Raw genomic sequence first — 576,716 nt, 5'->3', positions numbered from 1 at the left:
TCGGTAAAAATTACACCTTACTTTTATTCTGTAGGTCCATATGATTAAAATGATACCCTACTTATACAGGTTTGAATTTGTCGCACTTCTGGAAAAAATCATAACTTCATGCAGAAAAATTTATACGTTTAAAATTGTCATCTTCTGACCCCTATAACTTTTTTATTTTTCCGTGTATGGGGTGGTATGAGGGCTCATTTTTTGCGCCGTGATCTGAAGTTTTTAACGGTATCATTTTTGCATTGATAGGACTTATTGATCGCTTTTTATTCATTTTTTCATGATATAGAAAGTGACCAAAAATGCACTATTTTGGACTTTGGAATTTTTTTGCGCGCACGCCATTGACCGTGCGGTTTAATTAACGATATATTTTTATAATTCGGACATTTCCGCACGCGGCGATACCATTTATATTTATTTTTATTTTTATTTACACTGTGTTTTTTCTTTTATGGGAAAAGGGGGGTGATTCAAACTTTTAATAGGGAAGGGGTTAAATGATGTTTATTCACTTTTTTTTTGCACTTTTTTTTTGCAGTGTTATAGGTCCCATAGGGACCTATAACACTGCACACACTGATCTTTATCATTGATCACTGGTTTCTCATAAGAAACCAGTGATCGATGATTCTGCCGCATGACTGCTCATGCCTGGATCTCAGGCACTGAGCAGTCATTCGGCGATCGGACAGCGAGGAGGCAGGTAGGGGCCCTCCCGCTGTCCTGTCAGCTGTTCGGGATGCCGCGATTTCACCGCGGCTATCCCGAACAGCCCACTGAGTTAGCCGGCATGGTTTCGGTTTCACTTTAGACGCGGCGTTCAACTTTGAACGCCGCGTCTAAAGGGTTAATAGCGCGCGGCACAGCGATCAATGCCGCGCGCTATTAGCCACGGGTCCCGGCCGTTGTTAGAGGCCGGGCCCGAACCGCTATGACGCGGGGCCACGCCGTGGCCCCGCGTTATAGATCGGGAGTGGACACATGACGTTCCAGTACGTCATGTGTCCTTAAGGGGTTAAACCAGCACTGAGCTCTGTCTTTGGAATTTATACACAAGAATATGTATGCAATTTCTTTTTAGTGCTAAGATTTCCCTACAGGTAAAATTCAGCAAGCACTAAAAATCTCTAAATATGTCCTGACGCTGCCACCAGTTGTCATGATCACACCCTATCGGTCCAGCCAGGACATTAGAGAGAGTGTGATGGTGCAAGGGTTAAAGCCGCCAGACCTCTGGGTATCCACTACTAGTCCCAGCAAGTCACCAAATTAACCCTTAGATAAACGTGTTTCACCCGAGCTGCCTTCAGAAAGGTGAGCTCATATATTTAGAGATCAAAGACCAGAGCTGATTAATTAAACATTTCATCTGATAAAAGGTATCACAGTGCCGACTATATAAAAATACAGAAACAAATGACATACAGATACAAAAATATATAAAAGAGTTTAGCAAGTTCAGAAAGCAAAAATGAAGTTCTTACAGCGTAATATGATAGCAGTCCATGAGAGTGGGTCTCCAGCTGTTCTTAGGATGGTCTTGTCAGCTTGGGACACAGATCTTAACGACCAACTTTGAGTCTAGCATTGTTTAAATATCATATCTGCTTGTTCTTTGGAGGGAAGCTCCACTCCCCCCTCCCCTCTGATCCCACCAAGGGGCATCTGTTATCTCCCATCTTGCCGCTTCAAAGAAACTCCTGACTTCAAACAAACAACCAGCCAGGCCCCCTAATAAACTGCATTACACAAACAGGGACACACCGTCTGAATGACCCCTCACCCATGTCCTGGATAATACAGTACACACAGATGCAATTATAATACACATATATGATTTAATACTCAGGCCTGGGCCTGACAACTACATATACACCTACCCCTACACAGTCCCCTCGCCCCTCCCCAATAAAAATGAAAAACATCAGGTACGGGACTGTTTCCAAAATGGAGCCTCCAGCTGTTGCAAAACAACAACTCCCAGTATTGCGGGACAGCCATTGACTGTCAAGGCATGCTGGGAGTTTTGCAACAGCTGGAGACACCCTGTTTGGGAAATACTGCTGTAGAATACCGCTATTTCCACCACTATGCAAATCCCTAATTTAGGCCTCAAATACGCATGGCACTCTCTCACTTCAGAGCCCTGTCGTATTTCAAGGCAACCGTTTGGGGCTACATATGGGGTATTTCCGCACTCGGGAGAAATTGCCTAACAATTTTTGTGGGTCTTTTCTCCTTTTACCCCTTGTAAAAATGTAAAAACTGGGTCTACAGGAAAATGTTGGTGTAAAAAATAGAGATTTTGAATTTTCTCCTTCACTTTGCTGCTATTCCTGTGAAACACCTTAAGAGTTAACAAACATTCTAAATGTCATTTTGAATACTTTGGGGGTGCAGTTTTTATAATGGGGTCATTTATGGGGTATTTCTAATATGAAGACCCCTCAAATCCACTTCAAAACTGAACTGTTCTCTGAAAAATTCAGATTTTGAAAATTTTGTGAAAAATTGGAAAATTGCTGTTGAACTTTGAAGCCCTCTGATGTCTTCCAAAAGTAAAAACATGTCAATTTTATGATGCAAATATAAAGTAGACATATTGTATATGTGAATCACTATATAATTTATTTGGTATGTCTATTTTCCTTACAAGCAGAGAGCTTCAAAGTTAGAAAAATGCTAAATTTTCAAATTTTTCATAAAATTTAGCAATTTTTTCACAAAGAAAGGATGCAAGTAGAGATGAGCGAACTTACAGTAAATTCGATTCGTCACGAACTTCTCGGCTCGGCAGTTGATGACTTATCCTGCGTAAATTAGTTCAGCCTTCAGGTGCTCGGGTGGGCTGGAAAAGGTGGATACATTCCTAGGAAAGAGTCTCCTAGGACTGTATCCACCTTTTCCAGCCCACCGGAGCACCTGAAAGCTGAACTAATTTATGCAGGAAAAGTCATCAAGTGCCGAGCCGAGAAGTTCGTGACGAATCGAATTTACTGTAAGTTCGCTCATCTCTAGATGCAAGTATCGATGGAAATTAACCACTATGATAAAGTAAAATATGTCACGAAAAAACAATCTCGGAATCAAATTCATAAGTATAAGCATTTCAGAGTTATTAATGCTTAAAGTGACAGTGGTCAGATGTGCAAAAATGCTCTGGTCCTTAAGGCCAAAATGACCTCGGTCCTTAAGGGGTTAAGGACCACAGGTTTTTTTCATTTTTGAAAACATTTTTACATTTTTTTCCTCCTCACATTCTAAGAATCATAACATTTGAAATTTGTCACCTACAGACGCATATATGAGCTTATTTTTTGTGCCTCCAATTTTACTTCACATCAATAATTTCTCCCCAAAATCTACAGCGAAACCAGAAAAAAAATATTTGTGGCGCTAAATTGAAAAAAATAAATAAATACATTTTGGGGGCTTCCAATTATATGCAGAGCCCTTTGGTAAGAATGACACCTTATCTCTATTTTGTAGGTCCATATGATTAAAAAGGTACCCAACTTATATGGGTTTGATTTCGTTTTACTTCTTTTAACTACTTAATGATGCAGGATGTATATTTTTGTCCTGTGTTAGCTCCTGCGATATAACGTGGGGTCATACGGTGACCCCATGTCATATCGGGTCGGTCCCGGCGGCTATCAACGGCTGGGACCCGTTGCTAATAACGGACATCACCTATCGCATTGATGCCCGGTATTAACCCTTCAGACACGGCCAGGGCCGGACTGGTAATCGGGCACACCGTGCATTTTTCCGGTGGGCCGGGCCGTCCAGTGGGCCGTCTGCCTCGACGCACTGTTCAAAAACCTTTTTTTCTCTAATTTTGCGGCTCCAGCTGCTCTTACCCCTCCTCCTGCTGCAGCAGATTTGCTGGAAGCAAACGTGCGCCGCGTAGGCACGATGTCTGCTTGCTCCTGCTTGCTCCTGGCGCCCAGGAGGAGGTGGAGGCCGTCAAGCAGATGGGAGTCGGCACTCCTTATCTGCCTCTGACCCCGACATCTGCGGCAACATATTCCTGATGGTGGTGGCGTAGAGGAGGCCCCTGCAGCGGGGGGGGCTCCCTCTATGTAGGGGCCCCCAGCAGTGCCCCCCCTCGGAACTAAAACGCATAAAATGCCGGAACCCCCGCCCCAGGCACCTCCCACACCCCCGGGCTACGCTGCTGCTTTGGTCTACCCAAAGCACTAGAGCTTCCGTCCGGCGTAGCGCTGCCTCTGGATCCCCGGGACCTGATCACTCTGAACTCACGGCGTATGCAGGTGAGGAGGCCGAGGACTGGGGGGGGAGGAGGTTATGTATCATGTGTATGTATGATTTTTGCATGTATGTGTTATGTGAGGTGTGTTTATGATGTGTGTATGATTTATGTGTGAGTATATGTATTATGTGTGTATGTATTATTGTGTTTGTGTATGTATGATGTGTGTACAGTGTGTGAGTATGTAATGTATGATGTGTGTACAGTGTGTGAGTATGTATGGAATGTATGATGTGTATGTAATGTATGATGTGTGTACAGTGTGTGAGTATGTATGTAATGTATGATGTGTATGTAATGTATGATGTGGGGGCAGCGGGTGGTGTATGTATGATGTGTGTGTATATGTATGATGTGAGTAAGATGTGTGCGTATGTACGATGTGTTTATGTATGAAATGTATGAATATGCATGATGTGTGTATGTATGATGTGCATGTATGTATGATGTGTGGAAGCTAGACAGATGTATGTATGTGTTATGTATGTATGTATTTATTTATGTACGATGTGTGTATGTATTTTACGCATTTTACATGCGGAAATTCAGCACAATTAACACCATTTGAACATGACCTCAGGGTTCTGCAGTGGACAGAGAGCTCTGGAGGAGGTGAACGGAGAAAGGCAGAGGCAGTGGCGTTGCTAGGGTTGGTGTCACCCGTTGCGGTAGAAAATGGTGTCACCCACATACCTACCCCCTCCCCCCAGTAAGTTTTTAGCCCGTTGTGACATACACCACTGTTGTAGCGCATTGTGAGAAATTCCAGTATAATAATCAGATATACCAGTTGCCACAGAATGGGAAAGTGTTAAAGAAATTTTCACCATTTAAATATACAGCTCCCAGAATTACTTAAAGTTGTGCTCCACTGGAAAACATTTACTTTTATATCAACTGGTGCCAGAAAGTTAAACAGATTTTTAATTTACTTCTATTTAAAATCTTAATACTTACAGTACTTATAAGCTGGTGTATGCTCCACAGGAAGTTGTGTAGTTCTTTCCAGTCTGACCACAGTGCTATTTGCTGACACCTCTGTCCATGTCAGGAACTGTCCAGAGCAGGACAGGTTTGCTATGGGGATTTGCTCCTACTATGGACAGTTCCTGACATGGACAGAGGTGTCAGCACAGAGCACTGTGGTCAGACAGAAAAGAAATTTAAAAAGAAAATAACTTCCTATGAATCGCTTATACAGCAGCTAATAAGTACTGGAAGGATTAAGATTTTTAAATAGAGGTAATTTACAAATCTGTTTAACAGTAGAGTACCCCTTTGAGCAGTGGTGAGGTTATGCTGGGAGTTGTAGTTTCACTGACCTAACTGTAGAACTGACAAGTGACTACAGCTCTGATAGGACATAGAGAGGAGAATGTACAATGATATCAGTGACTACAGGTGACGTCTTCTCTATAGTCTTTCCTTATCTAATTCAGATGGTACATACCGCCAGGAATTGTTTCAGCTAAAACTTCTCTCTGCAGAATGTGACGCCCAGACGTCTTCTCACTATGTCAGCGCATTCTCATCCTCTATATGAAAAAAATTATTGTTATAAACCTGCCAGACACTGCATCCTCTAAATATAATACTACTATACACTATACTCTTTGATTATAAACCTTCCATACACCATACCCACTGAATATAATACTACCACACACTGTACATTCTGAATATAATACCAACACATACTGTACACTCTGAATATAAATCTGCCACATACTGTACCCCTGAATATAATACTGCCACACACTGTACCCACTGAATATAATATTACCACATACTGTACCCTCTGAATATAATACTACCACCCACTGCGCCCTCTGAATATAATACTACCACAAACTGCGCCCTCTGAATATAATACTACCACCCACTGCGCCCTCTGAATATAATACTGCCACAAACTGAGCCCTCTAAATATAACATTTCCATACAGTGCACCCTCTGAATATAATACCACAACTGCAGTAACACCCCTCAACATCTGTTAGCTGATTCTATTACCACAGGAGGGGGGTATTGGTGGTGTTGCTAGTGGATGATGGGGGTGCTACTACTGGGGGGGTGTTGCTGGAGGATGATGAGGGTGCTACTGGCCATCCCCCCTGGCAGTATCACCCCCATCATCCATCGGCAGGATCATCCTCCTGGCAGGAGCACAACCATTATCCACCATCAGGATCTGCTGATGGAGTTGCTGCTGCTGGGGGGTGGGTGGGGTGTTGCTGGTGGATGATGAGGGTGCTACTGCCAGGGGGGGAACATTAGGTAGGCAGCAGTTCCCCCACATTAGGTGGGCAGCAGTTCCCCCACATTAGGTAGGTAGCAGTTTCCCCACATTAGGTAGCATCTTTTCCCCACATTAGGCAGCATAGATTCCCCACATTTGGTAACAGTTCCCCCACATTAGGTAGGTACCAGTTACCCCACAATAGGTAGCAATTTCCCCATATTAGGTAGCACAGATTCCCCACATTAGGTAGCAGTTTCCCCACATTAGGTAGCATAGACTCCGCACATTTGGTAGTAGTTTCCCCACATTAGGCCGGAGTTTCCCCACAATGGGTCAAAGTCTCCCCACATTTGATCGCTGGTTCAACCACCCCCCCCCCCCCCCCACACACAAACACACAAAAAAAAAAAACATACAACACAGAGAGAAACACACACAAACACACACAGTCAGATAGACACACACTCACAGACAGACACACACACAGTCACACAGTCACACACACGCACAGAGTCACACAAACACACACACAGAGTCACACAGTCACACACAGAGTGACACACACACAGAGTCACATACACACACACAGAGTCACACACACAAACATAGATAGAGACAGACAGACAGAGAGACAGACACACACACTCACCCATCCAGCGCAGCGCTCCTTCTCACCGGGCGCCCTGCGAGTGACGTAACTGATGTCCTACTGCGCGGCCATGCAGTGTGAGGTCAGGCCGGTGCATTGCCGTAGAATGAGATTTGCCATAGAATGAGATTGTCCGCCTCCATCACATCCTATTGGCTCACTCTTGTCACGTGACATATTTAAACGTCATGCATCAATGCGCACAGCAGTGTCAGCTTGGCTATCACAGGGAGAGGATCTCCTCTCCCTGTGATAGCTGAAGCTGCATGGAGCTCTCATGGCCTCTGTGGCCCGACAGAAGCTCACACATTTACGCAGCTCATATACATTTACTCTATTATTACATGTACTGTTGATCCACAGCGCTATCGATCCCGATGGCGCTGTCATCAGTGTGCGTCACCGCGAGCGCCCCATGCCCGCAGCTCTACTCCCCGTCCCCCGCAGCTCTACTCCCCGTCCCGTTAACGCTCAGGGAGCGGGGAACAGAAAGTAGAGCATCGGGCACAGATTAAGTTATTCGCGTAGTGCTGCGCATGCGCAGTACTACTTTACCTGCGCCCGATGCTCTACTTTCTGTTCCCCGCTCCCTGAGCATTAACAGGACGGGGAGTAGAGCTGCGGGCGTGGGGCGCTCGGGGGGACGCACACTGATGACAGCGCCATCGGGCATTGGGATCCCGATAGTGCTGTGGATCGCTCCCTGAGCGTTAACGGGAGACGGGGAGTAGAGCTACGGGGGACGCAGAGTAGAGCTGCGGCCGTGGGGCGCTTGCGGGGACGCACACTGATGACAGCACCATCGGGCATCGGGATCCCGATAGCGCTGTGGATCAACAGTACATGTAATGATAGAGTAAATGTATATGAGCCAGCCGTATGAGCTGCGTAAATGTGTGAGCTTCTGTCGGGCCACAGAGGCCATGAGAGCTCCGTGCAGCTTCAGCTATCACAGGGAGAGGAGATCCTCTCCCTGTGATAGCCAAGCTGACACTGCTGTGCGCATCGATGCGTGACGTTTAAATATGTCACATGACAAGAGTGAGCCAATAGGATGTGATGGAGGCGGACCATCTCATTCTATGGAAAATCCGGTGCAGACGTGGGAGCGGAGGCCGGGCACAGTGCTGGTGAAGGCGAGGGGGGTGTGATGACGGAAGGGCTCACAGTGCAGGTGAAAGAGGGGGGGTTGCTGAGGGATGGGCGCACCGCACACACAGCGCAGGTGAAGGGGGGGTGCTGACGGATGGGAGGCCGGTCGGGCACAGATGGGGGGTGTCTGTGTAGCTGGGGAGGGGTGGGTGGGTGCTGCGAAGCATCTTGGTGTCACCCCATTAGGTTGGTGTCACCCGGTGCGGGCCGCACCCCCCGCACCCGGGTCGCAACGCCACTGGGCAGAGGAGTCTGGAGTAGTAAGGAAAAGGGGGTCTATAGGAGGAGGACAAAGGGGTCAGGAGGAGGACAGAGGGGTCTGGAGGAGAAGGACAGAGGAGTCTGGGGGAGGAGGACAGGGGGGTCTGGAGGAGGAGGACAGAGGGGTCTGGAGGAGGAGGACAGAGGGGTCTGGAGGAGGAGGACAGAGGAGTCTGGAGGTGGAGGACAGAGGGGTCTGGAGGAGGAGGAGGAAAGAGGGGTCTGAAGGAGGAGGACAGAGGGGTCTGAAGGAGGAGGACAGAGGGGTCTGAAGGAGGAGGACAGAGGGGTCTGAAGGAGGAGGACAGAGGGGTCTGGAGGAGGAGGACAGAGGGGTCTGGAGGAGGAGGACAGAGGGGTCTAGAGGAGGAGGACATAGTGGTCTGGAGGAGGAGGACATAGTGGTCTGGAGGAGGAGGACAGAGGGGTCTGGAGGAGGAGGACAGAGGAGTCTGGAGGAGGAGGAGGACAGAGGGGTCGGAAGGAGGAGGACAGAGGGGTCTGGAGGAGGACAGAGGGGTCTGGAGGAGGAGGGTAGAGGGGTCTGAAGGAGGAGGACAGAGGGGTCTGGAGGAGGAGGATAGAGGAGTCTGGAGGAGGAGGATAGAGGGGTCTGGCAGAGGAGGACAGAGGGGTCTGGAGGAGGAGGACAGAGGGGTCAGGGGGAGGACAGAGGGTCTGGAGAAGTCGGGAAAAGGGAGTCTGGAGGAGGAGGACAGAGGGGTCTGGAGGAGGAGGTCAGAGGGGTCAGGAGGAGGACAGAGAAGCCTGGAGGACAAAGGAGGGTGGAGGAGTAAAGTGGGGTCTGGTGGAGAAGGATGGAGGAGAACAGAGGGGCCCGCAAAAGGGGATTGAGAAGAAGAGGAAACAGAGGTATTGAGGAGGATGCAGGAGGAAAGATAGGTCAGGAGAAGGATGGAGTACAGAGACATCAGGAGGAGTAAAGAGGGGTCTTGAGAAGGAGAATAAAGATGGACAGAGGGGTCTGGAGGAGGAGGAAAATGAGTCTCGAGGAGGAGGGTTGAGAAGGAAAGAGGAGTCTGGAGGAAGAGGACAGAGGGGTCTGGAGGAGTGTGGAGGAGGAAAGAAGAGGATGGAGGAGGAGGATAGAGGGGTCTGGAGGAGGAGGAAAGAAGAGGATGGAGGAGGAGGATAGAGGAGTCTGGAGCAGGAGGATGGAGAAGGATAGAGGAGGACAGAGGGGTCTGGAGCAGGAGGATGGAGAAGGATAGAGGAGGACAGAGGGGTCTGGAGCAGGAGGGTGGAGGAGGATGAAGGAGGATGACAGAGGGGTCTGGAGCAGGAGGGTGGAGAAGGATAGAGGAGGACAGAGGGGTCTGGAGCAGGAGGATGGAGAAGGATAGAGGAGGACAGAGGGGTCTGGAGCAGGAGGATGGAGAAGGATAGAGTAGGACAGAGGGGTCTGGAGCAGGAGGGTGGAGGAGGATGAAGGAGGATGACAGAGGGGTCTGGAGCAGGAGGGTGGAGAAGGATAGAGGAGGACAGAGGAGTCTGGAGGAGGAGGATAGAGGAGTCTGGAGGAGGAGGATAGAGGGGTCTGGAGGAGGTGGATGTAGGAGGACAGATTAGACTAAAGGAGGGGAGTGGAGGAGGACAAAGGGGTCTGGAGGAGAAGAGAAAAGAGAGGCCTGGAGGATGGAGGAGGACAGAGGGGTGTAGAGGAGAACAGAGGGCTCTGAAGAAGGAGGATGGAGGAGGAAAGAGGGGTCTGCGGGAGAAGGACGGAGGAGGACACAGGGGCCTGGAGGAAGAGACAGGGGTCAGGAGGAGGACGATGGAGAAGTAAAGAGGGGTCTGAAGGAGGATGGAGGAGGACAGAGGGGTCTGGAGGAGGAGGACAGAGGGGTCTGAAGGAGTGGGAAAGAGGGGTCTGGAGGAGGAGGACAGAGTAGTCTGGAGGAGGAGGATAGAGGGGTCTGGAGGAGGAGGATAGAGGGGTCTGGAGGAGGAGGATAGAGGAGTCTGGAGGAGGAGGATAGAGGGGTCTGGAGTAGGAGGATAAAGGGGTCTGAAGGAGGAGGACAGAGGGGTCTGAAGGAGGGGGATAGAGGGGTCTGGAGGAGGAGGATAGAGGGGTCTGGAGGAGGAGGATAGAGGGGTCTGGAGGAGGAGGATAGAGGGGTCTGGAGGAGGAGGACAGAGGAGTCTGGAGGAGGAGGACAGAGGGGTCTGAAGGAGGAGGATAGAGGGGTCTGGAGGAGGAGGACAGAGGGGTCTGAAGGAGGGGGATAAAGGGGTCTGGAGGAGGAGGATAGAGGAGTCCGGAGGAGGACAGAGGGGTCTGAAGGAGGAGGACAGAGGGGTCTGAAGGAGGGGGATAGAGGAAGACAGTGCAGGGGTGGGATTAAGCTGATCTGAGTAGAAACAGTGTGTGGCAGTATTATTATAATGGGTACAATGTGTGTCAGGGTTCTTTTCAGGGGGCACAGTGTTTGGCAGTGTTATATAATTATTTTTTTCATGTAGAGGATAAGGATCTGCTGGCAAAGTGAGGAGCCAACGATGTCCTGACGTCATACTCTGCAGAGAAGATGGAGCTGGATGAAGTCCTGGCGTCTGGACCAACAGAGAAGATGTCACTCAGGTCACTGATATCATATTCTATTCTCCTGACTGTACCATCAGATGTAGTGACTGATTTTGTGTATTCTCCTGATTGTCCCATCAGATGTAGTGACTGATATTTTTAAGTTCTGCAGGGATGATGGATTAAACTGTTCCCCAATCTGTGGCTCTCCAGTTGTAGCAAAACTACAACTCCCATAATTTTTATTATACAAAAAGAACCAAAAAGAGCATTGCTACTGTATAAAATATAAACTTTATTAAATTAAATAACCAAAGAGACATACAATAAAGAAAATTATAATTGACTATATGAGACCAATGACTGTTGGTGAAGAATCCTATAACAAGGTGCAGGCAGTAGTAAAAATAATGTATCTATATAGCCTCACTACAGAAGTAGAAACAGACACTAGAACCAATACTCTATATGCTGTATAATAATGCATGGGGATCCCCCTCTTACGCACTCACCGCAATCACATATTGACAGACTGCATGATTCTAGATCTGTAAAGGTAACTTACCCATGTGGGAAGACTGCCTGTACCGCCCCAACGCACGTTTCGTCTTTCTTGACTGAGGTTCTCCAGACATGAAGGGAGTGCAAGCTTTACAACAGCTGGAAAGCAACCTAAACGGAGGTGATTAGTCGGGGGTCTCAGTAGTCGGAACGCCACCCAAAAAATGGGCTTCTTATTCTAAAATGCCCGGGCCTATTTTTGGTCCTAGTCCGGCCCTGGACGCGGCGATCAAAGTTGATTGCCGCATCTGAAGTGAAAGTGAAAGCTTCCCGGGCAGGGGAGTGGTGCTGGTTGGGACTGCCGCGGTGAAATCGCGGCATCCCAACCAGCTTGCAGGATGCGAGGAGGATCCCTACCTGCCTCCTGCGTGTCCAATCGCTGAATGACTGCTCCGTGCCTGAGATCCAGACAGGAGCAGTATAGCGGCGATAACACTGATCATTGCCATCCTATTGCATGACAGTGGTCAGTGTAGGAAATCAGTGTGTGCAGTGTTATAGTAAAGTGTTACTAAATGTGATTTAACCCCTTCCCTAATAAAAATCTGAATCACCCCCCTTTTCCCATTAAAAATAAAAAACTATGTAAATAAAAATAAATATAAACATATGTGGTATCGCTGCATGCATAAATGATCGAACTATAAAAATATATCATTAAATAAACCATACGGTCAATGGCGTACACATAAAAAAATTCCAAAGTCTAAAAAAGCATATTGAATGGTCACTTTTTATACCATAAAAATGAATAAAGTTATGATTTTTTCCAGTAGTAATACAAAATCAAAACTATATAAGTAGGGTATCATTTTAATCGTATGGACCTACAGAATAAAGATACCTTGTAATTTTTACTGAACAATGCACTGCGTAGAAACGGAAGCTCCCAAAATTACCAAATGGAGTTTTTTTATTTTTTATTTTGTCGCACAATGATTTATTTATTTATTTCACCGTATATTATTGGGTAAAATTACTCATTACAAAGTAGAATTGGTGGCGTAAAAAACAAAAATGCAAAAACTGAAAAACGCTGAGTCCTTAAGGGGTTAAACAATGATAACTATATGCAAGAAAATTTGTAGGTTTAAAAATGTCCTCTTCTGACCCCTATAACTTTTAAAATTTTTCTATATACAGCGATTTGTGAGGGCTAACTTTTTGCGCTATGATCAGTAATTTGTATTGTTTTCATGGGACTTTTTGATCGGTTTTTATACATTTTTTAAGGGTATACAAAGTGACCAAAAATATGCAATTTTAAACTTTGGTATTTATTTTTACATAAACACCATTGACCATGCGGTTTATTTAACATTATATTTTTTCAGTTCGGACATTTGCGCATGTGCCGATATCACATATGTTTATTTTTATTGTTTATATAAGCCCTCCGGCTACCTCAGAAGTGGACCATCCAACACCAGCCCCCCCCCCCCCCCCCCCGCCCCCCGCAGTCGCTCAGCTTTGACAGCGGCAATCTAAAGGGTTCATTGCCGCCAACGGTGATTGCCGCATGCCCTGTCTCCCAGCTAGAGGAATCAGCTGAGGGCCGGCCATGATGGAGCGAGAATGAGTCGGTAGCCCGCGCCATACGTAGTTAACATCACAATGACGTGTATACACGTCGTTTGTCGTCAACAGGTTAATTCACACCTGGTAAAGTTGTTAGTGGTGGTGCAGGTTCTACCATCTTGTAGACTCCACAGCCTTTAGGCAATTAAGGGGGTGTGCCCAGCCCATTAGTTGAGCCACTTCTTGTAGTTGATGGTGTTCATAACTAAGCTTTTGTGGCCCTTTTGTGGCCCCCTTGCTCAACGTCTTACAGAACAAGGGCCGTCGCATTGAGGTCAGAAAATAGTGACACCTCCACTGTTGTGTCGTTCCAGTTTAACTTCTGACACCTGCTACCTATCCTACTCTTCATCCAGGTCGTCCACCATGGATATTTGCAGTCCTCTACAGGGCAGAGCATAGCTTACCCTCCTCCTCCTCTTTATTTTCAGCGATGCAAAGTCAAGAGCTGCCATGCTGTAATATACCTGCTAAGCCTGGGCAAGAAAAGCCACACAGCAGAGAAGCTACTGCCCTGTCTGAGGCAGGAATTTCTGGCTCTGTACTAGTAATCTGATATTATAAAACGTGGTCCTTGATAACGGCACAAACACTGTGGCTGCGCTGTGTCTAGGTGGCATGACACACACTCTCTGTATGGCACATACTACACCTTGTACTATATCTTGTCATCAAACATTTCTTGAGAAATTGTTGGGTTTGTGTTAGTGATGGCTATGTGCAGGAAAGTTTGCGTGCGGATTAGCCATCCTTTTAAAGGGTTTTTAAACATGCCCGCCTTGACCTAAAGCACCAAAATTGTCTTCGTCAACACTGCCTTATTTGCAATGTTCCAACATGGTAGGATTTAACATTTAACATATTGGACCACTTGTACAGTGGAGTTATTGATGTTATACTGCTGATATGCCATCTGGAGCAAACAATACAGTGATGATTGAGCAAGGTGGGTTGGATGAAGGTTCACATCTGGCTGGGAGCAGTATGGATGTTCTTCTTCAGAAGGAGTTGGATGAGGAAGTGGGACCTGAGAAGTGGGACCTGATTTCTAACGGAATAGGGAATGAGGAAGCTACACAAGGTAAATGCTGAACGATGAGGTTAATTCATAACTAAGCTGTGCCCTTTCTCTGACAGACACCATGGGTTAGATTTATCAATACTTGTGTAGATTTCTTCTTTCATGTTTCAGAGGCCTTTCTAAAAATGAAAGAAGGAATCTGCACTATTATACATGCAGCTTTTGATAATCTCCCCCGCCCATGAGCCCAGACCCCATGGATTTCTGGAACTTGTCCTAGTGCCATGGGTGTTCTGTCTTTTCCACCACTGCCTGCTGTCCATCTACCAACAGATCACCACCCTTGCTACTGCTGCTACTACCACATAGGCCTACACATACACAACCCATTATCCCTTAAAAAATGGAAAATTCTTTTGGCAAAAGCTAATTCTTGTTCACTATTTTGGGACACCAATCTTGTTCCAGGGAAGAATTACATTTTTTTTTTTGAATGCTTAGAAAAAGCCATTGCATCTTCACTGGTCAAATTTAAAACTTGTTGGTACTCCCAAAAAGGGAGAATTTTGTGTGTGTTTTAACCCCAGGAGGAATCTGCTTACACAAAGGGATACATATTTATTTTAAAGGGGTATTCCAGGAAAAAAACTTTTTTCTTATATATCAACTGGCTCCAGAAAGTTAAACAGATTTGTAAAAAAAAAAATCTTAATCCTTATAGTACTTATGAGCTTCTGAAGTTACGGTTGTTCTTTTCTGTCTAAGTGTTCTCTGATGACACGTGTCTCGGGAAACGCCCAGTTTAGAAGAGGTTTGCTATGGGGGTTTGCTTCTAAACTGGGCGTTTCCCGAGACATGTGTCACCAGAGAGCACTTAGACAGAAAAGAACAACCTTAGCTTCAGAAGCTCTTAAGTACTGAAAGGATTAAGATTTTTTAATAGAAGTAATTTACAAATCTGTTTAACTTTCTGGAGCCAGTTGATATATTAAAAAAACTTTTTTCCTGGATAACCCCTTTAATGCTAAAAAACATACAAAATCCGCTAGTGAAGTGTTTTATTTTTTTTAAACTAGCTGTTAGTTACAATCGGTTACTGTGTGTTGTCGTAACTTGACATTAACCTAGACTTTAAAACTATTTGAATTCATCCTAAGTTGACCCTAGTAATTTTATACAGGGTTTGTAGCTCTTAGGCAGTGTTATACACATGTTTTGAGGGTTATTACATTGCCGGTTTATATAGAACTTGTTTGCCACGATTCTTTTGCAAAATGTTCTGTTCGCTCAACTCTAGTAAATGGTGTGACTTTTTACTGTGTATGCAGTCAGCACCCTATATTGTCCTGAATATTGGATAGGTTTACATTATTATTATAATTTATTATGAATATATTAGTTATTATTATAATCTTTCTATAGCACTTCTTCATGATACTGAGGCACTTTATTGGAAGGTGTATTGATTGTATTATAAATTACAATTTTTGTTATTAGGAGATGCATGCATTCTTTTATATGTGATTGTTACTTTGTTCTGTCGGGGGTGGTGTTGAGGTCTCAGTACCTCCACATAGCTCAATACCACCTCCTTAACACTTGGCTGGAAAATAAAAAGGCAAATTTATAAAATACAGTTTCCTTATACACTCTAACAACTATTCAACAATGTCTGCAAATACAGCTCACAGGTTGCCTTTAAGTGGCTGACCTATCATAAGCCCTGCTGGCAGCTGTGAAAGGGTAACTATCACTTTAAAAAAATCTGTGACATGAAATAGTTACGTCATAAGCTTTTATTGGCAGAAATTAAATATAGCTCTGCGGAAGTCCACATTTCTCTTTTAACCAGGCCAGCGTGTTCCTCATCTACTGCACTTTGTACATTATTAATCTCATCCTAGTTGAAAGTCTTGTTTATAGAATTTATTAAAGCAAACATCCCATTGTTAAAGGGGTACTCCACTGGAAAACTATTTTTTTCTAAACCAGCTGGTACCGAAAAGTTAAACTGATTTGTTCATTAACTCTCTTTAAAAATCTTAATCCTCCAGTACTTATCAACTGCTGTATGCTGCACAGGAAGTTCTTTTCTTTTTAATTTCTTTTCTGTCTGACCACATTGCTCTCAGCTGACACCTCTGTCCATGTCAGGAACTGTCCAGAGAAGAAGAGGTTTTCTATGGGGATTTGCTTCTACTCTGGACAGTTCCTGACACAGACAGAGGTGTCAGCAGAGAGCACTGTGGTCAGACAGAAAAGAAATCCAAAAAGAAAAGAACTTCCTGTGGAGCATACAACAGCTGATAAGTACTGGAAAAGGTTAAAATGTTAAAATAAAAGTAATTTACAAAACTGTTTAACTTTCTGACACCAGTTGATTTAAAGAAAAATTGCTTTCCCCTGGAGTACCCCTTTAAGGGCAAAAAATGGTGATTGGCCTAACATGAGCCCTGCTGGAAGCTGTAAAAGGGTAACTATCACCTTAAAAAATGTCTGACTTGCCAGGGATCATGATGACAGGCATCCGACTTCACTGATCAATAGAAAAGACTCCAGAACAAACAGGCTGCAGCACACTGCCTGGCTTGCCCCCTTAGAATACATAAAAGTAGGTATACTCTGACTAATAACATTATTTTCATAACATCACTAAAACAAATAGAATGGCATACTGTTACGCCGAGCGCTCCGGGTCCCCGCTCCTCCCCGGAGCGCTCGCTACACTCTCGCTCCCGCAGCGCCCCGGTCAGATCCACTGACCGGGTGCGCTGCGATACCGCCTCCAGCCGGGATGCGATTCGCGATGCGGGTGGCGCCCGCTCGCGATGCGCACCCCGGCTCCCGTACCTGACTCGCTCTCCGTCGGTCCTGTCCCGGCGCGCGCGGCCCCGCTCCCTAGGGCGCGCGCGCGCCGGGTCTCTGCGATTTAAAGGGCCACTGCGCCGCTGATTGGCGCAGTGGTTCTAATCAGTGTGTTCACCTGTGCACTCCCTATGTATACCTCACTTCCCCTGCACTCCCTCGCCGGATCTTGTTGCCATTGTGCCAGTGAAAGCGTTCCCTTGTGTGTTCCTAGCCTGTGTTCCAGACCTCCTGCCGTTGCCCCTGACTACGATCCTTGCTGCCTGCCCCGACCTTCTGCTACGTCCGACCTTGCTTCTGTCTACTCCCTTGTACCGCGCCTATCTTCAGCAGTCAGAGAGGTTGAGCCGTTGCTAGTGGATACGACCTGGTCACTACCGCCGCAGCAAGTCCATCCCGCTTTGCGGCGGGCTCTGGTGAACACCAGTAGTGACTTAGAACCGGTCCACTAGCACGGTCCACGCCAATCCCTCTCTGGCACAGAGGATCCACCTCCTGCCAGCCGGCATCGTGACAGTAGATCCGGCCATGGATCCCGCTGAAGTTCCTCTGCCAGTTGTCGCCGACCTCACTACGGTGGTCGCCCAGCAGTCACAACAGATAGCGCAACAAGGCCACCAGCTGTCTCAACTGACCGTGATGCTACAGCAGCTACTACCTCAGCTTCAGCAATCATCTCCTCCGCCAGCTCCTGCACCTCCTCCGCAGCGAGTGGCCGCCTCAGGCCTACGACTATCCTTGCCGGATAAATTTGATGGGGACTCTAAGTTTTGCCGTGGCTTTCTTTCACAATGTTCCCTGCACTTGGAGATGATGTCGGACCAGTTTCCTACTGAAAGGTCTAAGGTGGCTTTCGTAGTCAGCCTTCTGTCTGGAAAAGCTCTGTCATGGGCCACACCGCTCTGGGACCGCAATGACCCCGTCACTGCCTCTGTACACTCCTTCTTCTCGGAAATTCGAAGTGTCTTTGAGGAACCTGCCCGAGCCTCTTCTGCTGAGACTGCCCTGCTGAACCTGGTCCAGGGTAATTCTTCCGTTGGCGAGTACGCCGTGCAATTCCGTACTCTTGCTTCAGAACTTTCCTGGAATAATGAGGCCCTCTGCGCGACCTTTAAAAAAGGCCTATCCAGCAACATTAAAGATGTTCTGGCCGCATGAGAAATTCCTGCTAACCTACATGAACTCATTCATCTAGCCACTTGCATTGACATGCGTTTTTCCGAAAGGCGTCAGGAGCTCCGCCAGGATATGGACTTTGTTCGCACGAGGCGTTTTTTCTCCCCGGCTCCTCTCTCCTCTGGTCCTCTGCAATCCGTTCCTGTGCCTCCCGCCGTGGAGGCTATGCAAGTTGACCGGTCTCGCCTGACACCTCAAGAGAGGACACGACGCCGCATGGAGAATCTCTGCCTGTACTGTGCCGGTACCGAACACTTCCTGAAGGATTGTCCTATCCGTCCTCCCCGCCTGGAAAGACGTACGCTGACTCCGCACAAAGGTGAAACAGTCCTTGATGTCAACTCTGCTTCTCCACGTCTTACTGTGCCTGTGCGGATATCTGCCTCTACCTTCTCCTTCTCCACTAAGGCCTTCTTGGATTCCGGATCTGCAGGAAACTTTATTTTGGCCTCTCTCATCAACAGGTTCAACATCCCAGTGACCAGTCTCGCCAGACCTCTTTACATCAATTGCGTTAACAATGAAAGATTGGACTGTGCCGTGCGTTACCGCACGGAACCCCTCCTAATGTGCATCGGACCTCATCACGAAAGAATTGAGTTTTTGGTCCACTCCAATTGCACTTCCGAAATTCTCCTTGGACTACCCTGGCTTCAACACCATTCCCCAACCCTGGATTGGTCCACAGGGGAGATCAAGAGTTGGGGTACCTCTTGTTTCAAGGACTGCCTTAAACCGGTTACCAGTACTCCCTGCCGTGATCCTGTGGTTCCCCCTGTAACCGGTCTCCCTAAGGCCTATATGGACTTTGCTGATGTGTTTTGCAAAAAACAAGCTGAGACTCTTCCTCCTCACAGGCCTTATGACTGTCCTATTGACCTCCTCCCGGGCACTACTCCACCCCGGGGCAGAATTTATCCTCTGTCCGCCCCAGAGACTCTTGCTATGTCTGAGTACATCCAGGAAAATTTAAAAAAGGGCTTTATCCGCAAATCCTCCTCTCCTGCCGGAGCCGGATTTTTCTTTGTGTCCAAAAAAGATGGCTCCCTACGCCCTTGCATTGACTACCGCGGTCTTAACAAAATCACGGTAAAGAACCGCTACCCTCTACCTCTTATCTCTGAACTCTTTGATCGCCTCCAAGGTGCCCACATCTTTACCAAACTGGACTTAAGAGGTGCTTATAATCTCATCTGCATCAGAGAGGGGGATGAATGGAAAACGGCATTTAACACTAGAGATGGACACTTTGAGTATCTGGTCATGCCCTTTGGCCTGTGCAACGCCCCTGCCGTCTTCCAAGACTTTGTTAATGAAATTTTTCGTGATCTCTTATATTCCTGTGTTGTTGTGTATCTGGACGATATCCTGATTTTTTCTGCCAACCTAGAAGAACACCGCCAGCATGTCCGCATGGTTCTTCAGAGACTTCGTGACAATCAACTTTATGCCAAGATGGAGAAATGTCTGTTTGAATGTCAATCTCTTCCTTTCCTAGGATACTTGGTCTCTGGCCAGGGACTACAAATGGATCCAGACAAACTCTCTGCCGTCTTAGATTGGCCACGCCCCTCCGGACTCCGTGCTATCCAACGTTTTTTGGGGTTCGCCAATTATTACAGACAATTTATTCCACATTTTTCCACCATTGTGGCTCCTATCGTGGCTTTAACCAAAAAGAATGCCAATCCTAAGTCATGGCCTCCTCAAGCGGAAGACGCCTTTAAACAGCTCAAGTCTGCCTTTTCTTCTGCTCCCGTGCTCTCCAGACCTGACCCATCTAAACCCTTACTATTGGAGGTAGATGCCTCCTCAGTAGGAGCGGGAGCGGTCCTTCTACAAAAAAATTCTTCCGGGCATGCTGTTACTTGTGGTTTTTTTTCTAGGACCTTCTCTCCGGCGGAGAGGAACTACTCCATCGGGGATCGAGAGCTACTAGCCATTAAATTAGCACTTGAGGAATGGAGGCATCTGCTGGAGGGATCAAGATTTCCAGTTATTATTTACACCGATCACAAAAATCTCTCCTATCTCCAGTCTGCCCAACGGCTGAATCCTCGCCAGGCCAGGTGGTCTCTGTTCTTTGCCCGATTTAATTTTGAAATTCACTTTCGGCCTGCCGATAAGAACATCAGGGCCGATGCTCTCTCTCGTTCCTCGGATGCCTCGGAAGTAGAGCTCTCTCCGCAACACATCATTCCTCCTGACTGCCTGATCTCCACTTCTCCAGCCTCCATCAGGCAAACTCCTCCAGGGAAGACCTTCGTCACTCCACGCCAACGCCTCGGAATCCTCAAATGGGGTCACTCCTCCCATCTCGCAGGCCATGCGGGCATCAAGAAATCCGTGCAACTCATCTCTCGTTTCTATTGGTGGCCGACTCTGGAGACGGATGTTGTTGATTTTGTGCGGGCCTGCACTGTCTGTGCCCGGGATAAGACTCCTCGCCAGAAGCCCGCTGGTCTTCTTCATCCTCTGCCTGTTCCCGAACAACCTTGGTCTCTGATTGGTATGGACTTTATTACAGACTTACCCTCATCCCGTGGCAACACTGTTGTTTGGGTGGTCGTTGATCGATTCTCCAAGATGGCACATTTCATCCCTCTTCCTGGTCTTCCTTCTGCGCCTCAGTTGGCAAAACAATTTTTTGTACACATTTTTCGTCTTCACGGGTTGCCCACGCAGATCGTCTCGGATAGAGGCGTCCAATTCGTGTCAAAATTCTGGAGGGCTCTCTGTAAACAACTCAAGATTAAATTAAACTTTTCTTCTGCTTATCATCCTCAATCCAATGGGCAAGTAGAAAGAATTAACCAGGTCCTGGGTGATTATTTACGCCATTTTGTTTCCTCTCGCCAGGATGACTGGGCAGATCTTCTACCATGGGCCGAATTCTCGTATAACTTCAGAGTTTCTAAATCTTCTTCCAAATCCCCATTTTTCGTGGTGTACGGCCATCACCCTCTTCCCCCCCCCCCCTCCCTACTCCCTTGCCCTCTGGTTTGCCCGCTGTGGATGAAATAACTCGTGATCTTTCCACCATATGGAAAGAGACCCAAAATTCTCTCTTACAGGCTTCATCACGCATGAAAAAGTTTGCTGATAAGAAAAGAAGAGCTCCCCCCATTTTTTTCTCCCGGAGACAAGGTATGGCTCTCCGCTAAATATGTCCGCTTCCGTGTTCCCAGCTACAAATTGGGACCACGCTATCTTGGTCCTTTCAAAATTTTGTGCCAGATTAATCCTGTCTCTTATAAACTTCTTCTCCCTCCTTCTCTTCGTATTCCTAATGCCTTTCACGTTTCTCTTCTTAAACCACTCATCATCAACCGTTTCTCTCCTAAACTTATCTCTCCCACTCCTGTCTCCGGTTCTTCAGACATCTTTCCTGTAAAGGAGATACTGGCCTCCAAAAAGGTCAGAGGAAAAACCTTCTTTTTGGTTGACTGGGAGGGCTGTGGTCCTGAAGAGAGATCCTGGGAACCTGAGGACAATATCCTAGATAAAAGTCTGGTCCTCAGGTTCTCAGGCTCCAAGAAGAGGGGGAGACCCAAGGGGGGGGTACTGTTACACCGAGCGCTCCGGGTCCCCGCTCCTCCCCGGAGCGCTCGCTACACTCTCGCTCCCGCAGCGCCCCGGTCAGATCCACTGACCGGGTGCGCTGCGATACCGCCTCCAGCCGGGATGCGATTCGCGATGCGGGTGGCGCCCGCTCGCGATGCGCACCCCGGCTCCCGTACCTGACTCGCTCTCCGTCGGTCCTGTCCCGGCGCGCGCGGCCCCGCTCCCTAGGGCGCGCGCACGCCGGGTCTCTGCGATTTAAAGGGCCACTGCGCCGCTGATTGGCGCAGTGGTTCTAATCAGTGTGTTCACCTGTGCACTCCCTATGTATACCTCACTTCCCCTGCACTCCCTCGCCGGATCTTGTTGCCATTGTGCCAGTGAAAGCGTTCCCTTGTGTGTTCCTAGCCTGTGTTCCAGACCTCCTGCCGTTGCCCCTGACTACGATCCTTGCTGCCTGCCCCGACCTTCTGCTACGTCCGACCTTGCTTCTGTCTACTCCCTTGTACCGCGCCTATCTTCAGCAGTCAGAGAGGTTGAGCCGTTGCTAGTGGATACGACCTGGTCACTACCGCCGCAGCAAGTCCATCCCGCTTTGCGGCGGGCTCTGGTGAACACCAGTAGTGACTTAGAACCGGTCCACTAGCACGGTCCACGCCAATCCCTCTCTGGCACAGAGGATCCACCTCCTGCCAGCCAGCATCGTGACACATACAGTAGTTGGACAAGAAGTGCTACTAGTTACACAGAAATTAAATATTTCTTGTGACCATGCCAGTGTGTTCATCATCTACTGCACTTTGTACGTTACTAATCTCCACCTAGTTGAAAGTCTTTTTAATAGAATTTATTAGAACATACATCTGATTGTTAACCCCTTAAGTACCCGGGGTTTTTCCCGTTTTTTCATTTTCGTTTTTTCCTCCTTACCTTTAAAAAATCATAATTCTTTCAATTTTGCACCTAAAAATCCATATGATAGCTGTCACGATTCGGCTTCCAGGTAGTGGATCCTCTGTGTCAGCGAGGGATTGGCGTGGACCGTGCTAGTGGACCGGTTCTAAGAGGCTACTGGTATTCACCAGAGCCCGCCGCAAAGCGGGATGGTCTTGCTGCGGCAGTAGCAACCAGGTCGTATTCACTAGCAACGGCTCTACCTCGCTGACTGCTGAGAAGGCGTGGGACAGAAGGACTAGACAGAGGCAAGGTCAGACGTAGCAGAAGGTCGGGGGCAGGCGGCAAGGTTCGTAGTCAGGATGGGTAGCAGAAGTTCAGGTACACAGGCTTTGGACACACTAAACGCTTTCACTGGCACAAGGCAACAAGATCCGGCAAGGGAGTGCATGGGAGGAGGTCAGATAAAGGCAGGGAGCAGGTGGAAGCCAATTAAGCTAATTGGGCCAGGCACCAATCATTGGTGCACTGGCCCTTTAAGTCTCAGAGAGCTGGCGCGCGCGCGCCCTAGAGAGCGGAGCCGCGTGCGCCAGCACATGACAGCAGGGGACCGGGACGGGTAAGTGACCTGGGGTGCGATTCGCGAGCGGGCGCGTCCCGCTGTGCGAATCGCATCCCCAACGGCCAAGACAGTGCAGCGCTCCCGGTCAGCGGGACTGACCGGGGCGCTGCAGAGAGAAAGACGCCGTGAGCGCTCCGGGGAGGAGCGGGGACCCGGAGCGCTAGGCGTAACAGTACCCCCCCCCTTAGGTCTCCCCTTCTCTTTGTCCGGTAACTGCCTCCCCTGGGATGAGGACACCGGGAAAGAATGGAGGGTTTCCTCAACGGCAGGCAGTACAGCAGGAGTGGGAATGGGGAGGGAGGGCAGAGGGCGAGGCCTGGCACGGGGCAGTGTGACACCAGGACGGGGGCCATGGGGAGGCACAGAGGCTTGCCTGACGGGACTGGGAGGGGGGGAGAGGCACTTCCTGTGGCAGGCAGAGTCCCAGTTCCTGATCTCCCCGGTGGTCCAATCAATGGTGGGGGAATGAAGCCGGAGCCAAGGCAGACCGAGGAGGACCTCAGAGGTACAGTTGGGGAGAATGAAGAACTCAATCCTCTCAAGGTGGGGTCCAATAGACATGAGGAGGGGCTCTGTGCGGTAACGCACGGTGCAGTCCAATCTGGCTCCGTTGACCGCGGAAATGTAGAGCGGCTTGACGAGACGGGTCACCGGGATGCTGAATTTATTAACAAACGACTCCAAAATAAAATTTCCAGAGGCACCGGAGTCCAAGCAGGCCACGGCTGAGAGGGAGGAGTTGGCTGAAGAAGAAATCCGCACGGGTACCGTGAGACGTGGAGGAGCAGACTTGGAACCAAGAGACGCCACACCCACGTGAGCTGGGTGCGTGCGTGCGTTTCCCAGGCGTGGAGGACGGATAGGGCAATCCACCAAGAAATGCTCGGTACTGGCACAGTAAAGACAGAGATTTTCTTCCCTACGGCGATTCCTCTCTTCCTGGGTCAGGCGAGACTTATCCACTTGCATGGCCTCCTCGGCGGGAGGCCCAGGCGTAGATTGCAACGGATACTGTGGGAGAGGTGCCCAGAGATCTAAGTCTTTTTCCTGGCGGAGCTTTTGGTGTCGCTCAGAAAAACGCATGTCAATGCGGGTAGCTAGATGGATGAGTTCTTGCAGATTGGCAGGAATCTCTTGTGCGGCCAGCACATCCTTGATGCGACTGGATAGGCCTTTTTTAAAGGTCGCGCAGAGAGCCTCGTTATTCCATGATAACTCGGAGGCAAGAGTACGAAATTGGATGGCGTACTCGCCCACTGAAGAATTACCCTGGACCAGGTTCAACAGGGCAGTCTCGGCAGAAGAAGCTCGGGCTGGCTCCTCGAAGACACTCCGGAGTTCAGCGAAGAAGGCCTGGACTGTGGCTGTGGCAGGATCATTGCGGTCCCAGAGCGGTGTGGCCCAAGACAAGGCCTTTCCTGAAAGAAGGCTTACTACGAACGCCACCTTAGACCGTTCTGAAGGAAACAAGTCCGACAACATCTCCATATGCAGGGAACACTGAGACAAAAATCCACGGCAGAGTTTAGAGTCCCCATCAAATTTGTCCGGCAGGGACAAGCGGAGGTTAGGAGCGGCCACTCGCTGCGGAGGAGGTGCAGGAGCTGGCGGAGGAGATGGTTGCTGCTGTAGCAGAGGCAGAAGTTGCTGTAACATGGCGGTCAACTGCGACAGCTGCTGTCCTTGTTGGGCAATCTGCTGCGATTGCTGAGCGACCACCGTGGGAAGATCAGCGAGACTTGGCAGCGGCACCTCAGCGGGATCCATGGCCGGATCTACTGTCACGATTCGGCTTCCAGGTAGTGGATCCTCTGTGTCAGCGAGGGATTGGCGTGGACCGTGCTAGTGGACCGGTTCTAAGAGGCTACTGGTATTCACCAGAGCCCGCCCCAAAGCGGGATGGTCTTGCTGCGGCAGTAGCAACCAGGTCGTATCCACTAGCAACGGCTCTACCTCGCTGACTGCTGAGAAGGCGTGGGACAGAAGGACTAGGCAGAGGCAAGGTCAGACGTAGCAGAAGGTCGGGGGCAGGCGGCAAGGTTCGTAGTCAGGATGGGTAGCAGAAGTTCAGGTACACAGGCTTTGGACACACTAAACGCTTTCACTGGCACAAGGCAACAAGATCCGGCAAGGGAGTGCATGGGAGGAGGTCAGATAAAGGCAGGGAGCAGGTGGAAGCCAATTAAGCTAATTGGGCCAGGCACCAATCATTGGTGCACTGGCCCTTTAAGTCTCAGAGAGCTGGCGCGCGCGCGCCCTAGAGAGCGGAGCCGCGCGCGCCAGCACATGACAGCAGGGGACCGGGACGGGTAAGTGACCTGGGGTGCGATTCGCGAGCGGGCGCGTCCCGCTGTGCGAATCGCATCCCCAACGGCCAAGACAGTGCAGCGCTCCCGGTCAGCGGGACTGACCGGGGCGCTGCAGGGAGAAAGACGCCGTGAGCGCTCCGGGGAGGAGCGGGGACCCGGAGCGCTAGGCGTAACAATAGCTTATTTTTTGTGCCACCAATTCTACTTTGTAATGACATCAGTCATTTTGCCGAAAAATCTACAGTGAAACGTAAAAAAAAATCATTGTGAGACAAAAAAAAAAAAAAAAAAAAAAACATTTTGTAACTTTTGGGGGCTTCCGTTTCTACACAGTACATTTTTTGGTAAAAATGACACCTTCTCTTTATTCTGTAGGTCAATACGATTAAAATGATACCCTACTTATATAGGTTTGATTTTGTCGTACTTCTGTAAAAAATCATAACTACATGCAGGAAAATTTATACGTTTAAAATTCTCATCTTCTGACCCCTATAACTTTTTTATTTTTCCGCGTATGAGGGCTCATTTTTGCGCTGTGATCTGAAGTTTCTAGCGGTACCATTTTTGCATTGATAGGACTTATTGATCGCTTTTTATTCATTTATTCATTATCAAAAATGCACTATTTCGGACTCTAGAATTTTTTTTGCGTGTACCAACCGCCATTGACCGTGCGGTTTAGTTAACAATACATTTTTATAATTCGGACATTTCTGCACGCGTCGATACCACATATGTTTATTTTTATTTTCACTGTTTTTTTATGGGAAAAGGGGGTGATTCAAACTTTTATTAGGGAAGGGGTTAAATGATCTTTAGTCACTTTATTTTTCACTTTTTTTTTTGCAATGTTATAGCTCCCATAGGGACCTATGACACTGCACACAATGATCTTTTACATTGATCAGTGGTTCCTCATAAGAAACCACTGATCGATGATTCTGCCGCTTGACTGCTCATGCCTGGATCTCAGGTACTGAGCAGTCATTCGGTGATCGGATAGCATGGAGGCAGGTAGGGATCCTCCGGCTGTCATGTAAGCTGTTCGGGATGCCGCGATTTCGCCGCGGCAATCTTGAACAGCTCCCTGAGCTAACCAGCATGGTTTTACTTTCACTTTAGCCGCGGCGTTCAAGGGTTGATAGCGCGCGGCACCGCGATCAGTGCTGCGCACTATTAGCCACGGGTCCGACCCGCTATGATGCGTTATAGATCGGGAGCGGACTCATGACATACCGATACGTCATGGGTCCTTAAGAGATTAAAGGGGTACTCCCGTGGAATTTTTATTTATTTTTTTAAATCAACTGATGCCTGAAAGTTAAACAGATTTGTAAATCACTTCTATTAAAAAATCTTAATCCTTCCAGTACTTTTTAGGGGCTGTATACTAAAGAGAAATACAAAAAAGAAATGCATTTTCTGTGATGTCCTGACCACAGTGCTCTCTGCTGACCTCTGCTGTCCATTTTAGGAACTGTCCAGAGCAGCATATGTTTGCTATGGGGATTTTCTCCTGTTCTTGACAGTTCCTAAAATGGACAGCAGAGGTCAGCAGAGAGCACTGGGGTCAAGACATCACAGGAAATGCATTTATTTTTTGGATTTCTCTTTAGAATGCAGTCCCTAAAAAGAACTGGAAGGATTAAGATTTTTTAATAGAAGTGATTTACAAATCTGTTTAACTTTCTAGCACCAGTTGATAAAAAAAAAAAAAAAAAAAAAAAGGTTTCCACGGGAGTACCCCTTTAACCCCTTAAGGACGGCGGGCGTATGCATACGCCCGTTTTAAAGTCCTTAAGGGCATATGGATACGCCCGTGGGAATTTCGGTCCCCGCCGCGCGCCGGGCGGGGACCGGGGTGACTGCTGATATCTATCAGCAGTCACCCCGTGCAAACCCCTGAGGGGGTCCCGAGACCCCCCCATGTCGGCGATTCAGCCCAACGATTTCCGGCTTTTCCGGGTCAATTGTGTCTCTGGTGACCCGGTGACCCGGAAAAAAAGGATTAATGGGGCTGTCCAAGAAAGCCCCATTCACCCTTAACAAGCAGGTGAGGTGGCATGGGTGCCGCCTCACGATCACGTGATTGATCGGTCGGAATGACGATCAATCACGACCCTGCTGGGCGGCGATCGGGATGGCGAAGATGGCGTCGAGATCGGCATCGGGGGGGTCTCCCACCGTGCCCTGGTCCGGCGGGTGTCCCCTCGGGATCGGTGGTGGCGACAGGAGCAGCAGGATCGGCGGCAGTCCCGGCGGAAAGATACAGCAGGAGGTGAGGCCTGTTCACTTCCTGCTGTTGCTTAGGAACAAATTGCAGCATGCACAGCCAAAGGGCATGCTGGGAGTGGTAGTTTTGCAACAGCTGGAGTTCCATATACAACTCCCAGCATGCCCTTTGGTAGTCTGTGCATGCTGGGGGTTGTAGTTTTGAAACAGCTGGAGGCACTTTTTTCTATGAAAAAGTGTGCAGCCAGCTGTTGCAAAACTACAACTCCCAGCATGCAGAGACTACCAAAGGGCATGCTGGGAGTTGTAGCAGTGTGCCTCCAGCTGTTGCAAAACTACAACTCCCAGCATGCCCTTCGACTGTCAATACATGCTGATTGTTGCAGTTTTGCAACAGCTGGAGACACATTGGTTGGGAAACTGAGTTTGTTACCTAACTCAGTTTTTTGCAACCAGTGTGCCTCCAGCTGTTGCAAAAATACAACTCCCAGCATGCACTGAGAGACTGTACATGCTGGGAGTTCTAGTTTTGCAACAGCTGGAGGCACACTGGTTGCGAAACACTGAGTTAAGTAACAAACTCTGTGTTTTGCAACCAATGTGCCTCCAGCTGTTGCCTAACTACAACTCCCAGCATGTATGGTCTGTCAGTGCATGCTGGGAGTTGTAGTTTTGCAACAGCTGGAGGTCCCCCCCTCCCCCATGTGAATGTACAGGGTACATTTACACGGGCGGGTTTACAGCGAGTTCCGCTGCAAGTTTGAAATGCGGCAAATTTTCCGCCGCAGCTCAAACTCCCAGCGAGAATCTCATTGTAAACCACACCGCCCGTGTGAATGTATCCTAAAAACACTACACTAACACATAATAAAGGGTAAAACACTGCATATACACATACCCCTACACAGTCCCCACTCCAATAAAAAAAAAAAACTTATTGTACGGCAGTGTTTCCAAAACGGAGCCTCCAGCTGTTGAAAAACAACAACTCCCAGTATTGCCGGACAGCCACTGACTGTCAAGGCTGGGAGTTTTGCAACAGATGGAGACACCCTGTTTGGGAAACACTGTTGTAGGGTATTTTTGCGGCGGATTCAAATCCCCAATCTAGTCCTCAAATGCGCATGGCGCTCTCCCACTTCGGAGCCCTGTTGAATTTCAAGGAAACAGTTTAGGGCCGCATATGGGGTATCTCCGTACTCTGGAGAGATTGCGTTCTAAATTTATAAATTTGCGTTACACACTAACATGCTGGTGTTGCCCCATACTTTTAATTTTCACAAGCGGTAAAAGGAAAGAGACAGAACTACCCCACATGTGGGCATTAAGTGCTCTGCGAGCGCACAGCATGGCTCAGAACTGAGAGCGTGCCATGTACATTTGAGGTCTAAATTCGTGATTTGCACAGGGGTGGCTGATTTTACAGCGGTTCTGACATGAACGCAAAACAATAAATACCCCAACAAATTACCCCATTTTGGAAACTACACCCCTCACGGAATGTAACAAGGGGTATAGTGAGCCCTAACACCCCACAGGTGTTTGACAAATTTCCGTTAAAGTTGGATGTGAAAATGGAAAAAAAAAATTTTTGTTCCCTAAAATGCTGGTGTTACCCTACATTTTTCATTTTCACAGGGGAGAATAGGAAAAAAAGTACTCAAAATTTGTAACCCCATTTCTTCAGAGTAAGAACATACCCCATATGTGGATGTAAAGTGCTCAGCGGGCGAACTACAATGCTCAGAAGAGGAGCGCCATTGGGCTTCTGGAGAGAGAATGTGTCCGAAATTGAAGGCCATGTGTGTTTACAAAGCCCCCATAGTGCCAGAACAGTGAACCCCCCCCCCACATGTGACCCCATTTTGGAAACTACACCCCTCACGTATTGTAATAAGGGGTACAGTGAGCAGTTACACCCCACAGGTGTCTGACAGATTTTTGGAACAGTGGTCTGTGAAAATGAAAAATTTTATTTTTCATTTGCACAGCCCACTGTTCCAAAGATCTGTCAAATGCCAGTGGGGTGTAAATGTTCACTGCACCCCTTATTAAATTCTGTGAGGGGTGTAGTTTCAAAAATAGGGTCACATGTGGGGGGTCCACTGTTCTGGCACCACGGGGGGCTTTGTAAACGCACATGGCCCCTGACTTCCATTCCATTACAAATTCTCTCGCCATAAGCTCAATGGCGCTCCTTCTCTTCTGAGCATTGTAGTTCGCCCGCAGAACACTTTACATCCATATATGGGGTATTTCCATACTCAGAAGAAATGGGGTTACACATTTTGTGAGGCTTTTTCTCCAATTACCCCTTGTGAAAATGAAAAATTTGGGGTAAAACCAGCATTTTAGTGAAAAAAATCTAATTTTTCATTTTCACGTCCAACTTTAGCGGAAATTTGTCAAACACCTGTGGGGTGTTAAGGCTCACTGTACCCCTTGTTACGTTCCTTGAGGGGTGTAGTTTCCAAAATAGTATGCCATGTGTTTTATTTTTGCTGTTCTGGCACCATAGGGGCTTCCTAAATGTGACATGCCCCCCAAAAACCATTTCAGCAAAATTTGCTTTCCAAAAGCCAAATGTGACTTCTTCTCTTCTGAGCATTGTAGTGCACCTGCAGTGCACTTTACGTCCACACATGGGGTATTTCAATACTCAGAAGAGATGGGGTTGCAAATTTTGGGGGGCATTTTCTCCTATAACCCCTTGTAAAAATGTTAAAGTTGGGGGGAAAACTAGCATTTTTGTGAAAAAAAAATTTAAATTCATTTACACATTCAACTTTAAGAAAAAGTCGTCAAACACCTGTGGGGTGTTAAGGCTCACTGGACCCCTTGTTACATGCCTTGAGGGGTGTAGTTTCCAAAATGGTATGCCATGTGGGGTTTTATGCTGTTCTGGCACCATAGGGGCTTGCTAAATGTGACATGCCCACCAAAAACCATTTCAGCAAAATTCACTCTCCAAAATCCCATTGTTGCTCCTTCCCTTCTGAGCCCTCTACTGCACCCGCCGAACACTTGACATACACATATGAGGTATTTCCCTAATCGAGAGAAATTGGGGTACAAATTTTGGGGGGCTTTTTCTCCTTTTACCCCTTGTAAAATTTCAAAAACTGGGTCTACAAGAACATGTGAGTGTAAAAAATGAAGATTTTGAATTTTCTCCTTTACCTTGCTGCTATTCCTGTGAAACACCTAAAGGGTTAACACACTTTCTGAATGTCATTTTGAATACTTGGAGGGGTGCAGTTTTTATAATGGGGTAATTTATGGGGTATTTCTAATATGAAGACCCCTCAAATCCACTTCGAAACTGAACTGGTCCCTGAAAAATTCCAATTTAGAAAATGTTGTGAAAAATTGGAAAATTGCTGCTGAACTTTGAAGCCCTCTGATGTCTTCCAAAAGTAAAAACATGTCAATTTTATGATGCCAACATAAAGTAGACATATTGTATATGTGAATCAATATATAATTTATTTGGAATATCCATTTTCCTTACAAGCAGGGAGCTTCAAAGTTAGAAAAATGCTAAATTTTCTAAATTTTCAAGAAATTTGGGGATTTTTCACCAAGAAGGGATGCAAGTAACGACGAAAATTTTCCACTGTGTTAAAGTAGAATATGTAACGAAAAAACCCTCTCGGAAACAAAACAATCGGTAAAAGCATCCCAGAGTTATTAATGCTTAAAGTGACAGTGGTCAGAATGGCAAAAAAGGGCTCAATCCTTAAGGTGAAAAAGAGCTCAGTCCTTAAGGGGTTAAGGACAAGAAGTGATATACCCTTTAAAAGCATATATCCAAGGGACTGACTTTTTCCCTGTCATCACATTTCGATTTATATCGGACTTTATTAGATGTCAACAAATGTATACGGAATGTGACAGTTAAAAGACATTTCTCCAATATTACAAATGCATCAGCAGATGGGGACATATGTTTTAATAATATGTTGGATACTCATTTATGCAATTTGTCTACTATGAATACCTTAAATATAAATAATATGCATAGTAATGAACGGAGTGATATCTTTTTGGGTACACAGCTATTATACAGTCTGCCTGAACCTAGCCCAGGAGAAGGCTCAGTGAGAGAAATAACTTTCAAAGACTGGGTTGTAGTATCAGAACTCCAGGAATTACAGTACCACCAATATGATGTGGGTACTCCTGCTTTTCCGACCCCAACCCTGACTTTTATCCAGTGAGCTCCCGCACCCCGTCACTGGATTATTTCCAGGATGCAGTGGAGCGCGAGCTCACTGTTTTGGCTAGACAGCCATCTGACATGAGACAGAATTTAACTATACGTGAAAGAACAGCATTAAATCCCCTTACACCCTTCCCTTCAATTCTCTGGTTGGACTTGATGGACGTATGTCTTTTTTCAACCATACTAACTATGTAACTAACTATGTAACTATGCAAATGAGCTATCTAAGATGGAGGATGTCATAGTTCGCCAGGCGGATAAGGGAGGGGCTGTTGTTATCCTTGACAAGGGTCTGTACGCTAAATTTAATTTACTTATGTTACAAGATCCACAAACATACAGACCCTTGCCAGGGGATCCAACGGTCCCCTTCAGGAGGGAACTTAGTGCTCTTGTGGATCAGGGAGTCCGGCTTGGCATTTTATCTGTTAAACAGGTTGAGTATATGAAGATCGAGAACCCCATAATACCTATATTTCATTCCTTGCCAAAAGTCCATAAGGATGTGTTTCCTCTACCTTTTAGACCCATCGTTGCAGGGATTTCCTCACTTAATGAACGCTTATGTTCCGGGGTGGATGCTTCTTTACAGCCTTTAATTATACAGATTACGGGGTACATTAAGGACACCGGACACGTATTGCATATGATGAATAATGTTAAATGGGACAGTAACTGCACGTGGATTTCTGCAGATGTAGTATCCTTGTACTCTGTTATTCCCCATTCTTTGGCTGTACAGGCACTCACCTGGTTCTTGGGCACATATTCTAATTATACTTTGATTTTGCAAGAATATTTGGTTCAGGTTGTGGACTTCCTATCACACCATAATTTTTTTTATGTTTAATTAACAATTTTATGTTCACATTACTGCTGCTTCGATGGGGGCAAAGTTCTCCCCCTCTCTCGCCAACATATAAATGTGTTGGTGGGAGAGAGGGACAATCTTCTCCCCATTGAATCCTTATTTACCATCTATCATCTGGTATGGTCGCTACATAGATGACCTCCTGATTGTTTGGGGGTGGGATGTGGCACCATACCGGATTTTAACAGTTATCTAAATGAGAATGTTCACAACCTGAAATTTACTGTGTCCCATCATGAAAAAAGCGTTAACTTCCTGGATCTATGTTTGATTGGCGACGAGGGGAATCACTGCGTGCCTACAATTACCTATAGAAAAAGCACTGCTGTTAACTCTATCCTGCACGCAGCCTCTTGCCACCCGCCTCACGTGATCAGGAACTTACCAGTGGGTGAGATGATCCAGGCCCGCAGAAATTGAGCAAGAAGCTTCTGCCATTGAATCACGGCTCCCATCTCGTGGTTATTCCAAAAGTGACATCAAACAGGGCAGAACTATTGCTTCTAACAAAATAAGAGACAATCTTATCTCACCCAAGAGTCCATCATTAGTCAAACAGAAGTCCTCCAAAAGTGATCAACCTATAGTCTTCTCCACCAGATATAGTCACGAATATAAACAGATATGTGACATAATACACAAATACATGCCCATTATTACTGGTTATCCTGCATTCAAGGATGTATTTGCAGGAGGCTATAGATGCCTCTCTAAATGAGCTCTAACCATAGGCCAACTCATTTCTCCCAGTCTCTTTACTGAATCTAATATTAAATCCAAACCTACCTGGCTCTGTCATTTTGGAACTTTCAAGTGCAGACACAAAAAATGCAGCTATATGTCCAATTCTCCACTGGTGAATTATTTAAAATAAGACAATTTATCACTTGAAATACCACTATGGTTATATACGCAGTCACATGCAGGGATTGCAAATTACAATATGTTGGCTGTGCAACTACTCCTTTAAAAGTTCGTATTCGCAAGCATATATCAGATGTTTTACACTTTAATTCCAGGCATGAGTCTATGGTATCTAAGCATTGTGTGGAGGTCCACTCGGGTAGCACCACGTCACTGATGTTACAGGGTCTGGAACGTGTTATACCCCCTATTAGATGTGGAAACACCAGACTTAAACTATTAGACCGTGAGGTCTTCTGGATTCTCAAGCTGGATAGTCGTGTCCCCAATGGACTTAATAAGAAGATGGACACAATTCTACATTATTAATAGAAGAAAATATCCTTGTTTTCCTCCTCATAGCATTGTACACACAGTTATAACCATCAGGAACATTAGACAGTTTTGCACATAGATTATTCCTTCTTGTTGTAAAAATAGTGCTGTTTTTCTCCTCACTGTATATGTTTTTTCTTTTTGTACTAGCCTAAATTGGAGTGTGTGACTAGTAATGATGTATAGTACATATATGTGCATGTATTATGTATACATGCGCATATACACATACATTAAATATGAAAAAATAATAATATATTTTTTTATGTGTCCTCTCTGTACTTTCCTGACTCACCTCCAATTTTTGCATGTGTATATAGATTTCTCCCTCCCCTCTTACATGTTTTTCATAATTTTTTATATTTTATATTATGATAAATAAAGAGTATTGGCAGAAATTCGTTTTCTGTACATATATAGTATTTTATTTGCACATAATAATATTTTATGTATTTTTTCATGTCTATTTGTCATCTCAACTTGCACGGACTGGTATGCACCTGTTCAAGTGGGGAGGAGGATGTGTCCCGTGACCAAACCCCTTTGATTGTGTGCTGGAGGGATACATCCCCTATTTAAGGCTTGTACATGCTTTTGTTAAGTGTATGACTAAGGCCCGACGCCAGGGCCGAAATGCGTCACCATTGTCCATGTTTTCCATGTACTGAAGTTTTTATTGCAATAAAGAGCAACGTTCTGCATCTACCTGCGCTGGAGATCCACTTGTCTTTCAGTCTATATACTCAGGCGCTGCCCACGCCAGTCCAAGCGCTGCAGGCTTGGGAAGTGATCTGGATACCACTCCATGTTATTCATCTTTTAAAAGCATACCCTTTTATTTCCCTTGTGAAGGCAAATCCAACAAGCCCTTATTCATTTCCTGCATTATGTATTTCTGGAGATATTCTCTTTTTTCCTCCATATTATTTCATACATCTCTCTCTTAGTTCCCATGTGAGCATTAATCTTTTGTTTTTTTAGGTGGGCTGAGAGTTATGTTTCACCCACAGATCTTTATTGATTCTGTTTTAAGTGTTCACATGAACGTGCTCTTTTGAGGATGCAGAGCTGGATCAGCTTGTATAGCCTTTCAGTAGAGGATAAGCATCTTTTCCTCTGATGAATGAGCATAATGGTGTGTCCTTGGCCCTATGTAAGGATGTTTGTCTACACAGGTGAAAGTGCAATTTGGTGCCCCCCCCTCCCCCAATGATGAGATGTCGCAGCTTAGCGTGGGTTGGAAGGACCCAGGAAAGACAGAATATTTAGCATCTCCCTAGCCTATAAATGTAAGAGAATGGCAGTGTATACAGTATATGCATCTCAGCTAACCAGGGGCGCGTGCAGCATTTTCTCACAGGTTGGGGTTTGGAAACATAATATAATATCTCCACACCAGGAAGGCATATTACTACTGCAGTGACTAATACCATCACACTGTAACTTCACACTGTAAAACCACAATGCAGAGACCAATATCACCACTATATAAGGGACAAATAATTGCCCTATAACATGAACACTACTATTACCACTGTATAGTGACTGGATAATACCACTATACTGATGCTGAATAAAACAACTACAATCATGGCCGTAAATGTTGGCACCCCTGAAATTTTTCTAGAAAATTAAGTATTTCTCACAGAAAAGGAATTCAGTGACACATGTTTTGCTATTCACATGTTTATTCCCTTTGTGTGTATTGGAACTAAACCAAAAAAGGGTGGAAAAAAGCAAATTGGACATAATGTCACACCAAACTCCAAAAATGGGCTGGACAAAATTATTGGCACACTTTCAAAAATAAGATTGTTTCAAGCATGTGATGCTCCTTTAAACTCACCTGGGGCAAGTAACAGGTGTGGGCAATATAAAAAAAATCACACCTGAAAGCAAGTAAAAAGGAGAGAAGTTCACTTAATCTTTGCATTGTGCCTGTGTGTGCCACACTAAGCATGGACAATAGAAAGAGAAGAAGAGAACTGTCTGAGGACTTGAGAATCAAATCTTTGGAAAAATATTAACAATCTCAAGGTTACAAGTCCATCTCCAGAGATCTAGATTTGCCTTTGTCCACAGTGCACAACATTATCAAGATGTTTGCAACCCATGGCACTGTAGCTAATCTCCCTGGGCGTGGATGGAAGAGTAAAATTTATGAAAGGCTCAGGAAGCATCAGTGTCAGCCCGAACTATCCGTCAACATTTAAATGAAATGAAACGCTATGGCAGGAGACCCAGGAGGACCCCACTGCTGACACAGAGACATAAAAAAGCAAGACTACATTTTGCCAAAATGAACTGGAGTAAGCCAAAATCCTTCAGGGAAAACGTCTTGTGGACAGATGAGACCAAGATAGAGCTTTTTGGTAAAGCACATCATTCAACTGTTTACCGAAAACAGAATGAGGCCTACAAAGAAAAGAACACAGTACTTACAGTGAAATATGGTGAAGGTTCAATGATGTTTTGGGGTTGTTTTGCTGACTCTGGCACTGGGTGCCTTGAATGTGTGCAAGGTATCATGAAATCTGAGGATTACCAACGGATTTTGGGTCGCACTGTACAGCCCAGTGTCAGAAAGCTGGGTTTGCATCCGAGATCTTGGGTCTTCCAGTAGGACATTGACCCCAAACATACATCAAAAAGCACCCAGAAATGGATGGCAACAAAGTGCTGGAGAGTTCTGAAGTGGGCAGCAATGAGTCCAGATCTAAATCCCATTGAACACCTGTGGAGAGATCTTAAAATTGCTGTTGGGAAAAGGCGCCCTTCCAACAAGAGAGACCTGGAGCAGTTTGCAAAGGAAAAGTGGTCTAACATTCCGGCTGAAAGATGTAAGAAGCTTATTGATGGTTATAGGAAGAGACTGATTTCAGTCATTTTTTCCAAAGGGTGTGCAACCAAATTCCAACATGTCCAATTTGCCTTTTTTTCTCCCTTTTTTGGTTTAGTTCCAATACACACAAAGGGAATAAACATGTGTATAGCAAAACATGTGTTACTGCAATCCTTTTCTGTGAGAAATACTTAATTTTCTAGAAAAATTTCCGGGGTGCCAACATTTACGGCCACGACTGTATATGTTCTACTCATGCTGCTGCCAACTCCAGGCTGTGCCATTCAGCCACTATATGTTCTACTCATGCTGCCGCCAACTCCACCCTGTGCCTTTCAGCCACTATATGGTCCCTCATCTGTCGCCAACTCCAGGCTGTGCCATTCAGCCACTATATGGTCTCCTCATGCTTCAGCCAACTCCAGGCTGTGCCATTCAGCCACTATATGGTTTACTGATGCTGCCAGGCCTGGGACATTACCTACAAATTTTCATGGTAGGACTAGCTACCATAAATCTACAATTTAAATTTAAAAATTCATCTTTAAATCTTAGGGATTGTGAGGCCCTATGGTCAATGAACCACAACTGATTAAATGAAACATTCGCACTTTCACAGTCAGGGGGGCGCTGAGAGGCAGAGGTGGTATCTGGAACAGGTGGTATCTTGCCTGGCGGAGGACCACCAGCTCGATTTTAAAATATAATTTTTTTTGGAAAATTCTGCGATTCGTCCGAATTGAATTTTTCAAAAGTTTGCTCATCTCTAGTAATTTTTACCAAAAAGTGCACTGCGTAGAAACGGAAGCCTGTAAAATTTACAAATTTTTTTTACATTTTTTGTGACGCAAAAAATCAACCCCTTATATAGGTCTGTAAGTTCAAAATTTAAAGGGTTATGATTTTTAGAATGGGAGGAGGAAAAATCTAAAGTGCAAAAACAAAAATTGGCCTTGTCCTTAAGGTCAAAATGGGCTTGGACCTTAAGGTGTTGAACCCTCCAAAAGTTGCAAAATTATGGTTTTCTTTTCAATTTCGCCTCAAAATAATACTTTTGTTTTGTTTTGCCATACATTTTAGGGTGAAAAAAGGTAGAAAAAAAGTCCACATGGATCTCTGGATGAAAAATAAAAGAGTTATGGTTCTTAGAAGGCATGAAAGTAAAAATGTACTTGGAAAAATTAAAATGGCTGTGTCCTTAAGGCCAAAATGGGCTGTGTCTGTAAGGGGTTTAATCATTTTAACTTCCATTTCTAGGATCTAAATTTTAGGGTCTTTTCTAAGCTGACAAAAGCATTTTGGACTCCCTGTTGTCAGGGCTGTAGTTACCATCAGGCACCTGTGCCTTGGGCTGCAGCATTGAGCAGAGCAGCACTTCAGTCATTAAAAAATACTTTAGCCACTGCTGCCGCCATACTGTGGCCTGGAGAGAAAAATCAATGGATTTTCCCCTTTGGATGAATCCTTAAAAGTGAGAACTGATATGAATTCCATAATAATGCAACAAATCTACTAGGCCATGCCCTTTCCAAATGCCAAAATACTAAAATGGCAAAGCAAACACAAACTACTAAAAAAAAAAAAACACAAAAAAAACACAAAAAAACCTCTAGATAACATACATGGGCTTCATTAAAGGGGTATTCAAGCAAAAACATTTTATCCCCTATCCAAAGGATAGGGGATAAGATGTCTGATCGCTGCTGCTGAGACCCCCCGCGATCTCCCTGCAGCACCCGCATTCTATGCGGGTGCCGAATCTTCGGTTTCGGAAACCTCCGGGACTGGGAATGTGACATCACGCCACGCCCCCTCCATTCATGGTTTCCGAAACTAGAGACACAGTCCCTGCATAGAATGCAGGTGCTGCAGGGAGATCGCGGGGGGTCTCAGTAGCGATCAGACATCTTATCCCCTATCCGTGGGATAGGGGATAAAATGTTTTTGCCCGGAATACCCCTTTAATTCCTAAACAGAAAGACAAGGGGAGATTCAATAATTCCTGATAACAACATAAGGATGGACTGCTTCCAAAGTATCCCAAGATATCTACTATCTGCGAACAAGGAAAAAGTCCCCATTACTCATTAACTAATACCAACAGGGTGAGGTTGTGTACACAAGTTGCTTCCCTTCAGAGAAGTACTATAGTTAAGTGGGATGGAAGAGTTGTCCATAGAGCAATAAAGTGTTTGTAATGCTGCAATAGGACCACTAGATGTTGCTAGTGTGTGTTAAGATGAAAGCCTGAGGATGAATGTATTGTAACTAAGGAGCCAAATGGTGTAAAATGAATCATCAGCATATCATATACAGTCATGGCCGTAAATGTTGGTACCTCTGAAATTTTTCAAGAAAAGGAAGTATTTCTCCCAGAAAAGGATTGCAGTAACACATGTTTTGCTATACACATGTTTATTCCCTTTGTGTGTATTGGAATTAAACCAAAAAAGGGATGAAGAAAAGCAAATTGGACATAATGTGACACCAATCTCCAAAAATGGTCTGGACAAAATTATTGGCACCCTTTCAAAATTGTAGATAGATAAGATTGTTTCAAGCAAGTGATGCTCCCTTAAACTTACCTGGGGCAAGTAACAGTTGTCTGCAATATAAAAATCATACCTGAAAGTAGATAAAAAGGAGAGAAGTTCACTTAGTCTTTACATTGTGTGTCTGTGTGTGCCACAATAAGCATGGACAACAGAAAGAGGAGAAGAGAACTGCCTGAGGACTTGAGAATCAAAATAGTGGAAAAAAAAGGTTACAAGTCCATCTCCAGAGAGCTAGATTTGCCTTTGTCAATAGTGCGCAACATTATCAAGAAGTTTGCAACCCATGGCACTGTAGCTAATCTCTCTGGATGTGGACGGAAGAGAAAAATTGATGAAAGGTGTCAACGCAGGATAGTTCGGATGGTAGATAAGCAGTCCCCAACAAGTTCCAAAGATATTCAATCTGTCCTGCAGGCTCAGGGAGCATCAGTGTCAGTGCGAACTATCCGTCGACATTTAAATGAAATGAAACGCTATGGCAGGAGACCCAGGAGGACCGCACTGCTGAGACAGACATAAAAAAGCAAAACTACATTGATGGGAAAACTTCTTGTGGACAGATGAGACCAAGATAGAGCTTTTTGGTAAAGGACATCATGCTACTGTTTACCGAAAAGGGAATGAGGCCTACAAAGAAAAGAACACAGTACCTACAGTGAAATATGGTGGAGGTTCAATGATGTTTTGGGGTTGTTTTGCTGCCTCTGGCCCTGGGTGCCTTGAATGTGTGCAAGGCATCATGAAATCTGAGGATTACCAACGGACTTTGGGTCACACGGTACAACCCAGTGTCAGAAAGCTGGGCTTGCGTCCCAGATCTTGGGTCTTCCAGCAGGACAATGACCCCAAACATACGTGGGCAGCAATGAGTCCAAATCTAAATCCCATTGAATACCTGTGGAGAGATCTTAAAATTGCTTAAAAGTGGAGAGATCTTCCAATAAGAGAGACCTGGAGCAGTTTGCAAAGGAAGAGTGGTCCAACATTCCGGCTGAGAGGTGTAGAAGCTTATAGATGGTTATAGGAAGCAACTGATTTCAGTTATTTTTTCCCAAAGGGTGTACAACCAAATATTACAGTAAGTTAAGGGTGCCAATAATTTTGTCCAGCCCATTTTTGGAGTTTGATGTGACATTATGCTTTTTTTCCTCCTTTTTTTGGTTTAGTTCCAATACACACAAAGGGAATAAACATGTTTATAGCAAAACATGTGTTAGGCTAAGTTTCCACTTGTTTTTTTTTTTCTGGCAATTTTTGGAAAACTGCCACTGCAGTTTTTGGAAAACTGCCACTGCAGTTTTTGCGCCAAAGTCAGAACTGGATCCATAAGGGAGGAAAAGTGTAAGTGCTTCCTTTATATTTCCAATTCCTTATGGATCCAATTCTGGCTTTGGCCCAAAAACTGCAGTGGCAGTTTTCCAAAAACTGCCAGAAAAAAAAAACAAGTGGAAACTTAGTCTTACTGCAATCCTTCTCTGTGAGAAAAACTTCATTTTCTTGAAATACACTGCTCAAAAAAATGAAGGGAACACTAACATAACACAGCCTAGATCTGAATGAATGAACTAATCGTATGAAATACTTTCATCTTTACATAGTTGAATGTGTTGACAACACAAAGACACAAAAATGATCAATGGAAATCAAATTTATCGACTCATGGAGGTCTGGATAGGGAGTCACACTCAAAATCTAAGGGGAAAACCACACTACAGGTTGATCCAACTTTGATGTAATGTCCGTAAAAAAAGTCCACGTGCCCCTATGACCGCCCTACAATGCCTGAGCATGCTCCTGATGAGGTGGTGGATGGTCTCCTGAGGGATGTCCTCCCACACCTGGACTAAAGCATCCCCCAACTCCTGGACAGTCAACCGCACCAGCATATGGTCTCACAAGGGGTCTGAGGATCTCATCTTGGTACCTAATGGCAGTCAGGCTACCTCTGGCAAGCACATGGAAGGCTATGCGGTCCCCAAAGAAATGCCACCCCACACCATTACTGACCCACCGCCAAACCGGTCATGCTGGAGGATGTTACAGGCAGCAGAATGTTCTCCATGGCATCTTCAGACTCTGTCACGTCTGTCACATGTGCTCAGTGTGAACCTGCTTTCATCTGTGAAGAGCAGAGGACTCCAGTGGTGAATTTGCCAATCTTGGTGTTCTCTGGCAAATGGCAAACATCCTGCATGGTGTTGGGCTGGAAGCATAACCCCCACCTGTGGACGTTGGGCCCTCATACCACCCTCATGGAGTCTGTTTCTGACCGTTGAGTGGACACATGCACATTTGTGGCCTGCTGGAGGTCAATTTGCAGGGCTCTGGCAGTGCTCCTCCTTGCACAAAGGCGGAGGTAGCAGTCCTGCTGATGGGTTGTTGCCCTCTTACTGCCTCCTCCACGTCTCCTGATATACTGGCCTGTCTCCTGGTAGCACCTTCATGCTCTGGACACTACACTGACAGACACAGCAAACCTTCTTGCCACAGCTCTCATTGATGTGCCATCCTGGATGACCTGCACTACCTGAGCCACTTGTGTGGGTTGTAGACTCCGTCTCATGCTACCACTAGAGTGAAAGCACCGCCAGCATTCAAAAATGACCAAAACATCAGCCAGGAAGCATAGGAGCTGAGAAATGGTCTGTGGTCACCACCTGCAGAACCACTCCTTTATTGGGGGTGTGTTGCTCATTGCCTATAATTTCCACCTGTTGTCTGTTCCATTTGCACAACAGTATGTAAAATTGATTGTCAATCAGTGTTGCTTCCTGAGTGGACAGTGTGATTTCACATAAGTGTGATTGACTTGGAGTTACATTGTGTATTTTAAGTGTTACCTTTATTTTTTTTGAGCAGTGTATTTGAGGGGTGCCAACATTTACGGCCATGGCTGTATATGTCAGATGATGGCCAGGTTGTAGAGATGAAACCTAAAAAGGTAAGTGTATCATAAGTTACCAAGGATTATGATTCTCTTAACCCCTTAAGGACCAAGGACGTACCGGTACGTCCTTGGTCCTGCTCTTCTGATATAACGCGGGGTTACACAGTAACCCCGCGTCATATCATGGCGGGCCCGGCGTCATAGTGAAGCCGGGACCCGCCTCTAATAGCGCGCAGCGCCGATCGTGGCGCCGCGCGCTATTAACCCTTTAGCCGCGCGCTCAAAGCTGAGCCGCGCGGCTAAAAGTGAAAGTGAAAGTTCCCGGCTAGCTCAGTCGGGCTGTTCGGGATAGCCGCGGCTAATCGCGGCATCCCGAACAGCTGACAGGACAGCGGGAGGGCCCCTTCCTGCCTCCTCGCTGTCCGATCGCCGAATGACTGCTCAGTGCCTGAGATCCAGGCATGAGCAGTCATCCGGCAGAATCGTTGATCACTGGTTTCTTATGAGAAACCAGTGATCAACATAGAAGATCAGTGTGTGCAGTGTTATAGGTCCCTATGGGACCTATAACACTGCAAAAAAAAAGTGAAAAAAAAAAGTGAATAAAGATCATTTAACTCCTCCCCTATTAAAAGTTTGAATCACCCCCCTTTTCCAATAAAAAAAAAAAACACAGTGTAAATAAAAATAAAAATAAACATATGTGGTATCACCGCGTGCGGAAATGTCCGAACTATAAAAATATATCGTTAATTAAACCGCTCGGTCAATGGCGTGCGCGCAAAAAAATTCCAAAGTCAAAAATAGTGCATTTTTGGTCACTTTTTATATCATTTAAAAATGAATAAAAAGTGATCAATAAGTCCTATCAATGCAAAAATGGTACCGTTAAAAACTTCAGATCACGGCGCAAAAAATGAGCGCTCATACCGCCCCATACACGGAAAAATAAAAAAGTTATAGGGGTCAGAAGATGACAATTTTAAACGTATTAATTTTCCTGCATGTAGTTATGATTTTTTCCAGAAGTCCGACAAAATCAAACCTATATAAGTAGGGTATCATTTTAATCGTATGGACCTACAGAATACATATCAGGTGTAATTTTTACCGAAAAATGTACTACGTAGAAACGGAAGTCCCCAAAAGTTACAAAACAGCGTTTTTTTTTTCAATTTTGTTGCACAATGATTTTTTTTCCCGCTTCACCATAGATTTTTGGGCAAAATGACTGACGTCATTACAAAGTAGAATTGGTGGCGCAAAAAATAAGCCATCATATGGATTTTTAGGTGTAAATTTGAAAGAGTTATGATTTTTTAAAGGCAAGGAGCAAAAAACGAAAATGCAAAAACGGAAAAACCTCCGGTCCTTAAGGGGTTAAAGGGGTACTTTGATGGAAAACAATTTCTTTCTAAATCTTCTGGGGCCAGAAAGTTAAACCGATTAGTAAACTCCTTCTATTTAACCCCTTGGGGATGGAGCCCATTTTGACCCTAAAGACAGGAGCATTTTTTGCACATCTGACCACTGTCACTTTATGCGTTAATAACTCTGAGATGCTTTTACTTATAAATTTGATACCTTAATTTTTTTTCTTGACATATTCTACTTTATGTTAATGGTAAATTTTTGTCAATATTTGCTACATTTCTTTGTGAAAAATGCAAAAATGTCTCGAAAAATGTGAAAATGTTGCATTTTTCTAACTTTGAAACTCTCTGCTTGTAAGGAAAATGGACATTCCAACTAAATTATATATTGATTCACATATACAATATGTCTACTTTATGTTGGCATCATAAAGTTTACGTTTATATTTTTTGAAGACATCAGAGGGCTTCAAAGTTCAGCAGCAATTTTCCAATTTTTCACAAACATTTCAAAATCAGAATTTTTCAGGGACCAGTTCAGTTTTGAAGGGAATTTGAGGGTCTTCATGTTATAAATCCCCTTCAATGGACCCCATTATGAAATCTGCACCCCTAAAAGTATACAAAATGACATTCAGGAAGTTTGTTAACCCTTTAGGTGTTTCACAGGAATAGCAGTAAAGTGAGGGAGAAAATTCAAAATCAATTTTTTACACTAACATGTTATTGCAGCCCCATTTGATTCATTTTTACCAGGGGTAAAAGGTGAAAAAGCCCCCCAAAATGTATAATTCAATTTCTCTTGAGTAAGAAAACACCTCATATATGGATGGTGAATGCTCTGCAAGCACACTACAGGGCTCATAAGGGAGCGGCAATGGGATTTTGGAGAGTGAATTTTGCAGTTATGGTTTTTGGGGGGCATGTCGCATTTAGGAGTGGATGTAAAGAGCTCTGTGGGCGAACTACAATGCTCAGAAGAGAAGGAGCACCATTGAGCTTTTGGAGAGAGAATTTGGTTGGAATGGAAGTTGGGGGCCATGTGCGTTTACAAAGCCCCCATGGTGCCAGAACAGTGGACCCCCCACACATGTGATCCCATTTCGGAAACTACACCCCTCACTGAATGTAATAAGGGGGATAGTGAGTATTTACACCCCACTGGCTTTTGACAGACAGTGGAACAGTGGGCTGTGCAAATGAAACATTAAATTTTTCATTTTTACGGACCATTGTTAACAAAAATCTATTAGACACCTATGGGGTGTAAATGCTCACTGCAACCCTTATTACATTCCATGAGGGGTGTAGTTTCCGAAATAGGGTCACATGTGGGTGGGTCCACTGTTCTGACAGCATAGGGGCTTTGTAAATGCATTTGGCCTTCAATTCCAGCCAAATTTTCTCTACAAGAAACAAATGTTGCTCCTGCTCCTTCTCCTCTGAGCATTGTAGTGCACCAGCAGAGCTCTTTATATCCACATATGGGGTATTTCCTTACTCATAAGAAATGGTGTTACTAATTTTGGGGGGCTTTTTCATCTATTACCCCTTGTGAAAATGAAAAATTTGGGGTAACCAGCATTTCAGTGACAAAAATAAAATGTTTCCTTTTCATGTCCAACTTGAACGAAAATTCGGCCTGTGGGGTGTTAAGGCTCACTATACCCCTTGTTACATTCCGTGAGGGGTGTAGTTTCCAAAATGGGGTCACATGTGGGTTTTTCATTTTTCCGTTCATGTCAGAACCGCTGTGCCAATCACCAATTTAGGCCTCAAATGTACATGGTGTGCTCTCACTCCTGCAGAGCATTTTATGTCCACATATGGGGTATTTCCCTATACAGGCGAAACTGCATTAAAATTTTGGGGGTTTTTTTCTCCTTTTACCTCTTGTGAAATTGAAAAGTATAGGGCAAGATCAGCCTGTTCCTGTAAAAAAAAAAAAAAAAAAAAATTTTTTTACACTAACATGCTGGTGTAGCCCCTAACTTTTCCTTTTCATAAGGGGTAAAAGTAGAAAAAGCCCCCCAAAATTTGTAATGCAATTTTTCCCGAGTACGGAAGTACCCCATACGTGACCCTAAACTGTTGCCTTGAAATACTACAGGGCTCTGGTGTGAAAGAGCGCCATGCGTATTTGAGGCCTAAATTAGGGATTTGCATAGGGGCGGACCCGGATGCTAGAATTAGACTTGCCTCCTCCACCAAAAATATCCTACGGCAGTGTTTCCCAAACAGGGTGCCTACAGCTGTTGCAAAACTCCAAAGATGCCAGGACAGTCAATGGGTGTCCAGCAATGCTGGGAGTTGTTTTGCAACAGCTGGAGTCTCCATTTAGGAAACAGTGCTGTTACAAGACGTTATTTATTGGGGGGTATTTATTGGGGGTTCACAGCGAACAAATTTCCCGCTGGGACTTGAGCTGCGGCGGAAAATTTGACGCAGCTCAAACTTGCATTAGGAAACCCACTGTAAACCTGCCCATGTGAATGTACTCTGTACATTCACATGGGATGGGAAGGATGCCTCCAGCTGTTGCAAAACTACAACTCCCAGACAGACCGTGCATGCTGGGAGTTGTAGTTTTGCCACAGCTGTAGGCACACTAGTGAGGAAACACCGAGTTAGGTAACAGACTAACAGTGTTTCCCAACCCGTGTGTCTCCAGCTGTAGCAAAATTACAACTCCCAGCATGCACTGTCAGTCAGTGCATGCTGGGAGTTGTAGTTTTGCAACAGCTGGAGGCACACGGGTAGGGAAACATTGAGTTAGGAAACAGACTCTAGCTCAGTGTTTCCCAACCAGTGTGCCTACAGCTGTTGCAAAACTACAACTCACATCATGCACTGACAGCCGAAAGGCATGCTGGGAGTTGTAGTTATGCAACAACTGGAGAACAACAGTTTGGAGACCCCTGTGTAGTGGTCTCCAAACTGTGGCCCTCCAGATGTTGCAAAACTACAACTTTAAGCATGCCCAGACTGTCCAGGAATGCTGGGAGTTGTAGTTTGGCAACATCTGAAGGGACATATGTTGCAAAACTACACCGCCCAGCATCCCTGACTGTCTGGGCATGCTGGGAATTGTAGTTTTGCAACATCTGGAGGGCTAGAGTTTGGAGACCACAGTATAGTGGTCTCCAAACTGTGCCCCTTCAGATGTTGAAAAACTACAACTCCCAGCATGCCCAGACTGTCCAGGCATGCTGGGAGTTGTAGTTCTGCAACATCTGAGGGGCCAGATGTCACAGAACTACAACTCCCAGCATGTCTGGACTGTCTGGGTATGCTGAGAGTTGTAGTTTTGCAACTGGAGGACCACAGTTTAGAGACTACTACACAGTGGTCTTCAAACTGTGGCCCTCCAGATGTTTCAAAACTACAACTCCCAGCATGCCCAGACAGCCTTTGGCTGTCTGGGCATGCTGGGAGTTGTAGTTTTGCAACTTTGAGAAAGCAGTAGTGAAGATCTCTTACCATAGATCTTCACTGCAACCTCCTCCGACATCTGTGCCGCCTGCTGTCTATGCCGCCATCCGCCATTCATCCATGCTGCCCAGCAATCGTATTGTTTTTCCCTTGTTCCACTTCTTCTCCCCGCTCTGTCCGGACTTCGATCGCCCCCCCCCCCTGCCCCCAACTGCCATTCATCGGGCAGTCCTGACCGACCAATGGCAGGGGATAGGAGGAGGTGGCACCCCTGCCACCTCAATCCTATTCTTCAGAGTGATCGGGGCTCTGACAGCTCCAATCATGCTTATTTTCTGGGCGATTGGGTCACCAGAGACCCGATCTGCCCGGAAAAAAGGGATTCGCCGGTCAGAATTGACCGGCCAATCACGGTGATCGCTGACAATGGGGGGGGGGGGGGGTCTCAGGACCCCCCTGGGCAATGTCACGGGATACCTGCTGAATGATTTCAGCAGGCATCCCATTCCGATCACCGCCCGTCTTTAAGTACAAGGACGCCCTCCGTCCTCAACAGGTTAAAAAATCTTAACCCTTCCAGTACTTATCAGCTGCTGTATGCTCAAGAGGAAGTTCTTTTTTTTATTGAATCTCTTTTCTGTCTGACCACAGTGCTCTCTGCTGACACCTCTGTCCGTTTCAGGAACTGTCCAAGGCAAAAGCAAATCCTAATAGATAACCTATACTGCTCTGGACAGTTCCCAAAATAAACCTCTAATACAGGAGGCGTGCCAGCCGCAGCATGACACCACGTGCCAACACGCCCCCTCAATTTATCTCTATGAGAGAGGCTGAGATGCAGCATTCATGATTCCCCGCCACTCCCATAGAGCTGTATGGAGGGGGCGCAGAACCGCGGTAATGCTGGGTTCCCATGTCAAGTGCTCTGTGGGTGCACAAGAGAGCTCAGAAGGGAAGGAGCGACAATAGGATTTTGGAGAGTGAGTTTTTCTGAAATGGTTTTTGGTGGGCATTTCACATTTAGGAAGCCACTATGGTGCCAGAACAGCAAAAAAGAAAAAACACCTCAAGGAATGTAACAAGGGGTCCAGTGAGCCTTAACACCCCACAGGTTTTTGATGACTTTTCGTTAAAGTTGGATGTGTAAATGAATTAGCATTTTTTTTTCACTAAAATGCAGTTTTTTTCACGAAATGTTAAATTTTTACAAGGGGTAATAGGAGAAAATGCCCCCCAAAATTTGTAACCCCATCTCTTCTGAATATGGAAATACCCCATGTGTGGATGTCAAGTGTACTGCGGGCTCACTACAATGCTCAGAAGAGAAGTAGTCACATTTGGCTTTTGGAAAGCAAATTTAGCTAAAGTGGTTTGGGGGGGGGGGGCATGTTGCATTTAGGAAGCACCTATGGTGCCAGCAAAAAAAAAACACATGGCATACTATTTTGGAAACTACACCCCTCAAGGAATGTAACAAGGGGTACATTGAGCCTTAACACCCCACAGGTGTTTGACGACTTTTCGTTAAATTCGTATGTGTAAATGGGAAAAAAAATTTCACTAAATGCGTTTTTTTCCCAATATTTTACATTTTTACAAGGGGTAATAGGAGAAAATGCTCCCAAAAATTTGTAACCCCATTTCTTCTGAGTATGGAAATACCCCATGTATTGACATCAGGTGCTCTGCTGGCGCACTACAATGCTCAGAAGAGAAGGAGCGCTATTGAACTATTGGAGAGAGAATTTGGTTGGAATAGAAGTCGGGGGCCTTGTGCATTTACAAAGCCCCCCATGGGGTGTAAATGTTCACTGTACCCCTTATTACATTACGTGAGGGGTGTAGTTTTCAAAATGGGGTCACATGTGGGGGTGTCCATTGTTCTAGGACTATGGGGGCTTTGTAAACACACGTGGCCTTCAACTCCGGACAAATTTTCTCTTCAAAAGCCCAATGGCGCTCCTTCTCTTCTGAGCATTGTAGTTCGCCCACAGAGCACTTTACATCCCCATATGGGGTATGTTCTTACTCGGAAGAAATGGGGTTACAAATTTTGGGAGGCTTTTTTCCTATTTTCCCTTGTGAAAATGAAAAATTTAGGGTAACACCAGCATTTTTGTAAAAAATTTTTTTTTCATTTTCCCATCCAACTTCAACGAAAATTTGTCAAACACCTGTGGGGTCTTAAGGCTTACTATACCCCTTGTTATGTTCTGTGAGGGGTGTAGTTTCCAAAATGGGGTCACATGTGGGTATTTTTTTTGCGTTTATGTCAGAACCGCTGTAAAATCAGCCACCCCTGTTCAAATCACTAATTTAGGCCTCCAATGTAAATAGTGCACTCTCACTCCTTAGCCTTGTTGTGCGTCCGCAGAGCATTTTACGCCCACATATGGGGTATTTACGAACTCAGAAGAAATTGTGTTACAAATTTTGGGGGTGTTTTTTCCCTTTTACCTCTTGTGAAAATAAAAAGTATTGGGCAACACCAGCATGTTAGTGTCATTTTTTTTTTTTTTATTACACTAACAGGCTGGTGTAGCCCCCAACTTTTCCTTTTCATAAGGGGTAAAAGGAGAAAAAGCCCCCAAAATTTGTAACGCAATTTCTACAGAGTACGGAAATACCCCATATGTGGCCCTAAACTGTTCCTTGAAATATGACAGGGCTCCTAACTGAGAGAGCACCAATGCGTCTTTGAGGACTAAATTAGGGATTGCATAGGGGTGGACATAGGGGTAGTCTACACCAGTGATTCCCAAACAGGCTGCCTCCAGCTGTTGCTAAACTCCCAGCATGCCTGGACAGTCAGTGGCTGTCCTGAAATGCTGGGAGTTGTTGTTTTGCAACAGCTGGAGGCTCCATTTTGGAAACACTGCCGTACGATACATTTTCATTTTTATTGGGGGGGGAGGGGGACAGTGTTAGGGGGTGTATATGTAGTGTTTTACCCTTTATTTTGTGTTAGTGTAGTGTAATGTTTTAAGGGTACATTCGCACTGGCAAGGGTGTACAGTGAGTTTCCTGCTAGGAGTTTGCGCCGCCGCAGAAAATTTGCCGTAGCTCAAACTTGAAGCAGGAAACTCATTGTAAACCTGCCCATGTGAATGTTCCCTTTACATTCACATGCGGGGGGGCGGGACAAACCTCCAGTTAGGTTGTGCTATCTAACCAGTGCCTCCAACTTTTGCAAAACAACAACTCCCAGTATGTACTGATTGCCGAAGGGCAAGCTGGGAGATGTAGTTATACAATAGCTGGAGGTACACAACTACAACTCCCAGCATGGTGAGCCATTTGCTGTTCGTGAATGCTGGGAGTTGTAGTTTTGCAAGATTTAGAGGACTACGGTTTAGAAACCACTGCACAGTGATCTCCAAACTTTGGCCCTCCAGATGTTGCAAAACTACAAATCCCAGCATGCCCAGGCAGCAAACTGCTGTGTGGGCATGCTGGGAGTTGTAGTTTTGCAAGATCTAGAGGGCCACAGTTTAGAGACCACTGCACAGTGATCTCCAAACTGTACCCCTCTAAATCTTGCAAAACTACAAATCCCAACATGCCCAGGCAGCAAACTGCTGTCTGGGCATGATGGGAGTTGTAGTTTTGCAACATCTGGAGGGCTACAGTTTAGAGACCACTGTATAGTGGTCTCCAAACTGTAGCCCTCCAGATGTTGCTAGGCAACTACTCACCGGCTTCCGTAGTCTGTACCAGGGAGCCACACCAGGAAGCCGCACGTCATCGCCACCGATCGCAGGTAAGGGACCTCCTCTGCCGCCGTCGGTCACGCGACAGTTCCCCATTCTGCCCGGATTACCGTTAGTGGGCAGGTACCGGGGAACCGAACTTTAACCCCTCTGCCCCCGATCTGCTATTGGTCGGTCGCTTATGACCGAGAAATAGCAGGGATAGGAGGGGTGGCACTCCTTATTTTCCGGGTCACCGGAGACCCGTATGACCCGGAATCACCGACAATCCGGCGATTCCGGCATGGGGGGAATGATTTCAGCAGGTATTCCGGTCCGGTCCCATTCAGGAGGTGTCACTCGGGCTAGTGACTTGAGCCTTCACCATACGAGTGCTCCCCCCCCCCAGAGGATTTCAATGGCTGGGGGCCGCAGTGATGATTCCACAGCTAGCTATTAATATAAAGGGACTTTTAAATAAGCGATGGTAGTGTGGATACCACCCACCTAACCACGCAGTGCGATCGCCAGGGAAGATCGGGGTGGTGATCCACTGTTCAGACAGCTGGAGTGGTTTCCATGGCTTTACAATTGATAAAGCCTGTCTGTATCAGAATTGATAAGAGATCTGGAATAACTTTTTCTTCAAAAAGGACTGTGTAAAATGCAGACCTAAGTTTGGAAAATAAAGAAGTCAATTATTTCCTAATCTGTTTAGTGTTTCCTAATAAATACTGACTGTACATACCTACATTCTTTCAAAATCATTTTTTAAATATACACTGTTTAAACTGAGATAACTCTAGCTACTTTTTGTGTTTGTGTGCATTTTGATTGTCTCCCTATCATGTGATTACAAAATTTGGGAATCAAGAAGAAGCCCCAGTTGTAGTCAGTAATGGCAGCTAAATTATACATTTTCTTGATGATTTTCCAGATACATATTTAAGAAGGTAATAAATTGATGTTCAATTCGCTCAATAGACAGATTAACATATGAGGGGATTACCTTTGTGCCCATCATTGTCCAAACTTCTAATAGTAGATGGTATTATTATATTTGAATACCCAATACTATTACATAGCATGAGGCAGTTCAGCAAAAAGGGATCTTTTTGATTATCAAGGATCTCTGTCATTCTCCAGATGTGTTTTTTACAATGAATGTGTGATGATGGAGTAAAGCGCGTTTACATCTATGGTAAGGCACAGTAATTAGGGTATGAGGGTTTGGATGAGATCATTATGAACCTTCAAGAAACTGGAAAGTGTTTGCCTATACTCCTGTTGGAGAAGGTCAAGATATTCAGAGACATTGTTTGTTAAATGGGCACTGTCATTAAAACTAATTTTTGCTATTTCATTCCTTATCGTAAATAAAAAATCTTTCTAATGTACTTTGTTTAAAAAAATGAAGTTTTCTATGTTTTATTTGTGTTTTTAGAAAAGCTGCCACTAGGTGTCTCCCTACTTGTCCAGGGCACATTTACCCCTATCTCTTGCACAGACTTTGGACTCCTGCTGGCCTGGCAGAAGTCCAAAATCAGGGAATGCAATCTGGAGTGCGTGTGTGAGGGGTGTGTGTGCAGCCTTAGCAAATCATAGCTCATCTCACACTAAACTGCTCTGGGCTGTGTGTAGCAGAGTGAGGGAGGAAGTTCTCCCCTGTATGGCTTCAGATGATATCACGCCTGCTGGGGAATGCCCCTTCCCAGTCTGTGAATCTGACTGAGCAGAAAATACAGAACAATTTCAAGGTAGAAAACTAAAAAATAATAAAAATAAAGGCATCGGGTGGTTAATCATCTGGGGGCAGTGAACTGGGAGGTTTATAAAATCAGATCATGAGAGGTACTCTTTAACTATCCAATACCTGAAATGATTGGATTTACCTGGATAATCGTATTTATCTTCATGTAATTTGTCTCAATGGTAATAATAAGGCCGTTTTAGATTAGAAATGTACAGGAATCGCCTCTCCTTCTTACTGATAATGGTGTGGTGGACCACCGGTGTATGGCGGGACCACGGGTGTAGCGGTGTAGGTGGTGGGATCAGATGGTATTAACCCCTGGGGCAAGATGTTAGTAACCCCTAGTGTTCGTGACGCCAGCGTGATTTTTGGTACTGGAACCACACGAAGGGTATCTCTGCTATTCCAATGGCTAGTTAAGTAAAGGAGAGTCCACAACCAGCTATGGTTTAACAGAGGCTTTACTGAGTTTATATAGATGGTATTATCATCACAGCTAGGCCAGATTTCCAGAGAGGTGGCCAGGAACTCAGAAGACTTTGCAGCTTGCCGGAACCAATTATACTTGTAATAGACTTGAGACAATTATCTTGAGGCTTGACTATATGCAAGACTTGACTACTTGTACTGACAGCAGACATAGACTTTTGACTTACTGGAGTGATTGTAGCTGTGTGGCCTTTCAGATGCTGATCACTAGCACTGAGACATCTATACTGGCTGGTTCTCAGTAAAGGAAGAGAGTGAATTGTAATGGCCGCCCCTTTATATAGTGGGGGCTGGACTAAGGCCCATTGGTCAAGCTGCAGGTCATAGGTTAAAGGGGTTATCCAGGAAAAACTTTTTTTTATATATCAACTGGCTCCAGAAAGTTAAACAGATTTGTAAATTACTTCTATTAAAAAATCTTAATCCTTTCAGTACTTATGAGCTTCTAAAGTTAAGGTTGTTCTTTTCTGTCTAAGTCCTCTCTGATGACACCTGTCTCGGGAAACACCCAGTTTAGAAGCAAATCCCCATAGCAAACCTCTTCTAAACTGGGCATTTCCCGGGACAGGTGTCATCAGAGATCACTTAGACAGAAAAGAACAACCTTAACTTCAGAAGCTCATAAGTATCGAAAGGATTAAGATTTTTTAATAGAAGTAATTTACTAATCTGTTTAACTTTCTGGAGCCAGTTGATATATATAAAACAGTTTTTTCCTGGAATACCCCTTTAAGCTTGTGCTCTCTGGGAGAACATGTGACAACAAATCATGTGACTGCATAACATAACAAGGACAGACTTACAGGTCCTCGAGACAACCTCTCAGAGGTCCTCTGCTCTATCTGTATATTAGGATCCTGTCTATACATTAAAGTAGTATACACAACATTCTGGAAACAACAGGGGGAGACCCTGCAGGGGAGCCCCAGGTCACTCAGGGTCTCAACTTGACAGGGCCTAAGGGTAGTACAGGACCATGTCCTGCACTGGGATATCACAATGTTATCTTACAAAATTGTATTAAATGGGTTGTCCCACTTTTACAAATAATCCTCCATCCTCTGGAAAGGGGATAACTATCTGATGGCAGGGGTCTGACTACTACGATCTCAGGATGTGGAGCCGAGTGGTGGACATGCATGTGTGTGGCCACTCCATTCATACTCTATGGAGGCTACCAGAGTATCGAATATGGCTATCTCTGCGGCTTCCACAGAGATTCAATGGAGTGGCAACATACACTACTCCTGTCTCATGGAAGACTCAACTCCCTGTTCTAGAGATCATAAGGGGTCCCAGCAGTCAGACCCCATGATCAGATAATTATCCCCTATCTCAATTCGGGTTGCTATGTAACAATGTTCTGTTATTTAACCTGATGTAAAAGTTGCCCTAAATAAAGTAGAGATCTACTTTAACTGCTACCTTGGGGTAATCCATGACAGCCAGCACCTACATATCCATTGCTTTTCTGACAAACTAGTAACATTTTTCCTATCTTTTTAAGACATGGTCTTGGAATTCCTCAATGACATTTAATATTCTTATAATTTTATAAATCATCTAAGATCTAATTAATAATGTATTCTGAACTGTGTCTTTAAAGCAAGAGACTTTCAAATTGTTCTTGTGCCAAATAAATTAATGTTTAGTAATGCCATCTAAATATAATCCAAGAGCAAGTCATGTCTAATGTCGATTCTTCACTTACCCTTATGTGTTAGAGACCTTTCCAAGTAATAAGCACAGTATAAGATACATACAGTGGGGTAAAAAAGTATTTAGTCAGCCCCCAATTGTGCAAGTTATCCCACTTAAAAAGATGAGAGGCCTGTAATTTTCATCATAGGTATACCTGAACTATGAGAGACATAATGAGAAAAAAAAAATCCATAAGTTAATTTCAATACTGTGTTATATACCCTTTGTTGGCAATGACAGAGGTCAAACGTTTTCTGTAAGTCTTCACAAGGTTTTCACACACTGTTGCTGGTATTTTGGCCCATTCCTCCATGCAGATCTCCTCTAGAGCATTGATGTTTTGGGGCTGTTGCTGGGCAACACAGACTTTCAACTCCCTCCAAAGGTTTTCTATGGGATTGAGATCTGAAGACTGGCTAGGCCACTCCAGGACCTTGAAATGCTTCTTATGAAGCCACTCCTTTGTTGCCCAGGCAGTGTGTTTGGGATTATTGTCATGCTGAAAGACCCGGCCACATTTCATATTCAATGCCCTTGCTGATTGAAGGAGGTTTTCACTCAAAATCTCACAATACATGGCCCCATTCATTCTTTCCTTTACACCGATCAGTCGTCCTGGTCCCTTAGCAGAAAAACAGCCCCAAAGCATGATGTTTCCACCCCATGATTCACAGTAGGTATGGTGTTCTTTGGCTGCAACCCAGCATTCTTTCTCCTCCAAACATGAAAAGTTGAGTTTTTACCAAAAAGTTCTACTTTGGTTTCATCTGTCCATATGACATTCTCCCAATCCTCTTCTGGATCATCCAAATGCTCTCTAGCAAACTTCCGATGGGGCCGGACATGTACTGGCTTAAGCAGGGGGACACGTCTGGCACTGCATGATTTGAGTCTGATGGTAGCCCTTGTTACTTTGGTCCCAGCTCTCTGCAGGTCATTCACTAGGTCCCCCCATGTGGTTCTGGGATTTTTGCTCACCGTTCTTGTGATCATTTTGACACCACGGGGTGAAGTCTTGCGTGGAGCCCCAAGCCACAAGCTGCTTGCCTATTGCAGATTCAGTTTTCCTAGCCTGGTGCAGGTCTACAAATTTGTTTCTGGTGTCCTTCGACAGCTCTTTGGTCTTGGCGATAGTGGAGTTTGGAGTGTGACTGTTTGAGGTTGTGGACTGGTGTCTTTTATACTGATAACAAGTTCAAACAGGTGCCATTAATACAGGTAATGAGTGGAGGACAGAGGAGACTCTTAAAGAAGAAGTTACAGGTCTGTGAGAGCCAGAAATCTTGCTTGTTTGTAGGTGACCAAATAGTTATTTTCCACCATAATTTGCAAATAAATTCTTTAAATATCAGCCAATGTGATTTTATGGATTTTTTTTCTCTTTCTGTCTCTCATAGTTGAGGTATACCTATGATGAAAATTACAGGCCTCTCTCATCATTTTAAAGGGTACCTCTCATCAAAAAAACTTTTGATATATTACAGATTAATGTATGCAGAATAACTTTACAATTGCATGTTATTAAATTTTCCACTTTGAAGAAATGACCACTAGGGGTCTCCCTACCAGTCCTGGCAGCAAGCATTTCAGACTCATGCTGGAGTCCTAAACACTACGAGCTGCCAGTCTGCTTTGTTTACAAAGGAGAACACTCAGAGCTGCCAGCCTGCTTTGTTCACAGCCTGTTTGGCTGTGAACAAAGCAGGCTGGCAGCTCTGAGTGTTTAGGACTCCAGCATGAGTCAGAAATGCTTGCTGACAGGACTGATCAGGAAAAATACAATAGAAAGAAGCATATTTTTCATTAACATGCTATTGGAAAGTTATTCACCATTCATTAATCTAAAATATATCGAAAGTTTTTTTGATGAGAGGTACCCTTTAAGTGGTAGAACTTGCACAATTGGTGGCTGACTAAATACTTTTTTGCCCCACTGTAGTTCAGGCAAAAGATGACAATTGTCTTGTGGCACAACCTGACCTAAGGGATAAAGACACTTTAGAAAAAAAACTGTTCTTCTATTTTGTGGTTTAGGACACTAGCCCTTAAGGGATGCCACTGTGGCCAGTGATTGGATGCGCAGGCAGGTTCTACTCTGATGAATTGTCTCAGGAAAAGCTACAAGTAGGGATCACCGTAGACTGAGTGTTTGCACACTGGGAAATGAGGTGGACAAGGGTGGATAGGTTTTGTTTATTTTTTATAATAAGCTGCCCCCAGTAATATATAAAAAAAAAATGTATTGCTAAATACCCTTTTAGGTCATTTATATTTCCTAGTCTCTGATTATATATTAAGTGTAATGGTGAATGTGTCACAAGTTTTTTTCATAAATGAAATGTTACCTTTGCCATCCAATAACCATGCAATGGCATTATACACAGATTGTATATGTTTCAAACCACAGTCATAGTATAGCATTGAAATGTTGTGAAAAAATAGATATGGCTTGAGACAGATAAAATCCAGAACTGATGCCTTATATCATGGTTTTAGCATTAGTTTATTAACTAGGAGTATATTGCTTGGTTATAAAACTCATAACCTATTTTTCTAATTGTATTCACTTGCACTATGTAATGGGCAATGAGTATGGACCCGCTGTGCCACCCAACTGTTTGGCTTAGGGCAGCGAGAGCAAACCTAAGGCACATGTTCCTGAGGTGGCACCCAGGCACCTTTTGCTGGCACGTGAGCCATAGGCTAGCCAGCTGGCCAGCGATTACTACATCATATGCTAGCCGACCGGCTGTTATGCAGCTCTGCACAGCCCAAACTCCACGCAGAAAAACTTAAACTCCAGAGCCTGAAAGTGCCAGCTGGGTGAGGAGGTGTGTTAAATTCTGGAGGGAGGGAATGTCACTGTGGCAGCATCACGTAAGTGGCCCTACGACTCAGGCTGGGTTCACATATGTCAGGAGTCCAGCTCAGCCTAAACTCACCACAAGTTGATGCCACAACTGATGCAAAAAAGTGCATCAGATGGAATCATCTGTTTAGGATCGAGCGTTAATTTTTATGCATGCTAGACAGGGGAAAGCAGCATTCTCCTGTCCGGGGCCCATGCAGTTTGTTCCACCATCCGGTGGTTTATTCCACCATCCGGCGTCCAACTTGAGACGCCAGATGAATGTAAAATATTCCATTCAAATGAATGTTTTTCTCCACTGCCGGACGCTAGACAAATGTGAGGGGGTACAGAATATCAATGGGGGAACATTTTAGCAGGGAGGGGACATAGGGGATGGGGGAGACATGCTGAGCAATGGGGGAACCAGTGTGGATTGGGGGACAGGCTGAGGAGGGGGGACATGGCTGATCTTTCAGCTTCTGGGAAAGATGAGTGACAACCAACCACAATGACAAGAAATTTGTCACAGTAAAACAATAGCACTCAGAGCATCTTAAAAGGGTTTTTAAGACTGCAGCAACCAGAAGCCTAAACTGGGGTTGGGGTCAGTGGGTTGGGGTCAGGGTCAGTTCACATTATGTGCAGTATTGATGCATTTTTTTATTCAATGTGCATTTTTTTAGAGAAATATTGCCACGAGAAAAAAGTGATTTGACCTATAATAACTACTGAGGTTTTTTTTTAATGAAGATCTGATGCCTTTAGGCTTTGTTTTCATGTTAGGTTTTCACCACATTTTCGTAGCTTTTTTACATCCTTTTTGGCCTTGTTTTGCTGCAATTTTTCATAAATGTAAAAAGTATCCATTTGTATTGCAATTTGTGCAATTGCAGTAAAGTGTGAACCCATTCAATTTTGTAGTGTCATGCAATATTGATTGGTTCTGCCTCTTTTCCCCTCATCCTTTGGTCCCTTCCTTTTTGTGGCTCTGCCCTGGCCCTTTGACATTAAAGAGGCACTGTCATTGTTAAAAACTTTTCATATATTGCAGGACTCATTATAATATGACATTTCACAATATACACCTGTTAAATTTTTTTTACATTTTTACCTGAAATTCAAGCTCAAAATAGCCACCACTAGGGGTCGCCTGTCTTTTAGCCAGACAGACTAGTCTAGATTTTACAGCATACTGGATACCGGCCGTAAAGCATACCAGTATCCAGTATAGGATATTTCTATTGTGTATGCAAAACTACAGATAAGGGATGTGTGGACATGCTGGGAGCTGTAGATTTAAAACAGCTGGAGGCAACACTGCTTTAACACAGTTATTTACAAACACTGCAGCTTCAGTTGTTACTAAACTACAACTTCCAGCATGTTGAAATAGTCAAAGCTTTCTCAGACTCCTGAATGACAGAGAAGTTGATCAGACATTCAGGAGTTTGTGAAAGATGAATGACACACATAGTGACAGCTATGTTGATTAGCATCCAGCTTTACTAGGAGAAGATAAAACAGAACATGTATTCATAAAAATGCTGTACTTTTATCTAAAAAAATCCTTGCACTAATTTTATAAAGATCTATTCTTATATTTATACATTTTATCCTTTTATGAGTTCACCATAATGTCTTCTGATTACAGCAGGCAAGCTCCAAGTATCTTCCTCTGACACATGACACAGCATAAAATCAGAGAGGAAAGGGTTACAGAGTAGAGAGTACTGATTGGCTGACTGCACAGGCTTGCTCCTGTGAGGGAGACAGACTGACACGCCCCCTCCAGCCTGCACAATGAAAAAGTAACTCACCAGCAGATAAATGGTTATATCTCTGGATATATAGGTCCGAGACACATAAAAAGTATATGCACATGATCAGGAATGGGTCCTGAGTAACATATCACTTTTTTTCTTTTTTTTGCACTATGACAGGTACGCTTTAATAATTTGGTTTTGGGTACTTGGGCTCAAAAAGGTGAGCCATGACTGCTCAAGGGCATTGTCTGTTTTTTTCTTTTTGTTTGTTTTTTTGGGAGCATAACTATGTTCTTAATCTTTTCCAAATAAAGCTGGATTGTTTATATATCAATTCATGGATATCTAGTGCTGGAACCACATTTCTCCATTCAGTCTAGTATAATCAGGGAGAGGTAGATGGTTCATCGCTGGCAGCTCAAGGTTATGGTCCACAAGTTATAGAAGTATTTGACAGAGATATAGTCCAGTATGCAAGCAGGGATCAAACACAGAAAATCAAATACTAGCAAAACACCTTTAGAGAAACTTTTGTTCAGGCAAAGGAGGAGCTAGTGTAGCTGCCTTAAAGGGGGTATCAGGAATATAAAAACAGAGCAATTTTTTTTGTTTTTTTGTTTTTGTTTACAGAAACAGCACCACACCTGTTCTCATGCTGTGTGGGGTATTACAACTTGGCTCCATTCACTTCTATGAAACTGAGCTGAAATGCTACAAACAACCTGAGGGCAGGTACTGGGCTTTTTAAGAAATCAGCATTGGTTTTCTAATCCTGGATAATCCCTTCAAATAGACGGTGACTAGCAAAGATAGATTGGGGGCTTTTTTTTTTTTTGTCTGCACTGACCCTTTAAGGAACAGGAATGGAGACATGTGCACCCTATAGGCAGAGCAATGAGCAACAGAGACAGGAGCAGATGCACATCGGTAGAGAAGAGCATGGACCAGGCACCATGGATTAAAGGTAATCCAGTAACCCAATAGTTTGCAAGATAACAGAAATTTTAAAATCTGTCCCATTGCTTTATAATTCCGTCTTAACCCCTTAACGACCACGGACATAAATGTACGTTCTGGTGTGGTGGTACTTTGCACACCAGGACGTACATTTCCGTCCTATACATGACCACGAGCATCGGAGCGATGCTCAGGTCATGTGCGGCAGATCAATACAGATCATGGCATCTGCGGCAATGCGTCTACAGTTTCGGCTGATCTGATCTCCCACGGCATGGCCGCAGGGATCAGACCAGCTACCATGGCAGACGGAGGTCCCCTCACCTGCCTCCGACACCTTCCCGGCATCTTCTGCACAGATCTGCCTTCCAGCAGACCAGAGCAAAAGGTCGCCGATAATACTGATCAGTTCTATGCCCTATGCATAGCACTGAACAGTATTAGCAATCAAGTGATTGCTATAAATAGTCCCCTATGTGGACATAAAAAGTGTAAAAAAAAAGTAAATAAAAATTGAAAAATCCCCTCTTCCATTACAAATGTAAATTGTCCCTTTTTCCCATTTTACCCTAAAAAAGTGTAAAAAATAAATAAAAATAATTAATAAACAAATTTGGTATTGCATGCATAAATGTCCGAACTATTAAAATATAACGTTAATGATCCCATATGGTTAACGGCGTGAACGTTAAAAAAAAATTAAAAAAAAGGGCCAAAATTCCATTTTTTTGTCACATTTTATTCCCAAAAAATGTAGAAAAAAATTATTAAAAGTTTTAAATACACAAATGTGGTATCAATAAAAAGTACAGATCATGGCACAAAAAATAGCCCTCATATCATGCTAAGATAGAAAGTTGAAAGAGTTTTTGGTCATTAAAATAGAGGGATTTTAAATGTATTGATTGGGTTACAAAGTTTGCGATTTTTGTAAAGCGGCTCAATATTAGAAAAGTATGTAATTATGGGTATTATTTTAATGGTATTGACCCGCAAAATAAAGAAAACATGTCATTTTTACCATAAATTGTACGGCGTGAAAATGAAATCTTCCAAAATTTACAAAATTGGGATTTTCTTTTCAATTTCCCCACACAAATAGTATTTTTGGTTGCGCCATACATTTTATGGTAAAATAGTGATTTCATTACAAAGGACAACTGGTCTCGTCTCTGGATGAAAATATAAAAGAGTTACGATTTTTAGAAGGCGAGGAGGAAAAAACAAAAATGCTAAACTAAAATATGCCTGGTCCTTAAAGAGGCACTGTCATTGTTAAAAACTTTTCATATATTGCAGGACTCATTATAATATGACATTTCACAATATACACCTGTTAAAAATAAATAAAATTTTCACCTGAAGTTCAAGCTCAAAATAGCCGCCACTAGGGGTCGCCTGTCTTTTAGCCAGACAGACTAGTCTAGATTTTACAGCATACTGGATACTGGCCGTAAAGCATACCGTTATCCAGTATAGGAGACTTCTATTGTGTATGCAAAACTACAGATAAGGGATGTGTGGACATGCTGGGAGCTGTAGTTTTAAAACAGCTGGAGGCAACACTGCTCTAACACAGTTATTTACAAACATTGCAGCTTTAGTTGTTACTAAACTACAACTCCCAGCATGTGGAAATAGTCAAAGCTTTCTCAGACTCCTGAATGACAAAGAAGTTGATCAGACAGTCTGTGAAAGATGAATGATACACATAGTGCATCCAGCTTTACTAGGAGAAGATAAAACAGATAGGACATGTATTCATAAAAATGCTGTACTTTTATCTAAAAAATCCTTGCACTAAAGATCTATTCTTATATTTATACATTTTATCCTGTGATGAATTCACCATAATGTCTTATGATTACTTCAGGCAAGCTCCAAGTATCTTCCTGACATGACACAGCATAAAAATAATAACATAGCACTCCACTTTGCGGTGAAAATAGTAGTAAATTTTATTCTTGCAATCCAAAAATATATGTGACGTTTCGGTCAAACATGACCTTCCTCAGACCAATTTGCTGCGGAGGAGAGGTGGAGTTAAGGAGAAGACGATATCCTGTGACCGTGTGGCAGGTAAGTAGAAATGGCGACAGAAGTCGCATGTTGATCCACATGCGACTTCTGTCGCCATTTCTACTTACCTGCCACACGGTCACAGGATACTGTCTTCTCCTTAACTCCACCTCTCCTCCGCAGCAAATTGGTCTGAGGAAGGTCATGTTTGACCGAAACGTCACATATATTTTTGGATTGCAAGAATAAAATTTACTACTATATTCACCGCAAAGTGGAGTGCTATGTTATTATTTCTTTGAATCTACACGGGTTGGGACCCTAACAGTGCACCCATGCTTAGACAGAGAGTGCCGTATCTTCTATCAACATATATGACACAGCATAAAACCAGAGAGGAAAGGGTTACAGAGTAGAGAGTACTGATTGGCTGACTGCACAGGCTTGCTCCTGTGAGGGAGACAGACTGACACGCCCCCTCCAGCCTGCACAATGAAAAAGTAACTCACCAGCAGATAAATGGTTATATCTCTGGATATATAGGTCCGAGACACATAAAAATTATATGCACATGATCAGGATTGGGTCCTGAGTAACATATCACTTTTTTTCTTTTTTTGCACTATGACAGGTACGCTTTAAGGTCAAAATAGGCTTGGTCCTTAAGGGGTTAAATTGTTTCACACATTTATTAAAGTCTACCTATGTTGAAAAAAAAAATGTTGATATATCGTAGTGACATGTAAAAGGTTTTGATTGATGGGAAAGGGCAGTGTTTGTTTCCCTTTTTTCTGCCAATCCTAAAGCCAAGCGAGTGGTGTACACTATGACATGTCAAACGATTATTTTTTTAACTTTAAGTTCATCTTCAAGACAAAATGAAAGAATCATGCCTAAAAGACTTTGTTATAAATTTCAAAAATGTGTATACAACTGTATCACAAAATCACAGATGAACATGACCCTTACAGACAAATAATTAGAAATAATGTGGATAGTGGTTATTGATTATTCCATAATATTCAATAACCACTATCCACGTTATTTCTTGCAACCTTTATTATAATTTTATTTTATGCAATTTTTATATTATATTTTTTATATTTCTATTGGCTTACTTGGGAATATATATGTATACACGGTATCTAATAATATTGTAAGAACTTTGACAAAGCACTCCCGCAGGGCCCTGTGGTAAGTGCATGAAAATACCTATCTTATTTAATTTTATAAACATTTCATAATGAAGAATTACTGTTTAATATACAACTATACTCTTTTCCTTTTCTCTGAGACAACAAACATCCGTCCAATACTATTTTATATAGGAGTGTGCTGAGGACTGAAACCCTGTCCCTTCTAAAACATTTTTGTTACATCTATTCTCTGTGGGTGAGAATATTCAGTTAACCTCGCACGCCCGACACTGTGAGCTGCACATAGTACGTAGTAACAGTCTTTACAGAGGACCAGACTTTAGGCTCCTCACAGGTTTGGTTGGGACTTTATAGGAAATAGGCTTGAATTAATTACTTTACACTGCTCCGCTGGATTTAGGGGAATTGTTTAGGTCCAGCAGTCACATAGGATTAGGATTGAGTTAGATTGAACTCAAGGTTTTGTATTCGGCTGAAGTTAGCAGGCTTCAGGCCTAGATTTGTCTTGAAGGTATTCACAGAGCTTCTCTCTCTATGCTAGTCCAGAACCCAAGAGAGCGAGGATTGGATAACAGTGCCCTTATATCTAAAGGGGCAGGCTTCAAGCTTATTGGTCCCCCAGACCTGTCAGTCCTAATACATTGTGGTACAACACGTGATATGAGCACCGGACCTGAAAGGTCCTTAACCTTAGCAGAAGAATACAGTGATCCCTCAACTTACAATGGCCTCAACATACAATAGTAACCATTGTAACTTGAAACAAGACTCAACATACAATGTACAAACAGTCCAGACCTGTGAAACTTGTCAATGGCCGGAAGAACTGACCAATCAGAATGGGCATTCAATGGTAAAACATCTGTATTACTGAAGGGTATGTACTGACTGATGTCTGGTAGCGCCCCCTACAGTACAGAGAGATATTACATGTTTTTTACACTTTACCTGTACCAAGGTTACCTGCACCTTTGGACACCAGGTGAGGGCGACTCTATGTTACTTTTTTAGGACATTGCATGTACTGTACAGGACCCAGAAGAAGCTCCTGTCCTCTACATAGACCAGTGCTTTCCAAGCAGGGTGCGCCCAGCTGTTGCAAAACTACAACTCCCAGCATGCCCGGACAGCCTTTGGCTGCTTGGAAAACGCTGACATAGACAGCAGATCTTTCTTACTTTTATATGTAAGGATTTGCTTTATCTATATTAGTTATCTACTTATTTTTCTTTAATTCTTACTTTTTCCTATTTTTGGATGATATGTTGGGGCTTTAGAACCAATTACCAGGTTTCCATAAAGTTATGGTCTCAACATACAATGGTTTCAACATACAATAGTTGTCCCAGAACCAATTAATATTGTAACTAGAGGGACCACTGTATAATTATCAGTCATGTCACCTAAGGTCCTGGAAGCAATATTTACACTATACATTATTTATAATATACACATAAATTTAAAGAAAGAAGAGGCGGCTAGGGGTTATCCCACTAAGAGCATCCTATCAGTATGGAGGAACTCTGACTTTGGGGACTTATAACACAAGGTCTTTGAAATAGAAGTCCAGTGCAGATTCTTGTGCAAATAAAAGCTAAATCTTTATTCCACCACGACAGAACAGGATTAGTGACGTGTTTCAGACGGTCTTGCCAGCCTTAAGGCACCTCTTATGAAATGTAAAACAAGGTGAAGTCTACTAGGCATGTTTCTTACTTTTTAAATTTAAAGGGGTTTTCTAATGGTGAAACCTGTTTGTAATTGCCTATTAAATGAATATATATAGTGACCCCCCGACCTACAATGGCCCCTGCATACGATCATTTCAGCATACGATGGCCTCTCAGAGGCCATCGCATGTTGAAGGCAGCATCAACACATGATGCTTTTTTATGTAGGGGCCATCGCATAAACGGCTATCCGGCAGTGCAGGTTGCTTCAGCTGCCACCGTATAGCCGTTTACGTGTGGTCCGCTGATGATCACTTACCTGTCCGTGGGGCTCCGGCGCATCCTCTTCGGGATCCCCTGCATCGTCGGCACTCTCCATCGTCATCATCACGTTGCTGCACACGCTGTCCCGTCATCCAATAGGAGCGGCATGCGTAGCGACCTGATGGCGGCGACAGAGAGCGAGGATGCCGGGGAAGCAGAGGCCTTGCCGGAGCGGCGGTGGATACCCCGGGGACGTGGCGACAGCGATGGAAGGCGACATCCAGGGCAGTGGTGACGAGCGGTGACGGTCCGGAGCGGTGGGGACACGTGAGTATAACTTCCAATACCAGTGGTCTTCAACCTGCAGACCTCCAGTTGATGCAGAACTACAACTCCCAGCATGCCCGGACAGCCAATGGCTGTCCGGGCATGCTGGGTGTTGTAGTTTTGCAACATCTGGAGGTTCGCAGGTTGTAGACCACTGTCCTATACTTTACATTGCACGGATCCCTCAACATATGATGGTTTCAACAAACGATGGTCCATTTGGAATGGATTACCATTGTATGTTGAGGGACCACTGTATATATATATTTTACTGTTCTGTTGTGTTTTGTGATTCCCTTTTGCTTTTAGACCAAGCAGTCTGCTCTGTTGTTTCCATTGCTCCTGTTCTTGTCTAGTGTACATCCTGTAACAAACTTCCTGTTCCTGTTGTACACTCTAGCTAAGATTTAAGCCAGCTCTATCTCCCTCCCTCAACACCTTCTTGACTATAACCCCACCACTACACCCACATGAGCATTCCACAAAGGGAGGGCGATACAGTTGGCTGATTTCTCAGCTAGAGTGAACAGCAGGAACAGGAAGTCTTTACAGGATGTACACCAAATAGGGGAACAATGGAGAGAACAGAGCAGACAGTTTGCATCAAAGCCATAAGAAAAACAAAGACCACAGAAAGGTTGTAAAATAACTTTATTTACCTACCTGTGTTCATTTTTTAGACAGTTCAAAATATGTTTAATTTACCCTTTAATCTTCTATTTACACATGCTGACTATCACTCAGTTGGAGTTTTGTGGTGCCCACCCTATCATCGGCAATGTTTATGTGAAGAGATTTTTGGTAAACAATGGCCATGAGTTACTCTCATACCAATCGTATGATGGTGCCTAAAAAAATTTACATCTAGTATCTTTTTGCCAGCCCCTTTTGTGGACCCTAATGGGTGACTGAGGACAAGACTTGAGGACAAGGTTTTCTGATCTCATTGCTGCACAAGGGACATTCAGTAGGATGTAAAGTTATTTCTGAACTGTTTCCAAAGCTATTTAAAGACTTGGTTGAGTGCCTGACTTGCCAAAGTGTTGTGCAGCTGTGATACACTATGTGCTGTCTCTTGCCATTTTTACAAAGCCAACACAAATGTTTGAGGATACACTTTTACTGTACCTGTTCTTAGATGCCTATTCTATAGCAGACAGACAATAGTATCATGTATTTCGTTTCTTGCACTGTAAGGGTACAGTATGACTATTTTGTTTTCCAAGTTTTTGCAAAAATTTTTTTGAGAAACAGTTCAAGTTGTTATAGAGTTTTTAGTATAGATAAGTATGAACCAGAAGGGTTAACCATCCCTGAGTTTTTGTCTTGCCTGGTTGCTTGGCTATGCCTTAGCCACTCTGGCTGTGGTAGCAATCAGGCTGAGTCATCTGTGAGCTGATTATTTAGTCCAGCTCATTCCTTTCCTGGTTGCCAGTGAAAGAGCTTGTCTTGGAGTAACCAGCATTGTTTATCTTGTATTATTGTTATTGATCTTGGCTAGACTTTCTTACCTCTCTTCTTTATTTGCGTATTGGAACTTCGTATATTTCTAGTTGCTGACCCGGCCTGTCTGACCTCGCTTTTCTGTGTGTGTGTTTAGTTTGATTTCTGTTAGTTTTGTGTGCCTCCAGCTGTTTTCCCTACATCTACATTATGTATTTTATTTTTGACTTTTTACTGTCCCTGCACCTATCATAGGAAGGGACCATCTTCGTGGTTGTGGACAAGATACATTTCAAGGAAACTTTCAAGGAAATTGCAATGAAAGGCATATAAACCCTTCATACTTTTTAACATAAAATGTTAATATTACTGTATCACATATAAATGTTCATCCTGCTTTACAAAATTTCTAAATTACCATGTTTGTACAGAATAACCAGTGTCTAAAAAACTTCAGATTCCTTCCCAAAGAGTACCAAAGTATAAAGGGTGGTCTGCATTTATTATTGGCAAAGGAGGAGCTCAGACTCCAGAAAGTGCATGGCTTCACCTCCAGACTCAGCTCTAATTCTTACAGACCTCAATTACTTTGCCTTTATTGGTCATAATAAAAAAAATCTTAAACAAATTCTTTAACATAAATACTTGATTTAAACAACAGGTCATTTTTCTCTGATGACAAATCCATTTAAAGTGCCTTAAACGTTGGTCCATATATAATTTGTTAATAGCTCAAATGGGTCAACAAATGATCACATTTTTCTTTAACAGTTCATCTTGAGTTTTCTGAAAATCTCAGCTCCTATGTCTGGCTGTTCTCATATGATTGCAGCTTGGCATCTAACACCATTGAATCAGCCAAATGGCCATGCAGCTGAATGCTAGACTTCTATGTTCATCAATCACAAGTTTTCAGAATTTAGGGCTTCTTTCCTGCATCCATAAAGACAAGTTTTCAACAAGGTTTTTTTCCTCATTGGTCTCAACTGGCATGCTGACTAAATAGTTATTAAAATGAATGTGAAACCTTGTTCACCGGCACTAAATAAACACTAAAAAAAAGCATAACTCACCCAGATCTGTGGTCCGGTTCTAAAGATCCAGGCTGTATACAGGCACTATTGCTAACCTCCCCCCAGAGCAATAGAGGCTGGAGCTGGTATAAAGAACTTCCCATCCCCTTTACTCCTATATGCCTGCTCACCTAGCGTTCACATGAACAAAGGGTATATGATTATTTATTAGGTGGGCAGGCATAGTAGAGCAGAGTGGATAGAGACAACGAAGCTCTGTATACTGGCTTCTGCTTCTTTTGTGCAGGGGGGATTAGCAATGGTGCCTGTACAAAGCCTGGATCTCCAGAACCGGACCAACGATATGGGAGAGTTATACCTCTTTTTTAATTGGGTCACCTTCACTATAACCCTGTTTATTGGATTTAGTGCCGGGGAACAAGGTGTCAGTTGTCATTTATTCTCAAAAGAACTGATAAATCTACTCACTGAGGGATCTAGTTACAGCTGCTCATAGAAGTCTATGGAGAAAGCAGAACCAGAAAGAGGTAGATGGGAGTGGCTAGAGAGTGAAAAAGACAGACAGAGGCAAACTTGCATGTTTTATTTCTGGTTTTATTGCTCAGTACCGCCCTATAATGCCCTCCTAGCAGCTGGCTCATGGGCAATTTAGATATGAAAAGCAGAAATCTTGTGAAAATTTCCATATCCATAAATATTGCCAGAAACAATACTACTACTCACGTAAAAACAAATGACAGGTTATCCTGAAACATTACCTGGAACAGATAAGCTTTAAGGCAGCTGGTACGCTACATTGCATTGTATGACCTTGATATTGAATCATTAAAAAGGGGTACTCCAGTAGGAAACAAATCAACTGGTGCCAGAAAATTAAACAGATTTGTAAATTACTTCTATTTAAAAATCTTAATTCTTCCAGTAATTTTCAGCTGCTTTATATTACAGAGGAAGTTGTAGTTCTTTCTGGAATTTCTTTTCTGTCTGACCACAGTGCTCTCTGCTGAAATATCTGTCCATGTCAGGAACTGTCTAGAGTACAAGCAAATCCCCATAGCAAACCTCTCCTGCTCCGGACAGTTCCTGATACGAACAGAGGTGTCAGCAGAGTACTGCGGTCAGACAGAAAAGAGATTCAAAAGGATTAAGATTTTTTAACTGGAACTAATTTACACATCTGTTTGTGGCACCAGTTGATTTGAAAAAAAAAAAAAACACGTTTTCCACTGGAGTACCCCTTTAATTTAGGCAAGCATCTGAAGGAAATCCTCACCTGGCTCCTCTACAACCAAAAGATTCATGGGATCCCAGCACTCCAATTATCAGTTCAAAATATAAAAACTTGCAAGCTTTATTAATCAATTTAAAAAAAATTATCAGAGAGTGTAAAAATACATGAAAAGTTGAAAACAGCAGAAACAGACATGTTTTGGGAGGACCCTGCATCAAGGCATCACATTTGAGCAGACTCTGTAGAATGGTCACCATAGACTTTATTTTGAAGCTAAGGCAATGCAGCATGTACTAAGGAGGCTATTGAGAGAATTTTAACTGCAATACTTGCAGCCTTATGGTACAGCAACAGTTGTGAAATAAATGCTCCTCCTTACACCACCATCTCTATATCAAGTTAGCTTAATTCATTATAGCTACATATGTAATAGATCTAATCATCCATCTAATAACACTTAGACTGCTTTAAAAAAAAAAAAAGGCCACAAACATTTAACCCCTTAAAGGGTAGCTCCCACCATCATGATGTTTTTTTCTGTCCCTGCCTATTGCACTTCTATCCCTAACACCCTCCCTGCCTTTATTATTTTTTTTTTACTATTTTAAAAATGGCATTTAGTCTGCCTGGTAGTGTGCTCACTACCAGGCAGACTTCCCCAGCAAGCACCACGTCACTGATGCCTGCTGGGGCTGGCACTTCCGCCCTTAGTTCTCCTAACAGGGTGCCTCCAGCTGTTTCACCACTACAACTCCCAGCATGCCCTGATATCTATTGGCTGTTACGGCATGCTGGGAGTTGTAGTGGTAAAACAACTGGAGGCACACCGGACAGGAGTTTCATGGGGGAAGGAGTGAGCCAGGAGCCGATGCGGGAGGGAAGGGTGCGGGGGAGACTCTTCCTGCCGCTCGGTAAGTAAACCCAAACAACCCCCCCACCGTACCTTGCAGCAGTGCCCCCCATCTCCCCCCCGTACCTTGCAGCAGCGCCCCCATCCCCCCGCACCTTGCAGCAGCGCCCCCCATCCCCCCCGCACCTTGCAGCAGCGCCCCCCATCCCCCCGCACCTTGCAGCAGCTCCCCCCATCCCCCCCGTACCTTGGAGCAGCACTCCCCGCACCTTGCTGGAGCAGCCAACCCCCCGCGCCGCCCACACCTTGCAGCAGGGCCCTCGGCGAGTACGGGAAGCCGATGCGCAGCCCTGGCTGTTACTGCGCCTGCGCAAAATTTCGACTGATGCCCTGCCGGAATCAGTCGGAATTTTGCAGTGACGTCACTCCGCACTGCATTCGGCCACTAGGAGGGCGCCCCCTAGTGGCCGAATTTCAAATTGCTTTTAAAATGTTTTAAAAGCATTATTTTTTATAAAAATATATTAGAGATATGTTGTAGTACTTAAGTACTAGAACATATCAAAAATTATTTTTCATGACAGTGCCCATTTAAGGACTTTCATTTTTTCCTTCTCACCTTCTAAAAATCATAACGCTTCCAATTTTCAACCTACAGACCCGTATGAGGTCTTGTTTTATGCACTACCAATTTTACTTTGTAATGACATCAGTCATTTCACAACAAAATCTACGCCAAACCCCCCCAAAAAAAATATTTGTGGAAAAAAAAAATGGCATTTAATAATTTTTGGTGGCTTCTGTTTCTACAAAGTGCACTTTCAGAAAAAATGACACCTTATCTTTATTCTTTTGGTCTATACGATTAAAATGATACCTAACTTATATGGGTTAGATTTTGTTTTACTTTTATAATAAAATCTATAACTTTTTGCATGAAAATTTGTACATTTAAAATTGTCCTTTTCTGACCCCTATAATTTTTTTTTTTTACACAGTGATCTGCAGTTTTTATTGGTACCATTTTTGTTTTGATGGGACTTTTTGATCGCTTTTCATACATTTTTTTTAGGGTATACAAAGTGACCAAAAATATGCAGTTATGGACTTGGTATTTTTTTTACGTATACGCCATTGACCGTGCCCTTAATTTTGTTTACACATTTTTTTTATTACATGCAATCTTTGGATTGCATACACTCTTCAATGCTATGCCATATCATTGATCAGTGTTATCAGTGCTCGATTGCTCCAGCTCCTGACTGGAGAATCTGAGCACTGATCAGATGGCAAGGAGGCAGATAAGGGCCCTCTTGCCGTTCCTCTCAGCTGATCAGTCCGCAGTGGTCTTGATCAGCTCTGCTGAGCTGCCAGGACAGTTTTTTATTTTATTTTAGATGCCGTGATCAACTTTGATTGAGGCATCTAAGGGGTTAATGCCAAATATCACCGCGATTGGTGATGTACGACATTAGTCACGGGTCCCGGCATTTGATAGTCACCGGGACCACCCCTTATTAAAAGTTGTAACTCAAGATGCATATAAAAAGAACATTATTCAAAACTATTTTTTTAGGGTGCATTTAAATCCTGTTTCTACTCTTCGCCAGCAAGACCTGGTGGGAGAATTTCAAAATCAGAATGGAATGGACTAAGAATCATGGTCTGTTGCTTCTTTTAGTCTGGTTCAAAAAAATGTATATTTTTCTCTGGAATCTCAAGATCAGTAACTGTTTAAGAAATGAGTGTTTATTCTTCTAGGACATGGTGCAGAGGTTGGGAACTTTAGATTGTACAAGAGCAAAGAGATTTATCAAAGAGAGCATCTCAATTATAAATTCTATTTATTCTATTTTCTAAAAATAAATAAGGGAATTTTAAATTCATACACAGAGTTCAATCAGCTCACCCTACATGTGCCCAGCTGCAGCACAGACCGGGGTAAACACCACATGGAAGATACAGCGTTTGGTCGGAATATCCAACCTTAGTAAGACCAAATCGCATCACCTGCATCTTCACGTTCTATATACGTCTGATTGACTCAAATAAAAAGAAGCTTTTAATCTAAGGAACTGCACCGGACATTTTCCTCTGTTTTCTATATTTTTTATTCATAGTTGCATAGAATTACACACTATGTAAAACACACCACAGAATATGCCATAATGTAAACAGGTGCAGTTCCATGAGAAACTTGCCTCCTAAGTGAATGGAGTCATATGACCTCTTTTTGCTATTTCTATGCAGTCACTGTCCCCAAAGACTTCAATGTAGGGGACCAATCCCAAAAGACAAGATTTCATTGTAACCAATCAGCTTTAATATATTCTGTGTTATACTGGCCCTTTAATTTACCCCCCCCCCTTCTTTTAATAGACTTCACACACGAGGATGACTCGGAGAAGAGTGTTTCTATTTTATTTGAGGTTGAATGGTCTTCCATTTTAATACATTAAGAAAATATGTGCTTCCATATATCATGTATACAAACTGGCATCCCAGCCGAGCGATACACTAATCTAGGCAGCAACATAAGGAGAGTAAAACTATTTCCCCCCCTACATACACATGATGGGGAATGTAACCCTCACTAATGAACAACACAAGGTCTTAAAAACAAAAGGGCCAGATAATGATTTATTAAATCGGTCACAGTTTTTACCACAACACAAAAATAAAAACCTCTGCATAAATATGTGACAACCTATATTCTTGGCATATCATTATATCTATTATTATTATTTCCTGTTGCTTTTATAGTGCCAACATATTGCACAGACCTGTACAAAGACTGTCGCAAATTACATCATATGTCAATAGGATTTCTACCACAGGTTTATGTAATAATGATCACATTTGGTGAAAGTCTCATAGGAGCTTCCTGTGGCTGGTAACATTGAAAATCTTTGTCCAGATAATAACACGAAACACGTAGGCCCCTCTGATATCTGAGAGGCAAGTGTCAGTGAGGATATTTCAGCAAGGCCCAACAGCCTGTCTCTTGGAATTCCAGATAGCAGTTCCCTGAAACATGAGATCAGTTACCAAATATAGTTGACTAGAGAAAGAATGACATGGTCCTGTGGGAACAGATGCAAGGTTCAGGCAACATTCACCTCATGAGTGCTGTGGGGACAAAGCAATACTTAATGTATAGCAGTACCCTTGTTTCCCTAAATTAAGCTTATCTAGAGACCTCGTCCAGGATCTTACGGTAAGTGTTACCCTTTATATCCAGCTAGTATAAATTATTATTCAGGAACTTTACTGCAAGTAAACATGGAATATGTTAATAATATTATGCGACATACTATAATAGCATTACCGGTGTAGACTTGACAAGAGCATTTCCTTCTTTCGACATGTGTTCATAGAATCATATTCATGACTATTATTTTTTAAGGTTTTAGTTGACTTTTCTACTTTGTTATTATTCACGAAAATGACTGCAAGATAACATGTATTATTCTGAAAATATCATGTAACTTTCTGTGATAATATTACTGATATAGACTTGAGAATAACATCTGATTTCATCCTTCCAGATGTTTTACTGCAATGATGTTTTTTAAGGATTGACTTCACTTCACTTTTTTAACTTAACTTTTAAAAACTATTAGTTAAGAAAATAACTCCACGGCAACATGTATTATATTGAAAATACCATGTGACATGCTACTGGCATAGACTTGATCATGTATTGCTGCAATTTTTTATAGGATTCACATGAACTGTTTAATTTACCAATGTATTGTAGTTTAAATGGAATATACATCTAGTGTGCAATCCCTGCTAGCTGTGATACTATCGTGAAATATACAAGCAATGGAGCAACTTTATGGTGAGCTGTATATACCGTATTGTTTCATGACTGACGTTGATAACAACATGCTAAGTGGTAGCTTCTTCATGCTATATTTTTATTATTGTAATTCATCATTTCCTGATCATTCAGTTATTAAGTTCACTATGTACTCTGACACCAGTGTTGTTTTTTTTGTTGTTGTCTTTGTTTACGCTAGAATCATTCTTCAGGATGGCAAACAGGGTCTTGGATCCCGCTCTGCCAGTTATGATAACAGATGGTTATCCTAATGAGCCAAAAAAAGAACATTTGTCTGAAAGCATGTCTGAAGCATCTTCCCATGACTCTTTCTATGACTCTTTATCCAACTTGCATGGAGAAACCATTGATGGAACCTTCCCAGAACTCTCTGCCTTCCTAAGTCAAGAGGAAATGAACAAGAGCCTTGACATTGCACGAGAGGCCTTCTCAAGCCCTCACACAGTGGATCCAGCCCAAAGACATGTATTGTCTCCTAACACTAAGCAACCTGATAGGTCATTTAAAGAATTAAAATTAAGCAATTCTTCATCAGAGAACATCAGAAGAAGGGACAATGGACTTAATAAATCAGGAAGAGCCAGCAAACCAGAGCCCTCAAATGTTCGTGGAATGATATCACCATTTCTAACCACTAGTCCAAGTATAATTCGAGCCTTGCAAGCCCAAAAATCCTCAAAGCACCATGGCAAAGGCGGCTATAGCACACTCCCGATTCCAAAGGCAAGAACAAAAACATTTAACAAGGATGTTAATCCTCAAAGTGACATGTGTCAAAAAGCTGCTAATTTTATTGAAGAACTCTCTGCAATATTTAGAGAGACAAATAAAGCAAGAGACAGACGACCAAATGGAGATTCTTCTTCCCCAGATAGTGGCTACCTCTCTCCGAAAAAGGATAACACAATTACCAGCCCCATTAGCCCCATGAGCCCAACGAGCCCCACAACCAATGAAAGTGAAACAGAAAAACAAGAAGAAAAATCAACCAATGTGACTACTGCACAATATACTGAGGATAAAACCGAGAAAGTAGAGTATGAAGACAAGCAGCCAAAAGAAGAGAGCAGACATGGCCAGGCTACTAAATCTTATACTCCTCCTTCAGCAGCACGATTTGTCCAGAAACTTAAAAGCCTTGAAGTAGCTGAGGGGAGTAGAGTCAGGCTAGAATGCAGAGTGATAGGAAACCCTAGCCCGAATGTCAGGTAAGTCACCTATTGTATATGTTTCTTGTATGAGTATTATTCAACCTCAAAGACAGGACAAGACTGTAAAGGTGCATTCACAATGCATTTATAATGTTCATTTGGCATATATGCTGTGAAAGCTTCCAGCATATATGTCAAACATATCCATAGGACCACTAAACAAGGGCCACATATTTTCCAAAGTATTTGTGGACACAATTATTTAAGATCAGGCTTGTCTAGATTTAAAAATACATTATTTATATGTTATTATATTCTTGTTTGCCACATTACTGTTTTCCATGTTATAGTATTGTGAAAAATATTGTCATGACTATCTGTCTGACCTAAATATAAGGGCATCCTGACAGTTGTTTCATGCTGATACAGATTAAACAGATGCATTAAAAGGGGTAAGCCAATCAAAACCTTTTAACCTTTAGCCCTGGTTTTCAAATAAAATAGAAAAAAAAAAGCTTGTATGTGCAATACTTACTCCCCGCTGGGCTACAGTATTAGGGGACCCTGTCCATGGCTGTTGTTAAATTGCTTCTCCTAGCATCTGCAGCTGACGTAACACACAGTGCCGCTCAGCCAATCACTGATTGCGGCAGAACACCGCTGCGGTCAATGATTGGCTGAGCGGCACAGTGTGCTTCATCAGCTGCAGACACCTGTACAGCTACAAGAAGCCAAGTGTCAGCCGACAAATAGGGGGCCACCTGACACCGGAGTCATGTGGGGAGCAAAAAATGTACATATGAGCTTTTATTTTATTTTATTTGCAAGCCTGGGCACACTTGATAACCTCTTAAATACAACAAGCTATGAATTTCTCTGAAACACTACAGCATTTTAGAGAAATCATGGGTTTAAATGTTGCCAGGATATGGGGTATCTAGTCATCAGGGTGGCCCCAAGCAGCTTCATCCCATACATAGGGAGAGATCTGTCATTCAAGGATGGCAGGGTGGGAAGCAGCTGCCAGGGACCCCACCAATGCTTATTTATCCTGTTCCTGGTGGCTTTTAAATCTATGACTTCTCTGAGACACCAGAGCATTATGAAAGGAAATCATAGTTTGTTGCATTAATGCACTCTGTTCATGCTGCACTTGGTTCAGGCAGCATGAAACAGATGTCAGGTTCCCTTTAAATTATGCTTTCCATAGGCAGCATATTGCACCCATCTTTAACTGTCTGTACTAAGGACATAACATTTCATCCCCAGTGATTTACTTGACATAATTTAGATCACTGTAGAATACTGTGATTAGGAAACGTGGGATTTAGAAGTACCAAGGTAGATCCAGGTGTTACATACATACTACAGATGTCAAAACATGGGTGCAATATATAGTCTTTGGAAGTCCTACTGCAATGCTGTATTTCTGCAGTTCTAATTGAATTTGCATAATTAAATAATAAAAAACTAAGTTTTTAACAGTGCTTTCCAGGGCAGTGTTGTAAATCAAGTCCCAGTTTCTAGGAATTGGGAATCTCAGTTATCATTAGCTAAGATGACTTTAATATGCAAGTAAGCGAATCCGAAAATGCACCTGTTGTGGATTAGACAATAATAGATAGGATAGGGTAACTCTATAAAGTGGAAATCAAATACAGTCATAAAGACTGACAGTGACACAGTTATATTATGTACTATGATCCTAACATGCTATAGACATGATGGCTTCCTTATTCACTCAGGAAAGTATTTATCAAAGGATTTATCTGGTTTTTATTTCACGTAACTTTGGCTCAATACTTTGGCGCCGTGTCTTTTTGCGCCAAAGTTTGGCGCATCTTCTCCTCTGTCATTTTTACAACTTTCTCAAAATGACACGGTTCTGTGTGTGATTTTAACTTTAGTCAGTAATTCATCATTTGCGCCAATCGATCTTTGGTGCAATTTTGGTGCAAATCCCGTTTTTTTGGCGCAAATCCCCACCAAGAAATTTTGCACATGGAAAACACACTTAGCAATGTCAGAAAATGTAAAGGCGTCAAAATACATTAAAAAAAATGTTTTTGTGAAAGCAGCGACGCCTCCGGGGCTGCTCAATACTATCCGGCGACATTGTTGTCTCTGAGGAACCTTCACCCTCCGTTGAGCCAGCATTGGACGTGGCCACACAGGTTCAGGAAAGGTAAGCACTAAAGCAGTGGTCTCCAACCTGCGGACCTCCAGATGTTGCAAAACAACAACTCCCAGCATGCCCGGAATTGTAGTTTTGCAACATCTGGAGGTCCGCAGGTTGAAGACCACTGCACTAAAGTAACAAAAACAAAAAAAAACTACTCAAGTTGAAAATAAAATCCATTTCACATGGTGGCTATAAACCCCACAAAAGAAAATAACTCATGTCGCTTGCTGATATACTGCAGGAGGGACTCCGAAATGGCTGCTCTACAGGGTAAAATACGCGTCCTCTGTGGGGGTAAGTTCTGTGTAAAAGGCGCTGTGAACAGCTGATTTCAACATTTGAGCCAAAATTACTAACAACTTGCACCAAATGATAAATTTGGTGCATGTCCACGAAAACCAAAGTGAAAAAAAAAAGGATAAAAAGAAGCTGTCAACAGGCAAAATTGATAAATACCCCCCTCAGTCTATACAGCTAACACTAAAACACTATAAAGAAATGTATTTATCCACCTTTAGGATCCATTGTTGGTTTTGGCCAGAAGCCAAATCCCTTAATATAGGATGGCAGAGTTACTTTGGGTTTGTATTACACACTCAGTGTCCTCTGTTTGGCACCATATTATTCCCTACAAGCAATGTTTCCTTGACATGGGGAGGGGAATTTAACTTTGTTGTGCATCCCACATACAAGAATATGTATACATTGTCCAAGACGCGGAGAATGAAGGCAATGATACCAGTGAAAGGTCTGACCTTGGCTTATACTAAGGCAAACTTTAAATGGGCACTGTCACCAACTTTATTTTTTGATATGTTGTAGTACTTATGTACTACAACATATCTCTAATATACTTTTATTTTTATTTTTTCATTAAAAAAGGTTTAATTTACATTTAAAAATAGGCTACTGAAAAAGGACTGATTTTGGAGTGGCAATCAGTCCTTTTTCAGTTAGGCTGCACTCGCTCCCTGCCTGTCAATCAGACAGGCGGGAGCGAGGGCATTGGCTCCCCGGCCACTGGCTGGGAGGCCACTCCTCCCGCACATCGCCACCTCGTTGCCGCCGCTGTCCCTGCGCGCCCGCTGTCGGACTCTGCAGTAACTGCAAGTGTAATGAGGGAACGGGGTATGCGGGGCGGAGGGGGGGAGGGGGGAACGGGCTAGTGCATTAGCGGGGGGGGGTGAGGGGAAACGGGCTAGCAAAAAAAAAAATAGGATGGTGGGAGCTACCCTTTAACAGTAATGTTTGGGGAGATGCATATTTCTCATCTATATTAGCTCATATTCTAGGTTAGATAGAAAAATGATACTTTGTAATCTAATACTAAGTTATGGAAGTAACAAGAAATATGATGGAGACTTAAATGGGTTGTCTGGGCAGCATGTGTTTCTTTGTTCTTTTTTCCTTGAGCACATAAAATCCATGCGGCCTGGATATCCCCCTTTGATGGTTCATTGTTATATGACTTAATTACCTAAATACATTATGACGATTTTTTTTTACCAAAACAATCATTTGGTGGATGAAATGTACCAAAGCAATGGTTGGCATCATCTGAAAAGAACTGCAAAATCAAATCTTTTTTTCAGAAAATATGTTCCTTGCCTGGTGCGATTGATCATGTATGGTCAACTGTAATGGCTTATATGGACTAAAATATGTGTGACTGTGCCTGCAAAACATCAGATGGGGTTCAGGGGTTGTTTAAGCATAATCCTACTTCAATATAGTGTGTATGGTAACCCCTAAGCTTCAAACTTTTAACAATGTAGGGGATGTCGATCTGGTGATAGTGTGGTTTTCTTATAAGGCTTATGGGACTGTTTGATAAAAGTGTCAGCTAGGAAGAAAATGGAGAGATCATTTAAATACAATGAGGTTTGAAGAAAGGGCTTTTTAAAGTAAAGCTTGTCATACATAATAATTGAAGATCAATCAGTCTTGTTGAGATCATTTAAATGGGTTATCCAGAAATTGAAATTTCTTTCAAAACACGATCCCCGTCTGTCTACAGGTTGGGTGTGCTTCTGCAGCTCAGTTCCATTTAAATGAATGGAGCCAAGATGTAATACCTCACACAACCTGGGGACAGACGTAGAGCTGTTTTTGAAAGAAATTACCTCTGTTTTTCTATTCCTGGAAAACCCCTTTAATGTTTAATGAGGTCTCCTGATTTTCTCTCAACAAGGTAAAGAAGCATCACACATATTGAATCTCAATGGCCCAGATTTATCAAACTGCGTGAGAGAAAAACTGGAGATATTTTCCCACAACAACCAATCACAGCTCAGCTTTCACTTTACCAGAGCTCGTTAGCTGAGCTGTGATTGGTTGTTGTGGGAACATCACTCCACTTTTTCTCTCACACAGTTTGATAAATCTGGGCCAATGTGCCCAATGTTTTTTAATCTCACATGAGAAAAGTCACTATTAGGACTGTCTGACTCATCCCCATTTAAAACATAATTTGGGCTGTTAGATAGAGATAGCTGTCAGCGACCAGCGACCAGCTATGACTTTTAGAGAGGTCTACTGAGAAATTTCAATTTCTTTATTTGATAAAGCAGGCAAAGTAAGACTTGTATGAATAGAGTAAAAGCATGTGTTCTGATAAGATAGGAAAATCTACCAGGTAGACTAGAAAGAGGAACTTCAAATTTTCTTTGACCAGACTTGACCAAAGACATTGGAGGTATAATCAAATCAGTTTACTCCATATTTGTTTACAGAAAGTGGTGCATGTACTTTACACCAGACTTTTATACATTTTGTACCATTAAAAGCAGATTTGCACTATTCTCAACAAACTCATAAAAGTGGCATGGCTTTTATTCTGGTGGAATTTGACCACATTTTTAAACAAGTTGCACATACCGTATATACTCGAGTATAAGCCGAGTTTTTCAGCACGATTTTTCGTGCTGAAAACACCCCCCTCGGCTTATACTCAAGTGAACTCTCCACCCGCAGTGGTCTTCAACCTGCGGACCTCCAGAGGTTTCAAAACTATAACTCCCAGCCATCGGCTGTCCGGGCTTGCTGGGAGTTGTAGTTTCGAAACCTCTGGAGGTCCGCAGGTTGAAGACCACTGCGGCCTTCGACATCATCCAGCCCCATCTCACCCCCTTTAGTTCTGTACAGTACTTGTCTCCGCTCGGCGCTGGTCCGGTGCTGCAGGACTGTCCGGTGGGGAGGTCGTCCAGTGGGATAGTGATTCCAGGCTGCTATTTTCACCGGGGGCGCCTCTGCTCCACGCTTCGGGCCCAGAATAGAGGCGTTGCGTTGACGATGACGCAGAAGGACGTTGGTAATGAACGTACCTCTGCATCGTCATCAAGGCAACGTGACTATTCTGGGGCCGGGCCCGAAGCGCGGAGAAGAGGCCTCCCCAGTGAAGATAGCAGCCCGGAACCACTATCCCACCGGACAGTCCTGCAGCACCGGACCAGCGCCGAGCGGAGGCGAGTACTGTACAGAACTAAAGGGGGTGAGAGGGGGCTGGATGATGTCGAAGGCCGCAGTGGTCTTCAACCTGCGGACCTCCAGAGGTTTCAAAACTACAACTCCCAGCAAGCCCGGACAGCCGATGGCTGCCCGGGCTTGCTGGGAGTTGTAGTTTTGAAACCTCTGGAGGTCCGCAGGTTGAAGACCACTGAGGGCGGATAGTTCACAAGAGGATGATGACAAGGGGATGATGACAAGGGGATGATGAATGGGGGTGGGGATGATGACAAGGGGATGATGAAGGGGGGTGGGGATGATGACAGGGGATGATGACAAGGGGATGATGAAGGGGGGTGTGTGGGATGATGACAAGGGGATGATGACAAGGGGATGATGATGAGGGTCTGGATGATGACAGGGGGGGATGATGTATTTCCCACCCTAGGCTTATACTCGAGTCAATAACTTTTCCTGGGATTTTGGGGTGAAATTAGGGGCCTCGGCTTATATTCGGGTCGGCTTATACTCAAATATATATAGTAATGGTGGCAGAAATGATACCACTATGGAAGTGGTGTAAACAGTTATCCATAATCCACACCATTTCAAAATGTGTACTCAAAAATGCAGGCAAAGCATTTTTTTTACATTAACTATTTCATGTGCATTATTTCAATATATGCTGTATGTGAAATATTGGGTATTGTTCTGGGGCCATGACTTTTGGATACTTGATGGATTCTCACTTTACCTTAAAATAACTCCAACAACAGTAAACACAGACTATGAAAAAAATGCACAGAACACTTTTTGGGTGTCAAAATGGTCACTGCTTTATCAACTTCACAGGACTAAAACAATCACAGAAGTCAGGTGAAGTGCTAGGCGATCGGGATTCACCAGTACTGGAAGATCCCAAGCTGTCTAGTATATAGAAAGCGTCCAGACAGCAATAAAAGGGCAGCACTCACTGGCTTGTCAATCTAGCAGAGCCAGAACAATTTTAGGGCATCAATAACCCTACTGAAGATCCTTAACGGAAATCTGTCATCAGTATCACCTGCACTAACCTGTCATACAGGCTTGTAATGCGTGTGATGCTGATCAAAATGATACTTACGGCTTCCGGAACTGCCATGCCGTACCACCGTTATTGCTCATTTTCAGGGTATGCAAATTAGGTCCTTGGGGCATGGGCGGAGCTTTGACCCGAGCTCCAGGCACTCTGACGTAATCTTCGGGCTCTCCAGGGGCGCTCCACCCTGCTCATCCATATGCATAACCCCCTCCCTGCATGTGTGGCCATGCCAGGGAGGGGGTTATGCGAAGATTACATCAGAGTGCCCTACTGAACTGCCAAACCAATGCTGTGAAAGTTTTAAAAATTATGCCACATGTAACACTTTATGCACAATACTGAATTACATTTTTATTTTTTTTTTCCTTATTTTTGCACACCTAAATATTTGCCATGAATGTATAACTGAAGACTACATATCCAGGCAAAAGCTATGAATGGTGCCTAACAAGGCAAATCCTTGACTCAGAAAGAGTCATCCTCCAGCAATCTGGAAAGGGTAAAACCTCTGTGGAGGAAACCATTAGGGAACCATGACTGAAGAATTTCCCCTCCCGTGAGCTTAGAGGAACAATGTCAACCTGTTACTAAAATTCATAATAAAATTGTACATGGTGCGAGATAAAGTATACAATGGCAATATTAAACAAGTAACAGATACAATAATACAAGCATCATTATACAGGTAATAGTTGTAGAATGTTGATTTAAACAGGCTGGGTGGGAAATGTTCCTCCAGTGTTCTGAGAAAGTGGTAAGACAGGAAGTTACATCTCTTCTCTTCTTATGGAAATTTGTAATATACTAGGCACACACATACTTCTTACTTTTAAAGCAGAGCAATCTTTGCTTAAAGGAAAACTGTCACTAAACTCCCCCGCTCTGTACAGGACTCCATTGCGCGTGTGCCCCTTCCTGTGTACACCCGGAAGCGGCCTCAGCTCTGTGGAGTCTTGTTCAGAGCGGGAGGAGAGGGAGAGGCGGAGGGAGGGCATGAATATTCATAAGCCGGGTGGTGCTGCGGACGCGCGCTGCTGAAGTCACAGTGCCAGATGGAGCATTGTCACCCCGCCCGTGCCAGTTAGAAGATCATTTGCATATAAAGAATAATGAAGATAACGGGCGAACGGTGGGATGGATCAGGCTATGGTAGGCAGAATACTAATCAGCATCCCCCGCACTACCAGGCAGTACCTCTGGTTAGTGCGGGGGGTATTTAGTGACAGTTTTCATTTAAATCTATAAACCTATATGGGCAAGTCGGCTGGGCCTAGAGGTCCCACCTGCCAAAGTCATGTACCCCATTGCTTAGTGGTTCTAAAGAGTAATTACTTAACATTAACATTTTCATTGGACAACCCCTTTAAATCCAGACAGGAATTATCAAGCATTTTATACAGTAGTTTCTATGAGAAACTACATCAGTTGTCAAAAAATTTATAAACAAAATAGATTTCATGTTTCTAAGTGAAGTAAGACTGCCTAACTAGAGCTTGATGCTTTTAAGAAAGGGAAAAAGTTATCAAAAGAATTTTTAGAATCCAAAATAACCCTAACTCCTAAACTACAAAGCATCCTATTCCATTCAAAAATGTACAGGCCAATCTCTGTGCTAAGTGTTAATTTTAAATTATTTACTGTCCTAGCAGAGAGTTAAAGGGATGCTCCACTGCCTCAGCATTTGGAACATTTTATTCCAAATGGTGAATGCCAGTGCCGGGATGTTTTCAATAGGATTCTGCTGTACCATGTACTCGGCAGTATTTCCGTAATATAAATATCTGTCACAAAAACTCTGATTCCAGCCTATTGGGAAACAATTGACATGTCAATTCTTTCTGCGGAATCCACCCGGAAATGCATTGCAGTCTATAAAGAAAATTTTCTGGCGGACATTCCACCATGTGAACATAGCCTAAGTCCTTGAACAACGATGACAATTGCTTCAAACACATTTGTATATTGTTTAGAAGTTCTTAATAATGTTGAACTTCTAACTGGTGAAGTTACAGTCTCAGTTGTCAGAAACTTTGTGAGCAACCACAAAGAAGACAAATAAAAAGAATTACTACAAAAAAACACTTGCAAAATGTTTCCAAAACAAACAAAAAAAATGGTTCCATCTAGTTTTAAGGTGATGGAGGAAAGGTATCAAGGCAGATAGGACAGACACCTAATGGTAGACGACGCCTATAAAATGTGACTCAGTTTAAAGGGGTACTCCGCCCTAAGACATCTTATCCCCTATCCAAGGATAAGATGTCTGATTGTGGGGGTCCCTCTGCTGGGGACCCCTGTGATCTCTCCTGCAGCACCCGGAGTCATCAGCTCTACCGAGCTAAGTTTTCTCTGTGGCTGATGACTCACGATACAGAAGACGGTGGTTCTTGATGTCACGGCCCACCCCCTTAATGCAAGTCTATGGGAGGGGGCATGGCAACCATCACACCCCCTCCCATAGACTTGCATTATGGGGTGGGGTGTGACATCACGAGGGTGCGGGGAGAGATCGTGGGGGTCCCCAGCAGTGGGATCCCGCAATCAGACATCTTATGCCCTATCCTTGGATAGGGGATAAGATGTCTAGGGGCAGAGTACCCCTTTAAGTAAAGATCCAGTTTCACTTGGACATAAAGAAAGCCTTTGATGGCTTTGAATGACCATATCTGTGTGCAGTAATAAAGAGTATATGAATAGCTCTTAAATTAGTATATTAAAGGCTAGACTAAAATTACTTGCAAAAGATTTGGGTACAACAAAAATTTGGAGGCTCACAGGGGGCATGTTCACTGTCCCTATCAGCCCTTGCATTTGCTATGGAATCAACAACAAAAGATTTTAAACATAAGATTATCTTGATTGCAGATGACCTGATACTGACTATTACTTTTACTAAGTCATTTACTATTCTCTCTAACTTTGTAAAAAATAATTCTTGACTTTGGGCCCAGACATTAAGACTATGACTTAGGCTTCACACAGCTGTTGTGCTCTGACCCATTCAGGGTCAATTCAGCTCTCTTCTTGGGCACCGAACAGAACCTAAATGGGTTGGAGCACAACTGACACCTTCTAGTCCAGACAGATCCCAGTGACTTAAAAGGGGTCTGTCGGGTGTCTGGTATTTTAGAGGAGTTGAGGCCGGATATGCAGTGAGTTTCCACTCAATTCCTGTCCTTCAACGGCTGTGTGAACGAGGCCTTAGATTGTGACAAATTAGTGGAAGATAAAGGTTGCAGAGGGTCACGTGCCCATCTAGTCTAGAGAAACCAGTGAGGTAAAAAGTAGCAAAGGATTTTTAAACACTAGTTTCTATACAGTTTGACATTATCCAATCAGTGCTAATACTGTCAAACTTAAAGCTATATATATATATATTTTTTTTTTTGTATGTTAGGCTTATGTTACGCCTAGCGCTCCGGGTCCCCGCTCTTCCCCGGAGCGCTCACGGCGTCTTTCTCCCTGCAGCGCCCCGGTCAGTCCCGCTGACCGGGAGCGCTGCACTGTCATGGCCGTTGGGGATGCGATTCGCACAGCGGGACGCGCCCGCTCGCGAATCGCATCCCAGGTCACTTACCCGTCCCGGTCCCCTGCTGTCATGTGCTGGCGCGCGCGGCTCCGCTCTCTAGGGCGCGCGCGCGCCAGCTCTCTGAGACTTAAAGGGCCAGTGCACCAATGATTGGTGCCTGGCCCAATTAGCCTAATTGGCTTCCACCTGGTCCCTGACTATATTTGACCTCCTCCCATGCACTCCCTTGCCGGATCTTGTTGCCTTGTGCCAGTGAAAGCGTTTAGTGTGTCCAAAGCCTGTGTACCTGAACTTCTGCTACCCATCCTGACTACGAACCTTGCCGCCTGCCCCCGACCTTCTGCTACGTCTGACCTTGCCTCTGCCTAGTCCTTCTGTCCCACGCCTTCTCAGCAGTCAGCGAGGTAGAGCCGTTGCTAGTGGATACGACCTGGTTGCTACTGCCGCAGCAAGACCATCCCGCTTTGCGGCGGGCTCTGGTGAAAACCAGTAGCCTCTTAGAACCGGTCCACTAGCACGGTCCACGCCAATCCCTCGCTGACACAGAGGATCCACTACCTGGAAGCCGAATCGTGACAGTAGATCCGGCCATGGATCCCGCTGAGGTGCCGCTGCCAAGTCTCGCTGATCTTCCCACGGTGGTCGCTCAGCAATCGCAGCAGATTGCCCAACAAGGACAGCAGCTGTCGCAGTTGACCGCCATGTTACAGCAACTTCTGCCTCTGCTACAGCAGCAACCATCTCCTCCGCCAGCTCCTGCACCTCCTCCGCAGCGAGTGGCCGCTCCTAACCTACGCTTGTCCCTGCCGGACAAATTTGATGGGGACTCTAAACTCTGCCGTGGATTTTTGTCTCAGTGTTCCCTGCATATGGAGATGTTGTCGGACTTGTTTCCTACAGAACGGTCTAAGGTGGCGTTCGTAGTAAGCCTTCTTTCAGGAAAGGCCTTGTCTTGGGCCACACCGCTCTGGGACCGCAATGATCCTGCCACAGCCACAGTCCAGTCCTTCTTCGCTGAAGTCCGAAGTGTCTTCGAGGAACCTGCCCGAGCCTCTTCTGCTGAGACTGCCTTGCTGAACCTGGTCCAGGGTAATTCTTCCGTTGGCGAGTACGCCATACAATTCCGTACTCTTGCTTCTGAACTATCCTGGAATAATGAGGCTCTCTGCGCGACCTTTAAAAAAGGCCTATCCAGTCGCATCAAGGATGTGCTGGCCGCACGAGAGATTCCTGCCAACCTCCAAGAACTCATCCATTTGGCTACCCGCATTGACATGCGTTTTTCTGAGCGACACCAAGAGCACCGCCAGGAAAAAGACTTAGATCTCTGGGCACCTCTCCCACAGCATCCTTTGCAGTCTTCGCCTGGGCCTCCCGCCGAGGAGGCCATGCAAGTGGATCGGTCTCGCCTGACCCAGGAAGAGAGGAATCGCCGTAGAGAAGAAAATCTCTGTCTGTACTGTGCCAGTACTGAGCATTTCTTGGTGGATTGCCCTATCCGTCCTCCACGCCTGGGAAACGCACGCACGCACCCAGCTCACGTGGGTGTTGCATCTTTTGGTTCTAAGTCTTCTTCTTCACGTCTCACGGTGCCCGTGCGGATTTCTTCTACAGCCAACTCCTCCCTCTCAGCCGTGGCCTGCTTGGACTCTGGTGCCTCTGGAAATTTTATTTTGGAGTCGTTTGTTAATAAATTCAGCATCCCGGTGACCCGTCTCGTCAAGCCGCTCTACATTTCCGCGGTCAACGGAGCCAGATTGGACTGCACCGTGCGTTACCGCACAGAGCCCCTCCTCATGTCTATTGGACCCCACCTTGAGAGGATTGAGTTCTTCATTCTCCCCAACTGTACCTCTGAGGTCCTCCTCGGTCTGCCTTGGCTCCGGCTTCATTCCCCCACCATTGATTGGACCACCGGGGAGATCAGGAACTGGGACTCTGCCTGCCACAGGAAGTGCCTCTCCCCCCCTCCCAGTCCCGTCAGGCAAGCCTCTGTGCCTCCCCATGGCCCCCGTCCTGGTGTCACACTGCCCCGTGCCAGGCCTCGCCCTCTGCCCTCCCTCCCCATTCCCACTCCTGCTGTACTGCCTGCCGTTGAGGAAACCCTCCATTCTTTCCCTGTGTCCTCATCCCAGGGGAGGCAGTTACCGGACAAAGAGAAGGGGAGACCTAAGGGGGGGGTACTGTTACGCCTAGCGCTCCGGGTCCCCGCTCCTCCCCGGAGCGCTCACGGCGTCTTTCTCCCTGCAGCGCCCCGGTCAGTCCCGCTGACCGGGAGCGCTGCACTGTCATGGCCGTTGGGGATGCGATTCGCACAGCGGGACGCGCCCGCTCGCGAATCGCATCCCAGGTCACTTACCCGTCCCGGTCCCCTGCTGTCATGTGCTGGCGCGCGCGGCTCCGCTCTCTAGGGCGCGCGCGCGCCAGCTCTCTGAGACTTAAAGGGCCAGTGCACCAATGATTGGTGCCTGGCCCAATTAGCCTAATTGGCTTCCACCTGGTCCCTGACTATATTTGACCTCCTCCCATGCACTCCCTTGCCGGATCTTGTTGCCTTGTGCCAGTGAAAGCGTTTAGTGTGTCCAAAGCTTGTGTACCTGAACTTCTGCTACCCATCCTGACTACGAACCTTGCCGCCTGCCCCCGACCTTCTGCTACGTCTGACCTTGCCTCTGCCTAGTCCTTCTGTCCCACGCCTTCTCAGCAGTCAGCGAGGTAGAGCCGTTGCTAGTGGATACGACCTGGTTGCTACTGCCGCAGCAAGACCATCCCGCTTTGCGGCGGGCTCTGGTGAAAACCAGTAGCCTCTTAGAACCGGTCCACTAGCACGGTCCACGCCAATCCCTCGCTGACACAGAGGATCCACTACCTGGAAGCCGAATCGTGACAGCTTAAAATACATATGTAGGGATGACAACTGATTGTTTTGAAGTGGCATAAGGTTCAATATAGAGTTTCACTCACAATAATAATTATTAAAGGGCAAAAATGTAAAAAAATTAGAGAGAGGTGCACACAGTAACCGTGCCTTCTTAGAGGAACCAGTGTTCACAGTTTACTCCTTCCCAAAAAAAAGAATTTATCTCTGTGCACTTTGCTGCCACCTGCTACTTGACTAGATAATGGCTGAAGGCTGCCAAGTTTCACCACTGTGAGCCAAGAATATATGCTGCCTCAAGGTTTATTCACAGAAAGTATGTAAGACAACAGCTGCCACAGAAATATCAAAAAGACCAGCAGGGATATGAATGTACTCATCCATCATAAACTTGAATTATTCATAAATGTAAGTGCAGGTGCCTAACCCCTAATGTTGGTCTCCTACAGTGGTTATAAGCAAGACACTTTTAAAGGGATTGCCTGGGGATATACTTTTTTTTATATATTGCTGGGGTCTTGTAAAAATAAATAAAAGCCATACTTACCTACCATGATTCTCCACAGTTCCTGACTAACATTATCTGGTCCCCTGCTTGTATCCACTAATTCCTGCTTACAAGACAAGTTGTCTCAGTAGAAACTGCTCACTCACTGCTCACTCACTGCCAATGCTGTTGAGACAGTTTCTTTTAGAGGTGAGCAGAGACAAGCAGAGGACCAGATGACTTTAGACTGGAGCCGTAGAGAACTGGGATTGGTAAGTATTAATTTTTTTGTTTTATTTTTGTCAACTACTCCAACCATATATTGTATCAGTCTTCCTTGTTTCACTAAAATAGGTCCCTGGAGGCATAGGTGGGAATTGATTATTGGTTTTACACTTTTTTATTTTATTTTCTTGGTGGTAAAAAATCTGACATTTTTGGGCAATGGTTCAAAAAGTACCACATTTTTGCACAAAGCTTATTTGTGGTTAGCGTTTAGTAGTGGTAAGGGATTAATCAATTGCAACTTTTTATAAATTTTTGCACTCAAATTTTTGCACAACCTCACATCAGCCTGGATCAAACTTAGAAACTCATCTATATTGAAGCTACTTTGCCACTTCTAAAGAACGTGCACTTTGATAAATGTAGGGGAGTACACATGACGTGCACCTAGAAAGAGAGGGCTAAAAAGAACTTCCCACATCCCATCCCATATCCCATAGATGCTCAATAAGATGGAGAAATTGGGAGACCAAGTCAACACTGGAACTCAAACCATTCCTGGACAATTTTTACTGTGTGGTATGGCATATTACCCTCCTGAAAGAGGTCAAATCCATAAAAGAATATCATTGCCATAAAGGGATGTAGTTGGTCTACAACACTGTTTAAGTAGGAGTCGAATAGCATGTACATACAGTATTCAGTCAGCCACCAATTGTGCAAGTTCTCCCACTTAAAAAGATGAGAGGCCGGTTATTTTCATCATAGGTATACCTCAACGATGAGAGACATAATGAGAGAAAAAATCCATAAAATCACATTGTCTGATTTTTAAAGAATTTATTAGCAAATGATGGTGGAAAATAAGTATTTGGTCAATAACAAAAGTTCATCTCAGTACTTTGTTATACACCCTTTGTTGGCAATGACAGAGGTCAAATGTTTTCTGTAAGTCTTCACAAGGTTTTCACACAATGTTGCTGGTATTTTGGCCCATTCCTCCTTGCAGATCTCCTCTAGAGCAGTGAGGTTTTGGGGCTGTCGCTGGGCAACACAGACTTTCAACTCCCTGTCAAAGGTTTTCTATGGGGTTGAGATCTGGAGAGCTGGCTAGGCGACTCCAGGACCTTAAAATGCTTCTTACGAAGCCACTCCTTCATTGCCTGGGCAGTGTGTTTGGGATCATTGTCATGCTGAAAGACCCGGCCACGTTTCATCTTCAATGTCCTTGCTGATGGAAGGAGGTTTTCACTTAAAATCTCACAATACATGGCCCCATTCATTCTTTTGTCCTGGTCTCTTAACAGCCCCAAAGCATGATGTTTCCACCCCCATGCTTCACAATAGGTATGGTGTTCTTTGGATGCATGTCAGCATTCTTTCTCCTTCAAAATTGTCGATTTGAGTTTTTACCAAAAAGTTCTACTTTGGTTTCATCTGACCATATGATACTCTCCCAACACTCTTCTGGGTCATCCAAATGCTCTCTAGCAAACTTCACGCGGGTCCCAACATGTACTGGCTAAAGCAGGGGACACGTCTGGCACTGCATGATTTGAGTCCCTGGCTGCGTAGTGTGTTACTGATGGTAGCCTTTGTTACTTTGGTCCCAGCTCTTTGCAGGTCATTCCCTAGGTCCCCCCGTGTGGTTCTGGGATTTTTGCTCACCGTTCTTGTGATCATTTTGACACCACGGGGTGAGATCTTGCGTGAAGTCCCAGATCGAGGGAGATTATCAGTTGTCTTGTAGGTCTTCCATTTTCTAATTATTGCTACCACGGTTGATTTCTTCACACCAAGCTGCTTGCCTATTGCAGATTCAGTCTTCCCAGCCTGGTGCATGTCTACAATTTTGTTTCTGGTGTCCTTCAACAGCTCTTTGGTCTTGGCCATAGTGGAGTTTGAGGTTGTGGACAGGTGTTTTTTATACTGATAACAAGTTCAAACAGGTGCTATTAATACAGGTAACGAGTGAAGGACAGAGGATACTTAAAGAAGAAGTTACAGGTCTGTGAGAGCCAGAAATCTTGCTTGTTTGTAGGTGACCAAATACTTATTTTCCACCATAATTTGCAAATAAATTCTTTAAAAATCAATGTGATTTTATGGATTTTTTTTTCTCATTATGTCTCTCATAGTTGAGGTATAATCCAACAAAAGGAAAAAAAGGTTCCAGCTCTACCAAAAATTTATAGTCCTAAAAAATTTTACTTTAATTCATATTATCTCTAAAAACTAAAAAGGAAACAAAACCAAAAAAGTGCTTTGGTGAGTTTGTCTTTTCTTCCAACTAATTGAGCATGAATCTTGTTCAGCTGGAAAAAGCCCCACCTGCTGTAGGTGGTGCTATGTCTGTATGAAACTGAGTATCTCAGTGTATATATATTCTTCATAGTGAGCAGACCCTATGCCATGATTAAGAACATAATTGTTTGAAACGCGTCGGTGGATGTGGGTTTTTAACTCACCATAGCAATTTTTTGGTTTTGTTTCTTTTTTGGTTTTTAGAGATGATATGAATTAAAATTACATTTTTTAGGACTATAATTTTTTGGTGGAGCTGGATTCTTTTTTCCTTTTGTTGAATTGCATCAACCAAGGATATGGCTTGGCTACTGTTTCCTGTGCTCCCTGCTAATGGACACCTTCTCCTCGTATATATGGGCATGTGGTGAGCTGAAAGCATTTTTTATGTTTTTCGGTTTCAATAGTTGAGGTATACCTATGATGAAAATTACAGGCCTCTCTCATCTTTTTAAGTGGGAGAACTTGCACAATCGGTGACTGACTAAATACTTTTTTGCCCCACTGTGAATGCCAAGACCTAAGATTTCTAGACTAAGTAATTGCCTCTGCCATTCGTCTTCTACCCACAAAAAAAAAAAAAACTGGTGCTTTTCTTTCCCAGGTAAAGGATGCGCACATTCCAGCTTTCCACATAATGTAAAATGGGATTACCAGTCCAGACCCATATACACCAGAGGGCGTTCTAACCAGTCTACTACTACAGAGCAAGCTATGCTGCATTGTGTATCCTGACACCTTACTATCAGTTGCCAGAATTAACTTTTTAAGCAGTGTGTGATAAAGTAGCTCTTTTGTGGGACTGACTCAGTCAGGTTAGCTTATGTTCCTTACAAGCATCAGTGAGCCATGTCCACATGAGACTATGTTGCCGTTTGACCGGTGGTGTTTTTTTTGGACCACTTTTAGTAGGTACTAACAATGCACACTAGGAACTAGCCCAGTCTCACTGAAAGGTTATAGTAGGACAAGATGCTGAAAAGTCACTGCTATCTATGAAAGAAAGGTGTCAGAACACACAATGTATTGCTGATCAGTATTGCTGATGAGTGTCTATACTGACACCTATGCCTGATGAAGCAGATAATCTGTGAAACGCATTGCATGATAGGTGATTAAAGTTGTTTCTACCCTCCGAGTGTGTCCAGCGCCTCCTGATGTCCGCCACCTCCTTGGAGGCTCCTTGTGTTCTTTGTGCATCTATCTGAAGGTGGACCGGCTGCCGGCATATTTACACACAAGTTTTTTTCCATTGTTACACTTGGCGAGTGTAACAATCTGGGTGAGCATTGTAATTACCTCTGTTCACCCTGGTTTTTAGTGGTAATGCGCTAGGTAGCGCCCTCTCTATTCCTTTGCTATACTGACTCCTGTCCACTACCAATTTCAGACCAAATGAATGCCTTATGGTACCTGATTATCATTTGAGACTAAAATGCCACACCTAATTTAGCCAGCCTTAGGCAAATATAAAATATAAGTACTGGATTAGGCACACACAGTACACAGTCATGCTGTATCAGGATATCCTATGGGGAGAACATACAGTGGTGAACTACATTAGATTTTCCTAAAAGTAGTAAAAAAAAAAGTACCAAAATAATCAAATGGGTCAAAAATATAAGACCTGGTCATTTATTTATTGAGGAAAATGATCCAATATCAGGATATCTGCAAAGCAAATGTATGTGAACCTTTGCTATCAGTATCTGATATGACCGCTTTACGCAGCAATAACTGCATCTAAATGTTCCCAATAATTGTTTATTAACCCTGCACATCACCTTGGAAGTGTTTTAGCACATTCCTCCATACAAAACAGCTTCAACTGTTCGTGTGTTTCCTCTCATGAACTCCTCACTTCAGGTCCCGCCATAGCATTTCTATTGGAGTGGAGCTAAGTTCACAGGTAGTGCCGTTTTGTGGGGGGGGCTGGAGAAGGCGGACCTGTTATGTGGGGGGCTGGAGGGGGGGACCTGTTATGTGACTACAAACAATACCCTGAGATGGGTCAGGGTCAAAATTGTCAACACACCTTTGACCTAAGGGGCAAGCCCTAGGTCACTAATACCCTTATTTATTCCCACCTACGGTGGAAAACTTTTTTTTTTTTTTTTTAATCAGCTGGTGCCAGAAAGTTAAACAGATTTGCAAATTACTTCTATAAAAAATTCTTAATCCTTCCATTACTTATTAGCAACTGTAAACTACAGAGGAAATTATTTTCTTTTGGGATTTCTTTTCTGTCACGACCCCAGTGCTCTCTGCTGACAACTCTGTCCATTTTAGGAACTGTCCAGAGCAGCATATGTTTGCTATGGGGACTTTCTCCTGCTCTGGACAGAGAGCACTGTGGTTGTGAAAGAAAAGAAATCCAAAAAGAAAAGAACTTCCTCTGTAGTATACAGCCGCTAATATGTACTGGAAGGATTAAAAATTTTTTAATAGAAGTCATTTACAAATCTAAGTACGGGTAAGAAGTGAAGAAAAAACGGTGCACAGACCTTTAGTTGCAGATGATCAGGAACTTCTTTATTGAAGACTTGGGGACAACATGTGTTGGGGGAGCAAGACGCCGGACACACTTGGATTACCATTTGACTGCTTCACACGTGTTAGCACGACCGCACATAGTTGTTTGCATGGGGATAGCCCGACTGAAGTTAGCCTGATCTGTTGCCGCAGACCAGTGCATTCCGTCCCATCAGCACAGCCCCGAGGGAGGGTGCCCGGCCACGCGTCTTTTGTGTGAACTAATTTACAAATCTGTTTAACTTTCTGGCATTAGTTGATTTAAAAAAAAAAAAAAAAAAGTTTCCCACCAGAGTACCCCTTTAAGCATGCATAAAATATGTAATAGAAAGTAATTATTAAAACCACAAGTGTGTTAATGATTAGTGTGTTTAGTGGCTTCCTGATAGATTATAGCCTCTCAGATAAGTAACAATGAACAACCAGTGGTCTGCAGCACCACTGATTTGATGAACATTCACTGTGAAGATTGCTGTTAAAACACAGATATGACCCCTCTACATGTTTCGTTGCATCAGCAAGGTCTTCAGGAGGGAAACGGCATCAACCAGTATTGCCAACTCACTCGCTGTTTATGGCCTGTATACGCTCATCAGCGCCACCCCTAATTTTCAGACTGTCCAATCGGTGATCCGATCTCAGACCACTACACCTCACATACCTGAGACACCTGTCATCTCCGTTGTTCTTTTCGTCCATTCATTACGGTCACGCCTCATCAGTAAGCGCCGCATGACGTGCTTGTCTGTACGCTGCCATTGTTCCTCTCTCCCTCACACGCATCACGCCCGGCCGGGCTTCAGTATTCGCGCATGCGCATTTGATCACAGTCGGCACTTTTCTATGTTGTGGACAGCGCATGCGTATCGGGTGTCTCCCATCTTGAGACTCTGAATGACAGACATGGAGTTATTAGTATATATTAGAGTATGTCTATAAGCAGTATAAGGGTGCATGCACACCACGTTTTCACCGTATGGGTGCCGGATCCAGCTGGGGAAGGGGAAAACCGTGCGCTCCCACACCCCAGCTGGACCGACGCCCTAATACATTGACTTTAATGAGCCAACCGGAGTCACCGTTTTACTGTGGTCGGCTCATTTTTGACCCGTATCCGCTTTTCTGACCGGACCACAAAACATAGTATACTATGTTGTGAGGTCCGGTCAGAAAACCGGAAACGGGTCAAAAATGAGCAGACCGGAGTAAAACGGTGACTCCGGTCGGCTCATTAAAGTCAATGGATTAAGGCATCGGTCCGGCTGGGGTACGGGAGCGCACGGTTTTCCCCTCCCCCAGTCGGATCCGGCACCCATAGAGTGAAAACGTGGTGTGCATGCACCCTAACAGATGATATGATATTGTACTGTTCAAATGTATCGATGTATACCACCAGATATACCACCCTCTGCCCATACAAATGATACTATAAATAAATGACTTTATAGATACCCTTTGATGGCATAGAACATCATATTGTATCTATGAATAGGAGGCTTATTTATAGGGGAACTTTTGAATATATCTCCAATTGTCATTATAAGTGGTATAAAATATTTCACTGTCACAGTATATTATTCACGGGGGCAATATAATTACTATCAATATATCTCCAGTTGCCATTATAAGTAGTATTAATAATATTCCACTCTGACAGTATGTTATTCTGGATGGCATTGTAAACACTATTCCCCCGGAATCTATCTATACATAATATTATATGTGATATTACACTTAGCTTCCAAATATTTCACATGAAATGACCCTCGTAATATCCAATAATCTATACCTATGTGGGCTAGCCATAAGACCATATCTCAATACATCAATTATCCCCTTATTCATTATGGGCAGTGTCTCCACTCCCATCAATGTTTAGATGTTTCACTGTATTATCACCTCCATTCTCCAGTGTCATATTATAATAAAATAAAGAAATCCATAGGTTTGGGATTAATATCCCTACTCTTAGGACAGTCAGGAATTATTTACGGCAAAACAGAATTGTATGGCAATCTTCGGGCATAAATCACCTTAAAAGAGTATTTTATATATTACCAATGATACTTATCACAACGCTTATAAGAAGGCTGTAAAAGAAAAGCCATCATTCAAGCCATTGGGTAACAGGCTTTTTAGCCTGTAGATTCACCTAGCTTCCTACCTAAGTAGGATCTTGTCAATATTCCCCTTTCTTGGGCCCAGTTTCAACTGGCACAATCCCCAAAATTTTAGATCCTGCAGTCTTCCTCCGTGTATCGCGTGCATATGTCTTGCCACAGGTGGGCTACCCCCAACCTGATATTACTCAGGTGTTGGCAGATCTGTCTCCTAAATTCCTTTGTGGTTTTACCCACGTAAAGTTTTGGGCACCAGCATACGATATACACAATATTCTTAGATTTACAGTTAATGAACTGTCTGATTTCAAATTCCCGATGGTCGACTGGGTTAACAAATTTCTTCACTTTAGGTAGGTACGGACAAAAACTGCATTGTCCACAACTGAAAGATCCTGTTGTTTTGTTACTTAGCCAACTTGTGAGTTCTCTTCTTTGTGATAGATGGCTCCTCACCAGTAGTTCTTTCAGGTTGGATCCTTGTCGAAAGGTCACACTTGGTTTTCTCCCTACTGCATTTGCTAAATCAGGATCCCCCGATAGAAAATGCCAGAGGTGGTGTAAAATTAGCATAATTGCATCTGTATGGTAATCAAACGTGCCAATGCAATGGATTTTCTGTTGAGAAAATGTACTATTAGATCCTTGTCACCTTTGTTGTTCACCAAGGAGATTTATTCTCTCACTTGCAACTGCTTTATGGCAGGCTGACTTCAGGTGTTTCCTCGGATAGCCTCTTTGTCGGAAACAATTATACAACTATCGACTCTCTTTCTGGAATGATGTTTCTTCCGAGCAGTTGCGCTTGGCCCTCAGATACTGGCCAACTGGTATACTTCTCTTCAAGGATCCCGGGTGCCAGCTTTCCCAGTAAAGAGTCAACTGATGTCGGTTTTCTGTAGATCATAGTTTGTAACTTATGATCCCCATCCACATAAATGTGGAGGTCCAAGAAATTAATAGACCGGCCTCCACTAACGTAAGTGAAAGCCATACTTATCTCATTACAATTCAGTGCAATTAAAAACTCAGAAAATAACTCCCTCTCACCATCCCACAAAATGGGGACGTCATCAATATAACATCCCCAAAATAAAATGTGCTCTGTGTAAAAACTGAGAGTGTCACCAAAAACAATAGTGTCCTCCCACCACCCCAAAAATACATTTGTGTAATTACTGATGAAGTATCGGGAGGACACCGGATGATTGGTTGACAGTAATGAATGGACGACAAGAACAACAGAGATGATAGGTGTCTCAGGTATGTGAGGTGTAGTGGTCTGAGATCGAATCACGGATTGAACAGTCTGCAAATTAGGGGTGGTGCTGATGAGCGCATAAAGGCCATAAATAGTGAGTGAGTTGGCAATACTGATTGATGCCATTTCCCTCCTGAAGGCATTGCTGATGCAACAAAACATGTAGAGGGATCTTATCTGTGTTTTAACAGTGATCTTCCTAGTGTATGTTTATCAAATCAGTGGTGCTGCAGACCACTGCTTGTTCATTGTTACTTACCTGAGAGGCTATAAGCTATCAGGAAGCCACTGAACACACTAATCATTGACACACTAGGAGGTTGTGGTTTTAATAATGACTTTCTATTACATATTTTATGCATGCTTAATAAAAGCTATTATGTATCAGAGGTCTCCAAAGTGTGGATCTCTAGTTGTCACTAAGCTAAAACTCCCAGCAAAACTACAACTCGCAGCATGCTCAGACAGCCATTGGAACAGCTGGCGGGCCACAGTTTGGATACCTAGGCCCTATACACTCCAGCAGTATAAAATGATGGGAAGCACTCTCCATAAATATTATTTTTTTTATTTTTTATTTCAGTGCAGCATAGATACAGAGTATTGTGGAGGACAAGGCTGTGATACAAAACAGATCACAACTTTTGCACTTTAGAAATTTCCCAGCCGGACCCTGCAGCCGTAGTCCCTAAACGTAATAGCATTGTTCAGTGTATGCAATCAAAAGAATCCCCCCCCCCTTTCCCATTTTTAAAATAAAATAATGTAATAAAAAATAAACATAATCATATGTGGTACCGTTGTTAAACTGCCCGGTCGATGATGTACACGTGAAAAAAAAACAAAGTCCAAAACTGTGCATTTTTGATCAATTCATATACCATAAAAAAAACTAATAAAAAGCGATCAAAAAGTCCCATCAAAATAAAACTACAGATCACAGTGTAAAAGAAGAGCCCTCATATAGCCCCATATGTCTGTTGCCACGGGAATGCAAGGAATACCTGATCACTTTGTGACACCAGGGCACCGTTAGCCTATGCACGGTCTGAGGTTGGAGACAGCTTCTCCTGGGCTAGAAACAGGGAGTAAAGAAACACAGCGACGTCGAGTTATGGATAACTGCCTTTAACTGAGCAGGGTGCAGATGATATTACACGCCAACAGTATGGTGCAGAGTGGAGAGGATGCAGTGTAACCTCTTGGGAGCCCAATTGCCTTGCTGGGACTTGTGGTGCTTTTCACCCAATTGATTAATACTGACTTGATATGAGACTGAAGATTTTGTCATTAGGGTTCTGACAAGGGTTCTGACAAGGGTTCTGACATTAGGGTTCTGACAAGGTTCTGTGACTTTCTCCGCCAGGGCTTAAATTTCCTCTGTGGATGGATAAGACTTGAGAAGAGATTTGTTTTGGACTTCCCTCAGAGCTTCTGTACATACAACTGGACAACTCCTCCCCCCACTACTCTATATAGCTCACAATTTAGGGGTTCCCATTGGGCAGGCAGGGTCACAGGGCCTTACACTGCTCCTCTCTCTTAAAGGTACAACACATATAACATATAACACAGTGGATAAAAGAAATATAAAACATTTGATAAAGTGCTTGAACAATTGGAACGCAGCAGTCAGTCACTTAGTGGGCCCAAAACCTGTGCCGCAGGTCTGCCCGAGGAGATCCGCAGCCAACAGGACAGCCTTTGGTGCTGGGATACCACATATGCATAAAAAAGTTATAGGGGTCAGAAGATGACAATTTTATACTAATACGAATACCAATTTTGGTTCATGTAGTTATAATTTAGTAAAGTAGCAAAAAAAATACCTAAAGTGGATATCCTTGTAACCGTATGGACCTACAGAATAAAGATAAGGTGTCATTTTTACCAAAAAGTGCACTGTGTAGAATTGGAATCCCCCAAAAGTTACAAAATGGAGGATTTTTTCAATTTCACCCCACAAATATATATTTTTGTGTGTCGCTGCAGACTTTGTTATGATATAATTGAAGTCATTACAAAGTACAATTGGTGACGCAAAAACAAGCCCTTATAAGGCTCTGTAGGTGGAAAATTGAAAGCGTTAAGATTTTTAGAAGGGGAGGAGGAAAAAACAAACGTGCACAACGCACCATTGTTTATACGTGTTGTTTAATTTGCCCAAGACTTTAGATCACAAAATAGCCTATATTGCTGCACAATGCAATAATCATAGTGTGTATTATTGCCATAAGTATTATTTCCACTGTATTATTATCATGCTTATTGTTTTAGACACTTCCAGCTTCTGCACACAGTACAATATTTCACAGATTTTCTGGCATACGACTCAGATAGTGCCATATTCATGTTACATTTTTTTTTTTTTTAAACCAGTAGTGAATTTACACCTCTCTCAAAAAGTCCATGAAGAGAACCTGTTCAATATATGAAAAAAATCGAATTATAAATTATAATATTTTTTGGTTCCCCTATTGCAAATAAACTGCTGACAATTTCTTCTGCCTCCAGGTGGCGCACTAAGATTATGAATAAGTAGTACTCCCCTGTAATTTTACAATGTGAGCCGTGGTGCATACATTACAGTACAGTACACTGTACTTGTATTCTATCAGCTTGGGATTTTGTTGCATCCTATGTACGTATATTATTATTAGATATGCAGCCTAACATAACAATACTTTGCAAAATAAACACTTAAACATTGTACTATGAGGCACTGGCACCACTAAAAAACAAACAAAAAAATCGTAAAGCGATTTCCTATAATATGACAGTCCTTCGGGATGCTCTGGCCACTAAAACCGAAATGAAAGATATAAATAACAGAATGGCGAGTCACCACAAGACAGACGCTGCAGATGTGACGTGTCTGTCACACATGAGTTAGCCCTCAAGCATATGGTGCCACCACCGAGCACCTGTCTGCCATTATAAAATAGGACAAAACTTTCCTTCTTGCCATTACACAGGGTTGGATTTCAAAGCCTCGTACAAGCCCTCAGCCATTCAGCCCATGTCACATAGCATGTCAGCACACAGCAAACAAGCACAAATGGACCAGGACGTCATGGCCATGCTTTTCCCACAAACCTAAAGTTCTCTTATTATTTTACCTCACAAAACTGTGCACCGTACAAACAAAAATCATGTTGTGACAGATAACATACAAACAAATGAGAAGGGGAGAAAGTTGTTGAAGAAGCTTTTATAGGAAGAAAAATCCCCAAATAACACACCTTATCTATGTGTGGGAGTCTACACACCCTCCAGTCATCAAAACATAACTATTGACCCATCCACAGTACCGCTCACTTGTCATTTGCTAACATTGAAATCCTTTTATTATGAGTCTACCTTTGGCTATATTAAATTATACATTGGCCCTGATTTACTTAGATTGTTGTGTAGTTTTCTTTGTGGGTTCTAATTCTCTACAATTTTTTTCCACGGTATTTACATTTAGCATTTTTCCCTAAATGTAGCTTTTTTATTTTACACATGCTCTGATCTGTCGGGTTTTCCTCAGCTGAAATCCACCACATTGGGGATTATTTACTAACATGATCCCGACTCTTTTTTTGTCGGGTTTTGTGCCCAAATTGTGTCGCATGTCCCTTGCGACATAACTTGCGACCAAAAAAAAAACCCCAAACCCTCCATTTTACTAGAAAAAAACAAAAAGGGGGCGTGGCCACGGGACAAAGCTGGCGTGGTCCCGGCAAAAGGGGCGTGGCCCGACAGTTTTGAAAATCCCAACATATTTACTATGGTTTCCACAGAAAATGTGGTGGATTTGAGCTGAGGAAAACCAGAGAGATCAGAGCATGTGTAAAAAAAAAGCAAAACGTGGGGAAAAGTGCAAAATGTAGGGAAACCTTAGTAAATACCTTGGGAAAATACCAGTCGAAAATCAAAACCCACAAAGAAACCTACACTCCACTCTTAGTAAATAAACCCCATTGTCTGTGGAAACCTTAGTAAAAATGTAGGTTTTTTGTAAAAATGTCAGGGACACGCCCCTTTTCAGCAAAAACGCCCATTTTCCCAGTGACCACGCCCCTTTTTCTCAGTAGAATGGAGAGCTAGTCAGGTTTTTTTTTCAATTCTGGCGCAAGTTCTGACACACATTCTGGTGCAGACAGAATCTCTGGCGCACAACCCGACAAAACATGTCAGGTTTACAATAGTAAATCCGGGCCAATATCTGAATTTCTGCTCATCGAGCATTGCACATGTCTGGGTAAGTATTTTTGTGCATTTTATATTTTTTGAAATATTCTTCAGCCTTTGGGCCCCTGATGCCAAAGTATAATACTGTGTAATATGCTTCAATTACCTCAGTTCACTACTTTGTCCTGTTTTCATGCACGACCCATACCCAGAAGTGTTTCAATGCAAGTGTCTTCATTTTACTATTGTCTCAGACCTTTCCCAGCATTCCATGCAGCAAGAGACAATATGTCACATGGTCTCTAGGGGAGCGTGGCTATGCTGCAGTGGGTGGATGGAGAGCAGGGCGAAAGGGATTTACTGAAGTATTGCTATCCACCCCCTCACTATAGCATAGCCCAGTGTCAGGGTGCCTCCAGCTGTTGCATAACTACAACTCCCAGCATGCCCGGACAGCCAAAGGCTGTCCGGGCATGCTAGGAGTTGTAGTTTTGCAACAGCTGGAAGCACCTGGGTTGGGAAATTCTAGCATAGCCACTCCTTCTGGAGACCATGTGACTTATGACATATTATCTCTGGCCGCATGGAATGCTGAAAAAGGTCATAGACAACAATAAAATAAAAAGATGTGAACTACAGCACTTCTGGGTGTAGGTCCCGCGCATGAAAATGGGTCAAAGCACCACATGGAGGTATTAGAAACATATTACACAATATTACAACTTGGCATCATGGGCTCAAAGGCTTTTAACCCAAGCTCCCCTTCCCCCTGAATTTTAATGTTTTGCTTACATTTCCTTCCACTGTGCCTCCAGCTGTTGCATTACTACAACTCCCAGCATGCCTAGACAGCAAAAGAGACACTGCTAGCAAATAGCAGGTTGCACTCGCCTGGTATGGAGCAGACTGGAGCTCTTGAGCTCACTCCATAATCCCTCAGCTGTAAACTTTACTTTTATCCTCAGTTTCTAAGGAATACTGGAGATGTTTGGATAAAAGGGGACCATTCTTCACGTACGGTAAGATTGTAGAGAACTAAGGCCATTTTGGGACATGGTCTTCTCTACATACACTGACGTCAGTTGTCTGTACCTGACAGTCACACCTTAGTTGGCATTACTGTACTTTCTATTTAACATGAACATTTTGAGTCTAGAAAAAGAATGATTATTTGCGGCATATACTGTATTGTCATTACTAGAATTTGGGAAACCTAGGCACCCACTACAGTTGAATGGGTCCAAGAGTTACATTCTATCATGAGAATAAAGGAACTAGAGGCAGAAGACTCAGAAGACCCCTATGTTCTTTACTGTTCAGCAACCCTGGAATATCTTTAGGAAAACCCTTGAATTTCATCCATTGTTTACATAGAGCCCTATAGAGCGTCATCCCTAGATTCTCCCTCTCTTTCATTGTTGTTGTATCACTGTATGTCTTATCTGATATTAAAGGGGTATTCCAGGAAAAACTTTTTTTTTATATCAACTGACTCCAGAAAGTTAAACAGATTTGTAAATTACTTCTATTAAAAAAAATCTTAAAGGGGTACTCCAGTGCTTAAACATCTTATCCCCTATCCAAAGGATAGCCATCACGCCCCCTCCCGTAGGCTTGCATTGAGGGGCGGAGAGTGACGTCACACGGGGGCGGAGTCATGACGTCACACTCCGCCCGCCCTGCGATCGACCATAATCAGATCCGGAGCGAACACGCTCCGGGCACTGATTACAAACGGGGTGCCGCGTGCATGATCCCGGGGGTCCCCAGCGGCGGGACTCCCACGATTAGGCATCTTATCCCCTATCCTTTGGATAGGGGATAAGATGTTTAAGCACCGGAGAACCCCTTTAATCCTTCCAATAATTATCAGCTGCTGAAGTTGAGTTGTTCTTTTCTGTTTGGCAACAGTACTCTCTGCTGACATCTCTGCTTGTTTCGGAACTGCAAGTAGTAGAAGAGGTTTGCTATGGGGATTTGCTTCTACTCTGGACAGTTTCCAAGACAGGTGTAATCAGAGAGCACTTAGACAGAAAAGAACAACTCAACTTCAGCAGCTTATAAGTACTAAAATGATTAATATTTTTTAAAAGAAGTAATTCACAAATCTGCTTAACTTTCTGGAGCTAATTGATATATATATATATATATATATATATATATATATATGTTTTTTTCCTAGATAACCGCTTTAACTATGCCATCGGCAGGACTTTGTGATGCTGCATGTGCTTCTTGTTGGCTGCTTCTTATCTCTTAGTGGTACTCTAGATGTGTACCTGTATAACACTCATGAGGTTCCTCCTTACCAGACAAAAAACAAAAGGATGGATGTGCTTAACCCCTTAATGACATGTGCCATAAATGTACAGCGCTGCATAGTGTCACTTAGCGCACAGCACCATACAATTACGGCGCGGCTATGACACGAGTGCAGAAGCTACGCTCGCTTCATTCCCGGCAGGTCCCGGCGGCTGTCAGCAGCCGTGGACCCGCCGGGAATAGCGGACATCAGCGATTGCCATTAACCCCTCAGGTGCCGTGATCAATACAGATCACGTCATCTGCAGCAGTGCAGCACTTATAATGATTGATCTGATCTCCCGCGGCACTGCCACTGGGACCAGATCAGCCAAGATGGCGGACGGAGGTCCCCTCACCTGCCTCTATCTGTCTCCCAGGGTCTTCTGCACTGATCTGCCTTCCAGCAGACCAGAGCAGAAGATCGATGATAATACTGATCAGTGCTATGCCCTATGCATAGCACTGATCAGTATTAGCAGTCGAATGATTGCTATAAATGTTCCCCTATGGGGATTAAAAAAGTGTAAAATAAATGTAAAAATGTTTTAAAAAAGTGAATTTTTTTTAAAAGCTCTTCCCCCAATAATGTTTAAAATCACCCCTTTTCCCCATATTAATACAAAAAAGAGTAAAAAAAACGATAAATAATAAACATTTTTGCGAGCATAAATGTCCGAACTATAAAAATATAATGTTAATTATCCCCTACAGCAAACGATGTAAACGTAAAAAAAAAAAAAGAAAAGAAAAGAAAAAATTTTTTGTCACATCAAACTGCACAAAAATTGAATAAAAAGGAATCAAAAACTCACATACACACAAACGTGGTATCAAAACAAACTACAGATCATGGCTCAAAAAATGAGTCCTCACACATCCCTGAATACGGAAAAAGAAAGTTAGAGGTGGTCAAAATAGGGCAGTTTTAAACATTCTGGCTGGCATTTATCATTGTAGGTGTAAGTGAAGCATTTAACATTGTAGGTGTAAGTGAAGCATTTTTCTACACCTTTTTTTGTGTGCTGGTAATGTGTAGGAGCACCACATTTATGAAATGGTCACAGAGCATTTGATAAATGTTGTGCAGGTCACATTTTCTAAAATCTCTCTCTTCACATACACTAAAAAGTTAAGCCAAGTCTGGGCTGGTGTAGTTTTAGAGACTTTTCAGTGGCTTTGCAGCTTTGTAGTGTCTTTTCACAAAAAGGCGCAGTTCATAAAACCCTTCCATATCATGTGTATTGCCAAAATCAGTGGATTGCAACTCAAAATCAGCAGAAATGTGTAAACCAAAAGGCGCAAAAAAGGCGCAAATAAACCCTGCTTGCGCCTTTTTTGCGCCTTTTGTAGGCAAAAAAAATCTAAAGACAATGATAAATGTCGCCCACTGTTTTTCTAACAAAAAAATTGAGATTTTTTAAAAGCAGTACAATAATAGAAATGTATGTAACCATGAGTATAATTTTTATCGTATTGACCCAGAGAATGAAGAAAACATGTAATTTTTACCTTAAAGTGTACAGCGCGAAAACAAAACCCCCCAAATTTGCTAAATTATGATTTTTGTTTAAATTTCCTTACACAAAAAATATTTTGGGTTTACCATACATTTTAGAGTAAAATGAGTGATGTCATTACAAAGTACAACTGGTCACGCAAAAAACATGCCCTCATATGGGTTGGGAATGGAAATATAAAAAAGTTATGAATTTTAGAAGGCAGAAAAAACTAAAACGCAAAAATGAAATTGGCTGAGTCCTTAAGGGGAAAATGGGCTGAGTGATTAAGGGGTTAAATATCCTGTTTTCCAGATGCTGATGACATATTGTATCTAAACAGTTGTAGATATCTTTGTTTTGTTTTAGTGTTCTTTGTTTTCCAAAATCAATTGAAACAGATTAAACACAAATATTTTAATCCCTCCAGTCAAAGCCGAAATAAATTTGTTCCAATCCTGTTCCACTTTGAAAAGTATGTTGTGTACCAGGCCAATTCTGCCATTATTCATTCATTAATATTTCTTGTCCCAGTCATGACAGGTATTTCATGGTACAAACACAGACATAATTGTACATAGGAAATATGTTTTATCAGTTGTCAATAACACTTAGAAAAGTTAACCTGGTACCAGTCCATTTTAGAAACATGAGACTAAACATTGACGAAAACCAGAGCTGCATTGAAACCATGTGTGCTTAGAATATCTCTCAATAACCAATATTGAGAATCATATCATAATTTAATTTTACATCACACAGTAAAATCCAAAGTTTAAGAGCACTGAAGAAAAGCTTGGACCTCTCATAATCTAACCAAGGCATAGGAAAACTTCGGCACTGCAGATGTTTTGGGCTACATCTCCCATGATGCTCTTACAGATAAAGTACTGCAAAAGCATCATGGGAGATGTAGTCCAAAACATCTGCAGTGCCAAAGCTTGCCTATGCCTGATCTAACCTATCTTATGGACATTAAAGGGGTATTCTGGTGAAAAACAAATTTATTTTTTTTTAAATCAACTGGTGCTAGAAAGTTAAACAGATTTGTAAATTACCTGTATTTAAAAATCTTAACCCTTCCAGTACTTATCAGCTGCTGTATGCTCCACAGGAAGTTGTATAGTTCTTTTCTGTCGGACCACAGTGCTCTCTGCTGACACCTCTCTCCATGTCAGGAACTGTGCAGGGCAGGATAGGTGTTATGGTCACAGCAGGTGGTGGATCCTCTAGGCCTGTGTGGATGATGACGTGAGCCATGCCAGGGAGCGGAGTCTGGTTTTCACCAGAGCCCGCTGCAAAGCGGGATGGTCTTGCTGCAGCAGGCAGCACGCAGGTCGCTACCCCTGGCACGACTCGTCCACACAGGTAGCTGGGAGGTGGAGTGGCACAGAAGGAGACTGGCAGGATGTGGCAAGATGGCATTAGGTCAGGGCAGGTAACACAGGTGCAGGTGTAGGATGGTAGCAAGGAACAGGTACAGAGTAAGAGAGATACAAAACTTTCACTATGGCAATAGACAACCAAAGATCTGCCAGGGAACTAAGGGAGGAGCTGATATTTAAGGACCAGGGTGCAGGTGTAGACACTTGACTAAATGAGCACTGGCCCTTTAAGAGTGAGAACTTCGGCGCACGGGCACCCTAGGAGGCGGGGGTACATGCATCAGGGCTGAGAGGACACGGAGGCGAGTGACGGTCTGGGATTTGCATGTGGGCGCGTCCCGCGATGTGAATCCCAGCCCCGCTGGCAGCGGGAACATGACAAGAGAGCGCTCATGGCCAGCGTGTCTGGCCGGAGTGTGGATGTTACAATAGGTTTGCTATGGGGATTTGTTCCTTCTCTGGACAGTTCCTGACATGGACAGAGCTGTCACCAGACAGAAAAGAAATGTAAAAAGAAAAGAATTTCCTGTGTACAGCATCTGATAAGTACTGGAAGGATTAATATTTTTAAATAGAAGTAATTTACAAATCTGTTTAATGTTCTGGCACCAGTTAATTAAAAAAAGAAAAAATTAAAAAAAATTTTTTTACCGGAGTACCCCTTTGAATACTTTGTAGCCAATATATCACACAAGGATTCCGCAGAGCATTTAAAGGGATTGATTATTCCTGGTAAAAAAAATATATATATATATTAAATCCACCCGAATGTTATTTTTCAACATGAAGTCCCTTAGATTCTTGTTACCAGATCACATTCATGGAGTCAGTCTCAGAGCTCAAATAATATCTAAAACTATAGTGCACCAAGTCCATTGACCCAGCTGTTACTACTGTTTATGATGGGAGAATCATTTTGCTGGCACTGTTTGTTAAGGAGCACACTGCTAACATCAATAATGTGGGGAGCGTTGTCTAAAACGGGGGCAATATGATGGCATTATTAATTTTGGAGTATTTTTTATACTGTTTACAGAGGTTAATTTTTGGAAGGAATTACGAGACTGTTGTGGAGGGGGTGTTAATTCAACATTTTGTTTTTGTTATGCCCAATTACATAGAAAATAAAAAGTGTGCTATATCTGTAGCCTCCCTAAAAACAATGCTCCAAAAGTAGATATGTACTTTGGTAGCTTTATTTTTACCTTTATAGGTCATCACTTTGGAATAGTAGACAAGTAATTGATCATCTCATACATCAGCCAAAACTGAAAAATGTCCAAGTAGTGGAAACCTACCTGGTGCAAAACTAGAATCGTCATCAGCACTTTCTTCTAGATATATAACAAAAGCACGTTCTGTCCTGTCAAGTCTGTTTCCAACTGTAACAGAAGAAAACATTAAAAACAATATAAATGTTGTGTCTGGCAGAAGATATATTTTACTTACCGTATATATTGCAGTTCCACCTGGGATAGGCTGGCATAGTTCTAGAAAAAGATGTGACATTTTAATAGTCTGGAAAGTTACCAAACAACTCAGTAAGCAAATTCAATTTGTCAGTAGGGCATTTATATTAGTGCATTAAGAAAATGAAATAATATATTATATAAGAGTGGACTTCTGCTGGTATTAAAAGGAAAGCCATAGAGAGAACGGGTGTACCTGCATTTCTTATTTATTGACTTTCAGCCATTGTTTGAACACAGTGGTAAGGACACTTTTTTGGACACTGTGTTGTTAGTTATTAACTATATTGGAATAGATTGCTTTCAGATGAAAAACTAATTGAAGAGGGGGTTGTTGACCCCCTGTACCTGTAGAACTGGGGTCAAATGACCCTCATCCTTAGGTTGAGGTCAACCGACATTTATGGCATACTATCTACACCTCCAATGTGTGAAGGAAAGCAGGATTCCTCCACATATCTGCTAGTGGCTTCCCATGTCACCAAGATAAATGGTAAGGCCTGCGCAGCTGGCCTGTAATTGTGGGAGGAGCGGGATGACCATAAAACCCACGGCTCTCCCCCCTTCAATGACGCTGTGGGTTCTTCGCTTGAGGGTTTGTCACGTGATGTCGGCAGGAGCTGGAGTCACGTTCCCACCGGTCAGCTGACTGCACGAGTCAGCTGACTGGAAGGTCCCTTCAGCCGGCATGGTGGTGGTAAGTGGCTGTGGCTGACCGGGGGTAATGCTGGCTGTTCCCGGACTCCGGAGGTGAGCCGGAGTTCAGGGAAACCCTTGGTCAGCCCGGCCCCAGGTTATTGTATTACATATCGGCATTCGGCTGTATATGATTACTTACAGCTTGCTGCGCATGTATATGATTACTTTGTTATGCGAACAGCCTCCTGCTCGTGCATATCATTACCGCACTATGTGAACGGCTTGCTGCGCATGTATATCATTACCGCACTATGTGAACGGCTTGCTGCGCATGTATATGATTACTTTATTATGTGAACAGCCTCCTGCACGTGCATATCATTACCGCACTATGTGAACGGCTTGCTGCGCATGTATACGATTACTTTGTTATGTGAACAGCCTCCTGCACGTGCATATCATTACCGCGCCATGTGAACGGCTTGCTGCGCATGTATATGATTACTGGATTGTGTGATCAGTCTCCTGCACATGCATATCATTACCGCACTGTGTGATAGGCTTCTTGCACATGCATATCATTACCGCACTGTGTGAACAGTCTCCTGCACATGCTTATCATTACCGCACTATGTGTTAGGCCTCTTGCACATGTATATGATTGCTACACTGTGTGAACAGTCTCCTGCACATGCATATCATTACCGCACTATGTGATAGGCTTCTTGCACATGCATATCATTACCGCACTATGTGAACAGTCTCCTGCACATGCAGATCATTACCGCACTATGTGAACAGTCTCCTGCACATGTATATCATTACCGCACTATGTGATAGGCTTCTTGCACATGCATATCATTACCGCACTATGTGAACAGTCTCCTGCATATTTTATCATTTCCGCACTATGTAAACAGTCTCCTGCACATGCATATCATTACCGCACTACGTGATAGGCTTCTTGCACATGTATATCATTACCGCACTATGTGAACAGTCTCCTGCATATTTTATCATTTCCGCACTATGTAACAGTCTCCTGCACATGTATATCATTGCCGCTCTATGTGAACAGTCTCCTGCACATGTATAACATTACCGCTCTATGTGAACAGCCTCCTACACATATATATCATTATCATATTTTGTAGTTCTGTGCTGCTGGGAGGATCTATATGTGTCTCCGGTATACTGAGACTCGCACACCTTTACACTCAATCGGACTCACTGCTCCGCCCCACCCTGTGGGCTTATGCTTCACCCCCACAGCTGCCAATCTGGTCAGTCTAAGGCACGCTACACCAACAGCTGCGCTCACTTCCAACCTTTGTCTCTTAAACTAACTTCCTCACAGTTTTCTTTTCATTTATTTTATATTTATACTTCTGTGTTTCCGGGCGGTGTGCCTCCAGCTGTTGTGGAGCTACGATTCTCACTTATAGGAATCATGCCGTAGGGTTCATGCTGTACACATCCTGGTACCCATGCACGTTGGTAGGATTCATGCCGGTAACATTTATACGCCACACACGCTTATAGGGTCCATTCGTTCTCTACGCGCTTGTAGTTTTATACCGTACACATGCTTTTAGGGTCATACAGTACACCCCCTTTGTAAGGTTTATACTGCACACACGCTTGTAAGATTCATACAGTACACACTTGTAGAGTTTATGCCGTTTACTTGCCTACAGGTTTCATACTGTACACTCGCTTGTAGGATTGTATCGTACATTCACCCTTAGGATTCATGCTGTACGCTTGCTTGTAGCATTCATACTGCACTCACGCTTGAGCATATTTGTGGGGTGCATGCTTGTAGCATTTACTCTATACACACGCTTGTACATACTTGTAGCATTATGCTGCGTACACACTTATAAGATTCATGCCGTACACAGTACACACTGGTAGGATATCCTGTACACACGCTTGTTGGATTCTTACTTTACATGCGTTAGGATTATGCAGTACATTCGCCGGTAGCATTTGTACGGTTCACTTGCTCGCATAATTCATAAAGTTCATGCGGTGCATACCAATGTAGCATCCATACTGTACACTTGCTCGTAGGTTTACGTGGTATACACGCTTGTACTCGCTTGCAGGGTTCATACTACACACGCTCTTGTAGGAGTCATGTTGTACACACTCATAGGAATCATACTTTGTACACGCTCATACGAGTCACACTGTACGCACGTTTATAGTATTACATGGCCCACGCTCGTAGGATTACTACTGAATATGCACTCATAAGGATTGTGCTGCACACCCTCTCGCAGGACTTGTATCACGCATGTTTGTAGGGTTATATTACTCGGGTGCACGCGGGAATCAGGCCGCGTGTGCACTCGTGGCATGTGTTCTGTACATGCACTTGCGCTATTTGTGAAGTTCGTACGCCCGCAGTTTTGTGCAGCGCACATCCTCATACAGTACATGGGGTGTGGCCCCGTACGCAGGTATGTGGTCATAATAGTTACTACTTGCCGGCATATTCTCTGCCATCAGGTCGTGGTTAGCTTCAGGCGTTCACTGGTGGTCTATTCGCGTATATATGGTTGGCCCGAGTATAGGTTCATCAAGTTGGTGGTACAGCCATGCATAGCGGTTCACGACAGTTTCACACGTAGTCGTTCTGCACGCACCTTTATATAGGCAGGGTGATACATAGCAGTTGTCGCTGCTGACACATATTCAGAACGACAATTACATGACGCACAGGCGGGGCTTACCCAGTAAACCGTTGCAGACGGGGTATGTTTCATTATCGTTGGTACTGACATGCCTTCTGAACGACACTGACATTACGCATAGGTGGTATTTACCTGTTAAGCCTGTCATGTTACAGAAAGGGTACGTCGCATAATTGCTATGACTGACACGCCTTCAGAACAGCAATAACACCACACATAGGTGATGTATACCCATCATGCCTGCCACGCCTGCAGGGGTACGTTGCACGGTTGTTACTGACACGCCGTCAGAACAGCAATAACGCCACACATAGGTGATAAGATTTGTTTTATTATCCAAGTAATCACCTCATGAACCTGACATGTCTTCAGGTTGTGTTTACTTGTGTTGTCGGTGCACCTCTTTTACGATATAGTCACGTTCTCAAAAAACGGAATTCACGATGTTTTGGGTTGTCATGGTACTCGTATAAACTTTCGCACTTACCACTGGGCACACACTTATCTAGACTCAGTTACGCATACAATTCTCGTCCGACACGTCTTCGGATACTTTCCCTCTCTCCTGGTTTAAAGAGTTATTTATTGTTGTCCAAGTAATCACCTCATGAACCTGACACGCTTTCAGGTTGTGATTGCTTGCGTTGTCGATGCGCTCCTTTCTCTGTGTAGTCATGTCCCAAAAATGTACTCCATGGTGTTCTAGGTTGATATGGTACTCGTATAACGTTTTGCACTTGTCACCGGGCGCATACTCGTCTAGACCCGGTTACGCATACGATTCTCGTCCGAAACGTTTTCGGATACTTTCCCTCTGTTCTGGTTTAAAGTGTCGTACATTGTTCTCCAAGTAATCACCTCATGAACCTGACACGCTTTCAGGTTGTGATTGCTTGCGTTGTCGATGCGCTCCTTTCTCTGTGTAGTTATGTCCCAAAAATGTACTTCATGGTGTTCTAGGTAGATATGGTACTCGTATAACGTTTCGCACTTGTCACCGGGCGCATACTCGTCTAGACCCGGTTACGCATACGATTCTCGTCCGACACGTCTTCGGATACTTTCCCTCTGTTCTGGTTTAAAGTGTCGTACATTGTTCTCCAAGTAATCACCTCATGAACCTGACACGCTTTCAGGTTGTGATTGCTTGCGTTGTCGATGCGCTCCTTTCTCTGTGTAGTTATGTCCCAAAAATGTACTTCATGGTGTTCTAGGTTGATATGATACTCGTATAACGTTTCGCACTTGTCACCGGGCGCATACTCGTCTAGGCCCGGTTACGCATACGATTCTCGTCCGACACGTCTTCGGATACTTTCCCTCTGTCCTGGTTTAAAGAGTTGATTATTGCTGTCCAAGTAATCACCTCACGAACCTGACACGCTTTCAGGTTGTGATTGCTTGCGTTGTCGATGCGCTCCTTTCTCTGTGTAGTCATGTCCAAAAATGTACTTCATGGTGTTCTAGGTTGATATGGTACTCGTATAGCGTTTCGCACTTGTCACCGGGCGCATACTCGTCTTGGCCCGGTTACGCATACGATTCTCGTCCGACACGTCTTCGGATACTTTCCCTCTGTCCTGGTTTAAAGAGTTGTTTATTGTTGTCCAAGTAATCACCTCATGAACCTGACACGTTTTCAGGTTGTGATTGCTTGCGTTGTCGGTGCATTCCTTTCTCTGTGTAGTCTCGTTCCTAAAGATGCTCTTCAGGGTGTTCTAGGTTGTTAAGGTACTTGTATAACGTTTCGCACTTGTCACCGGGCACATACTTGTCTAGGTCCAGTCACGTATACAATTCTCATCCGACACGTCTTCGGATACTCTCTCTCTGTCCTGGTGTTAGACGGTCAGCTATGTTATAGATAAATGAGCTTGGCTAGACGGTTAGTTTGGCTGTCCCTACTACATACATTTACTTTCACATGTGCTCACTTTGAAGGAGTCCAGAATATTGCAGCAGATGCCTTATCTAGGAACAACCTGTCACATTTCTTTCAGGTGATGCCAGAAGCCGAATCCATAGGGGCGCAAGTTCCCCCGTTCCATTCACTAGTCATGAACTGAACCAGCACCTTCGGATAGCCAAACGTTTGGTCAGTGATTCCTTGTCCGCAAATACGCAAAAAATTTATGGTACAGCGTGGAACTCATTTTCCAAATTCAGATCCAAGCACGCCGAGGGCGACAAGATTTCAGTTCCCTTCCTATTAGCATATGTCGGGTTTTGCCATACCACACTGCATTTATCCCACAATACTATTAAGAGTTATCTAGCCGGTATCCAACACCATTTATCCTTGACCAATACCCGTAGTTACTCTATACTCTCTTCTCGCTTGGTGAAGTCCGCTCTGAAGGGCATCCTTGAGAAGGAAGTCCCTCGCAGCCCAGTCAGACAACCAATCACAGGCAACATGTTCAGGCAGTTGTCCGACTTGTTAGACTCCACACCATTGGGTATTCGTGATAGCCTCACATTAAAAGCGGCCATGTACCTTGCCTATTATGGGTTTCTCAGACCGGGTGAGTGTACTGCTCGGACCATTAACGCGCCCTTTCCTAAGGTCAGTCAGCTGTCACATGTCTCTGATCATTTCGAGCTGTCCCTCAGTCAGACCAAGACCTCGTCTCCGGGTCAAACTGTGATTGTCCGGTTTTCCCCACCGTGCACAAATGGTGTCCTGTCACTGTCCTCCGTGAATTGTTGAATGCCTGTGTTAACCTATCAGCTGACGACCCTTTACTCCATTTCAGATCCAACCCGCTAACTACTTCTCAATTCATCAAACATTTACGCATTTCGGTCAGGTCGCTGGGAGGAGTCCCGACTTCATTATCCGGTCACTCCTTCCGTATTGGCGCAGCTACAGCCGCTTCTAAGCACGGGGTCCCGACCCACGTAGTCATGAAATTAGGATGTTGGAAATGCGGATGCTACATGCAGTATATCCCTAACCCTCGCAAAGAAATGGCTAGCGCATTCCAGTCTCTTGTGTTGTAATCTGCAATAAACAAATGTTTGTTTAAATCCGGGTTTTGCCCTCTTTTCCAGGCATATTCTTTACGCCGCAGTTATGGCACACTTCAGACTGCTTAGTTGAGGTTGATAGGTTATTGGTTACAGTTGGTTGTTAGGTTAGTACTAGGGTTGTACGCATATCAGTCAGGTAGCAACGACCACAAATGGTAAGGCCTGCGCAGCTGGCCTGTAATTGTGGGAGGAGCAGGATGACCATAAAACCCACGGCTCTCCCCCCTTCAATGACGCTGTGGGTTCTTCGCTCCCACCCACCCCCCCTTCTTTTCATTTCATCACACTTACCACAGGGTATGCCCTCTTTTCCAGGCATATTCTTTACGCCGCAGTTATGGCACACTTCAGACTGCTTAGTTGAGGTTGATAGGTTATTGGTTACAGTTGGTTGTTAGGTTAGTACTAGGGTTGTACGCATATCAGTCAGGTAGCAACGACCACAAATAGAATGTATACCTACATTAAATATGATATATTATTATTACTTTTTGGTTATTTGTTATACCAAGGTTGCTTATAGGGGAGTTGAGAATCTGGTCAATTGACAAGAAATCTCATATTCCAGGGGTTCCAAAGGCTAAATTAGATTATTTAGAAATTGACTTTGGATAGGAGATAAGATATCTAGGGTCAGAGTACCCCTTTTTTGGGAGTATTTAGATTATTGGTTAATTAGATTAGATGGACACTCCTATTAGCCTTCCCAGTATGTGGTAGCTGTAGGACAAACCATTCAGATGCTCTGCCCATAACTTTTCTCTAATACCACACTTATATAAAAAGCAAATTGCCAAAAAGCTACTTTATATGACAGTATAGAGGCACAGCATGGTAGCATTATTTGGATGCTGAATATTCGTCACCCCTGCCCTACTCTATTGCAACAACATCCTAAAATGGGAAGCAGTATTTCCAAGTTGCAATTTAAATACAAGCAGTAGTAAAGATAACCTATACTATAAAACATAGGTAATCCTATAATCAATGCACAATCACTAATCTTATCGCTAATCCTTTACATTCCCACTATATATCCTATAGTATATAAATTGGCCCACAACTGCGTATGCACTAACAAAGATCAGGATACCCGGGTAGTTGGAGCCAATGAATTACTGTATGATTTCGTTAAGATGGTTCCCGGCAATGAAGTAGTATTTTGGTGTGGTCACGTTGTGCTGACAGTTCAAACAACATGTGAGTGGCACCTTGTTCCTTACCAGTTGTTAGTAATGTCCATACAAAATCTGGGGATAGCAAAATTTGGAGAGCATGACAATGAGGAGTGGTGTAAGCATGCTCTGACCGGGATCATGCAGCATTTCTTCCAACAGTCATATGATGTCACTTCTACAAAGTATTGGTGCCAAGACTTCTGACGCATTTCGAAAACCACTATTTTCTTCCTCAGCGATGAGTTCTGTATTATTTGGATCCAGTAGAAAATTAAGAATATGTACCATTTGCAGTAATGAGAAAACTGTCTATAATTTTGTCTATGTTAGCACAACTTTGCTTAAATCATTCGCTATGACTGTTTACCATTGCTAAATTATTATTCATTTATACTGAGTCTTTGTAAAAGAATATAGTTCATATATGAATAGGTGAATTGTGGTCGACCAAGGAGTTGGGGTCTTATTGTGAGTGCCTTCACTACACCATCTAAAACTATCCTACTGAGTTCCACATACTGTGTACAGTGATCCCCTCGACCTACGATGGCCCCGACATACGATCATTTCAACATGCGATGGCCTCTCAGAGGCCATCGCATGTTGAAGGCAGCATCAACATACGATGCTTTTGTATGTCGGGGCCATCGCATAAACGGCTATCCGGCAGCGCAGACTGCTTCAGCTGCCACCGGATATCCGTTTACGGTGTCCCGTGTGCTCCGCTGACGATCACTTACCTGTCCTCAGGGCTCCGGCGCTTCCTCTTCAGGACCCCCTGCATCTTCGGCGTTCTCCATCGACGTCATCACGTCATCCAATAGGAGCGGCGTGCGTAGCGACGTGATGGCGGCGACGGAGAGTGAGGATGCCGGGGAAGCAGAGGCCTTACCGAAGCATCGGGGACACCTCGGGGACGCTGCGACAGCGATGAACGGCGACATCCCGGGCGGCGGTGACGGTCCGGAGTGGCAGGGACAGGTGAGTACAACTTCCTCTAACAGTGGTCTTTACTTTACATTGCACGGATTCCTCAACATGCGATGGTTTCAACAAACGATGGAACGTATTACCATCGTATGTTGAGGGACCACTGTATTCTGACTATTACTCATATTTTGTTACCAGTATTTCCTAATTGTCCTATAAGGTAGACTAGGTATACGGTCTCCTATCTCTCACCATTCATATAACAGTGTGCACCTCTTGTGGAAGGAGATTGTTGAACAAGAGAAATGTTGTCTCTGCATCATATAATAGATTTATAGCACAACCACAACCAGGATGACAGAAATGGCCTCTGGCACAAATCCCCCTAGTTACTGGGGCATGGACCTAAGTGCCAATAAAAGAGGACACTAGTAATCATAGCATGTTGTCATGACTTTCGGAAAAGATATCTCTCAATTACAATAACAAACTTACGGGAGATTTATTAGAAATCCTTACGAAAGACATATCACCCCACGCATGCTTTCCACTTGAAGCAGTAAAAAAAAGCCTCCAGAAATAGAAAAAGCAATTTCCATTTCCTAACATTTGTTTGCGATTATGCTGATTTAAAATGAAATAAATGTATTATGATGAGTATGTCTTTCATAAACTATCATCGCATTTCAAATGCTTATGGTATGTGGCCAAGGAGTCAAGGGCTGACAAGGTTATTTCGCTGAGATCTTGGTAATGAAATTTGGATTCAATGTAATTACAGATTTTTGTGTTTTACTTTTCTTCATGGGAGCATATCGGTTGCTTGGGACCACGTGTTAACCCCTGTCAGTAAACTAAACAGAAAAATAAGCCTAGAAGTCACATTGAATGTAGTTGCCATTGTGTTTATCGCTATCACTATATTCATCCTATTCCAACCATGGCCTCCAGGCTCCAAAGTGTCTGCGCTCTTGCACACTTCTCCTCCGCATAAGATTATTTATATTTTAATTATGTTCCAACTGTTCTAGAAACATAGCAATAATACAAGTGGGATAATTTCCGAGTCTACATAATGTATGCCTCTTGGAGTCTGCGTGTTTATAAGATGTCAGCCATTATAGAATGTAACTATGCAGCCAATAAAAAAGACATAACTGCACTATAGACTAAATATCTGCTATAATTAGCTACTCCGCAGCTTTCCATATAATGTTCCAAGTATTCATAAAACATTGTCTAACTAAGCACTTACACATTTATGACCTGTCTAGTGCATGTTTGGAAGTTTGGCTAGTGTTGCCAATTCAGAATTAACCCCTTCCAAAATATGCCTTCATTTATTCATAAAGTTTATTGCAAACTAAGAAATACAAGTTGCATTGGGGGGTCTTTATCAAAGGATTTATGTGGTTTTTTTTCACGTAACTTTGGCGCAATACTTTGGCGCAGTGTCTTTTTGCACCAAAGTTTGGCGCATCTTCAAAATCACACGGTCCTGTATGTGATTTTAACCTTAGTCAGTAATTCATCATTTGCACCAATCGATCTTTGGCGCAATTTTGGCGCAAATCCCCGCCAAGAAATTTTGCACATGGAAAACACACTTAGCAATGTCAGAAAATGTTAAGGCGTCAAAATACATTAAAAATGTTTTTTTGTGAAAGCAGCAACGCCTCCAGGGCTGCTCAATACAGTGGTTCCTCAACATACGATGGTAATTCGTTCCAAACAAGCCATCGTTTGTCGAATCCATCGTATGTTGAGGGATGCGTTCAATGTAAAGTATAGGAAGCTGTACTCACCTGTCCCCGCCGCTCCGGACCGCGTCCCGCCGCTCCCGATGGTGTCCCCGGACCTCCGCTGGGCTCTCCTGGTCTTCTCCGGTCCTCTGCTGGGCTCTCCTGGTCTTCTCCGGTCCTCCACTGTCTTCTCCGGTCCTCCGCTGTCTTCCGCAAGGCCTTACTGGGCCTACGTAGCGACGTCATTACGCCGCTGCGTACGCCGTTCCTATTGGATGATGGGATGGCATGCGCAGCAGCGTATTGACGTCACCGGAGAGGGCCGAGAAGACACCGGAGGACCAGCGCTGGACCCGAAGGGCACCCCGGAGCATCGTGGAGGGGTAAGTAATACTCACCGCACCACACTGGGAACATTAAGCTGCTATCCGGCAGCAGCTTAAGCATTTTGCGCTGCCGGATAGCACTTAATGCGATGGCCCCAACATAAAAAAGCATTGTATGTCGATGCTGACATCAACATGCGATGGCCTCTGAGAGACCATCGTATGTCTATTTGATCATATGTCGGGGCCATTGTATGTCGGGGGGTCACTGTACTATCCTGTATATAGTTGTCTCTGAGGGACCTTCACCATCCATTGAGCCAGCATTGGACATGGCCACACAGGTTCAAGAAAGGTAAGAACTAAAGCAGTGGTCTCCAACCTGCGGACCTCCAGATGTTGCAAAACTACAACTCCCAGCATGCCCTGACAGCCAACGGCACTACCCCTGCTAGTCAAGCGCTAGCAGGGGTAGTGGTTGAAAAGACTTCATCTTTATTCCAAATGCAATAAAATCTGAAAACATAACAAATACAAGTGCCAAGTACTTGTATTTGCTATTTTTGCTGATTTTATTGCATTTGGAACAAAAATGAAGTCTTCTTAACCACTACCCCTGCTAGCGCTTGACTATTATCTCAAATTGGATTGACCATCTGCACTGTGGCGTCCCGTGCGCTGGGATTTCTTCTGCAACCTTCGGTGAACTGATTCTGTATATTTGCTGTTACACCGAGCGCTCCGGGTCCCTGCTCCTCCCCGGAGCGCTCGCGGCGTTCTCCTCTCTGCAGCGCCCCGGTCAGACCCACTGACCGGGAGCGCTGCACTGACACTGACGACGGGGATGCGATTCGCATAGTGGGACGCGCCCGCTCGCGAATCGCATCCCAAGCCACTTACCCGTCCCGGTCCCCGGCTGTCACGTTCTGGCACGCGCGGCTGCGCTCTCTAGGGCGCGCGCGCGCCAGCTCTCTAAGATTTAAAAAAAACAGTGCACCAATGATTGGTGCCTGGCCCAATCAGTCTAATTAGCTTCCACCTGCACCCTGTCTATATAACCTCACTTCCCCTTCCCTTCCTTGCCGGATCTTGTTGCCTTGTGACAGAGAAAGCGTTTAGTGTTGTCCAAAGCCTGTGTTCCAGATCTTCTGCTGTTGCCCCTGACTACGACCCTTGCTGCCTGCCCTGACCTTCTGCTACGTCCGACCTTGCTCTTGCCTTGTCCTTTTGTACCGCGCCTGTCTCAGCAGTCAGAGAGGTTGAGCCGTTGCCGGTGGATACGACCTGGTTGCTACCGCCGCTGCAAGACCATCCCGCTTTGCGGCGGGCTCTGGTGAATACCAGTAACAACTTAGAATCGGTCCGCCGGCACGGTCCACACCAATCCCTCTCTGACACAGAGGATCCACCTCCAGCCTGCCGATTCCTAACAGTTGCTATATTATTGTACACAAACAATGGTATAATACACAATATGGATAAATGTTACATTATTGCTAACATATGACAAAGTGACATATTTTATTTTCAAGTCTTCGCCTTGGATTTCCACCTGTCTTCAGCTTTATATGGACGATAGGTATGAACACGTTCACACAAATTTGAGTCTTTAGTGGTTGCCCACATTCTGCACCCCTTTATTTATTGTAAGCTATAAGATCATTTTAATGGCCTGACAGATGTTTGTGATCAGTGGTGGTCTTGGAGCTGAGACCCCTACTGATAAATAAAATAAAGCGGCATAATAACTCCACTGTGCACTGTGCCCATTGTTCCCAAATGACTCTCCTCAAAAAGAAGATGAGATTTCTCTGATCTGTACCACTTACCTTACTCTCTAAGAAAAGCCAAGCAGAAAAAAGGAGCGCAGTGCTGAGCTGAGCACTTCTGCTTCTTTGTTATAGCATTTGGCAGGGGTATTAGCTATTAGACCATCATTGATCAAAATTTCTGGCACATCACTATGACAGATCAGAATTTTGTATAGAAGCAATCTTTCAAGGGAATCTGCCACCAGTATCACCCACACTAACCTACTGGTATAAGCTTGCAGTGCGAGTGACACTGGTAACCGCGGTACTTAGCGCTCCCAGATCCATTCCTCTGATATTCCTCTTTTTCGTAATATGATAATGCAGGAGCTTGGTGCAAAAAAGTTTTCCTCAGAGTACCCCTTTAACCCCTTCCTGACCAAGGACGTATCGGTACGTCTTGGGTCCTTTCTCTTTCCATAACACAGGGGCCACGGCGTGGCCCCGCTTCATAGCGGGTCAAGCCATGCACCTAGCAATGTCCGGGACCTGTGGCTAATACCTCATGGCACTGATGGCGGTGCCGCGTGCTATTAACCCTTTAGATGCTGTGTTCAAAGTTGATCGCTGCATCTAAAGTGAAAGCTAATAAGTGCCAGTTAGCTCAGTGGGCTGTTCGGGACCACCGCGGCAAAATCACGGCATCCTAAACCGCTGGAGGACACGATGAGGTGCTTTACCTTCCTCCTCCATGTCCGATCGCCGAATGACTGCTCCGTGCCTAAGATCCAGGCATGAGCAGTCAAGCGGCAGAAACACTGATCAATGCTATGCTATGGCATAACATTGAACAGTATGAGAGATCAATGTACTGCATGTTATAGTCCCCTATGTGGGCTATAACATTGCAAAAAAAAAGGGGGGGGGAAGTTAATAACGATCATTTAACCCCTTCCCTAATAAAAGTTTGAATCACCCCCATTTTTCCCATAAAAAAAACTGTGTAAATAAAAATAAACATATATGGTATTGCCGCGTGCAAAAATGTCCAATTTATAAAAATATATCCTTAATTAAACCATACGCTCAATGGCTTACGTGCAAAAAAATTCCAAAGTCCGAAATAGCATATTTTTTGTTACTTTTTATATAATGAAAAAATGAATAACAAGCGATCAAAAAGGCCAATCTGTAAAAAAAAAGTTACCACTAAAAACTTCAGATCATGGCGCAAAAACTGAGCCCTCATACCGCCCCGTACATGAAAAAATAAAAAAGTTATAGGGGTCTGAATATGACAATTTTAAACATATAAATTTTCCTGCATGTAGTTATGATTTTTTCCAGTTTTCAATCTTATGGACCTAAAGAATAAAGAAAAGGTGTCATTTTTACGGAAAAATTTACTGCATAGAAACCAAAGCCCCCAAAAGTTACAAAATTGTGTTTTTTCTTCAATTGTGTCACACAATGATTTTTTTTTCCATTTCATCGTAGATTTTTGGGTACAATGACTGATGTCATTACAAGGTAGAATTGGTGGCGCAAAAAATAAGCCATCATATGGATTTTTAGGTTCAAAATTGAAAGAGTTATGATTTTTTAAAGGTAAGGATGAAAAAACGAAAGTGCAAAAACGGAAAAACCCCGGATCATGAAGGGGTTAAGCTTGATGTTTAAACTGATCAAATCATTATAAAGAAATATTGAGAAATTTATAAAGAGCAGACTTTTGGACCCATTTGAACACTGTGTCCATCAAAGAGTGCATTTTTAATGCTGACAGTAGGTGGCTCCTAAAGGGACCCTGTCACACTGGTTTTCGCTTAACAGAAAAAGTATTTGTTTGGCTGAACAACACAATAGGATAACAGTAAGTTGTCTTCACATCCTTGTGAACAATTTTTACTCAGTAAAGAATCCTAATATTTACTGACATAAGTAAATGCCCTTAAAGGGGTACTCCCACCCTAGACATCTTATCGCCTATCCAAAGGATAGGGGATAAGATGTCTGATCGCGGGGGTCCCGCCGCTGGGGACCCCCGCATTATTGCTTGCGGCACCCACCTTTGTTCTCACCGGAACCTCCGGAGGGCCTGAGTCGCGACTCCAGGAATGGAAGTCTGTGACGTCAGGACTCCGCCCCCGTGTGACGTCACGCCCGTCCCCTCAATGCAAGTCTATGGGAGGGGGCGTGATGGCGGTTCCGGTGAGAACACAGGTGGGTGCCGCAAGCAATAATGCAGGGGTCCCCAGCGACGGGACCCCCGCGATCAGACATCTTATCCCCTATCCTTTGGATAGGGGATAAGATGTCTAGGGTGGGAGTACCCCTTTAAAGGTGAGTACAGAGATGGCTTAGTTTTCCCAATGGATATTTTGCAGAAAATCTGTAGCAAAATCTGCATGTAATATCCAGGTGTTATATCCGCAACAACAAATAAACAACATACTAGGCATAATACAAATGGAAAAAATCTGCTGCATGCTGTGCTGTCCTGAAAAGCAATTCACATGTATTTTACCAGAACATCCTTGTAAAAAAAAAAAACATGTTTTATCAAAACGTGCTTATAATATAATCATTTGATAAATAAATAAAAAAAATTCTCTAGAAACATCATGGTTTTTGTAGTTTAGAATTGTGTGAAATGATGATATGCCCTCGTGTTCTGCTTTATCTGAATTATATTGTATGATGGCCTCTACATTCTGTATTTTCTCATTTTCTCCGACTTACTTGTTTAAGCTTTGTATAGACTACCAGCATATCTGAGGAAGGAATCTTTGTCTGGAAAGTTTGAGAATATTATGTTTTTAATATAAATAATACACTTGATCTCATTTCATTAGATGGATGTTAATAGTAAGTGTGCTCTTTTTCATGGGGTTCTGGCTCCAGAAATGCAGCAGTGAATCTTTTGGGCTTTGTTAAAGAACAACATCTGGCACTGACACACAAAACAATCCCATTGCATTCTTGTAATGTTCTGAGCCTTATATACTCAAAACTTCACTTTGTATTAGAGCTGACTTTTTCCGAAATATTCAGGGTCATTGCCAATGAAGTGTTCAATGGTAGTGCTGCCAACTGGTCTTCCAATGTGCCAGTAAACTTTTTCTTTGTAGCACTCTCTCTGCTATGTTCTCAAGTTAGTGTAAGGTATTGTTTTAAAGTTAGAATACAGTCAAAATGATATGTAGTATTTATAAGCTGTCATAAAATGATTGTTCTTTTTGTTACAATTTCTATATAACTATAATCTAGCATTTTAATGTATAACATTTTTTATCTTGTGCTGATCCTGAGTTACAGACTATATCACAGCCCAGAGCTGCCATCTGAATTCTTCTGGTTCCAGAGCATAACTCTTTTGGCTTGATATATACACAGAACTTTTTTTTTTTTCTTAAAGAGTACCTGTCAACAAATAAAACTTTTAACTTAGTGTTCCTTGTGTAATTAGCAATGTAGGGGGGGGGGGGAAGAGACAGGGATGGCGCTATATAGTGCTGATTATCTGAGGATACAGCGGGAGTGGGTGAGAAAGTGGAATATTGCACATCTTTTTAGGTTGCGCTAGATGCAGGTGCAACACTGTGAATTGCATTCAGCAGGTTCTTTTGGGCTGGAACGCCGGGAGCAGCTGGCCGTCGGTCCCGTCGAGGACGGTGGAGATATCAGGAAAACAGATGTGGGAGATGGGAATCCTGGCTGAGGTTCCCTTTTTCTTCCAGCAGGCAAAAGTTATGGCACTTAAAGCGATACACCGGTGGTGGGGTGACACGGGAGTCGGGTGGAGCTTAGTGTAGAACTTTTTATTAATTTCATAAAAAGCAGTCATACATAGGACAACGCGTTTTGGAGGTGCTCCCTCCTTCCTGAGGTCCAAGTTTACCTGAGGAAGGAGGGAGCCCCTCCGAAATGCGTTGTCCTATGTATGACTGCTTTTTAAGAAATTAATAAAAAGTTGTACACTAAGCTCCACCCGACTCCCGTGTCACCCCGCCGCCAGTGTAGCGCTCTAAGTGCCGCAACTTTTGCCTGCTGGAAGAAATAGGGAACCCCAGCCAGGATTCCCATCTCCCACATCTGTATTCTTGTGTAATTAGCAGACACTTTCCCATTCACTTGCTTTTAAAATTATCAACATAAATATGTTTAAAGTTTAATATAAAAGACGGCCACTAGGTAGCTCTGTTCTGTTCCCTGCTGTCAGCTCCCGCTCCCTCACACTGTTTATTTACCTGTTTGCCGGCTCGGCGCGGCTGCGGGGACCAAGTGCTGACATCACATTATCGCGCTGGCACCGGAAGATCCCGTCCCCGCGGCTCGTCGCTCGGCTCGTCTGCAGTGCACACTGAGCTGCCTGTGTGACGCTGCAAGTAAGAAAATTTTCGGCGGGGGAACAAAATCTAAGTGCACATTTTTTTTCTGTTTAAAAGAGTCAACTACATGACACTGGGGTAGGTGGCAATTATGTGGCACAGGAAAGGAGAAATTAATGTGAGCGGCCTATGACAGGGGGCATTATATGTTAAGAGCACTGACCCCTGTCATGTGTCTCTCACATATAATGCCCCCTGTGCTGTGCCCCTCACATATATTGTGCCCCTTACGTATAATGCCCCCCTATGGGGCTGGACTGGGGGCATTATATGTGAGGGGCACAGCACAGAAGGCATTATTTCATATAATGCCCCCTGTGCTGTGCTCCACACATATAATGCCCCCTGTGCTGTGCTCCACACATATAATGTCCCGTGCTTTGCCCCACACATATAATGTCCCGTGCTTTGCCCCACCCATATAATGCCCCCTGTGCTGTGCCCCTCACATATAATGCCACCTGTGCTGTGCCCCACACATATAATGCCCCCTGTGCTGTGCCCCTCACATATAATGCCACCTGTGCTGTGCCCCACACATATAATGCCCCGTGCTTTGCCCCACACATATAATGCCCCCTGTGCTGTGCCCCTCATATATAATGCCACCTGTGCCCCACACATATAATGTTCCGTGCTTTGCCCCACACATATAATGCCCCCTGTGCTGTGCCCCTCACATATAATGTCCCGTGCTTTGCCCCACACATATAATGCCCCCTGTGCTGTGCCCCTCACATATAATTCCACCTGTGCTGTGCCCCACACATATAATGCCCCGTGCTTTGCCCCACACATATAATGCCCCCTGTGCTGTGCCCCTCACATATAATGCCACTTGTGCTGTGCCCATCACATATAATGCCCCCATCATGCACCCCTCATATATAATGCCCCCATCATGCGCCCCTCATATATAATGCCCCCATCATGCGCCCTTCACATATAATGCCCCCGTCATGCACCCCTCACATATAATGCCCCCTGTGCTGTGCCCCTCACAAATAACGCTCCTGTCATGTGCCCCAAACATAAAATGCCCCCTGTGCTGTGCCCCTCACAAATAATGCTCCTGAGGGGACAGGATGGGGGCATTATATGTGAGGGGCACAGCACAGGGGGCATTATATGTGAGGGGCACAGCACAGGGGGCATTATATGTGAGGGGCGCATGATGGGGGCATTATATGTGAAGGGCAAAAAACGGGGTTTATTATATGTGAAGGGCACAGCACGGGGCATTATATGGGAGGGGCGCATGATGGGGGCATTATATGGGAGGGGCCAAAAATGGGGGCATTATCTGTGAAGGGCACAGCACGGGGCATTATATATGAGGGGCACATGATGGGGGCATTATATATGAGGGGCACATGATGGGGGCATTATATATGAGGGGCGCATGATGGGGGCATTATATGTGAGGGGCAAAGAACGGGGGCATTATATGTGAAGGGCACAGCACAGGGGGCAATATATGTTAGGGGCACAGGGCATTATTATGTGGGGGGAACAGGACGGGTCATAATCATTATATGTAGGGGCACACGATGGGGCATTATTACTATATGTGAAGGCACAGAGTGTTTTGTATTTCAGAAGTATAGTGTAGATTATGAGGAATTTCTGGGGTGGTACATTTTTTATGGGCCGCAAAACATTTGGGTATTTTATTCAGAGGGTGCCCTGCACAGCAAGTTATATTCAGAGAATGCAGTGTGTGGTAGTATTAAATTTAGAGAGCACAGTGTGTGGTAGTATTCTATTCAGAGAGTGCAGTGTGTGATAGTATTATATACAGAGGGTACGGTGTGTGGTAGTATTATATTCAGAGAGTGCAGTGTGTGGAAGTATTATATTCAGAGAGTGCAGTGTGTGATAGTATTATATACAGAGGGTACGGTGTGTGGTAGTATTATATTCAGAGAGTGCAGTGTGTGGTAGTATTATATTCAGAGAGTGCAGTGTGTGATAGTATTATATTCAGAGAGTGCAGTGTGTGGTAGTATTATATACAGAGGGTACGGTGTGTGGTAGTATTATATTCAGAGAATGCAGTGTGTGATAGTATTATATACAGAGGGTACGGTGTGTGGTAGTATTATATTCAGAGAGTGCAGTGTGTGGTAGTATTATATACAGAGGGTACAGTGTGGTAGTATTATATTCAGAGAGTGCAGTGTGTGGTAGTATTATATACAGAGGGTACGGTGTGTGGTAGTATTATATTCAGAGAGTGCAGTGTGTGATAGTATTATATTCAGAGAGTGCAGTGTGTGGTAGCAGAGAGCGCAGTGTGTTATAGCATTATATTTAGAGGGCACAGTGTGTGGTAATATTATATTCAGAGGGTATGGTGTGTGGCGGTATTATATTCAGAGGGTACAGTGTGTTGTATATTCAGGAGGTACCGTGTGTCAGAATTATATTCAGAGGGTGTGTGGCGGTATTGTATTAGAACAATACAGTGTTTAGCAGTATTATAATAATTATTGTTTTCATATAGAGGATCAGAATCCGCTGACATAGTGAGGAGCCATTTGGGCGTCAAGTTCTGCAGAGAGAACATTTAGCTGGAACAAGTCCCGGTGGTATGTACCATCTGAATTAAATAAGGAAAGACTATAGAGAAGACGTCACCTGTAGTCACTGATATCATTCTGTATCCTCCTGTGTGTGTCCCATCAGAGCTGGAGTCACTTGTAAGTTCTGCAGTAATAATGGGTGAAACAACAACTCCCAGCATCCCCTTACCACTGCTTTGGTCATACTGGGAGCTGTAGTTTTAAAATGGTAAAAACCTCTTTAGCACTTTCCCATTCTGTGGCAATTGGTATATTTGATTATTATTCTGACATATGAACACGGCCTAAGAGTCTTAAACAAGGTTAGGACTGTATGATACATTTAATAATATTGTAAGTTTCGTGAGCAACATCTTATTTTCTGTCCGCCAACACAAAATACTCTAATAGTGCCCCTCCCGAGACTCCACTCTGGATCCGCCCCTGCCTCCCAGTCTGGCAGGAGTCCAAACTCAGGAAGTGTTTCTCTGCACAGAGCTTGATTGACAGCTGCACAGAAAGTGAAAGCTCCACATAATTTCACAGAAAGCTGCACAGACTGAAAGCTGCAGGAGAGCCTCACTGATAGCAACACAGACTGAAACATGCTCAGAGCCTGAGGTATATTCATCACAGCACTGCAACCATGTGAGGGCGGAAGTGGTCCCCCAGCAGGCTTCAGTGATGTCATGCCTGCTGGGAAACACCCACTTTCTTCTGCTGGGAAATTCAAATTTAAACAGATCAACTTTACCTAACAGTTACTTAACACTTCTTTATATACAATCTTGATGGTTACAATTCCCAAGTAAGGTACAAACATTTTAGAGGTATATGCACACTAGCTAGCACTGTAACTGTGAAATGTAACAATAAATACCCCAAAAAACAAACACCAGTCACCAAATCATGTACAACATATTACAATTCTTTATTGATACAAAAATTTATTAAAACGTAAATATTTTAAAAGGACACAAAAAGGAGATATGGCAATGAGGTTACAAGTACAGAAGATAAGGTGATGGTAACAATACACACACCATGGTAACATACAGGTACACCTATGTACACAGAAATAATGAAGAGTGTTAGGAAAACCACAGCAACAATACTAGAAACAAAAGAATAGTTGGGCAGAAAATGGAACACAGTTGTAAACAGTGACAGAAAGTTACCTAAATACAGAGGCATAAAAGGCATGGAAAACAAAAATACCTGCCATGTGTGCTGTCTGAAACCATACATCTACGTACCCCAGATAACGTAATAATATAATAATTAACAGTATAAAATCTGCCTCAGATTCCTGCTTTCTTCACAAGAGCTTTTTTTTACGGTTGTGTTGCCTTATACATGTCCTCAACATGTCCTTACACTTTTTGCCATCCATCAGCAACTATATGTCCTTCAGTCTCTGCTCTCAAGGCTTGTACCTTTAACATCCCACCTGTAAATAATGGCCCACTGAGACAGGACCCTTAAACTTCAAGCAGAAACTAACTAAAGCCATTCCCTGGTTTGAGCACACCACCACCTTCCTCCCTACAGGTTCCCTATACAAGGTAGACTTTACTCCACAAATGCAGAAGACTTCATTGAGCTAACCACTCCTAGACTGACAGTACACATGGCTTATACCACTTTGGCTCTGCAGAATAACCTATACTTTCCGTAATGACTAGTCCTTTCTATCCCCAAAATAAAGCTGTCACTCTTTTAGCTTACTTTGTACTTTTGTAACACAATTCTAGGCCCAATTTTGCAAAGTAGGCAAAAAGCTTTTGTTTCAGAAACTTGCTCCTTCCTCAGTAGGTGACAGTTATATACCATTCCACGTGGGCTGGCATCATGTCTCCCAGCCTTCAGTCCCCCAGCACTTCAGTGGCTTTCAGCCCATGTGCCAATCCTGCAGAAGGTGAAGCTTGAGTCCAGGTGTATTGGGCTCAGGCCTTTTCTCTTTTTGCCAAAAACACTCTTCCAACTACCATTTTAAAAGGGACCCATAAGTAGTCAGCAGAGGTGTAAATAAGTGCATGGCTAGATAGGGCTAGTTATCAAGATTCTAGGCAGATTTTTTTTTTATCTGGTGCAAAAATATAAGCCTTCTGCTAATATATAAATGAGGCTTAAGGGCCTGGGGACATTCCCCAGCACACAGGTGCCCTGGTTTGCCAGCCCACCTTTAATTCACAACACCCGTGTCTGCTGTCAATCAAAGGTGGGGAATACATATGCAGGTAGGCAGTGGGGCAGTAAATAAGAGGAGATGGGCTAGCTAACCCTGGGCTCTTTCTGTTCTGGGAAATGTGCCCTGGGGGTTTACATATTAACTCATTTACATGTAAAAAAAAAAAAAAAAAAGGCTTATATCTCTGTGCTGCCTTGGTCTCTGAAGATAAAAAAGACATGCCCAGAGTCATGATGACTAGCCCTATCTAGCCAAGGGCCTATTTACATAACAGACTACTACTAAGTCTCCATGTCCTCAGTCTATATTATTCATGTCTATAAAGTATGAGGATCGAGAGACCACGTAGGATGCAGTAAAAGGAAAGTATCATTTTACTTGTATCTGAGATACATTTACATAGTAAAGTTGTTGCCCTTTGTTAAGCTATTATGACTGGTTGTGAGAATATTCTAACCAAAAATACTATACTTAACCACAATTCAAGAAAGCAACTTTAAATATAATCTCACTGGAAAATGGATATTCACTGCTCAAACAAATAAAGGGAACACTAAGATAGCACATCCTAGATCTGAATAAATGAACTAATCGTATGAAATACTTTCGTCTTTACATAGTTAAATGCATTGACAACAAAATCACACAAAGATTATCAATGGAAATCAAATTTATCAACCCATGGAAGTCTGGATATGGAGTCACACTCAAAATCAAAATGGAAAGAGCACACTACAGGCTGATCCAACTTTGATGTAATATCCGTAAAACAAGTCAAAATGAGGCTCAGTAGTGTGTGTGGCCTCCACGTGCCCATACGACATCCCTACGATGCCTGGGCATGCTCCTGATGAGGTGGACCTGGACTTAAGCATCCGCCAACTCCTGGACAGTCTGTGGTGCAACGTGGTGTTGGTGGATGGAGCGAGACATGATGTCCCAGATGTGCTCAATCGGATTAAGGTCTGGGGAACGGGCGGGCCAGTCAATAGCATCAATGCCTTCCTCTTGCAGGAACTGCTGACACACTCCAGCCACATGAGGTCTAGCATTGTCTTGCATTATGAGGAACCCAGGACCAGCATATGGTCTCACAAGGGGTCTGAGGATCTCATCTCGGTACCTAATGGTAGTCAGGCTACTTCTGGGAAGCACATGGAGGGCTGTGCGGCCCCCCAAAAGAAATGCCACCCCACACCATTACTGACCCACCGCCAAACCGTTCATGCTGGAGGATGTTGCACGCAGAAGAAAATTCTCCACGGCGTCTCCAGACTCTGTCATGTCTGTCACATGTGCTCAGTGTGAACCTGCTTTCATCTGTGAATAGCACAGGTCATCAGTGGTGAATTTGCCAATCTTGGTGTTCTCTGGCAAATGCCAAACATCCTGCACGGTGTTCGGCTGTAGGCACAACCCCCACTTGTGGTAGTCGGCCCTCATACCACCCTCATGGAGTCAGTTTGCGACCGTTTGAGTGGAAACGTGCACATTTGTGGCCTGCCTGAGGTCATTTTGCAGGGCTCTGGCAGTGCTCCTCCTGATCCTCCTTGCACAAAGGCGGAGGTAGTGGTCTTGCTGCTGGGTTGTTGCCTTCCTACAGCCTCCTCCACATCTCCTGATATACTGGCCTGTCTCCTGGTAGCGCGTCCATGCTCTGGACTCTACATTGACAGACACAGCAAACCTTCTTACCACAGCTCGCATTGATGTGCCATCCTGGATGAGTTACACTGCCTGAGCCACTTGTGTGGGTTTTAGACTATGTCTCATGCTACCACTAGAGTGAAAGCACTGCCAGCATTCAAAAGTGACCAAAACATCAGCCAGGAAGCATAGGAACTGAGAAGTGTTCGTGGTGACCAGCAGAACCACTCCTTTTTTGGCGGTGTCTTGCTAGTTGCCTATAATTTCCACCTGTTGTCTGTTCCATTTGCACAACAGGATGTGAAATTGATTGTCAATCAGTGTTGCTTCCTGAGTGGACAGTGTGATTTCACAGAAGTGTGATTGACTTGGAGTAAGGGTATGTTCAGATGAGCAGATCCACTGCGTATTTTACTCTGCAGATCTGCCGCTAAAGGACCCCTACATGGTGCCTTTAGATATGCCTGCTCGGAGCGGCAATACGCCGCTACGAACAGACACACTGCTGCGATATGCGAGTTGCCGGGCATGCGCAGTGTACTCGCACACATCTGCTCCCTGAGCTAGGCCGAGAGCAGCTGCGATGTGCGAGTATTCTGCTCATGCACACGGCAACTCACACATCACAGTGTGTCTGCTCGTAGCGGCGGATTGCCGCTCCGAGTAAGCACCTCTAAAGGCAGCATACAGCGGTCCTTCAGCGGCAGATCCACAGCGAAATACGTGCTGGGGATCCGCTTGTGTGAATGTACCCTTACATTGTGTTGTTTAAGTCTTCCCTTTTTTGAGCAGTGTATATCTTTAACCCCTTAAGGACCAAGGACGTACCGGTACGTCCTTGGTCCTGCTCTTCTGATATAACGCGGGGTTACACAGTAACATATCATGGCGGGCCCGGCGTCATAGTGAAGCCGGGACCCGACTCTAATAGCGTGCAGCGCCGATCGCGGCGCCGCGCGCTATTAACCCTTTAGCCACGCGCTCAAAGCTGAGCCGCGCGGCTAAAAGTGAAAGTGAAAGTTCCCGGCTAGCTCAGTCGGGCTGTTCGGGATAGCCGCGGCTAATCGCGGCATCCCGAACAGCTGACAGGACAGCGGGAGGGCCCCTTCCTGCCTCCTCGCTGTCCGATCGCCGAATGACTGCTCAGTGCCTGAGATCCAGGCATGAGCAGTCATCCGGCAGAATCGTTGATCACTGGTTTCTTATGAGAAACCAGTGATCAACATAGAAGATCAGTGTGTGCAGTGTTATAGGTCCCTATGGGACCTATAACACTGCAAAAAAAAAAGTGAAAAAAAAAGTGAATAAAGATCATTTAACTCCTCCCCTATTAAAAGTTTGAATCACCCCCCTTTTCCAATAAAAAAAAAACACAGTGTAAATAAAAATAAAAATAAACATATGTGGTATCACCGCATGCGGAAATTTCCGAATTATAAAAATATATCATTAATTAAACCGCTCGGTCAATGGCGTGCGCGCAAAAAAATTCCAAAGTCCAAAATAGTGCATTTTTGGTCACTTTTTATATCATTTAAAAATGAATAAAAAGTGATCAATAAGTCCTATCAATGCAAAAATGGTACCGTTAAAAACTTCAGATCACGGCGCAAAAAATGAGCACTCATACTGCCCCATACACGGAAAAATAAAAAAGTTATAGGGGTCAGAAGATGACAATTTTAAACGTATTAATTTTCCTGCATGTAGTTATGATTTTTTCCAGAAGTCCGAAAAAATCTAACCTATATAAGTAGGGTATCATTTTAATCGTATGGACCTACAGAATACATATCAGGTGTCATTTTTACCGAAAAATGTACTACGTAGAAACGGAAGCCCCCAAAAGTTACAAAACAGCGTTTTTTTTTTTCAATTTTGTCGCACAATGATTTTTTTTCCTGCTTCACCATAGATTTTTGGGCAAAATGACTGACGTCATTACAAAGTAGAATTGGTGGCGCAAAAAATAAGCCATCATATGGATTTTTAGGTGTAAATTTGAAAGAGTTATGATTTTTTAAAGGCAAGGAGCAAAAAACGAAAATGCAAAAACGGAAAAACCTCCGGTCCTTAAGGGGTTAAACATAGTGGACACATCCTATAGCAACTATGTCTATAGTTACACAAGATATCATTTCAAAGGGCAGACAAAGAATCTATTTATATTTCTTAATGTCAAAAATATATTTTTTTACATTGAGTCCTATTATTATAGTTGCAAACAACTGAATGTCACTTACCTTTAATGCTTGCATGTCAAAAATAGTTGAATGTAAAGCCGGCATTGTTCATCTGATACAATGTAAAACAACACATCTGAGCAAGGCAAAAAAATATGTGGATGACTCATTATGGGGATCTGCTTACAGTTACTTTCAAAATAGTAGGAGCCATGTTTATTTTACTGTGACTTCTAGTTAAGCAACTAATATTTCCCTGACTGGATACTTGTTGTTTGGGATCGCAAAGTAAGCGTGACATCCAAGCACATTTTTTGGCATGTTTATAGACTTAGGTTAATCTTATCCCATTAGAATATTCTTGTGTTCTCTACAATACACTGCACCATTGTTTAGTAGTGTTTGTGCTTTGGTAAGACTTTGTCTGATCTGTTGAGTTCGCACATATGTGTACTTAGACAGATAGCGGATCCCTAGCGGTATCATTACTATAGACATCTTCCAGCCTACAGTCTCTCCAAATTTGTTTCTACTGTGGACAAATCAATGGTATGTTTGCCTAGTCCAAATCCTGACCATGTGGACATACCCATAACTCTACACAAGAGCTTAGTTAGATGTTTGGATGACTGAAGAATAGACAGTTTAGGTCTTTGGTCTCCAAACAGTGGACCTCCAGACGTTGCCATTGGCTGTCTAGGAATACTGGGAGTTGATGTTTTGTTGTAGCTGGAGGTCCACAGTTTAGAGACCACTAAATGCTAATACCATTCTAACACATTAACCACATCATTAACAGTAAAATAGTCCCAACTACTGATTCTTACGTTCTTGGAGATAAGCCGCCAAAGAAGTCTGGCAGTGGCTCCAAATGCATAAACACTAGGCCAAGCGTTCATGTGTGTAGGCATATTGGAATAGATACTGTAGCTCTCAGTTAAGTGGATGTTTGGCTGACAGCTATTGAACGTGTATGACTAACTTTAGACAGTTTGAATGAATGTGGCCCTGTGTTATGGTTTTGCACACAGTATACCTTTAAAGAGAACCTGTTATCAGAGGTGTGGCAATGCATTATGTATGGTAAAATCTTCTCTCTCACCATGCCCATGAGACATTCCTGCTGGCAATGATGGTGAGGATATGCAATTCGATGGTGTCCTCTCTCAGCCCGTGAGTAGTTCACTTGGCGGGAGCCATCCTTTAGCCATTCTAGTCCAGTCTGCCCGGACACGGTTCGCATCATCTCTCTGCTCCGTTTCTTGAAGGTATTAATAAAGGGAACCTGTCATCAGAAAATGTAAAATCTAATTTATATGTTAAACATACTGTTAGAATTTTGTTTCAGTATATCTGAAATGTTGCACTTTTTACCCTGTCCACTAATCCTCATAAATGTCTGAGACTTCTGTTCTGTAGAGATCACTTCTCAGCAGTCACCACATTATCATCACAGGCAGACGTAGGTGTGTAGATATTGTTACAGGCAGGGTGATGGAGGGAACCTCTCACTTTGTCTAAATCCTCAGATGATAGGTAGTTATTGACCAATGCATCTGAGGTGTAAAAATGACTCTATTAAAGCTGTCTCCAATCCCTGTCACATTTGGCACCCACCTGTTGGAATTACCAACTTAAAGGGGTACTCTGATGGAAAAATGTTTTTTAAATCAACTGGTGCAAGAAAGTTAAACAGATTTGTAACTTACTTCTATTTAAAAATCTTAATCCTTTCAGTACATATCAGCTGCTGTATGCTAAACAGGAAGTTGAATTTCTTTCTGGAATTCTTTTCTGTCTGACCACAGGAACTGGAACAGAGTACAAGCAAATCCCCATAGCAAACTTCTGCTGCTCTGGACAGTCCCTGATACAGACAGAGTTGTCAGCAGAGAGCACTGTGGTCAAACTGAAAAGAATTCCAGAGAGAAATACAACTTCCTGTGGAGCATACAGCAGCTGATAAGTACTGGAAGGATAACATTTTTAAATAGAAGCGATTTACAAATCTGTTTAACTTTCTAGCATCAGTTGATTTAAAAATATATATTTTCCACCAGAATACACCTTTAAATATATTGTCCAGGATAACAGAGACCTGGTTTCTTATTTCCGACAATGGTGTCACACCTGTCCACAGATTGTGGGAGCAATTGCAGTACAGCTCATCTAGTCAAATGAAGTTGAGCTGCAAAACCACAAACATCTTATGGACATGAGTAGCACTCTTTCGAGGAGAAGGCAGTCATGTTATTTTTCAATCATGGGTCACCCCTTTATATATCTTGGTGGTGGTAGGAAACCATGGTTGAAGGTACATCACTGTATCCTAATGATTATAAACCATTTAACATAGACAAGCAATGTGTAGTACTGTGTGCATACAGAATAAACCACAGCTGCTATACAATTCAACAACAGTGAACCCTTTAGCCATATAGCTCTTTAAGGGGGTATTATTATCTCATAAAGTTATTCCCTATGCACAGGATAAAAGATACAAGCTGATCAGCAGGGTTCTGACCATTTGAACCCCACAGATCTTAGAACAGGGACAACATTTTCCCAAAATGAATAGTGTGCACAAGGTCCAATATTGCTGAGCACTGATCAGTGCTCAACAGTGTATGACTGCCCCATGGAGAATGAATGGAGTATTAATTCTCTTTGGAGCCACCAAACAGAGCTGTAGGTAGCTCTTTTTTTTTTTTTCTTCCCTATCTGGCACAGGACCTCATGATAATCTGTTCCAGCCAAAACTCTTGGGCAGAACCTGCAACACAAACATATTAGTATTAGGCTCTGCACTTTCCAGCATTATCATCCCCTTTTCCCCACAAATGACTCCTTTCCTCCATCCACACTCACAGGTCCGCAGGCCTGGGAAGGAAAATAAAAATTTTTTAGCACCATATTTCCCACCAGAGTGTCCTGGCATCCTGGTTGGGAATCAATGCCTCAGTGTAATGTGTGCTGGACTCCCTATACAAGCATGTGCAGTGGCCAGAGCCAATGCAGCCCTGGCCACTGCGCCCCCTTGCAACAGCACACCTGAGGAGATCGCCTCACTCGCCTCATGGGAGCTACAGCCCTGCCACCAAACATTGCCGAGCACTGAAGATATCAGAGTTCAGCTTTTAACAATATTAGGGAAAGAAAAGAGTGATGGCTGCACAAACATGATGCATTTCATTCTTTCTGGGAAAATTTTGTCCCAGATCTGAGGGGTACCAGTGGTCGGACCCCCACAATCTGCTTGTTTACCGATTAAGGGATACATTCATGGAAATATCCTTTTAAGCGATTGCCACAAAAAGCCCATGCCACGTTTTAGTTTTTCATTTTTCTTGGTCATAAGCTAAGATAAGGCTGCAGCAGCATCTTTGAAAGCTATATGCCACTGCATGTACCAACTTGTGTACCATTATTCTCAATATAAGGTTACACTGCAGTCAAATGTTGCACTAAACACTGAGAAGGAAGAGTGAGAAAAAAATATATAACACTGGCATGTCTGGGATAAAGAGACTGGATGACTTAGTAATAAAAATATTTAGTAAAGCCGATGCATAAATAAAAGCAAATAGATAATTAAACTATATATTTATATAGTTTTCTTTTTGGTTGTAGAATCAGAGCATTGCTATGTGGGATTCCTTCATACCACTGCAGCTGTCTCTTTTAGAGATTCTTTAAATACTCCATGAGCCCCGTCCTCTCATATGACACGACCATGAAAACTAACACTTTTAAGGGTCCTTAAAGAAGCCATAATATAGATGAATGAAACCAGAGTACCAATGTGTTCCTTTTAAATCCCCTCATTGTTCTTTTTTTTAGCATTCTGGCTTCTTATATCATTAAGCAAAGACCTAAAAGAAGGGTCTAATACAGGCTACAACAGAGAGGTTCTGTGTAATAAGACTTTAGACTGGGCCATTCAGTTTCACTGACTGCTAAGTAGTGGTTGTGTGAAAAGGTAAGTATTCTATTCCATGATGTGTTTGCTCTGAGAGTATCAATTTACTCTTGAGTAGCTTACATTGTTACGGCATAGACTAGGAATAGTTCTAGTTTATCTATATATATATTTTTTTTTAGCTATTTACTAACAGTTGCAACACATTTTATTAGTAAATTGAAAAATATATATATATATATATATATATATATATATATATATATATATAATCCAAATAGAAGCAGCACATCCAGAAATATAAGACAATAGTATTGGGGTGCCCGCATATCCGGAACCTCGGTACTCTGGTTCCACAATCAAGAAAGGCAAATAGATGCAGCACACCATGAACTTGAAATCAAAGTGGCAGGTTTATTCCATGATGTGTAACAGACAACGTTTCACCAGTCTCACACTGGCTTTTTCAAGTGAATACAAGTGATATGTGTTGGGCATTTATAGACCGCCCCATTCAATTAGGTGACATCACAGATACATAATTAGCATATAACAAAAAAGGCAAATTATATACAGTACAGTGCTTCAACTGTATAAGTAATGAATATAACATAGAAGATTCATATTGTGCTGAAAATATGATAGTGTCCATGCTCCAGGTGTCATTAATTACCTATTAGGGCCTTGTCATGATACCTCCCATCCAGGTGTGGTGTGCTAGGCAGCCACCATCTGACAGCATACTTCCGGGTCAGAGGGCAAGTCCATGTATGACGTTACAGCGTGTCCTTAGTAACAAGTAAAGGGCACTGCCCCGCAACTAGCGCATGCTCAGAAGGGAGAATAGAGAATCCACTGGGTGTACAAAGAAATAGCGAACTTTCATGCTCCGAACTTTCAGTGTCCATAGTAACACATAGTGTATATTGAGCAAGGTATTGCACAGATTTAAGTGGTCAGACATTGGCTGTCAAGATTCTGAACAAACGGCATGTTATTCCACTTAGCAAGAATAGATCCGTGCACTGTAATGTAGAAATAGGCTGGTACATCTATGATGGCTTTGCAACTCTGTACAGCTTGCACTCCACCAACCCAAATGAATCATTCAATCTGGGGCAAAGACACAGCCTTCCCATGCATATAGGGTATTTTGGAATGTGCCACAGGGTATGGTCCATGGACATAGACCTATCTGGCACCGTACAGGTAGTCTCTCTAGGCGATTAGTCCAGGGATGCCACTATATGTCCACATTCCCATGACCCATGCAGAAAAGGGGAAGTGTCAAAGATGCACCCACATATATACAAATCATTCATACTGGAGTGTCAAGGTATATAACCCCTATATGGAACTACAATTACCCAAGTGGCGATGAAGAAATGCATGAATGTTGCTATACTGATAAAGGTATACATGGCTGTTTCTGTTTAAGATGAGAGGAAATATAAGGTCCTGATGGGTCTGGCATCATGACTGGTCCCAGGTAGAAAAGTGTTAAAAAATAAATAGAAATTAATAATAGCATCAAGTAAATCATATCACTATTCATCATACATCTAAGTTTCAGCTGGGATATTAGAGGCTACATCAATTAGTACTTCATCATTTTTGGAAGTACAGTAAATTCTATGTTAAACCCGTTTGGTTTCAAACAGTTTAGTTCATATATCCATTTTAGTTCCCTGATTTGTAAAAGAGTCACCCTATCACCACCTATTTTCAGAGGAGGGATGTGATTCACGATCATGCATTTTAGATCAGTATCCACATGCCCGGCTTCCATAAAATGCCTGGAAACTGGCAGGTTACAGCGCTTCTTCTTTATTGAGTATCTGTGCTGATTTAATCTCGTCCTTAAATCATGTTTGGTTTCACCAACATTATATTGCTATATATTGCACTTGCACTTTGTATTTACAGCCAGTATGCAACTCTGCACAAAAACCTGATACTTAGTAGCTGATATCTAATTGAACTTACACTAGCAGTATTCCTCCTTATTTTAATACTGATTTTATTGCATGTCATAATTTGTTATAATAAAGATGAATAGCTCAATTCTTTCATTTGGGTTGCTTCATTGGAATGTGTATAGTCTATTAAATGCATACCCCTAAAGTTCAGTAAATTTAAGAATCAGCTTGCCGAGGCATTCAGATGGACAGCTGTCTTCCCACAAACGTAGAATAGCAAGCTAAAGCGGCAAACACTCACCGACATCATATTTAGTAGAAGCTCTTTAGTAGAAAGTTTGTAATTATACGGCCGACATTAAAGTGGTACTCTGGAATAGAAAAATGTATCCCTTATTCTAAGGATAAGTGATTAGTGTCAGATCGTGTGGGGTCCGACCAGTGGAACCCCCGCTGATCTCCCGTGTGGCACCCGGGTTGTCTGCATGAAAAGAGCTATGTTGATCATCATACAAAGCTGTGGCCAACATGCCCACTACATGGGAAAGCCGGAGATGCAGTGGTCAACACACCCCATTCAGGAGAGCAGGGGCGCTGGGCAGGAGATCTGACACTTTTTACCTATCCTTAGGATAGAGGAAACATTTTTCTATCCCAGAGTATTACTTTAATTGAGTTGATGGATTAGAATAGGGAGGAGGAATTTATTATTAGGGGATGAGATTTGTGCCTCATGATTCCATGTAAAGGCTCCCACCAAAACCTCTTGGAAGCAGAGACAGAAGATACATGAAAGAATCTGAAGTTAATCAGGACTACAGCTCAGCCAGCTCCTGCAATATGTAAACTAAGCATAGCTAGGGCAATGTGTTTTATATTCAGTGCAACTAAATGTTAACAAATGTTGAACAATGTTGGAAAGGTTGAGATGCTGAATGCTGTTTTATAAGAACATCAGAAAATAATTTTTTTTTATCAAAGAGTTTTGTTCTTTAGTGCTCTATCTATACAGCTCAAATGACCTATGAAATGGTACATTTCTCTCAAGCACTTCACATGTATCTTGTACAATATAAAATAATTTATCAATGCTTACTTTATATAATGTAGAGACTCCTTATTTGTGGAAAGGGTGACACTTTGGCAGCGGGTATAACACTAGTGAAGGTCACGGTCTGAACACTAAAAAGTTCCAAACCAGGAATGCATGTAAACGCACAATGGAATGTTGGAAGTCACCAATGAGCAGTCAGAGTCAATTGCCCTGTCTGCTGAGATGTCTCTTATAACTCTGTTTGATGAAAATTTTCTTTTTCCCCATGTAGTCTAAGCCAATAAGCTCGACCTTTTAAAGCTAATGACTTATCATCCCATGTGGGCCAGACATTTTATTAACAGCAAAGCAGTAAAACATTTAAAAAATGGGAAGTGGTGATAAAAAATGGCATAACGATAGTAGTGACCACGACATGAACTTCGACTCTGCTATAGTTTCTATTGACCCTGTGAGGGCTTTTTTCCAATAAATGCTCCACTCTGTCTAGCTACATGATATATAGAAGGACGTGAATGCAGTAGTTTTATTATATGCATTTCAATATTTCTTAAGCAGGCAATACATTTGATGTATTACATATAAACAGTCATGGAGTCCTTTGGTGGTCTTTCCTGTTTTTCCCAAATACATAAAAAGAATGGAATACTTTGATACCTTGCTAGGAGTAATTTCCTTTTATGGAGATAAGTATTGTAGGGAGAAGAGTCTAGCTGTAATTGCTGCCATGAAGGCCATCACTTTATATGTCAACATATTACATAAGTAAAAAGATAGCATACAACGGTACAGCCGCTAGTAATAATGATCATAAACAGTAATGCACATCATTGGCTTTCTGCTCTGGCCTCTCTCTAATTCCTCCTCCATGGCTACAGTTCCTGGTCTCCACATAGGGGGTGCCTGTGCACTATCTGTAATATGAAGGGCCAGTGCAATCGTCTCTAATGTGTCCTTCATTCTTTCCTGGCATTATCGTTTTAAGGCTGCTCTGCCCATTCTCCTTTGTCAAGCAATATTGTGGTTCTGCTACAGCAAAACTGTGTTGTTTGTCATCTGCTATCCTGTATCTGACCTGTGCCTGTTTACCTGACTTTGCTTCTGCCTGACCCTTGTGTACCACACTGACCCTTCTGTACATGACCCGGAATGTAAACACTGAACCTGCATATAACCAACTTCTCAACCTGCTGTTATGAGAACATTTTCAGCTCTGGTTCGTCTACATCTCTACCCCTCCCTGGGCTGAATCTCCTACAGTAGACCAGAACTACCTACTGGATCTGCTTCGGTTACTTTTGTTACTGTTTAACCCTGAACTGCTGCTATTTCAATGAATATACTGGTGCAATAGGCTCACTGCTGGCTGTGTCTCTGGTGTCTGGCCTGCTTGGCCAGCTATTACCTATATGGGACTACTCTTGGGGTAGCAACCTGGTATCCTCTAGCAGCAGAAGTCCAGCTTCTGTAACCTAGAGTGGGATAGAGGGTGAATACCTAGATAATTAAATTAGATTAGCCCAATGGGGAATATACAGGAGGTGCTATTATTACTGGGCTCTGCTTACCCTTTATATGAGATGAAAAGTGAACTGACTAGACAGTCTAAGAGTGCAACAATATGAAACAAGACACAGCGTTCGACATAGCCTGACATTATCATAGGCACATGGACACATCAACAGGTCAGTGGAGACTTGAAACCATCTTCGGTGCTCAGCCTTATAAATAAAATTTCCTCCATGGCATAGAAAGTAAAGGAAAGTAGCAGGCGGCACTCACCAGGTACAATGTATTAAATCAACTTTATTTTATCATAAACTTGGTGCAGTGTGAGGCATAAAATCAGGAGAACAGGAACGCAGGATCCTCCAGTGAGGTCACAGCTGTACATCCGTACTTCATCAGACCATCCCTACATCCGTACTTCATGGTCTGATGAAGTACGGATGTACGATATGGCTGTGACCTCGCAGGGGATCCTGCGTTCCTGTTCTCCTGAATTTATCGGTATTGAAAAGGTGCGTCCGCCCCGGAGAGGGCGGAGAGGGGGAGACTGGAGTTGGGCTGTGTTCAGACGTGAAGCCTTTTGGATTCTTTGTCTTAAAACCCGCTACCCATCTGGTCTCAATTACAGGCAGGATTTATCATACATTTATTGAATATTCATTTTATAACACGTTATACTGAATTCAACATCATACATGTTCTTTCTGTACACTTCTGTGCACACTTATAATACATCACCATTGACAACACAATTCTGTATTTGGTAATATTTTATTTATTACGTATACAAGCATAACTTCATTATTATATGTGTTATACACACATTTATATATGCATTTCCATTCATTGTGTAGGTTAATGCTATTTATTCATTATTTTTCTTGACATTTTTTCACATCTCCCTCCATAGACACACCCATTATAGACGGCCTGCGGAGTGGATGATGTCATGTCCGACATTGGGTATATATAGCTGGTTAATACTGAAACAAGTTGACATGACTAAAACTTATAAATAAGTCCAAACGCGTTGGTACATTTCGTTCGTGTTTTTATCCATTTTCCCTTTTCTGTTTACTGTACTTGGATTTTAATTTAATTTGAAATAAAATTGAATTTTTACTCCAAGTTGGGAACTGGAAGCCAATTTCTCCTGATTTTATGCCTTACACTGCACCATGTTTATCATACAACAAAAAAGATTTGATACATTGTACCTGGTGAGGGCCTCCTGCTACTTTCCTTCCCTTTCTGTGCCCTAAGAGTGCAACTATGTTTTAACAGTAGCTCAGGCTGTTTGAAAATCTGGTACATGTTTGGGCTTTCTAGTCTAGACCATTTTTACTTTTAAGCCAGAAAGATGCTCATTTTTTTATATATATACGCTATGGGAAGCTCTGCTCTGAATTTCCCCTCTAGATAAACTTTAGCTAAAGAACAAGTTGATTTGAGCCTGTCAAGATCCAGCTGCTCTGCCATGCAGAAGAAATACCAAAATCACCAAGAAGAGGCATTGCCATTTAATTTATTATATTCACATTGTATTCAGAAAAAGGGGAGACAGGTACAATAAGTAAACTTTTCTGACTTCTCCAGGTTGTCTGGCTAGCTTTTGCAGCCTGGCAATTGATCTAATTTTGCTTAAGTATAGTAGTATAGGCTTTACATGAGTGTCACACATTTACAATATGCAGGTTTAATGCCAAGGATCATGAGTCATACATAGAACTGGTCATTAACAGGTTAATATTCCACCATTTATTTAATTCCCTTCTATTCTCCTATACTGCTATTCACAAATTAGAATTCTCAATTGCCATACACAGTATTCCTGTGCATAGACAATGGTTACTGTTGGGTACAAGGCAAGGTCCACATACAGTAGTTCCGAAAAGATAAGAAATATGGTTGTTTATAACCCATATCTTAATTTTTGCATTGTAGCAAATACCACCTAACAAACTAATCTATGCTATAGTATGATCCATACAGTTTACTTAAAACACAGCCCAAGTTTCAGCCCTAATGGTTTTACCTCTTCGGTTAAATTTCCCTGTTTATTCCTTCATTGTCTCATTACATAACTGATGTATCGGCTGAGAACTCCCACTGGACAGGTTTATTGATCTTAAAGACCAGCTGATTCGTAAAAGTTGCAAAGAAAAACATGAGGGACGTCTTATCTGATGAATGTAGTCTTGATAAATGCTCTCTGAGGATTTATGTATCATGACCATAAATCCTATTTACATCAACAATGCAATTCATTTCCCTGGTTGACTGCTGTTCACAATAGTCAAGAGCAAGAGTTCTTTAAGTATACTTTAGTAGACAACTGACTTGGATGCAAGACTAAGATTTTTCTTTATATTCTGGAGCTCTCTGGGTGTGCTGTTTCTCATTGTGGAGATCCAACTGGTAGGAAATCTTTAGAGCAATGCTTCTTGAAAAAGTACACAAAGAATTTCTCCTTAAAAAGGTCCAACCCTTTAACAAGCCTTAAAGGGAGTCTACCACCAGTACTGACTATATTAACCAGCTGGTATTGCAGAGTTGGGGAAGTTACAGTATAATGAACACTTCTAGAGATGAGCGAACTTACAGTAAATTCGATTCGTCACAAACTTCTCGGCTCAGCAGTTGATAACTTTTCCTGCATAAATTAGTTCAGCTTTCAGGTGCTCTGGTGGGCTGGAAAAGGTGGATTCAGTCCTAGGAGACTCTTTCCTAGGAATGTATCCACCTTTTCCAGCCCACCAGAGCACCTGAAAGCTGAACTAATTTATGCAGGATAAGTCATCAACTCTTGAGTCGTGACAAATCGAATTTACTGTAAGTTCGCTCATCTCTAAACACTTCCTTTAATATCTTGTTTTGCTGCATCTTTCTCTAGAAAAATGAGTTTAAATGCAAATGATATGTTTGGTGCAATGGACATGTTATCCCTTGGTGCATCACTATGGGCCCCTCCCATCTCATCCAATAGCCATGCCTGACTGGGCCTTCTCTTAGCCATTTACTGCGTAAATGTGAGACTTCATATAGGCCTCTTGTTAAATCACAGCTTAGGACTGGCTTAGTCGCATGGTCAGACGTGGCTATTGGAGGAGAAATGAAGGGTCCATACAGGCATAGCGGTGCACCAAGGGTTAAAATCATGCCCCCAGTGCATATTACATAAAAATTGTTTCCCCAGAGAACTTTGCAGCAGATCATGATATTAAAGGTAGCATTCATTACACAACAACATCTTCTGTTCAGCAATACCAGAAGTTTTTATCTTGTCAAAACTGGTGGTAGACCTTTAACATTGTTTTGAAAGATCATACAAAAATTTACTAAATAGGAAAAATGTGGTAAGAAACTTAAGAGCCATTACTTACTCTATGAATTCCACTGCTCCAATGCGGCAACTACGTTGACACTTATTCCCTTCAATAAGGTTGGAGGCAGTAGTAATGTGGAGCTGCCACTACATAGAGTATGAAGACAACTGCTTTTGGCCCTATTCTCAAGGCTGCACCCCACAGATCAACTATTGAGGATCTATCATGTGGAAAGGCCATCAATAGTATTTATAATCCAAACCACTTTCATGAAGGTGCTGTGCATTTAGAGTTTGTCCCTTTTTCCTTTCTTCTCATCCCTTGAGTGTTTCTAGTTCATATGTTCAAATTAAAATGTAGATATTACATATACAGTAGACTATATTGTAGACACTAGTGGTTATTATATTGTTTTGGAAATGCAGAGGTAGTTGCCCTCAGCCTCGATAAACAAGCAGTCCCAGAGGGTCAATATTCCATAAAATGAGCACCAAGATTACAAATAGTATTTGGTAGTTAAAGGGGTACTCCGGCCCTATGACATCTTATACTTTATCCAATGGATAGGGGATAAGATGTCTGATCGGTGGGGTCCCATCTGTGGGGACCCCCGCAATCTCTCATGCAGCACCCACCTGTCTCAGCTGCACGAAGCGATGATCGCTCCGTGTCTGAAGCATCAAGATCATGGGGCCAGAGTATCGTGACATCACGACTCCACCCCCTCCCATAGACTTGAGGGGGTGATGTGTGACGTCACACGGGGCAGAGTCGTGATCCTTGCTTCATGCAGCTGAGACAGGTGGGTGGTGCATGAGAGATTGCGGGGGTCCCCAAAGGTGGGACCCCCGCAATCAGACATCTTATCCCCTATCCATTGGATAATATATAAGATGTCTTAGGGCTGGAGTACCCCTTTAAACTCAGGCCCTGTTTGAGATTGGGGTTCAATAGTATCAAATTACAGGTCTACCTTAGCTAACAGGGCATAAAGTCGGCTAATTACTTCTCTCTACGAGGGGGTCAGTAGGAAAGGGGACAGCGTCATGTAACAAGGTCTTGCCAAGGTGACAAGCATTACAAAATGGATGTTCAAAATGAAAACACATTGTACCCAAAATAAAAATATAAAGAATGTACAGATCTAAGGGTTAGTTTTGTAAGCCCTTTCATCACTTATTTTCACTGGCATCCATTTGGTATCCTACAGAGGGTTCATGAATATGAAAGTATGTACTGACTGGAATCTTTCTTTAGAATACTGTGAAAAAAAAAATCTATGTAATTGTGTTCCAAGAACATTTCTGAGCTGTTTGCATAATAATTGATGTTTTTTCTATATAAGTGACTGAAATTAGAAACAGCACATTCATACAATAAGAGTATAAGGTTAGATAACATATAGAAAACAGAAAACATAATGGCCAAGATTTATCAAAGTTTGTAGAGCTTATTTTCCCGTATATTTGGCGCAACTTTGGCGGAACTCTGCTTATTTGCGACTTTTTTCTTTTTTTACATCCCACCACTCATCTTGACATCTTGCTCACGTAGATTTTTTTCACTTTTCACTTTCCAGTGCACCCTGATTTATCAACTGCGAATGTCACAGATCTAGAAGCATCTGATTAAAAAGCTCCAGGAATCTACACCAGTTTGAACCTTGCTTATGTTTCTGCTTTTCTGACTACCTGATTAGGAATCACACTTATTTACATCCCCACCTGGTCTCCCACCCGCTTGCACAGCACATCTCCCATCTGTCTACTACCTGTTGCAAGATTACAACTCCCAGAATGTCCTTACAGTGAGGGCATGCTGGGAGTTGTAGTCTTGTAGCAGGTAGCGGGTGGGAGATGTGTGGCATGGGTGGATAGGAGACTAGGGGGGATGTACATCAGTGCCCCCATCATTAAGTTATGGTAGCGGGGAAAGAATTAGATGGAGCCCCGGCGGCTGCAGAGTGATGCCAGCCCGGGCTCCTTTAACATACCTCAGTGCCGCAGAGTTTTTGGAGTGCCTAATGTAATTTCGTGATTATCCGGGACCGAGCAGGCAATCACGGGACCCGGCGGAAACTTGATCTTATAGTAGGGACTAAAATTCCACGGCTCCATTATATCTTAAAAGGAGCCCTTGGTGGCATCACTCTGCAGCCACCCGGGACTCCTGCAGACGGGCTGGGAGATGTGCAGGAGCCATCCAGCACTGCGGTACATGCTGAGGGATAGCAGGGATCGCCATTTTTGATGCTCCGGGCCTGTTGGTATTGGCTCTTTTCAGTACCCCTGGGGCGGTGGGTACTGGGGTAATAATTGGGGGTTAGCGCTAGCTGTTTTTGTGGCAAACACTAAGCCCCGGCTTAGTAATGGTCTCCCTCTACTAGACAGCTTCAACTACTAAGCCTGTAAATAAAATAAAGAACACAACTCGTTTAAAAAAAAATTATAAAAAAAAACACTCCCCCAAAAGCCCTCGTTAACCATTTTATTAACATTAAACAAAAAAAATTGGTCACCGTAGTCCTCCGAATCTAAAGTAATCCACAGGACATGGATCTGAAATGAGAAGTAAAAACATTTTTTGGTTTTTGCTTATGTGTGCTAAAAAAATGGTATTCAAAAGTGATTTATTGTTTTTTCCTTATGTAAGCCAAATTTATCAATCCCCCTGTGATGGTATCATAAATGTGCCATACATAAGCAAAACTAAAGCAAAAAAAAAATGCCTACAGAACTCGCTTACCAAAGCAACGATGATAAATGTCCCCCAGTGTGTTTTAGTTTGACATGAGATTGACCATATGTATATTCTGTATATTGTGCATATCTGACATTATATATACTATACTAAGGAGGGGCCTCCAGTTCATAATGGCCCCATCCCTGAGTAAAGTATTGACCAATACTGAGGGACTGGCACAAATTCCTGTAGACTCCCCAGGGGTCTTCTCTAAACACCCTTAGATGATTATGATTATTATTATTATTATTATTATTATTGTTGTTGTTGTTTATTTGTAAAGCACCATTGGTTCTAGGGTGCTGTACATATGATATGGGTTAATGTTGAGCTAGTTGCTGGCAGCTATTTTGCTTTTGCCGAAATAATGGGTTTCTGCAATGTCTGGCTTAAGGTGTTGCCTTGGCCTTCCTAACCTATTTAAGGATTAATTTACTGGCTTTCAGATGCTGGTTATTTTGTCCTGCTGTCATGGGTTTTCTGTCTTGTCCAGTCTATCTTCATGTGGTCTGCTTTAGTATCTGTATTTGAAAGTGTTTCTCTCATGAATAGCAGCGTTTTTGTGTGGTAGCCAAAGGGGTACTAGGAAATACTTTATCACTTTGTGATACCAGGGCACCGTTAGCATACATTCCAAGGTTGGAGACAGCTTCTCCTGGGCCAGACACGTGGGAGTAAAGGAACAGACCAACTTAAGGTTATGGATAACTGTATTTACTGAGCAGGGTGCAAATGTTGATACACACAAACAGTATGGTGCAGAGTGCAGAGGATGCTGTGTAACCCCTTGGGAGCCCTGTTGCCTTGTTGGGATTTATGGTGCTTTCATCCAATAGATTGATACTGACTTGAGAGAGGATTGAAGATTGATCCAGGTAGCTAGGGTTCTGTCAAATTCTTGTAGCTTCCTCCGCCAGGGCATAAACTTCCACCGTGCGGGTGATCTTTGCAGAATGACTGGATAAGACTTGACATTATAGATTTGTGCTGGGCCTTCCCTTAGAGCTTCTCCACACACCTCACACCTTTGCCACACTGGTGCTCAGGAACAACTGGAGATCAACTGGGGCAACTCCTCCCCCCACTACACTATATGGCCAAGAAGTTAGGGGTTCCCATTGGGCATACAGGGTCACATGGGCTTGCACTACTCCACTCTTAAAGGTATAACACATATTTGAATACACATATTATATAAATAACAGATAACATAACACTTATGAAAATAGATGTAACAGCTGAGCTCCAGCCAGACACGATGGCCGTGAGCACACTGTCATGTCTCTGTTGCCGGTAGGACGCGCCCGCATGCGAATCCCAGCACGTCACTCACCTTCCTCAGCCACTGCCTCACTGTGTCCCTGTCCTCGTAGCTCAAGTGCGCGTGCCTCTGCCTTCTGGGGCGCGTGTGCGCCGGAGCTCTGTTTCTTAAAGGGCCAGTGCCCAATTAATTTAAGAGTTTACACCTGTTCCCTGGTCCATATATTCCTGCTCCTCCCTTGCTTCCCTGCCAGATCTCTGGTTGTTTATGCCATAGTGAAGTCCTATGTCTTGCTAGTGTGTACCTGTTCCCTTTTTCCCTACCTAACCTGTACCTGTGTACCTGCCCCGACATTCTGCCATCTGCTACGTCCTGCCAGTGTCCTTCTGTGCCACGCCACCCCCCCCCCCCCCCCAGCTGCCTGTGTGGACGAGGAGTCGTGCCAGGGGTAGCGACCTGTGTTCCGCCTGCCGCAGCAAGACCATCCCGCTTTGTGGCAGGCTGTGGTGAATACCAGTGGCACCTTAGACTCTGCTCCCTGGCACAGCTCACATCAACATCCACACAGGCCCTGAAGATCCACCACCTGTCGTGTCCCGTTACTGTCCTCCATCTGCCGTGATCATAACAATAGATTACTATTTGATGAAGTGCTTCATCATAAAAACAACATTCAGTCCTTTAGTGGGCCCAACACCTGTACTGCAGGTCTGCCTGAGGAAGACCAAAGCCACAGGGCAGTCTTTGGTGCTGGGATATCACATTTGCGTATTGAGTTTTCTGGTCCAGTTTTTGTCAGCTTGTTTCTCTTAGACAGTGTTGTCCTGTTTACAAGTTGTTTTCCTCTCTCTTCTTGCTGTTTACAATTTATCCGAGCCATCCTGTAAGAATACTTCCACTCAGATCGGCTTCTGTTATCTTATGGTGAGTTTCTATTTTACAGTTGTTTATGATATATGCTTGTATGAATTTCTCTTGAGACTACTGACCGGTTTCCCTATTCTGTCCTACAATAAGTCTTGTCTTAATACTGGGAGCAATTGTTAGGACCCACAAAAGGTGATTGCTAACAATGAAGTATGATTTTGCAGCCTCGGGATCTATGAGCGCCATTACAATCATAATTTTACCTTGGCTTAGTAGAACCAGGAATTGATCCATATTCATAAGTAAATCAGTTTGCTTACCATATGCCAATTGATATAGAATTTTAAGCATTGTATAGCCATACAGACTTGAGTTGTTCTAAAAATTTTGTATGGTGCATAGTTTAAAAATACAATGATTTTTGTTCTTTTAACTGTATTTAATTGTTTCATGTTACAATTTTACACACTAATTTTACACATTAATTTGAATGAATTGCAAAAACTCAAAAACCAGGACTGGAAACCTTTAGAAAGGTTAATGTTTTGCCAAGATATACAACTTCTTAAAAGTTTTTGTATCTGACAGTGCCCATTTAAGGCCAAAATGGGCTAAATCCTTAAATGGTTAAACCAGTTTGAGACATTACTTAGTTTAGTCTTTTTGACCCCCTACAACCCCTATGTAAAATTTCTTGACTTCTGAATTTCAGATTTTTTGACATATTGTTGGAGCTTTTACATTCCAAATAGGTCATGTTATGATATGGTTACAACAGAGACTGATAACTGCAATGTCAACAATAGGTCAGTTGAAGTTTGGAATTGCAATGTCTTTTTATATTAATCACTAGCCAAGCACAACTGTGAAAAAGAATAACGTTTCTAATATACTTCATAAGAAAATGTTATTTCCTTTTTATAATAATCATGGCTTATAAAATCATGGCTTTGTCTTAGCTGAAGCACAGGCATTGACAAAGTCCAGTAAGGGACTCTCCTGTCTGATAGCACTCCTCTGTGCTCTTTCCAGTCTGATAGCACTCCTCTGTGCTCTCCCCTGTATGAAAGTACTCCTCTGTACTCTCTCCTGTCTGATAGTACTCCTCTGTGCTCTCTCCTGTCTAATAGTACTCCTCTGTGCTCTCTCCTGTCTAATAGCACTCCTCTGTGCTCTCTCCTGTCTGATAGGACTCCTCTGTGCTCTCTCCTGTCTGATAGTACTCCTCTGTGCTCTCTCCTGTCCTATCAGATAGCACAGAGGGGTGCTGTCCTACCCTCTCTTACTGGACTTTGTCAATGCCTGTGCTTCAGCTAAGACAAAGCCATGATGTTGTGCATCTTGGCAAAACATGAACATTTCTAATATACTTCATAAGAAAAATGTATTTCCTTTTTATAGAAATCATGGCTTATAAAATCATGGCTTTGCCTAAGCTAAATCATGGCTTTGCCCAAGCTGAAGCATACGCATGGACAAAGTGCAGGGGTGAGGGTGGGCTAGCAATCATCAGTGGTCTCTCCTGTCTAATAAACATTCTTTTTATTTTTTTGTGTACCATTTTTGATAGTATTGTCTTGTTGATATGGAACTTATTATTTATGCTCATGCATTATTATCTTGACATGCTATTTGTTTTATAAGATTTTACCGCACATGTTTGTTATCTCAATTTGAACAGGTAGCACACCATTATGTATTGGTTAATGTGCACCTGTTCAAGTGGGAAGAATCTGTGTTTGGTGCCGGAATTCCTTCTGATTGGGCACCTATAAGACACATCCCCTATATAAGACCTGTACATTAATTTTTTCAGTGTATGACTAAGGCCCGACACCGGGGACGAAACGCATCACCAGTGTCCATGTCTTACATTTATTGAAGTTTTATCGCTATAAAGAGCACCATTCTGCATCTATCTGCGCTGGACATCCTTTTGTAACTGTACTTACATATCCAGGTGCTGCCCACGCCAGTCCAGGCGCTGTGGGCCTGGAAGGGAGTTGGACATCACCTACTTCAGTAAAAAGTTTTTGTATTTGATAGTGCCTTTTTAAGGACCTGGCCAATTTTCGTTTTTACACATTCGTTTTTCTCCTCTTATTCTAAAAATCATAACGCTTTAAATTTTGCACCTACAGACCCATATTTTGCATCACCAATTGTACTTTGTAATGACATCACTTATTTTATAACATCTGCAGCGAAACAGAAGAAAAATATTTGTGGTGTGAAATAAAAAAAAACACCATTTTGTAACTTTTATGAGCTTCTGTTTCTATGCAGTGCAATTTTTGGTAAAATGACACCTTATCTTTATTCTGTAGGTCCATATGATAAATTTTTCTGCATACAGGGCTATATGATGACTCATTTTTTGTGCCTTGGTCTGTAGTTTTTATCAGTGCCTGTTTTGTTTTGATGAGACTTTTTGATAGCTTTTTATTGAATTTTTAATGGTATATGAAGTGACCAAAAATGCACAATTTTGGACTTTGGTATTTTTTTATATGTACACCATCAACCATGCGGTTTAACTAACCTTATATTTTAATAGTTTGGACACTAATGCACGTGGTGATACCACATGTGTTTATTGTCACGATTCGGCTGGCAGGAGGTGGATCCTCTGTGCCAGAGAGGGATTGGCGTGGACCGTGCTGGTGGACCGGTTCTAAGTTGCTGCTGGTATTCACCAGAGCCCGCCGCAAAGCGGGATGGTCTTGCAGCGGCAGTAGCAACCAGGTCGTATCCACCAGCAACAGCTCAACCTCTCTGACTGCTGAAGATAGGCGCGGTACAAGGGAGTAGACAAGAGCAAGGTCGGACGTAGCAGAAGGTCAGGGCAGGCAGCAAGGATCGTAGTCAGGGGCAACGGCAGGAGGTCTGGAACACAGGCTAGGAACACACAAGGGAACGCTTTCACTGGCACAATGGCAACAAGATCCGGCGAGGGAGTGCAGGGGAAGTGAGGTATAAGTAGGGAGTGCACAGGTGAGAATACTGATTAGGCCTGCTGCGCCAATCAGTGGCGCAGCGGCCCTTTAAATGGCAGAGACCCGGCGCGCGCGCGCCCTAAGGAGCGGGGCCGCGCGCGCCGGGACAACACAGACGGGGAACGGGTCAGGTATGGGAGCCGAGATGCGCATCGCGAGCGGGCGCGTCCCGCATCGCGAATCGCATCCCGGCTGGGAGTAATATCGCAGCGCACCCGGTCAGCAGGTCTGACCGGGGCACTGCGAATGAGAGAACGCTGCGAGCGCTCCGGGGAGGAGCGGGGACCCGGAGCGCTCGGCGTAACAGTACCCCCCCCCCCCTTGGGTCTCCCCCTCTTTTTGGAGCCTGAGAACCTGAGGATAAGACTTTTGTCCAGGATGTTGTCCTCAGGTTCCCAGGATCTCTCCTCAGGGCCGCAATTCTCCCAGTCGACCAAGAAGAATCTTTTACCTCTGACCGTCTTGGATGCTAGAATCTCCTTCACAGAAAAAAGACGTCAGAAGATCCGGAAACTGGAGTGGGAGAAACAACTTTGGGAGAGAAGCGGTTAAGGATGAGTGGTTTAAGGAGAGAGACATGGAAGGCATTGGGAATACGGAGAGAAGGAGGAAGAAGGAGTTTGTAAGAGACAGGGTTGATCTGGCACTTGATTTTGAAAGGACCAAGATAGCGTGGTCCCAGTTTATAACTGGGGACACGAAAGCGGACATATTTAGCGGAGAGCCATACCTTGTCTCCGGGAGTTCTTCTTTTTTTATCAGCAAATCTTTTCATCCGGGATGAAGCCTGTAAAAGAGAATTTTGGGTCTCTTTCCATATGGTGGAAAGATCACGAGTCACTTCATCCACAGCGGGCAAACCAGAGGGCAAGGGAGTAGGGAGGGGAGGAAGAGGGTGACGGCCGTACACCACGAAAAATGGGGATTTAGCAGAAGATTCGGAGACTCTGAAGTTGTATGAGAATTCGGCCCATGGTAGAAGATCTGCCCAGTCATCCTGGCGGGAGGAAACAAAATGCCGTAAATAGTCACCCAGGACCTGATTAACTCTTTCTACTTGCCCATTGGATTGGGGATGATAAGAAGAAGAGAAGTTTAATTTGATCTTGAGCTGTTTACAGAGGGCCCTCCAGAATTTAGACACGAATTGGACGCCTCTATCTGAGACGATATGCGTGGGCAAACCGTGAAGGCGAAAAATGTGTACAAAAAATTGCTTTGCCAACTGAGGCGCTGAAGGAAGACCAGGAAGAGGAATAAAATGTGCCATCTTGGAAAATCGATCAACGACCACCCAAACAACTGTGTTGCCACGGGATGAGGGCAAGTCCGTAATAAAGTCCATACCAATCTGTGACCAAGGCTGTTCAGGAACAGGCAGAGGATGAAGGAGACCAGCAGGCTTCTGGCGAGGAGTCTTATCCCGGGCACAGACCGTACAGGCCCGCACGAAATCAATAACATCAGTCTCCAGAGTCGGCCACCAATAAAATCGAGAGATGAGTTGCAAGGATTTTTTGATGCCCACATGGCCTGCGAGGTGGGAGGAGTGTCCCCATTTGAGAATCCCGAGACGCTGGCGTGGAGAAACGAAGGTCTTCCCTGGAGGAGTTTGCCTGATGGAAGCTGGAGAAGTGGAGATCAGACAGTCCGGAGGAATGATGTGTTGCGGAGAGACCTCTACTTCAGAGGCATCAGAAGAACGAGAGAGGGCATCGGCCCTAATGTTCTTGTCAGCAGGGCGAAAATGGATTTCAAAGTTAAAACGGGCAAAGAACAACGACCACCTAGCCTGGCGAGGGTTCAGTCGTTGGGCAGACTGGAGATAGGAGAGATTCTTGTGATCAGTGTATATGATAACTGGAAATTTTGATCCCTCCAGCAGGTGCCTCCATTCCTCAAGCGCCAATTTAATGGCCAGTAGTTCTCGATCCCCGATGGAATAGTTTCTCTCCGCCGGGGAGAAGGTCCTAGAAAAAAACCACAAGTAACAGCATGCCCGGAAGAATTTTTTTGTAGAAGGACAGCTCCAGCTCCCACTGAGGAGGCATCTACCTCCAATAGGAAGGGTTTAGATGGGTCAGGTCTGGAGAGCACGGGAGCGGAAGAAAAGGCAGACTTGAGATGTTTAAATGCGTCTTCCGCTTGGGGGGACCAGGACTTGGGATTGGCATTTTTCTTGGTTAAAGCCACGATAGGAGCCACAATAGTGGAAAAGTGTGGAATAAACTGTCTGTAATAATTGGCGAACCCCAAAAAACGTTGGATAGCACGGAGTCCGGAGGGGCGTGGCCAATCTAAGATGGCAGAGAGTTTATCTGGGTCCATTTGTAGTCCCTGGCCAGAGACCAAGTATCCTAGGAAAGGAAGAGATTGACATTCAAAGAGACATTTCTCCATTTTGGCATAAAGTTGATTGTCACGAAGTCTCTGAAGAACCATGCGGACATGCTGGCGGTGTTCTTCTAAGTTGGCAGAAAAAATCAGACTGTCGTCCAGATAAACCACAACACAGGAATATAGGAGATCACGAAAAATTTCATTAACAAAGTCTTGGAAGATGGCAGGGGCGTTGCATAGGCCAAAGGGCATGACCAGATACTCAAAGTGTCCATCTCTGGTGTTAAATGCGGTCTTCCATTCGTCCCCCTCCCTGATGCGGATGAGATTATAAGCACCTCTTAAGTCCAGTTTGGTAAAGATGTGGGCACCTTGTAAGCGATCAAAGAGTTCCGAGATAAGAGGTAAGGGGTAGCGGTTTTTTACCGTGATTTTATTAAGTCCGCGGTAATCAATACAAGGACGTAGGGAGCCATCTTTTTTGGACACAAAAAAAAATCCAGCTCCGGCAGGAGAGGAGGACTTGCGGATAAACCCCTTTTTTAAATTCTCCTGGATGTACTCCGACATGGCAAGAGTCTCCGGAGCAGACAGAGGATAGATTCTGCCCCGGGGTGGGGTAGTACCCGGGAGGAGGTCAATAGGACAGTCATAAGGCCTGTGAGGAGGCAAAGTCTCAGCTTGCTTTTTGCAAAAAACGTCAGAATAGTCCATATAAGCCTTAGGAAGACCGGATACAGGGGGAACCACAGGGTCACGGCAAGGAGTACTGGGAACCGATTTAAGACAGTCCTTGTGACAAGAAGTACCCCAGTTCTTGATTTCTCCTGTGGACCAATCAAGGGTTGGGGAATGGCGTTGAAGCCACGGTAATCCAAGAAGAATTTCAGAAGTGCAGTTGGAGAGGACCAAAAATTCAATTTTTTCGTGATGAGGTCCAATGCACATTAGGAGAGGTTCCGTGCGGTAACGCACGGTACAGTCCAATCTTTCATTGTTAACAGAATTGATGTAGAGGGGTCTGGCGAGACTGGTCACCGGGATGTTGAACCTGTTGATGAGAGAGGCCAAAATAAAATTTCCTGAAGATCCGGAATCCAAGAAGGCCGTAGCAGAGAACGAGAAGGTAGAGGAAGATATCCGCACAGGCACAGTAAGGAGTGGAGAAGCAGAGTAGACATCAAGAACTGTCTCATCTTTGTGCGGAGTCAGCATACGTCTTTCCAGGCGGGGAGGACGGATAGGACAATCTTTCAAGAAGTGTTCGGTACCGGCACAGTACAGGCATAGGTTCTCCATGCGGCGTCGTGTCCTCTCTTGAGGTGTCAAGCGAGACCGGTCAACTTGCATAGCCTCCACGGCGGGAGGCACAGGAACGGATTGCAGAGGACCAGAGGAGAGAGGAGCTGGGGAGAGAAACCGCCTCGTGCGAACAAAGTCCATATCCTGGCGGAGCTCCTGACGCCTTTCGGAAAAACGCATGTCAATGCGGGTGGCAAGATGAATAAGTTCATGCAGGTTAGCAGGAATTTCTCGTGCGGCCAGCACATCTTTAATGTTGCTGGATAGGCCTTTTTTAAAGGTCGCGCAGAGGGCCTCATTATTTCAGGATAATTCGGAGGCAAGAGTACGGAATTGGATGGCGTACTCGCCAACAGAAGAATTACCCTGGACCAGGTTCAGCAGGGCAGTCTCAGCAGAAGAGGCTCGGGCAGGTTCCTCAAAGACACTTCGGATCTCCATGAAGAAGGAGTGTACAGAGGCAGTGACAGGGTCATTGCGGTCCCAGAGCGGTGTGGCCCATGACAGAGCTTTCCCAGACAGAAGGCTGACTACGAAAGCCACCTTAGATCTTTCAGTTGGAAACTGGTCCGACATCATCTCCAAGTGCAGGGAACATTGCGAAAGAAAGCCACGGCAAAACTTAGAGTCCCCATCAAATTTATCTGGCAAGGATAATCGTAAGCCGGAAGCGGCCACTCGCTGCGGAGGAGGTGCAGGAGCTGGCGGAGGAGATTGTTGCTGGAGCTGTGGTAATAGCTGCTGTAGCATCACGGTCAGTTGAGACAGCTGGTGACCTTGTTGCGCTATCTGTTGCGACTGCTGGGCAACCACCGTGGTGAGGTCGGCGACAACTGGCAGTGGGACTTCAGCGGGATCCATGGCCGGATCTACTGTCACGATTCGGCTGGCAGGAGGTGGATCCTCTGTGCCAGAGAGGGATTGGCGTGGACCGTGCTGGTGGACCGGTTCTAAGTCACTACTGGTATTCACCAGAGCCTGCCGCAAAGCGGGATGGTCTTGCAGCGGCGGTAGCAACCAGGTCGTATCCACCAGCAACGGCTCAACCTCTCTGACTGCTGAAGATAGGCGCGGTACAAGGGAGTAGACAAGAGCAAGGTCGGACGTAGCAGAAGGTCAGGGCAGGCAGCAAGGATCGTAGTCAGGGGCAACGGCAGGAGGTCTGGAACACAGGCTAGGAACACACAAGGGAACGCTTTCACTGGCACAATGGCAACAAGATCCGGCGAGGGAGTGCAGGGGAAGTGAGGTATAAGTAGGGAGTGCACAGGTGAGAATACTGATTAGGCCTGCTGCGCCAATCAGTGGTGCAGCAGCCCTTTAAATGGCAGAGACCCGGCGCGCGCGCGCCCTAAGCAGCGGGGCCGCGCGCGCCGGGACAACACAGACGGGGAACGGGTCAGGTACGGGAGCCGAGATGCGCATCGCGAGCGGGCGCGTCCCGCATCGCGAATCGCATCCCGGCTGGGAGTAATATCGCAGCGCACCCGGTCAGCAGGTCTGACCGGGGCGCTGCGAATGAGAGAACGCTGCGAGCGCTCCGGGGAGGAGCGGGGACCCGGAGCGCTCGGCGTAACATTTATGATTATTTTTTATTACATTATTTTATTTTTAAAAATGGGAAATGGGGGTGATTCAAACATTTATTAGGGGAGGGGAAAAATCACATTTATTAACTGTTGTTTATTTTTTATTTACACTTTTTACCTTTTTTCTAGTCCCCATAGGAGGCTATAACATGCAATCTTTAGATTGCATTCCCTCCCGCCGTCCTCTCAGCTGATTAAGACATCAAGATTTCACAGCATTGGTCCCGATCAGCTCTGCTAACCTGCCGGGATTGTTTTTAACATGTCAAATGTTGCAGTGAACTTTGATTGTGGCATCTAAAGAGCTAATGTCTGGCATGGGCTTGATCAGCGACATTCGGCATTAACCCTGGGTTCTGGCTGATAGCAGTCAGGACCCACCACGTTTGAAGCGTGCTCAGTTCATGAGTGTGTGGCAAACAGCGATAACAGGACCAGGGCGTACCTGGACGCAACTTCCACGATGCAAGGTGTACCCATATGCCTTAGTGGGTAAAAACCTGGCGGCAGGACTTTACAAATCTGAGGGTACAAATAGAGGCAATTATCAGACACTACAATATTGTACACTAGTTATTCAAACAAAAGGAGTAAGGGTCCTGTTTGCAAAGATATTTGCCAAATTTTGAGAAAGGACATCATGGAAATACCTAGCAGCAGAAGAGCACAATTTTTCCCTATGCCCGTTCATTTACATTGGCCTATATTGCTGTGCCTCCTGCCCAGGGCCATAGCCTTTTTTTTTTTTTTTTTGCTATGTGCTTTAGTTATCATATAACATTGCTATTGAACTGAATGCCCTATACACACAAATACTGCTCAAAAAAATAAAGGGAACTAAGATAACATATCCTAGATCTGAATGAATGAACTAATCATAAGAAATACTTTCGTCTTTACATAGCTGAATGTGTTGACAACAAAATCACACAAAAATTATCATTGGAAATCAAATTTTTCAACCCATGGAGGTCTGGATATGGAGTCACACTCAAAATCAAAGGGGAAAACCACACTACAGGCTGATCCAACTTTGATGTAATGTCCGTAAAACAAGTCAAAATGAGGCTCAGTAGTGTGTGGGGCCTCCACGTGCCCGTATGACTTCCCTACAATGCCTGGGCGTGCTCCTGATGAGGTGGCAGATGGTCTCCTGAGGGATGTCCTCCCAGACCTGGACTAAAGCATCCTCCAACTCCTGGACAGTCTGTGGTGCAACGTGGTGGATGGAGCGAGACATGATGTCCCAGATTTGCTCAATCGGATTCAGGTCTGGGGAACGGGTGGGCCAGTCCATAGCATCAATGCCTTCCTCTTGCAGGAACTGCTGACATACTCCAGCCACATGAGGTCTAGCATTGTCTTGCATTAGGTGAAAGAAACCCAGGGTTAACCGCACCAGCATATGGTCTCACAAGGCGTCTGAAGATCTCCTCTCAGTACCTAATGGCAGTCAGGCTACCTCTAGCAAGTACATGGAGGCTGTGCGGCCCCCCAAAGAAATGGAAGCATAGGAACTGAAAAGTGGTCTGTGGTCACCACCTGCAGAACCACTTCTTTATTGGGGGTGTCTTGCTAATTTCCTATAATTCCACCTGTTGTCTGTTCCTTTTGCACAACAGCATTTGAAATTGATTGTCAATCAGTGTTGCTTCCTGAGTGGACAGTGGGATTTCACAGAAGTGTGATTGACTTGGAGTTACATTGTGTTGTTTAAGTGTTCCCTTTATTTTTTTGAGCAGTGTATATTACCAATGACACCACAATATTGGCCCTCATTTACTATTGCAAACCCGACATGTTTTGTTGGGCTGTGCGCCAGATTCTGGCGCATTGCGCCAGAAATTCTGTCTGCGCCAGATTTTGTGCCAGAACTTGTGCCAGAATTGAAAAAACACCGACTAACTCTCCATTTTGTTAAGAAAACCCCAAAAAGGGGCATGGCCGCCAGGAAAAGGTGGCGTGGTCACCGAAAAGGGTTATGTTCCCGGCATTTTCACAAAAACCCAACATATTTACTAAGGTTTGGATTTGAGGAAAACCATTTAAATGGGGAAAACCAGACAGATCAGAGCATGTGTAAAAAAAGCAAAGTGTAGGGAAAGTGGAAAATGTAGGGAAACCTTAGTAAATACCATGGAAAATAAATTGTAGGGAATTAAAACCCACAAAGAAACCTACATTCCACTCTTAGTAAATAACGGCCATTATGCCTCAATAAATTCACCACAGCATGACCCCTATCATTACCACTACACACCATACATACAGCCTCTATAAGAGATCACAGCATAGTTAATCCTGTGACTCAAATGTTACAGGTCTGATCTGAGTTTTTCACTCTTCTTTTTCTTCTTCATTCTGCCTAGATTGCCAGGATGATTTATTCCAGGCATATCTCATCTCTGCAGACAAACATCTTAGACTCTACACTTTTATAGCCCAAAACAGTAATAATTATTGTGGTTTCACAAACAGTGAAGTCAGTTGGTCAAGAATGGTAGGCACTCTCCCCCCATTAGGTAGATAGGACCTGATTCGTCAGAAACTACCCCCCCCCCTCCCCCCCCCCCTCCAGGAGTTACACCACTATCTAAGGCCACTTTCACACACACAGAAGTATTTTGGAAATCAGTATTTTGGCTTATAAATACTGATGCTAGATATCGGCTGAAATACCGCCATGTGAAAGTGGCTTGAAGGGGTTATCCACCATAAGGTGATCTTAGTACTTACCTGCCAGACAGTAATGGGCATGCTTAGGATAGATCTGTGCTTGTCTTAGAGCTTAATGGCTATGTTGTGAGATTACTGCCAGCGTTGGGCAGGGATTGAGTGAAACCCTGAGCTACCCTCTCCATCTATCCCTGCCTACTTGCGTAAGCAGTGGGTCCACCACCACATCTATCCCGCCCTAAGCAGTGGGTCCAAAACCACAGTGTTGGTCCCTTCCTTTATAAGTGATGGCAGTCAATAGTCAAAACAATAAAGTACAAAAAAACTGGGGAAAAAAAGGCCAGGAAACAGCTGGAGGCACACAAACTACCAGAAAATAATCTAAACATGGTCACACAGTAATTCGTAGTCGACAAGCAGAGTCCAAGCCAAGAGGGAACAAAGTACAATAATGGCGTTACAAAAGGAAGTCAAAAAGCAAAGCCAAGAGTCACAGATAACCAGAAGAATATACAGAGAGTTAGAGGTTACTAGGTCAGTTAATGACTGGAGGGAAAAGGCAGGGAATGACTGGAAAAGTCCTCCTTATGTATGCCTGTGGAAATACCAAGAAGACTCCAATTGGCCACAAACAAAACTACACCCAAGCACATAGGCGTAGTCGCAGCAACCAAGGAAAACAAAAATCTCTAGGGCAGATTAACCCTACGTATTCTGACAGTACCCCCCGCTCCCTTTTTAGGAGGGGCCACTGGACCCTTAAATTTGGGTGCGGGTTTGTCCGGATGAGAGGTATGGAATCTTTTAACCAATGTGGGAGCATGAATAGAAGACGCTGGAATCCACAACCTCTCCTTTGGACCATACCCCTTCCAATGAACCAAATATTGAATAGAGTTTTGTACTCTACGACTATCCAATATTTTGGAGACTTCATACTCCAGTTCACCGTAGAGAACAATGAAACACATTATGGATTCTAAAAAAAACTTGGTAATTTCAACTTCAAACAGACTGGATTGATGACTTCCAATATCTCATAAGGCTGAATAAATCATGAAGCCAACTTACCAGATGGAACTTTAAGACGTAAATTCTTTGTGGAAAGCCACACTTTATCACCTAATTTAAATACAGTACCACAAGTGCATCTCTTGTTGGCAAATTTACTTTGTACCTCTTGGGCTTTCCTCAGGTTCTCCTGAACCTGGGCTCAAACTGTGCACAATTTATTCATTGTTGTTTCAACCTCAGGATTATCACAATTAACAACAGTAAATGAAGAGAATCGTGGATGAAACCCATAAACACAGCAGAATGGTGACATGCCTATAGAAGAATTCTCTCGATTGTTCAAGGCAAACTCAGCAAGAGATAAAAAGAAAAAACATTCATCTTGTCTATCTGCTACGTAACATCTAAGGTACTGTTCAACATTCTGATTCATTCTTTCTGTCTGACCATAAGATTGTGGATGAAAAGCAGAAGAAAAGGACAGTTCAACTCCCAATAGTTTGCAGAAAGCTTGCCAAAATTTTGAGACAAATTGTACACCCCGATCAGATACAATATTCTCTGGTACCCCATGGTATCTAAACACAAGTCTTAAAAACAAATTGGCAAGAGTTTTGGTTGAAGGGAGTTGCCTCAAAGGAACCAAATAACACAGTTTACTTAACCTGTCCAGTCTTTGCCTTAGATAGAGGCAGATCAGTCATAAAATCCATAGAAATGTGAGTCCACGATCTCTTGCTTGGGCACAAACGTCACATGCAACAATAAAAGCCTCCACATCCCTATTGAGAGTTGGCCACCAGAATTTCCTCCGAGGCAATTTCTTTGTACCCAGAATTCCCGGATGAACTGCCACCAGGGAACAATGACATTCCTCAATAATACGGAGACAAAACTGACTGGGTACAAAGATTTTGCCACTAGGAGTCTCTGGAGGAACCAAACCTTGATTATTCAAAATCTCAGAAGTTAAATCTGAGGACACTGCTGAAATAACCACACCCTCAGGATAGTCTCAGGATCAGAACGAATAGGCTGTGAAGCATTGAAACTCCGAGAAAAGGCATCAGCCTTGACATTCTTAATACCCAGATGATATGTAATAACAAAATTTAAATGAGTAAAAAACAAGGCCCAACGAGCTTGACGGGGATTGAGACGTTTAGCAGATTCTAGGAAGGTTACATTTTTGTGATCTGTAATAACTGTAGCGCCTGATGTACTGCCCCTTCCAGAAAATGTCTCCATTCCTAAAAAGCCCATTTAATAGCCAAAAATTCCCAATTACCAATATCATAATTTCGTTCTGCTACAGAAAATGTATGAGAAAAAAAAGCACGGATGTAAAAAAAGCAAGGATGTAAATGAGTAAGAGAAGCAGTTCCCTGAGATAATACTGCTCCAGCACACACTTCTGAGGCATCAACCTCTACAATAAAAGGCTTGGTTTGATCTGGTTGGACTAAGATCGGAGCGGAGGTAAAACACCCTTTATATGTTCAAAAGCTGCCACCGCCTCCGTAGTTCAATTGACCAGATCTTCCCCTTTGCGGGTCAAATCAGTTAATGGTTTTGCGATAATAGAAAAGTTTTTAATACACTTTCTGTAATAATCCGCAAAGCCCAAAAACTGCTGTAAAGCTTTTAAGGAAGAAGGTTGTACCTAATCAGAAACAGCCTTAGCCTTATCAAGATCCATTTTGAAATGTCCTGGAGTCAAAATATACCCCCAAAACTGTAGCAATTTGACACCATAAACGCATTTTTCCTGTTTAACAAATAATTTATTTTCATGAAGTACTTGCAGAACGCACATGATTTACATGAGTAAACCAGTCACAAGAGAAAATTAAAATATCGTCAAGAGAAACCACTAGCAATTTTCCCCAAAATTCCCCCAAAATATCATTGACCAGGTTCTGGAAAACAGCTGGTGCATTACTTAGACCAAAGGGCATTACCAAATATTCAAAATGTCCTTCGGGATCGTTAAATGCAGTTTTCCATTCGTCATATAGGAGACCCAAAGAGGAGAAAAGAACATCCACTGAACTTAATTCAGGAGCAGAGGGAGGCAGAGAAAAAAAAACATTCCTGAGGATCCCCCTGATGTAAGGACATAACAATACCCACTCTCTGAACTTCAGTATTGGCTGACTGAGGTCTTAAATGGAAATAAAATTTACAGCTCTCCCTGAACACCACAAACTTCTTTCTATCACCCGAGAAACGGTCAGGAAGGTTTATTTTTGGTTCAACAGAAACAGCTGGCGTGAACGTTAGCTGATTCCTGATCTTGAACCCGTTCATCCAGAGATTGCACAACATGTGTGAGAGCCTGCATTTGCTCCACTAGAGCCGCCATGGTACAGCAAATGCAGGAATAGGGCCTGTGATAATGTCAGTGTTGGGCATGGATTGTGCGCAACCCTGAGCTGCCCACTCCTTCTATCCCTGCCTCCTTGTGTACCCGCCCTAGGCAGCGGGTCCACAACCACGGTGCCGGTCCCTTCCTATATAAGCGATGGCAGTCAATAGTAAAAACAATAAACTACATAAACAGACAAAAGGTTGGGAAACAGCTAGAGGCACACAAACTATCGGGAAATAATCTGAACACACACACACAGTAAATCATAGTTGATGAGACGAGTCCAATCCAAGATGGAACATAGTACAATAACGGAGTTACAAAGTGAAGTCAAAAAGACAAGACAAGAGTCACAGATATTCAGAATATACAAGGCCTTCTTATATATGCCTGTGGAAATGCCAGAAATACTCCAATTGGTCACAAACAAAACCACACCCAAGCACATAGGCGTAGTCCCAGCAACCAAGGAAAACAAAAAACTCTAGGGCAGATTAACCCTACGGGTTCTGACAATTACCATAACGCTGTGGCTATCTTTTTGGGAATTGGCTATTTCCTGTTGGAGTTGCCTCCCTCCATCTAAAAATCTCATAATTCCTTGTGTGTAAGTATGAGGTCATTTTTCACCCTCCCACACATCAGCCACCCCACCCAAATAAAGCACAAATGAGCTCCCATGGTGTGCAGTAAACAACAGACCAGTGTTTTCGAGGGTGCCTCCAGCTGTTGCAAAACTACAATTCCCTGTAGAATGATTCCACCCCCGCCCAGTGGTCGCTCCACCTATTGAAGCAGACAGGGTCCTTGTCATCACCTGACTAGTAATGTAATGTCTTGGGCTGCACTGCAACCTGAGAAAACCTGAGATTACACTAATTTTGTATGCTGTTAAAAATAAACATTGGGGCAAAAATAACAGAAGAATTGCGAGACCACCATCACACACTGGTACAGAGGCTGTATCATGAATTACACTAACTTTACAGCCCCTGTAGCATAGTCATATAAAAAAAATCCTGGAATACCCCTTTAAAAATGAGTTCTTACACAGGGATTTTTTATTTCAATTAAACTGATTTAAAGACGATTTCTACCATCATTATGTGATACCTTTTTCCTTTCTGACTGACTGTGAGAAATTAAGGATTAACAATACAAGCTCTCAAAAACATTGCATAAAGAATTTTATGTACATTATGTTATTAAACTGAATCTAAAAACAAGTATTCACACCAAAGAAATTATAATATTACCTTTCTGAAACCCATGGGTGATACCGGCAATGGAATACATAGTAAAGTACACACAGGATTCCCATAGAGAACTGTAAGGATGGCACTCACCACATGTTCTGTGCAAAACGTTGCTTTTATTCGTGCAGATTTTCAAAGTGCATGGTGCAACGAGATTCGCAGTGGGCGGTGATGCCGGGACCTCTATATTACATATAGAGGCTTATAGAATTGCATAAATAAAGTAAATTAAGCATAAATAATGAAAAGGGGAAATTGGTGTGGAATGAAATTTAGTGAAAATTATATCCCATAGCACTGTTAGTAAGATCTCTGGAGCTGTGTGTGAGGGATACATTCTATGTAGGTCAGTACTACCCGGCTGGTGTTGTACACGTACTGGAGGGCATTGTCCTCCCCTCATAAGTACTGCATACCACATACCTACATCTAAGTGGTGTACTATTTTGTTCCTGTTAAAGTCTCAAGGGCCTAGATACTGTGAAAGGCACGGCAAATGTACTTACCTGCTGGAGTTGTACACAAATACTTTTTTTAATGTACTGTAGCGCATTTTTATCCCCTCATAAGTGCATACCACATACAGTACAGACAAAAAGTTTGGACACAACTTCTCATTCAAAGAGTTTTCTTTATTTTATTTTCATGACTATGAAATAGTGGAGTCACACTGAAGGCATCAAAACAATGCATTAACACATGTGGAATTATAGACATAACAAAAAAGTGTGAAACAACTGAAAATATGTCATATTCTAGGTTCCTCAAAGTAGTAACCTTTTGCTTTGATTACTGCTTTGCACACTCTTGACATTCTCTTGATGAGCTCCAAGAGGTAGTCACCTGAAATGGTCTTCCAACAATCTGGAAGGAGTTCCCAGAGATGCTTAGCACTTGTTGGCCCTTTTGCCTTCATTGGGTTCAGGTCTGGTGACTGTGGAGGCCAGGTCATCTGGCGCAGCACCCCATCACTCTCCTTCTTGGTCAAATAGCCCTTACACAGCCTGGAGGTGTGTTTGGGGTCATTGTCCTGTTGAAAAATAAATGATGGTCCAACTAAATGCAAACCGGATGGAATAGCATGCCTCTGCAAGATGCTGTGGTAGCCATGCTGGTTCAGTATGCCTTCAATTTTGAATAAATCCCCAACAGTGTCACCAGCACAGCACCCCCACACCATCACACCTCCTCCTCCATGCTTCACGGTGGGAACCAGTCATGTAGAGTCTATCCGTTCACCTTTTCTGCGTCGCACAAAGACATGGTGGCTGGAACCAAAGATCTCAAATTTGGACTCATCAGACCAAAGCACAGATTTCCACTGGTCTAATGTCCATTCCTTGTGATCTTTAGCCCAAGTCTCTTCTGCTTGTTGCCTGTCCTTAGCAGTGGTTTCCTAGCAGATATTCTACCATGAAGGCCTGATTCACACAGTCTCCTCTTAACAGTAGTTCTAGAGATGTGTCTGCTGCTAGAACTCTGTGTGACATTGACCTGGTCTCTAATCTGAGCTGCTGTTAACCTGCGATTTCTGAGGCTGGTGACTCGGATGAACTTATCCTCTGCAGCAGAGGATACTCTTGGTCTTCCTTTCCTGGGGTGCTCCGCATGTGAGCCAGTTTCTTTGTAGCTCTTGGTGGTTTTTGTGACTGCCCTTGGGGACACTTTCCACCAAGAATATTACATATTTTCAGTTCTTTCACACTTTTTTGTTATGTCTATAATTCCACATGTGTTAATTCATAGTTTTGATGCCTTCAGTGTGAATATACAATTTTCATAGTCATGAAAATAAAGAAAACTCTTTGAATGAGAAGGTGTGTCCAAACTTTTGGTCTGTACTGCACATACATCTAAGTGGTGTGCTATTTTGTTCCTGTTAAAGTCTCAAGGGCCTAGATACTGTGAAAGGCCACGCAAAAGTACTTACCGGCTGGTGTTGTACACAAATACTTTTTCAGGCGTACTGGATCGCATTGTCCTCCCTCATAAGTACTGCATAACACATATGTACATCTAAGTGGTGTACTATTTTGTTCCTGTTAAAGTTTCAAGGGCCTATATACTGTGAAAGGCCAGGCAAAAGTACATACCTGCTGGTGTTGTAGACAAATACTGTTTTAAGCGTAGTGGAGCGTATTGTACTCCCCTCATATACGCACTAAGTATGTCAGGCAGAAAAGTGCCAGGATATGCACAGAGGAGTGGCAGAGGCCTAAATTCATCAGGCAGAGGTCACAGCAGACTAGGGGTGAGTGGAAGCGGGAGTCACAGCGAGAGGCCTGAGCTCTTGGTATCAGCTAGTGATCGTGTCTCGACCAGCAACCCATCTGCCGTCATCGATTGGTTAGCACGGTCATCCACTTCATCACAAGTGACATCTGACACCCCCAGTCAACAGTCGGTGGGTTCCTCAGACAAAACCCTCAGTTGGCATGGCCCGGGAGCAGTCCCTGTCCTCCCATTGCCTCTGTCCTATGCTGTCACCTACCCCACAGAAGTATCTTATGCTGTGGGTTCAGCTCCACTATTTAGTGGGGACGATCAAGAGGACAGTCAGCAGCTACTGCCCAGCCAAGAAGTGGAGGAGACATCTGCAGCTTCCTCCACTAGGTGGGCAAGTAGTGATGAGAAGAGTGGCATGGGAGGTGGTGTTGCGAGCATTCAGGCTCCTGAAGCAGACTCTGTGGAGGAACCTGAGGAGGACATCAGTGACGTACAGACACAACTCGATGAAGATGAATCCGATCGCACTTGGGAACTGGGTGCAGAAGGGGCTTCATCATCATCAGGAGAAGAGGGTTGCAGGTTGCCGGTGAGGCAGTAACTGAGCCAGCAAGGTGGTAGCATGGTTGGCAGTCAGCATGGTGGCAGAAGTGGGAAGTCTGGAGCCAAACGTGCCTGGGGTAGACCACCTGCTTCGCGGCAGCCTACCTTCCCGGGAGGTAGTGGAACAGGGGTTCCTGGAGTTGGCGGCAGTAGCAGTCAATCAGTGTGGATTGTTGGTGAGAAAATTAGTTACACGGCGGTGTGGCAGTTTTTCATCAAGCATCCGGGGGAGGTTAACATGGCCACATGCAAGATGTGTCGGCAGAAGGTGAAGCGTCCCGATATTGGCACCACGGCCCTATGTCAAGATATGCAGCGTCAACATAAAGCGGCCTGGGAGAACCGTGGCTTCCATGTGGGGGTCAGCCTGCTGCATCACCAAGCGGCATGCCACTCCCTGTTTCAGCCAGCCAAGGCTCCACCACCTCAGCCGAAGGGAGCTGTGTGTCATACCCATCACCTTCTGTCGCTCCAGATGCTCCTGCTCCTCCTACTTCGAGTCAGTCATTTCGCCAGCAATCCATCGGCGAAGCCATGTCCAAGAGACAACAGTATGGGCCCACTCATCAAACGGTGCAGAAGTTGAATGTGCTCCTGTCCAAGTTGCTGGTTCTGCAGTCCCTCCCTTTTCAAGTGGTGGACTCTGCACCTTTCAGAGAACTGATGGCTTGTGCCGAGCCGAGGTGGAGACTCCCAAGCCATAATTTCTTTGCGAAGAAGGCAGTACCAGCCCTGCACAATTTTGTGGAACAGAAGGTGGGCCAGTCCTTGAGCCTGTTGGTGTGTACCAAAATGCATGGCAGCGCCAACGTGTGGAGCTGTAACTACAGTCAGGGACAATACGTGTCCTTTATGGCTCACTGGGTGAATGTGGTTCCCTCACAGCCACAACAGCAACTTGGACAGGTCACGCCACTTCTGCCTCCACGCTCTGAGACCGTTGGTCTTGTGACAGTGTGCAACTGCGCCTCCTCATCCTCCACCGTTTCCTCAGCCTCCACTGCACAGACAAGTCTCAGTGCCCCTCCAGCATACCATGTGTGCAAGGCACGGTGGTGTCACACTGTTCTTCACATGGTTTGCCTTGGCGAACAGAGTCACACAGGGGAGGAACTTCTAAAAGTCATTATTAAAGAAATCAAATCATGGCTTACTCCATGCAAACTGGAAAGGGGAACCATGATGACCGACAATGGGGAGAACATCTTGTCTGTGCTGTGACAAGGAAGCCTGAGCCATGCGCCCTGCATGGCACACGTGTTCAATCTGGTTGTCAAGCGGTTCCTGAAGTGTTCCCCCATCTGCAAATCATCCTAACAATGGGAAGGAAACTTTGCATGCACTTCAGCCACTCGTACACCGCAAAGCACACCTTCCTTGAGCTGCAGCGTCAGAACGGCATCCCCCAACATACTCTGATTTGCAACATTTCCACAAGTTGGAATTACACCCTCCATATATTGGACCGAGACTATACGAAGAGAGAAAAGCCATCACCGATTTCTTGATAATCCAAGCGGATAGGGGGACTTCCCTGTGTAACTTCAATGTCAACCAGTGGCAGCTCATACGTGACACCTTCCATTTGCTCAAGCCCTTTGAGGAAGCCACATTATCGCCAGGATTACGGTATGAATGACGTCATTCCACTGCTTCATCTACTACAACACCTGTTGGAAACGATGGCTGGTCAGGGCACTGGAGACGTGGTGCCTACATCTAATGGCCACATGAGCCCTGTGGGGGCTGAACTGGAGGAGGAGGAGGGGGAGGGGAACAGTGGAGCACAGTTTAGGTTTCGTGAGATGGGCAGTTTTTCTAGTCATCTGACAGAAGAGGAGGAGCAGGAGCAGCTAGAGGAGCTAGAGGGTTATTAGGAAGGCGAGACGAAAGACCCAGGCACACCATGGCAGTGTGCAGTGGAAATGGAGGCAGGGACTCCCTTCGCATCACTTGCACAAATGGCACGATGCATGCTCACTTGCTTGCGTAGTGACAACCAAATTGTCACCATTCGGCAGCGGGATGACTTCTGTCTCTCCACCTTATTGGAACCTCGCTACCAGCACAAAATGGGGGCCTTTTTCACAACCACTGAGAGGAAGGTCAACTGACCTACTACAGAGACATCCTACCTAGTCAATTGGCTGATGCCTATCTGTGCCATCATCCATGCTCTCGCAAGTCTGACTCGGGGGACCCTCTGCGCTAACCTTTCACTGCCATGGCTGCTGGGGATGGGTGGGGTGGTAGGATCAGTACCAGCTCCATCAGCAGCAGCCTGAGACTACAGTCGCTGATGAGTAGTTTCTTCACCCGCATACTGAAGCAACTCATCAGCAGCAGGTAGACCTGGAGCAGTTGATGGTATACCTTGACATGACCATGCCAAGACACCTTGAAGATCCGCTGGACTTCTGGGCAGCCAAACTAGCAGAGGTTGCCCTGGAAAAACTGTCCTGCCTGGCCAGTAGTGTGCCATCAGAGCAGGTGTTTAGTGTGGCAGGGGCCATAGTAACCCCAAGGAGAACTCATCTGTCCACGAAAAATTTTGAGAGACTGACCTTTGTGAAGATGAATCAGGCATGGATCAGCCAGGATTTCCACCCACCAATGCCTGATGCATCAGAGTAGATTGACCATGGTGCCACACCAACACTTCACAAATATGGATAGTGCAAAACTTGTTTAAGGTGCTGCTCCCCAGTTACAGTCCATTCCTCGCCATCAGACCACAATTAAGTCTTGAGGATATGCATTAGCTAAAACTTAACTTTTCTAGGGTTAAATGTATGTGCTCAAATGTTTTTTTTTTAAATCAAACAAAAGGAAAGGTGTGCAAAAAACACCTTGTGCCACCTACACCACCAAGTATTGATGTGATGCAAAGACCTCTAAAAGGTGGAAGGGAACAAGGAATGGTCAATTGTAACCGGTGGGGGTAAAAACGTCCCCAGTAAGGCCCTACTCTTGCATTATTAATTCCTTTCTTGGCAAGTGTTACTCGCCCTTAAAAGGGCGGCCCCACACAGGAAACTCTCCCCATTTCCCCTACAAACTCTGCCATTTCCCAGGGTTTTAAGGTGGAAATAGAGAGTGTTTCCAGTGTGGGGCTGCCCTTTTTAGGGTGAGTAACAGTTGCCAAGAAGTGAATTAATAGGGTTAGAGTAGGGCCTTGCAGGGGAGGTTTTTACCCCCACCGGTTACAATGGTCCGTACATTGCTTCCCTCCACCTTTTAGAGGTCTTTGCATCACATCAGTACTTGGTGGTCTAGGTGGCACATGGTGTTTTTTGCACACCTTTGCTTTTGTTTAATAAAAAAAAACCGTTGGGGTCCATATATTTTATCTTAAGCATATTATTAAAAGCTAAGTTTTACATAATGCATATCCTCAATACTTACTTGGGCACACTAACATGTTTACAAAAGAGACCGTTTGCTTCTGCCAACCTGCCTCAGCTACTATTTCACCCACCTTTGTCACCAGGTAATGGTATTACCACCCACTGCACCACTCTGTTAACAGGTCACTTTCAGGACTCCTGATGCTGCTGTTGCCACCTACAGGCTGTGTCATTCTGCCACCATATGTTCTCTTCATGCTGTCGCCAACTCCAGGCTGTGTCATTAAGCCATTATATGTTCTCCTCATGCTTCCACCACCTCCAAGCTGTGTCATTCAGAGACTATATGTTCTCCTCATGCTGCCGCCAACTCCAGGCTGTGTCATTCAGCCACTATATGCTGCTGCCAATTCCATGCTGTGTCATTCAACCACTGTATGTTCTCTTTATGCTGCTGCCAACTCCAGGCTGTGTCATTCAGGAGCTGCATGGTCTCCTCATGCTGCCGCCACCTCCAGGCTGTGTCATTCAGCCACTATATGCTGCCGCCAACTCCATGCTGTGTCATTCAGCCACTGTATGTTCTCTTTATGCTGCTGCCAACTCCAGGCTGTGTCATTCAGGCACTACATGGTCTCCTCATGCTGCTGCCACCTCCAGGCTGTGTCATTCAGCAACTATATGCTGCCGCCAACTCTATGCTGTGTCATTTAGGCACTATATGGTCTGCTCATGCTTCTGCCACCTCCAGGCTATGTCATTCAGCCACTATATGCTGCCGCCAACTCCCCGCTGTGTCATTCAGGCACTATATGGTCTCCTCATGCTGCCGCCACCTCCATGCTGTGTCATTAGGCCACTATATGGTCTCCTCATGCTGCTGGTACATTACCTAAAAATTTTTTAGATAGCACTAGCTACCAAAAATCTTCAATTAAAATTTGAAAATGTATATTTTAATCTTAGGGATTATGAGGCCCTATGGTCTCATAATGCTGCTGGGACATTACCTAAAAATTTTATGGTAGCACTAGCTAGCAAAAATCTTCAATCAAAATTTGAAATGTATCTTTTAATCTTAGGGATTGTGAGGCCCTAGGGTTTCATCATGCTGCTGGGACATTACCTTAAAATGTTTATGGTAGCACTAGCTACCAAAAATCATCAATTAAAATCTAAAAATGTATCTTTTAATCTTTGGAATTGTGAGGCCCTATGGTCTCCTCATGCTGCTGCCACCTCCAGGCTGTGTAATTGTGCCACCATATGGTCTCCTTATGCTGTTGGCACCTTAGATTAAACTTTAAAAATGTTTATGTATCTAAAATCTTCAATTTAAATTTTACAAAATATCTTTAATCTTTTCTATCGGGGGGGGGGGGGGGGGGGGCGGGGAGCGCTGGGAGGCAGGGGCTGGCTGGAGCATGTGGTATCTCTACTGGTGGAGGACCGCCAGCTCGAAGCTCACGAGAATGGGTATTCAAAAAATATAAATAAATCCAAGTTAAATAAAAATGACATAAAAAATCTCTTCATTCTCTGCGGCAGTGATTCTAATAGCGATACCTTTAATCTGCATGTCATACTGAAAAGCAGTATTATTTTACTAACACAGCACACTCCCTATGTGTGTTAGGACAAGGCAAAGTGTTCTACACCCCTATGGAGGCTATATGGTCTCCTCATGCTTCCACCACCTCCAGGCTGTATCATTCAGCCACAATATGTTCTCCTCAGGCTGTGGCAAACTCCAGGCTGTGTCATTCAGCCACTATATGCTGCCACCAAATCCAAGCTGTGTCATTCAGCCACTATATGGTCTCCTCATGCTGCCGCCAACTCCAAGCTCTGTAATTCAGCTACTATATGTTCTCCTTATGCTTACTGCCGCCACCACCACGCTGTGCCATTCAGCCACTATATGGTCTCCTCAAACTGATTCCACCTCCAGGCTGTCATTGTGCCGCTCTGTGACAGTGATTCTAATAGTGACGCCTCTGATCTGCATGTCATACTGAATAACAGTATTATTTCACTAACATAGCACACACCCCATGCGTGTTACAGCAAGGCAAAGTGTTCTACAACCTTATTGAGGCTCTCTGTAGGCCAGAAATAGCCATTTTAAATAGCGATTCAGAGCGAACCATATTTTTTGGGAAAATTCGGTGAATCAGCCGAATCGAATTTTTCAAAAATTCGTTCATCTCTAGCAATAACAGCAATCAAATATTTCCTATATTCTAGTGTCAATCTTTCAGATATGGCCTTGTAACCATATTACAGCTGCATACAACCTCTTATTTTGAGTATACTCTAAGGTGACATTTTGATTTGGAATATGCAGGCTGCTTGAATAAGGTTTTTGCAGTGCTCAGTTCATATTACCTTTGTAAACTACTGGTTGTTGGCAAAACAAAAAAGGGCTCCAGACATCCAATTCTGGTAATGACTCACCTCAATGATTAATTGCGCTTTTCCCCTCAACTACAGCTTAAGCGTGATTTTGTTAAGCCTAATTGAACTTGTATTAATGGCTCTTGGCAAGTTAAGAAAAGGGACTGAACCATAAAAGGGGCAAAGTTCTTTTGTTATTTGCAAATTTAGAACGTGGCATTTCATACTTAAGCTGCTGATAAGACATGGCTCATTTCAGTGTCTCAAAATCTGTTTGGACAAACTGCCCCCCAAAAATCTAAGATAAAAGCATCTTAGCTATCAGCAGCCAGGATCTCACCAATAATGGTGGATAGAAGTAATCATGCTGATGTTGAAATTATCTTTTGTAATAGATTCATGAATTAGTTTAAAGCATTAGTGATATGTAGTCCATACATGTCGAAAGTTTAGATCGCACTAGGTCTCAGTTCCGAGACCCACTGAGATCAAAGGTTATAAGCTGATGAAATGCTTGGCAGCACTCTTTACTCCGTCCAACTCTTTCACTCTAATGCAGACTAATGCAGTTAAAAAGCCGAATTTTATTGACGGCAGGGGAGTGAAGGCAGCTGGTGCTCACTTCACTGGCTTATAACTCACGATCACAGCAAGTCTCAAGGCTGAGACCCAGTACAATCTAACCCCTTCCTTAATAAAAGTTTGAATCACCCCCTTTTCCCATAAAAAAAACTGTGTAAATAAAAATAAAAATAAACATATCTGGTATTGCAGCGTGCGGAAATGTCTGAACTATAAAAACATATAGTTAATTAAACCACACAGTCAATGGCGTACGCGCAAAAAAATTTCAACGTCCAAAATAGCGTATTTTTGGTCACTTTTTATATCATGAAAAATTTTATAAAAAGCTATCAAAAAGTCCCATCAATACACAAATGGTACTGATACGCAAATAATGAGCCCTCATACCGGCCCATACGCAGAAAAATAAAAGTTATAGGGGTCAGAAGATAAGAATTTTTTACGTATAAATTTTCCTGCATGTAGTTATGATCTTTTTCAGAAGTACGACAAAATCAAACCTAAATTTAGGGTATCATTATGTAGGGTATCATTTTAACCATATGGACCTACAGAATAATGATAAGGTGTCATTTTTAACGAAAAATGCACTGCGTAGAAACGGAAGCCCCCATAAGTTACAAAATTACATTTTTTCTTCAATTTTGTCACACAATTAATCTTTTTTCCGTTTCGCCATGGATTTTTTTGTAAAATGACTAATGTCACTGCAAAGTAGAATTGGTGGCGCAAACAATAAGCAATCATATGGAATTTTATGTGCAAAATTGAAAGCGTTATGATTTTTAGAAGGAAGATGAGGAAAAAATGAAGATGCAAAAATGGAAAAACGCTGAGTCCTTAAGGGGTTAAGTTTTACGATTTTATTAACAAACACCACCCACGGTGGAACAAGACGAACAAGAACAAACATATACAACAGACTCCGTAGGTCTCCAGCACAGTGACAGAAATAAAGAGTATGCATAAAACTGCACCAGTAAAACAGAAGGGCACATCTGAGACTCAACCGGAGGAAGCCCAACACATACAGACACAAGCACACATCCAGCAGAAGCCAGGAGGTCCATACCTTGTTAAATTTATTATGGCACATACGACTCACATATAGAGCCTGGTATGTAGGGTTGCTCGCGAATATTCAAAGTTTTTTTTTTTTTTTTAACCACAGAGCACATTGTAGTGATCTCCTTCGATGGATACATGCAATACTTGTTTCATTAGAGACCCTGAGGGGAGATCCTGATTCCTGAGGTGATTATTTGGTTTATGCGAATATTCGCCATTAGAATATTCGTGAATATTTTCTACGCCCTTCTGATGCCTGTCAGCCAATAAGAGTTCTGCAAACACAGTTGTCAGAGGTTAGCAACCTCCCCAGCAACCAATAGAAAGTTGCCCGCCCGATCGTTCTATAAGATCACTCCCAACATGTTGGACTATATAGTAGTATATAGTTTAGGTCAGTGTTTCTCAACCAAAAGTGCCTCCAGCTGTTGCAAAACTACAACTTCAAGAATGTTGGACTATATAGTAGTATATAGTTTAGGTCAGTGTTTCTCAACCAGAGGTGCCTCCAGCTGTTGCAAAACTACAACTCCCAGCATGCTGGACTATGAAATACTGCAAATTCGAATATGGCATATGCCGCTCATCACTATAAGTAGTATATGTCAGTGTTTCCCAACCAGGGGTGCCTCCAGCTGTTGCAAGACTACAGCCCCCAGTAGGCTGGACTATATAGTAGTGGATAGCTCAGGTCAGTGTTTCAAAACCAGAGTGCCTCCAGCTGTTGCAAAACTACAACTCCCAGCATGTTGGACTACGAAATACCACGAATTTGAATACAGCATATGCCGCTCATCACTATACAGTAGTAAATGTCGGTGTTTCCCAACCAGGGGTGCCTCCAGCTGTTGCAAAACTAAAACTCCCAGCATGTTGGACTATATAGTATATATAGTTCAGGTCAGTATTTCCCAACCAGAGTGCCTCCAGCTGTTGCAAAACTACAACTCCCAGTAGGGTGGACTATATAGTAGTGGATAGCTCAGGTCAGTGTTTCACAACCAGAGTGCCTCCAGCTGTTGCAAAACTGCAACTCCCAGCATGCCCGGACAGCCCTTGGCCAATTTTAATTGAGGGCCATCTGCGCTCACTAATTTATTTACCACCGCTGCGCAGAAGTCCACGACAACGGCGAAACTCACGGAACGCAGTCCTGTGATGTCAGGCATAAATTATTAATTATGCTAAATAGCATGGCTGGTATTTTTTTTTATAAGAAAGGTGGCGACCCTACCTACACACCTGTGTTTCCCAACCAGGGTGCCTCCAGATGTCAAGCTGTCCAGGCATGCTGGGAGTTGTAGTTTTGCAACAGCTGGAGAAACACTGTTTGGGAAACACTGCTATCTGATCTACAGAAGAAATTCTGATAACATCATGACCACAGTGCTCTCTGCTGACATCTCTGTCCATTTTAGCAAATAAATTTTTCGCCCGCATGCAGTTTCCCGACCGGACCTAAAACCGTGTTCAACCCCTGTTTTAGGACCGGTCGGGAAACCGCCAACCAGAGGCTGCATTTCACTCTGGCCGGCTCATTGAAATACATTAAGTACGGTTCCCGCATACGGCTGCGTGCGGTTGCCAGCATGTCCGGACTGTTATTATGTGATATCAGAGAACGTTACAGGAGGAGGTATAAGAGAACTACAACTCTCAGCATGTCCGGACTGTTGTTATGTGATATCAGAGGATGTTACAGGAAAAGGTATAAGAGAACTACAACTCCCAGCATGTCCTGGCTGTTATTATGTGATATCAGAGGACGTTACAGGAGGAGGTATAAGAGAACTACAACTCTCAGCATGTCCGAACTGTTATTATGTGATATCAGAGAACGTTACAGGAGGAGGTATAAGAGAACTACAACTCCCAGCATGTCCTGGCTGTTATTATGTGATATCAGAGGACGTTACAGGAGGAGGTATAAGAGAACTACAACTCCCAGCATGTCCGGACTGTTATTATGTAATATCAGAGAACATTACAGAAGGAGGTATAAGAGAACTACAACTCCCAGCATGTCCAGACTGTTATTATGTGATATCAGAGGATATTACAGGAGGAGGTATAAGAGAACTACAACTCCCAGCATGTCCGCGAGTGGCAATTATTTTAGCGATTATTTTCGCATGGCGAAAATTCACAATGTTAAAAAAACAGCACGAATATAACGAATATGCGAATTTCACGAATATAGGACGAATATTCATCCTCATATTCGTGAAATATCTCGAATTCGAATATGGCATATGCCGCTCATCACTAATAACGGGACATATTTGTTGACCAAAGTAAACAACGAGACAGTGGGGGAGGGGAAGTGTCCTTCCAGGTCGTTACTACCACTTTACGGGCACAGAACAGCAGAAGAGCAATGACGGGACACTCCCACACAGCAGGCAAAAAGGTACCGATTTTGGAAGAACAGCGGAAACACGCATCAGACGGAGAAACACCAATACATTTTAATTTAGCAGGGGTATAATACAATTTCAAAACATATCTAGATTGGATCAGCATATCTCTACTACTGACAACTGTGGAATAATAAGAGCCTTCAACCCCCTTCCACTGACTTTCAGACAAATCCGGGATATCAACCACCCATTTATGAAACACTAGTGAGAAAGGGCTAGGCCCCAGTGTCTGGAGGAGAGCCCAGGAGAAGCTTCACCTCAGAAAACACAGGAATAAACGTCAGGGAGCCAAACTGCGCCTGAACCCATGTCCGAGAAGGATAAGAAAACCTGATCCTCCCAAGCAAGTAGATCACAAATTTGACACCATGAGAACTCCAGAAACTGGCCTCCTGTAACCCCTGTAGGTGAAGTAAATGTACATTCTCCCACAAGGGAGCCCTAGGAGATTCCAAAGGCTGCGGAAATTCCCTCGACACCACGGACCATACTTTAGCTATAGTTTGAAGGGGTATAGGAAAGAAAGAGTGAAAGTGATACCTGTAGAGTGTGTTAGTACGAGCTTCATAGGAACCCATAATTGCTCCAGCCAAGATCAATCCACCACGCTGCATAGACCAGTTGGGAGGCAAGAAAATAGTTATAGACATAGGGGGCAGCTAAGCCGCCATGCCGCTTAGGAGCCTGGAGGAGAGCCCGACCAAGTCTGGAAGGTTTTCCCTGCCAGTAGAAGGACCCCAGAGCACCACATAGTGTACTAAAATATTTCCTAGGGGGGATCATGGGAACTTAGTGGAAAAGATAAGGAAATTTAGGGAGATAAATAATTAAAAAAATATTGATCCTGCCAGCTAAAGAGAGAGGGAGAGAAGACCAGGCAGACAGCCGCTCCACAGTGGAGCGTAAAAGTGGCTCCAAGTTCAGGGAGAGAAAGTCTGTCAGGGACGCAGTCACCTTCATCCCTAAATATCTAAAACGGGAAACCAATTGCACCCCTGCCGGAAGAGAGGAGAGGAACTCCAGACGAAAGTACCAATAGGGAGGACTTAGCCAAGTTGACCCGCAAGCCCGAAATCAAACTAAACCGGTCAAGTAGATTAATAAGAGATAGCAGAGGACTCCCAGCATCCGCTAAATATACCAGAGTGTCATCTGCATAAAGGTAAACCTTCTCTACACTAGACCCCCTGGGAATACCACAGATAGTAGGGTCCCTATGTGTGGCTGCCGCCAATGGCTCCATCGCTAGCACTAAAAGGAAGGGAGATAGCATGCACTCCTGCCTCGTCCCACAACCCAGGAGAAAGGGAACAGAAACATCCAAGTTAGTTCGAATACGGGCCCTAGGACAATGATATAGCAAGTGAATCCAAGCACAGAATCGGGGACCAAACCCAAATGCAACTAGCACCTCCCATAGATAAGGTCACAACACTGAATCAAAGGCTTTGTAAATATCCAGACTAACCACGACACCAGTAGGAAAGCCCTCCCCTTCTGCTGCTATATTCAGTTGCAGACGCTTCACGTTTGCCCAACCCAGTTTTGTCAGGATGAATGATAGCATTAATGACCCCATGTAGGCGAGTAGCCAGAATTCTAGCCAAGATCTTTATATCAACATTCAAAAGGGAAATAGGTCTATAAGAATCAGGCAGCAGCAGATCCTTTCCAGGCTTAGGGAGCACTACAATCAACACCTCCCTCATAGAGACTGGAAGAGCAGCAGCAGCGGCTATCGAGTGAAACAATTTAAGGAATATAGGGGCCAGTCATCCCATAACAATTGCCTATCATCCCATCTAAACTGGGGGTCTTTCCATAAGGAAGATCACGTATGACCTGTTCCACCTCTTCAACTGTAAAGGGGACATCTAACGCATCCGCCTGAGCTTGACTAAGCGTGGGAAGGGGTAAGTCATGTAAAAAGAGCAAAATTTCCCCTTGACAGGGCAGAGAAGGGGCAGCATACAAAGAGGAGTAAAAGTCCCTAAAGACAGAATTAATCAATTGGGGGTCAACCACCACAGCACCATTGCTGCCCTTAATACAAGGGATAGAGGCAGCAAGGCGACTAGCCCTCACTAAATATGCCCACAGTTTACCATTCTTATCTCCGAATTCAAACAAGGCAGCCTCCCTATCTACAAACCGTAACTGTACCCTATCTTTCTGGACAGCCAACAGAGATCTCTGAGCTTTAGCCCATGACCTCTCATTCTCAGGGGATGGGTTCCTAACATACTCTGCCTCCAGAACACTTACCTCCTGCGACAGTCTGCCTTCCATAGCTGACCTAACTTTCCTCTGGCCAACAACATCCACTATAAAGGCACCTCTAACCGTGGCTTTGTATGTATCCCATTGAACTAAGGGGTCAGGATGAGAAGCATTATTCTCCCAATACTCAGCATGGGCAACCCCCAGGGCCTCCATAACCGTCTCAGCCTGCAGTCAGCCAGGGTGCATGCGCCTGATATGGGAAGGGGGACTAGGGCCTAAGTGTAGGATTACCAGTACAGCAGAGTGGTCTGAGATCCTCCTAGTGGTGTAGTAAATATCTCGTACTGCCTGAAGGAGGTCCTCGTATGCCAGAGCAAGATCAATTCTACAGATTGACCTATGGGCCGCAGAATAAAAGGAAAAGAAAGAAGCAGTTGGGTACTTCCACCTCCGGAGGTCGGTCAGGCCTAACACCAAGTGGCAGGTATTAAATGAGGAGGAGCCAGGCTCAGCCGCAGTGGTGCGGTCGAGCATCGGATCAGGAGCCACATTGAAATCACCTATGAAGAGGACAGGATCAGAGAGAAAAGATAACAGTTTTTTTCAGAGACCTGAAAAGGAGGAGGCACATAAACAGAGACAAGAACAAAGGAAAAAGAACCCAGAGAACAATGTAAAATTACAAATCTCACGTGGTCAGAGGCTGCCTGTGAAACCGCTAACGGTAGGGGATTGGTGATTAACACAGAAACACCCCTAGCATAATTGGAGTAGGAGACATGGTAACCCTTTGCTATCCAAGCTGTTTTCAGGGCAAGAACTTTCTGACCCGTGATATGAGTCTCCTGTAGACAAATAATGTGAGGAGACTGGTGTTTCACAAAATCTAAACATGAGGCCCTTTTAAACTTAGAATTAAGCCCCCGAACATTCCAACTAACCACCTTCAGGGTCCCCATCATGAAAGATAACACTGCATATGCACAAGAAAACCCACAGGAGGATTAGGACAGAGGAGGGCAGAGCACCGGGACCACACACACCACATGCAACCAACATAAAGACAAACAGGGCACAGACAGAAAACATATAGACAAAGGCAACAGAGCAGAACCAAAACATTCCCAAATCTAACACTAAACGGGACATAGTAAACATCTAGTCCCTAACACAGTGTAGACCCAGACCTGAAATACAACTGCTATGGGGAGTTAAAAGAACCCCAGGTAAGTCTAAACTACTAGTACAGAAAACTCCCTCCCACCACCCTACCATAAACGTAAGCATCCGGTAAATAATGAAAACTACCCAGAGAGACCCTAGGGAGTCTGGAACCTATGGAGACCCTAAACAAAATCTAGCTCCCTAACCACTATCTAAAGACATTCACGGAGAGCAGTCTTAAGCAAGGGAGTCAAGGACAATTCAATCTGTAGGTCTGACAGGGGGGGCTGCATCCACCCAGTGAAGAGCGTCAGAGAAGTAAAGAACTTAGTAGAGGCCCCATTCACCACTCTCAGGTGAACAGAATACAACATCGAGTAGCAGTAGCCCTTGGCACGCAACTTCACCCGGACCTCCGTAAACTGCACCTGCTGCTTGCGTAGCTCCACAGAGAAGTCAGGATAAAAGGACACTCTGCTTCCATCACAAACGACCTCACCCTTGATCCGCACTGCCCGTAAATAGCATCTCTGTCCCTGAAGTGGAGAAGTTTGGCCATGAAGGGACGTGGAGGGCTACCAGGAGGAGGAAGCCCGCTCTACGGAGAAATAAGGAGATAATATGTCCACAGGAAGAATCTCCTTCAGCCATGTTTCCAGGAACAGCACAGGGTCATTCCCTTCCACCTTCTCAGGGAGGCCCACTAAGCGTATGTTGTTGCGCCTCAGGCGGTTCTCCATGTCATCCATGTGACTCAGAACTCCCGTAACCTGATGCTGCAGGGAATCAACCCCTGTGGCAGAGGGTGTAAACTATCTTCCACCGCAGAGACCCTACACTCCACTTCCTCTGTGCGCTCACATATGCTTTGGGTCTCATGTCGCAAAATAACAAATTCCTGCCACAGTTCATCAACTTTAGTCACCATAGCAGATTGACAGGAGGTAAAGGTAGCCAAGAGCTCCGAGAACCAATGGTCCATAGCTGTAGCGTCATAGACAGGTCTTTCAGGGGACTGTTTCTGCTGGTGAGTAGCAAACAGGGTCTGAGCACCAGCATCTCGAAGAGAAGGGCCACATGAATGGGTGGACCCATCATCAGAGGAGGCTTTCTTATTAGAGGGTGGCTGCAAGGCTTCAGCATATTGTTTGGATTTCTTACTCCTGTGACTACCATTGGGCCACGCATGATTGACAGGGCCACACACTGTGCAGGCAGAAAAACACCAGAAACACAGTCCAATGAGTGCAGGTCACCTTTATAAAGATGTCAGGCCGGAAGCACCACAAGTCCCAGCAGTCCAGGGCCACAAAGAGAGCATTTAGAAAGGCACTAGGTAGATAGATCAGGCCGAAGGGGCACCCCAGTGGCTGAGGCAGTCCACAGAAGGCAGCGGAAGCAACACAAGTCCCAGCAAACCAGGGCCACACAGAGAGCAGGTAGAGAGTCACTAGGTTGATATTTCAGGCAGGAGCTGGCACTCCAGCAGAAGAGGCAGTCCACAGGAGATTGCAGAAGCACCGCAAGTCCCAGCAGGCCATGGCCTCATAGAGAGCAGGTAGAGAGGCTCTAGGTGTATTTGGCCAACAGTAGGGGATCAACAGAGGGCCAGACAGTCCACATAAAGCAGAAAGAGCACCACAAGTTTCAGCAAACCAGGGCCCAGATGTACTCAGCAACAGATAGCAGCCAGAAGCAGAGAAGGGTATCAGGCTCCAGCCCGGTCTCACAGTGTGACGTCAGCAGCTCCACTTTCCCTCCGGCGGGATCTGCTACGGCCACCAGGAAAGAAGGCCCAGCCCACAAAGGCCGAAGATGGCTCCCAGTCTTCAGGATGGCCGAGGGTCCAGGAAGGTACAAGATCCAGGGGAGACCCGTCCCCACAGCTCACCACCTCACCACCCGGCCATAGAGGATCACCCGCTCCAGCCCGCACCAGCTCCGGACCTCCGCCTCACTCCTCCGTCCAGTGCCGCAGGCCACAGTCACCGGAAGCCACCCGCCCCATTTAGAGCCACCCATTTAGAGCCGGATCACCAGCAGCACCCCACTCTCCGGTGAAGGCAAGGAGACCAGCAGTGACAGGGTAAGAATTCAGGGGTACAGTATATAATAGCAGGGCAGCAGGAGTGCGCGTCCGCTCACTACAGCATCCAGGCCACGCCCCCTATATATATATTTTTTTTGTGTAATGAACTTAGAACACTTTTCATCATCTGATATTATCAACATTTCTCACTGAATTTACTTTTCCATATGTAACATATTTTTCTCCTTACGGTGTACAATGTACATTAATGCAGTCTGTCACATGCATGATAAGTGAAGTTCTCAAGATACGATAACTTCTCTTTGAAGCTTTTCTTAAAGCGTCTTGAAATATGCCACAAGTTTTCCTTTTTTCATATTTCTCATGTTTTCAGTGATCAAGAAACCATCTGTGCACCCCAGATATGATCTTTACTTGAACATTTAAAAATGGGAGGAATTCTAGGTTTAACTACCTCTCTTTAGGTTTAACCATCTCTTCTTCGCTATGATCTGACCTGCAGCACACCAACAGCCTCAGAATGAGCTGTAATGACATTTTTATGGCAGCCTATTTCATACCAGCCTGCTGCTTGTATTACTAACAAACAATTAGAACAATAGAACAAAATGACATTTTCTAACCTCCTTTGCGCCAAATCACTTATTGTGTCATTCTTCAAACTGTAGAAAAATAGCTTATGAGATGGTTTAGTATTTATGACTAACATTTTCTGAACCCAAAAAACATTTGGCGTATATACAGTAAAGGTACTTCTATTAGAATCTGGCTGTACAAAAACCAACAGAAGTCATCCATCATTGCAGGATCCCAATTCCTTTGTAGCGGTGCTACATGGTATGAATGTCTTGGTTAAAGGGGTATTCCGGGCAAAAATATTTTATTCCCTATCCAAAGGATAGGGGATAAGATGTCTGATCGCGGGGGGCCTGCTGTCCGGGCTTGCTGGGAGTTGTAGTTTTGAAACCTCCGGAGGTCCGCAGGTTGAAGACCACTGCGGCCTTCGACATCATCCAGCCCCCTCTCACCCCCCTTTAGTTCTGTACAGTACTCACCTCCGCTCGGCGCTGGTCCGGTGCTGCAGGACTGTCCGGAGAGGAGGTGGTCCGGTGGGATAGTGGTTCCGAACTGCTATCTTCACTGGGGGCGCCTCTTCTCCGCGCTGCGGGCCCGGAATAGAGGCGTTGCCTTGACAATGACACAGAAGTACGTTGGCAATGAACGTACCTCTGCGTCGTTGTCAAGGCAACTTGACTATTCTGGGGCCGGGCCCGAAGCGCTTAGAAGAGGCCTCCCCGGTGAAGATAGCAGCCCCAAACCACTATCCCACCGGACCACCTCCTCTCCGGACAGTCCTGCAGCACCGGACCAGCGCCGAGCGGAGGTGAGTACTGTACAGAACTAAATGGGGGTGAGAGGGGGCTGGATGATGTCGAAGGCCGCAGTGGTCTTCAACCTGCGGACCTCCGGAGGTTTCAAAACTACAGCTCCCAGCAAGCCCGGACAGCCGATGGCTGCCCGGGCTTGCTGGGAGTTGTAGTTTTGAAACCTCTGGAGGTCAGCAGGTTGAAGACCACTGCGGGTGGAGAGTTCACTCGAGTATAAGCCTAGGGGGGGGTGTTTTCAGCACGAAAAATCGTGCTGAAAAACTCGGCTTATACTCGAGTATATACGGTATATGATAAAATAATCTTGAAATGCTGCAGTTTTCATTCAGGCAACTAGTGGTTATGATCAGTTGGGACTTTCTGCTGGTAAAGATAACTTTGCAGAAGCCTCCTCCTTATGCTCACATGCAGTATTCCAGTAAAAAGATAAAATGGGTGTAAGCCATTTACAATAAGCTATGGTAAGAGTTCAGCTTCCCTCTCCCTGCAAAATGACCACTCCACAGGTCCCGAAGCATGCCTAGAAACCTTTCCCAGAGAAGTGAATAGGGTCAGCTTCAGTTTAATAGCGCCTAGGTCCATGGCACTTACTGCAAATAATATATTTAAATGCTGTCTAAAGCAGCCCAGACTGCCTAGATTACCAGGGAACTTTACACTAACCCCTTGACTACTCTAAGTGACCAGAGATACAAAATTAACCCACCCGCTGTCCTAGAACACCAGAGATCTTTTCATTAACTTTTTCACCCTACTATTGATTGAACTTCCAGGGACATTGACATTCACCCCTTCACATTTCCATATTGCATACATTTTCTATCTGACAGGTACCATGCACTGCCAATGCCATAGCTTAAATAATTTTAAAAAGACTACTGAGAATGCTTTTGTATTCTTGACGCCAATATCTAGACCTTTGGTTCTCAAATCTCAACATACAGTTTGTGTATCCCAGGGAATGGAATACACTGTGTGTGTCTAGGGGTATTTGTGCTGTGCTTTCATTTGTTGAGTAGGGGGTAATTGGCTTAGTAACTGTAAGAATCACTGATCTATATCATCCAGCAATGTGCACATGGATCTGATGCCAAAGAACTGTTCCTCTTCAAACTAGGAATTTCATATCTTTCCTAAAAAAATATTTGAGTTTGACTAGGATTTATGAGAGGTTTAGGGTCCAGGTTTTAGTCCTGTTTGTATATTGACTTTCTGGCCATGGCACCAATAGAGCTGTCTCTTTTGTGTGGAAAACAACATTTTCTAGGACCTAGGGGATATTACTCCTTGTATATATGACAATAACTTCTTCTCTCTTTTTTTGGCAGCTATGTGCAATTGTTGTCATCACGGATCAAACTGGGCTGTAAAGAATATGTTACTATGTTTTGTGACACTAAACATATGGAAGCAAGGCCATCCATCATCTGAATTCTGACAATCTGTAGTAACACATTTGCAATTACAGTAAAACAACAATCCTATGAGAATCAGATTGTGACTCTCATTCCGATGAATCTTTAGTTACAGTACGTAGTCCAAGAATCATGCAATAGTAATACTTCTATAAAATGTATAAATGTCATGATAATAGATAACATGACTGACTAAATACGGCTCTGGCATTGTCTGATGGTCACTGTGTACAATTTATCGTGGAAAAATAACTTTTGGTCAAAAATATTTGCTTCTGCTAACAATTATAGAAATTATGGTTAGTTCTAAATATGTAGAATTTGATGCTACTCAAAAATAACTTACCAGATGGTATACTACTTATGACCACCATTTACTGAATATTAAAAGTACTAGTTTGGAATATTTACATTAAATGGACTGTACTTCTATTAAAGGTGCACAGCTGATATCTTGTATTTCTAGCCAAGAATTAATTTAAAAATGTTTTCTGACTTTGAAGCTGGTCTAACCGATCTTTGCCCTTGTTGCAGGAAATTACAATATAAAACAGCAGAATAAGAGCCGTCCCAATGGTAACATATGGATCATATCCTGTTACTGCATTCCTGCTGTACCCCATATAGACTTGTGCTTTTTCAATGTAGATTAGGCTTCTACTTACTTAATAGTATGTCCCATAGTGGTCATTGAAAGCATTCTTCTCCTACTCACTAAATCTAATTTTGAGCCTTTAAAGGATGCTCTACCCTAAACCTAATAATACAGTTATTTCTAACTGTAGTGTTTAGCCCAGAGGGAATGCATTATGGGGGACAGAGCCTGCAAGCTGACTTGGCCTTGTAGTATCATAGCTGATCATGGTTCATGATTGAGGGGGTCAGAGGGCTTTAGCAGGTTACATTCTCTGTAGGCTGGTAAAGGAGGGCGCCCAGTAGTGGTGGAGGATGGTGGGGCACATCTTAATATGGGGGGGGACGGACATTTATCATTATTTAGTAAACAAGTTTTTTTGCTTTAGTTTTTCCTTATGTGCTGTATACAACTATTTATCATTCTATCACAGGGGTTGATACATTTGGAGCACATAAGCAAAACACAAAAGTCTCAGTTGAGACTATTGTGAGACTTTTTTACGACTTTTTTAATTTGTTCAAGTACAGGAGTTTTGTACTCCAGGTAAGACCTGGAGTTGACTTACGACTTTTTTAAGGGGTTCGGGACTTTTTTTTGTCATAAATTTGTGACCACTGCAAAATGAAAACTGAAATTTGCTTATGTAAGACTGTTTGCAACTTTTTACTTAGCCACAAAAGTCGCACCAAAGAGTGCTTAGTTACATGTGCAACATTTTGTGCGCACGGGGTAAGCAAAAAAATATATATAAAAAGGCTCTAAATACCTTGATAAATGTCCCCCATGGTGTTTTGTGGGTTCTTAAGTGGGGTTTCCTGACAATAAGGTGCGGAAACATGTAAGAAACACTTGGATAATGTGGATAATTATATAACAAAGCAGTCTGTTTACTGAAGGGTAATTCTCTTGACAGTAAGTACTTTATAGAATACATTCACCACAGCTGGAATAAAGGGGCACCCTTGGGGATGTTCAGATGAGTAGAATAGATGGTCCCTATGTTCTCTACTCTAGCAACTTGCAGTGACTTAAAGATGACCTATCCTAAACTATCTCCCACTACAGTGCCTTGCAAAAGTATTCACCCCCTTGACTTTTTTCGTATTTTGGTGCCCCACAACCTGGAATTAACTTGGAATATTTGAGGATTTTGATCATGAACATACCGACAACTTTTGCTGCTATTATCGTTTTGCCACTTATTTGTATCTTCTTTGCACTATATGGCAGTTTTTCTGTACATATCACAAACTTATACTTATGTTTTCTGCACGTTTTCTAGATCTGAGGAAGGTCACAAGATGACCGAAACATTATCTGTTTAATGGATTGCAAATGAAATTAAATCTATTCTACTTAAGCGAGTGCCAAGTTTTGTTCGGTTGTATTTAGCACCATCCATCTTTCCCTAAACTCTGACCAGTTTCCAAGTCCCGGCTGCTGATGATGTTCTTTGGGTGATGTGATGTGTTGGGTTTGCACCAGACATAGCGTTTTCTTTGATGCCCGAAAAGTTCAATTTTAGTCTCATCAGACCAGAGCACCTTCCTCCATACATTTTGAGACTCTCCCACATGCCTTTTTGCTGAAAGTAATGGCTTTCTTCTGGCCACTTTACCATAAAGGGTTGCCTCAGGGCTCCTGTGCTGCCTCTCTAATTAATTCCCTCCTTAACCGGTCCATGAGTTTTGGTGGGTGGACGTCTCTTGGCAGGTTTGCTGTTGTGCCATGTTCTTTCCATTTGGTTATGCTAGATTTGATGGTGCTCCTGGGGATCATCAAAGATTTGGATACTTTTTTAATAACCTTACCCTGACTTGTACTTCTCAGCAACATTGTCCCTTACATGTTTAGAGAGGGCCTTGGTTTTCATTGCAGTGTTCTGCTACTGATGCCTCTTGCTTAGGTGTTGCAGCCTCTGGGGCCTTTCAAAAAAGGTGTGTATATGTAATGACAGATCATGTGACACTTAGATTGCACACAGGTGGACATCATTTCACTAATTATGTGACTTCTGAAGGTAACTGGTTGCACCAGAGCTTTTTATGGGCTTCCTAACAAAGGGGCTGAATACATACGCACATGCCAATTTTCTGTTTTCTATTTCTAAACAATAGTTTTATTTACATATTTTTCTCGTTTCACTTTGCCAATTTAGACTATTGTGTTCTGATCCAACACATACAATTCAGATTAACAAAACATTGAACTTAAGGTTGTAATGTACCAAAATACGAATAAAGTCAAGGGGGTGAATACTTTTGCAAGGCACTGTATGTACCCTAACTACAGTGCCTCCTGCCAGCAGGAGGATGTGGGCATGCCCCAGCAGGCACAACGTCACAACCCTCACATCTCTGCTGCGCTGAACCCACTCCTCTTCTGTGCAACGCTGTGCTACACTGATATTCGGCTGGCACATGCCGGCTATTCTTCCAAGGGGCAAAGCTTGATGACGCGGCCAGCCAGCCATGTCAGCAGTGTGCTGTGCTGTGGCACAGAGCTTACTACCGCCTGTCTGATTGACAGGCAGGGAGCTGCGCCCTGCTTCTCAGTGTCCCGGCTGCACTGACAGAGTCTGAACTCTATGGGAGACTTGCAGCCGGGACATCTAGGGAGACCCCTAGAGGTAATTTTATAGAAAGCGGAAAAATTGTATAAATAGACATTTTTTCTTTAAAGGAATGCAATATTAAAGTTGTTTATTAGAGGATACTTAACAACATATAGAAAATAATTTGGTGACAGGTACTCTTTAAAGGAAAACTGTCAGCTTTCTTCCCCTGCACTAACCAGCGGTACTGGCTGGTAGTGCGGGGGACGCTGATCAGTTTGATCCTTACCGTGCCTGGATCTGCCGCGCCGTTTGGCCATAATCTTCTATTATCGGTATATTCAAATGAGGTGCTAACTGGAACTCTGACGTCAGTGCCAGGCCGCAGTGCCATCCAGCTCATCAATATTCCTCCCCTCTCTCTTCATTACCAGTGACGGGTAGCACATCGGCACTCCGTGTTGACTGCCTTTGGTGGCCACCGGGGTTGCCCTATAGGACAACAAGAGAGCTGCGGTTCCCGTGACACTCCGGTATTGCCCTGTGCAGAATGTGCTGTGATACACCGGAGCCCACACATACCTTCTTTAAGATGGCGCCATCCTCGTTCCTACCAAGTGTGCGCATGCGCCGCACAAGACGCCTTCGGTCTCCAAGATACAGTGCGTAGGACTTCTCACATGGTGCTTGATTACACACGTCACTTCCGCACGCCGCACGGAGCTCCCTAGCGTGCCGGAAATGCCTCGGTCTCTGCCTCCACGTCACGCTGCCTCGCCGGGTGAGTGATCGCGGCCCCCCACCCACTTATGCATTCAGATTGTAAAGTTTACACTGTATTTCACTGGTACACTATTTATTTTATGTATAACTTGTGCGTCCTATCTATGCACATCCCTTATATATTCACCATGCATCTATATTGTCTCTGATCGTTGTAACTCCAATACCACATGGATTTGTTTACATGTCAATCATGCTTGTGGGGTCTGCCTGACCTATAAGTACCCTCCTCTTCCACCATTTTGTTGCTTGACAAAGGCAACATGAGGCTGCCGAAACGTAGCACACTTTGGAGTACATAAAGACACCACTTTATTTCACCAGCCTGGAGTGCCACTCCTTCTACTTTGCTATACCTTTTGGATCTCTGACCCAGATCAACAACAGTGAGGCACCCGTTCACCCCAATCGCAGGAGTGCTGCTTCTCTCCTCTACTACTTCATTACAGAGTGGGGAGAAGAGGGAGAGGTGGGGGAGGGGAGGAATATTGATGAGCTGGGCAGCGCTGTGGTTCGGCACTGATGTCAGAGTGCCAGTTAACACCTCATTTGAGGCGGATCCGAGCACGGTAAGGATCAAACTGATCAGCGTCCCCCGCACTACCAGCCAGTACTGCTATTTAGTGCGTGGGGAGAAAGCTGACAGTTTTCCTTTTAGCCCACAAATTTCTCTCCTCTGAGGGGTTACTCACTAGTTGGCTACCTGTGGTATACAGTGATATACTGTGGTATATCTGTACTCATGGATTATGAACAGCCATAATGCCCAAAGCGGGATGTTGGTCCTGCTGGATGGTTACTTGGCAGTCACAAATGATACTAAGCCGGCCTGTAGCCTGAATGGATCCTAGAGCAACAATGGAACACTGGTAGACTTTCTTCCCTTTTTTTTTTTACTTACTCCTTATTCCTTCCTCCCTCTGCTTCTCATCTCTCTTTCTACCCCAGAATAGGTAGTGTCCATTGTGATGTATGCTCTTTCACCCACAGTGGGTTGTATGCTTCAGTCACTTCCAAAGATTGGTCACTCCTCTCTCCTCCTCATTCAGGTCCCTAAGGGATATGAAGCTGAGCCAGGAAGGCCCCACCACCTTCCAGAACCTTACCGAACATATATAAATGGGACAGTGTGGGGACCCTCTACTCTCAGGCAACATAACATTCACCAGTAGGCAGCAGCATAACGCAACAGAGTGCATTAACATAGAAAACCTTATAACAGTACATCATACAGTGTGAATAAATGTGGATAAAAGTTGGACTTTCCGGATGGCACCTTCTCGGATAACAAACCAAAAGTTTGGTTCGCAAAAAGCAGGTTCTTAGCGAATCGCAATCAAATCTCAAAACATGTGTATAATACTGCCTAAGAGCTTTAAAGTTCTCTACAACACTGCTAGGGTCACACAAGAATGTATTTACGTAGTTGTAAAACTAAGTTAATGTCAAAGTTATGTTGTAACCCTTGGTAAGTAACAGCTTGTTTAAAAATACACTGCACTAGCGGATTTTATATACTTTTAAACACTAAGATAAAGGTGCATCAAGTAGGCCCCTTCCCACCCTAGGATGTATGCATACGTTCCAGTTGTTAATATGTTAGCGCAACTGGACGTATACATATGTCCTGGAAATATCCTGCTCAGTGCGATGCGCTGCAGGAGATAGCCGGCAGGGCCCAGCTGTCAATCCTAGCCGGGGTCCCGCGGCAGCTGCTGAGACCAGGATCGCGACGGTCTCGGCAGCTTAAACCCCATAGATGCTGCGATTAGTCCTGATCATGGAATCCATGGGGTTGGCAGGGGGAGGGGTCTTTCCCTGTTCACCAACGGCAATCCCACAATGCAATTGTCGTGGGTTGCCATGGCAGCAGAAGGTCAGTTGATGGCCTCCTGTTTGCCTAGTATGGAAGCCTGTGAGGTACAGCCATAGGCTGGATCGCACAGGCTGAATGTCATTGTGATACTGACAGTTATACTGAAAGTCCAAACCAGCTCACCCCGCCTGGACAACCGGAGCACGGATCCAGGTGCTGGGCAACACCGAGAATGTAGAAAAGAAAGAAGAGTTGGATCCAGCTTCAGTAGCAATAAAACCGTCTTTATTCAAAGGACATGCAAGGAACAGCAGAGATTACGCGTTTCAAGCGCCAAGCGCTCTTAGTCATACCGTATGACTAAGAGCGCTTGGCGCTTGAAACGCGTAATCTCTGCTGTTCCTTTCATGTCCTTTGAATAAAGACGGTTTTATTGCTACTGAAGCTGGATCCAACTCTTCTTTCTTTTTGACAGTTATACTGTGTTGTAGTACAGATGTACTGCAGCATAGTTTAACCTGCAAAAAATATTAAAATAAAAGTTTTTTCAATAACTTAATAAAGTGTAAAAAAACTTAATAAATAAATGCCCCTTTCCCAATAAAACCCTGTATAATCCCCCCCCCAAAAAAAAGCGCCTAAACCTATACATACTAGGCATTGCCACGTCCCTAATGACTTGTACAATAAAATGATAATGTTATTTATTCAACACAGTGAATGCTGTAAAAAAATAAAAACACGAAAAATGCAAATTTTGGTCTAAAGCATGGAGTAAAAAAGATCAAAAGGTAGCATGAATTGCAAAAATGGAACCAATAGAAAGTGCAGCTTGTCCCACAAAAAAAATAAGCCCTCACACAATGGGGTTCGACCAAAACTTTAAAAGTTATGGCTATCAGAACATGACAACACAAAAAAGGGAAAAAAAGGATTTTGTTGAGAAAAGGGCAAAAATATGTATAAATTGGGTAGCGCCATGATCGTGCCGACCCACTAAATAAAAAATAACATAATTTTTACCATACAGTGAATGCCATTAACCCCTTAAGGACTCAGGGTTTTTCCGTTTTTGCACTTTGGTTTTTTCCTCCTTACCTTTTAAAAATCATAACCCTTTCAATTTTCCACCTAAAAATCCATATTATGGCTTATTTTTTGCATCGCCAATTCTACTTTGCAAAGACATTAGTCATTTTACCCAAAAATGTACGGCGAAATGGAAAAAAAATCATTGTGCGACAAAATCGAAAAAAAAAAGCCATTTTGTAACTTTTGGGGGCTTCCGTTTCTACGCAGTGCATATTTAGGTTAAAAATACACCTTATCATTATTCTGTAGGTCCATACGGTTAAAATGATACCCTACTTATATAGGTTTGATTTTGTCGCACTTCTGGAAAAAATCATAACTACATGCAGGAAAATTTATACGTTTAAAAATGTCATCTTCTGACCCCTATAACTTTTTTATTTTTCCACGTACAGGGCGGTATGAGGACTAATTTTTTGCGCCGTGATCTGAAGTTTTTATCAGTATGATTTTTGTTTTGATCGGACTTTTTGATCACTTTTTATTAATTTTTTTAATGGTATAAAAAGTGACCAAAATACGCTTTTTTGGACTTTTGAATTTTTTTGCGCTTACGCCATTGACCGTGCGGTTTAATTAATGATATATTTTTATATTTCGGACATTTATGCACGCGGTGATACCACATATGTTTATTTATTTATTTTTTTTACACAGTTTTATTTTTTTTATGGGAAGAGGGGGGTGATTCAAACTTTTATTAGGGAAGGGGTTAAATGACCTTTATTAACACTTTTTTTTTACATTTTTTTTGCAGTGTTATAGGTCCCATAGGGACCTATAACACTGCACACACTCATCTCCTATGCTGATCACTGGCGTGTATTAACACGCCTGTGATCAGCATTATCGGCGCTTGACTGCTCCTGCCTGGATCTCAGGCACGGAGCAGTCATTCGTCGATCGGACACCGAGGAGGCAGGTAAGGGCCCTCCCGGTGTCCGATCAGCTGTTCGGGACGCCGCGATTTCACCGCGGCGGTCCCGAACAGCCCGACTGAGCAGCCGGGTCACTTTCAGTTTCACTTTAGAAGCGGCGGCTAGCCGCGGGTCCCGGCCGTTGATGAGCGCCAGGACCGAAGCGATATGATGCAGGATCGCGGCACGATCACGCTTCATTTTGCGGGAGCCGGCGCAGGACGTAAATATACGTCCTGCGTCGTTAAGGGGTTAACAGACTCAAAGGACAGGGACATAATACTCCCCCTTTATAAAGCATTGGTACGGCCTCACCTGGAATATGCGGAGCTGTAAAGGGTGCAGAGACGTGCAACTAAACTAATATGGGGCATGGAACATTTTAGCTATGAGGAGTGATTAAAGGAGTTACAATTGTTTAGTCTTGAGAAGAGACGTTTAAGGGGGGATATGATAAACGTATATAAGTATATTAATGGCCCATACAAAAAACTAAAAATATGGAGAAAAACTGTTCCAAGTTAACCCCCCCCCCCCCCCCCCCCCCAAGGACGAGGGGGCACTCCCTCCGTCTGGAGAAGAAAAGGTTTAGTCTAAAGGGGTGACACGCCTTCTTTACCATAAGAACTGTGAATTTATGGAACAGTCTACCTCAGGAACTGGTCACAGCAGGAACAATTAATAGCTTTAAAGCAGGGTTAGATACATTCCTGGAACAAAACAACATTAATGCTTATGCAGAATTATAAAACTACATCCCTTCCCCTTATCCCCTTACACCCTTCCCTTCAATTCCCTGGTTGGACTGAATGGACGTATGTCTTTTTTCAACCATACTAACTATGTAATAGTAAAAATAAAAATAAAACACTAGCAATTTTCCAATTTTTTCCAATATTTTTGAGTTGTTCACAAACAATGCGGCATGAATCAACAAAGATTTACCACTAATATAAAGTACAATATGTCATGAAAGAACAATCCCATTATTGCATTGCTAAGTGAAAGCATGTCAAAGTTATTACCACTTAAAGAGACACATGCCAGATTTGAAAAATTGGGCTTGATCATTAAGTTAAAAACAGGTGGCATTCCTAAGGGATTAAATGCACGTGAGGTATCAAAAGATGCAATGGCTTTTTCCAAACGTTCCAAAAATTTAACTTTTTGAAACAGGATTGGTGAAGGTGTCTCAAGATAGTGAAGAACCTGTAGATTTGGGAGTTGCAACATAATTTGTGTCTGTCAAGTAAAGAAGACACATTGGCTTTTTCTAAGCGTCCCAAAAGTTCTCACCTTTGGGAGTTATAACAGGATTGGTGTCCCAAAATGGTGAAGAAGAAATAGGTTTTGTATGAAAAGCCAAAAACAAATTATTCCTTTTATTGGGGTCTAGGGTTGTCCAAAAAGTCTTGCTTTATAGGAGTTGCAACAGGATTGGTGTCCCAAAATGGTAAAGAAGAAATAGCTTTTGTATGAAAAGCCGAAAAAAATCCCTTTTTTTTTTTGGTGTCAGGGGCTTGTAAAAAATGTATGCTTAATGGGAGATGTAACAGGATTTGTCTCCCAAATTTGTGACACAGAAACAGCCTTTATATGAGACGGCAATAAAAATTATCCCTTTTTTTGGATTATGGGTATGTGTACGTGTATGTGTTATGGGTATGTGTATGTGTAGGCCTGGCTGGTAGTAGCAGCAGCAGCAAGGGTGGTGGACTGGTGGTAATTGTAGTAGCCAGCAGAAAGCAGGAATTGGTGGACTAGTGCTGCTAGTAGCCAGCAGACAGCAAATAGTGGTGGACTAGTTTCACTTCTAGCCAGGCCTTGTGATGCTGCTCCATGTGCTTACGTTAAGCCATAATTCCTAAACCTGGACCCTGGCTATACCTTACTTTCTTTTTTCAGAGACAACAATTTGTCTGTTTTTTTTGCATCTGGTAAGACAGAAAATAATTTCCACTTGACAGGATACTGTAAAGACATAAGTATACAACCACCCAACTGTACCCCTCATGGCTTTTTTCCCCTGGATGGCTTTTTTCTCATGCCTGCAAATGCAACAGAGTGAGGAATCCACACCTGGCTCAATCTTATATCATCAGACTCAAGAAGACCTTGAACAAGTCAACTGTCTCACTAGCGTCATACTATCCTCTGAAACCACACAACCCCGTGAAGACAGTGTCATCTTTTGTTTGCTGATGATGCTGCTGCTACTACCACCTTTGCTCCTGCTACCTGTACTGGTTCTAGTACAGCCACAAACAATGAAACAATCTAACTGGCAGATGTTATTGTTATGTTTTGGGGTAATTTGGCAGTCAAATGGTGGAAAATTTGCCAGTCAACTTTCCCTCTCAATGCTTTAAATGCGTTTTTAAGTTAAAGGGGTTCTCCGGTGCTTAGACATCTTATCCCCTATCCAAAGGATAGGGGATAAGATGCCTGATCACGGGAGTCCCGCCGCTGGGGACCCCCGGGATCTTGCACGTGGCACCCCGTTTGTAATCAGTCCCCGGAGCGTGTTCGCTCCGGGTCTGATTACAAACGACCACAAGGCCGGCGGCGTGTGACGTCATGCCGCCGGCGGCGTGTGACATCACGCTCTGCCCCTCAATGCAAGCCTACAGGAGGGGGCGTGATAGCATTGAGGGGCAGAGCGTGACGTCACACGCCGGCGGCGGCCTGACGTCACATGCCGCCGGCCTTGTGGTCGTCCGCAATCAGACCCGGAGCAAACACGCTCGGGGACTGATTACAAACGGGGTGCCGCATGCAAGATCCCGGGGGTCCCCAGCGGCGGGACTCCCGTGATCAGGCATCTTATCCCCTATCCTTTGGATAGGGGATAAGATGCCTAAGCACCGGAGAACCCCATTAAAGACAGGTAGAAACAGTATATTTCTGATTAAACCCGGGAAAAACTGGTAACTTTTAGCCTAAAATGCATATTCTACATTCACTCTTAATGCTTTCAATGCATTTTTACGTTAAACCCAGGTAGAAATGCTATATGTTTGTTTAAACCCAGAAAGTACATGTAACTTAGCCTAAAATGTGTATTCCACGTTCACTATACATTCTCTTAATGCATGTTTATATTGAATATAGAAATGCTATATGTTTGAATTGAAGGAAATCTGTCATCAGAGTCACCTGCACCAACCTTTCAGTACAGACACGTAGTAGTGCAGGTAACACTGATGATAACCATACTTACCTGTCCCCAATACGTGCTCCTATTCTCCCACTATTTTCCTCTGTATATTCAGTTTCGGGGCAGACTTGGAGCATAGCAGAGCTTCCTGAGGTCACCGCTGCTGCTTCTCTGCTGGGTACCACTGCTAGCAAACAGTGGTGAGTTCAGGAAGCTCTGCCCTTGCTCCAAGTCAGCCCCAGAACGGAAGATACTGAGGAAGATAGCAGGAGAACCGGAGCAAAGAGCGGGGACAGGTAAGTATGGTTATCATCAGTGTCCCCTGCACTACCTGTCTGTACTGACAGGTTACAGATGACATATTTCCTTTAACACAGTAAATATAGGCAACTTGGCCTAAAAGGCATATTCCATGTTTATTATAAATGCTATGTTAAACCCTGGAAGAAATAATTTGGCCCTGATTGGAGTGTAGTGGAGTCTAGTTTTCTGTGTGTTTTTTTTTTCTCCCAACAAATATTTTTCCATGGTATTTTGTAATTTTTCCCTATGTTTTGCACTTTTTTTGTACAACTGCTCTGAGCTGTCAAATTTCCCACATTTTATGTGGGAACATTAGTAAGTATATTGAGATTTTTAAAAAATGTCAGGAACACACCCCTTTTGTGACCATGTCCCCTTTTCACAGCAGTCACACCTCTTTTTTTTCGGGGTTTCTGAGTATAATGGAGAGTTGGTTGGGTTGGATTTTTGCACAAAGTGTGCAAGACAATTAGGGAGCAAAACCCCTCAAAAAACTGTCGGGATGACTTTAGTAAATGGCCCCCAATGAATTTAATGAAACCAAGAAAATATGTGTAACTTAAACTTAAATTCATATTCCATGCTACATTTGTTTAGACCAAGAAAATACAAGCAACTTGGACTAGCATGCCTATTCTATGTACTCTATAAACACTTTGAATGCATATTTATGTTAAAATACAGGTGACTGCTTTGCTCATGTTGCTTTGTATTGTAGTGTGAAAGTTTTTATGGGCTCGTTCTGTACTGACACTGCTTGGATCTGTTGTGCACCAACCAGACACAATAATGCAGGAAGGTGACAGTCTGTCCTTGTCTGAGGGCAGCTCACTATTCAATGTTTTGCTTAGCTTGCTTTGTAATGCATGAAGGCTTTCTGGAATCAGTAGTTCTTGAGCCTCTTTAACCCACCCCATGCTGTCTTCTGATTGGCCTTGGAGCTGTATGTCACATAATGCAAACAATGATTGGATAACCTGAAGTCATGTGATCTTACTGCTAGCTGTAAAGTATGCTGGTCTACCCTGATGTCATTTCAGTGTTCCCAGTACTGTGTGTTCCTCCATTCATTCAGGTGCCCAAGCACCATGTGTTGCTCATCCCTCCTACTAATAATAGCTCCGATGAGAGGCTCATGCAAGCCAGGCCTGGAGAAGTTAAAAAAAAAAAAACTGTAAACCGATTTTACCCTAAAGTTCTGAGCGAGTCTGGTTTTGGCAAGCCCAGCTTGCTCATTTCTAATTCTAAAGATCAGTAATCTACTTTGAAAATGTTCTGGTAGGTTCATTTGAAAATTTGGTTGTGAGCCCCAATGGGGATAGATATCAATTTTAACAAGCTCTGTACAGCATTGCAGAATATGTTGGCAGTATATAAATTAAGGAATTCTATTTCAATCTACAGGGTTGGCCATTTATATGAATACACCTTAATAAAATGGGAATGGTTGGTGATATTAACTTTCTGTTTGTGGCACATTAGTATATGTGAGGGGGGAAACTTTTCAAGATGGGTTGTGACCATGGTGGCCATTTTGAAGTCGGCCATTTTGAATCCAACTTTTGTTTTTTCAATAGGAAGAGGTCATCTTACACATCAAACTTATTGGGAATATCACAAGAAAAACAATGATGTGCTTGGTTTTAACGTAACGTTATTCTTTCAAGTTATTTACAAGTTTCTGACCACTTATAAAATGTGTTCAATGTGCTGCCCATTGTGTTGGATTGTCAATGCAGCCCTCTTCTCCCACTCTTCACACACTGATAGCAACACCGCAGGAGAAATGTTAGCACATGCCAGTATCCGTAGTTTCAGGTGCTGCACATCTCGTATCTTCACAGCATAGACAATTGCCTTCAGATGACCCCAAAGATAAAAGTCTAAGGGGGTCAGATCGGGAGACCTTGGGGGCCATTCAACTGGCCCACAATGACCAATCCATTTTCCAGGAAATTGTTCATCTAGGAATGCTCGGACCTGACACCCATAATGTGGTGGTGCACCATCTTGCTGGAAAAACTCAGGGAACGTGCCAGCTTCAGTGCATAAAGAGGGAAACACATCATCATGTAGCAATATTGCATATCCAGTGGCCTTGAGGTTTCCATTGATGAAGAATGGCCCTACTATCTTTGTACCCCATATTCCACACCATACCATCAATTTTTGAGATGTGCAGCACCTGAAACTACAGATACTGGAAGCCTGTGCTAGCATTTCTCCTGCGGTGTTGCTATGAGTGTGTGAAGAGTGGGAGAAGAGGGTTGCATTGACAATCCAACACAATGGGCAGCACATTGAACACATTTTATAAGTGGTCAGAAACTTGTAAATAACTCATGAAAGAATAAAGTTACGTTAAAACCAAGCACACCATTGTTTTTCTTGTGAAATTCCCAATAAGTTCGATGTGTCACATGACCCTCTTCCTATTGAAAAAACAAAAGTTGGATTCAAAATGGCCAACTTCAAAATGGCTGCCATGGTCACCACCCATCTTGAAAAGTTTCCCCCCTCACATATACTAATGTGCCACAAACAGAAAGTTAATATCACTAACCACTCCCATTTTATTAAGGTGTATCCATATAAATGGCCCACCCTGTACAATCATTTATGAAAAAGCTACTTAATTTTAGCTGGCTAGAAAGACCTATTCGTTACAACTAACATCCAAAGCTAAGCCCCCCATAATATAGAGAAATACATCAGCATCATCACACTCAGAATAAGACATGTCACAAAGGCAGCCCATGCAGCTTCTATGGGGCCCTAAAGAAGAAAAGCCCCAACCCTGGTTGGGCCTCATTTTTTCCCCAAATTGGTTGTAAGATCCTAAGCAAAACTTCCCCTCTCCATGTCCACTCTAGCATTAGCTAGCAAAGAAATCCTGGTGTTACTTGACAAGACCATTTATGTGACCACATGGATGGATGTTGAATGCCTATAAAATATTAAAGTTATCAATGTAGAAACTATGAGTGGATGAGCATTCAAGCCTGTCCATGGAGCAGAATGATCCCCTTTACTGTTCGGTCAAGCCTTGGAGTCCTCTGCTGTGCTTCATTGGCCTCGTGGCACCTAGGATGCATTGTCTGCGAGGTGCGGCTCACAGACAACATCTATATGGATTGGCTGCTGCCCTGGACCATTTAGGACCATTAAGATTTATTGGCTTTCTACATATAGGCGTGATGTAAGTTTCAATTGTTTCAAACAATTACACAAATGACTACAGTGAGTGACAATAAGACAATGAGAGCCACATTTAAAACCTGTTCTAAAAATTGCTTTGGGCCTATAGTAAATGCCTCATTTCTCCCTCCTTATAACTACTTAAACTCTGAACATTATACTTTCACTCCCAATCTGACATGTTATACGTGATAATAATCATTGTTCAATTGTGGGAACTTACAGTTTAAGCTAATTGTTAGAAGACTGTCTACATTTATTGTACATGAACAGTTTAACCCCTTCTATGTTTTTTATATCTATATTTCTCTGTAAACTAAGTGGTAGCTTCCTTTTAATGGGATTTTAACCCCTTAAGGACCGGGGTTTTTTCCGTTTTTGCATTTTAGTTTTTTGCTCCTTGCCTTTAAAAAATCATAACTCTTTCAATTTTGCACCTAAAAATCCATATGATGGCTTATTTTTTGCGCCACCAATTCTACTTTGTAATGATATCAGTCATTTTGCCCAAAAATCTACGGTGAAATGGGAAAAAAAATCATTGTGCGCCAAAATTGAAAAAAAACGCTGTTTTGTAACTTTTGGGGGCTTCCGTTTCTACGTAGTACATTTTTCGGTAAAAATGACACCTTATCTTTATTCTGTATGTCCATACGATTAAAATGATACCCTACTTATATAGGTTTGATTTTGTCGGACTTCTGGAAAAAATCATAACTACATGCAGGAAAATTAATACGTTTAAAATTGTCATCTTCTGACCCCTATAACTTTTTTATTTTTCCGTGTATGGGGCGGTATGAGGGCTCATTTTTTGCGCCGTAATCTGAAGTTTTTAACGGTACCATTTTTGCATTGATAGGTCTTATTGATCGCTTTAAATGATATAAAAAGTGACCAAAAATGCACTATTTTGGACTTTGGAATTTATTTGCGCGCACGCCATTGACCGAGCGGTTTAATTAATGATATATTTTTATAATTCGGACATTTCCGCACGCGGTGATACCATATATGTTTATTTTTATTTACACTGTGTTTTTTTTTTATTGGAAAAGGGGGGTGATTCAAACTTTTAATAGGGGAGGAGTTAAATGATCTTTATTCACTTATTTTTTTCACTTTTTTTTTGCAGTGTTATAGGTCCCATAGGACACACTGATCTTCATCATTGATCACTGGTTTCTCATAGGAAACCAGTGATCGACGATTCTGCCGCATGACTGCTCATGCCTGGATCTCAGGCACTGAGCAGTCATTCGGCGATCGGACAGCGAGGAGGCAGGTAGGGGCCCTCCCACTGTCCTGTAAGCTGTTCGGGATACCGCGATTAGCCGCGGCTATCCCGAACAGCCCGATTGAGCTAGCCGGCAACTTTCACTTTCACTTTTAGCTGCGCGGCTCAGCTCTGAGCGCGCGACTAAAGGGTTAATAGCGCGTGGCACCGCGATCGGCGCTGCGCGCTATTAGAGGCGGGTCCCGGCTTCACTATGACGCCGGGCCCGCCGTGATATGACGCGGGGTTACTGTTATATCAGGAGAGCAGGACCAAGGACGTACTGGTAAGTCCTTGGTCCTTAAGGGGTTAAAATTTTTGTAAAACTGCACCACTATCCACCCAAAAAGACAAAAGAAATAAGTAATTAATTAACTATAGTAAGTATAAGTTATGTGTGTATGTACGCGCTCCCTCCCCTACCTTTTCTGACCGTAAGTTCTCAGATGGAGGCGATGATCGGGACCTATTCTCCCTGGACTATGATAAATTGACAGCTGCTGTGGCAAGCAGAATCGCACCGAGTGTTCAGGCTGCTCTCACCGCCACTTTAAAGTCCACATTACAGCAGCTGCAGGCGGACATGCAGAAACAGGGCCAGACGGTGGTAGAACATGGCGTCAGACTCCAGACCCTGGAGGAGGCCTCAGGTGCAGTTAACCCCCGTATGGCGGATCTGAAAGCTAACAACAAGCGTCTCTGGGATAAAGTGGAGGATCTTGAGAACAGATCCCGCAGAAACAATTTGCGGGTCGTTGGGGTCCCTGAATCGATCCCGACACGAGACCTCCACAGGCTGTGCGAACAGATTCTACCTCAACTATTGAGCCTCCGGCACCTCTGCCAGGTCGAACATGCCCATTGCCTAGGTCCGGACCTACGTCCCGCAACCTGGAACACCGTCTGTCCTGATGACCTGCACTACACCGAGGCAAGTTATTGTAAAATACCTAGACTTTACAGATAAAGTTGCTCTACTACGCGAAAAGAGAGATGGCCTTATGTTTTGAAGGAGGACACTTGCTTATTTTTGGGGACTTTTCAGCCGAAGTGTCTGTTTTCCCCGATCTGTACTACCTTACATAGGAAACAGATGAGGCTCCTGAGGCTCCGCTGCTGGCGCCTAGCCCATTGCCTTCTAGGGCCCTGAAGATGCTCTCCAGTAATGCTAACAGGACTTTAGTTCTTCGCAAGACTTTCATGCACAGTTCCATGTTCGGAGGTTTGATAGTTAGGGATACTGTTTACCTGAGAGGGGTGGGGAGGGGGGCAGTATAGCCATCCTTTACTAGCCTGGAGTAGTGATTTCTTGACTAGGGGATGGTGGGGGGGGGGTGGGGCGGAGATAATGTTACCTAAATCTACCAAGGGAATATTACCAAATGCAAAATAATTGTTATTATAATGTGCATTGTTTTCCTCCTATCCTTTTTGTGCTCTTTGGGGATCTTGGTACACTGGTATCTGTTCTTTAATTGCTAGAGATTTCAATGCAGTGATGTGCTCCGATGAAGATCGAAGACGTAACAGATTTTGCTCTACTCTACCTAGAAGGCGTCACCTTTGTCTGGCTCATTGGGCCACGTAGGCCGGTCTGGTGGATTCGTGGAGACTCTTACACCCTGACTCCAGAGAATATTCGCATTATTCCCACTCTCAGGACTCATGGTCCGGGATAGACTACTTCTTTACTTCTCCCCCTTTATCGGGACGTATCTCTCATCACTGCATTGAAGATCTTGTGATATCCGATGATGCCCCTGTAGTCTTACGGCTTACAGACATGGTCTCCAAGGGTCCTGACTATATATGGAGGTTCCCAATGGGGCTGGCTAGAGAAGTTCTGGGATCTACTCCGAAGGTGGTGGATGGAGTATGCCTCTACCAACTATGACCATGTTCAGAACCCCTCTTCATATTGGGAGGCGGCCAAGGCGGTACTTAGGGGAAAAAATAGGGCTTATGTCACTTCTTCCAAACGGAAAATAATGAAATGTTTGTCTGAAAAAGGGGACCAATTGATCAATCTAATCCTTCTAAGACCTCAAGGGCTGGATGGAAACAGGCGAGGAGCAATTATGAGGCCTGTCCGGAGAGGAGGGAGAATTTACATGAATCATATTTTGATGCCTTACTGTTTCGTTATGGTAATAAATCTGGAAAGCTTTTGGCTAGGTTTGCAAAGGGGCCCTTCCCCCCCTATCCATATAGCTATAATGAAAGATATCTCCGGAGTGGGTAATTCTCATCCTCATAAGATTGTTGACATCCTGCGTGACTACTTTTCCTTTCTGTACTCTTCCTCCAACCCTAATGTTCCCTCCTCTATTTATTGGTTGATACCTATTTTATCAGATGTTGACCTTTGTGGCCTTAATGCAGACATTGCAACTGAGGAACTGACCAGGGCTATCAAGAATCTCTCCTCTGGGAAGGCGCCGGGGCCTGACTGATTGACTGACTGATTTTTACAAACTATTACTATCTGACATTGTCCCTACTTTACTGGCATTGTATAATTCCTTTCTCACAGGAGCGTCTATCCCGTCAATGATGAACACAGCTTATATCCATGTTCTCCCTAAACCAGGCAAAGACCATTCTATTCCAGATGGCTTCTGCCCGATCTCGATGATCAATGTTGATCTGAAGCTAATTTCCAAAATCATGGCTGACCGTCTTGCCCGGCTCCTTCCCCGCTTGATATCTCCCGCTCAGGTTGGCTTTGTCAGGGGACGGTCTGCTGTTACTAATGACTGCACTTTCCTTGATGATATTTACATGCACCCTGACCGTCACCCTTCACCCGTACTTTCCATTGATGCTGAAAAAGCATTCAACAGCGTGCGATGGGAGTGGCTCTGGGCTGTCTTATCTAAAATGAGCTTTGTGGTGCTTTTCTATCCTACCTCCGGACTCTTTACTCCAACCCATTAGCTAGAATTTCTCTACCGGGGTTCCTGTCAGCTCCCTTCTCTCCTGAGAGGGGTACCCGACAGGGATGCCCACTGTTCCGCCTCTTGTTTAACCTGGCCATAGAACCCCTGTCTCGTTTTCTTCAATCTAACCTAGCTGTGTCGGGTATAAAGGTGGGTTCCACGGAGATCAAGTCTGTACTGTTTGCAGATGATCTATTACTCTTTTTATCTGATCCCTTGGCCGACCTGGACGGGTTTTTCTTTCTTATTGCAGGATTTTGGCAGGTCGTCTAGTTTTAAAGTTAATGTGTCCAGAAGTACCCTTCTAGACCTCAAATGTGCTTTATGTGTGGGTCTCCTTTCTACTGTAAATGTCCCTGTCTCTGTCTCCTCCACTTCTGTTAATTATCTGGGTATTCTAATTGGTCGTACTCCCTTCTCTCTGTATACTCTAAATTATCCCCCTCTTATAGCTCGGATTCTTGAAGAGCTACGCCGATGGTCATCTTTACCTCTTCCTTTTTTAGTTAGATGTCACTTACTGAAAATGATGAGCTTCTCTAAACTCTTATATCCTATGCAGACTATCCCACTTCTCTTGAAACACCAGGATGTAAACCGTCTTACTACTGCTTTCACTAAATTTATATGGGCCAACAAGCGCCCCAGAATAGTGCTACGCAAATTGATGCTTCCTAGAGACCGAGGTGGCCTTAATTTCCCTGATATCCATCTTTATTATTTGGTGTGCTTACTGAGACACGGAATAGACTGAGTTAAGGAGTCCAGCATGTATTCTAACTATTTGTTGGAAGCAGATGTAGTACGCCCTTGGTCATTGTCGGCTTTATTACACACTAAATACTCAGCTTTACCAAAAGATGTAAAAGGAAGCTTACTTAAGCTCACAGCCTGGTAGGCCTGTAGAGGTGGGCTCAACTTTACCTTCCTTCTTAGTAAGTGGATGCCTCTGTGGTCGCATTTGGGGTTCCCAATGGGCAGACAGAATAGACTGTGTAATGACTGGAGGGCAGCGGGTATCACTTTAGTAAAACACCTGTTCCATCCCACTGAGGGTCATTACTATACGTTACCTGAACTGGAAATTGAATATGGTCTGGGACCACCACTTTCTTCAATACTCTCAGCTAATGTCCTTCCTCCGTCCACATTTACTAACGGTGTCTCAGGCAAATCGTCATGTCTCCTTTGACGATTTTCTAGGTACCGAATCTGCCACTCATTCATTGTCTTACCTTTATTGGAAAGTTAAACGTAGAGCTAGAGCGGCAGTAGAAGCCTCGATGTTTTGCTACTGGGAGAGTAAATTGGGCAAAACTGACCTTCTCAAACCGATCTTGGAAGGCTTGACTAAAGTTTGCAGGGCAGTAGCTAACGAGGTGTGGAGGGAGACCCAATTTAAAAAAAATACACCATGCACTGTTATATGGTCTAGTTTCCTGTCCTAGAGTACAGGAGTTTTGGGTCTCCCTCTTTACCTTTTTGAAAGCTAAACTGAGTGTCTCTCTACTAGTTGATCCATTGTTAATCCTGTTTCACATTCCGGTGACTGGCTTCCCCCTATCTCTCCTACTTCACATCTTCTTACTTGTAGCTAAGGGCTGTCTACTAGCACATTGGTTGGTCTCTGACCTTAAAACTAAAGATGAGGCACTCCAATAGGTGAAGCATTACTTACTTATGGATCAACTGGGATCCTTTTTTTTTTTTTAAATCCTTTATCTCTATATTTCTGTATGATGAGGAAATCAGACTAATCATGACTCTGTTTGTTGACTCTACATGGTACCTTAGGAATAGTATTGCAGGATCCTTGGGAAGACTTTGTATAACTAAACTTATTTACCCCATGAATATCTTTTATCTTGGGTTTTAACCCCTATATGTGGTTGTGAGTAGTGTCAGGCGCGAATATTCGCATTTCAAATTTTCATTGCAATTTCACGAATTCACGAATATTGCGAATATATTCGCTATATATTCGAAATTATGAATATTCACTTTTTTCCGCATATGCGCATATTCGCATATGTGAATATTTGCATATTCGCATATGTCAATATTCGAATATGTGAATATTCGCATATTCCTTCTTTTCACTTGTGGCCCAATTAGAATGATGCAAATACACTTTATTAACAACATCAACAACATCAACATCAACGTTATCAACAACATCCCTAGCAACCAATAGTAAAGTTGCCCACCCCCTCACTGTTTTCTTCCTCGAATATGCGAAAATATGAATACGCTAAATTCACGAATATAGGACGAATATTCATCTATACATTCGCAAAATATCGCGAATTCGAATATGGCCAATGCCGCTCATCACTAGTTGTGAGGTAACAATTCTTTTCAAATTTTTGTCCTATGACGACTATGTGGGGCTGTTTTTGAGACTACTTTTCTCATTATGCTTCGTGATATCACATAGCTGTATTTATGCCTTGTCTCACGTTTACTGTCTGGGGTGATGTCCCCGATGACTATTTTGGGTATATGAAAAAATGTTAATAAAAATGATATTTAAAAAAACAAGGCTACTTTGACTTTGCCGCTGGGCTCCGCCACAAACGGCTGTTAAGGCTCTTCTTTTGCCTTTAATGGCCATTAGTGTGATGGAGCCCAGTGGGAGGCATAAGGGCACAGAGAATCCCATTGACTTGAATGGGATTCTCTGACGTCCGTTATTGCAGCCGCTATTCCGCCAGAAGATAGCAGGGAAAAAAGTTGTTGCAAGCACAAACTTTTCTCCCGCTATCTTCTAACGTCCGTCACACTACCGAGCACTAATGGCAGTGTGAAAGGAGCCTTCGATAGCTGTTTTTTTTTTTTTTTTGCTACTGTTTTTATTCGTGCAAAGTGTATATTATTACTAGTAGGTTATTACTTAAGGTACAATAGACAACCTAGCTACCATATTTGCTCAGGTTCTATGGCAGTTGTCAGAGAAAGCTATGACCACTGCTCCATTCTGACAGGTTTACCTATCTTAAGATGTTAGGGGGTCCTGGAGGTCAGACTGCCCCCCGCCCAATCTGATGAATATTGGATAAGGGATAACTTTTAATGGTAGGGCAACCCCTTTAAGACTTTTGTGTCTTCTGTTCAGAATGTGAAATCTCTATTCTCAAAGAAAATTGTCACTGTGCATAATAAATGGTGGAGAAAATCCATCACACAAAATCTGGTCTGGATAAGGAGGTGGTCTTTTTGAGAACTTTCACTTTATTATATCATGACTGATGAAGAGATCTAAGTTGTCTCGAAAACCTGCTATATAACATATTTTCTTTCAATTTCGGCAGGATTGCTGTTTTGTGTCTCTCACTGAAAGCAATAAAACTTTTTTTCACCTGGCTAATATGGTATCAAACTTTTCCTCTTATTCTGAAAGTAATAAAATATATGTCATTGGATGGACAATCGCAACTCTTCCACTGACCGTTGACAATCGCTTAGTGTGAATGGACACCAATATGAAGTAAACTGTAAACTCCTGAGACTAGTAACGGGAAACCGTCTAGATTAAAAGCAGCCGGCAGGACTTTGAATTTACCTCTCCTGCCTGGCTGTGCATTCCTTGCCCTACTCTGTTGGATCCCATTGAAATCCCCAGACAATGGTAGGTTCACACTGCAGATACAAGGGAGGAGGAACTGAGAGAAGATGTCAGTGAGTGTTATTTTTGGTTGTTAGCATTCCTCCTCAAAATACACACCCTGGTTCCAAAGACACAGAGGAGAAGGACTGCCTGCCTGCCTGCCTCACATGTAGCCAGGAGAGGACTAGCACACGACTTCCTCCTCCTTCCCGGGCAGGAGTCTTTGTTGTGTGGGATCTGGAGGAGTAAGGAGAAGGACTGTGTACATGTGACTGCCTGGAATGTGACTGCTGGGATCTCTACTTCACTCCACACATTGTGAGGCAGCCAGCTCCTCCAGTCTGTGTCTACTGCTCCAGCCCTGGTGAGTGACAGCTTTTCTTTTCTAAGTTTCATACCAAGACTTCTTCTCAGCACATACAGATGTAGCAGAGCTAAATTTGTCATCTGATTCTTTTGTGCATGGTGATAATATTCTGAGATAAGATAACGCAGTAGGTTTACGTGATCTCCTGCGAAAAACCACACATCAAGATATCATGAATGATGAAGTCTACCAAAGGACAACCTCAGCTACCTACTCCATGTGTGCATTGCATAGAACCTTATTACGTACCATGTGAAAGAGGGGAGTGAAGAACTAAATCTCCTCTCTGCATGTGTGCAATGAATGGAACTTAATACACATATGTGTCGTTGTTGTTGTCATCTTCTTGTTATTCCATTCAGTTATTCTCTTGCTGTTTTTCGGTCGATATTAAATAACCACTGAGCGTATGTGAAGTTCTGCGTCTATTTCTGGCTGTAGTTTTGTTTTCTTGGTGGAGGTGACGTTAGTGGTGTCACAGCGACACAGCAGGGGACGTGGCTGTCAATCATTAACACCAGGAGCGTGTGCACTGCCCAGCACTCTCTTAAACTGGTGTTTGGCAGGGGATCAGGGGCTTTAGGTGACAGAAAAGGCAGCTAAAGATGGATATAGATAGGACCTGTAATGACTCTATGGCACCAAAAAGACTAGCAAGTTTAGGATGACAGTCATGTCACTTATTTGGCAGTTTATATGATCAGTTTTGGTCACTTTGATCTGTTCTTAAATAGTGGATCATTATTAAATTGATCATCTCATCATGTATGTCCCATGTAGATTCATTCGAATCATTTTGCAGGTGCTACTCTTCAAGCCGAAATACCCTCTTATTTTCATGATAGATGTAGCTTATAGTGTCTACTTTCTACGACCTCTTACGATATGTCCTAAAAGGCTGTGTAGAGATAAGTAGTCTTCGATCAGGGATGCTTCTCCTTTGGCCCAAGCTGAGCTCCCCTTTCCAGTGAGAAGACATAGACCTGTATTGAAAGTAGTAGATAACCATTTTAGTGTGCACCTCCTACTGCTTTATTCTGAGCATTCACAATGCATATTTTTAAAGGGGTGGAAAACCTTTTTTTTAATCAACTGGTGCCAGAAAGTTAAACAGATATGTAAATGACTTCTATAAAAAAAATCTTTACCCTTCCAGTACTTTTTAGCGGCTGCATGCGACAGAGGAATTTATTTTTTTATTTTTTATAATTTCTTTTTTGTCTTGTCCACAGTTCCTGACACGGACAGGGGTGTCAGCAGAGAGCACTGTGGACAAGACAAAAAATAAATTAAAAAAGAAAAGAATTTCCTCTGTAACATACAGCTGCTAAAAAGTACTGGAAGGGTAAAGATTTTTTAATAGATGCAATTTGCAAATCTGTTGGCACCAGTTGATTTAAATTTTTTTTTACTTTCTGGCACCATTTGATTTAAAAAAAAAAATGTTTTCCACTGGAGTACACCTTTAACATGCAGCACTTTACATCTGCGATGAGCAGGGTTCTTGCGAGAAGAAATATTAAATGGAATTGTCCAAACAGAACAATTTTATTAGACAATTCTGAAGTTTCTAATTGAATTAAATTACAGAATGTCCCACTAGCCAGTGTCTTGACAAAGAAAGAAGAGCACTGAGGTCTGCCAAGATAACAGTGCATATAGCACAGATAGTTGTTCTTGTTCTACACCAGTGGTCTTAAACCTTGGCCCTCCAGATGTTGCAAAACTTCAACTCCCAGCATGCCCGGCTGTCCGGGCATGCTGGGAGTTGAAGTTTTGCAACATCTGGAGGGCCACAGATTGAGACCACTGTTCTACATGAAATAGCATTGTAAGCATGGTTTTTTGAACTTTTTATGTCAGCTTTTTTTCTGTGACAAGATGCAGTGCTCTCCAAACTGGGAACTTCCAGATGTTGCCATGCCATATCTGGCCATGCTGTGTGAGTTGCTGTTTTGCAACAGCTGGAGGTCCACAGTTTGGAGCCCACTGCCATAGAACATTATTATATTCAGTTGTTTTAAAAAAAAATACATGCAGGCTGGAATAAGGGAGCAAAATAAATAAAAGGTTTTAATTAAATAAAAGGTCTTTACAGTGTCTGGCGTCAATGGGGTCAGGTACATTGTTCATGGGATGCCGCAGCCAATCACTGGCCTTAAAGGGGTACTCCGCCCCTAGACATCTTATCCCCTATCCAAAGGATAGGGGATAAGATGTCAGGTCGCCGGGTCCCGATGCTGGGGACCCCCGGGAGCTACCATGCAGTACCCACCTTTAGCGGCTTCCGGAACCGCTGGAGGTCCTCAGGCTGAGTCCATCTCGACCACAAGGACGGAGCATAGTGACGTCATGGCTCCGCCTCAGTGTGACATCACGCTCCGCCCCCTCAATGCAAGTCTATTGGAGGGGCTTGACAGCTGTCACACCCTCTCCCATAGGCTTGCATTGAGGGGGCGGAGTGTTACGTCACACGGGGGCGGAGCCGTGACATCACTATGCTCCATCCCCTTGATCGCCAGTAATCCGACCCGGAGCGAAAACGCTCCGGGGACTGATTCTAATGGGGTGTGGCATGGAAGATCACGGCGGTCCCCAGCAGCAGGACCCCCTATCCTTTGACCATGTCAGCCAGGGGGGCATTGGTGTGGTGTTGGTGCTTGAGCGGCAGAATATTTAAGAGTAGGTAAAGCATTTTTTTCCTTTTGTACCCCTTTTCCTTTTGTACCCCTTTTGGTGCACATGAAAAGTTTCGGTCTTGCGTTTTTGAGTTGCATTTAGGAGTTTTTCGTTTTGGCTTATTATATTTTTCACGTGCAGGTAAGGGTAGAGCATGTTTTTCTAATTGTTTATGGACTAAGATTCTCTTCCCGAATTGCAAAATGCCAAACAAAATGTTTGTTGTAACTGTTGCAAAGTAATACCTTAACATGTGGTCTAATGTTGGTTAAATAAGGATTGTCATCTCATTTCTCCTATATAGTGAGTACAGTGCATATAGTGATGCAAACCCTTATTGGCAGCAGAACGTGGCCTTCAGCCAGTGACATAGCTAACAGTATCAGCTGAGCATTTAGTGAATGCTTACACCTGTCAGGAGAAGTTACAGTACAATCCCTGTCCTGGCCAGAGCACAACAGTCTGCTGCTAAACAGGTGGATATACAACATGTGAATTTACAGGCTGGTCTGGACTGGTTTATTTGGAACAGGGTCGCATCTGTTCCTGGTGTTGTATTTAAAAGGCTGATACACAGTATTTGTCTGTAAGAATAACCAGATTGTACGTCTCATTCACTAAGAACTCTGGAAAGGTTATTGATATTTCATTGTCTATTGCTTTCAAGGTGTTCGGCTAAAGCTGCCTATAACCAGAGCTCAGAGGTGTAGCTTGTAGCTTCTGGGTCCTGATGCAAAATCTGCAACAGGGCCCCATATGCCAATTAAAATACTGGTCTCTTATGGTACAGATGTACTTTGGGGCCCCCTTATGCACCAGGACCTCTATAGCTACGCCCCTGCCAGAGCCATTCTTTACTCAATTAGACCAAGTGACAATTGTAACGTCCCTGATATTAAATTATTTGTATCTGACCAATGGGAATCAATCAGACTCTCAATAAAGGAACCTGTTGGTTTCAATCATATGTGACCAAACTGTAACGTTAGAAGACTGTTATCCATGGATAGTCATAGTGGAAAATATCAATTGCTCATGGTGATGTTTTTTACATTGTATTTATCAGCAATAGTGCTTGGTGCCAGGATCTCCCCCATTGTACCAGATTCATCAACATGACCCAGGCCCTCTAGGTGGGGTAGGTTAAAAAAAAAATAATGCTAGATCAAAACAGATATTTCTTTTCACCACTTTTTCCAAAAAGAAAAGTTGCCAAAAATGTTCATAAATAATAACAAGGTGCAATAATAACAATGCATTAAATTGTCATTGGGGAATAGCCCAAAGCAGCGTGTCATTCTAGCTTACAAAAATACTAAATTGTGGGGAAAAAATACTCAAAAACCATGATCTGACTACAGTATGTGAACTCACATTTCGAACTTCTATTTAATGACAAAGCGTTAAGATTTTTTTTCACACTTACTGTAAGGCTGTGTTCACACTTAGGAATTTTCAGAGTTTTGCTTCGAAATTCAGCTCTGAACTTCCAGTGCAGCAGAGTCCCATTGCTGTGAATGGAATTCCACCACTGAAATCCATCCGCCGAAAGAATGAACTCGATCATTCTTTTAGCAAAATACCACACAGCCATCTAAGGTCGCTGGAAAATTTCCTTCCGGAGATTCCAAAATGTGAACCCAGCCTTAGAGAACATGCAAAAACACAGCATAAGACTGTAGCCAAAATATGCTACATAGCTGTCTAGCCTTCTCTAGCACTGGTCATCCTGGCAAAGCAGTGAGAGACGCATAATGCCAAATTCACACAAACCTAACACATGCTCAATTTCGGATCTGGATTTCAATCGAAGGTCTGAGCCTGGGAGGCCTGGTGAGCCATATTGATAGCTCAGTTCAGGTCATCAAGTAATATACCGGCCTTACTGTAAATGCCTGCCACTAGTTGAGTATCAATTCTTTTGACCAGGACAGCTCCTTGTGTTTTTCATTACATCCTCATTCTTGGTTTTTCTTCATTCACCTCTTAAAGCTTCTTGTATATGAAATGCCTAGAATGATGTGTTTTATGATGGTTATGCAGTAGAATGGCAGAAGATCTACCTTATCCTGTGTGCAGAATCCTGGCTGGTGGAACGCTGCAGTGAACAGCTGACCCTTCCCCCTTTAGTACAGTAAAGAAAACACTTAGCATGTGAACTCCTATTAGAAACCATTACAAAGCATTTTGTGTTGTTAACTAAAATACTTTAAAGATTAACATCCCGGAACTGAGGGAAAGAATAAAATGAAGTGAAGTGACGTGTAGATTACCTCTTATTCCACCAGTTTATTCTGGTCAAAGTTATACCGTACTTTGTTCCTCCTAATTTTAGAGCTTTAATAGCTCGGATCAGGATCCCTACATAGAATAAGAGTACAGCTTCCCCTACTATTCTCATGTGGCAGGCCTGTCAGGTTTCACTGCATATAGATCATGCCAAGTGGCAGCTGCAGCCCCTGCAGATAAAATTATGCCAGACCCCAAAGAAAAAGCTTAAATTGTTTTAGTTTTATTTAAAACGACTTTTGACATGTTGCCCAGACATGTCAATAGTTGAGCTCTCAAGAGTAAGGTTCGCTGAGATCACAAGTTATAGGCCAGTGAAGTGCCCAGCAGAGCATGCATCACTCCCCAGTTGGCATATCTGACCTTTTCACTGCATAGACTTATGTAGAAAAGGTCTGATTTGATTGACAGCCAGAGAATGAGGCATACACTTCTCCCAGTGATCTCAACTTTTAAAATGCCTGAGCAGCATGTCAAAAGTTGTTTTAAATGACAGTAACCTTTAAAGGAAATCTGTCACCAGTGTCCGACAGGTACCAACAGGTAGTGCAGGTGACACTGCTGACAACGGTACTTACATTGTCCCGTTCCGTACAGTCGTTCTTCTGTAATCTTGTCCGTTAGCTTCAGTGACGTCACCGCTGCTGTTCTCTAGCAGCGGGACCCAGAAGAAAACTGCAGCGGTGACGTCACTAAGCTCCATCCATGCTCCAAGCCAGGCCCAGAGATGAAGATACCAGAGAAGATTACCGAAGAATGACTCCACGGACGCGGAGAAGGTAAGTACCGTTGTCACCTGTCTGTACCAACAGGTTAGTGCTGGGGACATTGGGGACAGATTTCCTTTAAGAACACACCAACAATTTTCATTTTTGCATTTTCATTTTTTCCTCCTTTCACCCTTTTAAAGATATAACCCATAAAAAATAAATTTTTACATCTATAGAGCTATAGGAGGCTTATTTCTTGTGTGACCAATTGTACTTTGTAATGACTTACATTTTACCATGAAATGTATGGTGCAACCAAAAAAAAAAATGCTAACTTTTTAGGTAGTTTCGTTTTCAGTGCACTTTATAATTATGCACTTTTAGTGCATAACTGACATGACATCTTTATTCTGAGGGTCAATACGATAAAACATTACCCATATTTACATAGTTTTCCTATTCTTGTACTGCTTTTAAAAAGAGTAAAACAAAATAAAACAAGATACATATGCTTAAAATTGCAATATTCTGACCCCTATATTTGTGTATACGGAGATGTATGAGGGCTAATTTATTTTGCACCGTGATCTGTAGTTTTATTAGTCTCTTATGTTTAGATGGGACTTTCTGATCCCTTTTTAGTCATTATTTACTGATACGTGATATGGCCAAAATTCTGCAATTCTGGTGTTGGATATTTTTTATGCTTAAGGGGGTACTCCAGTGGAATAATTTTTTTTTTTTTATTACTTCCATACAAAGATCTTAATCCTTCCAGTACTTATCAGCTGCTGTATGCTTTAGAGGAAGTTGAGTTGTCCTCTTCTGTCTGGCCACAGTGCTCTCTGCTGACACCTTTTTCCGTGTCAGGAACTGTCACTGAGTAGGAGAAAATCCCCATAGCAAACCTCTCCTGCTCTGGACTGTTCCTGACATGGACAGAGGTGTCAGCAGAGAGCACTGTGGTCAGACAGAAAAGAACAACTCAGCTTCCTCTGTAGTATACAACATCTGATAAGTACTGGAAGGATTATGATTTTTTAATAGAAGTATTTTTCCAATCTATTTAACTTTCTGGCACCAGTTGATTTTAAAAAATTGTTTTCCACCGGAGTACCCCTTTAAGATTGTTCATATCGTTATGATAGAAACTTTTAGATACATAAAGAGGAACTTTTAAATACATAAAGGGAATCGACATGTTAAAGGAGGAGAGTATATTTAAAAGAAGAAAAACTACCACAAGAGGACATAGTTTTACATAAGAGGGGCAAAGGTTTATGCAGTAATATGAGGAGGCATTACATTACTGAGAGAGTAGTGGATGCATGGAATTGCCTTCCTGCAGAAGAAGTAGCTGCAAATACAGTGAAGGAGTGTAAGCATGAATGGAATAGGCATGTGCCTATCCCTTATATAAGATAGGGTCAGTGACTATTGATAGTATTCAGAATATTGAGCCGACTAGATAGGCCAAATGGTTCTTATTTGCCGACACATTCTATGTTTCTGGTTAATGCTATGCAATGGAATAGCACTGATCAGTAATGTCTGCACTCTGCCAGTATAGTCTATCTGAGGCAGACTGTACAAATAGGGCAACAATCAACAGCATGCACACAAGCATACTATATCTTTGTATGAAGCCATAAAATGTTTTAAGTTCTATAGGGCTAAACTGTACCTCTGTAAGTCCCTGAAGGCATGCACCATAGGACAATATAGTATAAAGCAATTATTCTAGGATATAGAATATAAAATACAGTGTTATGTGGAGCACCATATGGTGACACATGTAGTGCCAATGGCCCTCTGTGTGGTATTGCAGCTCAGACCTCTTCATGTATTATGTAAGCAGTCTATTGTTATTGAGGGAGTCTAATACACTGATTAGAGAAGGGAGCGGGGTGTGAATACAAATTTACCAGTTCTAGCACCATTAGTAACACTATGTTTCCATTTAAGTCTCTGTGAATACCCCCTTGCACTTTTATGGTGTATGTATGATGGGTTACATTACTCAGTACAGACAGAACAGAAAGTGGAATAGGAAATTGTTACTATGGTACTGTTGCACTATTTTGTCATTTGGTCTTGGGCTCCATTGGTTATGTTCGTGGTATATGTTGGCAAACCATCAAAAGGACCAACATATACTGTGATGTACCTGCAACACACCCCTTCAGTTTACTAGACCAAATGTAGTGTAAATAGACTGAATGTAGTCACTAGTAGACTACATTCATTCTATGAACAGGTGAACGGCTGCACCACATGTACCATTTAAAAAGTATTCCAACATAGTCCCAAAAATGTATGTGAATGAGGCCTTACTGACCTTGTTAGGGTCGGTTACTTATATTGTTGTTTGTAAAACACTTGTGTTTTATTTGTGATACTTTCTAATTCTGCACAACACTTTATAAAATTCATATGAAGAAAAGTCACACATATTCTGTTTGGAAAATACTTCAATAGGTATATTTATACACATTCTTACCTATGAATGTTCTGTCTTTCGATGGCACAGTTTTGATGGCTTTGACCCAAATTTCTCTGTTTTTTTTTTTTTTTTTGCTCTTTTATAGTCTCCTTTTTAACCTAAGAATTTGTTTTTTTAAACAAATAAACTATGCAATTTTGGACCCCAACTTGTATATTACTTAATGATGATGCATTTTGAACTCTAAAATATATGTATATTCAAATGCTTTTTGTGCTAGTATATAAATAAATGAACCACACAATCGCACATTGCAAAAAGGGATTGTTCAAAAGCTTTGGAGTTATGCAAATATTTACAAACTACTTAAAGAGGTTGTGTCACGAAAACAACCCCTGCCCCTGAACCCCATCTATGAGCCAAAATGAAGAGTGGACATAAGCCATTCCTCCAGCTGCCCATGTGTCCCCTGTGAAAATCAGCTGTTTGCCAGGGTTGCAGACTTTGCCTGCAATAGGAAAGGGGTTGTCTCTGATACTTACCATGTCCTGAGTTTCAGAACTGTAGGATTACTGAAATGTGGGGGGAAAAAAATGACTTGAAATGTTAGTTAACATCAGTCATATTCTCTGAATTTATTAAACTATATATATGACACTTGATATGTGATGACCCTTGGTACCTTCCATAAACACAATAGAAAAGGCTACAGATAAATTAGCATATAGACATGGGCACATCCACTAGCAAAAAATGTTCTCTTTCCTCTTTGGACATTGCCCATAGTCAGAATACAACTGATTTGTTTGAGGTTTTGAAGAATATGAAACTCGAAAATGCAAACTCACAAATACTGTACAAAAGGACTTCTGTAAAAGCAATTGACGCATCCTGCCAGCTGCTTGTGGTATGTGTGTATGTTTTAATAATAATAGGAAAACCTATATGCATCTCAATATGAAATGTGGTTTGTGGTGCCGAGCTTTGATTTATTGAACAGGACTTTGGGATTCCAGGCATGACATTGGTGATTTCATTTTTTTGGAGAGTGAATTTCTGCTTTTGTTGGTGTTGAGATCATGTGTGTGGTCGCTTTTTATAACTTTATTTCCAGCGCTGTCTATGACATAATCCTAACACAGTAGTGCTTCAGTGTGAGAGTCTATTTTAGCACTCCTGTTGGTCGTTCTAGCTCTAATTTCCAAAAATGTTACCATTGCCCGCAGGTCCCTTTTTGTTTTGCTTAGAATGGAGTTGTGTTTATATAGATCCGGCAGGCTCCATTCATGTGCCAGGAAAGATGTTCTTGGGTAGAAATTGACTTAGAAAATAGGTGCTTTCAATAAGACTTTAGTAACATTGGATTTTTGAGAAAACATTTTACTACTTGTTTAGGATATACAGTATAGGGCTATTGACCCTTAATCTGTATATACCAATCATTAGTTAATTGACCCCTCCAGCGCTGAGATATCAGAGTTTAAATAAATATGCAAATTAAACTTTGGAGCCCAATGGTGTTTCCCTGTGGTCTACATGATTTCTACAAGACTGTTTCAGGATCAACCAGTAAATCCTTTAAACTGACTTATATTTGTTGTTTAAAGGGGTACTCCGCCCCTAGACATCTTATCCCCTATCCAAGGATAGGGGATAAGATGTCTGATCGCAGGGGTCCCGTTGCTGGGGACCCCCGCGATCTCTCCTGCAGCCCCCGAGTTATCAGCTCTCCAGAGCTAGGTTTGCTCCGTGGCTGATGATTCAGGATACAGGGACCCTCAGTTCGTGACCTCATGGCTCCACCTCCTCATGATGTCATGACCCGCCCCCTTAATGAAAGTCTATGGGAGGGGGCGTAACTGTTAACATGCCCCCTACCATAGACTAGCATTAAGGGGGTGGGGCATGATTTTATGAGGGGGCGGATCCATGACATCACAAACTGAGGGGGTGGATCCATGACATCACGACCCCTATCACCAACCACGGAGCAAACTTAGCTCCGGAGAGCTGATGACTCGTGGGGCTGCAGGAGAGATTGCGGGGGTCCCCAGCAGCGGGACCCCCGGAATCAGACATATTATCCCCTATCCTAAATCAACTGGTGCCAGAAAGTTAAACAGATTTGTAAATTACTTCCATTTAAAAATCTTAATCCTTCCAGTACTTATCAGCTGTTATATGCTCTACAGGGAGTTCTTTCCTTTTTTAATTTAATTTCTGTCTGACCACAGTGCTCTCTGCTGACACCTCTGTCCATTTTAGGAACTGTCGAGAGTAGAAGCAAATACCTATAGCAAACCTCTCCTGCTCTGAACAGTTCCTGATATGAACAGAGGTGTCAGCAGAGAGCACTGTGGCCAGACAGAAAGGAAATTCAAAAAGAAAAGAACTTTCTGTGGAACATACAACAGCTGATAAGTACGAGAAGGATTAAGATTTTTTTTTTATAGAAGTAATTTACAAATCTGTTTCTGTGACTTAGGCTGGGTTCACATATGTCTGGCATCCGGCATAGGTGAACTCAGCCTAAATCTCAACGCAACTGATGCCACAACTTGTCATCAGTTGTATGGCATGCGGCGTCCATTGTTTCTGGGCAACGGACAGGGGAATGCAGTTCCCGTCCAACCATCCGGCGTCAAAATTGAGACGCTGGATGATTGTGAACTGTCCCATTCAAATGAATGGGATCAGTTCTAGCATCAGTTTCCCTCCGGTGCACGCCGGAGGGAAACTTTGCCGGACGACTGATATATGTGAACCCAGCCTTACTGGTACCAGTTGAATAAAAAAAAAATGTTTTCCAGTGGAGTACTCCTGGGTTGGGTCACATTTAAGGCTGCACTCATAAGAGCGCACTCCATGTAACCCTACACTAAAGGGTTTATCAAGCTTAAATGTACTTTATCTTTTTTAAACTAATGTGCCCAAGCTGTGTCTCAAAATAAATATTGTAAAACGCCACTACTTACCGTCCTCGATCCCCCTGCAGCCTCCAGTATCGGCACCTGGTCTCTGCCAAAGATCCAGAAGCTGTGGTGGGATCGAGGGAGGTAAGTATAGGGTTTTTTATTTTATTTTAAGACACAGCCAGGGCACATCAGTTTAAAATGCTGATAATCCCTTTCATGTTATCATTAATTTCAAGATGTAATGTTGCTTTAGGGTCTAATCACACGTACAGTATTCTGCACAGATTTCAAGCTGTGTTCAGTCATTCAGTTTACATTGAAATCTGCAGCAGAAAATCCCGCGCATCAAATCTGCGTAGAATACTGTACGTGTGAATAGACCATTTCGTTGTAGCTACTGCAATTTGCTGACAGCTTTATGTATAGCCATTCTGTTCTCTAGTTGTTTGTACCAAAAGTTATTGTCAAAACAAAACAAATTGTTAAAAATAATGATATTATGTGACCTATAGCACCACTCAACTAGTTTAACAAATATGATGACAAGTATAACAATATAAGGGGACACAATGTAACAGCACCATGGCCATACATTTCCAGTTCACTCTGATTTTAGAAAATAGTTTTGCTAAAACAGATCATCCTGGTCTTTCTGTAACGTGCCGGCGGCTAGAAACCGATCATTAAAAGTCAGGTCAGGTTCTATGTAAACAGAAAGTTTCAACAGTTTGGAGTGGGAAAGTCCATGGAGAGCAATGTGTGATCATAATTGCAGATAACTGGAGTCAAATAACTCAACAGGCTTGACAATCCAAAAGGGGGTCATTGGCTTTGTCCATTCATGCACTCACCCAGAATGCTTTGTGCCTTGGTCATATGTCATTGTGGCTGCATTACTAAAAGCCTAAGTATTCATTCAAGTAACAAAAAGATAACTTGAACAAAAGGCAATGCTTGATTTCCTAGCGCAAAAGAGTTGTGTCTGATTTATGAAAGCCAATATGGAGTGATCAGGAATGTCCATAAACAAAACAAAATAGTTTATAAGATTAAACAGATTGTAAAAAAAACTTTGGGAAATTAAATATATAACATGGTTGCAAATGTACAATACTGTAGACAAACAAGGAAAATAAGCAAAATCACAGTCATTTTTTGTTGCACAATACAAAGTGTTTGAACCAGTTCCCTTGATATTCTAGAGACCGAAAAATGTATTTAAATGTAAAATATCAACTTAAAAGAGCTTGCCCACGACTAGTTATCCTATATCCTCAGGATGGGGCAGAACTATCTGAGGATAGGGGTTTGACTGCTTAAACTTCCGCAATCTTCAGAATGGGGAACAAAGTCATCCCTGAGAACAGGGAACCCCTATGAGTATTATTTATTAAAAGTGGTACCCCCCTGATAACTTCAATCACCTTTAGTGAATATAGCAGATATGCTGCAGCAGGAACAACTATAAAAAATATTCATAACCTGCTTCTTATCAGCCACTGGAACATTTCTCACATTATGAGAAGTGGGAGAGAGTAGGTGGTCCAGCAATAACAGGACTACGACTCAGGTAAGCTTGACATGCATCACAGTGGAGAGCATAGGTTACCCCAGAGATGACGCTGGCAGCGGTGGTGCATGAATCCAACACAGCATGTATAAAATAGCAATAAAGAAGACAGGATTGCACTCACCATCCAACGGGTCTTTATTCAAAAATGCCAGACATATCACGAGGGTCATTAATATGAGATTGGTAAGGGGTTCACCCATTGACAACACTACCAATTGGCTGACTGAGGTGCTCCAGCAAGTGTCACATACCCTTTATCTCTGAGCAGGCATCGCAGTGGCTGTGCCTGGTATTGCAGCTCAATCACATTCACTTAAATAGACCTGAGCTGCAGAGAGTTGTAGTACCAGACACAGCTGCTGCAAAATGTTGTGCCTGGTGAACAATGAAGCTGATTTAGCACTTGCCACTTCTGTCAGCTGATTGGCAGGGGTGCCTGGTGTCAGACTCCCACTAATCTGATATTGATGGCCTGTTCTTAGTCCGGTAGAGCCACTTTAAGAGGTTAGTTCATTGCATGTTCTTTGGGGTGAGATGAGATGTCACTGTTTGTGAGTTTATGGTTTGTGACATCTATTATGGTAATTATTCTAAATTGTAAATGGCCAGCATACACTTTCAGCCCAAGGTGTGTCAGTGACCTTTTCCACTGACAGCATAGGAAAAAACATAGTTGACTCCATTAAAGTGTATTTTTACTTTTCCTTTCTTCAGGCATCAGTGTCAGAACTTGCCTAAAGGTTACTGATGTTATATGTGGCACATAGGCATGATGGTTGCAGTAGTCTAGATCATGCCAGAATTGGTTTCTTAAACTTTCCAGAATAAAAGTTCAACAGTCCGCAGATCTTAGCCATTCTAACTCTCCCACAGGTCACTGTTGACTTCACAGGAAGGTAAAGCTACTATTGTAACATACCAGGCCACACCACATGCCTCTGGGCAGTCAACCTCACGCTACACAACCTTTTTTTGTCTTGATGTCTCACACAGCCCTACTTGACTCCATCAGTAACCTCCCTCAGGTTTGCATCTAGCACAGCCCAACCTGCTCTTTACTACCCTTCCCCAGCCTTCCCTAAGTCCTCCAAGATGCTCCTTAGCTAGGCTACCCTAGCCCATTACTCTAAGCAATGCTTCCCCTGGTCCTCTTATCATTAGGATGGCAGCTCTTGTTCATGGCTTCCCAAAAAGTAATGTAGATAACCCTCTATACAGTGTTTACATGTCTCCAGCTCACAGCACTCTGGTCTCACAGCCCGCCATTGCTCTTCAAGCAAATAAGCTCACTCTGGCCTCTAGTTCACTGCCATCCCTACAGTAAACAGTCCCCAAGCCTAGAAAATCTAATTTGTCACATGCAGGCCAATTTGAATCCACTCATTTGCACTAGAAAATACTTTTTACAGCTCTTCTCAGTTCCATCTGTCAGTAATGTAGTACAGCGCTCTGGTGTTACAACACACATATCTACATCAGAGGTGTGTTCTCCCCGGGGCCCATTCTGATGCTGGTACCTTCCTATGTTAGCTGCCAGCCAACCAAAAACTGTTAAAGTGGTACTCCGTTGGAAAAAAAATTAATTCAACTGGTGCCAGAAAGTTAAACAGATTTGTAAATTACTTATATTTAAGAATCTTAATCCTACCAGTACTTATCAGCTACTGTATGCTACAGAGGAAGTTCTTTAATTTTTGAATGTCTTTTCTGTCTGACCACAGTGCTCTCTGCTGACACCTCTGTCCATGTCAGGAACTGGCCAGAATAGGAGCAGAACCTATCCTGCTCCAGACAGTTCCTGACATGGACAGAGGCGTCAGCAGAGAGCACTGTGGTAGGACGAAAAAGAAATTCAAAAATAACTTCCTGTGGAGCATACAGCAGCTGATAAGTACTGGAAGGAATAAAAAGAAGTAACTTACAAATCTGTTTAACTTTCTGGCACCAGTTCATTTTAAAAAAATGGTTTTCCACCAGAGTAACCCTTTAAGTACAAAAGTATACTTACCTAAAAGTAGGAATATAAGTAGGTATTACTAAACAGACTGTCTTTGAAAAATTTAAAATCAAAATCTGTTGATCAAAATGCTTTTGGGTCTTCTATGTAATATATAGATTGAAGCTGATCTTTATCTATGTACTAGCTGAGTACCCGGCGCTGCCCGGTTTTCCTACCTAATCCTTGTGGGGAGGAAATAAAGGAGGAAGCTTTAGTCCTCATATCCCTTCCTCATATCCCAACCCTAAATCCCCTCCTCATATCCGACCTCATATCCCGTCCCCCTGTCCCGACCTCATATCCCGTCCTCATTTCCTGTCCTCATATCCCGACCTCATATCCCAATCTCATATCTCGTCCCCATATTCTGACCTCATATCCCGACCTCATATTCCATCCTCATATCCCCATCTTATATCCCGACCTCATATCCCATCCTTATATCCCGTACTCATAGCCCGACCCCATATCCCGTCCTCATATCCGGTCCCCATATCTCGTCCTCATATCTTGACCTCATATCCCGTCCTCATATCCCGTCCTCATATCCCATCGTTATATCCCGTCCTCATATCCCGTCCTCATGTCCCATCCTCATGTCTCGTTCTCATGTCTCATCCTCATATCCCGTCCCCATATCCCGTCCTCATATCCGACCTCATATCCCGTCCCCCTGTCCCGACCTCATATCCCGTCCTCATTTCCCGTCCTCATATCTCGTCCTCATATCTCGACCTCATATCCCGTCCTCATATCCCGTCCTCATATCCCATCGTTATATCCCGTCCTCATATCCCGTCCTCATGTCCCATCCTCATGTCCCATCCTCATGTCTCATCCTCATATCCCGTCTCCATATCCCGTCCTCATATCCGACCTCATATCCCGTCCCCCTGTCCCGACCTCATATCCCGTCCTCATTTCCCGTCCTCATATCCCGACCTCATATCCCAATCTCATATCTCGTCCCCATATTCTGACCTCATATCCCGACCTCATATTCCATCCTCATATCCCCATCTTAAATGCCGACCTCATATCCCATCCTTATATCCCGTCCTCATAGCCCCGACCCCATATCCCGTCCCCATATCCGGTCCCCATATCTCGTCCTCATATCTTGACCTCATATCCCGTCCTCATATCCCGTCCTCATATCCCATCCTTATATCCCATCCTTATATCCCGTCCTTAAATCCCATCCTCATGTCCCGTCCTCATGTCCCATCCTCATGTCTCGTCCTCATATCCTGTCCTCATATCCCGTCCTCATGTCCCGTCCTCATATCCCAACCTCATATGCTGTCCTCATATTCCATCCTTATGTCCCATCCTCATATGATGTCCTCAGGTGGGACTTATTTGTGATGAAGATACTGTAAGCTGAAAATTGAAGGGGACGTGCCTTTGTGGGACTGGGTGTGATTTTCAAGCCAGACCGATGCACAAAAAGGGTAGATAATAAAAGGGGTGGTGCTTAAAATGTGGGCATGTCTTTGTGAGATGGGTTGTGGCTTGCAAGCCAGATTGACACATTCACCAGGAAATGCAGAGCGGAGCTTGTTGAGTAAGGTACTTGAAGTCCCATATACTTGCATGGGACTTGAAACAAAAACCCATCTTTAATATAAGGGTGTAGGTAAGGGTTAATTTAACTATCATATATTTTTATTTGACATATAAGTAATATGTGTACCAGGTATTATTGAAATATCTCCAGCCATATGGAAGTTATGTGGGAACATACATTTCCCAATTATTTGCATGGGACTTTAAACAAAAAACCTGACCCTCATAAATGGGGTTAGTTAATGGTTAAATTAACTATCCTATATTTTAAGTGGACTTAAAAGTAACATGTGACCTGGTATTATTGAAATATCTCCAGCTGTTTGGAAGTTATGCAGTAACATAACTTTCCAATAGACTTGTATGGGTCTTTAATTAAAAACCCCGACCCTGGCAAATGGGGGTCGGTAAGGGTTAAATTACCTTTCCTATGTTTTTTGTTTACATATAAGTAACATGTGTGCCAAGTTTCATGTTAATATCTTTAGCGGTTTGGACGTGATGCTGGAACATACACATTTATTGAGTTTTATATATATATATATATATATATATATATATATATATATATATATATATAGATTGGGGGATTGGTTGGAAATATACAGTATATCACTGCTAAGCTACAGTTTAGTTCATGTTATTGTTAGTGGTGGCACCTTGAGTTATTGAACTCAATGTAGATTCTGAAGAACTGTTAATGAAAAAAAATTGTTTAGGTAGGTTATTGAGTTCAGAGTCCAGTAATCTTGGAAAGAATTAGAATGGATTTGAGAGCAAGCGCTAATGTGCCAAAGATGTGTTCCAATTATTGATGTCCATAGCAACAATTGTATTATTAGTGGTAAGAATTCACTGCTAATTAATTTATTGATTCTATAAGATACTGAGATCTATATAATGTATTGAACGAAAAGAGAATAGCGGAGCACTCACCAGGTCAGTAAATGGCTTCTTTATTGATCATATCGACCAGTCAGGATGCATGCAGGGGAGGATGGAATGGACGCGGGGGTACAAAGAGCGGCGACGGAACGTTTACGCGCCGAAGCGCTTCGTCAGGCCGATGCTTCGGCATCGGCCTGACGAAGCGCTTTGGCGCGTAAACGGTCCGTCGCCGCTCTTTGTACCCCCGCGTCCATTCCATCCTCCCCTGCATGTATCCTGACTGGTTGATATGATCAATAAAGAAGCCATTTACTGACCTGGTGAGTGCTCCGCTATTCTCTTTTCTTTTTATATCATTTGCTGTTGATGCTTGGCATGGTAGCACTGAAGAGGTTGAATTTGCTGGTTTCCAGGGACTGTGTGGATCAGGTGTCCATTAATTTGGGTTCCATGCAAAGTAAGGGAAGTTGCTGAGACTAATCCTCCATGTGTATATAATGGATTGCTTTTGGGGGTAGGTTAGGTTGTGCATTGTTTTGCATTAGGGTCTTTTGTTTTTCGCATGGCACTAAAGCATTCTGTAGATTGTATATGCTAGTTACAACTAACATAACAGACACCATGTTATTAGCTAGGCAATCATTACAGTTTATAGTTGTTGTTATGATACCTTTGGACAGCTTGGAAAGCAGGTGTGTCCAAGTTGGAGCCCTGAGATTGCGGGATCTATGAACATTGTATCTCCTTGATGTAAGAATATGCACAACTTTATTGACATTGATCTGCCAAAGTCATCACTATGTTACTGGTCTGCACTACTGACAGATGCTAAATATTTGGCTCTCATTTTAGCTGCTTTTCATTGTTCAATCCTCTTTATTAGAGATTAGGCAGTTTTGTAGAATTCTTTCAAACAAGAAATAAAATCAGCTTCCACAAAGCCATGAAGTACAAATAGCTTTGCAGAGACCAGTCCTTTAGCGCACTTATGTCTAGGTTTAGGTTTAGTTAATTTAGTTAATAATACAGGTTTAACTATATTTTACTTACTTTACAGCAACACAAATATTATAGGTTTTTGGTTCAGCAATAAAGTATTACACCACAAATTTGCAAAATAGTCCTCCATATGGCAATGGCTACATGGTAACATATGTCACGCAACAGCAAATTGGGTAGCCACAATATTTGTGTGACTTGTCTGTGACTTGCAGCCTTACCAAAAACAAAGTGGCACAATTGTGGATATCCTAACAATAGCTGCAGGGCAACAGCTCTTTAATATGTCACTGCAGGAGATCTGGGTCCTAAGCCTGCAAGTCCGAAGAACCAAAGAACTCAAAGTTACAATAAGGTATGCTCAACAAGAAAAGCGGTTACCCGCATTCACCGCTAGGCTTTAGTGGAAAGACTCGGCTGTGTCGGCTCTCACGGACTTCTCCGGTGGCAGACCCTCTGCAGGGCACTCAGAGGCGACTGCCGGCTGGTTTCGCGCTGATTGCGCTTCTTCTGGACCCGTAGAGCCAACACAGCAGAGTCGTTCAACTGAAGCCTACCGGTGAGTGCGGGTAACCGCTTTTCTTGTTGAGCATACCTGTCTGTGACTTGCTGTTGCATGACCTGCATTGAGGTCAGTCCCAGCAAAGTCGCATGTGTCTAGCGACCTGCAACCAACAATACATGAAACTTGGACTTTGTGCAACTGTTGTGTCACAGTCTTGTTCCCCAAGTTGTAATGCAACCACTTTGACAATAATTGGATGTGATGTCACAATACAACCAAAGTCACAGTGTATATCTAGCCTAAGGGTCCGTTCACACGGGCGGATTACCTGCGGAAAATCTGCTGCAGATTTTGCCACCATTGACTTAAATGGGTCAGTAGAAAATTTGCATTAGAGGCAGATTTTCCTTTGGACCCATTGAAGTCAATGGTACAAAATCCGCTGTGGATTGTCTGCAGCAAATACACTGCAGAAATTCCACAAGTAATCCGCCCGTGTGTACGTACCCTTAGTAGGAATAAAACTTTCTCATATTAGCCAAACTAGATTTTTCAATCTAGTGGAAAGAAAAGTTGTGTTTGTGTTATGTGTGATAGTAGAGGCCATGCCGACTATAGAATATGCAATATACAATGACATATACAATGCTATTATATATACCACACAAATGGCTATATCCGCTGTTATTACCAAAAGGGTGTCTTGTTGGCAAATATTCATTTTCTGCACCAAAAGTGGCAACATTGCCTAAATGTTTTGTGCAAGCCCTGTCTTAGGGCAAAAATGTTGTGCAAATTCCCACTTTACTCTAATTTTTTTTGCGCAAGAACAGAGTTTGCACAAACAAATTGTAACGATTAAGCAACCCCCCCCACCCCCACCCCCCCACCCCCCCCCATAACTTTAGTCTACAGGTCATTTTATAGTGGCATAATAATAAATTATAAATTTCCCGTTAAATGTTTGCCAAAAAAACACACTTTTTTCATTATTGTTCCAACAAATTATAGATAGAAATGATTTCAATCTTTCTGTCACATCTGAAGTGGACATTAATCTCTCCCATTCCTCCTGCTGGGATTTAGCAAGCTGTAATAAAATGACATGTCCGTGAGGAAACCATAAAGTAACACTTTCTGCAGAATGAAGAACCTAGCACTGAGGTGTGGAAACAACACTGACCGTACACATGACCTGTCTCCTACATTTTTAAATAATAATCTATCTGTCCTCCACATCTTTCTTAGTCTCCAGTTTAGCTAGTGAAGGAGCGGAGATTGAAAGTAAAGTTAATAGATGGTGTCGCTAAACATAAATAGAATTATTGGTGAGAAAGGGAAGAAAGTAAAAGGTCTGACATCACGCCCACGCCCCCTCAATACAAGTCTATGGGAGGGGGCGTGATGGCCGTCCATCCCCTCTTATTGACTTGCATTGAGGGGGCGTGACCATGACGTCAAGAGAGGCGTGGCGCAGCGAGAAAACGGCGTTCGGAACATTTACTTCCAAACGCTGGCCAGTGGAGTACCCCTTTAAACACAACTGAGGTTGAGGTTTACATCAGGGTTGTAGCTAAGGAGGATAGCAGTAGCAATGTTATTCAGCCATTATCTATTAGATTAATACCTTACTACCAACTCTTGCCCCACACACACATAGTTTTGAATAGTTAAGGTTAGTTGAAGGTTTCAATTTGTGTACAGTAATTCTGTGTACAGTATAGTATACTGTTTCTGTGTGCATTATAGCTGCAGTATATAGATAGATCATAGCTATAGGAGTTGCCCTGGGTAAAGGAAAAGCTTGCTATAGCTCTGAAATTGGATATTAGTATGGACTTTACCATATTCGTGTAATTATGTTGCTGTTATTTCCCCACTGTTAGATTTAAATAGATATTCCCAGGATAAAGCAGCACTTTATCATTAGTATGTCCAACCTCTTGGACCCCCATGATCAGGAACATGAATGGGATTTGACTGATGCAGTGCTTCCTCCTCTCTTGAGTTTTTCCCTGCACAGTTATCTATTTGCCCAATCAGCTCTGCAAGAAACTGGGCCACAATTCTTTGTACAGCCAGGTAGCTAGGAATGGTGTGCGGGGGAAAACAGTAATGGGAACAAAGTATTAAACCAGCATTGCTGTAATGTCCATTTATTTGTTTTTGTATTTTTCTGTTTAAGTGTGTATTCACACACTAGTTTGTTCAGAGCAGTTTGCTATTCTACCTGGATAGGGAATGGTTAATGCTCTGAACGAATGAAAACTCGGGTGTGTCTATTTTAAGCCAGACTTCTTCTGCATTCAGTGCTGGTTATTCAGTGCAATACTATGATGTCTGTTAGTTTTATGCCACTATGTCTTTTTGTGCAATATTCTGACTATGTCTGCTTGAGCATTTACCTTGTATTTATCTTGTCTTTTTATCTGGGTTTTTAGCCATGGTCATATAACATGCTCCTTGTATTTTAGTCTGCATTACATTAGTCGGTTTTAGGATTATGTTTGTTCATTCTGCTCTGTCTGTGTTCACACTGTGTCTGAGTCTTGCTTGCACCCTGTGCTCTGTATGTTACATTCCTGTTTGGTATTTTGGAGTCAATTCAGACTCATCCGGTTCTAGTCTAGTGTATTATCATGTATTATATTTCCCTTTCCTACTGGGTCAGCATTTTGTCCACACCTTGGAGTGTGTCCACTGGCCAGTAGCCTATTGGCATTATTATTAATGGCTACTCCTTTTGTGGAGTGGGGTGTCCACTTTGTTTGTCCTGTGTCCCAGTGTGAACAGTGTCTTATGTTTCCTTATCGGTTTGCCTGTTTATATTCTGCCCTGTTTTTATTTGTATCCTGTTTGGCATATCTGGTTGTCTAGTAGTTTTCCGTTTCTGGCCTGTGACCGACTATGTATATTATGTGTTTTTAGGCCCCTGCACTTTAGCTCAGGGAGGGACCGGTGCCCAGTTGTCGATCCACCGTTTAGGATGGATGGGCAAGTAGGCAGGGAGAGCCTTTTTAGGGTCAGTTAGGGCTAACTCTCCCTTTCCCCCAGTCGGTCATGACAATTGAATCCTCTTCATTCTCACAATCAGTGGGGTTCCAGAGGTTGGACCGATCAACAATCATAGAGTGATTCCAAATCCTAGTAATGTCCCAGCACTTTATGAGACACCATTAACAATTAGTTACTGGCATGTATGCCTCCTAGAAGGAACTTTCAGGCTATGTTCACACGGCAATGTCGCTGAATGCGGAGCACCATCACTAGAAGCACTTGGGAATGTGTCATCTCATAGATGGAAATGCATTCCGTGCGTTGTCCGCAGAAAATATAGACATGTCTATTCTATCTGTGGACAACGGAATTTGACTTTCCGCGCCAGATGTTCCCAGTGCGGAAATTCTGCTATGTGAACAGCACAGCAGAATCCCATTGAAATCATGTGGAATACCGTGTAAGAAAAACATAGCCTGAGATGTACAAAAGATGCACATATCTTAAACTAGGAGAGTAAGAACTGTACAACTGGAATGGAACATTTATATGTGTATATGTCAATCAGATAGGACTGCCAGGTGGACCACTATGCCCATAAAAAGCCGTGATTTCAATTAAGTTCCTTTAGGTGCTCCACTGGAAAACTTTTTCTTTTAAATCAACTGGTGTCAGAAAGTTAAACAGATTTGTAATTACTTCTATAAAGAAAAAAATCTGAATCCCTTCCAGTACTTATCAGCTGCTGAATGCTACAGAGGAAGTTCTTTTCTTTTTGAATTTCCTTTCTGTCTGGCCACAGTGCTCTCTGCTGACAACTCTGTCCATTTCAGGAACTGTCCAGAGTAACATAGGTTTGCTATGGGGATTTTCTCCTACTCTGGACAGTTCCTAAAATAGACAGAGGTGGCAATAGAGAGTATTGTGGTCAGACAGAAAGGAATTTCAAAAAAGAAAAGAACTTCCTCTGTAGTATACAACAGCTGATAAGTACTGGAAGGGTTTTAAGATATTTAATAGAAGTCATTTACAAATCTGTTTCACTTTCTGACACCAGTTGATTTACAAGAAAATGTTTTTAGTGGAGTACCCCTTTAAGGTGATGGAAGCTCCGCATACATTGACATACCGTATATACTCGAGTATAAGCCGACCCGAGTATAAGCCGAGACCCCTAATTTCACCCAAAATCCCAGGAAAAGTTATTGACTCGAGTATAAGCCTAGGGTGGGAAATACCTCATCCCCCCCTGTCATCATCCAGACCCGTCATTAACATCCTCATCATCATCCCCTTGTCATCATCCCCACACATCCCCCCTATCATCATCCCCTTATCATCCCACCATCCCCCCTTCATCATCCCCTTGTCATCATCCCACACATCCCCCTCATCATCCCCTTATCATCCCGCACATCCCCCCTTCATCATCCCCTTATCACCCACACATCCCCCCTTCATCATCCCTAGTAATCAATCCCACACCCCCCCCCCCTTCATCACTCCCCACCCCCACTTCATCATCCCCACACCCCCCCCCCCTTCATCATCCTCTTCTCATCATTCGCCCTCAGTGGGTCTTCAACCTGCGGACCTCCAGAGGTTTCAAAACTACAACTCCCAGCAAGCCCGGGCAGCCATCGGCTGTTCGGGCTTGCTGGGAGTTGTAGTTTTGAAACCTCCGGAGGTCCGCAGGTTGAAGACCACTGCGGCCTTCGACATCATCCAGCCCCCTCTCACCCCCTTTAGTTCTGTACAGTACTCACCTCCGCTCGGCGCTGGTCCGGTGCTGCAGGACTGTCCGGAGAGGAGGTGGTCCGGTGGATAGTGTTCCGGGCTGCTATCTTCACCGGGGGGCGCCTCTTCTCCGGAAGCGGGATAGAGGCGTTGCCTTGACAATGACGCAGAAGTACGTTGGCAATGAACGCACCTCTGCGTCGTTGTCACGGCAACGTGACTATTCTGAGGCCGGGGCCCGAAGCGCTTAGAAGAGGCGCCCCCGGTGAAGATAGCAGCCCGGAACCACTATGCCACCGGACCACCTCCTCTCCGGACAGCCCTGCAGCACCGGACCAGCGCCGAGAGGAGGTGAGTACTCAGAACTAAAGGGGAGTGAGAGGGGGCTGGATGATGTTGAAGGCCGCAGTGGTCTTCAACCTGCGGACCTCCGGAGGTTTCAAAACTACAACTCCCAGCAAGCCCGGACAGCCGATGGCTGCCCGGGCTTGCTGGGAGTTGTAGTTTTGAAACCTCTGGAGGTCCGCAGGTTGAAGACCACTGCGGGTGGGGGAGTTCACTCGAGTATAAGCCGAGGGGGGTGTTTTCAGCACGAAAAATCGTGCTGAAAAACTCGGCTTATACTCGAGTATATACGGTAAGTATAACTGGATTACTGGAGCAGTTGCAATTGCCTTATCCAGTGGTGGTACCCTGGTTGGCCGAAACGTTGCATGTACTCGGTGCAATAAACTTTTAGCCACTTTGTTCACCATACACCGCTGCAGTTTGCTGTGTTTTTGTTCTGGTTGGAAATTGCCTTATCCGGTGGTGGCACGCTCGTTGGACACTTGCAAACGCACTGGGACCCTTGAGTGCTGACTTACTTTGTTTGGTATATATATATATATATATAGTTTTATATTTATTTATTTATTATTATTTTTTTCACAGATATGCACTATATTCTAATACACCATAAAATGCTATATTGTACAAACAATGTATGGAATGCAGTTGCACCTTCCTTTAACTTTGCTACATTGTTTTAATTAAAACGATGAGAATTGCTGGCCAGTCTTTATCTTCTCATTACATCGCAGTATTCTACGTTCACAGAACTATGTTTCACGGTGGATAGAACAAGCAGAACATGAAAACTAAAGAAACTATGATCCTGATAAGAGGAGAAAAAACCTGGGTGTATCTACAGCCTCCAGAAAAACAGATCTGCGGCCATGAGGTGAACCTGTCTTATCGTGACTCTGTTTAATTGAGCGCGATTAGATCTGTTTCCCACCCTCCATGATAACATGGATAAATGCTAATCCTGACAGTCTGTGCAGCCACTGCCTGGGAAGCCAGGATATACAATTAGAGAGACACTCCCTGATATTATAAGGTTATATTGTCAGACAAAATAGAAGTTTGGCACAGCGTCAAAATCAACAGTACTGAAAAATGTGTTTTCTTAATCTCAGTAAGTCACCGATGACAGCAACATTTCTACAATCTACAGGGGTGAGTGATAACAGCATAATGATTTTAGCTTGATGATTTCTATCTAAAAATGGCCGACTTTTCACCATTCAAAAATAAAATATCTACAGCAGACAATATAAAACAAAAGAGAACCTTTCATATTCAAAATACAGCCCATTCCACACAGGCATCATGTTATAGAGCAGGAGGAGCCGAGCAGATTGATATATCATTTTGAGAGAAAATAAATGAAAAATAAATTGCCATTTATTCATGAAAATTCCTGCTCTTTCTGGTCTAAGTAATCAAGTGGCAGTCCTACCCAGTGATTGACAGCTGTGTATAAGGTGAAAGGTCCCATTAACGTTATATATTACATTTAAAGAGGTATTCACATCTGGAAATGGGGGTTCCCTGCCCCCTTCAGCCTGTTTGCAGCATCCAGGGGTGGTTGAGAAGCTGATACTGATGAGTAGCCCATTTTATGCAATTTAGGTAACACTGCGAGCAATGCTGTTATATAACTCTGGGAGTTATAGAAACAATGTATATCCTGGTGCTATGCTGTTTACAGAGCTCCTATTTAAGTTAAAAGGAGATGCACAAACTGTCTGATTTTGGATTTCCAATCACCTTTAGCAGCCATAATCAGGCTGGAAGGGGCCAGGGAGCCCTCGATCTCAAGATATCAACCCCCACAGACATTCATATTATTGTTTGTTGGGTGCACATCCAGGGCCGGCCTTAGGTGTTCAGGCGCCCTGTGCAAGCTCACATTGTGCCCCCCCCCCCTATTACCCCATAAACATACACAAAGAGGAAAAAAATCTTTGTAACAAATATTTTTTTTTATATTTAATCATTCCTCTGCCCCCTTAATCAGTCCCATGTCCCCCTTAATCAGATGCAATATAGTTCCCCCACGTTAGGTGAAGTATAATTCCCCACATTAGATGCAGTATAGTTCTCCACATTAGGTGCAGTATAGCTCCCCACATTAGGTGCAGTATAGTCCCCCACATTAGGGGCAGTATAGCTCCCCCACATTAGGTGCAGTATAACGTTCCCCCACATTAGGTGCAGTATAGTTCCCATCATTAGGTGCAGTATAGTTCCCCACATTAGGTGCAGCATAGCTCCCCCACATTAGGTTGGCAGTATAGCTCCCCCACATTAGGTGCAGTATAGTTCCCCCACATTAGGTGCAGTATAGTTCCCCACATTAGGTGCAATATAGTTCCCCACATTAGGTGCAGTATAGTTCCCCACATTAGGTGCAGTATAGCTCCCCACATTAGGTGCAGTATAGTTCCCCACATTAGGTGCAGTATAGCTACCCCACATTAGGCGAAGTATAATGTTCCCCCACATTAGGTGCAGTATGTTCCCCCACATTAGGTGCAATATAGTTCTCCACATTAGGTGCAGTATAGTTCCCCATATTAGGTACAGTATAGTTCCCCACATTAGGTGCAGTATAGCTCCCCACATTAGGTGCAGTATAGTTCCCCACATTAGGTGCAGTATAGCTACCCCACATTAGGCGAAGTATAATGTTCCCCCACATTAGGTGCAGTATAGTTCCCCACATTAGGTGCAGTATAGTTCCCCACATTAGGTGCAGTATAGCTACCCACATTAGGTGCAGTATAGCTCCCCCACATTAGGTTGGCAGTATAGTTCCCCACATCAGGTGCAGTATAGCTCCCCACATTAGGTGCAGTATAGCTCCCCACATTAGGTGCAGTATAGTTCTCCACATTAGGTGCAGTATAGTTCCCAACATTAGGTGCAGTATAGCTCCCCACATTAGGTGCAGTATAGCTCCCCCACATTAGGTTGGTAGTATAGCTCCCCACATTAGGTGCAGTATAGCTCCCCACATTAGGTGCAGTATAGCCCCACATTAGGAAGTAGCAGGTTCCCCACATTAGGTGCAGTATAGCTCCCCACATTAGGTGCAGTATAGCCCCAAATTAGGAATAAGCAGTTTCCCCACATTAGGTAGTAGCAGGTTCCCCAAATTCGGCAGCATTGTCGTTCCCCCATCCCCCCGCCACTCCCCCCACCGACTCACACACACACAGGTAACCACACATGCACACACACACACAGACAGACAACCACACATGCGCACACACACACAGAGACAACCACACATGCACACACACAGACACCCACACATACACATAGACAACCTTACCTGACCTGCGCTGCGCTTCTCTTCTCTCTGGCGGCGGGATGACGAGTGACGTCACTGACGTCCTGTGCGGGTCTGCGGAGGTACGTCACATGTGCGACGTCCCTCTTCAGACTCGGGCCGCCAGCCAACCGGAGACGCGGAGGAGGTCGGGGTAAGTGAAGCCTTCCGGTGTAATGAAGAAAACTGTGCCCTGAAGCGGAATGTGACCCTCCGCATAGAGACACAGTTGAGGGAGGGTAGTGGGAATGTAATGAGATTGAGCGGCCTGCAAAGCAGAAAACTGTGTCCCTGTGCAGAGGGTCACATTCTGCTACAGGGCACAGTTTTCTTCATTACACTGGCATTTAGCGCTGCTTGCACGAAGCAGGGCTAAATCCCGGGCATCGGGCTATACAAATTATATATACTTGGTGCGAACTGTGTCGGCCGCCCGGCGCTCCTGTTGCTATGGCGTCCTGTGCGGCCGCACAGCTCGCACACCCCTAAGGCCGGCCCTGTGCACATCTTCCCATGTAAGTAGGGAATGTGCTATCAACCAACAATGTATGTCTACAAAAGGAATTATTTGAATGAACGACCCCCCCTCCTACCACCACCACCACCACAAATTTAAGAACTTGGGTCCCCAACTTTCCCAATGGAATGAAGTGGTTCTGACAACTACATATTGCTGCTCCATTCTTTGTGAGCGCTGCTGGAGGCAGCCTATCACTGTCTATAACAGCTATCTAAAGCAGTCTAACAGATATTGAATAGAGCCACTATGTATACAAATGACCGCCTCTCTATTGTGACAGGAGAGACAGGACTTCTATTCTCGTGCCAAGAGGATAAGTGTTACTTCAGATCATCATCGCATTGTGCCTGGCAGACCTGTTTTTGGCCTATGTAACAGGCTTGGGCAGGTCCATTAAAGGGGTACTCCGGTGGAAAACTTTTTTTTTCTTTTAAATCAACTGGTGCCAGAAAGTTAAACAGATGTGTAAATTACTTCTATTAAAAAATCTTAATCAATCCAGTACTTAATAGCTGCTGAATACTACAAAGGAAATTCTTTTCTTTTTGGAACACAGTGTTCTCTGCTGACATCACAAGCACAGTGCTCTCTGCTGACATCTTTGGCCATTTTAGGAACTATCCAGAGCAGCATATGTTTGCTACGGGGATTTTCTCCTACTCTGGACAGTTCTTAAAATGGACAGAGATGTCAGCAGAGAGCACTGTGCTCGTGATGTCAGCAAAGAGCTCTGTTTTCCATCGGCGCTTTCCTCGTCTGGCACCAGCCTTCCAGCAACCACCGCAACCTTCTATGTTGCCTCCCGCAGTGGAGGCTATGCAGGTGGATCGGTCTCGCCTGACCCCGCAGTAAAGGAATCGCTGATGAACTGAGGAGCTCTGCCTATACTGCGCCAGTGCGGATAACTTCCTAAAAGACTGTCCTCTGTGTCCTCAGCCGGGGAAACGCTCGCACCTAGGGTTTGTAGGAGAGGCCTCCCTAGGTGTGAATTCCTCCTCTCCACACTTAAATTTGAGGGTCCAGCTTCTTCTTCCCTCCAAAGAGATCATCTCCGTTCTGGCCTTCCTGGACTCTGGCTCTGCGGGAAACTGTTACGCCGAGCGCTCCGGGTCCCCGCTCCTCCCCGGAGCGCTCGCGGCATCCTCGCTGCTGCAGCGCCCCGGTCAGATCTACTGACCGGGTGCGCTGCGATACCGCCCCCAGCCGGGATGCGATTCGCGATGCAGGTGGCGCCCGCTCGCGGTGCGCACCCCGGCTCCCGTACCTGACTCGCTCTCCGTCGGTCCTGTCCCGGCGCGCGCGGCCCCGCTCCCTAGGGCGCGCGCGCGCCGGGTCTCTGCGATTTAAAGGGCCACTGCGCCGCTGATTGGCGCAGTGGCTCTAATCAGTGTGTTCACCTGTGCACTCCCTATGTATACCTCACTTCCCCTGCACTTCCTCGCCGGATCTTGTTGCCATCGTGCCAGTGAAAGCGTTCCCTTGTGTGTTCCTAGCCTGTTTCCAGACCTCCTGCCGTTGCCCCTGACTACGATCCTTGCTGCCTGCCCCGACCTTCTGCTACGTCCGACCTTGCTCTTGTCTACTCCCTTGTACCGCGCCTATCTTCAGCAGTCAGAGAGGTTGAGCCGTTGCTAGTGGATACGACCTGGTTGCTACCGCCGCTGCAAGACCATCCCGCTTTGCGGCGGGCTCTGGTGAAAACCAGTAGCAGCTTAGAACCGGTCCACTAGCACGGTCCACGCCAATCCCTCTCTGACACAGAGGATCCACCTCCTGCCAGCCGAACCGTGACAGTAGATCCGGCCATGGATCCCGCTGAAGTTCCACTGCCAGTTGTCGCCGACCTCACCACGGTGGTCGCCCAGCAGTCGCAACAGATAGCGCAACAAGGCCACCAGCTGTCTCAACTGACCGTGATGCTACAGCAGTTACTACCACAGCTTCAGCAATCTTCTCCCCCGCCAGCTCCTGCACCTCCTCCGCAGCGAGTGGCCGCTTCCGGCCTACGACTTTCTTTGCCGGATAAATTTGATGGGGACTCTAAGTTTTGCCGTGGCTTTCTTTCACAATGTTCCCTGCACTTGGAGATGATGTCGGACCAGTTTCCTACTGAAAGGTCTAAGGTGGCTTTCGTAGTCAGCCTTCTGTCTGGGAAGGCTCTGTCATGGGCCACACCGCTCTGGGACCGCAATGACCCCGTCACTGCCTCTGTACACTCCTTCTTCTCGGAAATTCGAAGTGTCTTTGAGGAACCTGCCCGAGCCTCTTCTGCTGAGACTGCCCTGCTGAACCTGGTCCAGGGTAATTCTTCCGTTGGCGAGTACGCCATCCAATTCCGTACTCTTGCTTCCGAATTATCCTGGAATAATGAGGCCCTCTGCGCGACCTTTAAAAAAGGCCTATCCAGTAACATTAAAGATGTTCTGGCCGCACGAGAAATTCCTGCTAACCTACATGAACTCATTCATCTTGCCACTCGCATTGACATGCGTTTTTCCGAAAGGCGTCAGGAGCTCCGCCAGGATATGGACTTTGTTCGCACGAGGCGTTTTTTCTCCCCGGCTCCTCTCTCCTCTGGTCCTCTGCAATCCGTTCCTGTGCCTCCCGCCGTGGAGGCTATGCAAGTTGACCGGTCTCGCTTGACACCTCAAGAGAGGACACGACGCCGCATGGAGAATCTTTGCCTGTACTGTGCCGGTACCGAACACTTCCTGAAGGATTGTCCTATCCGTCCTCCCCGCCTGGAAAGACGTACGCTGACTCCGCACAAAGGTGACACAGTTCTTGATGTCTACTCTGCTTCTCCACGCCTTACTGTGCCTGTGCGGATATCTGCCTCTACCTTCTCCTTCTCTACTAAGGCCTTCTTGGATTCCGGATCTGCAGGAAATTTTATTTTGGCCTCTCTCATGAACAGGTTCAACATCCCAGTGACCAGTCTCGCCAGACCCCTCTACATCAATTGTGTTAACAATGAAAGATTGGACTGTGCCGTGCGTTACCGCACGGAACCCCTCCTAATGTGCATCGGACCTCATCACGAAAGAATTGAGTTTTTGGTCCTCTCCAATTGCACTTCCGAAATTCTCCTTGGACTACCGTGGCTTCAACGCCATTCCCCAACCCTTGATTGGTCCACAGGAGAGATCAAGAGCTGGGGTACTTCTTGTTTCAAGGACTGTCTTAAACCGGTTCCCAGTACTCCCTGCCGTGACCCTGTGGTTCCTCCTGTAACCGATCTCCCTAAGGCTTATATGGACTATGCTGACGTATTTTGCAAAAAGCAAGCTGAGACTTTACCCCCTCACAGGCCTTTTGACTGTCCTATTGACCTCCTCCCGGGCACTACTCCACCCCGGGGCAGAATTTACCCTCTGTCCGCCCCAGAGACTCTTGCTATGTCTGAATACATCCAGGAAAATTTAAAAAAGGGGTTTATCCGCAAATCCTCCTCTCCTGCTGGAGCTGGATTTTTCTTTGTGTCCAAAAAAGATGGCTCCCTACGTCCTTGCATTGATTACCGCGGACTTAATAAAATCACGGTAAAAAACCGCTACCCCCTACCTCTTATCTCTGAACTCTTTGATCGCCTTCAAGGTGCCCACATCTTTACCAAACTGGACTTAAGAGGTGCATATAATCTCATCTGCATCAGGGAGGGGGACGAATGGAAAACTGCATTTAACACCAGAGATGGACACTTTGAGTATCTGGTCATGCCCTTTGGCCTGTGCAACGCCCCTGCCGTCTTCCAAGACTTTGTTAATGAAATTTTTCGTGATCTCTTATATTCCTGTGTTGTTGTGTATCTGGACGATATTCTGATTTTTTCTGCCAACTTAGAAGAACATCGCCAGCATGTCCGCATGGTTCTTCAGAGACTTCGAGACAATCAACTTTATGCCAAAATGGAGAAATGTCTGTTTGAATGTCAATCTCTTCCTTTCCTAGGATACTTGGTCTCTGGCCAGGGACTACAAATGGACCCAGATAAACTCTCTGCCGTCTTAGATTGGCCACGCCCCTCCGGACTCCGTGCTATCCAACGTTTTTTGGGGTTCGCCAATTATTACAGACAATTTATTCCACATTTTTCCACTATTGTGGCTCCTATCGTGGCCTTAACCAAGAAGAATGCCAATCCTAAGTCCTGGTCTCCTCAAGCGGAAGACGCATTTAAACGGCTCAAGTCTGCCTTTTCTTCTGCTCCCGTGCTCTCCAGACCTGACCCATCTAAACCCTTCCTATTGGAGGTTGATGCCTCCTCTGTGGGAGCTGGAGCGGTTCTTCTACAAAAAAATTCTTCCGGGCATGCTGTTACTTGTGGTTTTTTTTCTAGGACCTTCTCTCCGGCGGAGAGGAACTACTCCATCGGGGATCGAGAACTACTGGCCATTAAATTGGCACTTGAGGAATGGAGGCATCTGCTGGAGGGATCAAAATTTCCAGTTATCATTTTCACCGATCACAAGAATCTCTCCTATCTCCAGTCTGCCCAACGGCTGAATCCTCGCCAGGCCAGGTGGTCGTTGTTCTTTGCCCGTTTTAACTTTGAAATTCATTTTCGCCCTGCCGACAAGAACATTAGGGCCGATGCTCTCTCTCGTTCCTCGGATGCCTCGGAGGTAGAGGTCTCTCCGCAACACATCATTCCTCCTGACTGTCTGATCTCCTCTTCTCCAGCCTCCATCAGGCAAACTCCTCCAGGCAAGACCTTTGTTTCTCCACGCCAGCGTCTCGGGATTCTCAAATGGGGTCACTCCTCCCACCTCGCAGGCCATGCGGGCATCAAAAAGTCCTTGCAACTCATCTCTCGTTTTTATTGGTGGCCGACTCTGGAAACAGATGTTGTGGATTTTGTGCGGGCCTGTACTGTCTGTGCCCGGGATAAGACTCCTCGCCAGAAGCCTGCTGGTCTCCTTCACCCTCTGCCTGTCCCCGAACAGCCTTGGTCTCTGATTGGTATGGACTTTATTACAGACCTACCCCCATCCCGTGGCAACACTGTTGTTTGGGTGGTCGTTGATCGATTTTCCAAGATGGCACATTTTATTCCTCTTCCTGGTCTTCCTTCAGCGCCTCAGTTGGCAAAACAATTTTTTGTACACATTTTTCGTCTTCACGGTTTGCCCTCGCAGATTGTCTCAGATAGAGGTGTCCAATTCGTGTCTAAATTCTGGAGGGCTCTCTGTAAACAACTCAAGATTAAATTAAACTTCTCTTCTGCTTATCATCCTCAATCCAATGGGCAAGTAGAAAGAATTAACCAGGTCCTGGGTGACTATTTACGGCATTTTGTTTCCTCCCGCCAGGATGACTGGGCAGATCTTCTACCTTGGGCCGAATTCTCGTACAACTTTAGAGTCTCTGAATCTTCTGCTAAATCCCCATTTTTCGTGGTGTACGGCCGTCACCCTCTTCCCCCCCTCCCTATTCCCTTGTCCTCTGGTTTGCCCGCTGTAGATGAAGTGACTCGTGATCTTTCCACCATATGGAAAGAGACCCAAAATTCTCTTTTACAGGCTTCATCTCGCATGAAAAAGTTTGCCGATAAGAAAAGAAGAGCTCCCCCCATTTTTGCTCCCGGAGACAAGGTATGGCTCTCCGCTAAATATGTCCGCTTTCGTGTCCCCAGTTACAAACTGGGACCACGCTATCTTGGTCCTTTCAAAGTCTTGTGCCAAATTAATCCTGTCTCTTACAAACTTCTTCTTCCTCCTTCTCTTCGTATTCCTAATGCCTTTCATGTCTCTCTTCTTAAACCACTCATCTTCAACCGTTTCTCTCCCAAGCTTGTTTCTCCCACTCCTGTTTCCGGTTCTTCTGACGTCTTCTCAGTGAAGGAGATACTGGCCTCCAAGACGGTCAGAGGAAAAAGGTTCTTTTTGGTTGATTGGGAGGGCTGTGGACCTGAAGAGAGATCCTGGGAACCTGAGGACAACATCCTAGACAAAAGTCTGCTCCTCAGGTTCCCAGGCTCCAAGAAGAGGGGGAGACCCAAGGGGGGGGGGGTACTGTTACGCCGAGCGCTCCGGGTCCCCGCTCCTCCCCGGAGCGCTCGCGGCATCCTCGCTGCTGCAGCGCCCCGGTCAGATCTACTGACCGGGTGCGCTGCGATACCGCCCCCAGCCGGGATGCGATTCGCGATGCGGGTGGCGCCCGCTCGCGGTGCGCACCCCGGCTCCCGTACCTGACTCGCTCTCCGTCGGTCCTGTCCCGGCGCGCGCGGCCCCGCTCCCTAGGGCGCGCGCGCGCCGGGTCTCTGCGATTTAAAGGGCCACTGCGCCGCTGATTGGCGCAGTGGCTCTAATCAGTGTGTTCACCTGTGCACTCCCTATGTATACCTCACTTCCCCTGCACTCCCTCGCCGGATCTTGTTGCCATCGTGCCAGTGAAAGCGTTCCCTTGTGTGTTCCTAGCCTGTTTCCAGACCTCCTGCCGTTGCCCCTGACTACGATCCTTGCTGCCTGCCCCGACCTTCTGCTACGTCCGACCTTGCTCTTGTCTACTCCCTTGTACCGCGCCTATCTTCAGCAGTCAGAGAGGTTGAGCCGTTGCTAGTGGATTCGACCTGGTTGCTACTGCCGCTGCAAGACCATCCCGCTTTGCGGCGGGCTCTGGTGAAAACCAGTAGCAGCTTAGAACCGGTCCACTAGCACGGTCCACGCCAATCCCTCTCTGACACAGAGGATCCACCTCCTGCCAGCCGAATCGTGACAGAAACTTTATTGACGCCTCCTTTGTGCATAAGTATCGTCTGCCTGTGTCCCGCCTTCTGAAACCTCTGTACATCTCTACGGTAAATGGAGAAAGACTGGACTGTACCATGCTATACCGCACAGAACACCTGTCAATGCAGGTCGGAGTCTCTCATAAGGAGAACTTGTCCTTCTACATACTCCCACACTGTACTTCTCTCCTGCTTGGTCTACCTTGGTTACAGCTCCATGCCCCACAGCTGGATTGGAAAATTGAAGAAGTTTTACGCTGGGGTCCACGTTGTAACAGCCATTGTATCCACGTACGTGTTACTAAGCTGAAGCCACCAGTCACCTCTATGGACATAGATGGCACTTGCTGATCCCATTCTCAAATATTTAACGTTAAAGGGCTCTTCTGCTAAAACATTTATATAAATTTTATGACTGACAACAATTCGAGCTTCAACATGTAAACATACCTATAAATCAACTTAATCCCAAACTTAGCTATAAAATGAGCATAGACTAGATAGTGAGAGTGTTGATAGAAAGTAAAACAACATGCAGGCTTTGTCAGCTAAACCCATGCTGTGTCGTACAGTTACAGGGCATTGAATAGAGTTGTTTTGGATGATATAATGTATATTAAGCTACTATTTATGTTATGGAGATTCGTGTTAAGCTCCCAATTAGTTCTTCATTGAGCTCTATGCATTAACTTCACAGTAAACAGGGTCTGAGGAATTCACACATTCTGAATGCAGTATATTAATGATTACTCTGCACCAGAGGCTTTTTTTTTGTACTTTTGCGTATACATGTTCACTATGTAACAATTACTTATATATGGTCCTGAAACACAGATTCTCTTACACTTTAATGGTGTTTATAAAAAAAATCTAAAAGTACAGCACCCAGATTTATGGAAATGTACGGATTTGCCAAATGCCAGGCTGTTTTACTCATTTGTATGCTGTCAGTATAGTGTCTCTTTAGCTTTATATGTAACATTCAAGTACTGTTTGACAGTCTGCTTAGTATGAACGGGCTACTTAGCAACCACACTCTTTTTACTGGCTGGACCTGGCAAAGTATCCTAATCTGTTTCCAGTTACTCAATTCAAGACACCATATGTTCATGTATTAAGACAACAAATGTATCCACTGATGTATCCACTGAAAGGTAATATATATATATATATATATATTGTGATTACTCGGTCTTGCAGACAGGTGCGGTTGCAGTATAGAGGCACAGAAACAGGACTTTTCAAATCAAAGTTCAGTGGTTTATTCACAGTTGGCACACAGCAAGCAGTCTTAAATGCAGAACAAAGGAAAAAGTAACAAAAAGTCCACCTGCATTCCTTAGGTGTTTGTTCACACCTGACACCATGCCATGCGGCATCAAGCAATTCTTTTCCAGGCCTCCAGGCAGTCTGCTGACCAGCTTCCAAACCCTCAGGGAAAAACTCCACACTCCCGATATGAGGATAGGATATGAAGACAGGATATGAAGACAGGATATGAGGTCGGGATATGAGGACTGGATATGTGGTTGGGACATGAGGATGGGATATCAGGATGGGATATGAGATTGGGATAGGAGGTCAGGATATGAGGTTGAGATAAGGGGATGGGATATGGAGATGTGATATGAGGGCGGGATATGAGGTCGGGATATGAGGACAGCATATGAGGACGGGATATGAGGTCAGGATATGAAAAGGGGATATGAGGACGGGATATGAGGTCGGAATAGGAGGTCGTGATATAGGAATGGGATATGGGGTTGGGATATGACAACAATATGTGAGGATGGGATATGAAGTCAAAAGCTTCCTTCTTTGTTGATTTTCCTCCCCAACAAGGATTAGGAACGAAAAACCGGGCAACGCCGCATACTCAGCTAATATATATATATATATATATATATATATATATATATATATATGAAGTATTGCATAGATTAATCATGGTTAAAACATTATTTCACTATATGTTATAAATATACTATGGTCTGTGTATTACCACCTGCCCCCAAAGAGAGATAAAGAGCTTATACGTCATCTCTCCAAGAATAGTCTTGTCCACTCTTTTGAGTTTCAGATTCTTCTGTTGCATAGCTGTTGTATTGAGACATTACCCTATAAGCTGTGTATTTCCCCCTCCCAAAAGAGAAGATGTTATACATATATTGTCTGTCCTTAGATGCTTTGTCTAAACTGCCTACTCTGCTGTATTGTAAATGTAAGCACATCATAACATTGTCCCAAAGTCTCATTGGTTGACATTTTACTGTGGACATAAATAAAATGGCTGGTACAGTTCAGTGCTGGGTAGTGCAGGTACAGTGCTGGCTGGTGCAGTGCTGGTGCTAGGCTGCTACAATGGTGTAGAATTAGGTGTGTGTTGTGTGTCTTTAGATGAAGGGTCTGATGGGGTAAATGGGGTGTACCACGACACCACTGACCACCATTTCCCACTGGATTCCAATAGTGTCATATTGGCCTCCTTTGATGTGGTACCCATCAGGGTTTTCTGTATAGAATAGCACAGAAAGCTGTACCACTCTACAGAGCAGTAAGCAATAAAAAGCATATAACTTGAAGTATGCCTTTCTTTTAACATTGTATTTCTTATTGAGAATAAGCCTATCATATAGGTTAGACAGAAACTGCAAGGCACAATCTGAAATAACCTGAGACATATTTTGTAAGACTCAACTTTAGTGGAGAACCTCCTAGAAGAACATTTTCAAGTATTAACACGCTTGTTGTTACGCCTAGCGCTCCGGGTCCCCGCTCCTCCCCGGAGCGCTCACCGCGTCTCTCTCCCCGCAGCGCCCCGGTCGGTCCCGCTGACCGGGAGCGCTGCACTGTCATGGCCGTCGGGGATGCGATTCGCACAGCGGGACGCGCCCGCTCGCGAATCGCATCCCAGGTCACTTACCCGTCCCGATCCCCTGCTGTCATGTGCTGGCGCGCGCGGCTCCGCTCTCTAGGGCGCGCGCGCGCCAGCTCTCTGAGACTTAAAGGGCCAGTGCACCAATGATTGGTGCCTGGCCCAATTAGCTTAATTGGCTCCCACCTGCTCCCAGACTATATCTGATCACTGCCCCTGCACTCCCCTGCCGGATCTTGTTGCCTTGTGCCAGTGAAAGCGTTTAGTGTGTCCAAAGCCTGTGTTACCTGAACTTCTGCTATCCATCTTGACTACGAACCTTGCCGCCTGCCCCGACCTTCTGCTACGTCTGACCTTGCCTCTGCCTAGTCCTTCTGTCCCACGCCTTCTCAGCAGTCAGCGAGGTTGAGCCGTTGCTAGTGGATACGACCTGGTTGCTACTGCCGCAGCAAGACCATCCCGCTTTGCGGCGGGCTCTGGTGAACACCAGTAGCCTCTTAGAACCGGTCCACTAGCACGGTCCACGCCATTCCCTCGCTGACACAAAGGATCCACTACCTGGAAGCCGAATCGTGACAGTAGATCCGGCCATGGATCCCGCTGAGGTGCCGCTGCCAAGTCTCGCTGACCTTACTACGGTGGTCGCTCAGCAATCGCAGCAAATTGCCCAACAAGGACAGCAGCTGTCGCAGTTGACCACCACGTTACAGCAACTTCTGCCTCTGCTACAGCAGCAACCATCTCCTCCGCCAGCTCCTGCACCTCCTCCGCAGCGAGTGGCCGCTCCTAGCCTCCGCTTGTCCCTACCGGACAAATTTGATGGGGACTCTAAACTCTGCCGTGGATTTTTGTCTCAGTGTTCCCTGCATATGGAGATGTTGTCGGACTTGTTTCCTACAGAACGGTCTAAGGTGGCGTTCGTAGTAAGCCTTCTTTCAGGAAAGGCCTTGTCTTGGGCCACACCGCTCTGGGACCGCAATGATCCTGCCACAGCCACAGTCCAGTCCTTCTTCGCTGAAGTCCGGAGTGTCTTCGAGGAGCCAGCCCGAGCTTCTTCTGCCGAGACTGCCCTGTTGAACCTGGTCCAGGGTAATTCTTCAGTGGGCGAGTACGCCATCCAATTTCGTACTCTTGCTTCCGAGTTATCATGGAATAACGAGGCTCTCTGTGCGACCTTTAAAAAAGGCCTATCCAGTCGCATCAAGGATGTGCTGGCCGCACGAGAGATTCCTGCCAACCTGCAAGAACTCATCCATTTGGCTACCCGCATTGACATGCGTTTTTCTGAGCGACACCAAGAGCACCGCCAGGAAAAAGACTTAGATCTCTGGGCACCTCTCCCACAGTATCCGTTGCAATCTACGCCTGGGCCTCCCGCCGAGGAGGCCATGCAAGTGGATCGGTCTCGCCTGACCCAGGAAGAGAGGAATCGCCGTAGGGAAGAAAATCTCTGTCTGTACTGTGCCAGTACCGAGCATTTCTTGGTGGATTGCCCTATCCGTCCTCCACGTCTGGGAAACGCACGCACGCACCCAGCTCACGTGGGTGTGGCGTCTCTTGGTTCTAAGTCTGCTTCTCCACGTCTCACGGTGCCCGTGCGGATTTCTCCTTCAGCCAACTCCTCCCTCTCAGCCGTGGCCTGCTTGGACTCTGGTGCCTCTGGGAATTTTATTTTGGAGTCGTTTGTGAATAAATTCAGCATCCCGGTGACCCGTCTCGTCAAGCCGCTCTACATTTCCGCGGTCAACGGAGTCAGATTGGATTGCACCGTGCGTTACCGCACTGAACCCCTCCTGATGTCTATTGGACCCCACCACGAAAGGATTGAGTTATTCGTCCTTCCCAACTGTACCTCTGAGGTCCTCCTCGGTCTGCCATGGCTCCGGCTTCATTCTCCCACCCTTGATTGGACCACCGGGGAGATCAAGAACTGGGACTCTGCCTGCCATAGGAAGTGCCTCTCCCCCCCTCCCAGTCCCGTCAGGCAAGCCTCAGTGCCTCCTCATGGCCCCCGTCCTGGTGTCACACTGCCCCGTGCCAGGCTTCGCCCTCTGCCCTCCCTCCCCATTCCCACTCCTGCTGTGCTGCCTGCCGTTGAGGAAACCCTCCATTCTTTCCCGGTGTCCTCATCCCAGGGGAGGCAGTTACCGGACAAAGAAAAGGGGAGACCTAAGGGGGGGGTACTGTTACGCCTAGCGCTCCGGGTCCCCGCTCCTCCCCGGAGCGCTCACGGCGTCTCTCTCCCCGCAGCGCCCCGGTCGGTCCCGCTGACCGGGAGCGCTGCACTGTCATGGCCGTCGGGGATGCGATTCGCACAGCGGGACGCGCCCGCTCGCGAATCGCATCCCAGGTCACTTACCCGTCCCGGTCCCCTGCTGTCATGTGCTGGCGCGCGCGGCTCCGCTCTCTAGGGCGCGCGCGCCAGCTCTCTGAGACTTAAAGGGCCAGTGCACCAATGATTGGTGCCTGGCCCAATTAGCTTAATTGGCTCCCACCTGCTCCCAGACTATATCTGATCACTGCCCCTGCACTCCCCTGCCGGATCTTGTTGCCTTGTGCCAGTGAAAGCGTTTAGTGTGTCCAAAGCCTGTGTTACCTGAACTTCTGCTATCCATCTTGACTACGAACCTTGCCGCCTGCCCCGACCTTCTGCTACGTCTGACCTTGCCTCTGCCTAGTCCTTCTGTCCCACGCCTTCTCAGCAGTCAGCGAGGTTGAGCCGTTGCTAGTGGATACGACCTGGTTGCTACTGCCGCAGCAAGACCATCCCGCTTTGCGGCGGGCTCTGGTGAACACCAGTAGCCTCTTAGAACCGGTCCACTAGCACGGTCCACGCCATTCCCTCGCTGACACAGAGGATCCACTACCTGGAAGCCGAATCGTGACACTTGTGTTGTTGAAGTCTATGAACACTTTGACACTGTTGGTTCTTAAAGGCAAAATGATGGAACTTTCTTAATAGTCTTCATAACTTGTTTTCTACCATTTAGCTGCTACTTAACGATAAGATAAGTCTGTCAGATGGACTTTCTACTCTTTCAGTAACAGCAGACAGTTCCAAACCAGCTAAAAAAGGGTTAGAGAAGGGAGACATCTTGGAGGGCAGCTCTTGCTGGCTGGGGAATGGGAGGAGAACAGATACATTGCAGTATCAAATCATATACTATAGTCTGTGTACAAGTGTAGGGAGAGAATAGAGCTTATACAGAACACTGTAGAGGCTGCAAAAGCAAACTTGTATGTCGTAAGAAGATAAAGTTTTTTGCACCATAATAAGTAATAAGCAAGAATTTAACAATTCTTTTTAGCCATGTTTTTGTTATATCTATGTCTGGGAAAACCTGTATAGCAACCACTTACATATCTCAAAGAGCAGGGCTTTCCAAAGTTTTCATGTTGGTGACACCCTTTTTAGACATACATAGTTTTGTGATGCACTCCTCGCTGTAGCACCAATTGAAGATATCATGTTGTGCGTTGTATCAGGTTTACAAATGTGACTGCTACCCTGTGCAATTTCATGACCCCTTGTGCCCTTCATCATACCCTTTATCATCCCCTGTGCCACTTCATCTCCCCCTTTCATCAACCCATGTGCCATTTAATTTTCCCCCTTCATCACCCCCTGTGCCATTTTATCACCCCCTGTGCCACTTTATCTGCCCTTTTATCACCCCCTGTGCCATTTCATTTCCTCGCTTCTCATCCTCTCAAGGACTTGTATTTTAGGTAGAAATGTGTAATATCCATTGATCTACTCCCCAGTAGACAAATAATACTTAGCTGTAAGAATTCGTATTATTTGCTTGTGCTTTTCGTGTACACAAGCTGCACAATGCACTGTTCCTATATAGTAACTATATAGCTATGTTTGATGGAGTGAGAGTCAGTTGTAATTCAGCATAAATAATGAATCATTCTGGGATTATGTCTATTACAGCTTGTGGAGGACAATCCCATCCCAGTGAATCAGGATTTTAATAAGAGTCTCCTTTGATCTCTTGTGCTTCAAAGACTTGTGAGTGATTGACAACTTCTTATGCAATCTGAGCAGGTCAAACAAAATATAGTCGGGATCTCTTTTATGTTTGGACTATGACTGTGGTTCGCTGAGTATAAAGCTAATAGTTCACCATTGACAACCATGTAGTAATTGAAGAGAAAACAAGAGTGGAAATTACTTCTTAGCACTTACATAGACAAAAGTTGTAATAGCTTAAGAAAGAAAATGATCCTTTAGATCTATATATCCAGAGCTGCATTATCAGTAAACGATAATATTTAACAAATGTATAATATTTCCAATATTTAAAGGGGTACTCCGATCGAAAGAAAATGTTTTCAAATCAAATGGGGGCGGAAAGTTATACAGATGTGTAAATTACTTCTATTTAAAAATCTTAATCCTTCCAGTACTTATCAGCTGCTGTGGTTCTATTCTGTCTGATCACCGTGCTCTCTGCTGACACTTCTGCCTGTGTCAGGAACTGTCCAGAGACCTACAGGATGATATCAACACCTATTACATCACTTCTGCTGCTCACAGACCCCTCCCAGCGTTAGCTATGGGATTTGGAAATACACTCCTCTCCTGTGTTCACACATTGCCTTTCTTGATGCGTTTTCTTCTTTTCCCGAAATTGCAGAAAAAAATATCTTACAATTGTGCAAATCACAGTAAAAAAAATTTTTTTTTTTACCAAGACTTTTGAAAACTACAGCATAAAATGCAGTAAAAACATGAAAATGCTGTATACATTCAACATGTAAATCCAACCTTAAGCATTTAAATCTTCATAAAACATCAAAATTGTAATTATACAGTAGATCAAATCACTTTCCCCTTAAGGCAATATTTCTCTTAAAAGCTTAAATTAAAAAATAAATAAATAAAAGATCGAAACTGCACATGATGTGAATTGGACTCAACCTCCTTAATGCGTTTACCTGGGTGAACCTCAGTACCAGCAGCCTGATTAGATGACTAGGTGCAGTGATCAAATGCCACACCTAATAAATTATGCATATCGGCAGACACTTGAATTTTCTTTATATACTGTACATTGGACAGAATGGAATGTAGTGTGATTTGAACCTAATAGGCACCAGTCTGTAACAACCTCCTTCTATCTTGTTAAAACCAAACTATTAGAGGAAATGGCTACTGCAATAGTCTACCCAGTGGATAGTTAACAAAAATGTATGATGGTTGTATCTTTAAACAAAGAATATAAAGTGATAGTAACATTTTATGTACCGTATTTTTCGCCGTATAAGACGCACTTTTTCTTCCCCTGGGGGGAACTGGGGGGAAAAAGTCGGTGCGTCTTATACGGCGAATATACCCCTATCGCGGCGGTCCCTGCGGCCATCAACGGCCGGGACCCGCGGCTAATACAGGACATCACCAATCGCGGTGATGCCCTGTATTAACCCTTCAGACGCGACGATCAAAGCTGACCGCCGCGTCTGAAGGGAAAGGGACACTAACCCGGCTGTTCAGTTGGGCTGTTCGGGATTTCACCGCAGCGGTCCCAAACAGCCCGACTGAATAGCCGGGTTAGTGCTTACAGGACACTGGGAGGGACCTTACCTGCCTCCTCGGTGTCTTCTCCGTTCAGGGATCCCCTGTATGGCCGGCGCTCTCCTTCCTCGTCATCACGTTGTCGCGTACGTGCATAGGCGTGCGTAATGACGTGATGGCGGCGACGGAGAGTGAGGAGACCCGGCCGGCAGCAGAGACGTTCCAGAGCGACGGGGACACGGCAACAGCGATAGAGCGACATCCAGGGCAGCGGTGACGTGTCCGGAGCGGCGGGGACATGTAAGTATTACCTCCTATGCAGTGGTGTTCAATCTGCGGACCTCCAGATGTTGCAAAACTACAACTCCCAGCATGCCAGGACAGCCAACGGCTGTCCGGGCATGCTGGGAGTTGTAGTTTTGCAACATCTGGAGGTCCGCAGGTTGAAGACCACTATTGGGATCAAAATCTTTATTTTTTTAGATTTTACACCTATAAATTGGGTGCGTCTTATACGCCGGTGCGTCCTATAGGGCGAAAAATACGGTAATTATAATAGTAGTTGGGGATCCAGACATTTTTATTAGTTATACAGACATAATGATGGAGATTTATCAAAACGGGGGAAAAAATGTGGGGTAGTTTCTTTCAAATTAAATTGTAAGAATAATTCTGGCTGGTTGTTTTAGGTAATGCCCCCATTGTTCATTTGCATATATTTTGGATTTCATCCATTGAAAGAAGTAGGTTGCCTCTTCCATCAGTAAATATAAAAAAGATGGCTGCATGTGGCAGGTGCGCTTTAAATAAGAAGAGACACATGCAGGTCAGGTTGCTTCCCTTGCCTCTACAGTGACCAGAAAAGATGTGGGACATACATTCTGGCTTGCAAATGTCTTCCTCCTCTGCACTGTAGGTGTCAAATTGAAGAACTTGTTATCTGATATGTTAGAGGATCATTCCATATGTTCTGTGGATAACTTCCAAGTTATTTTAAAAAGCCATCTTGGTAGACATAAAATCTACCCAGTATAACAAGCAAGCTTAGGCTTGTAAGCTGTCACAAAGAAAATAGTCAGCATAGTATCTTATATAAAATAGAAGGTTCTTTTTATCTGGTGCAGAAATATGAGACAAACATTACATTTGATGAGCTTTGCGGCTCTTCTCATAGTTAACCTCTTTCCCTTTACTTCTAATAAAGGAAAAAGGAGTATTCAGCAGGCCACTACCTGCCTTACACTGGTATGCCAAATTGTAGATCCCATCAGTAGGACAGCGAGCAGTATAAATCCTTCAAGTTCCTTATCAGCTGTCCTATAGAATACTTCTCTACGAGAACCTATTGACCTCTTCTGCCAAACAATTATTAGGGGTGTCCATAGGATGTGGTGAGACACTTAAAAAGGAACTGCTCTCACAGTGTGTCCTATCCATCCATACTAGATAAATGTGTTACTGTCATTTAGAAAAACTTTTGGCATGTCGGTCTTGCAAAAGAACTGCCTTATATACACTGCTCAAAAAAATAAAGGGAACACTTAAAGGGGTTGTGCGCTGCCCCTGACTTTCGGAGCTCCGCTCACAGCGTCCGGAAGTTCATTACTCCGAACGTTGTGTGCGGGCTTCAGTGTTCGCGGCCGCCGGGCGTGACGTCAAGCCCGCCCCCTCAATGAAAGTCTGTGGGAAGGGGGCGCGAACGCTGTCACACCCCCTTCCCATAGACTTTGATAGAGGGGGCAGGCGTGACGTCACGAGGGGGAGGGCGAGACGTCACGAGGGGCCGGGCGTGACGTCACGCCCGGCGGCCGCGAACACGGAAGCCCGCACACAGCGTTCGGAGTAATGAACTTCCGGACGCTGTGAGCGGAGCTCCGAAAGTCAGGACAGCGCACAACCCCTTTAAACAACACAATATAACTCCAAGTCAATCACACTTCTGTGAAATCCCACTGTCCACTCAGGAAGCAACACTGATTGACAATCAATTTCACATGCTGTTGTGCAAATGGAACAAATTATAGGCAATTAGCAAGACACCCCCAATAAAGGAGTGGTTCTGCAGGTGGTGACCACAGACCACTTCTCAGTTCCTATGCTTCCCGGCTTATGTTTTGGTCACTTTTGAATGCAGGCGGTGCTTTCACTCTAGTGGTAGCATGAGACAGAGTCTACAATCCACTCAAGTGGCTCAGGTAGTGCAGCTCATCCAGGATGGCAAATCAATGCGAGCTGTGGCAAGAAGGTATGCAGTGTCTGTCAGCGTAGTGTCCAGAGCATGGAGGCACTCCCAGGAGACAGGCCAGTACATCAGGAGACATGGAGGAGGCCGTAGTAGGGCAACAACCCTGCAGCAGGACCGCTACCTCTGCCTTTGTGCAAGGAGCAGCAGGAGGGGCACTACCAGAGCTCTGCAAAATGACCTCCAGCAGGCCACAAATGTGCATGTGTCCACTCAAACGGTCAGAAACAGACTCCATGAGGATGGTATGAGGGCCCGACGTCCACAGGTGGGGGTTGTGCTTACAGCCCAACACCGTGCAGGACGTTTGGCATTTGCCAGAAAACACCAAGATTGGCAAATTCGCCACTGGCGCCCTGTGCTCTTCACAGATGAAAGCAGGTTCACACTGATCACATGTAACAGACGTGACAGAGTCTGGAGATGCCGTGGAGAATGTTCTGCTGCCTGCAACATCCTCCAGCATGACCAGTTTGGTGTGGGATGGCATTACTTTGGGGGGCCGCACAGCCCTCCATGTGATTGCCAGAGGTAGCCTGACTGCCATTAGGTGAGACCATATGCTGGTGCGGTTTGCCCTGGGTTCCTCCTAATGCAAGACAAGGCTAGACCTCATGTGGCTGGAGTGTGTCAGCAGTTCCTGCAAGAGGAAGGCATTGATGCTATGGACTGGCCCGCCCGTTCCCCAGACCTGAATCTAATTGAGCACATCTGGGACATCATGTCTCACTGCACCACAGACTGTCTAGGAGCATGCCCAGGCTTTGTAGAGAGGTCATACAGGCACGTGGAGGCCACACACACTACTGAGCCTCATTTTGAATTGTTTTACGGACATTACATCAAAGTTGGATCTGCCTGTAGTGTGGTTTTCCACTGTGATTTTGAGTGGGACTCCATATCCAGACCTCCATGGGTTGATAAATTTGATTTCCATTGATAATTTTTTGTGATTTTGTTGTCAGCACATTCAACTATGTAAAGATTAGATTAGTTCATTAATTCAGATCTAGGATGTGTTATCTTAGTGTTCTCTTTATTTTTTTGAGCAGTTAAGTACTATTGAAAATAAACAATGTAGTGTGACCTGAGCCTAACAATCTAATATAGATTATTATATTATTATTATTATTATTATTATATATATATATATATATATATATATATGTAGTGAGTGCTGAGCCAGGGAACTTTACCCAGCTATATCTAGAGATTGGTAAACTTTTGCCATGTCTGCATGATATGTCATTTTTTTTTTCTAAATGACCGTAATGCTTTATATGGGCTGATTTGTATGTGCCCTAGAAGGGAACTCTGAGCTAACAGAGTTGGGGGTTCCTCTGTTCATGATCCTCCAGGATGGAGAATGGTTACAAAGGGCATGTCTTGCTATTTAGGACCTCTTCTTTCCTGTATTACACAATAATTGTGTTGGGCGCGAATATTTGCATTTTTTATTTTTATCGCGAATATCGCAAATTCATGAATATTGCGAATATATATTTGCTTTATATTCAAAATTGAGAATATCCACTTTTTCCGCATATGCGCATATGTGAATATTTGCATATTCCTTCTTTTCACTTGTGGGCCAATTTAAATGATGCAAATACACTTGTTAGAGGTTATCAACAACATCCCTAGCAACCAATAGTAAAGTTTTCTTCCTCGCGAATAATCACATATGTGAACATGTGTGATGTAGCAATACTCAACACTTATTGTCAGGTTTCCCTGCAGTTTACAGCTGATTGTAGGGGTCCCAACAGGGGGTCATTTTGTCATCGTCTTATTGTCAAAAGACCATTATATCAAATAGGGACTGTCCCAAGTCAAAAACTCTTCTTTAGGGTATGTTAACATATGGCAGGTATGCTGCAGATTTTAAACTTCCCCATTGAAGCTGTTTTGGAAAATCTGCAACAAATCTGCAGCAAATGTGCAGCCTATCGGCCATGTGTGAGTACACCCTTAGAGATGTATTAACACATTAATTTTCTACTTAAATGGGTTCCGGGGGGCACATAAAATTAAAAAAAACTGTGCTCAATAGCATCCGTCCCCCTCCCTTAACTAGAAAATGGACAAAAATAGCTTCTTATTCTGGATGTAGTCATACAACAACTGGAAATACTATTCATAGACCAGTGGTTCTAAATGGGTGTGCCATAGCAGTCTAGTGGGGAAGATGGCAATGGGATGTGCTAGGACCCCTGTGGCATATCACCATCACAGGGTTCTTAGCACATTCTAGTTCTGTGGTCTCCAGGGGCAGGGGCTTTCAACCTTTAGTGACTCTGCCTGCAGCCAATAGAGGCCGAGAACATCACTTCTTCAGGGATGCACATGATGACGTTATTGTACTGTAGGTAGAGAAGCGTCCTGTGGCCTCTAGTGGCCGCAGAAATAAGCTGGAGAAGACGACTGTGGAGGAACCGAGGTGAGCATGTTTATATTTTCTCCTTTAGGGGTGATTAAAATTATTCCTACAGAGGGTAAATTAACTACAGGGGGAAGCTATCGACTGGCGGCAAACTAACTACAGGGGGCCCTTATATAAAGAGGGAAAGCTACCTACTGGGGCAAGCTAACTACAGGGGGAAGCTACCTACAGGTGGAAATTTTTCCTCAGGACGGACTATATGCAAAGGGGAAAGCTAACTATTGGGGGCAAGCAAACTTAATGGGGGCCCAATTTTCAAGGGGGGAGCTATTGACAGGGAGCATGCTAACTACAGGTGGCCCTATATGCAGGGAAAATGCTAACTACAGAGGGAAAACTATCTACAAACTATCTACAAAAAAATTCCAGCAAGGTGTGCCCCGCTGGGAAACACTGCCATAGACCATTCACCATGGGGGAGATTTATCAAAACCTGTGCAGAGGAAAACTTGCCCAGTTGCCCATAGCAACCAATCAGATCGCTTCTTTCATTTTTTACAGGCCTTCATAAAAATGAAAGAAGCAAGCTGATTTGTTGCTATGGGCAACTGGGCAAGTTTTCCTCTGCACAGGTTTTGATAAATCTCCCCCCATGTTGTTTAAAGTCATATATTAGATTTAGTTTTATTTCCACAGTTGGTAGATTGGTGCATCATTATAGGGGTATTGTGGAGCAATAATTTTCCAGCAACTGTGGAAATTCAGATAAATCTGACATATGACATTAAACAACATGGTGAAAAGTCTATGGATAGTATTTCTAGTTGGTATATGACTATATCCAGAATAAGCAGCTTATCAAGTTCCAACTTAATAGGTTTTTATGGTACATGTATGTTTCTTGTGTTCAGAACACAGAAGCATACCCAAATGAAGCTTTTCTGTTACACATTAGTTTAGCTGGTCATTGTCCAACTCTATTTTAATGCTCCAGAACGACTCGGAGCATAATCTTAATAGTATGCTATAGTTATCAGTCAGACGCTATAAAATCCATATTTGTATTATCCAGACATATCAGGTTATCCAAAAACACTAAAATATATCTCTGCACACTGTGAGCTTGCCAAGTCTCACCTGGGACACAATGTGAACTTACAGTAGCTGGAAAGAGTGCTTTAAAACAAGCACTGGCTCCACTGTCTATTATTCTTGGTCAGCTCTACAGCCCTGCTGCTAAGTTGGGATCCCTTGGACATTTTGCAGAAGCCCACAACTAGCTCTGCTTTTTCAATTATCCTAAAATAGTTTTCTAATGCAGTTATCGTAGTAGTGGATGAGGAATTACTCTAGTCTCTAGTCACCAAGAGTGTAGCTCAAAATTTCATGTTGGTCACAGCATTTGACCCGTAAAACACTTAGCACCCACTTATTTCGTCTTGTGTGCCCTTTTTTCCTTACCAGCAATACTTATAATGCAAATTTTGGTTTTAGATGAGCTTCCTTTTATAAATTGATGTTAATAGAATAATAGTGCACTAAAATGATATAATGGCACCTGACTACATTCCATCCCTAGTCATGGATAGTGCACATCCAGCCCAAATATGTAACAATGTATCAGTGATAGGATATATTTGCCTCAAACTCTGTTCTGCCTGTGGATGTGAGACTGAGGGGGTAGTGCATCTTCTAGAGGACATGAGGAGACCGCCAAACTGGCAAATGGAGTTTTATAAGCCATGCACTGCACCAGGGGAAAAATAGTATGCAAATTAGCTCTCCTCTAAAATGATATGCTCCTCATCACTATTGGGGGTAGCACTATTTCAAATCAATGTTGGACCCCTAAAGGATTATATACCAAGCCACAATGTTTTTGTTTGTTTTTTTGTTTTTGTTTTTACCCATGGGCATGGCTTATAAAACTCCTGTAATGTCCGTTTATTAGTTTTTTTTGGTATTTTCTGTTTTGGGGCCTGTTCAGACATGCAGTTTATATCTGAATAATTTATGTGTTAACTTCTCTCTCTGTTATTGTGAGAGTTAATGCTTCCAGCCCTTCAGCACTGGGAGTGTATGTAAGGCCTCTTCAGGTGCTGCTTTGGGATGGTAATTTCACCTGTTACTTTGACCATGTTTCTTTATGCACCTTTGTCTGTCTGAGCACATTTCTTGCATTTGACCATGGTTATCTGTCCTGTCTATGCTATTGATATCTGGATTTTAGCCTGCTTTGTTTAGTACCTTGTCAGGTTTTAGTACTCTTGCATTCCACATATTTACTGTTCCTTGTTTAGCCCCGTGTTCAGATTATATTCTGTTCTGCCTGTGTTTTGTGAATCTTAGTTCATGTTCACATTATGCCTTTGTATCAGTTCTGCTTGACCTTGTTGGATCCTTGATCTCCTAGAATAGTATCCTGTTCCAAGCTAATCCGTCTATCTAGGAGTATGTTGGAGTCTCTCCCCGTGTTTCATGTATTTTTATTTATGTTTCCACCTTGGCTGGTATCCGTTCCACACTATGCCGCTAGCTAGGAGTCCATTTGGAGTTATTATTGCTGTCCATTCCTTTCATGGAGTGGGGTGTTTTTGGTCTTGTGAATTGTGCTCTTGTTATCCTGACCTGTTTAGTGTTCTGACATTCAGTTAACCTGTTTCCCTCTGAATCTCCTGGTTTTGTCTGCTGTATATTTATCCTTATTTCTAGTTTTGTTCATATTATCATATCTGCCATTTATCTTGATCCTGGTTCCTGAACTGTATGTTAGTATGCTATATCCTGCCTTGTATTATCTGTTTGTTGCTTCTTGGCATTCCTGTTATGTTTCTAACTTGTTCCCCCACATGTACCGTTCCATTTATTTAGTTTGACTTGACAGCCATTGATTTGACACAGTATAGAGACCATCCTCGTGGTTGTTGATCCATCGTTTAGGGCAATGGGCAATAGGTAGGAATAGCGGTTGTAGGGACAGTTAAGGTGAAACTATCTTCCTTCCCACCCCCTTTCATGACAACTCCATACACCAATTTGGTGGTTTACTCATGAAGACACACTAGACACTCATTCTCACGTGGAAGGCCTCTCACCCACCCAGCCAGCACACTGTTCTGTACTGACCACGGATACCAGTACCATAAATGTCTGAACAGGTGTTGTGCCCTGAGAGCAACAATACTCGGTGAGTGCATTTCTTTATCACTCTGCCTGCTGTTAGGGGCTTCACTAGTGATGTACACTAATTTTTCCCCTTTGTATTAAACATCAGGAGTGGGGTACATCTGTAGAATATGGTATGTCTGGATATTGGCAGAAAAGTTGAGCAAACATATATGACAGGATATACATGGCTGGTACATTCATTTTAATGGACAGAACAAAATCTACAAGTGATTATGTTTAGTGTTTTTTCAAATGTATATTTTTTTGTATGACTCAAAAGCACAGTAGGCCTTTCAGCAGATATCTCAATGTATACTACAGATGTACTCCACTTTTCTCATATGAACATAGCCTAAATACATTAAGAAATAATACTAAAATTACTTGAGTAAATTCAGCAAGTTCATATATTTATGATTATTGGAAGATCACTCTTAGCTGCAGAATAAACTTGAAGGTAGCACAGATTAGTTATAAAGAGTATAGCATTTTACACATGTCTATTCCCATATTATATCGTGTAGTTCACTTTAGAGATGATAAGGATCTGAGGGGATTAATGGATTAAGAAAGATGTTCTTTGTATTGAAACACAAGATGCCTATCTTGTGTAAATCTCATGAAGGTTTCATGTTATCTTCTTCTATTGACCATTGTAATGCAACCTTTCTTTAATGGGATAGTATTAAGGATTTAGTAATGAATCCTGACTGCACCCCACCTTTACATGCAGTTTATAGATTTTGTTTCCTTTTATGCCCTGGGGAGCCATTGAACCGCCCCTGACACCAGTTTTCAGGTTTAGCTATGATCTCTACACTTCTTACACTAACACATAACACAGTTATATTATAGTACCGCCATCATACACGTCATCACAAGTCATCATGTAGCGATAGTAAACAGTGATATTTCTGCACAGACATAATATACATACTGGTGTCATTGGTAATGTCATGAGTAAGAACAGCACAGGAGTAAAAAGACAGGTATATTATAGTACATATGTAAAGAAATCATGGGAAATGTTACTGCACAAAGTGATGTCACAGCATGGGAATAATGTGCACAGTGACATTGCAGAACTAATGGCATCACATTATACCGTGATGTCACAACTAATGACCAGAGTGATGTCTCAGCACATGAATAATAACAAGGCACCACAATAGATGGATGCAATAAGAAGAAATGAAAAGTGATATCTTAATCCAGAGAACGTTTATGCAGTGATCTCACAGTGATACAGTGATAAAGCTAGAGATAATGAATACAGTATTAAAGCATAAGGGAAACATCAGTGGTGTCACAGTACAGAGAATATAGACTGCAATACCCATAGGGCTGCTGGGCTCTTTAATGCCCTAGGGCCCAGGTCTGACTACACCCTCTGCATTCCCTATAGCTATGCCACCTTTTATCTAAAAAAACAATTAATAAAAAAATACTCCTAGTTTTTTTAGGACAACAACACAGTAGTGCCATACAAAGCTTCTTACCTATTATCTCCATGTGCCCCTTTATACAGGTCCATGCACCTACATCTTGACATTGACAGAGATTGACTGGTGACTGGCTTGTCCATTTTCATGTGCATTACCGTAGTTATCAAAGAGGGCTAAACCATGAGCACTTTCTGCCTTTTTGTCTGAAGCCTATTTCCTCACAGACTGGAAGCTTTTTTGAGTAGGGCCCCACTCCTCTTGTTTGAGTTATTATTGTGTAGTTCTGTAACATCAGATTTTTGTCTGTACATGATCCCTCAGAATTGTGAAATGCTACGAAACATGTTGGCGCCACATAAATATTTTTGATGACACTGATTTTTACTATTATTATTATTCTGTGTTTGTCACTGCTAAAAGGTAGCGCTATTAAATTGGTCCCTAACATTCAATTACATATGGTGCCATGGAAGTTGTAGATACCGCGGAGAACTCTACTGACACTATGAAAAGCTTGTGCTCCTATCTGTTCTTGACACATCCTATCAAAAACAAAAAACACGCAATAGGACCATACAGTTTAAAATAGTACCGATAATTTTATTTCATGCATAATTAATACAAAATACTTAAAATTGCAAAAGACAGACAGAATCAGTGTCTATGTATTTTGCAATTTTATGTATTTTGGATTTATAACCTCTTCACTTGGACCTCTTTACTTGGTTTACTCTATATGTATCCCTCTCTGTTTGTGGTGATTATTGAACATTTGTGTCTGTGTTCCCTCTCTGTTCTTGCTCTACCAGTCATTTTGGTCTCACATGTACTGGCACTGGATCTGTTTTTATTGGAGGAGTCCCAAACCAGTGATTGATGAGTGAGAACTATCTATTTGTATTTGTTGTGATCAAAGTTTCTTAGTAGCAAACTCTTCAAAGGAAAACTGCAATGCCCACACCAATGTAAATGGCAATGTAAAAGTAAACAGATAATATATCAATCAATATATTAATTAAACCATATATGCTTTTTGTACTTTGTTGTCATCTAAATGAAGAGCGAAAGCATATTCAGGCTTTTTTTTTGTTTATTGGGCACTGTTATTTAAACTAATTTTTGGTATTGCACTTCTTATAGTAAATAAAAAATCTTTCTGATATATTTTGTTTAAAAAAAAAGTTTTCTATGTTTTATTTGTGCTTAAAAAAGCTGCCACTAGGTGTCTCCCTACTTGCATAGAGCAAATTTCCCACATGTCTTTCACAGACTTTGGACTCCTGCTGGCCTGGCAGAAGTCCAAAATCAGGAAATGCAGTCTGGAGGGCTGAGGGGTGTGTGTGCAGCCTTAGCCAATCATAGCTCATCTCACACTGAACTGCTCTGGGCTGTGTGTAGCAGTGAGGGAGGAAGTTCTCCCCTGTATGGCTTCAGATGATATCATGCCTGCTGGGGAACGCCCCTTCTCAGTCTGTGAATCTGACTGAGCAGAAAATACAGAGCAATATCAAGGTAGAAAACTGACAAATAATAAAAAATAAAGGCAGGAGGTGGTTTATCATGATGGGGGCAGTCAACTGGGAGGATTATAAAATGTTACAAGATCATCACAGGTACTCTTTAAATTGTGTTTTTTATTGCCTGAAATATAAACAGGTTTGCAACAGTGAAACACTTGTTAGAATAACCTGCGTATTTTATAAATCAGGTACCCTTTAAGCATTACTGTCACTGTGGTAATGTTATTTTTGGTTTCCAGCTGATTTCTCCGTGGTGAAATCTCATCACTGTCCATGTAAAAGTCTCTACTTTCTGTACATCCATTAAAAAGTCTCTAAAAAGTCACTATCCACTGAAAAGTCACTAAAAATAAAAGGGATGATCAAAACTCTCTAATCACTAAGCCCCAAAAAACACACAAGCTAATACGATCTACCAGAACGGTAGTGAGCTACCAGTTCAACAGAAACGTCTACAGAAACACCATTTGAAAAGTAGTACAACAATATGATAACTAAAAAAAGATACGTCATGAGCCCGACTGTTGTATCAGCCAAAAGTGAGAATGGTGTTTGGCCGTTCTGCAGACTGTAAAACAACTATCAATCAAGCTTGTGCTATTTATTGTATATACTAGATAGCGTTTATTCGATATCCCTGCTGACTTAAGCCGGTCTAATTATTGTGTCTGTATAGAATTCTAGCTTTTTTGTTAGTAATGTGCCAGTAATGAGAACATTGCTTTGTCATCTTAGTATTTCATCATGACTTACTGGCCCCAGGTTAGAAATCAGGACATTGCTGAGCAATGTCTAGTGTAAGTAGAAACTCAAGTGAGTGATCACTATCTCAGGATCAGACTATGTTTTATGTCCAATAGTTGTATTTTTTGTTGGTAATAAAGTAAAATCACCACCCTTGATCTGAAATTGAATATCGCTTTTTAAATACAAAAGGCATGCTCTGGTTTGTAGATATTGTCTCCTGGATTTGGAGACGAGGCTCAGTGTAGTGTATGTCAAACAAGTAGGAAAGGGAAGGGAGGGTGGCCCAGGAGGCAAGTAATGCTGTAATAGCTGAACTGCTTAAAGGGGAACTCCACTGCTCAGCGTTTGGAACAAACTGTTCCGAATGCTGGAGCCGGCATCGGGAGCTCGTGACGTCATAGCCCCGTCCTCTCATGAAGTCACGCTCCGTCCCCGCAATGCAAGTCTATGGGAGGGGGCGTGACAGCCGACATCGGGAGCTCGTGACGTCATGGCCCTGCCACTCTTGACGTCATACCATGCCCCCTCAATGCAAGTGTATGGGAGGGGGCGTAATGTGACATCAAGAGTGGCGGGGCTATGATGTCACGAGCTCCCGGTGTCGGCTCCAGCATTCGGAACAGTTTGTTCCAAACACAGCAGCGGAGTACCCCTTTAAGCAGTTCAGCTACACCTTCTTGACATGTAAGCCTGAGAAGAAAAGCATCATTTTATAAGTTGTGGCAGACCCATCAACACTAACAAATGTATAGAGCTGTATTTGGGCAGAGATTTGCTGGCTGCTTTGTCAAGCATCTATGATTAGGCTGAGGTTAGTTTACTATATATCCTGTTATAGTGGCAATTTTTTTTTTTGCTGCCATGTCCTGGAAAAACCCTTGACCAGACTCCGTAGAATGCTGGATGCAAAACACTTCTGTTTTAACATATGTATCCTACAAACATTTCGCTGGAGCAAGAAATGCCGGCAACGTTGCAACATGATAATATCGTAATGTCACCTGCATCATTCCCAGGCTTGTAAAGAAAACCAGCATGGTTAGATAAAATAGTAAAAAGATGGAAAAGTGAGGATTATTTACTTAAAAGCATTGAATGGAATGGAGGGAAGCAGTGTTTATTATAATTTAACTCAGGGGCACATTGGGGGAGATTTATCAAAACCTGTGTAGAGGAAGAGTGGTGCAGTTGCCTATAGCAACCAATCAGATGGCTGCTTTCATTTTTCACAGGTCTCTTTAAAAATGAAAGAAGCGATCTGATTGGTTGCCATGGGCAACTGCGCCACTCTTCCTCTGCACAGTTCTTGAGAAATCTCCCCCATTATGTATTATCATAATTCATTTCAGAGGCACAGTGTGTATTAAAAAAAATCATTTCAGGGTCCACTGTGTATTATTATGTACCGTATTTCAGGGGGCACGGTATGTCTTATAATTAATTTTAGGGGGCACAGTGTATTTTAACTAATTTCATGAGGTATAGTGTGTTATATTTAATTTATATTTAATTTTGAGTTCACTGTGTATTGCAATCTATTTCCAGGGGCACAGCTTGTTGCGATTTCTATGTATAGAGGGGCAATTGTTGTTTTCACAAGCACTGTATACGGAAGTATGAGGGACTTATCTCAGTATTCAGGGTAAGGATCAGATTAAAAAATGAGGAGTCAAAGATGTGTAGAGAAGCAGGAGGTAGCTGGAAGATGTCATAGTGCTCTGGACCAGATGGAAGAAATGTATTAATGGGGGAGATTTATCAAAACTTGGCCAGAAAAAAAGTTGCTGAGTTGCCCATAGCAGCCAATCAGATCGCTTCTTTCATTTTCTAGAGGCCTTTTCAAAAATAAAAGAAGCGTTCTGATTGGTTGCTATGGGCAACCCAGCAACTTTTTCTCTGGACAGGTTTTGATAAATCTCCCCCAATAACTCTAGAGAGGACATGACTGAATGTCATTGTGACTGTCTGGTATCAGTACTATGTTGACTTGTACGGTCTGCAGTATTCTAGTTTCTGAAACAACTAACAACATACCCTTAGCGTTGCAATGGTCCTGCTTGGAGTTGTAATTCCACATGACCTAATACTTTTATAGCAGAGGTTTACTAGACAAGCCAAGTGGTACATTTAATAATTACAGTAGAATTAACTTTTGAATTACACTACACCATGGCCATCATTGGAATATTAGCCCTTTTGATTGATGGTAGATCCCAGAGGGATCAGAGATCTGCCAAAAACTGGGAGAAGCATTAAAGGGTTACTCCGCTGCTCAGCGTTAGGAACAAACTGTTCTGAATGCTGGAGCAGGTGCCGGGAGCTTGTGATGTCATAGCCCTGCCCCCTTATGATGTGACGTCCCGCCTCTTCAATGCAAGTCTATGGGAGGGGGCGTGACGGATGTCACGCCCCCTCCCATAGACTTGCGTTGAAGGGGCGGGGCGTCACGAGGGGGCAGGGCTATGACGTCCAGAGCTCCCGGCACCGGCTCCAGCGTTCGGAACAGTTTGTTTCAAATGCTGAGCAGCAGAGTACCTTAAAGGGGTATTCCAGGCAAAACCTTTTTTTATATATATCAACTGGCTCCAGAAAGTTAAACAGATTTGTAAATTACTTCTAATAAAAAATCTTAATCCTTCCAATAGTTATTAGCTTCTGAAGTTTTCTGTCTAACTGCTCAATGATGATGTCACGTCCCGGGAGCTGTGCATGATGGGAGAATATCCCCACAGGACGTGAGTCATCAGAGAGCAGTTAGACAGAAAACAACAACTCAACTTCAGAAGCTAATAACTATTGGAAGGATTAATATTTTTTAATAGAAGTAATTTACAAATCTGTTTACCTTTCCGGAGCCAGGTGATATATAAAAAAACGTTTTGGCCTGGAATACCCCTTTAAGGTCGCTTGTAGTTGGGCTTGAAAAGCGAATCTTCTGCAGTCCGGTTGTGACTGTGCATAGTGTTTACTTACACTCAGGGATTTTTGCATACACTGTAAACAATTGTAATGGAATATTTTGAGGCCATTCATTCCTATACGGGCAACTGAATACTGGGATGCTGCATGTTATTGTATTTTGAGAGCAGTCGTGAAAATTTGGCCTCCAGCCGTTTTATAACTACAGGTCCCAGCATGTGTTTCAGCTTTTGGCCAAGGTTGCCTTTCTTTAAACATAATGTAGAATTTGCGCCCGTGTATCTGGAGTCTAGACATATAAATCGTCCCTGCAGATAGCCTATCCCAGAGCTCGTGAATCTGCCTTTCCTCATTTCGATTTTTGAGCTCATTGTCCTGTCTATAAAGTTTACTTATCACCGACCTGCACAGTATTGTGAGAGCTGATGTCTTGTTCTTCATTCATATACATTATGATCAATCTCTTCAATGACTCATTGCCTATCGGTCATAGACACTTTTATCTGATACTATATGACTCTCCCCACTGTTCGCCCCTACCCATCCTCTCCCCTCCTCCTCCTGGACAGTTTAAATATCTGGGATGTTTGTGTGTCTCCAGGTGGTTCTGTGAAGGAAGAGAGCTGCACAACTCGCCTGACATTATCATCTCCTCTGAGGTGGACGGCTTTCACGTGCTTGTCATTGCTGAAGCCTTTGAGGACGACACAGGACGCTATACTTGTGTGGCATCTAACGCCCTTGGTTCTGACACCTCTTCAGCAGAAGTTTTTGTTGAAGGTAACGTAAGACAATAAAGAAAGACATATGAGATTTTGTAATGTACAAATGCCATTTATCCTTCCATACTGCCAGGGTATACAGATTATAGCCACTCACACTGTAATCCATTTAGGATTTACAGAATTACTCAATTTATATATATATAAATATAAATATATATATATATATATATATATATATATATATATATGTGTGTGTGTAAATTATATAATTCGTGAAATAGTTTATATGGGTGGATATTCATAGTGGAGGTTAAGGGTATGTTCACACTGGGCAGATATATTCACAATCTCGAAATTTGTATAAAATAAAACTGCTCAAAATTAGTCTAGAAATTGACTTACGGTGCAGATTTTAAAGCAGCACATCAATTCATATTGCAGACAGTCTGTTGATTTCCCCCCATTTCCTTTAAGGGGGAGTCAAAATATTGAATAAATCCTCGGCTGTTGTAAATTGTGATGTGAAAATGCACAATCTCAGCAAAATCCGCAACTGAAGTTTTTAAATGAATTGATTCTGTGCAATTGCCTTTTCAAAGTCCACAGAGCATGCTCAGAAATCTTTCCCATTCATGTTAGTTGGACAGCCCCTGTCTGTTGTTGCCTTTGTCCATGGGGCTTACTGCACAGAATGTCGCTAAATGCTGTTAAAAACAGCATAGGCCTGATGGCTGCTTCCATAATAATGAACAAAAACTGAAATATATATATAAATCCAAGGAAGAAGTGGCACTCCAATGTGGCAAAAAAAAATTGTGTTTTTATTCACCCATCCAGTCACAAGGTCTACGTTTCGGTCTACACAATGAGACCTTTCTCAAACCCTTGAGAAAGGTCTCATGGTGTAGACCAAAACGTAGCACTTGTGACTGGATGGGTGAATAAAAACACAATTTTTTTGCCACATTGGAGTGCCGCTTCTTCCTTGGATTTGCATTACCATGGGACATTGAGTCTTGTCTCCAGTAGCAGAGCACCCGCTTGGGCCTAGAGTCCTTACACAGTGCCGGTTCCTTTCCATATATGGTGTGTGTATATAAATATATATATATATATATATATATATATATATATATATATAAATGTGGATTAGAAAATGGAAGTCAATAAGCAAATTTGGAAAAAAGAACATGTTTCAGTATCCAGCTCTAATCTGGAAACTAAAAATCTAGGCAATATATTTCCTTCAAATTTGTTTTTTATTAATTTCTAATCCGTTTTTGATCTGTTATTACTTCTAAGCATGCTCAGAAGAGGAGTGAGCAACAAATAAAGGATACAAGTGGATTAAAGGGGTACTCCGGTGGAAAAGTTTTTTTTGTTTTTTTTAATGAACTGATGCCAGAAAGTAAAACAGATTTGTAAATTACTTCTATTAAAAATGTTTAATCCTTCTAGTACTTATTAGCTGTTGAATACTACAGAGGAAATTATTTTCTTTTTGGAACACAGAGTTCTCTGCTGACATCAGGAGCACAGTGCTCTCTACTGACACCTCTGTCCATTTTAGGAACTCTGGACAGTTCTTAAAATTGACAGAGATGTCAGCAGAGAACACTGTGCTCGTGATTCAGCAGAGAGCTCTGTGTTCCAAAAAGAAAATAATTTCCTCTGTAGTATTCAGCAGCTAATAAGTACTGGAAGGATTAAGATTTTTTAATAGAAGTAATTTACAAATCTGTTTAACTTTCTGGCACCAGTTTATTTAAAAAAAAAAAAAAAAAAAAAAAAAAAAAGGTTTTCCACTGGAGTACCCCTTTGAAAAATGATGCAACAGGATGCCAGTTTATGGCATCAGTTTGCATCTGTTTGCTAGTACAATGGTCCCTCAAGTTACAATATTAATTGGTTCCAGGACATCCATTGTATGTTGAGACCATAACTTTATGGAAACCTGGTAATTGGTTCTGAAGCCACCAAAATGTCATCCAGATATAGGAAAAAGTGAAGATTAAAGAAAAATAAATAGATAACTAATATAGATAAAGCAAATCCTTCCATATAAAAGTAAGAAAGATCTGCTGGGAGCTGTAAATCACTGTCTATGTAGAGGACACACAGTGTCCTAAAAAAGTAACATGCAGCCGCCCTTACCTGGTGCAGCTATCCCTGGCACAGAATAGTACAAAATATGTAGTACCTCCGTATACTGTAGGGGGCACTACCAGACAGCCAGTCAGTGCATGCACTTCAGTAATACAGGTGTTTTACCAGTAAAATGCCCATTCTAATTGGTCAGTTCTTCCAGTCACTGACACATTTCACAGATCTGGACTGTCTGTAGCATTGTATGTTGAGTCTGGTTTCAAGATACAATGGTCCAAAAAAGACCATTGTATGTTGAAACTATTATATGTTGAGGCCATTGTAAGTTAAGGGATCACCATATGGTTCGTTTAGCAGCAATGATGGGAGAATAGCAGGATGGGAGAGAATGGCCATGTGAACCTAGCCGTAACTGCATCTTATTATTTCATGTATGTATTTATTAATGTATTTATTAATTATTTTATTTATGCAAGGTAATAACTGCATCCATTGCCATATTGGTTGCGGTTTTTGCAGTAGCAATAGCCAAATTGATTATGAAAGGAATTCCATCTTTTCACTGTGGCAATGATACCAACAATGGGAACTGAAAAGAGCTGAACTAGATGAACTTGTGGGTTTTTATATCTTTAGTAATTAGCTCTCTTTGTAAAATACCTGCAAATTCCAGTAACTCAGCTTGCTAACAATATGTCTCTCACGAACGCCTGTGATAGTGTTATTAAAGAGGATCATCATTAGGGGTTTGACAAGTCAACTATGTTAAGAAAATGCAATGCTTTGCGGTTTTATGGCATAAAATATCAAGGTGATCAATCATCTACAGCCGAGAGCTCGCTCTGCAGTCCCTCTGTGACTGCTGGCAGTGCATCCGCAGCATCAAATACACTACCGATGCACCCCTCATGTCACCCTGCCCTTACTGTATTTCTGAAAATGTTTTCTTGTTTCATTTAAGGGGCCAGTTCTTCAGACTCAGAAAGTGAAGGCTTCTCTTTCAAGTCAAATCAAGGAACAATGCCGCAGTGAGTACTCTGGTTTCCCTTCTGAATAAAGTACATTACTTCTGAATTTTTGCAAGTTTCCATAAAACAATTGGAGAGTGGGAACAGATAGTTCTTGTATACATGATATATATATATATATATATATATATATATATATATATATACTAAACGGGATGAGTATTTAACTCAGGGAGAGTTCACCACTCCTGGTGTGACGGAGCTTTCAAGGGCCACTAAGCACTCAGCAGGCATTCTGGGTAGGGGAATATGCAAATCAGCTCATTACATCACCTTCTCAGGTGTTGTTCCCTGGTATCAGCTTAGCTCCAGTTACGGAATATAAAAAGCTGATCGGGATTAATGCCAAGCCAGAAATCTCTCTCCAGAAGGAAAGAGTACCCAACTGTCTGCAGATGGGTACTCTTTCCTTCTGGAGAGAGATTTCTGGCTTGGCATTAATCCCAATTAGCTTTTTATATTCCGTAACTGGAGCTAAGCTGATACCAGGGAACATTGCCTGAGAAGGTGATGTAATGAGCTGATTTGCATACATATATATATATATATATATATATATATATATATATATATATATATATAATATACGATACTTAGAAAAAACAGAAGATCGCACTCACCCGGTAAATAAAACGTCCTCTTTCTTGGGTAACTTCTAAAACATTTCCAAGTGGGGGTAGAGAGATGCGGTTAGCATAAGCCGACTGACCGGCAGAGGCCGGTCAGTTGGCTTATGCTGACCGCATCTCTCTACCCCCACTTGGAAATGTTTTAGAAGTTACTGAATAAAGAGGACATTTTATTTACCGGGTGAGTGCGATCTTCTGTTTTTTCTAAGTATCGCATATGCTACAATTTATGTCTGGATCTGCACTCCCGGTCAGTCACTTTTCACACATCCCTGCGCCACAGACAATCCTTCCATATAGCAGATTACCTCTATCCAATTAACCCCTAGCAGCCCAGCAAAAGTGCCTACCCAGCTTCTCTTAGCCTAGTCTATATATATATATATATATATATATATATATATATATATATTATATTATATTAAACTAGTAAACTATGCATTTAACATTTCCTCTTTATGGTATATTCACACGTACAGTATTCTGCGCAGATTTAATGCGCATTATTTTCTGCTGCAGATTTCAATGTAAACTGAATGACTGAGCACAGCTTTAAATCCTGAGCGTCAAATCTGCGCCGAATACTGTACGTGTGAATAGACCTGATTAATGGAGTTGACATTTAGGTACATGTCATTCTTATAGTTAAACATTTTGCCAAAAGCAAGGCTCTGTAGGAACTGACAGACTCAGGCGTGACAAGCTTTCTTCCAGCCCGGGGCAGTCTGTCTACACATGGAGTTCCCTAGACCCAAGTAAATATCAGGTATATAGAAGTGATGATTCACGTGTCTACAGTCAGACTTGACATGTTCAAGTACTTGAATAGCGACTGCTGAGCAGGAGCGGCTTTGTTCCTGTCAGGAGATGAATCACCGGCCTGTCACCTACGAACATCTCTTCTCGGTGTGTGGATGCGGATAGAGAATCTTCTATTGGGAATGTCCATGCACAGTCTACAGTAATTGAGGAGGTGCCAAAATACTAAAGTCATGAACACATTTCACACATTACTGTATATTAGTTTGTTATTACTGTAGTTATGTTGTAATAACAAGTCACACCAAGTTCTTTCAGGACATGGTTCATAATGAAATAGTTGAATGGTGTAGCTGTATGGTAAATGTCTTAGTGTTCTCGGAAATCACATTTATGCTGACCTTATGTATCTTTGCTCTGTTGATATTTACAGAAATGTTATCTTTAGAGCCACTTTAGGAAAATTGTCCTCCAAATGAATGGAACACAGCGTGCCTGCATAACCAACATTTTTCCTCTGTCTTTATTATTCCTATCATATGGATAGGGGATAACTTTTCGAATACTGTTTTATAAAAACAGACTTGATCAGAATGGGGGTTCTTGTTTAAAGAGGAATTGTGGTCAAATCAGAAATAGCCCCTTTTTTACTGTGAGACAAAGTGGTGAACCCCCACCCAGCCCCCCGTTCCAGAAATATGGGCCTCTTTATTTCCATCAGACAGCCTGAGAAGTGCCTCACATGGCCCTCAGATTAGACCACAATGGGCGTACATATAGCAGATGTTGCTGCCATTATGGTGCCCTGTCTCCACAATAATCCGCAACAAAGAAAGGTAAAGTAAGTCCGGCACTGCAATCCACAAATAGGGTCTATGGGAGACCGAAGCTTAGTAGAAACACCTGGGTGGCTATACGGGGTACAATCCAATAAGAAACTGCACAGCACACAATCTGCCGGCAGCCTGAGGAAGTGCGCTTGGCGCGCAAGAAACAGTTCTGTCGCTGTGAGGCTGCTCCCCCCCCCCCCCCCCCCCGCATCTACCCGCTGTGCCATTTTTATGAAATAAAGTTTGCCGCAAGATAAATGCTTGGGTGAGTGCATCTCATTTCTTTACTCTGAAGATTCTCCACAATAATGCCTGCTATGCTGTAGTGCTATCCATAACATCATCCTGGTCACAGGTATCCCTGCCACTTCCTCATGGTCCTCTCTGCTGTGTACTCCGTCTCCTGCAGTGTCTGAGCTTCTTCTCCTCCTGCTGTATGGCCCCTCGGAGCTTCTTCTCCTCCTGCTGTATGGCCCCTCGGAGCTTCTTCTCCTCCTGCTGTATGGCGCCTCCATTTTCTTCCACTTCCATGCGCACAGGTGAAGGGAGCGCACATACAGCTTCCTTACACAAAGAAGAACTAGGATAATACACTGGTCAAACTGCTAAAAGTTTCTGCCGACCTTAGACTACAGTCTTTATAGCACTACTAATGCATCTGCAAAAACATAAATAGGCATACAAGCTACTTAAAGATGTTGCCCCTATTGGATTTGAGAACATAGCTTAGTTTGGCTACATATTGCTGGAGAGATCCATTCCATACATTAGGCTGCAAAACAATGCATTAAGAAATGTGATGCTCTTGTATGACTTCCACAAGGAAGAGTGTGACAATGTATGAATATTTCAGCGTTACAAACAGAATATTTCATTCTCCCAGGGCTCAGAAGAAAACATCCTCTGTTTCATTGACAATAGGACCTTCATCACCAAAATGTGGGATAACCACAGCAGTAATGCAGCCGATATCTATTCCTGTTCAGCAGGTTAGTAGTGTTCATGAAATGATAAGACTGTGGTTTGTATACAATCATACATGCTGTCTATGCATCACTTACTAAAATATTTCCAATCCCTCCTAGATCCAGAGCCCCACTTCCTATCTGTATCGTAAAGAAGGGCCCAGTGCTTCCAATTTCTCTCCTCCTTCCTTTACCAAGGTATGGATTGTGAATGTATTCTTTATGGCATAAACGGGGATACACATGAATGCCTGTCTGCCTGCTGCATTCTTCTAGGAGAACCACGCTTTTATCTTACTGATACAATTAGGCTGTTTTATGCAGTAGTAGTTTATGGTCTTAAAGGGGTACTCCGGTGGAAAACATTTTTTTTAATCAGCTGGTGCTGTTTTCTTGCTGTCAGTTTGCAGAAGGAGGTGCCAAACTCTGGTTGCCAGCTTGCAGGAGGAGGATGCCCAGGCAGAGCCCAACGCTGATGTGCTAATAAACATTGTGGTACTTAGTGGTCCACAGTGATGTTAAAGGGGTACTCCTGTGGAAAACTTTTTTTTTTTAAATCAACTGGAGCCAGAAAGTTAAACAGGTTTGTAAATAACTTCTTTTTAAAAATCTTAAAGGGGTTGTGCGCTGCCCTGCAGTTCGGAGCTCCGCTCACAGCGTCCGGAAGCCCGCACACAGCTTTCAGAGTAATGAACTTCCGGACGCTGTGAGCGGAGCTCCGAACTGCAGGGCAGCGCACAACCCCTTTAATCCTTCCAGTACTTATCAGCTGCTGTATGCGCCACAGAAAGTTGAATTTCTTTTCTGTCTGACCATAGTACTCTCTGCTGACACCTCTCTCCATTTCAGCAACTGTCCAGAGCAGGAGCAAATTCCCATAGCAAACCTCTCCTACTCTGGAAAGTTCCTGACATGGACAAAGTTGTCAGTAGAGAGCACTTTGGTCAAACTGAAAAGAAATTTCAAAAAGAAAAGAACTTCCTCTGGAGCATACAGCAGCTGATAAGTACTGGAAGAATTAAGATTTTTAAATAGAAGTAATTTACAAATCTGTTTAACATTCTGGCACCAGTTCATAAAAAAATAAAAGTGTTTTCCACTGAAGTACCTCTTTAATACATATATATATATATATATATATATATATATATATATATATAGATGCACATTTTTCCATTTAATCTGTTTGTCTTTATTTATTTATTTATTATTAAGGCGTCTAATAAATCAGGCATTATAATACTATTGGTAATTCCACACTGAGCTCTTGGGATCAACAGGCTTCTACAATGTTTTCTTATGGTCTAGTGTAGTATATTTCATCCACTGTAGTATGTACAGCACTTCATGGTTATTTACTTTTACATGTGGTTGCTTTTCAAGCCGACCAAGCTTTAGTTTCAGTGGCTGAATAATGTGCACATGACAGACTTAATAAGCTCAGTGGTATTGCAACGTGAATAGACCAGAAGATGTATTCTTATTTGTTCAGACATGAGTTTGCAGAATGATAACAATAGGCTTTATACACAAACAACATCATTTCAAGGCTTACAAGCCGCTTATCCCACGGAAGCTGGAAGTGAAGGCAGGAGAGCAAACTGGGAGAATATCTAAACACATGGTTGTTCATCGAGTACATTGCTGGATGGAAGCAACACGTAGTGAGGCAGAGCCGAACACTTACCAACTCGCTTGGGTATTATTCATGTACATCATGTACTAGGATTATATGTTCCCACAGTGGCACCACAAGTGTTTTTGTTTTTTTAGTTATGAAGTCAGATCCTGATAACTTTCCACAAGAATAGACCTGATTTCTTCATTACTTAAAGGGGTATTCCAGGTTTATACATCTTATCCCCTATCCAAAGGATAGGGGATCAGATGTATGATCGCAGGGGTCCCGCCGATGGGGACCCCCGTGATCTCGGTGCAGCCCCTGGCATTCTGTGCAGGGCGCTGCCTCCGAGACGGGGACATGATGTCATGGCCATGCCCTAAGTGACGTCACGCCATGCCCCCTTCATTCATGTCTATGGGTGTGATGACATAGACATGAATGAAGGGGGCATGGCGTGACGACACTTGGGGCGTGGCCATGACATCATGTCCCCGTCTCGGAGGTAGCGCCCTGCACAGAATGCCAGCGGCGGGACCCCTGCGATCATACATCTTATCCCCTATCCTTTGGATAGGGGATAAGATGTATAAGCCCGGAATACCCCTTTAAATTGAATTAGAACTATTGGATCTCAGAGCTGAACAATCCTGTTATTACATACTCATATGGAACCCTCAGAAATGATTTCTGCCCCATTAGTGTGCCCCCCGTGTTGTATGTATTCTACACATTGTATGTACAGCACCTTGTTGGTAATGTCTTGTGGGCCCCTGTATGTAACAATGCCAGGGTCGCTGAGCGCCAGGAAACGTAGTTTTCTTGCTGTCAGTTTGCAGAAGGAGGTGCCAAGCTCTGGTTGCCAGCTTGCAGGAGGAGGATGCCCAGGCAGAGCCCAATGCTGATGTGCTAATAAACATTGTGGCACTTAGTGGTCCACAGTCATGTTAAAGGGGTACTCCCATGGAAAACTTTTTTTTTTAATCAACTGGTGCCAGAAAGTTAAACAGATTTGTAAATTACTTCTATTAAAAAATCTTAATCCTTCCAGTACTTTTTAGGGGCTGTATACTACAGAGAAAATGCTTTTCTTTTTGGATTTCTCTGATGTCACGACCACAGTGCTCTCTGCTGACCTCTGCTGTCCATTTTTGGAACTGTCCAGAGCAGGAGAAAATCCCCTCATATATGGTGGAGTTGCCCCAAAATTCTTGCTTTTTGGAGAACATTAGGCAGGTTTCTCTCGCACTTATGCGGCTTTCCCATTATTCTTAACCCTGCCCTGGCATTGTTAAATATAGATATACATACATACTCACATTTTCATAAATCCATCATTATGCATTCTCTTATAGCTGCCAGGCATATTATATAAAAAAAAACCTGGAGATCTACCCAGATGCCGACGCTCTCGGAAATTAAGAGATCCATTAACCTTAACTGCTGGCACGAATACAAAGCTTCTTGTGCTCTAAATACTGATAAACACTTTTTAGCTAAATGGGATGTGTGGCTTCATGGCCCGTATACAATACGGTTCAACTGTAGGAGGTGTGAGATTCCACAGCGAGTCTTACGTTATGGTGGGTCCATATGGCACTCTACTTTCTGACTCCCCTTGAGCAGTGCAATCCACCAAATATTCGGTATCAATTTGGTCTATACTATCGAGTCATATCATTGATGCATCAGGTGTAGGTTAATTACTTGGTTTTACAGTTTTATTGTTGTCCTATTTTGCTCCTCACATACATCAAATGACTACGATTACCGCGATGGATGTGTATTAACTATTGTGTGCCCAAGTCATCGCTTTAAATATGTCATGCTTTTCTATTTACCATGTATATATGTGACCCGTTTGTACTGATTATTTATCTTTGTACGCAAAACGTATAATAAAAATATCCTTATTAAAAAAAAAATCCCCATAGCAAACATATGCTGCTCTGGACAGTTCCTAAAATGGACAGCAGAGGTCAGCAGAGAGCACTGTGGTCATGACATCAGAGAAATCCAAAAAGAAAACCATTTCCTCTGTAGTATACAGCCCCTAAAATGTATTCGAAGGATTAAGATTTTTTAATAGAAGTAATTTACAAATCTGTTTTACTTTCTGGTACCAGTTGATTTAAAAAAAAAAAAAATAAAGTTTTCCACGGGAGTACCCCTTTAAAAGAGGAGGCAAAAATGTCACATAATGCATCAGTTTAAGCCTACGGTATATATCTTCATGATAAAACCTCTTTAATAAAGAAATAATATTGTTCATAACATCTAGTTTCTGGATCCGAAATATTTTTGGTTCCTTGGTGCCTACATTTTCCCCTCATTTTATTACATTTTTTAGAAGGGATGGAAATGTATGAATGATACGGACCGTAGTGAGAGGCTGTGACACTGATGTGGATAATATTGTAACAAATAAGTAACACAACTTGAAAATGTATTCCGTCTCTTCTTTCCTACTAACTATAACAAAGTATGGAACAACCATTAAAGTTTATGTGAACTGAAACAGTTTTGACACCATTTCTTGAGGAAATTGAGGTCAGAGCTCAGCCACTCAAGGACACGCATTGTCTCTATTTTGCTCTACATCAGCAGTGCTCTTGTAGCGCCTTGGATCATTTGCATGATGAAAACTTCCTGTCCTGATTGAGAATTTTGGCAGAGTTTGGCAGGTTTTTGTCCAATTCTTGTCTGGAACGTGCATCATCAATCCTAATAAGACTGCCAGTTCCTGTTGCTGAAACAGCATTCCCTCAACATAGAACTAACAGCACCAATTTAGATGGCATGCATGGCGTTAGCTGGCGGGTGCACAGCGCCTTATTTGTGCAATACATAGTGCTCAGAAGTCTGGCCTTATCAGAGCACAAAAAAATCTACAGTGGTCCCTCAAGTTACAATATTAATTGGTTCCAGGACGACCATTGTATGTTGAAACCATTGTATGTTGAAACCATTGTATGTTGAGACCATAACTCTATGGAAACCTGGTAATTGGTTCTGAAGCCTCCAAAATGTCATCCAAAAATAGGAAAAAGTGAGGATTAAAAGAAAAATAAATAACACGCACCCTCATTTTACCAAGGATATTTGGGTAATAAAAGTTTTTTACCCAAATATCCATGGTAAAATGAGGGTGCGTGTGTGTGTGTATACCCCGATACCCCCCCAGGAAAGGCAGTGGGAGAGAGGCCGTCGCTGCCCGCTTCTCTCCCCCTGCCTTTCCTGGTGTCTAGAGCCCTGCTGCTGCCGCCGCTTCTCTCCCGCTGGCTGTCGGCGCCGCTGCCCATTCTCTCCCCTTGACGGCGCCAATAGCCAGGGGGAGAGAAGCGTCGCCGACAGCCAGGGGGAGAGAAGGGGCAGCGGCACCCATTGCCGGTGCCGCTGCCTCCCCCCATCCCCGGTTGCATAATTACCTGTTGCCGGGGTCGGGTCCGCGCTGCTTCAGGCCTCCGGTGTGCGTCCCATGCGTCGTTGCTATGCACTGCACGGCGCGGCACAACGACGAGTGACGTCTTTGCGCTGCGCCGTGCAGCGCATAGCAACGACGCTTGGGACGCACACCGGAGGCCTTAAGCAGCGCGGACCCGACCCCGGCAACAGGTAATTATGCAACCGGGGATGGGGGGAGGCAGTGGTGCCGGCAATGGGTGCCGCTGCCCCTTCTCTCCCCCTGGCTGTCGGCGCCGCTGCCCCATTGCCGGCGCCGCTTCTCAAGTTACAATGGTCCAGAAAAAAACATTGTATGTTGAAACTATTGTATGTTGAGGCCATTGTAAGTTGAGGGATCACTGTAATCGATTGCTACACTGAATTTTGGAAGTATTTTGCAGTTACAGATATCTTTGTAGTTGTCCTAAATATATATTTTTTTTTGTTTGGGGGGGGGGGGGGGTTCTTGTAAATTTTGAACCATCACATCTGGAGCTCCTCCACTGACACGATTGACCTCTGCGGCTTCTGTCATAGATTTTCCTAAATAAGGCTAAGTGTGACTTTTCAGGCAATGAATTCCACATGTGTGCATAAGCTCTTAATTCTAAGGGGTATGAAAACATTGCGTTTCTCCATTTCTTTGGAAGCAATTTGCCCCGATAATTAGATGTCGGCCTGAGGTTGTATCCATGACATGTGCAGAGTATCCATATCATAGAACTTTGATATAGTACCCACTATTTGTTTAATAAATGTATCTAGTTAAACAGTATAGTGTTACATTACACCCACTGTAAAACATTGGAGCAGTTCCACTTTTGCTTTTTAGCAACCATACACGAAAATAGAGAGCGCAAAACTGAATATACTGCACTATTGTGAGAAGTTTAACCTTTGACTTCCTGTATGGACCAGAACCTTGAAGCCCTTCATGAAAGAAATTACACCAGATTGCTGTGTTTGACACATAATCTTTTCCTTTTTATACTCAGGAACTCCAGAGCTTGACAACATCTGAAGGTCAAGTTGTGGTCCTGGAGTGCAGGGTAAAGGGCACACCGCCGGTTAATGTCAAATGGTTTAGACAAGGGACTGAAATCCAGGATTCTCCTGACTTCAGGATCCTACAGAAAAGTAAGTCAAATATTTTTTTTTTTTAGAGAAGCAAACCCAACTGATATACAAAATATATTTGTTAAATAAAAAGACTTTGTATCAAGCGAACTTACAGTAAATTCGATTCGTCACGAACTTCTCGGCTCGGCAGTTGATGACTTATCCTGCATAAATGAGTTCAGCTCTCAGGTGCTCCGGTGGGCTGGAAAAGGTGGATACAGTCCTAGGAAAGAGTCTCCAGCCCACCGGAGCACCTGAAAGCTGAACTAATTTATGCAGGATAAGTCATCAACTGCCGAGCCGAGAAGTTTGTGACAAATTGAACTTACTGTAAGTTCGCTCATCTCAAATAGTGACTGTCGAAGTGGCATGTATATATTGGGAAAAAAACATAAACATACCATCATTTGTATAGTCAGATTCACGACTCTTTATAGTGTTAATATTTGGGAAGACCAACCCCCTTGTCCAGATCAGATATCCTGTGACAGATATTTAGTCCACCTTACATGATGCATAATAGAAATTTCTTTGAGAAGACGGCTCTATTAAATGCAATTGTTCTTTTGGTCTTCTTGAAGCTGCACTCGCTTTATAAACTGTAAGTGACGGCTGCTTTCAGTTCCTCGGGATCACTGATTCTTTTCAATTTCCCCCACAAATTTTTTGTTTTGCCGTTCAATGAAAAATGTAATTGTACCACTGGTCGTGCAAAAAGCAAGCCGCACATAGGTCTGTGGATGGGAAAATAAAAGAGTTATGTCTCTTTAAATGCTAGGAGTAAAAAACAAAAAACACAAAAAAGGAAATTTGTGTCTTCCAGGCCAAAATGGGAAAATGGGCTGTGTCCTTAAAGGGGTACTCCACCCCTAGACATATTATCCCCTATCCAAAAGATAGGGGTTAAGATGTCTGATTGCAGGGGTCCCGACACTCTGCAGGGGTCCCGATCTCTGCTACGGCATCCCAGACATTCGGTGCACAGAGCAAATTTCGCTCCATGCAGGATTACTGACGATGCGGGGCAGAGACTCGTGACGTCACGGCCATGCCCCCTCAATGCAAGTCTATGGGAGGGGGCGTGACGTCCGTCACGCCCCCTCCCATAGACTTGCATTGAGGGGGCGTAGCCATGACATCACGAGCGTGGCGTGGCCGCGACACTCTAAATGAATGCCGGGTGCAGCAGGAAGATCGTGGGGGTCCCCAATGGAGGGACCCCCGCGATCAGACATCGTATCCCCTATCTTTTGAATAGGGGATAAAATGTTTAGGGGCGGAGTATACCTTTAAAGAGAAACTGACAGGCAGTTCACCTGCACTGAACCCAATATACAAGGTTATAGTGGCTTCATTGCTAACACCCAGCTTTGCAGAATGGAGGCGAGAACCGGCATTCCCCGCATCCCAGGTCCTGCCTCCATTGTGTAAAGCCGGCTATAAGAAATGGAGGCTAATACAATTGGCATCTCCAGAATCGGACCGCAGTCCGGGTAAGTGATGCAACCTCGTTGTAATTCGGTTCACCAGCACTATACCCCATGTATTGGAACCACCTGCAAGTTAACCTTTAGAGTGCGTTCACACGCTCTTTGTTTATGCGGGATTTCCGCTGCGTATTTGAAAGGGTGCGGGCTCGGCTATCCGCAGGAGATTTTCCTCGGAGGAATTTACGCTGCGGAAAATCAGCCGCAAGCCCCATTGAAGTCAGTAGGGACTGCGGTGGATTTTCCGCAGCGTAAATTCCGCCGCGGAAAATCTGCTATGGACAGCTGAGAATAGCCCGCCCCTTTCAAATACGCAGTGGAAAACCGCTAAAACAAAGAGCATGTGAACGCACCCTTAAGGGGGTTAAGGGTGAATTTACATGCAGCAGATTTGTTTCTGATATTTTCTGAAATATCCCCATTCAGATAAAGGGAAATTATTTTTTTTTTGTTGCAGAGATTTTTGCAACATAAATGTCCCTTGTAAACTCCTAAGGCCTTAATGGACATTTTTTTCTTTCTTTTTAGGGTATGTTCCCACCCGGCGTATTTTTGCTGCATATTTTATTTCCCATTGAAGTCAATGGGTAGGAAAATACACAGCAGCAAATACGCAGCAAAATGCGCCAGGTGGGACCGTACCCTTATATTGTAAAAGGATCGGACCCCCAGCTATTAGAGGATGGAGTTTCTCTATGTCTGTAACTTTTTCTAATTGCATTGACACTAACCAAAGTAGAAAATATTAGTGTTTGCTTCTGAGCAGGAAAGTGCTAAGCTGTTCTTTTCCCTGAGGACTTCATATATCATTTCCATTCGCACATTATTATCCTGTATATTATACTGAGAGAACAAACTCGTCAAGTGCTCATTGTTCTGCACTCTAATCTCTTTGCTCCTGGAGAGCTTGGGAGGTTACACATTGTGTTATAGGTCTCGAAAAAGCAGACAGGAAAGTAGTTAACCATTTGTTGTTAGACGCATGCTTTAGGCTAGGCTTCCACTTATTTAGCAAAAATGGCCAAAAAAGCCACAAACACCACATGGTATTTTTTGGGTGAACAAAACACCACGGCTAGATGTTAGCTGAAAGTCAATAGGTATCTATGAAACACCAAATCCACTTGGGGTTTTTTTCTGTGGTTTTGGACTCAGTGGCAGTTTTCTAAAATCACAGCACATTAAAGGGGTATTCCGGGCAAAAATATTTTATCCCCTATCCAAAAAATAGGGGATAAGGTGTCTGATCGTGGGGGGGCCGCTGCTGAGACTCCCCTGCGATCTCCATGCAGCGCCTGCATTCTATGCAGGTGCTGAATCTCCAGTTTCGGAAACCTCCAGGTTTCTGGGACTGGGGACGTGACATCACGCCACGCCCCCTCCATTCATGTCTATGGGAGGGGGCGTGACGGCCGTCACGCCCCCTCCCATAGACATGAATGGAAGGAGTGCGGCGTGACGTCACGTCCCCAGTCCCGGAAACCCGGAGGTTTCCGAAACTAGAGACGCAGTCCCCGCATAGAATGCGGGTGCTGCAGGGAGATCGCTGGGCGGTCTCAGCAGCGGGCCCCCAACGATCAGACACCTTATCCCCTATCCTTTGGAAAGGGGATAAAAATGTTTTTGCCCGGAATACCCCTTTAAGACTATTGTTTTTTTGGACAACATCTTGACTTTCTCTCCCATAGAAGTCTATGGGAGCAAAAATATGCCATAAAATACGCCACGTGGGTTTAGCATTGGCGTTTTTTCTGACATTTTTTTCCAATTTATGCAATGGAAATCCTTGAGTTACATGATAAAAGAACCACATGAAAACACTAAAGAAAAAACACCTATAAGCCACTATTTCTAAAAAAAAAAAAATGTCACACTTGGGAGTGCAAAATCACAGGGGTAGTTTTTTTCTGTGCTTATTTCAGGTCAAAGTATGAAAACATAGCCTTAAAGGGGTACTCCACCCCTAGACATCTTATTAACTTTTTAATCTTAATAAGATGTCTGATCGCGTGGGTCCCGCCGCTGGGTCACCCCTGCGATCTCCCTGTTGTACCCGGTGTTCTTTTAGAGCATCGGGTGCAGCACCAGAGGTTCGTGACATTACGGCCATGCCCCGCTCGTGATGTCACGGCTAGCCCCCTCAATGCAAGTCTATGGAAGGGGGCGTGGCCGTGACTTCACAAGTGGGTTTGGCCGTGAGGTCACGTACCTCCGCCCCGCATCGCCAGTCATCCGACATGGAACGAAGTTTGCTCCGTGTACCGGATGTCTATGTGCCGCAGCCCAGATAAAGGGGCAGAGTAACCCTTTAAGAGTATAATCAGTGTCTGCACATCCATAACATATTCTGGATTTAGATAGGAGCTGAATATATCTATATGTACTGTAAGGCCTTCACCTGCAAAATGCAATGTTTCTCCCCAATTACCATTGCTAGGGTATGGTAGAAATGCTAATGGAATATAGAGAGAAAAATTTCCTATGCAGCATGTTAGATTTTCTATAATAATTCATCATGAATTATATTGAAGCAGATGATTTTGGTTTATTTTGTCATTATATACAGTAGATCATGTATTTTAGTCATTTTTTAAGTATTATTTATTCATCTTTCTTTTTTTCATCCAACAGAGCCCCGCTGTGCATCTGAAAATGGTAAGAAATTAGTAATAATCACCATTTCCCAATATTTATTTCAAATACGGTAATTTATTTATGGCAAATATAGAAACGAAGCCAGCTCACCCCTGGTCCGGATATCGAGCACAGAGAAAGTGCGGACTTGGAATATGGAAAGAACTCCAGCTCAGTTGCAGATCAAATCAATATAGCTTTATTTTACATCACGCCAGAAGCAGCAGGTAACAGGTCGGAAGTGACGCGTTTCGGCCAGGTGCTGGCCTTAGTCATACAATGATTACATGTTCTAAGGATGCTTATATATGGAGTGGGAGGTGACGAGGTGCAGCAGCAGGTAAATTAACTCCCGCTGGACCTCTACCAACAACCCCATTCACAAAAGAATTACTGCGTTTTCATTACTATACAAATGTGAATATATACATAAAATAAAAACATAGAATAATAATCTTTATTGTTAGTAAACTAGTGTACAATTATAAATATAGCAGAAAGAACATACACATTGTTAGACAATCGCATTTCAGCAAATAGAAATATGAAAAAAGAAGAAAATCCTATCAAAATATCAGAAAATTCAATAAATATACTGTCATGCATTTGTGCAACAAAGGGTTAAAACAGGACACAATAATATTGTGGGTGCCTTAAAACAGAAGAAAAAATAGGATATATTATTCTATGTTTTTATTTTATGTTTATATTCACATTTGTATAGTAATGAGAACGCAGTAATTCTTTTGTGAATGGGGTTGTTGGTAGAGGTCCAGCGGGAGTTAATTTACCTGCTGCTGCACCTCGTCACCTCCCACTCCATATATAAGCATCCTTAGAACGTGTAATCATTGTATGACTAAGGCCAGCACCTGGCCGAAACGCGTCACTTCCGACCTGTTACCTGCGGCTTCTGGCGTGATGTAAAATAAAGCTATATTGATTTGATCTGCACCTGAGCTGGGGTAATTTATTTATGTTGCTTATACAGAATGTTTTAAAGATTGTCATCACTCGTATCTTCCCCTTTCATCAGTGGGGCTCACATGTATATAGCTGACACCAATGTGCTGATTTCATAGCACACCATCCAACCCATTAATATGTTTTTGGGGTGTGAGAAACACGAATAAACATGGGGAGAACATACAAACTCCATGCAGATGTTACCCTTAGTTGTTTTCTGTGCATCTTACATGTATATTGCTCAATGGTTAGCACTGTTGCCCTGCGTTTAAATCCCACCAAGGGAAACATCTGCAAGGAGTTAACACGTTCTCTCCATGTTTTAATGGGTTTCCTCCCATACTTGTGAGCCCCACTAGGAACAGAGACCAAGGTGAGTAATGACAAGCTCTGTACAGAACATGTTGGCACTTTGTTCATAAAGGAATATTTATTATTGTTATTATAGGGGTACCCTGAGTAGTTTTGTGATTACAGTGATGTGCCCAGAAGGAAGGGGTGCTGCCAGCTCAGCCAATCAGCAGCTGAGGCGAGACACCGCTACGGCTGCTGATTGGCTGAGCAGGCAGTACAAGCACCCACTAAAAACACAGTAAAGTATATATTTTTTTGTATTCTCTCAATGCTGCGCACAGTACAGTAAAAACAAAACACATCAGAATGCTCCTTTAACTAGTTCTAATTTACTCCTTATCTACAATAATTTAAAACTTATTGATTCGTTGGTTGATTTCCATTTAGATAATTTTATGCCTACCATTATACATACAGTAGCAGGATCTAATCAATGTCTAAGTAATTTTGTTATCTTAGTCATAATTAGCAATGCCAAGCTCACAATAACAAAACTCAACAACAAAGGAATGAGCTCAATAATTAAAGGAGTTTCCAATACTTAACAAAAAATGACCTGAAGGCTGGGACAGGCATAAAAAAACAGTACTCACCCCAGAATTCATCACCATTCTAGAGCCAACCCTCCCCCCCGGTAATGGAATGGCAGCAAAGCAGCCCCGGTGATGGAATGGCAGCAATACCACAATGGAAGTCAGCTGCAATACCACACACAACCTGAGGATAGGTGTGGTGCTGTTTTATTGAAGCAGTCAGCTATGCTTTTCTAATCCTGGCTAACCCTTTAAACTGTAATAATTTTTTTTTTCCCACTAGGGGACTTTACAATGTCATTTGCATAATGCATATATAATGCTTTGCTTTACCCCAGCATTATTGCTTGTAGGTGATAAACTAACAAGAATGCGGACCTTTGTTAGGCTCCTGTCCTCTGTGTCAACCGGTTGGCGCCCCACGATCAGGTTCCTCAGTGCTCCATCAGTCTAGCCACCTAGATGCTGCAGTCGCTATTGACCAATCCATCTAAGGGGCTAGACAGATGGGATCAGAGTATTTTTCTGTTGTTGGTCTGTCAGTGCAATCATCTTGATGTATAGGCATGTCATAATGCTTCAATGGGGTTGCCCAGTTTAGAAAACCATTTTTATATATCCTGTTAGGGAATTCTAGATAAAAGATTTGCCCATGAACAAAAAGATGATCCCCGGCTATTTCCAGCCTGTTTGCCACAGATTGTTGGGAAGCCATAAAAAGCCGAGTTGGCTGACATTGTTGGACATTGTTTAAACAGTGTAGCCCTGAGAACTACACTGTTTATTAAACTGGAGAATCTCAGGGAGCTATATTTTTTGTTAGTGGGCAAATCCCTTAATAAATGGGGATCTTGTGTTCAGGATGTTCATTTTTTGGGCACAGTGGTGAGCAGTTACAAGGAGCATCTTTCTGGAGGATTACTCCTGTCCTTCATTACTTAGACACCCCAGTATTATACAATCCTTCATTTCTCCTGTAATGCTTGTGGCGCTGCAGCTGATCACTGAGGGTCTAAACATTGGAATATTTTGTTATCAGTTTATTGTCAATAAAGTGGGGATTGTCCAATTAGAAACAGCCCTTTACATTAAGGAATTAAATGACATATACATATAGATAGATAGATAGATAGATAGATACGTAATGATGCGCCGAGGGTCTCATGACACAAGTAAGTACAAAATCAATCATTTGAAATCTTTATATGGATGCATATATGGATGGAATTACAGTGTAGGTGATAGTAAAATAGACCCCAGTTAGTTGTTGTTTTAACTTCCTCGAATATCACGGAACCTAAAGGAATTTGGCAAGTCACTAGCCTAGAAGGAAAATCTAAGAGTAAAATGTATGACGGCCTTTAGAAACCCTTATACTTTGTCTTGTACAGAAACAGAGTAGGCTACACATCGGCTGATCCCACTGGTGAACTCCTTACGTCAGTCATCAGCATGGCTGTTTTTCTTGGACACTCATGTGGGTGGCCAAACCAAAATAACCTGGCATTTTGACCTCTCAGCCCAAGCACCCATATCATATGCTGCTCCACTGAATCGTGTTAATGCAGGTTGATGATACATGAACGACTTACAAGCCTGTATGAAATCCCTTAGGTGTTGACAGCAATGTCTCTTTGCAACTCATCCAAATAAATAGTCTGTTTGTAAATGAGAATTGTGCCCATTGTTTACAGTAACTTGTGGATTGATGTGTTAAGGGTCATTACAGATTTCTTTTAGTTGCTTTAATCAATACTAGCCCTGCCACTGACATAGAATCTTCTTCTATTTAGTGTCTTCAGTAAAAACTTTGTTGTGCACTAAGATAGATACATCGGACAATGTTTAATGATTTTGTCCAAGAAGCTGTAGATTTGCTGTAGTTGGAAAGTAATTGTACCTAGAGACCTTTAAGGGTGCACATGTTCTGGGAGATTTATCAAAACCTGTGTTGAGTAAGAGTGGTGCAGTTGCCCATAGCAACCAATCAGATTGCTTCTTTCATTTTTCAGGCGTTTTTAAAAATGAAAGCAGCACTCTAATTGGTTGCTATGGACAACTGCAACAGTCTTCCTTGGCACAGGTTTTGATAACAGTGCCTATTCAGCTTAGACTAAAGGCAGCCAAACATGCCAAACCGGCTCACTGTCTAAAGTGTAGGGAAGCCTCCCGACCCTCCTCTGACAGATGATGTTGGTGGAAAAAAGGGTGGCTGCCAGAGTTACTCATCCCCTCTCCATAGTGAATTTATGAACGGTCGGCAATGTCTGGACAGGTTTGGAGAAATACCTGTTGGCCGAACAATTGTTCATCTGACAGTCCTTGAAAGTGTATGGGCACTACAAGCCAAATTGCAATGGCGGGACCTGGACATACTGCATGAAACAGTGGCAAGTCCTAAAGCAGCCACAAGTGTGGGTGAATCGCTAGTGCTAGGGGCCATGGCTAACCACTAGCACTTGCAATTCACCAATAATTGCAGGCTGCTGCACTTAAAGGGGTACTCTGACCCTGAGACATCTTATCCCCTATCCAAAGGATAGGGGATAAGATGTCTCACCGCAGGGGTCCCGCCGTTGGGGACCCCCACAATCTTGTTTGAGCTGCACGCCGTGGTGCCCGCTCACAAACAGCCGGGTGGTGACCACGGGGCCGGGGTATCGTGACATCACGACTCCACCCCCGTGTGACATCACCCCCCGCCCCCACTATGCAAGTCTATGGGAGGGGGCGTGCTGTCACGCCCCCTCCCATAAACTTGCATAGTGGGGGTGGGGGGTGCCGTCACATGGGGGCGAAGTTGTGGGATAAGATGTCTCAGGGCCGGAGTACCCCTTTAACAATCGAGGTTTGGCCTGCAATTTAGGATTGCAATTGTTAGCTGTGACAAGAAGTGCTTTTAGCTAGAGCCAAAAAATGTGTGATGATTCAAAGCAAAATAGTGACACTATCACAGACAGACTTTTTCTCTTTTTATTTCTAGACAAAAAAATGTAAAATGTATAACAAGACACTTAAAATAAAAATAAAACACAGAAGAAAAAACACTGAAAAAAAAAGATCTAGATTGCATTATACTAAGCCATAGATACCGGACGAGAATGGATGTGTTAGAATAAATGATTAATATACAATTAGGTTCATCCATTTTTTTTCTTCCTACTCACCCAGAACATGATGTGTCACCCATTCAGAAAGGTTCCGGCAAACGCTAGCAGCTTATTCATAAAGCCATGTTATTGTTGCCTTAGGGCAGGGGTCTCAAACTGTTGGCTCCCCAGATGTTGCAAAACTTCAACTCCCAGCATTCCAGACAGCGGTCATCTGCAGCAAATGGCTGTCTGGGCATGTCCAGGCATGCTGGGAGTAGAAGTTTTGCAACATCTGGAGGGCCACCAGTTTGAGACCCCTGCCTTAGGGAGTGATTTCCTCACAGACAGTAACTCATAGAAGTGTCCCTACACGCCCGCACATACATGGAGCCTGGGGATCCCAAGAAACAGCAGCATTTCTCCTCTGGCTAATGTGTTCTCCACTTGTTCTGTCTAGACGGAAATCGCACCATATCACAGACTGTTTTGTGACTTAATAAACAGTCCAGTTGTTTGAGGCTAGCATCCCGGTTTGTCATTTTACCTGATCTGTTCTCTTTTATGCTTCTTTTGACACAATGCTGATTGAACTCTTCAAAGCGGAGGTGGCGGGAGGAAGAAGAATGAATCAATGGCCAGCTGTTGCTGCTCTTACCCATTACTCAGCTGTCTAGAAACAGGGCCTATCAGATTTCTGCAGAGTTTCGTCTTCTTACTGAACAGAAAAAAACAAAAAGTGGTTTTATTAGATAAAAGGGGGAAGAATTTTATTATAATGTTTAAACCATATCTGCTTTTATTGTTTTAAGCTATTGAGTTAGACAATTGCCATTACTTTTCCCCGGTAAAAGAAAAGTTAATGTAAATTAAAGGCTGTGCTGGATTTGATAGCTACCATGCATGGCCCCGAGGCTCCGGCAATTTGCTTGTCAGGCTTTGTTAGTCAAGTGATATCATCTGAAGGCGATAATTACATTGTTAAAGAAGTCCCTTATTGTTTATTAATAGATACAGTGTACCCACAATGACTACCATGTAGAACGGATAGCTGGCTACTGTGCAAACTGTTAGGTTGGGAAGTTTTATCCAGAGTCTGATGAAGGTCTACGGCATATGGCCACTAGGTCAATTGACAAAAAATGACTAGTAGCCTTTTCTGCACATTAGAAACTGCTAAATCTGATTTCTGACAACCTTGTCTTGGTTTGATCTGCTGTGCCTTCATCAGATCAAGACATCAGACTATACCATGGTCAGAATAGAACTAGTAATCCCAGCATGTCCAGGTAGTATTCATTGGGAAGCCATCATGCCATCCAATTACAGATTGCCATCAATAGCCAAACAACATGTGCTACGTGTTTAGATATTGTAGTCTTGTGATAGTAGGGGTACTCCGGTGGAAAAAAAAATTCATATCAACTGGCTCCAGAAAGTTAAACAGACTTGTAACATACTTCTATTAAAAAAAATCTTAAAGGGTACCTCTCATCAAATAAACTTTTGATACATTTTAGATTAATGAATGTTGAATAACTTTCCAATAGCATGTTAATGAAAAATATGCTTCTTTCTATTGTATTTTTCCTGATCAGTCCTGTCAGCAAGCATTTCTGACTCATGCTGGAGTCCTAAACACTCAGAGCTGCCAGCCTGCTTTGTTCACAGCCAAACAGGCTGTGAACAAAGCAGGCTGGCAGCTCTGAATGTTCTCCTTTGTGAACAAAGCAGACTGGCAGCTCGTAGTGTTTAGGACTCCAGCATGAGTCTGAAATGCTTGCTGCCAGGACTGGTAGGGAGACCCCTAGTGGTCATTTCTTCAAAGTGGAAAATTAAATAGAAAGAAGCATATTTTTTAATAACATGCAATTGTAAAGTTATTCTGCATACATTAATCTATAATATATCAAAAGTTTTTTTGATGAGAGGTACCCTTTAATCTTAATCCTTCAGCTACTGTATACTACAGAGGAAGTTGAGTTGTCTGACCACAGTGCTCTCTACTGACACCTCTGTCCATGTCATGAACTGTCCAGAGCAGGAGCAAAGCCCCATAGCAAACCTCTCCTGCTCCAAACAGTTCCTGACATGGACAGAGTTGTCAACAGAGAGCACTGTGGTCAGACAGAAAATAACTACTCAATTTCCTCAGTAGTATACAGCAGCTGATAAGTAATAGAAGTAATTTACAAATCTGTTTAACTGTCTGGCATCAGTTGATTTAAAAAAAAAAAAAAGTTTTCCACGGGAGTACCGCATTAAAGCACCCCGTTCCATTATACAACATTTTCCCTTGCTGGAGTACCCCTTTAACACTTAATGGATGGAGATGAACTTTTCATCCACCTGTAACAGAAAAAAAAGATTGTTCTATTGAAACTAAATTAAACAATTATTTTAAAAATTATTTTCCACCAGTGTACCCAAGGGGTCAAGTCTTGGGGGGAAAAAGTGTGGGAACTCACCCAAGATTTTCACTCAAGGACTGGTCCTGCTAATGGGAACAGTGTTCATTCTGTGGAAAAAGTGCAGGAACTCAGTTCCCATGCTTTCCAGCAGGACTTGAGCCCTGGAGCACTCTGGTGGAAAACAAAGGAGTACTTTAATAGAGAACTCCTGCCCTCCTGCTCTTGTCTTCCACAATCGCTGCATTTATCAAGTATACAGATTGTCCTCTGCACAGACCAACATATAGTTTAGATAAGTAAGTTGCTCCTTGCAGGGATGACTGTGTTGAGTCAGTAAGTCAGTAATACCACATCTTGACCTTAGCATTACCACAATAGTTTGGTAACATGGAACCCAGTAGGGGCAAATAGTATATGATTTGACTGTAGGAACATAGAAAGAGTCCTTCACGTACTTAATAAGAGGTATAGATGGAAATATAATACATAGTACACAAAGAGTGGATTACAAGAATTACAGCTGTATTGTACCTACATTATTTTATAGGGCAGAGAAGATGAACATCTGCTGAGCCAAATACTACTGTGTATATAATAACAATATATCAATACTGAAAATTCAATGGTAACAAGATTGACTCATTCAGAATAATGAATAGTGGAAAATGTAGCTTGAGCCTGTATATAGTATAAATGGAGGAAATGAGCAAATAATGTAAGTCCAATCATTTATAGCGTGTTCTGAATCTCAGTGTGCCAGGAAAGTTCATTTGAAGACAGAAATAAAATGCATTTGTCAGCAAAATCTAAAATGGAAGAGGGGGGGGGGGGGTTATTAATGGAGAATGCAGCTGGCGATCCCTGACGTGTATACAGGATTTCTTGTAGTATGTAAATGGTGCAATGTTTATCCAGTGCCGGAGTGTAAGCTTTAGATCCAGTGATCAGATAGTAATAAAGAACATATTAGAGAATGGATTTGGCATCTGCTTTCTTTGTTTTCTAGAGATGATCTGTACATTGGTGATTGCAGAGACGTTCCCAGAAGATGCCGGTGTGTTCACGTGCACAGCAAGGAATGACTATGGCTCAGTGACCTGTAGCGCACAGCTAACAGTGCTGTCTGGTATGTCCTCACACATGTCTATTGTTGTTTCCTGATATTGACAGTGATATCCTAATGTATGTTACTGCTTCATCTGTCATTGTATCATTCATCCACTTTCCTCCTTTACCACCAAGTTGGGTTTGTCAAATACAAGAGTAATGAAGTAGAACAAAACACATTAGGAGCCCATCATGACCTGCCTAGTAGTGAAGGAAAACAGTGTGGAGGGCCTACCGGGTCACCTGAGTAGGGGCCTAGAATCATATGTGCTATAAAAGTATTTCATGTTAAGACGCCTCACAAACTGGCAAATTATGGGCGCATTTTTGCATTCGCATTAATAATGCCTGACCACATAAGCCCCATAGGTTGTATTGAAAGTATAAGGGCACCCACAGAATGCACAGGAAAGCAGATACTACTATATGGCACCAACCGGTGGACATGGGGATTAAATGAATACCAGACAGTGGAAATTAATAAAACAGATTTTTATTAGAGCACAGACAACACATTTGTCTTCTCTTGTTAGGTCCTTTAAAGCCTAACTGTCATGAATTTGTAGGGTAATAACCTGCACACAGCCTTTGTACTATGTGTAGGTGTTGTGTACAACAATTATTTTACCTCATATTTGCAGGCTTTCGTGACGCTAAAAAGTGCTTTTAATCAAAGTCATGGACGGTTGGATAGGCGTGGTGTGAGGTACACCATGCCCCGCTGCCGCCACGCCCACACACACGCCCACTTTGTATCTCAGTGCTGGGACCGCTGTGTGATTGACACACAGGTCCCAGCGCATGCACCCTTCAACTAATGTAACGTGCGTGCTGCTGTATGTCATCCAGCAAGCGCTCGCTCCTCCAGCGCTCTCTGCACTGAGAAGGTCGGCGGCGGCGGGATCGAGCGCTCGCTGGAGGAGCGAGCGATTGCTGGATGACACGCAGCAGCGCGCACGTTACATTAGTTGAAGGGCGCATGCACTGGGACCTGTGTGTCAATCACACAGCGGTCCCAGCACTGAGATACAAAGTGGGCGTGTGGGTGGGCGTGGTGGCGGCAGGGCATGGTGTACCTCACACCACGCCTATCCAACCATCCATGACTTTGATTAAAAGCACTTTTTTGCGTCACGAAAGCCTGCAAATATGAGGTAAAATAATTGCTGTACACAACACCTACACACAGTACAAAGGCTGTGTGCAGGTTATTACACTAACATTTCATGACAGTTGCGCTTTAAAGTATTAGGCTGTATTCACACTTGTATTTTTTATCACATTTTTGCCAAGGTATATGAGGATTTTTTTTCTTTTTTTTGGAAAAAAGATTTCCTAGGGGTCACGTTCAAATTCATAGCAGCCAGCAGGTCCCTTTCTACCTTTTGACCGTGGTCAGGAATTATAAGAAGGAGAAGACATTGTAGTGACATTACTTTGCTGTCTCCTCCTCTCATTAACCTACCGGAAAAGCAGCAGGGGTGGCGCTTCCCACTCACAAAGTTAAGGATCTGGCCACCGCTTCAACGCAATTCGGCACACTTACTGTTATTTAAATAAAAAAAAAACAGTTTATGGGAACCAGGGAGAACAGACTGGATCCTACTGAGTAATCTTCTTTATAAACAATGCTGTCAGGCTTATTCAGCTTTTAACTATTACAAAAAATAAAAAAAACTCCCAATGAACATGGTTGCTTGGCTTGGCCAAGTATGCAGGTGTTTTTATTGGGACAAGAGGATTAAGCTGCAGACAGAATTTTTTTTTTTTTTGCTTGAACTATAATCACAGCTAAGGTATTTTATGCAGATCTGAAGTCTTTAGGCTTGCATTGATGTTGCTTTTTTTTTTTTTTTACACATTTAACTGCATTTTGGGCATGCTTTTTCTACAATTTCCCCAAATTTCACAGCACATTCTACCCCAATTTGCTCAATTCCAGTAGATAACACTGGCAAAATGCTACATAAAAACAGCCCCAGGGGAGGTGTATAACTACTACAGCGGTCCCTCAAGTTACAATATTAATTGGTTCCAGGACGGCCATTGTATGTTGAAACCATTGTATGTTGAGACCATACATCTATGGAAAACTGGTAATTGGTTCTAAGGGCACAAAAATGTCATCCAAAACTAGGGAAAAGTGAGAATTAAAGAAAAATAAGTAGATAACTAATATAGATAAAGCAAAGTCTTACATATAAAAGTAAGAAAGATCAGCTGGGAGCTGTAATCACTGTCTATGTCAGTGTTTCCCAAGCAGGGAGCCTCCAGCTGTTGCAAAACTACAACTCCCAGCATGTGCGGACAACCAAAGGCTGTCCGGGCATGCTGGGAGTTGTAGTTTTGCAACAGCTGGGGGTACCCTGCTTGGGAAAACACTGGTCTATGTAGAGGACAGGAGCTTCTTCAGGGTCCTGTACAGTACACAAAGTGTAACATGGAGTCGCCCTCACCTGGTGTCCAAAGGAGCAGCTAACCCTGGTACAGGTAAAGAGTAGTACAGAACATGTAATACCTCCCTGTACTGTAGGGGGCACTACCAGACACCAGTCTGTGCAACCACTTCAGTAATACAGGTAAGGAGTAGTACAGAACATGTAATACCTCCGTGTACTGTAGTGGGCGCTACCAGACACCAGTCAGTGCATACACTTCAGTAATACAGGTAAAGAGTAGTACAGAACATGTAGTACCTCCCTGTACTGTAGGGGGCACTACTAGACACCACTCTGTGTATGCACTTCAGTAATACAGGTGTTTTACCAGTGAATGCCCATTCTGATTGGTCAGTTCTTCCAGCCATTGACATGTTTCACAGATCTGGACTGTCTGCACATTGTATGTTGAGTCTGGTTTCAACTTACAATGGTCCAGAATAGACCATTGTATGTTGAAACTATTGTATATTGAGGCCATTGTAAGTTGAGGGATCACTGTATACCCAAATAGTGCTGTAGGATAAGTGATGGTGAATGTACATGCTATGAGCTTCCTAAAGAACAAATAGGTTGCTTAACAATATTAAACATGCCCTATCCTGAGTTATCCCAACATGGAAACAATTCCATGAACATAAGATCCTATGCATTGGGAATAAGTTGATTCCATGCTGCAGTTCTGATGTTCACATGCCTATTGAAGAAGCTTTAGGTGGAGGACAGGGGTCAGCGTGGGTACCCCGACAGCAAGCTTTCATTCTTTACTGTGCAAACCCATGCCATCCCTTCGCCAGGTAAGTAAAACACATACATCTAGCGGAATAAAGCTAGACTTTACTTTCCACATACCCCAATGAGCTCTGGTGCCTAGGACCTCGTCAACAGTACAATGGTTGCCTTTCTTTGAAATACTTTTTTTTTACATAATAACAACTATGCTAACATCTGTTTATTGGGAACACCACACAAGAGATGACATTTTGGGGAACTCTGACTCTGTCGTCTGCCCATCACTATTTGGCCCATGTCAAAGTCACTCAGATCCTTACACTTATGATGAAGTCAGGAAGAAAAGCTGCCATTTAAGAAAAAGGAAGCAGCTGACAACTATCTAGAAGAAAATAATGTAGAATATAATCATTATATGGTCCTATACCAATTGCTCTTCAGACAGAAAAGTAGCGTTGTGGTGAGAGTCAAGACACTATTCTGATAGCAGAATATATTATTCAGGGCATTATGTGTGATCTCATATGCAGGTTATCGAAGTTTTCCTTTGTTCTGTTGTACTCCCTTTAGAAGTAAAATATAAAAGAGAAACGTTCATCTGACCGGTAGCAAAATAATAAAAAGGTATCTGTAAAGCCAGGGGAAATATTTGACATTTGGTAATGTTAATGTAAAGTCTGGAGGAGTCAACTTGCATGCTGGGTTTGTTTAACTATCAGCATCACATTCTTTAACAACCATGGTGATCCATCTTGTGCCCTGTCTAAGCCATCTTCCCTCGGCTGGGCCAGTACAGGCTATATACAGAAAGTCGTCTAGATCATTTATTATCTAGATGTCATTCTTAACTATTTTGCGAAGAGGAAACCGGGAAAAATGTTATCTTATTAGCCATTATTTATGTAGCGTCAATATACTCTGCAGTTCTGTCTACATAGTGTAGTCATTAACACCAGCCATGTTCATATGCTTAAACATATATACAAACACGCACCAGGGCCGATTTAATAGGAAGCCTATTAACCTATCGTTATGTCTTAGGAATGTGGAAGAAAACCCTTAAAAAGACATTGTAACATGTTACCTCTTCTGATCCTCCCATACATATGGGAATGGCCAAGCATTCCTGTATTGGGAATTGAGGGGGGGGGTTGTCTCCCCAAGAAGAAAATTATCTGCCATTAAAAATGTAAAGTATTCAAACCTCCACCAATCATTAGATATAACTGGGTGAAGCATGAGTCCTGCAACTGGACAGAGATCACAGCCATTTGAGAAATGGGGCGCTATATCTAGACATAGGCTTTTGAGATGTCTCTGTGATATGTTCCTGCACTGTAACATGCTTATATAGAATGAGTCTAAATGTAAATAATAAAGGGATATTCCGAGTTAATATGATTTATCCTCTAGTGACGGGGGGGGGGGGGGGTGGAGGGTTTCACCACTAGGACCATCTGTGAGCTACAGAATTTGTTATGAGGGTGCACCACTGCTGTATTCATTGTCTGTGAAGCTGCCGAATAGTGTCGACTACAAACTCATCTATCTTCGGCAGCTCCCACAGAGGATGAATGGATTATAATTCGCCACTTCATTTGTAATAAAGAGCCGGGGCCCTGTTCTGGGATTGCAGGGGATACCAGTGGCTTTATTATATACTTTAAAGGGTACTCCACTGCCACAGCGTTAGAAACGTTTTGTTCCGAACGCTAGGTGTGGGCGGGAAGAGGGCGTGATGTCATGGCCAGGCCCCTTGTGATGTCACGCCACAACCCCTTGCCACCTAAACGAACGCTGGGTGCTGCACAGAGATCGCAGCTGCGGGATCCCTGTGATCAGACATCTTATCCACTAGGGGATCAGATGTCTAGGGGTGGAGTAACCCTTTAAACACTTCTGTGCATCATTTAAAAAGGAGGTTTGGCTTAGCAGTAAAGGCTGAATTGTTACATGGTACACCAAAATTGTGGCGCAAATTAAGCCAGCTTATAGGTGGTGTAAAGTTAAAGGAGTACTCTGGTGCAGACTACTCCTGCTCCGTCCTGCCCGGGCTCCAAAAAAATGAAAATAAACCATCACTCACGTTCCTGGGTTCCCGCGGAGCGCCACTACAGCTGATCGGTCCTCCGGTCCATCTTCTTCATACCTCCGTGTGAACGAAGCGTCAGATGGCACTCAGCCTATCGCCGCCCACCGCGATGTTCTGCCTCGGCCCATAATAGGCTGAGCGCCATGTGACGCTTCGTTCACACGGAAGTATGAAGAAGATGGACCAGAGGACCAATCAGCTGTATTGTCGCTCCGCGGGAACCCAGGGACGTGAGTGATGGTTTATTTTCATTTTTTTTTTGCAGCCCGGGCAGGACGGAGCAGGAGTAGTCTGAATCAGAGTATTCCTTTAACCTAAAGAGTTTAAAGATGTGTCATATTTATCGAATAGCAGGAGCCACTCTGATGAATTTGGCACTATCTTAAACTGTCTATTGTAAGTTTACACTAAGTTTTATACAGTTTCAGTAAATCTGCCCAAATGTCATTGGAGTAAGCTACCTAGCCTGTTCCAAAAACCTGAAGACACTGCAAAGTATCTGAAACAGTATGACTATATGCTATAGAATAATAGAGTCATAAAATAACCAGTCTCTTTTGAAGATTTTCCAGCTTTTCTTTAAAAAGATAGATTACACCAGAGATATTCTTCTTTTCTAAATATACATTCGATGTGCTTATTGTTTTATTACTGGAACACTGGAAAAAAAGTTCTGGAATACATCCATTTTATTTTTGAGGTGAATAATATTTTTTTTTTTTATATACCTTACATATTCTTTTCTCTTGTTCATAGCAAATAATGAGCGGAGCAGAAGTGATGTGTCAAGTGGAGAGATTAGTGGTTATGATTTCCAGAAACATTCATCCTCTTCTCCAGCAGCAGCTAAGAGTAGTGGTCTTGAAATGCCATCAAAGAAAACATTGGAGTGTTTTCAGCCCAGTCATCTAGACTCCAAGCCTAATGTGGAAAGAAGTCATCTGCAACTTAATACCCTGGAGCGGAAAAGTAACGGTGTTCACAGTAATAATGGTGTAAATGGTGTAAATGGGAATCAAGAAAGCAACTACTATACTGCTATATCTCCTACATCTCCTACTTCCCCGACCAAAGAACCACCACCGGTGCCTTCAAAGCCTAAACTGTGAGTAACCATGTTAAATTAGATTTGCTCTTATATTGTAGCAGTTATAGTTTTTTTGTTTATTAGTATAGCTCTTGTAGAATAAACTTTATAAAATGTACTTATAAAACTACATGGATTAAGCAAAGGCATAAGGTACAAACACAGCTTGCGTAAGATACACATCATCATGAAAACAAGTCAACTTGTATTTATTGTCTGTTAACGTAAATGTTCATACATTGAGTCATGTTATTGTTGGTGGATTGTAATAAACAGAAGGTAGATTTTAGCTAAAAATGAAATGAAGTATATTGTGGGAAAAAGACGCCCTTTTACAAGCAAAAGTTATTGTTAGGGAACTCACACGGAGAGACAGAGTCCTATTGATTTCAATGGTATTCTGGTGCTCTGTTCACAATGCAGAATTTCCGCGGCAGCCACATCCTGATTCTGGCATCCTCAAAAACACTGAACATGTTCAATGTTTTTGAGGATTTCACAAGGAAGTGCATTGCCGTCTATGAGACAACGCAATTTTCGAGAGGTCCTACCACCGGCAGGTTCTGCCGGAGCTCCGATGTCTGCGAAATGTCGACACAGAGATTTCCTGTGCGGACATTCCACCATGTGAACATAGCCTTAGTTGACATGTTGAAGACTGATGGAAGGCTAGTTAACCACAAATGTACTACTCATGAAAGACGGTGAGAGATAACTTTTATCTGTTACTATGTAGCCAGCTAAAGATATAAGAGTAGGACGGGATTACCAGTATCATTGTTAGTATCTATTTATAGAGCAGGTTTTGGTTAGGTAAAACGGTTTGATGTTTGCCAAAATTAGCGAAGAAAAGCAGAAAATAAAACATACATAATTTGTACAAAAAAATAGCAGTTTAATGTCATTGTAAGCAGCTCAATTTTATAAGGTTATTTTATTGTTTTTGGAACCACAGTATCCATGATGCTTAGGAAAGAGTATGTTTGAAGTTGTACAACAAACATGAGAAGTAAATTAGCTATAGTAAAATGTAGTACCTAATAGTCTATAGGCATATTAGTGCTGGGAACAAGTATGAAGACAGGCCCACATGTAGTAGTTTGGTCAGAATTTGTAATGGACACAGAAATAGCCTAAAAAAAACAGCCATTTTTACAGGCATAAAAATGTCTGAAAATGTATTTCCTTTCTTTCTTTTTTTTTTGGCAGTTTTTTGGGCTACATCAGAAGTGATAGCCCAAAAGACACTGTGTACATTTGGGACATTTTGGGATATTTACGTCTCAAAATATTTTCCAAATTATGTGCCAAAATACAGCGTATACAGCTACAAGCTCATTTGCGATAAGTTTGCTTTTATGATGCAAAAAAAAGCATTTTTAGGCCGCTTTGTTGGGCCACAAAGCTGTGTACAAGCATAGCCTATTTAAAAGATTTGCAACTTTTTCTATGTTTTGGATCTTTTTATGGGAACAATACTACATGTAGACTATCTGGCCTAAAACAGGTAAAGTATCTAGTAATAGCAAGAGGGACAAAAACAAATATTTACTGTATTTTTCAATTATTTAAAATGTCTAATAATATAAATCAATCACTAATCATACAAGGTCCATTCCTTGACCTTAAGAAAACTCCTACAGTTACCTAAGTCATTTTTCATGGGAATATGTTTCATGCAATACATTGCACAATCCATCTGTATTATAGGTCACTTGCTATATATATATATATATATATATATATATATATATATATATATATATATACACATTGTTTAAACTTAGGTTTATTACAAGTACTTCTTATGGTGAATATTTGTATTATATGGAATAATCTTTGTGGTTAAGTTGTTCTGTTTGAAACACAGACATTATTGAGGCTGTGATATAAATTATATTGTACATGAGGAGACCATGGAAGGATCAGTCCAAGTCTTAGTTCTAACCACATCGCTAAGCCTCAAGCCAAAATAGCTGCCAATAAAATGGACAAACTTGACTGCTCAGGATACATCATCACAGACTTGGCTTATTATTCAGGAATACAAATTCTGATGTTTTTAAACAAGAATGTGCTGATTCTTAAAGAAATATTGTTTGTGCTCCCAACAACTCTGATGTATTACCTGGTATGATGGCTTTAGTCTGGAGATATGTTACCTTCACTTACTACAGAGACTAGAGGCCCTTGACACAATTGTTAAAGCGTACATGTCAGATCCCACAAAACATTTTTATATGTTACTCAGTACCTAATCCTGACCATGTAGATGTAATTTTTATGCCTCTATCACCTATATTTATTATAAAAATACCTCTTTTCATTAGCTCACAGTGTTAGAAATCCTCTCAGGGGAAGGGGGTGCTTCCCTCTTTTAGTGGTGGGAGGTGATTGGTGTGTCTGCTCAAGCAGCCTTGTCCATGATTCATGTACAAGCCTGATGCTGCTGCTGGACTGGTTAGTTTCCCAGTAGGTATTGGGACCCCCAGTGGTGGAGTTTTCAGCAGCCGTTTTCTTTTTAAATATTCCACTTAATTTTTTTTTTTTTTTTTTTTAAGCAACCATATTACAAAAGGTCTTTAATTTTCCTCATTAACAACATATACATTTTTTTTGGATCTCACAGTACCTATTTAAGGCCTGCCCCAATAACCACTGGTGGAGGCTCTATGATGGTGAACACGGCGAGCTGCTCCAGTGGTGGATCTCAGAGCCATAGTACCAGGCAACTCTTTGAGGATGGGCACTGGGTCACAATATAAGTTTTGCCTGGAATATTTTTTTTAAATGGTAAATAGAAAAGTAGCAAAAAAGAAATAACTAAATATTTTTTAAAGGGGTATTCCGGCCAAATACAACTTATCCCCTATCCAAATCATGGGGGGTCCCCGTGATGACCATGCAGCACCCGCATTCTATGCAGGGCTGCTTCTCCAGTCTCAGAAACCTCTGTGTTTCTGAGACTTGAGACATGATGTCACTCCACACCCCCTTGTGACTTCACACCAGACCCTCCTCCATTCATGTCTATGGGAGAGGGCGTGACAGTCAACATGCCCCCTCCCATAGACATGAATGTAGTGGGCGTGGCATGGGGTGACATCACATCTCCAGTACTGAGTGCAGAATGATGGAGGGAAATTTTAACTTTTGTTGATTTTTAGCACAATGCTGCAACATAACAAGATGTAGAAAAGTAAAAGGGTCTGAAGACTTTGCAGATGCACTAAAACTATCCATCATCTTCCCATTTCCTGTAGTCTATAGAGATCACTGAGGTCTAAACGTGGGGTAGGTCATTGGCCTGTACTGAATGCCTATCCTTAGTAGTCATCATGGCTGCTTCTCATTGGACACAGTGCACAGCCATGTGAGACATTTTTCCAAATTAGCAGATGGTTTCAGACATTGTAAATAATTATGTTTATATAATGTCAGAAGCCTGATAATAATGAGATATTGTATTAGCAAATCAGGTTTTACTATCATGCCCACCGCTTACTGTACGTCTTCACCTAACACATCCACTATGCTCATCTCTCCCGCTGACCCTGACTGTCCATCTCTTTATAATTGGAATTTTTCTGGGATGTTGGACGATTGGGAATTGTTAAGCATTGGGGGTAAATAATTTTTCCTTTTCATTGAAAAAACAACGTCACTCTGTCAAATGAATTTAGTTTTCTGGAATAGTTTTGTGGGGGCTTCTAGTTTGGCATTTAAGTTTCTGATACTATGTGCAAAATGAAAATAGCTGCATACTAAGATATAGTTACAGGCATGTACAGTCTTAAATATTTCAGAACGCTATGGTTTTATACAACTTCTGTCCCTTCTTATCATAAAAAACAGGGCTATGAATTGTAGCTAATGCACAAATTGTTACAAAAACATCTTGTACAATTTGATCGTGATACCATAAAAGTACCAGAAGTCTGCCTTTAATGAAAATAATTAAGATGTCAAAAGAAAAGCGTGGGAGATTTATTAAAATCTGTGTAGAGGATGAGTGGTGCAGTTACTATAGGCAATGTAACCACTTTTCCTCTACACAGGTTTTGATGAATCTCCCCTATTGTTCCTTTAGGTATATACTAGACCGGTCAGTGAAAACTGTTTATATACAGAGGACTTTGATCGGCCAGAATGCGGCTGATCAATCTTCTGTAAGATTGTTCATATAAATGATCCCCCATAGCAACCAGTACCAGATTATACTGACAGATCACATAGATTTTTGTCGACAAATCCACACACTTGTGTTTTCAGCCGCAAAAATCCAACCTGGCTATTCACATTTTTGGAAAACAGTAGCCTGCTTTTGATTGTTCTAGTACAATATTCAAACAATGGTCAGCTGAAATGGACAAAAAAAATCACATTTCTGGTTTATGTCCTGCTTTACTCTAGGAGTACACTACAACTTCATGCAACAGCAAATTATGAAATTGACGAAAGTCCCATGCAAGTCTATGGGACTATCAGCAATTCTGTAGAGCCATTTCTTTAGCAGCAGGCTAAGGAATTGCCAGGAGTTTAAAAAGTGTATTTTGCCACCAAAACTAACACTGTAGTTACAATAAAAAAAATTAAGAAGAAACTACTTACCTGGCTTGATGCCCCACAGCTGCCATTCTAGTGACTCCTTTTCCCTGCTGCTTACTGCTGCCCCGCACTCCCTCTGACATGTGGTCCTTGCATGAAATGTCCACTCAGCCAATCGCTGCAAGTAGTAGTGACCGGCATTTCCATGTACAATCAATATGTTAGAGGAATCGGGGAGCAGCTGTGAGCTGTGCGGACTGGAAGCTGTTGAAACAGCAGTTGAATGGGTTCAGGGCAGGTTAGTATACTTTCCTTTTTGTTTTTAAAGCACCCCGTTCCATTATACAAAATTTTCCCTTGCTGGAGTACCCCTTTAACACTTAATGGATGGAGATGAACTTTTGATGCACCTGTAACAGAAAAAAAGAGATTGATCTATTGAAACTAAATAAAACTTTATCATTCTCCAATACAAATAAATGGGAAAAGGCTGTACAAGTTACATGTCATGTTTTTCCCTTTACCCCTAATGGAGCCAAAAGGATGACATGACCTGATTTAGGCATTGGTTGCATCACCTAGTTCCAGTTCTACTTATTGTCGTATGAAGTGGTGTTAGGCCACTTATTGGTGATAAGAGATGAATGGTACCCAGGATTAAGACAAGACTTGCTATGACCATAGGGATTGTACTTACATGATTTGCTGTAGTTTATAGGATTGACATAACTACCAAATAAACAGAGAAACCCATTATGTTCTCTAAACTCTGCAGCTTGTAACAGTTATCATTTGTGTTTCCATGAATTAAATTCCAGTTTCTGGAAGAAATTCTGCAGATTGAACTCATTTGAAACAAGGAAAGTTTGTGATAGTTCTAATGGGGCTGTGTACATTGCAGATTGGAATCAAGTGGTAAAATGAGAAAAATGTGTTATGTCCCCATGTCCTTACATCAGCCAATTGACTGTAAATGTTTAGTTTGTACATAGATGAGGCAAACACATGCAGCTAATGGTTCCTATTGAAGATATAGGGCCATAAGTGATACTCCCCAATATTTCACCATCTTTTTGGCTCCCTACATGGTATATATTACCTGACAAGTTTACACAATGGAGCAATCACTAATGGTTGTTTATACTGCCTGTAAACAGTCCGGGGATTTGTTTTGTCAGCCTCTTGATGGGTTTCTCCATTTTTCATCACACACAACACAAATAGTGACAATTCACATCTCAACCTATTGTTTTAAAGAAAAGGGAACATTCATGTCAATCACCAAGTGTCATGAAGCTCCCCACCGGCATTCAGCAGCAGCTAGGGTATTTAGAGGTTCAGGATCAGCAAGGACAATCTACTTTATAAAACATACAAAAGCATATAAAGGTCCTTAAAGGGGTACTCCACCCCTAGACATCTTATCCCCTATCCAAAGGATAGGGGATAAGATGTCTGATCGTGGAGGTCCTGCAGCTGGGACCCATGCAATCTCTGTGCAGCACCCAGCGTTCATTAAGAAGACCATAACTGAGTTTAGTGGTGGAGGGAAGCCTTTACCATAATAAGTTGTTGTCCTAGAGGTGGTGTCTCAAATTTTAGACTCTTATGGTATGTCCTATGGATTTCTCACAAATGCCATTTGTCAGAATACCCCTTTAAAGGGATACTCCACTGCCCCATCATTCCGAACATTTTGTTCTGAACACTTGGAGTGGGTGGCGGGGTCGTGACATCACAACCACGTCCTTCATGATGTCACACCACGCCCCCTCAATGCAAGTCTATGGGAGGGGGAGTGGCGGTCGCCACTCCCCCTCTTTTGAGACACCACCTTTAGGACAACATCTTATTATGGTAAAGGCTTCCCTCCACCACTGAACTCAGTTATGGTCACAGCTCTATGTAGCAATGATAACAGTCGAGGAAGTGGGGAGTCCCGAGATCCTAAACTAGGGGGTAGAATTGTCCCCCTAACACTCAACTTCCTTTATATGTAGTTAATACAGATCATAATAGTTTATAGCTTTATGGATAAAAGTGTGTCACAAACTACAGTACATGTCACAAACTACTGTACATGTCACAAACTACTGTACATGTCACAAAGCTCTGCCACATCACAGCAGCTCCCACAGTCAGTCAGAGCTGCCCAGATAAATGGTCCAAGGATGAGAACTGCTTCAAATAAGAGCAGAACCCATATCTGAAAGCAATGTTCATTTGGTGGCTTGCTTACTGTAAACTCATTGATGGGACCATGATCTACATGTAATTCATTTACATTCACACAATGAGCCATTCCCCGAAATTAAAGAAACAACAGTAATCTGCAAATCTCAATCTCTGTCTCACAACTCATATCATTCTAGCTATTTGTCTATCTATCTATCTGAAGGTCCATCATGCACTAATAAGACTACAATGGTAGATAATTGTCCCTGTAATAGCAGCCATATTAGTTGAATGCAGCAGGCACGTGTAGCAGACAGTCTGCCATTACTGCTATATCCCAATATATGCAGTGTATATAGGAGTTTTCTGAAGGGTCTAGTTTACAGCTTCCTCATCCACACATAGCAATGCGTTCTACACATTTCGATCAGGTTTGAAGGCTATGGACCAATTCCGAAGGCATGTTTTTATTCTTTCTTTGTATTGTCTGCCAATCAGACACTGATGGCCTATCCTGAGAATAGGCCATCAATGTTAAAGGGAATCCTTCAACTCTAGAGGATGCTCAGAGCTCAGGTGTTAAGAATGCAGCAGCTTATTTTTGGAAGACGAGCCCCGTACATTAATCAAGGCAGGAGTGGGGGAGGGAAAAGGTGTGCATCCTGCATCTCAGCACCGCCCTCTTGACACTTGAGCTCGGTGCATGATCTAGAGCTGTCAGATTTCCTTTAAATGCCAGAAAACCTTTTCAATGTGCTAAATAAGTAACTACTGCTACAAATGCAACTCTCTCATGAATTCAAAATGAATGTACATGACAAGAACATCCACGAGTATATTTGTTTAGTTACATAATACATCTTGATCTATGCATGTAGGATGGGATAATGCAGGTTTTCAGCAACTGCCGCTAATAGAGAAACACAAGTCCGCAGTACATGCTGCTCCAATCTGGTTACCATTTTGTACGCCATATGTTTCCTATCTTGCTTTTTTGTTTAATTAACATCAATCCTTCAAAATCAATCAAATCTTCTCTGAGAGAAATAATATCTTGAAGCGAATATCCTTTGCGATACACATGCCAATAGCAGCAACGTGGGTTTCATTATGTATCGTCTCTGGCTGATTTCATGTCAGTTTAGTCTTACGCTTCAGCAGACGATACACTTTAACAAACACAAATTCAACTCCAGATGGTAAGTATTCTACATTTTAATCTAATCCAAAAGCAGAACTGGATGAAAATGCTAAAATATTATAATTGACTAAATTTTAACATCAACTACCAGGATGTACAGTACCTGACATATTAAATAGGATTTGTGGTGGCCTATGCTACAAGATGCTCCTCTAGACTGGCCTATGTCTATGGTGTGAACTTAAAGGGGTACTCCGCTGCTCAACGTTTGGACCAAACTGTTCTGAATGCTGGAGCCAGCACCGGGAGCTTGTTATATCATAGCCACGCCCCCTTCCATAGACTGTCACACCCCCTTTCATAGACTTGCATTGAGGGGGCGGGGTGTGACATCATGAGGGGGCGGGGCTGTGACATCACTAGCTCCTGGTGCTGGCTCCAGCGTTCAGAACAATTTGTTCCAAACGCTGAGCAGCGGAGTACCCCTTTAAAGAGGTACTCTGCCACTACACATCGTATTCCCTATCCAAAGGGAACCCCTCCCTCCTCGAACTCTGGCCCAACACCCAAGTAATGCACAAAGTGAACTCTGCTCCATGCCAGATTACAAGCGACCACAGGCATAATGGCCCCTCCCATAGACACTAATGGAGGGGGGCGTGAGGACCATAGCTACCCAAAGCCACATACTGTCGCCATTCTGAACAGCCAGACCCTGGCGATCAAAGATCTTATCCCATATCCTTTATGGAGAGAGTACCCCTTTAATTCCACCTATATCAGCTTGTCAATTTTGTCCTCAACTATATACAGTTCATATACATTGTTACCATCACACTGGTTGCAAAATAACACAGTTGTCTCTATACACAATTTTCACAATTTACACAATCTACACAATCATCTATGTGATGTACCGTAGTTCTGTGAGTTATGCAACCTATTTCTAGTTCTATAAGTGTCTCACTGTCTCAACACTCGGTCAGCTGATTAAGGCTAAGTTTCTACTTGTTTTTTTTTTTTTTAAACACCAAGAAAAACGCCAATTCTGCCGCATGGGGTTTTTTCGGCCAAAAAACGCTGCGGCCAGATGTTATTTGTAAATCAATGAGAAATTGCTGAATTCTTATTCCACTTGGCGTTTTTTTTTATCCTTTTGGCATTTTTTCAGTATTTTTTGGCGTTTTTCGGCTCCTGGGCAGTTTTCCAAAATCGCAGCATGTTGAGCCACTGGCGATTTTTTTTGTCAAAATCGTGGCGTTTTTCTCCCACTGAAGTCTAAGCCAAGAAAAACGATACGTGGGTTTTAACTTTGGCGTTTTTTCCGGCGTTTTTTATTCTTTTTTGGTCTTTAGTGATCCAAAAAAGTGATGGAGATACCTTTTTTAATAAAATTTCGTACGGTACCATTAAAAAAATAAAAATACAAAAGATACAGTAGTGATGGAAAAAATTCTATCTAATGAAATGTATCTTTTTTATAACAAAATTTTTATACATTTTTAAAACAGGGATCAATTTATGTGGGCGGGTGGGGACCTAAAAATGTAGCCGACAATAATAAAAATGTAATGTGTGTGTGTTTTTCACTTTTTTGCTTTATTTTTTATTTATTTTTAGGTAGTACTACTACTCCCAGCATGGAACACTAATAGACAGATCGCCCGTTGTGATCCTCCTGTATAATGTATAAAGGCGGCCAGCCACTCTTCAATGGTCCCCTGCACTTCCGTATATATACACCTATTCATATTTCCCGCAGAGAGCTGTGATTGGCTAGATGGTTCTAGCCAATCACAACTCTCTGTGGTAAATAGGAATATGTGTATATATACGTCAGTGCAGGGGACCATAGAAGAGTGTCCGGCCGCGTCTATACATTATACAGGAGGATCACAGCGGATGTCAGGAGTGACATCCGCTGTGATCTTTCCTTAACTGCAGGTACTTCTACTCCCAACATGGAGCACACTCTGCTCCATGCTGGGAGCTGTAGTACCTGCATTAATAGACAGATCGCAGCGGGTGTCAGAAGTTACACTCGCTGCGATCTGTCTATTAATGCAGATACTACAGCTCCCAGCATGGAGCAGAGTGTGCTCCATGTTGGGAGTAGTAGTACCTGCAGGTAAGAACAGATCACAGCTGGTATCACTCCTGACATCCGCTGTGATCGTCCTGTCTATTGCAGAGATGTGGAGCGGCTCTATACAGCGCTCATATCTCTGCACTATACTCCGCCCAGTGATATGAATAGAACATCACTCATTCATATTTCTCTCTGAGAGCTGTGATTGGCTACAACCATCCGGCCAATCCCCACTCTGGGCGGAAAATATGAATGAGTGATGTTCTATTCACATCACTGGCCAGAGTATAGGGCAGAGATGTGAGCGCTGTATAGAGCCGCTCCGCATCTCTGCTATATTATGGATGATTGCATTGGGTGTCACGAATGACACCCGGGGTGACATGTCTATTAGTACAGGTACTACTACCCCCATCATGGAACAGTCTGTGGGATGCTGGTAGGAGTAGTACTTCCTAAGGCTAGGTTTCCACTTGTTTTTTTTTCTGGCCGTTTTTGGAAAACTACCACTGCAGTTTTTGAGCCAAAGTCAGAAGTGGATCCATAAGGGAGGAGAAGTGTAAGTCTGTCCTTTATATGTCCTATTCCTTTTGAATACACTTCTGGCTTTGGCTCCAAAAACTGCCAGAAAAAAAAAAAAGTGGAAACCTAGCCTTAAAAATTTAAAAAATTTAGAAAAAAAAGTGAAACACACACACTTCATAAAAAAATTATTAAAATTTAGTTATAAAAAAATAGAAATTTTGTTAAATACATATTTTTTCCATCACTACTGCATCCTTTTTTTTTTTTTTTTGTTCCCAACAAATTTTGGGTACCCCAAAAAATTGCCAAGGTGCAATTTCCACACAAATTTTTTCATGCGTTTTTTTCAACCCCCAAAAAATACAAGACAGAAAACCAAGTAGAAACTTAGCCTCAATCAGCTGAGCGAGTGCTGCAACCTCTCATTTGTTTACCAGGCATATTGCCATGCATTTGGTAGCCGATGTGCCTGTTTTGGAGCTTAGTTGAAAGGAAATGGACTGCAAAGAGTTGCATTACCAGACACAACCACTACCAAATGTATGGGACTGTGCCCAGTAAACCCTGAAGGGGATGTGGTGCTTGTTGGAAGGCTATCACCCCTTTTGCCAACTAAAAGTCTGACCCCACAGATTTAATATTGATGGTTGACATATAAGGGCTCATGCACACTATAGAAATTCCTCACTGAATCAGCACTGCCCAGTATCTGCACTTATTTTGTACAATATATTACAGCAGAACCTGAATTGAAAGTCCTATTTATTTATGGGCTTTTCTTGGGGCGGATTCTGCTAAAATAATTAACTTGTTCATTATTTCAGCATAAACCTGATCTGCATTGGAAGTTTTGCTACAGAACTTGCATATTGTGCACTGAGCAACAGAATCCCATTGTTGGGTTATGCAGCAAGCAGACTCAGGGTGGTTTCACACCACGTTTTGTACTTACGGTTCCCGTATACGGCTGGGATGAGTGGGGCGGGGCTTAATCGCGGCACCCGCACTCAGCCGTATAGGGGAACCGAATTTAATGCATGTCTATGAGCCGACCGGAGTGAACCGCAGCCTCCGGTCGGCTGCGTTTTCGCCCGTATGCGGTTTCCCGACTGTAGGCAAAAACGCGGTTGACCACGTTTTTGACTGCGGTCGGGAAACCGCATACGGCCGAAAACACAGCCAACCGGAGGCTGCGGTTCACTCCAGTTGGCTCATAGACATGCATTAAATACAGTTCCCCTATACGGCTGAGTGCGGGCGCCGCGATTAAGCCCCCCCCCTCCTCCCAGCCGTATACGAGAACCGTAAGTACAAAACTTGGTGTGAAACCACCCTCAGTCTGGAATTTATTCCGTAGTGTTCCGTAAGTATGATCCCTTATAGTGTCCACCAGGTCGTGATATCCGGCATGGCAAAAATATCAATTACAGATTGCCACAAATAAAAACCTAATAAGATTGACATAAAGGGGTACTCCGGTGGAAAACAATTCTTTTTCATCAACTGGCCCCAGCGCTCTGACTCCCCCAAACCACCAATGGATCAATAAATGCTGTGAAATTATGATTTTGTCGGGGAGCTAAAGTCTCTTTTGATTAGTATTTAAAGCAGTGATCTCCAAACTTTGGACCTCCAGCTGTTGCAAAACTACAACTCCCAGCATGCCCGGACAGCTGTTGGCTGTCTGGGCATGCTGGAAGTTGTAGATTTGCAACAGCTGGAGTTCCCAAGTTTGGCCTTCTAGGAACTTGAAGGAGTACTGCAGTTTTAGGCACTTATCCCCTATCCGCAGGATATGTGGGACCCTATAACCCTCCTAACTAGTAATTGCACCTCCAACCAAAAGTGTCTTAGAATTGGGCAGTCCCAAAATATGTGTGGTATAGAACCAATATCTCTATTACACCTCCAACAAGAGGGTGAAAGTTGTGGGAAGATGCGGTGCAGTATCTCCGGCGTGTGATACCAATGTAGTAACATTTTGTATTGGTTCTCCTTATGTGTGATACAAGTTGAGGACTTAGCTGCCCGTGACCAGATGACCTGCCATTGTGCGAAGGTGAGGGGTTTCCCTAAATAAGATTCCCACTTTGTCATATATGGGTGTTGTAGATGGGACGTGTCCTCTGGAGATATTAGAATATCATAAATTCTTGAGATCAGACCTCTAGTGGTGGTGTTTCGTTTACAAATAAATTCAAAGGGAGTGAGAGGCGGGAAGGGGGGATCGGATGGGTTAATCCCTAAATGTTCCTGAATGGTGTGGTAGTGAGATAGGGACTCTCTTATGTGAAATTTGTCACCAAGAGATTGCGGGGTTAGAAGCTTTCGAGTGATGGGATCGACAAAGTCGGCTAGATAAGATATCTTGGCCGTGATCCAGGAGGAGACAGTCCTGATGTCATCGTTCTCTGGGATATTAGGGTTAAACAACATCGGTGTGAGTAGAGAGGTCGGTGATTTAAGGGGATATGTGGAGGAGGCCTCATTCCAGATTTTAATAGTCTCATTGACCCCAAAAGGTTCCTTGTGACAGTGCAGGGGGTAGATGGTCATATCATAGAGGATGGGTGTATAGGAGCAATCCATAACTTCTCGACTTGTCCACCTGTTATACACAGCTCATCTCATCGTCTTGGCTGTAGGGAATTCTAACATCTTCATGAGTCTTCGAAGACGCCAGAGCAGTGCTAATACAGACTGGCACAGAAACTTTCAGCACATGTCACCATCCTGTGCCAACATGGTATTGATAGAACATAGGCTGTGGCACACCAGATTTATAACAGTGAGCTCTCTCTGGGATGCTGCCTCAAGGTGGCAGGACAGACATGATAATGAGATCACTAGATTTGCATAGCACTGTAACATTGCTCATTGTGCATTTGTTTTTATGAATCATTAGGGCAGTGGTACATGGATCAAGTCTGGATTTGTGTACATTAGTGCAGTGTGTGTCATTTTCTCTTTGCAAAACATTAAGCATGTGTGTATGTTATACATTGTTGGGATGTCCTCCTGGACATATTTTGTAACCACTTTATGGAAATGTATAGTCTAAAGTTTAGACTCTAAACCATTGTCCCTTGCCCAACTTACATAGGTCGACTTCATGAACAATGCAAGTATTGTAGGGTATCTGCTGAATTGTGCATTAGCCATACATACTCGATTTCTATAGTAATAAAGAAGCACTCTAAGAATTATTATTATATTTTTATCTTATGTAGTGCAGCATAGCCTATTATTACAGAATAAGGCAGAGGTTCTTGGGCATGCCTTGTGCTTACCTGTTTTAGCTGATGTGGCAGGCATTGGGGTTCCAGCCTTAATGATTCGATCTAAATACAAGAAACAAAGAAGTGGCACTCATCAGGCTTGTATGAACAGAGCCCAACATTTACTTGGTAGTGGTGTTATAACATGCTGGTTTGGTACTTAGCGCAAACACAACTCGCCTACGGCTGTTTTACGTAACTTTCTACACTTCGACAAGGCCTCTTTCAGCCCTTGGATGAGCATAGGAAGTCACGTGAAACAGCTGTAGGTCACTTCTCTGTAGGTCACTACCACTTCTTTATTTCATGTATCTGGATTGCATCTGTCTATTTTTCATGGAAAGCACCCTAGATGGCTTGAATGCTATATATATATATATATATATATATATATATATATATATATATATATATATATATATGTTGCATTTACCATATTTTTGTATTTTTTTACCCCATTTTGGCCATGTTTTTGTTGTGATTTCCCAAAATCGCAGTACAAATTACGTATTTTACAGTGATTCGTGCAATTGCTATAAAACAGTGGCATTTTCCTGCAATTTTGGAAAAATCGGTGCAAAAAGGATGAGGAAAAGCAAAAATACAACTTGTGAACACATTGGAGGCATATAACTATTATATATTATGATCCCATAAAGATAGCAGCAGAATTGTATGGATGGAGCTGGGTGGGGAGGGGATTGATAGGTGATAATGTCAACTTGTGGTTCACAGGAAGTCACATGGTCAGGCTGGCAATCACATGACCTTGTTCTGGTGCTTCCATTTAAATGAATGGAGCATATGCTGTCTACTGGTTGACGACACACACTCCTCATTGAGAGAGCCGGGTCCCATTCTGGAGATTGCAGCGGGTCCCAGCAGTCTGACCGTGACCCAGCATGAACGTGATAACAGCTTCCTTTAAGTTTCTTTACTTGTTTTCAGGTTGTCACAACCATGATGCTCAGGTAAAAGGCATAACATTAGGCTAAGGGAATAGAATGCCATTTCTTCACAGGCCCATCCACATACTTTTGGGGCATTAAAAAGGGGCAAAAACAATTGACTCCTATTCCATTTCTCATTCTCACACTTCTGAATAACTTATTGATACATGTAAGATACTAACCTAAACTGTAAACATGTAGAGCCCTATTATATGTGTCATTCCCATGCTGAGCAGTAAACTCTGACCTTTAGCTGGGATATTCAAAATGTCCCAACCCTAGTGATCTTTTGACTGACATATGGCCTACATCTCTGAGTATTAGTCAGTAAATCCTCATGTAAGAACACAATAAAGAGTCGTATGTGAAAGCAGAAAGCAGATACTTTTTTAAACATAATATTTGTGGGCAAGAATGGCTACAGTATATGTCTTAGTACTTATAGGTCTTTCACGTATGTATATATATATATATATATATATATATATATATATATATATATCATGATTTAATACACCCCTTTTATAGGCTTGTACAGGAACAGTTTGGCAAATGCTGTGTTTAGTTGCCTTGGTAATTCTTTGCTTATAGAAGGTGTTGCGCAGACGTGTATAGGGAAAGGACTGAAGTGTCTGCCCAATGTTTTCCCCACTGAGGACTCTTCTTGGCTTTCAGATGCTCTGTAATCTGTTGTTTGACTGATCTGATTGATTAAAACTTTGTTTTTGATGGCATTGTGCCCCTTAAATATTCCAGGGTGTTTCCTCTCTATCCTTTTAATATTGCCTAGCCCACATATGTCACATTGTTAGACAATGAATGTGGAAGAATTAACCTCTTCTCCTGCCTTCTGGTTACAGAACATATTTAATGGAGCTGATGGAGGTGATTTCCTTTGGGAACAGTAATTAGAACAATTGTTTGCTGCAGGAATTCTTAAACCTGTGACGTACAGTACCGTGTAAAATCCAGCTGGCAGCATCCACTAATATCCTTGCTGCGCCGACTATTCTACTTTTTTCTAGGTCACCCCAGTAACTAGGGATCTGTGCCACAATATTTGGGGAATAGCATACTAATTAGGGATGAGCGAATCGAATCTGACAAATCCGAATTTGTTACCAATTTCAGCGAATATCGCCGTGATTCGATCACACGAATCGCTTCATTAAACTCCATTTAGTGTGGTCCAGGCTCCAGAGGCCAGGCATCTAAAATGGTGGATCCACATGTGAGGACAAGGTGCAAGGAAACCTGGGAAGGCGGGATGACCCTGAATCACATGCAGCATGTCTATCAGCAGCCAGCCATCCCTGTGATGTCACAGCCCTATATAATCGGTAGCCATCTTGCGGCCAGTCACATCAGCGTTCTATTACAGACAGAGAGGGACAGACAGCAGTGTGTGTTGCACAGAAAAGCATTATTACAACAGCGATTCACCTCCCAGTCACATCAGCGTTCTATTGTAGAGAGGGACAGACAGCAGTGTGTTGCACAGAAAATCTTTTTTACAGCAGCGATTCACCCCAAGCCCAAATCCAGCCTAAAAGCACTAATAGGTAAGGGAGTGAAAGAGAGAGAGTGCAAATTCTGGTGTAGTACACAGTGACTGTGTGCTGCAGCACTGGTGTGTACAACAACTGAAAAGCTAATAGTAGCCAGCCAGTTAGGGTGAGCAGAGCACTAAAAGCGTATTGTCCTCTATTAAGTGTAACCTGTGCGTACATCTAAGTGGTGTACCATTTTGTTCATGTTAAAGTCTCAGGGCCTAGTTACTGTGAAAGGCCAGCCAAAAGTACACAACTGCTGGTGTTGGTTGCATACAAATACTGTTTTAAGCATACTGTAGTGCATTGTACTCCCCTCATAAGTGAATACCACATACGTACATCTCCGTGGTGCACCATTTTGTTCCTGTTAAAGTCTTAAGGGCCTAGTTACTGTGAAAGGCCAGGCAAAAGTACACACCTGCTGCTGTTCTAGACAAATACTGTTTTAAGTGTACTGGAGCGCATTGTACTCCCCTCATAAGTGCATACCACATACGTACATCTAAGTGGTGTACCATTTGTTCCTGTAGAAGTCTCAAGGGCCTAGTTGCTGTGAAAGGCCAGGCAAAAGTACATACCTGCCTGTGTTGTAGATAAATAATGTTTTAAGCGTACTGGAGCACATTGTCCTCCCCTCATAAGTGCATACCACATACATACATTTAAGTGGTGCACCATTTTGTTCCTGTTAAAGTCTTAAGGGCCTAGTTACTCTGAAAGGCCAGCCAAAAGTACACACCTGCTGCTTTTCTAGACAAATACTGTTTTAAACGTAGTGGAGCGTATTGTACAGTGATCCCCCGATCTACGATGCCCCGACATACGATCATTTCAACATATGATGGCCTCTCAGAGGCCATCGTATGTTAATGTCAGCATCAACCTACGATGCTTTTATATGTTGGGGCCATCGCATAAACAGCAATCCGGCAGCGTAGACTGCTTCAGCTGCCACCGGATAGCCGTTTAATGTGCCCCGTGTGCTCTGGTGAGTGACACTCACCTGTCCCCGATGTTCCGGACCATCCTCTTCATGCTCCGCTGCATGGCCGTCACTCTCCTTCGTCGTCATCATGTCGCCGCGTACGCCGTCCCATCATCCAATAGGAGTGGCGTGCGCAGCGACATGATGATGGCGATGGAGAGCGACAATCCAGGGCAGCGGTGACAGTCCGGAGCAGCAGGGACATGTGAGTATAACTTTCTATATTATTATTGCACGGATCCCTCAACATGTACGATGTATTCAAGTAACGATGGTTCATTTGGAACAAATTACCATCGTATATTGAGGGATCACTATTCTCTTCTTATATATGCACTAAGTATGTCAGGCAGAGAAGTCCCAGGACTAGCATAGAGGAGTGGCAGAGGCATAAATTCATCAGGCACAGGCAGAGGTCACAGCAGACTAGGGGCAAGTGGCAGCAGGAGTCACAGCAAGAGGCCTGAGCTCCCAGTATCAGCTAATGGTCGTGTCTCGACCAGCAACCCATCTGCTGTCATTGACTGGTTAACTCGGTCATCCACTTCATCACAAGTGACAACTGACACCCCCAGTCAACAGTCGGTGGGTTCCTCAGGCACAACCATCAGTTGGCATGGCCCGGGAGTAGTCCCTGTCCTCCCATTGCCTCTGTCCTATGCTGTTCCCTACCCCATAGAAGTATCCTATGCTGTGGGTTCAGCTCCACTTTTTAGTCAGGACGATCTACTAGAGGACAGTCAGCAGCTACTGCCCAACCAAGAAGTGGAGGAGACATCCGCTGCTTCCTTCGATAGGCGGGCAAGTAGTAATGAGAAGAGTAGCATACTAGATGGTGTTGGGATCATTCAGGCTCCTGAAGAAAACACTGTTAAGGAACCTGAGGAGGACATCAGTCACCTGCTGACACAACTCAATGATGATGAAGCCGATCGCACTTGGGAGCTGGGTGCAGAAGGGGCTTCATCATCATCAGGAAAAGAGGGTGGCAGGTTGTCCGTGAGGAAGCAGTTGAGCCAGCAAGGTGGTAGCATGGTTTGGAGTCAGCATGGTGGCAGCAGTGGGAAGTCTGGAGCCAAACAGGACCTGCTTCGCGGCAGCCTACCTGCCTGGGAGGAAGTGGAACAGGGGTTCCTGGAGTCAGCGGCAGTAGCAGTTAATCAGTGCGGACTGTTAGAGGGGGGGGGAATCAGCTACTCTGCAGTGTGGCAGTTTTTTTTTTCATCCGGAGGATATTAACATGGCCACATGCCATTTTTAAAAATATCTTTAATCTTTTCAATTGCGAGGCCCTTTGGTCTGGCCAGGCATCCGCCACCTCCAGGCTGTGTCATTCTGTCACCATATGGTCTCCTCTTGCTGCCGCCAATTCCAAGCTGTGTCATTCTGCCAGATTATGGTCTCCTCCTGCTACTTCCACCTCCAGGCTGTGTGATTGTGCCACCATATGGTCTCCTTATGCTCTTGGCACCTTAAATTAAACTTTTAAAATTTTTATCTGTCTAAAATCTTCAATTAAAATTTTCAAAAATATCTTTCATCTTTTCTATTGTGAGGCCCTAAGGTCTTGTCGCTGAGAGGCAGGGGCTGGAACAGGGGGTAGCTTGCCTTGCGGTGGACCGCCAGCTCGATGCTCACCAGAATGGGTACTCAAAAAGTTTAACTAAATTAAAATTAAATTAAATAAAAATTACAAAAAAAAATCTCTTTAGTCTCTTCAATTTTTACGCCATATGGTCTCTCTGCTGACACATCCAGACGCTCTTCGGCAGTGATTCTAATAGCGATGCCTGTAATCTGCAAGTCATACTGAATAACAGTATTATTTCACTAATACAGCACACTCCCTATGCATGTTACGACAAGGCAAAGTGTTCTACGCCCCTATTGAGGCTCTCTGTAGCCCAGAAATAGTCTTTTTTAATAGTGATTTGCTGAGAATAAATTCGGACCGAAACAATTTTTTTATTTTTTTTATTTGGAGAATCGGCCAAATTGAATTTTTCAAAAATTCGCTCATCTCTAGTCAAAACCCTAGTACAGTACTAACCACTGAGCAAGTCTGTCCCCTTTTAAAACTGTTATGTGGACTTGGTATTGTGTGCACTGTGTGAAGACAGATGCTTTACTGCCTTTAAGACTGCAAAAACATTAATGGACAGCAAAGGGCCAAGGACATTCAAGGACTAGTTATGCAGGTGACTATGGTGGACAACTGCTATAAAACATGCTGTGCAATTGTGCACTAATGTTAGATAAGTACTATAAACATCACTTAGGCCTTAACAGACATAACTTTTTTGTTGGAAACCGCAGAACTATAGGAGCATTATTTTGCTATCACTATTTTTATTGCCTGATAAAATTCCTTGATCTTTATGGGCCTTTTGAATAAAAACAGCTAAACCTATAGATACGGATTGTTCCAAGCTGATTCCTGGTAAAATATCCTGAATTTGGGCTTATGTAAAATGGTATCTGGCAAAATGCCTAAGCTTTAAAGGATCCCACAATGAACGTGCAAATAAGATTATCATTTCCCCTCTAGAAGTATGTGCCTCATAAGTGGTCTAATAAAGATTTGGCATGCATCGTGGCTAGTTGTCAAAACAATTTGCAGCTTATTTCCTCAATCAACAGAGAACTAATCTTGGTATTCACAAATATGCAGACGTGGGAAGTTATTTTTCACACATTTCCTGATGGTAGAAAAATTTCGGATATTATATTATCTAAGTAATTTGCTTGTCTGTATCCTTATTTTTAATTGTTCTACCCTTTTAATTGCGTGCATTGGTGCCCTGCCCTTATCCTTGAATTGCATACATGTACACCACCCGTTCCACATTCTTACATAGCCCCACCTGCGGAGACGTATAACTACTACCATTAGCAACACATTTCTCCAATAAAATGTTACCATATGTTTTATTTGGTGGGCCCACACATATACAAAGTAAAAAGATAAGCTAAATAGTTAAAATAGTTTAAATGCAAGCTGCAGATCTCTTTTATGTTCATTTGTGATACAGTATATCAGCTACAGCACGTTTTTTATTCTTTTTGGATAACCTCCATGCTACAATGTAGCTGTTATCACTTAGGGGTAGTCCAGGGAACTGAACTTTTAGATGCTCATCTCCTATCTTAGCAGTCAGAGTATCAGCCCCCCCAGAATCTCCTGTATGGGGCCATGGCTACTTACGTATCCTTGGCACTTGGCACACTCTGGCCCCTACCTACCTAGATGGATGCAAGTGACGGCCCACTCAGCTAATTACCAGCCGCAGCGATGTTCCCATCTCAGTCGATAATTGACTGAGTGGGCCTTCACTTGTGCCTATGCAGAAAGTTGAGCGCTGGAGTGCACCAAGGACAGACGAGTAGCCGGGGCCCCATACAGGAGATCGGGGGTGTCCCGGTGGTCAGATCCCCTGTGATCAGACACTTATCCCTTGTTTCTGTGAATAGTGAAAAAGTGTCTAAAAAGTTAATTTCCCTGGACTTCCCTTTGTTTAAATTGCAAGCTGATAATCAGGGCCCTAGTTCTGTCCCTCCCTCACACTACCAACTATGTTCTACTGGAGCACCAGCCAAATGTGGTCAAATATTGACATGGCATGATGAAAATCTAATCAATGGTCACTAACTGTTTAGGAGGGACTACTTACTGTACCTCTGAAAGGAGAACCTCCCTCTATTTCTCAATTCCTAACATTGGCAAATGTGGCAGCAGAGAGCACTGTGTCAGATTGTAAAGAACTACACAACTTCAGCAGCTACACAACATACAGTAGCTGTTGGATGTACAAATCTTATAACTTTCTGGCACCAGTTGATGTGAAAAAAAAAAATCTGGAACATGCCCTAATATAGTACATAAAAAACTATTGTTTAAAGCCTATATATTGGATCCCTTACTGCAACATAAGTATCTAAATTTGAGGCAAATTGAGTTAAAGTCTTTCTTTCTTCTCTATTTAAAAGTAGAGTGGCAGCAGCTAGTCTACACTTCCCACTTCAAAAGGCTCAGGCTTTAACCACAGGCTTAGTTATTCCATAAAAGAAATAAAAACCCATTAATTGAGGGAACTTTTGATGTCTATCAAATAATGCATTCAGACAGTATGAAATCCATAAACCTACTTTTTGTGCTAGGCGTATGTCATAAACTCCTCGAATTCTTGAGCAGCTGGCACTATGCCTATCTATTGTTATGCTGTACATTTGTAAACCTGATGTTTATGATCCTTATGGATGATATATTCTCTTTCATATGGCTTGGATCCAGGGGATTATTGTTCTCTAAAAGTGAGCCAAGGGAAAAAACAGTTTGCATTAATGGAAAATATCAGAGGGTCCACAGGGCACCCAGTAAATTTCCATTATGATGTCCTGTCCACAGGAATGAGTAATTGTGTCGTACACCAAGACCTTTATAGAGCACGGCAGTCCTGGATGACCTAAAAAGAATGGCTCCATTAATTCTTAGAAGGGCTTTAGTATCATATCATGTTATTAAGGGTTGTATGATGCCATTAATATTCAATTCATAGTTAAAGATGTAGTTTAACCATACTAAGGTTCTGGATTATAAGCTTATCCCCCAAATATAAGGAATCACTGTCTCTGCATACTGAAGCAATTACAATGAATGCTTGGAGAGCACAGAGTGTCATATTGCCCATCAGTGCGACATCATTTGCTGGGTCGAGCCATAAATTGATCCAGGACCATTCAGTTAGTATCTGCACAAAAGAGGTATGGCATTTTCTTGTGGAAGTTTTTGATTATTGCCCTGCTTTGTTACTATATTTTATGGTGTTCTTAATACATTATATGATACTTACCTATTCCCTAATAAATAAAATCATACTTACCTTTCCTTTATCCCCTGCAGCTCCCACTGTTGTTTCTGTTGCAGTACCGTCCAATTCCTCACTGCTCCTCTCTTCTGCCTGCCATGACAAGAGGTCACAGCAGGATCTGCCCACTCAGCCAATAACTAGTCACATCAGTGTCCTGTCTTGCCCAGTAATTGAGTGGGTCCTGCTTTAACCTCTTACCTTGGAAACAAGCAGAAAAGAGGAGTAGTGGGAGTATTATTTTACTTTTTTTTTTTTACCAGCCCCACTAATTTATCACTTACTTTTGGAATACCCTGAAATACCCCTTAACTAAGAAGACAAAGCTGTTACTGGTGTAACAGTTGTTGTCTAGTGAATTTTTTATAACTCAGTGAATTGTGTTGAGTAGAGTGCCATAGATTCCTTGTATCCATTGTTCATTGTTCACCAGTCTCCTTTATTTATTTTTTTTGCTCTCCTAAATGAACTAATGTTTTCACAATTAATAGTTCTGAACTTGGATCCCCAATGAGTTAGGAGCCAGTTCAACAATAGGCAAGTTGTCTTCTTTTTTACATTTTGTATATAAAAAAATGCTGGTTGTTCTGCTCTTTAGGCTGAACTGATGTCAGGGTTAAATTGGTGCTATCTATGGGTGGCTGCACCTGGTATTGCAGCTTAGCACACCAGTTTATGTCAACAGTTAAAGGTGCTGTCCAGAGATTTTCAATGGTGGACAGGGTGCCTTAAAAATAAAAACTGCATACTAATATACCCAATTCCCTTGCAGCTGCCATTTTGACAGTACCCAGGTCCCGCTGCTAACTAGTTCCTAGTCCCCATCTTGGCACACAGGAAATCACTGGATGAGGCTGGTCACTGTTACAGCCAGTGATTGGTTAAAGTAGCTTTTTTTGCATGTTGACACATCTTCAGGAAGCAGTGAGCTGTAGAGACCTGGGAACTGTTAGAACAGCAGCACCAGAAGATTAAGCAAGGGAGTATGAAATATTATTTAGGGCACCCTGACCCTTATAAATGTTTTTTTCCCTGAACAACTCAGTTCAGTAGACTTTTCTGTAATAAATTATAGAGTCTCAGAGGCTGGACCCCTACTGATCAAAAAAATGGCATATCCTGAGAATGGGCCATCAATGTTTAAGTCCCAAAGAGCCTCAGAGGGCATGTTTTCAGTATCTGGCAGTATTCATTCTGGCAACTTAGGGTATGTTCACACTACGGAATTCCCGCAGAATTCCACGGTGTGAACTTAACATTAGTGTGAATGGGTCTCCACGAGACCTGTTCACACTGCGGAATTTCAGCAGCGGAAAATTCCGCCGCTGAAATTGTTCCGCGCAATGAAAGAACATGTTCATTCTTTGTGCGGAAGTCCGAGAACACTGCATAGCCGTCAATGGTGACGGCACAGTGCCGCACGGTCCTACCGCCGGCGTCGGCTGCCAGGCTGAATCTCTGCTTGCGGAATTCTGTGAGCGGAGATTCCGTTCACACTCTGTAGTATGAACGTACCCTAAGGCTAATATTAAACTGAGACTTCATGTTCTGCGCAAATCACATCTCAGCAGTCTCCTCATTACCTTCACAGACAGGAGTACAGTAGAAAGTGACACCAGTAGATAGATAAGACAATGTTTACAACCCAGTCTCACATACTTGTGGAATGACCAACACACAGGTCACAGGATGCCTGATAAGCTTTTGCATTCAAGTAAATGGGTTAGCTCCAGACTATTCTTGCCTGTCTCCAAGGGGCTCTGTCACATATGGGCAGAGAAGGAGTGCAGTACTGATCTCACCCACTCCCTCTTTCCCTGCCTACTTGCCTATCCGCCCTAAATAGCGGATCGACAACTACGGTGACAGTCCCTCTATAAATATGTGATGGAAGTCATTGTCAACAAAATAAATTACAATATAGACACAGGTTAGGAAACCGTAGGGAAGCACGCAGACTAACAGAAATAATATCTAACACAAACACACAATAAGTTAATGTCCACAAGCCGAGTCAATACCAGGAGTGGTCAAAAGGTGCCAAGTCACAAATACAGGAGAATAGTAAGAATGCCAAGCCGGAAAGTCAGAAATACCAGATAATCTGAAATACAAGAAAATAACGCTAGCTACTGGAGTAAGCTCTTTCACAGGCAAGGTCTGAAGGCATAATGCAGGATTAAATAGGCTGCTACTCTGGTAAAAAGCCAATGAGGTCAGCTGACCTAGCCCAGACAGCTGGTTGTAACCCAGCAACCAAAACAAACAAAAGAAACTTCAGAGCTAGAGAGATTTAACCATGCGGGTTCTGGGAGGACCAGACATCACAATACCCCTCTTTTATGAGGGGCCACCGGACCCTTAACAACTTAAGAGTACAGAGGCATGGGCTTGGACACAAATGGACCATCAATATCCTCATCTCTATCCTCGTCCTCAAGTCGCACCACTCATTAGTGTCCTCCTCGCTTATCACAGATTCAGATGAAACAATATTAACTGGCTTATTAGCCACCTTAGATGGCAAATCAGAACGGACTGCAGAAACATTAATGCCACCCAAAGAAATACTGCCAGGCTTAGATGCCTGAGAAGCAAGACATACCTTTGCGTCCAAGTGGTCTCCAGGATTACCACTTGGATGCGGACACTTGACGCAAGACCTGATGAAGTCACAATAAAAACACAATCTGTTGACTTGATGGAATCTCCTGCGCTGTTCTCAGGTACGGCTGGACCTTATCTGCATACGTTCATCCTCAGCCACCGATTGATGTTTAGGAACAGAAGAGGAGACAGGCAAAAAAGGAGACAGAGGATGAACAACATTCCCATCTGCGCTCATTTAAGCGTCTATCTAAACAAACTGCTAAAGTCATATCTTGGTCTAAGGGTGTCAGAAGAGGGGTAGGTCACTTACATATCCTTCAGGACGTTAGTTAACCCCAGTCTAAATTGGCAAATCACAGCTGTGGCGTTCCAGCTGGAAGCCACACACCCCTTTCTGAACTCTGCACAATACTCCTCAACAGGTCTGCGCTCTTGCCTTAATGTGTGCAACTGAGACTCAGCGTACATAGCATGGTCCGGTTCAGCGTACAAGAGACCCAATCAGGCAAATAAAGAGGCCACTGAGGACAACCTCGGAGCATCAGGATTAAGGGAAAATACCAATTCCTGTAGACCCCCTTGCAGAAGAGACATAACAAATAACAATACCTACTCTTTAGGCCTCAGAACCAGACGTGTAAGGTCTTAACTTAAAGTATAATTTTCAGCTCCCACATAAAGTTTTGATTGCTTTCCGGTTACCATAAAACCGATCCGGGAGACTAACTTGTGGCTCTAAAGGAGTTGAAGGTGGAGAAGTAAGAACAGTAGTGTGTAATTACTCAAGCTCCAGGATTCTGGCCAGCAACCTTTGAATCACCTGCTCCTGGTGTTCCAACCTGTCAATCAAGTCCTGGTCTAGACTGAGATTGAGATTTCTCTTGCTGCTGTACCCTCTCAGCTAAATCCTGGACCAAATGAGTAAGATTCTGCATCTGACCAACCAGAGCTGTCATGGGGTCCATGACTAACAACTAAACAGATGCAGTAGTTAGGCCTGCGAAAATGTCATGTATGGGCAGGGAAGGAGTGCAGTACTGATCTTACACACTTCCTCGATCCCTGCCTACTCGCCTATCCACCCTAAATAGTGGATCGACAACCACGGTGACAGTCCCTCCCTAAACATGTGATGGAAGTCACTGTCAACAAAATAAACTACAATAAAGAAGTAACGCTAGCTACTGGAGTAAGCTCTTTCAAAGGCAAGGTCTGAAGACATAATGCAGACTTAAAGGGGTATTCCAGGCAAAAACTTGTATATATATATATCAACTGGCTCCGGAAAGTTAAACAGATTTGTAAATTACTTCTATTAAAAAATCTTAATCCTTCCAATAGTTATTAGCTTCTGAAGTTTTTTTGTCTAACTGCTCAATGATGATGTCACGTCACAGGAGCTGTGCATGATGGGAGAATATCCCAGCTCCTGGGACGTGACAGAAAACAGCAACTCAACTTCAGAAGCTAATAACTATTGGAAGGATTAAGATTTTTTAATAGAAGTAATTTACAAATCTGTTTAACTTTCCGGAGCCAGTTGATATATAAAAAAAAGTTTTTGCCTGGAATACCCCTTTAAATAGGGAGCTACTCAGGTGAGACAGACAGCTGGGCGTAACCCAAAAGAAACTTTAGAGCTAGAAAGATTTAACCCTGCAGGTTCTGGCAGAAACAGACATCACAGGATTGCTGTAAAGCATATCTCTAAAGGCTGTTAATAGCCCCCTGTGCCTTCCTGCCTTTGCCTGCTCTTCTCCAATATGCCCGGCAACCTTCAATATCACATGAGTACTGCCTCGATATACCTGAAAGTCAGGTGTAGTAAGGCTATCAGAGCAGAGCGTTCATGTGATCATAGTCTTTCATGTCATGAAAATATAAGAATGAATATTCATAAGATGATAGGGTATATGGGACCAGATGAGACAGAGCCAAGAAGGCTTGCAATGCCGGCTCCCACCTCCATTGCACGCAAGGGGAAATTTAGATATTAACAATATTGAGAACAGCTAAAAAATGGGACCATGGATCAGAGTTAGTGATACATTGTTTTACTCCACTATGACCGTTTGCATTGGGTTTAGTGCATGTGAACCAGCTGTCAGATACTCCTTAAAAAAAGAAAAAAAACATTACAGTCAGACAATAGAAACAGACTAGGAAAATAACATGTTTTAGTATCTGGCGCGAATCAGCAAAAACAATCTAAGTAATGCTTTGCTCCATGTTTGACTGTATCTTAGTAACAATGTCACATAAGTCCTTCTAGCATATTATTAAAGGGGTTATCCAGGAATAGAAAAAACTGAGATAATTTATTTCAAAAACTGCTGGTTCTGCTGCTCAGTTCCATGAAAGTGAATGGAGCCAAGTTGTAATACCACACACAACCTGGGGACCCCTTTAACAGTTGATTTTCTATAGAGCTGAGCTACAAACTTTGAGTTACAAAAAAATCTCACTGTAAGTGAACCAAGCTGGTCTGAATATCATATCAATACAGTTTTGGTGTATATGAGAATAATAGCATGCTATATTGGACCTACATTGTAGCTCTGTGTTACCACTGAACAGATGGATCCTCTACCCACAAGACACTATGTTTTATTTAACTTTCCACATCAGATACAACAATAGTAGATATTCTGTCATGATACATATGGAAACATGACTGTGGTCTGGGTCAACATAATACTTTTCCAGATGTAGGTTATGGAAGAGCTGTAATATTACTTGGCATATGGAAACATTCTTTTCACAGTGATTTAACTATTGATGTAGATGCAATCTCAGTGATACAATCTCCGGATGGGATGTGTCTACTGAATTATCATATATGTTGTGCTGTATCATCTTTGTTCCCCTGTTGAGTCTTTACAATGTGCCTCAAGTGGTACTGGAAAGATTCTTAAACATATAGAAAACTCATCGTGTTATTCTGCCAAATGCACAAAACAAAAACAACTTTCATCTGACATTCCTAAAATGTTGAACAGTTTAGTTCCACATTTAAACAATTGCTGTCGAGGTTCCCCAATGGATTTCTAAAGTTCCCATAACGGCAGACCTTAAGCCTATTGCTGAATGACACATTGAACGAAATGGATTGGTCAAAGCAAATAAACCCATTAAATGGGTTGTCCAAAGAAATATTTCTGAGTATATAGGCTTATAGTTGGGGTCAAAAATAAAAACACTAATATTTATCTGCAACCGATCCCTCCAGGTCCAGGTCTGGGAGGATATCCCTCAGGAGACCATCCGCCACCTCATCAGGAGCATGCCCAGGCATTGTAGAGAGGTCATGCGGGCATGTGGAGGCCACACACACAATACTGAGCCTCATTTTGACTTGTTTTAAGGACATTACATCAAAGTTCATTCAGCCTGTAGTGTGGTTTTCCACTTTAATTTTGAGTGTAACTCCATATCCAGACCTACACGGGTTGATACATTTGATTTCCATTGATAATTTTTGTGTGATTTTGTTGTCAACACATTCAACTATGTAAAGACGAAAGTATTTCACACGATTATTTCATTCATTCAGATCTAGGATGTGTTATCTTAGTGTTCCCTTTATTTTTTTGAGCAGTTTATATTAGATTGTTGTGGAGGATATGTCTGTAGTGACTCTTTACCAAATGACTCCCAACTTTGTGAAAGCCCAAATTTTCTGAGTTCTTATCTAGTGTACACATGAATTATAAGATAGTAAAGGAGAACAAATCTGGGACATCTGTAAAAATGACTGGAATTTTGCTGATAAGTTCTCAAACCAGCATACTACCAGTGTGAAATCATCTTCCATGGGTGAAAATATGAAATATCCCACACACCACGAGTGCTTCCTTGAGTGTCCTTTTGTGTTCCATTCTCACTGTAATACATGAAATACTTCTCATTGTCTGTGGTTTTTGTGTTTAGCCAATAAGGAATTATTACCTCCATGAAATCTTATAACTTTTGAAGCCTGACTTGAAAAAGAAAATTGTTTACCAGATCTAAACATTGATTCAAGGAGGTTACAGGGTCAAGCTGGAATATCTGAGGTTAGGCCACCCATTTAGCTCCATACTGCATTGAGTCTGCAATTGAAATCAAGTTCCCTTTGTTCTCAGAACAAACAACATAACAAAATGAACAAATTCTACCTAATAAAGATTATGTCCCTGTTCTTGGGATCTGTGGGGGTCTCAGCAGCATGACTGGTATGGATTTTTTTTTACCTGTTTTCGGGATCTGTGGATAGGGAATAACTTAATGAGAAGGTAACACCCTTTAAGGGGGTACTCTGGTGGAAAACCTCGGTCCATGTCAGGAACTGTCCAGAGTAGGAGCAAATCCCCATAGTAAACATATTCTGCTCTGGACAGTTCCTGACATGGACAGTGGTGTCAGCAGAGAGATTTAAAAAAAAAAAATTCCACCGGAGTACCTCTTTAATGAGCTGAGTCTACTAGTTACTACGTTCAGGTAATATTCTTAACAAATACTATTTTCCCACACTTCTGAGAAAAAGTATATGTTTGAGTAACAGAACAAGCAAAGTTCCTAGAAGAATATATTCAGTCCATTAATGTCAAGGGGCCTGCTGAGGGTACAACTTGGAACAACTTTTTGAGGCTTATCCAATGAATTCCTACAATAAAGCCCCCAAATGTTATGTAGGTATACAGTACTAAAGAATTAAAGGGGGTAGTACAAGTCTTGGAAAGCTTGGCTGCTTTCATCCATAGACAGTGTCACACATGGGTTGTGTGCAATATTGCCGGCTTAGATGTTTCAAAGTAAATGAAGCCAAGCTGCAATTCCACAAACAACCTGAGGACAAATGTGGCACTGTCATTTGAATAATGCAGAATTATCCCTAATTTCCAAAGAATTAGATTCGATTCTACTGACAAGACAGAGCCCAAAGATTTTTATATTCTCTACAGCCGTGGAAGTTGTTACCAGCAAACCTCCTCAATATATTAGGTAACTGCTGTTTAAAAAAAAAAAAAAAAAAAAATCTTTATGATCTTTCAAGAAGCATTCTGGGAGTGTATTTATTCATTTTTGCTTATATAGTACAGAATAGGCAATTATTTGAGAACGCTGTAGGGGTTCTCGTGTACGCCTTCTCCTTACCTATGTTATCTGATGCTGCAGGCATGGGATAGGCTCCATGTTGGATACACACAGAATCTCTGAACTGACTTTGTAATGCTACCTACATTTCCCATGAATCCTCTGGCTTTCCCATAGCAAGTTCACCAGTTTCACATAGCAACCAGTGAAACTGCTTCTTTCATTTTTTTAAAACGCCTCTGTAAAATAAAAGAAGCAATCTGATTGGTTGCTTTGGGAAACTGGTGAACCCTGTCTCTACACAGGTTTTGATAAATCTATTTTTTACATACAGTGTGGCAAAAAAGTATTTAGTCAGCCACCAATTGTGTAAGTTCTCCCCCTTAAAAAGATGAGAGGCCTGTAATTTTCATCATAGGTATACCTCAACTATGAGAAACATAATGAGAAAAAAAATCCATAAAATCACATTGTCTGATGTTTAAATAATTTAATTGTAAATTATGGTGGAAAATAAGTATTTGGTCAATAACAAAAGTTCATCTCACTACTTTTTTTATATACCCTTGTTGCCAATGACAGAGGTCAAACGTTTTCTGTAAGACTTCACAAGGTTTTCACACACTGTTGCTGGTATTTTGGCCCATTCCTCCATGCAGATCTCCTCTAAAGCAGTAATGATTTGCGGCTGTCGCTGGGCAACACAGACTTTTAACTCCCTCCAAAGGTTTTCTATGGTGTTGTGATCTGGAGACTGGCTAGGCCACTCCAGGACCTTGAAATGCTTCTTGCGAAGCCACTCCTTCATTGCCCGGGCGATGTGCTTGGGATCATTGTCATGCTGAAAGACCCAGCCACGTTTCATCTTAAATGCCCTTGCTGATGGAAGGAGGCTTTCACGCGAAATCTCACGATACATGGCCCCATTCCTTCTTTCCTTTACACGGATCAGTCGTCTTGGTCCCTTAGCAGAAAAACAGCCCCAAAGCATGATGTTTCCATCCCCATGCTTCACAGTAGGTATGGTGTTCTTTGGATGCAACTCAGTATTTTTTCTTCTCCAAACACGACGAGTTGAATTTTTACCAAAAAGTTCTACTTTGGTGTTATCTTCTGGATCATCCAAATGCTCTTTAGCAAACTTCAGACAGGCCCAGACATGAACTGGCTTAAGCAGAGGGACACGTCTGGGACTGCATCATTTGAGTCCCTGGTGGCGTAGTGTGTTACTGATGGTAGCCTTTGTTTCTTTGGTCCTAGCTCTCTGCAGGTCATTCACTTGGTCCCTCGTGTGGTTCTGGGATTTTTGCTCACCGTTCTTGTGATCATTTTGACACCACGGGGAGAGATCTTGCGTGGAGCCCCAGATCGAGGGAGATTATCAGTGGTCTTGTATGTCTTCCATTTTCTAATAATTGCTCCCACAGTTGATTTCTTCACACCAAGCTGCTTGCCTATTGCAGATTCTGTTTTTCCAGCCTGGTGCAGGTCTACAATTTTGTTTCTGGTGTCCTTCGACAGCTCTTTCGTCTTGGCCATAGTGGAGTTTGGAGTGTGACTGTTTGTGGTTAAGTGGGAGAACTTGCACAATTGTTGGCTGACTAAATACTTTTTTGCCCCACTGTAATTTGGGCAAAATCACAGCAAAAACAGAAGGAAAAAAACTACTATATATCCTAAACCCATAGAGATAGCAAACAGAGCTAGAAGGGGAGGGGTCTGGGAGCTAGTAGAAAGTATCTGGTAATCTGATGATGATGTCATCCAATAGTCCACAGGAAGTCAGAGTCTGACATTCTGTTACTCATACTCACATTAAGCACAGTAACTTTTTGAGCTAGACTGGTGATCACATGGTTAAGTTATCATGAGTTATGACATGCATAGGTGCAGCTGTGCTGGAATAAAACAAATGGGGCTGGATGACTATTTATGGTGAGCGTGCATGATATGGGCAGCAAAAAAACTGAGTGCTTCTTTAAAGAAAAAAATGTGTATGGGCAGTAATGGAATTTATAGGGAGCTGTGTAGCTGTAGAGCGGACAAGTCTTTATCACTTGTGTGAGATTATTTTTATAGATATTCACATTCTGCGGATAGAAGAAATCTATCATTAAGAGATTACATGTCACGACAGACTATTCGGTGTTGAAAGCCACATTGTTGGTAACGAAATGAATAGAATTCTGTAGAAACCACAAAGGAAAGGGCTCAGCATTCAACAAGAGGAGGAGATGCTGAGGCTTAACTTACAGGAAAAGGTGTGATGAAATCATGAATGCATGTGTGTGACGTTGTTGGTCCCTCACAGGCATGTGAAACATACTTGCGTGCTCTCGTAAGCTTTGTCTTGTTGGACCCTAACCTTTAACCTCTCAACTCAATAGATGAGTTCAATGCTGAATAACAATGGTGACTATTCAATCCACACAATGACTGGAGAACCTTTTGGCTGAGGTAAAATATGTGAAGGAAAAATTTTTATTATAATGACTGACCCACCTGTGTACAGATAGGTGCCCCTGCTTACACAGCTTTACACTCTTTTATTGTTTGTCTAATTGTGCATGTTTGCATGACAGTATTACCGGACTAGCACATAATGGATGACTTGGCATTTTGGGGCCTTGAGGGGTTGGTCATTTCTGTACAGTTTGCTATTGCCAACCTTTTTTGTTGTGCACATCTGTAAAGAGACGTACTGTAGTGGAATATAACTTATTCCCTATCCAAAGGATAGGGGATGAGTTATAGATGGCGGGGAATCTGACCGCTGGGACCCCCCCACGATCTCCTGTATAGGGCCGCTGCAGTCTGCAGGAAGGGGGTGTTCCGTCCCCAGCATGACGCGGTGGCCGACACGCCACCCATGTATCCCATAGAGGCTACCTGTGGGGGGGGCACGGCGTTTTATGCGGACTGCCGCGGTCCCATACAGGAGATCGTGGGGGGTCCCAGCAGTCAGACTCTCCGCGATCTATAACTTATCCCTTATCCTTCGGATAAGCTATTTTCCACTACAGTAACTCCATTTAGTTAAAGCAAAAGTCAGACAGGCCCTGTCTCCTACAGGTCTGATACTGCCACATGTCAATTTATATTAGCTCCTTTGAAGCTGAGACTTACGCAGGGGGTCAGACCGCTGGGGCCCCCTGCGATCACCGGATGGGACCCCGGTGCTCTCAGTGAGGAGCATGTATCATCTAATGGTAGATGGCAAGCGCTCCATTCGTTTTTATGGGAGCGCCGAAAAGACCTGAGAGCTGTACTCGGGTCTTTTCGGCACTCCCTTAGGAATGAATTGAGCATGTGTTGGCTGCAGCATGCGCTCCTCACTGAGGGCCGGGTCCTGTCCCTTTGATCGCTGGAGGCCCAGTGTTCAGACCCCCCTCAATCAGCTACTTAACCTCTATCCTGTGGATAGGGGATAAGTTATTTTTCGCCGAAGATCTCTTTTAATTGTGTTGCCCCAGACACACAGCTTTTTTAATAAACCCTATGTATGATGGATGCCATCAAGTGGCATTTGTTATAAGTATACGTTGGCATTCCGGCATGTGTGTGGAGCCTGAGACATGACAACTGCCAGAAATGGAAACTGGCTGAATTTTTGGCCGACTACATTCGCTATTATTAGTTGCAATTTAAGCAGGAAAACATGTCATTTGGCCATAAATCCATTTGTAGCCTTAGCCTAATTCTTATGTAGTTAATACATTTTCCTTACATTGTTTATTTCTTAAATAGGACCCTTTCATTGTAAGAGAAAGTGGTCCCACATTGCCACAACAAATTATTGCATATGCTAGAAAGGAACTTAATGGGATACTCCACCCCTAGACATCCTTTGGATAGGGGATAAGATGTCTAGGGGCAGTGTACGTAGGGGCAGAGCAGATTTTGCTGACTATGAAATGTATTGCACCATCATTATGTGTTATCTGTAGCTGCCGATAGGGCTGCAAGTAATCAAAATGACCTTATTTCAGTTCTCTGTTAAATAGGTGTTTTTTTTACATCAATATAAACCTGGAAGTCTATAGGTGTACTATGATCTATTACAACATTAAAATGATTGCCAGTTATCTATTTCACAATGATTTTTTTGTGTAAATTAGAATTTAAGACACTACTACATAGCTTTACAAAGAAATTCTATTATTGTCATCTGCTGCTTTTAGTTGTCTTAGCCATACCTGTCTTACACGCAATATTCTGCAGTCTAACCGGTCCTGTAGTAATACACATCCTGTATAATAGAAACTTTTCTCCACAGTTAAATGAGAACTGCCAGATGAACTATGTATTAAAGATGGTTTCCTTAAAGGGGTACTCCGGTGAAAAACTATTTTTTTTTTATTTAAATGAACTGGTGCCAGAAAGTTAAACAGATTTGTAAATTACTTCTATTAAAAAATCTTAATCCTTTTAGTACTTTTTAGCAGCTGTATACTACAGAGGAAATGTTTTACTTTTTTTATTTCTTTTTTTGTCTTGTCCACAGTGCTCTCTGCTGACACCTCGGTCTGTGTCAGGAACTGTCTAGAGCAGCATAGGTTTGCTATGGGGATTTTCTCCGGCTCTGAACAGTTCCTGATACAGGCATCAGGTGTCAGCATAGAGCACTGTGGACAACACAAAAAAGAAATTCAAAAAACAAAGATTTTCCTATGTAGCAAACAGCTGCTAAAAAGTACTGAAAGGATTAAGATTTTTTAACAGAAGTAATTTACAAATCTGTTTAACTTTCTGGCACCAGTTCATTTAAAAAAAAGTTTTCCACCGGAGTACCTCTTTATCTGCATTTTAGTTTGTAGTGTATTTCTTGGTATTTTTAACTGTTTCTTTTTGTGTTTTTTTTTTTTTTGTATTTTTTGTTTTGCTTTTGGGGGTGGGGGAGTGTTCCTCTAAAGATGCTAGTGATATATATACAGTACAGACCAAAAGTTTGGACACACCTTCTCATTCAAAGAGTTTTCTTTATTTTCATGACTATGAAAATTGTAGATTCACACTGATGGCATCAAAACTATGAATTAACACATGTGGAATTATAGACATAACAGAAAAGTGTGAAACTACTGAAATTATGTCATATTCTAGGTTCTTCAAAGTAGCCACCTTTTGCTTTGATTACTGCTTTGCACACGCTTGGCATTCTCTTGATGAGCTTCAAGAGGTAGTCACCTGAAATGGTTTTCCAACAGTCTTGAAGGAGTTCCCAGAGATGCTTAGCACTTGTTGGCCCTTTTGCCTTCACTCTGCTGTCCAGCTCACCCCAAACATCTCGATTGGGTTCAGGTCTGGTGACTGTGGAGGCCAGGTCATCTGGCGCAGCACCCCATCACTCTCCTTCTTGGTCAAATAGCCCTTGCACAGCCTGGAGGTGTGTTTGGGATCATTGTCCTGTTGAAAAATAAATGATGGTCCAACTAAACGCAAACCGGATGGAATAGCATGCCGCTGCAAGATGCTGTGTTAGCCATGCTGGTTCAGTATGCCTTCAATTTTGAATAAACCCCAACAGTGTCACCAGCAAAGCACCCCCACACCATCACACCTCCTCCTCCATGCTTCACGGTGGGAACCAGGCATGTAGAGTTCATCCGTTCACCTTTTCTTCGTCGCACAATGACACGGTGGTTGGAACCAAAGATCTCAAATTTGGACTCATCAGACCAAAGCACAGATTTCCACTGGTCTAATGTCCATTCCTTGTGATCTTTAGCCAAAACAAGTCTCTGCTTGTTGCCTGTCCTTAGCAGTGGTTTCCTAGCAGATATTCTACCATGAAGGCCTGATTCACACAGTCACAGTTGTTCTAGAGATGTGTCTGCTGCTAGAACTCTGTGTGACATTGACCTGGTCTCAAATCTGAGCTGCTGTTAACCTGCGATTTCTGAGGCTGGTGACTCGGATGAACTTATCCTCCGCAGCAGAGGTGACTCTTGGTCTTCCTTTCCTGGGGCGCTCCGCATGTGAGCCAGTTTCTTTGTAGCTCTTGATGGTTTTTGTGACTGCACTTGGGGACACTTTCCTAGAATATGGCATATTTTCAGTTGTTTCACACTTTTTTGTTGTCTATAATTCCACATGTGTTAATTCATAGTTTTGATGCCTTCAGTGTGAATCTACAATTTTCATAGTCATGAAAATAAAGAAAACTCTTTGAATGAGAAGGTGTGTCCAAACTTTTGGTCTGTACTGTATATATATATATCTCAAAAGAAAGAGGTTCGGGGAGCACCGTGTAACAGGATTCCGGATCCACGTGGGTGCCAAGCTTCGGGAACCGACCAATTCCCACAAAGTACAGAAAAAAGGTAGAAGCGGCACTCTGGCTTGTAGGTGAAACAATCACAAAGTTTTATTCACACATCTGTGCAGGCACAGATGTGTGAATAAAACTTTGTGATTGTTTCACCTACAAGCCGGAGTGCCGCTTCTACCTTTTATATATATAAATTGCACTATTGCACTTCATGTTTCCCCGAAAATAAGCCCTAGCAGTATTTTCAGGGTGGGCTGCAATATAAGCCCTACCCCGAAAATAAGACCTAGACCAGGGGTAATTAACTGGCGGACCGCGGTCCAGATCCGGACCGTGGCCACCAGTAATACCCACAGAAACGATCCCCCCGCCCCCGGCCACCACCCCCCTCCCCGCCCACCTTTGGCTGGTCCCATATCTAACTATCTATCTTACACTGTCATACCGTACGGAAGCTGCAGCGGGACCTCCTTCTGTTTCTTAGCAGCCGGGGCAGGGACGCGGTGTCCCTGCCCCCGGATGCTAAGCAACAGAAGGAGGTCCTGCCGCTGCCGAGAGCTGCAGCTTCCATACGGTATGAAGGTGTAAGGTGCTGTAGTTTATTATAGCAGAGAGGTGGGGGGCACTGTAGGAGTGTGGAGGACAACGGGGGAAGGGGAGGATGGGGGGCTGTAGCAGTGTGGAGGATGGGGGGCTGTAGCAGTGTGGAGGATGGGGGGGCTGTAGCAGTGTGGAGGATGGGGGGCTGTGGGAGGATGGGGGCTGTAGCAGTGTGGAGGATGGGGGGCTGTGGGAGGATGGGGGGCTGTAGCAGTGTGGAGGGTGGGGGGCTGTGGGAGGATGGGGGGCTGTAGCAGTGTGGAAGATGGGGGGCTGTGGGAGGATGGGGGGCTGTAGCAGTGTGGAGGATGGGGGGCTGTGGGAGGATGGGGGGCTGTAGCAGTGTGGAAGATGGGGGGCTGTGGGAGGATGGGGGGCTGTAGCAGTGTGGAGGATGGGGGGCTGTGGGAGGATGGGGGGCTGTAGCAGTGTGGAAGATGGGGGGGTGTGGCATTCTCCACACTGCTACAGCCCCCCTTCCTCCACACTGCTACAGCCCCCCATCCTCCACACTGCTACAGCCCCCCATCCTCCCACAGCCCCCCATCCTCCACACTCCTGCAGCCGCACCATAAATAAATAAGCCCTACCCTGAAAATAAGCCCTAGTGTGTTTTTTTTGGGACTAAAATTAATATAAGACCCTGCTTATTTTCGGAGAAACACTGTACTTAAGCATTTTGTTTTGGTTTGTGGCATATTTTGGGTCTTTTTTTTTCAGTTTTTGGTTGTGTTTGTTTTTTTTTTTTTTTTCAAAAACGCAGCATGTTTTTTTTGGTGTGACATTGGTTCTGCTGCTTCTTTCATAGGCTTATTATAGGCCTTGAAAAGTTCCCACCATATGCCACCAAAAGCTTTATACTAGGCCAGGCAAAAGACGTGGCAAACTTGTCACATGGGCTCATGGGCAGCATGATGAATTTGGCGTACTTGCTAGATAAGTTTGACATTTTTCTCTTCCTTATGCCACCTTTTGGTTGTCTTACTTTAAGCCAGTGTGTTCCCAACCAGGGAGCGTCCAGCTGTTTCAAAACTACAACTCCCAGCATGCCCGGACAGCCTTTGGCTGTCCAGGCATGCTGGGAGTTGTAGTTTTGCAACGGCTGACGACCTCCTGGTTGGGAAACAATGCGTTTAGTCAAAGTTTTGCACCATAATTTTAATTCACACTGAAGAGTCTAAAGCCAGAGCCCCTTCCATCCTATTATAAATCTGATGCAAGGCAAGTTACAGCTTTTTTGGAGCAAGTAAATGTCTTCCTTTGTGTTTTCAATTTCCCACCATTTTCAAGATCTATGCTTGTTGCTAGTGAAAAGAAAAATCCTTGTTTCTATCTAGTACTTCCCATAGAGAACTGACTGTAAGATATTAAAACTCCAAACTGATATATTTTATCCAGCGGAAGGTAGAATAAGGACAGATTTAGGTTATTAGGTTTGTACAAGTTTTATCTCTCTGGAAATAAACAAGAATATTGTCATTCACTTATAGCAAGCGGAGATGTTAAAAATGGCGAGGATTAAAAAATATAGAAAGAGGGATAACTTCTCATTCTACAATAACTAAGCATTATTCACCTAAAATTGGCAACCCTTCTAAACCGTGTGTCTAGTGTGTTTGCTTAGGTTTACATGCTGTCTATCCAATAGAAGAGATCTGCACAGCTTAATGTAATACAAGAAAACATGGGCCTTGTAGCCAACATTAAAGTGGTACTCTGGAGGAAAAAAAATATTTGCTAATTAACTGGTGCCAGAAAGTCAAGCCGATTTGTAAATTACTTCTGTTTAAAATTCTTAACCCTTTCAGCTGCCGTATACTACAGAGAAAGTTGTATAATTCTTTCCAGTCTGACCACAGTGCTCTCTTCTGACACTTCTGTCCAGTTCAGGAACTGTCCAGAGCAGGAGAGGTTTGCTATGGGGATTTGATCATGCTCTAGCAGAGAGCACTGTGGTCAGACTGGAAAGAACTAATTATTAACGGGGATCAGGAAAAAGCAAATATATTAAACAAATTCTTCTCCACTGTGTTCACCGAGGAAAATGAAATGCCAGGTGAAATACAGCAAGATAAGGTAAACTCCCCAGTACAGATCACCTGTCTAACCCAGGAAGAAGTACAGTGCTGCCTACAAAAAAATCAAAATAGACAAATCACCAGGTCCAGATGGCATTCACCCCCGTGTTCTAAAGGAATTAAGTAATGTAATAGACAGACCCCTTTTAATATTCAGGGACTCTATAGTAACAGGAACTGTTCCCCAGGACTGGCGCATGGCAAATGTGGTGCCAATATTTAAAAAGGGGTCAAAAGGTGACCCCAGGAATTATAGACCTGTTAGTTTAATTCCTTAACGACGAAGGACGTATATTTACGTCCTCCGCCGGCTCCCGCTATATGCCGCGGGTTCACGCGGTGACCCCGCGTCACATCGGGTCGTTCCCGGCGGCCATCAACTGCCGGGACCCGCGGCTAATACAGGACATCACCGATCGTGGTGATGCCCTGTATTAACCCTTCAGACGTGGCTATCAAAGCTGACCGCCGCGTCTGAAGCGAAAGTGAAACTACCTCGGTTGCTCAGTCGGGCTGTTTGGGACCGCTGCGGTGAAATCGCGGCATCACAGCTTACAGGACACCGGGAGGGAGCCTACCTGCCTCCTCGGTGTCCGATCGGCGAATGACTGCTCCGTGCCTGAGATCCAGGCAGGAGCAGTCAAGCCCCGATAACACTAATCACAGGCGTGTTTATACATGCCAGTGATCTGAGTAAAAGATCAGTGTTTGTAATGTTATAGGCCCCTATAAAAAAAAGGGTTAATAAAGAACATTTAACTCCTTCCCTAATAAAAGTTTGAATCACCCCCCTTTTCCCATTAAAAAACATAAAACAGTGTAAATAAAAATAAACATATATGGTATTGCCGTGTGCATAAATGTCCGAACTATAAAAATATATCATTAATTAAACCACATGGTCAATGGCGTACACGTAAAAAAATTCAAAAGTCCAAAAAAGCATATTTTTGGTCACTTTTTTTACCATTTAAAAATGAATAAAAAGTGATCAAAAAGTTCAATCAAAACAAAAATGGTACCGATAAAAACTTTAGATCACGGTGCAAAAAATGAGCCCTCATATCGCCCGGTACGTTGAAAAATTAAAAAGTTATAGGGGTCAGAAGAAGACATTTTTAAACATATACATTTTCCTGCATGTAGTTATGATTTTTTCCAGAAGTCCGACAAAATCAAACCTATATAAGTAGGATATCATTTTAATCGTATGGACCTACAGAATAATGATAAGGTGTCATTTTTACCAAAAATATGCACTGCGTAGAAACAGAAGCCCCCAAAAGTTACAAAATGGCGTTTTTTCTTCGATTTTGTCGCACAATGATTTTTTTTTCCGTTTGGCCGTGGATTTTTGGGTAAAATGACTAATGTCACTGCAAAGTAGAATTGGTGACGCAAAAAATAAGCCATAACATGGATTTTAAGGTGGAAAATTGAAAGGTTTATGATTTTTAAAAGGTAAGAAGGAAAAAACAAAAGTGCAAAAACTGAAAAACCCTGAGTCCTTAAGGGGTTAACCTCCGTTGTATGTAAATTGTTAGAGGGCTTTCTAAGGGATGCTGTTTTGGAGTATCTTGATAAAAATAAATGTATGACCCCATATCAGCATGGCTTTATGGCTATATAGTTCCCCCACATTAGGTGCAGTATGGTTCCCCCACATTAGGTGCAGTACAGTTCCCCCACATTAGGTCGCAGTATAGCTCCCCCCACATTAGCTGCAGTATAGTTCCCCCACATTAGGTGCAGTATAGTTCCCCCACATTAGCTGCTGTATAGTTCCCCCACATTAGATGCAGTATTGTTCCCTACATTAGGTGCAGTAGAGTTCCCCACATTAGGTGTAGCATAGTTCCCCACATTAGGTGTAGTATAGTTCCCCTACATTAGGTGCAGTATAGTTCCCCACATTAGGTGCAGTATAGTTCCCCACGTTAGGTGCAGTATAGTTCCCCACATTAGGTACAGTATAGTTCTCCCACATTAGCTGCAGTATAGTTCTCCCACATTAGGTGCAGTATAGTTCCCCCACATTAGGTGCAGTATAGTTCCCCCACATTAGGTGCAGTATAGTCCCCCCACATTAGGTGCAGTATAGTTCCCCCACATTAGGTGCAGTATAGTCCCCCCACATTAGGTGCAGTATAGTCCCCCCACATTAGGTGCAGTATAGTCCCCCCACATTAGGTGCAGTATAGTCCCCCCACATTAGGTGCAGTATAGTTCCCCCACATTAAGTGCAGTATAGCTCTCCACATTAGGTGCAGTACAGTTCCCCCACATTAGGTGCAGTATAGTTTCCCCACATTAGGTGCAGTATAGTCCCCCCACATTAGGCGCAGTATAGTCCCCCCACATTAGGTGCAGTATAGCCCCCCCACATTAGGTGCAGTATAGTCCCCCCACATTAGGTGCAGTATAGCCCCCCCCCCCCCCCACATTAGGTGCAGTATAGTTCCCCCACATTAGGTGCAGTATAGCTCTCCACATTAGGTGCAGTACAGTTCCCCCACATTAGGTGCAGTATAGCTTCCCCACATTAAGTGCAGTACAGTTCCCCCACATTAGGTGCAGTATAGTTCCCCCACATTAGGTGCAGTATAGTCCCCCCACATTAGGTACAGTATAGTCCCCACACATTAGGTGCAGTATAGTCCCCCCCACATTAGGTGCAGTATAGTCCGCCCACATTAGGTGCAGTATAGTTCCCCCACATTAGGTGCAGTATAGCTCTCCACATTAGGTGCAGTATAGTTTTCCACATTAGGTGCAGTACAGTTCCCCCACATTAGGTTGGCAGTACAGTTCCCCCACATTAGGTGCAGTATAGTTCCTCACATTAGGTGCAGTATAGTTCCCCACATTAGGTGCAGTATAGTTCCCCACATTAGGTGCAGTATAGTTCCTCACATTAGATGCAGTACAGTTCCCCCACATTAGGTGCAGTATAGTTCCCCACATTAGGTGCAGTATAGTTCCCCACATTAGGTGCAGTATAGTTCCTCACATTAGATGCAGTACAGTTCCCCCACATTAGGTGCAGTATAGTTCCCCACATTAGGTGCAGTATAGTTCCTCACATTAGGTGCAGTATAGTTCCCCACATTAGGTGCAATATAGTTCCCCACATTAGGTGCAGTATAGTTCACCCACATTAGGTGCAGTATAGTTCCCCCACATTAGGTGCAACTGGTATTCTAAACAGTATCCATAGACTGCTGGGTTCCCCTGGCAGGAGATGTGATGTCATGCCACGCCCCCTACATTCATGTCTATGGGTGGGGGCATGATGGCTGTCACGCAAAGCTCCTTATAGGACCTGTTGCAAAACTACAACTCCCAGCATGCCCAGACAGCCTTGGGCTTTTGGTAGGTTACATCCTATCCCCTGTCCTGTGGATGAGTGTCTGACCCCATCGGTCGGCTCTACTGTGCAGCTTTCTGTGAGAATCTGTGGAGCCTTCACTTTCTGTGCAGCTGTCAATCAAGCTCAGTGCAGAGAAGCACATCCTGAATTTAGACTCCTGCCAGGCCGAGAGGAGACCAAACTCACTGCATTAATTGCAGCAGGGAACAGAACAGAGCCACCTAGTGGCTGATTTATCTATTACATTTGAAACATATTTAGGTTGATCATTTTAAAAGCAAGTGAATGGGAAAGTATCTGCTAAAAGGAATACTGTATTAAAAGTTTTATTTGGTGACAGGCACTCTTTAAACATAGAAAGATGTTACTGCTAATATAATGTATTTATATGTATTTATATTCAATACTTCATTGTATAGTGTTTCTAGCAGTGTTTTCCAAACAGTGCACCTCCAGCTGTTGCAAAATTATAACTCTTAGCATGCCTGGACAGCATTTGGCTGTAGTTTTGCAACAGCTGGAGACACACTGTTTGGAAAACGCCGGTTTATAGACTATGATGGAACACAAGTGAGCCAGCCACTTATGTAATGTACCAGAGTTCCCCATTAATGTTGGCATGGTACCTCGTTGCTTCCCAGTACTTGCACTAGCTCTACGTGGATGTTAGGAGTTTTTTTTTAATCTGTGCACTTCCTGTAGTTACACCATGATATTGCTTTTTTATATTAACCCTATTTATAAATGCACAAAGAATAGAATAAAAGACAAAAAAGTTAAGCAAATGCATGAAGCAGAAGTTTAGCGAGGGCATGCACAAGAAATCCCAGTGACATGACAGATAGCGTTCTGCTATAAACTGCTTTGGTATATAGTTCAAGCTTGAAAAAAGTAAACAGAAGAAATGTCAATTTCCCCGCACTGGAAAGCCTGGTTTATTCACATTTGCACAGAGCGGGATACGTTCCAAACACGCAGAGCTCCCTGTAGGACCTAGGATTTATGAAAGGAAAGGTACTCCTTAAATGGGCATAAGTGCCTGTGTGATTGGCTATGGGGAGTCAGGGTGACCTGCAGCTTGTGTGTGTGTCTATGGAGAGATGTGGGATAGCAGCTGAAAGGAGGCGGACCAGCCTGCCCAGAGCGTTTCAAGCACACAAAGAACAGCACTAGAAACCAAATAAGGAATTGTCAGGCCAGGATTTTCAGAATACAAGTTATTTTGGGGGATTTGGAGAAAGCTAGAGCTTGTGTAACTCAGGGATTTCTTTCTAGGCTTGAGAATAAACATAGTAACATACACTGATCCAAAAAAAAATAAAGGGAACACTAAAACAACACAATGTAACTCCATTTCTGTGAAATCACACTGTCCACTCAGGAAGAAACACATTGACAATCAATTTCACATGCTGTTGTGCAAATGGAACAGACAACAGGTGGAAATTATAGGCAATTAGCAAGACACCCCCAATAAAAAAAAGTGGTTCTGCAGGTGGAGACCACAGACCACTTCTCAGTTCCTATGCTTCTTGGCTGATGTTTTGGTCACTTTTGAATGCTGGCAGTGCTGCTGGTATTGCAGCTCATCCAGGATGGCACATCAATGTGAGCTGTGGCAAGAAGGTTTGCGGTGTCTGTCAGCATAGTGTCCAGAGCATGGAGGCGCTACCAGGAGACAGGCCAGTACATCAGGAGATGTGGAGGAGGCCGTAGGAGGGCAAGAACCCAGCAGCAGGACCGCTACCTCCACCTTTGTGCAAGGAGGAGCAGGAGGAGCACTGCCAGAGCCCTGCAAAATGACCTCCAGCAGGCCACAAATGTGCATGTGTCCACTCAAACAGTCAGAAACAGACTCCATGTGGTTCGTATGAGGGCCCACGACGTCCACAGCTGGGGGGTTGTGCTTACAGCCCAACACCGTGCAGGACGTTTGGCATTTGCCAGAGAACACCAAGATTGGCAAATTCACCACTGGCATCCTGAGCTCTTCACAGATGAAAGCAGGTTCACACTGAGCACATGTGACAGACGTGACAGAGTCTGGAGACGCCATGGAAAATGTTCTGCGGCCTGCAACAGCCTCCAGCATGATCGGTTTAGAGGTGGGTCAGTAATGGTGAGGGGTGGCATTTCTTTGGGGGGCCGCACAGCCCTCCATGTGCTTACTAGAGGTAGCCTGACTACCATTAGGTACCGAGATGAGATCTTCAGACCCCTTGTGAGACCAAATGCTGGTGCGGTTGGCCCTGGATTCCTCCTAATGCTAGACCTCATGTGGCTGGAGTGTGTAAGCAGTTCCTGCAAGAGGAAGGCATTGATGCTATGGACTGGCCCGCCTGTTCCCCGAACCTGAATCAGATTGAGCACATCTGGGACATCATGTCTCGCTCCATCCAACAATGCCACATTGCACCACAGACTGTCCAGGAGTTGGCGGATGCTTTGGTCCAGGTCTGGGACATCCCTCAGGAGACCATCCGCCACCTCATCAGGAGCATGCCCAGGCACTGCAGAGATGTCATACGGAAACGTGGAGGCCACACACACTACTGAGCCTCATTTTGACTTGTTTTAAGGACACTACATCAAAGTAGGATCAGCCTGTAGTGTGGTTTTCCTCTTTGATTTTGAGTGTGACTCCATATCCAGACTTCCATGGGTTGATAAATTTGATCATTTTTGTGTGATTTTGTTATCAGCACATTCAACTGTGTAAAGACGAAAGTATTTCATACGATTAGTTCATTCATTCAGATTTAGGATGTGTTATCTTGGTGTTCCCTTTACTTTTTTGAGCAGTGTAGTAACATAGTAACATAGTTCATGAGGTTGAAAAAAAGAGTCCACCAAGTTCAACCTATATCCCTAATGAGTCCCTACTGAGTTGATCCAGAGTAAGGCAAAAAAAAAAAAACTCATACCAGAGGTAAAAATTTATTCCCGACTCCAAATATGGCAGTCAGAATAAATCCCTGGATCAACATTCTGGGGGAGATTTATCAAAGTTGTCTATGTCCCACATCAATAACGACCAAACTACAGAGGGTTAGGCTGTTCTATTGTGCGCCTAATTTATCAAAAGGATCACGGCTCTTGATAAATTCTGTGCACAGACTTCGGGATCTATGCTTTAGACTTTATTTAAAACTGCTCCAGCATGGTCTGACATTTCAGTGTACTTTCAGCCGATGCGATTTGTCGCTGAAAAGTTGCTTTTGATAAATTCAGCACCAATGCATTTTTCTGTCTAAAATAGACTAGAATGCATCATGTTCTAAAAATCCTCTAAAGCAAAAGTCGCAGAAAAGTCGCACATATTTAGACTGCGACTTTCTGTGCGACAAATTTAGACAGGAAAAAACAGTCTAAATCCTTTGATAAATATCCCCCTCTGTCTCTATAAATCTAGTATACATAACCAGCGATGTTATTACTCTCTGCGCTGGTGTAGAAACCTTCTTTCCTCAAGATGTAGAGGATGCCCCCTTGTCATAGATACAGTCCTGGGTATAAATAGATAATGGGAGAGATCTCTGTACTGTCCCCTGATATATTTATACAGTGAACCCCCGACCTACGATGGCCCCGACATACGATAATTTCAACATACGATGGCCTCTCAGAGGCCATTGCATGTTGAAGGCAGCATCAACATATGATGCTTTTGTATGTCGGTACCAGCCCATAAACGGCCATCCGGCAGCGCAGACTGCTTCAGCTGCCGCTGGATAGCCGTTTAAGGTGCCCCGTGTGGTCCGGTGATGATCACTCACCTGTCCCAGGCTCTCCGGACCGTCCGCTTCAGGATCCCCTGCATCGCCATCGCTCTCCTTCTTTGTCATCACGTCATCGCGCAAGCTGTCCCGTCATCCAATAGGAGTGGCGTGCGTAGCGACGTGATGATGGCGATGGAGAGCGACGATCCCAGGCAGCAGAGACGGTCCGGAGCGGCGGGGGGCACCCCGGGGACGCGGCGACAGCGATGTAGGGCAACATCCAGGGCAGTGGTGACGGTCCGGAGCGGCGGAGACAAGTGAGTATAACTTCCTATACTTTACATTGCACGGATCCCTCAACATACGTTGGTTTCAACTAACGATGGTTTATTTGGAACGAATTACCAGCGTATGTTGAGGGACCACTGTACATAGTTATTAGGTCGCCCCTAAGCCTTCTTTTTCTAAACTAAATAACCCTAATTCTGATAATCTTTCTGGGTACTGTAGTCCTCCCATTCCCTGTATTACTCTGGTTGCCCGTCTTTGAACCCCCTCCAGCTCCTCTATATCTTTCTTGTACACTGGTGCACAATACTGTACACAGTATTCTATGTGTGGTCTGACTAGTGATTTGTACAGTGGTAGAATTATTTCCTTGTCGTGGGCATCTATGCCCCTATTGATGCACCCCATGATTTTATTTGCCTTGGCAGCAGCTGCCCGACACTAGTCACTACAACTAAATTTACTATTAACTAAGACTCCCAATTCCTTTTCCATGTCAGTCGTCCCAAGTGTTCTCCCATTTAATACATAATCCCAGCCCAGATTTTTCTTCCCCATGTGCATTACCTTACATTTATCAGTGTTGAACCTCATCTGCCACTTCCCAGCCAAAACCTCCAACCTATCCAGATCCATTTGTAACAGTGCACTGTCCTCTATTGTGTTTACCACTTTGCAGAGTTTAGTATCATCTGCAAAGATTGCTACTTTACTATTCAACCCCTCTACAAGGTCATTAATGAATATATTAAATAGAACAGGACCCAAGACTTAACCCTGTGGTACCCCACTAGTAACAGTCACCCAATCAGAATAAGTACCATTAATAACCACCCTCTGTTTCCTATCAGTGAGCCAGTTACTTACCCACTTACACACATTCTCCCCCAGACCAATCCTTCTAATTTTATGTACTAATCTTTTATGTGGCACCATATCAAATGCTTTGGAAAAATCCAGATATACGACATCCAGCGATTGGCCCCGGTCCCGTCTGGAGCTCACCTCCTCATAAAAGCTGATCAGGTTAGTATGACAGGACCGATCCCTCATAAAGCCATGCTGATATGGAGTCATACATTTATTTTTTTATCAAGATTCTCCAAAATAGCATCCCTTAGAAAACCCTCAAACAATTTACATACAACGGAGGTTAAACTAACAGGTCTAAAATTCCTGGGATCACCTTTTGATCCCTTTTTAAATATTGGCACCACATTTGCTATGCGCCAGTCCTGGGGAACCTTCCCTGCCACTATAGTGTGCTTGAATATTAAAAATAGGGCTCTGTCTATTACATTATTTAATTCCTTTAGAACACGGGGGTGAATGCCATCTGGGCCTGGTGATTTGTCTATCTTTTTTTTTTTTTTTTGTATGTGGCACTGGAATTCTTACAGAAAAGAAAAACACCCTTCTTATGATCTCTTCTTTCATCCTCTCTGTCTGTACAAAACATGTTTGTTCTTTAACTTAAAGTCCTTAAGTCTGATACCTTGTCTTGTAAAGCTGAGTATTCTGCAATATAGTGAGCACGTCATGTAAAAGCTTTGGTTCAGGAAAAGAGGTTTCTAAAGCTGGTAGTGTATCGTGACGCAGAAGGTTGAACATTTTAAGGGCGCCATCATATATTTGTAGCGATCTGACAGTGACTGGCCACAACTGATGCCACAACTGATGTCACAACTGATGGCTGGGTGCATCAGTTATCCATGGCTCCAGTGTCCAGGTATTTCTCCAGGTCTGACAGGGGAACGCTGCCCCATCCGGCATGTCGGGCAATATGGCATGGCATTACTGAGGTGCCAAATAAATCTGAACTGTCCAATTAAAATGAATGGGATCAGTTTGATCATTAGTTTCCTTCCAGCACTTTTCTACTGCAATGGAGAAAAACTGAGCCAGATCTATGCATACAGATTGAGATGCTACATTTTTAAACCTTTTTTATTACTATACAACTGTTTATGTTCCTATTTCTAAATGAATTTAGGATATACTATTTTAAAAATTAAATTATATACTATTTTGTATTACATAATATTACATACTAATTTGTATTACTTTCTATTTTGTATTACAGACCTGTAGTGCAGAATTACATGGGCCTACACTATACATCTTTGTGCTTTTATATTCTTTATACACTGACTTTAGACCAATACAAACTTATTATATGTACATTTTTGATATCGGTTTTCTACATATTCCAAGACCACATAGCTATACATACATCATAACTGTATAAAGTTCAGCTTGAAGTCTGCAATGTAACACAGTCATGGTCATAAATGTTGGCACCCCTGAAATTTTTTTAAAAAATGAAGTATTTCTCACAGAAAAGGATTACAGTAACACATGTTTTGCTATATACATGTTTATTCTCTTTGTGTGTATTGAAACTAAACCAAAAAGGGAGGAAAAAAAGCTAATTGGACATGATGTCACACCAAACTCCAAAAATGGTCTGGACAAAATTATTGGCACCCTTAACTTAATATTTGGTTGCACACCATTTGGAAAAGATAACTGAAATCAGTCGCTTCCTATAACCATCAATAAGCTTCTTACACCTCTCAGCCGGAATATTGGACCACTCTTTCTTTGCAAACTGCTCCTGGTCTCTCTTATTGGAAGGGCGCAATTTAAAAATCTCTCCACAGGTGTTCAGTGGGATTTAGATCTGGACGCATTGCTTTGTTGCCATCCATTTCTTTTTTTTCTTTTTTTTAAAGTATGTTTGGGGTCATTGTCCTGCTGGAAGACCCAAGATCTCGGACGCAAACCCAGCTTTCTGACACTGGGCTGTACAGTGTGATCCAAAATCCATTGGTAATCCTCAGATTTCATGATACCTTGCACACATTCAAGGCACCCAGTGCCCGAGGCAGTAAAACAACCCCAAAACATAATTGAACCTCCAACTTATTTCACTGTAGATACTGTGTTCTTTTCTTTGTAGGACTCATTCTGTTTTCGGTAAACATTAGAATGATGTGCTTTACCAAAAAGCTCTATCTTGGTCTCATCTGTCCAAAAGACGTTTTCCCAGAAGGATTTTGGCTTCCTTATGTTCATTTTGGCAAAATGTAGTTTTGCTTTTTTATGTCTCTGTGTCAACAGTGGGGTCCTCCTGGATCTCCTGCCATAGTGTTTCATTTCATTTAAATGTCGATGGATAGTTTGCGCTGTTCGACACTGATGCTCCCTGAGTCTGCAGGACAGCTTTCATATCTTTGGAACTTGTTTGGGGCTGCTTATCCACCATCTGGACTATCCTGAGTTTACACCTTTCATCAATTTTTCTCTTCCGTCCATGCCCAGGGAGATTAGCTACAGCGCCATGGGTTGCAAACTTCTTGATAATGTTGCGCACTGTGGACAAAGGCAAATCTAGATCTCTGGAGATGGACTTGTAACCTTGAGATTGTTGATATTTTTCCACAATTTTGGTTCCCAGTTCCTCAGACAGTTCTCTTCTCCTCATTCTGTTGTCCATGCTTGGTGTGGCACACACAGACACACAATGCAAATACAATGTGAACTTCTCTCCTTTTTATCTGCTTTCAGGTGCGATTTTTATATTGCCCACACTTGTTTCTTGCCCCAGGTGAGTTTAAAGGAGCATCACATGCTCGAAACAATCTTATTTTTCCACAATTTTGAAAGGGTGCCGATAATTTGGTCCAGCCCATTTTTGGAGTTTGGTGTGACATAATGTCCAATTTGCTTTTTTTCCCTCCCTTTTTTGGTTTAGTTCCAATACACACAAAGGGAATAAACATGTGTATAGCAAAACATGTGTTACTGCAATCCTTTACTGTGATAAATATAATGTGTAATTTTTACCGAAAAGTGCACTGCGTAGAAGCGGAAGCCCCATGTCGCAAAATGGCATTTTCTTTTTAATTTTGCCCCACTAATCATTTTTTGGAGTTTTCGCCATAGATTTTGTGGTAAAATGCTTGATGTCATTACAAAGTAAAATTGGTGGTACAAAAAACAAGCCTTCATATGGGTCTGTAGGTGGAAAATTGCAAGCAGTATGATTTTTAGAGGGTGAGGAGGAAACAAAAGTGCAAAAATGAAAATAAAAGAAACTGTGGTTGTCCTTAAGGGGTTAAACAATGGTTTGCCCCATCAAGTTGAACTCTATACTCCAGAATAGAATGAGAATTGGAAACCAGAATTTTAAAAATGTTTGCAAATTTATAAAAAACTTGAAATTTAGCTCAAGCTTTTTGGTCATCTTTCTGATGTTTTTACGCCTTAATTGAAGTCACCTGTGGTAAATACAGCTAAATGGACAGGATTTGGAAATACACAGCCCCTGATCATTTAAGGTCTCACAGCTGACATTGTATATCATAGGAGAAACCAAGTCATAAGCTGGAAAGAACTGCCTGTAGAGCTCAGACAGGATTGTGTGGAGCCACAAATCTGAAAGGCACAAACACATTTCTGCTGCATCTCTTAAAGTGTAGCCATCATTAACAAAAACTTTTGATATAATGTAGTAAATACCATTATATGTACAGTATATTTTAGAGAGACCACAAAGTAGATAATTTTAACTGCTCCTGTTCATGAAATATCTCTATTTGCGTATGTTTGTATATGTCTTCCAATGAACATTAACCTAGTGATCTACTAGGAAGCATGCTTCTCTTTACCACTACAAGGTAGATACAGCACTGACATATGCACACACACATACATAGTTACCGTGCCAGAGTACACACAGCACACACACATATATAAGTGCAGGGTAAATAACAATGGGTGTTGGCACTGTTGAAAAAAGGAGCAATATCTCTGATAAAGAGAAATTGTTCAACAGCAATATAGTTTACAAGCACAAGGGTGGTGCGAGTACAGTTAATCTCTAGGGTATTCCTGTATTAAGCAATACTTTTTGAAGACATAGTACATAGAAAGAAGAGGGGAAAACAATGAAGGGGTTGCCAACATAACCAACATATTATTTAATATGCACTTAACCAAATAATTACATACTCGACCATTGACATCAAAGTGATGTGTTACATAACATAGAACGCTGCAATGGAAAAATAAACACACAAGCATTAACATAAAAAACATATTAATACACTGGGAGAGATGTATTTCTACTGGTGTACTGTCTAAGCAGGGCATATAGCTATAGGGGTTTGAAAGGCAGCAGTATCACCCAGGCCGCAGTAAAAACTAACAGCTGTCTTACACATATTTTCACAAAAAGAGGTGTAGGGGCTTGTAAAACACCATGGCCGACATTTATCAATGAGTTTACACCTTTTTTTCTCTGTACAAAAGGCGCTATTTTGGCGCACAGTGTGTTATTTTGCGCCTTTTGGTGGTAGAATATTTTAGTCATTCCAGATGTTTTGGAGTAGCAGTACACGCTTTTCAATTCAGCATATGCCGTGGACTGAAATTTACGAACTGCGCCTTTTTGTAAAAAGGCGCAAAAAAGGCGCAAAGCCACTGAAAAGTCTCTAAAACTACACCCTCCCAGACCTGGCGTAGCTTTTTGGTGTATGTGAAGAGAGAAATTTCAGAAAATGTGACCTGCACAAAATGTATCAAATGCTCTGTGACCATTTAATAGATTTGCTGCTCCTACACATTACCAGCACACAAAAAAAGGGTGTAAAAAAAATGCTTCACTTACACCTACAATGATAAATGCTTCACTTACACCTACAATGATAAATGCTTCACTTACACCTACAATGATAAATGCTTCACTTACACCTACAATGATAAATGCTTCACTCACACCTACAATGATAAATGTGGGCCCATATGTATTGAGGCAAAAAAAAAGCTGACATAAATACATTGATAATACTGCCTTGTGTTGTAAATATTCTCCATATGGGAGATTTATCAAAACCTGTGCAGAGGGAAACTTGCGCAGTTGCCCATAGCAACCAATCAGCTTGCTTCTTTCATTTTTATGAAGGCCTGTGAAAAATGAAAGAAGCAATCTGATTGGTTGCTATGGGCAACTGAGCAAGTTTTCCTCTGCACAGGTTTTGATAAATCTCCCCCCATATCTTCATTTTGGTGCTGCTTAAAGCGTATCACTAGAGATGCGATGGCACACGCTCTGTACAGTTTGACATGTAGAGACGCAGGTCATGCTGGGCCACTGGGTAGCCCAAACAATGGTACAATGCCCAGCAAGTTCCCTGCCTGAGCCCTATTGTAAGTAATAGGATATTTGCATGGAATTCGCTGGCTTCAAAGTCAGTAGTGTAAAACTATCTGGTACTAACCACTGCATACCGGGAACACCCCAAAAGACCTGCCATTGTGGAGATGTTCTGAGCCAGTCCTCTAGCCATCACAATTTGCCCCTTGTGAGAGTCACACAGATTCCATTACTTGCCTATTTTTTCCAGCTTCCAGCACATTCATTTGAAGAATGGACTGTTCTCTTGCCGCCTTATATGTCCCATTGATGTAGCATTATAACAAGATGGTAAAAGTTATTCGCGTCACCTGTCAGTGGTGTTTATGGTATAGATGATGGAGTATGTGCCGTAATATATCATTCCAGCAGCATTATTATAAATAGTAGAGGCATCCGGAAAAATCTATTTAAAACTTCAAACAAGACGCTGTCCTTCTTTATTATAGCATAATATAAAGATTTAGATATCATATACTCTAGCAGTCAAGAAAATTTTAGCAGTTTACCGTATTTTTTGCCCTATAGGACGCACCGGCATATAAGACGCACCCAATTTTAAAGGTGCAAAATCTAGAAAAAAAAGATTCTGCACCCAACAGTGATCTTCAACCTGCGGACCTCCAGATGTTGCAAAACTACAACTCCCAGCATGCCCGGACAGCCGTTGGCTGTCCAGGCATGCTGGGAGTTGTAGTTTTGCAACATCTGAAGGTCCACAGGTTGAAGACCACTGGATAGGAGGTAGTACTCACGTGTCCCCGCGCTCCGGACCCATCACCGCTGCCCTGGATGTCGCTCCATCGCTGTCGCCGCGTCCCCGGGGTGTCCCCGACGCTCCGGACGTCTTGTTCCCCGGGATTCACGCTCTCAGTCGCCATCATCACGTCGCTACGCACGCCGCTCCTATTGGATGACGGGACGGCGTGTGCGATGACGTGATGACGTCGAAGGAGAGCGCCGCCATGCAGGGGATCCCGGCACGGAGCAGACACCGAGGAGGCAGGTAAGGTCCCCCCCGCTGTCCTGTAAGCTGTTCGGGACGCCGTGATTTCACCGCGGCGGTCCTGAACAGCCCGACTTTCGCTTCAGACGCGGCATCCGCTTTAATCGCCGCGTCTGAAGGGTTAATACGGGGCATCACCGCGATCAGTGATATCCTGTATTAGCCGCTGATCACGGCCGTTGATGGCCGCAGGGACCGACCTAATAGGTGTGTGTATTCGCCGTATAAAGACGCACCAACTTCCCCCCCAGTTTTGGGGAAGAAAAAGTGCGTCTTATACGGCGAAAAATACAGTATGTGTAGGAGTTTTTGTAATATTTGCATACACTTCTAAGAATTATTAATACTTCCTTGGTAAGATAAGAATACCTTTGGCTGGGAGACTATGATGACTGAGCTACAGAACTTGTTAAACTCCAAAGGGGTGAGTCAGTATCCTGATCGACAAAACTCTTTGGAAAATGCCACCATCAGCCGAAATAACCTAATATTCACCATTTTTGGAGTGACCTTCTGTGACCTCTTGATGTCATGGAAGTAAAAAATCTTCTTTCCTGTGTATGACCGCATGGTGCTAAAAAAAGCTCACTATTTGGCTCATGCATGTAGAACCCTGATCATCTGTGACTACAGCACAGTTAGACCTCTAGCATGTTAAGTCATTGCTGAGTAATCGGCTAAAAGCAGCTGATTATCTCCGCTCAGAAAATGACATACTGTATCAGGCTATTTAAAAAGTCAGTCTAAGCTTTCAAGCAACATATTTATTGCACATTTTACTAAGCAGTTTTTGCCTGATTTTGGCTTAAATTACATTTTGAAAAGTGGCAAATCAGAATGTGCTCCGAATTTTCAGCAAAATAAAAAAATAATAACATAATAGTAATGTTGTATTTTAATAATATGTCCTATGTTATCTCTACTTACAAAGGCTGAAGGGGTAGTGTGCCTGCTGTGGCTAGCCTCCTGTGTGTACTGTGTGCATGCCAGGTCAGGCTGGGTCAAGTACCTCCTACCTAAACAATTTTGAACCAGATGTCCCCAAGGCTATGACCAGTTAGAATTGTGAACATAATTGTTCTACTGACAGTATTTTATACAGTGCAATGTCTAGTAGGAACTAGTACCATTGCTTTTTTCATGTTTTGTGTAGGGACTGTGTTTTTGAATGTCTTCCTTGTGGCATTCGTAGGAAAAATTCATAGTTTTTGGCATCTTATTTTCCCCCCATTTAAAAAGTTCTGGTCTTTTCTTGAATGAGAAATTCTGCTCGGTTTCTTACCAATAGGAAAACATATGGACCAACCAGGACCAGACTCCCAACTCCAAAGGCCCCACAGGAGCAGCGTGGTCTCCCATTATGGTGCATTTGCCCTTTCATCTTTCCATAAAAAAGAGGCAACTTTTGTAGGTGCCATAGTCCCTCACTGAGCCAGTCATAGAGCACATATAACAAGAGACTGAGGATTTTTCCTATTCTAATACCAACCAAATTAAAGGGGTACTCTGGTGCTTAGACATCTTATCCCCTATCCAAAGGATAGGGGATAAGATGCCTGATCGCGGGGGGTCCAACCGCTGGGGACCCCCGTGATCTTGCACGCCGCATCCCCTTAGTATCAGTCCCCGAGCGTGTTCGCTCCGGTCTGATTACTGTCGATCACAGGGACGGAGCATTGTGACATCACGGCTCTGCCCCTGTGTGACATCACGCTCTGCCCCCTCAATGCAAGCCTATGGGAGGGGGCGTGACAGCTGTCATCCCCTATCCTTTGGATAGGGGATAAGATGTCTAAGCGCCGGAGTACCCCTTTAATCTCATAGCACAGCCAGCCACCATGCTTTCATAGCACTGCCAGGCACAGTGCCCCAAGAACATTGTTAACCACAGTGGTGCAAGAAAGCTTCCATCTGCAATGCCCTCAGCACCAGCTACTCCATCCCCAAAACATTATCCAAAGGCTATCAGGACAAGTGGAGTAAAGGATTTTCCTCTGTGATGTGTCCTTGCCAATCGGACTATCAGCTTCAACCTGGTAATCAAAGAAGAATTAAACTGTGAAGATGCAACTTGAGAGCATAGCATGGAATATTCAATACCATTATGTCAACATTATGTCATTTATGATCTTAGGTTACATGTCAACAGTGAAGATCGTTTTTAATTCCCGACTACATTTAAAGATGTTTATACACATAATAGTCAGACAAATCTGCAAATTTTGGTATGACCAGCCAGTTATCTTTTGTGTATGGAGGTCTCACAAATTTCCTTTGACAGATGATACTGGGGGAAAGAACAATTGGCCATGCTGAATTTTAACACTAAGGCTGTGTTCACACTGTGGAATCTCTGGGCAGAATTTCTGTCGGAGATCAAGCCGGCGGCACTAGGACCGCACGGACTGCATTGCCGTCCCCATAGATGTCAATGCATTTCTGAGCAGATCTCCCAAAAGATCCACCCAGAAATGCATTACCATCTATGGGGATGGCAATGCAGTCCATGTGGTGCTAGTGCCAACGGCTCGATCTCCGGCAGAAATTCTGCCCAGAGATTCCGTAGTGTGAACCTAGCCTTTGGCTAGGTTCACACTACGGAATCTCTGGGCAGAATTTCTGCCGGAGATCGAGCAGGCGGCACACGGCAGGATTTCCGCTTGCGGAATTCCGTCTCAAATTAAAGCCCATAGACTTCTACGGATTCCACACTCCCATTCACAATTCAGAAGTGTGAATGGGAGTGCGGAATCCCATTGAAGTCTATGGGCTTTAATTTGAGGCGGAATCCGTCAAGCGGAATTCCACAAGTGGAAATTCTGCCATGTGAATAGACCCTCAATCTGTTTTTAAGGCAAATAAGCAACATAAGAGGTATCTGGCAGCATCTTATACCCCACTCTCCATGAAGAACAGATGCTGAACCAAGCATGCATAGGTATGAAAAGGACAGAAGGAACAGCTGTTGGCTGAACAAGCAATAAAGTTCTATGGCCACCTAAAGGGATCATGGAGTGGTTGGAGACTGGTATATGCGCAGACTGTTTATAGATGTCTTCATTCATCTGATTTACCTGGTTAAACCTTGTAAATCTCCGTACATTGTAGCCAGTGAATAATTTAACTAAAGAATAATAAACCTCTCGATAGCAGCAGAATATACTGATCTGTAATTAAATACATTACACTGCAGACCCTTGGTTTTCCATTCTTGTTATCTATAGATATCTAAAAGAAGAAGAGGACAGAATGTTCTCAATGATCTCTCCCATGATTTATTAGAGGCCAGTTGTAGATATTGTGTTTGATTAATGGACAACATCTTCATCCAAAATGTATGAAAACATATATATTGTAGATTTCTGTAATACAGCTATTTAAGCAAAGGAAGTAATCTACCAATGTATATCATACTTTTATCTGTACTTTGTATTATCTCACAACATTTTTATACACAGCTGGCCATACAAATAATGTTGCTGCTGATGGAATGATCATCCAGCTGACTGCTACTCCCACATTAAAGTGTACATTTTGTTCAGCCATGTGTTCATGTTATGGGGAGAGGGATAAGCAACTACCAGATAGCTCTAGTGCCACCTATTTCCCCAGGGAAATACAACCAATCCCCTCTGTTAGCTAGACAAGACATCTGCAGTAAAGAGTATCCCCCACTCTAGTGGCCTCAGCACATTGCTTGGTCACCCATTTATTTGTAGCCATTGGGTCCTCATTTAGAGAAGAGGTTGTCCAGATGAGTTGAGATATAGTTGTGAAAGAAGGCCACAAGAATAGGATATACTGCCAGCTCTGAAAGTACCTATAGACTAAGATGGCTACATTTTACAGTGCCGTCACCTTATTTAGGCAGGAACACACAAGCTTAGTGTACATTAGTATGGTGTGATCGGAAGGATAACACGCACGTGTTCCACTGACATCTATTGTCTGTGTATGGACGACCTAATTTTATTAGAAGCCACTTGACCTCTCTGTATATCAGAAGAAATGGAGTACACAAAGGAGACTTCACACAAGCTGTTAGGCTAGGTTTCCACTTGGGTTTTTTTCTGGCAGTTTTTGGAAAACTGCCACTGCAGTTTTTGAGCCAAAGCCAGAAGTGTATTCAAAAGGAATAGGACATATAAAGGAAGGACTTATACTTCTCCTCCCTTATGGATCCACTTCTGACTTTGGCTCAAAAACTGCAGTGGCAGTTTTCCAAAAACTACCAGAAAAAAAAACAAGTGGAAACCTAGCCTAAGCCTCACGGCAGTAGGCTGCAACACACAGTAGTAGTGGATCCGCTGGACCTGTGTGGTAGATGACGTGGGCTGTGCCAGGGAGTGGAGTCTAAGGTGCCGCTGGCTTTCACCAGAGCCTGCGGCAAAGCGGGATGGTCTTGCTGCGGCAGGTGGCACCAGGTCACTACCTCTGGCAAGACTTGACCACACAGGCGGCTGAGGAGGTGCAAGGCACAGGAGGGATACGGAAGGTGTGGCAGTATAGCAGTAGGTCAGGGCTGGCGGCACAGGTGAGAGGTCAGGAACATGGCAGGAGGTCAAAAGGCAGGCGGCACAGGAGCAAAGTCAGGTCATGGAACAAAGGGGTCTGGAGTACGGCAAGGACAAAACGCTTTCTCTAAGGCACAAATGGCAAACAAAGATCTGTCAGGGATTAGTGGGAGGTGCAGATACATGTAGAAAAGGTGCAGGTGTAATTAATAAAGGCACACTGGCCCTTTAAATCTTAGAGCACGGGGGCACGCGCGCCAGTGCTGTGAGAGGACAGCAGACACGGGAGGTGAGTGATGGGCTGAGGTTTGCATGCCGCAATGCGAATCCCAGCCCTGCCGGCAGAGGTGGACAGAGGAGGGGAGCGCTCATGGCCAGCGTGTCTGGCCGGAGGGCTGGATGTAACACAAACAATACAATGTACGCTCCATGGTTGGCTTAAAACATAGAACTTGAATGTTGCCCAACAGAAATGCTAACCACTAAGCCATAACAATTTTTTTGAACTTTATAACGTGGTTGATAACATGAAAGTGCGCTGAATCTTTTTATTACCATATTTCTAGATATCAGGTTACAGGAAATCCTTTTTTTGTGGCATCTTTTAGCTACAAAATAAATACAATATTACATGGAAATGTAGGATCATGTATACAGCCAGCTGGCACCAACTCCTAGTGACACTGATGTAATCTGTTAAAGAATAACCTGCAGTGAAAGGTTGTGAATACCAGCGTCATGAACAATGCTGCCTTTCCTTATCCCATCCTATCCCACAGATCAGGTATTGGAAGTGCTCCGTAGCTTTTACTATTCAGTATTTCCTAAAATTGTGATGCACAAAGTTCGATTTTTTGTAGGTTCGGGATTCGATCTCATGTCTATCCTCACATCCAAACATTTTCGTAGGTGCAACTGTAGTTGGTACTGCTAAAAAAATAATATAACAAATCGTACAATAGTTTTCTGAACAGATATCTATTGGCTAATAGTTTCAACATACAATGGTCTTTTCTGGACCATCGTAAGTTGAAACCAGACTCAACATACAATGTACAGACAGTCCAGATCTGTGAAACGTGTCAATGGCTGGAAGATCTGACCAATCAGAATGGACATTCACAGGTAAAACACCTGTATTACTGAAGTGTATGCACTGACTGATGTCTATTAGCCCCCCCCCCCCCCTACAGTACAGGAAGGTATTACATGTTCTGTACACTTTACCTGTACCAGGGTTATCTGCTCCTTTGGACACCAGGTGAGGGCGGCTCCTACTTTTTTAGACATTGCGTGTACTGTACAGGACCCTGAAGAAGCTCCTGTCCTCTACATAGGCCAGTGTTTCCCAAGCAGGGTGCCCCCAGCTGTTGCAAAACTACAACTCCCAGCATGCCCGGACAGCCTGGAAACCAATTACCAGGTTTCCATAGAGTTCTGGTCTCAACATACAATGGTTTCAACATACAATGGTCATCCTGGAACCGATTCATATTGTAACTTGAGGGACCACTGTATTAGATTTTTCATCCTAATTTTTACACTTATGGCCAGCTTTACATAAGCTACACTACATGTCCCAGCTACTATCCCCCCACAACAGGAAGATGTCCAATGTTAGAATAGTGTGATGAGAGGGAGAAGGTTTTATTATTTCTACCCCCTTCTATACTCTCACGTGTTTCTGCAGAACTCTCTGGCTATTTACGCCAGCACTATATTGTAATGGGACATTGAGTCAGAACATTTCTACTTTCCTCTATCAGTGGGAGGGTGCTAGTTCTATTATAGGAAAATGATGACAGATTCTAGTCTAATAATAAACAGTGAACCATTGCCTTCACTATAGTTTCCCATGAACCTTTGTGTCATGGGAGCTGGGGGTGGGGGGGGGTACTTTACCCAAATTTATGGGAGTCCTTTTAAAGAGACACTCCAAGCAATGCTGTATGTCAGTGGTCTTCAACCTGCGGACCTCCAGATGTTGCAAAACTACAACTCCCAGCATGCCCGGACAGCCGTTGGCTGTCCGGGCATGCTGGGAGTTGTAGTTTTGCAACGGAGTCATTTTGTAGAGTGAAACGAGCCTTATACTCTAGTATCATAAGTGTAACTTCCTTTATCTGAGTGTTCTGATGATAACAGACAAGGCTATAGTGTCTGTATCCTGCTGTGTCTGCAGCACTAATGTGTGGAAACTCCCCTGGCTTCCCTACTGCAGCGGTCTTCAAACTGAGGCCCTCCAGATGTTGCAAAACTACAACTCCCAGCATGCCCGGACAGCCGTAGGCATGCTGGGAGTTGTAGTTTTGCAACATCTGGAGGGCCACAGTTTGAAGACCACTGCCCTACTGTTTGCACCTATGACTAATGTCATCCCGCTCTAGTAGAAACCTCCCATAAGAACAGCACACTTCAGCTGGTACCGTATTTTTCGCCCTATAGGACGCACCGGCGTATAAGACGCACCCAATTTATAGGTGCAAAATCTAAAAAATTAGAAAATTTTAACCCAATAGTGGTCTTCAACCTGTGGACCTCCAGATGTTGCAAAACTACAACTCCCAGCATGCCCGGACAGCCATTGGCTGTCCGGGCATGCTGGGAGTTGTAGTTTTGCAACATCTGGAGGTCCGCAGATTGAAGACCACTGCATAGGAGTTAATACTCACGTGTCCCCGCCGCTCCTGACCCGTCACCGCTGCCCTGGATGTCGCTCCATCGCTGTCGCCGTGTCCCCGTCGTTACGGAACGTCTCTGCTGCTGGCCGGGCATACTCGCTCTCCATCGCCACCATCATGTCATTACGCACGCCGACGCACGTACGCGACAACGTGATGACGAGGAAGGAGTGCGCCGGCCATACAGGGGATCCCTGAAAGGAGAAGACACCGAGGAGGCAGGTAAGGTCCCTCCTGGTGTCCTGTAAGCACTAACCCGGCTATTCAGTTGGGCTGTTCGGGACCGCCGCGGTGAAATCCCGAACAGCCCGACTGAACAGCTGGGTTAGTGTCCCTTTCCCTTCAGATGCGGCGGTCAGCTTTGATCGCCGCTACTGAAGGGTTAATACAGGGCATCACCGCGATCGATGATGTCCTGTATTAGCCGCGGGTCCCGGCCGCAGGGACCGCCGCGATAGGGGTGTATTCGCCGTATAAGACGCACCGACTTTTCCCCCCCAGTTTTGGGGAAGAAAAAGTGCGTCTTATACGGCGAAAAATACGGCACTTCATGAGATACAGCATTTCCACCTAAAATACCAAAGAATCACCTGTAAATATTGAAGAGTGCCATTTAACATATTGGGGAGTTTTATCAAAACCTGTGCTGACAAAAAGTTGCCCAGTTGCCCATAGCAACCAATCAGATCACCTCTTTTATTTTTCAGTGGCCTTGTTAAGAATGAAAGAAGTGATTTGATTGGTTGCTATGGGCAACTGGTCAATGTTTCCCCTCCACAGGTTTTGATTAATCTCGCCCATTATGTATACAGACAACCACTTTCCTATAGACTTACATTGAACACATTAATGTTAAAAATGAAGACCTAATTTGTCTGCGATTTTGCATTTTTACAAATTAAATGCGCCTGAAAAAACGTAGCTCTTGGACTATCTAAAATCTCGGCATACTGCTGATAGAAGCTGCGTAAGGCTCTGTCCACACTACCGTCGGAGGCTCAGTTCTTCTCCTCAGTCAGTAGTTTCTTTTAGAGATGAGCGAACTTACAGTAAATCCGATTCGTCACGAACTTCTCGGCTCGGCAGTTGATGACTTATCCTGCATAACTTAGTTCAACTTTCAGGTGTTCCGGTGGGCTGGAAAAGATGGATACAGTCCTAGGAAAGAGTCTCCTAGGACTGTATCCACCTTTTCCAGCCCACGGGAGCACCTGAAAGCTGAACTAATTTATGCAGGATAAGTTATCAACTGCCGAGCCGAGAAGTTCGTGACGAATCGAATTTACTGTAAGTTCGCTCATCTCTAGTTTCTTTAGATTTGACAAAGAAGAAAGAGAGGCAGCACGCAGCACTAATAATCCTGTCAAAACGACAGACACCATCCGGAACCTGACGGACCCCATTACAGGTCAATGAAATCTGTCGGGTACAGACGATCTCCGTAATTTGCCAGGTCTGGCATTGCCATCATTATTGTAATGGAAGCCATGATAGCTTAGTGAACAGAGCCACAACTGAGGCTGCATTCACACCACGTTTTTGCACTACAGTTCCCGTATCAGGTTCTTGATGAAAAACTGATTCCTCAAAACCGGACTAAACTGTATCAAAACGAGTGTACAAATTTTCACCCGTATACAGTTAAAAACCGTATACGGTTAAAAAAATTATGTCCGGTTGCATCTGTTTTTTAAGAAAAAAAACGTATAAGTTTTTAACTTTCCATTCCATTATGAATAAAGTTTCACTTGTTTGATTGAAATTCCAAGAAAAAAAACTGTGCAAAGTCAAAAAAGGTATGGTGAAAACCGGATGGAACCGTACGCACATACGGTTCTGTACGGTTCCCATTGACTCCCATGTTAAAAAAAAAAAAAAACATATACGGTTTAATACAGTTTTTCACCCGGACCAAAAACCGTGGTAGGCTACGGTTTTGGGTATGGGAAAAAAAACTGGCAAAACCTTACAGGATGCAAAATGGACACAACCTGATGCATCTTTTGGCATGTGATTTTCAATGGAGAGTGGACTGTATCCACCTTTTCCAGCCCACCGGAGCACCGGAAAGCTGAACTAATTTATGCAGGAAAAGTCAGCAACCGCCGAGCCGAGAAGTTTGTGACGAATCGAATTTACTGTAAGTTCGCTCATCTCTAATTGTCACCCAGGAAACAGAGATTTTTTTTTTCTCGAAAACTTAAGTGAACTTTTTTTATTGGTAGAGTTGGCTGAGAAGAGACTCTTAAACCCCCTGTTGCCACCTAGACTGGCAGTGTTGGGTCCTCCCCCCAGAGGATTAGCAGTGGCTGCAGTGTGAACAGTATCCTGGCAGCACTGACCTAGTCCTCACACAGTGCTGCTGTGTCATCCAGAGCAGCTACGCCTCCTGCTACACACAGGCAGGAATCCTGTTTAGGGGGAGGAGGACTCTTATTGTGAAAGTACAGCTGGACACAGGCTCCTTTCTGAAGAATCGCTCCATCATGAAGTTACTGTTCTAGCTCCTCTGAGTGTCTGAGCACTGCAGTACTTACCTGCTGCTAGGACCTGGCCTTACAGCGGAGTCCCCCACCCCCAGGTAGGACCATGTCAAGGACTGACACTCTCCTTATTGTCAGAGATTCTCACTGTCTGATCTCATTCTTCTCTCTGTAGTAGAGCGCACCCTTGTATCTGCATATAATTCATTCTATACATGTCATTTACACATATCCAAATCTGTCTTTATAAGTCTATATGTATAATGTACTGTATATAATGATATATGTGGAAAAAATATTTTTTTTTTATAACTTACATTTACTTACAAATATCTATTAATAATCACCAGTTAATAGAAAACCTTCAGTGCCAGATGACTGTGGGCATCCATTTAGCCGGTGATCTCCAACCGGTGGCCCTCTAACTGTGGCAAAACTACAACTCCCAGTGTGCCCTGACAGCCGAAGGCTGTCAGGGCACACTGGAAGTTGTAGTTTTGCAACAGCTGGAGAACCATAGGTTGGGGATCAATGAATTAAACAACTGAATCCATCCAAGTTGTAGTTTTGCAACAGCTGGAGAACCATAGGTTGGGGATCAATGCATTAAAAAACTGAATCCATCCATTGACCTCTCTGTAATACATTGTTTTTCCTGAAGAGGCGCTACAGATGAGACAAGCCTTTAAAGGGGTACTCGGGTGGAAAACTTTTTTTTTAATTATTATTATTGTTTATCAACTGGTGCCAGAAGGTTAAACAGATTTGTAAATTACTTCTATGAAAAAATCTTAAAGGGGTACTCCGGTGAAAAGCTTTTTTTCTTTTAAATCAACTGGTGGCAGAAAGTTAAACATATTTGTAAATTACTTCTATTAAAAATTTTTAATCCTTCCTGTACTTATTAGCTGCTGAATATTATAGAGGAAATTATTTTCTTTTTGGAATGCTCTCTGATGACATCACGAGCACAGTTCTGACATCATTACGCTTTATTTATTGTTGTCCTTATGGGGATTTGAACCCAAGTCCCCAGCTCTGCAAGGCAGCAGTGCTAACCACTGAGCCACCATGCTGCCCTTAGCATGCATCTGCTATGCACGGTTGCTAAAATGGACAGAGATGTCAGCAGAGAGCACTGTGCTTGTGATGTCATCAGTGTTCCAAAAAGAAAGGAATTTCCTCTGTAGCATTGAGCAGCTAATAAGTACTGGAAGGATTAAGATTTTTTTATAGAAGTAATTTACAAATATGTTTAACTTTCTGCCTCCAGTTGATTTAAAAGAAAAAAGGTTTTCACCGGAGTACCCCTTTAATCCTTTCAGTACTTATTAGCTGCTGAGTACTACAGAGGAAATTATTTTCTTTTTGGAACACAGAGATCTCTGCTGACATCATGACCACAGTGCTCTCTGCTGACACCTCTGTCCATTTTAAGAACTGTCCAGAGTAGGAGAAAATCCCCATAGAAAACATATGCTGCTCTGGACAGTTCCTAAAATGGACGGAGATGTCAACAGAGAGCACTGTGGTCATGATGTCAGCAGAGAGCACTGTGGTCATGATGTCAGCAGAGAGCACTGTGGTCATGATGTGCACAAACAATAGACAATGTATGCGGCGACACCACTCACGGACCTCTTCGATTCACCACAGTATAGAAAGGTATGGCTATCTGACCTGGTTCCCAGTGCAGGGTGCAGAACACCCAGATGCAAATGCAAAACACATAGAAGAAGAAAAAAGCCGCACTCACCAGTCCAGGGAACTACAATGGCTTTATTCAGGAACATACAGGCAGCAAACATCGTGCAAGAAACAGTTCCACACTGTGGTCGTGATGTGAGCAGAGAGCTCTGTGTTCCAAAAAGAAAATAATTTCCTCTGTAGTATTCAGCAGCTAATAAGTACTGGAAGGATTAAGATTTTTTAATAGAAGTAATTTACAAATCTGTTTAACATTCTGGCACCAGTTGATTAAACAGGGATAGTGGATCAGCAAGTGCCATCAGCTACTGGAGTGTGTTATGCTGGAATCAAGTTGATGATGCGTTTTTTTTTTTTTTGTACATGTTCATACAGCAGATTCATTTATTTACATTTTTTGTCAGATGCAGATTAACCCCATACAGTGGCGCTAATGTGTATCCTGGCAACAAAATGCAGTGTCCATGCCGAATTCATACGAAACCTGCACAAACATGTGGCATGACATTTCATATCGGCGCTGTAAAAACTTTGGCGTAGATTCCCATTAAAGGGGTACTCCAGTGGAAACATTTTTTTTTTTTTATCAACTGGTGCCAGAAAGTTAAACAGATTTGTAAATTACTTCTATTAAAAAATCTTTATCCTTCCAGTACATATTAGCGGCTGTATGTTACAGAGAAAGTTTCTTTCTTTTTGGATTTCTTTTTTTTTTTCTGTCCACGGTGCTCTCTGCTGACTCCTCTGTCCGTATCAGGGACTGTCAAGAGCACCATAGGTTTGCTATGGGGATATGCTCCTGTTCTGGACAGTTCCAGATACGGACAGAGGTGTCAGCACAGGAAAAAAAAAAATCCAAAAAGAAAATTAATTTGTCTGTAGTATAGAGCAGCTAATAAGTACTGGAAGGATAAAGATTTTATAATAGAAGTCATTTACAAATCTGTTTAACTGTCTGGCACCAGTTGATTTAAAAAAAAAAAAATTTCCACCGGAGTACCCCTTTAAATTTAGTGGGATGCAGGTTTTGAGCAGAAGACATACAGAGATTTTGGAGTGGAATACACACAGATTGTGCGCCAAACTCCATGTGAAATTCCACAGTGTGAACAGGGCCTGAGCCAAACACAGAAGTGGATACACAGTAGAGGAAATTATGTGACTTTTCTTTTATTAGGGTGCATGCACACTACGTTTCTTAAGATACGGGACTGTATACAGCTGGGGAGTTGGGGGCGGGGCAACCGCGCGCTGCCGTATGCGGTCCCGTATCTAATGTATTTCAATGAGCGTCCGGAGTGAAACGCTGCCTCCGATCGGCCCCGTTTTGGCCCGTATACGATTTCCCGACCGGACCTACGAACGTAGTCAATAGCGTTTTTAGGTCCGGTCGGGAAACCATATACGAGGCAAAACGGAGCCGATCGGAGGCAGCGTTTCACTCCGGTCGCTCATTGAAATACATTAGATACGGGACCGCATACGGCAGCGTGCGGCTGCCCCGCCCCCGACTCTCCGCCCCCCTCTCCCCAGCCGTATACGGTCCCGTATCTTAAGAAACGTAGTGGGCATGCACCCTAATCATGTTTTGCTGGATCTACTTCAGGATTTTGCTGAAAAAAATTGGCTCAAACACTTAGGGGGAGATTTAGCAAAACCTGTGGAGAGGCAAAGTTGCCCATAGCACATTCTTATCACACATTCTTATCAAGGCCCATGAAAAATGAAAGAAGTGATCTGATTGGTTGCTATGGGCAACTGGGCAACTTTTCCTTTACACAGGTTTTGATAAATCTTCCCCTTAATGTGTGATTCCAGCCTATGGCATGTCTATTGTCTAAAACAAATAGTCCCTCATGTTCCCATTTACCTTCTGTCCTTAGTTCTAATAACTAATGGGATTTTCAACTGTATTTATTCCGGAAATTCCCACTTGGGTCCACAAAATAGTACAAGAAGTGTTGTTCGGTGTAGTCTATGATGTGAAGTAAACTTTGTCTGTTATATATGTTTACTACACAGGTGTGTTACTTACAACTTGTGCTAGTACTGACACTGATCATATACTTTTAGCTTACCGTATTTTTTGCGCCATATAAGACGCTCCGACATATAAAATGCACCCAATTTTAAAGGATGAAAATCTAGAAAAAAATATTCTGAACCTTCAACCTGCGAACCTCCAGAGGTTGCAAAACTACAACTCCCAGCATGCCCGGACAGCCGTTGGCTGTCCGGGCATGCTGGGAGTTGTAGTTTTGCAACATCTGGAGGTCCGCAGGTTGAAGACCACTGGTATAGGAGGTAACACTCACGTGACCCCTCAGCTCCGGACCCGTCACCGCTGCCCTGGATGTCGCCCTCCATCACTGTCGCCAAGGTGTCCCCGTCGGTCCGGAACATCTCTGCTGCCGGCTATCCTCGCTCTCCGTTGCCGCCATCACGTCACTACGCACACCGCTACGCACGCCGCTCCTATTGGATGACGGCACGGCGTGCGCGACGAGGTGATGACGACGAAGGAGAGCGCCGGCCATGCAGGGGATCCCGGCACTGTAAGCTGTTCGGGCCGCCGCGATTTCACCGCGGCGGTCCCGAACAGCCCGACTGAGCAGCCGGGTCAGTGTCACCTTCGCTTCAGACGCGGTGGTCAGCTTTGATCGCCGCGTCTGAAGGGTTGATACAGGGCATCACCGCGATCGTGATGTCCTGTATTAGCCGCGGGTCCCGGCCGTTGATGGCCGCAGGGACCGCCGCGATAGGACAGGTTTTAATGTGTATTTGACATATAAGACGCACCAACTTTTCCCCCCCCCCCAATTTTGGGGAAGAAAAAGTGCGTCTTATACGGTGAAAAAGATACATTGTTACAGCTGGAGAGTACATTGAGCATGCTAAGAGGCTTGTAAGATGTAGGAATCCATACACACACAGACTTGTCATCTCCACTTCACCCAGATATGCAGTAGTGATAAGTCTCTGATGCCCGCCTGTGCCCCCTGGCTAATAACTGATAAGAGGCACCCTTTCTGGCTCCCTTAGTTAAAGTAACAGAGCCCAAGGCAGCTCAGGTTCACGCTGTGGCTATGAACATTTGTTTAAAATTGGGTTTTGCAGACAAAAATACAGCAGAGTTTCCTGGCAAAAGGAATGTATTTTTAAGGAACGCTGGGAAGGAAAATGAAAGAGACGGCCTTCTAATGATGTGTTTACAGAAACTTGGAGAGAAGACTTGAAGGGTTGGATTTTGGAAGGAGACCAGCATGTGCTGAGACGGCATAGTGAATGGGGGGCTAATACCTGAAGGGGTATAGGCTTATTACAGCGGAGGAGAAACTGCTGTTACTGAGGGATTCTCTTATATGATTTGTTACCGGTTATTAGGAAAATAAATCCTTGCAGCTTTTGTTAACCTGAAGGATGGTGAAATGGATTGGAATTTGTAGGTTCACCTTGGATCCTGTATTAAGAAGTTGCATGAATGGTAAAATCTTAAAGGGGTACTACCGTGGAAAACTTTTTTTTTTTTTTTTAAATCAACTGGTGCCAGAAAGTTAAACAGATTTGTAAATCACTTCTATTAAAACAAATCTTAATCCTTCCAGTACTTTTTAGAGGCTGTATACTAAAGAGAAATCCAAAAAGAAATGCATTTCCTGTGATGTCCTGACCACAGTGCTCTCTGCTGATCTATGCTGTCCATTTTAGGAATTGTCCAGAGAAGCATATGTTTGCCATGGGGATTTTCTCCAGTTCCTAAAATGGACAGCAGAGAGCACTGTGGTCAGGACATCACAGGAAATGCATTTCTTTTTTGGATTTCTCTTTAGTATACAGCCCATAAAAAGTACTGGAAGGATTAAGATTTTTTTAATAGAAGTGATTTACAAATCTGTTTAACTTTATGGCACCAGTTGATTTAAAAAAAAAAAAAAAAAAAAGTTTTTCACCGAAGTACCCCTTTAAGAGTTCGTTCCCACTGCCGCTGGGCTTTGTCCTGTTTAGGGTCCGTTCTACACCAAGCAACAAAGCTGAAGGGACCCTTTGCAGAACAGACATCACCGGGTCCAGATGGATTGTGTTTACTTAAATGGGGTCCGCCGGGTGTCTGGTATTATAGAGGGGGGGGGGGGGGGAATAGGACATGCAGTATTTTTTTCTCCACTGAACCCTGGTCCTTTAAACATGTTAAGCAATGGAGCTCCATTTAGCGGAGCTAAGCAGCAGTGTGAGCTCATCTGTCATCTCTCCTGACCTTTCTGTGTTACCAAACACTTGTATTTCCAATAATCTAAGAATGATGTATCATACTTTCATAAAACTCTACCATTCTTCTGTTATTACTCCTGGAAATACATGCATAAATTAACAACTAAGAGATTTCCCTCGAGATTTAGGACAGGATCACATGTAGTTTTTTTTTGTGCACTTTGATGCGGGCCAAAACATATGATGAAAAAGGCATTTAGTGCATGCCACTAGAGATGAGCGAACTTACAGTAAATTCGATTCGTCACGAACTTCTCGGCTCGGCAGTTGATGACTTATCCTGCATAAATTAGTTCAGCTTTCTGGTGCTCCGGTGGGCTGGAAAAGGCTGTCCGGGCATGCTGGGAGTTGTATTTTTGCAACATCTGGAGGTCCGCAGGTTGGAGACCACTGATCTAGATCTTTTATGATAAAATTCTGAATTCCATGAAGTTTGCCATCTGTGGTACGCTAGACACAGTAACGTATAATGGACAAGTCTAACCTATAAGACTGCTGTGCTGATCTATAGCAACCACCATGATTCCGATCACCTCCTATTAGGGGCAGATGTATTTATAATCCGTCCCTAATATCCCTGGATCCACAACTCATGTATATTCCGCTTTACTATTACACAACTACTGTTTCCAGAATATCTATTTGTATGAGTAAGGACCTTAATAATACGCTCTACATGCCAGGTGGTTTGGGTAATTATTTTCTATCCCTCACGCCAGAAATGATGTACTGCTTTTTACAGTGAATATACAGTGGTCCCTCAACATTCGATGGTAATCCGTTCCAAATGGACCATCGTTTGTTGAAACCATCGTATGTTGAGGGATCCATGCAATGTAAAGTATAGGACAGTGGTCTACAACCTGCGGACCTCCAGAGGTTGCAAAACTACAACACCCAGCATGCCCGGACAGCCAACTGCTGTCCGGGCATGCTGGGAGTTGTAGTTTTGCAACATCTGGAGGTCCGCAGGTTGAAGACCACTGTTAGAGAAAGTTGTACTCACCTGTCCCCGCCTCTCCGGACCGTCACCGCTCGTCACCGCTGCCCTGGATGTCGCCTTCCATCGCTGTCGCCGCGTCCCTGGGGTGTCCCCGACGCTCCGGCAAGGCCTTTGCTTCCCCGGCATCCTCGCTCTCCGTTGCCGCCATCACGTCGCTACACACGCCGCTCCTATTGGATGACGGGGCGGCGTGCGCAGCGACGTGATGACGACGATGGAGAGCACGGATGATGCAGGGGATCCCGAAGAGGACGCGCCGGAGCCCCGATGACATGTAAGTGATCATCAGCGGGGCACACGGGGCACCGTAAATGGCTATCCGGTGGAAGCTGAAGCAGTCTGCGCTGCCGGATAGCCGTTTATGCGATGGCCCCGACATACAAAAGCATCATATGTTGATGCTGCCTTCAACATGCGATGGCCTCTGAGAGGCCATCGTATGTTGAAATGATCGTATGTCGGGGCCATTGTAGGTCGGGGGGTCACTGTACTTTCCTGGGCTTAATACATATGACATAATAAACCCTAATACTCAAATGCCATCTGATCATTTATTGGGGGGGTGGTGCAGAAGCAGAGGCCTTCAGAGACCCATGTAGCGGATCCCTAAGGTCTAGGACTTTAGATGACTTGATGGCACCTTTACTTGACCTTTTTTAATAAAACTGACTTATATTAGCAAAATATAAGCAATTACGAATATTCACATTTTTTTTCACAGTACACATCACAGTGATTATCCCTCCCTGCTTCCGGATTGTTGTGTAAACAAGGCTTCAATAGTAGTTACTGTGTCAGACTGGCGGGCGCCCGAAAATTAGCATATGTGAATATTCGCGCATATTGATCCCACCCTTCTTTTAGCTCTTTTATCACTCGATATTGCGAATGCGCATGCAAATTTTATGGCGCGTAGTAAAAAAAAAAGGCCGCCAATATTGCAAATATGCGAATTTTGCGAACATATGACGAATATTCGTCCATATATTCGCGAAATGTCGCAAATTCAAATATGGCCTATGCCGCTCAACACTCCTCTACTCATGTCATAGACTTTCTACTAACCTATACAGCACTCTCACCGCTCTGAGGGGTGCTTTTACCCCTTCATTTAAGCAATTTGTAGAAGTCCCTTTTCCCAGACTGTAACCAATCAAAACTTCTGATACGTGATACGTTTGTTAAAGTGACAGGTATCCTTTATTCCCTTCTTAGTTGGGATCCAAACAAGCATAATAGAAGAAGGGCTCATGAACTCAGATCATTGTTATTTCTATTGTATCACAGTCAGACGGGTGAGAGATTAAAGATGAAGTACTCCCCATCCTAAAAGAAAGGCTGTATTAAGACGTATTGAACTTTTAGTCCATGTGGCTGTAGTCTGGAGATTCAGATGGCTGCTGCCGGTTTTGTCTTGTTTTCTAATGCTTAGAACATGAATAAGTATGCCGCTACAATGACATTGTTCTGATAAATCCTAATCCAGCTGTTTCTTGCTATAGACACACTCTGAAAACATTTTCGTCCGAAGGATGCCAGACTATGAGGTTTTGTTTTGTAGATCTATATTGTTCCACTTTTTCAGATGGTTTATCATAGGGGGTAGACACTGCCAGTGAGTCACACAGTGTGCAAGAAACACAGACAATCCTGGGACACAGAACTGATGACATAATGATTATGTTTATGATGACTCACGCTCTGTCCAGACTATCACATTCTATAGATGAGTCTCCGCTTGTAAAGCCAGATCATTGTATGGTTCCGATGTCATCATGCTGTGTGTCACCACCATAGTAGACCCATGTCATAAATGAGCTTGTCCTTATTCCTGGAAAGCACATCACTGCTGTTAAACAAGCAATGGAAGACATGAAAATGTATCTGCTGGTAACACTCTAGACCAGTGGTCTTCAGCCTGCGGACCTCCAGATGTTGCAAAACTACAACTCCCAGCATGCCCAGACAGCCTACGGCTGTCTGGGCATGCTGGGAGTTGTAGTTTTGCAACATCTGGAGGTCCGCAGGTTGAAGACCATTGCTCTAGACTAAAGACTTTTATCAGGATATATGTGCTAGAGGAATATAAAGGTTAGGTATGGTACATATGGAAAATAGTCATGCCATTCTCCATCAGATGCATTGATTCTAGTGGAGAATAATACCACAATACAGTGGCCCCTCAACATACGATAGTAATCCGTTCCAAATGGACCATTGTTTGTTGAAACCATCGTATGTTGAGGGATCCGTGCAATGTAAAGTATAGGACAGTGGTCTACAACCTGTAGACCTCCAGATGTTGCAAAACTACAACACCCAGCATGCTGGGAGTTGTAGTTATGCAACATCTGGAGGTCCGCAGGTTGAAGACCACTGGTATTGGAGGTTATACTCACGTGTCCCCGCCGCTCCGGACCGTCACCGCTGCCCTGGATGTCGCCTTCCATCGCTGTTGCCGCGTCCCTGGAGTGTCCCCAACGTTCCGGCAAGGCCTCTGCTTCCCCGGCATCCTCGCTCTCCGTCGCCGCCATCACGTCGCTACGCACGCCGCTCCTATTGGATGACGTGATGACGACCATGGAGAGCGCCGACGATGCAGGGGATCCCGTAGAGGACGCGCCGGAGCTCCGAGGACAGGTAAGTGATCGTCAGCAGACCACACGGGGCACCGTAAACGGCTATCCGGTGGCAGCTGAAGCAGTCTGCGCTGCCGGATAGCCGTTTATGCGATGGCCCCGACATACAAAAGCATCGAATGTTGATGCTGCCTTCAACATGCGATTGCCTCTGAGAGGCCATCGTATGTTGAAATGATCGTATGTCAGGGCCATCGTAGGTCGGGGGGTCACTGTACAGCATTATATTCAGAATGCCTTATGGCAGCAAAAAAAAATCCTGCAATATATCTCAATGTTACATTGCCAAGTACCCCCTGCTAAAATATTTTCCATCAGAGAAGCGTCAAGGCTCTGATCATGCGCCTATTAAAAGGATGAGGACTGGGCGAGTTTTCCTAATGCCCTCTGGGATACACAAAACAGAGGTTGAGAGCCTAGATAATAGTGTGGATAAAATAACAGATTTCTTTCTTAATTTCTTAACTTATTTTCTTAATAAACTTGTATTTATATAGTGTCAGCAAATTCTGCAGCACTTTACAATTCTGAGGGTACAAGACAAATATCAGACATTACATTATTACACATTAAGTATCTGGAAAAAAAGTTATTTCCAATTGAAAGTCCTTTTATTCATGCTCACCAAATAGTGCTTTTAAACAGAAATGAAATGGTATTTATCTCCTGAGACATGACAGTTAGGATAGGATTCTATTCTTCTATTTACATAAATACACCATTTCTCTTTCTTAGCTTACGTGGTGTTGACATAGGTGTTCCCATAGTAAAATGGGTTTTCCTAGGTGTCCCCATAGTTAAATTATGTGGAAAGTGTTTACATAAGTCACTTACTAATATAGTGTTTGTATCTCCCCTACTTGCTCCCTGTCTAACAAGGGATCATGTTTTACATGCTGGGCATCAGGTCTTGTGAGCAATGGAGTAGCAAGGCTCTATCTGGCAGGAGACTTTCATACTGTGTTTTACAATGTCGGCTTGCCATATGCACTCTGAAAGAGTGTCATTTAGCCCCCATTATTCCAGAATATCTTTTCTTTTTGCTGTATGAAATACCACAGAACTATAAGTAGCCAAAAAAAAATTTTTTTTTTTTTACACAGAATACATTTTGTTATATAGACCCTATAGGCAACATATCCCACTGCATATACAATTATCAATAACATTTTACTTTAGGAACCTCTCCCGAGGTATATATTCGATTGACACAAGGTGTAATGTGAATAAACCTGTTTAGTGTGTGAGGACAGGTAGTAAATAAAGCAATCATCTGTAAACAGAAGCAATGTCTGTGAGAGTGGAGAGGAATCATGAGATCTATAGTACCAGGTAATGCCATCAATGGCAAGCTCTGGCAGCATCAAAACAAAGGTGCTGCATAGACCTATGCAAGATAATGAAACAAAAAAGACTGATCTACGGTGACATAACACATACAGTATAACTATTTTTATGCCGTATCACGCCCACTGGCACTTCGTCAGGCTGTGTCTGATACATGGCCTGACGAAGCGCCAGTGGGCGTGATACGGTCCGTGAGGCTCCCCTCGTTACACCTACCGCCTCTCCGCCATGGAAGTCCGGGACTGAGTTCATCCATCAGCCGCCAGCCTCCGTACAAGAGTCGCAGTGTGAGTGCTCCGTATTTTCCCTTCTATGTTTGTTACAGTCGGTACGAGCATCTTTATACACGTAGAGCACTACCAGACATCGTAGCTCCCTCCGATCTATATTTCTAGCCCAGGTGGGACATGTCCATCTGGTTGGTAACATACAGTTAAGGGACAGTTCACACTATATTGGAAGATTGAAGCACTAGTGCCGTTTCCTTCCTTTCTTTCTTAGAATCGGTATTTCCTTGTGCCAGAAATGCAGTTATTCCCTTCTGACTTCCCCCTCAGTCAGTATAATGAGAACCATCATCACTCATGGAAGGCTCCGGTAATGATTTTTATCACGGTATTCACAACATAGCAGACATGTTTACTGTGTACATGAAAATTAAGGAAAGTAAATGTGTCCCATTGTCTAGGGTCACCGTGACGTTCCAATACTCTGACTGGATTAGACATATTCTTCTGGGACTTCATATTCATGCAGTTTAAAAGTGGTCGAGTTGTAGTGAACAAAATCATTTTACTCACCTTTATACAGCAACAAGATTTTAGAGGTATACATTGTAGAACAGATTTGAAGGTGAAGCAAGCATTCCTAGATTCAACTCATTTACCATCACAATCCATCTGACATCCAATCAGTACCCATTGGACGTTATAGTGTATATATTAGAGAGAGTATTACATGGGAGTTCCTACTATACCTGATGTGGGTGAGGGACAAAGAAAGGCTTTGGGGCCTGGTAAAGAAAATCCCATTTGAAATGTGCCATATATTGTGGTTTGGGGAAGTTCCAGTATCCATGGGTTGGAAAGTATCTTTGTACAGTGATCCCTCAACTTACAATGGCATCAACATACAATAGTTTCAACATACAATGCTACAGACAGTCCAGATCTGTGAAACGTGTCAATGGCCGGAAGAACTGACCAATCAGAATGAGCATTCACTGGTAAAATGAATTATTGTATTGTATTACTGACTGGTGTCTGGTAGCGCCCCCTACAGTACAGGAAGGTATTACATGTTCTGTACTCTTTACCTGTACCAGGGTTACCTGCTCCTCTGGACACCAGGTGAAGGCGGCTCCATGTTACTTTTTAGGACACAGCGTGTACTGTTCAGGACCCTGAAGAAGCTCCTGTCCTCTACATAGACCAGTGTTTCCCAAGTAGGTGCCCCCAGCTGTTGCAAAACTACAACTCCCAGCATGCCCAGACAGCCTTTGGCTGTCTGGGCATGCTGGGAGTTGTAGTTCTGCAACAGCTGGAGGCTCCCTGCTTGGCAAACACTGTCATAGACAGTGATTTACAGCTCCCAGCAGATCTTACTTACTTTTATATGTAAGGATTTTCTTTATCTGCATTAGTCATCTACTTATTTTTTCTTTAATGCTCACTTTTTCCTATTTTTTGGAAGACATTTTGGTGCCTTTAGAACCAATTACCAGGTTTCCATAGAGTTCTGGTCTCAACATACAATGGTTTCAGCATACAATGGTCGTCCTGGAACCAATTAATATTGTAACTTGAGGGACCACTGTACTGGAAAGCATGTTGCTGCTTAGAAGGTGTGTTGAGATTTTTATATCAACTATATTTTAAATTGGCTTCACTTGCCCTTTAAACCTCCTTTGTTTTTGACAGTTTATAAGTGGGATATTGTTCCATGGAGGCTATTGACATTTCTGAAGCACACAGAGCTACCTTTTATGGCTCTAACATAAAAGTGATTTGTTCAGCATTGTGCCCTTGTAAAGCTAGTCTGCTTGATGCACAGGATTTCTGATCTTACAGCGAGAGACACTTGACAGTCCCAGTTGACAATGTACAGTGGTCCCTCAAGTTACAATATTAATCGGTTCCAGGACGACCATTGTATGTTGAAACCATTGTATGTTGAGACCATAACTCTATGGAAACCTGGTAATTGGTTATGTAGCCACCAAAATGTCATCCAAAAATTAAACAAAGTGAGTGTTAAAGAAAAATAAGTAGATAACTAATACAGATAAAGCAAGTCCTTACATATAAAAGTAATTAAGATCAGCTGGGAGCTGTAAATCACTGTCTGTTTCTGTGTTTTCCAACCAGGGTGCCTCCAGCTGTTGCAAAACTACAACTCCCAGCATGCCCGGACAGACTTTTGCTGTCCGGGCATGCTGTGAGTTGTAGTTTTGCAACAGCTGGAGGCACCCTCGTTGGGAAACACTGGTCTATGTAGAGGACAGGAGCTTCTTCAGGGTCCTGTACAGTACACAACATCCTAAAAAAGTAAAATGGAGCCGCCTTTAGGCTGCACTCACATCTCGTTTTGTACATACGGGCGCCGGATGCGGCTGGGGGAGGGGCAAACCGGGCACTCCCGTACCCCAGCTGGATCAGCCCGTGACGCCATTTACTTTAATGAGCCGACCGGAGTCAAACGGTGACTCCGGTCAGCTCAGTTTTGACCCGTATGCGGTTTTGGTCCAAAGGAGCAGCTAACCATGACATAGGTTAAAGGGTACCTTTCATCAAAAAAACTTTTGATATATTATAGTTTAATGTATGCAGAATAACTTTCCAATAGCATGTTATTAAAAAATATGCTTCTTTCTATTTAATTTTCCACTTTGAAAAAATTACCGCTAGGGGTCTCCCTACCAGTCCTTTTTTTTTTATATAGATTTCAGACTCATGCAGGAGTCCTAAATCTCAGACTGCAGCCAGAACACAGACAAACTCAGCACTGCTCACTGCCAGGGAGCAGTGCTGAGTTTGTCTGTGTCCTGGCTGCAGTCTGAGATTTAGGACTCCAGCATGAGTCTGAAATCTATAAAAAAAAAAAAGGACTGGTAGGGAGATCCCTAGTGGTCATTTTTTCAAAGTGGAAAATTAAATAGAAAGAAGCATATTTTTTAATAACATGCTTTTGGAAAGTTATTCTGCATACATTAAACTATAATATATCAAAAGTTTTTTTGATGAAAGGTACCCTTTAAAAGTAGTACAGAACATGTAATACCTAACTTTACTGTAGGGGGCGCTACCAGACTGCCAATCAGTTCATACACTTTAGGACTACAGGGGTTTTACCAGTAAATGCCCATTCTGATTGGTCGGTTCTTCCAGCCATTGACGTGTTTCACAGATTCCATAGCATTGTATGTTGAGTCTGATTTCAAGTTACAATGGTCCAGAAAAGACCATTGTATGTTGAAACTATTTGCATAAAGTGCAATTGTTATTTTTCGCTATGACTGTAAATAGTGTAGTGCATCAATAAGAATTCATGGTTATCTATCAGCCTTATTTTTCCTTCCAAGGAAGTTGGGAATCCTGTATGGGTGCTCCACACTACTCTGAGGTTGTAAAGAGCCATTATATGGCCATGTGGCTAAGGCTTATGGTTATCACCCGTGCAGTGTAGGGTCTGTGGGTCCCACTTTAAGAGACCCAGTTAATCCAGCTTAAAAATAATGGCTTGAACAGCTTTGTAGAATAAAAATGTAAAAAGATTTGCTGGGGCTTACCGCATCATCCATATAAATACAGAGGCCTGAAATAGACCTGGGTAGTTGTTAGTCCTCCTTTGTGTATAGGGGAGAACATTACATGTCCCTAATTACAGGCATATGTAAGTATAAACCAATACTTTATGTCATTATACAGTGCTACATACCTGTGGTTGTTACTTAAGCCGTTTTAAAGAGAAAGAAACACTTATTGAAAAGGAGTGATCCCTTAATCCTGCCATAACAGTACATGTTAGCTGTTACCTCAGATGGCCTGGTGTGGTATGTGCACAACCTCCTTGTGGGTCTGCTCTACAGGCTTCTCATCTAGGCCTATTATTGCCATTATTATATTGTAATAAAATAGTCGTGGCCATGTTTTACTCTAACATAAGGCAATATGGCAATTTTTTGTTGTAAAGGAAGCTTATATCATGTAAACAAGACCACAGGGACGAAATAGAAATATGGCCCTGCACTTCCTAAAAATCCCGTAGTTTATTTGCACTCCAGAGGCAATCTAACCATGCCTGTGATCTTCATAAAACATATTCCTACGCGTTTCGAACTATGGAGTTTGAAAGTATGTTATGTATGAACAAACCACTTAAAACACACTAATATGTACCAACCAAGTGTGACATTGCCACATACTGTATTGCTATTTTGTACCAAATAATTCCTTAACATATTCCCCATCCCCTACATACATTAGGGCCCTGTCTTTAGATACTAGAATTGGCCTAGGATTAAAAGGGGTACTCCACTGGAAAACATTTTCTTTTTCTTTTTTTATTCAAATGGTGCCAAAAGTTAAACAGATTTGTAAATGACTTCTATTTAAAAATCTTAACCCTTCCAGTATCCGGGGAGGGGGGGGGGTGCTCCAGAACAGCGCTGGTGGGTCACATGATTTGGGGGGGTGAAAATACCGTTATATACCGTGGAACCGCCGTAAGTTAAAAAAAATACTGTGATACACATATTTGGTCATATCGCCCAGCCCTAGGCTCTACTTCTGGGAATACCTGTGCACATGTGCTTCTGTCTCCACTGTGGTTTATAGAAGTAAAGGCACCTATACACTTATACATTTAAAAAAAACAAATGTTCAAAATTGCCAATTTTGGTGGCACTGGTTGACTATCTTATGTGTATGGGGGCCTCCCAACCTTCCTCTGATGATGATGTCGTGGAAGAGAAGGATCAGGCATGCTGAATCTTAATGCCCAATTCTTTTCCCTATAGATATGCCATCACCAGAGGCAGTAGCTCTTTCTCTCCATTAAAAAATATGTCCTCCCCTCATTGAAATCTAGTTATATGGCCAGCACTATGCTATTTTCACACTGCGTTCCTAAAGAGCCCATTAAAGAGAATCCCAGACATATACATCCAACAAATACCTGATGGATGCCAAGATATGGCATCAGTCATACATAGTTTCCTTTGCTACTATTTTTACTGGATATCTCTGAATAGAATTGCACAGTCCAGACATATAGTAGGAGGGGGGGGGGGGGGGGGCTATATTTCAATTTACTGAATATACCAGGAGATTTTCTGGCACATATAGTAATCACACACTGCTATTGCAGTGTAACAATTGTCTTGTATTTTACCAAAAATCTACCTAGAACACTCTCTCATTTTGTTTATAACAACCAATCACAGCTCAGCTTTCATATCTTAATGAGCTCTGGTAAAGTGAAAGCTGGGCTGCGTTTGGTGGTTATGGGCAAACACTTTTGCTCTATGATAGATTGATAAATTCGGGCCCAAAGCATTTGTGGTAACTGCCTTGGTGTGTAGTGTAGCTGTGGTATTACTTCGGTATATGAGGGGTTAATTTAACCCCTGTCACTCGTGACGCCAGGGTGAGGGTTAATACGCTGCGGTAAATCTTTGGCCTATCGCCACCCTTCCCAGAAACGATAGGTGCGTGCTTAAATGAATGAAAGTCCACAATAGGGATGAACTTTAACTTGTATAAACTTTACTGAGGTACTTGCGGTACATCAAATTAACAGCAACAGTCTTAGCAATACAGTCTCTATACAGCCCGGCAGTGATTGACAGATGCTGCGGACCATTGACTTATCCAAAGGACTATTAGAATTAGGATTGATGCAGAGATCCGTCCGGATTTAGGGGTCTGTTGAGGTCCGGTGATCTTGCAAACTTAACAGAGATTGAGATAACTCAGTTTTGTAAGATGGCCGTTGCCGCAAGGCTTGGGCCTAGTCACTGCTGATGATGGCTGCGCAGATCCTCCTCCATCAGTAGCCCACGAGGAAAGAGAAAAAGTAATGGCCACCGCTCCCTTATATGGGCAGGGGCAGGGCCCTTTTGGATTGGTCCGTGTCAACTGTCACTCACCGTTACAATGCATGGTGGGCGATCACCTGACTTCCTCCAAAGGTCCTTGAACCATAAACCATAGAGTTTTGGAACGCATCACGTGACCTGCAGGTCCTGCGACACTACAACAAGGTAAGTACACTTTATTTACATATTTACACATTGAATTTGAGTAATTTTAACTATTAAAGGGGTGACAAGGGGCTAACTATTGATGAGGATCCCACCGGTAGCTAGGGACTCTGACTTTGGGGACCTCACCACAAGGTAACGGATGCAATCCGGTACCGGAGACACCACACATTTCCTAACTTTCATAACACTACAAAATACTCACCAAGAAAAATTCTGGGTGTAGGAGGCACGGCCGAATATAACCATGTGGACCTGACCCATGCCCAGATGGAAATTTTATAGTGTGCATAGACCCTTAAGGGAAACTCCACTTCAAAGTGAAAACAGATGTGCTTGTTACCATTGCCATAGGCATAAGATAGCAACAGTTCCTCCCGGATCTTTCGAAGGCCATGTCTTTCTGAACGCAGACGTGCACCCTCATTGAGAATAATACATTTGTTAAAGGGTTTCTCCGGTGCTTAAACATCTTTTCCCCTATCCAAAGGATGCCTGATCGCGGGAGTCCCGCCGCTGGGGACCCCCGGGATCATGCACGCGGCACCCCGTTTGTAATCAGTCCCCGGAGCGTGTTCGCTCCGGGACTGATTGCGGGTGACTACAGGGCGGGCGGCGTGTGACGTCACGCCTTCGCCGGCGTGTGACATCACGCTCTGCCCCTCAATGCAAGCCCCAGCGGCAGGACTCCCGTGATCAGGCATCTTATCCCCTATACTTTGGATAGGGGATAGGATGTTTAAGCACCGGAGAACCCCTTTAATGAAAGCTTGTGTGTTCTTGGAAGGGCTGCAAGAATTGATGGTTAAAAACTAAAAGCTGGCAGAATTCTTGTGTGTTTCACTGTTTAAGAATAAGATGACAGCTAGGAACCATCTCCGAATATTAATAATGCTCCTTCTATGCTTGGAACAAATCAGAAAAACAAGGGTGAGGTAATTATACAATTACAATGAGCATTGGGCGCAATGATGTCACCTTACACCTTGAGGGAGTGACTATTTATTCATCATCACACCCTTCAGATTTGCTCATCTCTGAATTAGAAAAATCTTACTCAGATTAAATATAATTATTTGCTTTCTTATTGTTGATGTCAGAATTTTTATAGATTCATTTCGGGAAAGTAAATCAGATAGGCTTCTACTTGTCTGACATGTTTATCCTGCCGTAATTGCCAAATATTGGGACATAGGAGTGTAGCTGTACTTTATATCTACAATGTACCAAATAAACTATCAGATAACATATGCACTTGACGTTTACTATTTGTGATGATGTTCATTACAAGTCACAGGATATAAAGACGTACACACTACACAGGTAGCTAGAGTGGCTTCATGGGAAGGTGGAGCTCATCTTGTATGATTTAGATGGAGCAGCTCTATATGGATCCCTAGGTTAATCTACTATATAAGGCTATTAAAGCTTAAAGGGGTACTCCGCCCCTAGACATCTTATCCCCTATCCAAAGGAGAGGGTATAAGATGTCTGATCGCGGGGGAACCACCCTCCTTGCTGCACCCGGCGTACGCTTAGAGCATTGGGTGCAGCACCATAGGCTCATGACGTCACGGCCACACATCACTCGTGATGTCACGGCCACGCCCCCTAAGTGCAAGTTTATGGAAGGGGACATGACAGCCGTCACTCCCCTTCCCATAGACTTGCATTGAAGGAGCGTAGCCGTGATGTCACGAGTGGGGGGTAGTCGTGGCATCACGAGCCAGTCATCCGCTCCGCGCACCAGATGTCTGGGGTGCAGCAGCCGAGATCCCCGCGATCAGACATCTTATCCCCTATCCCTTGGATAGGGGATGAGATGTCTGGGAGCGGAGTACCCCTTTAATGTTCATATTTTGATTAGCACATATAATTTATTATAGTTAGCCATCTAGTTGGAACAGCAATGAATACAAATACACTGGACCTTGAAAAATAATAGATCTCTATGGGCTCATGCACTAGGGTGTTTTATGGCTCTCTACAACCTCTGGGTCATATAGAACTGTAATTGTGCACCCATAGGGCTCTATGGAACCTTATTTCAGAACCATAGGCCCACTATAGGACACCATAGGCTCTGCTATGTGCATGGGGATGTATACCTGTTCACAGGGCTGTTCTATGGTTCTGTCATATGTATATAATGGTTGCAGTCCTGATAAAAATTTAGTATCATTTCCTGTAAAATGACATATTTAAAGTATTTTTCAGGACTTATTATTGACTTATCTTCAGGATCAGCCATCAATACCTGATCCGTTGTGGTCCGACACCCAGCACCCCCATAAATAGCTGTCTGCCACAACACCTGCAACACGTGGTGAACAGAGTCGGAAGTAGACAGCTCTTTACATTGTATAGTATCCCAGCTCCCATTCACTTAAATGATCACCCCACCAAGCAGATATTTTTGGTATATCCTGAATATAGACCATCATTAAAGGTAACATAAATTAGCTATAATGTGCGCTATTGTCTTTCTTAAAGGGTACCTCTTATCAAATAAACTTTTGATATATTTTAGATTAATGAATGTTGAATAACTTTCCAATAGCATGTTAATGAAAAATATGTTTCTTTCTATTGTATTTTTCCCGATCACTCCTTTTAGCAAGCATTTCTGACTCATGCTGGAGTCCTAAACACTCAGAGCTGCCAGCCTGCTTTGTTCACAGCCAAACAGGCTGTGAACAAAGCAGACTGGCAGCTCGTAGTGTTTAGGACTCCAGCATGAGTCTGAAATGCTTGCTGCCAGGACTGGTAGGGAGACCCCTAGTGGTCATTTCTTCAAAGTGGAAAATTAAATAGAAAGAAGCATATTTTTTAATAACATGCAATTGTAAAGTTATTCTGCATACATTAATCTATAATATATCAAAAGTTTTTTTAATGAGAGGTACCCTTTAAGTTTGAAGATTGCTGGCCCCACCTCTTCCCGTTCTCCCCTCCCACTATCTCACCACTGTTTAAAAGTGCAGAAAGGAGAAAAAAGCTCCAAATTTTACCGTAAATATGACCTGCACTTGTTTTTCACGGTGTCAAAAACTATTGAAAAAATCTCCCTCTATTGAGCATGTCTAAACAATTTCCCAGGGAAAACACTGCTTACGGTGCATAATTCATTGCTCAGGATTTGGAAATGATGCTTCATTGAAAAGCTACCAATATTTCTTAAACTTAGACTTACACTTCCAGTTGAACATTTCATTAAATGTAACATGATTCTGGCACAAGTATCTGGCCTTTCTTGCAACACATGTTGCTTGGTGGAGTTCATCCCTTAAAAGGGAAAAAAGGAAAGTAAAAATAAACACAAGTTTTTCAAAGAAGATATTTAAGTAATGAGCCATCATTATCTGTCATTAAAGCTGCATCTTAATACTTCCTGTTCTTGAGATGTGTGGTTTTACTTGGCCTTTAGTCCACAGATGATGTTAGACAAAGCTTGAGGAGTAAAGGGAGGCTATCGTGTTCACCCCTGAAAGAGGCGCTTGCCCAAAATCTGTGAATGTTTAGGAGCTCACTAGCCTGATACAGAGCATCTTGATTTTGGGGAATAGCTGCTGACTCTGCCTGAACGCTGACATTCCCATCTGTTGATGTCAGGCTTATCTTGGGCTATGGTCATTTTTCCGCAGAAATGTCTAATTATGGATGCTTTATAAACTGTTTATCTGAAAGAAGTGCCAGGTGATGTATGAAACTGAGCAGATCCTGAAAAGATCTGACAATTTCTCTTTGCTGAATTGGTTTAGTGCAGTTGACATCTTATAGGTCATATCATACATGTTACAATTTGCTTTGGATAGAATATGTATCCATGAACTGTATATTGATATGTATCGCAATGTTTTCTACTCAACATCTGGGCCGGCATTTATCATTGTAGGTGTAAGTGAAGCATTTATCATTGTAGGTGTAAGTGAAGCATTTATCATTGTAGGTGTAAGTGAAGCTGTTACGCCGAGCGCTCCGGGTCCCCGCTCCTCCCCGGAGCGCTCGCCACATCCTCGCTACTGCAGCGCCCCGGTCAGATCCACTGACCGGGTGCGCTGCGATACCGCCTCCAGCCGGGATGCGATTCGCGATGCGGGTGGCGCCCGCTCGCGATGCGCACCCCGGCTCCCGTACCTGACTCGCTCTCCGTCGGTCCTGTCCCGGCGCGCGCGGCCCCGCTCCCTAGGGCGCGCGCGCGCCGGGTCTCTGCGATTTAAAGGGCCACTGCGCCGCTGATTGGCGCAGTTGGTCTAATTAGTGTGTTCACCTGTGCACTCCCTATGTATACCTCACTTCCCCTGCACTCCCTCGCCGGATCTTGTTGCCATCGTGCCAGTGAAAGCGTTCCCTTGTGTGTTCCTAGCCTGTGTTCCAGACCTCCTGCCGTTGCCCCTGACTACGATCCTTGCTGCCTGCCCCGACCTTCTGCTACGTCCGACCTTGCTCTTGTCTACTCCCTTGTACCGCGCCTATCTTCAGCAGTCAGAGAGGTTGAGCCGTTGCTAGTGGATACGACCTGGTTACTACCGCCGCTGCAAGACCATCCCGCTTTGCGGCGGGCTCTGGTGAAAACCAGTAGTAACTTAGAACCGGTCCACTAGCACGGTCCATGCCAATCCCTCTCTGGCACAGAGGATCCACCTCCTGCCAGCCGAACCGTGACAGAAGCATTTATCATTGTAGGTGTAAGTGAAGCATTTATCATTGTAGGTGTAAGTGAAGCCTTTTTCTACACCTTTTTTTGTGTGCTGGTAATGTGTAGGAGAACCACATTTATTAAATGGTCACATTGCATTTGAAACATTTTGTGAAGGTCAAATTTTCTGAAATTTCTCTCTTCACATACACCAAAAAAGCTAAGCTAAGTCTGGGCTGGTGTAGTTTTAGAGACTTTTCAGTGGCTTTGCGCCTTTTTTGCGCCTTTTCACAAAAAGGCGCAGTTCATAAAACCCTTCCATATCATGTGTATTGCCAAAATCAGTGGATTGCAAATCTGCAGAAATGTGTACACCAAAATGCGCAAAAAAAAGGGCAAATAAACCCTGCTTGCGCCTTTTTTGCGCCTTTTATAGACACAAAAAAACAGTCTAAAGACAATGATAAATGTCGCCTCCTCATTTGCCTCCTCATTTTCTTCAATATGCACATACCCTGAGGGGACAAAGTTTCCTAAGAGATTCCCTAAGCATGCTGCTTAGCTGCTATATTCTGCATGTTCAGGACCATGAATGTGCTTTGCTGTTCGTCGCTGTTTTAGGTGTTTTTCTATATCACAACATTCTAGATGGATATTCAATGAGAAAGTGTGCATAGAGATGACACACATTGAAATGTGCTATGGCAGCTGTTTATTCATGAAAAGAAAAACGCAAGTTTGTAACATAAACCGTTTTCTATCAAGCACATAAATAATAGCAATTATAGAATATGCTATATACATAAGCATATTGAAAAAACTCAGTGATATCCACATGCCTATTCTGAATACACAAACATAATGGACAGCCTGTTTTGTAGACACTGTAGAGAGAAGTAAAAACAGGAGAACAGCGCCTTGTGCGTTACCTAAGACACCAGAGTCCTGACAGAGGACCGGGATACATCTGCCCCATAGGTGGCCACTCACCTGGTAAAAAAGATTATGCATATATTGCCCCAATATGGGTACCAGTGTTCTTGTGGAAGCGAACTGCCAAGCCCAAAGGTGAATGGGAAAAGGGATGACCCTATCCCATACCATAATGGAAAGAAGTGCAGGAAAAAAAACTTTGTACGGGCGCTGTTCCTAGTTCCAGGAAATTCAAGCCAAGTCAGATGCTGAACGATGGTCAGAGTGCTGAATAATAAAACCAATTACGCGTTTCGGAGGTACAGTCCTCCTTCCTCAGATGCCAGTACAGAACATGCAGTACCACCCTGTACTGTAGGGAGGCACTACCAGACAGTCAGTCAGTGCATGCACTTCAGTAATACAGGTGTCTTACCAATGAATGCCCATTCGGATTGATGACTTCTTCCAGCCATTGACATGTTTCGCAGATCTGAACTGTCCGTAGCATTGTATGTTTTCAAGTTACAATTGTCCAGAAAAGACCATTATATGTTGAAACTATTGTATGTTGAGGCCATTGTAAGTTGAGGGATCCCTGTATACACACATTTATTATCTAGGCTCTGTTCACATCTGCATTGCAAATTCCATCTCCCTGTTTCTTCAAGAGCAAAAAACTGAATTCAAGCTGTGATAAATCTGCACAGCAGCACCCAGTGGACCCTATCGCCTTATAATGTAGTCTGTTCCGTTTCCATCATGCCTATTGTTTTGATTGGGAGAATAGCATAGCAATATTTTTTCCAATAAATATGTCAAATTCTACGATAGAGGCTCTGAACACAAATGTAAGCAGTGCCTAAAGCCTGTTGTTCTCAGTCATCTGAAACTGAGTACTCTGGGGGTTATTTATCAATAATGGTTTTGGCTAGATCATTTTTGTTGTTTGTCTAAATGTTTTTTTTTTTGTTTTTTTTTTGCAGTGCTGCTCCAAATTTATCATATTGTTGCAGTGACCATGATAAATTTTGCGCAGATCTGCACCCAGATCACGTCTACCCTGCCTCTGAGGAGTTTGTTTGTCTGTGTGTTTGGCTTTATTTGTTTTAGTTTTAATTTTAAGGCAAATTAATGTCTAAAAGAAGGTCTGCAAAGAGAGTCTCCCTCGCATTTGAATTGTGTTTTTTTTTTTTGTTTTATGTTATAACTTTATTGGATATTTTTTTTAACTTGGGCACATGAAATTATGAGATGTTGGCCATTGCTAACAATCTTATTATTTCTTACTGTACATCTTTACCATTACTTTTTTGTACCTTAAAAAATATATCTGATTGCTTCATATGGAAAACTGCTTTACTTTTCCTTTGCACGTTTTTTTTTTTAATTTTTAAATTTTTATGTCTTTAAACATTCATATTCTCTCTCTCTCTCTCTCTCTCTCTCTCTCTCTCTCTCTCTCTCTCTTTATTTTGGCAAACAGACAGGAGTAGTAATCTTTTATAGGCCTGTTCAGGAGGTGATCTAGATTTGCGTTTTTTTTGCACACGTTGCGTAAAAATTTGCGCAAAAATCTAAAACACGCAGAAAAAAAATTTGTGACCACTGCATCCGTCACTTAAAAAAATGGTCTAGCTAGACCAAAAGGTCAAAATGACGAATTTTAGAACTTTGAAAAAAAAAGCGCAAAAAGAAACCGCAATTAGAGCAAAAAGAAAAGAAATTTGCAAATGTAGACAAAAAAATCAATAGAACACAATGATAAATAACCCCCTATGTTAATATGTTACTTACTGTAACTACTGACAGCATGGAAGAGGTGACATGCCGAATAGTTTCCATTGTAGCTAATGTCCACAGTTGCATTTCCTCCATTTATAATGACATGATGATATTGTTATGTAGGAAATCTCAGCAAGATGTGTGTGGTCCAATACATACAGTATATAGATAAGTATGCACATTGCAATTCGAATGCGTAGATGAAAGAACACACTTTAGAGTTATTTAATATATTACTACAGAGTTGGAGAAATCCCAGGAGCCTATGCACTTGGCATTCTGCTGCTATACTGTATCTAGCCCCAAAGATCTACAGCAGCGGTCTTTACACTGTGGACCTCCAGCTGTTGCAAAACTACAACTTCCAGCATGCTTGGACAGCCAAAGGCTGTCCAAGCATGCTGGGAGTTGTAGTTTTGCAACAGCTGGAAGTCCACAGTTTAAAGACCACTGATCTATAGTCATTTCTCTAAGGTAAAAAGTTGAATTTCTTTTAGCACAAACTAAGTGATCAGTTGTTATTGCAGAACCTGTGCCTGGTGTTACATTTAAGAGAAATGGTTGACAGTAAAATACATGGAAAGGCCAAGTCTTCCATAGTGTGAGGCGCTCTAAGGCCTGCTTCACATTAGTATTAGTTGTCTAGTTGTCCGCCCGTATTTCCCTCTGGCGTGAACAGGAGGGAAACTGATGCTGGAACTACTCCCATTCATTTGATGGGCCAGTTCACATTCATCAGGCGTCTCAGGTTAGACAGATGGTTAGACACGCCAGACGAGGGAAAGCATCTTGCTCCGTTCCCCCGTCCGGCATTCGGAAATATTGGCTGCCGGATGCTTAACAACTGATGGCAACTTATGCACATTTTCATCAGTTGCGTTGAGCTTTAGGCTGGGTTCATGTCGGACATATTTGAACCCAGCCTAAGTTAACTATATAAAAAAAAGTAAAACAAAAAACAAATGCTCTATGATGTTGATATGCTGAACATATGAACACAGGTTGTCTTTTAAAGAAAACCTTGTTATTCTCTATAAAGATTCTTCTATGTGGTCACAATATACAGTACATGTCATGATCATAAAGATAATAGAGATCCATTGAGAAAATGTTCAGATGATTTAGTTTCAATCCCAATGGACACAAGAATTTAACAAATATTAGTATAATCAGTCATTCCCAATTGGAACATTGGAATACAAGTCCCGTGACCTCAAGGAGTAACTCTATGCAATGCACTGGCCAAACTGCTGAAGTACAGAACATTTGTGACATGTCCTTTGACCTCAAGGAGTCCAATTAAAACTACATGCCATACACTGGGCAAACTCCATGCCATACACTGGCCAAACTCCATGCCATACACTGGCCAAACTCCATGCCATACACTGGCCAAGCTCCATGCCATACACTAGCCAAACTCCATGCCATACACTGGCCAAACTCCATGCCATACACTGGCCAAACTCCATGCCATACACTGGCCAAACTCCATGCCATACACTGGCCAAACTCCATGCCATACACTGGCCAAACTCCATGCCATACACTGGCCAAACTCCATTCCATACACTGGGCAAACTCCATGCCATACACTGGCCAAACTCCATGCCATACACTGGACAAACTCGTTTTTAATAAATTCCATGCAATACACTGGCCAAATTCCATGAAATACACTAGCCAAACTCCATGCCATACACTAGCCAAACTCCATGCCATACACTGGCCAAGCTCCATGCCATACACTAGCCAAACTCCATGCCATACACTGGCCAAACTCCATGCCATACACTGGCCAAACTCCATGCCATACACTGGCCAAACTCCATGCCATACACTGGCCAAACTCCGTGCCATACACTGGCCAAACTCCGTGCCATACACTGGCCAAACTCCGTGCCATACACTGGCCAAACTCCATGCCATACACTGGCCAAACTCCATGCCATACACTGGCCAAACTCCATGCCATACACTGGCCAAACTCCATGCCATACACTGGCCAAACTCCATGCCATACACTGGCCAAGCTGCTGAAGTACAGAAACCTTTGTGCAGAAATGATAGGACTGTGAGAGGTGAATGTCAGGCAAGTGGAATATGTATCGGATGATTATTTTAGAAATAGGTATAAACCTATTGAGATGAACTGTTACCTGGAGTAAATATAACTGTTAAAATATTATGACCTCTTAACTAGGTATACAATAAAGATTAAAGGGGTATTCCAGGGGGAAAAACATTTTTTTTATATTAACTGGCTCCAGAAAGTTAAACAGATTTGACTTCTATTAAAAAATCTTAATCCTTCCAATAATTATTAGCTGCTGAAGTTGATTTGTTCTTTTCTGTCTAACAACAGTGCTCGCTGCTGACATCTCTGCTTGTCTCAGGAACTGCACAGAGTAGAAGAGGTTTGCTATGGGGATGTGCTTCTACTCTGGACAGTTCAGTGAGGCAGGTGTCATCAGAGAACACTTAGACAGAAAAGAAAAACTCCACTTCAGCAGCTCATAAGTACTAAAAGGATTAAGATTTCTTAATAGAAGTAATTTACAAATCTGTTTACATTTCTGGAGTCATATATAACCTGGATAACCCCTTTAACTGTTGCATGTGGCATATGTTAAGAAAATGTCACTGGCCCCAACACCCTAGAACAGATGTGACTGGTCTGGTGAGTGTGATAGGAGGGTCCTCATTCCTGGAATTCTCTGTCTAATTGTTTGCTTGTGTTGCCAGGATCTGACCCCTCTCTTGACTCTTGTCCTGATTATACAATGTCATCGATAGAAATAAAGATACATTTTATATGATATATATGATAGACGTTTAATGCCAATCATAGAATTCTGAATTCACTTGGTTAAAGAACTTTAGGTTTTGCAGCAGGATCAACCTTAAAGGGGTACTCCGGTGGAAAACAATTTTTTAAATCATCTGGTGCCAGAAAGTTAAACAGATTTGTAAATTACTTCTATTAAAAAAATCTTAATTCTTCCAGTACTTATCAGCTGCTGTATACTACAGAGAAACTTGAGTTGTTTTTTTCTGTTTGACCACACTGCTCTCTGCTGACACATCTGTCCATGTCAGGAACTGTCCAGAGCAGGAGAGATTTGCTCTCCTACTCTGGACAGTTCCTGACACAGAGAGCGGTGTCAGAAGAGAGCAGTGTGGTCAGACTGAAAAGAACAACTCAACTTCCTTTGTAGTCTACAGCAGCTGATAAGTACTTGAGAGATTAAAAATGTTTAATAGAATTTGGTTAACTTTCATGAGCCAGTTGATATGAAAAAAATTGTTTTCTCTTTAACTGGTATACAAGGGTCATGTCCTGTATTGTCTGCTAGTATTTTGTACAACGTTAAAAATGTATTAAATTATTGTTGCCCCGAAATATTCTGTATAGAGGACATAACAGGCAACCCCCCTTTTCTTTTCTTTCTTTCTTTCTTTTCTTTTACATACACTAGATGCAATTTTGTAAAAAGTCAGTTGACTTAGTTGTATGATTGTGTAGCATGGAAAACAAATGCAAGTACAGAAGTCACAAACAAATACATACACCAATACCTGCCATTAGATAAAGGTAAGCTGGCTTCAGTATTAGGCTGCATTCACACCTCTTTTGTTACATACGGGTGCCGGATCCGGCTGGGGGAAGGGCAAACTGGGCACTCCCGTACCCCAGCCGGATCAGCCCGTGACTCCATTTACTTTAATGAGCCGACTGGAGTCAATCGGTGACTCCGGTCAGCTCAGTTTGGACCCGTATGCGGTTTCCTGACCGGACCTAAAACTGTAGTATACTACGGTTTTAGGTCAGGTCCAAAACCGGATACGGGTCAAAACTGAGCCGACCGGAGTCACCGCTTGACTCCGGTCAGCTCATTAAAGTAAATGGAGTCACGGGCTGATCTGGCTGGGGTACGGGAGTGCCCGATTTGCCCCTCCCCCAGCCGCATCCGGCACACGTATGTAAAAAACGAGGTGTGAAAGCAGCCTTACCTGGCACTGTCTAGCATAAATAAGGCGGATCGCCTAACTATCCTATGTATGAATGTATGGTGGCCTCACAACTCTCTGGACAGGTGAGATTAGTGGAAAGAAGGATTTAGCTTGTTAAACTTTAGTGACCAGTAATTTTGTTCTGTCTAGAGACAATCCACTGCCTAAGCTGTCCCCTCTCCCCATGAATAACACCTGCACACTTGTTAAGCCAAGTATACATGTGTATAGGGGAAGGGGAGCAGGAAGAATAGCGGTTTGCTGACAGCTCAGCTTTTGAAGGTATATGGTCACCTTAAAGTAAATATGTCATCTTGAAAATATAGTTTCAATTGAAGAACATGTTATACAGAGCAAGAAGAGCGTCAGTCAGTGAGTAGGACCATCCATTGGACCATTCTAAACACAGAATAAATAGAGATTGATTGTATAAATGACAAGTTGTAATGAATCTTTTCACATAAAACTATATATCAATCTTCTTATCTCTGCCTGCTCTATAATATGTTTAGTATAAATGGTTCTCTTTAAAGGGGTACTCCGCTGCTTAGCATTTGGAACAAACTGTTCCGAACTCTGGAGCCGTCGCCGGGAGCTCGTGACGTCATAGCCCGCCCCCTCACAATGTCATGCCCTGCCCCATCAATGCAAGTCTATAAGGGGGCGTGACTGATGTCACACCCCCTCCCATAGACTTGCATTGAGGTGGCGGGGTGTGACATCATGAAGGGCTGGGCTATGACATCACTAGCTTCCTGCGCCACCTCCAGCGTTTGAAACAGTACTGATCAGCGGAGTACACCTGATTAAGAACACCAAAGATATCAATGACATTAGTCTAAGCAGAACACAGAGTATCAGTTTTGACCTTAAAGGGGTACTCCGGTGAAAACCTTTTTTCTTTTAAATCAACTGGTGGCAGAAAGTTAAACACATTTGTAAATTACTTCTATTAAAAAATCTTAATCCTTCCTGTACTTATTAGCTGCTGAATACTACAGAGGAAATTATTTTCTTTTTGGAATGCTCTCTGATGACATCATGACCACAGTTCTCTCTGCTGACATTATTATAATAATAATTACGCTTTATTTATTGTTGTCCTCAGTGGGATTTGAACTCAAGTCCCCAGCACTGCAAGGCAGCAGTACTAACCACTGAGCCACCATGCTGCCCTTAGCATACATCTGCTATGCATGGTTGCTAAAATGGACAGAGATGCCAGCAGTGAGCAATGTGCTCGTGATGTCATCAGTGTTCCAAAAAGAAAGGAATTTCCTCTGTAGCATTCAGCAGCTAATAAGTACTGGAAGGATTAAGATTTTTTAATAGAAGTAATTTACATATATGTTTAACTTTCTGCCACCAGTTGATTTAAAAGAAAAAAGGTTTTCACTGGAGTAACCCTTTAATGTTCCTCAGGTGCTCCGACACTTTATGAAATACATTGTATTCCTGGCTCCTCAAGGTGAACTATACTTCTTGTTATGAACTGGCACTAAAAGAGCAATTATATTCCTTAATAAAGAATACTATTGTTCGCTTTATCACTGGCTTTATAACTAGAAAAATGGAATTCCCTAAAAGAACATGTTAAATACTAAGCACTATTTGGGGTTAATATATTCTACAGCCATCTCCTTGATCATTGTCATTTGCCTGGTTGGAGATGGTTAAGTGATTGTTTAAAGCAAGTTGTCAGATTTCAGCAAGTTTCCCTAATAAGGGAGAGTGATGTAACAGCGGTGGACTCCGGCCAGAAGCTCACTGCTCCTATTGTTTACGTAGCCACATACCAGTGGAAAATGCCTCGCAACAGTGCAGTGCTGGAAATATAAAGCAAGAGAAGCCCGGGTTTATATGGAATGGAAATAATGATTAGGTCAGGTGAATAAAGTTTCAGCCATTGTGTTTCTGTCAAACAATATAGAATTTATACACAATAACGTATGGGCTATTTTTATCCTTTATAGAATTGTTATAGTTATTATTTTGGGAACTCAATCAGTTTATTTTAGATTTTATGTATAGCTTTTGATCCATGATCATTTTAATTTTATAAGTGCTGAAAATATAGAAACTAGTGTCATCGTCGTATACCCATCAGTTGTAAGGTTGTATATATTTTATTACCGTATTTTTCGCCCTATAGGACGCACCGGCATATAAGACGCACCCAATTTTAAAGGTGCAAAATCTAGAAAAAAAAGATTCTGAACCCAACAGTGATCTTCAACCTGCGGACCTCCAGATGTTGCAAAACTACAACTCCCAGCATGCCCGGACAGCCAACGGCTGTCCGGGCATGCTGGGAGTTGTAGTTTTGCAACATCTGGAGGTCCGCAGCTTGAAGACCACTGGTATAGGAGGTAGTACTCACGTGTCCCCGTCACTCCGGACCAGTCACTGCTGCTCTGGATGTAGCTCCATCACTGTCGCCATGTCCCCGTGGTATCCTCGACACTCCGGACGTCTTCTTCCCCAAGATCCATGCTCTCCGTCGCCGTCATCATGTCTCTACGCATGCCGCTCCTGTGGTATGACGGGACGGCGTACGCGACGACGTGATGAAGTCGAAGGAGAGTGCCGGCCATGTAGGGGATCCCGGCACGGAGCAGACTGGGAGGAGGCAGGTAAGGTCCCTCCCGGTGTCCTGTAAGCTGTTCGGGACGCCGCAATTTCACCGCGGTGGTCCTGAACAGCCCGACTGAGCAGCCGGGTTAGTGTTATTTTGCCTTAGGAGGTGGCGGTCAGCTTTGATCGCCACGTCTGAAGGGTTAATACAGGGCATCATCGCGATCGGTGATGTCCTGTATTAGCCGCGGATCCCGGCCGTTGATGGCCGCAGGGACCGCCGCGATAGGTGTGTATTCGCCGTATAAGACGCACCAACTTTTCCCCCCCAGTTTTGGGGAAGAAAAAGTGCGTCTTATACGGCGAAAAATACGGAATATTGTTTCATGTGACAACACTGAAGAAATGACCCTCTACTACCATGTAAAGTAGTGCACAGCCTGTATAACAGTGTTTAATGTTGTTTCCACTCAGAATATCTCAACACACAGACAATAGTATCTAAATCGTGGCAACAAAAGTGAGTACATCCCTAAGTGGAAATGTCCAAACTGCGCCCGAAGTGTCAATATTTTGTGTAGTCACCATTATATTCCAGCAGTTTGGATTGTCTGATACCGATAATCCTTTATCTGACTACATTACAACCACCTAAAGATTAAGAGATTGCTTTTTTTTTCTATATACAATGTATGGATGACATGCCAGAAGATACTGGGGGTTATTTCTCAATAATGGTCTTAGCTAGATCATTGTTGTGGTGCTGCTCCAAGTGTATCATATTGTCGCAGTGACCATGATAAATTTCACGCAGATCTGCGACCAGATAATTTTCTACCGCCGCTTTCAGATCACGTCTACCCTGCTTCTGAGGAGCTTGTTTGTTTGTGTGTTTGGCTTTATTTGTTTTAGTTTTAATTTTAAAGGGGTACTCCGCCCCTAGACATCTTATCCCCTATCCAAGGATAGGGGATAAGATGTCTGATCGCAGGGGTCCCGCTGCTGGGGACCCCCGTGATCTCTCATGCAGACGCCGAGTCATCAGCTCTCTGGAGCTAAGTTTGCTCCGTGGCTGATGAAAGGGGCCGGCGATTCATGATGTCATGGCCATGCCCCCTCATGATGTCACGCCTCGCCCCCTTAATGCAAGTCTATGGGAGGGGGAGGGGTAACAGCCACGCCCCCTCTCATAGACTTGCATTAAGGGGGGGGTGTGACGTCATGAGGAGGCGGTTATGACATCACAAACCATTGGTCCCTGTATTGTGAGTCATCAGCCACAGAGCAAACCTAGCTCTGGAGAGCTGATGACTCGGGGGGCTGCAGGAGAGATCGCAGGGTCCCCAGTAGGGGACCCCTGAGATCAGATATCTTATTCCCTATCCTTGGATAGGGGATAAGATGTCTAGGGGCGGAGTACCCCTTTAAGGCAAATTAATGTGTAAAAGAAGGGTTTGATTATTTATTAGGCCTAGTCTGAGGTCATATATATTTAGGGAGTCTCCTAAATGTAGAAGGTTTGGTATAAGGTCAGATAAATTAAGGGGTTTTGGTCTGGAGTCTGATGATTTTAGGAGGTTTGGTCTGGAGTCTGATGAATTTAGGAGGTCTGGTCTGGAGTCTGATGAATTTAGGAGGTCTGGTCTGGAGTCTGATGAATTTAGGAGGTCTGGTCTGGAGTCTGATGAATTTAGGAGGTCTTGTAGAGTCTGGTTATTTGAGGGGTCTGGTCTGCAGTCTAAAATAATTTACAGTAAGGCTAACATATTCAAGGGAGTGTCGAGAGGAGGGACCAAACAGTAAAATTTGTTCAGGTACATGTTGCATGCATACACTTTCAAATGCGACTCTTTTTTATGTTGGCCCTTTCAGCAACATTTCCTACAAACACTGGTATCTCTGAGCAATAGCAATAGCATCTCTGAGCAATAGCAATAGCATCTCTGAGCAATAGCAGCCTAGGAGACTGAGATTAAATGGAGTATTTGCAGAATTAGTTATAATGGTCTGAATCTATGGTCGGATCAGTAATAAAAACCATTCCTGTACTTTAAATAATGCTTAAGACTAAATCAGTCAACAATAATTGGATTGTGAAGTTAGAATAGGACATGTGGCATTATTTAACATGTGACGTTATTTCTTGAATGATGCACATGGCTGTGATGGGTTAACGCACCCCGGTGCATAGTTAGGTCATGTATTAACCTGTGATATAATTATACCTTCACTAGCATTCTTCTACGATTACCTGTACAGTAGTCTGCTTCCAGCTTTGCACTTTCACATTTTTTGGTTTCTTTAGACTTTAATTACATTGTGGAGGATAATACTTTTCGGTTGGGCGTGCAGTGAGCAACACTGACATCCAGGTATTCAGCCCAAGAATGTGAGCGTAGCCTTTCATTTTAGAGTCTTCAGGTTCCAGTGATATTATCCGATTATATTTCAGATCAGTGACATTTGCTTCTGTGAGCTGTGATCGTGCCGCCGCTGTGATACTGTATGACAGATGTTCATATGAAGATTTATGGGTGGCTCTGAGCAGGATGTAATCACTTGGGGACAGTGTTTAGTGTCTGTGTGTGTTGTTAGGAAGACTAAATGTCATTGTCAAGCTCTGCTCTTTTTCTGCACCCACGGCTCATTACTGTATGTTGTGCTGTGACTTTTATAGACTTACTGTTGGTAATGTAAAGCTATTGCTAATGCTATGAAAAGCATTACTGATTGACTTACTAATAAGTAGAATGGTATAGTTTATAAAGAGAACCTGTCACAGTGAACAGTCTGATCTACCGGCATTATAGTGCAGGAGATGCTGAACAGATTCATACAGTGTATATAGTTTTGTCTAAAATGTATAACTTATTGATTGAAATCTCTATTTGTTTTGGGCTTAGGAGTCCAGTAGGTGGTCTTATTAGTGATTGACAGCCTTCCCTGTGTGAGTGTGTACACAGACAGTTGTCAATCACTGAGTGAGTCCACCCACTGGACTCCTAAGCCTAGAAAGAGCAGAGATTTCATTCTATAAAATAAGAGTTAGACTGAATCTCTTTTTACAACACTATGCTCAGCTTTATATCATGCTACTGGCTACTGTAACTAGAGGGAATAGCAAGACGTTTGTAAGCCACTTTAGTATTTCTGAAGCCGGCTCCAGATTGATAAACAGCTGTATTGCTGTATTGGAACTCAGGTGCCCACTTTATGACTGACCAGATGATTTCACATTAAGCGTACTGCCTACATAGTGGCAACATATTCTATTGCAGTATACAGATACATGCAAAGTAGTCCCTGTCCCCAATGGGACTTACAATCTAAATTCTCTATTACAAACACGCACATACACACTAAGACCATGCTAACACTGGCTTCACATTACATTTCAGCCCTTCATGACATACAAGCACAGATACAGGCACCATTGACTTTAATGGCCTAAATTTAGTCAGCTAGTGACACCATACATGTTTCAATTAGTACTGAAAATCAATGTGTTACATTTTGGGTGCAAGTAAAAACACATATACATTCAGAAAATGACCTAAGTATACTCATTAATTGATTAAGTTCAGGCCATTTAAGTCAATGGGCCCCATGCCTGTCTGTGCACATATATAATGGAAACCCATTTTGACAGGTTGTCGATGTATACTTGCCATGGAAGGGACCATTGTAATGTGAACCTGGGGTAATAGAGAAGCTCACCAACAAATTGTTAGAATATCCCTACTGTATTTATAAACTACTACGTCACTCCTCACCAGGCAGCCTTGTCGGCAATACCATAGCTTGGGAATGAGAAAGATATCGCTGGTCTTCTATAGGATGGTTAAGCCATGTTCCAACATATAGAGATTTCTATGACCGAGATTCTCTGGATACATCTCTAGAAAGCAACAAATAAACATTGGCCATGAAGGATTCTTTATTCCCTATCTTCACTGGACCGATCAGACGAGCCTGGGCTGTCACTGACCAATGTACAGTGGGTGAAATTCTTACATAGTGGCTGTCTGGCTATGTGAACATTGTTCAATCTTTCCGGAATAGCTGTTTGTACAAACTGAAAACAGATGTTTTAATCTGAAGAAAAATATTTATTCCCAGAAAAGACAGTAGTTGTTGTCCATGTAGCCAATGAGACTGGGAAAAGCAGAATGTTCTTTGTGTCCATGAGGAAACTTGTTAAAGCCTCTTGTTCTGATATTAAATTCTAAATATTTGTAATATTGTAGGACACTTGCGGATTTGTTATACTTCAGAAATAACCTTTAGATGAGAGATACAGTTTACTGTAGCCGGCCGTGCCAAATGGACATATGCCCTGCTGAGATATGTGAGATCAACCGGCAACCTTCTTGTTGGTGTATATAATATGCTTATTTATGCCGGGGTAAATGCTTTTTTACCAAAATATTTGTTCCAGTCACGGGTAGGAAGCTGACAATCTATTTCTGAGTCTAAACAGGCAATCTGTATATGAAGCCAAATTTTTCGCTATCCCCCATGCCAGACAGCAGTGGACAGCTCAGCAATGGCAAAAATAATATTTCCTGTTTTTTATATACTGTTTTACAGATTGTATACATTAGCATTACTGATTTTTATATTCTGGAATAGAAAATAAATAACAAGTTGTTCTAAATAGTGCAAATGACAGACTACTGTAGGGATGGTTGGAGCAAATTGTTCACGCCTTTATTACAAATCCATCTTAGTAAAGTGCAATGGTTTGGGCACCTATAGCCTTTATGGCTCAGCAAAGGGATGAATTATTACCCGGGAAGTTTGTAATAAAGACCTGAACATTTTGCTACAGCTCTGATGCCTGGAACTCTCTGTACATGGCATACCTAGGTGGTCAGATGGAAGACCACTCCAAGCTCACCAGCGGTGCAGGGGTCCATACAGAGTTTTCAATGTGGATCTTAATGTGGCTTTCTGCATGAAATCCACATCACATTAATTTCATTGGTAAATTTCAAAACTGCCTCAAGAACTGACACGTCAAATCTTTGTGTTTTTCTTATTGAAATCAATAGGAAAAACTTCACCATAAAAATGCACATAAATGTGTTTAAAAATTATTAAAATTGTGTAGTGCTTAAACATATCCTTTTAAAGGGGTACTCCGCTGCCCTGCTTCTGGAGCTCCGCTCCCCAGTGTCCGGAAGTTTATTGTTCCGAACGCTGAGTGCGGGCTTTACATGGACTTAAGATTTGGATTTTCTTGCTAAAACTGTCTGAATTGCGAATATTTAGCGCTATATTCGCAATATTCGCGAACATGCGACCGTCGCGATAAATATTCACATTGCGAATATTCACGCCCAACACTACTCACTTTAATATTTTCAGCCTTGACGTATGGCTTGAGAATAATCACCGGCCACACCATTGTTCCCAGAGCAGTACTATACATATTTCCTATGTGTTCCCTGTAGTATTTATTTCACTTCTTTGCTATGATGGTTAATGCTGAAACATAAAAATATCTCATTTTCAGAAGCATTTTCCCTATGTACAAAACCACAAAAATATTTTCTTCACTAAAAGGCTGTGTACCCATGAGTCTTGTTAGTGAAAACTGGAAATATGGAGCATAAAGGAGCACTTCTGGGGGACCTCACAGTTGTAAATCAGCCACAAGCCCCTCTACATCTGGAAAGTTATATCACAAAAATGCTGATGCAAATAACATAAAAACTCCCAGCAAAGGGAATTCATTGTAGTGGATTTTCGCAGCCTTACAGCAATCGCAGGTCCCCTGCAGTTCTGGGCTTTTACCTCTAATGATTCCTTCCTGTGTGGCCGGATTAAACTTTTGTTGGTATGAAGACGAAATACACAATACACTCTCTATAGGTCATTTGTAATAATTTTACTTACAGTAAAACAGCAATTTTAGGGAATCTGTTAGTATAATGTGGGGGAATGGACAAACTAGACTGACTGAAGGCTCTCATACACATTATAGAAAAGTCTGTAAAGCCTGCCTATTTTACTGTGACCAGCTAACTATTTAATGTGTATGGAGGTCTCCCAACTCTCCCCTGACAGATGATGTTTGGGAAGAGAAGGATCAAGCATGTTAAATGTCAATGACCGATCTTGTTTTCCGTAGAGATAACTAGAGGAACATGGAAGTGGTTTTCTCTATTGAGCTTGCGTGCAAGGTTGGCCAAGCCGAGCATGAACAGAAATGGGGAGATCGGGACAAACAGCTATTGAAGGTGTATGAGCACCTTAAAGGGGTACTCCACTGCTCAGCGTTTGGAACAAAATGTTCCGAATGCTTAGAGACGGTGCCGGGAGCTCGTGACATCATAGCCCTGCCCCCTCAAGATGTCACACCCCGCCCTCTCAATGCAAGTCTGTGGGAGTTGGCGTGACGGCTGTCACGCCCCTCCCATAGACTTGCATTGAGAGGGCGGGATGTGACGTCATTATGGGCGGGGCTATTATGTCACGAGTTCCTGGCGCTGGCTCTAAGCATTCGGAACATTTTGTTCCAAACGCTGAGCAGTGGAGTACCCCTTTAAGTTTTAAGTGGGAAGCCAAAATCTTGTAACAATTCAGAAACTGCCAAGGGTATATTCATATGGCAAAGTCATCATGGTTTTGCCCCAAATTAATTGCTGTTTTGCTGTAATTGTAGCGATAAAAATCAATTTACTAATAGTCAAATGGGTTATGTGACAACTCATAACTCAACTCTTTCTGCTTCACAATCCCTTCTCATTGGCATTTCAGGGGGCTTAGTGGATCCAGTTGTAATGTTACTGATGTTTTTTTAATCTAAACTTACCCTTATGATTCTTCTTCTTCTCTGTAGCTTAATGTTATTACAAGTCCCATATCGTTTCCTATGCACTGCCTCACAGCATCATGAGAACTGTACTTTAGGGGGATTTCAGTCGGACATGCTTACAGTTTGACACGTATGGTGACCATCTTTCTCACATCTCACATTAAATTAAACCAAACCTTTAGTATCATTAGTGGTGCCCAAAAGCTGCTCTTTCCTCTATTTTTTCTTAAAAAACATACACACATTGGCGATATAATGTGCATGTTTATGGGGAAGTTGGAGACTATAGCTGGTGGCCCCAAAATATTGCCACCGATTCAGCTGCCTTATGTGTTAGGACAACTTGTGTTCTATAGTTGTTTGCTGATAAAGCACTGTATGTGTTATAATAGGCTGTACTAAAATAAAGGACACTTTGTCACCACCTTGTTAGCTTTGTGTCACCATGTGGCATTCCAGCTCGTAATTTCCCAAACACTGCCAATAATCCAGCCATTCGGATTACAGATAACATATGGTGATACACAGGAAAAGTGTTGCTGAATTGTCACTATCAGCTGCCGAGTAGCTCTGAATCATTTCTGTCATCCCATAAGGGAACAGCTGATTCCCTTTAAACAGACATTATCCTAATTTCCTGCGGACAGATAAAGTAACAAAAAAGGAAAACTGGCATTAGTTCAGTGGCTTGTTCGTCTAGTGATAAAACCTTGAGCTCCCAAAGCAAGCTAGACACGAGACTGCCTTTTTGGGCTGTGCCTCTGCACTCTCCTCTATTTAGGAAGATGTTTGTATCTGTCCATGACGCTGGGAAAGGAGACGCACTTAGAACTTAGTCTCTCCAGTATTGCTAAAGCAAGCAAACACTCAGTTTGGTCTTAGAAACAGTAAGGGGCCAACTGGGGAAAAATATCAACAAGTATGATGTATGCAGAAGGCCCATAGGTACTGGGCACGCTATAAATCACAGGCGGATGGCTGGCTTCAAGGATGATTTGTTAGCTGTGTAGCAGAATGCATGTCACACATGTTTATCTGCTGCAGATAGTATGGTTTACATTATGGTAATACTTCAGTATCCAGCACAGCAGGCCCCTGCATAACTCATATTATATGATAATAGGATTAGGAAATGTTTGGGGGTAACTTAGTGTTACCAAAGTACCTATAGCTACAAGTTTATTGACGATACATGGCGTTACTGCTTGCTGTATAGAGAGTAGAGGGATCAAAGTAAAAGTGGTCACATTTGCATGACCGATCATGTATATTGTAATTATTCTCAATATTATTCATTAATTACTCATATCAAGATGAGTTACCATGAGATATAACAAACCTCGGTCTAGCATTATATCACAACTGACTATGCAGTTTAGGTGCATTGGTGAAAATTCAATATACTTCTCTACCCAAGCTTACAAAAATGGATGTCCTTCTGTCAAGTCCTGGCATTTTAGGGTTACTATTGTTGATTGTTCCTCCATAACTGACACATGATGGTCATCTGTGATAGTTGCATGAATAAGGGCCCCATTCACATCATGTTTTGGGGCATCTGTCAGGCTGTTTATCAGAAAAATGTTAAAAAGAGATGCCAACGTATAGACCACAGTGTCCCAGAAGGCCCGTGATCTTTCGGGACAAAATGTAGTCTAATTTTGACCACGTCTTTGAGACTTGCAGTGAGAGCATATACATTTGGGACATAGACCAAACATAGTCCCATAGGCTGAATTATTACCATAGTCCCAATTTGACTGACTCATTAAAGCCAATGGATCCAGAAACACAGTAAATTCTACATTGGCATCCCTTTTTTGACATTATGCCAACATACAGTCCTAGTGTTTATCCTTCCTTTATGTGATGTGAATGGAGCCTTAGGCTATGTTCATATCATGGTTAGGACTCGTGTATCTGTCCCCCATAGGGTCCTTTTGTAGACAAAATGTAAATGTATGTTTTTACTAGATATTATTGTATGGAATTGCATTGTCTACTATGTTATTTCATACCTTTTTAAAGGATATACAGGCATATGAAAGTCAGACAAAGATTACTATTTTAGCCTCCATCAGGCGATCATAACTCTGTGGACACATTTAGAATATGCATAGGGGTACCAACTAAATGTACATTACAAATGATGTGAACATAACCTAAGCAGCAAACTTGGCTACTATTGTGCTAGTGTACAGTTTTAGTGCAGTTGTTTCTTTGTCATGTCTTTAAATGATCTAGTACAACTAGTGCTAAAACCTTTAATGCATAGTGATAGGCTTCGATGCTTTAGGAGCTGTGCTGCATTAAGATGTGCTCCTTGGGATTTGATGAATGTATTCTGTCTCACGTGGCTCCACATCAAGTGGAGTTTTCTAGGACTGATACCTGCAGAACTGTGTTTAGCAATGTTATCACCCAGTCTGGAGCTGGTTTATGTAGTACGGAAGGCATGTTATCAGTCTGAGACCTCAAGACCATTTAGAGGAATGTTAATGGAAACTGTATTTTGTATCTCATTGTTATGTGCTTGATATTTTCTCAGCTTATTGCAGGGAAAACTATTTACATTCTCTCATTACATGTACTGTATACATTGAGTAAGGTGGTCTTCAGTCTTACAGGTGTTTTCTAGGACTTTCATACTGATGGATTATCCTTAGGATAATCGGTGATGTCTGACTCCCGACACCCTCATCAATCAGTCCTGTGACGGGGTCTGGGCAACCCAGCAAGTGCCACAATCTCTTCATTGTTTGCCAGACACACACCATACATTTTATAGTGGCTGTGCCTGATATTGCAGCTTAGACTTATTCCCTTTAACTGGAAGGCGGGGGGGTTCTCATTGGGCCTTGTGTGTAGTTTTTTTTTTCTTCTTTTTTTTTCTTTTCATTTCATAGAGTGGAGGAATATTTATTAAAAGTTTGCACAATGTGTGGTAAACTTTGTGCAAGAACACAAAGTACTCTGCTTGGGGTGGTGTAGATCTGTACATTTTCTGGTAGATTTGCATGTTTCTGTGCTGTTATGAGAAATTGGCACATGATAAATTCATTACCACTTCATGCTCATCGAGCGTAAAACACCAAGCTAGTCACTTTTGTTGGAATCAGGGTGCCTTTGTTGAAAGATGAGAAAACATATGCGCAAAAATTACACAAAAACTCCAAAAACTATTGATAAATCCCCCATATAGTGTTTGCCAGATTGTTGCAGACTCTTCAATCTACTGATTGGTGAGGGTGCTTTGAGTCAGTCCCAGAAAGATCTGGTTCTGATGGCCTATCCTATGGATAATCCTTCAATATTAAAGCCCAGAAAAGTTATACTTATGGAACACAATTTCAGGCACTTTTTGTACATTTGATCTGTTAGGCCCCTTGCACATTTGTCTGGCAATCCAATGGTGTTTCCCATGGCAAAAGCATCAGAGGGAAGCTAATGGTGGAACTGATCCCATTCATTTGAATTCACTTTTATCCATTGCATCAATTTGGATGGCGAATTGCCAGACACATTGCATAGTGCGAGATGGGGGAACACATCTTGCAGTGTTCCCCATGCGGTGTGCAGACATAATGGGCCAGGTATTTTAAAGAACTCATGCCATCTGATGTACTTTGCCATCAGTTGTGGCCAGTTTTAGGCCGAACTCACTGAGCCAGATCACCAGATATATATGAACGCAGCCTTACAGTCACACACTGATGATAATCAGTTTACTAATGATATCCAGTTTACTTGACTTTCTGCTTGCTTTGCGCTATGTGCTTTGTACATACTTATGAAAATGAACAACCCTGACACTATTTTCTTCAGCGCACACAGTTAAGAGCACAAAAAAGCCAACTGATTGTTATTTCACCTTAGATTGATCGCGAATGTTTAAATATTTTCTAATGGGGGCTTGCAGCTTCATAAGATAGTAAAATGCAGAAGTGGGGAATTGACATTTTTCCACTTCCCTGCCAACTCTTTTACGGATAGGACCCTGGAAGGAGTTTACGATTCCTCAATTGCCCTTCTCTACTTTTCTCTTAATAACATGTTGGTGAAATGATCATGAAATCCTCAGGCTTTTCTCTAAAGCTTTGTTTCCATGCGGTTAGTCAAGTATTTAGGAGTTAAACCCTTCTGTCATTAGTAAAGTATGGTGAATGGCAGCCAGGTAATTATATACTAATATATATAACCATAAATAAAGCTCCAGGCTTTATTGTGTATCGTCTGGCCTGTAAGCCTGTAATTGTAATAATAGCATGGACATTTTATAGTATCATTGGAAAAACCATTAATGCCCATAATTAGTATGCAATGTATTTAACCGTCTGGACTACAGGCATATACTTTAATAATGATAATATAGACCATTGATATTTATTCTACAAAATAAAGTGCTCCAGCCTCCATGAACCGCTTCTTTTACTTGCAGGGATTTACTGTACCCACATGTATTTTTCATACAATGATGTAGATGGCAGAAAGAAAAGAACATTCTCATTTAGAAACATGATTCTTAAAAGCAAGGTTCCTGCAACCGCTGGTTACCTGGCTTCTGGGATTTGTCTATTCTTGATTCAGGGGAGATGACACAAGTTAAATGCATCTTTATCTTATCTCTGTCTTACTATCGTTTCATGTAGGAGAAATTTATGATCAAGGCTACGTTGAATATGAAAAGTGCAGCATTCTTTCAATTTAACACTGCTCAAATGCCAAACATACCATTGCCCTGCTCATATTTTTTTCCTCTCATTCACACAGGGATACTCAGACATTACTGCAGCTACAGAATCAAATACGTCAAGAAAAAGAATCTGCTGCCTTGAAACAACAAGCAAGCCATCAGCAAAGTACACCACCTTCACCATCTTTTCCTCCTCCACCATCCTTCCAGGAGCTAGAGGCCAGCCAGTTTATCTCTACCCCAGCACAAATGAGTGTTCTGAATTCTCACAGTTCCCCTGCAATGCAACCTGCAAGTTCCTTCAACTATGCTCGGCCCAAACAATTTATTGCTGCTCAGAATATGAGTCCTGCCTCGGGCTTTGTCACACCATCTTCTGGGTCTTCTACCTCCAGCCTCCCATCTCCAACATCAACACCTCAAAAACAGTTTGGTAGAGCTCCAGTGCCACCATTCTCCCAACCATTTGCTTCAGAAGCAGATCCGTTTTGGTCTCCAACATCATCATCTCCACCACCTCCACCACCTCCTGTGATGAGTCCTACAGCAAACTATAGTATTCAAGATCAGTTTCCTCTTCCTCCACCGCCTCCTCCACTTCCAGTGTCTGCCCCTTCACCATCATACAGTCCATCTCTTTCTCCAACTACAAGAGGATCTAACTCAGGCAACAGCCCTGCAGCCTTCCTTAGTTCCATGCTGCCATCCCAGCCATCACCTATCTCATTCAATGAGCTTGGACTTCCAAAAGGTGTAATGCCACCGTAAGTTTATATTGTACCATTATTCTTCTTGTCATGTATGTAGATGTAATTTTATTTGCTATTGCATCTATTGTTATATTTTGTTATAGAAAACTTTATTCTATATTTTAATTAACTTTTCATGCTCTTATAGACTGTGACATAAATATATAGTTGTGTTCTATCTGCTTGACGAATATCTGGCCTTATTCTCATTCTCCCTTTTCTCAAGTGCATTAAGAAATATATAATTTTTCTAACTTAATCTCTGTACCCTGCATATTTTCTGGAGAGCAGGCTCACATACAGGCAAGTATAGGAATAGCTATAACAGAAGAAAATGGATGTATTAGACAAGAACTGAAAGACTGTTTCTTTCTAGGCCACTAATTTGAGTGCAAAAACGGGATTTAGTGGGTTTAGAATTTTAAAAAAAATCAGTCACTGACAGACATATATATAGGGTTATGATATATTTACTATATGGTGGAAATAAACTGCAAACATCTATACCTTAAAAAAAAGAACCTGTGATATCTCCTGATATGTATGTTTTATCAAATACTTGTGTTCACCATTAAACTCTGCATTGTATCACTCCTCAGCAATGTATGAATAAATTGACAGCTAGGTGTTATTATTCCTTTTGTCAAAGGGGTGTGTCTATACTCAATCTGAGCTTGAATGGACCATGTTGGAGTATGTAGAGACGCCCTTCCAGGTGGTAATACCCTAATGTAAATTTATTCATACATTTATAAGAAGAATACACGCAACATAGATCTATACAAAAAAGAAATGCTCATCTCTCTTCAGAGGGATAAAAGTTATTTACTAAAATATATTTATCAGGAAAAGTGACAGGTCCTATTTGAATAAAGGAATGCAATGAGATATACATAACAGAACGTGCACTGTTGGCACTTGATTTAAAGAGAACCATTCATCCCTTTCATGCTGCCTGAATCACAAGTCATTTGTCTGGGAATAGGCAGAGATCTTTCAGGTTAGTAGGGCAGAGATCCAGGTTGGTAGGGCAGATAGAAACCGACAAGGGACCGCCCAGATGACTCTTGATTTAGGCAGCATGAAAGTGATAACAGGTTCCCTTTAAATAAAGTACATCATTCTGCATTATAATTAAACTCACTTATTGAGCAATACCACTTACTGATACAGATTTAGGAAAGTTATGTACAATTTGGAAATTTTTTTGAAAAACCTGATGAAAACAAAACTAAAAACATTATTATCCATCAGTATGTAACCAGCAAGGAATTCCAAATGTGTATTAAGAGCAATCTGGACTTGGTTACAGTAATTCCAGCTGCCTATGGCAAGGGGAAACTAATTTAGTGATAGTCCGCCTCACATGCAATGTCCCATTTCTCAGAAATCAAAGAACTGCAATTCTTTGTGCCTGTAATGTAAATAGTGGATCTAATAATTTCATACACTGTGCTCGGCGCCTCTCCAGTGTCTCCTGTCCGATGTGCCTAGCATGTGTATCATTTTTTATCAGTGTCTGATATCTCAGAGGGACAATCTTTTCAAGCTTGGATATAATTCATTTTTCCACTAGTTCCCTAAGGGAAGCTGAATTTAGGAAAACATTGTATCCTTCTCACATACTGGTCAGTTGAAGCCATGAAAAGTATTAATGGAAAAATGTTGCAAATGTTTATTTTTTGTCATGGAAAATCGTGATGTTGCAAATGTTTATTTTTTGTTATGGAAAATCGTGAATGTAGCAATTATAGCATTAGTGTAGATATATTCTTGTGTTTCTAATACTGTATTCAGGAATTAGAAATCTCAAATATTAAAATGGAATTACAATGGAATTATCTAAATTTGGGGATGCAGCCTATATTAGAAGATCACAAAAGCTTATTGAGAGATCAGATTGATGCCCTTACATGTCTGTGGAGAGGGGAAGGAGTAAGGTGGTGGGGTCAGTGAGAACAGACTGTATAGAGACAACACAAGAGCTAACTGTAAGTATTAGATCTCACCCCAGGGTATGATTCACAGCTTAGACTGTTCATTCCTGCTCTGTAATGCTCTCTATGCTGTTGCTGCTTCATAGGATGTACATAGAACAGCAAGATCCTCTTCAGTATGTGGGTATTGTATGAAGACATCATAAATTATAGGCTCCGCTCACTAGCTCACAACCAACTGAAAATTAGAGGTGAAGCCTGCAGAGCAGAAATCTCGTAAAAAATGTCCTGTACAAGTTATATAATGACCAGAAATAGGAACATTCCTTAAATACAGATAACAGTTTATCCTTAAAATTTACCTGAAACAACAAGTATGCTTTAAGTCAGCTCTAGAGCTGCATATATTATTGTGTATATTATCCAACTTAGTGCTTCCATTTTCTCTAGAATTTTGTCATTTTTTTTGAATAATTAATAGCAGGTCAATGACATTGTTTACATTCTGTGTCTACCCTATCAGACAGACATGAACTACATTGTTCAGAAATACTAGTATGTGTGTGCGTGTGCACACATAAAATTCTTTCATAAAATAGTGTCAATTATTGAATCTTTTCTATGTTAGGGGCTTCCCAAAAAAGGCTGGCCGGACTGCCCGTATAGCATCTGATGAGGAGATTCAGGGAACAAAAGATGCCGTCATTCAAGATCTGGAGAGAAAGCTTCGCTTTAAAGAAGAACTTATCAACAACGGGCAACCGGTACTAATATGCAGACATTTCTCTTATCTTCTTTCCCATGCAGTCATAAGACATTTTATGTAAAATGATACAATTGTAGCTAATCATGCAATATTTTATTTGGTGCATTGTGGTTAAAAATGAGCATCATAGCACAAAATATTGGCAGAAAATGATAATGACAAGTAATTGTCCCATGTATAGAGACCTATGTCCTAATACAGACATCCATTAGTCCTAAGATAGACATAAGAGGGTAGTCCCAAGATTGAAGAACTAAGAATCTCTTTGGCTCTGACCGCTATAATACTCCATTCTCCCCCTCACCACAATTGCAGAGACTAAATAAATAACTATATAATGGTATACTGATTTTGTTTCTTTGTATCTCTTCTTAGAAATTGACATATGAGGAGAAAATGGCCAGACGACTGCTTGGAGCTGATAACGCAGCAACAGTTTTTAACCTTCAGGAGTCAGAGGATGACTTGAATTCACAGGTACATTTCCCCATATGCTTCACCTAATCATTGAAAGATTATGACTGGAGTTGCTCTGAGACTATGAATAATCTCTTAAAAGCTAGTCTATGTTCTACCAATACTGGAGCTCTAGGAAATGCACACAGTTTAACTGAAGTGTTCCTTGGCAAAAGTAATGGCAGCATTCCCTGCATTCCGAGCGAGTGTGACCAAGTACAGGGAAGAATAATTAACAAGGAACACGTCATATCACAAGGACAGTGTACATCAATAAATCACTGCATTGACCGGCCATGACATGTGCAGAAATTCTGTAACTTCATTACCATCTCAGGGAATATAGTAGTAGAGGTATAAGATATATTTAGTTTTTTTGGAACCAAGGTGCGGCTCCATCATTTTAATTGTTGAATACATTTATGCTACATATAAATGTTTCATCCTTAATATGCATTTTCTAGCACTGGACTTTACCTGTAGTGCATGTGCACGGTCTTGTTATTTTATAAGATAGCCCCCATAAATATATAGCAATGGTTTTTGCCTCTTAGTTTCTTTTAATGTGCAGTCTTGCTACCGAAAGGTTTAGACACTGACATTAAAGGGAACCTGTCATGTTGAATGATTAGTGGGATCTGCCGGCATCATACAGAACAGAAGAAGCTAAGCCGACTGATATACAGAATTGTGGAAACTATAATAATTTGTACCTATATATTTCAATCTGTGCTCATTCTGGGCTCATGAGTCCAGTGGGTGGTCCTACTCTGTGATTGACAGCCATCTCTGTAAGCATACTTACAAGAGAGGATATCAGAAGCTGAGTAAGACCGATATTTAAATTGGTTACTTAAATATTGTATTACATTTTTTGTTCATTCAAAACTATAACTATACAATGATGCTGGTAGATTGGACAATATTTTGGGGTTGACAGGTTTCCTTTTAAGTTATAAGTGTTTTTTGTCTATTTTTGACATAGCCTGCATTTAACACAGCTTGAATGCTAGTTGAGATGGATAATAAAAGAGGTTTGACCACTCTCTTTTTTAAGGCAGATCCTCTGCCTTAAATGTAATCTTCTGCACCTCTATCATTGGTCATTGAAAGGTTATTTGTAAATAAACGCTATAATAGTCCTGCTGTTTTTTTTGCGGGATTGCTCTAAAATCTAATGTGTTAAACTGGCCAAACATGTCAGATAGCTGTCTGCCAATCACTGGTTCAAAACAAGTCCTTCTCTCCAGATCCTCACACACATGCACTCTTCACTGAGATACAATGGGGCAAAAAAGTATTTAATCAGCCACCAATTGTGCAAGTTCTCCCATTTAAAAAGATGAGAGAGGCCTGTAATTTTCATCATAGGTATACCTCAACTATGAGAGACATAATGAAATAAATTATATTATAACTGTTAACTGATAAACTATATTATAACTATTGCTGGTATTTTGGCCCATTCCTCCATGCAGATCTCCTCTAGAGCAGTGATGTTTTGGGGCTGTCGCTGAGCAACACAGACTTTAAACTCTCTTCAAAGGTTTTCTACGGGGTTGAGATCTGGAGACTGGCTAGGCCACTCCAGGAACTTGAAATGCTTCTTACAAAGCCACTCATTTGTTGCCCCGCTGGTGTGTTTGGGATCATTGTCATGCTGAAAGACCCAGCTACGTTTCATCTTCAATGCCCTTGCTGATTGAAGGAGGTTTTCACTCAAAATCTCACAATACATGGCCCCATTCATTCTTTCCTTTACACGGATCAGTCGTTCTGGTCCCTTAGCAGAAAAACAGCCCCAAAACATGATGTTTCCACCCCCATGCTTCACAGTAGGTATGGTGTTCTTTGGATGCAACTCAGCATTCCTTCTCCTCCAAACACGACGAGTTGAGTTTTTACCAAAAAGTTATACTTTGGTGTCATCTGACCATATAACATTCTCCCAATCCACTTCTGGATCATCCAAATGCTCTCTAGCAAACTTCAGATGGGCCCGGATATGAACTGGCTTAAGCAGGGAGACATGTCTAGCTCTGCATGATTTGAGTCCCTGGCGGCGTAGTGTGTTACTGATGGTAGCCTCCCAGCTCTCTACAGGTCATTCGCTATGTCCCCCGTGTGGTTCTGGGATTTTTGCTCACTGTCCTTGTGATCATTTTGACACCACTGGGTGAGATCTTGCATGGAGCCCCAGATCGAGGGAGATTATCAGTGGTCTTGTATGTCTTCTATTTTCTAATAATTGCTCCTACATTTGATTTCTACACACCAAACTGCTTGCCTATTGCAGAGTCAGTCTTCCCAGCCTGGTGCAGGTCTACAATTTTGTTTCTGGTGTCCTTCGACAGCTCTTTGGCCATAGTGGAGTTTGGAGAGTGACTGTTTGAGGTTGTGGACAGGTGTCTTTTATACTGATAATAAGTTCAAACAGGTTCCATTAATACAGGTAACGAGTGGAGGACAGAGGAGACTCTTAAAGAAATCTTGCTTGTTTGTAGGTGACGAAATACTTATTTTCCACCATAATTTGCAAATAAATTCTTTAAAAATCAGACAATGTGATTTTATGGATTTTTTTTCTCATTATGTTTCTCATAGTTGAGGTATACCTATGATGAAAATGACAGGCCTATCTCATCTTTTTAAGTGGGAGAACTTGCACAATTGGTGGCTGACTAAATACTTTTTTGCCCCACTGTAAGTGTGCTGATAGGAAGAGGTGAGAAAGCTACTGTCAAACACTTCCTGTGGCAGTATATTTCCCTGAGAACAAAAGGACTAAGGCTAAGAATAGCATAACATTGTCTGAAGGCATTTATCCAACTCTGTAGTTCTGAATCTTTCTGTTTACTTACTGAACTCATGCCAATAATACTGTATATAAAGACTGACGTCCAGCTACATCTAGAGCTTTTTTATTTATGATCATTGGTTTATAAAAAAAAAAAAGTCCTAGTAATTCCCATAGTAGGTTAAAGGGCATGTGGTAATACAATAACATTTCTATTCTATCATCCTTCATCTTCTTTTCTACCTTTGCAGGAAGTTTCCTCTGTTTCCTCTCTTGATGCTTCTATAGAGAACCCTCTTGACTTGCAGAAGGTTACTATCCCCCCGTCTTTCATCTCTGCACTTACACAGATCTTTACTCTAACCAAACACTCTCCATTGTGTGGATTTTGGCTGTTTTAACGTGATTTCATGAGATTGTCAGTGACTGTATTATGTTGTGTAACCATTTGTATTTTGCCTCTAAGGTAATATGTCACATAAAAACTAATAGCAGAAGGCATCACTCTTCACTATCTGACTATCATGCATGCTATAAAATGTCTAAGTGCATGACGCCAGTGTTTTGTTCAGTCTCACTACATGCCTTTGAGTGCGCAACGGCTACAATCCACCTGTGTTGATTTAACCCTGTATTCAAAGGCTCCGTCTATGAGTGGGTTATGTATGTTTGCAGTGAGTCATACACAGATAACCATTTGGAGTACGATAATCTTCACTATTGTAAAGTAAAATCAACAAACTTTTTCTTAGTGTGAACTAAAAGAAATTCCAAGCAGAATTTCCAAAACTGTAGAAAATGTAAGTGAATGCTGTGTGACATAAGTACAACTGGTGACGATGATAATAAATATCAGAAATTCCTTTTCTAGAAATAGTATGTAGAAATCTCATGCAAAAAAAACTGTGGATAGGGGACACATTTTAGATCGTGGGGTGTCCGACCACTGCCCCCCCCCCCTAGGGATGCACGTCACGACCCCCGTCTGAAGCAGGGGCTGCCACACCCCCTCCATATATCTCTATGGGAGAGCCGAAGATAGATGAATGGCTCTCCCATAGAGATATATGGAGGAGGCGTGTGGTCCCCGCTTCGGGCAGATAAAGGGGATAAAGTTTTTTTGTATGACATATCTCCTTTAAGAAGGTAACATAAAAAGACTTCTATTACCAGTCTTCTTTAATAAAAAAAAAACAAAAAAAAAAAAAAACATTGTACACATTGTACACATGCTCCATCTATATGTCAGGTTCTTTTTTTGGTTTTGTTTTTACAGAAAGGGCTGTTCACATAATGTTTTTGCATCCTGGGTTCCTTTTGTTGGGCAAATTTGTCATTAAAGCAGGATGCAACAGGACACAAAAATGATTTTATCCATTTTTATAGCGCCCTTGGTTCCAGGATACTGCACATAGAATAAGGGTTAAAATACATAACACAAATGCAAGTACGATACTTGTGATACAGATTTAATGTCAAAATGATATAGCGGGAGAGAGGGCTCTGCCCACAAGGGCTTACAGTCTATAAGGGGAGGGAAAGGAAACAGTAGGTGAGGGAGAGAGCAGGTAAGTTAGGGAAGTAGGCATTCCTAGTGTAGTAGCAGCAGGGTTACTGTACCTCATGGGCTTCTTTGAAGAGATGGGTCTTCAGGTTACTTTTGAGGGTCTTTTGTAGGTGAGAGCCAAATGGGTCAGAGAAGGGAGTTCCAGTTTGTGAGGAAAGCATGGGAGAAGTCTTGGAGAGTGAGGTGCAGACAAGGGGAGAGGTCTTGAGAGGATTAGAAATTACATGAGGGGTATACAGGTTACTTTTTCCTGTCCTGTTTAGAAACAGCACACAGATGGAACATGTTTGTTTGTCAAATAGAAGAAGATAGCAACAGGAGTCAACAGGATAGGCATCCTGCGGCACCCTGTATAAAAGTTACATTTTCTTTCCATCCATAACAGATAGAACGGGACATTTTAACAGGATGCAAAAAACATGATGTGAACAGGCCCTTACTGATCTGCTTGAATAAATAAGAAAATAAATAAATAAAACAGAAGTTTGAGCAGGTCCTTAAAATGCTTTATGGTATTTTAGGCTAGCAACATAATATCCATTAGATATGTGTGCTCCATAAGAATGATGTCTAAATGGAGACCGTGGGTGCTGTTCTTGTCTGCTTGAATACTGGATACAGGCAAACATCTTTCCAGTAGTAGTAGTCTCTTTTCACCAAATATTTCCTAAATCTGGTTCCAGATTTTCTTTAATGTCTAATGCAAAGCCTCTATAGACCACTCAGCGCTTTGTTTGGTGGGGGAGACAGACCCTATGTCTAATCCTTACTCTAATGGTTAAAGGCTAAAATTGCCTTTTTACCAGTATCGACACATCTTACCATATTACCTTTACTTGCTCTATTTTCCTTGAGTAGTATTTTATATAGTCTCCCTCGATTTTACATTTAAATTATTTCCATATGCAACTACTCTACGTAGTGACACATTTACTTCATCAGCAGGAACTGATAGAACATGTTGGTGTTAGAATGAATCATCCCCAATTTAGAATGCCAGATCTTAGAAAAGACTTACTGCACATCATGCTTCAGTTCCCACACCCCCTACCCCCATATGAATAGTCTTTGTGGACCCCTCAGCATTGGTCTGCTTGTGCATGCCTTTACACTGCTGCAATGAGAGCTGACACAAGAAAAGATCATAAATGTACTTAAAAATAACATGTAATATAGATCTCCAGAGAGAAGCCTTTCAGATCAAGTTATTCCTATGAAACAAAAAGGTACTTAGACGGCTTCTGTCTCATGGGCCGACAGATAACACTGCAACATTGTTTTCTCCGCATGACATTTACAGGCCAATAAATACATAGACTGAAGTACTTACAGGCTAATATTTCCCTTTATCCATCTCCCTAGAGATTACAAATTACCCTTGAGGTGTGGAGGCTAAATGTGAATGTCGGAAATGTATCTTTGTCATTCCTTGGAGTAGACTAAAATCCGCCACATTCTTTTTATTAGGCGTCTGCAGGATAGTCTTCCTGTGGATCACACTGCTGGATGTCCTGTCTAGAAGGAGTGGCTAACTTGTGGTGGAAGAAAATGTGAAGCCATGAGTCCAGCTCTGTTTTTAGTCTAAACTTTGTTTTATTTCAGGCATGTACCAGGAATATGAAGGAGACACGACATCAAATAATTGTAGGATCATTAAATAAAGCTTTTCTTTCAATTTGGCAGGAATACAAAGTGTCCAGCTTTGAGCAGAGACTTATCAGCGAGATAGAATATCGCCTTGAGCGCTCTCCTGTTGAAGAATCAGATGATGACGTGGATCATGACGAAGACTATGCAGAGGATAGCTCTCCTCCTCAGTTTGAGACAAAACTAAAGCATTACAAGATCTTTGAAGGGATGCCTGCTACATTCACCTGCAAGGTGACTGGCAATCCGAAGCCAAAGGTAAGGGATTCAGATGCACTTTGTACAAGTCAAAAGTCAGGAATGTGACCTTCCCTTAGCCTAACATTTCTAAAGAGCAATTGTCCTCTTAACAGTTTTTGTATATACAGTATCTCACATAAATGAGTACATCTCTCACATTTTTGTAAATATTTCATTATATCTATTTATGTGAATAAATGACACTCTGCTACAATGTAAAGAAATGGGCCCAAATACCAATTTTCCCAGTGTCATGTGACTTGTTATTGTTACAAGGTCTCAAGTGTAAATGGGGAGCAGATGTCTTAAATTTTGGTATTATCTCTCTCACACTCTCTAATATTGGTCACTGAAAGCTCAGCATGGTACCTCATGGCAAAGAACTCTGTGAGGATCTGAAAAAGGCAGAGGTTCTGCATAAAGATGGTCTAGGCTATAAAAATGTCTGCCAAGACCTGAAACTAAGCTGCCGGTGGGCAAGACCATACGTTTCACAGGACAGGTCTCACCATGGAAGTTGAATGCACATGCTAAGTGTCATATCCAGATGGAGGAGTGGTAGAGGATTCCGGTGGAAACCAGTAAAGATTTTGTGAACTCGAGGCCCAAGGTTTAGACATTAATGGCAGTGTGTTGAGTTATTTTGAGGGAACACAACATTAAAGGAAAGCGGTCATCCTGTTCACCCACACTAAACCCAATACACTGGGTTATAGTGTGGGTGAACAGGAGACCAATGAGGGGTCACTGACAGCTATATGTACCTGCAAACTGGAGATCTGTCCCTCCGAAGATCTTCTTCCATCTTTCCTGAAACGTGTGCTGGAGACGGGCCCGCTGGCTCGATTTGAATATTCATTGTCGTGGGTCACATTAGCGCTGCACGGATTGAAGGCTTACATGACCCGAGACAATTAATATTCAAATGGAGCGGGCGGGCCCACCTCCATGGCGCAATTCACGGAAGATGGAAGAAGATCTTCGGAGGGACAGATCTCCAGTTTGCAGGTACGTATAGCAGTCAGTGACCCTTCATCGGTCTCCTGTTCACCCACACTATAAACCAGTGTATTGGGTTTAGTGTGGGTAAATAGGATGACCGTTTTTCTTTTAACACTGTTATACAGGCTGTGCACTTACTAGTTAACATTGTAGCAGAGTGTCATTTCTGCAGTATTGTCACATGAAAATATGTAATAAAATATTTTACAAAATGTGAGGCGTGTACTCACTTATGTGAGATGCTGTTTTTTTTTTACATTTTTTTTATTTATAGGGTGTCGGACCTGAGGTTTAGGAAAGATATAGAGAATTAATTTTGTAGTAAGTGCTTTCTTATTGCTATGTTCACCAGATGCACTTTGTTCAATGAAGACTACACTATGGTATTCAGTTTATTCTGTGACCTTGTAAATGGCAGTGCACACTTGTATGCCATTTCTAGTTACACAGCTTCACAAATCATATTATTTTCTGGTACAGTCTTAAATGGACACTGTCAATTGTTTTCATCCGAAAATTTTCAGTATTTCATACTGAAAATCCAGTCAAAAAAGTGACCACTAGGGGTCCCCCCGCCTCCTGGGACACATACCAGTCCTGCAGTGTCCAGTGGTCATCGACATGTCATGGACACTATGAGTGATTGACCGGACTGCGGGGTGGTCAAGAGTTGCTGTGCTTGCTCCCAGCCCTCTGTGAGTCAGAGCAGAGTGAGGGAGGGGGAGAAGTCATCACAGTGAGGAGAAGAGAGGGACATGCCCCATTCCTCTGCATGGACAGAAACCTCACTGAGCAATGATGGCAAGTAAATTAAGGGAATTCTGAGAGAAATATAGGTTGTAGACACATAAAATGAGGTACGGAGCAACTTATAACAGTTTTTTTTTTGTTTTTTTGTTTTGGGAGGGGGGGGGGGTTATCTGACATGTACGCTTTAACCTCTTCTTGCTATAGGACATATGCATATGTCCCAGCACCCGACACGTTCGCGCGCTGGGACGTATGCATACGTCCTAGCGATCTCCTGGACTGCCGCGGGCGGCACAGGAGATCAGCGGCGGGACCCATTTGTCAATCACAGCTGAAGTCCCGCCGCAGCTTCCGGGGCCGTGATCGTGCTGGTCCCGGCAGCATTAACCACATAGATGCCATGATAAAGTACAATATGTCACGAAAAAACTATTTCAGAATCGCTCCATTCAGAAAAAACATTGTAAAGTAATTACCATTTAAAGGAGTTCTCCAACTGAAATCTTTTATCCCCCGCTGTGCCCGGGCTGTAAAACTATACACAATAAACTTTCACTTACCTGCCTACGATCCCCCGTTGTTCCGATATCGCCGCCCGTGCTCCGGTCCCTGTCAGCTTCCTCTTCCTGCGGGTCGGTGACTTCACTCTGCGCTCAGCCTATCAGCGGCCGTGATAGGACAATGCTGCGGCCGCTGATAGGCTGAGCACAGAGTGAAGTCACCGACCCGCAGGAAGTGGAAGAGACTGGGACCGGAGAACGGGATGGTGATATCGGAACAACGGGGGATCATAGGCAGGTAAGTGAAAGTTTATTATGTATAGTTTTACAGCCCGGGCACAGCGGGGGTTAAAAGTTTTAGCTTAGAGAACTCCTTTAAAGAGACCCATCAAATAAAAATAAAAAAAGCCCGGTCATTAAGGTAAAAAATGGGTCCGTCGTTAAGGGGTTAAAAACGATAAAGAAAACATTCCAAGTTGCCACATGGTACAACTATATGTGCTTTTTTTTGTTATAACGTGTAAATGTTAATGTCCACTTTTTAACAACATTTTACAGTAAGTACATTAGTCATAGAATGTTAACTATCTTTCTGATCATATTGTAATGCAATTTTTTTTTGACCCTGACGGCCTGTATTATAGTATTTAGCTGTAGTCACAGCTCTGTAGATGCAGTGATGTACTTATTACAAAGAGGAATGCACAGCTAACACCAGAACAATAAATGCAGTGTAAGCTCACATACCACAGGTGAATACCTCAATACCTGAAAGTATGTACCTTAACAAAAGGAGGCCTGTCCCATTCACACAGGAACCAGTTCTAGGTATTAGTATTGTTTGGCTAATAGAATAAAAAATAAACCTAACTTTATATAAATAAATGATTGAAAATGTTTTCCAATTATTGGTATAAAATTTGCTCAGTTTAATGATATTTTTGTAGGATTAGTTTTTCGAATTTCAGTCTATGTTGTATTTGGAAGATGTATTGGCCATACTCCTTAATAAATGTTTAATGTTCCATTCTAGAATCGCAGTGCAGTGGGCGGTGTGGGAGAAAAATACACCCATTATTTATTCTTCACAGACTTTTTACCTGCACTGAATGGGACCTTTCTTCTCTTTTCTCCACATTACACTTAAGAAACTTGAGATCAATGAATGTCATAAAGGGATATTACTTATCCTTGAGAAAATTATTAGGGTTGGCAGAATGCAGCTCCAGTACACTTTACAGACACAGCAACAGTATCATAGCAACCTGTTTATTGGACAATATGCTAGACATTCCAGAAGTAAACTATTAGCATCCAAGCAGGGTTCAAGCATGTCTGATGTGGTTTCAAAAAGCCTAAAAGCCTAATGAAAGTTAATTGGAAGCATGTAAAAAAGCCAGTATACGTGCTGAGAAACTTAGTGAATACTTACTTTTCTTACATCATATCCTTTAGGGTGAAAACATTTTTACTTTAGTATGCCAGACAAGAAATCTGCAGAATACAGAATTAAATGGTCACTGTCTCTTCAAACAACTTCTCTCCATCAATTAGTTTACCAAAAATGACTCTTTACCCCAGAAAAAAATCCCTTAAGCCTTGGCCACTTGGTCTCACTCCCCTGCTTTTAGGGGAATTCTGTCTCTAGAAGCAAAGAGATCCAAATGAAACACGGGAAGTAGAGCAGGGTTTAGCTAGTGCTATGTGCATGAGAGAGCCTTGATTGTGTGTATCTGAGCCTGTCTGCCTCCTCCTGAGTGGAAAGAAAGTCAAAGAGTTAGGCTGGGCTCACTCTACGGAATTTCTGAGCAGAATTCCGTTTTAAAATGATCTCATGGCAATGAGATTCCACTGCACAGTGCACACTATGGAATTTTAGCGGCAGATTCTCCACTGCTGAAATTCTGCTGCCAAAAGAATGGTGTTGTCCATTCTTTGGGTGGAATCTGCTCCACAGACATTGCCGTTCTGCAGGTGGTGACCACAGACCACTTCTGAGTTCCTATGCTTCCTGGCTGATGTTTTGGTCAATTTTGAATGCTGGTGGTGCTTTCACTCTAGTGGTAGCATGAGACGGAGTATACAACCCACACAAGTGGCTCAGGAAGTGCAGCTCATCCAGAATGGCAAATCAATGCGAGCTGTGGAAAGAAGGTTTAGTGTGTCTGTCAGTGTAGTGTCCAGAGCATGAAGGCGCTACCAGGAGACAGGCCAGTACATCAGGAGACGTGGAGGAGGCCGTAGGAGGGCAACAACCCAGCAGTAGGAGGCAACAACCCAGTGTGCAAGGAGGAGCAGGAGGAGCACTGCCAGAGCCCTGCAAAATGACCTCCAGCAGGCATGTGTTCACTCAAACGGTCAGAAACAGACTCCATGAGGGTGGTATGAGGGCCCGACGTCCACAGGTGGGGGTTGTGCTTACAGCCCAACACCGTGCAGGACGTTTGGCATTTGCCAGAGAACACCACAATTGGCAAATTCGCCACTGGCGCCCTGTTCTCTTCACAGATGAAAGCAGGTTCACACTGAGCACATGTGACAGATGTCTGGAGACACCGTGGAGAATGTTCTGCTGCCTGCAAAATCCTCCAGCATGACCGGTTTGGCAGTGGGTCAGTAATGGTGTGGGGTGGCATTTCTTTGGGGGGCCGCACAGCCCTCAATGTGCTTGCCTCAGACCCCTAAGTGAGACCATATGCTGGTGTGGTTGGCCCTGGATTTCGCCTAATGCAAGACAATGCTAGACCTCATGTGGCCGGAGTGTGTCAGTAGTTCCTGCAAGAGGAAGGCATTGATGCTATGGACTGGCCCACCCGTTCCTCATACCTGAATCCAATTGAGCACATCTGGGACATTCACCAACGCCATGTTGCACCACAGACTGTCGGGGATGATGCCATGGCATTGTAGGGAGGTCATACGGGCACGTGGAGGCCACACACTACTGAGCCTCATTTTGACTTGTTTTAAGGACATTACATCAAAGTTGGATCAGCCTGTAGTGTGGTTTTCCACTTTAATTTTGAGTGTGACTCCATATCCAGACCTCTTGATAAATTTGATTTCCATTGATAATTTTTGTGTGATTTTGTTGTAAGCACATTCAACTATGTAAAGACGAGAGTATTTCATACGATTAGTTCATTCATTCAGATCTAGAATGTGTTATCTTAGTGTTCCCTTTATTTTTTTGAGCAGTCTACATACAGTAAAGGGAATCAACAAGGTAAGGGAAAAGAGTATATTCAAAAGAAGAAAAACTACCACTAAAGGACATGGTTTTCAATTAGAGAGGGAAAGTGGTAGCTGCAAATACAGTAATGGAGTTTAAGCATGCATGGGACAGACATAAGGCTATCCTTCATATAAGATAGGGTCAGAGACTATTCTTAGTATTCAGAATATTGGGCAGACTAGATGGGCCAAATGGTTCTTATCTGTCGACACAATCTATTGAGTGAAGTACACAGGACTGGTTTTGTTTGTAGATTAATACACTTTTCTGAAAGTGACTCTTAACAACACAGAGACAGAGACCTTTATGTTACCTACAAGCTATTATTCTTAATAGTATCTTCCTGCTGTTGCAAAACTTGGAACGTTCTGTACAGCAAACACAATGAGCAAATGGTGTTCTCATACAGCCAAAGGGCTTGAAAGGTACAGCTAAGTGCGAGAGATGCTGGATTTACTGAGCTTTCATCTGTGTCCAATTACATGATTCATCATCCTTATAAAGCAACAGTAGTAGTACATGACCAGCGGGATGGAAAACTCTGGTACTCAATATCAAAACTACAGTCAGACCTGTTTTGTTTTTTTATACCAGGGGGATGTGAAATAGCTTTGTTGCCAAGATCACATTTTCATATGAAAAAGGCATCATGAATAGTGTTACTATACTGGGTATGAAAGTTAAAGATATGAAGGAAGTTGGGAAAAGAAAGGTGCTATAGAAGAAAACATGTCATGATTTGTATATGGTCTATAAGAATATACAGGCCAATCTGTAGAACATCTCTGTTGGCGTCTATAGACATAACTGGCATCTATTGTAACGTCTAGTAGCCCAGGTTATATGACCCTTTGAAAACGTTACTTTGCACAGTGCCCCTTATCCATGCTGCATTGCTCAGGCTGAATTTATTACGATGCAGCCATGATGGAGCCTTCACGCTGTTTTCTGAAATCCTCTTTGAATCAGTACAGATCCCTTACTCTGATTTCATGCCACATAAACCATTTGGGTGGAATGCATGAGATGCCCACAAATTGAGGATGCCTTGCAACCTTTCAGAGCTTAGCATTCTTGGCAGCCCTTAAATCCATTTTCTTGATGTTTAAAATAGCTTTTGGATCAGTGTGCTCATTTTTTTTGATATGTTGGACTAGAGAGGAGTCTACGAGCAGCTGCCTAGACCTTCAGCTGTTATGTCTGTGTATGCATCCTGGCACTGATACTCTTTGCCCTATAGTGACAAACTTTCTTTGTGTCTACAGATATATTGGTTTAAAGACGGTAAGCAAATATCAAAAAGAAGTGAACACTACAAGATCCAGAGAGAACCTGATGGGACCTGCTCCCTTCATACCTCTGCCTCCTCCCTGGATGATGACGGAAACTATACCATCATGGCTGCCAACCCACAGGTATTGTTACCTAAGCCACATCTCACATTAAGACATGAAATCATCTTCATCAAATGCCAATTCAACCACAGCAATTAATCTCTTCCATCTAAGGGTGGGGTTGATAATGTTTATTTCATATGTGTTTCTTCAGTACAAGAGTTGTCTTTGAGAAATGTTTTTTTCTGTAAGGCTAAGTTTCCACTTGGTTTTTTTTTCTGGCAGTTTTTGGAAAACTGCCACTACAGTTTTTGAGCCAAAGCCAGAAGTGGATCCATAAGGAATATGAAATATAAAGGAAGGACTTTCACTTCTCCTCCCTTATGGATCCACTTCTGACTTTGGCTCAAAAACTGCAGTGGCAGTAATCCAAAAACTGCCAGAAAAAAAAACAAGTGGAAACTTAGCCTAATACAGGGCCTTTTAAAGTACCATTTACACCTATACATTTTAAACTCATAGATGAATGATCAGTTGTTTGAAAAATTGTTGTGAGCACATAATACACATTAGTAAAGTTGTCATAAAAAAGTGGATTCAAAAGGAATTGGAAATAAAGGAAGGACTCATACACCTGCTGGATCTGCTTTTGGCTTTACTTCTGGCTTTTCAAAAAAACTGTCATGAAAAATCCCTGCTTTTTGTAGTATTGAGAAATGGATTCAAAAGGAAAAGAAATATAAAGGAAGAACTTCTGGCTTAGGCTTAAAAAACTGACTGAAAAATTGCCACACAAACTGTCACAAAATACTGTGCAATAAAAGTACCCTGGGAAGGCCGGGAATTTTCTGGAAAGTACCACTGCAGTTTTTAAACAAAAAACAAAATTGAATCCATAAGTGAAGTAAAGTGAAGTAAAGTCATTCCGTTATTTCCCTTTCCTTTTGAATTACATTGTGGCTTTGGCTCCAGAAATGAAGTGGCGATCCCCCCCCCCCCCCCCCCAAAAAAAAAAAAAATGGCAATAAAATCACAGCCTAAGGGAAAGATAAAAATACACCAATATAGGTAGATAAAAGGAAAAGTCGCTGTGAGTTATCTATGGCAGTGACCTATCTCCCCGAGAACTAAAGGACTAGGCAGTTGGAATGCAATATGCTTGAACCTTCCGTCTTTACCATGAGGGGAAAGTTGGGGGCCACCACACATATTAGATGGTCCATCTGTCCCACCAAAATTGGCTGCTTTGGCCGACATGTCTAATGTGTATGGCCAACTTTAGCCTGTAAGGTTAGGGAAAAGCAGATATAACTAGATTAAGGCAGAAGATAAGTATTTCTGGTGGTCAAACTTTCATAAGCAGAAATATAATGTACAACATTCCAGAAAAAACATAGTAATATGCCATGTGCTAATGGTAGAACATTGCAGAATGAGCAAACCATTGGGAATCAACAGGCTGGTACCAAACACTTGAATGTGAATCACAACTTTGGGGGTCACATTTACTTAAACTTAAGACATTGACTGCCATGAGAAAAATATTACAGAAATGATTCCTCTGTGACACAAGACTGCAGAGAAGGAAGATGGGAATATATTATTACAGATCAGCTGAAGTGAAATCTGTGTCTGCTTAGGACATACTGAGACGTGTGCCAAGATAAAACACAAAAAGGATTATATGCTAAGCAAATAAACTCTTGTCATTTCTGCACCGAATAATCCAAACATGAGATGCGTGTTGTGTTTCCGATGCTGCTAGGCTACAGGCCCTGGCTGTTGGGAGGTCTGCTGCTCCTTTTCCATTTTATTTCAAGGATTTCAGAGGTTGATCTATTTTGGGTTCTCCAGTTCAAGCTTCTTTGCCTCCAATTTCTAAAAATGCTGTTTTGTGTATAAGATAAGTGCTCCTCACCTTTCCTATCAATAGGAAGACATGCTAGACAGTCATATCTGTAGGATACTACTGTATATAGCCATGCCTACTACTTTCTGGTGTAAGGCTTCTTGAAACTTAAAGGGGTACTCCCGTGGGAAAACTTTTTTTTTTTAATCAACTGGTGCCAGAAAGTTAAACACATTTGTAAATTACTTCTATTAAAAAATCTTAATCTTTCAAGTACTTATTAGCTGCTGAATACTACAGAGGAAATGATTTTCTTTTTGGAACGCAGAGCTCTCTGCTGACATCATGACCACAGTACTCTCTGCTGACATCTCTGTCCATTTTAAGAACTGTCGAGAGTAGGAGAAAATCCCCATAGCAAACATATGCTGCTCTGGTCAGTTCCTAAAATGGATAGAGATGTTAGCAGAGAGCTCTGTGTTCCAAAAAGGTGCCAGGGGTGTCCCCTTTTCTGTTTGCCATAGCTACAGAGCCCCTGGCCATACTAATCAGGGCATCTGCTGATTTTAGAGGCTTTCATTATGGGGACTTAGATGAACGTATTGCTTTATCCCGGAAGATATGCATTTCTTTCTAGGGAATGTGGCCTATTCTCTACCCCCACTAATGAGACTTATAGAGAGGTATGGTAGTTTCTCTGGCCTGGCTATTAACTGGGACAAATCTACTATTCTTGCCCTAGACCCCTTGCCTCCTGTCCCTGACATTGCTTGATTAGGTATCCCAGTGGTAACATGATTTAAATATTTGAGTGTACATGTTACTGCCTTCACATCTAACTATCTTGACCTAAATTTAGTACCTCTGTTAGACCGCAGTTCCCGCAAGGTGACCGCCTGGCGTAAGCTTCTCTCTATATTACTGGTACAGTGGGGATCAAAAGTTTGGGCACCCCAGGTAAAAATTTGTATTAATGTGCATAAAGAAGCCAAGGAAAGATATAACATTTCCAAAAGGCATCAAATTACAGATCAGACATTCTTATATGATGTAACAAAAAAAATTAGATTTTATTTCCATCATTTACACTTTCAAAATAACAGAAAACAAAAAAATGGGTTGGGCACCCTGCAGAATTTATAGCATGCACTGCCCCCTTTGCAAAGCTGAGACTTGCCAGTGTCATGGATTGTTTTTGAATCATCATCTGGGAAGACCAGATGATGTCAATCTCAAAGGTTTTAAATGCCCAGACTCATCTGACCTTGCCCCAACAATCAGCACCAGGGCTTCTTCTAAGCAGTTGTCTAGAAATCTGAAACTGAAAATAGTTGATGCTCACAAAGCTGGAGAAGGCTATAAGAAGATAGCAAAATGTTTTCAGATGTCAATATCCTCTGTTCAGAATGTAATTAAGAAATGGCAGTCATCAGGAACAGTGGAAGTTAAAGCAAGATCTGAAAGAAAAATATCAGACAGAACAGCTCGCAGGATTGTGAGAAAACAATTCAAAACCCACGTTTGATTTCACAATCCCTCCAGAAAGATCTGGCAGACACTGGAGTTGTGGTACACTATTCCACTATAAAGAGATACAAATATGGTCTTCATGGTGCATTTTGGAAACAAGTTCATCGGTCCACAGAAACAAGTTCTGTGGACCGATGAGGTAAAAATTTAACTTTTTGGCCGTAATGAGCAAAGGTACGTTTGGAGAAGAAGGGGAACAGAATTGAATGAAAAGAACCTCTGTCCAACTGTTAAGCATGGGGGTGGATCAATCATGCTTTGGAGTTGTATTGCAGCCAGTGGCACAGGGAACATCTCACGAATAGAAGGAAAAATGGATTCAATAAAATTTCAGCAAATTTTGGATGCTAACTTGATGCCATCTGTGAAAAAGCTGAAGTTAAAGAGAGGATGGCTTCTACAAATGGTTAATGATCCTAAACACACCTTGAAATCCACAGGGGATTACATCAAGAGGCGTAAACTGAAGGTTTTGCCATGCCTTCACAATCTCCTGAACTCAACATAATTGAAAATCTATGGATAGACCTTAAAAGAGCAGTGCGTGACAGACAGCCCAGAAATCTCAAAGAACTGGATGACTTTTGTAAGGAAGAATGGGCAAAGATACCTCAAACAAGAACTGAAAGACTCTTGGCTGGCTACAAAAAGCGTTTACAAGCTGTGATACTTGCCAAAGGGGGCAGCACAAGATATTAACTCTGCAGGGTACCCAAACTTTTGCAGACACCATTTTCTTGTGTTCTGTTATTTTGAAAGTGTAAATGATGGAAATAAAATCTAACTTTTGTTGACATATTATAAGAATGTCTAATCTGTAATTTGATGCCTTTTGGAGATTTTTCTATCTTTCCTTGGCTTCTTTATGCACATTAATACAATTTTTTACCTGGGGTGCCCAAACTTTTGATCCCCACTGTAAACTAATAGCGCAGCATTGGCTGAGAACCTCCCTATCCACCTTGTCTGAGCTGATCTTGAAAATAAATCACATCTGTTTAGAGAAAGGGGTGTATACTAAGTGAAAAGCTATAAGAAAATTCGAATCCATTTGGGGCCCCTGGATAGATACTCCTGGTCTATCCTCTACCTACCTGCAGAAGTCTCCTATGGAAGCATATTTGAGGAGAATGGGGGTCCCTGGAGGACGATAGTACTGGTCACCCTGTAAAGTATGGATATTATACCCTGAAAGGAATATAGATGGAGCTTTCCTTTGTCTGTCTGATAACCCTCTCGGCTTCCTATTCATTTTATTTTCTCCCCCCCTCCCCTTTGTGTGTTTTGTGCCTCTGTCCTGGTCGCCCCATGTTTGTACCAATTGTCTTGACTTCTGCCGGCTGGAGATATTGTAGCTCTGTGTCTGTAATTTTTTTTTTTTTTGTCAACACCGCATTGTGAAAACTTGTGTATTATATGCATATTGAAGTAGACCTGGATGAAAGAAGGGGGGAGGTGGGAGGGATTTGATTTAAAAAAAAAAAACACAAATCAGCCCTGGGTCTAACTTTGACTGGTGAGTCGTAAGCCATATATTACTTGTGTACACAAAATGACTGCATGTTTACCATGTCAGAATGCTGCGCCTGCCGTTTATCCCAGATGCATTTCTATGTGTTTACATTACAATGAGTTGTACAATGAAACCACACGTGTTAGGCTAGGACATTGTGTTTAATTAACTCATATTTACTGTGTAAAATGTCCAAGCAATGCTAAATACTACATATGTGGCCAATTCTTTATGCAAGAGAGGCATCTCCACCTATTGTCTAACCAAGGAGGTCATATGCAGCTCGTTGTGCTAACCCAACAGGCAAGAGACAATTAAAAACTGTGCAGAGGAAAAGTTGACCAATTGCCCATAGCAACCAATCAGATCACTTCTTTCATTAAAAAAAAAAAGGCCCTGGAAAAAATAAAAGAATCTGATTGGTTGCTATGGGCAACTGCCCGCTTCTGCTCTGCAGAGGTTTTGATAAATCTTTCCCAATGAGCATTTCAGAGCAGCCTAACAAGAAGGTTCTTCACTACTGAATATGGGGTTGGCCAGATATTACCACTTGCTGGTGACACATTGGATTGAAAGGGTCCTCAAGTTTTACCTTGTGATTCTTAGGTAAGGTATGTATAGACATTTCAGCCATCAATTTATAGAGTTTTTATTTTTTTTAACAGGGGAGAGTAAGTTGCACTGGGAGGCTGATGGTACAAGCTGTGAACCAGAGGGGAAGAAGTGTCCGCACGCCCACATCACAGCCCCATGCTAGACGGTATATTATATGGTTAATTTGTATATTGTATTGGATAATGTATATTATGTGATACATTTTTTAAGCTGATAAACCTAAAACTACATCTGAATACACTATTCATTTACAACGTAAATAGTACAGTCATCAATAACATTCCATCAGTAGAATACAGGGTGCCTTGTGCAGTATTCTGGACTGGGTCTATATACCACAGACTGGTTGTAATGAAGCAGTCTATAGTTTGCTGGCAGAAAAGCTTCAGAAAAACTCTCTGTTATCTTGATTATTAGCAAAATGTTCAGTTTTCGTAAGGACATATATTCCCCAGTCATTGGGCATCTATTCTAAAATGGTCTTAGGCTGAGTTCACACATAGAACTTTAGTCAGTCTTTTAACCAAAACCAGGTGTGGAAGTAACACAAAGAAAAACAATAATGAAAAGATTTGCAAGTTTTTCTGTGTTTTGGACTAATTTCTGGTTTTGGATAAAAGTACTTTGTGTGGAACCCAGCGTTAAATGGGTTCTCTGGCAAACTGAACTTATCAGGCACTTATCCCCTATGCAAAGGATAGGGGATAATTGTCTGATCATGGGGATCTCCTGGCTACTTATCCATCCTTCCAAAAACCACTCCAACCTCCACGGAGAATAATAGGTGCTGCCAAGAAGATGATGCAGAAGTGATAATAAAAATGTATTTTATTAAAACATGCTACGCATTACAAAACCGGACCGGTTTCACACTCGGAGCCTCCAGCGCTCAGGGGAGTTCACAAAGGTGGGTGCGCAATGACAGATTGTGGGGGTGATCATACATCTTATCCCCTATCCTTTGGATAGGGGATAAGATGTATTAGGGCCAGAGTACCCCTTTTAATAAAATAAGTTTTTATTATCACTTCTGCATCACCTTACTGGCAGCGCCTATTATGCTCTGTGGAGGTTGGAGTGGTTTTGGAATCTATTATTTACGCCTGGGAGCGTGAGGAGGAATGTGCAGCAGCCTTAAATGACCAAGTGCTTAAACGAATTTGCACAACCGTGTTAGGTGAGTTGATCCTCGGCTCACTTATTTTTAGCGCTTTTTTGTCTTTTGTATTTTAGTACTTATCCATCCTTGGCATGCTCCAGCCCCTACCTTCATGCTCAGCCAATTACTGGCTAAGGCAGGACATCAGTGCGGTTGGTAATTGGCTAAACAGGCTATCACTTGGGCTCGTCCAGGAAGGTAGGGTCCAGAGCGTGCCAAGGACAGGTAAGTAGCTAGAGCCTCATACAGGAGATCTCGGAGAGTCCCAGCGATCGGACCCCGCGCAACCAGATAATTTTCCCCTATCCACAGTGTCTAATAAGGTCAGTTCCCTGGAGCAACTTTTTAAACCAAATTGTGCTAAAATAAAATGTTGGCATCTTAATACATATATGGCGCATCTTTGGCTGCCTATGATCCACAATCTTAAATGTATGACTGCTATCAACTAGCAAAGCCATATATAAATATATCGGCATTACCATTCCACTAGAGAGAATAGTAAAGCCAAGTTATTAAATTATGGATACATTTCCAGGAGGAATAATAGAGGGACAGCACAATGCAGAGTAAAGAGTATCCACCATTGTTATTCTGTGGAAGATGCATGTATTTACTAAAGCAGATGTGTCAGGATTGATGACCGTTCACTTTTCTACTTAAGCGTAACCCAAGCTTGTTAGGTCATGAGAGAATATACTATTTCATACATAAACCATAAACATGACTTCTGCACTAAGAACATTCTCATTGTGTTTTATAATTATATTTTTCCATTGAGTTATATATGAAAACCTTCCTCAGACATTGTGTACACAGCACGTGGTATGTATCACCAATTATTTATATGGCGTCTTACCACAAGACTTTGAAACAATATCCTGGAATATTTGTGTGTATACTCAGAGACTTTTGGCCACCCGGCATTTTTGGCTGATGGCATCATTGTCTAGTTACTTCTATTGTAAACGTACATTTCTGTTTAAGGAAACCATTTTACTTTTTTTTTTTTTTTTTTCTAGACCCCGATCTCGGTCAAGAGATAGTGGTGATGAAAATGAACCTATCCAGGAGAGATTTTTCCGTCCTCACTTCTTGCAAGCTCCTGGAGATCTCATTGTTCAAGAAGGAAAGCTGTGCAGGATGGATTGCAAGGTAATGAATCAGGAAAACCTCATTTACACTGTGGTTATACTGCTGAACCATACATGTGAAACATAGCAAATGTCTACAGTCTCCATGCAAAATGGATTATTTGGTGAAATGGTATAAGAAAAAATACCCTCATAGGTAAAAGAAGGACTATGATAGATTTGGAGAAGTCTTCATACAGTGTCTTCATTGGTTCTGTAAAAACTTTTGTTTCTTAAAACTTGACAATGATATCTGGTTTTGGGAGAAGCCAACCTCAAAATAGACACATATTTAATAAAACCGTATTCTTCTTAGACACTGTAAAGTACAATCTAAGGCCCCTTTCCCACTGCTGGTATGCCCCATCAAATATGGGCATCAAACTCCTTTTTTTTTTTTTTGACAGGTCATAATGGCCAATAACGGGTCCCGATGGACCCCATTATAGTCAATTTTCAGAGAGAATAGCCAGAGTAAAAGGACAAGCTGGGCTACCACCTAGGCTCCATGGGGCCCCAGGGCCAGAAAGTAATTTCTCCAATTGTAATCTATTTTAGCAACTAATTCTGCTTCATCAATCAGGTAGGCCGAAGGTGTCACCTTCTCACTTAACCTGATGCAGGCTCGGGATTCAAGTAGGCAGCAGTCTCTGCCTCTACAGCATCTTCCCCTGAGCAGCACAAGTCGTGTGACCACATAAGACCATATAATACCTTCAGAGCATTCATTAAAGGGATTTGTCAGTATTTTTAATGCTATGCTAGGGATCTGGTAAAGATGTAAAATAACTGATAGTAACCTATCCGGGTCCCCCCTCTTCACCACTTCTTTTTGCTTTCGAGACAAGCCGTCTTTAGCAGGACCTGCTCGCTCGACCAATCAGTGACTGAAGCAGGACACCTGTGCGGCCTGTGACTGGCTGAGCAGGCAGGTCCTGTTGACACGACTCATCGCCGAAGCAGGTAAAATCGGGGGGACCAGAAGGAGCTGGAATGGGCACTGCAGGGGACCCAAGTAGGTGACTATCAATCGTTTTTTTTTTTTTTACCATATCGGAGCCTCATATCAGTATGCACCTGACGTGCAGTAGTTGACTATTGCTTTTTATAAGCCACATATGTACATTAGGTGACCATCGCTTATCTACAAGTTAAACCAGTATCAACTGCAAATTGCAAATGTCATGAAATGTCATGAGATGAGAGCCGTTTATACTACATAGGAGGACTTTAGAGAAGTTAAGCATCAGGGGAATGCAATTTAGAGATTAATGGCACATGTTTAATGAGGTAATGCTTCAAAGAGAGAATTGTTCCACATCTCTTCCTGCCTCGTGAAACCTTCCCATGGGAAAGGAAACTTGAGAGAAGCTTGTGATACTCACAGCCACAGATCAGGTATTAGATCTAGACTGCGCTGAAGACAAATTAGCTGGTGTTGCCTTTTGTCACTTAAAGCTGCTTAAATCTGTACAGTGAGTTCTGAGCTAAACTTCATCTTCAGTCAGCATTACAGGCAACATGTACTTTCAGCTAGGACAGTAGAGAAAGTATAGAAGAGCTGTGAAATGCTAGTGCGGCTCCAACACACAGATAATACAAACTAATCTCATAGGAGCCGAGGGGGAAGCTAATTGTGGTCGAGTGACGGTGTCACCGTGACATGTAGAAGTCCCTCGGTCCTGCTTCGTTTTGGTATACGAGTCACCTATTTTCTCATATGGTCTAAGATCCCATCCCTTAATGTTTTTATTTCTATGAAATAGAAATAAATTCTGATTGAGTATAATAGATTTTACAATTGACCAAAAGCAGATCAGACTACATTCAATATTCTAATGTGAATAGTCTTAATTCATTTATGGTAGCTAAACACTCACAGATGTAGCACAGTGATCCCTCAACTTACAATGGCCTCAACATACAATAGTTTCAACATACAATGGTCTTTTCTGGACCATTGTAAGTTGAAACCAGGATCAACATACAATGGTACAGACAGTCCAGATCTGTGAAATGTGCCAATGGCTGAAAGAACTGACCAATCAGAATAGACATTCACTGGTAAAACACCTGTATTACTGAAGCGTATGCACTGACTGATGTCTGCAAGCGCCCCCTACAGTACAGGGAGGTATTACATGTTCTGTACTCTTTACCTGTACCAGGGCTACCTGCTCCTTTGGACACCAGGTGAGGGCGACTCCATGTTACTTTTTTAGGACACTGTGTACTGTACAGGACCCCGAAGAAGCTACTGTCCTCTACATAGACCAGTGTTTCCCAAGCAGGGTGCCCACAGCTGTTGCAAAACTACAACTCCCAGCATGCCCGGACAGCCTTTGGCTGTCCGGGCATGCTGGGAGTTGTAGTTTTGCCACAACTGGAGTCACCCTGCTTGGGAAACACTGACATAGACAGTGATTACAGCTCCCAGCAGATCTTTCTTACTTTTATATGGAAGGACTTGCTTTATCTGTATTAGTTATCTACTTATTTTTCTTTAATCCTCACTTTTTCCTATTTTTGGATGACATTTTGGTGCCTTTAGAACCAATTACCAGGTTTCCATAGAGTTATTGTCTCAACATACAATGGTTTCAACATACAATGGTCGTCCTGGAACCAATTAATATTGTAACTTGAGGGACCGCTGTACAAGATTGTAGCACAAAAGTATTACAGAGTTTTATATAAGCAATCAGAGGATTATACCGGTACACTGCTCAGAAAAAAGGGAACACAAACAACTTAATGTAACTCCAAAGATAACTATTCTTCTGTAGAAATGATGCTGCTGCTCAGTGTGTGTTCTCTGTGGGAATCCACATACCATGTCCAAAGGAACCATAAACATTTGCAAGCTAACCTTCACACAGAAGACAATAGGTAGAAACCACTGCCATAGAAGAAAGATGAGACAGAGGGGATATGAGAGAAACTTTTAAATACACTGCTCAAAATAATTAAGGGAACACTTAAACAACACAATGTAACTCCAAGTCAATGACACTTCTGTGAAATCCCACTGTCCACTCAGGAAGCAACACTGATTGACAATCAATTTCACATGCTGTTGTGCAAATGGAACAGACAACAGGTGGAAATTATAGGCAATTAGCAAGACACCCCCAATAAAGGAGTGCTTCTGCAGGTGGTGACCACAGACCACTTCTGAGTTCCTATGCTTCCTGGCTGATGTTTTGGTCACTTTTGAATGCTGGCAGTGCTTTCATTCTAGTGGTAGCATGAGAAAGAGTCTACAACCCACACAAGTGGCTCAGGTAGTGCAGCTCATCCAGGATGGCAAATCAATGCGAGCTGTGGCAAGAAGGTATGCAGTGTCTGTCAGTGTAGTGTCCAGTGCATGAAAGCGCTACCAGGAGACAGGCCAGTATATCAGGAGACGTGGAGAAGGCCGTAGGAGGGCAACAACCCATCAGCAAGACCGCAACCTCTGCCTTTGTGCAAGGAGCACTGCCAGAGCCCTGCAAAATGACCTCCAGCAGGCCACAAATGTGCATGTGTCCACTCAAACGGTCAGAAACAGACTCCATGAGGGTGGCATGAGGGCCGATGTCCACAGCTGGGGGTTGTGCTTACAGCCCAACACTGTGCAGGACATTTGGTATTTGCCAGAGAACACCAAGATTGGCAAATTCGCCACTGGCGCCCTGTGCTCTTCACAGATAAAAACAGGTTCACACTGAGCATGTGACAGACTGGAGATGCCGTGGAGAACGTTCTGCTGCCTGCAATATCCTCCAGCATGAACGGTTTGGCGGTGGGTCAGTAATGGTATGGGGTGGCATTTCTTTGAGGGGCCGCACAGCCTTCCATGTGCTTGCCAGAGGTAGTCTGACTGCAATTAGGTACCGAGATGAGATCCTCAGACCCCTTGTGAGACCATATGCTGGTGCGGTTGGCCCTGGGTTCCTCCTAATGCAAGACAATGCTAGACCACATGTGGCTGAGTATGTCAGCTTTTACTGCAAGAGGAAGGCATTGATGCTATGGACTGGCCCGCCCGTTCCCCAGACCTGAGTCCGATTGAGCATATCTGGGACATCATGTCTCACTCCATCCATCAACGCCACGTTGCACCACTGACGTATGCTTTAGTCCAGTTCTGGGAGGACATCCCTCAGGAGACCATCCACCACCTCATCAGGAGCATGCCCAGGAGTTGTAGGAAGGTCATACGGGCATGTGGAGGCCACACACACTACTGAGCCTCATTTTGACTTGTTTTAAGGACACTACAGCAAAGTTGGATCAGCCTGTAGTGTGGTTTTCCACTTTGATTTTGAGTGTGACTCCATATCCAGATCTCCATGTGTTGATAAATTTGATTTCCATTGATAATTTTTGTGTGATTTTGTAGTCAGCACATTCAACTATGTAAAGAGGAAAGTATTTCATACGATTAGTTCATTCATTCAGATCTAGGATTTGTTATCTTAATGCTCCCTTTATTTTTTTTGAGCAGTATATGTTCAAGCACCATAGAAAAAACGGACACAATAATTGAAATTAACACATTATTAATCCTAGCCAATGGAAGAATTGTCTTTTTTCATTCTACCTCCCATTAAAAGAATAAAAAGTCATTAAAGGAGTAGTCCAGTGGTGATTCAGTGGTGAGCAACTTATCCCCTATCCTAAGGATAGGGGATAAGTTGCAGATCGCGGGGGGTCTGACCGCTGGGGCCCCCTGCGATCTCCTGTACGGAGCCCCGACAGCCCGCGGGAAGGGGGCGTGTCGACCTCCGCACGAGGCGGCAGCCGACACGCCCCCTCAATACAACTCTATGGCAGAGCCGAAGCGCTGCCTTCGGCAATCTCCGGCTCTGCCATAGAGATGTATTGAGGGGGCGTGTCGGCCGCCGCCTCGTGCGGGGGTCGACACCCGCTATCTCGGCGGAGAGCCGGGGCCCCGTACAGAGAGATCGCAGGGGGCCCCAGCGGTCGGACCCCCCGCGATCTCAAACTTATCCCCTATCCTTAGGATAGGGGATAAGTTTTTCACCACTGGACTACCCCTTTAAAGGGATTCTCCGGTGGAAAACAATTGTTTTTAAATTAACTTGTGCAAGAAAGTTAAACAGATTTGTAAATTACTTCTATTTAAAAATCGTAATCCTTACAGTACTTATCAGCTGCTGTATGCTCCACAGGAAGTTATTTTTATTTTTTAATTTATTTTCTGTCTGACCACAGTGCTCTCTGCTGACACCTCTGTCCATGTCAGGAACTGTCCAGAGCATGATAGGTTTGCTATGTGGTTTTGCTCCTGCTCTGGACAGTTTCTGACACGGACAGAGGTGTCAGCAAAGAGCACTGTGGTCAGACAAAAGAATTTAAAAAAGAAAAGAACTTCCTCTGCAGTATACAGCAGCTGATAAGTACTGGAAGGGTTAAGATTTTTAAATAGAGGTAATTTACAAATCTGTTTAACTTTCTGGCACCAGTTGATTTAAAAATAATATATATATATATATATATATATATATATATATATATATATAAAATCCAGCCTTACAAACTTTGTCTTTAAAAAACATCCTATAGGTTAGTTCACATGGCCATATTTTGCATCTTATTTTCAGCTGCCTTTTTTTATTTTTTATTTTTTTTTTTTTTATAATTCACCTACCAGCAGAAAATCTGGATCAAAATCCGCCCATATGAACAGACCCTTAGCGTATGTTGACACGTGTATTTTGCTGCAGATTTTCTGCTGCGTATTTGCCGACCATTGGCTTGAATGAGTTAGGGGAATACCAGCAAATCTGCCATTATTGCAGATATCCTGCTGACCAACTAAATGGTAGCAAAATCCACAGTGGAAAATATGCATATCATCTGCCTGTGTGAACATCATGATGAACATGATACGTCCAAATACAACTCTTCCTGCAAAAAAACTAAACAAGTTTGCACACAGCTATGGTTGGGTTTACACCATGTCTGGGCTGTACATCACTGGTAAACAGTGTAGTTTACCTTACTTTTGAACTGCACAACAAAAAGCATGAGCAGACTAAACACAGTCACTACTACTGTTTAGTCCCTTAGTCCCCACAGGGGTGCTCCATGGTATACATTGGCATATCTTTTGCCAGTATTCTTAGGCATAGCGGTACAGCCAAAAAGTTATGTAAATTCAGACTAAGTTGTTGGAAAAATAAAAAGCTTTGGCATTAGCAATGTAGAGGCTTAAATACCGGAGGTCCCATGTCAATTCTTTGTATTGTACATGAGATTTATAGAGTAGCAGTTTCCAATTGAACTCTCTCTATATGCGACAGTTATAAATGAATTAAGTTCCCCCTTAAATCATACAAATGTCAGACAGGTATACATGGGAGGCACTTGATGTACATCTGGTAACGAATGATGGATCTGTGACTAAATCTGTAACACATGGCAACAATCAGATGTTGACCTCATGCACTTCACTCAGCCAATCATGTTGTGAGGTATGTTTATACCTGTCTGTCCTGAGCGTTTCAGAGTAACTATAAAAATAAACCATAGTGTATGTATATGAAGCTCCATTTACATAATATAGGCTGAACAGTGATAATATCATTGTCTGTAAGATATATATACATTTGTCCAAAGAAGTCACAGAGTGGCACAGTGTATGTGGAAAAAGTGTATCAGCCAAATAGTAAAAAAGTGGGTGCTCAGCCAGCCAAAGCCTTGATGACACGCCATCCAGATCCAGAAAACCAAAAATGGGGCAAAAAGCGGCACTCCAGCGTTCCAAGATAAAAAGTGGTATTCATTCACCCATCGATAAAGTGCAACGGTCTTTTTCAAGCATATATATATATATAGATATATATATATATATATATATATATATAGATAGAGAGACCTTTAAAGGGGTACTCCACTGGCCAGTGTGGAACTAAATGTTCTGTACACTGTTTTCGCGCTGCAAAGGTTAGCCACGCCCCCTCATGACATCACGGCGATGTCCTCTCAATGCCGGCACGCCCCCTCCCATAGACTTGAATTGAGGTGGTTTGGTCATGATGTTACAGGGGGCATGGCCGACCCTCGCAGCACGAACATTGCGCTCGGAACATTTCGTTCCAAACGCTGGCCAGTGGAGTACCCCTTTAAGCTAACTTTGCAGTGTGAACAGCATAAGCTGAACTAAAACATCAGCTTTGTATTATATTTTATATTATGGTATATCGTTTACATAACTATTCTATTATTTTGATGCTTATTGTACATAAAACTTTCATAGATCAATGTTCATTTAGTAATATTACATGTCTTCTGTATAAAACACAGGTGAGTGGCCTACCTACTCCTGACCTGAGTTGGCAATTGAATGGAAGACCTGTCCGTCCAGACAACTCTCACAAAATGTTGGTGCGTGAGAATGGTGTGCACTCCCTGATCATTGAGCCAGTGACCACGAGAGATGCAGGGATATATACGTGTGTGGCCTCTAACCGTGCTGGACAGAATTCCTTCACCCTGGAGCTGATAGTTGCTGGTAAGTAACTCTTATATTTGACCTTGTTAGCAATTCTGTCTCAAAGTAAAAGAGGTGTCCCAGTTGGTATTTCTAATGGTCAGTAAAGCTTGGCATATTATCTTTGGCATCAGGTATTGCTCACTTTCTTCTATCTGATACCAGATATAACAAAATGTTAGACTTTTATAGTTTTCTGCCAAATAAATTTGCACCAATTTATATTACAGTGTACATAGGTAAAAAGCCTTTATGTGTATATAAGCTTGAGAAGCGGAAATGGCCTCATTACCCAGGACCATTCCAGGGATAAATTCACACATATAGAGTCATTCTGTGAATGGCAGGTTTCCATTAGACTCATGTGATCATATTGTAACCATAGAGATCAAGGCCTAGAGCAGGGCTGTTTTCTATCTCGGAGATTGGGGACTCCCCTTTAGTTTTTTTGGCATGCACATTAGAATTCACAGCTATTTTAGTGCCTTTGGTTTATGACTCTTGGTTACGTGAAAAATGCAGTAAGACCTAGGAAGACCGAGTTCTCTGTAGTGCACTCCTGGTGCAGAGCGACACCTCAAGACCTTTTTTGGCTATGCAAACTCTATATACAAGCTGGAAAGTATTGCACTCCGTCTACTTGTCATCTGTTTGTAGTAGTCCTTGGCAGAGCCTCCATGTGTTTAGAATGTTTCTTTGCAAGGTTCAGTATTTTCAATGTACTGAATCTAATCACAGATTATTTAACCCTTTTGCTAATCAACCATATTGCATAGCACTGTAAGGCTTAATCGACTTTGGAGAATTATTCTGCATTGTGTGAAATGGAGTCCATTGGAATTAGAACACAATGTATAGAGAAAGCTGCCTACTCCTAGGATAAATAGTATTCATAATAATCTGCCATCTAAACTTTCCCAAGGCAGGCTAGATCCAGGCCTACTTTCTTCACATGAACTGGGGCTTGGGGGCTGTTCACATCACAATTTGTTCTTCTGCCAAACGTTAAAGAGTACCTGTCATCAAACCATATTTTCTAAACTAACTCAAGTTATATTCCCTAACTACTCCTAACATCCCTCCTGCCCTTAAAAAAAAATGTTCTGAGCTTTAAAAAGCTCTGTATCATACCTTTCCCCTTGCTCACATTGTGTGAGCTCCCGGCAGGAGAAAGTGGGCGTTCCCCAGCAGGCGAGACGTCACTGAAGCCTGTGAGAGCTGTGCCTCTGAGTTTGGACTTCTGCAAGTCCAAGTGGAGACCAAACTAACTGTTTGACTTGCGTCAGGGAACCGAGCCACCTAGTGGTCGTTTTTTTCAATCACATTAAAAACATATAAAGGTTGAGAATTTTAACAGCAAGTAAATAGCAAAGTGTCTTATAATAACATAAGGAACAATATATGAAAAGTTTAGTTTGGTAACAGGTACTCTTTAATGTTTATAAGCAAAAACCACCTTAAATGTATCAGTTGACATACCAATAGACGTTAACTAGTAAAATTTGTGCATACATTTCCCCTTCTTTACACCTATGTTTGTTTTGAGGGAGGAAATAGAGAAGCATGGCTTTCTTAAAAATTGTATATGCGCCGTATACTTTTTTGTTTACATTGAATGGGAAACGTGAAGATGCAAAGCCATAAAAGGGATACACTAATGGGGAAAAAATGTTTTAAATCAACTAAAGCCAGAAAGAAATTTTTATCCTTCCAGTACTTATCAGCTGCTGTAAGCTCCAGACGATGTTGTGTTGTTCTTTCCAGTCTGACCACAGTTCTTTCTGCTGACACCTCTGTTTGTATCAGGAACTGTCCAGAGCAGGAGAGGTTTGCTATGGGGATTTGATCCTACTCTGGACAGTTCCTGACATTGACAGAGGTGTCAGCAGAGAGCATTGTGATCAAACTGGAAAGAACTACACAACTTTCTCTGGAGCATACAGCAGCTGATAAGTACTGGAAGGTTTAAGGTTTTTAAATAGATGTAATGTACAAATCTGTATAACTTTCTGGCACCAGTTGTTTGAAAACATTTGTTTTCCACCAGAGCACCCAGGGCAGGGCACGTTTAGGACAAGCATTCATAGAAACCATCTATGTGTTTGAGCTGTATTATAATCCTAAACACACAGCATTTTTAGTGTACCATGTGAAGAGCAGGGACAGGGGCAGCTATCCTATTAACATTCTGGATGTGTAACTAGTGCAGGTGAGTCTATTTAGCTCATGCACCAATCTTAGCTTGTATGGTCGCCATGTCTGTTAGTTGATGAAAACAAACATGTGCCATGGCCTATTGTTTAAGATCAGATGAAAATTCTAAAATATTTACAATAAAAGATAACTGAGCTATACTCAGTTCAAACCACTTTTGTCTGTACTTTTTTTTTTTGGACTCATTTAGCAACATATTGTTTGACATTAGGTTTCTAGGAGACTGAAAAAAAAGAGAGTTTATATACAAATACCTTTAAATGTTTACTTTTGTGAACCTGTTGAGCAGATCCATCAAAGTAGGTTTTACCGAGGGATCAGCTAGATATATGTACAGTTATGGCCGTAAATGTTGGCACCCCTGAAATTTTTCTATAAAATGAAGTATTTCTCACAGAAAAGGATTGCAGTAACACATATGTTTTGCTATACACATGTTTATTCCCTTTGTGTGTATTGGAACTAAACCAAAAAAAGGGAGGAAAAAAAAAATCAAATTGGACATAATATCACACCACACTCCAAAAATGAGCTGGACAAAATTATTTCCACCCTTTCAAAATTGTGGAAAAACAAGATAGTTTCAAGCATGGTAAACTCACCTGGGGCATGTAACAGGTGTGGGTAACATAAAAATCACGCATGAAAGCAGATAAAAAGGAGAGACGTTCACTTAGTCTTTGCATTGGATCTAAGCTTGGACAACAGAAAGAGGAGAAGAGAACTGTCTGAGGACTTGAGAACCAAAATTGTGGAAAAATATCAACAATCTCAAGGTTACAAGTCCATCTCCAGAGATCTAGATTTGCCTTTGTCCACAGTGCGCAACATTATCAAGAAGTTTGCAACCCATGGCACTGTAGATAATCTCCCTGTGTGTAGACAGAAGAGAAAAACTGATGAAAGGTGTCAACGCAGAATAGTCCAGTTGGTGGGTAAGCAGCCTCAAACAAGTTCCAAAGATATTCAGGTTGTCCTGCAGGCTCAGGGAGCATCAGTGTCAACTATCCGTCGACATTTAAATGAAATGCTATGGCAGGAAACCCAGGAGGACCCCACTGCTGACACAGACATAAAAAAAGCAAGACTACATTTTGTCAAAATGAACTGGAGGAAGCCAAAATCCTTAAAATGTCTTGTGGACAGATGAGACCAAGATAGAGCTTTTTGGTAAAGCACATCAATCTACTGTTTACCAAAAACTGAATGAGGCCTACATAGAAAAGAACACAGTACCTACAGTAAAATATGGTGGAGGTTCAATTATGTTTTGGGGTTGTTTTGCTCCCTCTGGCACTGGGTGCCTTGAATGTGTGCAAGGCATCATGAAATCTGAGGATTACCAACGGATTTTGGGTCACACTGTACAGCCCAGTGTAGGAAAGCTGGGTTTGTGTCCAAGATCTTGGGTCTTCCAGCAGGACAATGACCCCAAACATATGTCAAAAAGCACCAAGAAATGGATGGGAACAAAGCGCTGAAGAGTTCTGAAGTGGCCAGCAGTCCAGATCTAAATCCCATTGAACCCCTGTGGAGAAATCTTAAAATTGCTGTTGGGAAAAGGCACCCTTCCAATAAGAGAGACCTGGAGCAGTTTGCAAAGGAAGAATGGTCCAACATTCCGGCTGAAAGGTGTAAGAAGCTTATTGATGGTTATAGGAAGCGACTGATTTCAGTTGTTTTTTCCAAAGGGTGTGCAACCAAATATTAAGTTAATAATTTTGTCCAGACCATTTTTGGAGTTTGGTGTGACATTATGTCCTTTTTTTCCTCCCTTTTTTGGTTTACACACAAAGGGAATAAACATGTGTATAGCAAAACATGTATTACTGCAATCCTTTTCTGTGAGAAATACTTCATTTTCTAGAAACATTTAAGGATGCCAACAATTACAGCCATGACTGTATTGATATAGGTGGGTATTTGGATTGATAACAGTCTCTTTTCTGCCTCCAACAGCACGAGATGCCCACAAACCACCAGTGTTCCTAGAAAAACTTCAAAACACAGGTGTTGCAGAAGGATACCCGGTGAGACTAGAGTGCCGAGTCTCTGGAATGCCCCCACCACAAATATTCTGGAAGAAAGAAAATGATTCCCTGACGTACAACACCGACCGAGTCAGGTTGTTATTACTACTGTACTAAACTGCTGTTAGAACAAAAATGACAACTTCTCATCTTCAACAAGGGTATATTCACATAAGGGTTCATACACCTATAATAATATTTATTAGGGTATATTCACCTACAACAAATTTTTTCAAGAAATTTCTGAGACTGCTCCATTTATTTAAAGGGGACTTGCAATTTTCCAGGTACGTTACAGAAACAACTTTATTCAGTCACATAAATGACTGCAACAGATTTGCCAGATTTAAATCGGTCCTAATAAATTAATTGTAATAGACACGTTTCTTGTTAGCAAAGCATGCTTTCATGCTTTGTGGTGCATGGTTGAATAAAGTGCGGTATAATAATCCCCATTATATGGGTCCTGTTCAGTCATAGCATCAAGACAAATTAGTTTCTGAAATATTATCTGTGTAGGATTTCCCTTTTAAAGGGCAATGCTAATTAAAGAGGTGCCAGAAAATAAAACAGATTAGTAAATTACTTCTATTTAAAAATCTTAATACTTCCAGTACTTATCAGCTGCAGTATGCTACAGAGGAAGTTGTGTAGTTCTTTTCAGTCTGACAGACAGAGGTGTCAGCAGGAAGCACTCTTGTATCAGGAACTGTCCAGGGCAGGAGAGGTTTGCTATGAGGATTTGCTCCTACTCTGAACAGTTCCTGACATGGACAGAGGTGTCAGCAGAGAGCACTGTGGTTGGACTGAAAAGAATAACTCAACTTTCGCTGGAGCATACAGCGGCTGATAAGTACTGGAAGGATTAAGATTTTTAAATAAAAGTAATTTACAAATCTATTTCTAGCACCAGCCAATTTGAAAACACTTTTCCCTCCAGAGTACCCCTTTACTCAGTTACTAGGTTAAAGAAGTAAAACACTTTACTGTAATGTAACGTGACGAAAATTATGTCCAGCACCAGGATGTGGATAAAAACGGGTTTCTTTATTTAATGAAGACAGCTACATACATGGAATCTGACGCATTTCACGCTTAGTCAGTGACTGACTAAGCGCGAAAGCGTGAAACGCGTCAGAGATTCCATGTATGTAGCTGTCTTCATTAAATAAAGAAACCCGTTTTTATCCACATCCTGGTGCTGGACATAATTTTCGTTTTGTCTACTATTGAAGCCGGAGGCGGGACTGGTGGATCCGCGCACAGAAGGTGTGTGATTGCTGGGTGAGCGGTAAATGATCTTCCCTTTCTCTTTGTAATGTAACGTGCCTCCTTAATGCAGGCTTGTCTGTAGAAACATCATTTTCACCTATAGGGAATTGATTAAAAGTTTTTCTTTTTCCAGCATGCATCAAGATAACTATGGTTACCTCTGCCTACTAATTCAAGGTACCACTAAAGAGGATGCTGGATGGTACACTGTATCAGCAAAGAACGAGGCTGGCATTGTATCTTGTACTGCCAGGCTTGATGTGCACAGTAAGTTTCATGCCATACTATCTGAGCTAATGATGTTTAACATTTACCAGAATGTAATTTTCAGCAAATTTGTTTTCTCTACTGTCTCAATAAAGATCCCTATACTAGAATAATGAATGTAGACAGAGAGACTGTACAAACTATAATTCACTTGGGCCTCTAAAATGAAAGGGGATTTGCAGGGAAATGCTTCTACTAACTTTAATAGAAGCTGAGGCTGCATTAGTGCACCAATGCCACTACACATATTAGGGAGGCAACACTCATTGAGTAGAGTAGGACTGCCTACATGACAGCTAAGCCCAGAATGAAGAGGCATTTATGTAAGTAGATGACAAGTGATCCTGAAACGTTTTCCACAAAACTGTATCTCAATCCGCTCAGCTCCTCCTGCTCTACAACAGGATGCTGGCAGATTGGACTGAATTTTAAATGGGACAGGTTCCCTTTAAAATGAAACAGCATTAAAACAATATTAATGGAATATGATTTGAGACTATGGAAAGTGTAAATGAAGTTCAACTACCTACAATAAAATAGTCTAATGACCTGTACTATCATCATTAGGCTACAGACAGATTTATTTTTTATTAGAAAAAACACCACAAAAAACTGCCCCCTCACTTTTCTCCACGATTAAAAAAAAAAAAAAAAAAGTGTGTATAGGCATATTTTTTATTTGCGGTTTTATACCCTGTGTTTTCCTTACAAGGCACATGATTATTTCATCATGTGACTCAAGGATTTTTATTAATTAAAGAATTGTGGAAAGAAAATGCAAACATATGGTGTTTTTCCACCTATACTGTATAATTCTATGGGAGGAAAAACAACCCAATTTCTTTAAAAAAAAAATGTCATCCCCAGAGCCACCGCTAAGGCCAGTGATGGCTGCAGCATCACATGAGCATGTAATCACAGCAGGGCCAGTAGGGGACCCCAAAGCAGTGGCAGAAATCCCAGTGAGTAAGGGTCATTTTACACCAGCAGTCAGCTGCACAACAAGTGATATCGACTTTGCACAAGTTGATCGGCACTTGTTGAAAGGAGACTTTAGCAAATCATTGGAAGTGAACAGAAACGTGAAGAATCGCTGGATCACTGAGCAGCCATTCACTTCCATTATTGTCAGCAGCATATCTAGTGTACATGGGGAGATGTGTTGCTGACGCACAATGATATATAAGTATGTGCAATCTATGTGATCAGCATTTGCTCATACATCAGCTGATCGCTATGCCTTTTACAGGGGGCAATCATTGGCTTGTTTTGTCAATATTCGCACACATCCATAAGGACCTTAAGGTTGTGTTTTAGGCATGTTACAACCTTTATGCAATTTTTTAGAACAAACTTGCTGTAAGTGCAGCTTGACTCACTAGCTCCATTTGTCTCCATAGCTCAATGGCAACAATCACACACCCCCAAAACGAGGAAAGTACGTCCATCCACTAGCCGATACGCAGCACTTTCTGACCAAGGGCTGGACATCAAAGCTGCTTTCATGCCAGAAGCAAACCCAGTGCATCTGCAGCCAGCACTGGTGGAGAGCGATGACCTGTAGATGGGACATGTGGGAACTTTCTGTAGCAGCCATCGGAGGAAGTCATTGGGAGCTACAGCTGTCACTTGGCAGCAGTCTCACATCATGTAACAAGTCAGACACACCATCAGCTAACCTGATAGAGACATGTTAAACTGCATATTAACTATATATGTAAGCAGTCTTGAGCATAGGATAGCAGGGATGATAAACCTTATGTATTTATGCACATAAGTATCACTCACTCTTCTGCTATATGAAAGGATCTCTTGTTTATTCTGCTTGTTTGTGCCTTATGTCTGCGAAGACAGTGGTGTAGGACAATAGTGTGCAATGTTTTATGTTGGAGTGCCACAAACACCCACAGTATGTTTGTCAATTGCAAAAGGCTGCCAAGGTGAAATGCTATATTGCTTCAAGAGTGTAAAATACAGCTTGCTTCTTTGTATACCATTGTAACTACTATAAATAACTAACATTGGACATCAGGAGGTAAATACCTCCAGGAGATTCACAAAGGTGTGACAAGCGGGGATGACTGTGGACGTAGCTGGCTATGGACTTGGAGCAGAAGGAAGAAAAAAAAGTTTCACACCCTTTCTATGCTTCTTTGCACCCTCAGTTTTGTCGCCGAGAACATCTGCAGTTCACTGTATGACCGGGTTCACTAATATGATGCAAAGTCTAATACCCAAAAGAACATTGTTCAGATACTGTCAGGGTGGCCCACTACATTTACAGACACAAACAAACATGAAGTATGCAATCCTATAAGACAATGCACTCTAGAAGAATGACATTTATGAATGGTGGGGTTGTCCTGGAGAGAAGTCACCTTCAGTAAACAAGGTCTGCAGTGACTTGTTGTATTCCAGTTAATATATAAAGTACATGGTAAATTCAGTGTCAGCAAGGAGAACATTAGAATGGTATGTAGTAAAGGACTAGTGAAGGTGAAAATGACAAGTTCAAGTGTTTTTATATGCTGTTTTATATGCACAGGCAAGATGAGTCCCTCTAAAACAGCCTCGGATTTCAGAAGATTCCAAACCAAAGCTAACTGGATGGATCAGAGGGATGTATTCCGAGACTTCGTATAGATGGATTGCTATATTTTATCACCAAGATTGTCTACCATAAAGAAAGTTATAACTATACAAGCCCAAACCAGTCAGTGATCCCACTAACATTTACCCCAACAGTAGCTGTTATGACCACTGTATAGGGGCCACTGCACCACACCGCTTAATAGCTGCCCACCCTTTTCCATCCTGAACAGACTTGAAGGGCCGTTCATGTAGTAGTGGACAACACAAGGCTCAATATGGCCTTGAAGAATTCACTAAATGTCAAAGCAGCAGCAGGAGTGCGCTGGGAGAACTCGCCCAACAAGTTTACACTTATTTAATAGAGAATAAACAAGCAGCACATCAAACAATCTGTTGGTTAGCTACCTCTCAGTATTGATACAGCACTGCCAATTCATATGACGTACCACTTGTTGAATGCCTGCCCTTTGTTTTCTGGATTGTGCCAAGATAAGGACATGCTCCACATATCAGGCTTGATAGGCATACTTACGTAAAACATGACTATTATTTAGATTTCATGCCAGCCTGCTTTCAGCAGAATTTTTCGTATGACTGCCTCAATAGGGATGAAAGGATGTTGCGTTTCAGGCATGGCGAAGGCAATGTTACTATTGAAGAAAAGCTGTGAGCAAGCATTTCCTGCTGGGCAGTAATTAACATCCCCGTGAGAACTGGTAATGACTAAAGACGAGGAAATCCACGAGATTCCTTAAAGGGGTATTCCGCCCCTAGACATCTTATCCCCTATCCAAAAGGATAGGGGATAAGATGTTAGATCGCCGGGGTCCCCAGGGATCGACGCTGCGGCACCCCGCTATCATTACTGCGCAGAGCGAGAACTCTGCACGTAATGACGGGCAATACAGGGGCCAGAGCATCGTTACGTCACGGCTCCGCCCACTCGTGACGTCACGGCCCGCCCCCGTCAATACAAGTCTATGGGAAGGGGGCGTGGCGGTCGTCACGCCCCCTGCCATAGACTTGCATTAAGGGGACGGGCCGTGATGTCATGAGGGGCGGGGCCATGACGTCACGCTGCTCCGGCCCCTGTATTGCCCGTCATTACGCACAGAGCGAACTCGCTCTGTGCAGTAATGATGGCGGGGTGCCGCAGCGGCGATCCCCGTGGTCCCCAGCAGCGGGACCGCGGCGATCTAACATCTTATCCAAAGGATAGGGGATTAAGATGCCAGGGGCGAAATACCCCTTTAAAGGGGTACTTCACTGCCCCAGCATTCGAAACATTTTGTTCCGAAATCTGGGTGCGGGCGGGGTTGTGACATCCCTTTTGACCTCACACCACGCCCCCTCAATGCAAGTCTATGGGAGGGGGTGTATGCCCCCTCCCATAGACTTGCATTTAGGTGGCGTGGCTGTGATGGCACGACCCTGCAGCCAGCACCCAGCTTTCGGAACTAAATGTTCCGAACGCTGGGGCAGTGGAATATCCCTTTAAGACATCAGTCCCAATGACATAAGACTTCCATTTACTGGGAGTTTGCAGATGTTATTTGTTAGCAATATATGTTGTAAAGTCGCCTTCAACTCACCAGAAAATCGATGGCTGTTAATATTGATGGTACGAAAGTACTTGGCCAAGAGAGAAAGCAAGAAAGTAACACTGTGTATGAAGCACATATATCATTATTTATCTCAGCTATACTCCTTATGTATCTTTTTTTTTTTTTATTTCTTACACACATATATAGCTCACAACATGTATTGCTGTAGGGGTGGTAGTGGCTTTTTTATACAGATCTGTAGGTTTTATTGTTTTCTTCCTTTCAGATGTGTAGTGTGACAGCAAAATTCAGTTTTGGTGCTGTAATGATATATACCACACATGCCCAATGTCTTCCAAAGTGTGCACTTCTAGTACTAACAAATGCCTTTTACAATATTTTCTGATATCAGTAAGTGTAATTCTGCAATACACCAGTAGGAGGCTGGATATAAAAGGAAACATCCTCATGTACACCACCCTCCTGGAATGCCCGAACATGCCAATAAGATGGCGCTGCTTTGTCAATATGGGCAAAATGGCTTTCTTGACATTTTTCTACGAAAAAAAAATCTTTTTTTTTTTATCACCTGCCAGACACCTTTATTAATGTGATTTGTTATTTAGGAATCACTTGTGTTGTTATGCCGCCACCATGTATCTGTATTTATAGAATATGCCCCCATTGGTGTGTATGGGCCATGTTATGAGCTGAGACTATTGACGTTTATAGCAATGTCTGTTTAATAACAAGAACAAATGTACTTTTGTGGGGTAAGGTTTTTATCATAATTGCTATGCAAGGATTTAAATAAAGATTGTTTCTTCAAAACACGCCATCCGTTTGGGGTTATTTTCGCACACATTCTCTTAAGTTTGCATGTGATTGAGAACGTCAGGTGCACATTACAGCGGCCAGCAGCTCCTGTTACTATTATTATACCGGGGGGGAAGACTTTTTCCTAATGTGGTATTTTAGTTGTCGACATCAGTAGCTATTCTTCCAAGACAGTTTTACATTCACAAGAAAAGCTCCATGAGACCTAGTCACTGACTGAGGGTTATATATTTAATTACACAGGAAATTTAAGTGTACACACTTTCCTGGATGTAATACAGTGACTCCATACTGATCATTTAACTATTCTGTCTCATTACCAGCAACAAAAGGCAAGACTAAAAGTGGTATTCCGGTGAAAAACTTTTTTTATTTTTTTTTTTATCAACTGGTGCCAGAAAGTTAAACAGATTTGTAAATTACTTCTATAAAAAAAATCTTAAAGGGGTATTCCAGGCAAAATCTTTTTTTATATATATCAACTGGCTCCGGAAAGTGTGAATTCGGGTAGAAAAACAGACATGGTGCACATCTACAATCTTGTATAATGATGTAATTGCTTCTCAGCATAATATCAAAAACTAACAGGTTGTTAGTATACATTTTTGATCAAAAAGTACAAGCCCACTCGCCACGTCAAGGCCACCTATTTAGAGTGGGTCCCTAACGTCCCTAGCATAAAATGGCGCAGCACCGGGCGGAGACCACCACCGCCGCGACACCAGTCCCCACAGGGGGGGGGAACGACCCACTGGCAGAGCGGCCCCAATGCCACCCCCCCCCGCCACCCCCCGCAGACACGGCAGCAACGGACGCCGCACAGCACCACACCAGTGTGAACAAGGTGTAATAGCTCACTTGCCTTGCTCTCCCAGTCAGACTGGGAGGCTGCTAGGAAAGAAATGGCCCATGTGTAGCTAACTACTACTTATATAGGGTTTGGTGTGGTGCTGTGCGGCGTCTGTTGCTGCCGTGGCGCCATTTCTTTGGGGGGGGACTGGGGGGGGGGGTGCGGCCCATGGACTGGTTTGAGTGGCATTGGGGCCGCTCTGCCAGTGGGTCGTTTCCCCCCTGTCGGCGCTGGTGTCGCGGCGGTGGTGGTCGCTGCCCAGTGCTACACCATTTTATGCTAGGGACGTTAGGGACCCACTCTAAATAGGTGGCCTTGACGTGGCGAGTGGGCTTGTACTTTTTGATCAAAAATGTATACTAACTACCTGTTAGTTTTTGATATTATGCTGAGAAGCAATCAGATCATTATACAAGATTCTAGATGTGCACCATGTCTGTTTTCTACCCGAATTCAGATTTGCAAATTACTTCTATTAAAAAATCTTAATCCTTCCAATAGTTATTAGCTTCTGAAGTTTTCTGTCTAACTGCTCAATGATGATGTCACGTCCCAGGAGCTGTGCATGATGGGAGAATATCCCCATAGGAACTGCACAGCTCCCGGGACGTGAGTCATCAGAGAGCAGTTAGACAGAAAACAACAACTCAACTTCAGAAGCTAATAACTATTGGAAGGATTAAGATTTTTTAATAGAAGTAATTTACAAATCTGTTTAACTTTCCGGAGCCAGTAAATTCTTTTCTTTTTGAAACACAGAGCTGTCTGCTGACATCATGACCACAGTGCTCTCTGCTGACATCTCTGTCCATTTTAGGAACTGCCCAGAACAGCATATGTTTGCTATGGGGATTTCCTTTTACTCTGGACAGTTCCTAAATGGACAGAGATGTGCTTGTGATGCACTGTGCTCATGATGTCAGCAGACAGCTCTGTGTTTCAAACGGAAAAGAATTTCCACTGTAGTATTCAGCAGCTAATAAGTACAGGAAGGATTAAGATTTTTTTATAGAAGTAATTTACAAATCTGTTTAACTTTCTGGCACCAGTTGATTAAAAAATAAATAAATTTTTTTTTTTTTCACCGGAGTACCCCCTTTAAGCTAGTTTAGTTACACTTATAGCTAACGTACACAGCTCATAGCTCAACACCTCTCCATGGCTCAGTAAGCATTAACAAGACAGTCTGTCAAATGTCTGCCTAGCTTCCTTACTTAAATGGGTACTCCAGTGGAAAACATTTTTTTAAATGAACTGGGGCCAGAAAGTTTAACAGATTTGTAAATGACTTCTATTCAAAAATCTTAACCCTTCCAGTACTTATCAGCTGCTGTATATTTTCCTTTTGAATTTCTTTTCTGTCTGACCACAGTGCTCTCTGCTGAAATCTCTGTCCATGCCAGGAACAGTCTAGAGCAGCATATGTTTGCTATGGGGATTTGCTCCTGCTCTGGACAGTTCCTGACACGGACAGAGGTGTCAGTCGTGAGCACTGTGGACAGACAGAAAAGAAATCCAAAAAGAAAAAAATTTCCTCTGTAGTATACAGCCGTTAATAAGTATTGCAAGGATTTAGATTTTTTTTTATAGAAGTCATTTACAAATCTCTTTAACTTTCTGGCACCAGTTGACTTAAATAGACCTAAAAAAAAAATGTTTTCCACCGGATAATATTTACTAATGAGTTCCAAATAATAAAGTGGGTCTTACAGCATTAGGGCAGGGTCACACATTGCGTATACGCAGCATATTTCACATTGTGCAAAATTCACTGCGCAATGGGAATTATGCTCCGTATTCTTTTATAAGCAGACACACAGGGCTACCTGATGACAGCCTTGTGTGAGCAGTGAGGTTTGGAGGCTATTCAGATGAGGTGATATTTATAGGTTGCCTGGCAGAATGTGCCCTTCTTCCCCTCTGGCTTTCCTAATGAAGCCTACATTTCCAATGACGACACTGGCTTTACAGAAAACGATGGTTGATTCTCATCACTGCACTTATTCTGAATCCCATCTTAAAGGGGCACACCAGTGGAAAAAAAAAAAATAATATATATATATTTTTTTTTTAATCAACTGGTGCCAGAAAGTTAAACAGATTTGTAAATTACTTCTATTAAAAAAGCTTTATCCTTCTAGTACTTTTTAGCAACTTTATGCTACTAAGGAAATTCTTTTCTTTTTGAATTTCCTTTTTGTCTTGTCCACATTGCTCTCTGGTGACACCTGATGCCCGTATCAGGAACTGTCCAGAGCAGGAGAAAATCCTCATAGCAAACCTATGCTGCTCTGGACAGTTCTTGACATGGACAGAGGTGTCAGCAGAGAGCACTGTGGACAAGACAAAAGAAAGAGCAAATAATTTCTTCTGTAGCATACAGCTGCTAATAAGTACTGGAAGGAAAAAGATTTTTTTTAATAGAAGTAATTTACAAATCTGTTTAACTTTCTGGCACCAGTTCATTAAAAAAAAAAAAAAAAAAAAAGTTCCCACCGGAGTACCCCTTTAAGTGCCACAAGTGATAGATTGGTAATATAAAACTGTATGCACTGTAGAGTACCAATTTATACCTATAAGATGCAGTTTCAGCCTGTCTCCTTGACAGCAGGGTCAAGTTGAATATCACAGGCGACACTAGAGAACCTGCAAAAAGTAGAGACAAGCTGTGTGAGTAAGAGAGTTTTATCATTCTGCAGCTAATAGCCGTATGAACTCAGCTGCCATGTCAATGCGTTGGTAAGTGCCAGATGCCAGGAGGGCTTTGATAGGTGAATAAGTGATGAGTGGTGATCACATGACCCAGCTGAAATATTGCTGGCAAGTTACCATTATATGTGCAAAAGAAGAGAGGACGGTGAAATCCACTACTATTACTTGCATATATAAAGCCCTGATACTCCATAGCAGTGTTTCCCAACCAGGGTGCCTCCAGCTGTTGCAAAACTACAACTCCCAGCATGCCCGGACAGCCAAAGGCTGTCCGGGCATGCTGGGAGTTGTAGTTTTGCAACAGCTGGAGGCACCCTGGTTGGGAAACACTGCTCTACAGTCTGTGGCTCACCAGCAGTTGCAAAACTACAAAGCCTATCCTGTTCTGACATGCAGCTATCAGGGCAGGAAAGGAGTTCTAGTTTTTCAACAGCTGGAGTGCCTACGGTTGGGAAACCTTACTCTAAGGTGATAGCTTCAGAACTGTGTGCAGCCTTACAACTCCAGATGCTGAATGAGTTACTTCTTCCAGGTAACAGAATGTGAGGTGTGAAAATACTGACGCACATATTTACACTTCGTATAGAGCTCTGTAAAGAAAAGATGGCTGTTTCCTACATCTGTAATTAAAGAAATAAATGGGCAGAGATGAAGTGATCTTATACCACTGCTCCCATCATGATGTCACTTGTATTCTTCTGTGCAACAAATAATACACGTCATCATGTCATTTTCATCATGTCAGGGTTTGTTTTTTTTAACCTAGTCCAACAGTTCCCTGTGGTCTTCTTCACTTTTGGCATTGAAAAAGCAGCAGCACAAAACACGGTAATATTGCACCTGTCATACTGTATTGTTTTACCTATTTAGTAAGGGTGCGTTCACACGGCCGTCTGTCCCCGTTTTTTTTTTTATCCCCTTTTCGGATCCGTTCTTGCAGGCTGTAAATGGATTAAAAATGGTTTAAAAAAAAAAAATCCCATTCATGTCAAGGGGATTTTTTTACAATCTGTTTACATCCGTTTGTACCCGTCTGCCCCAATTTTTTTTTTATGGCAGAAAAAACAGCACATGCAGTTTTTTTTCTTCTGTCAAAAAAAAACAAAAAAAACCGGATACAATAAATTAAAATTTGAAGTCTATGGAAAACGGATGAGCCTTTAACCCCTTAAGGACCCGTGGTTTTTCCACTTTTGTTTTTTCCTCCTTACCTTTAAAAAATCATAACTTTAAATGTTGCACCTAAAAAGCCATATGATGGCTTATTTTTTGCGCCACCAATTCTACTTTGTAATGACATCAGTCATTTTACCCAAAAATCTATGGTGAAACTGAAAAAAATCATTGTGCGACAAAATGTAAGAAAAAACGCAATTTTGTTTTTTTGGGGGCTTCTGTTTCTACACAGTAAATTTTTCGGTAAAAATGACACCATCTCTTTATTCTGTAGGTCCATACGATTAAAATGATACCCTACTTATATAGGTTTGATTTTGTCGTACTTCTGAAAAAAATCATAACTACATGCAGGAAAATGTATACGTTTAAAATTGTCATCTTCTTACCCCTATAACTTTATTTTTCGGCATACCGGGGGGTATGAGGGCTCATTTTTTTCGCCGTGATCTCAAGGTTTTAGCGGTTCCATTTTTGTATTGATCGGACTTATTGATAATTTTTTCATTATATAAAAAGTGACCAAAAATACGCTATTTTGGACTTTGGAATTGCGCGCACGCCATTGACCGTGCGGTTAAATTAATGATATATTTTTATAATTCGGACATTTCCGCACGCAGCGATACCACATATGTTTAATTTTATTTACGCTGTTTTTTTTTTTTTTTTTAAATGGGAAAAGGGGGGCAAACTTTTATTAGGGAAGGGGTTAAATGATCTTTATTCACTTTTATGCAGTGTTATAGCTCCCATGGGGTGCTATAACACTGCACACACTGATCTTTTGCATTGATCACTGGTTTCTTATAGGAAACCATTGATCAATGATTCTGCCGCTTGACTGATCATGACTGGATCTCAGGCACTGAGCAGTCATTCGGCGATCAGACACCAGGAGGCAGGTAAGGGACCCTTCTGCTGTCCTACAGCTGTTCGGGATGCCGAGAATTCACTGCGGCGATCCCGAACAGCCCCGAGCTAACAGGCATTAGTTTAGTTTCACTTTAGACGCGGCGATCAACTTTGAACGCCGTGTCTAAAGGGTTAATAGCGCGCGGCACTACGATCATTGCTGCTCGCTATTAGCCATGGGTCCCGGCCGTTGCTAGGTGCTGGGCCTGACCCACTATGCTGTGGCAGAACGGGAGCGGACTCATGATGTACCGGTACATCATGGGTCCTTAAGAGGTTAATGTCATCCGTTTGCATCCGTTTTTTGATCAGTTTTTATTTTTGAGCATGCTCAGAACAATAATAATAATTTTTCTTTTTTTTGTTTATTAACTGAACAATAACGGATCCAAATGGATAACATCCGTTATTGTCCGTTTTTTACGGGACGGGTCTAGACGGCCGTGTGAACGCAGCCTAACATGTATAGGACATGAGAAGGTTCCAATAAAAGCAGCAAGCCCTAAATACTAAGCAGCTCTGTGCTGCATAGTACAAAATCATGCTCATTGCTATAGCACAGGTGGCTTGTTACATTTAGAATGCCCCAGTGGAATGGCTGCTCTATAGAGTAGCTGGACTTCTATTTAGTAATGTCCAGCTGGGTATATACATCAGTATGATGGAAAGCATATTCCCTTCTAGAATCGGTCCTGGGAAAGACAGTACAACAGCTTACATCTGTAGTTGTAACCCTCCATCCACCACTAATACATGACCAGTAATGTATGGGGAACTAAGCAGGAAAGTGACAGCCTGTGCGACATCATCCGCCTCTCCAAATCTTCCCAGGGGAATATTCTGATTTAATGTGGACTCTTCTAAACTTGAGGTCATGTCCGTGTGAATGAACCCTAGGAGGGATTGAAGAAACAAGCAAATGAATAATCATAATCATTCCACAATTATAGAACCTGCCATGAGCAATGCGTCTGAAAACTTACAGCATCATTCTGTGCAACTGCTTTTATATGCTATGGGGGAGATTTATTAAAACCTGTCCAGAGGAAAATCCGATCGCTTCTTTCATTTTTTTCAGAGGCCATTTTAAAAATAAAGGAAGCAATCTAATTGGTTGCTATGGGCAACTCAGCATCTTTTCCTCTGGACAGATTTTGATAAATCTCTCCATGTCTTTATTATTTTTCTTTGGTCATACAAAAGTTGCAAGAAAAAACAAATGAAAGCTGTACCTATAGGGCAGCCATTGACTGTCCGGACATGTTGGGACTTGCAGTTTTGCAACAGCTGGAGGGCCACAGTTTGGACACCACTGCTATAAATAAGGTACTTACTGTGGGGGAGATTGATCAAAACCTGTCCAGTGTAAAAGTTGCTGAGTTGCCAATCTTTTCCTCTGTACAGGTTTTGATAAATCTTCCCCTGTATTTTTAATGGACTGCAGCTGTCTTTACTACAGAACCTTAGTATTAAACTTCAGGCTTAAAGGGGTATTCCGGTGGAAAACATTTTTTTTTATTAAATGAACTGGTGCCAGAAAGTTAAACAGATTTGTAAATGACTTCTATTAAAAAATCTTTACCCTTCCAGTACTTAGCAGCTGTATGCTACAGAGGAAATTATTTTATTTTTTAATTTCTTTTTTGTCTTGTCCACAGTGCTCTCTGCTGACACCTCTGTCCGTGTCAGGAACTGCCCAGAGCAGCATAGGTTTGCAATGGGGATTTTCTCCTGCTCTGGGCAGGGCATCAGGTGTCAGCAGAGAGAACTGTGAACAAGACAAAAAAGTAAAAAAATTAAAAAAAGAATTTCCTCTGTAGTATACAGCTGCTAAAAAGTACTGGAAGGGTAATGATTTTTTAATAGAAGTAATTTACAAATCTGTTTAACTTTCTGGCACCAGTTGATTTAAAAAAAAAAATAATAATTCCACCGGAGTACCCCTTTAGGGTCTATTCACATGTACAGTATTCTGTGCAGATTTGATATGCAGGATATGTAACCGCAGATTCAGTCAGTTTACATTGAAATTTGCATGAGAAAATCCTGTGCATCAAATCTGTGCAGAATACTGAATGTGTGAATAGACCATTAAATGGAATCTGCCAGCAGCATCATCAACACTATCCTAAATATAAAGGGTAATAGGTGCAAGCGATGCTGATTCCAATGTAGTTTATTTATAAAAATCTGCACAGATTTTTAGAAGGTAAAACGCATTGGAATCAGCATTGCTTGCACCTATTACCCTGTATATTTAGGGTAGTGTTGATGATGCTGCTGGCAGATTCCCTTTAAGATAGAAGAAAGGTGTAAAAACACAGCTATCTCACTTTATCTCCCCATAAACATGCAGGCTTAGTTGAGTGCACATGTGTACTCAATAGGATGAAGGAGGAGAAGACACTTCTGAAATCCATCATGGTCAATCCTCCTTCTCGCTGAAAGGGGACAGTGGGATGCCCCAATACATTAGGTAGTCCGCCAATCCTGCCAACATTTAGCTAACAGGCAATTGCAGTTTTAGTCTTCTAATAAATATACGGCTGTTCGTATTTAGGCATTAGATTTACTGCTACCAAACTGCATTTCAGATTTTATTTTTATTTAACCCCTAAAGGACCGTGCCCATTGTACCCGGACAATTTTCGTTTTTGCACTTTCCTTTTTTTTTCTTTTTCCCTTCCTAAAATCAAAACGCTTTCAGTTTTTCAGTTACAGACCCATATAAGGGCTTTTTTTTTGCATCACCAATTGTACCTTGTAATGACATCAATCATTTCATAACAAAATGTAAGGCAAAATTATTTGTGTAGTGAAATTGAAAAAACACCCACCATTTATTTTCTTAAACTTTTCGAGGCATTGGTAAAAATTACACTTTATCTTTATTCTGTAGGTCCAAATGATTACAACAATACGCAATTCATGTAGGTTTTATTTTTTTTATTTTACTACTTTAAAAAAAAATTATAACTACATGTACCAAAATTAGTATGCGTAACCCCTTAAAGGGATAGTCCAGTGGTGAAAAACTAAGGATAGGGGATTAGTTTGAGATCGCGGGGGGTCCGACCGCTGGGGCCCCCTGCGATCTCTCTGTACGGGGCCCCGGCTCTCGGCCCAGATAGCGGGTGTCGACCCCCGCACGAAGCGCCGGCCGACACGCCCCCTCAATACATCTCAATGGCAGAGCCGGAGATTGCCGAAGGCAGCGCTTCGGCTCTGCCATAGAGTTGTATTGAGGGGGTGTGTCGGCCGCCGCCTCGTGCGGAGGTCGACACGCCCCCTTCCCGCGGGCTGTCGGGGCTCCGTACAGGAGATCGCAGGGGGCCCCAGCGGTCGGACCCCCCGCGATCTGCAACTTATCCCCTATCCTTAGGATAGGGGATAAGTTGCTCACCACTGAGTCACCACTGGACTACTCCTTTAAGGACCTTAAACGGGTACTCCGCTGCTCAGCGTTTGGAACAAACCGTTTCACACACTGGAGCCGGCACCGGGAGCTTGTGATGTCATAGCCCCGCCCCCTCAATGCAATGCATGCCCCCTCCCATAGATTTGCATTGAGGGGGTGAGGAGTGATGTCATGAGGGGTGGGGCTATGACGTCACGAGCTCCCGGCGCCGACTCCAGCGTTTGGAACAGTTTGTTCCAAATGCTGAGCAGCGGAGTACCCATTGCGTCCTGTTACTTGAGGACCAAGGGTGTACCTGTATGCCCTGGTCACACTCCTGAAGTTTATAGCATGCTGGGTCTTGACTCCTATTAGCAGCCAGGACCCGGTTAGCACGGTTAATGCCAGACATGGCCGATCGGGCCGATGCCCGGCATTAACCCTTTAGACACTACGAAGTTGATCGCGGCATATAAATGAGGGATCTATTGGTGCCGGTTAGCTCAACGAAATCGAGGGTCCCGATCAGCTGAGTGAATGGCAGGAGGGTCCTCACCTGCCTCCTCACGGTCCGATTGGTGCTCTGATGCTGCAGCCAGGCTCTGCAGGCTAGAGCAGCAGAGCACCGATAACACTAATCTATGCTGAACCAAAGCTCAGCATTGAATTATAGTGTATGCAATTGCATTGGTCCTTAGGAGGTTAAAGGGTTATTCCAGCATTTTTTTTTATATATTTTATATATTTATTTTATAAAAATTGTATATTTTTATATATATCAACTGGCTCCAGAAAGTTAAACAGATTTGTAAATGACTTCTATTAAAAAATCTTAATTCTTTCAATAATTATCAGCTGCTGAAGCGGAGTTGTTCTTTTCTTTCTGACAGTGCTCTCTGCTGACACCTCCGTCTGTCTCGAGAACTGCACAGAGTAGGAGAGGTTTGCTATGGGGATTTGCTTTTACTCTGGACAGTTCCCGAGACAGGTGTCATCAGAGAGCACTTAGACAGAAAAGAACAAGTTAAAGGACAACTGTAGTGGTACACATTTATATATGCCGGTGCCTCAAAAATAAACTCATACATACCTTCCTACGAGCCCCCGTTGGTCCGGCACAGGCCTCACGGTCCGGCTGACCGTGCTGACGTCATTCCACTTCCTGGGGACGGGGACGCCGCAGAGCCGTCGGTGTATCACCGGCCGTAGCGATGTCCCGCCCCGGTCGGTGATAGGCTGAGCCCACTGTCATGTAAGAAGCCGGCCAGAGCTCCTTACATGACAGTGGGCTCAGCCTATCACCAGCCGGGGCGGGACATCGCTACGGCCGGTGATACGCCGATGGCTCTGCGGCGTCCCCGTCCCCAGGAAGTGGAATGACGTCAGCAATGCGGGACCGTGAGGCTTGTGCCGGACCAACGGGGGCTAGTAGGAAGGTATGTATGAGTTTATTTTGTTTATTTTTGAGGCCGGGGCACGGGCATATATAAATGTGTACCACTACAGTTGTCCTTTAACTTCAGCAGCTCATAAGTACTGAAAGGATTAAGATTTTTTTTATAGAAGTAATTTACAAATCTGTTTAACTTTCTGGAGGCAGTTGATATATTAAGTTTTTTTCCTGGATAACCCCTTTAAGAATACATGGCAAAGACCCAAATGCCCTCACTGACAACATGTGGAGATTTAAGCTCCCCACAAAACAACTACTCACATATAATCCTACACACAGTGGTGAAGCTGGATGGCCGACAGCAAAAACAATGTCACGTGCCTACCAAAACATTTATTGAAAAGGTTCTCCCCAAATCTTACCAGGAGCAACCACGTTAACCCGAACATTCTTCTTTGCAACTTCTTTAGCAAGTGACTTTGAAAATCCAACCAAGCCTTCCTTACTGGCGCTGTAAACGCTCTGCCCAGCATTACCTTTATGGCCAACAATACTACCTGTGGTCACAGAAGAGCGGTAACATTCAGAATCATTATCAAGACACACGAGACCTGACAAAGAGAGAACTTGTCCTCTTCAAACGCATAGTCCCTTACGCTAATAATAATAAAAAAGAAACATTCTTATTACGATTACCCTACATGATTATTTATTCAATAGTGAGCACTACAGTACCAAAGCTGACTTTTAGAGGAGTTTTACTGCATCTCACTAGCTTTCACAGCTCCTGAACAAAGATACCGTAATAAGCGGCACTGAGGAACACATGGCCAAACCTAAGGGCACTGATCAAAATACTTGGCGATATCGGTATTTGTTAACTAAGAATTTTTTCTATGAATTTTTTTGACATTTAATAAAAGTTAAGTTTAAGGTACGGATAGTAAGAGGATATAGTGATCTTTTTTTCATGGGATTTTTGTTGTAATGGTAGTTGTGACCCTATTGGGGTACGTTTTATTTAGTGATGGTACAAAGTGATGTGTCTGGTGTATGACAGTCATCATATGTGCTAAGAACTACTGGACTTCCTGTCTGGAGGAAAAGCTGAGAGAAACAGGGTAAGCATAGATTATACTTGTACATTATAAAGTTATATAAGTTTAACATGTGCAGCTATGTAAAGGTAATTTAATTTGGCTGGAGTTTTCCTTTAACTTGTACTGATTCTATACATTCTGTATTTGAGTCTTAACCCCTTAAGGAAGCAGGGTTTTTCCGTTTTTGCATTTTCATTTTTTCCTCATCACCTTCTAAAAATCAAACGCTTTCAATTTTGCACCTAAAATTCCATATGATGGCTTATTTTTTGCGCCACAAATTCTACTTGGCAGTGACAGTCATTTTACCAAAATATCCACGATGAAACGGAAATTTTTTTTATTATGCGACAAAATTGAAGAAAAAAATGCCATTTTGTAACTTTTGGGGGCTTCCGTTTCTACGCAGTGCATTTTTCGGTAAGAATGACACCTTATCTTTATTCTGTAGGTCCATATGGTTAAAATGATACCCTAATTATATAGGTTTGCTTTTGTCGTACTTCTGAAAAAAGTCATAACTACATGCAGGAAAATGTATACGTTAAAAATTGTCATATCCTGACCCCTATAACTTTTAAATTTTTCCACGTACGGGCCGGTATGAGGGCTAATTTTTTGCACCGTGATCGGAAGTTTTTATCGGTATCATGTGTATTGATCGGACTTTTTGATCGCTTTTTATTCATCTTTTCATGATATAAAAAGTGACCAAAAAGACACTATTTTGGACTTTGGAATTTTTATTTATTTTTTTTTTTTGCTGCACTGCACACACTGATCTTTACACTAATCCCTGCAAAGCCATAGCTTTGCATTGATCAGTGTTATTGGCGGTCGATTGCTCAAGCCTGGATCTCAGGCTTGGAGCAATCAATCGCCGATCGGACGCGACTGAGGCAGGTAAGAGGACCTCTGCTCACATTCTAGCTAATCGGGACATTTTTTCGCGATGGTCCCGATCAGCATCACTGAGCTGCTGAGAAGCTTTCACTTTCATTTTAGACGCGGCAATCAACTTTGATCGCCACGTCTAAAGGGTTAATAGCACGCGGCACAACGATCACTACCGCACGCTATTAGCCCAGGGTCCTGGCTATCATTAGCCACCAGGACCGACCCGGTATGACGCAGGGTAACGGCATGACCATGCGTTATATAGCGGGTCCGGGCGCAGGGCATATAGGTACGTCCTGGATCCTTAACCCCTTAAGGACTCAGCGTTTTTCCACTTTTTGCATTTTCGTTTTTTCCTCCTTACCTTTAAAAAATCTTAACTCTTAAAATTTTGCACCTAAAAATCCATATGCTAGCTTATTTTTTGCACCACCAATTCTACTTTGTAATTACATCAGTCATTTTACTCAAAAATCTATGGCGAAATGGAAAAAAAAAATCATTGTGAGAAAAATTGAAAAAAAACTCAATTTTGTAACTTTTGGGGGCTTCCATTTCTACACAGTACATTTTTCGGTAAAACTGACACCTTATCTTTATTCTGTAGGTCCATACGATTAAAATGATACCCTACTTATATAGGTTTGATTTTGTCGTACTTCTGGAAAAAATCATAACTACATGCAAGAAAATGTATACGTTTAAAATTGTCATCTTCTGATCCCTATAACTGTTTTATTTTTCTGCGTATGGGGCGGTATGAGGGCTTATTTTTTTCAAGTTTTTAGCGGTACCATTTTTGCATTGATAGGACTTATTGACTTTGGAATTTTTTTGCGCGCACGCCATTGACCGTGCGGTTTAATTAACAATATATTTTTATAATTCGGACATTTCCGCACGCGGCGATACTACATATGTTTATTTTTATTTACTGTTTTTTTTTTTTTTTATGGGAAAAGGGGGGTGATTCAAACTTTTAATAGGGAAGGGGTTAAATGATCTTTATTCACAATATTTTTTTTTTTTTGCAGTGTTATAGCTCCCATAGGGACCTATAACACTGCACACACTGATTTTTCACATTGATCACTGGTTTCTCATAGGAAACCAGTAATCGATGATTCTGCCGCTTGACTGCTCATGCCTGAAACTCAGGCACTGAGCAGTCATTCGGCGATCGGACAGCAAGGAGGCAGGTAGGGATCCTCCGGCTGTCCTGTAAGCTGTTCGGGATGCTGCGATTTCACCACGGCTATCCCGAACAGCTCCCTGAGCTAACCGGCATGCTTTCACTTAAGGGTTAATAGCGCGGAAGCGCGATCAATGCCCCGCGCTATTAGCCAAGGGTCCCGGCCGTTGTTAGAGGCCGGGCCCGACCCGCTATGACGCGTTATAGATCGGGAGCGGACTCATGACGTACCGGTACGTCATGAGTCCTTAAGGGGTTAAAGGGGTACTCCGGTGGAAAACTTTTTTTTTTTTTTTTTAATGAAATGAACTGGTGCCAAAAAGTTAAACAGATTTGTAAATTACTTCTATTAAAAAACTTAAACCTTTCAGTATCTTTTAGCAGCCGTTTGCTACAGAGGAAAATCTTTATTTTTTTAATTTATTTTTTGTGTTGTCCACAGTGCTCTCTGCTGACACCTGATGCCTCTATCAAGAATTGTCCAGAGCAGGAGAAAATCCCCATAGCAAACCTATGCTACTCTGGACAGTTCCTGACACAGACAGAGGTGTCAGCAGAGAGCACTGTGGACAACACCAAAAAAGAAATTCAAAAAGTAAAGAATTTCCTCTGTAGCATACAGCTGCTAAAAAGTACTCAAAGGATTAAGATTTTTTAATAGAAGTAATTTACAAATCTGTTTAACTTTCTGGCACCAGCTCATTTAAAAAAAAAAAAAAAAAAGTTTTCCACCGGAGTACCACTTTAAGAGGTTAACCCCTTAAGGCCCATTTGGGCCTTAAAGGGGTAGTCCAGTGGTGAAAAACTTATCCCCTATCCTAAGGATAGGGGATAAGTTTGAGATCGCGGGGGGTCCGACCGCTGGGGCCCCCCGCGATCTCTCTGTACGGGGCCCCGGCTCTCCGCCGAGATAGCGGGTGTCGACCCCCGCACGAGGCAGCGGCCGACACGCACCCTCAATACATCTCAATGGCAGAGCCGGAGATTGCCGAAGGCAGCGCTCCGGCTCTACCATAGAGTTGTATTGAGGGGGCGTGTCGGCCGCCGCTTCGTGCGGAGGTCGACACGCCCCCTTCCCGCGGGCTGTCGGGGCTCCGTACAGGAGATCGCGGGGGCCCCAGGGGTCGGACCCCCCGCGATCTGCAACTTAGTTGTAAACCACTGAGTCACCACTGGACTACTCCTTTAAGGAATCAGACAATTTTATTTTTACGTTTTCGTTTTTTCCTCCTCGCCTTCAAAAAATCATAACACTTTTATATTTTCATCCACAGACTAGTATGAGGGCTTGTTTTTTGCGCCACCAGTTGTCCGTTGTAAGGCCATCACTCACTTTAACATAAAATGTATGGCGCAACCAAAAAAAAATACTATTTGTGTGGGGAAATTAAAAAGAAAACCGCAATTTAGCTAATTTTGGAAGGTTTTGTTTTCACGCTGTACAATTTATGTTAAAAATGACATGTGTTCTTTATTCTTTGGGTTAATATGATTAAAATGATACCCATGATAACATACTTTTCTATTACTGTTGCGCTTACAAAAGAAATAAGCGAACTGTTTAACCAAACTAGTACGTTTAAAATCCCCCTATTTTGAAGACCTATAACTTTTTCATTTTTCCGCATAAGCGGCGGTATGAGGGCTCATTTTTTGCGATGTGATCTGTACTTTTTATTGATACCATATTTGCTGATATAAAACTTTTAATACTTTTTAAATAAATTTTTTGGGAATAAAATGTTATAAAAAAGCTATTTTGGACTTTTTTTATTTTTTATTTTAACGTTCACGCCGTTCACCGTACAGTATCATTAACATTTTATTTTAACCTGTTAAGGACCAATGACATAACGTTACATCATGAGTCCGCTCCCGATCTATAACGCGGGGCCACGGCCTCTAACAACAGCCGGGACCCGTGGCTAATAACGCGCGGCATTTATCGCGGTGCTGCACGCTATTAACCCTTTAGACGCTGCGTTCAAAGTTGAACGCCGCGTCTAAAGTGAAAGTGAAAGCATGCCGGTTAGCTCAGGGAGCTGTTCGGGATAGCCGTGGCGAAATCGCGGCATCCCGAACAGCTTACAAGACAGCTGGAGGGTCTTTACCTGCCTCCTCGCTGTCCGATCGCCGAATGACTGCTCATTGCCTGAGATCCAGGCATGAGCAGTCAAGCGGCAGAATCATCGGTCACTGATTTCCTATGAGAAACCAGTGATCAATGTAAAAGATCAGTGTGTGCAGTGTTATAGGTCCCTATGGGAGCTATAACACTGCAAAAAAAAAAAAAAAGTGGAAAAAAAAGTGAATAAAGATCATTTAACCCCTCCCCTAATAAAAGTTTGAATCACCCCCCTTTTCCCATAATAAAAAAAAAAACACAGTGTAAATAAAAATACACATATATGGTATCGCCGCGTGCGGAAATGTCCGAATTATAAAAATATATCATTAATTAAACCGCACGGTCAATGGCGTCCAATCAATGCAAAAATGGTACCACTAGAAACTTCAGATCACGGTGGAAAAAATTAGCCCTTATACCGCCCCATACACTGAAAAATAAAAAAGTTATAAGGGTCAGAAGATGACAATTTTAAACTTATTAATTTTCCTGCATGTAGTTATGATTTTTTCCAGAAGATAAGGTATCATTTTTACCGAAAAATTTACTACGTAGAAACGGAAGCCCTGAAAAGTTACAAAATGGCGTTTTTTTCTAAATTTTGTCTCACAATGATTTTTTTTCCCGTTTCGGCGTAGATTTTTGGGTAAAATGACTGATGTCATTACAAAGTAGAATTGGTGGCGCAAAAAATAAGCCATCATATGGATTTTTAGGTGCAAAATTGAAAGAGTTTTTTAAAGGCAAGGAGTAAAAAACGAAAATGCAAAACTGAAAAACCCCTGGCCCTTAAGGAGTTAATAGCTGGGATATTTATGCACGCGGCGATACTAAATATGTATATAAAATATATATTTTTTTTACACTTTTTGGGGGTAAAATAGGGAAAATGGGACAATTAAAGTTTTTATTGGGGGAGGGGGGGTTTTCAAATTTTTTTTACTTTTATTTTTTACTTTTATTTTTACACTTTAATAGTCCCCATAGGGGATTATTTATAGCAATCATTCGATTGCTAAGACTGTTCAGTTCTATGTATAGGACATAGCACTGATCAGCATTATCGGTCATCTTCTGCGATCCGATCATCCATTTAAAGTACCGCGATGCTGCAGATGCCGTGATCTGTATTGATCACGACATCTGAGGGGTTAATGGCGGATATCCGCACGATCGCGGATGTCCGCCATTCCGGGCGTTAAGTACCAGCTCACCAGGACGTACATTTACGTCCTGTGTTGTTAAAGGGGGTACTCGGTGGAAAATATATATTTTTTTCTTTTTAAATCAACTGGTGCCAGAAGGTTAAACAGATTTGTTAATTACTTCTAATAAAAAATCTTAATCCTTCCAGTACTTATTAGCTGCTGAATTCTACAAAATAAAATATTTTCTTTTTGGAACAAAGTGCTCTCTGCTGACATCTCTGTCCTTTTCAGGAACTGTCCAGAGCAGCATATGTTTGAAATGGGGATTTTCTCCTACTCTGGACAGTTCCTAAAATGGACAGAGATGTCAGCAGAGAGCACTGTGCTCGTGATGTCAGCAGAGAGCTCTGTGTTCCAAAAAGAAAATAATTTCCTCTGTAGTATTCAGCAGCTAATAAGTACTGGAAGGATTAAGACTTGGGGACCGAGCCCCTTTTGACCAGAGCATTTTTAGCAATTCTGACCACTGTCACTTTAAGCATTAATAACTCTGAGATGCTTGTACTTACGAATTTGATTTAGAGACTGTTTTTTCGTGACATATTCTACTTTATGTTAGTGGTAAATTTTTGTCGATACTTGCATAATGTCTTGGTGAAAAATTACAAAATTTCATGAAAAATTTGAAAACTTAGCATTTTTATAACTTTGAAGCTCCCTGCTTGTAAGGAAAATAGACATTCCAAATAAATTATATATCAATTTACATATACAATATGTCTACTTTATGTTTGCATCATAAAGTTGATATGTTTTTACTTTTGGAAGACATCAAAGGGCTTCAAAGTATAGCAGCAATTTTCAATTTTTTCAAGTAAATTTCAAAATCATAATTTTTCAGGGACCAGTTCAGTTTTGAAGTGAACTTGAGGGTCTTTATGTGAGAGATACCCCATAATGGACCCCATTATGAAAACTGCACCCCTCAAAGTATTCAAAATGACATTCAGAAAGTTAGTTAACAGTGTAAGTGTGTAGTGTATATGTAGTGTTTTACTCTTTATTTAGGGTTAGTGTAGTGTAGTGTTTTTAAGGTACATTCACACAGGCGGGGGTTTACAGGGAGTTTCCCGCTACAGCTGAAAATTTGCCGCCTCTCAAACTTGAAGCGGGAAACTTGCTGTAAAACCCCGCCCATGTGAATGTACCCTGTACATTTACGTGGGGGGGGGGGGGGGGTTGGCAAAACTACATCTCCCAGCATGCACTAACAGACCGTGCATGCTGGGAGTTGTAGTTATGCAACAGCTAGAGGCACACTGGTTGGGATAGGGAAACACTGAGTTAGGTAACAGACTACCGCAGTGTTTGCGCACCACTGTGTTTCCTAACTCAGTGTTTCCTAACCCATGTGCCTCCAGCTGTTGCAAAACTACAACTCCCAGCATGCATGGTCTGTCAGTGCATGCTGGGAGTTATAGTTTTGCAACAGCAGGAGGCACACGGGTTGGGAGACACTGAGTTAGGAAACAGACAATATTTCCCAACCAGTGTGCCTCCAGTTGTTGCAATACTACAACTCCCAGCATGCCCAGACAGGGCATGTTGGGAATTGTAGTATTGCAACAACTGGAGGAGAACAGTTTGGAGACCCCTGTGTAGTGGTCTCCAAACTGTAGCCCTCCAGATGCTGCAATACTTCAACTCCAAGCATGCCCAGGCATACTGGGAGTTGTGGTTCGGCAACATCTGAAGGGCCAGATGTTGCCGAACTACAACTCCCAGCATGCCTGGACAGTCTCGGCTTGGTTTGAATTGACATCTGTTGCGCTACAGTTTGGAGACCACTGTCCTTCCAGATGTTGCAAAACTACAACTCCCAGCATGCCTGGACTGTCTGGGCATGCTGAGAGTTGTAGTTTTGCAACATCTGGAAGGATAGTTTTCTCCAAACTGTGGCCCTCCAGATGTTGCAAAACTACAACTCCCAGCATGCCCAGATGGCTGTCTGGGCATGCTGGGAGTTGTAGTTTTGAAACTCCTACAAGCAGCAGTGAATATCCCTTATCGCCAATCTTCACTGCTGCATCTGGGACACCGCCGCCGCTGCCTCCACTTGCCTGCCGCCTCCTGTCAGCCGCCGATCCCTGGTCCCTGCGTTAACCAGGTAACTGCCACCGGCGGTCCCCGCCGCATTCACGGCCCCCGCACATCGCCGCCATCTTCCCCATTCTGTGACGGCATCCAGGGGCAGGCAGAGCGGGATAAATTAACTTTCATCCCCCACCCGTGCCCCGCGATTCGCCGGTCAGTCCTCATTGGCCAATCACAGGGGATAGGAGGAGGTGGCACCCTGCCACCTCGCTCCTATCCTTCAGGATGATTGGGACTGTCTCTGACAGCTCCGATAATCCCTATTTTCGGGCTATCAGGTCATCAGAGACCCGGTCAGCCCGGAATCGCCGATCGCGGAATCGCTGAATCTATCGCCGACATGGGGGGGGTCTCAGGACCCCCCCAGGCATTTGTACGGGATGCCTGCTGAATGATTTCAGCAGGCATCCTGTTCCGATTCCCGTCCGGCTAGCGGCGGGGATCGAAATTCCCACGGGCGTACAGGTACACTCTTGGTTCTTAAGTACCAGGGCGCAAGTCTGATTCCAAGATTGTTTTTTCATGACATATTCTACTTTATATTAGTGGTAAAGTTTTGTCGATACTTGCATCATTTCTTGGTGAAAAATTCCAAAATTTCATGAAAAAAATTGAAAATTTAGCATTTTTCTAACTTTGAAGCTCTCTGCTTGTAAGGAAAACAGATATTCCAAATAAATTATATATTGATTTTCATAAAATATGTCTACTTTATGTTGACATCATAAAGTTGACATGTTTTTACTTTTGGAAGACATAAGAGGGCTTCAAAGTTCAGCAGCAATTTTCAAATTTTTCACAAAATTTTCAAAGTCGGAATTTTTCAGGGACCAGTTCAGTTTTGAAGTGGATTTGAGGGGTCTTCATATTAGAAATACCCCATAAATCACCCCATTATAAAAACTGCACCCCCAAAGTATTCAAAATGACATTCAGAAAGTGTGTTAAATGTTCTTATAGACCCAGTTTTTGAAATTTTACAAGGGGTAAAAGGAGAAAAAGCCCCCCAAAATTTGTAACCCAATTTCTCTCGAGTAAGGAAATACCTCATAGGTGGATGTCAAGTGCTCTGTGGGTGCACTACAAGGCTCAGAAGGGAAAGAGCGACAATGGGATTTTGGTGAGTAAGTTTTTCTGAAATGGTTTTTGGGAGGCATGTCACATTTAGGAAGCCCCTATGGTGCCAGAACGGCAAAAAAAAACTACACCCCTCAAGGAACGTAACAAGGGGTCCATCGAGCCTTAACACCCCACAGGTGTTTGACGACTTTTCGTTAAAGTCGGATGTGTAAATGAAAATAAATAAAAAAAATTCACTAAAGTGCAGTTTTTCCCCCCCCCAAATTTACCATTTTTACAAAGGGTAATAGGAGAAATGCCCCCCAAAATTTGTAACCCCATCTCTTCTGAGCATGGAAATACCCCATTTTAGGACATGAAATGCTCTGCGGGCGAACTACAATGCTCAGAAGAGGAGTCACATTTGGCTTTTGGAAAGCAAATTTTTACAAGGGGTAATAGGAGAAAATGCCCCCCCCCAAAAAATTTGTAACCCCATTTCTTCTCAGCATGGAAATACCCCATGTGTGGATGTCAAGTGCTCTGCTGGCGCACTACAATGTTCAGCAGAGGAGCACCATTGAGCTTTTAGAGAGAATTTGTTTGGAATGGAAGTCAGGGGCCATGTGCGTTTAAAAAGCCCCCCCGTGGTGCCAGAACAGTGGACCTCCCCACATGTGACCCAATTTTGGAAATTACACCCCTCGCAGAATTGAATAAGGGGTGCAGTGAGCATTTGCACCCCAATGGAGTTTTACAGATCTTTGGAACAGTGGGCTGTGCATGTGAAGAACGTCATTCTTCATTTTCATGGACCACTGTTCCAAAAATCTGTCAGATACCTGTGGGGCCTAAATGCTCACTGTACCCCTTATTACATTCCGTGAGGGGTGTAGTTTCCAAAATGGGGTCACATGTGGGGGGGTCCATTGTTCTGGCACTATGGGAGCTTTGTAAACACACATGGCCTTCAATTCCGGACATATTTTCTCTCCAAAAGCCCAATGTCGCTTCTTCTATTCTGAGCATTGTAGTTCGCCCGCAGAGCACTTTACATCCACATGTGGGGTATGTTCTTACTCAGAAATAATGGGGTTACAAATTTGGGAAAATGTGAAAATGAAAAATGTTGGATAACACCAGCATTTTAGTGGAAGAAAAAAAAGTTTTCTTCATTTTCCTATCCAACTTTAACGAAAATTTGTCAAGCACCTGTGGGGTGATAAAGGGGTTCTCCCACCCTAGACATCTTATCCCCTAGCCAAAGGATAGGGGATAAGATGTCTGATCGCGGGGGTCCCGCCGCTGGGGACCCCCACGATCAGACATCTTATCCCCTATCCTTTGGATAGGGGATAAGATGTCTAGGGTGTAAGTACCCGTTTAAGGCTCACTATACCCCCTTGTAACATTCCGTGAGGGGTGTAGTTTCCAAAATGGGGTCACATGTGGGTATTTATTTTTTTGCATTTATGTCAGAACCGCTGTAAAATCAGCCACCCCTGTGCAAATCACCAATTTAGGCCTCAAATGTACATAGTGCGCTCTCACTCCGGAGCCTTGTTGTGCGCCCGCAGAGCATTTTACGCCCACATATGGGGTATTTCTGTACTCAGGAGAAATAGCGTTACAAATTTTTTTTTTTTTTACACAAACAGGCTGGTGTAGACCCCAACTTTTCTTTTTCATAAGGGGAAAAAAGGAGAAAAAGCCCCCTAAAACTTGTAGTGCAATTTCTCCCGAGTACGGAAATACCCCATATGTGGCCCTAAACTGTTTCCTTGAAATATGACAGGGCTCCCAAGTGAGAGAGCGCCAAGAGCATTTGAGGACTAAATTAGGGATTGCATAGGGGTGGACATAGGGGTATTCTACTCCAGTGATTCCAAAACAGGATGCCTCCAGCTGTTGCTAAACCTCCAGTATGCCTGGACAGTCATTGGCTGTCCGAAAATGCTGGGAGTTGTTGTTTCGCAACAGCTGGAGGCACCGTTTTGGAAATACTGCTGTACGATACATTTTCATTTTTATTGGGGGGGGGGGGGGGGGACAGTGTAAGGGGGTGTACATGTAGAGTTTTACCCTTTATTATGAGTTAGTGTCGTGAAGTGTTTTTAGGGTACAATCACACGGGCGGGGGTTTACGTTGAGTTTCCCGCTAGGAGTTTGTGATGCGGCGGAAAATTTGCCACAGCTCAAACTTGAAGCAGGAAACTCACTGTAAACCTGCCCGTGTGAATGTACCCAGTAGTCACATGGGGGGGGACGACAAACCTCCAGCTATTACAAAACTACAACTCCCAGCATGCACTGACAGACCGTGCATGCTGGGATTTGTAGTTTTGCAACAGCTGGAGGCACACTGGTTGGAAAACCTTCAGTTAGATTCTGTTCCTTAACTCAGTATTTTCCAACCGGTATACCTCCAGCTGTTGCAAAACTACAACTCCCAGCATGTACTGATCACAGAAGGGCATGCTGGGACATGTAGTTGCATACCTCCAGCTGTTGCATAACTACAACTCCCAGCATGCCAAGACAGCTGGTTGGGCATGCTGGAAGTTGTAGTTTTGCAATATCTGAAGGGCCACAGTTTAGAGACCACTGCACAGTGATCTCCAAACTGTGGTCCTCCAGATGTTGCAAAACTACAAATCCCAGCATTCCCAGACAGCAAACTGCAGTGTGGGCATGCTGGGAGTTGTAGTTTTGCAATATCTAGAGGGCCACAGTTTAGAGACCACTGCACAGTGATCTCCAAACTGTAGCCCTCCATCTGTTGCAAAACTACATATCCCAGCATCCCCAAACAGCTGTCTGGGCATGCAGGGAGTTGTAGTTTTGCAACATCTTAAGGGCAACAGTTTAGAGACCACTGTATAGTGGACTCAAACTGTAGCCCTCCAGATGATGCTAGGCAACTCACCAGCTTCTGCAGTCTGAACCAGGGAGCCAGCCACATGTCATCGCCGCCGGCATCCCGGTCCGGCAGCAGGCATCCCGGTCTGTTCCCCGTCAAGCGGGGACGGAAATTCCCATGGGCATACAGGTACGCCCTTGGTCCTTAAGTACCAGCGAGCAAGGGCGTACCCATACGCCCATATGGTCCTTAAGGGGTTAAGATGCATTCACCGTTCTACAAGATTTGGAGCTGAAGACTCCTGGTATTGTTGCTCCCTTAGTATCTGCACACAACTTTTCCTGGCGATCTGCATTTTGGGCAGCCATCTTTAGACCAGACACTGTAATGAGATGTAAGAAATGAACAACCTGCCCTGTATAATAGAAGCAGTGAAAAACTTCTGGGGTTGTCTGATGATACGGTTCTTATTCAGATGTTTTTTCAACACTTGCTTTAACAACTAGCATTTTTTATTTTTTGCAGTAAACTAAATTCTGTGTGATAACACGTCATAATTTGGTTAAAGTGGGGAAGAGACTATTACTAAACTAATCAGAATGGAACTTGGTTTCACATTCAGTTCTGAAAATGCAAGAAAATATCAGATTACCATTTTTTTTTCTATAATAGCAAGGAGACATTTACTTCTAGTTACTGTTCATGTTAAAATCCTTACCAATGTTCACAATGGCTCCATCTTGCTGCTGGACCATACCCCTCAATGCCACTTTACATGTGTACATTGATCCAATGAGATTAACAGATAGTTGAGACAGTATGTCTTCTGTCTTGGTTCTTAATAACAACGCATCTCTGAAACAGAAAGGACATAAGTTAGCGCTAAAACTTTTTTCTGTAATACAGTTAAACAAATAAACTGATGAAAATATGCATATGTAATATATCTTTATATTACACACACACACACACACACACACACTGCCTCCCGTAGTAAATATATTGTAGCATCCAAACAAATGCCCAAAATTAACACATCTGAGTTTGAGCACATAAAACCACTGACACAGTGTAATAGGTATATAAGTTGTTGGTGCCTTTATTCCTCCCAAAAATGACTTATGTGGTCCCAGTGTATCAAAGAGGCATGGCTTGGGGTTATGTTAAGCCCCGGGCCTCAACGCCTCTCTCCATGAACATTACACCAGCACCCTGTTTGAGTGACACGGAGGGATTGCCTACCAGCCACAACACTTGCAAATCCTGTGCATACTCTAAAATAGAGATTTGGGCACACGCGCAGTGAGTCAACTCAAACTTATCACTCGTGTGCCGCATTCACCTTTCACAGCACCTGTTTTTTTAACACAGGTTACTGCTGGCAAATCGCAGGGGAAAGGTGTTGCGGCCTGGAGCACAGTGGACCCCAGGGATCACATAAAAGTTGTTTTCTAAGGGGGAAAAGGCCTTCAACAACTTATATAAAGGTATGACATTAGCGATCGCACTGTGTCATCGATTTTATGTACTCTAACAGAGAAGCACAATGACAGACGCACTTAAAGGAGTTATCCAGGAAAAACTTTTTTTTTATATATATCAACTGGCTCCAGAAAGTTTAACAGATTTGTAAATTACCTCTATCTAAAAAATCTTAATCCTTTCAGTACTTATGAGCTGCTGAAGTTGAGTTGTTCTTTTCTGTCTAAGTGCTCTCTGATGACACCTGTCTTGGGAACTGTCCAGAGTAGAAACAAATCCCCAAAGCAAACCTCTTCTGCTCTGTGCAGTTCCAGAGACAAGCAGAGATGTCAGCAGAGAGCACTGTTGCCAGACAGAAAAGAACAACTTAACTTCAGCAGCTGATAATTATTGGAAGGATAAAACATTTTTTAATAGAAGTAATTTATAAATCTGTTTAACTTTCTGGAGCCAGTTGATATAAAAAAATAAAAAGTATTATTTTTTTCCTGGAATACCCCTTTAAGGGAAAGATTTATAAAAACCTGTGCAGAGGAAAAGTGGAACAGTTGCCCATTGCTGGATAGAAGGGCCAATCCCTAAACACAAGTAGGGTGCAAAGTAAAAATGTGATAAAAATAACATACATGTGATCATAGAGCAAGAGCTGCCATATATAAATACTGCACACCTAAATGAATCAGAATACAAATGTAAACTTAATTTAGTATACTCAAACTGACAAAAACAGAAACTCCACAGACAAATTAAAAAACGATTAAGATGGAAGAAAATGAATATGAACCTCTACACAAGTACACTAGTACAATAATGCAATAAATATAATAATAAATATTAGTTACATCCTAAAACCTCCCAAAGTCTAATGTTGAAATCCCAATAAAAAAAATAAAAAAAATTATATATATATATATATATATATATATATAGATAGATATATACACACATAGACATGTATACAATAGGGTTAAATGAAACACTATGAATAAAAGAAGCCATCTGATTTTGACACATCTCCCCCCCCCTAAATGCTTACCCAGAATTACTTTGCAGTCTAGAACTGAATGCATAAGGCTTGATTCACACATACCGTACATTGGGTGCTACACAGTCAATTGCTGCAGTTTGGCAGTGTGTTCGCCTCTGACAACCATGCAGCCAAGAAATGAATCCAAAATTCACAGAAATTAGCTGTAAAAAAGGGAGAAATTCTGCAATGGGTTTACACTATGTGTGAACCCATCCTAAGAAATGTCACCAGATTAGGGTTGGGTCATGAGTCAAACATAATGTAAAACAACTTTAAAAGGGGTTATCCCAAAGTTTTTGGTCTGTGGCTGTCACTCAGTGAAAGGGCAAGAATCTATAAACAATCTCCTGTCATGGGTTAAATACCAGTGATGGTTCTTTAAATTGTTTCAGAAGTGCAACCCACCCAATTACTGTATGCAAAAATATCAGCCTAGATGTATAAAGTAACTAGCTGTGTTGCCCGGATTTTCCTTCCTAATCCTTGTTGGGGAGGAAAATAAACAAAAGGAGGAAACTTTTGACTTCATATCCTGTCCTCATATATTGTTGTCATATCCCAACCCCATATCCCGTCCTCATTTCCCATCCTCCTATCTTGACCTCCTATCCCGACCTCCTATCCCGACCCGTAATATGTGTACCAGGTATTGAAATATATCCAGCCGTACGGAAGTTATGTGGGAACATACATTTCCCATTGATTTGCATGGGACTTTAAACAAAAACCCCGACCCTCACAAATGGGGGTAGTTAAGGGTTAAATTAACTATCCTGTATTTTAAGTGGACATATAAGTAACATGTGACCAAGTATTATTGAAATATCTCCAGCCGTTTGGAAGTTATGCAGTAACATATTTCCCATAGACTTGCATGGGACTTTAAACATAAGCCCCACCCCTGGCAAATGGGGGTGATTAAGGGTTAAATGACCTATCCTATGTTTGTTGTTGACATATAAGTAACATGTGTGCCAAGATTCATGTTAATATCTTTAGCCGTTTGGGCGTGATGCTGGAACATACGCACACACATTGAGTTTTATAAAATATATATATATATATATATATATATATATATACACATACACACCAGCTGAGTACCCGGCGTTGCACGGTTTCTCCTTCCTAATACTTGTTGGGGAGGAAAATAAACAAAGAAGGAAACTTTTGACTTCATATCATGTCCTCATATATCGTTGTCATAACCCAACCCCATATCCCGTCCTCCTATCTTGACCTCCTCTCCCTTCCTCATATCTCGACCTCCTATCGCGACCTCCTATCTCGACCTATCCCGTCCTCCTTTCCAGTCCTCCTATCGAGACCTCCTATCCCGTCCTCCTATCCCTACCCATAATATGTGTACCAGGTATTGAAATATCTCCAGCCGTACGGAAGTTATGTGGGAACATACATTTCTGCGCAATTGGATTAAAGCTGTTCGTTACCTACCTGGCTTCACTGGTTCCCTTCTTGGTCAGCGCCTGTATTCCTGTACCCTTGAAGTTTGCTACATATATCCCTATTGTCTTCGGGAAGGCTGCAGACCGACATTACTACGTTAAACGCATATCCTTGTTGTGTGGGAATTTGCACAACTTGGCAGGGTGAGCCTTCATTTTACCCTTCCTCCCCACACACCTGTGATCCCGTTGATTCTCCACAAGGGAGCGCCTGTTCTTCTTTTGTTTTACACATTGATTTGCATGGGACTTTAAACAAAAACCCTGACCCTCACAAATGGGGGTAGTTAAGGGTTAAATCACCTATCCTATGATTGGTGTTGACATATAAGTAACATGTGTGCCAAGTTTCATGTTAATATCTTTAGCCGTTTGGACGTGATGCTGGAACATACACACACACATTGGGGGACATGTATCATTATTTGTGTATGGTAGAAGCATTTTACCCCTTTTCCCGAATTCTAAATTATGTGCAGAAGCGCTAAATTTATCAATCAAGTGCAATGAGCTTCATAAATTGCGGGTAAATATAGTAATCTCCTAAATCCACTCTTTGGAAAATAGAATCAATGATTTAGAGCATCTTGCTACGTTAAGTCCAAGATGGCTTATATTTGCGCAAAAAAAACAGCTCTTGCGGCAAAATTTTTGGTGTAAAAAAAAAGTACGCAGTTAATAAATCCATGTGTACTATAGATGTCACTCCAAGGTACCCTGATTCAGCCACATCTGGAGGACATGCTCTACCAAAACGTGCGCAAAAAAATTGCGCAAAAAAAGGGCTTGCGCAAAATTTTGCGCAAAAAAATACACACAAAACAGGGGTAAAATCTTTGATACATGTCCCCCATTGAGTTTTATATATATATATATATATATATATATATATATATATATATATATATATATATATATATATATACTAGCTGAGTACCCGGCGTTGCCCGTTTTTTCCTTCCTAATCCTTGTTGGGGAGAACAATCAACAAAGGAGGAAGCTTTTGACTTCAAATCCCATCCCCATATATTGTTGTCATATCCCAACCCCATATCCCGTCCTCATACCCCGACCTCCTATCCAGTCCTCCTATCCCGACCTCCTATCTCGACCTCCTATCCCGACCTCCTATCTTGACCTCCTATCCAGACCTCCTATCTCGTCCTCCTATACCGACCTCCTACTCCGACCTCCTATCTCGTCCTCATATCCTGTCCTTCTACCCCGACCTCCCATCCTGTCCTCATATCCCGACCTCCTATAACGTCCTCCTATCCCGACTCGTAATATGTGTACCAGGTAATGAAATAGCTCCAGCCGTCCGGAAATTACATGGGAACATACATTTCCCCTTGATGTGACCAAGTATTATTGAAATATCTCCAGCCGTTTGGAAGTTATGCAGTAACATATATTTCCCATAGACTTGCATGGGACTTTAAACATAAGCCCCGCCCCTGGCAAATGGGGGTGAGTAAGGGTTAAATTACCTATCCTATGTTTGTTGTTGACATATAAGTAACATGTGCCAAGTTTCATGTTAATATCTTTAGCCGTTTGAAAGTTTTTGTGGAACATACACACATACATACATACATACATACATACACACACGTTGAATTTTATATATATACATATATATATATATATATATATATATATATATATATATATATAGTTACCATGTATTTGGGGCTGGTCCATACCTAGGAGTAGAACAAAGGAGACTAATTCTTACATTTCATCCCGCAATGTAATAGGTCACCAAGTAAAATCTTTACTGACTGTTGGTGTCATAAACACAATGCAATAAGTCAGTATTGAAGTGACACATTCTCTTGGATGTGGCTCCCCCAAGTGGTGTTTATTGGAACTACACATTTGATTATACACAGTCAAAAATATAAGTTACTTAAAGATTTAAAGCATTACTATCATTATAAAAAAAAACTTTTGATCAATCGGGGTCTCAGTGCTTCACTTCCAGCTCAGAATTCAGCCCATCTGATTGCAGGTGACAGCTATTTAGACTATAATGGAGCCCTCACCTACAATCAAACAGGATGAGCATGGGAGTGAAGCGCGTTATTGCAGGGCAAAGAAGTAAATGGATTTAAGAAAATAAATTGACAGAATTCACATCCATATGGTTGCAAACAGCCATGATAGTGTTTATACTGCCCTTTTTCTATGAAGCTATTCCACTGTAGCAATTCCCCAATTAGTTTGTATTTCATACAATAAAGTTTCACCAAATGTATGGCTTAATATCCTGTATATAATGGTAAATATTGTTAGCAAATAGAGATTAGTTCCTTGGCTGAGTGCAGAGTTATGTAGCAGGAGTGGGCCGCAGGGAGAAGGCGGGGCCTGGGCTCCTTGCATGACACTGTGCTCAGAGGATCACTGGCTGAGACGGGACATCGCTGCGGCCAGCTTTTTTTCCTGGGGGAAAAAGGGAATCTGCTGCCATAATAATACAGTATTACATAGAGACCATCAAAACCTATAGACAGCCAAATAAAACATGGTCATGCCAGTTTCTCAGAAGTGTGAGCTGCTCTTTAGAGTGGGTCCTGAGTGGGCATACAGATACAGACCATATAGTTATGACAACCATATTTAAAACCTGCCTTGATTCACCAGTCACTTTGCAGAATGTGACAGTCCTACTTACCCTTCCCTAACCAATTTTTTTTGTTCCTTTTTTTCCTTTTACCCCATTACTTAGCTCCTTACCCCAGCACAGATAGGCCCACTCTCTTTATTTCATTTCTATTACCTATTGGTTTCTACAATCTCTTTGCCCCTAAAAATTATGTAGTTTTTCTTTTAACCCATCCAGGATGAAGGGCATCGGTATGCCCTCACGTCCTGGGACTTAAGGACCAAGGGCGTGCCTGTATGCCCTCGGCGTTTCCGTTCACTGTCTATAATCGGGCGGTGAACGGAATGGGATGCCTGCTGAAATCATTCAGCAGGCATCCCGTGCCAACGTCTTTGGGGTCCTGAGATCTGTGGCAATTCCAGGTCATATGGGTCTCCGGTGACCCGGAAAATAAAGGATGATTGGGGCTGTCCCCCTGAAGGGTTAGGAGTGAGGTAACAGGGGTGCCACCCCTCCTATCCCTGCTATTGGTCAGTCAGAAGCGACTGACCAATAGCAGATCGGGGGCGGGGGGGTTAAAGTTTGGTTCCCCCACTCTGCTCACTCACGGTAGTCCGGGCAGAACCGTCCTGCAAGCGGCGGCAGCGGAGGTCCCTTACCAGTGGCGACCATTGGCAATCCTCTCCCTGGTGTGGCGGCGGCGATAAGGTGCGGCTCCCGGGTACGGCGATGTTGCCTCCAGATGTTGCAAAACTACAAATCTCAGCATGCCCAGACAGCCATTTGGGCATGCTGGAATTTGTAGTTTTGCAACATCTGGGGGGCCACAGTTTGGAGATCACTGTGCGGTGGTCTCTAAACCGTGGCCCTCTAAATCTTGCAAAACTACAACTCCCAGCATGCACGAACAGCAATCAGCTGTCTCGGCATGCTGGGAGTTGTAGTTGCGTGCCTCCAGCTGTTGCATAACTACAACTCCCAGCATGCCCTTCAGCAATCAGTACATGCTGGGAGTTGTAATTTTTCAACAGCTAGAAGCACACTGGTTGGAAAATACTGAGTTAGGTAACAGAACCTAACTCAAGGTTTTCCAACCAGTGTGCCTCCAGCTGCTGCAAAACTACAACTTCCAGCATGCACGGTCTGTCTTTGTATGCTAGGTGTTGTAGTTTTGAAACAGCTGGAGGTTTGTCCCCCCCCCCCCTTAAATTTTTTTCACTAACATGCTGGTGTTGTCCCATACTTTTTATTTTCACAAGAGGTAAAAGGAAAAAAAGGACTCCCAAAATTTGTAACGCAATTTTTTCCTGAGTACGGAAATACCCCATATTTGGATGTTAAATGCTCTGCGGATGCACAACAGGGCTCAGGAGTGAGAGTGCACTATGTACATTTTGAGGCCTAAACTGGTGCTTTGCACAGGGGTGGCTGCTTTTACAGCAGTTCTGACATAAACGCAAAAAAATAAATACCCACATGTGACCTCATTTTGGAAACTACATACCTCACGGAACGTAACAAGGGTTATAGAGAGCCTTAACACCCCACAGGTGTTTGATGAATTTTCGTTAAAGTTGGAGGTAAAAATGAAGAAAAAATATATTTTTTTGCACTTTTTCATTTTCACAAGGGAAAATAGGAAAAAAAGGCTGCCAAAATTTGTAACCCCATTTCTTCTGAGTAAGAACATACCCCATATGTGGACATAAAGTGCTCTGCGGGTGAACTACAATGCTCAGAAGAGAAGGAGCTTTATTGGGCTTTAGGAGAGAGAATTTGTTTGGAATTGAAGGCCATGTACGTTTACAAAGCCCCCATAGTGCCAGAACAGTGGACCCTCCCCCACATGTGACCCCATTTTGGAAACTACACCCCTCTCGGAAGGTAATAAGGGGTACAGTGAGCATTTATGCCCCACAGGTGTCTGACAGATTTTTGGAACAGTGGTCTGTGAAAATGAAAAATGTAATTTTTTATTTGCACAGCCCCGACTTCCATTCCAAACAACTTCCCTCTCCAAAAGCTCAATGACGCTCCTTCTCTTCTGAGCATTGTAGCTCGCCCGCAGAACACTTTACATCCATCCACATATGGGGTATTTCTATACTCAGAAGAAATGGTGTTACAAATTTTGGGGGTCATTTTCTCCTATTACCCCTTGTAAAAATGTAAAATTTGGGGAGAAACCAGCGTTTAATTGAAACATTTTTTTTTTTACATTTACACATCCGACTTTAACGAAAAGTCATCAAACACCTGTGGGTTGTTAAAGCTCACTGTACCCCTTTCTATGTTCCTTGAGGGGTGTGGTTTCCAAAATAGTATGCCATGTAGGTGTTTTTTGCTGTTCTGGCACCATAGGGGCTTCCTAAATGCCACATGCCCCCCAAATACCATTTTAGCTAAATTTGTTTTCCAAAAGCCAAATGTGACTCCTTCTCTTCTGAGCATTGCAGTGTGCCAGTATTGCACTTGATGTCCACATATGGGGCATTTCCATACTCAGAAGAAATGGGGTTACAATTTTGATGGGGGCATTTTCTCCTATTACCCCTTGTAAAAATGTAACATTTTGGGAAAAAAACAGTATTTTAGTTAAAAAATAATAATTTTTTTCATTTACACATCCGACTTTAACGAAGTCATCAAACACCTGTGGGGTATTAAGGCTCACTGTACCCCTTATTACATTTTTTTTGCTGTTCTGGAACCATATGGGCTTCCTAAATGTGACATGCCCCCCACAAACCATTTCAGCAAAATTCACTCTCCAAAATACCATTGTCGCTCCTTCCCTTCTGAGCCCTCTACTACGCCAGCAGAGCACTTTAGATCCACATATGAGGTATTTCCTTACTCGAGAGAAATTGGGTTACAAATTTCTGGGGGGCTTTTGCTCCTTTTACCTCTTGTAAAATTTCAAAAAATGAGTATACAAGAGTGTAAAAAGTGAAGATTTTGAATTTTCTCCTTCACTTTGTTGCTATTCCCGTGAAAAACCTAAAGGGTTAACACGCTTTCTGAATGTCATTCTGAATACTTTGAGGAGTGCAGTTTTTATAATTAAGTCATTTATGGGGTATTTCTAACATGAAAGCCCCTCAAATCCACACAGAGCCCTGCCTGTCCTCAGTGCACAGAGCCCTGCCTGTCCTCAGTGCACAGAGCCCTGCCTGTCCTCAGTGCACAGAGCCCTGCCTGTCCTCAGTGCACAGAGCCCTGCCTGTCCTCAGTGCACAGAGCCCTGCCTGTCCTCAGTGCACAGAGCCCTGCTTGTCCTCAGTGCACAGAGCCCTGCTTGTCCTCAGTGCACAGAGCCCCTGATAGTCCTCAGTACACAGAGCCCTGCTAGTTCCACACTTCCTGTATTTGGACTCCTTACAGAGACACACATGCAGTAGTTTTAAGTTTAAAAATATACAAATTTTTTAACCAATGTATATTACAAATATACATATGTTATTTTCTACATTATATAAAAAGTTTTTGTTAATGACAGGTACACTTTAAAAAACACTTTAAAATATAACAAATGAGCCTTCTGTTCTGCTGTTTGGGAGTGAAAAAAAAAAAGATTGCTTACCTATTTATCCCGGCAGCATTGACTAGACAGTTGACGTTTCCAATTTTCTTCACAATCTCTTCAAATGTGCGCTGGACAGCTTGTTCTTGAGCTACATCACAGCTTAGAGCCAGGTGACCTATATAACAAATGATACACAACTATACCATGTACCAATACTAGATGAATTAGAAGGCTAAGAAATTACAGTGCAGCAGAGTCCCATTTATGTAAATGGCATTCCGTTTCACAGTCCACACTAAGGAATTTTAGCGGCAGGATTTCTGCCTTTGGAATGCAGCTAGTCTCTGCAGTTCTTTCAGCAGAATCCACATGTAATACATCGACATCTATAGGGACAGCAATGTTCACGCACTCCTAGTGCTGACTGATTAAGACAGCGCAGGAAACACTCGTATTTTCCATCCAAAATATTTTAGACTGGAGAATCCTTAATGTGAACCTGGCCTAAGGGTCTAGCATTTGTCATTACACAGCTTCCTCAGAACTTTTTTTGTGCATTGCAGTTCTAAAGCCCACTGACCCAGCCTCTACAGAATATGCATTGGGGACTGGGACAAGAAAGGTATTTTGTTGCCTGCAAGTCTGTGCAGAAATCATTTGTTGCCCTAACATACCAGCACCATACATTACTAAAGGTGTTGGTACAAGCAATATATGGAACTAAAATGATGGATAACAAATGCAATTAAGTTGTTAAAATAATAAATAAAAACATTTAAATTATAAACATTAGCCCTTATTTGCTATATGTGAGCACTCCTCCTAATTGCTTACAATTCTGAAGTATCTGTACCAACCTCCAAGCTCTTCGGTGGTGGCTTTGGCCGCATCCAGATTCCTGGATATAACAGCTACTTTATAATTCCTCTGAACTAACAACTTAGCAACAGCTTTTCCAATCCCCCTGGATCCTCCAAACACAGCACAAACTTTACTCATCTACAAAAAAATTATAAAGAAAATGTATTAGAGGAAGCAAACTACCTCCGGTACATCCCTTCCAATGTGGAAAACTGTTGTACTGCTCTTTTATTGCAATGTTCAGGGTCACATTTTGCCAGCAGTTTTTACTGGGAAAGACTTTGACATGTAATGTATCACAGGCGGTTCTGCCTGTCCTAACACATTTACATATATTACCATTTACCGGTACTTCAGGCTATGCACTCGGTTTACAGAAAATCATGTAAAAAGCAGCCTTTACCCTTTCCATAGCTTCAATACAGATGCTAGTAGATTGTAGATGCACCTGCCATCTCATATATGCCAAATCTCATTTACTAATAAAGGGAGGTAGATAGTAATATATACAACCCCCAACACACTATTCTATCCACTTGAAAATAGGGGTGTGAATCGCCAAGAATTTGGCGATACGATTCGAATTGCGATACCAGTGTGGCGATTCGATATATCCCGATATATTGGTATACCGTCTAGGTGACGATACATTGCGATATATCCCGATTCTGTCTAAAAAACAATGTCTTTTACACTTTCAGTAAAACTTAATATTTTTTTTAATACACTTTATTAGACTTTTAGGAGGAATCATTAGATTCCTCAGGCAGATGAATAGAGTTCTATTGAACTCCATTGATCTGCGATCCATTGATAGAGCCTAGTCAAGCTAGGCTCTATCAATGACAGAGCCACGGGACAGCAGGAAGCAGAGGTAAGCCCTCCGGCTACCTCTATAGTGGATCGCCCGCCCGCGATCGCACTGCAGAGGGGCAATCCACCCCACTAGCCCACCAGGGAGCATTCACAGATCCATTTAGACGCCGCTGTCAGCTTTGACAGCGGCGATCTAAAGGGTTAATAGCCAGCGATCTCCGCATGCTGGCTATTAGTGGCGGCCCCGGCTACTGAAAACAGCCGGGGGCTGCAGAGTATGGAGCGGGCACGAGTCCGGAGCCCGCTCCATACACTCCTCAGAGCGCCGCATGCTAGTTATTAGCGGCGGCCCCAGCTACTGAAAACAGCTGGGGGCTGCAGAGTATGGAGCGGGCAGGAGTCGGGAGCCCGCTCCATACACCCCTCTGAGCGCCGGATGCTGGATATTAGCGGCGGTGATGTATCAGCGACCCCCGGCTACTGAAATCAGCCGGGGGCCGCAGAGTACAGAGCGGGCACGAGTTGGGAGCCCGCTCCATACACCTAGAGCGACCCCGCGTCAGATCCGGCCCTGCTTGCACGAGCCGAAAAAATTCTCCTGCCCGGCTCCACAAATGTGGAATTTGTATCTCCTGACGCCCGGGACATGCTTCCACATCCCTAAAAGGATTGATTCAAAAATATTTTGAATCGATTCAGTGTCGCCAAATGAAAAATCGCGATAGTCGTGCGAATCGATTTTTTCCTTACATCCCTACTTGAAAGGGCTCAATACTCTTATTAACGTGGTCTGTAATATTTTTTTATTTACTGTATAGAAAAGTAACCCTGAATGGGTCAAAGCACAACAGCAGTGTGATTCCAGCCTAAGAGCGGTGAGATTATGGAACTTCTTGCCAGAGGAAGTGTTCATGGTGAAATCAATAACAGTTCAAAAGGGGCCTGGATGCATTACTGAAGAGTAATAACATTTCAAGTTATGGATAATATATTTATAGGAATAAACACAGCACCGTATGTACAACCTTCAGATTTTGTGTGGATTTATTTGTGCCATAAAATTACAGCACATGTGAACACTGTGAGGTGGAGATTATTTTGTACTTTTTTAAATGCAAACCACTGCATATCCATAAGTAATATGGACCAGCACAGTCTGATGGTGACATTTAGTCACTTTTTATATATTTTACAGAAAACAGAAAGTGTGGTATAAAACATATACTGGCATAAAACAGGGAAAATATAGTCACAATCAGACTCCATCAGGTCTGTTATTACCTATGGTTACATTGCAGGAAAATCTTATTGACACACACCAGGATCCACAACTGTGGATTTTACAGGAGAGGATCCGCACGTTCATATCTGCAGCAGATCTGGTGTGTGTAAAAACATCCTAAAGGCATCCAAATGTATACTAGCAGCAGAGCCCAGAAACCTCAATGGGACCTAAGCCACGTGTACATGTGTTTTAGTGATGACAGTTTGATATATCTTAGATATATTAATTATATTTACATTATATTATAGTGAGGAGTAATATTCAGTACATCTAATTTTACTTTTAACCCCTTAAGAACTCAGCCTATTTGGCCTTAAAGGGGTACTCCGCCCCTAGACTTCTTATCCCCTATTCAAAGGATAGGGGATAACATATCTGATAGCGGGGGTCCCTCCACTGGGGACGCCCGCGATCTCTCCTGCAGCACCCACTTGTCATTAGCTGCATGGGAGCAAAGATTGCTCATGACACACGATACAGGGGCCGGAGAAGCCGCCCTGCCCCCTCAATGTAAGCCTATGGGAGGGGGTGTGACGCCCGCCCCATCCAATAGACATGCATTGAGGGGGCGGGCATCTTGTCACAAGAGGCGGAGCCGTGAATCCACGATACTCCGGCCCTGTATCGTGTGTCATCAGACACAGATCGATCTTCGCTCTCGTGCAGCTAATGACAAGTGGGTGCTGCAGGACAGATAGCGGGGGTCCCCAGTTGCGGATAGGGGATAAGATGTCTAGGGGGCGGAGTACCCCTTTATGGACAAGGACAATTTTCATTTTTGCACTTCAGTTTTTTTTCCTCCTCCCCTTCTAAAAATCATAACACTTTTAATTTTGCACCTACAGACCCATATAAGGGCTTGTTTTTTGCATCACCAATTATTGAAATAGAAAAAAAAAAATGCCATTTTGTTAATTTTGGGAGCTTCCGTTTCTACGCAATTTTTTTTTTTAGTAAAAATGACACCTTACCTTTATTCTGTAGGTCCATACAGTTACAAGGATACCCAATTTATATAGGTTTTAATTTTATTTTACTACTACAAAAAAATTATAACTACATGCACCAAAATTTGTATGCTTAACCTGTTAAGTACGTAGGGCATACCTGTACACCCTACGCCCAATCCTGGTGTTTAAAACGGGGTCACACCGTGACCCTGCATCACACTGGGTTGGTCCCGGCTGCTATTCATAGCCAGGACCCTGGGCTAACAGTGTGCGGCACCGATCGTTGTGCCACGCACTATTAACCCTTCAGACGCGGCGATCAAAGTTGACTGCCATGTCTGAAAGTGAAAGTAAACGCTTCCTGGCAGCTCAGTCGAGCTGATCGGGACATCGCGATAAATCGCTACAGGGATGTGGAATTCCTATCGCCCGACGCCCGGGACATGCAGTTTTGGGCGCCAGGCAGGCAAGGGACAGACCTGACAAGCGCGGTGGCGATCTGCAGTCTGTATGGAGCGGGCACCCGACTCCTGCCAGCTCCATACTCTGCAGCCTCCGGCTGTAAAAACCTGTGTCCTCCGAAGCAGAGCAGGGGAGAAGAGAAGCTGTGTATTTGTCTTCTCTCCCCTGCTCTGCAGACGTGCGGGGGGAGATGGGGGGGCGTGGCTTCTTGCTCCCCGTGCAGAACTGCGTCCTCTGCCTTCACTCCCCCCAGCTGTAGGTTCGGAGAGTTGAGGGGAGGAGGCACGTCTGCACGGGGAGATGCATGCGGCGCTCACAGGGGAGTATGGAGCGGGCTCCGGTCTCCTGCCCGCTCCATACTCTGCAGCCCCCGGCTGTTCTCAGTAGCCGGGGTCCGCCGCTAATAGTCAGCATGCAGCGATCGCCGCGGCTGGCTATTAACCCTTTACAGCGGCGTTTAAAGGGACATGTGAATGCTCCCTGTTGGGCTAGTGGGGTGGATCGCCACAGCCCCCCCGGAGCGCGATCGCGGGGGGAGATCCACTATGGAAGTAGCCGGAGGGCTTACCTCTGCTTCTCTGGTGTCCGTGGCTCTGTCATTGATAGAGCCTGGCTGGACTAGGCTCTATCAATGGATCACAGAGCACACAGATTAATAGAACTCTATTCATCTTTCTGAGGAATCTAATGATTCCTCATATAAAAGTGTAAAAAAAAAAAAGTTTTAATAAAAGTTTGAAAGACACACATAAACCCAGTGGTCTTCAAACTGTGGCCCTCCAGATGTTACAAAACTACAATTCCTAGCATGCCAGGACAGCTGTTGGCTGTGCGGGCATGCTGGGAGTTGTAGTTTTGCAACATCTGGAGGGCCACAGTTTGAAGACCGCTGCATTAACCCCTTCCATGTTAAAAGTTCAAATCACCCCCTTTTCCTATATAAACAGATGTAAACATAATAAAAATAAACATATTTGGTATCGCTTCGTGCGTAATTGTACGACCTATTAAAATATAACATTATGTATCCCGTACGGTAAATGTAAAAAAAATACCAAACCACAGAATTGCAATTTATATAATATCCTAGAAAAAAAAGTTAAAAAGCGATTAAAAAGTCAGATCAATACCATAATGGTACCGATACAAAAAACAGATTATGGCGCAAAAAATAAGCCCTCATACAGCCTGGTATGCGGGGGAAAAAATAAAGCTACAGGGGTTAAAAAATGGCAATTAAAAAAATTTGAAAAAGTTCAGAATTAGTAAAACATGACGTAAACTATACAAATCTGGTATCGCTGTAATCAGGCGGCCTAAACTATAAAACTAACATGTTACCTCAACCACAAGGTAAATGGCGTAGAAAAGAAAACCACCAAATCTGCAAAATTATCTTTTACTATTTCAATTTCACTTCCCTTAATATTTTTTTTTTTTTGGTTCAGAGAATATGTTATGGAAAAATTAAAAGGTGTCATTATAGTAGGTAGTTATGGCTATTATAGGGCGAGGAGGAAAAAATTAGAGCATAAAAGCGAAAATTGGCCCGGACAAGTGGATCGTTATGAGGGACAAGTAGATTTTGCTCCATTTTAGTCCCGTGGACAAGTAGTTTTTTATAAAAATTTCCACACCCCTGCATTATGTTCCGATCAGCTAGGACGCGAGCGGAGACCCCCTTACCTTGCTCCGTTGCGTCCGATCTGGGTTTGATTGCTCCAAGCCTGAGCTACAGGCTTGAGCAATCGAGCCCCTATCTCACTGATCCATGCAAAGCTATGGCTTTGCAGGGATCAGCATAAGAGATCAGTGTGTGCAGTGCTATAGCCCCCTATGGGAGCTATAGCACTGCAAAAAAAAAAAAAGTTAACAAAGGTCATTTAACCCCTTCCCTAATAAAAGTTTGAATCACCCCCCTTTTCCCATAAAAAAAAAAACTGTGTAAATAAAAATAAACATATGTGGTATCACGGCGTGCGGAAATGTCCGAACTATAAAAAATATATATTGTTAATTAACTCCCACGATCAATGGCGTACGCGCAAAAAAATTCCAAAGTCCAAAATTGCGTATTTTTGGTCACTATTTACATCATGAAAAAATGAATAAAAACCGATCCAAAAGTCCGATCAATACAAAAATGGTACCGATAAAAACTTCAGAACACAGCGCAAAACATGAGTCCTCATACCAGCCCGTATGCGAAAAAATAAAGTTATAGGGGTTAGAAGATGAGAGTTTTTAACATATAAATTTTCCTGCATGTAGTTATGATTTTTTTCCGAAGTACGACAATATCCAACCTATATAAGTAGGGTATCATTTTAACCGTATGGACCTACAGAATAAAGATAAGGTATACTTTTACTGAAAAATGCACTGCGTAGAAACGGAAGCTACCAAAAATTACAAAATGAAATTTTTTCTTCAATTCTGTCGCACAATGAATCTTTTTCCGTGGATTTTTGGATAAAATGACTAATGTCATTACAAAGTAGAATTGGTGGCGCAAAAAATAAGCCATCATATGGAATTTTATGTGCAAAATTGAAAGCGTTATGATTTTTAGAAGGTGATGAGGAAAAAATGAAAGTGCAAAAACGGAAAAACCCTGCGTCCTTAAGGGGTTAAAATTGTCATCTTCTGACCCCTAGAACTTTTTTATTTTTCTGCATACGAGGATGTATGAGGGCTCATTTGCAATGTGATCTGTAGTTTTTATCGGTACCATTTTTGTTTTGATGGGACTTTTTGATCGCTTTTTATTAGTATTTTTATGGAATATGAAGCGACCAAAAATGCGCAATTTTGGACTTTGGTATTTTTTTTTTACATGTATGCTAAACAAACAGTTTAACTAACCTTATATTTTAATAGTTCTGACATACACACACGTGGCGATACCACATATGATGTTTATTTTTTGATTACATTATTTTTTTTTTTTTTATGGGGTTGATTCAAACTTTTATTAGGGAAACGGTTAATTTACTTTTGTTAACTTTTTTTTTTTTTAGTCCCCATAGGGGGATATAACATGCAATCTTGCGATTGCATACACTGTTCGATGCTCATCTTTGGCTTTGCATTGATCAGTGTTATCGGTGCTCTGAAGGTGAGGAGGCAGGTAGGGGCCTCCCGCCATTCACTCAGGGCATCGCGATTTCAAAGTGATGGTCTCAATCAGCTCTGCAGAACTGCCGGGATCATTTTTTAACATTTCAGACATGACAATCAACTGATTACGGCGTCTAAAGGGTTAATGCCTGGCATTAACCCTGGGTCCTGGATGCTCATAGCAACTGGGACCCTCAGGGTATGAAGTGTGTTCAGCTTGTGAGCACGCTTTAAACCCCAGTAATGGGACCAGGGAGCACAGGGACGCCCCTGTCAAAGTTCTACTCCGATGTAAGCATTTTATCCCCTATCCAAAAGGATAGGGGATAAGATGCTAGATTGCGGGGATCCCGCCGCTGGGGACCCCAGCGAGCTACGGGCTGGCAACGGCAGCGTCTGGAACACGGAAGCTTGCAGATTCCGCGTTTGTGACGTCACACCACACCTCCTCCGTCACCGCCACGCCTCCTCCCATATATATGAATGGCGGGGTGTCCGGCATCGGCAGTCATTGGGCCCGTAGCGGAGTTAGCTCCATGCACCGAATGACAGGGGTGCCACAGCAGAGATCGCGGGCGTCACCAGCGGCGGGGAACCCCCGATCTAACATCACGGGGGTTTACAGCGGAGTACCCCCTTTAAGTACCAGGATGTAAGGGCATACCCATACGCCCTTCATAGAGTACCAGTCACCAAAAAAACTTTTTATATTTTGTTAATCAATGTATTAGAAACAACTTTCTAATACCATGTGATTAACAAAAATGTATCTTTATATTTTTACTTTTAAAAACTTACCACTAGGGGTCTCCCTACAAGTTTCTGCTCATTGATTTCGGACTCATGCCGGCCTGGCTGCATAAGTCCGAACTCTCAGTGCAGCCAGAACATTGAAAGCACAGCACAGCTCCCTGCCTGACAATCAGACAGGCGGGAGCAACTCTGTGCATGTCATGCAGGCTGGAGACGCAGAGCCTGTCAGCACCCCTACCCGGAGTTGTGGTGCGCTGAGCTGTGTGATTTAAACTTTTGCAGACGCAATTTTTTTTGTTTTCTGTTATTTTGAAAGTGTAAATGATGGAAATAAAATCTAACTTTTGTTGACATATTTTAAGAATGTCTAATCTGTAATTTGATGCCTTTTGGAGATTTTTCCATCTTTCCTTGCCTTCTTTACACACATTAGTACAAATTTTAACCTGGGGTGCCCAAACTTTTGATCCCCACTGTATGCACACTGTATAAAGCTACATACTGTATATACCCACACACACTGTAGATACACCTACACACACGTTATATACCTACACACACTGTATGTACCTATGCACACTGTATATACAGGGATGTGGGAATTCTATCGCCTGATGCCCAGGACATGCAGTTCCGGGCGCCGGGCAGGTGAATTTGTCAGGTATTTAGACCTGCTTCGGGCAAGCAACCCTAAATGCCGGAAGAATTCACATATGACGGGGCAAGAATGTCTTGGCAGAGGTGCGTGCGGTGAGTGACATCATCCCTCGTGCCACACAAGACACTGACGTCCTGCGCAGCGCTTGCGATGACGTCACTCACCGCGCGCACCTCTGCCAGGAAGACCCTGCAGGAAACAGGGAGATGCAAGTAGAAGTGAGTTACCTACTCAAACTTGGCTACTTACTACGTAAGGGAGGACCTGCCTACCACTAGGGGTCAACCTGTCTACTTAGGGCAGTGCATCCCAACCATGGTGACTCCAGCTGTCGCAAAACTACAACTTCCAGCATGCCCGGAGAGCCTTCAGCTGTCCGGGCATGCCAGGAGTTGTTTTGCAACAGCTGGAGGCACCTTGGTTGAAGAACACTGACTTAGGTGGTATAATTGTTTGAATGGGAGCCCTACCTGCCGGGGGTCATATCCATCTAGGGGCCTTTTTACCTACTGGAAAACCCTACCTAATCATCAGGTAGGGCTCCCCAGTAGGTAGACAGTCCCCAGATAGGACTCCCATCAATGATGGGTGTCATATCGATCTGGGGCCTGTGTCCCTACTGGGGAGCCCTACCTGATGGGGGTCATATCTGTCTGAGGGCCTGTGTACCTACTGGGGATCCCTACCTAATCATCAAGTAGGGCTCCCCAGTCGGTAGACAGGCCCCAGATAGGACTCCCATCAGTGATGGGTGTCATATCGATCTAGGGCCTGTGTACCTACTGGGGAGCCCTACCTGATGGGGGTCATATCTGTCTGAGGGCCTGTGTACCTACTGGGGAGCCCTACCTGATGGGGGTCATATCTGTCTGAGGGCCTGTGTACCTACTGGGGAGCCCTACCTGATGGGGTTTCATATATATCTGAGGGCCTGTGTACCTACTGGGGAGCCCTACCTGATGGGGTTTCATATCTATCTGGGGGCCTATGTACCTACTGGGGAGCCCTACCTAATGGGGGTCATATCTGTCTGAGGGCCTGTGTACCTACTGGGTAGCCCTACCTGATGGGGTTTCATATCTATCTGGGGGCCTGTGTACCTACTGGGGAGCCCTACCTGATGGGGGTCATATCTGTCTGAGGGCCTATGTACCTACTGGGGAGCCCTACCTGATGGGGGTCATATCTATCTGGGGGCCTATGTACCTACTGGGGAGCCCTATCTGATGGGGGTCATATCTATCTGGGGGTCTGACTACCTATTGGGAAGCCCTACTTCATGGAGGTCATATCTATCTGTGGACCTGTCTACATATGGGGGAGCTCTACCTAATGGGGAACATATCTATCTGGGGCTCTGTCTGTCTACTGGGGGAGCCCACCCTTCCTACCACCTGGAGGAACATATCTATCTGGGGCATTATTTACTTACTAGGGGAGCCCTACCTGCCTGACTACCTGATAAAGGGACATACCTTCCTGAAGGGAAGATGGGGCAGACATACTTATCAGGGGCAGACATACTTATCAGGGGCCCTATCCACCTAATGGGGTGACATTCTGGTCTGCCTATTAAGTTTCTATTAATAAAGACCTTATTTACAGACTATTTTGGTTGAAATTATTTTATGTACCAGGACAAGTGGATCATCATGAGGGACAAGTAGATTGTGCTCCGTTTTAGTTCCTTGGACAAGTAGCTGTTTTAAAAATTTCCACACCCCTGATATACATGGCCACGCAGAGGGAAATTCTTCAAACAATTTAGACAGCTTTTTTTTTATCTGGATTTGTCACAGTAAAAGTCGCAGACTGGTCCTGTGCGATATTTCCTGTTACATGTAACCCCTTAAGGAGTTTTTAATTTTTGCGTTTTTGTTTTTTCTTCCTCTTTTTCTAAAATTCATAACTCTTTTATATTTCCATTCCCAGACCCATATGGGGGCTTGTTTTTTGTGTGACCAGTTGTACTTTGTAATGACATCCCTCATTTTACCCTAAAATGTATGGTTACCCAAAAAAAAATTTTTGTGTAAGGAAATTTAAACGGAAATCATAATTTTGCTAATTTGGGGGGGGGGGTTAGTTTTCAGGCTGTACACTTTACGGTAAAAAAAAAAAAAACATGTTTTCTTTATTCTCTGGGTCAATACGATTAAAATTATACCCATGGTTACTTACATTTCTATTATTGTACTGGTCAATAAAAAAAAAAACTTTTTTTTTTTTTTACAAAATCAGTATGTTTGAAATTGCCCTATTTTGACCACCTCTAACTTTCGTATTCAGGGATGTGTTAGAGCTCATTTTTTGCGCCATGAGCAGTAGTTTGTTTTGGTACCAGATTTCTGTATGTGTGACTTTTTGATCGCTTTTTATGTGACAAAAAGCAGAAATTGTCACTTTTTTTTTTTTTTTTTTACACGTTTACGCTGTTCACTGTAGGGGATCATTAACATTATACATCATAACGATACCAAATACCGTATTTTTAGCCGTATAAGACGCAATTTTCCTTCCCCAAAACTGGGGGGAAAAAGTCGGTGCGTCTTATACGGCGAATACACCCCTATCGCGGTGGTCCCTGCGGCCATCAACGGCCGGGACCCGCGGTTAATACAGGACATCACCGATCGCGGTGATGCCCTGTATTAACCCTTCAGACGCGGCGATCAAAGCTGACCGCCGCGTCTGAAGGGAAAGTAACACTAACCCGGCTGTTCAGTCGGGCTGTTCGGGACCGCCGCGATTTCACCGCGGCGGTCCCGAAGAGCCCGACTGAATAGCCGGGTTACTGCTTACAGGACACCGGGGGGGGACCTTACATGCCTCCTCGGTGTCTTCTCCGTTCAGGGATCCCCTGTATGGCCGGCGCTCTCCTTCCTCGTCATCACGTCGTCGCGTACGTGCGTCAGCGTGCATAACGACGTGATGGCGGCGACGGAGAGCAAGGATACCCGGCCGGCAGCAGAGACGTTCCAGAGCGACAGGGACACAGCGACAGCGATGGAGCGACATCCAGGGCAGCGGTGACGGGTCCGGAGCGGCGGGGACACGTGAGTATTACCTCCTATGCAGTGGTCTTCAATCTGCGGACCTCCAGATGTTGCAAAACTACAACTCCCAGCATGCCCGGACAGCCAACGGCTGATGTTTATTATTTTTATATGCTTTTATTTATTAATATGGGGGAAAAGGGTGATTTAAAACTTTATTCAGGGGAGGGGATTTTTAAATTTTTTTTTTACATTTATTTTACACTTTTTTAGTCCCCATAGGGGACTATTTATAGCAATCATTAGATTGCTACTACTGTTCAGTGCTATGTATAGGGCGGTGATCTTCTGCTCTGGTGTGCTGAAAGGCAGATCAGTGCAGAAGACCCCGGGAGACGGATGGAGGCAGGTGAGGGGACCTCCGTCAACCATCTTGGCTGATCTTATCCCCGCGGCAGTGCAGCAGCGATTAGATCAGCCATTATAAGTGCCACACTGCCGCACATGCCATGATCTATATTGATCACGGCACCTGAGGGGTTAATGGCAGCCGCCGGGACCCACCGGGAATGAAACATGCGCAGCTCCTACGCTCGTATCACAGCCGCGCCGTAAATGTACGGCGTCGTACATTTACAGTGCATGTCCTTAACCCCTTAAGGACGCAGGACGTAAATGTACGTCCTGGTGAGGTGGTACTTAACGCACCAGGACGTACATTTACGTCCTAAGCATAACCGCGGGCATCGGAGCGATGCCCGTGTCATGCGCGGCTGATCCCGGCTGCTGATCGCAGCCAGGGACCCGCCGGCAATGGCCGACGCCCGCGATCTCGCGGGCGTCCGCCATTAACCCCTCAGGTGCCGGGATCAATACAGATCCGGCATCTGCGGCAGTTCGCGATTAAAATGAACGATCGGATCACCCGCAGCGCTGCTGCGGGGATCCGATCATTCATAACGCCGCACGGAGGTCCCCTCACCTTCCTCCGTGCGGCTCCCGGCATCTCCTGCTCTGGTCTGTGATCGAGCAGACCAGAGCAGGAGATGACCGATAATACTGATCTGTTCTATGTCCTATACATAGAACAGATCAGTATTAGCAATCATGGTATTGCTATGAATAGTCCCCTATGGGGACTATTCAAGTGTAAAAAAAAAATGTAAAAAAATGTAAAAGTAAAAGTAAAAAAAAAAGTGAAAAATCCCCTCCCCCAATAAAAAAGTAAAACGTCCGTTTTTTCCTATTTTACCCCCAAAAAGCGTAAAAAACATTTTTTATAGACATATTTGGTATCGCCGCGTGCGTAAATGTCCGAACTATTAAAATAAAATGTTAATGATCCCGTACGGTGAACGGCGTGAACGAAAAAAAAATTTAAAAGTCCAAAATTCCTACTTTTTTAATACATTTTATTAAAAAAAAATTTAAAAAAAATGTATTAAAAGTTTTTTATATGCAAATGTGGTATCAAAAAAAAGTACAGATCATGGCGCAAAAAATGAGCCCCCATACCGCCACTTATACGGAAAAATAAAAAAGTTAGAGGTCATCAAAATAAAGGGATTATAAACGTACTAATTTGGTTAAAAAGTTTGTGATTTTTTTTAAGCGCAACAATAATATAAAAGTATATAATAATGGGTATCATTTTAATCGTATTGACCCTCAGAATAAAGAACACACGTCATTTTTACCATAAATTGTACGGCGTGAAAACAAAACCTTCCAAAATTAGCAAAATTGCGTTTTTCGTTTTAATTTCCCCACAAAAATAGTGTTTTTTGGTTGCGCCATACATTTTATGATATAATGAGTGATGTCATTACAAAGGACAACTGGTCGCGCAAAAAACAAGCCCTCATACTAGTCTGTGGATGGAAATATAAAAGAGTTATGATTTTTAGAAGGCGAGGAGGAAAAAATGAAAACGTAAAAATTAAATTGTCTGAGTCCTTAAGGCCAAAATGGGCTGAGTCCTTAAGGGGTTAAGGGGTTCATTTAGATTGTTTAATTTTTCTGACCATACGAATACAAAAATGTAAACAAAAATAATCATGAGCATATGTGGTATCATAAACCACACTGTCAATGGCGTGAATGCCGAAAAATAAAGTCCAGAATTGTGCATCTTTGGTTGCTTCATATACAAATTTTATTTTATTTTTTATTCACAGCAAAAAAAAAACTGTCAGATTAAAGGTTCCTCTATAACAAATCACAGCAGATGAATAACCTTTTTCTAAAATATATATATATATATATATATATATATATATATATATATATATATATATATATATATATATATATATATATACCGTATATACTCGAGTATAAGCCGACCCGAGTATAAGCCGAGACCCCTAATTTCAACCCAAAATCCCAGGAAAAGTTATTGACTCGAGTATAAGCCTAGGGTGGGAAATACCTCATCCCCCCCTGTCATCATCCAGACCCGTCATTAACATCCTCATCATCATCCCCTTGTCATCATCCCACACATCCCCCCTTCATCATCCCCTTGTCATCATCCCACACATCCCCCCTTCATCATCCCCTTATCATCCCACACATCCCCCTTCATCATCCCCTTATCATCCCACACATCCCCCCTTCATCATCCCCTTATCATCCCACACATCCCCCCTTCATCATCCCCTTGTCATCATCCCACACATCCCCCCTTCATCATCCCCACCCCCCTTCATCATCCCCACACCCCCCCTTCATCATCCTCTTCTCATCATTCGCCCTCAGTGGTCTTCAACCTGCGGACCTCCAGAGGTTTCAAAACTACAACTCCCAGCAAGCCCGGGCAGCCACTGCGGCCTTCAACATCATCCAGCCCCCCTCTCACCCCCTTTAGTTCTGAGTACTCACCTCCGCTCGGCGCTGGTCCGGTCCTGCAGGGCTGTCCGGTGGGGAGGTGGTCCGGTGAGGAGGTGGTCCGGGCTGCTATCTTCACCGGGGGCGCCTCTTCTCCGCGCTTCCGGCCCGGAATAGAGGCGTTGCCTTGACAATGACGCAGAAGTACGTTGGCAATGAACGCACCTCTGCGTCGTTGTCACGGCAACGTGACTATTCTGAGGCCGGGCCCGAAGCGCTTAGAAGAGGCCTCCCCGGTGAAGATAGCAGCCCGGAACCAGTATCCCACCGGACCACCTCCTCACCGGACAGTCCTGCAGGACCGGACCAGCGCCGAGCGGAGGTGAGTACTCAGAACTAAAGGGGGGTGAGAGGGGGCTGGATGATGTTGAAGGCCGCAGTGGTCTTCAACCTGCGGACCTCCGGAGGTTTCAAAACTACAACTCCCAGCAAGCCCGGACAGCCGATGGCTGCCCGGGCTTGCTGGGAGTTGTAGTTTTGAAACCTCTGGAGGTCCGCAGGTTGAAGACCACTGCGGGTGGGGGAGTTCACTCGAGTATAAGCCGAGGGGGGTGTTTTCAGCACGAAAAATCGTGCTGAAAAACTCGGCCTATACTCGAGTATATACGGTATACTTTAAAATAAGTATTAATTATGCAAAATAAACTATAATTTGTGACCTAAAGGTGAAAAATCATATCAAATAACGAGACAAAAGGTCCACAGTTAAATAGACGGCACCCTAGGAGAGAGATAATGTACCTCTTGCCACAATTATCAATCACTGCGGTTATATCGGTGGCACAATTAATAATTCTCCACTCATAATGCATTCTCACATCTACTCCATGGTGCTATAAATATATATTAATCTAGGACCTATCCCCACACCACGTGAGAAAGGTGATAAGATAAAATCTTACAGTTTGGTATCCGTTCCGACGCGTTTCCCCCCAATCTGTGGGGTTTCTCAAGGAACTAATAGGATACAACCATCAGTCATAAAAATTTTAATTGTCTCTGGTGCTTTTAAATAGTCTCTGGTGCAGCGGGTGCCATCACTTGATTGACACCACTCTCATGTCATGAACGATAAGCTATGGACAGTCTACTGCACTGCATCCCCATAGATACTAGGCGGCATTGAGATAGCATTTCTTCTATGGGGATGCAGTGCAGTAGACTGTCCATAGCTTATCGTTCATGACATGAGAGTGGTGTCAATCAAGTGATGGCACCCGCTGCACCAGAGACTATTTAAAAGCACCAGAGACAATTTAAATTTTTATGACTGATGGTTGTATCCTATTAGTTCCTTGAGAAACCCCACAGATTGGGGGGAAACGCGTCGGAACGGATACCAAACTGTAATACCAAACTGTAATATTTTATCTTATCACCTTTCTCACGTGGTGTGGGGATAGGTCCTAGATTAATATATATTTATAGCACCATGGAGTAGATGTGAGAATGCATTATGAGTGGAGAATTATTAATTGTGCCACCAATATAACCGCAGTGATTGATAATTGTGGCAAGAGGTACATTATCTCTCTCCTAGGGTGCCGTCTATTTAACTGTGGACCTTTATTTGATCTCGTTATTTGATATGATTTTTCACCTTTAGGTCACAAATTATAGTTTATTTTGCATAATTAATACTTATTTTAAAGCATATCATTAAAGTATATATATTTTAGAAAAAGGTTATTTTCAGCTGCTGTGATTTGCTTCATATACAAGAACAAAAAAAGTTGTAATTTTTTTTTTAAGTAGTAAAAAAAAACCTATTTTCATTGAATAGGGGGGAGATTTATTAAAACCTGCCAGAGGAAAAGTTGCTGAGTTGCCCATAGCAACCAATCAGATCACTTTCATTTTTCAGAGGCCTTTTCAAAAATGAAAGAAGCGATCTGATTGGTTGCTATGGGCAACTCAGCAACTTTTCCTCTGGACAGGTTTTGATAAATCTCCCCCATAGACCTAAAAAAAAGTTTTTAGGTTTTACCAAATAGTGTACTGTGTAGGAACTGAAGCCACTAAAAGTTACAAAATGGCTTTACTTTTCAATTTTGCCCCACAAATAGCGTTATGCTTATTAGAAGGAAAAGTGCAAAAATGAATAATCACAATAGAGAAGTATCAAAACCTGTCTAGAGGAAAAGTAACTGAGTATACAGCATCCAATCATATCGCTTCTTTCACATCTGAAAAAGCCTGTGAAAGCAGAAAGAAGCGATCTGATTGGTTGCTATGGGCAATTCAAGCTGCAGAAAGTTATGGTGACGTATACTATGGCGCAGCCACACCACAACCATAACATGTATACACCCTAATAATATGACTTATAGACAAGGGATGTAACCCTCTTATACCAACCAGGGTGCCTCCAGCGGTTGCAAGACTACAACTCCCAGCATGTCCGGACATTATAACAGCTGGAGGCGCCCTGGCTGGGAAGTACTGCTCTAGGGGAACCACTCTCCACCAAAGGCACTTTTAGGAAAGGATAACAAAAAGGTCAATGCTCTTTTAGTATTATCTATATTACTATATTGGCTGGGCAAACTGCAATGTAATATTTACCGCCTGCAGCTAAGTTATTATTGTAATACTTGTGGCCTCTGGTAGTGAGGGGCCATGTTTGCAGTCCGGTGCCCGTACCCCTTATGTATCCGGTACAACACACGGCAGCACGTACCGTTGTCCCCGCGCACAGCCGCCCCTCATAAACATGCGCAGCTGCTAGTGTGAGAGATGACGTAGGAGTCACGTGACCTCCGTGGTATCCGCTCGTTTCTGTCAGGAGGGAGCGGGAGGCGGAGGAGCCGTGTGAGGGGTGTCTGCTGCAGGAGTAGATAAAGGATAGAGATGTGGTATGGCGGCTTATATAAAACATGGAATGTAAAGTAAGACTCCACATGAATGAAGGCTGTTCTGGTTTTGTTCTGAGACCCTGGTGGTTTGTTTAGCGTTTTCGTGGACAAAGAAGAAAAGAATACCGCTTTTTTTTATTTTTACCCACAAGGTGCATTTCCCCTCCCAAATATAACGTGTAAACACGTAAATAACAGTAAATGCGTTGTTTTCTTTGACGTTTTATCCCTAACATTTTTCTCATTTTATAAGTCATGTGATTCTTTCATCATGTGACTCAAGGATTTCAATGGAAGAACAATCAGAGTACCTGGGATTGCCTGGTCTTAAAGTCTCATGGCCGACCAGTACAAGAAAACTTATCCCCTATATACAGGATAAGGAATAAGTTTTAGATTGCGGGGGTCTGAGCGCTGTGGCCCTCACAGTTGTCTGTATGGAGCCCCAGCTTTCCCACAGAGTGGCGCGTCACCACCCCCGCCCGAAGCAGGGGCCGCCACGCCCCTCCATATATCTCTATGGGAGAGCCAGAGCTCCGTACAGACGGGGACCACACGATCTAAAACGTATCCCTTATCCTGACTATAGAGGATACATTTCTCTGTACTGATCGGGGATGAGACTTCTTCTTTAACCTGTTAAGGACCCAGGGCGTGCGGGTACGTCCTGACACCCTGGTACTTAAGGACCCAGGACGTACCTGTACGCCCGTGGGAATTTCGGTCCCTGCCTCGTGCCGGGCGGGGACCGGACCGGGGTGACTGCTGATATCAATCAGCAGGCACCCCGCACAAAGGCCCAGGGGGGTCATCGCCCCATGTCGGCGATCGCCGGTGAATTCACACTGGCGATATGCGGCTATTTCGGGTCTATGGTGACCCGTAAAATATGGGGGATCGGGGTTGTGCAAGACGAGCAGAACGGGGAACCGACAGAGGACCGGCGCCGAAGTCCGCTTACCCATCGGCTGCGGGCGGCTGGCTTCCTGGATCCTATGGAAGCCGGTGAGTTGCCTAACAACATCTGGAGGGTTACAGTCTGAGACCACTATACAGTGGTCTCTAAACTGTAGCCCTCCAAATGTTGCAAAACTACAACTCCCAGCATGGCCAGACAGCTGTTTGGGAATCCTGGGATTTGTAGTTTTGCATCAGCTGGAGGGTCACCGTTTGGAGATCATTGTGTAGTGATCTCTAAACTGTGGCTCTCTAGATCTTGCAAAACTACAACTCCTAGCATGCCCACACAGCAGTTTGCTGTCTGTGCATGCTGGGATTTGTAGTTTTGCAGCATCTGGAGGGCCACAGTTTGGAGATCACTGTGCAGTGGTCTCTGAACTGCAGTCCTCCAGAAGTTGCAAAACTGCAAATCCCAGCATGCCCAAACAGCAAATAGCTGTCTCGGCATCCTGGGTGTTGTAGTTGCGTACCTCCAGCTGTTGCATAACTACATCTCCCAGCATGCCCTTTGGCGATCAGTACATGCTGGGAGTTGTAGTTGCAACAGCTGGAGGCACACTGGTTGGAAAATACTGAGTTAGGTAACAGAACCTAACTGAAGGTTTTTCAACCAGTGTGCCTCCAGCTGTTGCAAAAGTACAACTCCCCGCATGCTGGGTCTGTCAGTACATGCTGGGAGTTGTAGCTTTGAAACAGCTGGAGGTTTGCCCCCCCCCCCCCCCATGTGAATGTACAGGGTACTTTCACACTGGCGGGTTTACAGTAAGTGTCCTGCTTGAAGCTTGAGCTAGGGATCGACCGAAATCGATTTTTTAGGGCCGATACCGAAAATCTCTGGAGGTTAAGGCCGATAGCCGATAACTTATACCGATATTCCGGTATAACTTATTTAAAACCCATATCCCCCCCACCCACCCCCCGGCGACGCCGCTGCAGGTCATTGATTTAAAGCGGGCGCTTTAAATCAATGAACTGCAGCGGCTTTTGCGGTGCCAGAGACCACCGCCGCCCGTTTCTCTCCCCCTGCCTGTCCTGGGGTCCTCCTGAGTCCTACCACCGCCACTGCTCCTCCTAACTATCCTCTGCCCAGAGACCGCTGCCGCCCGCTTCTCTCCCCCTGCCGGTCCTTAGTCCAACCACCGCCGCTGCCCCATTGCCTCCCCCATTCCTGGTTTTATAATTACCTGTTCCCGGGGTCCGCGCTACTTCTGGCTTCGGTGGCGTCCTGAGCTGTCACTGTGCGCACTGACGGTGACGTCGCTTTGAGGACGTCACTCGTCATTGTGCAGCCTCAGCGTAACACGGAGCTGCAGGAGCCAGAAGTTGCGCGGACCCCGGGAACAGGTAATTATAAAACCGGGGATGAGGGAGGCAATGGGGCAGTGGCGGTCTCTGGCCGGGGCGGTGCGGTGGGGGGTGCGCTGCGGTGCAGGGGGTATTATCAGATTATCGGCAATGTATTTGCGTCCAAAATCGTGAACATCGGCCGATAATATCGGCCAAACCGATAATCGGTCGATGCCTAGTTTGAGCTGCAGCAAATTTTTCGTTGCAGCACAAACTCCTAGCGGAAAACTCACCGTAAACCCCCGCCAGTGCGAATGTACCCTAAAAACACTACACTAACACATAATAAAGGGTAAAACACTACATATACAACCCCTTACACTGTCCCCTCCAATAAAAATGAAAAACGTATTGTATTGCAGTGTTTCCAAAACGGAGCCTCCAGCTGTTGCAAAACAACTCCCAGCATTTCCGGATAGCCACTGTCCAAGCACGCTGGGAGTTTAGCAACAGCTGGAGGCACCCTGTTTGGGAATCACTGGCGTAGAATACCCCTATGCAATCCCTAATTTAGTCCTCAAATGTTATTGGCGCTCTCTCACTTCGTGGCCCTGTCGTATTTCACGTTTAGGGCCACATATGGGGTATGTCCGTACTCGGGAGAAATTGCACTACAAATTTTGGGGGGCTTTTTCTCCTTTACCCCTTATGAAAAGGAAAAGTTGGGGGCTACACCAGCCTGTTAGTATAAAAAAAATTTAAAAAAAGAACATGCTGGTGTTGCTCCATACTTTTTATTTTCACAAGCGGTAAAAGGGAAAAAAAAAGACCCCCAAAATTTGTAACGCAATTTCTCCTGAGTACAGAAATACCCCATATGTGGGCGTAAAATGCTCTGCGGGCGCACAACAAGGCTCAAGAGTGAGAGTGCACTATGTACATTTGAGGCCTAAATTGGTGATTAGCACAGGGGTGGCTGATTTTACAGCAGTTCTGACATAGATGCAAAAAAAAAGAAATACCCACATGTGACCCCATTTTGGAAACTACACCCCTCACGGAATGTAACAAGGGCTATAGTGAGCCTTAAGACCCCACAGGTGTTTAATGGAAATTCTTCAAAGTTGGATGGAAAAATGAAATAACAATTTTTTTTCACTAAAATGCTGGTGTTACCCTAAATTTTTCATTTTCACAAGGGAAGATAGGAAAAAATCCCCCCCAAAATTTGTAACCCCATTTCTTCTGAGTAAGAACATACCCCATATGTGGATGTAAAGTGCTCTGCGGGCGCACTACAGTGCTCAGAAGAGAGGGAGTGCCATTGGGCTTTTGAAGAGAAAATATGTCCGTAATTGAAGGCCATGTGTGTTTACAAAGCCCCCATAGTGCCAGAACAATGGACCCCCCCCCCCCACATGTGACCCCATTTTGGAAACTACAACTTCATGTAATTTAATAAGGGGTACAGTGAGCATTTACACGCCACAGGTATCTGACAGATTTTTGGAAATGTGGTCCGTGAAAATGAAAAATTAAAATTTTCATTTGCACAGCCCACTGTTCCAAAGATCTGTCAAATGCCAGTGGGTTGTAAATACTCACTGCACCTCTTATTAAATTCTGTGAGGGGTGTAGTTTCCAAAGTGGGGTTACATGTGGGGGGGGTCCACTGTCCTGGCAGCACGGAGGACTTTTTCATTTACACATCCAACTTTAACGAAAAGTTTGTCATTCACCTGTGGGGTGTTAAGACTCACTGTACCCCTTGTTACATTCCTTGAGGGGTGTAGTTTCCAAAATAGTATGCCATGTGGGTTTTGTTTTTCTTATTCTTGCACCATAGGGCTTCCTAAATGCGACATGCCCCCCCCCCCCCCAAAAAAAAAAAAAAAAAACATTTCAGTGAAATTTGCTTTCCAAAAACCAAATGTGACTCCTTCTCTTCTGAGCGTTGTAGCGCGCCAGCAGAGCACTTGACGTCCACACATGGGGTATTTCCATTCTCAGAAGAGATGGGGTTACAAATTTTGGGGGGCATTTTCTCCTATATTAAAAGTTTAAATCATCCCCTTTTTACCATTTTCCATATAAAAAATATGTAAACATAATAAAAATATTAGGTATCGCCATGTGCGTAATTGTCTGTTAAAACAATGCGTAATTTGTAACTATTAAAATATAACTTTAAAAAATGTAAAGGTACACTATCCTCAAGCCTGGTCTTAAATAGTAAACTAAAGTTTCATACCTTAAAAACTTAATACAATAGAAAATATTCAAATGCTAGTGGTAATAATGATAGATCTCTATGTTGCTGGATACTATGTTTCTCTAGGGCAGGGGTTCTCAACCGGTGGTACGCGTACCCCTAGGGGTACGCCACCGGTTGTGCGGGGGTACGCCGATGCTCTGACAAATACCGGCCATACATTGGCCAGTATTTGTCAGCACACAGAGGAGAATGGCCGCGGCAGCTCCCTGTATAGTATCGCGGCTGGCTACTGTACAGGAGCTGTGTGGTTGCTGAGGAGACATGTGACCTCCCCTGACGTTGTGCAGAGGTGCCGCACAGCGCAGGAGGAAGTCACACTTCAGTGCGGTCCCTCCAAACGGGACTCTGGAACACGCTCTGCCCGGACAGGCCACACGGGAAGCGCTGTATACCCGAACCGGCCGGTTAATGTAAAAAAAGTTTAAAATTTGTGTATGGCAGGGAGGGTTTTTGCATGTGTATATAGTAACATAGTTCATAAGGTCAAAAAAAGACCAGAGTCCATCAAGTTCAATCTATAACCCTAATGAGTCCCTACTGAGTTGATATCGATCTAGAATCCATAACCTGTAATGTTATTAATTTCCAAAAATGCATCCAGACCCCTTTTAAATTCTTTTACAGAGTTCACCATGACCACCTCCTCTGGCAGAGAATTCCACAGTCTGGCTGCTCTAACAGTAAAGAACCCCCGTCTGTGCTGGTGTAGGAACCTTCTTTCCTCTAGATGTAGAGGATGCCCCCTTGTTATAGATAAAGTCCTGGGTATAAATAGATCATGTGAGAGATCTCTGTACTGCCCCCTGATATATTTATAAATAGTTATTAGGTCGCCCCTAAGCCTTCTTTTTTCTGAACTAAATAACCTGAATACTGATAATCTTTCTGGGTACTGTAGTCCTCCCATTCCCCATATTACTCTGGTTGCCCGTCTTTGAACCCTCTCCAGCTCCACTATATCTTTCTTGTACACTGGTGCCCAGTACTGTACACAGTATTCTATGTGTGGTCTGACTAGTGATTTGTACAGCGGTAGAATTATTTCCTTGTCGTGGGCATCTATACAGTGATCCCCCGACCTACGATGGCCCCGACATACGATAATTTCACCATATGATGGCCTCTCAGAACGACTAGGCCCCCCTCTATTTTAATACCCTTGTGCCATTATACCCCCCTCCCTCTGATCCCCTTGTGTCATTATTCTGCCCCCCCCCCCCCTCTGTTCCCAGTTTGTCATATTGGATAATAATGGCACAAGGGGGATTAAGATGGAGGGGGGGGGGGTAATGGAAAAAGGGGAACAGAGGGAGGGGGTAATAATGGCACAAGGGGATTAAGTATTGCATTAGTATAAAGGTAATCACACACCATGTGTGATTAATTTTATGACTTATTTTGTCTGCAAGTACCCCTCGTGCGTAAGTTCTGAGCAAATTTACGCACGAGGGGTACCCATGGACATACTTTCACCCTTTAGGGGTATAGTCGTGAAAAAGGTTGAGAACCACTGCTCTAGGGTGCTTCTATGCAGTAACAGTACATTGCGTAGGACTGGATACACTGTCGCTCCAGAATGCAAGTCATCAGCACTGTCCAGAGCAGGAGAAAATCCCCATAGCAAACCTATCCTGCTCTGGATAGTTCCTGACATGGACAGAGGTGTCAGCAGAGAGCGCTGTGGTCAGACAGAAAAGAACTTCCTGTGTAGCATACAGCATCTGATAAGTATTGGAAGGATAGGGGTACTCCGCTCCTAGCATCTTATCCCCTATACACAGGATAGGGGATAAAATGTCAGATCGCAGGGGTCCCGCCGCTGGGGACCCCCGGGATCTCGACTACAGCACCCCGCTATCATTACTTCACAGTGCAAACTCACTCTGTGCGTAATGACCGGCAATACAGGGGCCGGAGCATCGTGATGTCACGGCTCCGCCCCCTCGTGACATCACGGCCCGCCCCCTCAATACCAGTCTATGGGAGGGGGCGTGGCTGCCATCATGCCCCCTTCCATAGACTTGCATTAAGGGGGCAGGCCGTGACGTCACGAGGGGGCGGAGCAAGTGGAAAACATATATATTTTTTCAAATCAACTGGTTCCATAAAGTTAAACAGATTTGTAAATGACTTCCATAAAAACAATCTTAACCCTTCCAGCATTTATCAGCTGGTACATGCACCAGAGGAAGTTGTCTTGTTCTTTTTAGTCTGACCACAGTATTAGGAACTGTCCAGAGTAGGATCAAATTCTCATAGCAAATCTCTCCTGCTTCAGACAGTTCCCGACATGGATAGAGGTGTCAGTAGAGAGCACTGTGGTCAGACAGAAAACAACTACACAACTTCTAGGGGAGTGGCTTGCTGCCACTGAAGATGGCCACCTAGAGGACTAGCTCCGCAGCCCTTGCAGCCTGGATCATGCTCATCGGGCCCTGCGGCCCTGGCCTACTAATGGTCCTCCTAGAGACATTATATGCTGTGTGGCTGATTTCCAACTGAAAGAACAGATTATGGCTAAAGCACCGTCACTCAAACACTTTGATGGCGCCCCTATCCAGCTGTATCAAGATCTTTCCTGGAGACGGATGTTGCAGCCTTTACTGTCTGTTTTATGCTCAGCTCAAATTCTTTACCAGTGGTCCTTCCTGTTTGCTCTCCAGTCCTGCCATGAGGGACGCACTGCAGTTCTACGCTTCATCACTGATTTGCCAGCCTTCTGTGCCACCCTGGACTTGCCGATGCCTCAACTAGCAGACTGGGGTCTGACTCCCCCCATTGAGGGGACAAGTGCCCTCTTGGGACGGAAGCAGTCCTCCCCGAGTCACTGGAATGCTCAGTCTGACCCTCCTTGAGGAGCTATCTTGGACAATAGCTGTATTCTCCACTAGTTTTTTGCGGGACACTTTGGTCACCCACCTTCCTCGTTATAATTGGCTAGTTCTTTCCTAAGTTAATGTGTTTACTTTTAACATTTTATGTTATTGCTTAGGATCAAAATGTGTTAGGGCTGCATTCATGCTATGGTATTGGAAGAAGTACTCCTATGATGCTTGGTTGTCCTGATCCTTTCCAACCCTCTGGTCTCCTCTTTGGCCATGGTGCCATTGGTGTTTTGTTTTCCCCGTATGTTCTTCCCTATGTCCTTGTTTGTTTGTCTTTTTTTTTCTTCCTTCTCTTGTCTCCTGTGCTTTGGCTCCTTCTCCTTTGTTGGTGTTTCCTTTGTTTTTTTCTTGCTCTTTCTAGGTCTTACTGGATGTCGGTATGGTGTCCCCGCTTTTCAGGATCTCCCTCGCTCCGCTCAAACTCTCTGGTCGGTATGAGTAAGTACCTTCCTGCATTGCAATCTCAATTTTTATTGTCCCCTCTCAATTTTTATTGTCCCCTCATGGCTATGTAAAAGGCCTTAACTCGCTTTCTAAACGGCGACTGTTGCAGAGAGAATTGGTTTCGCTGCGAGCTGACGTTGTTTATCTTCAGGAGACTCGTTTTAACAAGATGGGTTCCTTTCAATTTCTTCACCATATTTATCCTCAGACATTGTTTGCTTCTCCGAATAGGAAGGTTTCGGGTGTGGCTATCTTGATCTCCAGGTTCTGTTCTCTCCAAGTTACTTCCTCCTATGCCAACCCTATGGGCTGATTCCTTATGGTAGAGGGATCCCTGGGGGGTAGACAGCTACTTCTTTGTATGTGTATGCTCCTCTTTCCTCTCAGATACCTTTCCTGCGTCGGGTACTGTCTCGGTTACATAAATATGCTCCCTCTGCCTGGCTCCTTGGGGGGGATTTTAACCTTGTTTTCTCACCCTCCATAGATCGCCATTCTGTAGTTGGTACGTTGCCCTCACCTTCACAGTTGCCTGTCCTCAATTTTTCGACACCTGCTGCATGCCGCCTCATTGTATGACCTCTGGCGCATCAATCACCCTACGGATCACTCTTTTACTTTCTGTTCTCACCCTCATAAACTCCACACTCGTATAGATTATTTTTTTGGTAATCTCCCCATGGTTTGTATGCTGTCTACTGCCTCTATTGATCCTATCTCTTGGTCTGACCACAGCCCTGTCTTGCTGTCCTTTTCTCCCTTTTCCACTTGCCCTCGTCGCTGTCATTAGCATATCAATGACTCTTTGCTCAAATCTCCTCCTTCCCGGGAGTCGATTCAGGCATGTATACTTGAATACTTCGCAAATAATGAAGGCTCAGTGTCCTCCAAGGCAATTCTTTGGGAAGCCCTTAAATCTGTAGTCAGAGGCCATTGCATAGCCTTGGGTTTGCGTCTGAAACATGATGCCCTGGCTCGCTCCCAGGAACTTCGATCTGAAATAACTTGTTTAAAAGCTCTTTTACTGTCCTCCTCTTCTCTTTTGGTGTTGAGGTGCTTGTTGGCTGCACGCTCTCAATTGAGGGATTTAGCCCTGCATAAGGTGGAATACCAACTGCTGTACACCAAGCAGCGCTTTTATGAAAGGGGTAATAACGCTCACACTGTGCTAGTCAGGCGCTGCGAGACCGTGTTACTTTTCAGGCACCTTCAGCTCTGAAGGACTCCTCTGGCACTCTCCATTACCACGCTGAACCTATCTCTCGTCTGTTTTTTTACTACTATTCTAAACTCTACTTCCTTCCTTCTCAACTCCCCTCGGACCCGGCGGAGCAGGGTGAGACACTTAACTCTTTCCTTTCCCGCTGCAGCATTTCGTCTCTCTCGGCATCTGACCGTGAGACTCTGAATGCTCCTATTACCTTTGAGGAGCTCTCGGAGGTCCTTAAGTCCCTCCCTTCTGGAAGCTCCCTGGGCCTGGATGGCTTTACTTATCTATACTATGAAACCTTTTCCTCTGTCCTTCTTCCCAGACTGGTCCCTCTCTTTAATTCCTTCATGGGGGGGGGGGGGGGGGGGATCCCGCAATCCTATTTACACTCCTTAATTACTCTATTTCCTAAACCTAGGAAGGATCACCACGATTGTTACAGTTATAGGCCCATTGCCCTCCTCAATTCTGACCTGAAACTGTTCTCCAGGGTCTTGGCGAACCGCCTTTCCTGCTTTCTCCCCACTCTGGTGCATAAAGATCAGGTGGGATTTATCCCCTGCTAACAAGTAGGGGACAACACGAGGAGGGTAGTGGGTCTTGTGGACCTGATCAATCGTCGGTCGTAGCAGCCCTTAATCCTTAGTCTAGACATGGAAAAGGCCTTTGACAGGCTTGGCTGGCTGTTCCTTTTTGCTACTCTTCAAAAATTTGGTATCTCTGGTAACTTTGTCACTGCTTTGCATGGTCTCTATTCCTCTCCCACTGCTTCTCTCAAACTTCCTCATGCTTCTTTGCCTACTTTTCCTTTGTTTATTGGCACTAGACAGAGATGTCCGCTGTCCCCCCTGATTTTTGCTCTATGCATTGAACCTCTGGCAGCGTTGATCCGGGGGGATCTGGACATCTCTGGTGTCTCTCTCCATGATAGGGAATTTAAGATTTGCTTATTTGCTGATGATGTTCTTCTCACTCTTACTAATCCTTTGCTCTCTCTACCTATCCTGCATAGGATTCTTCATTTCTATACTCTTGTCTCAGGCTATAAGGTGAATCTTTCTAAATCCGAGGCTTTAACTTCTTTCTTGAGGGCTGACTATTCTTTTAAATGGTCAACTTCTGCTATCAAATGTCTAGGTGTACTCCTTACCACCGATATGCAACTGTATATTCTACCAACTTTTCTGTCCTCTTCCGTGATCTACGGGCCCTGAAGATGAAATGGAGGTTTCATTACATTTCCTTTTTCGTCCATATTGCGGCGGCGAAGATGACTATCCTCCCTAAATTGCTCTATTTTTTTTAACCCCTTAATGACGAAGGACGTATATTTACGTCCTCCGCCGGCTCCTGCGGTGTTCCCGCTGCATATCGGGTCGGTCCCGCCGGCTATCAACGGCTGGGACCCGCGGTTAATACAGGACATCACCGATCGCGGTGATGCCATGTACAGTGATCCCTCAACTTACAATGGCCTCAACATACAATAGTCTTTTCTGGACCATTGTAAGTTGAAACCAGACTCAACATACAATGTACAGACAGTCCAGATCTGCGAAACGTGTCAATGGCCGGAAGAACTGACCAATCAGAATGGGCAGTTTACTGGTAAAACACCTGTATTACTGAAGTGTATGCACTGACTGGTGTCTGGTAGCGCCCCCTACAGTACAGGGAGGTATTACATGTTCTGTACACTTTACCTGTACCAGAGTTAGCTGCTCCTTTGGACACCAGGTGAGGGAGGCTCCATGTTACTTTTTTTGTGTGTGTTCTGTATAGGACCCGGAAGAAGCTCCTGTCCTCTACATAGACCAGTGTTTCCCAGGCAGGGTGGCCCCAGCTGTTGCAAAACTATAACTCCCAGCATGCCCGGACAGCCTTTGGCTGTCCGGGCATGCTGGGAGTTGTAGTTTTGCAACAGCTGGAGGCTCCCTGCTTGGGAAACACTGACCTAGAAAGTGATTTACAGCTCCCAGCAGATCTTTCTTACTTTTATATGTAAGGATTTGCTTTATCTATATTAGTTATCTACTTATTTTTCTTTAACTCTCACTTTTTCCTATTTTTGGATGACATTTTGGTGGCTTCAGAACCAATTACTAGGTTTCCATAGAGTTCTGGTCTCAACATACAATGGTCGTCCTGGAACCAATTAATATTGTAACTTGAGGGAACACTGTATTAACCAGGTCAAAGCTGACCGCCGCGTCTGAAGTGAAAGTGACCCGGCTGCTCAGTAGGGCTGTTCGGGACATCGCAGCGTCCCAAACAGCTTACAGGACACCGGGAGGGCCCTTACCTGCCTCCTCGGTGTCCGATCGACGAATGACTGCTCCGTGCCTGAGATTCAGGCAGGAGCGGTCAAGCGCCGATAACACTGATCACAGGCGTGTTAATACACGCCAGTGATCTGTGTAAGAGATCAGTGTGTGCAGTGTTATAGGTCCCTATGGGACCTATAACACTGCAAAAAAAAAGTGTTAATAAAGATCATTTAACCCTTCCCTAATAAAAGTTTGAATCACCCCCCTTTTCCCATAAAAAAATAAATAAAACAGTGTAAATAAAAATAAAAATATGTGGTATCGCCGTGTGCGTAAATGTCCGAACTATGAAAATATATCATTAATTAAACCGCACGGTCAATGGCGTACACGTAAAAAAAATCCAAAGTCCAAAAAAGCATATTTTGGTCACTTTTTATACCATTAAAAAATGAATAAAAAGTGATCAAAAAGTCCAATCAAAACAAAAATGGTACCAATAAAAACTTCAGATCACGGCCCAAAAAATTAGCCCTCATACCACCCTGTACGTGGCAAAATAAAAAAGTTATAGGGGTCAGAAGAGGACATTTTTAAACGTATACATTTTCCTGCATGTAGTTATGATTTTTTCCAGAAGTACAACAAAATGAAACCTATATAAGTAGGGTATCTTTTTAACCGTATGGACCTACAGAATAATGATAAGGTATTATTTTTACCGAAATGTGCACTGCGTAGAAACGGAAGCCCCCAAAAGTTACAAAATGGCGTTTTTTCTTCGATTTTGTCGCACAATTATTTTTTTTCCGTTTCTCCGTGAATTTTTGGGTAAAATGACTAATGTTACTGCAAAGTAGAATTGGTGACGCAAAAAATAAGCCATAATATGGATTTTTAGGTGGAAAATTGAAAGGGTTATGATTTTTAAAAGGTAAGGAGGAAAAAACAAAAGTGCAAAAACTGAAAAACCCTGCGTCCTTAAGGGGTTAAACCTTGCCAGTGCATGTACCGCTAGCTGCCCTGGGAGTCCCTGCTGTCAATAAATATTATTTGTCTGCCCATCTACGGCACTCATCTACGGTCCTCCTATCATGCATACAGTAAGTGGATGGAACTGGAGAAACTATGGTTAGCTCCAGTTCACCCCAATACCCTTCTTTGGTCTTCATCCCCCTGGCTTCCCCACGTCCTCCTCTGGGCCCGATGTAATTTTCTTGCTATGTGTGGGGTTATTGTTCCAGACGTTTTAGGCTTTTTTCTTCCTTTTCTCCTTTGACAGTCCTTTCTTTATCATACTGACTTTCCCCCGGGCTTATGGTTCGAGAGTGGGGGGCTTTTTTTGCTGGGCAGATGTGGTAGACCCTCTTTCTCGTCCTCTTTTGTCTTTTGCTCAATTGACCACCCGATGGGACCTCTCTTCCTTTGAGGAAACCCACTACAACCAGCTTTGTCATTATTTCTCCTCTAAACAGAGGTCTCTGGTTGTTTCTCTCCCCACAAGTTTTGAGCGGCTGTGTAGGGGTGGGCCTCAGACTAAGGGACTCCTCTCTAGCATTTACTATGTTTTGCTTTCTCCCCCGGATGGTCCCCCTCGGTCCCACCGTTACATGAGCCATTGGGAAGAAGCTCTTAATGTATCTATTACTCTCCCTCAGTGGCAGTTAATTTGGGAATGGGCCTCCAAGGCATCCATATGTACAGCATACAAGGAGACCCAATTTAAAATGTTTATGGGCTGGTATCATAATCCGGTCCTGTTGAACAAATTGAACCCTGATATCCCTCCCCAATGCTGGCGTTGTGGAGGGGGTTTAGGCACTACCCTTCATGTATTCTGGTCAAGCCCGGGTATCACAGCCTATTGACAGACAGTTCAGAGGCTCCTTCATGCTGTTTTGGGTGTCTTCGTCACCTTTTGTTTCTATCGAGCAGGGTCCTTCCGAAGAAGCCATTTAAGCTCTTTTTGCATGTGGCCTATACCGCCAAGACCCTTATCGCTCAACATTGGAGGCAGACCCTTCTGCCGTCAGAGGATGCTCTGATGGCTAGGATCCGTGAGATTTGCTCTATGGAATCTCTAATGGCCTCTATCAATAATACGATCCCTCAGTTTGTGTCAATTTGGGAGCCTTGGGATAGATTTGCGGATCATCAGCCCCCATAGTCCACCCCTGGTCGGTCATGCCTCTTGCCTTCTTTCTGCTATTCTCTGTCTCTCCTTCACTTTTCTATGATTCTCTATCTTTTCTCTTTTTCTTTCCTTGTTTTTTTCCTTATTTGTCTTGCGGTTTGTTTTTGTGTACCCTTCTTCCTCTCCCCCCCCCCCCCCCTCTCCTATCCACTATAGATTGATTGCATTCCTCTTTTACATTTTCCTTTCCTGTATGGATTGGGCTTATTTGACTTTCTTTTTTATTATTTCCCTGTGTGGGATTGCTCCCTTTTATTTGTATTTTTGCTGATTGCTTATGATTTGATTGTGGATGTTTACAGTGCCTGTTGACTATTGTGATTTTTTTGCTTTATATTGTCATTGTATTCCCTGGTTTATCAAAAATACCATAATAAAAATTTACAGTTGAAAAAAAAAAGAACTACACAACTTCCTGTGGTGCATACAGCAGCTGATAAGAGGTTGGTTATTGTTTAAATTAAATTTTCAAATGTTTAACTTTCTGGCACAAGTTGATTTAAAAAAAAATATATTTCCACTGGAGTAACCCTTTAAAGAGAACACAGTGCAACGCACTTCTGGAAGAGCTGACTCGAACAAAAGTTAGTACCTGTTATCTTCCTGCAGCTGTGTGGGTCTTCCTGTCCGAGTTTCTGTCAGGCTGTCTGACTCCCCCTCCAACGCTGAGCGGCATTAACTGTTCGTGTGCTGTGCATGCTGTGAGGGATTCTATGGAATTTGAATATGAGTGTCCAGGGTGCAGGTCCCCTTCACGCACACTGCCCTGCATGCCTAGTGGAGAAGAGGGGAAACATCAGGAATGGGCAGGACACACTGCAGCTTCTGGCTAAGGAGCTGTAAGTGTATGAAAGGTGGAATAAAACAGGCTCCACATCAGTAGTTCCCAGACACTGGTGGCTCCAGAAAATGGGGACCCTGCAATGCCTTTGACTGTCCGGGCATACTGGGAGTTGTAGTTATACAACAACTGGAGACACTCTGTTTAGAAAACACTGCCCTATGGGGACTAATAATATTGTGGGGAAAAAAATTTAATTGTTAATAAGCCCCTAATAAAAGTTGGAATTGCCCCCCCCCCCTTTTCCCTATTTTTTAATAAAATAATGTAAACAAATATAAACAAACATATGTTGTAAATGTAAAAAAGAAAACAAAAGAAAAACAAATAACAGGATTGCAAACTTTTGGTCACTTCATATACCAAAAAAAAAATATTAAAAAGTCAAGACAAAAATGGTACCAATAAAAACTACAGATCACGGTGGAAAAAATGAGCCTCATACAGCCCCATATGTGGAAAAATAAGAGATATAGGGGTCAGAAGAGGACAATTTTAATCATAGAAAGAAAAAACAAACCCCCCTCCCGACAAACCCCCTCTTGGTCCTTAACCCCTTGGGGACGAAGCCCATTTTAACCTTAAGGACCAGTGCGCCCGCAGAGCACTTTACATCAACATGTGGGGTATTTCCGTACTCAGGACAAATTGTGTTACAAATTTTGGAGGTCTTTTTTTCCTTTTACCTCTTGTGAAAATGAAAAGTATGGGGCAACACCAGAATGATAGTGTAAAAATGTAAATTTTTTTACACTTACATGCTGGTGCCAACTTTACCTTTTCATAAGGGGTAAAATGAGAAAAAGCCTCCCAAAATTTGTAGCGCAAATTCTCCTGAGTACGGAAATACCCCATATGTGGCCCTAAACTGTTGCCTTGAAATACGACAGCCTAAAGCCTAAAGTGAGATGCCTAAATTAGGGATTTGCAATGCATAGGGACAGACCCAGATGCAAGCAGGGCGCTTGCCTCCTCCACTAAAAATACTGTACGGCAGTGTTCCCCAAACAGGGTGCCTCCAGCTGTTGCAAACGTCGCAGCATGCCTGGACAGTCAATGGCTGTCCAGCAATACTGGGAGTTATTTTGTAATAGCTGGAAGCTCCGTTTTGGAAACAGTGCCATACATGACATTTTTAACATATAATGTATATGTAGTGTTTTTTTATTTTTTTACCCTTTATTCAGTGTAGGTGTAGTGTAGGGTTTTTAGGGTACATTCATACGGGTGGGGATTTACAGCCAGTTTCCGCTGGGAGTTTGAGCCGCAGCTCAAACTTAAACTGGGATACTCGCTGTGAACCCCTGGCTGTGTGAATGGGGGGGGGGGGGGGGGGGGAAACCTGCAGCTGTTGCAAAACTACAACTCCCAGTATGAACTGACAGATTGTGCATGCTGGGAGTTATAGTTATGCAACAGCTGGATACACATTGATTTGGAAACACTGAGTTAGGTAACAGGCTACTGCAGTGTATCCGCACCACTGTTCCTCCAGCGGTTGCAAGACTTCAACTCCCAGCATGCATGGTCTGTCCGTGCATGCTGGGAGTTGTAGTTTTGCAACAGCTGGAGGCACACTGGTTGGAAAACACTGAGTTAGGAAACAGACACTGTTTCCCAACCAGTGATCCTCCAGTTGTTGCAAAACTACAACTCCCAGCATGCTTTGACAGCTGGGGGGTGATGCTGGGAGTTGTAGTTTTGCAACAACTGGAGGAGAACAGTTTGAAGACCCCACTAGGCGATGTCCTGGGATGGCTGCTGACAAATATCAGCAGTCATCCCGTTCCGATCACTGCCCGGCGAGCGGAGGGGACCAGAATTCCCATGGGCGTGCAGGTATGCTCTTGGTTCTTAAGTACCACGGAGCAAGGGCGTACCTGTACGTCCTTCGAGGGAATTCATATACTCCCAGTGTTCCCTCCCGTGTGACTGCGCTGCACAATAGAGCAACGCAACAACACCAGAGAGTGTGGAGACTACACTATACCAGGCCAGGAGAGTGTGCAGACTTTACTATACCAGGCCAGGAAAGTGTGCAGACTTTATAATACCAGGCCAGGCACATGAAATGCGGAAGAGGAATTAAGCTCATTTCTCCCCATTTCATATCCAATCCCCTTCATTTTATGTTGTCAATGAACATGAAATTGGGGGAGTTGGCTTTATGAAATAGAGGGATTGGACATTAAATAAGGGGGGACTTCACCATTTGTTTATTATATTGCAGTCTCATATCGAAATTGCAATATTTACCTCCATAATCGCAATTGCACATTTTTCCCATATCGTGCAACCCTAATCAAAAGTAAAAAAAATTGTGAGTAATGAGAAACCTTGTGTCTTTCAAGATGAAGTCTATAAGATCCTGAGTGTAGGAGCTGTATTTTCACAAATGGAATTTCAAAGCATGCAGAGCAACTCTCCAAGGTATACTTGTTTATAAGGATGTGACATCACACGTAAGCCAATGCCAATCTGGTTGCCAAACTAAATCTTAAAGATTGCTCAGGACATCCTTGGAATCCTGCAAGGAACCTGGGACTCTCTGGACTAGTGGCTGGAGCAACTGATCAAGCCACAATGACTGTCTCTCGAGCAAAGATAATGTACAGTAGACAGTCGGTCTCATGGTAAGCGAGTCAAGCCCTTTATGGTCTTAAGCGAAGTGTATATATTAAAGGGATTTTGAGATATTCAACACACAGCGCAATGATGCGAACGTGGCCGGACGAAGCATGCTCTGTGCGAAACCGCCGGCAGTCGCTTCAAGTCTGAGCTCCCCTGTCATCTGAGGTCCCCGCGGGAAGAGTCCGTCTAGGAGTTTACCTTCGGAAGCTGTAGCGGTGAGTGCAGGAAGCTCAGCGGCATTGCTGTACTCTTCCCCACTTTTAATTTACAAATCTGTTTAACTTTCTTGCACCTCTTGAATTTAAAGAAAATGTTTTCCAGTGGAGTACCCCTTTAAGGATTCAGACAATTTTCCTGTTTGCATTTTTGTTTTTCCTCCCTGTCTTCTTCCTTGTAAGAGACTTAGCCCACAGAACCACATGAGGGCTTGTTTTTTTTGCAGGGCCAATATTATGATTCGGCAAGCTGGAGGTGGATCCTCTGTGTCAGAGAGGGATTGGCGTGGACCGTACCGGTGGACCGGTTCTAAGTTGCTACTGGTATTCACCAGAGCCCGCCGCAAAGCGGGATGGTCTTGCTGCGGCGGTAGCAACCAGGTCGTATCCACCGGTAACGGCTCAACCTCTCTGACTGCTGAGACAGGCGCGGTACAAAAGGACAAGGCAAGAGCAAGGTCGGACGTAGCAGAAGGTCAGGGCAGGCAGCAAGGGTCGTAGTCAGGGGCAACAGCAGAAGATCTGGAACACAGGCTTTGGACAACACTAAACGCTTTCTCTGGCACAAGGCAACAAGATCCGTCAAGGAAGTGAAGGGGAAGTGAGGTTAAATAGACAGGGAGCAGGTGGAGGCTAATTAGACTGATTGGGCCAGGCACCAATCATTGGTGCACTGGCCCTTTAAATCTTAGAGAGCTGGCGCGCGCGCCCTAGAGAGCGGAGCCACGCGCGCCAGAACGTGACAGCCGGGGACCGGGACGGGTAAGTGGCTTGGGATGTGAATCGCATCCCCATCGTGAATGTCAGTGCAGCGCTCCTGGTCAGCGGGTTTGACCGGGGCGCTGCAGAGAGGAGAACGCCGCGAGCGCTCCGGGGAGGAGCAGGGACCCGGAGCGCTCGGCGTAACAGTACCCCCCCCCCCCTTAGGTCTCCCCCTCTTTTTGTCTCCTTGTCCCTTAAAATGAGACGAGAACATAGGGGACGCCTCTTGAGTTTCCAACCGGAACAAAAAGAAGTCCTGGGTAGCTACATCAGCGGCAGGTAAACCAGAAGAAGGGGGAATGGGGAGGGGGGGCAGAGGGTGAAGCTTGTCATGGGGCAGAGTGTCACCAGGAATAGGGCTATGAGGAGCAGATGTGAGGCATCGTTTGTGACAAGCAGGACCCCAATTCTTGATCTCCCCGGTGGTCCAGTCAAGGGTGGGAGAATGACGCTGGAGCCATGGCAGACCGAGGAGGACTTCAGAGGTGCAGTTGGGCAAAACAAAAATTTTTTTCGTGATGCAGTCCAATGCTCATAAGCAGGGGTTCTGTGCGGTAACGCACAGTGCAGTCCAATTTTGCTCCGTTGATGAAAGAAATGTAGAGCGGCTTGACGAGACGGGTCACTGGGATGCAGAACCTATTAACCAAAGAGGCCAGAATAAAATTTCCAGCAGAACCAGAGTCCAAGAAGGCCACAGCTGAGGAGGAGGAGTTGGCAGAAGGAGCAATCTGCAAGGGCACAGTGAGACGTGGAGAAGCAGAATTCACACCAAGGGACGCCAATCCCATTTGAACAGGGTGCGTGCGTTTCCCAGACGTGGAGGACGAATAGGGCAATCCACCAAGAAATGTTCGGTACTAGCGCAGTACAGACATAAATTTTTATCTCTGCGGCGAGTCCTCTCTTCATGGGTCAGACGAGACCGATCCACTTGCATAGCCTCCTCGGCGGGAGGCACAGGGGTAGATTGCAAAGGATACTGGGAGAGAGGTGCCCAGAGATCAAGGTCCTTTTCCTGGCGGAGCTCCTGGTGTCTTTCAGAAAAACGCTTGTCAATGCGAGGGGCCAAAAGGATAAGTTCTGACAGGTTAGCTGGAATTTCTCGTGCGGCCAGTACATCTTTGATGTTGCTGGATAGGCCTTTTTTAAAGGTCTCACAGAGGGCCTCGTTGTTCCAAGATAATTCAGAGGCGAGGGTACGAAATTGGATGGCGTATTCGCCTACAGAAGAATTTCCCTGGACCAGGTTCAGCAAGGCAGTTTCGGCAGGAGAAGCTCGGGCTGGTTCCTCGAAGACACTACGGACTTCAGCGAAGAAGGACTGGACTGAGGCTGTGGCAGGATCATTGCGGTCCCAGACCGGTGTGGCCCAAGACAAGGCCTTTCCAGACAGAATACTAACTACGAAAGCCACCTTAGACCGTTCTGTAGGAAATTGGTCCGACAACATCTCCATATGTAGGGAACATTGAGACAGGAAACCACGGCAGAGTCTAGAGTCCCCATCAAATTTGTCCGGCAGGGACAAGCAGAGGCTAGGAGCGGCCACTCGCTGCGGAGGACATGGTTGCTGCTGTAGCAGTGGCAGAAGTTTCTGTAACATGGCGGTCAACTGCGACAGCTGCTGTCCTTGTTGGGCAATTTGCTGAGATTGCTGGGCGACCACCGTGGGTAGGTCAGCGAGACTTGGCAGCGGCACCTCAGCGGGATCCATTGCCGGATCTACTATTATGATTCGGCAAGCTGGAGGTGGATCCTCTGTGTCAGAGAGGGATTGGCGTGGACCGTACCGGTGGACCGGTTCTAAGTTGCTACTGGTATTCACCAGAGCCCGCCTCAAAGCGGGATGGTCTTGCTGCGGCGGTAGCAACCAGGTCGTATCCACCGGTAACGGCTCAACCTCTCTGACTGCTGAGACAGGCGCGGTACAAAAGGACAAGGCAAGAGCAAGGTCGGACGTAGCAGAAGGTCAGGGCAGGCAGCAAGGGTCGTAGTCAGGGGCAACAGCAGAAGATCTGGAACACAGGCTTTGGACAACACTAAACGCTTTCTCTGGCACAAGGCAACAAGATCCGTCAAGGAAGTGAAGGGGAAGTGAGGTTAAATAGACAGGGAGCAGGTGGAGGCTAATTAGACTGATTGGGCCAGGCACCCATCATTGGTGCACTGGCCCTTTAAATCTTAGATTTTAAACCCTAGAGAGCGGAGCCGCGTGCACCAGAACGTGACAGCCGGGGACCGGGACGGGTAAGTGGCTTGGGATGCGATTCACGAGCGGGCGCGTCCCGCTATGCGAATCGCATCCCCATCGTGAATGTCAGTGCAGCGCTCCCGGTCAGCGGGTCTGACCGGGGCGCTGCAGAGAGGAGAACGCCGCAAGCGCTCCGGGGAGGAGCAGGGACCCGGAGCGCTCGGCGTAACAACCAATTGGTCTTTGTAGTTACACCTTTCATTTTACTATAAAATGTACGGTGTACCAATAAAAGTATTATTAGTGGGGGGGAACATTAAAAAGAAAACCTTTTCGGGGGGCTTCATTTTAACAGTGCACTTTGTGGTAAAACTGATATGTTATCTCAACTAGATTAAAACGATCCCCCATGTTTACAAACATTACTATTATTGTACTATTACTGATCAGTACTATGTTATTACATTTCTGGTCACATCATGTGTCAGAAAAAATTAATAGAAATTATACAAAAAAAGAAATAAACAGTACTAATAAAAATCACGTCCCTGCCCATAGTGGATTATTACTTGCAATCTTTTGACTGCAAACGCTGAACAGTAATGTGCCATAGCAGAGCATTGATCACTGTTTTTGGCACTCCATTAGTACAGGCTGCCTGCACTGATGGAGTGCCAATCAAACAGGATAGAGGCGGGTAGGGGCCATCCACCTGTCCTCTCAGCTGATCAGAACCCCACGATTTTGTCACAGTGATTTTGATCTGCTTCACTGAGCTTGCCCTTTAAACTCCACAATCAACTTTGCTTGTGGCGTCTAAAGGGTTAAAGCTGGACATCAGCCTGATTGCAATGTCCAACATTAGATGTGAGTCCTGGCTACTAATAGCAACTGGAACCGACGGGTATGAGCGGGAGAGGACATTAAGGGTTTATTCACACAAACAGTATTCTGTGTAGATTTGATGCGCAGATTTTCAAGCTGTGTTCAGTCAGTTTACATTGACATCTGCAGCAGAAAATCCTGCACATGAAATCTGCGCAGAATACTGTACGTGTGAATAGACCATAAGGGTACGTTTACACATGCAGTGTTCTGTGCAGATTTGATGCACAGCATTTTCTGCTGCAGATCTCAATGTAAACTGAATGACTGAACACAGCTTCTAATCTGCAGTTACAAATCCTGCGCATCAAATATGCGCAGGATCCTGTATGTGTGAACGTATCCTTAAACTGCATAAGGAATAGCCAAGCTCTGTTGCAAAGGTGAGCCGTGGAAGGCCCCTTATGTCACAGGTCATAATAATGGTAAGGCTGAGAACAGTAACAAAACCTGCATCAGCAAGGTCTCTCCCAGGCAAAGATTTCAAAGGAGATTGGGGTTTCAGGAGGTGCTGTTCAAGTGTATTTGAAGAATCACAAAGAAATGGGGAGAATCGTTGACACAGTGGTTGACCAAGGAGACTTAGTGCAGCAGATTAAAGACATATTATGCTTCCTTCCAACATTGGAAGGTGTCTAGCACAGTGTTTCTCAAGCACGGTCCTCAAGTCCCCCCAACAGGTCATTTTTTAAGGATTTCCTTAGTCTTTCACAGGTGATATAACTGTGGTGATGCTGGATTCACTGACCATAATTATATCATCTGTGAAAGACTAAGGAAATCCAGAAAAACATGACCTGTTGGGGGTACTTGAGGACCGTGCTTGAGAAACACTGTGCAATCAGTGTCATCAGCATTGAACTGGCAGAGCTACCGTATTTTTCGCCTTATAAGACGCACTTTTTCTTCCCCAAAACTGGGGGGGAAAAGTTGGTGCGTCTTATATGGCAAATACACTTTAAAACCGGCCGTCCCTGCGGCCATCAACGGCCGGGACCCGCGGCTAATACAGGACATCACCGATCACGGTGATGCCCTGTATTAACCCTTCAGACATGGCGATCAAAGCTGACCGCCGCATCTGAAGCGAAAGCGACACTAACCCGGCTGCTCAGTCGGGCTGTTCGGGACCGCCGTGGTGAAATCGCGGCATCCCGAACAGCTTACAGGACACCGGGAGGGACCTTACCTGCCTCCTCTGTGTCTGCTCCGGGCCGGGATCCCCTGCATGGCCGGCGCTCTCCTTCGTTGTCATCACATCGTTGCGCACGCCGTCTTGTCATCCAATAGGCGGCGACGGAGTGTGAGGATACCGGGCAGCAGAGACATTCCGGAGCGACGGGGACACCCCGGGGATACGACGACAGCGATGGAGGGCGACATCCAGGGCAGTGGTAACGAGTGGTGACGGGTCCGGAGCGGCGGGGACAAGTGAGTACTACCTCCTATACCAGTGGTCTTCAACCTGCGGACCTCCAGATGTTGCAAAACTACAACTTCCAGCATGCCCGGACAGCCAATGGCTGTCCGGGCATGCTGGGAGTTGTAGTTTTGCAACATCTGAAGGTCCGCAGGTTGAAGATCACTGTCCTATACTTTACATTGTATTTGGTTCAGAATCTTTATTTTCTAGATTTTTATGCTTTAAAATTGGGAGCGTTTTATATGCCGGAGCGTCTTATATGACGAAAAATACGGTAGTTATATCCATCTATTGTCTGCAGAAATCTGGGCAGATGTGGTTTTTATGGAATTGTGTTCAATAAACCACACCATTGCCACAGAAATAAGGCCAAACAACTCAAGTCCTGAAGACATCCTTCACCTCTCTAGCAGTTGGTAGAGACTTACCAGTCGACTTGCTGTCCCTGGTGTAAGCAAGTCTGGAAGATGTCTGGAGTAGCTCCTTGGTTGCAATATAGTTTAGGCGTGCATTTCTAAAATTCTCAATTTTTTCTCTTTTTACTCTGCTATTATGGGGTATTGACTGCAGAATGAGAGGGGGGGGGGGGGGTTTAAGGTTTTTTTTATTTTTGCACAAGGCTGCAACATAAAAAAATGTAAAGCCTCTAAAAACTTTCCAAATGCATTATATGTGTTGTAGATCACCTAATTTTGGATGAATGGCACTAATTTCTGCAACAAATCTGCCACATGAGAATATACCGTACTCCAATAATGGATTTCCTTATATTTCTTTACTGCAGTAATATATTCCACATTTATAGATCTCTCAGAGCGCATTTATCTCAGTGCTATATATAAAAAATTGTTTGGCTGCAGCACTGAAAGCATTTCACTACTCCAAAGCCACTCTCCGCTAGATAGATTGCAATCATTTTGTCCCATCTGACAGATATGAAATGACACGTAATATCTGTTATCAGAAGGGAAGGAGATACAACAGCTAAGGCATCTAGTGAATCATAAGCAACATGATGTTGTTTCTCAGTAGAGATGTTTATAAATAAATCCACTTATAACTGTGTTGTGATGTTTTAAGCAGTTTTGCTTCTTCCACAAATATACTGAAGAATGTATTGGGCCGTAATTGGCTCTCCCCTGCGGTACAAATTAGGATTAACATCTGATTACAGATCCTGCACATTCATTCCTGTGGTGATCCTCCATTACTGAACCTCTGTGCTGACCATTAGCACAGCATGTGATTGAAAGCTGCATTTGTAGAATAATTAGAATTTATATTGTCTGTGCTGCACTTCACATAAACTACCACTAGATGTCACAGTTTATCTAACAAAAGACAAGTCCCCCCAAAAGTCCTCATTAGGTTTCAAAAAATTGTTCTAGACTTTTAGATTTTTTTAAATGTTAACAAATAATTGCATTAAGCTGACTTTTGTAATTTGTTATTTTTTATTAGGTCCTAAAATATGTTCTCTAAAGGTAGATGTGTTCATTTTGGTGGCCAATTTAATTTTAGTTTTAGCCAGTCTTTTCACAAAATCCATTTTTAGTTCTAGGCCTATTTTAGTCATCTGCTTAATTTTAGTTCTTGACATATTTTAGTGGAGTAGAGTGCACTGGATGACTAGGGTGCCGCTCTGGAGAAAAAAAAAAAAAAAAGCTTTCCACCGGAGTACCTCTTTAAAGGGGTACTCTGCCCCTAAACATCTCATCTGATCTGTGATGTCTGATCGCGGGGGTCTGGCCACTGGGACCCCCGCGATCAGACATCACAGATCAGATGAGATGTTTATGGGCAGAGTACCCCTTTAAAGAGGTACTCCGGTGGAAAGCTTTTTTTTTTTTTTTTAAATCAACTGGTGCCAGCAAGTTAAACATATTTGTAAATTACTTCTATTAAAAAAATCTTAATCCTTCCAGAACTTATTAGCTGCTGAATACTGCAGAGGAAATTCTTTTCTTTTTTGGAACACAGTGCTCTCTGCTGATATCATGACCACAGTGCTCTCTGCTGACACCTCTCTCCATTGTAGGAACTGTCCAGAGCAGCATATGTTTTCTATGGGGATTTTCTCCTACTCTGGGCAGTTCTTAAAATGGACAGAGGTGTCAGCAGAGAGCACTGTGGTCATGATGTCAGCAGAGAGTTCTGTGTTCCAAAAAGAAAATAATTTCCTCTGTAGTACTCAGCAGCTAATAAGTACTGGAAGGATTGAGATATTTTAATAGAAGTAATTTATAAATCTGTACAAAAAGACAAAACGTAGGTGCACTCACCACTCAGCGGAGACTGTAGCATGTAGGGGTCCGGTTCACCGGGAGCTGGATCTCAGCGATGGATCAGGAGGTATGGCGCTCAGAGGCTACGCCGGCAGCTTCACACGTGAGTGCGTGCTTCGTCCGGCCTCTAAGTTACGTCATTGCGCCCGGATACTTATTGACGGCTGAATAGCGTCAAATTGCCATAGCAACGTATAAACAATAAGGCAGGGAATACGGGGAGTGTGAAAGGTCAAAAGCACCCACACCGCATGCAAATAGAAGAGTGAATGGAAAACCAAGTGCATCAACCTAGAAGATAAACAGTAAAAGAAAGAATGGGTAATTACAGTATAGAAACCAATTAATATTATGTGCTATTAACTGAAGGATAGCTATGAGAAAAATATTAAAGTGCACCTAATAAAAACTGAAACTTGGAAAAGTGCTGCAAAAAAAGAGAAAAGAAGACTCAGAAAATCTATCCAATAAGGAGATTGATATAGAACTAAGCTAGAAAGGGAGACATATCAACACGGTCATTGAAACCCGCAGGGCCCTGAGCACAAGTCTTCAGGATCATGCGGACCTCCTGTTGTAGCAAGATATTGTGTAAATCGCCTCCAGTGTCTGGTGTGACAATTCTTTTGAGGCCACCAAATTTTAAAACCTTTTTGACCCTTCACACCCCCCTGTATTCCCTGCCTTATTGTTTATACGTTGCTATGGCAATTTGACGCTATTCAGCTGTCAATAAGTATCCGGGCGCGATGACGTAACTTAGAGGCCGGACGAAGCACGCACTCATGTGCAAAACTGCCGCCGTAGCCTCTCAGCGCCATACCTCCTGCGCCGTTGCTGAGATCCAGCTCCCGGTGAACCGGACCTCTACATGCTACAGTCTCCGCTGAGCAGTGAGTACACCTACATTTTGTCTTTTTGTACCTTTTTGACACTTTTTTGATACACTTGTGTGTGCACCCCGCAGGAGACACGAAGACAGGTTTGGTTACATTGCAGTTCAGGTAATATATGCCCTTAATGTGCTCTCCCCTTTCTTGCCTGGGTTTATATACTAATTTACAAATCTGTTTAACTTTCTGGCACCAGCTGATTAAAAAAAAAAAAAAGTTTTCCACTGGAGTACCCCTTTAAGCAAAAGTTTTGAGTAAAATTTGATGGGTTTAATTAAAGTTGAATGAAGTATGTAAATATTTATCATTAATTAGTTGTTATTATGTATGATATAAGGCACCTTAAGGTTGAACAACAGAGTCACAGGCACAGATTTCACAGAAGATGTCAGGGTAAAGAAGGATCAGACATGTTGGATTTCAACTTGCCCAAACTTAATGGAGGGCAATTTTTTTAAACCTGTGTAAAAGAGGGGTGCAGTTGCTCAAAGCAGCCAATCACATTGCTTCTTTCATTTTTTAGAGGCCTTTTTAAAAATTACCGACGCAATCTGATTCTATGGGCAACTTCACCACTCTTCCTTTACACAGGTTTTGATAAATCTCCCTCTTTATCTCTGGGAGATAAGACACCACCAAATGTGTCTGACAGCAGCTTTCTTCCTTGTCTTCATTTAGAACATATCCATTAGTATATAGGGATCAGGAGAGATAGCGTTTAACAAATAGAAATCTGAAATATATGGCCAGCTTTAGCTAGAGACAATTGTAATAAGGCTACTGGTGACAATGGTCATGGTATAGCTCAAAGTTTCATGGGTGATAAGAGAAGTTATATAAGCTGCGAGTCTCAGGGTGATTTAGACAAATGTCAACTGGTGTAAAAAGTGACACTAGCTGCGATCTGTCTATTAATGCAGGTACTACGGCCGCACTTCTTTGATCCCCTGCCCTGTATCCTCACATCTTCACATCACAGATTCATATTTCCCACTGACAGTTGTGATTGGCTGGAATACAGTGCAGGGGTACGGAGAAGTGGCCGTGTCGCCCGCTTCTATACATTTTATAGGAGGATCGCAACAGGTGTCAGAAATTACACCAGGTACTGCTACTCCCATCATGGAACAGTCTGTTCCATGGTGGGAGTAGTAGTACTACCAAATAAATGGAAAAAAAGGGAAAAATGTTAAAAACACACACACACTTTATTAAATACATTATTAAAATACATTATTAACTACTTAACGACGAATATCAGGTCGGTCCCGGTGGCCATCAACGGCCGGACCCACGGCTAATGCAGGACATCACCGATATTAAAACTCTTTCCTCAGCAGGGAACTCAGAAATGTTCCCAGAGAGTTAATAGCGGCCGGCTATTAACCCTTTAGATCGCTGCTGCTGGGAGCGATCCACTGCTGAGGTAGCCTGAGGGCTTACCTCTCCTGCTGCGGCGGCGCCGGTGCTCAGGGCCAGGCTTTATCAATCGAGAGCAGAGCACACAGATCAATGGGATTGTATGTAATCCCATTGATCTGTATGAGGAATCAAATGATTCCTCCTAAAAGTCCCCTAAGGGCCCTCATACCACCCCGTACGCGGAAAAAAAAAATTATAGGGGTCAGAAGAGGACAATTTTAAATGTATTAATTTTCGTGCATGTAGTTATGATTTTTTTCCAAAAGTACGACAAAGTCAAACCTACATAAGTAGGGTATCATTTTAATCGTATGGACCTACAGAATAAAGATAGTGTCATTTTTACAGAAAAATTTACTGCGTAGAAACGGAAGCCCCCAAAATTTACAAAATGGTGTTTTTTCTTCAATTTTGTCGCACAATGATTTTGTTTCCGTTTCGCCATAGATTTTTGGGTAAAATGACTGGTGTCATTACAAAGTAGAATTGGTGGCACAAAAAATAAGCCCTCATATAGATTTTTAGGTGCAAAATTGAAAGGGTTATGATTTTTAAAAGGGAAGTAGGAAAAAACAAAAGTGCAAAAACAGAAAAAGGCTTGGTCATTGTGTTACATCTGACAAAAAGTGACCTTTTAGTTATGACATCAAAATCATCATGTTACATTTTGATTGGTTAGTTGAGCTTTATCTCTGTATATATTAGCATATTTAGTATTTTATTTCTTTCTTGGCCAAAGTTTATTTATGCAGCCCTCTCACTCTCATACTGGAAAATTCCAGATCCTTGTCCTTTTATACAATCTGTATCTTCCTCTAATGTTTTGTCTTCTAACGTCTCATCTTGGTGTCAGGAACATGGTGTATAGTTTAAGAGTAGGTAACAAATATTTTTTTCAGCATTAGAATTGGCATATAAATATATAAGTATTAATATATATATATATATATATATATATATATATATATATATATATCGTCAGTCAGAATCATTTTAACCAACTTGTCAGTGAAATGTGTCCAGGGAGCTGGTGCCACATACTGACCTGAGTGAGGCTGCTTCCCCCCCCCCCCAACAACCAATAGTATGGGGCGGGTGTGCATGTCTCAGCCAATCAATGCTGACTCAGCATTTATCATCAGCTGCTTGGACACATTTCTCTACAAGGAACAGTTTATGTTTTTAGTTCCCTCCCGCTCACATAAATTGATCCCTGTTTAAAAATGTATAAAAATTTTGTTATAAAAATATTAATTTCGTTAAATACAATTTTTTCCATCACTACTGTATCTTTTTTATAATTTTTTTTAAATGGTACCCTATGAAATTTTATTAAAAAAAGGTATCTCAATTCCTATTTTGGATCACTAAAGTCCAAAAAAGAATAAAAACCGCCTGCAAAAAACGCAAAAGTTAAAACCCACCTGACGTTTTTCTTGGCGTTTTTTCACTCCCATAGACTCCTATGGGAGAAAAACTCCACGATTTCAGTGAAAAAAATGTCTCAACATGCTGCGATTTTGAAAAACTGCCAAGGAGCAGCAAAACGTCAAAAAGAAGTGAAAAAACGCCAAAAGGATTACAAAAAATGCCAAACTGAAAAACGGCAAGTGGAAAAGGCAGTTTGCGTTTTTCCATTGACTTGCAGCTAACATCTGCCACTTTTTTTGTGCTTTTGCTAAATAAAAAAAAACAAGTGGAAACTTAGCCTTAGGAAAGAGAAGGAGCTTTTAATACTTTGTCTGCATGCCAAAAGAAGCCCACTATGGTGCGGTGGTGTGGATGGCATTAAGAGAAAATTAATGAAGTTGTCCAGGAACAGATCTTTTTTTCATTTTTGGCTGTGGACATGTTAAATATTAAAAAAGAAACTATACTTACCTACTGTACTCCTTTGCAGATGCTGTTCTGATGTCTCCAGTTCCCTATTCCTCTCTGCTGCCTACTGTTGACACGTTGTCCCTGCAGGAACTCAGCCAGTCTCTGGCCGCAGTGGTGTACTGCCTCAGTTAGTAATGAGCGGAGTTGGCAGTTCTTGTTTGATGCATCACAGGAAGAAAGAAGCAGAGGCAACCTGGAGAACTCAGTACAACAGTTGCAGGGGATCAGAATAGGTGGGTATAGCTTCTTTATTATGTTTAACATGCCCAGGGCCAAATCTAAGAAAAATTCTGTCCCTGGATAACTCCTTTAACACCTGTTTGGTCTGCAAATACTCTGAGCATGTTTCATTATTCCTTTCTAGGTTTAGTGCACTAAGGGGTTTTCTTACTTAGAATGAGGAGACTCCTTCACTGATTTCCCTGTATAGCAGAACTCCCAGCAAGCTACTGTGCAGGCAGCTAAAGCATAGATCACTTCACTTGGATTGAGCTGTGTTAATGCTGTATGCACAGAAAATAGCTGTTAGCACTGCTGTGCAGAAGAAATGCAACTTTGTCCCTTAATTCTTGAGTATCTGCAGAGTCCCAGAGAATGGTCCCCAAATGATTAAAACAATAAAGAAACATTCTGGGTTATTTTTTACGTAGGTAGTGCAGCATACATTTTTATTATTTAATAATTTAGAGGTTCTTGTGTATGCCTTGAGCTTACCTGATTTTCTGATGTGGCAGGCAAGAGTTTGGCTCCATACTGGATGCAGTTCCACTGAAATTATTCTCTAATGTTTTTTACATTTCCTATGAATCTTCCGACTTTACACAGAGAGATGGGATGGAGTCTCATCACTGCACTTGGTCATCTAAGTAGGCTGCTGGTGCTGGTGCTGCAGTTCAGCCAAGGGAACTTATTAGACTCAGAAGTGGGTTATACCTGATTTACTTTTAGAGCTGGGTTTAGTTAAATTCCCTTCCCGACTTGCTGTTTTACACTCTATTAACTATTCTGGCACACATTGTGATGCACACTTAATTTTGCCGCAATGCGACAGAAAAACCCAACTAAGTACATATCCTGTCCCTTGTCAGTGTGAAGAACTGTAACAGCAATGACTGAATGCAGCGAAAGACAGAAAACCCTGAAAAAGAGTAAGGAGGAAATCTCTGAAACAGTTCACAGTTTCCTAAAAACACATTTTCCCAGGAGGATGATGCCTTCTTTAATCACACAAATACTTTTTCTGTGCAAAATGTGCTAAAAGCTGATTTTATAATGTATTAAATTATATCATCAGAGTATGCATTCTTTTTACTTTTTCTAGTACTCCTTACAAAAGATGAAACATGATTCTAAAACAGTGTAACACGAAGCAAATTCAAAATCCAACGCTGATAACTGTATTACAGTGGGGATCAAAAGTTTGGGCACCCCAGGTAAAAATGTGTATTAATGTGCATAAAGATGGAAAAATCTCCAAAAGGCATCAAATTACAGAGTAGACATTCTTATATGTCAACAAAAGTTAGATTTTATTTCTATCATTTACACTTTCAAAATAACAGAAAACAAAAAAATGGCGTCTGCAAAAGTTTGGCCACCCTTCAGCATGCACTGCCCCCTTTGCAAAGCTGAGACCTGCCAGTGTCATGGCTTGTTCTCAATCATCATCTGGGAAAGACCAGGTGATGTCAATCTCAAAGGTTTTAAATGCCCAGACTCATCTGAACTTGCCCCAACAATCAGCACCATGGGTTCTTCCAAGCAGTTGTCTAGAAATCTGAAACTTAAAATATATCACCAATAGAAAAGAAAAAATACGGAGCACTCACTCAGGTCTTGCTGCAGTAGACTTCTTTATTCGTTCATAAGAACAGATGCGGGAGACAAGGTGCGGGGAGGCAGGAGGTAGAGACGCAGAGGTACAGAGCGACGGGCCGTTATCACGCCGAGGCGCTTCGTCAGGCTCAGGTGAAGTGCCGTGCCGGAAAGGGAGTGTTATAACACAGGTAAGTTACCATGGTTACACAGGTAAACTATTCACAATTAACAAGTGGTTAGACATATAGTTAAAAACAACATCCTTGGAATGGAATCTTTAACAAGTGAAGGTATCACATCATAGCACTGTATTCTGACTTCTCTTTAAGGCCTATTGGGCCGGTAGTATTGGTACGGGTTATCCACCTAGCTTCATTCCGTAACAATACTTGGTGTTCGTTCAGACTTCGTTCTGAGTGTTCGATTCGTTCGATCACTGAAAACGAAAACTGTCTGGGATCACTATTGTGCACGGATTGCATGTGCGCTATCCATCTGCTAGCTCCCACTCCAGTACGGAGGGTTATGAATATGCTCCATTACTCTATGAAAGAGAGGTCTAATTGTTTTGCCGATGTAAAAACGGGCACAACTGCAGGTTAAACAATACACCACATAAGGGGTTCGACAAGTGGCAAACTGTCGAATGTGTATTGTATAGCCCCCTAAATTTAACACTTTACTTTTACTGTTGAGTTTACAAAAATTTTAAGTTCCACAGGTGAAATTGCCTAGCGGACGGGTGTCCATGAGCCAGTTGTTTTTAGAGTTGTTTTTATTTTTCTGTTTTTTAATGTAGTCATGTATCGTCCTATTTTTGCGGTGACGATTGGACGTAAACTTGTGATCCCCTCCAAATCTCTATCTTGCTGTAAGATATACCAATTGTTATTAATAGCTTGTTTTATGGCTTCTGTAAATCTGTGTGAAGTATTCGATTTTTGTTTGTTCTTTTTTAACAGTGTTGAGCGGGGGATAGATGATCCTTTTTTCTGGCTTCCTTATGTACTTTTTGGGGATACCCTCGCTGCCATAAGCGTGTCTCTAGTTCTTTGGCTTGTTCATTAAATTTATCTTCTGTATTGTTTATCCTTTTTAGGCGGATTAGCTGACTAACAGGTATACTATTCTTGGTGTGTGTGTGGTATGGGACGAGGCATAATGGAGAATGGAATTCCTAGAAGTGGGTTTACGATACCCTGAGGTCACCTGGGTGTCCTCGACGATGTCAATTTTAACATCGAGGAATTCAAAATTTTGATTGCCAAACACCGATGTAAACGTCATGTTCATTGTGTTTACATTATTGAGGTAGGTCACAAACGCAGTGAATCCCACACCATGAAGATATCATCTACAAATCTAAGGTAGACTTTAATGTGGGGGGCATATGGGTTAGAGGTGGTGTAGACAAAGTTGCGCTCAAAAATGGCCAAATATACATTAGCAAAGGCACAAGATATGGCCGTACCCATTGCTGTACCATGAGCTTGTTTAAAGCACTGTTTATTGTATTGAAAACAATTGTGATGTAAAATAAATTATACTGAATCTGTGATGAACTGTATGAATTGTTGGGATTTATTGGATCTGAGTAAGAATTCGTGGAGAGCCTGGACCCCCAGCATCATGTGGGATGCTGGTGTACAGGCTCTCCACATCCCATCCCACACACACCAAGAATAATATACCTGTTAGTCAGCTGATCCGCCTAAAAAGGATAAACAATACAGAAGATAAATTTAATGAACAAGCCAAAGAACTAGAGACGCGCTTATGGCAGCGAGGGTATCCCCAAAAAGTACTTAAGGAAGCCAGAGAAAAAGTATCAGCTATCCCCCGCTTAACACTGTTAAAAAAGAACAAACAAAAATCGAATACTTCACACAGATTTACATTTGTATTTAAGAATACCCCCATGAATGAAGCCATAAAACAAGCTATTAATAATAATTGGTATATCTTACAGCAAGATAGAGATTTGGAGGGGATCACAAGTTTACGTCCAATCGTCACTTACCGCAGAAATAGGACGATACATGACTACATTAAAAAACAGAAAAATAAAAACAACTCTAAAAACAACTGGCTCATGGACACCCGTACGCTAGGCAATTTTACCTGTGGAACTTGCAATTTTTGTAAACTCAACAGTAAAAGTAAAGTGTTAAATTTAGGGGGCTATACAATACACATACGACAGTTTGCATAGCGCACATACAATCCGTGCAAAATGGTGATCCCAGCCAGTTTTTGTTTTCAGTGATCGAACGAATCGAACACTCAGAAGGAAGTCTGAACAAACACCAAGTATTGTTACGGAATTACACTAGATGGATAACCCGTACCAATGCTCCTGGCCCAATTGTCCTTAATGAGAAGTCATAATATAGTGCTATGATGTGATACCTTCACTTGTTAAAGATTCCATACCAAGGATGTTGTTTTTAACTATATGTCTAACCACTTGTTAATTGTGAATAGTTTACCTGTGTAACCATGGTAACTTACCTGTGTTATAACACTCCCTTTCCAGCACGTCACTTCACCTGAGCCTGACAAAGCGCCTCAGCGCAATAACGGCCCATCGCTCTGTACCCCCACGTCTCTACCTCCTGCCTCCCCGCACCTTGTCTCCCGCATCTGTTCTTATGAATGAATAAAGAAGTCTACTGCAGCAAGACCTGAGTGAGTGCTCCATATTTTTTCTTTTCTATTGGTGATATATTTTGCTACTAGCTTGCACGTAGCTAGCACCACATCCAGGTACTGCACTACTTCCAGGGAACCGTACTGGACATTCCACCTTATTGCACATTACCAGCTTAATGTCCAGGTAGTGCCCGGTGCTCCTTACTACGATATGGAACTAAAAATAGTTGACGCTCACAAAGCTGGAGAAGGCTATAAGAATATAGCAAAATGTTTTCAGATGTCAATATCCTCTGTTTGGAATGTAATTAAGAAATGGCAGTCATCAGGAACAGTGGAAGTTAAAGCAAGATCTGGAAGACCAAGAAAAATATCAGACAGAACAGCTCGCAGGATTGTGAGAAAAACAATTCAAAATCCACGCTTGACTGCACAATCCCCCCAGAAAGATCTGGCAGACACTGGAGTTGTGGTACACTATTCCACTATAAAGAGATACTTGTACAAATATGGTCTTCATGGAAGAGTCATCAGAAAAAAACCTCTTCTACGTCCTCACCACAAAAATCTGCATTTGAACTTTGCAAATGAACATATAGACCAGCCTGATGCATTTTGGAAACAAGTTCTGTGGACCGATGAGGTTAAAATTTAACTTTTTGGCCGGAATGAGCAAAGGTACGTTTGGAGAAGGAGGGGAACAGAATTTAATGAAAAGAACCTCTGTCCAACTGTTAAGCATGGGGGTGGATCAATCATGCTTTGGGGTTGTATTGCAGCCAGTGACACAGGGAATATCTCACGAGTAGAAGGAAAAATGGATTCAATACAATTTCAGCAAATTTTGGATGCTAACTTGATGCCATCTGTGAAAAAGCTGAAGTTAAAGAGAGGATGGCTTCTACAAATGGATAATGATCCTAAACACACCTCAAAATCCACGGGGGATTACATCAAGAGGCATAAACTGAAGGTATTGCCATGGCCTTCACAATCTCCTGACCTCAACATAATTGAAAATCTATGGATAGACCTTAAAAGAGCAGTGCGTGACAGACAGCCCAGAAATCTCAAAGAACTGGAAGACTTTTGTGAGGAAGAATGGGCAAAGATACCTCAAGCAAGAATTGAAAGACTCTTGGCTGTCTACAAAAAGCATTTACAAGCTGTGATACTTGCCAAAGGGGCCAGTACAAGGGTGCCCAAACTTTTGCAGATGCCATTTTTTGTTTTCTGTTATTTTAAAAGTGTAAATGATGGAAATAAAATCTAACTTTTGTTGACATATTATAAAAATGTCTAATCTGTAATTTGATGCCTTTTGGAGATTTTCCCATCTTTCCTTGGCTTCTTAATGCACATTAATACAAATTTTTACCTGGGGTGCCCAAACTTTTGAGCCCCACTGTATATTAATAATAAAATAAAGAAATATTTTAACCCCTTAACCACTCAGCGTTTTTGCACTTTCGTTTTTTTCCTCCTTACCTTTTAAAAATCATAACCCTTTCAATTTAGCACCTAAAAATCCATTTGACGGCTTATTTTTTGCACCACCAATTTTACTTTGTAATAACAGCAGTCATTTTACCCAAAAAATCCATGACAAAACAAAAAAAAATCATTGTGCCAAAAAGAAAAAATGCCATTTTGTAACTTTTTGGGGATTCCGTTTCTACACAGTGCATTTTTTTGGGTAAAAATGACACCGTACGATTAAAATGATACCCTACTTATATAGGTTTGATTTTGTAGTACTTCTGTAAAAAATCATAACAACATGCATGAAAATGAATACATTTAAAATTGTTAACTTCTTACCCTAAACACTTTTTTATTATTCCGCATACGGGGCGGTATGAGGGCTCATTTTTTGCACTGTAATCTGAAATTTTTATCTGTACCCTTTTTGTTTTCATCTGACTTTTTGATCGCTTTTTATTCATTTTTATTTTATGGTATAAAAAGTGACCAAAAATCCTGTATTCCATGGGGACTTTGCATTTTTTTGCGCATGTGCAACAATTGTGAAACAAACTCGATAAAAAACTCTTGGGAACCAGAGCCTATATGTGCAGTTTTGATAAGTTTTTCAATTCAAAGTGTGTTTTTTACCGAAATATTGCCATGAGGCAAACATGATTTGACCTATAATCACAACTGATGTATTTTTTTTTAAGATTTAAAGTCTTAAGAATGTGTTTACTTAAACCTTTACTGCATTTATTGGACATTTTTACCGCATTTTGGCAGTTTTTTCTGTGATTTTTTTTTTTTACTGGGATTTACACGATTGCGGTAAAGCATCACTATTTATGCCAAAACATAAAAAATACAGCAAAAAAATGCAATGTGTGAACACAGCCTGGGGGTGGTGTATAACTACAAAATATGGACGTTTCAGCAGCATAGCAATGAGATCAGACAATGTCTGTGCTGTCAATCAAGCCTCAATAGGTGTTACTGAAGGTGTGACTACAATCCTGGACACAATGACTATTTCTCTGTGGTTTGAACTCAAATGACTACTTGTGTGCAATTTACATACAGCACATGCTAAATATAAAAGTAATTTTCTTCACATGTATGGATGAGACTGCGGGCATACGATTTTAGTCAAAAATGTTATATTATGATGCATTATATGTTGCCACTAGTTACATAGACCAAGTCTTAGTGACAGGTTCCCTGTGATTTTCTGGTGATTCAGACTGGTGGTAATAAAATGCATAGATACACATGTGTTGGAATAAAAATAATTGTGCTGTAGGACTAGTAATGGTGGGTGTGCATGATATGGACAAAAAAACTTGAAATGCTTCTGTAAGGCTTATCTTAACAATATGCCATAGCTTTCATTGATGTAAGTATTCTTTTTGCACCATTCATAGACATTAGATTAATAGAGTATCCTGCTATCTACTATCATGCTCCCCTGCATGTAACCCGTAAGAACTTTATAATAATGAAGCCTCTGACTGAAGTTATCCGGTGAGTGCTCCACAGTTTTTTTTCTTCATATTCAATATCTGCTTACTGTTGTGTGGATAGCACCAAAGAGGTGTCAGGTACGGCTTTCATAGGACTGTGTGAAGCAAGTGTGGTTGTTTCCTTCATACTGTGCAGCTAAGGGAAGGTGCCGAGACCATTGCCTTTTTGTTGGAGATTGATAGAGTAGTTCACAGTTTTTGGTGACCTTCCGACTGGTATAGAGCAGCTGGGCCTCTTTTGCTGATGAATCTAATACAGTATCAAGAAGATAAAGGTTGCATAGTAGAATTGCTAGAAGAAACTTTATTGCATAAAAGCATAAGGTGTACAGCGGTCAAGATCAGTAGAGCAAATCTCGCAGCAACAGACTGTTTTCTGTGCCCAAGCGCACTTCGTTGGGCTGCTGGTTTTCATCCAGTAATGAAGTCGGAAGCCAGGGCTACCCAGAAGCTGGCTGTCAGGGTGGTCATTTTCAGTCCTGATGAACTTTCAGTCCCCCCCCCCCTCTCCTATTCAGCAAAAGAGCCCAATGCCCACTCTCAAAGAAACAAGCACCGGACCTGTTTCTTTGAGAGTGGACATTGGGCTCTTTTGCTGATGACCCTCTATAAGACCAATATCCTTTTTTAATAGGAGGGGGGGGGGTGATCAGGACTTAAAATGACCACCCTGACAGCCTGTAAAAGAAAAAAGTGCTTGTAGGCAGCTATACAAACTGTTACAGAACAGGATCACCTCCTTTTTTTTTCTTCAAGGTTTTCAATGATAAAGTAAGTCTAATGGAAAACATGCTTGCAAGATGTAAATGATACTTTTTCCAATAACTAAAAGAAAGCTTTGTATAAAAGCAAATAAGTGCAGCTTGTTTACTGCCATGTATCACTTACAGCAATATAACACATGCTTTTTTTTTAAATTATCCTTGTTTTAAAAGTCAGAAAATAATGTCTAATTGAAAAGCAGGATGTGGCGGCGAACAATGCACTTTTTGTGCGTTCGCTCATATTTATGGATAATTACGTTACGTTACTTGGTTCATTTAAGGAAAAAACTAACAAAAGAGACAAGACATGGGAGATGGTTTCCTGTCCGGTTCTCCATTCATTCTGTTGCTTTTCTTTGTATCTTAATTAAAGGAACAAGATGATATATCTGACAATTTCTTTAATTATGCAATTATGTTTCCCATTCTGTGTGCAGTTAATTCCCGTCCCTGAGGGCACATGTGATTAATGGGGCAGAATTAATTACATCTGGCCTAAAAGATTCCGTTTTCCTTGGTTGGACTAGCTTTAGTTACCTCATAAACACAACTTTGTAGAAAATGTTTTAAATCAAGTACTTAAATCTATAGCACTGGTCACTTTTTATACATGTCTGTGGTGAAAGAAACCATTTCAGTGCTGCCCAAAGGATAGAAGCTGATTGGTTTACAATTTGCGTACTTCAAACAGCTAAAAGAACATTTCCCCACTCAATATGTTCATACGAACATAAATCCACATTATCGTCCTGCCTGAAGTCTTTTGGTGGCCTAGATAGGTAGAAAATGCCACTGATCAAATCCATGTGCCCATAGGGAATGTCACCCAGATTTCACAGATCTTGTATAGTATGTAAATGTGAATTGTTATGTAGTGGTACTACACGACAGGGTCATTTTATATACTATTTAGGGCCTTTGGTAATCTGGCTGTAACCCCTTTACACAGCGCTGGCATTGTTGCATGTCACTCAGCATCTGCTACCAATTACCTGGGTCAGAAGTGGCTTCGCACAGGCTTGGACAACACCAGGGTTTAACACAGGGATGGATAACACAAGGATTGACAGTTCCTTTAATTTGCTTAATGAAGTTAAATTACTAATTTCTATTAGTTTTAACCCCTTAAGGACTGAGCCCTTTTTCACCTTAAAGGGGTACTCCGCCCCTAGACATCTTATCCTCTATCCAAAGGATAGGGGATAAGATGTCAGATCGCCACGGTCCCGCTGCTGGGGAGCCCAGTGCGTAATGACGGGCGATACAGGGGACGGAGCAGCGTGATGTCATGGCCTCGCCCCTCGTGACATCACGGCCCGTCCCCTTAATGCAAGTCTATGGCAGGGTGCGTGACGAGCGCCACGCCCCCTCCCATAGACTTGTATTGAAAGGGGCGGGCCGTGATGTCATGAGGGGCGGAGCCATGACGTAACTATGCTCCGGCCCCTGTATTGCCCGTCATTACGTGCAGAGCGAACTCACTCTGTGCTGCAATGATAGCACAGTGCCGCAGCGGGGATCCCGGGGCTCCCCAGCAGCGGGACCGTGGCAATCTGACATCTTATCCCCTATCCTTTGGATAGGGGATAAGATGTCTAGGGGCGGAGTACCCCTTTAAGGACTGAGCTCTTTTTTGCAATTCTGACCACTGTCACTTTATGCATTAATAACTCTGGGATGCTTTTACCAATTATTCTGATTCCGAGATTGTTTTTTCACAATATATTCTACTTTAACACAGTGGTAAATTTTTGTCGTTACTTGCATCCTTTCTTGGTGAAAAATCACCAAATTTCATGAAAAGTTTGAAAATTTTGCATTTTTCTAACTTTGAAACTCTCTGCTTGTAAGGAATATGGATATTCCAAATAAATGATATATTGATTCACATATACAATATGTCTACTTTATATTTGCATCATAAAGTTGACATGTTTTTACTTTTGGAAGACATCAGAGGGCTTCAAAGTTCAGCAATTTTCCAATTTTCACAAAATTTTCAAAATCGTAATTTTTCAGGGACCAGTTCAGTTTTGAAGTGGATTTGAGGGGGTCTTCATATTAGAAATACCCCATAAATGACCACATTATAAAAACTGCACTCCTCAAAGTATTCAAAATGACATTCAGAAAGTGTGTTAACCCTTTAGGTGTTTCACACAAATAGCAGCAAGGTAAAGGAGAAAATTCAAAATCTTCATTTTTTACACTCGCATGTTCTTGTAGACCCAGTTTTTGAATTTTACAAGGGGTAAAAGGAGAAAAATCCCCTCAAAATTTGCAACCCAATTTCTCTCGAGTAAGGAAATACCTCATATGTGTATGTCAAGTGCTCTGTGGGTGCACTAGAGGCCTCAGAAGGGAAGGGGTGACAATGGGATTTTGGAGAGTGAGTTTTTCTGAAATGGCTTTTTGAGAGCATGTCCCATTTAGGAAGCCCCTATGGTGCCAGAACAGCAAAAAAAACAACAACATGGCATACCATTTTGGAAACTACACCCCTCAAGGAATGTAACAAGAGGTCAGCTGAGCCTTAACACCTCACAGGTGTTTGACGACTTTTCGTTAAAGTTGGATGTGTAAATTAATTTTATTTTTTTCACTAAAATGCTGGTTTTCCCCCAACTTTTACGTTTTTACAAGGGGTTATAGAAGAAAATGCCCTCCAAAATTTGTAACCCCATCTCTTCTGAGTATGGAAATACCCAATGTGTGGACATCAAATGCACTGCGGGCGCACTACAATGCTCAGAAAAGAAGAAGTCACATTTGGCTTTTGGAAAGCAAATTTTGCTGAAATGGTTTTTGGGGGGCATGTCGCATTTAGGAAGCCCCTATGGTGCCAGAACAGAAAAAAAACAAAAAACATGGCATACTATTTTGGAAACTACACCCCTCAAGGAACGTAACAAGGGGTACAGTGAGCCTTAACACCCAACAGGTGCTTGACAAATTTCCGCTAAAGTTGGACGTGAAAATGAAAAATTTAATTTTTTTCACTAAAATGCTGGTTTTACCCCAAATTTTTCATTTTCACAAGGGGTAATTGGAGAAAAAGCCTCCCAAAATGTGTAACCCCATTTCTTCTGAGTGTGGAAATACCCCATATATGGATGTAAAGTGTTCTGCGGGCGAACTACAATGCTCAGAAGAGAAGGAGCGCCATTGAGCTTGAGAGTGAGTGAGAGAGAATTTGGTTGAGAGAATTTGGTTGGAATAGAAGTGGGAGGCCATGTGCGTTTACAAAGCCCCCCGTGGTGCCAGAACACATTCTCTCTCCAGAAGCCCAATGGCGCTCCTTCTCTTCTGAGCATCATAGTTCGCCCGCAGAGCAATTTACATCCACATATGGGGTATGTTCTTACTCAGAAGAAATGGGGCTACACATTTTGGGGGGCTTTTTTTCCTATTGTCCCTTGTGAAAATGAAAAATGTAGGGTAACACCAGCATTTTTGTGAAATTATTATAATTTTTTTTCATTTTCACATCCAACTTTAACGGAAATTTGTCAAACAGCTGTGGGGTGTTAAAGCTCACTATACCCCTTGTTACATTCCGTGAGGGGTGTAGTTTCCAAAATGGGGTCACATCTGGGTATTTATTGTTTTGGGTTTATGTCAGAACCGCTGTAAAATCAGCCACCCCTGTGCAAATCACCAATTTAGACCTCAAATGTGCATGGCACGCTCTCACTTCTGAGCCATGTTGTGGGCCCGCAGAGAACTTTACACCCACATATGGTGCAGTTCTGTACTCAGGAGAAATTGTGTTACAAATTTTGGGGGTCTTTTTTTCCTTTTGCCGCTTGTGAAAATGAAAAGTATGGGGCAACACCAGCATGTTAGTGTAAAAATATTTTTTTTTACACTAACATGCTGGTGTAGACCCCCAACTTTACCTTTTCATAAGGTGTAAAAGGAGAAAAAGACCCCCAAAATTTGTAACACAATTTCTCCCGAGTACAGAGATACCTCATATGTGGCCCTAAACTGTTTCCTTGAAATACGACAGGGCTCCGAAGTGAGAGAGCACCATGCACATTTGAGGACTAAATTGGGGATTTGAATCCGCCACAAAAATACCCTACGGCAGTGTTTCCCAAACAGGGTTCAAACCAATCAAATACTCCTAAGTGTCTCAGGGCCAAACAATGAAAATTACAATTTTAGGGACAAGTCCCCAAGGACTGCGCTAAACTAGAGACCATTTAACTATATTTTTAAAACTTTTATTACAACTATTTAATTATAAATTGTGCTTTTTGGTACCATAGTGAAAATTTTTTTTAAAGTCCAGCCACTTTGTGACTACAAATGGGTCAATATTACCAATATGCTTTGTGATCAGTGTCACAGTGGGAAAATCTAGTTCTTACAGACAGTGTTGCCACCACTGACTAGAAAGAACTCCCACCCAATTACAGTATTGCTCTTGTGTCACTAGGATGCCATTTTATAAAAACATTATAGCCCTTCCTGCTAACATTTCACCAGCGTACCCTGGCTTTTTCAAAGAAGTGAGGATGTTTTTATAAAACGGCATCCTAGTGACACAAGAGCAATACTGTAATTGGGTGGGAGTTCTTTCTAGTCAGTGGTGGCAACACTGTCTGTAAAAACTAGATTTTCCCACTGTGACACTGATCACAAAGCATATTGGTAATATTGACCCATTTGTAGTCACAAAGTGGATGACCGGACTTTTTAACATTTTTTCACTATGGTACCAAAAAGCACAATTTATAATTAAATAGTTGTAATAAAAGTTAAGTTTTAATAATATAGTTAAGTGGTCTCTAGTTTAGGGCAGTCCTTGGGGACTTGTCCCTAAAATTGTAATTTTCCCAAACAGGGTGTCTCCAGCTGTTGCAAAACTCCCAGCAGGCCTTGACAGACAGTGGCTGTCCGGCAATACTGTGAGTTGTTGTTTTTCAACAGCTGGAGGGGGGGGACGACTGTGTAGGGTCATGTGTATATGTAGTGTTTTACCCTTTATTATGTGTTAGTGTAGTGTAGAGTTTTTAGGGTACATTCACATGGGCAGAGGTTTACAATGTGTTTCTCGCTGGAAGTTTGAGCTGCGGCGGAAAATTTGCCGCATCTCAAACTTGCAGCAGAACTCGCTGTAAACCCACCTGCGTGAATGTACCCTGTACATTCACATCGGGGGGGGGGGCAAACCTCCAGCTGTTGCAAAACTACAACTCCCAGCATGCACTGTCTGACCATACATGCTGGGAGTTGTAGTTATGCAACAGCTGGAGGCACATTGGTTGCAAAACACAGAGTTTATTACTTAACTCAGTGTTTTGCAACCAGTGTGCCTCCAGCTGTGCAAAACTAGAACTCCCAGCACGTACAGTCTCTCAGTGCATGCTGGGAGTTGTATTTTTGCAACAGCTGGAGGCACACTGGTTGCAAAACACTGAGTTAGGTAACAAACTCGGTTACACAACCAATGTGTCTCCAGCTGTTGCAAAACTGCAACAATCAGCATGCATTGACAGTCGAAGGGCATGCTGGGAGTTGTAGTTTTGGAACACCTGGAGGTACACTGCTACAACTCCCAGCATGCCCTTTGGTAGTCTGTGCATACTGGGAGTTTTAGTTGCTGTTGCATAACTACAACTCCCAGAATGCACATACTACCAAAGGGCATGCTGGGAGTTGTAGGTGGAACTCGAGTTGTTGCAAGACTACAACTCCTAGCATGCCCTTTGGCTGTGCATGCTGCGAGTTGTTGCTAAGCAACAGCAGGAGGTGAACAGGCCTCACCTCTTGCTGTATCCTGACGCCTGCACCACCGCCGCTGTATCCTGGCGCCGGGACCGATCCTGCTGCTCCTGTCACGGCCACCGCCATCTTCGCCGTCCTGATCGCCGCCCAGCAGGTTCGTGATTGATCAGTCGTTCCAATCGATCAATCATGTGATCGTGAGGCAGCACCCATGCCACCTCACTCCTGCTGGGTAAAGGGGGCTGTCTCGGACAGCCCCATTCACCCTTTTTTTCCGGGTCACCAGAGACCCGATTGACCCAAAATAGCCGCAAATCGTTGGTTGTTGGGGTTTGCACAGGGTGCCTGCTGATAGATATCAGCAGTCACCCCGGGCCGGTCCCTGCCCAGCGAGCGGCGGGGACCGGAATTTCCCACGGGATACGCCCGACGTCCTTTAGGGGTTAAACTAGTTTATTTTCCTTCGGATTGTTTTCCCTTTTTCATGAGGATCTGCATTTTTTTTCTCCAGCAGCCAGACAAGGGTTGAGGGATAGCCAATGTCTAGGTATACATCTACCACAGTAGTGCACCTAAATTTCTGTATTATAGTATTCTAATTGTTACACATCCACACCGTTTATCTGGTGTAGGATTCTATTGTGGCACTTGTAGTCCACTGCAGGCATCCTCCATTGTATGCATTTTTATGCTGGGGATCGCCCCTAGCAACGGACTACAAGGGCAGGATCTGCTCCCCCAGTATAAATGCACAACTGCATTTGGGGTTGAGCACCTCCAGCCATTTGAGACCACGTTTTTTTTGTTGCAGCCAGACAAGGCACAAGAAGTTCCAAGACCTGGACCCACAGGGATCAAATGATTTCCCAGACATATGCACCAGTATGTGTTCATGAAATGTGAAACCTAGTCTTCATTCACACTACATACTGGAGATTCATACTCCTGGTTAACATTATATATTGGAAAACACAACGCCAGCAGAATCAGATGGAGTGAATACAACTGTGGAGGTATATGTAAAACCCTCATAATGTAAATTTAAAATTTTTACATAGCATAAATGCATATGCTGAGGGGGTAGTTTGTTTCCTTGAGGAGACCACCAAACTGGCATATGGAGTTTAACAAGCAATGCAATGCTCCATGGGCGAAAAAAAAGTATGCAAAGTAACTCTTCTCCACAAGGAAGTACAGTGCCACCTCCTGGAGGTAGGTTTCCTTCAAATCACTGTTTCACTCTTGATGGAATTTATTACATGAAGTACTATTAACCAAACTTCCATACCATTGAGATGGGGCCATGAAAGATGGTCAGTTGGCAGGGCATCTCCAGGGAGTTTCCAAAAGGTACCTGCGAGGAAACAGTAACCTGGATCACCAAAACAGAGTATGGGAACAAGGCCATTAGACTGGTGCTTTTTTTTTTGTCATCAACCCGCTGATGGTGGTGTGTGGCAACTATTTGGGCAACCACTATGCGAAGATCCAAGTTGAGACTGTCACTGGTTACATTGTTCTAATTTTTTTTTTTTTCCCAAATATATTTTGTAGCTATTCTCTCATTTAATTGTGCCCATTTAACATTCTAAACAATTCCCAGTTTACTGAATAAGAATATACTGAGCCAGTTAAAATGCTACCCCCTCCCCAGATGTGTGGGAGTTCCTGCGCCCCTGATGCAATCACAATACTTTATTACATTGTGTAAGTTGCCATGTGCTACATGTGATATAATACCTTCCTCTTATCTGCCTGCCTGGATATCAATACAGAAGTTGACATAGATGAGGCCACAGTTTCTTATTCGCATTAGTATTTCCTAAGCAGAGCCAAGAATTTATGATATTTTCATTTTCTACATTTAATTCATAATGTGTTTTCTTTTTGAGGCTTTTATATAGAGGTTATAAAAGTAATGTTGTAGTCTTATATTGGAATCAGTATTACAGCAGCCATTTACACTAGTTATGATTTTTGGGAGATTACAGGGGTAGGATATTTTTACATATGATGTAATACCTGTATTAGGTAATTACATCTGATGATCGGTGAGTTAATAAAGAATTTCTTTTATACTCTGGCGCTGTAGTTTTTGGCATCGTGATCATCAGATTTCCACCATACCAAGCAGAAGTAGCTCTACACAAATGCATTTTTCTCATTTCCTTCACAATGATTTTCTATGTAATCTGCCAAGATTGTAAACAATTATAATACATGTACCGGACGTTCCTTATTCATCTCAAGCTCTTGGAACAGATCATTTTAATTTGTAAAATGTGTCACATTATCTTAACAAATACCCTATGAATTGCAAACATGGTACTTTAAGGCCTGGTCTGAAATCGTGCTTAGAGTATTTACATATATGTTTGTCTTATAAGCATTGCCAGCTTCAATTCCCTCCAGGTGGCAGCATGAAGTCTGCCAACATCTGTACAGCACACATTCACATTATCATAATATGACTGAATATTATTCTATGATGCAGTAGGATGGAGGCAACAAATAAGTTGGTCTCTATATAACTATTCATTTTTCTATTTACTTTTTAGTTAACTTTCCCTCTACATTGTTATATAGTCTGCGGTCTTAAAGGGGTACTCTGCCCCTGTACATCCAAAGGATAGGGCTTAAGATGTCTGATCGCGGGGAGTTGGGCCACTGGGCCCCCTGTGATCTCCGGGCCGAGGTTCTATTGCCCAGCTTCATTCACCCTCTATTCTTCACCCTGGTTGAAGACTAACCAATGACTACTGCTTCCCATGCCTGTGAAAACATAATGAGGGAGGTTTATCAAAACATGTGCAAAGGGAAAGTTGCCCATAGCAACCAATCAGATTGCTTCTTTCATTTTGCAGAAAGAAAATGAAAGAAGTGAGCCGATTGGTTGCTATGGGCAATGTTTTCTCTGGACAGGTTTTGATGAATCTCCCCCATTGTGGACAGAAAGTAGTAGTAACAGAAAATAACAGAGATTAGCCATTTGGTGTGGGATATAGTTTTTTTTTTTTTTATACTCCCTTCGTTGAAAATCTAGCCCTATGCTAAATGACATAGGTTGAAAAACTTTCAGGCCAGCACATCTCAGTTGTCTTCCCACAATCCAATTATTTACATTTTTACATTTTTGTATAATACATTGTAGTCCCCACTTTAGGTTCTGTTTACACCTGTGTTTGTAACCTGCCAAACCCAACAAATCTGGCTGGCATCATTGCTTATTTTTTTTTTTTTTACTGGATATGAACATAGCCCAAACCTCCATAAATTTGTATTATTACTATTATTATTTTTATGATTTGTAGTAAGTTTATCATTATTCTGTAATATTGTATTGACCAATTAATTCACTTAGTAGGTTGTGCGTATAGGAAGTTTAGAGTTTTTGCTTCAAATTAAGCATTGTAACAAGTGCTACCTTCTTCAGTAACTGTATGTGAGGTATTACTAAACTAGCAAATTATTATCAAGTTATACAGTAAAGAGTCCTGGATAGGGAAAAAGCAAACTAAATCTCTTCACTCTTGTTATACCTACCACATATAATGTAGACTCTCCCAGCAGGAATAAACCTTACTTGTATATATGCTGTAAATCCGAGGTGGGTGAAAACACAACACATTGGGATATATAGCCCCCTCGTATCTAAGTTTAAATCGGGTCATTTGTGCATAATAAACTGACTTGTAAACTCTCGAGCCAGGAGCGGAACTACCATGTCTGTAGCAGGTGCATGTAACAGAGGCCAAGCTGTTGCATACAGTGCAGGAACAATGGAGGCCAGAGCTGTTACTTATAGAGGCATCAAAGTGACCTCTCCAGGTGCCCAAGTTATGCTACTGGCTGAAGTTTTTTTTTCGTAATTGTGGCAATACACTGCCATCGCCCACAACCCTGTTCATGTTACATGTCTATTCTATGATATTTCAATCATCGGGCAGTTTATTAATATGTATAGTAGACATAAAGAAGGTTTTTTTAGCCGTTCATTTTTTTTTATTTTTTATTTTTATCAAAAATAGGCAGATATTAATTGCTCCATATTAGGGGAAAAATCCTTCATAACTCCCATCTAACAACCTAGAATAAATTCCTGGATCAACATCCCACCTCCAGAAATCTAGTTCCCATAGCTTTTAATAATCTATTTTTCAAGAAAGGTGTCCAGGCCCTTCCTGTGCAAGTTCAATCAATCATGACAACATTATGTGGCAGAGAGTTCCATAGTATCACTGCTCTTACAGTAAAGAATCTATGAAGTTGACTAAAATGTTGAGGAAACCTTATTGCCTTTGGACATGGAGAATGGGCCCTTTTTATGGTTAAGGCCTAGCCCCTAGGCCTTATATTTCCCCTTAAATTTGATAATCTGTCTTCGTTCTGCAGTCCACCTGTTCCATTAATTCTCTTGCCCGCCCTCCTCTGCACTCACTCAAGGTCAGCCATGTCCTTCATGCCCATACAAGTGCCCAACATTGTATACAGTATTCCATGTGTGATATAACTGAAGAGACCAAGCATCCCAATGCACAGCCGGTTTTAGGTGTGGCCCTGGGCAAAAATAAAAAAATGGGGCCCTCAGGTTGCGTGACCAAAGATCACCATGTTGCCATCCCTGAATTGTGCTGCATCTCAGCTAATGTGAGTAAATGAGATTGCGCTGCAAACCCCAGGATGAATTTGTGGCTGCGGAAATTTGGGATTCGCAACGAGACCCCATTTAGTGCAAATCTGCTCAGCCCTACCCTCCTGACACCCCCCCCCCCACAAGAACGGACAGCTGTGGAGCAACAGCAACTTGTAAGGACACGCAGAGAGAAATCCAGTGCAAAACAGCATCATAAAATGTATGGTCACAGGAAGCCATACATTTTGATGCCGTTTTAAGGGTTTAATAAACCACCTGAAGAGCAAGAACTGATTTGCGCTGGATTTCTCTACGTGTGTCTACATTTACTTACATTAGCTTAGATTCAGCATGATTCAAGGAGAAAAACATGGCGATCTTTGACTGTGTTACCCATTTTTGCCACGTAGCCCTAAACTAGTCACCTTTTGTTCTTTATACAGTAATAGTCATTGCACACAGTGATCTTCTCAATGCTACCTATCAGTAATAGCACCCACATATACTATAAGACTATGTTCACATGATGTAATGTCTGCACAGAGAATCTCGATGTGGATATTCCGCAAACTGCGCAGCACTGGCATAATATGCCGGCGCTAGGACCGCACAGGAATGTGCCGTCTCATAGACAGCTGTGCATTCTGTGCAGACTCCACACAAAGAATGAACGCGTTCATTCATCATGCGGACAAAGAAAATGGATTTTCTGTGCCGGAAACATCTGGCACGGAAATGCCGACGTGTGAACATTGCCTAACAGTAATAGCGCCCACATATACTATAACATTGATCTCCTCAGTGCTGCCTATCAGTAATAATGTACAAGTATACTATAACAGTGATCTTCTCAGTGCTGCCTGTGAGTAATAGCGCCCACATATACTATAACAGTGATCTTTTCAGTGCTGCCTGTCAGTAATAGTGCCCACATTTACGATAACAGCGGTCTTCTCAGTGCTGCCTGTCAGTAATAGTGCCCACATATATGATAACAGTGATCTTCTCAGTGATGCCTGTCAGTAAAAGCGCTCACATATACTATAACAGTGATCTTCTCAGTGCTGCCTGTCAGTAATAGTGCCCACATGTACTATAACAGTGATCTTCTCAGTGCTGCCTGTCAGTAATAGTGCCCACATATACTATAACAGTGATCTTCTCAGTGCTGCCTGTCAGTAATAGTGCCCACATATACTATAACAGTGATCTTCTCAGTGCTGCCTGTCAGTAATAGTGCCCACATATACTATAACAGTGATCTTCTCAGTGCTGCCTGTCAGTAATAGTGCCCACATATACTATAACAGTGATCTTCTCAGTGCTGCCTGTCAGTAATAGTGCCCACATATACTATAACAGTGATCTTCTCAGTGCTGCCTGTCAGTAATAGTGCCCACATATACTATAACAGTGATCTTCTCAGTGCTACCTGTCAGTAATAGTGCCCACATATACGATAACAGTGATCTTCTCAGTGCTGCCTGTCAGTAATAGTGCCCACATATACGATAACAGCTTTAAAAAAAAAGAGTTTTAAAAGCAGCACAATAATAGAAAAGCATGTAATTTAATCGTATTGGCCCAGAGAATAAAGAGAACCTATCAGTTTTACCATAAAGTGCACTGCATAAAAACTAAAATCCCTGAAAATTTGCTAAATTGCTGTTTTCTTTAAAATTTCCCTACAAAATAATATTTTTTGAGTTGCGGCATAATAGTTGCGCCATACATTTTATGGTAGAATGAAAGGTGTTATTACAAAATACAATTAGTGGTACAAAAATACAAGCCCCATGTGGGTGTGTGGATGAAAAAATATAAGAGTTATGGCAAAAATCTAAATAAGCTGTGTCCTCAAGGGGTTAAAATCTTAAATCACCCCCAAAATATCTGTTACTGATTGCACACTGGGTAGGCAGCGATATATGTGCTGTAATTGAATATTAATCCCCCCCCCCCATACTTAATCCCCCCCCCATACTTTCCCTTATTACCTTCTTCTTTTTTACACAACACAGACTTACTATGGATCTTCCATGACCTGCGATGACATCATCAGGAGTCCTTGCCTATAGGAGTCATTGCAGGTCCTAGCATATCATTAATGAGTCTGTTAGGGCTATGCTCATACTACTGTATTTTGACACGATTTGTTCCAAATCGCGGCAAAAACGCAGGGATTTTACCACAATTTTATGCAAATTGCTGCAAAATGCATTAGTGTTAGTAATGCCCTAAAGCTTTTCAGGGGGCCCTTTTGGAGGGGGGCCCTGTATTTTACATACAGCCCAAGCTGTGACTTTGTTATGTTTATTACTATGACTGTGCTGTGACATCACTATCTTCTTCACTTTAACACTCTGACAGTGTTATGAGATTGTATCATAATTCTGTGTTTATTATCTGTTGGCTGTGACATCAATTGGGCTTTATCTGTTGGCTGTGACATCATTATTTTTTAATCTCCCTGTGTTTTTTATTACCTTTAAATTGTGACAACACTGTGATTGCTCTTTTTACATCGCTTTGTGCATCATCTTTGTCTAGCTGAGAAGTCATTGTTCACAGAGATTGACTGAATTTCATTGCTCAACAACCATACATTATTTCACATTGGCAAATTAGTGTTACATTCCAAAGAAATGAATGTGCGTTGTAATTGGGCTATGGTTTAAATACTGGCTGGCGGAGTAACAAAGATGGAAATTATTTATCAATTCATTTTCTCTTTTTTTTTTTGTTAAATTAGTAGGACCCAGAACACTGTTTCTCCCTTCTGGACTTTACATGAAGGCTAACCAAAATGGTTTGTTTTTCAGTTTATGACTTTATTTTTTTGGATGGAAATCTTTACAGAATAAACCAATTATTAATTTCCGTATCTCAAAGATCTAATGCAACCAGCTGCTGTTTATATATGCTTCATTTCTTGGCAAATGGGTAATTTATGCTCTTGTCCATGATGTTTAGTATCACAAGAAGGTTAATTCTACCAGATGAGACTTACTGGTGTTCACAGAATACATGGTGAAATAAAGAAGGTTATTTGGCCAGAGGCCCTCCCAGGACAGTCCAGATGGACGGCAAATTTATTAGTGTTGGGAATGAACTAGGTTACATCGAATGAAATGAAACAATGAAATAACCCATCTGTGCATTCGCTCTTAATGAAAGCAGAAATTGCAGAATAATTGGCCCTGACCCATATGCTGTCCCATAACATGTAATGGGTGTCATTATTTTGGCTCCAGATTTACTATTAAATGAGAGAAAATGCCTGTAACAAAACAGTCAGACTACATGGGGTGCTTCTGAGAAATCACTTTATTAAACTTTATTGCCTTTGGAGGGAAGGGAGAAACACTGCATTTATATGATTGAGATACATATTTTACATAATTAAAACTGTAATCAAAATGTCATTCAAAAAAGAAAATACAAGCTGAAATATCATTTCCTGGGGACAGGTATCAATTGGAAGAAATGTCATTTTCAATTAACTTTATTATTTAATATGAAGTATTTTAAGTATGCATTTGTCTTTTGAGTTTCTTTTCCAAAATTTGACACATTTTATCATAAAAAGGATTTCCAAATAGCACCAAACCTACACTGCTCAAAAAAAATAAAGGGAACATTTAAACAACACAATGTAACTCCAAGTCAATCACACTTATGTGAAATCCCACTGTCCACTCAAGAAGCAACACTGATTGACAATCAATTTCACATGCTGTTGTGCAAATGGAACAGACAACAGGTGGAAATTATAGGCAATTAGCAAGACATCCCCAATAAAGGAGTGGTTCTTCAGGTGGTGACCACTTCTCATTTCCTATGCTTCCTGGCTGATGTTTTGGTCAATTTTTTTAATGCTGGCGGGGCTTTCACTGTAGTGGTAGCATGAGAGTCTACAACCCACACAAGTTGCTTAGGTAGTGCAGGTCATCCAGGATAACACATCAATGTGAGTTGTGGCAAGAAGGTTTGCTGTGTTTGTCAGCATAGTGTCCAGTGCATGGAGGCGCTACCAGTAGAGAGGCCAGTACATCAGGAGACGTGGAGAAGGCCATAGGAGGGCAACAACCCAGCAGCAGGACCGCTACCTCCACCTTTGTGCAAGGAGGAGACCTGCCAGAGCGCTGCAAAATGACCTCCAGCAGGCCACAAATGTGCATGTGTCTACTCAAACGGTCAGAAACAGACTCCATGAGGTTGGTATGAGGGCCCGACATCCACAGGTGGCGGTTGTGCTTACAGTCCAACACCGTGCAGGATGTTTGGCATGTGCCAGAGAACACCAAGATTGGCAAATTCGCCACTGGCCCCCTGTGCTCTTCACAGATGAAAGCAAGTTCACACTGAGCACATGTGACAGAGTCTGAAGATGCAGTGAAGAACGTTCTGCTGCCTGCAACATCCTCCAGCATGAGCGGTTTGGCGGTGGGTCAGTAATGGTGTGGGTGGCATTTCTTTGGGGGGCCCCACAGCCCTCCATGTGCTTGCCAGAGGTAGCCTGACTGCCATTAGGTACCAAGATAAGATCCTTAGACCCATTGTGAGACCATATGCTGGTGTGGTTGGCCCTGGGTTCCTCCTAATGCAAGACAATGCTAGACCTCATGTGGCTGGAGTGTGTCAGCAGTTCCTGCAAGAGGAAGGCATTGATGCTATGGACTGGCCCGCCCGTTCCCCAGACCTGAGTCCGATTGAGCACATCTGGGACATCATGTCTTGCTCCATCCACCAATGCCACGTTGCACCACAGACTGTCCAAGAGTTGTCATCAGGAGCAGTCCCAGGCATTGTAGGGAGGTCATACAGGCATGTGGAGCCCACACACACTACTGAGCCTCATTTTGACTTATTTTAAGGACATTACATAAAAGTTGGATCAGCCTGTAGTGTGGTTTTCCACTGTGATTTTGAGTGTGACTCAATATCCAGACCTCCATGGGTTGATAAATTTGATTGCCATTGATAATTTGTGTGATTTTGTTGTCAGCACATTCAGTTATGTAAAGACGTATAAACCATCCACTTACAGGCACTACAATACATTCAGAAAGCCTTCAGGCCTCTTCAATTTTTTCACATTATGTTGTGACCTTGTGCTTAAAAAAAATTCTAGATTTTCTCCCATCATTCTGCACTCAGTACCTATAATGACCTATTATGAAAAAGATGTGCTTGCATGGTGTCTTTTACTTGGGAGAAGCTTCTTTCTGCCACAAAGCCCAGATTAAAGGAGTGCTGCAATGATTGTTGAAGATTCTCTCATTTGTACACAGGATCTTTGGAGCTCAGCCGGATCTGTGCCTTCACACAATCATGTTTCAGAGCTCTACAGGTAGTTCTTCCTCTATATGTTTTTGCTCTAATATGCATTGTCAGCTGTTAGGCCTTATATAGACAGGGCTGTGGCCAATCAAGGTGTAGAAACAAATACGAGATCCTGTGTCATAGCAAAGGGTCCAATTGGACTTTTTTCTTTGTAATCTGTAATCTGGAAATCCTCACACAAAGGGTTACTAAAATGTGTCCGCTATGGATAGGTCTCTGTAACATGGGTACTTATCCTATATTAGCTTATATAAACCCATTAACTCTAACATTTTAACCACATTTAAACCACCTACTGGTGATTATACAGTGGGGCAAAAATTAATTTAGTCAGCCGCCAATTGTGTGAAAAGTGGGAGAACCAAAAGTTCTCCCACTTAAAAAGATGAGAGAGGCCTGTAAACATAGGTATACCTCAACTATGAGAGACATAATGAGGAAAAAAAAATCCATAAAATCACATTGTCTGAGTTTTAACCCTTTAAGGGTTAAGGGTTTTTCAGTTTTTGCATTTTAGTTTTTTCCTCCTTACCTTTTAAAAATCATAACCCTTTAAATTTTCCACCTAAAAATCCATATTATGGCTTATTTTTTGCATCACCAATTCTACTTTGCAGTGATATTAGTCATTTTACCCAAAAATCCACAGCGAAACGGGAAAAAAAATCGAAGAAAAACGCGAAACAAAATTGAAGAAAAAACGCCATTTTGTATATTTTGGGGGCTTCCGTTTCTACGCAGTGCATATTTCAGTAGAAATGACACCTTATCATTATTCTGTAAGTCCATACGGTTAAAATGGTACCCTACTTATATAGGTTTAATTTTGTTGTATTTCTGGAAAAAATCATAACTACATGCAGAAAAATTAATACGTTTAAAAATGTCCTCCTCTGACCCCTATAACTATAATTTTTGGCGCCGTGATCTGAAGTTTTTATCAGTAACATTTTTATTTTGATCGGACTTTTTGATCACTTTTTATTTCTTTTTTAATGGTATAAAAAGTGACCAAAATAAGCTTTTTTTTGACTTTGTAATTTTTTTATGTGTACACCATTGACCGTGTGGTTTAATTAACTATATATATTTTTTTATAGTTCGGACATTTACGCATGCGGCGATACCACATATGTTTATTTTTCTTTTTATTTACACTGTTTTATTTTTTTAATGGGAAAAGGGGGGGATTCAAACTTTTATTAGGGAAGGGGTCAAATGATCTTCATTAACACTTTTTTTTACTTATTTTTTGCAATGTTATAGCCCCCACATTACATACACTGATCTTTTACACAGATCAGTCATTCGCCGATCGGACACCGAGGAGGCAGGTGGGGCCTCTCCTGGTGTCCTGTAAGCTGTTCATGATGCCGCGATTTCACCGCAGCGGTCCCGAACAGCCCGACTGAGCAGCCGGGATAGTTTCATCTTCGCTTCAGATGCTGATGTCAGCTTTGATCGCCACCTCTGAAGGGTTAATACAGGGCATCACCGCAATCGGTGATGTCCTGTATTAGCTGCGGGTCCCGGCCGTTGATGGATGCCGGGACCGACCCGATATGACGCGGGGTCACCGCGTGACCCCACGGCATATCGCGGGAGCCGGCAGAGGACGTAAATATACGTCCTTCATTGTTAAGGAGTTAAAGAATTTATTTGCAAATTATGGTGGAAAATAAGTATTTGGTCACCTACAAACAAGCACGATTTCTGGCTCTCACAGACCTGTAACTTCTTTAAGAGTCTCCTCTGTCCTCCACTCGATAGCTGTATTAATGGCACCTGTCTGAACTTGTTATCAGTATAAAAGACACATGTCAACATCCTCAGTCACACTCCGAACTCCACTATGGCCAAGACCAAAGAGCTGTCAGAGGACACCAGAAACAAAATTGTAGACCTGCACCAAGTTGGGAAGACTGAATCTGCAATAGGCAAGCAGCTTGGTGAGAAGAAATTAACTGTGGGAACAATTATTAGAAAATGGAAGGCATATAAGACCACTGATAATCTCCCTCGATCTGGGGCTCCACGCAAGATCTCACCTTGTGGTGTCAAAATGATCACAAGAACGGTGAGCCAAAAATCTCAGAACCACATGGGGGGACCTAGTGAATGACCTGCAGAGAGCTGGGGCCAAAGTAAAAAAAAAGGCTACCATCAATAACACACTACGCCCCAGGGACTCAAATCATATAGTGCCAGACGTGTCCCCCTGCTTAAGCCTGTACATGTCCTGGCCCGTCTGGAGTTTGCTAGAGAGCATTTGGATGATCCAGAAGAGTATTGGGAGAATGTCATATGGTCAGATGAAACCAAAGTAGAACTTGGTAAAAACTCAACTCGTCATGTTAGGAGGATAAAGATTGCCGAGTTGCATTCAAGGAACACCATACCTACTGTGAAGCATGGGGTTGGAAACATGCTTTGGGGCTGTTTTTCTGCTAAGGGACCAGGACAACTGATCTGTCTAAAGAAAAGAATGAATGGGGCCATGTATCGTGAGATTTTGAGGGAAAACCTCCTTCCATCAGCAAGGGCTTTGAAGATGAAACATGACTAGTCTTTCAGCATGACGATCCCAAACACACTGCCCAAGCAATGAAGGAGGGGCTTTGTAAGAAGCATTTCAAGATCCTGGAGTGACATAGCCAGTCTCCAGATCTCAAGCCCATAGAAAACCTATAGAGGGAGTTGAAAGTCTGTGTTGCCCAGCGACAGCCTCAAAACATCACTGCTCTAGAGGAGATCTGCATGGAGGAATGGGCCAAAATACCAGCAACAGTGTGTGAAAATCTTGTGAAGTCTTACAGAAAACGTTTGACCTCTGTCATTGCCAGCAAAGGGTATATAACAAAGTATTGAGATGAACCTTCGTTATTGACCAAATACTTATTTTCTACCATAATTTTCAAATAAATTCTTTAAAAATCAGACAGACAATGTGATTTTATGGATTTTTTTTCTCATTATGTCTCTCATAGTTGAGGTATACCTATGATGAAAATTGCAGGCCTCTCTCATCTTTTTAAGTGGGAGAACTTGCACAATTGGTGCCCCACTGTACATACCTTCAGTCCGACACCGGTCCCTCTGAAGATCAGCTTCTTTCTGTGTTGAATTGCATGCTGGAGGCGGGCCTGCCAACTGGATTTGAATATTCATGGTCGCTGGTTACATGAGAGCTTGTGCCCACTGCTCACTCACGTGACCAGCGACCATGAATATTCAAATCCAACCGGTGGGCCCACCTCCAGTGCGCAATTCAGCGCAGATAGAAGCCAATCTTCAGAGGGACCGGGCACCAGACTTTAGGTATGTATATTAGTCAGAGACCCCGCATCGGTATCCTGTTCTCCCAGTGTATTGGGTTTAGTGTGACCGTTTTCCTTTAACAATTTTAGGCCAGTGACTATGTAATGGGGCTAATATGTGTCATGGCTACCCAAAGCTGAATCTCTAGTGTCAAAGAAATGGCATGCAACTTGATATTTTTCTGCAAAAAAAAAAAAACAATAGACTGTAGAATTATCCACACAGTTTTCCCACAGGAAAAAAAAAACTCCAAGTGTACAAGGTCTTAATATATAGTCAGAAGAAGTTATTTGTAAACCTTTAGCCACATAGATCTAGCTGACCTTTTATGAAATCATATTCTCTTACCCATGTCAATGCCACCATCCTAGTTACGATGCTGTAGCTGGCAGCATTAACCTCTGTCAAATTGTTCTTCTGTATAGTTATTTCTGTGACTGTTCTCTTTTTTTGAGCTGCTTTTCTTATATTGACAACAGATGTTTGGCAGCCTGTCTCTTCTACTTAACTTCCTCTCTTCAAGGAAAAAAACAAATGTGTGCAAAGCATTGCTCTCCCAGCTTGTCCTATTCTCTTCAGCTAAAGTGTATGTCAGGGTTGTTTGCCTCGGTGCTTGCCGATTGCCCCCACTGGAATGAACTTGCACACAGCTGGAGGTAAAAGGACACACAAATTTCACAAAGGAAAAGTTAACTACAATTCCAGATTATCGGTGGAATATGAATTTAGTGAAGTTCTACACACATAAGAAAAGAAATTGCGGAGCAGCTCACCAGTTCCAAGGGATCAGGTCTGTGACATCGCGGTCAGGCGACAGAAGGACGGGGAGGCTGAGATGTTACGAGGGGAATCAGACGTCAGGGCCACAGCCGTATCGCACCCTTTGCTGCTTCGTCAGGTCCCTGAACAGGTGATATACCGATATAAGTTGTCGGCTATCCAGCTCACCCCAAACCATCTCGATTGGGTTCAGGTCCGGTGACTGTGGAGGCCAGGTCATCTGGCACAGCACCCCATCACTCTCCTTCTTGGTCAAATAGCCATTACACAGCCTGGAGGTGTGTTTGGGGTCCTTGTCCTGTTGAAAAATAAATGATGGTCCAACTAAACGCAAACTGGATGGAATAGCATGCAGCTGCAAGATGCTGTGGTAGCTATGCTGGTTCAGTATACCTTCAATTTTGAATTAATCCCCAACAGTGTCACCAGCAAAGCACCCCCACACCATCACACCTTCTCCTCCACGCCAGCACACCTGTGGAAGCGAAAACCATTTCAGGTTACTACCTCTTGAAGCTCAACAAGAGAATGCCAAGAGTGTGCAAAGCAGTAATCAAAACAAAAGGTGGCTACTTTGAAGAACCTAGAATATGACATATTTTCAGTTGTTTCACACTTTTGTATATAATTCCACATGTGTTTTTATTTTTTATTTATATAGCGCCTACAGATTCCGCAACGCTTACAATTATGGGGTACAAACAAAGACAAGTATCAGACATAATATTACACAATAACTATTCAAACAAGAGGTGTGGGGATATTTTGAGGATATGTTGAGGCCAATTAGAGAATGTTATAGGCCTGTCTGAAGAGATGTGTTTTTAGGCCATGTTTGAAACTATGGATGTTGTTGTTGAGTCTGAGGGATTGAGGGATAGCATTCCAGAGAACCGGTGCAGCACCAGTGAAGTCTTGGAGACGGGAGTGAGAAGTTCGGATTATAGAAGATGTTAGTGTGAGATAGGAGAGAACGTGTAGGATGGTAGACAGAGATGAGAGAGGAGATGTAGGGAGGTGCAGCATTGTGGAGAGCTTTGTGTGTGAGACTGAGGATTTTGTACTGTATTCTGGACTGAATTGGTAACTAGTGTAGTGACTGGCACAGGGAGGAGGCGTCGGTGTAGCGGCTGGAGAGGAAGATGAGTCTGGCTGCAGCATTAAGGATGGACTGGAGAGGAGTGAATTTGGAGAAAGGAAGGCCTATTAGTAAAGAGTTACAGTAGTCAAGGCGGGAGTGAATCAAAGCAATAATGAGAGTTTTAGCAGTTTCAGTAGTGAGAAACGGGCGGATTCTGGAAATGTTTTTGAGATGCAGGGGACAAGAACGTGAAAGAGACTGAATATGGGGAGTGAAAGACAGATCAGAGTCAAGTATAACTCCAAGACAGCGAGCCTGCTGCCCGGGAGTTATGGTAGTACCACATACCGAGATGGAAATGTCAGGGTTAGGTGCAGTATCAGTTGATGGAGAAAAAACAAGAAGTTCTGTTTTAGAAAGATTTAGTTTCAGATATAAAGAGGACATGATAGAACAAAGAAGCAGAAGATCCAGCACTATTCTTTGCAGCTTTATTGTAACACAGCACTCGGATAAAATCGGCCAACACACTTTATCCGAGTGCTGTGTTACAATAAAGCTGCAAAGAATAGTGCTGGATCTTCTGCTTCTTTGTTCTACTATTGGGTGTTGGCTGGACACCCATCCGTGCACGTTGGAGGGGTTTTTGGTGAGCTGGACAAGTGTCTGCGAACCTTGAAGGAGGACATGATGTCTGAGATGGCAGAGAGACAGTCACTGGTATTCTGTAGGAGTGCAGGGGTGATGTTAGAGGAAGAGGTATAGAGTTGGGTGTCATCAGCATAGAGGTGGTACTGGAAACCAAATCTACTGATTGTTTTTCCAATGGGGGATGTGTAAAGTGAAAAGAGTAGAGGACCCAGGACCGATCCCTGGGGAACCCCGACAGCAAGGGGAAGAGGAGAAGAAGTAGAGCCAGAAAACGAGAAGCTAAAGGAGCGGCCAGAGAGATAGGATGAAATCCCGGCGAGAGCAGAGTCCTTGAGACCGATGCAGCGGAGACTACTGAGGAGGAGTTGGTGATCCACAGTGTCAAAAGCCGCAGACTGGTCCAAGAGAATCAGTAAAGAGAAATTGCAATTTGATTTGGCCATCAGAAGATCGTTAGTGACTTTGGTTAGGGCCGTTTCTGTGGAGTGAAGGGAGCGGAAACCAGACTGTAAGGGGTCAGGGAGAGAGTTCTCGGAGAGATAGCGGATAAGGCGGGAGTAGACCAAGCGTTCCAGGAGTTTGGAGATAAAGGGGAGATTTGAGACGGGTCGATAGTTGGCTGCACAGGACGGGTCCAGAGATAGTTTTTTCAATAGTGGGGTTATGATAGAGTGTTGGAACGAGGAGGGAAAGACCCCAGAAGAGAGGGAGAGGTTAAAGATTTTAGTTAGGTGACAGCTGATAGCAGGAGAGAGAGACTGGATGAGATGTGAAGGCATGGGGTCACTAGAGCAGTTAGTGGGGCAGGCGGAGGAGAGGAGCCTGGAAACCTCATCCTCCGTTACAGGCTCAAAAACAGCGTGATGAAGAGGAGACGTGGCTGGGAATTGGATCAGAACTTTTAGGGGACTGGGAGAGGATTTCATCACGAATGTCCTCGATTTTAGTTTTGAAGTATTTGGGCAGGTCTTCAGCACAGAAATCAGTGATTGGGGTCTGTACTTCAGGCCGAAGGAGAGAGTTGAACGTGTCAAAAAGGCGTTTTGGGTTGTTAGACAGAGAGGAGATGAGGGAGGTAAAATATGTTTGTTTGGCGAGATGAAGAGCAGAGTAATAGGATTTAAGCATAAATTTATAGTGCAGATACGTCTGAAGAAGTCTTAGTTTTCCTCCACAGACGTTCAGCACACCTAGAGCATCGCCTGAGAAAGCGGGTTGTTAGCATGTGCCAGGGTTTCTGCCGTCTGTGTCGGGAGGTTCGTGTTTTAGAGGGTGCCATTTGATCCAGGGTAGACTTTAGGGTGTCATGGTAATGTTTGGCTGCTAGATTAGGGCAGGAGAGAGAAGAGATTGGTGATAGTGAAGATTGTAGAATGTCTATCAATTGACCAGTGTTTATGGCACGCAGGTTTCTGTAAGTGTACAAGGTTGGAGTGTCCGGAAGAGGATAGGAGTTACTGATAGAGAAAGAGAGAAGGTTGTGGTCAGAGAGCTCAAAAGGAGAATTAGTGAATTTAGAGACAGAGCAAAGTCTAGAGAAGATCAAGTCCAGTGTATTCCCATCCTTGTGTGTGGGAGAGTCAGTAAGCTGTGAAAGGGCAAAGGAGGAGGTTAGAGACAGAAGCCAAGAGGCAGAAGAGGAGATTGGGGTATCAATGGGGATATTAAAATCACCCATGATGAGTGTAGGTGTTTCTGAGGAAAGAAAGTGAGGGAGCCAGGTGACAAAATGATCCAGGAACATTTGGGGAGAACCAGGAGGACGATAGATGACCGCCACTCTGAGAGACAATGGGCGGAAGAGCCTGAGGGTGTGGACCTCAAAAAAGGGAAATGTGAGTGAGGGTAATGGGGGGATGACTTGAAAAGTGCATTGTGGGGCTAGAAGCCCCCCAACTCCTCCACCATGCCTGGTGTCAGATCTAGGGGTATGGGAAAAGTGAAGGTCACCATAAGATAAAGCAGCGAGAGAGGCAGTGTCAGAAGGTTGTATCCATGTTTCTGTGAGAGCCAGAAGATTAAGAGAATTAGTGAGAAATAAGTCATGAATCTGGGTGAGCTTATTGCACACAGATCAAGAGTTTAGAAGAGCGCAGTTAAAGTTTGTAGTGGTTCCGCAAGAGGCAGGTAGAGTAGAGCAAATATTCGTGAAAGGTGGGAAAGGGTTAGGAGCAATGTCCCCAGCAGCTAAAAGCAGAAGAAAGAAGAGGGAGAGCAGATGGCTGGGTGAAGTGATGGAGCGACTTCTGTGCTGTACCATGGAATGAGGTGACTTTGGGTGGTTTATGATGGTGAGCAGTGCATGCGAGCAATACATAGGTGAGAGAAGGAGGCATGGACAGATGTATATAGAGTCCACCGGAGAAATCAGTGGGGGATAGAAGAGAAAATGTATCGCAATGATGTAAGTAATAAGTGAGTGCATGTTTGGTTTTTTTTGTTTTTTTTTTCTGAAAAAGAGTGACTTACTTTTGTAGTTAGAATGTTGAGTTAGTTCCCTTTTGTTCCCTTCTGGTTCAATGCTGGTATAATTCTTGATGTCACACTTAAGAAGCACTTTATGGGAGTGTTATGTGTTAATTCATAGTTTTGATGCCTTCAGTGTGAATCTACAATTTTCATAGTCATGAAAATAAAGAAAACTCTGAATGAGAAGGTGTGTCCAAACTTTTGGTCTGTACTGTATATATATATAAATTGGCAGGGATTGTTAATAGCAGGCATGTTGTATGTCAGTGTCAAAACAGGTATTATAAAAAGCAGACAATATAAATGGCAAACTTTATGTATGTGAGTATAACAAGAAGACATTATAAAAAGGCATCCTTTATGTCTATATGAATAAGTAGCAAACATTGGGAATGGCGAGTCTTGTATGCATATCTATAGGTAGCAAGTATTGCCCAGATACTCCATAGTATACAATAAAGAAGGTTGCAGCAACACTCTTGGTCAAAAAATGGAGGCTCTTAGCGCACTTTTTGATCAAAACATGTCCCCCCATCCACAACGTGGATGTGGCCTCATTTTGGATGGTACCCTTACACTCATTTCACTCACCTCTGCTAGGCAAATGGCCTCTGACTGGGAGACATGCTGGATCCACAATCAATTTAAAAACCTGTGAATAGGGAGGGGTGCACAGCTAAGAGCCTCCATTTTTTGACCAGGAGTGCTGCTGCAACCTTCTTTTTTGTAAATTTTTGTATTTGCCACAGCAGCGTGTATTAGCACAGAAGTGTATTAAGTTTGTGTGTATTGGAACTAAACTAAAGAAGGGAGGAAAAAAAGCAAATTGGACATAATGTCACACCAAACTCCAAAATTGGGCTGGATAAAATTATTGGCACCCTTAACTTAATATTTGGTTGCACATCCTTTGGTAAAAATAACTGAAATCAGTGGCTTCCTATAACCATCAATAAGCTTCTTACACCTCTCAGCCGGAATGTTGGACCACCCCTTTGCAAACTGCTTCAGGTCTCTTATTGGAAGGGCACCTTTTCCCAACAGCAATTTTAAGATCTCTCCACAGGTGTTCAATGGGATTTAGATCTGGACTCATTGCTGGCCACGTCAGAACTCTCGAGCGTTTTGTAGCCATACATTTCTGGGTGCTTTTTGATGTATGTTTGGGGTCATTGTCCTGCTGGAAGACCCAAGATCTTGGACGCAAACCCAGCTTTCCGACACAGGGCTGTACAGTGCGACCCAAAATCTGTTGGTAATCCTCATATTTCATGATGCCTTGCACACATTCAAGGCACCCAGTGCCAGAGGCAGCAAAACAACCCCAAAACATCATTGAACCTCCACCATATTTCACTGTAAGTACTGTGTTCTTTTCTTTGTAGGCCTCGTTCTGTTTTCGGTAAATAGTAGAATGATGTGCTTTACTAAAAAGCTCTATCTTGGTCTCATCTGTCCTCAAGACATTTTCCCAGAAGAATTTTGGCTTACTCAAGTTAATTTTGGCAAAATTTTGTCTTGCTGTTTTTATGTCTCTATTTCAGCAGTGGGGTCCTCCTGGAGCTCCTGCCATAGCGTTTAATTTCATTTAAATGTCGACGGATAGTTCGCGCTAACACTGATGCTCCCTGAGCCTGCAGGACAGCTTGAATATCTTTGGAACTTGTTTGGACTTCTTATCCACCATCCGGACTATATTGTGTTGACATATGGATTTTTAGGTGCAAAATTAAAAGAATTGAAAAAAAAGTGCAAAAACGGAAACACCCTGGGTCCTTAAGGGGTTAAAGGAGCATCACATGCTTGAAACAATCTTATTTTTCCACAATTTTGAAAGGGTGACAATAATTTTGTCTAGCCCATTTTTGGAGTTTGGTGTGACATTATGTCCAATTTGCTTTTTTTCCCTCCCAGTTTTGGTTTATTTCCAATACACACAAAGGGAATAAACAGGTGTATAGCAAAACATGTGTTACTGTAATCCTTTTCTGTGAGAAATACTTCATTTTCTAGAAATATTTCAGGGGTCCCAACATTTACGGCCATGACTGTACATGTATGAATAAACAAATATATTTAAACTTACCCCAAATTTCATTGGTACTCAGTGTACTGGGGTACTAGAGGAGGGAGGGAAAGCTTGATGAGTTTTTTGTTAATGTTGCAGCAGTGGGGAGCAGAGGTTTGTTCGTGTCTGGGAAGTCACAAATACCTGGTTTGGTGATCCTGCAGTATGGCTATGCACGATTAAATTTCTTTGGAACTTGTTTGGGGCTGCTTATCCACCATCCGGACTATCCTGCGTTGACACCGTTCATCAATTTTTCTCTTCCGTCCATGCCCAGGGAGATTAGCTACAGTGCCATGGGTTGCAAACTTTTTGATTAATGTTGCGCACTGTGGAGAAAGGCAAATCTAGATCTCTGGAGATGGACTTGTAACCTTGAGATTGTTGATATTTTTCCACAATTTCGGGTTCTCAAGTCCTCAGACAGTTCTCTTCTCCTTTTTCTGTTGTCCATGCTTAGTGTGGCACACAGACACACAATGCAAAGACTAAGTGAACTTCTCTCCTCCTTTTTATCTGCTTTCAGGTGTGATTTTTATATTGCCCACACCTGTTACTTGCCCCAGGTAAATTCAAAGGAGCATCACATGCTTGAAACAATCTTATTTTTCCACAATTTTCAAAGGGTGCCAATAATTTTGTCTAGACCATTTTTGGAGTTTGGTGTGACATTATGTCCAATTAGCTTTTTTCCCTCCCTTTTTTGGTTTAGTTCCAATACACACAAAGGGAATAAACATGTGTGTAGCAAAACATGTGTTACTGCAATCCTTTTCTGTGAGAAATACTTCATTTTCTTGAAAAATTTCAGGGGTGCCAACATTTACGGTCATGACTGTAAATATGTGAAAAATAAATGGGGTTTTGGCTTTGAATGGTGGATATCCATAAGGAATGTTAATCAGAGTTCAACGCATTTTTTAAAACTGTCAGGTTGGAGACAGCACAGCTTGAATATCAAAAATGCCTCCCTCTTGTTCAGAGCCGCCATTCGGTTCTCTGTAACCGGTGAAATTTGTTCGATGGGTGTGATCCGAATTTGGTTGAAGTCTCTGTTATGCTTTTCCGCAAGATGATGGGAGACACTGGGGGAGATTTATCAAAACCTGTCCAGAGGAAAAGTTGCCCAGTTGCCCATAGCAGCCAATCAGATCGCTTCTTTCATTTTGCAGAGGCCTTGTTAAAAATGAAAGAAGCGATCTGATTGGTTGCTATGGGCAACTGGGCAACTTTTCCTCTAGACAGGTTTTGATAAATCTCCCCCACTGTGTTTCTGGTATTCAATGGAGCAGTTGTGTCGGTGACCATTGAGATGTTTCTGTAGTGGTTTAATTGTTCTGCCGTTGTACTGCACCCCACAGCTGCATTCTATTAAATATATTACGTGGGTGGAGCCAGTTTAAATGTGATTTTATGGAGAAGGTGGTGGAAGTCGTGGTTCAGGTGAAGGAGATTTTATTGTGGTTGATGTTGTTACACCACAGACATCCCCTTTGGCCACATCTAAATGAACCCATAGTTAATGGGGTGAATGTGGATTGAGAGGTTGTTTTTTCTCATAGTTTTTTCTTTAGGTGACTGTGGGCCAATATATTTTTCAATGTCTTGGCTAGTCTGAATGTCAGGCCCGCCTTTGTGGGGATGATTTTCTTCAAGACTGAATGCTGCAGGAGAACATGCCAGTGTTTCTGGAAGATGTTTATGATCTGGTTGTGAGATTGATTATACGTGGTGATAAAGTTGGTAGAGAAATCCTTGGTGGTCCTGATGGGATTGTTTGAGGTGGAGGGAGTTTCTGTCTATATGATCTGGTTAACAGGAGGTAGGAGGGTTTCTTATTCAGTTGCCAGATTTCGGAGGTACACCTCTTTCAAGAGCGGTGTGGGATCACTTTTTTGTTGGAAGCGTTTTTGTAGTATCTTAGATTGAGATTTATAGTCCCTTTGTGTTGGATTATTATAAAATATTGATAGTAAAATGAAAATGAGAAGAAATAAAAAAAATACATCAAAAATTCTTAGAAAATATGTTTAACTCCTTAACGACGCAGGACGTATATTTACGTCCTGCGCCGGCTCCTGCGATATAATGCGGGGTCACGCGGTGACACCACGTCATATCGGGTCGGTCCCGTCGGCCATCAACGTCCGGGACCCGAGGCAACTACAGGACATCACCGATTGCATGGAAGTGAAAGTATCCCGGAAGCTCAGTCGGGCTGTTCGGGATCGCCGCGATGAAATCGCAGCGTCCCGAACAGCTTACAGGACACCGGGAAGATCCCTACCTGCCTCCTCAGTGTCCGATTGGCAAATGACTGCTTCGTGCTTGATATCCAGGCAGGAGCAGTCAAGCGCCGATAACACTGATCAATGGCAAAAAAGGAAAAAAAGTGTTAATAAATATGCTTTAACCCCTTCCCTAATAAAAGTTTGAATCACCCCCCTTTTCCCATAAAAAAAGAACTGTGTAAATGAAAATAAAGATAAACATATGTGATATCGCCGCGTGTGTAAATGTCCAAACTATAAAAATATATTGTTAATTAAACCGCACGGTCAATGGCGTACACGTAAAAAAAAATTCCAAACTCCAAAATAGCGTATTTTTGGTCATTTTTTATACCATTATAAAATGAATAAAAAGCGATCAAAAAGTCCCATCAAAACAAAAATGGTACCGATGAAAACTTCAGAACACGGCGCAAAAAATGAGCCCTCAAACCGCCCCGTACGCTGAAAAATAAAAACGTTTTATAGGGGTCAGAAGAGGACATTTTTAAACGTATAGATTTTCCTGCATGTAGTTATGATTTTTTCCAGAAGTATGAGAAAATCAAACCTATATAAGTAGGGTATCATTTTAATCGTATGGACCTACAGAATAAAGATAAGGTGTCATTTTTACCGAAAAATGCACTGCTTAGAAACGGAAGCCCCCAAAATTTAAACAATTGCTTTTTTTTCTTCAATTTTGTCGCACAGTGATTTTTTTTTCTGTTTCGCCGTGGATTTTTGGGTAAAATGACTAATGTCACTGCAAAGTAGAATTGATGTCGCAAAAATAAGCCATAATATGGATTTTTAGGTGGAAAATTGAAAGGGTTATGATTTTTAAAAGGTAAGGAGGAAAAAAAAAATATGCAAAAACTGAAAAATGCTGAGTCCTTAAGGGGTTAACATAAAACTTTATTTTTATGACACATTGTAAGTTTCTCTGAATATTTATATTTGAATACTTGAGATTCTATATTCTTTTTGTATGTAATGCAATAAAAGTTTAAATCTATATATATAAAACTCAACGTGTGTATGTATGAACGTGTGTATGTTCCAGCATCACGTCCAAACGGCTAAAGATATTAACATGAAACTTGGCACACATGTTACTTATATGTCAACACCAATCATAGGATAGGTGATTTAACCCTTACTCCCCCCATTTGCCAGGGTCGGGGTTTTTGTATAAAGTCCCATACAAGTCTATGGGAAATATATGTTACGGCATAACTTCCAAACGGCTGGAGATATTTCCATAATACTTGGTCACATGTTACTTATATGACCACTTAAAATATTGGATAGTTAATTTAATCCATAACTACCCCCATTTGTGAGGGTCGGGGTTTTTGTTTAAAGTCCCATGCAAATCAATGGGAAATGTTTGTTCCCACATAACTTATGTACGGCTGGAGATATTTCAATACCTGGTACACATATTACGGGTTGGGATATGAGATAGGATACGGGATAGGAGGTCGAGATAGGAGGTTGAGATAGGAGGACGGGATATGAGGTCGGGATAGGAGGTCGGGATAGGAAGTCGAGATTGGAGGTCAAGATAGGAGGACGGAATAGGAGGATGGGATATGAGGACAGGATAGGAGGACGGGATAGGAGGTCAAGATAGGAGGTCAAGATAGGAGGACGGGATAGCAGGACGGGATAGGAGGTCGGGATAGGAGGTCCTGATAGGAGGTCGGGATATGAGGACGGGATAGGAGGTCGGAATAGGAGGTCAGGATACGAGGTCAGGATAGGAGGTCGGGATAGGAGGTGTGGACAGGCGGTCGGGACAGGAGGTCGGCATAGGAGGACGGGATATGGGGGGGATAGGAGGTCAGGATAGGAGGTCGGGATAGGAGGATGGGATAGAAGGTCAGGATAGAAGGTCGAGATAGGACGGGATGGGATATGAGGACGGGATATGACAACAATATATGAGAATAGGATATGAAATCAAAAGCTTCCTCTGTTGATTTTCTTCCACAACAAGGATTAGGAAGGAAAAACCGGGCAATGTCGGGTACTCAGCTAGTATATATATATATAAAACTCAACATGTGAGTGTGTGTGTGTGTGTGTGTGTATGTATGTTCCACAAAAACTTCTGAACGGCTAAAGATATTAACATGAAACTTGGCACACATGTTACTTATATGTCAACAACAAACATAGGATAAGTGATTTAACCCTTACTCACCCCCATTTGCCAGGGGCGGGGTTTATGTTTAACGTCCCATACAAGTCAATGGGAAATATATGTTACTGCACAACTTCCAAACGGCTGGAGATATTTCGATAATACTTGGTCACATGTTACGTATATGTCAACTTAAAATATAGGACAGTTAATTTAACCCTTAACTACCCCCATTTGTGAGGGTCAGGGTTTTTGTTTAATGTCCCATGCAAATCAATGGGAAATGTATGTTCCCACATAACTTCTGTACGGCTGGAGATATTTCAATACCTGGTACACATATTACAGGTCGGGATATGAGGACGGGATGGGAGGTCGAGATAGGAGGTCAAGGTAGGAGGACGGGATGGTCGGGATAGGAGGTCGAGATAGGAGGACGGGATAGGAGGATGGGATAGGAGGTCGAGATAGGAGGACGGCATAGGAGGTCTGGATATGAGGACGGGATAGGAGGTTGAGATATGAGGACGGGATAGGAGGTCGAGATAGCAAGTCGGGATAGGAGGACGGGATAGGCGGTCGGGATAGGCGGTCGGGATAGGAGGACGGGATAGGAGGACGGGATAGGAGATCGGGATAGGAGGTCGAGATAGGAGGTTGGGATAGGAGGATGGGATAGGAGGTTGGGATAGGAGGTCGGGATAGGAGGACGGGATAGGAGGACTGGATAGGAGGTCGGGATAGGAGTTCGGGGTATGAGGACGGGATATGGGGTTGGGATATGAAGTGAAAAGCTTCCTCCTTTGTTGATTTTCCTCCCCAACAAGGATGAGGAAGGAAAAACCGGGCAATGCCGGGAATTCAGCTAGTTTAAACTAAAAGTAAATGTACAATTGGACTTCAGCACTGAAATATAGTTTTTAGCTAAACTGACGCCAGGATGTATGCAGTTTAGAAAATGGACAATATTACATTTTCATAAAGAAACGAGTTTGTGGGTTTGTCAAGCACAATTGGTGTCCTTATGTGCACCTGGCTTTACTGTCAGAAAGCAATAACTGTTGAAGCGTGTACCCTGGGTGTAAGGAACTCTACTGGCATCCATTGCAATGATTAAAGTGGTTGTCCGAAATGGACATCACAGTCAAATAAGACAATTATAGAAAATAAACCCTGAGTCTGGAATGTGAATTTCCACAGCAAATGTTCCCGGCGTGGAAATCCTTCCCCGAGCATGATGCAGCATATCCCATTGAAAACCATTGTTTCTGCTGCAGGGGAATTTCTAAGCTCAATTTTTCTACCAGATTCCGCTCAGAAATTCTGCATGTGAATGGGTCCCAAATATGGAGACAATGTTACTCTTGCGTGATATTCTTTCGTATACAGTACAGTGATCCCCGACCTACGAATGTTCCGACATACGATCATTTCAACATACGATGGCCTCTAAGAGGCCATCGCATGTTGAAGGCAGCATCAACATACGATGCTTTTTTATGTCTGCTTCAGCTGCCACCAGATAGCCATTTACGATGCCCTGTATGGTCCGCTGACTATCATTTACCTGTCCTCGGGGCTCCGGCACGTCCTCTTTGGGATCCCCTGCATCGTCGGCACTCTCCATCGTCGTCATCACGTCGCTGTGCACGCCGTCCCGTCATCCAATAGGAGTGGCGTGTGTAGCGACGTGATGGCGGTGACGGAGAGCGAGGATGCCGGGGAAGCAAAGGGACACCCCGGGGACGCGGCGACAGCGAAGGAAGGCGACAACCGGGGCAGCGGTGACGAGTGGTGACAGTCCGGAGCGGCGGGGACACATGAGTATAACCTCCAATACCGGTGTTCTTCAACCTGCGGACTTCCAGATGTTGCAAAACTACAACTCCCAGCATGCCCGGACATGCTGGAGTTGTAGTTATGCAACATCTGGAGGTCCGCAGGTTGTAGACCACTGTCCTATACTTTACATTGCATGGATCCAACATACAATGGTTTCAACAAACTATGGTCCATTTGGAACGGATTACTATCGCATGTTGAGGGACCACTGTACAGTATATACAGTATACAGTTTTATGTTAAATCACAGGGCATAGTACAGCTGTAATAAAAGCAGACAAAATCCCATATTATGTATCAGTATTTAGCTCCTATATTAAGCTAGAATGAGGCTGTGCTTATGACAGTAGTACTGTACTGCTGCTGTAACACTTATTTTATTGTGCAACAGATCGTGGTGTTTGATATGCTCCAGGATAAGATTTTTTTTATTGTTTTTGGAATATTCTTTTTAAGCCTTTTTTTTTTTACTTTTTTATGATCTTGCATTCTTCTTCACTTTTGTGGTTTTTGAACACAGGTTACCCAAGATAATCTTCCTTGCTTCAGCTCATCCTCCAGCTGTTATCCACCCACGGAGACACGGGGCAGCTGTATAGCACTATCCCCAAGCTTCAATTCATGGTTACAATAATTATAGCTTGCAAAGTTAATGTCAGCTGTTTGCTGCTTCTCAGTAGTCTGATCTTCGGTCTTTTATTCAGAGGTCAAAAGGTACAAACCACTGAGGTTGCTCAGCCTTGAATGTTGTGGGCCCCAGTAATAACTACTTGTCACCTTGAGGCTGTTTGGTGGTATTATTAGATTTTATTTATAATGTCTCAACATACTCCCTGGAGCTGAAAAAGCTAGTAAAGGGGCATAGAAGCTGTAATCGAGCGTCACAGAGATGACACGGACATTTTAAGAAACATTTATCCTCTTAGAAAAAATCTCTGTAGTATAAATATAAACCAGCAGCAATAGGTTGGCATTATTATCCTGATCGGTTCAAAAGCCTAGGATGGCAAATAAATGGCTACAGAGGAGCCGCATATGCTAATCCTGCAGCTTTTAGAGAGCATTAAAGGGGTTATTCACGAAAAAACTTTTTTATATATATCATCTGGCTCCAGTAAGTTAAACAGATTTGGAAATTACTTCTATTAAAAAATCTTAATCCTTTCAGTACTTATGATCTTCTGAAGTTAAGGTTGTTCTTTTCTATCTAAGTGCTCTCTGATGAAACGTGTCTCAGGAACCGCCCAGTTTAGAAGCAAATCCCCATAGCAAACCTCTTCTAAACTAGGCGTTTCCTGAGACAGGTGTCATCAGAGAGCACTTAGACAGAAAAGAACAACCTTAACTTCAGAAGCTCATAAGTACTGAAAGGATTAAGATTTTTTAATAGAAGTAATTTAGAAATCTGTTTAACTTTCTGGAGCCAATTCATATATAAAAAAAAAGTTTTTTTCCTGGATAAACCCCTTTAAATACTTGGCCAGTAAACTGTGAAAAACATATATAAATCTTCGTGCTTTTTATCATTTTAGTTTAATGACAGCTTTGCACAAGATTTCTCACGGAAACTATCAACAGAAGAACATCTAGTAAAGGTGGGTGAGACTACATTGCACTCTGGTCCTTTCACAGGGAGAAAATAAAATATTTGTTGTGCATAGTACTAAAATGACACAAATTATACACCAATGCATCACATTCTGTTTATGTCACGGATGAAAAAAATAGTGCAGAATAAACACTGAAATGACATTGATTATTTGTAGGGAAATGCACTACAGCTATCACCTGCAATGTTACATACAGAATTATGTGTGCTGTGTGGATTTAAAATGCCATACATTGAAAAGAAATAAACGTCTATTGGGAGTGACCTAAGGGAAAGCAGAAGTAAATGGCTTGCTAGGAAAGCCTGGTGCTTATTGCTAATTTTTATGTCTTTTTTTAAAAAGCAGAATGCTTGCGAGAAACGAGAATCTTCCTTCAGGTTCCCTTCATACTTAAATTCACCAGGAGGATGCTGCAGTATTGGGGAGCTTTGTCCTGTGTCAGCTGAAGATCTCAGAAGCAGTAAATGTTTGCTGATCTCTTAGTTCAAATGGATTTATATTCCCAATTGGGAATCAGGGGTGTAGCTGGAAACCACAGGGACCCGCAAAACATTGTATTTGTGCAACAACTTGCATTGGTACCGTGCTCGCCAAAAAGTGGCGTAAATTATACCTGAAATCATTGCCAGCTGGTAGCCTGCATAGACTTTGACATAAATTCCCCTTATAGTGTCCCATTAGAATACTTGTGCTCATTGCATCCAAATATATTATAAGTCAGCAACCTTCCCTTTATGGTGCATTATTCCTAAGTTTAGTGTTGATTTTGTATTTATTGATACTATTAACTGAGTACCCGGTGTTGCCCGGTTTTTCATTCCTAATCCTTGTTGGGGAGGAAAATCAACAAAGGAGGAAGCTTTTGACTTCGTATCCCATCCCCGTATATTGTTGTCATATCCCAACCCCATATCCCGTCCCCATATCCCGACATCCTATCCCGTCCTCATATCCTGTCCTCATATCCTGTCCTCATTTCCCGACCTCATATCTATCTCGGATGTGAATGGTAAGAAAAAACCTTTGCCTGCAGGCGCTCACACAAGGTATCACACTGGAGACACGTGGATAAAGTATAGGCAACTTTATTTGATGTACAGCAATGACGCATTTCGGGGTACACACTATCCCTTCTTCAGATTAACATAGTACACCATGTCAATCCGAAGAGGTAGTGTGTACCCTGAAACGCGTCATTGCTGTAAATCAAATAAAGTTGCCTATACTTTATCCACGTGTCTCCAGTGTGATACCTTGCATGGACCTCTGAGCGCCTGCTGGCAAAGGTTTTTTCTTCCCATTCACATCCCAGTTACCTACAGGACACCGCCTGGTACTCCTGGACCTTTGGTTGCACAGGATCCTCATCCATTCATACCCCTATATGGGGTGATATGCATATTTTCCATACGCTTAAGGTGAGCAGCCACTCTATAGAGCCTGCACCTCCCCCCTGCTAACTGTAGGGAGGGGAAGAAGCTATCCCAAGTATTATTGAAATATCTCCAGCCGTTTGGAAGTTATGCAGTAACATATATGGGACTTTAAAAACCCCGACCCTGGCAAATGGGGGTGAGTAAGGGTTAAATTACCTATTCTATGTTTGTTGTTGACATATAAGTAACATGTGTGCCAAGTTTCATGTTAATATCTTCAGCCGTTTGGACGTGATTGTGGAACACACACATACACACACACACACACACACACACACACACACACACACTGGCCCACATTTATCATTGTCTTTAGACTGTTTTTTATGTCTACAAAAGGCGTAAAAAAGGCGCCTTTTTTGCGCCTTTTGGTTTACACATTTCTGCTGATTTTGAGTGGCAATACACATGATATAGAAGGGATTTATGAACTGTACCTTTTTGTGAAAAGGCGCAAAAAAGGCGTAAAGCCACTGGAAAGTCTCTAAAAATATACATGTATCAAATGCAATGTGACCATTTAATAAATGTGGTGCTCCTACACATTACCAGCACACAAAAAAAGGTGTAGAAAAATGCTTCACTTACACCTACAATGATAAATGTCGGCCATTGTATATATATATATATATATATATATATATATATATATATATATATATAAGAGAGAGAGAGAGAGAGAGAGAGAGAGAGAGAGAGAGAGAGAGAGAGAGAGAGAGATGTGCATATTGGAGTGGATGTCACGCAATGTAAGACTTGTCTTTTCCTGAAGTAATGAAATAATTTTTATACAGAATGAATATTATTTCCTGTTCCTGCAGAAACAACGAGAACCAAACATCTGGCTTTTCCAAGTAGCAATAAGAAGAAAAGACTGCGCTCTTCACTGTTTACTTTAATAGGATGCAGTTTGTAAAATGTGACAAGTTACTTCCTTTTCACTTCAGGATGCCATAAACAGATTATGTATCATGTATATATGCATCTATTTGTGTGTGTGTGTATATATATATATATGTCTGTGTTATTCTTGCTGTAAACATAGGAGTTTGAAGCCTCCTTGGGGGATTCTATGTAATCTATATTTATGCACAGATAAAATGCGCAACGATTAATACGCAGTGTGAACCTAGGCTGAGTCTAAATTCACATCCGGAAACTACCCTGCACTTGTGGTTTATATTGTAAAATAGGATAAATAGTACACAGACATACCACAGCATATTTCCACTGGATCTATTTATTTCAATGGACTGAATATAGTCTAATGCTTCCTTTACATTTATCAGTTATTCGGCAGTGTTTCCCTCCGTGCATCGGAGGGAAACTGATAGCAGAACTCATCCCATTCACAGTCATCATGCATCTCAGTTTGGACGCTGGATGATTGGACTCACCGGACCCGTCTGGCAATCACAAACAATGGATGCTACACAACAGATGCACTTCTGGCATTAGTTGTGGCAAATTTCGTCCAGTTTCTCCGGAGGATGACACCGGATACAAAATGCTCGAAAAAATATAGGGAACACTTAAACAACACAATGTAACTACAAGTCAATTACACTTCTGTGAAATCACACTGTCCACTCAGGAAGCAACACTGATATACAATCAATTTCACATGCTGTTGTACAAATGGAACAGACAACAGGTGGAAATTATAGGCAAGTAGCAAGACACCCCCAATAAACAAGTGGTTCTGCAGGTGGTGACCACAGACCACTTCTCAGTGCCTATGCTTCCTATCTGATGTTTTGAAAATATAATAGATAAAACTGAAAAAGGCGGCGCTCGAATCCCAAAAGCAATTGGAAATAGAAGAGGTTTGTACTCACCCGGTGTATGTGGGAGGTCACAGGGCAGTGATCCCCCACTAACACCTAGAGTCCTCTTGTCACTTATACACTGAAACGATCTCCGTCATATAGACATCCCTTAGGGAGGGTGCAGGGTGAGCCGGAATCACAGTACCGTGGTCCGTGTATAAGGAAAAAACAAATAGAAAAACCAGCGCCCGGAGACAGTTCAAAACATGATAACAGTCAAACCATAATTTAGTAGATTATCACTGAGATGAACTTACTTCACTAGGGGAGATGTGTAGGTATGGTTACCTTTCACATCATCCCCTTCCAGGAGAGTACAACAAAAAGGCCAGGAAGCCCGTGGATAAGTAGGATAGGATTTATTGCAACGCGTTTCGGAGGGCTTACAGGATCGCCTCCTTCCTCAGGCATATAACAAGACAAAGTGATAATAGCCCCCTTATATACATACCATGTCCGGGGTAGAGGCGTGTTAATTGGTTCTTTTGTTCTAATAAAATGGTAGTTTGAGGACCTGCAGATCCGGGGACATGTGACCTGCAGAACCGGATCTGCAGGTCCTCAAACTACCATTTTATTAGAACAAAAGAACCAATTAACACGCCTCTACCCCGGACATGGTATGTATATAAGGGGGCTATTATCACTTTGTCTTGTTATATGCCTGAGGAAGGAGGCGATCCTGTAAGCCCTCCGAAACGCGTCGCAATAAATCCTATCCTACTTATCCACGGGCTTCCTGGCCTTTTTGTTATACTCTCCTGGAAGGGGATGATGTGAAAGGTAACCATACCTACACATCTCCCCTAGTGAAGTAAGTTCATCTCAGTGATAATGTACTAAATTATGGTTTGACTGTTATCATGTTTTGAACGGTCTCCGAGCGCTGGTTTTTCTATTTTTTTTTTTTTTTATCTGATGTTTTGGTCACTTTTGAATGCTGGCGGTGCTTTCACCGTAGTGGAGTCTACAACCCCCACAAATATAGTAGTGTAGTGCAGTTCATCCAGGATGGCACATCAGTGCGAGCTGTGGCAAGAAGGTTTGCTGTGTCTGTCAGCGTAGTGGCTAGAGCATGGAGGCGCTACCAGGAGACAGGCCAGTACATCAGGAGATGTACAGGAGGCCGTAGGAGGGCAACAATCCAGCAGCAGGACCGCTACCTCCCCCTTTGTGCAAGGAGGAGCAGGAGGAACACTGCCAGAGACCTGCAAAATGACCTCCAGCAGGCCACAAATGTGCATGTGTCCACTCAAACGGTCAGAATCACATTCCATGAGGGTGGTATGAGGGTCCGAAGTCCACAGGTGGGGGTCATGCTTACAGCCCAACACCGTGCAGGACGTTTGGCATTTGCCAGAGAACACCAAGATTCGCCACTTGCGCCCTGTGCTCTTCACAGATGAAAGCAGGTTCACACTGAGCACATGTAACAGACGTGAAAGAGTCTGGAGATGCAGTGGAGAACGTTCTGCTGCCTGCAACATTCTCCAGCATGACCGGTATGGCAGTGGGTCAATTATGGTGTGGGTGGCATTTCTAAGGTGCCAAGATGAGATCCTCAGACCCCTTGTGAGACCATATGCTGGTGCAGTTGGCCCTGGGTTCCTCCTAATGCAAGACAGTGCCAGAGCTCATGTGGCTGCAGTTCACCGACTGTCCAGGAGTTGGCAGATGCTTTAGTTCAGGTCTGGGAGGACATCCCTCAGGAGACCATTCGCCACTTCATCAGGAGCATGCCCAGGCATTGTAGGGAGGTCATACGGGCACATGGAGGCCACACACACAACTGAGCCTCATTTTAACTTGTTTCAAAGGGTTACTTCGCTTCCGTGTTAACGCCTGCCCCGTGACATCACATCCCGCCACCTCAATGCAAGTCTATGGGAGGGGGCGTGATGGCCGTCACGCCCCCTTGCTATAGACTTTCATTGAACACAGAGGCCCGCACGCAGCGTTCGGAACATTGAGTTAAGGACGCTGGGGAGGGGAGTAACAACAAAGTTGGATCAGCCTGTAGTGTGGTTTTCCACTTTGATTTTGAGTGTGAACCATATCCAGACCTCCATGGGTTGATAAATTTGATTTCCATTGATAATTTTTGTGTGATTTTGTCAGCACATTGAAGACTAAAGTATTTCATACGATTAGTTCATACATTCAGATCTAGGATGTGTTATCTTAGCGTTCCCTTAATTTTTTTGAGCAGTGTGTGTAACTCTATGAACGTATATAGTTTTTTTTGTGGTACTCAAGAGAGTGGCGGAGTGCACATTATTAGATGTGAACTATCGTAATTCATGCACATTGGCCCTGATTTACTAAGAGTGGAGTGTAGTTTTCTTTGTGGGTTTTAATTCCCTACAATGTTATTTTCCATGGTATTTACTAAGGTTTCCCTAAATTTTGCACTTTTCCCTACATTCTGCCTATTTTTTTACATGCTCTGATCTGTCTGGTTTTCCTCAGCTCAAATCCACTACATTTTCTGAGGAAACCTTAGTAAATATGTTGTTTTTTTGTAAAAATGCTGGGGACACCCCCCCCTTTTCGATGACCACACCTACTTTATCTGGCAGCCACGCTCCTTTTTCGGGTTCTCTCAGTAAAATGGCACACTACCCGACATGTCGGGTTTACAATAGTAAATCAGGGCCATTATGTTTCATGCTGTAACAAGAAAAAGAGAGGAATTAAAAGGGTTATCAAGCAAAAACCTATAGTAGGACTGACACCCAGGGAGTAATTGCTGCACTAAGGCTTAACCAAACAGCTGACTGGCAGGGTGCCGGGTGTCGAAACCTCACTGTTCAGTACTAATAGCCTATTCTGAGCTTAGGTCATCAATGGGTGTCACTGGAAATCCTATTTCCATTCTCTAGACTTGTCATGATGAATATGATGTGTCTGCTATTATCTATCATGATCAACATTTTTTTTTCTATTGACATAATAGATCAATCACGTATCAGTTTATGTTCTTCTGGACTCAACACTGGCACATGCTACGCTATTCTTACTGTCTGAAAACATCAGAAACTTGGCGGAAAAGAGCTAACACAATTATGAACTGAGGAGTATTGATCTAAATCAGTTTTTTTCATATCTATTATAGTGTGTATTATACAAGCTGTATATACACAGAACACTCACAACACTACTGTCAGGCAATGCACTCCACAACCTGTACAGCAGTAGTTTTCAATCTGTGGACCCCCAGATGCTGCAAAACTCCAAGTCCCAGCATGCCATTACTGTCCAGGCATGCTGGGAGTTTGAGTTTTGCAACAGTTGGAGGTCCTCAGTTTGAAGACTACTGCTGCATGTTAACCCCTTAAGGACGCAGGCCTTTTTCACCTTATGGACTGAGCCCTTTTTTGCAATTCTGACCACGGTCGCTTTACGAATTAATAGCTCGAAAACCCTTTTACTGAATATTCTGATTCTGAGATTGTTTTTTCGTGACATATTCTACTTTATTTTGGTGGTAAATTTTTGGCGTTCCTTGCATCCTTTTTTGGTGAAAAATCCCCAAATTTCATGAAAATTTTGAAAACTTTGAAGCTCTCTACTTGTAAGGAAAATGGATATTCCTAATAAATTTTATTTTTATTCACAAATACAATATGTCCACTTTATGGTGACATCATCAATGGACATATTTTTGCTTTTTGAAAAAATTAGAGGGCTTCAAAGTAGAGCAGTAATTTTCAAAAATGTCATGAAAATTGCTAAATCTGAAGGGACAGATGTTACAGAACTACAACTCCCAGCATGCCTGGGCAGTCTAGGCATCCTGAGAGTTGTAGTTTGGAAACATCTGGAGGGCTACCGTTTCTGCACCACTGTAACAGTGGTCTCCAAACTGTGACCCTCCAGATGTTGCAAAGCTACAACTCCCAGCATGCCCAGACAGCCTTTGGCTGTCTGGACATGCTGGGAGTTGCATTTTGGCCTTCCTAGTGGTTGCCACAGTAAAGATCACTTTACTTTCACTTTAATTTCCCCCCCCCCCCACCGTCTCCAGCAACGATCAGAGGTTCCCAGGCATCTTCTCCTCCAGGCACCGGCCTCCATCTTCTCCCCATCTTCCCCTCGACATCCAGGGGTGGACAGAACGGGGGTTGCCATGGCAACCCACTGTCCTGCTCTGCCATTGGTCAGAATCAGTTCTGACCAATGGCAGGGGATAGGAGTAGATCACAGCACTGCGACCTCACTCCTTGCCCTCAGGATGATCGGGGCTGTCACTGACCGCTCCGATCATCCTGACTTTCTGGGTG

General features: G+C 43.0%; 2 protein-coding genes and 1 long non-coding RNA gene across 10 annotated transcripts; 1 reads left to right on the top strand and 2 right to left on the bottom strand.

Annotated features, from left to right (window-relative positions):
* Window positions 1-209,029: 209,029 nt before the first annotated feature.
* PALLD (palladin, cytoskeletal associated protein) lies at window positions 209,030-445,809 on the top strand. Of its 3 annotated transcripts, XM_056560987.1 has the most exons (20): window positions 209,030-209,393; window positions 267,035-267,213; window positions 270,226-270,292; window positions 273,394-273,499; window positions 273,596-273,673; window positions 279,536-279,677; window positions 283,778-283,801; window positions 292,140-292,259; window positions 298,259-298,607; window positions 404,338-405,024; window positions 407,575-407,710; window positions 408,088-408,189; window positions 414,216-414,437; window positions 421,172-421,321; window positions 426,798-426,892; window positions 428,929-429,061; window positions 436,354-436,561; window positions 440,714-440,879; window positions 442,190-442,323; window positions 443,724-445,809. In XM_056560987.1, exons 3-20 carry the CDS (start codon window positions 270,285-270,287, stop codon window positions 443,885-443,887), a joined length of 3,024 nt encoding a protein of 1,007 aa, XP_056416962.1. In that variant the 5' UTR covers window positions 209,030-209,393; window positions 267,035-267,213; window positions 270,226-270,284; the 3' UTR covers window positions 443,888-445,809. The 3 variants fall into 3 exon arrangements, with proteins under 3 accessions (XP_056416962.1, XP_056416972.1, XP_056416982.1); XM_056560997.1 differs by lacking the exons at window positions 209,030-209,393; window positions 267,035-267,213; window positions 270,226-270,292; ... (2 more) ...; window positions 279,536-279,677; window positions 283,778-283,801 and adding an exon at window positions 289,145-289,255; XM_056561007.1 differs by lacking the exons at window positions 209,030-209,393; window positions 267,035-267,213; window positions 270,226-270,292; ... (4 more) ...; window positions 292,140-292,259; window positions 298,259-298,607 and adding an exon at window positions 361,542-361,691.
* On the bottom strand, window positions 279,543-289,095 carry LOC130358187 (uncharacterized). The gene is made up of 3 exons (XR_008889431.1): window positions 288,801-289,095; window positions 280,061-280,393; window positions 279,543-279,667 (listed from the first exon to the last, which is right to left on the bottom strand). It is a non-coding gene; the product is annotated as an uncharacterized LOC130358187 (long non-coding RNA).
* Window positions 445,810-451,515: 5,706 nt separating the features above from the next.
* On the bottom strand, window positions 451,516-498,006 carry CBR4 (carbonyl reductase 4). Of its 6 annotated transcripts, XM_056561021.1 has the most exons (7): window positions 497,860-498,006; window positions 481,247-481,388; window positions 480,447-480,564; window positions 470,996-471,132; window positions 470,550-470,659; window positions 458,162-458,296; window positions 453,676-453,842 (listed from the first exon to the last, which is right to left on the bottom strand). In XM_056561021.1, the coding sequence occupies exons 2-7, from the start codon at window positions 481,386-481,388 to the stop codon at window positions 453,822-453,824; spliced, it is 663 nt and encodes a 220-aa protein (XP_056416996.1). In that variant the 5' UTR covers window positions 497,860-498,006; the 3' UTR covers window positions 453,676-453,821. The 6 variants fall into 6 exon arrangements, with proteins under 6 accessions (XP_056416992.1, XP_056417023.1, XP_056417012.1 ...); XM_056561017.1 differs by lacking the exon at window positions 470,550-470,659 and having other exon boundaries at window positions 451,516-453,842; window positions 497,860-498,005; XM_056561048.1 differs by lacking the exon at window positions 470,550-470,659 and having other exon boundaries at window positions 451,516-453,842; window positions 497,823-497,897.
* Between the last annotated feature and the right edge of the window lie 78,710 nt (window positions 498,007-576,716).

Source organism: Hyla sarda, chromosome 1, assembly GCF_029499605.1.
Source record: "Hyla sarda isolate aHylSar1 chromosome 1, aHylSar1.hap1, whole genome shotgun sequence".
Classification (NCBI taxonomy): domain Eukaryota; kingdom Metazoa; phylum Chordata; class Amphibia; order Anura; family Hylidae; genus Hyla; species Hyla sarda.
The sequence above is the reverse complement of the archived record's forward strand: the minus strand, read 5'-3'. Positions and strand labels throughout refer to the sequence as shown.

Excerpts from the sequence above, each read along its gene's own strand:
- PALLD (XM_056560987.1), top strand. Across the intron at positions 426,893-428,928 it reads TCACAGCCCCATGCTAGACG|ACCCCGATCTCGGTCAAGAG; the intron begins GTATATTATATG and ends TTTTTTTTCTAG. Across the intron at positions 436,562-440,713 it reads CCTGGAGCTGATAGTTGCTG|CACGAGATGCCCACAAACCA; the intron begins GTAAGTAACTCT and ends TGCCTCCAACAG.
- CBR4 (XM_056561017.1), bottom strand. The coding sequence starts at position 481,388 with ATGAGTAAAGTTTGTGCTGTGTTTGGAGGATCCAGGGGGATTGGAAAA. Across the intron at positions 458,297-470,995 it reads TGGAGCCATTGTGAACATTG|GTAGTATTGTTGGCCATAAA; the intron begins GTAAGGATTTTA and ends CTGTGACCACAG. Across the intron at positions 453,843-458,161 it reads GGTTAACGTGGTTGCTCCTG|GGTTCATTCACACGGACATG; the intron begins GTAAGATTTGGG and ends AATCCCTCCTAG.